The sequence below is a fragment of the Plutella xylostella genome, chromosome 19, assembly GCF_932276165.1.
Source record: "Plutella xylostella chromosome 19, ilPluXylo3.1, whole genome shotgun sequence".
Classification (NCBI taxonomy): Eukaryota; Metazoa; Arthropoda; class Insecta; order Lepidoptera; family Plutellidae; genus Plutella; species Plutella xylostella.
The window spans coordinates 8,749,965-9,326,680 of NC_063999.1; the positions used below are offsets into that span (position 1 = coordinate 8,749,965).

General features: G+C 39.2%; 33 protein-coding genes, 8 long non-coding RNA genes and 2 other non-coding genes across 62 annotated transcripts; 21 read left to right on the forward strand and 22 right to left on the reverse strand.

Moving 5' to 3' along the window:
- Nucleotides 1-543: 543 nt before the first annotated feature.
- LOC105390710 (RING finger and CHY zinc finger domain-containing protein 1) lies at nucleotides 544-14,849 on the forward strand. 2 transcript variants are annotated; one of them, XM_038106238.2, is made up of 8 exons: nucleotides 544-923; nucleotides 1,527-1,688; nucleotides 2,162-2,320; nucleotides 11,098-11,280; nucleotides 11,683-11,778; nucleotides 12,456-12,541; nucleotides 13,055-13,072; nucleotides 13,516-14,849. In XM_038106238.2, the coding sequence occupies exons 1-8, from the start codon at nucleotides 756-758 to the stop codon at nucleotides 13,739-13,741; spliced, it is 1,098 nt and encodes a 365-aa protein (XP_037962166.2). In that variant the 5' UTR covers nucleotides 544-755; the 3' UTR covers nucleotides 13,742-14,849. The 2 variants fall into 2 exon arrangements, with proteins under 2 accessions (XP_037962166.2, XP_048483530.1); XM_048627573.1 differs by lacking the exon at nucleotides 13,055-13,072 and having other exon boundaries at nucleotides 545-923.
- Nucleotides 14,850-17,877: 3,028 nt separating this feature from the next.
- Nucleotides 17,878-20,984, reverse strand: LOC105390964 (ceramide-1-phosphate transfer protein). The gene is made up of 4 exons (XM_011562360.3): nucleotides 20,775-20,984; nucleotides 20,477-20,688; nucleotides 20,119-20,294; nucleotides 17,878-18,614 (listed from the first exon to the last, which is right to left on the reverse strand). The coding sequence occupies exons 1-4, from the start codon at nucleotides 20,891-20,893 to the stop codon at nucleotides 18,486-18,488; spliced, it is 636 nt and encodes a 211-aa protein (XP_011560662.2). The 5' UTR covers nucleotides 20,894-20,984; the 3' UTR covers nucleotides 17,878-18,485.
- A 347-nt stretch (nucleotides 20,985-21,331) lies between these two features.
- LOC105390718 (optineurin) lies at nucleotides 21,332-42,964 on the forward strand. Of its 4 annotated transcripts, none has more exons than XM_048627562.1 (15): nucleotides 21,332-21,488; nucleotides 21,637-21,857; nucleotides 25,861-26,103; nucleotides 26,567-26,818; nucleotides 27,664-27,774; nucleotides 29,054-29,158; nucleotides 29,535-29,663; nucleotides 30,111-30,212; nucleotides 34,852-34,991; nucleotides 35,438-35,587; nucleotides 38,165-38,255; nucleotides 38,768-38,937; nucleotides 39,440-39,551; nucleotides 40,052-40,183; nucleotides 40,514-40,789. In XM_048627562.1, exons 2-15 carry the CDS (start codon nucleotides 21,651-21,653, stop codon nucleotides 40,751-40,753), a joined length of 2,184 nt encoding a protein of 727 aa, XP_048483519.1. In that variant the 5' UTR covers nucleotides 21,332-21,488; nucleotides 21,637-21,650; the 3' UTR covers nucleotides 40,754-40,789. The 4 variants fall into 4 exon arrangements, with proteins under 4 accessions (XP_048483519.1, XP_048483520.1, XP_048483522.1 ...); XM_048627563.1 differs by lacking the exon at nucleotides 40,514-40,789 and adding an exon at nucleotides 41,669-42,964 and having other exon boundaries at nucleotides 21,364-21,488; XM_048627564.1 differs by lacking the exons at nucleotides 21,332-21,488; nucleotides 21,637-21,857 and adding exons at nucleotides 23,692-23,772; nucleotides 24,180-24,185 and having other exon boundaries at nucleotides 40,514-40,790.
- Nucleotides 42,965-44,636: 1,672 nt separating this feature from the next.
- On the reverse strand, nucleotides 44,637-64,718 carry LOC105388611 (CHH-like protein). Of its 2 annotated transcripts, XM_011559548.3 has the most exons (4): nucleotides 63,289-64,712; nucleotides 47,598-47,809; nucleotides 47,066-47,186; nucleotides 44,637-46,286 (listed from the first exon to the last, which is right to left on the reverse strand). In XM_011559548.3, exons 1-3 carry the CDS (start codon nucleotides 63,364-63,366, stop codon nucleotides 47,066-47,068), a joined length of 411 nt encoding a protein of 136 aa, XP_011557850.2. In that variant the 5' UTR covers nucleotides 63,367-64,712; the 3' UTR covers nucleotides 44,637-46,286. The 2 variants fall into 2 exon arrangements, with proteins under 2 accessions (XP_011557850.2, XP_048483541.1); XM_048627584.1 differs by lacking the exon at nucleotides 47,066-47,186 and having other exon boundaries at nucleotides 63,289-64,718.
- Nucleotides 64,719-79,163: 14,445 nt separating this feature from the next.
- On the forward strand, nucleotides 79,164-95,369 carry LOC105390980. The gene is made up of 6 exons (XM_048627942.1): nucleotides 79,164-79,423; nucleotides 88,910-89,055; nucleotides 89,934-90,294; nucleotides 94,305-94,414; nucleotides 94,944-95,074; nucleotides 95,285-95,369. Exons 2-6 carry the CDS (start codon nucleotides 88,915-88,917, stop codon nucleotides 95,367-95,369), a joined length of 828 nt encoding a protein of 275 aa, XP_048483899.1. The 5' UTR covers nucleotides 79,164-79,423; nucleotides 88,910-88,914.
- Trnay-gua lies at nucleotides 83,757-83,845 on the forward strand. Its single transcript is given in 2 exon segments — nucleotides 83,757-83,793; nucleotides 83,810-83,845. It is a non-coding gene; the product is annotated as a tRNA-Tyr (tRNA).
- Trnav-cac lies at nucleotides 84,266-84,338 on the reverse strand. The gene has a single exon. It is a non-coding gene; the product is annotated as a tRNA-Val (tRNA).
- On the reverse strand, nucleotides 91,901-93,619 carry LOC105388612 (NADH dehydrogenase [ubiquinone] 1 alpha subcomplex subunit 11). Its single transcript, XM_048627586.1, has 4 exons — nucleotides 93,490-93,619; nucleotides 93,079-93,292; nucleotides 92,465-92,671; nucleotides 91,901-92,095 (listed from the first exon to the last, which is right to left on the reverse strand). The coding sequence occupies exons 1-4, from the start codon at nucleotides 93,568-93,570 to the stop codon at nucleotides 91,968-91,970; spliced, it is 630 nt and encodes a 209-aa protein (XP_048483543.1). The 5' UTR covers nucleotides 93,571-93,619; the 3' UTR covers nucleotides 91,901-91,967.
- Nucleotides 95,370-107,593: 12,224 nt separating the features above from the next.
- LOC125488444 (peroxisomal leader peptide-processing protease-like) lies at nucleotides 107,594-111,412 on the forward strand. The gene is made up of 7 exons (XM_048627943.1): nucleotides 107,594-107,598; nucleotides 108,160-108,383; nucleotides 108,934-109,040; nucleotides 109,353-109,521; nucleotides 109,969-110,110; nucleotides 110,556-110,719; nucleotides 111,004-111,412. The coding sequence occupies exons 1-7, from the start codon at nucleotides 107,594-107,596 to the stop codon at nucleotides 111,087-111,089; spliced, it is 897 nt and encodes a 298-aa protein (XP_048483900.1). The 3' UTR covers nucleotides 111,090-111,412.
- Nucleotides 111,413-113,204: 1,792 nt separating this feature from the next.
- LOC105388628 (neurofilament medium polypeptide) lies at nucleotides 113,205-123,370 on the forward strand. Of its 3 annotated transcripts, XM_048627557.1 has the most exons (18): nucleotides 113,205-113,376; nucleotides 113,610-113,713; nucleotides 113,834-113,905; nucleotides 114,109-114,264; nucleotides 114,666-114,864; nucleotides 115,186-115,356; nucleotides 115,565-115,728; nucleotides 116,276-116,407; nucleotides 116,698-116,998; nucleotides 117,301-117,416; nucleotides 117,727-117,927; nucleotides 118,510-118,635; nucleotides 119,177-119,271; nucleotides 121,272-121,455; nucleotides 121,728-121,772; nucleotides 122,351-122,395; nucleotides 122,618-122,662; nucleotides 122,764-123,370. In XM_048627557.1, the coding sequence occupies exons 1-18, from the start codon at nucleotides 113,283-113,285 to the stop codon at nucleotides 123,298-123,300; spliced, it is 2,787 nt and encodes a 928-aa protein (XP_048483514.1). In that variant the 5' UTR covers nucleotides 113,205-113,282; the 3' UTR covers nucleotides 123,301-123,370. The 3 variants fall into 3 exon arrangements, with proteins under 3 accessions (XP_048483514.1, XP_048483516.1, XP_048483515.1); XM_048627559.1 differs by lacking the exon at nucleotides 122,618-122,662; XM_048627558.1 differs by lacking the exon at nucleotides 122,351-122,395.
- Nucleotides 123,371-123,832: 462 nt separating this feature from the next.
- On the forward strand, nucleotides 123,833-163,266 carry LOC105388627 (ATP-binding cassette sub-family A member 2). The gene is given in 36 exon segments (XM_048627944.1): nucleotides 123,833-124,297; nucleotides 124,562-124,694; nucleotides 124,915-125,015; nucleotides 125,735-125,870; nucleotides 129,116-129,201; nucleotides 130,801-130,965; nucleotides 131,265-131,493; nucleotides 132,008-132,166; nucleotides 133,319-133,464; nucleotides 133,754-133,901; nucleotides 134,247-134,386; nucleotides 134,915-135,047; nucleotides 136,111-136,265; nucleotides 136,627-136,701; nucleotides 136,999-137,068; nucleotides 137,633-137,715; nucleotides 138,108-138,246; nucleotides 139,310-139,507; nucleotides 139,834-139,885; nucleotides 140,022-140,068; nucleotides 142,670-142,785; nucleotides 143,264-143,507; nucleotides 145,122-145,406; nucleotides 145,805-146,023; nucleotides 147,115-147,237; nucleotides 148,353-148,483; nucleotides 148,828-148,933; nucleotides 149,413-149,507; nucleotides 149,868-150,021; nucleotides 150,368-150,481; nucleotides 151,048-151,184; nucleotides 151,868-152,138; nucleotides 153,400-153,610; nucleotides 154,167-154,300; nucleotides 162,345-162,424; nucleotides 162,585-163,266. Coding segments are annotated over 36 exon segments (5,172 nt in total). The 5' UTR covers nucleotides 123,833-124,117; the 3' UTR covers nucleotides 162,762-163,266.
- On the forward strand, nucleotides 143,707-144,857 carry LOC125489940. Its single transcript, XR_007267346.1, has 2 exons — nucleotides 143,707-144,009; nucleotides 144,338-144,857. It is a non-coding gene; the product is annotated as an uncharacterized LOC125489940 (long non-coding RNA).
- LOC125489935 lies at nucleotides 154,799-156,086 on the reverse strand. The gene is made up of 2 exons (XR_007267340.1): nucleotides 155,983-156,086; nucleotides 154,799-155,630 (listed from the first exon to the last, which is right to left on the reverse strand). It is a non-coding gene; the product is annotated as an uncharacterized LOC125489935 (long non-coding RNA).
- Nucleotides 163,267-166,254: 2,988 nt separating the features above from the next.
- On the reverse strand, nucleotides 166,255-168,400 carry LOC105390962 (UMP-CMP kinase). The gene has a single exon (XM_011562359.3). It carries the CDS (start codon nucleotides 168,305-168,307, stop codon nucleotides 167,666-167,668), a length of 642 nt encoding a protein of 213 aa, XP_011560661.2. The 5' UTR covers nucleotides 168,308-168,400; the 3' UTR covers nucleotides 166,255-167,665.
- Nucleotides 168,401-171,801: 3,401 nt separating this feature from the next.
- Nucleotides 171,802-172,408, reverse strand: LOC105390961. Its single transcript, XR_007267347.1, has 3 exons — nucleotides 172,347-172,408; nucleotides 172,061-172,111; nucleotides 171,802-171,883 (listed from the first exon to the last, which is right to left on the reverse strand). It is a non-coding gene; the product is annotated as an uncharacterized LOC105390961 (long non-coding RNA).
- Nucleotides 172,409-173,520: 1,112 nt separating this feature from the next.
- Nucleotides 173,521-200,484, reverse strand: LOC105388608 (translation elongation factor 2). Its single transcript, XM_038106348.2, has 15 exons — nucleotides 200,328-200,484; nucleotides 199,747-199,961; nucleotides 199,099-199,292; nucleotides 198,547-198,744; nucleotides 197,558-197,693; nucleotides 191,291-191,513; nucleotides 190,783-190,929; nucleotides 182,274-182,435; nucleotides 181,587-181,751; nucleotides 181,086-181,277; nucleotides 180,595-180,774; nucleotides 175,673-175,962; nucleotides 175,322-175,424; nucleotides 174,375-174,632; nucleotides 173,521-173,770 (listed from the first exon to the last, which is right to left on the reverse strand). The coding sequence occupies exons 1-15, from the start codon at nucleotides 200,328-200,330 to the stop codon at nucleotides 173,702-173,704; spliced, it is 2,535 nt and encodes an 844-aa protein (XP_037962276.1). The 5' UTR covers nucleotides 200,331-200,484; the 3' UTR covers nucleotides 173,521-173,701.
- Nucleotides 200,485-222,971: 22,487 nt separating this feature from the next.
- LOC125490011 lies at nucleotides 222,972-234,409 on the forward strand. Its single transcript, XM_048627945.1, has 2 exons — nucleotides 222,972-226,778; nucleotides 234,392-234,409. The coding sequence occupies exons 1-2, from the start codon at nucleotides 222,972-222,974 to the stop codon at nucleotides 234,407-234,409; spliced, it is 3,825 nt and encodes a 1,274-aa protein (XP_048483902.1).
- Nucleotides 234,410-239,513: 5,104 nt separating this feature from the next.
- On the reverse strand, nucleotides 239,514-241,921 carry LOC105388607 (transcription factor Jra). Its single transcript, XM_011559543.3, has one exon. It carries the CDS (start codon nucleotides 241,813-241,815, stop codon nucleotides 241,102-241,104), a length of 714 nt encoding a protein of 237 aa, XP_011557845.1. The 5' UTR covers nucleotides 241,816-241,921; the 3' UTR covers nucleotides 239,514-241,101.
- Nucleotides 241,922-246,115: 4,194 nt separating this feature from the next.
- On the reverse strand, nucleotides 246,116-256,984 carry LOC105388606 (peptidylprolyl isomerase domain and WD repeat-containing protein 1). Of its 2 annotated transcripts, XM_048627568.1 has the most exons (15): nucleotides 256,700-256,984; nucleotides 256,446-256,606; nucleotides 256,013-256,151; nucleotides 255,487-255,574; nucleotides 252,276-252,383; nucleotides 251,738-251,960; nucleotides 251,256-251,374; nucleotides 250,388-250,580; nucleotides 249,689-249,807; nucleotides 249,169-249,284; nucleotides 248,224-248,297; nucleotides 247,545-247,659; nucleotides 247,012-247,163; nucleotides 246,360-246,519; nucleotides 246,116-246,319 (listed from the first exon to the last, which is right to left on the reverse strand). In XM_048627568.1, the coding sequence occupies exons 1-14, from the start codon at nucleotides 256,830-256,832 to the stop codon at nucleotides 246,376-246,378; spliced, it is 1,884 nt and encodes a 627-aa protein (XP_048483525.1). In that variant the 5' UTR covers nucleotides 256,833-256,984; the 3' UTR covers nucleotides 246,116-246,319; nucleotides 246,360-246,375. The 2 variants fall into 2 exon arrangements, with proteins under 2 accessions (XP_048483525.1, XP_048483524.1); XM_048627567.1 differs by lacking the exon at nucleotides 246,116-246,319 and having other exon boundaries at nucleotides 246,332-246,519; nucleotides 256,700-256,983.
- Nucleotides 256,985-257,385: 401 nt separating this feature from the next.
- Nucleotides 257,386-261,411, forward strand: LOC105388626 (CCHC-type zinc finger nucleic acid binding protein). 2 transcript variants are annotated; one of them, XM_038105883.2, is made up of 3 exons: nucleotides 257,386-257,544; nucleotides 259,948-260,146; nucleotides 260,450-261,411. In XM_038105883.2, the coding sequence occupies exons 2-3, from the start codon at nucleotides 259,950-259,952 to the stop codon at nucleotides 260,703-260,705; spliced, it is 453 nt and encodes a 150-aa protein (XP_037961811.1). In that variant the 5' UTR covers nucleotides 257,386-257,544; nucleotides 259,948-259,949; the 3' UTR covers nucleotides 260,706-261,411. The 2 variants fall into 2 exon arrangements, with proteins under 2 accessions (XP_037961811.1, XP_037961812.1); XM_038105884.2 differs by lacking the exon at nucleotides 257,386-257,544 and adding an exon at nucleotides 257,634-257,802.
- Nucleotides 261,412-262,814: 1,403 nt separating this feature from the next.
- Nucleotides 262,815-305,168, forward strand: LOC105388625 (CD109 antigen). Of its 3 annotated transcripts, XM_048627555.1 has the most exons (35): nucleotides 262,815-263,062; nucleotides 263,378-263,963; nucleotides 264,095-264,275; nucleotides 264,779-264,950; nucleotides 265,449-265,561; nucleotides 267,885-268,025; nucleotides 270,366-270,591; nucleotides 270,889-270,962; nucleotides 271,180-271,299; nucleotides 271,773-272,009; nucleotides 272,563-272,705; nucleotides 273,586-273,667; nucleotides 275,204-275,381; nucleotides 276,374-276,549; nucleotides 277,522-277,632; nucleotides 278,006-278,143; nucleotides 278,462-278,611; nucleotides 280,650-280,789; nucleotides 282,014-282,177; nucleotides 286,970-287,193; nucleotides 288,507-288,683; nucleotides 289,207-289,389; nucleotides 293,508-293,624; nucleotides 294,062-294,181; nucleotides 294,532-294,716; nucleotides 295,114-295,216; nucleotides 295,584-295,748; nucleotides 296,202-296,303; nucleotides 296,991-297,177; nucleotides 298,043-298,269; nucleotides 298,747-298,908; nucleotides 299,366-299,559; nucleotides 299,894-300,068; nucleotides 301,949-302,054; nucleotides 302,849-305,168. In XM_048627555.1, exons 2-35 carry the CDS (start codon nucleotides 263,398-263,400, stop codon nucleotides 303,046-303,048), a joined length of 5,739 nt encoding a protein of 1,912 aa, XP_048483512.1. In that variant the 5' UTR covers nucleotides 262,815-263,062; nucleotides 263,378-263,397; the 3' UTR covers nucleotides 303,049-305,168. The 3 variants fall into 3 exon arrangements, with proteins under 3 accessions (XP_048483512.1, XP_048483511.1, XP_048483510.1); XM_048627554.1 differs by lacking the exons at nucleotides 262,815-263,062; nucleotides 263,378-263,963; nucleotides 264,095-264,275; ... (1 more) ...; nucleotides 265,449-265,561; nucleotides 267,885-268,025 and adding exons at nucleotides 269,449-269,565; nucleotides 302,104-302,498 and having other exon boundaries at nucleotides 301,949-301,992; XM_048627553.1 differs by lacking the exons at nucleotides 262,815-263,062; nucleotides 263,378-263,963; nucleotides 264,095-264,275; ... (1 more) ...; nucleotides 265,449-265,561; nucleotides 267,885-268,025 and adding exons at nucleotides 269,595-269,719; nucleotides 302,104-302,498 and having other exon boundaries at nucleotides 301,949-301,992.
- Nucleotides 305,169-306,811: 1,643 nt separating this feature from the next.
- Nucleotides 306,812-307,834, reverse strand: LOC105388604 (ER membrane protein complex subunit 7). The gene has a single exon (XM_011559541.3). The coding sequence runs from the start codon at nucleotides 307,736-307,738 to the stop codon at nucleotides 307,058-307,060; it is 681 nt and encodes a 226-aa protein (XP_011557843.3). The 5' UTR covers nucleotides 307,739-307,834; the 3' UTR covers nucleotides 306,812-307,057.
- An 86-nt stretch (nucleotides 307,835-307,920) lies between these two features.
- LOC105388624 lies at nucleotides 307,921-326,234 on the forward strand. The gene is made up of 11 exons (XM_038106016.2): nucleotides 307,921-308,239; nucleotides 308,317-308,599; nucleotides 310,661-310,874; nucleotides 312,223-312,395; nucleotides 312,826-312,902; nucleotides 313,538-313,629; nucleotides 314,326-314,444; nucleotides 320,677-320,794; nucleotides 321,298-321,598; nucleotides 321,904-322,019; nucleotides 322,659-326,234. The coding sequence occupies exons 1-11, from the start codon at nucleotides 308,177-308,179 to the stop codon at nucleotides 322,906-322,908; spliced, it is 1,806 nt and encodes a 601-aa protein (XP_037961944.2). The 5' UTR covers nucleotides 307,921-308,176; the 3' UTR covers nucleotides 322,909-326,234.
- A 6,930-nt stretch (nucleotides 326,235-333,164) lies between these two features.
- LOC105388623 (WD repeat-containing protein CG11141) lies at nucleotides 333,165-345,167 on the reverse strand. The gene is made up of 9 exons (XM_048627566.1): nucleotides 344,797-345,167; nucleotides 343,983-344,146; nucleotides 343,517-343,640; nucleotides 341,995-342,158; nucleotides 341,399-341,543; nucleotides 339,554-339,753; nucleotides 338,845-338,942; nucleotides 333,939-334,458; nucleotides 333,165-333,669 (listed from the first exon to the last, which is right to left on the reverse strand). Exons 1-9 carry the CDS (start codon nucleotides 345,019-345,021, stop codon nucleotides 333,216-333,218), a joined length of 2,094 nt encoding a protein of 697 aa, XP_048483523.1. The 5' UTR covers nucleotides 345,022-345,167; the 3' UTR covers nucleotides 333,165-333,215.
- Nucleotides 345,168-345,498: 331 nt separating this feature from the next.
- On the forward strand, nucleotides 345,499-360,020 carry LOC105388602 (minor histocompatibility antigen H13). 2 transcript variants are annotated; one of them, XM_011559539.3, is made up of 7 exons: nucleotides 345,500-345,774; nucleotides 347,528-347,709; nucleotides 348,284-348,458; nucleotides 348,937-349,120; nucleotides 349,646-349,822; nucleotides 358,880-359,012; nucleotides 359,473-360,020. In XM_011559539.3, the coding sequence occupies exons 1-7, from the start codon at nucleotides 345,583-345,585 to the stop codon at nucleotides 359,537-359,539; spliced, it is 1,110 nt and encodes a 369-aa protein (XP_011557841.3). In that variant the 5' UTR covers nucleotides 345,500-345,582; the 3' UTR covers nucleotides 359,540-360,020. The 2 variants fall into 2 exon arrangements, with proteins under 2 accessions (XP_048483529.1, XP_011557841.3); XM_048627572.1 differs by lacking the exon at nucleotides 359,473-360,020 and having other exon boundaries at nucleotides 345,499-345,774; nucleotides 358,755-358,892.
- Nucleotides 360,021-361,773: 1,753 nt separating this feature from the next.
- LOC105388601 (RNA 3'-terminal phosphate cyclase) lies at nucleotides 361,774-369,425 on the reverse strand. The gene is made up of 9 exons (XM_048627574.1): nucleotides 369,248-369,425; nucleotides 369,052-369,169; nucleotides 368,742-368,868; nucleotides 368,044-368,229; nucleotides 366,869-367,007; nucleotides 363,990-364,108; nucleotides 363,286-363,433; nucleotides 362,480-362,590; nucleotides 361,774-361,986 (listed from the first exon to the last, which is right to left on the reverse strand). Exons 1-9 carry the CDS (start codon nucleotides 369,287-369,289, stop codon nucleotides 361,897-361,899), a joined length of 1,080 nt encoding a protein of 359 aa, XP_048483531.1. The 5' UTR covers nucleotides 369,290-369,425; the 3' UTR covers nucleotides 361,774-361,896.
- A 319-nt stretch (nucleotides 369,426-369,744) lies between these two features.
- Nucleotides 369,745-377,241, forward strand: LOC119690537 (actin cytoskeleton-regulatory complex protein PAN1). 2 transcript variants are annotated; one of them, XM_048627575.1, is made up of 6 exons: nucleotides 369,746-370,019; nucleotides 370,303-370,438; nucleotides 371,263-371,414; nucleotides 371,724-372,104; nucleotides 374,409-374,541; nucleotides 375,062-377,241. In XM_048627575.1, exons 1-6 carry the CDS (start codon nucleotides 369,972-369,974, stop codon nucleotides 375,265-375,267), a joined length of 1,056 nt encoding a protein of 351 aa, XP_048483532.1. In that variant the 5' UTR covers nucleotides 369,746-369,971; the 3' UTR covers nucleotides 375,268-377,241. The 2 variants fall into 2 exon arrangements, with proteins under 2 accessions (XP_048483534.1, XP_048483532.1); XM_048627577.1 differs by lacking the exons at nucleotides 374,409-374,541; nucleotides 375,062-377,241 and having other exon boundaries at nucleotides 369,745-370,019; nucleotides 371,724-373,278.
- On the reverse strand, nucleotides 376,120-402,513 carry LOC105388621 (homeobox protein homothorax). 4 transcript variants are annotated; one of them, XM_048627581.1, is made up of 8 exons: nucleotides 402,205-402,513; nucleotides 385,588-385,673; nucleotides 384,965-385,153; nucleotides 384,521-384,688; nucleotides 383,313-383,482; nucleotides 382,815-382,833; nucleotides 380,195-380,324; nucleotides 376,120-379,208 (listed from the first exon to the last, which is right to left on the reverse strand). In XM_048627581.1, the coding sequence occupies exons 1-7, from the start codon at nucleotides 402,218-402,220 to the stop codon at nucleotides 380,202-380,204; spliced, it is 771 nt and encodes a 256-aa protein (XP_048483538.1). In that variant the 5' UTR covers nucleotides 402,221-402,513; the 3' UTR covers nucleotides 376,120-379,208; nucleotides 380,195-380,201. The 4 variants fall into 4 exon arrangements, with proteins under 4 accessions (XP_048483538.1, XP_048483536.1, XP_048483535.1 ...); XM_048627579.1 differs by lacking the exon at nucleotides 402,205-402,513 and adding an exon at nucleotides 391,462-391,794 and having other exon boundaries at nucleotides 380,161-380,324; XM_048627578.1 differs by lacking the exon at nucleotides 402,205-402,513 and adding an exon at nucleotides 391,462-391,793.
- Nucleotides 392,822-394,960, reverse strand: LOC119690582 (lipase 3). The gene has a single exon (XM_038106187.2). The coding sequence runs from the start codon at nucleotides 394,917-394,919 to the stop codon at nucleotides 392,949-392,951; it is 1,971 nt and encodes a 656-aa protein (XP_037962115.2). The 5' UTR covers nucleotides 394,920-394,960; the 3' UTR covers nucleotides 392,822-392,948.
- On the forward strand, nucleotides 398,886-400,396 carry LOC119690583 (lipase 3). The gene has a single exon (XM_038106188.2). The coding sequence runs from the start codon at nucleotides 399,024-399,026 to the stop codon at nucleotides 400,359-400,361; it is 1,338 nt and encodes a 445-aa protein (XP_037962116.2). The 5' UTR covers nucleotides 398,886-399,023; the 3' UTR covers nucleotides 400,362-400,396.
- Nucleotides 402,514-402,639: 126 nt separating the features above from the next.
- LOC105390066 (dolichyl-diphosphooligosaccharide--protein glycosyltransferase subunit 4) lies at nucleotides 402,640-407,650 on the reverse strand. 2 transcript variants are annotated; one of them, XM_048627585.1, is made up of 3 exons: nucleotides 407,493-407,650; nucleotides 403,580-403,699; nucleotides 402,640-402,737 (listed from the first exon to the last, which is right to left on the reverse strand). In XM_048627585.1, the coding sequence occupies exon 2, from the start codon at nucleotides 403,686-403,688 to the stop codon at nucleotides 403,584-403,586; it is 105 nt and encodes a 34-aa protein (XP_048483542.1). In that variant the 5' UTR covers nucleotides 403,689-403,699; nucleotides 407,493-407,650; the 3' UTR covers nucleotides 402,640-402,737; nucleotides 403,580-403,583. The 2 variants fall into 2 exon arrangements, with proteins under 2 accessions (XP_048483542.1, XP_011559606.1); XM_011561304.2 differs by lacking the exon at nucleotides 407,493-407,650 and adding an exon at nucleotides 404,831-404,986.
- Nucleotides 407,651-408,842: 1,192 nt separating this feature from the next.
- Nucleotides 408,843-411,364, forward strand: LOC105390076. Its single transcript, XM_011561315.3, has 2 exons — nucleotides 408,843-409,154; nucleotides 409,428-411,364. The coding sequence occupies exons 1-2, from the start codon at nucleotides 409,020-409,022 to the stop codon at nucleotides 410,889-410,891; spliced, it is 1,599 nt and encodes a 532-aa protein (XP_011559617.2). The 5' UTR covers nucleotides 408,843-409,019; the 3' UTR covers nucleotides 410,892-411,364.
- Nucleotides 411,365-411,665: 301 nt separating this feature from the next.
- Nucleotides 411,666-428,661, forward strand: LOC105390086 (nucleoporin SEH1-B). Its single transcript, XM_048627571.1, has 9 exons — nucleotides 411,666-411,920; nucleotides 412,249-412,405; nucleotides 412,936-413,089; nucleotides 413,413-413,520; nucleotides 414,043-414,214; nucleotides 414,896-414,999; nucleotides 416,027-416,178; nucleotides 421,675-421,819; nucleotides 428,519-428,661. Exons 1-8 carry the CDS (start codon nucleotides 411,786-411,788, stop codon nucleotides 421,815-421,817), a joined length of 1,125 nt encoding a protein of 374 aa, XP_048483528.1. The 5' UTR covers nucleotides 411,666-411,785; the 3' UTR covers nucleotides 421,818-421,819; nucleotides 428,519-428,661.
- LOC125489942 lies at nucleotides 417,717-419,783 on the forward strand. Its single transcript, XR_007267349.1, has 2 exons — nucleotides 417,717-417,993; nucleotides 418,971-419,783. It is a non-coding gene; the product is annotated as an uncharacterized LOC125489942 (long non-coding RNA).
- On the reverse strand, nucleotides 417,995-420,381 carry LOC119693628 (protein ALP1-like). The gene is made up of 2 exons (XM_048627570.1): nucleotides 419,875-420,381; nucleotides 417,995-418,915 (listed from the first exon to the last, which is right to left on the reverse strand). Exons 1-2 carry the CDS (start codon nucleotides 420,189-420,191, stop codon nucleotides 418,039-418,041), a joined length of 1,194 nt encoding a protein of 397 aa, XP_048483527.1. The 5' UTR covers nucleotides 420,192-420,381; the 3' UTR covers nucleotides 417,995-418,038.
- LOC105397650 (serine/threonine-protein kinase NIM1) lies at nucleotides 424,096-442,542 on the reverse strand. The gene is made up of 11 exons (XM_038106037.2): nucleotides 441,778-442,542; nucleotides 439,814-439,942; nucleotides 433,140-433,306; nucleotides 432,682-432,740; nucleotides 431,947-432,073; nucleotides 431,151-431,305; nucleotides 427,820-427,971; nucleotides 427,121-427,484; nucleotides 426,452-426,527; nucleotides 425,851-425,911; nucleotides 424,096-424,860 (listed from the first exon to the last, which is right to left on the reverse strand). The coding sequence occupies exons 1-11, from the start codon at nucleotides 441,904-441,906 to the stop codon at nucleotides 424,777-424,779; spliced, it is 1,503 nt and encodes a 500-aa protein (XP_037961965.2). The 5' UTR covers nucleotides 441,907-442,542; the 3' UTR covers nucleotides 424,096-424,776.
- Nucleotides 442,543-444,127: 1,585 nt separating this feature from the next.
- Nucleotides 444,128-482,272, reverse strand: LOC105389905. 3 transcript variants are annotated; one of them, XM_048627569.1, is made up of 7 exons: nucleotides 482,128-482,272; nucleotides 477,961-478,033; nucleotides 476,730-477,078; nucleotides 471,935-472,082; nucleotides 457,308-457,402; nucleotides 446,947-447,038; nucleotides 444,128-445,825 (listed from the first exon to the last, which is right to left on the reverse strand). In XM_048627569.1, the coding sequence occupies exons 2-7, from the start codon at nucleotides 478,024-478,026 to the stop codon at nucleotides 444,872-444,874; spliced, it is 1,704 nt and encodes a 567-aa protein (XP_048483526.1). In that variant the 5' UTR covers nucleotides 478,027-478,033; nucleotides 482,128-482,272; the 3' UTR covers nucleotides 444,128-444,871. The 3 variants fall into 3 exon arrangements, with proteins under 3 accessions (XP_048483526.1, XP_037961893.2, XP_037961892.2); XM_038105965.2 differs by having other exon boundaries at nucleotides 482,026-482,176; XM_038105964.2 differs by lacking the exon at nucleotides 482,128-482,272 and adding an exon at nucleotides 481,841-481,992.
- Nucleotides 451,964-454,762, forward strand: LOC119692978. Its single transcript, XM_038114743.2, has 2 exons — nucleotides 451,964-453,085; nucleotides 453,254-454,762. The coding sequence occupies exons 1-2, from the start codon at nucleotides 452,896-452,898 to the stop codon at nucleotides 454,048-454,050; spliced, it is 987 nt and encodes a 328-aa protein (XP_037970671.2). The 5' UTR covers nucleotides 451,964-452,895; the 3' UTR covers nucleotides 454,051-454,762.
- Nucleotides 482,273-501,124: 18,852 nt separating the features above from the next.
- Nucleotides 501,125-502,333, reverse strand: LOC125489936. The gene is made up of 2 exons (XR_007267342.1): nucleotides 501,703-502,333; nucleotides 501,125-501,470 (listed from the first exon to the last, which is right to left on the reverse strand). It is a non-coding gene; the product is annotated as an uncharacterized LOC125489936 (long non-coding RNA).
- A 24,198-nt stretch (nucleotides 502,334-526,531) lies between these two features.
- LOC125489941 lies at nucleotides 526,532-527,692 on the forward strand. Its single transcript, XR_007267348.1, has 2 exons — nucleotides 526,532-527,076; nucleotides 527,321-527,692. It is a non-coding gene; the product is annotated as an uncharacterized LOC125489941 (long non-coding RNA).
- Nucleotides 527,693-528,528: 836 nt separating this feature from the next.
- LOC125489937 lies at nucleotides 528,529-530,947 on the reverse strand. The gene is made up of 2 exons (XR_007267343.1): nucleotides 530,479-530,947; nucleotides 528,529-529,924 (listed from the first exon to the last, which is right to left on the reverse strand). It is a non-coding gene; the product is annotated as an uncharacterized LOC125489937 (long non-coding RNA).
- Nucleotides 530,948-532,470: 1,523 nt separating this feature from the next.
- On the reverse strand, nucleotides 532,471-533,337 carry LOC125489939. Its single transcript, XR_007267345.1, has 2 exons — nucleotides 533,072-533,337; nucleotides 532,471-532,826 (listed from the first exon to the last, which is right to left on the reverse strand). It is a non-coding gene; the product is annotated as an uncharacterized LOC125489939 (long non-coding RNA).
- A 6,613-nt stretch (nucleotides 533,338-539,950) lies between these two features.
- LOC105389904 lies at nucleotides 539,951-543,858 on the forward strand. The gene is made up of 5 exons (XM_011561102.3): nucleotides 539,951-540,211; nucleotides 540,500-540,668; nucleotides 540,876-541,072; nucleotides 541,353-541,553; nucleotides 542,096-543,858. The coding sequence occupies exons 1-5, from the start codon at nucleotides 540,089-540,091 to the stop codon at nucleotides 542,894-542,896; spliced, it is 1,491 nt and encodes a 496-aa protein (XP_011559404.3). The 5' UTR covers nucleotides 539,951-540,088; the 3' UTR covers nucleotides 542,897-543,858.
- The last annotated feature ends 32,858 nt before the right edge of the window (nucleotides 543,859-576,716 follow it).

The window sequence follows — 576,716 nt, forward strand, 5'->3', positions numbered from 1 at the left end:
TGGTATCATTTGCATCTTACTTTTGATTGATAATTATTGCAAATAAACTAAAAATAACAAAATAAAATAATAATTTTAAAAAAATTAAAAACCGACTTCAAAAAACCACTAAAACGTAAGAAATAATTTAAGGTTTAGACCAATCCTAGGTCACAGTATAAATATACCTAAGCAGGTACTGTTCTTTTTTGAAGTTGGTGCCATATTTCTTCAGATTAACTACTTTGTCACTGCACCAACATCAAAAAAGAACAGTACCTGCTTAGGTATATTTATACTGTGACCTAGGATTGGTCTAAACCTTAAATTATTTCTTACGTTTTAGTGGTTTTTTGAAGTCGGTTTTTAATTTTTTTATTACAAGATGGATTATTAATTAGTATCTAGTATTATCAAGTCATTTCATTAATCTACGAATCATAAGTTAAAAACATCCTTATCAATACAACATAACGGCGTGGACGGTTTTAACATTCTCGGAGAACTATGTATGAAGAACGGAACGATGGAATGAAATGAAATGTCAAATTCTCCTCTGCCGTCGTCGCCATCTGTCACTCCGTCACACAAAATTCAAAATGTCAAAATTGTCAAATGGAAAATTTCATAAACTCATCTCTTTGCAGTAAATAATGTAGATTTTATCCAATAAATATCAATAACCACGAGTGACGAGGTCCACACCTTTGTAATTCTAATAAGTTCACCATCAAAACCACCTGCCTACAACGCAGTGTAGATAATTTCTGTACAATATGTCGACTGAAAACGAGGTAGTGGAAATAGTTGCTGAAGAAGAAGAAGAAGACGAAGAAGGAGAAGAAATAGAAGAAGAAGAAGAAGAGTATGAAAATGCTAAACCTGAGGACCCTGATGAAAAGCGAGTGGGCTGTGCACATTACAAGCGGCGCGCTAAGTTTGTGGTAAGTTTCTCGAACATCCGTGCTTTACATTTACAAAAACATATTTTCAAAAGTGTCTATATTTACTCACGGCGCAAATTGAACCCAAACTACGAATACCGAAACAAAGCGGCGTCAACGAACGCGCACAACACACGCATTGTTTTTGTTCTAAATACAGTACTTGAGATGCAATTGTAGCTATTAAAGTGTTCCATATGGAACAATGCTTATTGATTTATCATCATGGCTGCAATCAATTGAGAATCCATTTTGTGGGTGCCAAAGTGAAATTCATTTTATGTACTTAGACAACACTATTTTACAACATCTTAGATTTTCAAAAGATATGGATGTTTGCTTACCTGAAAGCAAATGAAATCAACTGTCATGTCAAGGCAATGTTAACGGGTAACTTTATTTTCAAACAAGCAATCTAATATTGCCACTATACATATTATTACTTATTTATTACACAATGATAGGTACAATTTTGTAGGATCACAAGATTGCAGTAAGTTGTCTGAACACTTCACTAGGCAGGCCCATGCTGAAATGCGAAGGTTCTGTTCCGTTCCTCATTATGTTTCCTCTTAATATTCAAACTCCTTGCAACCATTCCAGACACCATGCTGTAACAAGATGTACATGTGTCGCTACTGTCACGACGAGAACGAACAGCACTACTTCAACAGGAAGACTGTCACGGAACTCATTTGCACCGAGTGTGACACCCGGCAGAAAGTGCAGGCCGAGTGCATCAAGTGTGGTGTCAGATTTGGGAAGGTAAGATGCAGATTTTACATTTACAGTGGTAGGCAACTTTTGTAAGTTTGTATTTTCGAGTCTAACAATTTTTCATCCAACAAACATACACAGACATTAGCTTCATACAAGAACCTTTATCTGTGAATTTATTTATTTATTTATTAGGTTTTGTTATTGTAAAGGGGGACTTGTAGAGACAAAGTACAGTCCAACTATAAAGTCATGACAATAAAGAGTGTGATTTTGCTAAGACTTTTTATAATTATCAGTTATTTACTTACATTTAGAAACATTTTAAAAATAAAATACCGTTCGGCTTTTTAACAGATTTGTCATTAAATAAATATAATACATCGATAAAATATATGGTCTGTAACAATTAGTTAGAATCCACTTCAGTTTTCAGGACTGTATAGTTTTACTGTAGTCCTGTTTTTACACCTGTATCATCACTATAATCAACCCTCCACCCATCACTTACTATCCCACAGTACACCTGCCTAATCTGCAACCTGTTTGACGATGAGGACAAGAAGCAGTACCACTGCGACGGCTGCGGCATCTGCCGGGTCGGCGGCCGCGACCGCTTCTTCCACTGCAAGCGGTGCAACATGTGCCTGCCCGAGCAGCTGCAGCGAGTCGGCCATCGGGTGAGTTGCTGTGACTTATAATAGTATTTATTTCCTGCGAATATTGAAAATGCGAATTTTTGAGTTTCTCTACAGCCTATACTTATTTTAAGAACCTTTGTAAGATTATTCCTTTACTTGTGTTTTTGGCTTTGAAAAAATATGATTATTATTGTGTGGTGGATGTTTGTTACTCTTTCATGGAAAAACTACTGGTGTCCCTGGGTTAATATAATTAAATAATTATTATAGAATAGGCTACACTTTTTATCCCAGAGATACACATGGGAAAACTAGGCGAAAGTGAAAGGTGAAGCAAAGCAGTTGTACATAAAAACACCTTTGGACTATAACATAATACAATAGACGGCCTTATTGCTGGAAGCAATCTCTATCTGCCTGGAAGAAACCTTAGGCTGAGTTAAAGCATAGGTAGACGTGTGATGTTTGCTCCAAGAAATAAACTACACATTTTCATTTATCCCTTAGTGATTAGCCAAATTATACTTGGCAGAACAAACTGTTGCAACTAATTGTCTTGCTATAAACAAAAACTTCCCCAATTAATTATAGGCCAAGTACATCCTACATTTAGGTTATTCTACCGAAAATTATGACTAGATATATTTTACTTTTTGGCAACAAGTCCTACTTTAGACATTGCTTGGACTGGCGGGAGTATTTCCTAACAAGTTTAGTGCTTGGCAGTCAAATGACATAATAATGATGTGGCTAGGATATTTATTTACCATTACAACCATCTTTATATTGAGCAATAGTCAATCTAAATATGTAAAACTGTGATTGAGCGCGCCACGCTCAAAGTTTGCGCGATTCATCAGAGCCGTGAGCACAGGATTCGAAACCTCCGTTTACGTTGCGTATCGTCAAATGTCAGTCTGTTAGTTCCCATTGAGTATGAATGGTCTGGAGACGAAATAGGCAGACGTTCCCCTCTGCCGAGGTAGTGGGCCAGACAGTGGCGGATTAAGAGCATCGGAGGCCCTAAGCAGAAAGCCTGTGTAGGCCCCTAATTTAGAACAATTTGTTCCTTGACAAAGCGTGGCAAAACAGTTCAATAACTTAAACGTCCCATAAATTTTCTATAAAAGAGGATGTAAAACATTTAAATAAAATTTTGCTTGCCTTAAAGGCCTATGATACGCGCAAGTTTGTATCACCAAAGTTACAACTGCGCAGCTACGCCGAGCTATCACACGGCACAGTTAACGCGCAAGCCTCATTTTTGTCAAAATTGTCGGCGTGGTAACTGGAAACAATATTTCCCAATGAGGAACTATTTCTTCTACTGGTATATTTTCAATGTTTGCAAACAACTAGAAATATTCACTAAAAAAAGTCTAGTTGCCTGCTATTCCCAAAAATCAAACCGTACACGATCGAAGTGAACAAAAAAAAAACTGTAAAATTGAAAAAATCTTTCACCATGTTAAACTACTCAAGGATTTAAGAGAAAACTCTAATGAATGGCAAAATTATTAAAATTTCAAACATGTCGAAAAATGCGCAAACCGCGCTTCGGGGTTGGCGCGGTAGCGTGTTTTGAAACTATACAAGGCCAGAACGCACCCGTAGTGTACTAGCACTGTATAGTTTCAAGTGAAAAATAATAACATTTTACTTGAAAATATACACGATTAGTACGCAGTGGTAACTGCTGCAGTATATTTTCCAGGCATAATTTTGGCCCAACTTACTTGAAAATATACGCGATTAGTGCGTAATGGCCTTGTATACTTTCAAGTAAATCATCGCACCATTTTAATTTGAAAATATACGCGAGCCGTCCCAACCTCTGCGTTATGGCCTTGCATAGTTTCAAAACACGCGGCGCGGTATACAGATTTACCACCCATTCGCACAGTGTTCCATGTACAGTACAAGCCGGCCTGCGCAGGCAAAACTGTGGTGATACTTACGCGTGTGGTAGGGCCCCTTACCTACCACACGCACGGTATTCCGTGTTTTTTTTAGGGTTCCGTAGCCAAAATGGCAAAAACGGAACCCTTATAGTTTCGTCATGTCCGTCTGTCCGTCTGTCCGTCTGTCACAGCCGATTTACTCGGAAACTATAAGTACTACAGTGATGAAATTTGATGGGAATATGTGTTGTATGAACCGCTACAAAAATATGACACTAAATAGTAAAAAAAAAAATTGGGGGTGGGGCCCCCCATACATGTAACTGAGGGATGAAATTTTTTTTTTCGATGTACATACCCGTGTGGGGTATCAATGGAAAGGTCTTTTTAACCGACTTCGAAAAAGGAGGAGGTTCTCAATTCGTCTGTATGTATGTTTTTTTTTTTTTTTTATGTATGTTCATCGATTACTCAGCCATTTATGGACCGATTTTGAAAATTCTTTTTTTGATGTATTGGGTTGAGCTCAGGGGTGGTCCCATTTTTTTTTCAGAATTTTATTCCACCCCCAAGGGTGGGTAAAGGGGTAAAAACAGGGGTATAAATTTCCATTTTGGGCACTTATCAACCGATTCTTATGAAATTTATAACGTAAATATTGTTATTATAACAAAAAGATATGATGGTGACCTTGAGCTGATCTGATGATGGAAACGGAAGGCAGTCAAGGGAACTCCTCAACGGTATATAGCAACTACCTCGTGTTTGGGCTCGAATGATTCGTATTAACGAGTAGGACATATTGGTATCATTTGCATCTTACTTTTGATTGATAATTATTGCAAATAAACTAAAAATAACAAAATAAAATAATAATTTTAAAAAAATTAAAAACCGACTTCAAAAAACCACTAAAACGTAAGAAATAATTTAAGGTTTAGACCAATCCTAGGTCACAGTATAAATATACCTAAGCAGGTACTGTTCTTTTTTGAAGTTGGTGCCATATTTCTTCAGATTAACTGCTTTGTCACTGCACCAACATCAAAAAAGAACAGTACCTGCTTAGGTATATTTATACTGTGACCTAGGATTGGTCTAAACCTTAAATTATTTCTTACGTTTTAGTGGTTTTTTGAAGTCGGTTTTTAATTTTTTTAAAATTATTATAAAATGATATAAAGTTTTCTAAAAAACATTTTTCTTAAAGTGAACGGTTTTTGAGATATCAGCTCTCAAAGTCGTAAAAAGTATGTCCCCCCCCTCTATTTTTATAACTACGGGGTATAAAATTCTAAAAAAAATTGAGGTGATGCATGCTAATTAACTCTTTCAACGATTTTTGGTTTGATCAAAGTATCTCTTATAGTTTTTGAGATAGGTTGATTTAATTGCTGCTACGGAACCCTTTGTGCGCGAGCCCGACTCGCACTTGGCCGGTTTTTTTTATTTATTTTTTTATTAATTTAAGGACCACATAAAAGATAGTTACATTAACACATTTGATAACATTTGAGTGAAATAAAGGACATATGCACTTCTAAATAAAAATGTAGCCACAGCATGTGTGTTTAAGCCGGCCTGCGCAGGCAAAACTGTGGTGATACTCACGCGTGTGGTAGTCCCTTTACCAACCACACGCACGGTATTCCGTGTTTAAGCCGGCCTGCGCAGGCAAAACTGTGGTGATACGCGTGTGGTAGGCCCTTTATTCAGAGCAAACTCATTACATCGGACATAATATTGTGGATGAATAAAATGTAGGTATAAAATGAAACAGCAGCAGAGGATGGGGGCCCCTGGAGGCCCGAGGCCCCAAGCACGTGCTTGTCGTGCTTATAGGTTAATCCGCCACTGGGGCCAGAATGGCCCACCGATTATAGTTGCAGTCTCAATGTTCACTAGACTCAATCTAGTTGGCAAAGCGTTCGTTTCATAGAAAATGATTTGTTCACATACTAAAATGACAGCTTCATTTCATAGAATATCCGGATTCCGGATTTGATCACAGATTTGGTCATGGTTTATTGTCAATAGTGATGTACCGGTATGTAGATAATGTATTAATCGACAAAAAAGGTCATAGTTGGGAAGCGTCCGTAGTCGAGGTTAAGCAACAACTGACACGGTCAGCCATTGGATGGGTTACCGATTTCAAATGGTTCTTTTCTGGACGCTTCCGTGCTTCGGACGGCACGTTAAGCCGTGGTTCCCGGTTGCTGCTTCGGCAGCAGTCGTTAAGCCTAGTCAGTGGCCGCCCGATGGGGCGGCTTGAAAGCATCTGACCGTCGGGTTGCCCACTTAGGTACCCGAAAACATCAGTGCATTGTACTCATTCAAAAACGGCGATACGGCTCGCGACCTACGTGAGTATAAATGTACAGCGGAAAGCGGCAGACATCGTTTATTAATCATTCATAACTAAATTTAACTACCTAATTAATATTAATAGTATTTCTAACCCATGTTCTCGAATTCATCGATAACACTTAACGATAATTGTTACATCCATTGGCAAGAAAAATAAAGACACTGTGTTCATTATTAAATGTCACTTCACGTAACCCTTATTGCTGGGAATTAAAACTCATAATGACATGTCAAATGGGACATAATCATGGTAAACGGTAAAATTTCCGCCCGCAAAAATTGGCAGACTTTTTTGTATCAAGAAAGATCGCTATGACGCTTCCCGAGGGTACACCCGAGTCCGCGTTGTTCTATGGTTAAAGTATGGTTAGTTCGAAAAGTGGCATTTGTTTTTTCCATATGTTTGTGTAGATAAATAGTATCGAATCCTGTGCTCGCGGCTCAGTTGATCTCACGAGTCGCCGCGCCGGGTACACGAGAAGGCTAGCGTTCGGGAAAAGGCGATCCGTTTCCATTACGCATGTGCTGTGACCTTTAAGGCCAGCCAGATCCCCACGGACGTGGCTCGCGTGGGCACGTGCTATCTCGCGCCGTTTTAATAAACCTAGTACACAAACTTTCATACATAAAGGTCAAACACAACAAAGCCACTCTATTTTACATTCAGCATTTACATACATACATTTACGTATGTAAAATGTAATATTATGTTCACGACTGTAATCTCCGAAGAGGTAATCAGGGGTGACTACTTTTCTACTCGACTCGTGATAGGTCGCGAGCCGTATCGCCGTTTATTACAATGTACTTAGGGTACACATACACATCGATGTGCAGGATTCTTCACGATGCTTTCCATTATACAATAGAATACAATACAATCCTCTTTATTTGCACACAAAAAACAGAAACAATACAAAATAATACTAAAAAATTACAAGAGTACAAAAAGGCGGCATATATATATACCCATATAATACTATACAGGGTGGCCCAAAGAGTGACGTCCAAAGGAAAATGTTTGATTCCTTAGGTCAAGGGGTAGCCAAATCACCCCCATGTATGTTCAGCAATTTTTAGTAGTTTAGGAGTTATGATTTTTTTTCCAAATTTTCTACGAAAATCGACCTCAGTGGATTAATTATGTTTTATTATTTTTTGGATAACTTTTTTAAAGCATTTTTTTATTTTTGTGTCATCCTCTTAAGTTGTTCTTTTAACCATAAAAGTTTCAGCTTCCTAGCTGTAATGTAAGTTAGTTATTTTTTGATCGAAAGTTCGAATTATATCATCGAGCTAGACTGCTCTGAATTTTCTACTTGAAATTAAAAATTGAAAAAGATATTCTCATGGTCCCTTATTAATTTTAAAAACTCCGCAAGGTTCCAAAATTACATAAAAATAAAAATAAACTATTGCTTAATAGGGTATTATTTGCAGAAAAAAGCCTTCAAAGGTACCTGGGTGGAAATTACCTAATTAGTAAATTGTTTCAGAAAGTTGAAATATTCCTGTTATGTCATTACTAAGGACTAATTAAGTTAGTAAATGTATCAAATTAAAGGGAAAATTAAATTATTTACTTTTTTTTTTAATTTACGTTACATTTTTGAATGAAAATTCTTAGAAAAATGTTTAAGTCTGAGTTAGAGATAATTGTATTATTAATAATATTTTGGAACCTTGCGGAGTTTTTAAAATTAATAAGGCACCATGAGAATATCTTTTTCAATTTTTAATTTCAAGTAGAAAATTCAGAGCAGTCTAGCTCGATGATATAATTCGAACTTTCGATAAAAAAATAACTAACTTACATTACAGCTAGGAAGCTGAAACTTTTATGGTTAAAAGAACAACTTAAGAGGATGACACAAAAATAAAAAATGCTTTAAAAAAGTTATCCAAAAAATAATAAAACATAATTAATCCACTGAGGTCGATTTTCGTAGAAAATTTGGAAAAAAAATCATAACTCCTAAACTACTAAAAATTGCTGAACATACATAGGGGTGATTTGGCTACCCCTTGACCTAAGGAATCAAACATTTTCCTTTGGACGTCACTCTTTGGGCCACCCTGTATACATATACCTACATAGAATAATACATGATATGCAGCAATAATATATTCAACTAAGGCAGAGACTTTAGGTAGTGCCTTTTGACTCCTTCTTTGAAGGAAGCCACATAAGGTGCACGTCTTATTTCCTCAGGAAGAGCATTCCAGAGCAGTACGGCCGTCACTGTGAAGGAATCGCCGTAAAAATCAGTTTTGTGCACTGGAACTTGCAGTCGCAAGTTCTGTGCAGAGCGAAGTGTACGGTCATGCGAACAGTCAAAATCAAAATCAAAATCAATTCTTTATTTGTGAACATAGGTAATGTATGAATAATAGGTGTTAAGTACAATGTTGAGATCTCTATGTTCTATCTGGTCACAGATGTACAAATCATCATGCAAATCATGCACACATGCTTTCTTCATAATTTAAATGTTAGGTACAAAAAAAATATTAGGTATATTACTTAATGAATTTTGTTAATACAATAATGTCTCAATTAATAAATGTCAATATTGAATAAAATTACTAATTATATAATGTTATAGTGTTTCATCAGTCAAATATTCGTTTATTGTATAATAGCATTTTCCTACTAGTAGTTCATACAATTTCTTTTTAAACAAATTATAATTTAAACTGTGGAGATAATTCGGAATTTTATTAAAAATGTTTGGTCCCATGCATAATATATTTTTCCGCATCAACGCAGTTTTTGACGACGGATAACTGACGTAATTCATATATTGTGACCTAATTGATCTGTGACGTGTCTGGGAGACTTTGACAAACAGATTTGGGTTGGTTTTTACAAACACCGCAACTTCATATATGTATAAACATGGGAAAGTAAGTATTTTGAGAGACTTAAAGTGTGGCTTACAACTCTCATCTGGTTTTAATCTGCAAATAGCTCGTACACACCTTTTTAACCGACTTCGAAAAAGGAGGAGGTTCTCAATTCGTCTGTATGTATGTTTTTTTTTTTTTTTTATGTATGTTCATCGATTACTCAGCCATTTATGGACCGATTTTGAAAATTCTTTTTTTGATGTATTGGGTTGAGCTCAGGGGTGGTCCCATTTTTTTTTCAGAATTTTATTCCACCCCCAAGGGTGGGTAAAGGGGTAAAAACAGGGGTATAAATTTCCATTTTGGGCACTTATCAACCGATTCTTATGAAATTTATAACGTAAATATTGTTATTATAACAAAAAGATATGATGGTGACCTTGAGCTGATCTGATGATGGAAACGGAAGGCAGTCAAGGGAACTCCTCAACGGTATATAGCAACTACCTCGTGTTTGGGCTCGAATGATTCGTATTAACGAGTAGGACATATTGGTATCATTTGCATCTTACTTTTGATTGATAATTATTGCAAATAAACTAAAAATAACAAAATAAAATAATAATTTTAAAAAAATTAAAAACCGACTTCAAAAAACCACTAAAACGTAAGAAATAATTTAAGGTTTAGACCAATCCTAGGTCACAGTATAAATATACCTAAGCAGGTACTGTTCTTTTTTGAAGTTGGTGCCATATTTCTTCAGATTAACTACTTTGTCACTGCACCAACATCAAAAAAGAACAGTACCTGCTTAGGTATATTTATACTGTGACCTAGGATTGGTCTAAACCTTAAATTATTTCTTACGTTTTAGTGGTTTTTTGAAGTCGGTTTTTAATTTTTTTGGGCCTTAAATACAGTTTCTCTCTCGGTACAATTTCCCCAGAAAATTACGCCATAGCGTAACGTTGACACTACGTAACCATGGTATGCTGACAGAACTGTGTTACGGCTTACAATTTTTGATAATTTGTATAAAAGATACGATTATTTACTTAGCTTCTTACAAACATTTTCCGCTTGAAATTTCCATGTCAGCTTATTATCTATATTTAATCCTAGAAACTTTGTTACGGATACATTTTCTATTTCCGTTCCATCATAATTAATATTTAATTTGTCAGTTTTGTTAATTCTGCCGTGCCATCATAATTAATATTTAATTTGTCAGTTTTGTTAATTCTAACAGTGCCGAAACTTAAAACGCTCTTTTAAGTAGGGAGGAGATGCTGGGTTAAACAGTATGTTGTAAAGTAGTGATAGTATGTGCGTATTCCGTCGAAGGCGAATAGGAAGCCACTTGAGTTTGGAGCGAAATTCGGAGACATGGTCGTATTATCGTAGGAGCGATGGTATACATTGTACTTAAATTCCAAAGAACTCATTGGTATAATATTATGTGATTCGAGACTCGAACCCGCACCTCTGGCTTAAGAAGCGGGCGCTTACCCGACTGAGCTACCCCCGCTCATGTATCATAGTCTCTTATGGTTAGTTTTTACTCAAATATTTACAATCTTAAAAGCTTCTAGAAAGTAAAAAGGTAAACTCCAGTACCCACCTGCAAACTTTCTTACACTCTTCTTTCTCCTTTCTGTATTTTACCTTACAACAATAATTTTTCCCCCCCAGTGCGTAGAGAACGTGTCCCGCTCCAACTGCCCCGTCTGCCTCGAAGACATCCACACGTCCCGGATCCCGTGCCACATCCCGGACTGCGGGCACCTGCTGCACCGGCCCTGCTTCCAGCAGCTGCTGCACTCGGGCCACTACGCCTGCCCCACGTGCCAGACCAGCATGATCGACATGACCACGGTATGATCACCACAGTGTGGCCCTGCTTCTGCTGCTGCTGCAATTAGTTATTTTTGTTATCGCTATTAACGGAAGTCAAAACAAAGAGCCCTTTTCAGGACCCCTTCGAGAATAGTTAACGTTTTTATTGATAGCAGCTAGCCGTAATGTAATACGGCGCATATCACAAAATCACAATCCCAACTGCGACAGATGCATATCTGATATTCACGAATATTATCAACTATCGAACATTAGTCCACCAACCCGCACTAGGCCAGTTTGGTGGACTAGGTCCAAAACTCTTCCTTCATTGGAAGGAGACCTGTGCCCCAGCAGTGGGGACGTGATGGGTCGTGATGATGATGAATGATGATCATACATGAGAGATGAAGATGAACCTAATGTTATGTTTATTTCCAGTTGTGGTCGTACCTGGACTCGGAGGTGGCGGCGACGCCGATGCCGCCCGAGTACGCCGACTACAAGGCCACCATCCTGTGCAAGGACTGCCACAAGGTACGCTACTACGCCCAGTAACTAATATTATAAAGGCGAAAGTTTGTGTGTGTACGCTAGTTACCTCACGCCAAAACGGCTGAACCGATCGTAATGAAAATTGGTATGGAATTAACTGACACCCTGGAATAACACATAGGCTATTATTATTATATTTTAGTCCGGAATTCCCAAGGGAAAACTTTTTAAGTTGAAGCGAAGCTCGCGGGACTCCTAGTAAACGCACGCTCAAAGCGAAAGAATCTCTCAAAATGTAGTTGTGAAAATTTAAGTTGAGTTTCTTGGTGGTGGATGAGCCTTTTGCGGTTGCGATATGTATAAATATGGGATGCACGAAAGTAGCCTCCTCTTGTGATGTATCAAACTTTTCTTATGTACCTACTTTCGGCGTACTCAGTGTACCCTGGACACACTCTCCCGCGCTATACCTACGTATAAATTTGAGCTAATTACCTGTAAATTCACATTTGTGCCATAGGAAAACCATATCTCTCAAAGAATGTTAAAAGATTATGCTCCTCATCCTACCAGACAGTCTACATAGCGAACTTCCGTTATCTAATAATATTTTTTTAGGTCACGAACTGTTACAACACTAGGTAGTAGACACTATTATAGAAACAGGTAGTCATTGAGTCATTTATAAGTGATCTAACATCAGTTCCTCCATATTCCAGCTATCGACGGTGAAGTTCCACGTGGTGGGGCTGAAGTGCGAGCACTGCGGCGCCTACAACACCTGCCAGACCAACGGGTTCCAGAAGTATGTACTCAATAAATTAATAATCATCATTCCGGGACGTTTCATTAGTTTGAAGCCTGCGTTCTCAGGAGGCCGACTGAGTTAGCGGCGGGCGTATCGGTTTAGTATGCCGAGTGCAGACTGTTTGCTATTTTTGCGCTCATTCTACGCAAATTGCGGCGTTACGCATACGCACACCTAATAACTTAGGTAATAACTCGTGAGTTCGCCTACTGGCAGCAGCAGTGAATTTTCCATGACATTCACCCCTTATTTTGCACATTGAAAATTTCATTCATTGAAAAGGCGATGAGGCAGTGACGATGATCATTTCACCTCTCCATTATCATCATTTGGTTCAATATTTTTTTCATCAAACACAACAGCTGGGATATGGGCTACTAGCCACAATTTGAAAACTTGCCATTACATTAACACTTGCTCAATGGACAAAACCTTACAATGAAATCAATATCATTATACATTACTTTCACTCTAAGAATTTAACTAATGCGAGAATTTTCACACTTGCAGCGATGAAGAGATAGAGTGGTCAGTGATATTCTCTGTCTGTTATGAATGTTGTGTGTGGCTGAAATCTATTCTATAATAGAAAAGCCAGTTTCCCCTGCATCCGATAAATGTGCACAAATGTCCTATAATTGGTGTTTTTCTGAGGCTGTAATCCCGCATGATTGTTTTATGTTGTATCGGAATGTGTGTTCGTTTCACTAAAGAAGGCCGAAATCGAGGTTTGCACCTTTTACACCCATGAACGAGTGATAAGAGAGCAGTCGGAGTGTGTCCATGCCGCAATAAACGAATAACGACTCAGCGGCATAGCGCACCAATGGCGTTGCTTGGTTTGGACGAGTGTCACCCCGAGACCTAAAAATGCTTTTCATGTCAATTTGCGTGAATTGAAATGTAACTGTGTTTTGTGTGAAACTACTCAAACAAGTCTATGTTTTATTAATCTGCTTAAAATGTTCCAGGGAGTCCCAGGGCGCTGAGGGCGGCGAGGCCCCCGACTCTTCCACATCAACATCGGGCTCATCTTCAAACGCGACCAGTCGTAGCGGCTCCTCCTCCGGAACCTTACAGCCAACCGTCGCCGCCCCCGAGAGCCAATCAGAGCCCGCCGTCGCCGAGCCGGCCAATCAGGAGCCGGAGAGCGAGCTGCCGCGCGCCAATCCGATGGACGAGCCGCCGCAAGCCTGACAACGCGACTAGCGGCGCCGGAATGCGCTAGACACCATGTCTGTCTACTACCACGGTGTACTGACGGGCGTGGTGGGCGTTGCTGGCTGGATCGCCGATGTTACCAGCAACTGGTGGTGTTAAGACCTTGTGAAGGCAGTGTGGCGCTGGCGTCTACGTCAGTTGAAGGCGTTAGTTCTGATTTCGGCCACGGCGAGTGCCAGAAGACCTTGTATAAGCAGTGTGTTGCGTGGCGCTGGCGTCTATGTCAGATGGTGGCGTTAGTTCCGATTTCGACCACGAGGTGTGCCTAAATATCTACGGGAACGGGTAGGCTGTGCGAAAAGGAGTGAAGTGAAATTAACATTTTTATTCCTTATATTCATGTTATCTATGTGATGGCACTTATATGTGAAATTTATTCATCTCGTATAAGCATAGACTTACAAATTGTAGTTGTATTTTGCACAGATGTGTTAGTGATATTTCATCGAGTAACACGCGTAAATTAAAATTAAATACTTATTTCAATTTAACGGAGTACTTGATTATATTTAAGGTAATGTATTTTAATTGCTCATACAAAAGTGATTTTAAAGTGAAATTTAACACAGATAGATACATATTTCAGACATGTAAGGTCAGCTTCATAAGTAGCTATACGCTTTTGTACCTTGTCAAATTAGCATGTCATCAGTGTTTTAATAATTGACTGGGTAGATTGTGAGTTTGACAAGGTACGAAAGTGTATAGCTACTTTAAATCTGGCTGGTATCCTTTCAAAAGTAAAATAGCCTATGTTAAAAGGGCACTATTTTAATAAATAGTAAGACATATATTGAAACGTTTTTAATATCATTTATAATATATGTACGTTTTACTTAAGTAAAATAGGTCAATGTTAAAAGGACACTATTTTAATAAATATTTAAATTATTAAATATGTTTTACCTTCTATTATTATAGGTACATTATTCATGTGTATTACATTCATACTTGTCTATACATAACTGAACGTAGTCTACAGGGTGGGAAAGATAAAGGGGTAAATAAATGTACCTATAGGCATATTGTAGTTTATGAATGAGGCACAGGGGGCGAAGTAGGAGTTTTCACTGCTCTAATGGTGTAATAACTTGCACTACGCATGCTGTCCTGTCGGTACCAGTTTGTGAAGTAAGGATAAGAAAAGGTACTAATACAAAAGTTAGTTACTGACTTATGAAGATGACTGTACAAAAGAGAATCGTTATTTTTGGAATGGCTATGAAAGATAATACCTTCTAGTAAGTATTCCTATATTCCCTTCGCTGTGCTTATGTAGATTTGTTATTTTTTTGTCGACGCGCTAGATGATAGCATAAGGATAATACTAAGCTTTATGGTTAATTTTATAAGCTTCTTTATTGTACCTAAATAATGAATATTAATTATAATAATAAATATAAAGCGTAACCACTATACCTACATTATGTACAAGAAAATATTGATGAGTAAAATAAACATTGATACTTATATGTATTTTATATATAGCGATTGATATGATGATAAAGTTAACGAGTAGTAGTGTTACTATGTAAGATAGCAATTTACTAGTTTGATTTATAATATATGTATAATTTGTACAATTATGTATGTAAGCATCAATGAGTTATTCGTTATGTAAATTTATTTTCATTAAATAAATCTGTTTCAATTCTGTTGTTTCATTTAATGAACGACCTATGTAGTCAGCTTATGATTACTTTATAAAGTAACATGTATGGTGTTATAACAAAAACGCTTTTATCAGTAGGTACTAATGAAATTGTTTTAATATTACTTACAACACTGGAATGGAATGTGGAAAACAGCACTTATTTGAAAAAGTAGGTATAAGTAAATAAAGTATAGTTTTGAATAACACGAACAACAACTACTTACACTTACACAGGGCATTTATAAAAAATCTGAATCACCTAATAAGTAATAATTTTCCTTTTTATGTTTCTAGTAGGCATCATTTTACAGTAACGTTTCATTTAATTGACCGGAGCGACATATATCACAACATTTTCATAAAAAAGGAACGCTCTTTGGTATGGTTGCTAAATTACCATGTGCCTATTAGTGGTTAAATTAGATCTATAAATCAACTTCTTCCTATATGTACCTCTATGCCATTGCTTTTCGATTTTGGGAGTAAGAGTATACTTAATACATGATTCAACAAGTTATCAAAATCTACTGTATTATTATAAAAGAGACCTCGTGAGCAAATGTTGCAATTGAGCTCAAGTTCTTACATTATTTAAGATTATTACATTATAAATATCATGGTCGTGAAGTTGAAGCGCACAGTGTGAAACTTACATACTTATATTATTATGATGAAGTACTTTCCAGGTTCTAATATTATGCCTATTCATAGTGACTAAATTAAACTTAACACTAATGATAATTATTGCAAATAAACTAAAAATAACAAAATAAAATAATAATTTTAAAAAAATTAAAAACCGACTTCAAAAAACCACTAAAACGTAAGAAATAATTTAAGGTTTAGACCAATCCTAGGTCACAGTATAAATATACCTAAGCAGGTACTGTTCTTTTTTGATGTTGGTGCAGTGACAAAGTAGTTAATCTGAAGAAATATGGCACCAACTTCAAAAAAGAACAGTACCTGCTTAGGTATATTTATACTGTGACCTAGGATTGGTCTAAACCTTAAATTATTTCTTACGTTTTAGTGGTTTTTTGAAGTTGGTTTTTAATTTTTTTAAAATTATTATTTTATTTTGTTATTTTTAGTTTATTTGCAATAATTATCAATCAAAAGTAAGATGCAAATGATACCAATATGTCCTACTCGTTAATACGAATCATTCGAGCCCAAACACGAGGTAGTTGCTATATACCGTTGAGGAGTTCCCTTGACTGCCTTCCGTTTCCATCATCAGATCAGCTCAAGGTCACCATCATATCTTTTTGTTATAATAACAATATTTACGTTATAAATTTCATAAGAATCGGTTGATAAGTGCCCAAAATGGAAATTTATACCCCTGTTTTTACCCCTTTACCCACCCTTGGGGGTGGAATAAAATTCTGAAAAAAAAATGGGACCACCCCTGAGCTCAACCCAATACATCAAAAAAAGAATTTTCAAAATCGGTCCATAAATGGCTGAGTAATCGATGAACATACATAAAAAAAAAAAAAAAACATACATACAGACGAATTGAGAACCTCCTCCTTTTTCGAAGTCGGTTAAAAAAACATAAATCTGTTGAACCATATTATTATCACATGTACCTAAGCACATAATAATATTTTACTGACATAAGCTATGTAACTACCTACCTAAACATAAATCTTACAAAAAAAAAGTTCTAAAAATAGATTTTTAGGGTGACCGTAGTCGAGCGGGCCTCAGTGATCGTAACTGATCGCTGAGGTTAAGCAACAACTGACATGGTCAGCCATTGGATGGGTGACCAATTTCAAGTGGTGCTTTTCTGGACGCTTCCGTGCTTCGGACGGCACGTTAAGCCGTGGGTCCCGGTTGCTGCTTCGGCAGCAGTCGTTAAGCCTAGTCAGAGGCCTTCGGGCGGCTTGAAAACATCTGACAGTCGGGTTGCCCACTTACCCGACAACTCTCTCAGCACAAGCTTGCTTGTGTTGGGGTCCACCAACCCGCACTTGGCCAGCGTGGTGGACTAGGCCTAAACCCTTCCTTCATTGGAAGGAGACCCGTGCCCCAGCAGTGGGGACGTAATGGGTCGTGATGATGATGTCAGTAAAATATTATTATGAAAATTATATTCTTAGGCAAGAAATTTCATGATAGGTCAGTTGATTGGATTCATACATGTAGAAAAGATATAAATAACACTTAACACCAAACCTAATCTCTTCATTTTTTTTGTTATAAGCAGGTACTATTACTAATAAGAAGCTGTACAGATAGTAAACTGGGGATAAATATTTAACAGTGTTTCCAATATTCAGTAGTTTAAACATCTGTTGTGGGTTTCACAAAATAGGAAAAAGGCATACCTAATTATATTCAAGTTATGCTGAAAGCCATTTACATGATAGAAATACAGACAGTACTAATTGAATAGAACACAAAAATTTAATTTGGCTAATGATTACAAGTTGGGTTGGATCCTTACCCAAGCAACACATAACAAATTATAATTTATTTAATTCATTACTGAATGGAGATGGTGTAAGTTTTAAAATTTATTTAAATAAGTTTTTGGTTTCCTAATAGTATAATATCAAATCGTATCTAGTAATCGTTTATCTTTGATTGAAATCTCAGAAATAAGTTTTTTATCTCTTATATTTAGACGCAAAGCACCATAAAAATAACATGAAACTACAAGAACTTTATATTTTTCTGAAATAACCGTAGCCGTAATTTCACCATAAGCATATCTTAAGACCTAGTATTATTATGGTCTTAGCATCCCCTTTTAGGAGAATGAAAAGATAACATTTAGCTGCTGAGATTAATCCAGAAATGCCTTACAAGTGGCCATATTTCTTGACCCTAAGATTTTGGTATCGTACGCAACGGACGCACAGCATTCAGAATTCATATTATAGAAATGTACACAAGTAACGTCCATTTCTCCGTTTGGTCCGATACGTACTAAACCGATAGGTGGAAGAGACAAGTCGAAACTCCTTATTCTTAAGGTCTTATAACGCACCAAGAAGTCCGGTAGCAAACATTGCAAAGAGTTAACAATAATAACTAGTGATCTATGGTTTACGGCAGGTTATGGAAGTCGAACTGTGTATACAGGGTGTCCACCCGCGTGTAGACCTCGTCGCATGAGGCCAGCGTCTGAGGGAGCACGTCGAAGGCAGCCGCCAGACTCTCTTCCGAACCGAATATCTGGAGAAAGGATACCGTAACGTGAATAAAAAATAGTAATATAATGTTAGGACACCTCACACACGGCCATCCGACCCCAAGGCAGAGCCTGTAATATGGGTATCGGACAGCTGATATATCTACAGTAGGTGTATACAGTGTGTAATGATTCACTGGAGGACATCAGCATCCTTCAAGAGTGGAGGGTTATTGCCATGATCTCCACGCTTGGCGAGTTGGAGATATTACACTACAACATAAGATGCAGAACTGTGTCTTTAATCCAAATCAGGATTTTATATGCTTGTATTTTATTCACTAGGTACTGATATATTTAGGTAGGTAGGTAAATAAAATACAAGGATATTTATGACTAATGTAGGTAGGCAGAGCTGTATTGCTGTAGCCATTGAAGTAGTTTAAATGTCAGTTTCAATTAGTGGTCTCCTTTATCATAGTTTTTCGGGCACAACAAGGACTGTATTTAAAACAAAGCCCCGGTTGGGAATCGAACCCAGGTAACCTTCAGTGTTAAGATGGAGTCGAGTCAGTCATGCACATGCCTGTAATATATCTAAATTTTTGTTTTCATGTAAGGTAATGTGGAGCAATAATCAATAGCAAATTGTACTTATAATACATTCACCTTGAATACATCGGCCGCGTAACAATTACGGTAATTGGCTGCGCTTCTGAAGCACGGAATCAATAACATACATAATTGTTATATACTAGATACATCCACAACAAAAGAAATTTAAATATGTGGCTATACTACTAATCAAATTTTATTCCTTAACTGATGATCGAATGATAGTGACTTGATGTTCCTATTCTTAACCATATTACCTACATCACTAGTACATCGAAATAGATTACTAGACTATAAAATTTTAGAAGAATTGTAACTTGAACTCTGCTATCCCACCCACTTCCAGTGTGTTACTTCAGATATAATGAGTAATGACCATGGCTACGATGTCTAATTATTTTATTAAAATTCGTTTTCAACAGCATGTTATATGGTTTTGTATTAATTCATTGTCTGTACCTAATTGTCTTTCATACATAAAATATGTGATACATTGGATACAATGCAGGTCTTTGATGTCATAATTATATGTATTATGTGATTAATGATTAGATATCAACTTTATAATTGGGTTATATTATGATATGGCTTTGTGTTTGATAACTTTATATTGCTTCGGGAGATATAAAGTCAAAACAAATTAATATTTAAAATTAAAAGAATATTTTTTTCTACGACAAACATATTGAAATTCATCTTCACACAAAAATCAATGTACCTACTAAAACATAATATCTGAAGTAGTATAACTGTAGTGGGATATTGTATAAGGTCTTGCCCTCTCATTGAAAGGCCATGCATGGGCTCAAAACAGTTCAAATCCTGGCATGAATTATTTTCAATTAAGGCATTTAAGTACAATTATACCACTTTCATTACAGTGAAAGTATATGTATGTGTATATTTTAAATTGTACCATTTTTGGCTACTTACCTTTCCCAACAAGTCATGTCGGTTAGGCAGGGCGTGCATGGCAAGAGTGGCAGCCTTGCGGATGTACCATGGGTGGAACGCTGCCAGCGTCTCGTTGTAGGCGTTCTGACACACGGTGCAGGTGTTCACTGAGTCATCAGCCTCGTGGAGACGTTTTAAAAACAGTCTTATGAAATCTGGAAAATATTCTGTTTAGACTTGTTGGCATTTTTGGTTGTCTTAAATGGCTTAACAGATAAGGTGCCTATAGTATTTTAATTTAACAGTGTGTTTTGAGGACTACATGCTAGAGTTGTGTTTAACTATAGGTACATAACATTATGTCTTTAAATAAAAGAAACCATATTAAAAACATTACCTAATCCTCTGTGCAGACGCAGCATAGTGCGCGACCCAGAAACGAAGCCGTTCTTTTCATGTAAGTTTGATTCTTTTTCAAACTTCATCATTTTCTTAAAAGAATCATAGTACATAGAGTTCTCAGCTTCTTTATGTTTATCCATTACTTTTATTTTGCTCTTAACATCACTGCTAACAAATGAGAATACTGATCCGATGAGATTTAAGAATCTGTAACCAAATATTCAACGTATATAGCATTTTCTAAGCATAAATATGGTATAAATAAATTCATGAATTATGGTGAGGGTGCTTACTTGACAAGTTCATTGTACCCATCGATGTATGCCTCAATACCAACATCGTCCTCTTCTTTGATACTGCGTTGAAAGCTTTGGTGAACGTAATTTAAGTCTAATGTATTTTGGTTAGACATTTCTGTTAGAAAATAACAAAAAACAACACAACATAAACAGAAAGACGACGTCCACGTCCAGTCTCTTGAAAACAACTGACATTGACATCTGTCAAAATCTATGTTTTACTGTCAACTGTCACTACACTCGAAATAGTTCGTTCGTTCCATGGTTCGTTCATAATGATCCGTTTCATTCGAAATAAAAAAAGAATCGTTTCGAATTCGAAACAGATATCGTATTTTATCGTTGTGGCGCTCCTTGGGAGAGGCCTATGTCCAGTAGTGGATGATTATTGGCTGATGATGATGATCGTATTTTAAAAAATATTTGATTTTCGGATTCATAATGTATGGCTACGGCTATGGGGGAACGACTTTGATGATGATGATGAATGCAAGGTTGGTCTAAGTTTCATCTGGCAACTCTACTAAATACTTTTTTGACATTCACTCATTTATTCAATTCATTCGTTCATTTTATTTTGTTGGAAAAAGTTGTGTTGTTTGTTGTGAATCTCGTGTTATTTTTATAAATGTAATACTGAGTTGTTGACAAACGGGATCAAGTAAATCCAAATCCATTTTGCATTTAGTTACCAAGGAGTTACGAACGGTACGGTAATTTATTTATATTTTATTCTCATACCATCAATCATCCATACCTAACTATTTATAGTTACAAAACTTGCAAAAAACTATTCTATCATAAATAAATACTCGTCTTCACATAATAAATTTACCGTGAACTTACTGACTTTCAGGTTATGCTGCAGTAATGGCCAGTACATTAGATTCAGTTGAAGATGAATCTTTCATCATCTTAGGGTCTTCCCCTGGAACTAGTATGGACGTTAAATGCAATGGTGCCGGTCTACCGATAACTGAAACACCTCTAAAAGCGGCTGATATTGAGGAGGCCATGAAAGATCTGTCTCTGACCGCAAATATGGCTTTCAAGGCTCATTTCAAGCTTGGTGATTGTGTAAGTAAACAGTTATGTTTATTTGTTTTAAGAGAATGCTGGAATGGATGGTTTCTATTGGTAATTCTCAAGGACTTACAATATAGCTTCAATGAGCTGGAAATTTTCTGCATTTGCCTCTGCTATCAGGGAAATCCATGCTGGCACGATTTTACAACAATATCCCGTGCACAATTTGTGCAAGCGTACATGCGGTCCAGCAGTCCTACTTAACCCAACCTAGGTCATTCATACCCCTATTCCCAATAGTAAAGTAAGAATGTCCCTAAAAATGTTACTGAGTTGTTATCTTTAATATTGTGACCCAAATGATTGCAAAGATCCTGTAATCCTAATTGAGTTTTTTTAAGTTGTATTTTTCCACATTATATTAGTTGTTGGGCTAAAAGCAGGACTGACCTCTCCATTGATAGGCAGTCCTTCATCAATATTTATATTTTATTCAACTATATTATAGAGTTTAGTCCCACTAATACATCTCCTATATCTATTGTTTACATTCCTATCACTATAAATGGTTTTGTGCAAGAGAGTTTCTCAGAACCACACATCAGCACTTCAAGTTGGCTTGACTTAAGATCGAATTACTGTCTGTTCGGCTATATGCAGGACTAGAGAACTTTTACAGCTCACAGTTTTACTTTTATAGCACAAGTGGACTTAATGCTAAATGCATATTCTACTAGTCAAACTACCTACATAAAGGTTCAGTAGCAGACACTACAAAAAATACACATAATTGTATGTACAATCCTTAAATCTCTTGAAATCAGGCACAATATAAATTTATTCTTGTCAGGTGTGATATCACTACTATGGGATGCAAAATATTAAAGAGTGTGAAAACGAAAGTACTACTTTACTGTACAGTCCCTTTGAGCAAGATTTCTAGTTAATAGCTTTTCATATTATAGCAAATTTATATAGTAAGTATACATACAACAGTTGCACACTATGTACAGTTGTTGGTAAAGTAATAGTTATGAGTGGTATGTTATGACTATGACCCATGTTGTGACTCACCTCTTTCATTTTCAAATCTAATATTATGCCTGCACTTGTAACTGATTGATAAGTCAAAATACAAACCTGCATTAGAATAAAATAGTATCTAGGTTCTTATAATATTAATCATTATGTATTAATAAGATATTTCATTTTTAATTTTCATATTTTTGAGGACACCTCATACATAGAACATAGGCATCATATCATAATGATTTATTTCCTTTCACATAGGTTTCAAATGATGTAGCTGGTATTGAATCATATTACTAATCTTATCTCAACAATATTAATACCTGGAAGCCATCAAACTAGCAATATTTGTTGTGCAACCTACTAAGATATTAATACCTACTTACAAATTACAAACTGTACTATGATTCTTTGATTTATTGCATGTCAATAATTAATTAATTATTATTATACATAAAGTTCATAAATAAATAGTAAAAAGTGAGTTTAAAACCTTTAACCATGCAGTATTTACAACTCATTTGTATACCAGTCCTAATTGGTAATCTGTGATCAGACAATAGATTTTTAATTACTTCTGATTTTCCCTAATGTGACAGGTGCAGGAAGATTTTTTTATTATTATTAGGGTTTTTACTTTTAAGTAGTTGCTTATAAGTACCATTAGTTGCAGACATAAAAAATCTATAAAATCGCTCAACGTTGAGTTGTATGTGTGTTGCGTACCTAATATGACGTAGGTAGATATAATCATATTGATAGAGGTAAGAAAAATGCCCCCCCTAAAAGGGACTTTACCATGGCGCTTATGAAAATGGAAATAACATTTATTTCCTTCAGTATTTTACTAGCAGGTCATACTAAAGTAGGTATGCTGTAACAGAGGATTGCAAAAGTTTTTATTTTTTTGCATTGGTTTAAGTTTTTAAATTATTTTGGTAAGTGTTTAAGTTCGTATTACATTATAGTTGTCCCAGTGGCGGATTTACCTATAGGCCAAAAAGGCCAGTGCCTAGGGCGGCAGATTGAGAGGGGCGGCAAATTTGGCAAATAAGTAGTTTTTTTTTTATAATTAATTATACGTGTATCATCTGTACCATCCATATATAAATTACTATTATAAAATACGAAAACGATTAATAAACGCTTTGTAATATTTCGATGAAACCGGATCCTGGATCATTACATACATATACGAGTAGATCTATCTTTGCTACTGCGAAAACAGAATTTGGAGCATATTATTATTTATCCAAACTTGGATAGCACTTCGCATTGCACACCGCTGCCCCCCTACTCTTGAAAGGCAATGTATTGCGTCTGTCTTGCGTTGGCAACATTTAGATTTTGGCCAAAAAAGTCTTTTAGCGTTTTTGTAAAATAACTTCTAAATTGTATGCATTATATTCTTGTTTCTAGGTTCTTAAAATAGGCATTACCTAGCTGATTACATAAGTATTTTTAGTCTTTGGGGCCGTCCATTAATCACGTGAGGCTCAAAGGCCCCCCCTCCTTGGAGGGGGTACGGAAAACCTCACGAAACATCACGAGGGGGGAGGGGGGCGGGTCTCGTTAGACATCACGTGTATTAATTTTTTGACAAAAAGCGCTAGGTATTTCTGAACCGAAATTTTGAACGACGCAAAATTTTCTACAATAATAAAATGAGAAAAATGACCTCACGTGATTAATGGACGGCCCCTTTGTAAAAACGCTTTTGAAGAGAAGTTATGATTTTTTAAATGTTGACAACGAAAGACAGACGCAATACATTGCCTTTCAAGAGTAGGGGGGCTGAACGAATGAACCGATTTAGTTTTTTTTGTATCACATGTGTTCTACGGGAGAGTGTTCTTAGACAATAACTTTGCTTAAAATCGATTTTTAAAAGTTACATATGTTTTACGCTTTAAAGTCTTTTTACGGGTTTTTTATTTGCCTGTCAAATTAAACTTTTTAGGTTAAAATTAAACTCTTCAGTACATAGCGGGTTGCAAAAATAATCTTATTAAATGACAGAAATATGACAGAAATATGATTAAGTTCACAATCGTACTAATAACGGAAATAAACTAACGTATTGAATTTCAAAAGTCAGTAGGGGCGGCAAAATATTAATGGCCTACGGGCGGCAAATTTGTAAATCCGCCACTGAGTTGTCCCTTGCTATAATGATGAGTGATCGGTTCCTAATTTCCTGTATGAGCTATCCAGCTATTGATATTTAATGGGGTCAGTTTAGAATATTTGGAACACACGACTTAATAAATAATATTATATAAGTACATAATAATACCCATAATTGAGTACAACCTACACATGTCATCTTTACTGCAGGTACCTATTTTGTTTACACATTCCTTAACGTCACATCTTTGCCTTTCTTAGAACATTCCTCATTCCTCATTGTAAACACTCAAATTACATCTCCATCCATTTAGTTTGTTTGTGTTTTAGTTCAGTAGTACATTGTGCGTTCATATATCAGTCAATCTCTCAGTCATCGTTTCATTCCTGTGATATTATAAGTTGTGTAAGTGAATCACTAACTTTTTTTTTCCCATACATAATCTCAAATCAATTTTAATTATAACTTCAATAATATGATTACTTATACTCTTTTTTTAAAGATTTGTTTTTAAATACATAAATACCTAATTAAATTACTTATAAAATCAGTCATCACAAGAAAAGCTGGTGACTCAGCCGCAGTGCATCTTGGTCAACGGTTACGTAGATAAATAAACGTCACTACAGTTCGATTAGGGGGAAAAGTTTTTTTTTATATAAATTCAGTTTGCGAATATATTTTTATAATATGTTGCCTAAAGATAAAGATGTATCCTGTGTAGGTACTTACTAATACCTGAAGTTACTTTTTAAACTAAGCGTACAGTCAACTTATGAAAAAGCTGTTAGCCATAACGATTCCTATTATTTATTTGTTCCAAGCACTTAAATATAGTATTTTTTTTATTCATCAATAACTCTCTACTATAACATATTCTATTCTATTCTTTCTCAGCCGTCCCCAGCCAGTCTGATGGCAGCCAGCACCATAGTATCCGAAGACAAGACCACAGAGCAGCTGCAGAAGAGATTCGGGGAGATCCTGGACGAAAATGTCATCCTCAAAGAGACTTTAAAGCAGAACAACGAGTCTATGAAAGAACAGTTCCTCCTCATAGCGTCCTGTCAGGAAGACATGCTGAATACCCACAAGATGCATAGGGAGAAGTTTGAGGAGACGCGCGGATTGGTGGAGAAGGTTAGTTGGTGGTTGGTGGCAGCCAATCATAGGCCGTTGTTTTTGTAGTGTGCTTGTGTATAGGCACGCGATTGGATGTAGAGTTCCTTGAATCGTTTGATTGTTGTTGGTGAACATTGCGGAGGTTTTATAATCGATAGGTATACTGTTCCCGCGCGCAATATCCAATGACACGTATTTTAAACACGTCAGTTAACACTTAAAGCTATCTGTTAATTAATTTATAGAAATCTGCTATCAGTATTATGTTTTAGCACTTGAACAATACTTACCTTAACAATGTAAGTATCTACTATGATGACAAAATGTGTGATTTTGTAATCATAAAGTCGTACGAGGTTCATATCTACATATTCTCACATATCATTTATAAGACGTTTTATGTACATTTTATGTAGGCTCATCCAAGAATTTCTAATGTTCACTACATTGAAATTACAATTACTTTTTATATACTTTTCAGTTACGTATAGAGAACAAAAAACTCAAGATGGAAATGTCGCGGCTATCCGATTCCGCGTCCAATTCGCAGCCCAACAGTGTCAACGCAGTGGATAATCTGACCAAATCCCAGCAGTTGCCGGATCAGTCGGGTGATAAATCCGGCGAGCAGTCTGCTCCGCTGTCGACTATCGAGTTTGTGACGTCGCCTGACGATGACGTCATCAACAAGTTGACGGCTCAACTTGAGCTGGTTGAGAAGCAACGGAGACAGGTGAGGGTCTTTTAAGTTTTGTATGTGAATTTGAAGCTACTGTTGTATGGACCACAGATATATTGACATAGATTACGCAAGTATCAAGATTTGTATTGAAACCAAGCATGCCTAAATACGTAGCGACTCGAGCGCTCGACTACGAAGCGTCCGTAGTCGAGCGGGCCTCAGTGATCGTAACTGATCGCTGAGGTAAAGCAACAACTGACACGGTCAGCCATTGGATGGGTGACCAATTTCAAGTGGTGCTTTTCTGGACGCTTCCGTGCTTCAGACGGCACGTTAAGCCGTGGGTCCCGGTTGCTGCTTCGGCAGCAGTCGTTAAGCCTAGTCAGAGGCCTTCGGGCGGCTTGAAAACATCTGACAGTCGGGTTGCCCACTTACCCGACAAATCTCTCAGCACAAGCTTGCTTGTGTCGGGGTCCACCAACCCGCACTTGGCCAGCGTGCTGGACTAGGCCTAAACCTTTCCTTCATTGGAAGGAGACCCGTGCCCCAGCAGTGGGGACGTAATGGGTCGTGATGATGTCTAAATACTATCTCCATTTTCACCAGTTAAACTCACTGGCGGCATCTATGCTATCTACATAACTTTACTGTGATGTGGACCACACACTGCGGTGATACTTTAAAATCTTTTCAATATTTGCTAAAACCGACTTATTGGCAATAGAAAAGGGGTTTTTATGCGCGAATCGACTCGCGTTTGGCCCTTGAAAAAACTGTTTATTAGAAAGAAAGAAAAAGATTTTATTTGGTACTGCACAAATACACCGAACGAATACAAAAAACAATACAATTTAAATTAAATTTTTATTATAGGTACCTTTATTTGTTAATTTCAGGTGATAGTGGACAACGAGAAGCTGTCGTGGCAGAAGGAGTCCCTGGAGAGCATCGTGGACGCCACCAGCAAGGAGAGAGATGCACTCAAGGAGAAACTTAGGAACGCAGAGGTAAGCAAGACATCGGCATTATTGTTCACATCACAATACAAAACAACATCAATAGGTAAGGTAATATATTATAACAATGAGATAATTATGTGCAACAAAAGAAGCAATATATTTGTTGTAAAATCAATATATTTTAGATGAAAGTCAACTAAAAACTACTACAACGGGCGTTTATATTGTAGAAGAAGAACTAAGCCAAAACTTTAAAAAAACACCTCTAGGGATTCTAAATTTTAAAATAATCTGCCCTTAAAATATACAATAAACTTAACCTATTAAACGGTTTTAACTACTTTGAATTAATTTAAAATTAGTCTAATCATACACTTGCTACAACATCGCTACGCCTACAATTCCGTTTTGACATATTTTTTGAGGCTTATCAAAATAAAAATATAAAACAAATTAAAGCCCAAATAAAGCAGTACATTGTACGATTTCTATGTATAAAAATACCTTTTAACCGACTTCAAAAAAAGGAGGAGGTTCTCAATTCGTCGGGTTTTTTTTTATGTATGTTCACCGATTACTCGCCGTTTGTGAACCGATTTTGAAAATTATTTTTTTGTTGTATTGGGTTGAGCTCCCAGGTGGTCCCATTTTTTTTCAGAATTTTATCTCACCTCTAAGGGTGGGTAAAGAGTAAAGGGGTAAAAACAGGGTATGAATTTCCATTTTGGACACATATTAACCGATTCTAATGAAATTAAGAACATAAATATAGTTCTTATAACAAAAAAATATGATGGTGACCTTGAGCTGATCTGATGATGGAAACGGAAGGCAGTCAAGGGAACTCCTCAACGGTATATAGCAACTACCTCGTGTTTAGGCTTGAATGATTCGTATTGATTAGTAGGACTTTTTGGTATCATTTGCATCTTACTTTTGATTAAAAATTATTGCAAATAAACTAAAAATAATAAAATAAAATAATAATTAAAAAGAAAAAGTCAGTTTTTTATTTTATTTATTTATTATTATTATCCCACCATCGTCTTTGCTTTCTTCTTATTTTCCTTTTTTCTTTCCCTTGCTTTAATTTATATAATAAAAATATGTCAACCCGAAAGTAATAGCTCGTCGTCCACCGTGTTTGCCGATTCGGAATGTTATGAGCGTTCGCCGAGCATGTGGTTGGTGTTTGCGACTTTGTTTGCTGTTTGCCGTGTTTGTGACAAACAGCAAGCGTGTGGATGGGGATTTACGTTAGTGAGTTACATGCCATAAGAAATATCGCTTACTTTTTGTTGAAACAGTTTTGCTATAACTATTACAGTTGGAGTCATCACGACGCGAGGAGGCGCTGGTAGATGAGATGAGGGTGCTGAAGTTCCACTTCGAACAGCTGCACAAGAAGCACGAGCAATGCAGTAGCAGTGTGGTGAGTACTAGTTTTAGAGCGGAGCGTGGGACGCCCCACGGCGCTACTGGTCGAACTTTATGCTGGCACCTGACTTGGCTATTCGTATTTGTACTTGTATGTTATCCACCAACCCGCACTAGGTCAGCGTGTTGAACTAGGCCTAAAACACTTCCTTCATTGGAAGGAGACCCGTGCCCCAGCAGTGGGGACGTGACGGGTCGTGATGATGATTGAATGTTTGCTGTTTTTGGCAAATACCAAACATGTAGGCAAATTCGGCAATAATTGTGGCGAATATATTGACCTCATATGGCAGTTTTGGTTAGTCCCTTACAGTGTAAGGTTTGTTTCAAAGATATCAATCACTTTGCTCACTTCTATTTCTTTTTTGTAGCAAGAAACATCAACAGAAGAGTTGAACCGTCGCGACGCCACAATACAGCAGCTGGAGCGCAAAGTTACCGCGCTGTCGGGCGAGCTGCAGGCCGCTCAGATGAAGATATTCGAGCACGAGAGCGTTAAGGTAACGACATAGGACCAGTTTTTTAATCCCAAGTTAAGGACTTAGATAATTTACTGAACGACACATATTCATTATTATACAACCTGCACATGAAGATGTGCACACCTTATACATATATGGCATTTATATTCTAAACGATGTCTTAAATTCAAATTCTAACCTTTGGGTAAAGGGGAGCACTAATATTGGCTGTAAGTAGATGTAGAATTGGGTGCAGCAATGCACCTCTGCCTACCCCGCAAGGGAGTACATTAGTAAAAGGCGTGAGTGTGTATGTAGAATTGTTTATTTAAAATCTTAGACCAATTATTCTACACTTTTTCTTATTTATTTGTATTTTTGATACAAAAAAATAAACATAGTGCAGTCATTAAAAGAAATAACGTGTCCATCTTATGATATTTTATGAACGAGTAACATATAAATAAATATTTTAAACTTGGTCAGATGGAGTTGGCGCGACAGAAGGCAGGCAACGCGGACATCGTGAAGATGTACCGGGAGCAGCTGCAGGACCTGCACAACCGACTCAAGGAGGCGCAGACCACGGTCAGTACCAGCATCATCATCATCATAGACATAGACACATCTCTATTCTATTCTATTCTCTATGGGGGTGTAAGTACCTGCACCTGGCTCTCTCGAGTGGAACCGTTGTGCATATCCCCAAGGTCTAAACTGCCTTCCTAAGCTTGGACCATTTCCCACCACGCTGGTCCACGCGGGTTGGTGGGTTCACATATCTAGATGTGCTAAATCTAGATATGCAGGTTTCCTCACGATGTTTTCCTTCACCGTAAGAGCGATGGTATACATTGTATTTAAATTCAAAGAACTCATTGGTACATGTCAGCGCCGGGATTCGAACCCGCATCTCTTGCGTGAGAAGCGGGAGCTTACCCGACTGAGCTACCACCGCTCTACACACATCCTTTATTTACAAAAAATACACATCACAAATACAAAACAACATCAACAATTATATGATTCATTTAAGGGGATCCCTAAAGCTAAAATGCTAAAGTCGGCTTGATATACTTGATTAGATTGGAAAAACGGTGGCTTCTATCACATTGATAAAAATATATTTTGTAGCAGAGGGTATACTGAACATGTTAGTTGCTTATAAATTGGTGCAGGATTATAATAAGTATGTTAAAAAAAATTGAAAACACACCATGTCTTTTGCCATTTTTTGACTTATTATGAAAAAACCCTCGAAATCAGAGGGCCCATTTTCATGGAATCTTATATGTATGTGTAGGTTATTAAATTCTTAACAAAGTTACCTTAAACAGTTGGATTTAATGGACCAGAAGTCAACTTTTTTTGCAAAAAACTAATAAATTCCGGTTTAAAAATGATGACACCGTGACAGATTTCAGATTTCTTCAGTCGTCGCCCTGGTGGCCGCCTGTTAGGAGCGATACCCACGCCATTTTATATTTTATCAAATATTTCACAAAAACTGATTAAATCAACAAATTATGACTACAAGTATTATAATACATATGCATTTGCTATGGAAAGTTAATTTTCTAATCATTTTAGATGCAGAAAAGCCGAAAATTCTTAGAAAACATTTCGCCTTTTCGATTTGTTTACATTTTTTACTATAGAGTTACAGATGCATAGATAAAGGTAAACATTGCACATAATGACACTTATTAGATTCTCCGAATAAGAACTATACGGTCAATGCAGTATGCCAAAGCGCGAGCCTGTTTATATTCTGAGGGGTAATTTATTTTATTTTAACGGTTGTGTATGGTAGGTAAGCTACACAATATACAGGGTGTTGAAAAGTAAGTTCATAATTTGTTTTATTTTAAACCAAAAACCGTAGTTAATTAAAAATATATATATTTTAAGATGTGGTAGTCTGTACACTACAGGTTGTTAAAAATAAGTAAGTATTTTTAAAAATTGAAGATCTAAAATTTACATAATTTTTTAAATCTATTTAACAAGCTTTGCAAAAAAGCGGTTAAGTGCGACTGTATCTCGCCATGAAAAAAATGAAATGTTTACTGTAGCTATGAATTTTATGCGTTACAAGTGGAATAAAATACCGCATAATATTACGTACAACTATGTAAGAGCCTAGTTTTAAAAAAAAAACTCATAAGAAAATATTAAATACACAGGTTTTTTAACCCCTGAAGGAAATAGAGGGGTGTTATAAGTTAAAAGTAAGGGCTGAATTTTTTTTTTAATTAGGGTGATAGGTAATGTATATTTTTAATGATTTTTTCAAATAGATAAATGTTATACCATTTTTAAATTGCCATAAAATTACCTATAGTTATAGTTATAGAAAAGGGCAGGGCTACCAGTGCCCATTCGCCACTGCAACCTAAAAGATCTATAAATTATGACTCCCCATGCCGAGTCTCACTCTACAGGCCCAGGTCTTTTATAAACCTGATATTACCTATACAGGATGTTGCAAAAAGGGTATACTGTGCCGAAAGGGTTTGACTCAGGGGTTATTCTGAACAACTTTTGTTCTCCGAGTTTTGGAAATTCTCGAAAAATAAATTCGGTCTCTATAGTAAAAAGTCACGTGATCGAATAAGTTTCTATGTAAAAGGTTTTGTTACGTGAATTTTCAAAATTGTAGAAGAAAAGTGGATCAGAATGGCACCTAAATCCACTTTTGGCTAAGCTTTATACCCTTTTTTCAATACCTTGTATAAAATATCGTCAGCGTCACCTTAGATCGTAATCATCGTAACTACTCGTGACCAAATTTTAGAGGAGACAAAAATACTGTTTTATTTGTAGTTCTAGTTGGCATACTACCCACCTAAAGTTTTTTTTAACTAGCTTAAAAATGATTTGTTTAGACAGTCTATCTTCCTGTTCAACCGCAGCCTGAGTGCCAGTGACTCAATGACTGAAAGGAGGCCATTAGTGCTCCTAAATAAATAAAGCAGGCCTGTAGATTATCTTTCAGTGTACCGACACATCTGATTGCTGTAAGAGCCTGATAAGCTCTTCGAACGAGTCATACCTCTGTGGTGGTACGGTTTCGACCTTTCGGACAGTCAGTTTGGCATCCGAAATGCGGATTCGAATAGTGGGTACAATACTTTGCGTTCGTTCACTGTCGGAGCAGGATAAGAACCACGGGCGAGTTGTTGCGCTGGCTGTTTGCTTAAAAATAGTAACCGCGTTCAACTCTATCCCCTAGAGGGCGAACCTTTAGGGCGGCTCTTGTATACCATCACTTGTCTTCTTATCTGCAGAAAATTGACAGAGGTCATACGTGTCTAACAAGTACATTAAGGATGCGAAAAGAGAGGGTTTGTTTTCACTGAAGAAGTTCAGTTGCGGAGTTCCACAGCGGTAGGTCTTGGACCCCTCTGCTGTGGAACTTGGCATACAACGCGGTCCTGCAAATCAAGCTCGCAAACGGCGTTAGCACAGTGCATTTTTCTAATGTCACACAGGTCGTAAGGTAGGCTGAGAGCCTCCTTCGGGGATGACATCCCAATGATTCATTACGAAAAAATTGCTGCAGCTGTGCTCGCCATGCAGTGCATGGGCTACTTCCGAATCTGGGGGGCTGTTGCAAAGGAGTCCGTTGCCTCTATACGGTACGGGTTCCGTGCGATCTATGATCCTTCCGGCACCTGTCTTGTCAAGTCGAAGAGAATGGCTCGTATTCGACGCAACCTGCAGTACTGGTGGGATTGGTTGGAGGACAGGACAGCAGGAAGCTGCAGCAGCCGTCATGCTGTGATTCGACGCATAGATGCAAAAAAAAGTTGAAAGTAACTTCATGTTAATAAAATATTAGATCTTAATTTAACAACATAACATTGCAAAAAAAAATTAACATTGTTGAGTATGTTATTGTAATTTACTAAAGTAGTAATAAAAACAAAGGCTTATTGCATAGTTTTCGTTAACGTTCGCCTACATCGCACGTTGTATATGAGAATAAAGGGTATAATTACTAAGTTTTCTTGTTTAAAAATCACGGTTTGGGGTTTAGAGGAAAACAAATGGTAAAATGCGGAATACAGTTTTTTTTTTTCGAATAAAGAGGAAAACATGTGAATTCAAAAAACGTTTCTATTGACACCAAAGAGTACTTTTCGCCGAGAAAAGTGGAGTTACAATGTTTGCGATCTAAAGTGATGATAGAACTAGAACTTATTTTTTCAGTTCACCTGCTGTTGAGTGAAATCGTAATTAGGTAAATGACTCCTTGACATGAAAATAACTTTTTTTTTATAATCGTTATAACAAAACCGTTTTTTTAATACAGCAATATTTGTAGGTGTACTTACAGTGAGCAAAAGAGCGCAGCAAGGTGTAAATTATTTGGTTTTTAAGAAACAAAAATATTATTTCTATCATATCCCAAATACACATAAGTACTTTAAAAAAAAATACACACTCTCGCCTTGTACTAATGTACTCCCTTGCGGGGGTACTTACATGTTATTATTTTTCTGGTGACCTCCCCATATCCCTTTGCCAGCTACGTAACCTTTTGTGATACCCTGTATATGCAGAGTTCTGCAAACTACTGTTCTGCTTTTGAAACACTAACTAAAAGGTCACGTGACCAAAAAAAAATTATATGAAGAAGCGTTTTTTTCATGAATATAAAAAATTACGTAGGATAAAAGTATTTCAGAGTGACGCCTGAGTAACGCCCTTTCGGCTAACTATACTTTTTTTATTACACGGGGGCAGAGTTTAATACAACACCCTGAACTATTAAACTCTGATAATATTTTCGCGATTTTTTTACATTCTGATTTCATTTCCTGGCTTAGAAATAACATCAATAACATGCTGCACACGTAGGTTTCGGCATAGTATTAAACCCTTTTTGCAACAACCTGTATAAATATCGGCACGGGTACGACTTTATATAGGTATATAATTAATTATTAAATATTAAAAATACTTTCAAATAAAAATAAATATTTTCGTATCACAAAACAATATTACTTACTTAGTATATTTTTAACAAAGTGGCATGTCTTCACTTTTATGTTTTCGAGTACTATGTTAAAATTTCATGTCATTGTCCGTAGAACGCCCCGCATACCTCAACCCCCCCTCACTAGATTTGACAGATTCTGATTTTCTTCCAGCTTTAGTGACAGCCTTAATTTCATTTCATATTTCCTTTAATTTCACTGATATATTTATATCTTTGCAGGTGTTCCAGCCGATCCGCTTCTCAATGAGCACGGACTGCGACGAGTCTAGCTCAGAGTTCGCGAGCTTTGTGTCCAACGTGAAGCTGTACGATAGGACCCTCAAACACCTGGCCGACCTGCTCAATGCCATCACGCATGGGTAAGTGGGTTGTTGGGGTTGGTTAAATGGTTAATTTTGGGTTTAACATTTGAACCAGGATACTATACAGACAAACACGCTTACAACATATAAAAGCCCTCTTTTTTAAGAAAGTTTTTAGCAAAAACTAATCGCCGCAACAGTTTATAGAGACCAAATCTTGTAAAATTAATTTATTACAAGAAATACAATCATGATAATTGAGCATCCTTACCATTAGACCAGATCCCCAATTTTTAAATAACTATTTGGGGTATTTCTTTAGATGTTTGCATAGAAAATGCATTATTTCATACTAACAAATACTCTCTCGGGCTGGTCCACAGCCTGCCCAGCTTGAAACTGCATGCTCCTTTCGTGCCCCCGTAAATCTATCAAAGACTGACGTTTCTTTAGTCACTTATATCTAAAATCCATTTTCACACATTTCACACTCTCTCCCGCAGCACATCAGACAGCCTAGTGGAGTCTCTGGGTCTAGTCCAAAGCCTGCAGGGGTTGAAGCTGGACCGGGGCAGTGCGGACGAGGCCCGTGCCAGTGTGGGAGAACTCAAGACTATGTTGGAGAGACAACATAGCGCCGCACTGAACCATATGTGAGTGTAGTCTATAGTATGTTAGCACATCAGACAGCTTAAAGGACATTCAGATACCGATAATATAGGTATATACTATTGGTAATTAAAAACTATACTATAGCTACTATCGGTAGCCAATTCAATATTAAAAGCAATACAATGATGATATCTATAGTTAGTTGTTCGCCAGCGACGACAACATTGTGCGACGATCGTGGATATGCGGTAAGTACACTAGACTAGACTATACTATCACGGCACATCAGACAGCCTAGTGCAGTCTCTAGGTCTAGTCCAAAGCCTGCAGGGGTTAAAGCTGGACCGGGGCAGTGCGGACGAGGCCCGCGCCAGTGTGGGAGAACTCAAGACTATGTTGGAGCGGCAACACAGCGCCGCACTGAACCATATGTGAGTGTAGACACAGATTACTACATCGTTCAGTACAAAATTTCTAATCCTTGCGTGTGGCGGTGGCACTTCGTCTGGGCTGTGACGTATGTCAGCCGCATCGCTGTGTTTGTGGTGCAAACGTTGACGTGCAGGGGCGCCATGGGCTTCATTGTGTCCGAAGTGCAGGCAGAATCTCACGGCATCACGCAATAAATGATATCGTTCGGAGGGCTCTCATTTCTGCTGACATTCCGGCGGTTCTTGAGCCGCCGGGGTTGAGTCGCAGTGATGGGAGGCGTCCGGACGGTCTCACCTTGATACCGTGGGAGAAAGGTCGGTGCCTGCTCTGGGACGCCACATGCGTCTGCACATTTGCCCCGTCCCACGTGGGGCACACTGCTGGCACGGTGGGTGCGGCTGCCGAGGCGGCTGCACGACAGAAGTGCGTCAAATACGGCCAGTTGATTGCGGGTGGCTATATTTTTGTGCCTCTTGCCATTGAGACCACTGGGGTTTGGGGGGAACAGGGGAGGCAGTTCGTCAGGGAGATTGGGCGACGCTTGAGGAGCCGCGGTTTTGACTACCGCTCTGGGGCGTACCTGGCACAGAGGATCTCCCTTGCCGTGCAGCGCGGCAACGCAGCTAGCGTTATGGGGACTTTTGGGTCGGGTGCGTCCTGGGGTGGTTTATTTAGCTAAGTAAGTTGTGTTTTGTTTGTTTGTTTGTTTTATTATTATTTTTTTGTATTTTATTTTTGACGAAGCTAGGGTGGATTTTATGTTTAACGTTTGATAAATTTTGTATTTTATTTAATAAATGATTTTGACTTTAAATATCCCTATTGAGATAGTAGCCTACACCGTAGCGTGAGCGAGCGTTGTTCACTAAAATACTCTTAAAAGCTCCAGAATCAGTATTCAGTTGTAACGCGTGTGAGCTTCGCTTTTGAAAACTACGATGGACCGCTGCAGCTGGTGGTTTGAGGCTGTCTGACTGGGCGGTAGGTAGTATAGCGCTCAAGTACAGTCAGTTGCATAAGTAACTATACTTTGTCAATCTGAAACTACGATTAGGGCGGTAGGTAGTATAGTGCTCAAGTATATAGAGTGACGGAAGCCTGGTGTAGTGGACTATAGTATCACGACACATCAGACACACATTGCTTCATCGTTCAGTACAAAATGTATAATCGTTTGCAATAGAATCCAACAATCATGTAAACAAATATGGCGGGCTGACATTGACAGCGTATTGTTTATGCCCATAGTGATGTCATAGTGTTCTAATTAGATTAAATATATAAGCCATAGACTATAAAATAAAACTGATTATATATAAAAAGTGTTTATTAAAACAAATTTAAATCTTCGTCTTCGTCATCATCACTATCAGAAGTGTCGCCGGTGACCGTAATTATAAATAGAACCACTGTGTCATCGCTTGCCGGGTCTAAAATGCCGTCGAGCTTTTTCATTTCTTCCTCTTCCTTTTTTCGTTTTGGTTAATTATATTAAGCTCTTGAAAAAAAAATTTGATTGTATTCAAATAATATTAAATTAAAATAATTTATTAAATTAAAAATAAAAGATAACTTCAGATTACGAACAACACTAACTTTTCAATGACTTATAGAGTTCGATGAGTAAAAAACTAAGACAGCTTGTCAAATACTTCGAAATTTTTACGTTGCAAATGTTTTAACAAATTTAACTTATAAATACAAGTTAAACCGTGTTGAAGATAATGTAAAAACAATGGTGCGTTCGTTGAAATCAGACTATGTTCATAATTGCTCGTCAAATGTATGTGATTACGGAGTAATCGTGACAATTTGGTTTGTTTACACTTTACATGATTGTTGGATTCTATTGCAAACGATTATACAATATCTACTGAAATAACTGCCTGTTTAGCGTGTTATGTAATTATGTAGCGTGAGCGAGCGTTGCACGCTAAAATTTGCTTAAAAGCTCAAGCCTAATGGCCAAAGTACAACGCGCGTGAGTAAGTTATACACCAGCATGTAATACACCCAAAGTGTGACGTTATACTACGGTTTTCATATTTAGTTTTTAATGAAATTTGGTCAAAGAATTATCCGATCCCACATAAACTGATGAGCTAGGTCAGAGATGGGCAAGTCCAGTGAGTCACGAGATTACCTCTTTTTTAAATAATAATATGACCTTTTTTAATTTTTTCCAGTGCTCAAATAAGAAGTACCTTGGGGATATTTGAAGGAATATTCCAAGACTACAAGGAAATACTTAAGAAGGGTCTCACTAAACCGGAGAAGGTAAGTGCATTTTCATTTCAAATGCCGAAATGTGTGGACGCAAGTATAGTAAGGCAAAAGGATCAAGCGGTTGTCGGGGTCAAATTAGTAAAAAAATAAATTTGCTTCTCCATAGTAACTACGAGTATGTTGGTTACGTTACGTTTTTGCTATGGGGAGTGAAATAGGTTTTTAACAAATTTCCAAAAATCGTAGAACATTATATCCTAATCCACGGGGAAAGTCATTCCCCATGGAAAAAGGATAAAGATGTATAGAATTACTCCATTTGGGCCTACTATACCATTTTTGCAACACCAGCTACTACCCTATTCACAGCACAAAAGTTTTATCTTTTTGGTATCGTTACGATCTAACTAAGATATTGTGATAGGTGTCGCCCCTCGGTTTATCGACGTATTTTTACAAAACATTACATTGATCACGTCGACTATTTCGTTCACTCGATATCTCAAAAATCTTCTATTGACAGGGTAGCTGTATAATTGTAACGTTTATAATTTATCTTCCAGCCCCCTCAAAGCTCCAACGTAGAAGCGCTAACCTCCGCCCTCCTCGCTCGCGGCACGGAGATCGAGGAACTGAAGCTGGAGCTACAGGGTGCTCGCGCGCAGCTGCTGGCCAGCGTGTCGCTGACGCAGGACGAGGCCGCGCTACTGCAGGCACAGCTCGATGTCTACAAGTGAGTCAAAGACAAATTTTGTAACACCCTGTAGATACTTAGGGGCCGTCCATTAATCACGTGAGGTCGTTTTTCTCATTTTCCCCCCTGGTGATATTTGGTGAGGTTTGGGACCACCCCCCCTCCCCCCCCTGGATCACGTGTATTTTTTTGGAAGTCTATGTAAAGGCAATTTTTTACTAGAAAAAAAATAGGTCATACTACAAATCGTTAAATTTTTTGCGCCGTCCAAAATATCTGTTCAGAAATACCTAATTTTAGACAAAAAATTAATACACGTGATGTCTAACGAGACATCCCCCCTCCCCCCTCGTGATGTTTCGTGAGGTTTTCAGTACCCCCCCTATTTATCAACATTTTATATTATGAATTGTCGCACACATATGCTTTAAATGTGGCCCGCTGCGTAAAATACACAATATTCTTAAATAGGTAGCACATACAGCGACATAACCATAATTCAGTGTTCAAATCCAATAAACCTTTATATCATATATTTCAGGAGTGACTTCGAGGCGGAGCGCGCGTCCCGTGAAAAGATGGCGAGCCAGAAGGAGGAACTCGCGACCGCGCTCCGAGCGGAGCAGAAGAAGACCAAGGAACTGACTGAACAGGTACGGTCTACTAAGTACATATATTAAAGAAAGTCATATTAGTTGACCACATTTTGACCAAAAATTTGTAGGAAGCTAGGTAGAAGCACGCAGGTTACTTTTATCCCAGAATTTAAGACGAGGCGGAGCGTGCGGGCAACAGATAGTAAACTATTGATGTGATTTTAAGTTACGTTGTCTTGTTCCGAAACTGCGAACTGTTGCGAACGTTGCGTTTTAAAAAAGCAGTAGAAAGGTTGCTTGTAAAATATTGCCTTTAGTGATAAGTAAGGCCGCCTATTGTTCTTCCCTTCTAACGTAATTTAAGTTGTTTGGTTTGTTTAATAAAGTTGTTGAAAAAGCAGAAACATTGGTCAGCTAGAATATCATTAGTCGCTAACTATCCAGGGTGCACTGGACGTATATAAGTAACAGAAGTGATACGTCAATCGAGAAGGCTTATTTTCGTGTATTAATAAAATATACTATTTCTTCGCATTACCCTAATCCCTTGTCCACAGTTGGACGAGGTGCGCAAGTTGAACCCCGTGGTACACAAGTCTGCTGTGACCAAGAAGAAGGCAGCCGTCGCCGCCACCGCCGCTGCAGCCGCCGCCAGTGGCGCCGCTAGTGGCGCCGCCACCGGGAATATGGTGAGTTAAACACCATAAATAAGGGCTATGATTTTATTTATATATTATATATTTACAATCATAATTATGTGTATTATTATGTCTGGCTTATCCTTTTCTTATGTTTGTCACCGACACAATGAAGAACAAGATCACAATCCCAAGAAATGACGATGACAAATAGCTATAGAAGAAACTTGACAATGAGACTCCTCTGCAGCGTTTACCATATCGACTGCAGCGGGTCCCGGGTCCAATTTCCGGCAGGTGTTGGCTTTTCCATAATTTGCACCTACCCAATCTTTTATCTTTCGTTTTCATTTTTTATTATAGCATAATTTTGAACAAAAGGTACGCAAGAAGGTCAAACCAATCGCGACGAAGGAGTCTCCAACGGGCAAAGCTGTGACGACCATAGACAAGGCAAAGCAGACCACAGACAAAGCGCTCCGGACCATAGAGAATGGAAACAGTAGCGTAGATAGCAAGGAGGATTCACCCCCTCCGACTAGATACGTGTGTCCTGTGTGTGACAAAGAACAGAGAACTCTCAAGTTGTTGCAAGGACATGTAGAACATTGTCTTCTTTAGGCTTTTTAAAGTTTGCATTTACGTGCTTGTAGAACTATTATTTAGTAATATTACAGATTTATATTTTTGAGAGCTAGGCAGGCTGAAATAAATAAGGATATTATGTACAAAGGAAGTTACATTCTATACAATCACATAAAAGTAACGAATATGGCCTAACTACTGAAAAAAATTGGGTTTTGCTCTTCATATTTATTTTAGGTAATATTTTTTACATAAACAGTTGCAAGAATAGGCTGTAATTAAATAATTAAGTATTTTAATTCTTATACACCTCACGCATTTAATAGTTACTTATCTTTATTGAAACTCACTCTGTTTGTTGAAGTTTATAGCCAGAATTTAAAAGCATTTATTTTGTTGTTACTTATACAAAATGTTCAAGTTAAATACACTAATTTACAACTTTTAATTTATTATTTTAGAAAACATATTCTTTCTTCTATAATATCATGTCCTTATGGACTGACAAAGGTGAGACTCGAAATGTCTTTTGATGTTGTGTTTCTTAACAAAATGATTGAATTTTCCGTTTGTGTAGTGTGGTCAGATATGCGATTGACTTTTTACCTCGTTTGGTCTTTTTAAAGCCTCCAATTTAACATCACCAAACCCTTGCGCAAAAAACATAGCATTTTAGAAGCATTTTCAAAGTTTATCATTTTTAATAATTAAGTGTTATGAAAAGAGCAATAAAGTATCAAATAAATAAAAATAAAAAAATACTGATGCCTATGTTTAGTGCAAACTGACAAATGCTTAGTTATTTCAACTTTGGAATATAAAAGCATGATTGGCGTTCAAACTAAACCGTTTTTACTCTTTCAGTGTGCACAATAACTGATAACCAAGCATGCTGCAATAACAGCCCTTGCCACCCGTGTCATATTCTAATATTACTTTTCTCTATTCCAGGTGTACAAGTGCCCCAAATGCATGCGTTTCTCCAGTGACCAGTACCATGTTATGGAAGATCACTTCGACCTCTGTCTCGACGCAGACTATATGTAAAGTATGTTGGCCTCTTTCTTTCGTATTTGTTTTTAAATGTGATAGACAAGGACGGATAGCGAACTGTTGCCTAAGAGAATGGAGTTTTATAGTATTTTTTTATGGTTTGCGACGGAAGGAAGGAGTGAATGGATTTACTTGTTAATTTTTCCATTAATTATGTCCGTCAAAATTGATTTATAATATCAAAACCTGTAGTGACTGATCAAAATTTGTACGTTGGTCTTTCACGTCACTGCTAGACATCGGCATATGTGCTTAAAGTATAGTAAATTACTTCATTGCAGTGAACTACTGGAAATCTAACGCTCCGTTCTTTAAATTTGATTGTGATAAAAAAGTGAATATAATTGTTAGAGTAATAGAAATTATATTTTGATAGTTACTTTATAGGTACTTAGAACATTATTTCGTATATGCCAAATTATTTCTAAAATGTTTATTAAGACACTTGTGTAGATAACCTTAGCCTTGATAAGTTGAATGTAAAATGTTCTCAAAAGGCTGTAAGGCACCCTAAAAAAAACGTTATGATCTGATATTTTATTAAAAACACCTTACATTTTAAACAGTATAAACTAAACATGTATTTTTTTTGGATTAAAAGAATATTGGTAACGATTCCTAAAAGACAGTCGTAGCGTGGGACGCCCTCAAGCTCGCTAGACCGACCACCTTTTCCAGTCCCGTGGGTCGAAGCTACAGTTACAGTATTACTTCTAAAAGTTTGTTTATGGGGTTTTTCTTTGACAAGTGAAAATAAATTAAGTCACTAGTGCCATTAATTAGTATAGGATAGTTATGTGTAGGTAAACATAAAATAGAATTATATTCCAAAAATATTGTATTTTTACTACAACTCTGAAAAAAAATCATGATAAATGTATACTTACCTAACTCTTCATAATTCGTAATTTTCATTTTTAAATTAATTGACATTTATAAACATAAGTATTTTTTTCTAAACATTATGACATATTTTTTTTCCTAGTTTAGTTTTTATTATCTCTCTCTGTATAATCATTAATTGTTAAATGGTCCTTAATGAGATTTTAGTGAAAAAGAACTAAGTAATTACATATGTTTGTTATTCACGTGTTCATCAAAAAAATATTTGTTACCATCATGCCATTAAATAGACTTATAGACAAATGTTTCACTATAATTATGATTGTTTAAAATAAAGTTATATTTTCGTAATATCTTCTTTCAATTATTATAAATTTATGAAGCAAGAGTAAAAAAAAAACAATAAAATAGATCACAATACACGCAAACATAAAATAAAAATAAAACAGTTCAAGAAGGCGGCTTATTGCTTATCGCAATCTCTCATACAATGTATCTCACATAATATGCTCAGAGGCATTTTATAATGCAGAGATAAAATACGAGACAAAATAAAATTAATATATTGTGGTTTTGTATAAGATATTTTTTTAATTTCTTTGCTAATCATTACTAATTGTACACTTGAACCGCACAACGTCATTGGTGTGCGCTATGCCGCTCGGCCGCTATTCGTCTATTGCGGCATTAAGCTCCGAATCTTCTCTTATTATTGGTCCATAAATGCAAGATGGCCGCCATTTTAATCATGATGCATTCTACTCGTATATTTAACAAACTCAAACCTATTACTAACACAAACATAATATCAGAAGTCGTCGTATTAATATTGTGTTCTAGGTTGTTGGTTCTTAGACCAGGTTCATCCTGTAATCTGCTTCGGCTACTTTCCTTTGTACAGTATTTATGATCCACTGGTGGTTCATCTATAAACTAGATAGTTCTCTATGTCATCATCAGGCAAGTATCCTCTAACACAGCTATATCTTCTAATTCCCAATATAACATTGTTACCATCGAGGAAATACTTGCTAAGGCTATTAACAATAACTAGTTGTTAGTTGTACAATAAGCGTGTGTGTTTGTAGCAAAAAGGGATAGGCTTCAATCGGTTCTAAGCTTTCAGGTAGGCCACCGGCCGATTCCTTGATAGTACGAAATAAGCGGCAGAGGAACCTGACCCCTTTCAGAAGCATTGGCACTATGAGAGGAGGGACAGGTTTCTATGCATATGACCGTACATATGCCATCAGCATGCAAATTGCGAGTATTTGCACCGTTCTAGTAGTGGCGAGTAAATGCGAAGGGTATCTTACCTTGTGGTATTCGCGCTGCACTATCTCTACGCCATACAAATTTTCGTCGATCGGTTTAGAAAAACCTACACTAGACCCTTGGATTCGAACACCCGTCTTCTTTGTGATATACGTATTTTCATATGTCTGGTTAGTGTTGTAAAAATATTTCTTTCATGAAGAATGCTGTCCTGAGATCCTGAGATACGGCTGCATGTATTGTAGTCAGATTTCAAACATGATAGTTCATTCATTTCCATACAATCTCAATATTCCCACGGCCATCACCGGAAATATAAATTGTGAGCGGGACGCAATATTTCGCTACAATGATTATTATCAAATACGCAGACATTTTAAATACACCTATTGTTTGATATACAGGGTGTTACAAATGGGTATAGTAAGCCAATAGGAGATTACTCTGGGAGTCATTGCGAACAAATTTTGCTCTAGGATTTTTGGAAATTCATAAAATATTTGGTCCCATAGCATTAAGTCACGTTACTTTGTTTTCTATGGATAAACAAATTATTTATGTTGAATTAGGTAATTTACTATTTGACTATGCTATGCTAATTTGAACTGTTACCATGAGTCATTTAGAGTTTATTTATCTATGTCTAGGTAAAGGTTATCTGTGGGATAAAAATGCTGTTGCTCTTATGGAATTGTGTTTGGTAAATAATAATAATGTAAAATATTACATAACAAATGAAAGACGGCAGTGATTTTCATATGAAGTATATTTATTTGAACCCGTAGCGTTTCTTGGCTGCTTTCATATAATGTTGTATACAAATAGAATAATAATTTAATAGTCTTTACAATAATTATACTACAGGTCCTATAATTTTATAAACATTTTCCGTTAAAAGTTAATAGTAGTTTGTAAATCGTGTGTCTACAGACACTTATAATTGGCACCATTTTTTGTAACATAATTCTGCAGATTGTTTAGTTCCGCAAAACGCATCCTTACATTATATCAACATTAATTGTGATTAGTTATATTCACAAGAAAGAATTCTTATATGTTAAAAGTACAGTTTGAAACTTGTAAAAATACCCTTTGAAGAAGGAGCGAGCTATGCTAGTTGAGATTCAGTTAGAGAAGAGCCGAGCCGTGTCGCCAAAGAAATCGTTTCAATAAGTATACACCGCAAATTATAGAAAATTACTAGTTTGTTAAAGTAAGAAATCACTGGATTTTGTTCACGCGGCAATTACGGGCCAATGAGAGATAACACTGAGTCGCTTCTGTCACAGGCGCCATCTTGTGTAGTACTAGGTCCCAGTGGCGCCCCAACACAAAAACAGCTTTATCTCCCTCACAAAAAGTGAAATAAATAAACTTTAAAAAGTAACGAATAATAAATACTTAGGTCGGAAGTAAATAAAAATATTTTCTTTTATAAATACCTAAAAACTAACTAGAATACTTAAATAACATTCAACCTCTCGCCCGATACAACCAAAAAAAGATAAAAAATAACTTTAAGTGAAAGTAAAAGTGAAGTTAAAAAACAATTAAACATTGTTTGTCCCATAAATATTTATTCAGGCGAACGGTTAAACAAACTGATGGAAACAGTCAATTGTAAGTAGAAATATAAGCCACTTGTGAGTAAACTATTCTACAGCTTACGCTATGCAAAAACATATTCCATTTACGATATTGTTAGTACAGTTTAAAACAAAAGATACAAAGCGTTAAAAATACTGAAATTTGGAATGCGTCAACGATTATAAGTAATAATGTAATACAGATTGGTTATAAACAGTATGTCAGTCGGAAGTAGAATAGGAGCGACGACCAGCATCGAACAGGAGCCAGCAACCCTCAACCACCCGCCTTCACAGTCGCCTGTCAGCCACGAGTCAAAACTCCATAATAATAGTGACAATTTTCCAAAGAATGAGTGTTAGGACAATCGACTAAACAGGCGTGTGGTAGAGAATCACCAGCTCCGAAGCCGATACTTATAGGAGGCGAAACATTGACCAAACATTTAATGTACTTAACACACGCGTCTCGCGCAGCTTCCTACGAACACCTAATAAAATATACACATTAATCAATAATACATAATCATAATAAATGTCCTTAAACACTGAATACACATTATCTAATACAATTACAATTAGTTGCAAACATAAATGAGTTATGCCGCGGGTTGGACTAGAACATGTTGAGGATAGATAGCAGACGAGTCGGCTTCGAGGAACTTAGTATCCGGGGCGGCCGCCAGGGGGCGCCGACGCGGGCTCAGCGCCTCCCGACGAAGTCGATCATCTGGTCTATCTGCTCTTCCTCGTCGTAAAGGTACAAAGACTCCATGCAACCCTTGAAGTAGGGCGTGGTGAAACATTGGCGCCTGTGGGGAGATAATAGTGGATTAGTGAGTGGGTTTGGAAGGGATTCTGAAGGCAATTGAAGGGTTGATTTTTAGCTTTGTATAGATGGCTTTTTTATTGGGAAACTGTTGTAACTATTTAATAAAAAGTGAAAGACATTTTACTGACAAAAATATGGATTATTCTGATACATTAAGGGTTGATTTTTCAATAGTCAGATAAAAGTTATCTGAGTAATAATTCTGATGCTGTTGCATGTGAAGTTTGGTATTAGACAGTGACAGCAACAATTTTATTCCTCAGATAGGATTTATCTGACCATTGAAAAATCAGCCCTAAAGCATTTTTGAAATATTAAATTGTGAGAATTTGCATACTATTCAAAGGAATAATTTGAGTCATTAGGGAGTTTGATGATTAGCCTTCAGAATCATTTAAAAACTACTTATAAAACAAGAAAATATTTATTTTTAAAACATTCAAGTGCACGATTAGGAAGTGGTAAGAAGAAAAAGCAATTATTAGTGCTAATGTGTTCGTTAAATCGAAGTGATAAGTGCATAATACAGAGAAGTGTTGAAGTAGTGCGATAGTAAAGTGTTAGTAGAATGAAGAAAGTAAAGTAGATAATCCCCAGAGATAAAATAAAAGAATAAAAATAAGAATTATAGTTAGCAAAGAACTACAATGCAAAAATAAGTTGTTAGTCCATGAACATACAAGATCTAAGGAGGTTTAACACTACGAAGGTTTTACATCAAAGGAGGTTAGTAACAAAAAAAAACAAACAATCTAATACCTAAATCCCCGGGTCAGCCCCGTGTAACTTTATGATATATTTCTTGAATACGTCAAGCTGATCTGTCTCCTGAAGCACTTCTACGCAGCCTTTGAAGTAGTCACTTGTGAAACAGTCTTTCCTGGTTTGGGAGAAGTTTATATTGTTTATTCGTGTTGAAAAATGTACATAAGGTAAGGCAACATGGGGACTGGTAGGCACTTTTGCTGGACATAGGTTTTTCTGGCCATTTAACTGGACTCTACTAATATTGCAGAACAAACCGTGTGTGTTGTGTAAGTACTGTGTAGTTGTCATGAGTCATGGACAATTATCTTTCGTAAATCGGTGTGACCTCACAACACATCACAACATTTTAATTGAGTCACATCACAACACAATCATTGACACATTTCCATAATAAGGATTGTTTGGCGCTGGAACTAACTACTACAAACCAAGATGAATATTATAGTTCCTCAACAACGCGCCAAAAAAACCTTTTTACAGCACAAAAAAAACAAAAACTATTCTAGTCTATATATGATCGTACCTGCAAAGAGTATACAGCTCGGGCTCGCGAAAGAGGTTGTAGCAGTCGTCGCAAATGCGGTCGAGACGCGCGAAGATGCTGGCGTCATAGACCCCCTTGCACTGCAGGTTGAAGAAGGAGCGCCGCGCCACGTGGTGCGGGGGCGGCGCCGCAGCGCCCAAGGCCAGCGTCAGCAGCGCCGCGCAAGCTACGCGCACTGAACTTAGATGCATCTGTGGGGAAGAGGTTAGGTTTGAGGACTCTTTGCTGTCAAAAATGGCGGGAGTGTTGCTGGCCAGTGAGGTTGGAGTATTAAGAAGGTGGAAGTGTGGCAAACAATGGCAAAGGTATGTTGAAGTATTTAGTACATTTCCTGTTAAATTATTGCAAAATGCAAAATGGTTTACTATACACTGAAGATAAAATGGACTCCTGAGTCTGTTATTCGTGTCTCATTCATTTGAGAATCCAGGTTCCTTAAAATAAGTATTAGGGTTAGTGCTCATATGGGCCTAAGACGTTACCTTTTTTGAATACTTATATCCTGTTAGATGCCTTTTCAAATCAAATGTATAACCACTTTACTACAAGTCAATACACTACAAGCTGGAAGTGATGAAGTCGGAACATCGAACATACTTGACAAGCTTCTAGAATAAGATCGAACGAAAGAGCTTGGTCCATAATTGTAATGTAGAAAGAAGCCTACCTTGACCCGAGTTTTATAAGCATTTAATTGCGTACTAGGCATACTAGGACTAACCAGATTGTATAATTTAAAATTGCTTTCCTCAATTCACTATCAGTTATGTTATTATTGGTTATTAGTCATCCCGTGAAGCAATAGAAAGCTATTAACACGTTCACTCTAGACATCTAGGCACGGCGGCTAGTGCTTGATGTTAATCTTTTAACTGAATCAAGTAATTTAAAGGGCTACGCTTGAAGTAAATTTTAACAAATTTTATGATCAGACCCTTACCTTTAATTAGAATATGATTGAAGAATTCCATAGTAGGGATTCAGGGAGTCATTTAATCAGTGATAGGTAGTTGGAAGGGTATTTTTTCGGTATCTTTCATATCCGTTATATTTTGATCAAATTCTAACTTTTTAAGTTTAAATAGCCACTTGGGCACCTCTCTCCTTAATACCTATGTCGATGCGACTTTGTTTTCCGTGAGATCGAGAAAGATCCATCTGACTTCACGAGTGCCGCCCATACGTACCCAGTGTAACGTGTCGCAAGGCAACTTGCGAATATTACGCGTAATAGGCCCGCGCTCGGAGGCGGGAAACAGCCACCATTTTTGCATTTATCACATCATTTACTGACCGGCAACTTCAATGTTGCCTCGTTACAGCGTTTACCCTTACGTGCGGGGGGTAAAGCCCGTTTTGCGGCGGCACGCTCCAGGTGTATCTAATGGGCAGGCGGAGTCGCCGTGCCGGTCCACTAATACCCTCTCAGTGGTGTAAAGTGAGTGGACGCGGGACGATTACCCCGCGACCACCGGCGCTGCCCCGCTTGTGACGCTATTAGACAATTATCCGACGAATTAGACGCAATCTCGTTAAACTGCGACAATTTCGCGAGCGGCTAGGCGCAGGAAATTGCTGGGCGTTTTGTAATTGAGTTGCGATTACTTTATTTCGTCCGGTGCTGCGGTCGTAAAGCACGCGCCCGGTGAATCATGCGACGCAGAGTTATTGCACGCCACCCCGGAGGTATCAGTGAAAGATTGTACCGAGAAACAACAGTCACTATTAAGGTCGTATTCATCAATTAAACATCAGGGTTTTTATGCGGAATACCGCCTTCTATCTAAGCGGTGAAGTGAACGCACGCGCTCACCGCGCGGCCTGTGCGTGTGTGTGGAAGTGTGTGTGTGTGTGTAGATCACGCAACGTGCATAGTGATTACAGGGCGAGTAGACTGGGTGGCGAGCCGGGTGGCCTCTCCGCCAGAACACAGAAAACATCAGAAAATTGCCCAACAGGAAAATGTTCCGCCGCTAACATTATGAGACAATCGCCGGCCGTATTGCACACTCTTCTCGCTTTGAATCCAATTATATTTGAATGAAAACAAGTGCATTTGCATTTAAAAGCGGCCCGTCGTCGTAAAGCTATGAAATTTATTTTGTTTACAAAGCCGTCGAGTCGAAACTTTAGACTGAGTGTCTGCTCGCGACCAGAAACACATGGCCCCTGTCGCCGGTGAATCGGCGTCCGTGTCGGTGCCGCCGCAAGGAAAGGTCTCTAAGGCGGAGGCCAGCGCCGACTGGCCGCCGCTTACAGACAAAATGGCACCCGCGGCACCTACTCGCCTATGCTCTTTGAATTTATAATAAAATGTCCCATTTGAGTCGATAAATGTAGCAAGTGTGTTACCCACCCAGTGGAAAATTTCGACGTACCTATGTAGAGCCGAGCTGACCAAATGTCACAACTTAAGGGTCATTTCGTGTAATGCACGTCACTGGGTTATTCCGCAGATTTGTACTAAATTGCCATCAGTGCAAACTCATGCAATACACCAAACGGATTCGATTAGGCCCTTAGATGTACATGCAACTACATAGCAGTTGCGAAAAACACCTCAAAACCCTCTTTTAGAATAAGCCAAACCGAATGAATTCCAAGCGCAAGCGCAGATTCGCATCGCTAACCGTAACCAAGAGAACCGAATTCCAAATTCGAAACCAACGGAGTACAACCGGCCAGCAACATGCCTGGCCATAAAGAGGCTATCAGCGCGACGCATCGCCGCCACATTTAACTATAATCTGTGATCGCGGCATTGTTCTGTGCCCGTAGCCTTCGGCCGACCTCTGTCCTGCGACCTCAGCGGATCCAAATCATGAGGAATAGGAAGTGAAAGTCTTCCTGCTCCAGCTTCGGAATGTTAAACTAAACATTCTTGCGTGAGTACATTTCTAAGAAGTATACAGCTCGTATAGGGCTCTATCTAATTTGGAATTTCGAGTTCCTACTAAAATAGGATCGCCTTAGGTGGCGATTGTACTAATTTTGATATCTTTTAAATTACGTTTTATATCGACATGACTAAAAAAAATTACACCTTCGGATGTTTATGCAATTTAGGATGGTTCTAGGAATTTTCAAAATCACGTTGCCGATAGTTACTATAACTAACTTTCCGCAATCTAATTTAGTGAAACAAAACACCCAATTTTCTTTGCCGTTCGTTTTGAAATCAATTAGCCGCTGAAAAACTGATTTTTCGGCGACACTTTCAGGATTCCTTCAGAATTCAGAATTATAATATTTTTTACGTTTTTAATTAACTTTCGATAAATTAAAGTTCTGAATAAACTAATTTCAGGCGAAATTTCAGACCTGAAACTGTTACAGACTCTACATTTTTTACTTTTTTTGACCGAACGACCTTTTCGCTTTCATTTTCATCAACTTACTACCTACAGTGAAACTATAAAGTCCTGAAACACAGGGGTATAATCGTGACAGTTCTGACATTGCGAAAAAGAGACGCTTAGCTACATTAAGCGTAAGAAAGAAACGTTAAGCTGTAAATGTTTTTTGTCCTTTTTGCTGTGGCGCCTGTTTACGTCAGTTCTCTGTGCCAAACAATGAAACAAATGAAAAATCTGTGCCAAACAAAGGCTGACAGTTACAACAAAATTTTCTAAATGCTATTTATTTTTGATTTGCTAGTGATTTGTGGGTGTTTATTATGTTTATTAGACTATTATCATCACTTAACGAGTGTGTGACATGGGTGGATGGATTTTGTTCGGTTGTACAGAGCATATTGAATGAAAACACGATGGAATGATGGATGAGATATATTTTCACATGTAAGTAGATACTATCAAGTTTAACAAGCTTACATTCATCATAGTACTATCTATTGGCTCGATTTTAATATAAAACGATACTAATTTTAATACTGTAAGGTCTTTTAGTATCAGTTTTAAGTAAAAATTACGAGGTACCATATCATAACAAATCACATGGTGTTGCAAGTTATTGAAAATTTATTTTACCCACAAATATTATAGTATGCAAAGAAAATACTAGAAATTGTAACGGACTCGGGTTGGGTTTACAAATGGGGCGCACGAATTCGGTTTTTGTGAAGATTGTATTTTGTAGAAGTCATTCTCCTCTTTCAAATGAGGTGCCTCTCATTGTGAGGAAACGTTCGTTTCTTTTTTTTTCTTCCATGTGTGATTTCTTCTGTATAATATAAAGTTTATTGTATTGATACGAAATACGTGTTTCCTTTAAAAAAAACCCCATCACATATTTGGCCCACGATTATAATGCTCATGCTCATCCATTTATCTCTTTCATAGGTTTCCGACAGAAAAAAAATATCAAGAAAATGGATAGACATTACCGGTCGCACAAATTGGGAACCAAGGAAACATACAAAAATTGTGTTCGGCACATTTTGAAGAGGATTGTTTCGATTGGACGAAGACAATGAATTATACAATCCACTCAGTTTGTGTATATTAAATAATTATATTGAAATCAAATAAGTATGAGTAAAGTTTTTTTTCTTATATCGTCGGTTGACAGGAAAAACTCACTAAGGCTGATTTTTCAATATTCAGATAAATGTTATCTGGGTAATACAAACATTGAGAAACATTGAGACGCAACAGCATCAAAATTATTTCCCAGCAAAACTTTTGTCTGGCTATTGAAAAATTAGCCTTTAGTGTCTTTTTCCTATCAACCGACGATATACTCAAGTTTTGTTTTTGTTATTATGATAAGTTAAATTTCCTCATATTTAGGTTTTATTTTTTTTGTCGGCAACATCTATGGTTTGAGTGAGAAAGAGAATAGTGCACACGGCGATTGCGAATCTATTTGTAGTTGATCTGAGTCCTGAAATTAATGTTTGAGGAACTAAAATTTTCAGGAGCCTGGCACCATTAGAAAAGAAACATAAAAGTCATAACAATTGTTTATGTCAATAGGCGGTTGGCTGTTTTATTGAATTTTCTTATTTATTATAAGGATAATCTAGATAAAAGCAACAATTTACGCTTGGTTGCAATTAGGAAGATGAAGAAAAATATTCGTAGTCAAGCTACTGAAGTTATTTATCGAGTTTTAATACAATGTTTAGCGGAACATCAAGCTGGACATATTTTGTCGAATTTGGAGGATGTTTACGCTCGTACAGCGTATATGACGGGTATGTAGCATCGTACAAATTGTAATAACTCATTTTTTATTAGTACCAACGCTTCATTTATCGATAAACCTAGGTTTAGAGCCCAATTCGAACATTGTTTACATACCACTGATTGTAGGTTTCATCTGGTTTCAGTTGAGTCAAACCTTAACATTTTGATACTTGAAGATATATGTTTGTTTACTTACTAAATTCACATTGTGTGAATTTGGGGGGCATTGTGTAACTCAAAAAGATTTTTTTATTTTATTTTATAGTTATATCGGACCAGCGTGCCAAAGAGGGCAAAATATGGAATATTTCTAACTCCTGGAAGAAACAGAACTGGCCGTCCAAAAAGAGAAATTGATGTCTTTACTATATGTGCCCTTCGTCAACAGATCCAGTTTTTTTATACAGTTGTAATAACGTTATCTAAATAAATATTTATTGGTTTCACTATTAGCCTTCATATTAACACCTTCTAGCTTGTATAAGAGCTTTTTTGTGGATGGTAAGTTGTTTTTAAAATACATAACTGGCAAAATTTCAAGTATCAAAATCAGTTATGTTTCGCTATATAGGGTTGCTACATGAAAGATAACAGTGCCCTCATTTAATTTCAGGACTTTATAGTTTCACTGTACTTCTGCTTTGCATACGTTTATAAATTTATGATTATTTATGATGCACCGTCCTCTGCAGTAATTTTGGCGTTTACAGAGTGAATGTTTATGTTTATACATTTTTGATTAACTGCACATTTCGTTTGCAAGATCGTGTGATCAAAAATGTGCCTTTTCAACCCGTGCGTATTCTCTATACGAGTGTTTCTGCATCTATAGCAATAAAATAGATTCCAATGAGCTGTCGCATTCTTATTAGATTGACACAGTTTTCAAGTTGGCAACATGGTGCAGCCTGATGCGATTGCATTGCTATTCAGTACAGCTCCATTGAATGCAACAATTTATAAGTACTTTAGTACTGAATTTATAAGCAAAGCGTTTGACAAGAGGCGTGAATAATTAGATTTAAATTAGTTTTCCACGTGGAAACGATAGGGCATTACACTTTTGGGGAGCAACAGTACATATTATATAAGAAGTTTAGTGCGTCATATTCATAGAGGAACGTAATAGTATTGTGTCTCTATCAGGGATCTACTCTTCTTTCAAAATTAAATGTCTCACATATTTACAGTAGTTTATGAATCCATGAACACGTTTAAATTCTATATTCGGTATCTATGGTTCAATATGTCCACCATAGAGCTATTCCGAGCTGCGACTTCCCGGGCCCAAGTGGCCATAATGATAGCCGACCTACGATAGTAGATGGCACCTGAAGAAGAAGAATTCGGTATCTATCTCTTTATTGTAACGGACAGATACATCCCTAGAATCTATGCATGAGTTTCTAATGGCCAATTATTGTGAACTGATTTTAGCAATGGCACACAATTCTTGCAGAATGTAGCGGTCAATAAATCAAAGTGGCACCGCAGTGTCTCTCATTGACTCAATCCAACTCAATAAAGTCACAGCATATTGATTCGACAGCCGTTGATATTCCAAACAGCTGTCTACAAGTTATGTAACCTTTTACAGTGCTAATAAACTCGTAATTTATTATTATTGACTGCATTTCATAAATATTTACTGCGGGTTCTACTTACATAGTCTCTAAGGAGCGTTATGTTTTTTGGTGCAACGTAACTTGTGTAGTTGGCATGCATTAATAGTTATTCGTAGGATTGGTTTTTGCAGAATTTAATAATTACTATAATATTGAGTACATAGGCTAGACATTTAAAAAAATCCATCTCTTACTTTACTGCTAGCTCATACGGTTTTTTAAATTTCATAAGTTAGTTCGATCTAGTCGTAGGTAGTCCGTCCGTAGATATAGTGTCGATTTTCCTTGGCGGGGGCAAAGGTATTTTCCCATACATCCGTGACCCTTGCAACTTGACAGTCACTGTGACAAGAGCGCTCTACATTCAGTACAATTAGTGTTAGTCACAGAACAATTAGCCGGCGGATCGTATGGCGTGACCTGTTCTCTGCACCAATCAGCGACGATTATCAATTACTATGGCATAATGGCACGTGCGTTTGCCTCTATTTAATACTCTATTTAGGTCAAAACTACGTCACTTCAACCGGCGTGTATTGCCAATTCTTTACGGCCATTTCAGTTCACATAATTGCTGAGAATTATCAAAGTTTCTTACGCATTTTAAGGCCCATTGTCTGAACAGTGTTTGACATTTTAACATGCTAGTTGACGGTTATGGCTGCGTTAAGTTTTAGTTAATAATATTAGTGTTTATGGCTCAAAGCACTACAAATATGGGTGTAAATATTGTGTAATTTCCTTCAAGAGCACTTAAGCTGTAGAGCAAGATATAATCGCTGGAGGAGCATGAGGAAACCGCCCTGCGACGTTCTAGAAATTGCGAACAAGTGAGCAATTAGAAGAACCTTATAAATGTGACCAAAAGAAAAAAGTTGAACTGTTTATTAAAAGTTGAACTTTTTCCATGTACAAACTTTTTTAAATGGCGCTATCGCTATTATTAAAAAAAACTGTTTAGTTTGTAAAACGATAAGCCCAAAGATCCGATAGTGCTGGCTTAATAGCTATTAGTAATTAAATCAGTAAACTAAATTGAACCAGTATAATGTCGATGCCGCCCCGCTGTCTAGCTTTATATTAGTCGTCGCGGCTGCCAGAGACCGAGCAAAGGCCGACCTGTTGGCCCAGTGTTGGCCCCAACGTTGGCTCGCTGCATTTAAATTAACGAGTCTCTAATTAATATTAATTTGTTCTGCGAATGTTGCAAAATATGAGGAGTACCTATGTGTTTAGACTAGGAAAAACTGAAAGTTGTAGTTCGGTCACGATTGATGTAAAAATATGTGTTCCAAGGACTTTAAGGGCATTATGTGTATTTCAGATAATTTATATTAGACCTACCCTGCCTTTGAAACTCATGTCTAAAAACTTTTGTAGTGAGGTTAAAATTCCTAGGGCTGAATGGCGCATCAGATACTTATTAATCTTAATAATTATAGCATTCTACACAGGTTAATAACATGAAGAAGTAACAAATTGAAGATTCAAACGCCAACTGCATTGCGCACTCCCAGCGCGAGTTGGCACTCAACTCGATTACTAACTAAATCGAAACATCGGCGAGAATCGATTAATCGGTCGTGCGAATCTGTGACATCATGCCCGCATGTCTCGCTTTGCATACATGATCGTAATATGTTTCATTTATAATTACTCGGTACGAATTACTTGTTTGTGTATTGATGATATTCTCGTTTGATATAAATTGATTTAGGGCTGATTTTTCAATGGTCAGATGAACGTTATCTGAGAGAATAAATTTGTTGCTGTCACTTTCAAATACAAACATTAGGACGCGACAGCATCAGAATTATTCCTTAGATAACCCTTGTCTGACCATTGAAAAATCAGCCCTTAGGAGGCTATTCCTTTATTTTGTGTCTACGGTTACTTCTTACGGTTCTTGTACCATTGTAACCGAAGTCCATAGCGTTGCTTGTGTTTAAAAACGTTTCTCAGGTGTGGGTCTCCATCATGGCATTTATTATTGGAAAACGGTTACCCTAGCGTTTATCCTGCACCCCTTTCTAATGCAAAGAAGGTTCTAGATCACCCCAAGACCACACGGTTATCGTTTCATCATAAAATTACAATAGAACGGCATGGGACTATAATAACGTTTCCACCTTTATATTGAAGTTTTTCAGTAAAAAATGCAACAGGTAGCCGGAAGTGGCTGAATGAGGAAGGTTATATGCAGGGTGGAATTTTGTTAGTTAACGTCATGAAGGCCGTCCAATGACAATATACTAATAATATTAATATTAGTTCATTGGAAACGCGCTTGCAGATACCTTACAAGTTTTACGGACAAATAAAAATAACGACTGATATAAAAAATATAATTTTAACGGGCCATTTCCATTTTATTGATTTCGCACTAAAATTAACAATTAAACGTGGGACTGTAACTTTAAAATGCTCAATAAAATTTGAGTTGTAAATATATTATGTTACTTTTGATAACAAACCCTATAATAGGTATATTTGGGACCAGATTATCTCAAAATTATTGCTTATGAATTCTTTTGATACAGTTAGGTGGCAATGTTAATTCTAAGTAATTCTAACACTCAGCAAAAACAAACTTCAGCTGTTCTCATTATTAATATCTATTTTCGCGCGCAAACTCACGGCTTTAATCGGGCACATCCGTGCCTCAGTAAATCTCGTTAAAAAAAGAAAAAAGTAAATAAAAAAAAACTGTAATATAAATGGCGCTTTGTCGGCGAGTAACTGGACGGACGGGTTGCGTGGAGCCGATGAACTATGCAGCGGGCATGGCCAACACGAGGTTGCCCGTAATCAATGGTAATAATAGACTATTTATCTACTGATTGGTAGATTGTTCTGCGAATGAAACTGAAAGTCGGGCAGGCGTAGGTACGCAGACTGTTTTCTTCAGTATTTCTTTCGATCAAGTTAAAAAACATTGAAATTGCTGAAATACCTTTAGAATCGGTAAAAAAATAAAATTGGAACTTACTACCGAGCACCATTAAAAAAAATCACTCGAGTGTTTATTATTCTCGATTGCATAAAAAATGTGCCTGCACACTTGGTCGAAAGGTGAGTTGTGACTTTTGACACAATATTTTTAACTTCCTACAAAAAATTAGGTTCTTTAAGCTTAATGTGTCAGTACATCACCATCACACATGGCACTTCACCGCAAACCCTAATCCAATAGGACAGATATGACAACAACGTGTATTTATTAAAAACTAACTGTTCCCGCGAGCTTCGCTTCGCGTTTTCCCGTGGGAATTCCGGGATAAAAAGTAGCCTATGTTCTTTCTCAGGGTCTAAAACATAATTATGTATACCAAATATCATTTAAATTCGTTCAGTAGTTTTGGCATGAAAGAGTAACAGACAGACAGACACAGTTACTTTCGCATTTATAATATTATTACTTAGGATAAAGTAAATCTTTGATAGGTGCGTTGGCGTCTACTAGGTTTCCATAAGGGCGGAAGAATATGACATGTATAAAAGGTACATAATAAATACAATAGGTAAATAAGGAAGCGGAAATACCAGCTATTCATGTGTTACAAGTAATAATAACAAACATGCTAATAGTTTTAATAAGTCTTCGTGGAAGAATAGTACATGGTGAATTGTTGTGGAAAATTGTTGTTGTTGAAATTGTAGCTTTGCAATTAAATAGATTCTGAGACGTTATAGTGCTCCTTGTGATGTTGCAACCATTTTGTAACAAATTTATTTTGTTTAGACCAAATTAGATAGGTCATTCATAGAAAATGCATAAGATTGTGATGTGACTATATGGCTGATGGTACCTCAAATTTCTGGTAATGGAGGAGCCCTTCGCATAGGCATGTCCTTCTTTTCTTTAGGTACTCTTTGACTAACCATTTCATGGAGTTCATGGACAATTGGACACAGACCAGACATAATAAACACATACACACATACGGTTCAAACACCTTGATACAGTGCCACAAACTTATCTGTTCCGGTGAGAGCTCACGTAAATGTCTAATATTTCTTAATTTTATAAGATTTTAAGTTTGCCAGTAGTGGTAATTCGCTCTTGTGGTTTTAATAAACCCATCTAATCTATATCAATATACAATTCATGTGTAAGAAATGAGATATGGATCAATTTAGTTCGCTCTCCTCGAAACAGATAAGTTTGTCGCACTGTAGTTCTGAATATTATACACAGAATAACGTTAAGAACGAAAACAGAAAATCCGTCGTTTCTAAAACGTAGAGCTTATTGGGAAATTTATACTTGAAAATCGTGTAAAGCTGTCATCAAACTCGTCAATGATCAAAGGTTATAGTACGCATCTGTCTACTACTGCGTAGTTTGTTAAAATAAATAAATGTAAACTATTTATCTTTAGTCTCTCTCTACACTCGCTTAATAAAAAATACTTTGTAAAAACGTATCTATTATTAGGTACTCGGTATCAATCAATACACACATTATTGAAATGATGATTTAAATTCTTATGAGGATCTTATGTAATACTTACATATTATTTTTCTAGAAATATATGTTAGTAAATAACAATGTTTTTAGTTATGCAAATAAAGCAACGTCAATTCGTTAAGCAGGTACTAAGTACATGTATAATTTTAAAAGAAGAACAATAGTCAGATAAGCGACGTATGGTGCCAACTTTGACCGTTAAAATGAAAGGAGCAAACATTCTGTAATAATAACCTACTTATGACCTCAGTAACCTACAACTTATACTTTTTTGCTTCGTGTTCAGAGTTCAACAACCTAAAACTCCGTTACATAATCTAGACAGTTTTTTTTACAAAGTTCAAGTCTGTGGGCCGGTCCATTTGATTATCTTCCTATCCGATCTAATCTAATTACCATAAAATTGTTCAACCACCCATAGACGGTTATCCTAAACCAAGCCTAAACCGTAATGCGTAGTAAAAATACTGGCTTAAAATAATTCAAGATAATGAGGATGCTTATTTAAATATTTTAAAATAAGAATGAGTTCATTCACACTCCTTGATCTGTGTTGATCGACGTCACAGACCACAAACCTATTTTTAGAAAAGAGGTTGTATCTGTTGAGGTTTATTAGCTTTATTGGCCATTATGGAATCGTTAGATTCATAATACTGATGAAGAATTGGTAGTAAACTAGCAAAACGTGTAAATTATGATGACTATGAGTCAAGCAAATGGGAGGTGTACCTATAACTTCTATGTAAGTAGTTAGTATATTATAGAGTTTTTAAACATTTTATCCAGAGTACTTAAACATTACACGCATTTCCCTGTGACCTTCGCAGCAATATAAAAAGGTTAGGTCAGGGTCTAGATTATCATTTATGTATACCTCGGAGACAGTAGGTAAATAAATAATCAAAGGATTTAGTCTCCTAAACAAAGGTGAATCATAGTAGATATCCTAAAACAATAATTAATACATTACAGTTGATAAAGACCGATAAAGCTAACTTTGCAACGTGTTAAACATAGGAAAATATTTTTTTATTAAAGTGTTAGCCCTAAAGAAATAATAAACAGCCAGGCATACCACGTCAGAGTCAGAAAACAAAGAATATTAATTGTTCCCCTTATACACTCACTACTCTCACGAGCAATGTAAAAGCTCCAGTAAGATAATAATATGGAACGTAAATACCAGGTAGAACTTTTTCAAAGTTCAGTTGTTGCAAAGTTATCGTGGTCGCACTGTACGTATGCGTCGTGGTCGTGTCTGCCGCTACCCATCAGTCGTGTCACCACCGTCTGGACACTCGCATTACGGTGTTAATATATCGCTAAATAAACCCTGATTTTTCATGGACATTTATCACAGCTTTGGCGCGCTTCCAAGGAGGATTTTCTTGCGATTATAACATGTTATCTCAATTTTCATTCACGCTAGCCGGCCGTGGTGTTTCGTCCATTCAACAACTTTATTATTATTATTTTGATAAGTAAAATAAAGTGTCAACCACACATTGGTATAGGTAAGTAGGATAACGTTAACTTAATAGTTATAATATACGTAACGCAGTGTTTGGTACCACTGACTATTGTGCTTCAGTACCTCCCGGAATCGATGCCCGGCCGGGACAGATATTTGTTTGAAACTAGCAGCAGCGGTAATTTCATCGGGCATTTGGTAATTTTCCTATCGAAAAGCCAGCAAATTTAGTTCGTTTTTAAAGATTTTTAACAATTTCCTTTAATAAAATTTAGATAAGTACCCTCGAATTCATTAATCTTCCAAAAAGTTTTAATTAGTAAATAAGTTAAAGTACTTAGGCATGTTATGTAAAAATTAGACATTTCTAGAAATATTTTAAAACGTCCTTTCCTATTACTAACGCGTATTGTTGTAACTCTTCTGTTTAATAACAAATGAATCACAATTCACAGCCATGGCTGAGGAGTGAGGACGTATGTCTACGTCAGATACCAGTTTTATTCACTAGATTATGTAAATTATGTAATTCATTATCATCAATATTTAATCGAAATTTACATGCTCAATTATTGTTTGCTTTTCAACTAAGTGCTAAATCATCTAGACTCCTAAACCAACAGAGTTAGTTGAGCAAAAAAGTTCAATGCGCCAACACTAAAAAAACTGGCGCCATTTGAACTAATACCTACATCCGGCATTGTAATTAAGTTTTTCAATATGGCTTAGTCGGCGTAAATATTGTGATAGATGCAGGTGTATAGTTGGTAGAAAAAGGTTGTTATGTGTTTAAGGGAATATATTTAAACAATTATTTTGTATATGTACTTAGTTGAGATCGATCTAGGCAGCTTGTCCAATTTTACCAATGTCATTTTCTTGTTTTATTATGTTCCTTTGGTAAGTATGCTATTTTCGTCTCAAGAACTGCTATTGAAAATATTGTGATTTAACTGTTTTTTAAACCGCTGGTTGTCATGGCAGATAGTCAAGAGATAAAATCTTAAAATAAATCCGTAATAATGTAAGTGCCTACGTAGGTATACCTAAAATCTTAGTATCATAATAATAATTAACTCGTCAGCGGTCCATGATGTACGAAAAAATACTTCTTGGCAGCCTTGCTTCTTCTGAGTTTAGACCGGAGTCTGCAATACTCGCAACGTATTAAATTTAATTAGCAGCGAAAATAAATTGGTGCAGTTTTGCTGTGTGAGAAACATGAACACCAAAATGCATTGTCACCGCAAACTTAAGTTATATATTTTCTATAGCATTTTGAAAGAAACAAACACAATCTTCTTCCTTGGTGTTGATTATAGTTTACACTAATCACTCCAAAATGTTTCTTCTCGTGAAACTAAGCCGCGAGTGCTTGGACGAGGAAGGCCGAGGACCGAGGACAGAAATTCGGTAAGTATATAAAAAAAAAGTTTAAACCGCTATCTCTAATCCATCTATTCGACTTAGTGTGAAAGTATCTAATGCCAAACTAACAAGGATAATATTTTTCGTTCAGAATCTCAGGCTATATTTAGCAGTGGTAGGTCGGGTTGCGATTTATTCAGTCACTTGAGGATTGGTCGGTCGCTGAAAGACCTATTTTATTTATTTTCATCGTTTCGAGACGTATTCGTATATCAGCTGTGGGATAAAATATGTGCTGCCTCATAAAATCGTTCGAGCATTTCCAACACTTTTACTTTAAAGTGAACTCGAACCTTAAATACAACTTAGCTAAAAAATATGTAAGTAAATAGGTACCTAAACTTAACCCTGTGAAATAAGAATTTTAAAACTGACATGGATGGACAATTGGACATGAATGATATCCAAATATAAAGTTGAGTTTTTGATCTCAGGGTTCCAGATAAAACAACAGATACTTGTGGAATACTCGGCGAGGCCTATGTGCGGCAGTACATGATTGTTCCATAGTCATTGCTAATCTAGCAAGTACATAGGTATACGGTGTCAATACACAGCCATACCAACCTAGTTATTCATACACTTTACAATTTAACCCAAGTAGTTAAATTTGTTAAACATGTAATATAATCGTATAAAACATCGATTATTTATGTTAATATAAAACACAGAATCCGGTGAATATCCAGCTAAAACCAGATCGAACTACAGTCTAAAGTGTCGACCGAGTTTTTTTATGTTAAAAGGCTAGTCTGTTCACTAGACATTATACAGGTTGATTAAAATATGAAGGCAATTAATAACTTATTCGTGGCTTGAACGTTATTTAATTTACTATAGACTACATTTCAAAGTTACTTCAACAAGGGAAAAATAGCATAGTAGTAGAGTTTACCTAACTATTAACTGCCAGTTTCACAAGTTAACACCTCCAGTATTAGAAGACCACTTTTTGGTCGAGGATAAAAAAAATACATAAGCCCCCCTCTGTGAGCAGTGGGACACGACTCAGGCTACATAAAAAAGCCCCCCTGTATGCCAATTTCCCACTAGACTAGGTACGGTGGGGGCGGCACACGACGCGACGTCAAGGCAAGAATGCTGCCATTTTAGAATGTTTGCCGTCAGAAAACCTTGTGAACTTTATTAAGTTTTATTGGAAGCCAGTGACCAATATATTGGCGCTTCTAAAAAGGACAAAGCATTTTATAACTGAACGTACGTAGGATGTTAGACTGCATTTTAAGAGGCAAGCCAAACTGAACTTGTAATGGTACGTAGGTCCATTTTATGTTACGATGTAGTAGGAGGAGGTGTGCTGTAAACTCATTTTTGGAATGGTAACTATATCCAAATCATGAAAGTTTTATATTCTGTGCCACTGTCTTAATTACCATGGTCACTAGAAACAAAATACTCGTACCTAATTACCTAACATGCTAGTTAGAGCATTAGAGCTAGAGATTTAAAAAGTTAATTTAGTTGCATTCGGAAATCTTAAGTCTATACTTTTTAAACTTACCGACAAGCAATATAAGAAAACACACTCTTTACCGGCGGCGACTGAATCTACACACAGCTGAAACCACACTGCTGACATACCAGCACCACCAAACTATACGTAACGCGATTCAAAGAAATGGCCCCCATATCGAACCCGACCACTCGGTTGACCTCCCCTGCCCCGCAAATTACTAACCGAATAAGTTAATCAAGGGCCTCAACCGGTGGGATCCGCGGGTCAATTTAATGTGGTGATTCGGTCAGTACGGCTACATAGCTGACATAACTTCAGATTCCCAGTATTGTGGTGAAACGACTGATTGTTCACGAATAGTTCAGTTGTTCTACAGACTCTACGTACTGCATATCCTACTAATACAATATACGCGAAAGTTTGGTTGGATGCTTGTTACTCTTTTGGTATGTTACTACGTAGCTGACACCGTGGATTTCACCCTTTTTATCGCGGAATCCCCACGGGAAAATGAAGCTTTACTACGTGCTTTTTGCTCCTAGCCCGTTCGCCAGAGCCCAGAGCTAAGTTTCTTGTCGCATTTATTTTTAAGTTTTAAGACCGGCCAAGGCAGACCTATTATAAAGTTACATACCACCGACCTATAGGTGACAATAACTACCAAACAATTTTTATCAAAACAAATGACTCCACCCTGTTAATACACTAGCCATTGGAAACATAAACAAGTTGTAAAAACAATAAAACTGTCGGCACATCATCGATATCTCAATTTTAATTTATCTTTGGCGGTTTTCCAACGCCTCGTATAATACGTGATAAACATAGACAATTACCAGACGAAATTGTAGACGCTCTGTAAGAAAGTGAATATTTATTTCCGGTGTTGTGGGGCACTTATTTATAATCTTGATATCTGGCATCATAGTACTCGTCTGTGTGGGTAGGTAGGTACATCGCGAATTGTTCATCATATGCCCCCAGATTATGCATAGTTAATAGATATAGCTTCACCTAAGATACTGTAATATGCGGAGTCTTTTTAGAATGACATCAAAGTATACATAATTGCCTCTATTTATGCTTTTCTAATATTTATTCATAGACGGAGATACGTATATAGACCGAAAAATCAATAGTAAATAAATACATAAACTACATAGACCTGATAAACTATAAATAAAAAGTAAGATAAGGGACAGTGCCTTAGAAAAATTTACTTCAAACTGTCGCCATCCCACACAACATGATGTAAAAAAAACTCTTGTTTTTTTGCATCGACCTGGGTGATCGGTCGAGTTCCATTTTGCACAAATTATGCCCAGGCTAAGATTATAGAACCTGCTTGGCTGAGCTGCCTTAATCGGAATACGGCTACAGTAAAAGGCAACCGGCCACCTGGCAGCAACTGGTATGAGTGTCGCTCAACAAACCGAGAATTATCTAAAGAAATACTTAAATAAACGGGAGGCGGGATCTTCTGAAGGATTTATTATGATATCAGTTAAGTCCTACAAACACATAACGTGGGAAAAAAACTATAGTTATAAAACTACTAGTACTAGGCATAGTCCATGAACAAAGTAACAAAAATATAGTTGTTAAAATTGAACAAGAATGTGAAATAATGAATAGTGAGTACCTATACTTACCGGTGGATTCCGTTTGGGTCAAGATAAGGGTAATGATCATTTAAGTGGTACTCAAGTAGATACATCTAGCACACTCGGAAAGAGTGTGACTAAAAATACTAAGTACTCAATGAAAACACATATTTATAATCTACTAGCGGTTCCCGCGAGCTTCGTTTAGCCTTAAAAAGTTTTCCCCCTGAGAATTCCGGGATAAAAAGTAGCCTATGTTCTTTCTCATTTTCTAGACCATATGTAAGACTAGACTAAATTTCATTCAAATCCGTTCACTAGTTTTGGCGTAAAAGAGTAACAGACAGACAGACAGACACAGTTAATTTCGCATTTATAATATTAGTTAGGATAGCAAAGCTGGATTCTATGTTGTGGAACATGAATATCTAAGTAAGTAAATAAGACTTTAATTTCCTAAATATGCTGAACTGAACTTGCAATAGTGAAAGGAGGTTTTAATATCTTTAATTAAAATCATCGAACAATTTGTGTAAGTACCTACCAACTTAAGTATCCATTAATTTTATGATTCGAAGTAAGTGTTGCCTCCAACAAGTGGCGACCGAATGGCGTAGTGGTTAGTGACCCTGACTACTGAGCCGATGGTCCCGGGTTCGATTCCCGGCTGGGGCAGATATTTGTTTAAACACAGATATTTGTTCTCGGGTCTTGGATGTGCCCGTAAAATGGCAATAGGCCCGCCCCCTATTACATTGGGACTAACATAACACTCTGGCGAAAAGTGGGTGCAGCAATGCACCTCTGCCTACCCCGCAAGGGAGTACATTGGTACAAGGCGTTAGTGCGTGTTTTTTTTTTGTTGCCTCCAACCATACCAAGTGTACCGGGGGGCTACTCCGAATTACTTATCAATGTTATGATTACTTATTTTCTCAATTTACAACCTATAGTTATATAACTATACACCATTTTATTTATTGTAATATTGTACAAAGTTGAAGTTCTATATGTATTTGAAAGGGTGGCTGTGGAGTTTGTTGGTCAACGCTCTTCTTCTAGATATAAGAACCCTTTTTCTTTTCAAATAGGGAGTCGTTTTTATTTTATTAACTTGTTAACCTACAAATTTATTATATGTATAGAGTGTACGTTGCACCCTGCATAGAGAAAATATTACTTTTATACATCTCAGTTATATGTTGCATAACAGTTTCGAAAGCTTTCAATGTATCTAAGTGAATATGCGATATCTACATTACCATAAACAATCTAGCTAGAAGGAAAACCCAATTAAATTTAATTTTATCGTCCAAACATTCACACCTCTTTATTATCAATACTACTTGCTTTAATACGAACCACATCAGCCACATATTGCTTCAACTCGTATCCTTCCTTCGAACGACACTCTTAAAATGTGAAACCGAAAGATCATAATTCCTTGAAGGAAATGCATATGCATTAACACGTTAACAGCTGCACCCAGGTGCACCCTTATCTTCTGGGCAGGAGATGCGAGTTTCGGTTGCGAGATGCGCGCGTGCATTTGGTAATGGCTTGGGTGAGTTTCCCTGGCGTGCGTGTGTGCGTGTAGGATCAAGTTTCGTGGCGACACACGCGCGTGTGTGCGTGCGACGCGTGCGTGTGTGCGTGGCACGCCAGACTCGCTGGCAACCAGCGCTTGCGATGGTAAAGCTCAGTTTACACTCTCAACAGTTTTTGCGAAGGGTTTTAAACGGATTTTTACTTATCTATGCTTATAGTAAAACTCGAATATACTCGAATGTTGCAATAGACGGTCAACAATTTCAAAAGAACTTTCTTTTCATCGATACACTTCAATCTAAAACGCCTGAACGCACTCGGAAACGCTATCTGATCCTACAGAACCCCTATAAATATATATTTTAATAATAACTCATGAAAAACTTAAATGGGAACGCAGTTTTATACCGGCGCATGCGCAGCAAGCGAAGACAGGGTGACGCCGCGCCGCCGCCGCCGCCGCCGCCGCACGGAGCTACTTATATTATACAGCCTATAGCATACTCTGTGTATCGAACTTCAGTGGCTCAAAAGGACATGTTCCAGGGCCGTTAAACATAGTATAAAAAAGAACATCACGATAATACAGCATGAGCAAAGAGAGTTGCACAACAAGTCTATTGCAATTCTTTGCGTCCTGAAAAACTTTACTTAAGTACTTATATGTAAGTATCAAAATAATGTTATGCAAATGGAAAAATTGTGTTGTTCAAACTACATATCTAATGCAGCCATCTAGTATTATATCTAAAGCTCTAGGTTGGGCATCAAAACCATGACCATAATCCCAACCATTAGTGTTACTTACTAACAAAATGAAAATAGATTCTGACAAGTTTTACACCGGTACATCTTACTTGAAGTCAAAGAGGAAACGTGAAACTTCAACTTCCCACTATTAAAGTCAATTAAAGATCCTATCCCTCTTGTAAAAAGAACCGGTAGTTGAGTGAGATGTCCACCGCTTCCGTCACTTATAAATATCTATAATTACACCCCAGCTATGCACCTCAGCTCCCATTAGAACTCGTTGTATTTTCTAGTGAATACTCTGACAGATTATTTAAAGATATAAAGTATAATGTCACCGAAAAAGAGAAAACAGAGTGAGATATTGTAAAGGATCGTTTTTATAACCGTATTTTCACAAATCTGTACCTTTACGCCCGGGCGGCGCACCCTGGGCATTCAGCCACTGACTTATCTGACTTAATCTGACTGACTATAATGTACCTAATCAAAAACCACCATGACCAGCCCTAGTCTAGTATTTTTCATTTACACGCTAAGAGTCGTATTTTAAATGTAATACATACTCGTAATATCTATACTCAAAGGAAATAAAGACATTTCGTATTTTCATTTGAGTTCTATCTAAGTGTTGCGAAGTTCTATTTTGAACGGAAGCGGCCGCGTTGCGTCAACGACACAATTTATTTTGCTCTGTGAATATATTGTTTCCTTCGCGTCTCCGATAGAGTGCATGTTCTAAATTTAAATTTCAATCAGTTTTCAGTAAGACCATATCTTTGTTGCAATTGATTTCACGATTATAATCTAAGTTCTTGATAAGAAATAATCTGTGTCAGTATTACGTACGTAATATAACTTGCTAGTCATCTTGCTCTGATCTATCATAGATCACAGGAAGATAATCTCCTCGTATATAAATAAAATAAGAAGACGTAAGCAATCATCGTCTCTCCTTAATTATCCCCCTCTGGACATAAACCTCTTCCAAGGACCGCCGCCATACCGTCCGTCCTCGGCCTTCTTCATCCAGCGACTACCAGCCACCTGTTTAAGTTAGTCGGTTCAGCGGGTAGATGGCCCTCCATGCCATGTGACGTGGTCTCCGCTCGGGAACCCGTAACAACGCTACTCCAAAAATGTCAGTACATAATTGTACCGGATTTAACGGAAACGGCTAGTGAAAGCCATTATATCAATCAATATTTAGTTAAGTCCCACTAATTCCACAATTTACAACCGAAAACATGTTTGTTTCAATATTGACATTTAATATTCGTCGATTAATAAAATTAATAGGCCATTTAAAGTTTGCGAATTATGATTTTGAAACGCCACTGATATACTAATCTCATGTTACCTGCAGGTGTTGTCCACGCCACTCACTAACAAATTGTCCACTGGGATCTACCAAACGACGACGGATTCTAACACTTAATTTCCATCCAAAAAGGACTGGTTTCATGTAAAGCGACTTCGCGTAAATATGGTTAGGACGCACCAAGCGGCAGTGAACGGTCACCACCGTATGCTAATAGCAACTCATTTAGAATAATTTATGCTGCTATTAATCGGTGTTCGATTCGCCAAATCGATTTTTGATGGTGTCGAATCGGTGTACAGACATCGCAGCTTTATTGACCCTCGTCAGGTGTTTGGTTTAGTCTATTTTAGTTCATAATCGTGAGAACATTACGATGTTCTAGATTGACTGACGTGGTGCTTATCAGTATTTAAATTATCTTTGATACGGACAGGACTGAACTTTGTGTATTTCGCCACCCAAAAGCACCAGTTTTTTAGAAGAAATCTTATTCTCAGAATTAGGATAGATGTTATAAAAATAAGTTGTCCACTAGCGACTGAAATAAATGCAGCGATGCAATTCTGCCTACCCCGCAAGGAAATAAGTACATAACATAAGCTAAAATCGACTGCGTATGTTGTTCTAGATATACAATAGGTACTTAATACACACCTTATAACCAAATCAGAAACTAGACGTTACCCTCAACAAGTCTTTTAAAATGATTTTGCACGTTCCCACTTTTGTGTATAACCTTTCGCACTAAAATTCATTAATTTAACTAACAGAGTAGAGGTTGATGGTTGCAATATGCACGTTGGAAACCTTATTAATTATAATTAGGTATGTATTATAAACGAAATTGAAAATTGATTGGCTTCAAACACATGTTAATTAACCTTTGCACTTGTTAGCAACTGTGTCGTACCATGTTATAACTTGGTGGTATATATAGGTTTATGTATATCCGTACAAATTGGTTCCTAGAATGTTTCTTACTACCTAGGTCATTAAAAATAGCATTAAGTTACACCGTAAAGACAAAGAAACATGAAATTTCTACCATTTGGCTGTAAAAACTTGAATCATAGCATAAAATACAGCTTTTAACCGACTTAGAGATTTCCATTTTCCGGAATCAAAATACTTTCATACAAAAGAATTCAACGCGTTGCCTAAAAGGGACCCTCTAGGCATCAGTTGTGCGACTGAACTGATTTCAACTTTGTTGCCTTCATCCTAAGGGTAGTTTTAGTGAAACATACTTTGTTGCGTTGGTGACAGATTCCTTTTTCTAATTCACTGCTGAAATAATTAAAAACAAGAACCGTTTTCCAAGGGTCTAAGAAAGAAAGTAAGTCACTCAAATGATAAACTTTTGAAAGTTTGTTTTAGATTAAAATGGCGTTTATAAGCGATCCAACTCAAAAAACGATCGTGATGTTTAGAATTTTCTTATCAGCCTCTATGCATACCTACTTATATTAATAAAAAAAGATCATTTTTAAATAAGATTTTTTTGTCCCACATTCAACATGGATGCAACGGAACGGTGTCGATACAGCCTATTGTAGAACCATTACTGTCGGGGCGTGCAGCACCTGTTCCCTTGTTATCACAGTCTCTGAGGACGCGCCGGCCACCAGATAAAATGTAAAGTGGTTTCGGATAAGGCAATGTGATAACGGTTCAGGAGGAGGTCACTTTAGCTTCACAAAAAACTAACTAGAGTTGAGACAGATGCAGTCGGTTTGATGCAACGAGATAGAGTCGCAGTTAGCGCAAATGCGCTCCAAAAATACATTTTTGGTATGATAGAGTGACTCCCCTGTGTCTCAAGATGCAAGAATGGTTTTAAATGGATGCTATTACCTTATCCATTTTTAAACAGTGACAGTCATTTGTGTGAAGTTGCAGAATAGTTTTTTTTTATCGTGACTGTGTTGCCAGGCGCGGTCAGTCTGAATCGGTTTATTTTTTTATCTTTTGGGTGGAGTATTTGTGAGGTGTGTTTGAACGCAACGGATGTGACCCTTTTGTACGATCATGTAGGGAAATAAGGAGATAAGCTTTTGTTCTCAAATAAATACTTTTACTTTTAAATCTTTGGTGCTAATTTTAGAAATTTTCAAAATATTTTTGGAGTGTTTGAATTACTGTATATTTATATTTACTTAAGTACATTATGGTACTTCAATGTTTTTAAGAGTTAAGTCTTGGTAATGTACCGTAGTTGTTTACTAAGGGATTTTAGGGAAGCAGTACCTTTTATCACCTCCCTATTTATCTGATAATGAGAATTAAATAATAAACACACGTGTTTCGCCTAAACTATCTTCCTAGATTATAATTTAAATAAATATCTTTGTAACCTTTCTTAATGTGCCTAAGTTCTAGTCACTTTAGTATTTTATTTTATGTTGCCTATTATTAATAACTTTTCATTTTCATTTTCTTTCATTAATAACTAAAGAATGGTCCGAGACATGTTTGTATAGAGTTACGGAGTTGGCAGCGTTAAAGTTGAACTTGGTTTAGTTTTTGTAGTGAAAAATCCTATGATATTGCGTCAGCCGTTTTTTCTATGATAGACTTCGATGCAGTGGAGATGCATCGGGTATACTTGTTTTATACAAACCAAAAGTAATTTTAAAAGTTTCTCACATAGTCTTTATAGTTAATTATGGGCTAGGTACAAGACTCAATGTCTGGATAATGGCCACCTGTGGGATAAAAGACAAGCTATCACTGTCTAAAACGTAAATAAAGAGAGTGACAGCACGTCTTTTATTCCGCAGGTAGCCATTTTCCAGACTTTGTGAAACAGGCCCTTAGCTTAATTTAGTAGTTAAGTAAGATATGTGTTGTGATCAGTGATGCCCACGGTATATATTGTCACGTAGAAGGAAGCTACAAATGGTTTTTTCGCATCGTAAACTTAATAAGATTAGTGTCGATAAGATAGTAAGTTATGATTTTATGAGAATCAACAGATGCGATCTTAAAATAAAACCTGGTGTATGTGACTGTACCTACGTGCCATACAGATCACGATGATATCATTTATTTACTTCGTTATCAGGTTATGTTATGAGTTTAATACTACGGTCAAAATATTTGCGCTAAACTTGCCTGCGGAGCCGGCACACTGGCTCTACCTCGCTGCACTCGCCAGCTCTACGTCACGACATGTTTGATGAAGACAGAATTAACACGTTCGCATCCACTATGCGTTAGAAAGCGACAATTTATACAGAAAAAATCAAACCTTTGCGTTCCAAAAGTGAATGTGTGCGGCGAAATAAAAATTGCATTTCCACAGTGGCCAGTTCGCGGCCCCACTGTACACACACCGGTTCCGTAGTGGATACGATCGAGTTACATTCTATCGGCTCGGGTTCGGTGGGAAAAATAATAAACGTACTCACTTTTCGAATTGAGAACGTAACTGCGTGGAGACACAACACTTTCGCGTGACGCGGGAACTTTACGTGAATCGCAAATCGGCGTTCGTGAAAAAGAGCGTACGTGCGCGGGGACGGGCGGTTGCGAGTAGTTTGCGGCGCGCGGGTGGCGCGGCGCGTATATATGGGGGCGCGAAACCTCGCGATTGGCTGCCGCGCGGCGCGCCCGCCGAGCTACGTCACGACGTGGAAAGCCTGAAGCAGTGCACAGCTTTTTTTATTATCGGAAAAGGTCCAAGGAGGTGCGTGATGATGACGCATCGCGGAGGTTTTCGTCGGAATGCAGCCTGCAGGGACGGCCCGTGCCGCTCTCTTGTTCTGGAGATAATTGTGAGCCTCCAGCCGGGTTTAATGACGGTTGTTATAATGACGTAATGTTCTAAGTATTTTCATTTTGCTTTCAGGTGCGTGTTAAGTCATCCATCATCTCGGTTAAATATGATTTTGTTCTGCCGACAAACGAGCAGGCTGCATTGGCTTGCGATATCCTGGGCATAAAACTGGATGCATTATATATTTATACCTATATATTCACAAATAATAGATCTAGTATATTTAAGTAGTTAAAAACATATATGTCATTTGCTTTCATTTCTAAAAGAAAATTGGTCAGTTCTTTCCACAAAAACCTGTTGATGTCTTCAGTGTCTATAATGGCCATACTAAAAGATATTGCCAAAACTTTAAAGCTACGCTAGCTTAAGTTGAGGCAAGTGATTTTATAAAACGTCAATAGGTTACTTATTTACAGAAACTATGTAAAATAATAAATAAATATAAAAATCTGTATCATACACATTAAAGTTAGGTGCTTTTACTCTTTCGTTTATGGCTTAGTTTCATATTTATATCGCATGTTATCTAATTAGTCATATTACCAGTAAACACTAAATAATTTACTCTTTTTCATGAATAGTCATAAAGTATTAATTGCTATAAGTGATCCCGAATGATTCTGTAACAGAATGGACTTAATTTAATGATGGCACCTAATTTTTATTATTTACATGCCATGCCTTATGTTAGTCTGTCATCGAGGCAGTCCTCGACGACCACATTTTTGGTGATTCCTATCTGTTACCCTAGAAAATTGACCATAGGGTGAATTCTGGGAAACGTACTTTGTCCGGGAATTTACCCTACCACAGGTAAAAAAAACTAATTTATTAGGGTAGGGTAAATTCTCGGTTGAATTGGCGAACTCCGTGATTGTACTATGGTACATGCTAAACATAGCTTGAAATCTCTAGGTATATTATGTATACTTACTAGTCGGTATTTAATCAATTAAAGTTCAATAAAACTTATCTTCTAAGTAGCCCAAAATTATGAAACAAGTCCCTTACTTATTGGTATCATATCAGCTATGTCTGCTAAACATTATCATATCAGAACCGTGATAAATGACATAATCGCTGTATATTGCTACTTTATTACTGCGATGTATAATCAGGATTAGGAGCATCATAAAAAATCAGATAAGTTTCAGTAAGCCCTACCAATATTTTGTTTACTTTTGAATTATTTTGTGACGTCAGTAAAATGTAAGCAAATGACATGTTTTTAACCAAAAATTCTTAGAAAATTGTGACACTCTTGGACTACCGGGCAGATTTTTGTCTAATATACCTAGCTAAATTTGTAGCTGACTTGAACCTGTCCAACCAAAAGTTCAAATAAAATCAGTGGATCTCTACATATTCCTGTCTCAGTAATCGTTAGTAATAGTGACTATTAAATTCATAAAAATATAGTTTCAGGCAGATGATTTATAAGAAAGGACTCTTTACTACTATCTCTTTCTTTCAATCGAAAGGTCAAAATTTATAAACGTGTCATGTTGCAATTAAGGCTATTGCCAAAATCCATTTAAATTAATTTAAATTAATATTCTAAAAAAACTTATCTAATTAATTAATAGCAAATAAAAGAAAATCATAATTATACACTGCCGGGCAATAAAAAAGTTCCACTTACAAAATTCCGACAAACGACCCCAATTTTTTCAAAGATTTAATTAAAAAACCGGCCAAGTGCGAGTCGGGCTCGCGCACAAAGGGTTCCGTAGCAAATTACAGTTAAATCAACCTATCTCAAAAACTATAAGAGATACTTTGATCAAACCAAAAATCGTTGAAAGAGTTAATTAGCATGCATCACCTCTATTTTTTTTAGAATTTTATACCCCGTAGTTATAAAAATAGAGGGGGGGGGACATACTTTTTACGACTTTGAGAGCTGATATCTCAAAAACCGTTCACTTTAAGAAAAATGTTTTTTAGAAAACTTTATATCATTTTAAAAGACCTTTCCATTGATAGCCCACACGGGTATGTACATCGAAAAAAAAAATTTCATCCCTCAGTTACATGTATGGGGGGCCCCACCCCCAATTCTTTTTTTTACTATTTAGTGTCATATTTTTGTAGCGGTTCATACAACACATATTCCCATCAAATTTCATCACTGTAGCACTTATAGTTTCCGAGTAAATCGGCTGTGACAGACGGACAGACGGACAGACGGACATGACGAAACTATAAGGGTTCCGTTTTTGCCATTTTGGCTACGGAACCCTAAAAATGGAACAAAATTACCGATTTTAGTTGGTAATATCCTGATGCTCTGTTAAGCTAGCTTTTTCCGTTTAGAAGTAATTTGGTGTTTTTCTCAGTGGAACCTTTTCATTGCCCGTGATTGAATGATGAGGATTGGATTCCTCTGTTCCTCTGACTATCCCTTCGGTTATAACAGCCGATACGCAAGCATGATCTCACGAATAAGGAGGGTTACTCCAGCTTAAAAAAAAACAAAGTTTAAATAAAACCCTAGATACATGACTTTATATTATTAGCAAATAAGCGCTCCGAAACTTCGTTTTTCGTGAGCTAGAGACCATTCTGCTCCTATCTGACCACATAAAATCGACATGTCAGACTGGGGTTCCGCTCATCTGGCATAATCTTTATTGACCAAAACTTATTTCGCATAACTCGTATGGTCTAAACTTTTTTGGCCGAACCATCACTTTGCCAAGACTTACGTGGCATAAGGCTCGTTTCGTCTAAAACTCTTTAGGCACAATCTTTAAACACCTAAGTTTCGTTTGCTCAAATTTATGTTCGTCTATACCTATGTATAATCTTGTTTCTCCTAATGTTATCTTAATAAATAATATTTTAAGTATGTAGTAAATGTACAAATTGTGGTATTTTTCTCCTACATCCCGAAAATCACGATATTGTATGATCAAAAAATCGAAAGTTAACGACCAATATAATTATTACAAACCCCATGAGATCGAAACCTAAAAATAGGTGCGACGAAGAGCAAAGCGAGGAGGAGCGTGTTAGGTGCACATGTTCACCAAAACCAAAGCGGAGCGCAGCGAAGCGGAGCGGAGCGTTTTCCAAACAGCGGAAATAATACAAGGCACCAGTTTGCGCTATGTAGGGAGACGCTCCGTCAAAGTTAAAGCCAAACGAATATTATTACTTTGTATAAACCTATGCCATAGCATTATTAGGCTATTCAAGATTTGGCCATACCATTATTAGGCTAAACAATGTTATGCGAAATAACTTTTTACTAAACGAGATTTATGCCATACGATTTTCGGCGTAACGAGACTTTGACCAAACGTTACTATGCAATACGAGATTAGGCAAAAAAATGTTATGCCAAAAAAGGTAGAACCGTCAGACTGTCTGTCTCAAGAGCTCAACTCACAGAAATGGGCAATGGGCAGGTCGCCTCGCGTATAAAATTCACTTACGTTCCTATGCGGCTGATGCAACCCGCTGCCCACCGCCGTCATACGTCACTCGAAATAGTTGGTTTCTCAATCTTCAGCACCAATCGTGATTCATGAGTTCGTAAGGAAAATCTCGCATTATACACTAATTAGACATCTATTCACATAGAATATCGTCAATGAAATGCGCCTGCCTCGTTTATTATATATAAGGCGTTTATTCAGCCAAAGTTGCCTGGAAGAGATCGTTAGACCCTGGAGGACTCGAAAAACGGACGAACGGGAGCTCTCGTGCAATCGGCACGTGCAGTCAGAAACTTAGTTTTTCGTCATAATACAGGGTGTTGCAAAAAGGGTATACTAAGCCGAAACCTACATGTGCAGCATGGTATATCTAAGCCCGAAACTGAAATCAAAATTTGAAAATTCGCAAAAAAAAATCATTTTTCATAGAAACTTTGTTGGTCACGTGACTTTTTACAATGGAAAATAAAAAAAAAATCGCGAATTTCCAAATTCTGATTTCAGTTTCGGGCTTAGATATAGGTACCATGCTGCACATGTAGGTTTCGGCTTAGTATACCAATTTTGCAACATCCTGTATAGGGTGGCCCCCTGTATACTATCTCAAATTTAAAATTGTAATAAGTAGGTACCCTACCTATAGTTGTTGTGTTTTATCAATTAAATTAAGTGCATTGTATCGAATAAAGTCCGCTGGGTTGTATATTAGTGCGCTGTGCCTACGACGTGATGCGTGCCTGATTATGATTATCTTTTACTACTTATTATGATTATAAATACCCTTACTATAAGTTTTTATTACGTATGGACACCACTCTTTTTGGCACAGGCGAAGATAAGTGAAAGAGATTGTTTTATAAAGAATACTTAGAAAGACGTAAATCAATTAAGAGTCTTCGTCGTATGTCTTGAGGTCTTGTGAAGGTTCGTTTATATTGCACAATGTTGGATTTTTTAAACTTAGGTTAATAAGTTTTATTCACTCTGTAAATACTGTATAACCTTGTACGTTTATGTGTTTTTATTTTTCACAATTTTAATTGGGAAGAACCCAATGTGCTGCAAGTTTATCTTTTTTCATCATTCACAGTATATTTTTAGACCCTAATTGTTATTTTTTGAATTAAAAACTAATTAATGATCGAATTAGTAACCGCAAGCGTTTTAGCGTTCAGTTGTTTAATAATGTCGCTGTGTGTAATTTTGTTGGTAGGTATACCTAAATAGTAACCATACAATAAAATGTCTATAGACTCTAGATATAGGTAGTTATTACAGAGATAGCAGGATCAGAATATTTATTACCAACTAAGAACGTAGATATTTTGATCAAATTCTTAATTAAATGTTTTAAAACTAGGGGTACTTACTTAAGGCATGGTGTCGACATTTTGTAAGTGGCACTTTTTCATTGCTAATGAGTGTATCAGTTGCCCCTATGAAAAATACTTAAAACAGACCCCATCTTATTTATTGTTTAACTACACTTGCCCATTTTAAATCGGTTACTACTTAGCAAGAGTCATGGGGAAACCCGTGGGGGAAAAAAATGTAGTAAAAAAAGTGAATGGAAGTGGGTGCCGGCTTTTAATTTTAAAACACCACCGTTTTAATGGCACTGCTCTAGTTTTTTTTTATTTATTTACTGACGTCATTGTCACTCGCTCGTGTAGAGTTTTATTACAAATGAAAAAGTTGTTTGGTACGAATCATAACTTGATTCGTAATAATTTGATTGACGCCATTGATTTCATCGTAATTTTATATTGATTTATCATCATAGCAGCAGACATCTCTAGGTATGTTGTGGTGAATGGAAAATATTTGTGTAACAAAAACTTAGACGAGTCCGTGGCTGACATATCCCTGATTACATATTTTTATAGGGCGGGACCAGGTAACCGAACTGGAGCCTGTGGGGTCACTCTACATATGACGAAATACTAAGTTTCGAACCGCTGTCGCTGCTGCGCGAGTCATGACTTCATCTCGTTGTATTAAACGTGCCGATTGCAGCAGCTCTCTTCGTTCGTTTTTCGTCAGTGTAGAATAACCCTCCTGCAGGCAACATTAGTAGGACCTCCCCATGCCACTCAAACTGATGATTTGATGATAAAGCATGTTGCCAAGTGTTATTTATTTTTGAGGATTCCCTTTTCTTTTGGAAATGTTCCGTCAATGACGTCATAGTCTGCGCTCGTGGTGCCTCAAGCATCGGATTTTGAAAATCATCTTATAAGGTTATTAAAAAAACCGGTCAAGTACGAGTCGGACTGTGAATACGTTAGTAGTTAACCAAGTTTTACAAAAAGTGTCTGGATCTCCCACTTTCATACTTAACCCGTCACAAGTTTAGCGCTGTCGGACTCTATTATTGACCGAGTTAGTTACGAGTAGCTTAATTGGCAGACTGGTCACATCTGTCGAAGAACCGATAACCGATGTGATCTATCTAGAGTAGAGACCGCGACTTGGCAAACGTAATGTGGGATCCCACACCACTACATACGGGCGCGCCCTCCGGCTAGATGGGGTGACGACTTGCGAAAGGTGGCTGGTTATGATTGGATGCGGAAAGTCATAAATCGAATCCAGTTGCGTGCTTTGGGAGAGGCCTACGTCCAGCATTAAACTGCTATAGGCTGATGATGACCTTAACCCATTTCGCAATAGGTACTTCAGTAATTGCGTTTAAAAAAATCAGTGTGTGGGGTTGTCAGTGTTTTCTATACAAACGGAGATACTTCAAGCAACGCTATGAATAAACGAAATGAAATGAAATCTACTTATAGACGGTAGGTTGGTGCGTGTGTATTTTATTTTACCAAACAATACCTACACATTACCTATGTAGCGAACGACTTTTTTTAAGTTTTGTCCAACTGTCAATTTAACCTAAATAACTAACTCTTAGCATTAAATTACTTTTTAATTAAGTACCTACAAATTAGTTAGTTTTTGTGTTTATGGTTATCTAACTAATGATAATGGTTTGTTTTCATCGGGCCAATGACCTCGAGTAAGTGACATTTTTAGGGCATCAAATAAGATTACACCTACCCACTAACGTTTTTATACACTAATCTAGTTTCAGTTTACAGTTAGGTACGGTCAGTACCTACCTGCAATAATAATTGTAATTGAAAACATTACTAGAAGTTCTACCTAGTTAACCAATCAAACACAGGGCCGTAAATTTTTCACCGAATATTTCAGCTTAGACATTTAGGTTATTTAGTTTTTCTTATGTTTAATAATTATAATAAGTCAAATTACTTTTGGTTTAATTGGCCGGCCGGTAAGTTCACTTTCCGTTGGTGGCGCTAGTTCTGCGTTGTAAACTCCCGAACTACGAAATTACCGAAACATGCCGAAACTAAGAAAAGCGCCATCTATATAAAGAGCTTAGATCTTCATGCAACTACTAATTTCATAGTTTTATAGATGGCGCTAGCATCACATTGCAATGGCGCATTGCAAACAGAAACAGCTGATAAAACGAAAGATAAACTTTGATTCCGAATTACGTTTCTTGAGTTACAATGTATTTCAATTAATTTAATTGTACTACTTATTATTAAAATTTATTGTGACAGTGATGTGAGTGTAAAAGGTTAAAGTGAAGTAAAAAACTTGAGACGGTGGCTGAGACAGTGTTTTGTTTATAAAATCTTTTCAATAAATTATAACCTCAAAGGTAAACAAAACAAAACAGAAGAACATCTTACAGGTTGGTAAAGTGAATCATAGATAGAATATCGCAGACTCGTGCTTTTTTCCTCAATGGTAGATTATTGTCGAAAAAGAGACGAAACCCGTTTCCCTACCACAATTTCATTTTGTGAACCACAGTAGCACAGTAGATATGAAGGCGCTAAGTACACCATACATTCTGTACGTGCAGGGATAGCTTTAGTGTTGCTTATTATTTGTGTTGAAAATTTCGATATGTAGGTATTGATTAAACACTTACCTACATTATATTGCACTGTCTACTACCTACTACTAGATCAATTGGGCCACATTATTATATTATCCTATTCTTATCAAATAAATAGGTAAACAATCTGATCTAATCTTTATCTTTACACATGTTGTATTTTGCTACCAGTTTGCTACTCATTAATTAGTTGGGTATTCTGTAGGTATCTTATAAGTAGTAGATGAGAGTCCATTAGATATTAGGTTACCTACATTTTATTATACTTTGCTAAATTAAATGGCCTTAATTTTGGTCTAGTAGGATAAAGCTATTATTGATATCATCTAAATATTTATAGCTACGTACAAATTATTGTAGTAGACCACATATAAAAACTCAAGTTAATGAATTTAGATAACAATTTTACTTAGATTAACGATAGGTAAGTACAAATAAGAATTTCGTAGGTATAGATCGTTGCAATTTAAGCGTATCTATAGGAGGTTATTTTGGTGTACATAGTTTTTCAAAGGAAGTCTGTAGCCCCGGTGACCATTAATCTCTTAGCTTAGCTCGATGATATTATCATTGAAGCAACCGGATCAAAATACAGTATAATATATTATATGACTACAAATACAGTATATTATACACATATCCTAGTACTTTAAAAACCCGCCTGGAAAAAACCTAGTGTAGGAAATAGTAGGAATTGAGTTCCGTTAGTACATGCGTAAGGCAACGCATACCCTGCAAACCTGGTTGACATTGTAGACTGATGATGATAAACAGAACTTTGGTAATTATAACTTTTTTATTGCCCGCGCGGGAACATTTTTCAGTAAATATGTGATACATAAGAAAGCAACTGCCTCAAACTTACCTAAAACGTTATCGCATCAAGTAAATAGAGCTTTGTGAGTGGCTCAAGCGGTGAGCCGGCGACAGAGGCTTCTTTTTCTTCACACTAGATGCCAGCCGTTCAGTCGCAGGCATGTCCGTCACAACTCAGCACCGAACGATCCTTTCAAACACTAACAAACATAATCAACACAAGCACTGCATCCGTTTTTGGGTACACCAACTAATGTAACGGTAACTAACTCGAGTTCGTTATCGTTTTCGAAACTGACACATCGTTCGATACACTCGTCTTGAGAGACGGATGCCACACTGGAACAAACGCAGCCAGCCCTAATAGGATCCCACACAAGGATGTAGGCAATAATGAGGAATGTGATCACTGGCACGATCAGGGAAACGCACACAACGTGCTCGGCGAACAGAAGAACTCCAATGTTGACCGGAGCGAGGTATGCGGAGTCTTAGCATTGACTGGCGGCGCCCGCTCACCGCAGGATGCGGCCCATTAGGCAGAAGACCCATTATTGTATTGTCGTGGGCTTATCGTAACGTTTGTGGTTCGGTAAAGTCTTCTCAAATTGCCACTCGCCATCCGGGAGCGATAAACGTGTGAGTGCTCTCCGTGATTAGGGATTTATACTCCGCCGTTCTAAATAAATACGATACCGATGATCAGGATGATCTACTTGAGGCAACCGAATAACCCACATTGACCAGACATATATTTCCATCTCACAAAGCATACCAACGACCTATATCTACCTACATCCAGAAAATATGACCAAGAACCGACTTTCGTAGAAAGATACAAATATCTGGAATAAGTGAAACGAAGAGGCCAGAAGGGAATCGTCATGTGACGGACCGGATCCTGCATTACTCACGCTCATTTGCTCAATTGAGGAGTTAAGGACCGGCGAAGCTCTGAAGCCGGCCGCTTCCTCTGTTGTTTCACACAGGAATCTAAGAAAACAAAAAAAAACACCTCATGGAAATAAACAGAGGCGATGGGTACGTAATGATTCGCTTATGCTTGGAAACCATACCGCACATAGCATGCCACGAGAATCTGGTTTAGTCTGGTGAATAAATTGTGATGTCCTCAGAATACGCGTCTCCCTCCCTAGCCAGTGCCCACTCAGATTGAGGACAAGTCGAATGACCGCCTTTGATTGATGATGACCGAATTTAAACAAGGATACCCCGATGAGCTAGTAAGGTCACATGGGGAGGCGAACGTGATTGAAAATATAACAGGATGTCGATGTAGATTGAATGCAAGCCAATTATAGGCTTCGTAGAATTGAATACCCTATCAGGTAAAACCGCGCTATTAAAAGTCACAGACTCTTATGATCAAGGTTAAATAACACTACTGAGAAACACATAAAGATAAACGGAGCTTCCGAAATTCTATGAGCAGGTAAAAAGTATAACAATCTAGAAAATTCTTGCAGTCCATGACCATTCTTAATAATACATAAGTAGTTCAAAGACTACATTTGACGGCACATTGCAATTCTTGGCTGCAACGTGACTAATGGCATCGCATTTTGTCTGAGCTGAGATATCTAGTGCTAGTCTTTATAAAGCAAACAAAAATCGTGGTCACACAATGACACAGCTGTTCATTCTAAACTAACTACTTTTGTTGTTTCCAATTCGGTGTTAGTCTCTCGTCATATTTTTTCGCGAATTCATAAGAATACCAGAGTTTGGTTCTTACAGTAAATATTTCTAACCGAAACGTGGCAAACCATATTTTATATATAGATGATGACGTCTTCTCCTACTATGATGTTGTGATACTGAGGCCCAAAACAAGGCCACGCTCAACAAGTCTCTGCTGCGTTGCAATAGAGATTGCGATAGCATCACTGAAACTCTTAGTAGATATAGGCCCGACCAAGGCGCGGCTGTCACACCACCTTTTTCAACCAATCGTATTCGATTCCGTCGATTGCATTTTAAAAACCTGCTTTGGCAGCGTTAATTAACAGTAGGTATTTTTTACGGCAAATACGTAGTTTACGTAACGTGACGACTGGACGTTTTCGTAATGTTTGACGGAAGTTCAGTTTCTAGCAGAAGATATTTGTTAAAAAATCTGGAAACGACGTTTTAATTTGATAGAAACTCTAGGAATGTTGGAAATAATAGTAGCCGTTTACCTTTAATTTATTTTAGGAATTTTACGTAAGAATTGACGCGAAAAGCCATTACCTCCTACCCTGTAGTCAGTCTCAGGCTTCGGCTATTTCTTGCAAACTTTTGATTGCTCATGAACTTGTACAACTTTAATAACTAATTAATAAAATGGAGGTAGATAGACCTGTAATTTCAAGGGAGACATTCTAGCAAAATTCGTTCTATACTTAGTTTTATATGTCTGATTATAGATAAGTACATAGGTAAGGTACAAACTGACGCCGGAAGCAACTTTGCTTTCTTCTGTATAGTACATAATATGTGCACCTATTAAATATGTACAAACTTAGGTGAAGGTAGTTAAACTATATTTCTAAAATGTAGGTCAACCAATGTAGTTTCTGTTCTGATGCAATATAAGATAAACTTGCTGTAGTTTATTAATTAATTAGGTCCTATTGATTCGTTATACGCTATTGTTCCGATTTGTATAAGAAAGGAGATAAAAAACTGGCTCATACTGGAAACTAAAGATAATCTGGAAACTATTTAAGTACATACAAGAACTATGTAAGTATAGAATAATAGTAAGGTTATTTGATTTAAGTAAATATTTTTCTAGTAATAAATATTTATTACTAGAAAAAAAAACACGCACTCCCGCCTTGTACTAATGTACTCCCTTGCGGGGTAGGCAGAGGTGCATTGCTGCACCCACTTTTCGCCAGAGTGTTATGTTAGTCCCAATGTAATAGGGGGCGGGCCTATTGCCATTTTACGGGCACATCCAAGACCCGAGAACAAATATCTGTGTTTAAACAAATATCTGCCCCAGCCGGGAATCGAACCCGGGACCACCGGCTCAGTAGTCAGGTCACTAACCACTACGCCATTCGGTCGTCTCAAATAAATATACTTGCATAATATTAGTTATTGGTTTCATTTGTGTATCTAAAATTTAGTTATATTCAATATCTGATTTAGCTAGCCCAAGTTCAAAACAAGAACGTACCTAGTGTTCCTTGTTCAAATTCAAAACTAATGACATCCTACTTCCAAAATATTAAAATTTTCCTTTCTCAATAAACAGCTTTAGAACCTAATAGATAATTTCGCAGTGTGACTTCAACCTTCGATAGCTCAGTTGGTAGAGCGGTGGACTGTAGTGTGCAATTCAAAGATATCCATAGGTCGCTGGTTCAAATCCGGCTCGAAGGAACATTCCTTTTTTTCTTTTGGAAAATATATTTCTTTTTTTCTTTTGGAAGATAATAGCTTTTAGTGATAAGATTTTCTTTTAGACCCTAAGGGCCACTTGCACCACCATATTAAATCTAGATTTAGTGTTAAATCTCGATTTAGTGTCAAATATTTATATGGATTGACGTTTCTTAAATCGAGATTTGACACTAAATCTAGATTTAATATGTTTCTGCAAGTGGCCTTATGTTACAACTTTTTAATTTTATATCTATCTATTTTCTCAGAAATTAATATAATTAAAAAAAGCTTTGAATGATATCTAGTCTTATTACCAAGTATACTTTTATGATTTGTATATTTTATAATGTACTATAATAAATATATATTCTAAGAAATTAATAATAATTGAACATAATATAAAAAGAAAAAAATATCTGTTTCCGCCCGGGATCGAACCGGGGGCCTTGTGCGTGTGAAGCACACGTGATAACCACTACACTACGGAAACATGTCTATGGACAGCAAAATTTTCAGATTTATTTGAATGCTAACTTTAAAAAGCAGCGGTTATCCTTTGATCATCGGTTAAGTATCATGTTGTGATTTTTGTTTTTTGTACAAAATGGCCATTTAGATTTATTTTATTACAGTGAAACTATAAAGTCCTGAAATTAATGTTTGAGGAACTAAAATTTTCAGCAGCCTGGCACCATTAGAAAAGAAACATAAAAGTCATAACAATTGTTTATGTCAATAGGCGGTGGCTGTTTTTTTTAATTTTCTTATTTATTATAAGGATAATCTAGATAAAAGCAACAATTTACGCTTGGTTAGAATTAGGAAGATGAAGAAAAATATTCGTAGTCAAGCTAGTGAAGTTATTTATCGAGTTTTAATACAATGTTTAGCGGAACATCAAGCTGGACACATTTTGTCGAATTTGGAGGATGTTTACGCTCGTACAGCGTCTATGACGGGTATGTAGCATTGTACAAATTGTAATAACTCATTTTTATTAGTACCAACGCTTCATTTATCGATAAACCTAGGTTTAGAGCCCAAGTCGAACATTGTTTACATACCACTGATTGTAGGTTTCATCTGGTTTCAGTTAAGTCAAACCTTAACATTTTGATACTTGAAGATATATGTTTGTTTACTTACTAAATTCATATTGTGTGAATTTGGGGGGCATTGTGTAACTCAAAAAGATTTTTTTATTTTATTTTATAGTTACTACGGACCAGCGTGCCAAAGAGGGCAAAATATGGAATATTTCTAACTCCTGGAAGAAACAGAACTGGCCGTCAAAAAAGAGAAATTGATGTCTTTACTATGTGTGCCCTTCGTCAACAGATCCAGTTTTTTTATACAGTTGTAATAACGCTATCTAAATAAATATTTATTGGTTTCACTATTAGCCTTCATATTAACATCTTCTAGCTTGTATAAGAGCTTTTTTGTGGATGGTAAGTTGTTTTTAAAATACATAAATAGGTAGGAAGTTAACAGGCAAAATATCAAGTATCAAAGTCAGTTATGTTTCTCTATATAGGGTTGCTACATGAAAGATAGCAGTGCCCTCATTTAATTTCAGGACTTTATAGTTTCACTATACATAAATAGCTTAGAGGAACATCATAGGAACAGTGTCGCCATCTGTACTTATTCACCATGAACTATTTAATTCTATTATTTCCCTACTTGAAGTACCTAGTCGGGTATTTATTTATAATAAATGTATGTTCACCGCGCTCGATGTTTCACGATGAAAATGTTCCAGTGACATAGGACTTCATTACTCCTAAACGGATTATAGCTTCCTTCTCGACTGTAATATTGAAGTATATTTTAAAAGCGTATCAGAATATTACCAACTAAAAACTAAAGTTTTTCGTTTCTATTATGTTTGGGCCATTAATTGTGGTCGGCATTTTGCGGGTGGAACTTTTACGAGAGTGTAGGTATTATTTGTAACTTCACTTATTAAGTAGTATTTTATTTATTCTCAGATACATAATTTTATCAGTGTAAAATTTTAGTTAGTACAGTAAAAGTTCCATATTTCCAATAATGTTAAGGGCGAATCTAAAAAAAACAAAATTAACTTATATATTAGGTAAAAGCCCTTTTCAAAAAATGCCGACTCAGTTGAAATTTAAAAAAAAATGGAACCAAACTTTAATAGAATACCTAGGGCAAGAAATTAATTTTTGAAAACGTTATATAAACGATAATTATAAGGACCAAATATAAACTCACCTTAAAATGAAACTGCCTAGCTCAGAGCACTGGCTGAAAAAAATCCGAATAAAAAACAATTCAAACTTGGAAGCCGCGGGCGCCTCACACGGTGGCGCTAGTATGGCGGTGGCGAACAACACCGACACAGCTCTTTTATACTCACATGATTCCAAATTAATGCTATTTTATCTACCACCCGCTGAATATAACTCTTTACACCCCATTCTGAGGGCGCGCCTCATATCAAACGTACCATGTAATCTAGTGCGCACCCTGTCCTCATGACCAATGACTTTGCTACTATGAACAACCCAATGCGACATTATTCTAAGCTTACATTTCCTGCGATGTTCAATGCGGTGTTGTCATGAAGTTTGTTGGGGAGGGTGGTAGATAGCAAGCAAGCAATGGACGAATATCCAAAGTGTCGCGTGTTAGTACTTTTGAAAGGAAATATGGAAATATTTTTCTTGCGTCAACGGCGGCCTTATAATTTTCGTTGAGGTCGCTCAAATGTATCGCGAAATTACGTTTTGTGTCGTCACATTCTATTTCTATTTGTGACGTTTTCTAGGATTACTCTCCAGGGGTTTGCTTATTCTTTGTCTGCGTCGCCACGCCATGTAATCCCTATTAGGTATTAGGTATTCCTCATTTTAGGCCTTATTTCGTCAACGGTCACATGTTATCAGATAATTTCTCGGGATAATTTATATGGTAGGTACTTACAATTTTCTAGGCCTATCACTATCAACAACCGAACCCGTTAAAACATTGTAATTCGTTCCAAATTCAATCATATTTTGTATTAAGTATTATTTTGACATTAATTGGTCATAAGTTCGTAAATGTTTCATAGTTTTGAATTGTCGATTACTAGGTGCACGAAAGGAGCCCCAGCGAGTGACGTACCTATCCAATTATTACGTCTGGATCACTCTGGGTAGTCAGCGACTGACGCTATTCTGTCATGCCTAATACTCTAGATCAGGGGTCGGCAAGTAGTTTTAGGTAGAGTCCGGATATTGGTCGAAAATTTTTTAAAGGTCCAGAAAAAAAAACTGATAATAATTGAGTAAGTACAGCTATTTATTACTAAAATTAGTTAAAAAAATGTGTCGGCGGTCTTGAGCCAGGTTTTTATAGTTTGGTTCTCGTGAAGAACAACTAATTCGAAGAGTGTCTTCTAAGTGAGTGTCTTTTAATCTCAAACAAGATTTGTTTTACAAAAAAATCTGAAAATTTTAAAAAGATTTTTCGCATATATTATATCGAACCAAAAATAGTCGCCAACTTGATGGCAAGTTTTTTGCAATTTTGATATTTTCTGGGACATGTTTGACCCAAAATTCTTCAGTTATCACCTTTTTATATACCTATTTGCAAGGACACATCTTCTTGCAGATCAATTATTTCCATTTGAAGTGACGCCTTTGGCAGATTAAATAACTTGGCACCAAGGACCGGTGCTTGGCAGCCACATCTCTCCATTCAGCAGCTGCATCAACTTCAAAGGGTGACTTAAGAAACGGAGATAGCTTTCCCATCTCTGCTAAGTCTTGGAACCTTGTGGCGAATTCGTTGCTAAAATAAAAAAAATATGTAAACATTGCTTCAGAGTTCTCCTCATTATAATTATTATGGTCATCGGAGAAGCTATGAGTACCTATGAACAGAGCGCGCGCGGCGAATCGACGGCGATATCGATGTTGTAAAACAGATTAATTTGATTAAGTTCATCAACCGTAACACCAAAATCAGGATCTTTAACTCCAACGTAAAAACTGTCCTCTTATACGGGTTAGACTTGGTTTGTGCGTAAAGATATTTCCCACAAGCTTCAAGTTTTTCTGGGAATATTTTGGCCACGAACCATCAGAAATGAAGACCTTTGGACTCTCACAAACCAGAGACCTACGCATTTAGAGATCCTCGATCGAAAATGGCGCTGGATAGGTCATTCGTTGCGGCAGGAGGACTCTCGCCTCACAAAGCAGGCCCTAGTTTTTGCCCCGCAAGGAAAAAGAAGGATAGGGCGCCCAAGAATAACTTGGATAAGGAAGGACATTAGCCCCTCCTGGGCTAATGTCCTTATCCATGTCAAGTCGATCAACATGAGCTGGCCAGAAGTTGTGGCTGCTGCCTCTGATCGTCAGAAGTGGAAAGCTGTAGTTGCGGCCCTATGCTCCACTAAGAGTTAAAGGACATAAGAAGAAGAAGAAGGTACTAAGTTAGCTTGGTGGTTGGTAGCTAAATTGGTTGGTTCAAAATATTACAATAATATTCAAAGTATTTATGTATACTTGACATGCCTACATAACAATATTTGGCGGTCCGAGGTTCAACCTTTCGCGGTCCGCAAACGGACCGCGGTCCGCCTGTTGCTGACCGTTGCTCTAGATCATCAGCTGTAGTGTTTGTTTGCTGCCAGAACATTGTCGATAGGCCTTCGCATCGTCTTCGATATACTTACCTGTGAAGTCATTCCTTGGTTTCCTGACAATCTTACTACCAATCACTTTTTCAACATCTCCAAAGGTTACCTGCTAAAGAATGCTAGCACTAACTTAACCCTTTGAAAGCCAAGACTTTTATCCATTGCCATATTATTTGGCCAGTACTTATCTAGTCCGTGATCAGCTATTAAAGTGATAATAATAGTAAATCGTCGGTTAGTGACACATTTCATATAAGTAGATTAATGTTGTCAAAAGGGCCTCTACATATTGGCTTCGGCCCCATGCACGCCTTCCAAATGTCCGGGACCCCATGGTCCCGAGATGGAAAAACAACAACATAATAATAATTGCTTAAACAGAAACCCGTTCCTTCCAGCCACAATGAAGCCGGTAGGCGTGCTGGTCTCCTACAACCACTCTGAGGGAGAACAAGCGAACATCATCACGGTGGCGGCGTCCGGCATCAAGATCTCCAGCCGCTGGGTGCTGACCCACGGTTCCATACTGTCCCCGTTGAAGCAGGTAGCTTGATACACTGGCTATACAGGGGGTTGTAAAAAGGATAAAATAATCCGAAATCTACGTTCTACTAAAAAATACAAAATACCAACAATATTTCTATGGCAAATATTTTTTTGTTGTTGAGAATTTTGCCTTTTTGGTTTCATTTTCGGGCTTAGATCATACTGCACACGTTGTATGTTTCGGCTTAGTATACACTTTTTGCAACACCCTGTATGAATATTTAGAGAATCATCGTCATATGAGCAGCACTTCTAGTCATCTACAAAGTCATCAATAGCCTTTTATCGACTACGGTTGGTTAAATAGTAACTTCGGTCATAATTATGTGAAGCGGAGGTAGCTCAGTCGGGTAAGCGCCCGCTTCCCGCGCCAGAGATGCGGGTTCGAATCCCGGCGCTGACATGTACCAATGAGTTCTTTTAACTTAAGTACAATGTATACCATCGCTCTTACAGTGAACGAAAACATCGTGAGGAAACCTGCATATCTAGATCTAGCAAATCTAGATATGTGAACCCACCAACCCGCAGTGGACCAGCGTGGTGGGAAAATGGTCCAAACTTAGGAAGGCAGACCTTGGGGATATGCACAACGGTTCCATTCGAGAGAGCCAGGTGCAGGTACTTACACACCGCAGAGAATAGAATAGAGGCCTTAAACATCACTAGTCACTACTTACTATTTGAGTTTTTTCAAACCTACTTCTGTATGGATTGACTGAGTAGATAAGTACCGTCCGTAAGGCATAATAGGAAGAGGCGTTTTTTCTGTATGAAAATAAATTCACGAGAAAACCTATACTTATTCAAAATGATCGTTGTCCCTCAATTTAATTGCCTAGCATGCGTTTACATTAAACTTTCATTAACCCACAGGCCGAATTAATAAGCCGAGCGAAAGGCAAGCCGATCCTAAGCGATCAATTCTACGAGCACCTCCCAGAAATATACGTCACTTGCGAGCGAGAAGACTCTGAAACAGACTACGATGGAGTCGCCAAACTAGCCAGGAAGCGAGAGGACCCGTTGGAACTTGGCCATAGTAGCTACCAGATGAGGGTTTTAACTGGGAGGATATGCCACGTGTGGCAGTGTCCGGTGTTGGATCGCTGTGTGGAGGACATCCTGTATAGCTGGACGATAGGGCATAGGGATGGAGACGCTGATAAGCAGAGCCAGCTCGGGAACACCCTGTTGTCTGTGTTTCTGCTGATTGATTTGGAGGATCAGGTCAGGGGTGAGTGTGTTTTGTTTGTTTGTAGAATTTATGTCGTCACATTTTACACTAGTGCTGTGAAGGCGAAACGCTTTTAACTTTGCATTAGTAAAACTTTTCAGTTATCTATTTAACTGGCACATAAGATAAGGGATAACGCTAATAGCTGCAAACACTACCATAGTCTCACTCTGAATAACCGCAGAAAACTAGCAGATATGTCCATGCTTTACGACCTAGTGCGCGGTCGCGGAGACCCGGCGCTGCTGGCGCAGCTCGGGCTGCTGGTACCCTCCTCCCGCACGCGCCACACGCAGCTTTTCCGCATCCCGTATCATCGCGTTAACTACACTCAAAACACTACTTTAACTCGTATAGCTAAGACATACAATAATATATTTTCTGATGTGGACCCCTTCATCTGTTCAAAGCTAACCTTCAAAAAAAGTATAATTGAGCATCTTAATGAACACTAGATCTAGGTATTTTTTGTGTCTTATCTTATTTAACTGACGCAAGAACTATGAACTGTACCGTATGATATAGTGTTGCTTTACATTGCTTTACACGACTGTACTGACTTAGATTAGAGTAAAGTAATTATATGTCCATACCTAGCGGTCTATGTATTATCGCATGACGACCGATCCCAAGATATATTTTTTTATAATCGTAGGGCTAGGAATGTATGCATATAGATTAAATTATACAATTGAGAATTTAGCTCAAATTGTTGTTATTGAAACTTAACCAACCAAAGCCTAATCGTGGGCATCTTCTAATTGACCGTATAGCTATAAATACATACCTACACCCTTTGATATGTTTGTTGTTTATGCTATCAGCTGAATATCCTTATAACAGTTATCCATACATTATCCAGCAGTTTAATCACTGATCCCAAGACTTGCTAAATGTCAGTCGTAGGGCACTGTTATATACATACCTAACAGTTATACCTATAACATTTTTTTCTAGCAGTTTAACTACTGATCCCAAGATTCGCAAAATGGCAGTCGTAGGGCACTGTTATGTTTTTATTAAGTATATACTTATCAGTGATGGTCAAATAGGTATGAATGTTCTGAAGATTCTCAGTTGTGGCGGTCTTTTGTTCTTAATGTGATGTAAAATGTTATTATTTAAATGATTACAACCGATTACAACCTACTACTATTTATTTACTGTATGATAAATATATATCTTAATTCTATACGCCGGCCTCATCAAACCTAAACATCCTAATAAGTACATAGTATATAATTATATAATATATATTTTTTTTTTGGTACTTTATGTTGCTTCTGGGAACTACAAACTGCATACTACTACTTTAACTATTGTTACTTAATTATGTAAGTCGTTGTTATATTACTTATATGTATTCTTTGTTCTCTTCATGTTTATAACCTTTATATTTAACTATGTCCTCTAGAAAGACGATGATTTAGGACTTTAAGCTTCTTTACTGTTTATTTTTTATACGTGGAAACCTGTAATTGGCTTTGTTATGTAACCCCTACTATAATGCACAAATGTACCTAGATATAAGCTGTTGGTTTTCCCATCAATAAATAAATAAATAAATAACACGTAGGTTAATAGGAATGATGGTAAAAATAAGTGGTTCATAAAGAACATAATGAATCTTTAATTAAATAATGCAGTATTATCAGTATTATGAAACTAAACATTTAGCATTTTTTCTTCTTCTCATTGTTGTCGTCAGTATTGTTAGCCCCAGCGTCATCGGCACCAGCTAAGTTCGAATCTTTCTCACTTTCGTCTTGGTTCTCAGGCACACACTCTCTGCAAACGTGACCTGGAACAAAACATTTGTTGAAATTGAGGCTATTTAGTGAAAACCACGAACGTAGCATATACATATTTTATAATAAAATTATAACATTTTTTTTTTTCGCGAATTTCCAAATTCTCATTTCAGTTTCGGGCTTAGATATACCATGCTGCACATGTAGGTTTCGGCTTAGTATACCCTTTTTGCAACACCCTGTATAGGTAGGTAGTAGGACGACAGACCATGGTGTTCGCTCCTTGGGACCATGAGGTTTCATAGCACGTCCCGCAGTTTTGACATTCCACTTCACCTCCAGAAGACCTCAAAAGATCCTTCTGCGTATTTGGTTCCTTAGTGTTCCAATCTATTTTAGTAAGTACTTTGTCTTCTAACCTTCCTTCGGATCCCGAACCAGCGAGTAATCCTTCCGCCAGCCGTCCACGCTCCCCAAATGGGGCGAGTGCACCGGCAGCAGTGCCACGCCGCTGTCCACTGATAACTTCTTCACCATCCCGGCGGCACCTAGTGCGAGCCCGCCCGCCACCACGGCGTGGCCGGAGCCGAGATACAGCGCCAGGATCGGACCGCATGCGACGCCTCCTGGACAGTGAAAGTGTTTTATCGCTATCAGATATAATGTAGAGCAGCTTAGAGTGAGATAAAACAGAATGATTGCTTTCCAGGAAATGGTACTCAAAGAAGACTATGTAGGATTATTTCAGGCCATAAATTATTGATAGGTACCTAGTTATAAATAACACCCCCCTAATTGTGTTATTTTTGGGGGGGTGTTGTCTAGTTCCTATTACGTGGCACCCTGCTGCACTGGAAAGGAATCTCTAAGCACAACCCTTTCCAAACGCCTTAGTGGGTTTCCTAGCTGTTTTGTGAGTTCATGCATCTGGATATAGAGGTTTCACGATGTCGTCCCTCAACTTCACCGATGTATCATTAAAAAAACACTCCACATCCCTCTCCTAAACATTACAAAACCATCCAATCCTTACCCAAAAAATAGTTAAGCTGATCATCCTCCCCCCTCACTCTCTGCACCCCATTAGCCACGGCCGCGAACACCGCGCCCATCGCCGCTAGAGGCGCCACGTGCATTGCGTACCGGCGGAGCACCCTCCCGAAGCCTGTCGCGTGGGAGTACATGAGCACGTCGTATGTGCCCGCGATTGTACCCGCTATGGCGCCGTAGCGCGCGCATACTAGCATCTGTTGGGGTGTGGGGTTATGGGCTTCTCGTTAGTAAAGTACTTATGTTGTTTGGTTATGGGATTATGAGCGGCGTAAAAAGCGTTTATTATGTGGATTAGGCCTAAAAACCCTTCCCTGGAAGGAGACCCGTGCCCCAGCAGTGGGGACGTGATGGCTTGTGATGATGATGTTGATGCTTTTATATAGGTATTAACCTTTTTATCAATATCCTGTCCATCTGGGGTATCGTAGTAGGTGTAGTGGTTACGCGGTTTCCCTGGACCTTCGAGACTCATATTAGCAGTTTTGATAACTGTTATTTCTAAAATAATAATTTATAGTGTTTGATTATCGCAAAATCGCAAAGGTCTTGCTTGACAGTGCCTTGACGTCTTCGGGCTTGACATGCTTCAATCATAAATTTATTTCCAAAGCCCAAAACAATGTTTAATGAAGATTTGAACACAAACCTGTGCCCAAACACAGAATACCTTTGATTGGTAGAGAATTCTTTTAGCATTAAGTCTACCTTAATACATAATACACTCCCGGGCAATGAAAAAGTTCCATTCAGGAAATCAACTAATTACTCCTATACGGAAAAAACTAACTAAATGACGCCTTCTGAAATATTTAAGTACATATAATGGTACATCAGAATATTAGCAACTAAAATCGTAAACATTTTGTTCAAATATCCGATTAAATGTTTTTTTAAAATTAGGCTATTTCGTGTCTGCATTTTGCAAGTGGAACTGTTTCTTTGCCCGTGAGTGTATAATGCCTACGGGCCCTTAATTAAGAGAAGTACTCATGTTCCTTGACTACAGGCATAATGCAGGCTTGATTGTACATTATACCCATTTGTTCCAAATATTCTTTATTGTATCGAAACATCCCTCCAACTGTCTGGCTAAACTTTCATAAGGCGTACAGTAGAATAAAAATATTTTTCCATTTTTCACGGACTATGTTGTTATTTTGTTGTTATTATGCACTATATTATAGCATTTTACCCCCCCAATTACAGGTCAGAACCACAAGCCTCTGCGGCCGTTATCCGAGCTATACGACGTGGTGGGGCCGGCGCCGGCGCGCGGGGAGCCGCTCGAGATACACTCCACGCCTTTCGGCAATGAGGTGGGTTGAGTGGGTTCTTCATTATTATAAGTAGCCTGTTATAGTCCTGTCTAAGGTCAGGCGGCTAAGAGTGCGTCCCGCGTTCCATGTTGGTGGTCTCCACTTGAGAACTCGTTTCCTCCCCATCATCTACTGACTATATCTGATAGGATCCTGGATTATTTTTAATCCTGGAATGGCCAGAGGAAATCCTTTTAGGTCCTATTATACAGTACAATATATAATTACCGACCGAATGGCGTAGTGGTTAGTGACCCTGACTACTGAGCCGATGGTCCCGGGTTCGATTCCCGGCTGGGGCAGATGTTTGTTTAAACACAGATATTTGTTCTCGGGTCTTGGATGTGCCCGTCAAATGGCAATAGGCCCGCCCCCTATTACATTGGGACTAACATCACTCTGGCGAAAAGTGGGTGCAGCAATGCACCTCTGCCTACCCTGCAAAGGAGTACATTAGTACAAGGCGTGAGTGCGTGTTAACTTATATCTTCATTAATGTATCTCTTAACCCTTCACCCGTCTTCCCCAGGTGTTCCTAAACTCAGTGTCAACGGGCGCGGTGTGCGGCGCGGCGGGGCGGCGGCCGGCGCTGCTGCTGACGGACGCTGCCACCGCGCTCGGGAGCGAGGGGGCGCCCGCCTTCACGAGGTGTGTGTGTATGTGTGTATGTGTGTGTGTGTGTGTGTGTGTGTGTGTGTGTAGTGCAGCGCGCTTTTTCTTTTAGACCAGCTACTCCCATCAGCCTAAAGCTATCTATCTGAAGATGCTCTTCCTCCTTCGCTACTCACCATAACAACCCTGCGCTGTTCATTACCATTCACCATGTCCTATACCACTTACAACTTCATAAGCCTACTACCCTCGTTCCAGTAAGCAGTTGATCGGCATAGTGGTGTGCAGCGTGTCCTGGTGGCGCGGCGAGTGGGCGGGGCTCACGCTGGTGGCGCCGCTCTAGCTGCCGAGCTGGCCGCTAAGCTTACCTCGACTCTATGTTGTTGCATTACCGACCGATTGCACGACAGCTCTTGGTCGATCGTCTTTTGTTAAACTGAAGGAACACTACTGACTGCAACAGTGCGGCGCGTGCTTCTATACATATGTTACCTACATTACTGCGATTTCAATGTACTTACTTAGATTGGAATGTAGTAGCGCGGGTGACAGCATGCGCGTTTCTTTAAAATCTGCACCCTAATATCAATCATTTGCTATATAGCTTATTAGGAATAGAGCTAACCACCACTCTATCTCGTAGCAATAGCGACCGATTGCACAAACTGCTTCTGGTGGTTCGCGATCGTCTTTTGTTATTCTTGAGTAACAAAACCACAGCGCGCGGACCTATACACATTACATAATTATACACCTACATTGCATTATCGAAATATGAAAGAAGGATTGCTCATAAAAAATGCGCTTCAGGAATGTACCAGCGGGAGCGACAACTTTCGCGTATCTTAGGATCAGCACCACACTGAGTCGTGTAAGGTATTGAATTACGGGGAATTATGGCATAATTATGACATTTGCTTCATAAACATCTGACGGTATTTTAGCATCGAATTTTTGCAAGCTTCTTCTTTCTTCCAGTAAACAGCTGATCGTCATAGTGGTGTGCAGCGTGTCCTGGTGGCGCGGCGAGTGGGCGGGGCTCACGCTGGTGGCGCCACCTAGCCGCCGAGCTAACCACCACTCTATCTCGTAGCAATAGCGACCTATTGCATAAACTGCTCTTGGTTGATCGCGATTGTCTTTTGTTATTCTTGAGTAACAATACACCACGCGCGCCTATACATAGGTTTCATGATCGAGACCGATTGCATTTAAAACTGATCTTGGTTGATCGTCTTTTGTTAAACTAAAGGAACACTACAGATTCGCACAGAGTGGTTCGCGATCGTCTTTTTTGTTTTTGACTCGCGCCTATACAAAGGTCTCATTAATGCGATCGATCGAAGAAAGTGCACTCGTGGAATATAGTAGCCTGCGCAACAGTTTTGACGTTTCTTTAGAATTAGCATCTATAAAGAAGAGCTAAATTAAATACGTAGACACTTTGATTATTTTATTTTATTTCAAATCACAAACGGGCAGAGTAACGCCTTACACAAAAGTTATAGCAGAAATGAGAGACGAATCAACTTGCGGCTAGACTTTTATAGGCAGGCGTAGCTGTTCCCTCCACTGCGGCCGCAGTGGGGCGCGCACAGGCTTTCGTGCGGCTGGAGGGGGCTGTGACGTCGGCTATGACGTCGGCTTGGCTAGGGCTGGCTTGGCTTGGCTTCTATTGGGTGTTACATTCGGCCATCCTGCAACAATTGCTCCCGCAATAGGAACAGAAAGAAGGTCATTAAACTTTAACTCTCCAAAAGGTCAATCAAATCTTCGGTTTCTAGTTGCTCATCAGTACTACTAGCACTATCTGACATGGGGGCTATGCTTCTATAGGGCCTCAACGAGTCCGAAGCGACTAGGGCTGTGAAACTTTTGTAACCTCGCATACCCTTGATACTTCTAATCCTATACCCATCGTTACCTATTACTTTGCTAACAATATAAGGGCCTGAGTATAGGTCATCTAACTTTGTGTTGACTTTACCAGCACTGCTAGTAGGGGCCTGCTTCCATAGTACAATGTCTCCCTTCCTATATACTGTACTGTTTTTACGCCGCTTGTCGTAATTACGTTTCATTCGTTCAGATGCTTTCTTAATTCTCGCACTAGCTTTGGCGCGCTTGGATTGTACCGATTCGTTACTCCGATCGGGAGTTGAAACATCGCAGACCGGCCTACCAGTTTGAGCGAACATTAGTTCGTACGGCGTAAAGTTAGCTGTAGCATTCATAGTGTTATTTATGCCCCAGACTACATCTGGTAAACTATTGTCCCAATTGTTTGTCGTTTCACTACCTTCAGTTGTCCTTAATGCATCTAGAATTGTACGATTCGTTCGTTCTACTTGACCGTTAGCGCGCGGACAAGCAATTGCATTCAATGTATGTCTAAATTGTTTTTGTGCCGAAAACCTCTTAAAGTATCGACTAGTGAAGGCTTTTCCATGATCCGAAACAACGCGCCCTGGGTATCCAAAAAGACTGAATATCTTCTTGAGTACTCTGATCGTCTCTACGGAATTAACAGTACGAGTTGGCTCAGCAATGACAAATTTGCTGAATGAGTCAGTGATAACTAGAATGTATTGATACCCCTTTTTCGTCCTGCAGAAGGGACCGAGATGGTCTACATGAATCATTTTCATAGGTTCTATCGGCTTAGGAATCGGATGCAATCTACCCTCTTTCCTACCATATTCCCCTTTACCATAAGCACAATTTAGGCATGACGCAACGTATTTCCTTATAAAACGGGTCATTTTAGGAAACCAGTAATCTTTTTTTATTAATCCTAAGCATCGTTTGAAGCCCACGTGTCCTATTTCATCATGATGCATTTGTACTATACGCCACCGGGCCAAACCGGGTACTACTAAGCGTTTGCCATCGAGAGTTTTTCTGTACAACCGGCCCTCAACTAACTCGTAGTTATTCACGATATCGCTGTCAGTACAACCGTTATTTAATAGATCAATAGTGTGTTTCAGCTTTTCGTCTTGACATTGTATTAAATAGAACCAATCCGCAACTTCTAACCTATTTACATTCGCAACATCTATAGGATTTCGACTTAAAGCGTCAACGTGCTTCATCCGATCCCCCGGTCTGTACTCGATACTGATATCGTAATCTTGTATGGACATCCACCATCTTGCTACGCGCGGGACTATATCAAGTTTTGTTAGAGTGTCACGGACTGCACTAGAATCGGTCACTATTTTCACATGCATTCCTACTATATAGACACGAAATCTACGCAATGACTCTACAACTGCTAGAGTTTCCAGCTCATAGCTGTGATAAACGCTCTCTTCGCGACTAGTTACACGACTGAAATACATAACCGGTCTCAATGTCCCATCAGTTTGACGTTGTAATAATATACCAGCTATCCCTAGTTTGCATGCATCCGTGTGAATTTCAGTTGGCAGCGTTCGATCGTACAAAGCGAGTACTGGCTTACTACATAAGAGACTTTTCAACGTTTCAAAACTATTTTGATGGTTTTCATTCCAAACCCAGTCTAAGTTTTTCTTAGTAAGTTCGGTTAAAGGACGAGCTATAACGGCGAAATTGAAAATAAACTTTCGAAAATAGCTACATAGTCCAATAAATTGACGTACTTCGTGAACGTTACATGGAATGGGAAATTTGTCAACAGCGGCCAGCTTTAATCACCCGGCTGAATGCCTTCAGAAGAAATTTCGTGACCTAAATAGGTGATTTTTTTTTGTAGGAAAGAACATTTGCTCATGTTAAGCTTAAAGTTCGCGTCATTAAATTTTTGTAACACAGTGTTCAGCAGATGCAAGCCAGAAGGAACATCATGAGACGGCAATAATAAATCATCTAAGAAAGCTAGTATTTCCGGAGGACCTGAATCAGATTTTAACTCAGAGGATTCTAGATTTGGACTTTGACTTGAGTTTCCTATGGACTCTACGATTTTATTGATTAATCGCATAAAAACAGAAGGCGCATTTGCTAAACCGAAGGGTACGCGCAAGTATTCAAAGTGACCTTGTGTTGTAATGAACGCTGTTTTATGAGTATCCTCGGGACAGATTTTAAGCTGATGGTACCCCTGTGACATGTCTAGACATGTAAAATAACTTTTACCGGCTAACTTTGATATCTGGTCATCAATATTTGGCAAAGGGTACCGGTCACGTACCGTTATAAAGTTTAAGGCTCGATAATCTACGCATAACCTACTATCACCGTTCCTTTTCTTAACGAGTATTACGGGAGATGCATAGCTAGACTCAGATTCTTTTATTATTCCCGCACTTAACAATTCCTTGACCTTGGAATTCACAATTTCTTGTTCAGGGTGCGAAAGGCGATAGGGGCGACGATACACTGGCTGTTCACTAGTTAATTTTATACGCATTTGTACTAAATCCGAACAACCTAACTCACTGGTATTGCTAGCAAAACATGATGTATGTCGGGACAACAAGTCTATCAAACAATTACGTTCATGTTCACCAATCGGGCCGATTTTTATGTCGTCAATGGCTACACCCCCAATACTACTTATGCTTGAGCTGGCAATGGGATTACAAAATAAAGCTTTGGCTACAGGCTGAAGGCTAATAATGGCTTTAGGGCTGACCTGTCTGTCCTGGTGATCAAGGGATGTCTGCTCGCAGTCTTCAGCTCGCACCAGCACCTCGCCTGGCGTTGATGATCTTCATGTACCCTTGACTGCCTCGGAGCACGGAAGCCGGTAAGGAGTATGACTTAGCTCCCAACTCGAAGTGACGGGCAGGCGTTATGACGTCATTTCCTTCCTTATTTCCCAGTATGTGGACTTTCACTATTGAAATTCCACGTGGCAAACGTTCCTTATCAGCTGTCACGACCTTGAAGCGGCTGTTTTCTTCGGCTTCGACGCGTGATAAGAAATTACAATCTTGCTTGAGAGTGGCTGTACCATTATGTACAATTAGCGAAAAACCTTCATTGTTTATCACGGGCTGGCCAATCAACAAATTTACCCCATCCATGTCCATGTCTGACAAATAGGCTTTGCAATCTATTTGTAAGCCGTCTATCTCCAATTTGAATTCAACTTCACCCCGGCTCGTTATAATTCCACCGGAAAATCCTTTTAATTGTACATTGGTTTTAGTAACTGATAAATTCAAAACGTCCGCTACTTGAGTTGATAGGACGTTTACTTGACTTCCGGTATCGAGGTAACCTTTCACAAAAATGCCATTTACCTTCACAGTTTTCTTGTAAATCTCGTTGTAGTTTTGTATCAGCTTAATTTATTTGATGACGTCATTACTGGTCGAAATACTTGGTTTACTGGCTCCTGGGCATTTTGGCGCAATATGACCTTGGTTCCCACATTTGTAGCAAGTACGTTGATCAGGTAAAGGGCAAAATCGTACCATGTGCCCTGTTTTTTTGCAGCGAGGACACGGAATATCTGGATTTATAGACATAGGTCTTTTCTCTGAAATCTGACGAGGTCCATCTTTTATGCTTCCTCGTAGGTCAGGAACTGGTGCACGGTAGTCGTCAAATGCTGCAAGGAAGCCTTCGTATAGCTCGTCAGGTCGTTCACATTGGAAAGCTCTTGCATTTGACTGTAGTGATGGTGGCAGGCCGCGTATGATGCATGACACGCTGGCCTGATCGGATAGTTTACACCGGAAGCACATGGCTATTTTTTCCTGATAATACTTCGTCATGCTTTCTGAGGCTAGTTTCTTCCGGTTGATCATTTCTTCTAGCATACTTGCGAAGTCTCGGTGTTTTGGAAATGCACGTAATAACATGTTTTTCCATTCTGCCCACGAATAATTATAATCTTCAAGGCGGTTGTACCATTTTCTTGCTTGCCCTCGTAGTTTGTCTTGCAGATGGAATGACATAGTTTTTTCATCCCAGTCGTGAATGTCTCCCAGTTGCTCTATTTTTTTTAACCACGAGGTGACAGTACATTCTTCGCTATCAGGATCGAACTCTGGTATCAATGATGCTGCACGATGCTTTGAACGCAGATACACTGGCGTCTCATTATTCAGATCATTTAGGGCTCGATCTACCTGTTGCACTAGCAGATTTTTGAGAAGCTTCTTAGCAGGTGGCGAGTCGTCTTCATCTGGATCTTCAGCTTCTGGCTGTACGCTCGGCGAGGTTGGAGGCTCTTCATCCGGAGGTCGCAATCGTTTCTTGCGTTCTGCAGATCGTCGTATTACTCTTATCATTGTGGATCACTTATGCCACTTCTGAGTATAAAGAAGAGCTAAATTAAATACGTAGACACTTTGATTATTTTATTTTATTTCAAATCACAAACGGGCAGAGTAACGCCTTACACAAAAGTTATAGCAGAAATGAGAGACGAATCAACTTGCGGCTAGACTTTTATAGGCAGGCGTAGCTGTTCCCTCCACTGCGGCCGCAGTGGGGCGCGCACAGGCTTTCGTGCGGCTGGAGGGGGCTGTGACGTCGGCTATGACGTCGGCTTGGCTAGGGCTGGCTTGGCTTGGCTTCTATTGGGTGTTACACATCCCAATATGTGTCGTTTGTTATACTTCTTCTACAAATCTTAACCAACTAGGGATTGAACTATTTATAAATCGATGGAAATTGAGGCTTCATTATGACTTATGACATTATCTTCCAGTAAACAGTTGATCGGCATAGTGGTCTGCAGCGTGTCGTGGTGGCGCGGAGAGTGGGCGGGGCTCACGCTGGTGGCGCCACCTACCTGCCGAGCTAACCACCACTCTATCTCGTAGCAATAGCGGCCGATTGCATAAACTGCTTTTGGTGGTTCGCGATCGTCTTTTGCTATTCTTGAAGTTCTTGAGTACCAATTAATACACCACGCGCGCTTATACATAGGTTTCATAACCCCGATCGAATTACTGCGCAGCATAAAAGTGCGCTTGTTACCTGATTTAGATCATGTCTATCATATCACAGATAATCAGGTATCATATAGATAATGAGGTATAATAATAAAAGCCAGTTAATTAAAATTGATATTTGTATTGTGTAATAGTTAACTTAACCATTAATGAAAATAGAAAAATCACAATAATCAAACAACTAATTTTAATGAAATAAATAGATAAATCAATTAGATTATTTAATAAGTAAAAACAGTGATTAATATATAATTATGAATTTATTATTAAACCAACATAACAACAATCAAAAGTAGTACTTATCTTATAATTTGGCAGCACACTGCATTAGCGGCACGACTGTCTCCGTCCACGTCTCAACCAAGACTGAGAATCTAACGACCAGTCGTACCGCTTTTATAGTAAAAATCCCACTCCGTACTTTGTACCGGACCAACAATACGAAGTGTGAATACATTATTTCTATGTTATTAAATGTATACATTTTACCTATATTAAAATTAATCATTATAATTATATCTATAAGTACATATATAACACGGCCATTCTGAATTGTACTTCGTTCCCCGAAGTACTAACTAAGTAGGTACATTAATTATAATCCACCAAATCACAGTCTTACTTCTTACATTAAGCAGACTTGATTTCAATCATCAATCACAATCTCACTTCTCACATTAAGTAGATTTGATTTCAACCATAAATCACAATCTCACTTCTCACATTAAGTAGATCTGTGATATCTATAACAAACATCATCATCTCACTTTTTACATTAAGTAGATATATGATCTGTATAAAAACCTATACTAATATTAAATCTATCACAGTCTCACTTTTTACATTAAGTAGACCTATGTTACAATCAATAATTGCTTACATTTACTTCATGGAACTTCTCATATAATAAACATTAACATTAAAAAATATTTACTTATATTACTTATACATAAATAAATCATCATAATTTTGTAGGCTCAATTTGCCAAATCTTCACCTCTCCATTCACCTGGCCATAACCTTAATTTATCCTTAGACACTGTTATATTTCTAAGATTGCCTACCCCTCTTAAAGTATACCTATCATGCGGAAGTATCTCGTCTATTATATAAGGACCTTTAAATCGTGGACTTAGTTTGTTGTGACGCCTATGATCCTGGTTCACATATACTACATTTCCTAAAACAAAGTTTTTATTATCCCTTCTAACTTTATCAAAGCGATTTTTAAATTTTTCCGATTCACGTGTTAATCGTTCAAATGCTAATTCTCGATCTGCTCTTAGATCAATAGTAGGTTCTGGAACAACTACATCATCTAAACGAGCCTGGATACTAGGTATATTACCATTGCAACCTATAAGCAGACGAATAGGATTGAATCCTGTAGATTTTTGGACAGTGGTATTAATTGTCTGTTGAACTTTCCACAAACTGCTCGGCCAATCTGGCGAACCATTACAAGAGGTGTTTAACATATCTATTACAGTGGATACGTATCGTTCTACCTGACCATTACCCCTTGGGGTACCTGTAGCAATCATGTGGTGTTCAATTTGTAAATCTCTTAACAAGGATGTTATTTGATTAGAACTAAAATTCGTACCCTTATCGGTAATAACTTTAGAAGGGGTTCCAAATAAAGTGATGGTATCTCGGATTATTGGTACTAATTCTTGGGCCGTTAGAGTTTTTAACGGTTTGAGTAAGGTATATTTAGTAAAGCCGTCTACAATAAGTAATATGTATTTATATCCCTCCGTCTGATTAAACGGACCTGTACAATCCAAATGGATTGTGTGAAAGGGTATAGGAGTTTTTTCAATCGGATGGAGAAAACCTTGTTTTGGCCCGGAATGACCTTTTCTTTCGATACATATTAAACAGTGTTTTATGTATTTGTGAACATAAGCAAACATACGGGGAAACCAAAAATATTCCTTAAGTTTTGACAATGTTTTATCAAATCCTATGTGGCAGTTTTCGTCATGAAAAAGTTTTAATAGTTCAAATCTACTTGTTTTTGGGATGTACAATTTAGGTAAGTTAGGTTGAATATTATAATACAATAAATTGTTTTGTATAAAGTACCGGTTGTGATCTAGGTCTCCGGCTACAACTAGACCCATTAGATTTTGTGTTTCAGGATCATTTTGTTGGGCTGTCTCTAACCAGGAAGGTGTATCATTGATAAGATTAACCAAACTAGTGTGATTATGGTGGGGCAATTCGTCGCTGTCCCATGTGGACACGGTAGTTTCTAATGGATCAATTGCGTTGTCTGAAGACGTTGTATTTACAGGGTTACGACTCAAAAAATCTACATGTCCCAAGTATTTTCCTTTCTTATATACAATGTCAAAGTCAAAATCTTGCATAAAAGTCCACCATCGGGCTACACGTGGAGATAAATCTTTTTTGTTCATAGTGGATTTGATAGAATTACAATCAGTGAATATTTGAAATTTAATGCCTAAAAGATAGACTCTGAAATGTTTAAGAGCATTATAGATCGCCAAAGTTTCTAAGTCATAAGAACAGTATTTAGACTCAACGGGAGTTGTTCTTTTGCTGTAGTAAGCAACAACCTTTTTATTACCATCAACAATTTGTATTAAGACAGCCCCATAACCTAAAGAACTGGCGTCAGTATGTAGTTCTGTCGGTCGGTCATAGTCGAAAACAGTAAGCAATGGTTTATCTGACAAATGTTTTATGATATAATTTCGAGCTTCGTTTTGTTCGGGGCCCCATTCCCATTTTTGATTGTTCTTTGTTAATTTGCTAATACAAGCGATTTGGGTGGCAAAACCTGGGATAAATTTTCGAAAGTAACTTGCTAAGCCCATAAACTGACGAACTTGTTTGACGTTTTTTGGATTAGGAGCATTTATTAATGCAGCAATTTTAGATTCACTGGGTCTAATGCCTTCTGAGGATATATGTCTACCCAAGTATTCAATATGGTCCACAAAAAATTTACTTTTTTTTAAATTAATAGCAAAACCAGCAGTGTTTAGCGCCTGTATGGTTCTTTCTAAGTAGTCAAGTCCTTCATCAATCGTTAGAAATGGAATAAGTATATCATCTATATATACTAACACAAAATTTAAATGTGAAATTGCTTTTGTAATAGCTTTTTGAAAAACAGCTGGTCCATTGCAGATCCCAAAAGGCATTTTAAGAAACTCATAATGCCCTGTAGGAGTTACAAAAGCGGTGTATTTAATTGAATCTGGACTAACAGGAATTTGATAAAAACCGTTTTTCATATCCAACGATATGAAGAATTTTGCTTTACCGAGTCTATCGATCTGATCCTCGATGAGAGGAAGTGGATATTTATCCTTTTCTAAAATTTTATTTAGTGCTCTGAAATCAATGCACATTCTGTCTGCGCCATCTTTCTTTTTAACCAATATTACAGGGCTACTAAAAGGAGAGTCACTATCCCGAATGATTCCTTTGTCTAAAAGATCCTGAATAATTTTATCCACTTTTTCCTTCTCAACAGGTGCCAATCGATAGGGTCGGTAACTGACTGTCTCATTATTTTTCAAAACTAATTTTAATTCACCAGTTTGCACTGACCCTGTCTCACCGAGTACTAATGGATATTTTTCGAAAATATTTATAATTTTGTCTTGTAAATCTACGGGCAAATGGTCTATTCTTGAAATTAATTCACAAGGTTCGCTTACTAAATTTACTTCTGCAAGAGGTGCACATAATTTCCTAGATAATCGACAACCTTCTGAATCAGTTATGATTTCTATATCTGGAAAACTAACAGCATTTCTACCTATTAGAAGGTCGTAGCAAAAAGCGTCATCTCTGACTACGTTTATGTCAAGCTCTAAAGCTAACCCCTCAAATTGAACAATTTCGGTAATTAAAGCAAAGATATGTATTTGATTTGGTCCTATGCCCTTTATATATTTAGATACCGGTATAAAGTGACATCCTAATTTGTTTGCAATAGACTCTTTAATCAAACTACAATCGGCTCCTGTATCAATCAAAGAATCAATTGCTACTCCATTAATATGAACTGGAGTGAGATTCAATTTGGTTTTCCTAAAAAAAGCAGAAACTGTGACTAAGGAGGAAGATTCAGCTCGTTGCTTGTGATAACAAACGGATTCTGTATGGCCAAGTTTTTTGCAATAGGTACAAACTTTCTGTTGATAGTTATTTGGTTTAGAAACCGGCGGGGTAGTTTGCTGTTTGAACTGTTGAGATTGCTGTGGTTGTTTTTTAAAACATTGTGAATGTAAATGCCCACTTTGATTACATATGTAACATTTTTTTTCCATGTTAAATCTAGCACGTTTTACCCCGCTAGGTCCTGCACCATTTAAACTCTCATCATCATTTTCTAAACATCGTTTCTTAGTCTTAATATAAGTTGACAACAAAACAACCAGACCAGACGTTGTAGTAACACCGCTATTTAACGATGCCATCCTAACACTAACATCGTTAATGCCTCCACAAATCAATTCAATAAGCTGAGGGTCCGTAAAAGAGATTTTAGTGTTGCGTAGCAATCTTAATTTTTCTCGGAAATATTCACTATATGATTCACACGAATCCGATGTATATAGTACGGCTTTAGTAAGTTTTTCAGCCAAATTTTTCTTCTCAGGATAAGCGTCAAGGATATCAGTTTTAAAATTCTCCCATGATCTGCCTTCTGACGGTTCCCATGACTCGAACCATGTGGTAGCTGAACCCCTAAGAGCCTTACCAGCTTTTGCTGCAGTCCTAATACTGCTCCACTTGAGGTCCTTAGCGAGAGCGTCGACACTGTTACACCAACTTATTGCACCGCAATCATTCTTGTCAGGATCAAACACTGGCAGAGCAATGTCGTCGTCGTTTGTGGTTGGTTTCGCAACAGCATCACGAATCGCCGTTAAAAGACTTGAAATAGTTTCAGCGTCCATTCTGTAAATAATAATTAAGAATAATTAATTTATTTATGTATAGACTTTATTGTATAAAATTTTTTAATTTTATTTTATTTTATTTTATTTTATTTTATTTTATTTTATTTTATTTTATTTTATTTTATTTTATTTTATTTTATTTTATTTTATTTTATTTTATTTTATTTTATTTTATTTTATTTTATTTTATTTTATTTTATTTTATTTTATTTTATTTTATTTTATTTTATTTTATTTTATTTTATTTTATTTTATTTTATTTTATTTTATTTTATTTTATTTTATTTTATTTTATTTTATTTTATTTTATTTTATTTTATTTTATTTTATTTTATTTTATTTTATTTTATTTTATTTTATTTTATTTTATTTTATTTTATTTTATTTTATTTTATTTTATTTTATTTTATTTTATTTTATTTTATTTTATTTTATTTTATTTTATTTTATTTTATTTTATTTTATTTTATTTTATTTTATTTTATTTTATTTTATTTTATTTTATTTTATTTTATTTTATTTTATTTTATTTTATTTTATTTTATTTTATTTTATTTTATTTTATTTTATTTTATTTTATTTTATTTTATTTTATTTTATTTTATTTTATTTTATTTTATTTTATTTTATTGTGAACACAAGTCAATCCCACTTCTGATGTTACCTGATTTAGATCATGTCTATCATATCACAGATAATCAGGTATCATATAGATAATGAGGTATAATAATAAAAGCCAGTTAATTAAAATTGATATTTGTATTGTGTAATAGTTAACTTAACCATTAATGAAAATAGAAAAATCACAATAATCAAACAACTAATTTTAATGAAATAAATAGATAAATCAATTAGATTATTTAATAAGTAAAAACAGTGATTAATATATAATTATGAATTTATTATTAAACCAACATAACAACAATCAAAAGTAGTACTTATCTTATAATTTGGCAGCACACTGCATTAGCGGCACGACTGTCTCCGTCCACGTCTCAACCAAGACTGAGAATCTAACGACCAGTCGTACCGCTTTTATAGTAAAAATCCCACTCCGTACTTTGTACCGGACCAACAATACGAAGTGTGAATACATTATTTCTATGTTATTAAATGTATACATTTTACCTATATTAAAATTAATCATTATAATTATATCTATAAGTACATATATAACACGCTCTTAAAATATAGTATATAGCGGGGGCTACAGTTTTTTTTACGATCAGCACCCCAATCTGAGTCGTTGGCTTTACTTCTTCTACAAATCTTAACCAATTAGGGATTGGACTATTTATAAAACTGCGGGTAATAAGTCCATAATTGTAACATTCTCTTCCAGTAAACAACTGATCGGCATAGTAGTCTGCAGCGTGTCGTGGTGGCGCGGCGAGTGGGTGGGGCTCACGCTGGTGGCGCCGCTGCGCGCCGTGCTCGCCGCCAAGCTGCGCCTTAATGACGCGGTTAAAGAGCCACCACCGCCGGCCAAGCATCTGAAGATACTGGGTACGTATGGGCTTGTCAAACAAAGTCAGACAATTTTTTCAGGACAAGACAGTTTTTCAGGGCAAATTCTCGATTACGGTCGCAGGTTTTTGCGATGCGACGTCGCAACGCAGTTTTGTGTACAAGCCCTATGTGCGTCGAATGTGTGGACCAAGTTACAGTTATATAGTTTTTCCCTGAGTTGCAGAAAGGAACTTAAAATTACTTAATGTCGACCTTAAATATATTGCTGCCTAGCTTTGACACTATACGGACAGAAAGAGGAAGATATAGATTTCATGTCAGCTTTAGCCTAAAGTTCCTCTCTGCAACTCTTCATGAGCCAAATAAAAGCCATACGACAGCTATCGCCATTACGCTCGTCCGTAGTTACTATCTGCTGTTACAAAACCATACGTTCTATTATAACGTAGTTTTTCTTCTTTCAATAGTAGTATTTCTTCTCTTCTTATAGTCCTGTAACTCCCCTGTGGAGCTTAGGGCTACAGATAGTCGTGTTAACATTAAATTTTCAAGTTTATTTTCTATATCTTCATTTATCACATTTCAGAGAGTATAGACTCGTCGCTAGTGCTAGTTCGCTGCGGCGCCGCGTGGGGCGCTGGCGTGTACCTCGGCGGCGGGTACGTCGTCACCTGCGCACATGTCGTTAGAAATGTACGTATTGTTGTTGTGTAGCCTGAATTCATGCAGTCACATTTTACACCTATACGTGTTGTGAATTTACGCTCGCACATTTTACACTTCTATGCTTTCGCTGAGTTTAGTAGCGAACCGTTTTAGGTCCTTTACATACCTATGTACACTGCAGCGCACCTAAATACCAGAGCGGTAAATACATATAATAAAAAATCACTGAAGATCTATACTGTATCTGTCAAAGTTTTAAATTACACGTTACAATATCAAATAGGTAAGTAACAATACTTTGATGACAAATAAAAACCCTCTATCTCCCTCTAATTCCAGTACTCCTCAGCCAAGGTATCGCTATACGCGCGAGGAGTGAAAGAGACGGCGATAGTCCGCTACAAGACAGCTGATGATAAGGCCTATGACCTAGCCCTCCTGTTCTCTAATCCAGAGAACTGGACGCATCTTGTTCCGGCACATTTTAGCACCGAAACTATTAAGAAAGGTAAGATAAATTTATGTTTGAAAACCCCTAGTTTTTAATAATCTTTGCATTTGTATTGTAAGAGGCGCAGAGGGCTGTTATGTTATGTTGGCCGGGCGATCTGAAACGACTGGACACATTTTAATTTAGTTTCTGGGTTGAGATCAGAATGTATAAAATCATCAACCTCAATATATCCAAATCTCTACCATAACGCATCTCGCATCTGTGACCAACACTAGAGCTGAAGCTTAAGTTGATACCTAAGTCACTAGGAGACGCTCTTTTTGCATACACCACACCCCAACCAAACCAGTGTATAAGAACAAAACAAGCGGAACTTTTTATACAAGGTGTTGTAAGTATTCTAAGCCTAAAGGGGTCATTCTGAACAACTTTTGTTCCACGAGTTTGGAAATTAGCGCTTTTTCCAACATCTTATACTTAAACTTATCGGTCCACCTCCAGGCGAGCCAGTGCTAGCGGCCGGCTTCCCGTTCTTCAACGAGAACAATCTAGAAGACTTGCGCCCCACCGTGACCAGCGGGCACGCCAACAACGTGTCGCCCTCCATGATACAGACGTCGTGTTGCGTGCAGTCTGGCTTCAGGTAATGATTGTCACTGCTGGCTCATAGAACAATCTAGAATCCGGGTTTACGTATATTTAGGCTGCGGTCCCAGTAGGCAAACTGTTCGTCTTGCTCGGCGAGCGTTATGCTGCAACACTCGGTATTCTGAACCTATAGGCCGCCGCTACCTCAGTCGGCGGCAAACATCTTGTTTGCCTACGCTGCCTTATGCTGAATGAGTGCATAAAATCTTTTGTTACTTCTGCTGTGTCGATGACCAACACTAGAGTTGGACTAGAGTGTCACCTAGTGGTGAAAATTGGAACCTTGAAGACCTTGGATCCATAGCAACGAGTGAGCAAGCAGTTTTTGTAATCTGTAAGGATACAAAAGGTCAATAATGCATTCAGGATCTAGCACCATAGACGCGGTGAACCTATCCAGGCGTTCTTCCACCCTAACTTACCTTTTTCCCCCTCCCCAGCGGTGGCGCCATCTACCGCATAACTGCATCATCTCGCGTGGAGGTGCTCGGTATAATAGTGTGTAATGCCAAGACGGAGACGGGAGCTTGCTTCCCCTACATCAACATGGCGGTGCCGGCCTCGACCTTCGTGCATCTACTGCACACGTATATGCATGATAAAGGTAAGTTAGAGAGTGTATATAGGCGTAACGATCGCGCATATTATGGCGGGTTGCATCCAAAATGGTAGTTTATAAGCTAAAGAGCATTGGGTATCCCAGTTTGAAAGCCACGAACCCAACATGTAACCCAATTAGTTATAGCAAATATATAAACGCTTTAAATCATTTTCTAAACCATAATGTAAAGCGACTTGTTTACAGCGCCATCTGTTATTTCTTTCTATGAATTAAAACTACATACATTAACACTCTCAGAAAAGCTAACCCAATGTATACTTTTGCAGATGCTGACAAACTGAAATGCATAGAAAGCGACAAGGAAATTATTCAATCGCAGTGGCGACTCATGCCTTATCGGTCGAAGATTTAGAGAGTTTGGTTTATTCAATGTGGTGATGGATGCAGAGGATTTAATTTATACATATTTTCTTAAGATATATTAAGTACATATTTATATAAGAGGATTCAAGCTTTAATTGTCCATTGCTACTATTGTAGTAAATATTTCTTATATGTTTAGTATGTAATACTAATTTAGTTGGTATATTTATGTGATATATTTTATCTGGTATAAGGCATATAAGCACAGGGTATTTGTAAGTAATAATTGTACAATAATACTATCTACTCAGTGTAGCAAGTAGATCAGTAAGTACCTAAAATATGACAATAAATTGTAATTTATTTCATGGACATGCACAACCCTTTTTCCTTTGATTTTGAGAGTATTTTGGTGGATATACCTAGGTAGCGGTGTGTTGTAGTTCAGTGGAAGAGTGGACTAGTTAGAACAACAAATTAGGAAAAGAGCCACTCTCGATCGAGAATGTTTCGGAGTGCTGCTACAATCCTTATCCTTACTAATGTAACTGTGTCTGTCTGTGTGTCTGTTACTCTTTCACGTCAAAACTACTGAACGGATTTGAATGAAATTTGGTATACATATGGTATAGACCCTGAGAAAGAACATAGGCTACTTTTTACCCCGGAATGGACAACATTTCAAAAAACTAAAGCTCTATAAATCGAAAACCATTTCGAGATTTAGCTCTCAAGGCCACAAAAAAAATGTTTTTGTATTTTTTGACGACCGAATGGCGTAGTGGTTAGTGACCTGACTACTGAGCCGATGGTCCCGGGTTCGATTCCCGGCTGGGGCAGATATTTGTTTAAACACAGATATTTGTTCTCGGGTCTTGGATGTGCCCGTAAAATGGCAATAGGCCCGCCCCCTATTACATTGGGACTAACATAACACTCTGGCGAAAAGTGGGTGCAGCAATGCACCTCTGCCTACCCCGCAAGGGAGTACTGTAGTACAAGGCGTGAGCGCGTGTTTTTTTTTTTTTGGATGTATCATTTTCGAGAAAATCATGAAATAGTAAAAAAGTGCTTGTTGTTGTTTATTTGGGTCATTTTCATAAATTCTGTTCTGTGTCAGACTATTTCTGATTTTCTGACTATTTTTTTAATTTATCATATAAAATGGTTAGAACTTATTAAGAGATGTTCGGTACCGACGAACACTTTAATAATTGTAGTTATGTGGGTAGGTTCTTATATTTGTATGTGGGTAGGTTCTTTTATTTTTGACAGTCTACTCAGTCGTTGGCAGCCTCTCGTCGGGTTATCTGCTCTTGTATTTCGGCGCGGTCTCGATATTCGCAATATTTGTATTTTCGGTTAAATATTACCAGCTGCTATTAGGCATTATATTTGTGTAAACGATTATAAGTGGACATGTGATTTTGTGTGTGAGAACCTCAAGATTAAAACGGATTACTACCACATCGGGAGGGCCCTCCACGCCGAGCTTTGGACCTTGAACCTTCACGTGAGCAAAAACCTATATAATATTTATTTTATTAAATATATTTATCCAACAAGAGATGACCTCTATTTGATATGTCCCAGAGCATGCCACCGCCTACATAGCTGAAAAAATGCTTCTGCTTATTTTTTTACATGATAAGTACCTACTTTGTATCATCAGAAATATCAATGTCATTTGAAAATGTCATTTATGTTTTTTTCGAGACTAAGGCAATAGACAAAAATAAAAATTGAGCCTAATATGTGATGTCACTTCCGGTTTTAAAATAATTAACTTTAAAGTTAAAAATAACATGCAAAAATTCATGCATATACAAAATAAAAAATACGGGTCCTCTAATTTTTTATAACCTTTCCGAATAGCTAATAAAAATATAGGGTAAAGAAAATGAAATGTTGTCCATTCCCACGGGAAAACTTTTTAAGGCGAAGCGAAGCTCGCGGGAACAGCTAGTAGTGGTATAAGTCGGCTTTTGAGGCGCGCCGTGTAATTGCTCAGAATAATGACTTCCTCGCAAATACCAGAAAAGCGTCAGGACCCAGAATAATAAGACCCTCAAGCCTTTGCTTTTATTTGTCAGAGAATGGTCTGGGAAATTATCTTGCTGTCCTTGTGCTGTCCCAATCATGTCCCAATGCTGTCCAAAGTTCTGTCATTTTGTGGTTCTGTCAGTTCTGTCACCAAATTAAAGATTTATTTGGTTGTTCAACATAAAATATCTTTCTTACCATGGCTCGCAAACAGGCAGTCACGATACAAGACACGGTGGAGACGAATGACGAATTCGAGCGTTATTTATTGGACAATAGAGACAAACTCATTTGTAAGTATATCAATAATTTAATTAATACCTACACACAACACATGATAAAACTGTAACACCCCTCTATTTTAAATGGGGGTTAGGAAAGTACAGAGTCTGATGAGTAAGGCCCATTTTCCAACTTGAACTCCATACTCCAATTCCACTTGTGACTTACTCATAGGTGTAAAACTGACACTAGGCACTAGGTAGTAGAGCCTATTGTAAAGTGTAACCGTGTAAAAATATTGTAGGTATGGAGGTGTACTCTGAGTTTTGTGGCTACTGCCTAGCCGCCGGGAACGCCGTCAAGAAGATTAAACTGGAAATTGGAGGAGACAGAGTATCTATGGTGAAGGTGATAAATGCATTGGCTTATTTTTTGTACACAATGTATTATATTGTAACGTACGTGAGTAGGTGTATCAATAAATGTATACTCCTTCTTGCTCCCAAATAGTGAAATTCTATTTTCTAGGCTGTTGCAGATAACATAACTTCCCTGGTGAGATTCAAGGATAAAAGTGAACCAGTATTTTTATTTATTTCTGTAAGTACCTAAATTAACTAAGTAATAAGTTATCTATGTACTAAAGTTATTCTAATTCTGTAGAATATTTTTTATTGGGAGTCAACAGTGATGAACCAACTTAATAAATTAATATAGACAAAGCTTCTAAAGCTGCTTTTACCTGCTGAGTCTCTAATTCCTGTCTATTTAATATCCCTAACCTAAAAATTATCCACAAAAAGGGCGGCAAACTGACGCGGGCAGTGTTCGGCGCGAACGCCATAGAACTTTGCCAAGTGGCTGAAGAAGAGCTGGGGATCCAAGCGAAGGAGCTCGAAACAGGGGTGCCGCGCGCGCAACCTATCCGGGAAGTGCATGAGATGCTGCCTGAGGAGGCTGTTAGTATATAAATATCTATAGCTACAGTACTTTAGAAAATATGTACCTATATTAATCAAAATGGCGGCCATCTTGATTATCTTGAAAGAGGCGAATCGTAGCGCGCCCTCGTTGCAATACTTAGGTACTTGCCGCAATAGACGAATAGCGTTCGAGGGACATACATATTACATAACCCGCACCAATAATGGCGTCGCGAAATTTTGATACGTTCAAGATCAAGATACATGCTACTAAACTATAATGTTTATACTACTACGTAAGTATTCCGAGAATCAGTGCCTCTGTTAACACTGGCACAACATTCTGTCCCATCCATGCTCAAGCTGTCCAGCTACCTCATTAAGGTCGTCGTTCCAGCGACCAACTCATCTTCCAAACCCATTCTTTTTTCTGGCAGGAGAAGATGGAAGCAGATCTTCAAGCAGAGAAGGAGTACCTAGAAGAGATAGAGCGAGCCAGGCTCCAAACTTTGTACGAACGCAAGCGAAGAGTTAACGAGCGTCTCTCCAGCGCTGTGCTTACACTCAACTACATTCTGTTCTGGCCGCATTGCCACCATGCCCACTACGATCTGTATGAGAAGTGGGATACCATTAGTGAGTGAGAACTGTTATTAATTAAAATTTAGCTCTTAATAAAGGTTTATTCGGTCAACGCGAGGCCTTTGTAGGATCAATATGTAGGTTCGTAACTGGTTGGTAGCTTAGATCCTGACAATAACTATCCACTGGCCGCAAAAGTAGTCTTGGCTCTCATTAGAAGCACCACACAACGCTATGCCCTTGGCTTTCCTTGCCACTTAAACTACCACCGGTATTTAATTGTACCTTAGTAGGATCGGAGACGTCACACGCTACAGTTTCTGTCAGTGGTCTCCACTGTATATAAAAAAACCCACTTGTAATATTACCCTGCAGACGTATCAGTGGCTGGCAAGGAAACCCTCCAACTGACAAAAGACGATCTGGACGAAGTGTTCTACCAAAGCGACATCCTGCCCAACGAGGCGTGTATCCATGCCCTGTTGGACGGGGAGGCCATGGTGGTGCTGTTCAAGATGCCTGATGGAGATGACAGGGACTTTGTGCGTTAGTACTTAAATCTTGGTTTTTGTGGGGTATTATATCGTAGGTACGTTAGTTGTAAAATATCTAGTGTACCTATATAGGCAAGTATAGAGATCTAGACATTCCGTTCGTATTTCTTCAAGCAAGAGTTGCCATTCAGCAGCGCTCCAAAGCTTATATTTTCTTAATCTAGATTGACCCCCATCCACCTACCACCGCTCCTCCACAGAGGTCATGCGTAAGGCCCTGTACGAAGACACACCAGCCCGCAAAGACGACGTGTCATTGGACAAGCAGCCGCCGCCCGTGCCGGCGTACGAGCGATACGCCACCGTCAGCAAGAGCAAGCGAGAGGTCCGGCGAGACAGGTATAATGAGAAGATGAGGAAGCTGGTAAGCTGGCTTCTTATAAGTAACTACAGGATATATATTTAAGTGCCCATATTTTTATTATCAGCTTTTGTAATCGTGAAACCAAGGACAAATAAATTGTATATCGTTCCAAAATATAGGACCACCTAATATGAGAATGAGGGTGATACACGAGCCCGCGTTGTTTTAATAGTTCTTTATTAGTTAAGACAGTTGTTTCATATTATTACGTGTTCATTAGTTACGATCATCGAATTAAGTACTTAGGTACTTACTAAAAAAGGACGTATTTGTTACGCCACGTTTGTCTGCGGATCTACGATTGTTGATTAGTCTCGGCATGTCATCGGCGTAACTATCATTGTGACCATAGCGGACAGGGTTAATGGCAAATGAATCTGGCTTATCATCCTATGCTGGACGAATACATCTCCCAAAGAGCACCAGAGCCACAGTACACTTTATATTTGCCAAATACGCATTTTAGAGGCAGATAGTTACGGCAATAATATTGGCGAATTACATAATCATCTCTATCTCTTTCTCTCTCCCTCTAACCCCCATTCAGCAAGAAGAGAAAGAGGAGCGCGAACGCCTGGCCGCGGAGCGCGCGCGCCTTGCCAAGCAAGCTGAGGATGACCGTATCGCCGAGGAGAAGAGGAGGAAGGAAGAGGAACGCTTCGCCAGGATACAGGCTGGGGTCAGTGCTATGATCTATTTTACGATAACTTGAAGGCAAACGAATGATATACGTAGGAACTGAAGGCCTATTCAAAGCGAGCGAGCCCAACGGAGAACTTTTGTCAGGTCTTAAATGCACTCCGTGCTAGCACTTCTACTGTGGGTATCGGTAATAAGTATAGGTGCTTATGGCTATTAGTGGTACTGCACGGCATTATTCTGACACCTCTAGCGGTAGCGGATAACTTTGCATTTTGAATAGGCCTTTACATATAGTTACTATTGATAAATTTCCCTCCTCGAGATCAGCTACCGGCGGACCCGGAACCAGAAGAGCCGCCTCCTACAGAAGGTGCAGATGCTGGGGAGGCAGAAAAGAAGGAAGGAGAAGAAGACAAGAAGGAAGGAGAAGGAGAAAAGAAAGAAGGAGAAGAAGAAAAGAAGGAAGAAGAAGGAGACAAGAAGGAAGGAGAAGGAGACAAGAAGGAAGGAGAAGAAGACAAGAAGGAAGGAGAAGAAAACAAGAAGGCGGGAGAAGTAAACAAGCAGGAGGGAGATGATAGCAAGAAGGACGCAGACGATGCCACTAATACGGAAGCCACTGTTACCGGTAACACTTAAGGATAGTAATGTAAAACTTAAATAAATATTATTATGTGGTGATCTCTCACACAAGGCTATCAAGAACACGAACTAGGCAATATGGCTACACGAGCTAGAGGCTATTAAGGCTATGGAACACCAAATAGGCTTATGTAATAGGTAACTATCAAAGCCTTACTTCCTCTAAATTTGCTTATTTATTTATCTCTTCTCTTATTCACGCTGACATTAGAACAAGTAATAATAATATGAGTTCTTATGCAGTTACTTACTTTGCCATCTCACAAAAGCCTTTCCACCTTCCTATAGATACAGAAGGTCGTAGTGAGCGGACTGAGACCACGGCTGGCACAGAGTCAGTGGCGGCTACCGACGTCACTGAGGGCACAGAACCGACGACCGTCGCCACTGAAACTACTGCTGCGGTATGACATTTTTTTAAGCCTTAAGTATAATATGGTTCCGTCTCCCTCCACAAAAAGAGGTGAGGATTGTTTTAGAAGTCTGCCTCTATACTGTGGACGATCTTGGGCATCATTCAAAGGATTGAAACAAATGGACAGGAATTGATCATAGTCACATAGTGAAAAGTTACAAGTTACACCTACCATAGTCCAACTCCAATCGAAGCCAACCCTGGGCTTCTGAATGATAAAATATCTGGAGGGATTTGCTCAGGAGCCCTTTGATTTTAGATGTCCACGGCCTGTATTAAATGCTATCTCTTTACTTCAGCCATCAGAAGGCGAGCAACCCCAGCCGAATCCTGAGGATCCAGAACCAGAACCACTAGAGGAGATACTCCAGGAGTTCCACTCGGACGTGTCCATAGAGGGTGAGGAGTACATCCCGCCTCCCGGCCTGTTCATACCGGGGCTCTACACGCCGGGCAATCACCTGGCTAGGGCCAATGGGTTGGCGTTCTTCTATCCTAAGGTGAGAGTAGTTATTCTAGACACAGGTTTTCAATGTCATGTCATTTTTTTTTGCTTACTGCGGAAACACTTTGTAAAATCATAGTTAGCACAGCCACTTCACAACTTAGCAGGGTTCACCATTAAATAGTCAGCTACAACCATACCAGCATCTATAATTTTACCGTTTTTAACCACCCGTCCTACACCCATTTTATCCAGGAAGCTACTCTTGCTTGTCGAAATACTAAGGCTTGGAGATGGAGAACTATCCTGCAGTCGATACGTTTATCCCAGCATCTCTCCGTGATCTCGTATTTCGTCATTGTTCTTTCCATCCTGTTTTCCTATATAGTTAGGATGTTGCAAAAAGGGTATGCAAAAAGGGTGTACTAAGCCGAAACCTACGTGTGCAGCATATTATATACATTCTGATTTCATTTCCGAGCTCAGATATAACATGCTGCACAAGTAGGTTTCAGCTTAGTACACCTACACCCTTTTTGCAACATTCTGTATACTTTCCTCACCATGTATTTTTCTTATGTTCTTTGCAACATTCTGTATGCTTGCTTACCTAACCATTTATTTGTATTCTGCGCAGTACATCTCACGCATAGCGCCCATAGAGTCGGAGAAGCTGCCGCCGCACGTGCTGGTGATGTTCCCGGTGGAGCGCCGCGCCGAGCTGCAGGACCTATTAGAGACGTATAAGGACGAGATACTTAATGTAAGGATTTACGATTATCTACTGATTAGTGAAGATATTGAGCTGCGCCACAGCCTAAGGTAGAGGCATCTCTGGAGGAGCTTGCCAAAACGTGACAAAAGTTTTGCGTCGCGCTCACTCACATCGCACAGCTTCGAGAGCGAGTGCGACGGAAAGCTTTTGTTACATCTTGCGCCCCGTGCCAGGCCTTCTGAGTAAAATATAAGTGTAATCGCTAAACTGCACCGTAGCTTATGGTTGAGGCATCTTTAGGCAACTCCTAAGCAGCGAATAGCCTCAGAGAATGCAGCTTAGATTCACAGTAGTTACCTCTTACTCCGTTCTCCAATAAACTAGCCGTTACATAGTAACTATGGTGTGGTTAATGCTAAATTAATTTATCATCATTATCAGCCTTCTATCGGCCACTGTTGAGAATAGGCCTCAACGTTGTACGCCAATCTTTTCGGTCCTATTCCGCTCTGGTCCCCGCTTCTTCTTGCTTCCCGAGGAAGCAGTGGACTGGAAGCAGTGGAATTTAAAATAATGAATCTATGTACAGATTGGAGTGTTCGCGGTGGAGAACGACCTGTCGCAGGCGGAGCACGTGGCCTACTCAATCCGGCAGTACAACAAGATGGACCGGCCCATGAAACAGTACCAATATTATTGTTTTATTTTTAGTTTGTTCATTGGCAGGAGTTTGTTGATTTGGTAGGTAAGTGTGAAGACCTATTTAATGTAAGTGTAGTCCTCCATTGCTAACGGTGGCCTCTCCATGCCTAAAATTCCACCCAGAAGGTAGCTCTGTAGGTACAGATACGCCATACAATAGAGTCAACCTATACATATGCTCGTTTGTACGGTCAGGTGCAAAGAAACCTGACCCCCCTCTCATACTAACAATGCTTCTGAGGGGGGTCAGGTTTATCTGCCCCTTACTGTACGTGAGTTGGATTGATTCAGCATTTTGTACAATCTTTCAATAACGTTCTTCCATGGATGACTCCATTTGGTTTGATCCAGCAGTGGCCTCCTTAAAACCCCTGCGGTTCCACGATGATAAGATTATTTTGTGCGGTTTGACTGCTGCGCTGCCTTAGTACTACAAGCTCCCTGGTAAACTTGAGTTCCATTAGCAGTTCTATCTACCTACATGCTACACGTTCCAGCAAGGAGCGCGCGGCCCGGTCTACGTCAGCGGCGACGCGGGCGCCGGCGAGCGGGACTGTCTGCACGTGTTGCCACTGACTACAGATCCTATTGTTGTCCAAATGCACGGGATTCTAGAAGATTCATCTAAACTAAATCCAGTCACACCATTCTTGTCTAGAGGATTTATCCAAAATGGAGTCATCCTATGCTCGTTTGTCAGTGATTTGCATTGATCCAAATGCCGCATTTAACCAAAATGTAGTCGCACGTCGCACTACACTGTTTCCTCAGCGTGAATAACGTCAATCCATGGATGAATCCATTGGGATTGATCCGGTAGCCTCCTTTAGAGCCCTTGCGGTTCCACGATGATACGATTTTTTGTGTGGTTTGACTGCTGCGATACCTTTAATTAGTTTTTCTGGGGAGGGAGCCCAGAGATCCAGGGAGCTTCTCTGGTAAAACAGTTCTATCTACATTCTACACGTTCCAGCAAGGAGCGCGTGGCGCTGATGGTGTCGGCGGCGCGCAGCCTGCCGCTGCTGCAGCTGGGCGCGCGCGGCCCGGTCTACGTCAGCGGCGACGCGGGCGCCGGCGAGCGGGACTGTCTGCGCTTGTAGCAACTGACAACAGAACCTATTGTTGACCAAATGCCCGTGATTCTAGAAGATTCATCTGAATCTAGTCACCTCATTCTCGTTTGTCAGTGGTTTGGATAGATCCAAAGGCCGCCTTTAACCAAAAGGGAGTCTTCCCACGCTCTTTCGTCAGAGTGAATGTCATCCATGGAGGAATCTATTGGGATTGATCCGATGGCGTCCTAGGCCCTTTCGTTCGCCAGCATGAATATCGTCCATGAATGACTCCATTGGGATTGATTTAGTGACCTCCTTTAGAGCCCTTGCGGTTCCACTAAGATACGATTTTTTTGTGTGTTTCGGCTGCTGCCTTAGTTTCCCAATGCTTTCCGTTGGCAGTTATATCTTCACTTCCAGCAAGGAGCGCGTGGCGCTGATGGTGTCGGCGGCGCGCAGCCTGCCGCTGCTGCAGCTGGGCGCGCGCGGCCCGGTCTACGTCAGCGGCGACGCGGGCGCCGGCGAGCGGGACTGTCTGCGCGTGTTGCCACTGACTACCGCCCCACTAATGTTGTCTAAATAGCCGTGGTTCTAGAAGCTTAATCCCAATCTCTCCTCTTTGGTCAGTGATTTAGATTGATCCAAAGATCCAAAGGCCGTATTTATCCAAAATGGAGTCGTCGGCCTCTTTTGTCAGCGTGAATCCATTTGGATTGATCCGGTGGCCTTCTTTAGAGCCCTTGCGGTTTCACGATGATAAGATCGCACAAGCTCCTTTACGGCCCTTGCATTCCACGATTACTTATAAGAAGTTTTGTGCCCTTCGGCTGCTGCGCTTCTGTAGCCTTAGTTTTCCAAGCTCCCTGGTAATACATGAGTAATTGAGTACCTGCCGTTGGCTATCTAAGTATAGTCTCCTGTTTCCAGCAAGGAGCGCGTGGCGCTGATGGTATCAGCAGCGCGCAGCCTGCCGCTGCTGCAGCTGGGCGCGCGCGGCCCGGTCTACCTCAGCGGCGACGCGAGCGCCGGCGAGCGGGACTGTCTGCGCATGTTCCCTGTCGGCTATGGGGATGGATTTGTGGATGAGGAGGCGGATGAGGTGGAGATCACGGTATGGAAGACAGTCTTTTGTTTCCTGTATTTTGTCTTGTGTTCGGCAAAGGCCTCACTTGATTAATTTGTGTTATTTTGATTTATTTGCTGTCAAAAATATTCTTACAGTATAGTTGTTAACCTAGGTTGGTAGAAAGGTACCAGATTAAATATACTTACCCGTTTATCGAACATTTTAAATAGATTTTGTATGCGGAGTATCCGTGCATAGTTATTAATCATCATTATCCTGTCATCGTCTTTTAGTTATTTAATGGGTTTCATTTTCAGGCGCCACCACCGCCCTCGGCTCCGGAATCTGAACCTGGGACTGAGGTACCTAATAATTAATAAATGAAGGCGGACATTCTGCTTTCCGTGCATTGGTATATAATGGCGAGCTGATTTTCGGCATTTAGCCTCTAAGGTGTGCCATTATACGTGAAATACCTATGGGGTGACTAGCTATTAAGCCACCCAAGCTCACGCCAGAAAGCCAGTAGACGACCTAGGTTGCTTATGACTTCCAGAAGGGACCCCGGAGATCCGAGGGTTTTTGATCGTAGTGTCTCCATAGGTATATGTAACCTACCTATTATTACGTCACCATCATCATCATCGTCGACTAGTTTATTTAATCAATTTCAATCAATTTCAGGCGCCACCACAGACCTCGGCTCCAGAATCCGAACCAGGGACTGAGGTAATAATAAATGAAGGCGGACTTTCTGCTTTCCGTGCATAGGTATAATATATGTATTACTACGTCATCATCCTGACATCGTCTCATCATCATAATCATCAGCCTATAGCAGTCCACTGCTGGACATAGGCCTCTCTCAAAGCACGCCACTGGATGCGATCTTTAGCTGACATCTTCTTCTAGTTATTTAATCAAATTCAATCAATTTCAGGCGCTGCCACCGCTCTCGGCTCCGGAATCCGAGCCTGGGACTGAGGTAATAACCCCTAATAAGGAAAAGGGAAAATAGTTCCCACCTTATTTTGAACTCTAGTAGTTAACTTGAGTTACGGGCAAAAACCATAATGCCTTATTAAGGGATAATAAATGAAGGCGGACTTTCTGCTTTCCGTGCATATGTATATGTATTATTAGGTACGTCATCATCATCATCCTAACAACGTCTACTAGTTATTTAATCAATTTCAATACATTTCAGGCGCCACCACCGCTCTCAGCTCCGGAATCCGAACCTGGGACTGAGGTACTTAATAATAAATGAAGTTTTACACAGTTACGGTACTTTTTACAAATAGTTTCTAGACGTGTATAACAGGCTAACAACATAAGTAATATTTGTTTTAGATGGTGGCTGAAACAGTTCCGTCACGAAAGAGCAGCAAAGAAGATAAAGATGCTACTAAGTTAGAAGACGCTCCGAAAACCGAAGATGAAAAAGGAGCTGAATTACCTGGTGAAGTAGCGAAGACTGAAGGTGAACCCAAACCGGAACAACCTCTCGATGACATAAAAGTAGAGGATACAACTATACAAGATAAAGTTAAATCGGCAGATAAAATTGTTGAAAAGAAACCCTCTCTAGATAACAAGCCAGATGTAACTAATGATGAAAAGGTTGTTGACGAAAAAACAGAAGGTGAAAAACCAGTCGTAGCAGAAGATACAACAGTAATAGAAAAAGTAAAGGTGGAGGAAGATCAGAAAATAGAGGAAAAGGTATCCATCGATAAAAATATGGGTGATACGAAGATAGATGATGCTGACAAGAAACATGAGGAGAAAAAAGTCGAAGATGCTGTAATAGAAGAAGGTCCAAAAGGCGATGAAGCTAAACCTGAAAGGAAAAAATATAAAGGTCGACACGTCAAGATTTTTAAGTAGACCGGCAGATGTTATACTATTTCAGATAATAACTAGATTATCGTTAATAAAGTGATAACTAATTTGAGAATATATTTTTTAGAACGACTAGTTCTAGCTAGCCTTAAATTTACCTTATAACGAAAAAAATATAAGCTGTAATTTAAACCGTTTGACCCATACTGAAAGTTTATATAACGTGTTTATGGTAAGGTCACTGATAAAATTCCACCCTGTTAGACCGTGTTTATGACTCAAACTATCCTCGGTCAATGTACTCTGTGCTCGGACTGGTCGGTCACACGGGTCGCACCCATAGAAGTACCAAATAAAACTAGGGTCGCACTCGCACCCATAGACCGGTCGCACCACTCTATGTGTCGCACCATGGTCGCACCCGAGTCGCACGCGCACCGCGCCCCAGCTGCAGCCGGCCAGTTGGTTGTTGAGTAGTTCATTATTATTTTGAGTTTAAAAACACAGAGTATTTTTTTTCTCCCTGGAGCTTGACAAGTAAACGTCAAAAACCAAACTTGGCAAATGTCAAGTCAATCCCAAAATGTCAAACAAATAACAAAGTTTGGGTTGGGTGAACGTGAACAGTGTAATTTTATTTTAAAAAACTTAGTTTTTGTTGTATATGTAAAGTCCTGTAAAATGGTTTCAGTAGAAATAAATAACTTCATTCAGTGAATGTCGGTTTCTTATCGAAAACAAAATTCCTGAGACTGTACAGGATGTTTCGACAGTTTCATTGAGGTGTATTTTCTCTTGTGCCCTAAATGGATAACACTTTATTTGCTTGATTGAAAATAAACATAGTTATCAAAGCCGCATCATGAGGGCTATATGGGTGCTTCTCTGGAAGAATGCTATTATTAGGAAGAGAAGGTACATATTCACGATAATGGAGCCCATAGTGACATTGGGTTTCTTCATTTTATTGTTTGTGTTCCGGAAACCCTTGACGGCAAAATTACCACCGAATATGATAGAAAAACTGGGCGTGAGACAAACTGTGAGTACTATTTAGCTTTTATACCTTCAGAGCATTATTGATGTTAAAATTGCTTTCTTAACACATCACTATACATAGACCTATACTTATTCATTTTTAATCATGTATCAGCTACCTCAAAATATATTCATATTATCTCTTCCATTGAAAGACTGTCTGGTAGATTGCTTTAAGCAAATTTGAAAAATGTTTAATGTTTATAAGTAGTTTATTTATTATTTCCTTTTGTTGCAAATATAGATAATTGTATTGTATTTCTCACAGGAGCCAGTGGATCTGATGTTGGCAACCCCAATGCCTCAGACCATCTTCTTCTACCCGGACAATGTACTCACCAGGGAAGTCATGGAGCTGGCCTGCTACTCTCTTTATATGAATGTCACTGATTCTGCGCCAGGTAAATTTAGGCATAATTTAAACTTTTGATATGGAAGTGGTGTCACACAACTCTACCACCCTGCCCTGGATAAATTTTTTTATGCTCAAGATATCTCCAAACTTTTGAAGATTAGAAAAAAATACTTAATATTGCAGTTACACATTGTAACAAAAATAAAGAATAGCATAGTCAGTAATTTACACTATTATTTAATTTAGTTGTGTTTTAATGGAAACAGATCACGGGAAAAGGCGAGCGTGCTACCCGGTGCCATCTGAGGATTCTCTGGATGATCGCATCAAGAATCTCCGGCTGGATGAAGCTGTTGTTATATTTGAGGTAAGTACTCCTGCATGTTGATGAACCCAGAAGCTATCATTGCTGCTATGGGCAACTAAAGAGGGTAGAAAAAAATTATAATGGAATTGCTGACAATTTTTATTCAAAGTATGGTGTTCTGGTGTTCCTTATTTAAATAAATAAATAAAAAAGTAGAGCAGTGGTAGCTCAGTCGGGTAAGTGCCCACTTCTCACGCCAGATATGAAGTTCGAATCCCGGTGCTTTATTTGAAATTTAAGTACAATATATACCATCGCTGGTGAAGAAAACATTGTCAGGAAACCTGCACATCTAGATTCTAGATGTGTACCCTGATTACTTTGTACTCACAAAAAAACGGTGATATGGCTCGCGATCTATCACGTGATTACAAATGTATAGCGAAAAGCGAGTCTCAAAAAGGACTCACTTGCATCTCACCTAGGTCCTCTGACTACCCTTTCAGGGATTACAGTCATGAGCATATAATAATATGTATATAGGTACTAGCTGTTCCCGCGAGCTTTTCTTTGCCTTAAAATGTTAACCCGCGGGAATTCCACAATAAAAAGTAGCTTATGCATTAATCTTGGGTGTCAGCTAACTCCATACCAAATTTCATTAAAATCGCTTCAGCCGTTTTGACTTGAAGAAGTAACAAACATACACCCACTCACAAACTTTCGCCTTTATAATATTAGTTGGTTGTATCTTGTGTTCAATGTTGTTTTCCTCACAGGATGAGTTCCTGAGTCCCAACTCCAGCGCTGGCCGGCTTCCCGACAGGCTCTCCTACACCTTGCGCATGAACGAGAACTTCATGACGCACGTGTACGAGGCACTGGACGAGAGCAACGGACCGCATGAGAACTTTGGTGAGTCTTAGTCTTCTACAAGTGCCATAAAAGATAAAAGGTTGGTTGGAAGAAATTGCTTCTTGACAATAAGCCCGCCTTTGTACATTACCTTGCCTTGATACATTACTTTTAAGTCTTGTTTTTGTAACTGTGTCTATCTATAGTATACAATAAAGTGTTTATAAATAAAAATGGATAGTTTAAAATAGTCTTTATTGCACACAAACAGAAATAATTTCAGAAGAAGCATACAACAGAAAGTAATTAGCACAATTGGCGGCCTTATTACTAAAAAGTAATGTCTTCCTGACAATCACATAGATAGGAAAAATTAAGGAAAGAAAATGTTAACATTGTGTGCCATACTGCGGAGGTTGGCTATTATCTTGGAGGCTGTTGGTCTCAGTCTCACATCGTGCTTTTGCAACAAATGTGTGGAACAAATAGCCATAATTAATAGGAAAGTTACCTATGAATGATAGATAAATAACATTTAAGTATAGAAAAGTAATGGACATTAATTGTAGTTCGGTTGATAGGTTGCATGCCTACATAATATCTCAAAGTATGTATTTATAAAAAATACATAGAAACTGATTAGATTAAAAACAATAGGTCTATTTACAGAACCATTGATAAAACTATTATACATCCCTTCTTAGAAATGGAAATAAGACTTTAGCATGACTCATTATTCTTATCAACTACTAAAATACAAATATGCAAAGCCCGTTCATACAAATTATTTACAGTGTAAAGTTTCAAGTACTGTAGTAAAAGATGCCACTATGTTCATACAGAGAACATCAGCAAAAAGAATATATGTACTTAATTAAGGTTTTTTCGTGTGGTACTTATAGTTAATTCATTCGTGGAAAAAAAAAAACACTTTGCATCGTTAAAAGTCATATGACCAACAAAGTTTCAAGTTACTAAGTATATTATTTTTGCAACGCCCTGTATTGTATATGTTTACTGTCCACTTGCAATCCATATTGCATATTTGCCACTCAGATAACCATAGCATGTATGTGACTAGTGACTACTGCGCTGGGCACGTTCAACATACTGATTTTATCTTTTTAATGACCGCAAACACTCATACACCTGGCTAGTGGCTAACTACATGATATAATTTAAACTACACAATGAATAAAATACTGCTAAGTATTTATTTTATGGAAAACCTAAAGTAAATTATTCCCGAAGCGGGCGGTTTACTCTTGCCTGACGAATAGATAGATAGAATCGTGATTAGCGCAGAAGGGTTTCGAAACTTCTATTATTGTCAAGCAATATAGCTCTCCTGTACTTAGTAGTGGTGGGAAAAACGGCTACATTTTGATAACACGCTACAGACGCTATGTTACACATTTATAGCAGGTTATTTAATCCGCTACGTTATAACGATATTGAAGAGCAAAAAAAAAATTGATGAAAAAAAAAATTGATGAAAAAAAAAATTGATGAAAAAACCAATGAACTTTCCTTCATACTTTACAGGCTTAGGACTGTCTATAATGGCACATCACTGTTTCTCTTCATTTTTATGAATTATTGTCAAACGTTCTTTAATTGCAATAACTATTTACACAAAACAAAGTAAAGATAGGTAAATTGTCCAGTCAAAGTTCAATCACACACAATCACAAAACATTTAAAATACGAAATTGTCCTCAGAACCAAATTGTCCGTTAGAAAGTACCTATTTACACTTACACAAACACTATTTATTTTCAATTTTACACTAAACCTAAATAAACACTATACCTATTTTAATACGTTACTATTTAAACTATTTATTATTATGTATATTAACAAATATTTATTTACAGCACGCAAATGCAACAAAACAAACAACGCGATCGTAATTCGTAACGTTGCGCGAGGCACAATTAGCATAGCGGCCACCCGTGGCCGTTGCCAAATCGCGACTGCGGAGCTAATTTCAGCAGATAGCGGAGCGCTATTGCGTAGTGAAGCTTGCAGCTTCGCAGCGTCTCGCTCTCTCACACGCGAGTCGCGCGACGTTGCACCGTTGAGAGAGCGAGACGCTACAAAGCAAGTGAATATCGCCTGCGCGGTTATCGCGCGCCACGTCTCGCGGCTGCGAGAAATAGCGGAGCCGCTCCGCTATTTCTAGCAGTAGCGTCGTGGCAACGGCCGCGGGCAGACGCTGTCCAATTTTGCGAGCTAAGATCGCGAGGGCGCGTCGCGTTATAATTATAGCAGCATTTGCGCGTTCATAAAGCGAATGCTATTCGTTGCGAGCAAATCACTTGCTATGTTTTTTAGCTATATGTTATATTAACCTCCACTAGTACTTAGTGCGCCGTGAGTACCAGATTCGATTCCCGCCGCCGCTCAGATCTCAGACAATTCGACTACCTATATAGTAATTACACGAACCATTAGCAATACATTAGATAAACAATAGCTTGATTTGCTTCGCATAGTGCATAGGTAAACTATGACTAACTTGTGCCTTCTATATATGACTATTACATACCTACTAAAGCATTTTAAAATACAGTGTAGTAAAATTGTGGTGAAATTTTAATGTATTTTTTTAATCTTCAAAACATTACTGTATCGTATTTGGATACATAATATAGGTACTATGCGTTGTATAAAAAACATTCAGGCAATATTATATGATGTAGCGATGAAACAATAGCGACCGGATCCATGTAGTTTTAGCTGTTACAAAACATCGCTCCGGCCGCAATCTTACTTCCTCTGTACTTAGGTACAGTAAGGGGCAGAGAAACCTGACCCCACTCAGAAGCATTGTTACTATGAGAGGGGGGTCATGTTTCTCTGCACCTGACCGTACTAAATTAGTACCCAGTAAAACAAAATATTTTAATTGGCAGATATTATCATATCATACAGGTCATTTTATAATGATCGAATTCGATATCTACTTATAATACCTAACATGTAAACGTATTATAGGGACTTCCTTCGCATGCGACTGGCTTGGCTAATCCCTTCAGCACCATCATTCAGCACTAGTATTTGTACCGACACTACAGCGATAAAGAATAAGGGTACCAGATATATGCTATTACAGCGTTGCTATGAATGCATTTGATATTTGATTGGGTCACATAGCATAGCATTGGCGGGAACCATTCTTTCATAGATCATCTCTGCTGGAAAGGCGACCTAAGAAGGGAACTATCTTCCTTTGCTGCACATTACTTCTTTCAATATTACACTGTGATGACCTGGTGACGAAACTATGTATGAATTTGCAGGTATAATCTACGAGCCGTTCATGCGTGTGCAGTGGGCCATAGACTCCAGCTACATCAGTCTACGTCGGGGGTCCCCATTGCGACAGGTAACCAAACCACTTATTATATTCTTTCTTTCCTGTCCCCGATGCACAGCACCATTATCGACGGTGATAAACGTCTCTATATTGTGAATAGCGGTAAATACTGCCATGTGATTGATGTAACGGGAATTACACGAGTATATTTAATTTACGTCGATATATATGGCGTGCAACCCGGTCTGATACAGTCACACTGATTCATTGAGTGTGAGTTGGGTTGGTTTAGAAGAAGAGAAACATCCACCCCGCAATGCAAACAGTAAAAAAATTAAGGTGAAAAATTGATGAGTTGTTGAATATGTAATCGATACATCCACACAACCTCTCTATTATTTATATCATCTAATAAATAAGTAATAACTCGTAACTGGGTGCAGTCTTATCTCTTTGCTGACTGTACATATATAGTTTTCCAATCTTCCGTCAACATTGTATTGGTATGGATAAGGAAATAGTCCCACATGTGGTAGTATTCCCATGAAGTATTTAAATATTGAATGAATAATGAACCTCCCAAAAATGAAAATGGCCTCCCAAATGTTAACTGTCCAACTTCCAGTGTCATCAACCCAGGGTTTATTAGACTGTGACGGCGGTCTACTTATCAGATTGTAATACATACATTATTTACTAAACTTTATTTGACTGTTATTACTGTTTCGAAGTGAAATGTTTGAACTGTTCTTTCCTAGTTATGAGTTCACAAGCAAAAGTATAAATATTTATTCACACACTAGTGAAGTAGGTAGGTAGATACATAACTAAGCCCCGTGTAAAATCAATAGGTAAACATACCACATGTTTCATAAAGGTTAAAGTCAAGGACGAAATAATCGATAGTTTGAGTAAACCTATCTTTAATTTTATAACCCTAGTATACATCAGTATACACACTTATATATAAATAGCTGTTCCCGCGCGCTTCGCTTCGCCTTAAAAAGTTTTCCCGTGGGAATTCCGGGATAAAAAGTAGCCTATGTTCTTTCCCAGGGTCTAGACCGTATGTGTACCAAATTTCATTCAAATCCGTTCAGTAGTTTTGGCGTGAAAGAGTAACAGACAGACAGACAGACAGACACAGTTAGTTTCGCATTTATAATATTAGTTAGGATGGCGTAACATCTTTCAATGCAATTGATGGTGTAAATAGTTGGCCTATGCATACCTAATGAGTGCCTAAAATGTAATTAAAAGCCGTAAATGAGCCTTTTCATGAACATTAGTGACGTGTAACATACTGTTCCCATATAAATGTCTTTTATATAAATTTATCGTTTTTATTTTTTAATATCCAATCCAATTTATACCTCCGTGCTTAGGCCCTACACACCGAAAAGTATAAATCCGGCCTCTGCCATAAAACACACAATTGTACAGTAGAATAATTATAACTCAAAGTTTTCAACGCCTCCCTTGAGATTCAAGACGACTTAAAACCTTTCGAGCAGTAAAAATATACGCCATGATTTTTTTATAGCGCGGAGTTAGTAGGTACACGCTTTTACCGGTAGATGACGACTCTCCCGCGACAACGATTACTCGTTACTACTAGAACGATGTAAAAACGCATGCGCTTACAAAGTATTATTATCCCATCCGCAGAGAGTCCAAGTGCAAGAGTTCCCGCACAACGAGGTAATACAAGCTGAGATGGCGATGACCGTCGTACGCTACGTGCTAGTTCAGTTCCTGGCCGCGGCGTGCCTGGCGCTAGTGTTCATGGGCGTGGTGGTGCGGCTCAGCGAGGAGCGAGCCAGCGGCGTGCAGGTGAGCGCGCCCGCCGCTAGATAGCGCTGTTCATATGTTTTTATAAGTTTAGTAATATATACGTATTAGAAAGCAGATGGCCCACTCTATTAATAACCTTCCATTTGTTTAGTTTCATAATAAAAGTTGACCAGTATATCTGGTATACGGCTGGCTATATGACCTGGCAAAAGAAACTAATAACATTCCACGCTTTATTTAGACAAGGGCGTTAAGATGAGGGAAACTCGCACTAGATGTCGTTGTTCCTTTGTTTTCCGCACTAAACAACTAAACTAATCGACACCATTTCGTTGCAGGAACTAATCAAAATGGCCGGCGTAAAGGGATCAACGATAGCTCTATCCTACATAATAGACGCGACACCCATGGCGATAATATTCTCCGTCATAGCGACTGTACTGCTGACGGTGACGGAAAACTCGCTAGTCCAGACCACGCACTGGTCGATAGTGTTTGTGTTTCTACTGCTACTGTATTACAATATCGTAGCGATGGCTTTTCTGGCGTCGTACCTTATTAAGAGCCGTGAGTATGTTTTGAATAATAACTTTGAAACCGATTACAAATGATGATACAGAAAAGTAGGTAGCGGCTTAATGAAAACAATAATATAATGCTCGCTTGGTCGGAATCCTTACAAAGTGGCGGGAGAAGTAGCTTTGTTTTCATTGGCTCGTCCAATGTTACGTCATAACTTTCAATGTCAATACTACCGAATCTAGCAATGATAGTAGGTAGGTATAGCAAATTTTGTCGAATGCATATCTTTGAAAAAGTTAGGTATCATCATCACGTCCGCACTGCTGGGGCACGGGTTTCCTTCCAATGAATGAAGTGTTTTGGGCCTAGTCCACCACCACCACTAGTCGGGTTTCCCGCTTATCCGACATCGACATCTCTCTCAGCACAAGCTTGCTTGTGTTGAGGTCCACTAAGTTAGGTATCTTATATTATAGTCCACACGCCGACCATTTACAAATCTTAAACTAAAATGAATTCACAAATTAAAACGGCTTAAACTCTTCATCTCTTCCCACAGAATCCCACCTGGTCTCCATATCATTAGTAGTGTACTACTGCTTACTCCTCGTGGCGTACCTCACCACGACGGCGGACGAGCGGCCGCGCGTGTTGATCGCGCTACCGCACATGCCCAACACGCGGTTCTGGCCGAGACTACGGACGGCGGAGCTCACTGGTGAGGAAGAAAGCTTTATGCGTTGTAAAATTACATAATGTGTATTGTACTCATTCTAAAACGGCCACACACGGATCGCGACCTATCAAGTGAGTACAAATGTAACAGCAAGAAGCGGGTGACTCGCTAGCGAGTCACCTCTGACTACCCCTTCGGGGATTACAGACGTAAGCATAGTGTATGCGAGTCATCCGCTTTTCGCTGTTTTCTTGAAACTGGACGAGCGTGGCACAGGACCGTGGAGGTTGGCATAGCCTGGATGAAGTTTATATTCGTCCGTAGAATCTTGCCACGTGCCTCGAGGCTTTCCCTCGGAGCCAGCAGCCTCAAACTGAGTGCTGTCAGCTATTTTAGCAGATATTTTTAACCGACTTCAAAAAAAGGAGGAGGTTCTCAATTCGTCGGGATATTTTTTTTTTTACGTTCACCGATTACTCCGCCGTTTATAAACCGATTTTGAAAATTCTTTTTGTTGTATTGCGTTGAGCTCCCAGGTGGTCCCATTTTTTTTCAGAATTTTATCTCACCCCTAAGGGTGGGTAAAGGGGTAAAAACAGGGTATGAATTTCCATTTTGGACACATATTAACCGATTCTAATGAAATTAAGAACGTAAATATAGTTCTTATAACAAAAAAATATGATGGTGACCTTGAGCTGATCTGATGATGGAAACGGAAGGCAGTCAAGGGAACTCAACGGTATATAGCAACTACCTCGTGTTTAGACTTGAATGATTCGTATTGATTAGTAGGACTTTTTAGTATCATTTGCATCTTACTTTTGATTAAAAATTATTGCAAATAAACTAAAAACTATAAAATAATAATTAAAAAAATAAAAAACCGACTTCAAAAAACCACTAAAATGTAAGAAATAATTTAAGGTTTACACAAATTATATGTGACAGTACAAATATACCTAAGCAGGAACTGTTCTTTTTTGAAGTTGGTGCCATATTTCTTCAGATTACTTTGTCACCGCACCAACATCAAAAAAGAACAGTTCCTGCTTAGGTATATTTGTACTGTCACATATAATTTGTGTAAACCTTAAATTATGTCGTCATAATGTTCTTATTCCTTAAAAATATGTCACTCAAGTAAACCCTTTAAGTTAAACTCCAATAACCAACTATCCCCTTCTATTCCAGATACCCCAGCGACACTGTCAACAGTGTACGACCTGTACCTAGCGCTCATAGTGCAGGGCGCGGTGTACGCTCTACTGGCCTGGTACGCGAGCAAGGTGCTGCCGGGGCAGTATGGAGTGCCGCTGCCTTGGAACTTTCTGTTTAGAGTGAGTATAAAGCTGTTTTTATAATAGACAGTTAAAGAAGGCTAAAAAGATAGAAGAATTTGAAAACTTGCTGTATATTGTTATATGATCGCCCCCTAGCTGTTCCCTGGCCGCACTAGCTCAGTGTGTCATAGACCGTGCTAGTTCGTTGGTTTACCATTCTATTCGAATCTAAAATAATTTATCTAAGTTCCAAAATTCGTAGAACAACACTTATTCAGAATTACCGCCTGAGTCACCTCCGTTCGGCTTATACTTTTGCGAAACCCTGTATATTTTTTTATTACAGAAAGACTACTGGCGTGCACCAGTGACGCCCGCGCCCGTGTCGGAGGCGGATTCTGAGGAGGATCGCGTGGCGGCGCCGGACCCGAGCTACTTCGAGCCGCCCGCCGACCGCCCCGTGGGCATCAAGCTGAATAATGTCACCAAGGTACGTACCTATAGCTACCGTACCACTAAAGACAATATACTACCACCGAAACGCTAGAAATTAACAATCTATAAGCACCGCTCGCCTGTTGTATTACATATGTCAGATTGATACAAGTTACGTCAGATTTGACAAGCGAGCGATGCTGTTAAGGATTGCTAAAAGCTAATGCTTGTTGGTGGTAAAGGAGCGCAACAACCCTCTATCCTTGGCTACTGTCTCAGCTATCAATCAAAATGGCGACATATTGCAGTTTTGATCGGGTTCGGAGCGCGCCCATGCCACTATATATAAATCAGTCGAACAGCAGACGCGAGGTACTTGAAGTCTTAAAGTCACCATCAGTAAGTATACTGGTGTGCGCCGGTGACGCCCGCGCCCGTGTCGGAGGCGGATTCTGAGGAGGACCGCGTGGCGGCGCCGGACCCGAGCTACTTCGAGCCGCCCGCCGACCGCCCCGTGGGCATCAAGCTCAATAACGTCACTAAGGTACAGTCGCCTGATGAGACAAGACTGATAAGAGATTGACAAGAGCAAAAAACTGCATTAGACACCCGATTTTTCAACATCGCCGTGGCCGACTGTACTTTTCAAAATTTTTACAATACCAATATAGTACAAATTCATTTCATTTATGTACGGCCGTATGGCGAAGTGCTTAGTAGGTAAGTATGAATCCGAATTCCGATGCCCAGTGATTCGGGTTCTATCGCCGATCTAGACAAGTATTTGCTCTCGGGACAAGTCTTGCATGTGAAGTATTCGATCGTGTAATATCTTCAACCAGCATTCCAAGCGTGAACACAAAGGCAAAAATCTCTCCAGACTCGGAGCGAGCCCATGTCATCCAGTATTAACTACATAATTACTTTCTGTGTATTAAATTATAAAATCGATTGGAAATGCCTTACTCTAAAATTACCTATTTAAAAGAATACATAGACTTACCAATCACCCTGTATATTCGTTAAATTAAATTTAGTTTTCTGTTGCTAATCATTTTATACTATATTCCAGGAATACGGGTCGTGGTACGGGCGCAAGTTCCGCGCGCTCTCCAACGTCACTCTCGACATATACAAGGGCGAGATCACGGTGCTGCTCGGGCATAATGGCGCCGGGAAGACGACTCTCAACTCCATCATCACTGGTGTGTATTGTTGCTAAAATCTGATATATCTGTCATAATTTTTTCTATATTTGATCTAGGGTCAGCGCGCGGGGATTATGTTTATTTAAGCAAAATGTTTTGACAGGCGCATTCTTCTTTTAAAAATCATTGGTTCTCTAAAAAATTGTTAAGGAGATATAATTTTGATACGCATGGACCCTAAGACTGGAGCGATAAATACGGGTAGTGGTATGGTTGTCCAACGTGACTCTCGACACATACAAGGGCGAGATCACGGTGCTGCTGGGGCATAACGGCGCCGGGAAGACCACGCTTAACTCCATTATCACTGGTGTGTATTATTGCTTCTCTAGAAAAAAAATTAGGTGATTTAAGTTGTAGTGTGTGTGGCCCTTTTTGCATTTTGGGGTTGGAGGTAATTATATAATTATAATAGAGCGTTATTGAGAGTATTGGCATGGCTCTCCAACGTCACTCTCGACATATACAAGGGCGAGATCACGGTGCTGCTCGGGCACAATGGCGCCGGGAAGACCACGCTTAACTCCATCATTACTGGTACGATTTCTTTACCCTCCTTTTTTGGGTTGTTAAATTGTAATATGTGTATGTGTGTATGACTGTAGATGGGTCGGAATTCGCCACTGTTAAATCCCTGAAACTATTTTGAAGACTGCACTAACCAAAGCTCTATCGCATTGCATTACACATACCGATGGCATGGCAACTCTTCGTTTTATAGTGATGATTCAGGGTTCTAAAATTTTTATAAAATATTGAATGTAGGATGCTGTCAACCGGCTACTTTTTATACCGAAATTCTTACTGGAAAACGTTTTACGGTGATGTGAAACCTACGGGAAGAGATAGTTATAAAAACACCCTCTCACAAAAGGCCTAAGGCCTTTTTATAATAAGTGTTTTGGTATGATGCGGCCCGTTATAATGTGTGCGATTCTGTAGTAACTACCAGTCTCTATTAATATATTTTCAATTCCAATTTATTTCCTACCGTCCGATTGTATATAAACTTTCCAGTTTCTTTAATTTTTTTCAATTTCTATTTATTTCACCTCCGCAGGCATGCAAGACGCGACATCCGGTTCCGTCTACGTACACGGCCACCACTCGGTGAGGGAGCGCGCGGCGCTGCACTCGTTGATCGGGCTGTGTCCGCAACAGAACATGTTCCTAGCTGATCTTACTGTGCTAGAGCATGTCATGTTCTTTACTATGGTAAGGGGAAATATATATCTAACCCCAAACTAGACAGCTAAGAAAGAAGCAGCCAGCATAATAATGTCAGGCCATATAGACAGCTCGCATGAAAAGAGAGAATTTAGAGCGTGTCCGAGCAATAGACGAATGGCGGCCGCACGGTATAACGCGGAGCAATGACAACACGCAGCATGGCGTTGCGTGGCATAGCACAAACCAATGGCGTCGCACGTCTTTCGAACTAACGTAATGCTAAGTATAGGTAGTTCCCAATTAGATTATATCTTTCTCTTGTTATATTTACTCAAGTTACTTATCTATTTAGCGCTATCTCATTAGTTACCATGAAAATTATCACATTATTTTATCTCCTCCGCAGTTGAAAGGCGGTTCGCTGCGCGCGTCACGCGTGTCATCTATGCAGCTGCTTCGGGAGATGCACCTCGATGGCAAGGTATTGTATTGTATATTTATTCAGAAACAAATTACATTGTGTTTGAATTTTAACCTAAATATAATAACATAACATTTAGGGCGTCTTGCACAACAAAGTTAAATAAAATTAAATCTATGACCTCTTGCTCTGACATTATACTGTCAGAGCAAGAGACAAACTATTTAATTTTATTTAACTTTGTTGTGCAAGACGCCCTTAATGTTCATAACAAACAAATATAATTAGGACATAATATTAATTAACAAGAAAATTTTCAATTTAATCTAATTTAATTTAATTTAATTTAATTAAAAGGCGGCGAGTCGCGTGACGTCGCTGTCCGGCGGCATGATGCGGCGCCTGCAGCTCACTATCGCTCTAGCAGGTAAGAAAAAAATATATATATTTAATATATCTTCCCGCGAGCTTCGCTTCGACTTTAAAAGTTTTCCCGTGGGAATTCCGGGATAAAAAGTAGCCTATGTTCTTTCTCAGGGTCTAGACCATATGTATACCAAATATCATTCAAATCCGTTCAGTAGTTTTGGCGTGAAAGAGTGACAGACACAGTTACTTTCGCATTTATAATATTAGTTAAGATTAGTAAGGATTAGTTAGAATCAGTAACTGCTACAAGAGATGCACCTCGACGACAAGGCGGCCTGTCGCGTGTCGTCGCTGTCGGACGGCATGATGCGGCGACTGTAGCTCACTATAGCTCTAGCAGGTGAGAAAGAAAGAAAGAAAATACGTTTATTTAATGAGTAACTGCTTCAAGAGTAGCCGGTAGTGGCTGGATGAGGAAGGCAATTGTTTTTGCGCTCCTTGGGATTGTTAAACAGTGGACTGTCGCCTCAATATTGGCTGATGATGATGATAAATTCAACGAGATTCACCATCATTTAGTACAAGATTTAAACAAATTAAAATCTGCTTTATTTCCCTCCAGGTGGCGCTGAAGTGCTGATTTTGGACGAGCCGACTTCAGGCCTCGATGTGGAAACTCGCAGGGACCTGTGGAATAAGCTTTTGGTAAGATTATTCTTTTATAAAAGCCAACATTATAAATATACACGCTGGACATTCAGGTCTGACTGGCCAATCCTTTCGTCAAGCCTAGATAGCTGTTGTGTTTATCACCGACACGAGTGCCTAGTGTGAGATCTATCGCCGTTTAGCAGTGAAAAGTAAACACAATTGTATAAGGTGGTAGCACCGCTAGATGGCGACTCTATTGCATAAAAGTTTACTTTTCTCGCCCCGAACTTAACTCGCCTGAAGGAAAACAATACAATGATATGTTCCGTCACATACGCTCCGAGTTCTTACGACACTCCGCCTGATGCAACCTCATGTCTTCCGCCGCCAATTTGCACCGTAACTTTTACTCTTGACATAATGATAAATATTTTTTTCCCTTACAGACGCTCCGAGGCGACAGGACAGTAGTCCTCACCACTCACTTTATGGAGGAGGCAGACGCGTTGGGCGACCGCGTGGCTTTACTACACGGGGGAAGGGTCAAGTGCCACGCCACGCCCATGTTCCTGAAGAAGGCTATCGGTAATATAATATACTCGTTTCTATCTCTCTCTGTATTATAGACAGACATATATGACACTAGACCGCGTGGCTTTACTACACGGGGGAAGGGTCAAGTGCCACGCCACGCCCATGTTCCTGAAGAAGGCTATCGGTAATATAATATACTCGTTTCTATCTCTCTCTGTATTATAGACAGACATATATGACACTAGACCGCGTGGCTTTACTACACGGGGGGAGGGTCAAGTGCCACGCCACGCCCATGTTCCTGAAGAAGGCTATCGGTAATATACTCGTTGTTTCTATCTCTCTCTGTATTATACACAGACATATATGACACTAGACCGCGTGGCTTTACTACACGGGGGGAGGGTCAAGTGCCACGCCACGCCCATGTTCCTGAAGAAGGCTATCGGTAATATACTCGTTGTTTCTATCTCTCTCTGTATTATACACAGACATATATGACACTAGACCGCGTGGCTTTACTACACGGGGGGAGGGTCAAGTGCCACGCCACGCCCATGTTCCTGAAGAAGGCTATCGGTAATGCTGTCTCTTTCTCTCTTTATGTATTTTAGCTATAGCTTTGAAACCGCATCGAAAGGGAGAGGGAAGTAGGTTCTTGAAACATTGTGAATCTATGAGTACTCTAAACCCCTTATTCATAAAAAAAATACCGGACGCTTTAGCTATTTAACTGTTCTGTCACTCTGTGGCAGAGAACAATTTGTTCTTTGACAGAGAGTGACAAAACAGTTCAATAGCTAAAGCGTCCAGTAAGTTTTTTAATGAATAAGGTGGTAAGTAGGTATATTGTACTCATTCAAAAACGGAACGGCTCGCGGCCTATCACGTGAGTACAAATGTACAGCGAAAAGTGGATGACTAATCTAATGGAAACTTAATTCCACACGATTCGCTTGATAGTAGTCAACTGGACCTCCCGAAAATAATACTAATGCCGATTTGTAGAAAGCAAAATTAAGCTAATGTCGGCATTAAAAATCTAAGTCTGTCTCTTTCTGTCCATTTACTATCAAAGCAAGGCACCTATCTCATTCCCACATCTCTTCCCCAGGATCCGGCTACCGCCTAACCATCGCAACCACACCCACCGCCTCAGAGCCCACCATCACCGCCGCCATACAGTCGCTGGTGGGCGCGGCGCGGCTCAACAAGCGGGAGGGCAGCTCGCTCACATACAACCTGCCCGCCGCCGGCAGCGCGCGCTTCCCGCTGCTGTTCAACCACCTGGAGCAGGGGAAGGGGGCGCTAGGTATGCGTACATGCTACAGGGTGTTTAAATACCGAAATGGGTTAATTTTTGCTGTATTTCTCGGTATTTATAGATGGTACAGGGTGTTGAAAATACTGAAAAAAGGTGGCTTCTGCGTTTAGGGATTCTTTAGGTATTCAATTTATAGATACTACAGGGTGTTACAAAAAACTGTAAGAGGGTCATTTATACTGCTTTCGCTGATCGCATACAGTACATACGTAGGAATAGGATTAGTATTAACATGTTACCAACAAGGCAAAATAGTATCATTCCGTCTGCCTTTTTCATAATTATTATTTCTTAATATGAATTTTTATTTGCAGGTATTGACTACATGGGAGTCGGTGTTACTACACTTGAAGAAGTTTTCTTGCGGTAAGTTTCATATCGTATATCATAACCATACACTGTTATACTCGTACACACAAAATATTTACTAGTAAACTTTGACACCTTCAAAAATAAGATAAAAACAGATACTTATATAAAAACAAATGTGTTTTTTTTTCAGACTTGGTCGAGACTCTGATGATGAGATTGATACTGTTGGAAGTGAAGGTAAGTAAAAACATACAAAAAATATTCTCAGCAAACTTCAATTCAAATATTTTAGTGGTTTTGTCTGTACTTTTATTCTTATATCAATTTTTATATCTATATCAATTTTTATATCTTTGTCAAATATAGCATGATCCCTATGATGTTTTATTGACAGACCATTATATTGACTATTGACTGGTCTGACCTATATCTTATAAGGGATGCTAATGAGGCGGTTGATGTTCTGTATTCTAGGCTAAACAAGGAAATAGATAAGTTCGTGCCCAAAAAAGGGTTTGGTGCATACAAAAATAAATATATTTACCCTGATTGGTATACAGCAGACCTCATCAAGGATATTAAGATGAAGGGGAGACTTCACAAAGAATACAAGGCCAGCGGTTGTAAAGAAGATTATCTTCTTTTTGCAAAGGTTAGAACCAGAGTTAAGGAAAAAATACATAGGGACTATAGCGCATACCAAGATAAGTTACAACGTGAATTTGCACGCGAACCGAAGTCCTTTTGGAGGTTTGTTAAATCTAGGAGTAAAAGTTCAAATAAATCTAGGCTTGAAAAGGATGGGACGGTTTAAACGACGAAGAGTGTGCTACTGAGTTCGCTCGGTACTTTCACTCAGTTTACTGTGATCGAGCGCCTGAATTATCAGCGTCGCAGGCGTCGCGCGCGGGCGGCAGTGAGGGCGCGGCGCGAGTGCACTTGCAGGCGCTAGCGCCGGCCGCCGTGATCGACGCTCTGCGGGCGCTCGCGCCCAAGCGAGCGGTTGGACCGGATGGCATTCCACCATACCTAGTTAGAGACTGCCGCGAGGTGCTGGCGGGCCCGCTCTGTCACATTTATAATATATGTTTAGAGAGTTCCACGTATCCAGACTGTTGGAAATTGACTAGAGTCATCCCGGTGCCAAAGGGCAGCGGAGGAACTGACGTCAAAGACTATAGACCGGTGGCTATTCTTTCCACATTTTCTAAGGTCTTCGAATCCGCTCTATATAAGGTTATTTATACAGAGATTAAAGGACAACCGAGTGATGCTCAGCACGGTTTCCGCTCAGGATGTAGCACTACCTCGAATCTTCTGAACTTTGTCACTGCCATAACACCACAAGTAGATCAGAGAGTGCAGGTCGACGCGGCCTACTTCGATTTTTGTAAGGCCTTTGACCTAGTTGATAATGACGTGCTTCTTCTAAAATTGGCAAGAGCAGGATGCACTCCGAAGACGCTGGAATTCTTTGCGAGCTATTTAATAGATCGCAAACAGTACGTACAATGTGGAAACCATTACTCAGACCCTTACCGCACGAAGTCCGGAGTAAGTCAGGGAAGCAACCTGGGGCCATTGCAGTTTATCATTTTAATCAATGATCTGCCTGAAGTCGTACAATCTTCGGGTTGTCTATTGTTTGCAGACGATCTCAAGTTGTTCGCCCCAATTTCATGTCAGGATGATCAGATTCGCTTCCAGCAGGACATTAACAATGTCGAGGAGTGGAGTCGTGAGAATAAACTGTCTTTCAATGGTTCCAAATGCTGCGTAATTACTTTCAGTCGATGTAAAAATCCGGTACAACATCAGTACACTAGGGGGGAGCCCAATGGAGAGAGTAACCTCGGTACGGGACCTCGGCGTGCGAATGACTTCGGATTTATCGTTCAAGGAACATATAACGGGAGTATGCAAACAAGCGTTTAAGACTTTGGGTTTTGTGCTCAGAACAGTTAGAGGTTTTAAAAATATCACGGCCATTAAAGCTCTATTTAATGCTTTAGTTCGTAGCAAACTAGAGTTCAACGCCGTAGTGTGGGCTCCTAGTGAAGTGAAGTACAGTAGCATGATTGACAAGATTCAGAATAAATTCATACGTTTTCTCTACATGAAACTGTACGGAGTCTATCCCGGATACCCACTGTTGTACCCAACTCTATTCGTGCTAGGAATGGTAGGTTACAATAGGTTGGAAGTTCGTCGTGATCTGGCGTTGACATCATACCTTTTTAGGATATGGAGAGGAAAGACTGGCAATCCCAGTATACTTCAGCAGCTGCGGCTGACGGTGCCTAGCAATTCTTTAAGATCGCGTAAATCCCGCACGTTTGCTGCACCCTGCGGCAGGACCGCCCTGCTCCGGCAGGCGCCCGTCACCCGCGCGATACACCTCTTGAACAGGATCGATGATAGGACGGACATTCATCATTGTCCGCTGAGTGAATTCACGAAAGTTGCTTTGTTTGTTATCTGTTACGGATAGGGAGGCTCCTGTATTTTAATTGTTTGTTTTTAAATGTTATTGTTTGTGGGTCTAGCTCTAGACCTTAAATTATTATTAAGTAGGTATATAAAATTATGTTAAGTAGCTACACTATTGAATTGGTTGTAACTGTAATAATAGTGTTAGTTTTTTGTAAATAAATAAATAAAAATTATGCCTGGTAAATAAAGTCCTTTTCCCTTGAGAACGTAGAAATGTCAAATAAAATGTATGGATTTGAAAGCTGTCATAGGATTCATGCTTTAATTTACAAAGTATAGCTTTTTTTCTAACATCAGAGTTTTTGCCGTCCTTGCTATAAAAATGTTATTTCCCAATTCCCGCAGTGCCCCCGCAGTTCGACAAGAAGTCTGGCTGGCCGCTGGTGCGCAGCCAGGTGGCAGCACTAGTCGTGAGACAGGCGCGGTTCACGTACTCGAAGAAAATCGTCTTCCTCGTCTTTGTAAGTTTGTTCTGAGTTTCAATACCTAACGTAATCGAAGATAAAGATAAGATAAAATAATCTTTATTGAGCACAAACAGAAACAGTTTCACAAACATAGAACAGAAAATAAATAGCACAGTGGCCTTAGCAGTAACCTTTAAAACTTATAAGAATAAAAGGGTAAAATTGTATGGTTCAACAATGTTGGTGAAACTTAGAACTAATGTTTAATACATACAAACTATTTCCGATTGCAACGTTACTGAAGGATTGTCGATTGCTTTTTTGCGCAGTTGAAACCACTGTTGACCTCGTCCGAAACCTCTAAGAGTTAGAATATAAGGCTCAAAATTGTATGATTCGAACAGTCCTGGTTCAAATACTCCAACAAAATCATCTTCCTTAAGGACCAAAAAATACAAATTATTTGAGTTACAAATGTTTATTTGTACCAACATAAGACTATAATTTTATGTAACCACCCTTTCTTTTTCAGGAGACCATAATCCCTCTCCTCCTCATATACGGGCTGACCTACCTAACCAACACTTCCAACACCAATCCCAAACCGGCTATGGGTCGCGTCGGTGGCAATAGGACCGCCATGGACTTAGGCCTCTACCGGCGGATGGGAGATAGCTCTGTGTTGTACAGAGTTAATGTTTCGGAGCCGAGGAATGTTGCGGGGGTCACTAGGCGGTTTGATAATGCGAGGGTGGATGTTATGAGGGGTAGTGAAGGTATGTTTATTTATATCTATCAGATCTATCTTAATCCTTATTTATTTTGTAACTGTATAATGGTAGATTTTAGTTAGAACGGTGGTCAGTTTATAAGGAGGCCTTTGCCCAGCAGTGGGGCACGACACAGGCTGCATAAAAAAAACTGTATAATAATATGTACTGTTGATGTGCATGACTGTTTTTAAAACGATGGGCTAGGTCATAGACTTAGTATATACTAGCGTATAGACGAACAAAGCGAGCGAGGGAGAAGAAAATCCCTTACGGAAATTTGGCAAGATAGAAAAGGATAGCGAATCCAATGAAACTGTGACTGGTTTTGAATGACAGAGCGTCACAATTCAGCACGCGGAAAATCAACACCTTAGTATTTTGGATTTTTTGCGTACATCGTGGTTTATTTTCAGTAAATCTAATTGTATTCAACAATAGTAACATCTTCTGCGAGTGATTGTGGTGTTAATCATAGAAATAATCCTGAAAATTGCACATTTCACAGGTAAATACCAAAATCGTCATCACTGCTATGACGCGTATATTTTTGGTTAAAACATGTCTTTTATCCTGTATTTAATATAAAATAATGCCAATGCTGTTGTTTACTTTCATATTTTGTGTATGTGTAAGTCCATTTGTTAATAATTTACAAGATTTTAGTAGATATATTTTTCATCAATTTATTTTACATGTACGCTAGGGATTGACTCAAATTAATCGATATCATTATCGATATTTTATCTTGAATGTTAGCTATAAAAATAAGTCAGGGCAAGGCACATCTTTTAACAAATACATAAACTAATTATTTTCCATAATTTGTCCAACAGATTCCCTCTATAGATATTATAATAAGCCGAAAGTGGTTGAAATAAGTTGGACGCGTTGGTTGGAATCCAAAGAAGAACTCTACCATTTGCAGCAATTCGACTTAAGAATAAATGTAAACTTCATAATTTAGGAAACGAAACTGTAATGAACCAGTTAAATAAATAAATATGTGGGAACATCTCAGACACGGCCATCCGAGACAGAGCCTGTAATATGGGTCAGACAGCTGATATATCTAAGATTGTTCTGTTTAAAAGTCAATAAAATAAGGAGCGATGAAAAAAGTGTTTTTATTTTTATTTATGCATTTTTTACACTATGTCAAAATTATAATCTGGACAACAACAGTCTATGGAACAACTCTCCAAGGGTCGAACATCGAACTTCAATAACTTATCGATGGTCCTCCAAAGTAAAGAAAGGTACATCACTAGCTAATGCACACACTGAAAAATCAAAATTGGTCACGTTTTATCGAGCTGTCAGTTCGTCTATACGCTAGTATATACTAAGTCTATGGGCTAGGTTTTTCTCCTAGATGTGGTGCGTTGAACTTAAAACCATCGCACAATCCTTGCTGACTCGATTTCATTACAATATTTTCATGTGCTAGTTAACTATTAAAGGTTATGTCGATTTCCCAATAGTTACATGCAGTAAACGTACAGTTGATACAGTAAACATACAGTTAATACAGTAAACGTACAGTTGATAGTCGACAACCCATATTATTATCAATCTAAGTTTTGAAACCGATAATAACAGAATCCTATTACATTCCAGACATATCAAAGCTAGCCGCGCAAAACCATCTCCTCTCAATCATCGATCTAAACGACACGGACGCCAAGGTCCACTTCACAACGATCGTGCGCCACGCCGCCCCTACCGGCCTGAACTTACTCTCCAACATGTTAGCCTCTATCTACCTGGACGACGCGGCGCCTGATGCTATCACTACGTACAATGATCCAGTCATCAGTGGAGTGACAAGGAGAGAGGCGGCGAGGATGGTGAAAGGGAAAGAGAAGGAGATGATGATGAGTTGGATGTGTTTTGTTTGTTTATGTAAGTGTTGAAAATTATGATATTATTATATTTAATAGGAAAACTTAGGTTAAGATGCTAGGGAGGCTTAGGAGAGAGTATTGTAGCGCTCCTTGGGACAAGCCTATGCCGATTTCACTGGGATTGATAAATTGATGATGATTCGTACCATTTTAGCAACCCCATCATTGCCTTATGCTACGTTTGCTGGTCATTCGGCAAATAAGATCGGCCATTTTAGCTTGCTGAGATAAAAAATATGTACATTACGTACTAACTACTACTATAAACTTTCTGAAATGTTTTCATTTACCTTATTTTGTGTAAGTAATAATGGCACATATGCAAACTCCAATATCTGCTGCACATTTTAGCGGTTCACAAAAGTCACGATCAACTTATTCAACTTTCCCCACCAGGCCTCCACCTAGCAGTCCTTAGCAACGTGGTCCTGGCCATCCGTGAGCGCGCGACCGGCTCCCGCGCCTCCTACATCATGTGTCGAGTCACACCGACTATCTACTGGCTCAGCTCACTGGCCTATCAGCTGCTACTGGCCACGGTGGTGGTGATGTTGCCGACGTTGGCCATAGTGGCTCTTGCTGAGACGGACAAGAGTGTGGACTATGTCTTCATATGTGAGTATCATTAGCTATTGACTCCGTGCCTCCTACATCATGTGTCGAGTCACGCCGACTATCTACTGGCTGAGCTCACTGGCTTATCAGCTACTACTGGCTACAGTCGTGGTGATGTTGCCAACGTTCGTGATAGTGGCTGTTGCTGAGACGGACAAGAGTGTGGATTATGTCTTCATATGTGAGTATCATTAGCTATTGACTCCGTGCCTCCTACATCATGTGTCGAGTGACGCCGACCATCTACTGGCTTAGCAGTCTGGCGTATCAGCTGATGTTAGCTACAGTCGTGGTGGTGTTGCCAACGTTGGTCATAGTGGCTATTGCTGAGACAGATCAGTCTGTGGACTATGTCTTCATACGTGAGTATCTACATGTAGCGTGGATTCATCACCTACTGGCTCAGCTCACTGGCCTATCAGCTGCTACTGACCACGGTGGTGGTAGTCCTACCGACCTTGGTCATAGTGGCCAGCGTTGAGAGGGACCAGACTGTGGACGGGACCTTTATTAGTGAGTACATGTAGGACCACATTACGGTCCTTGTTCCATTGTCTCGGTTTGCGTGCTCATGTAATATTTAACTTTATGAGCTATCTACAAAGCTACAGTCCTTGTTCAGTGTGACGCTGTCCGCAAACGCGTGGCGAAGCCCACTACGGTCCTCGAATTTACTATTGTTACTCTACTTTTTCTCTATTCACAACGCCACCCGGTCCTTGTTGCAGTGTAGCTATTTGCCACTCTGCCGTTGCACAATCAAATGCTATTCTATTTGAAACTGTATGTCTATGTCTACGACCGAATGGCGTAGTGGTTAGTGACCCTGACTACTGAGCCGGTGGTCCCGGGTTCGATTCCCGGCTGGGGCAGATATATATATATAAACACAGATATTTGTTCTCGGGTCTTGGATGTGCCCGTAAAATGGAAATAGGCCCGCCCCCTATTACATTGGGACTAACATAACACTCTGGCGAAAAGTGGGTGAAGCAATGCACCTCTGCCTACCCCGCAGGGGAGTACATTAGTACAAGGCGTGAGTGCGTGTTTTTTTTGTCTATGTCTAATCCAAACGGTCCTTGTTCCAGTGTCGATATTCGCGAGCGCGTGGCTGGGCACGCTGTCGCTCCTGGCCTTCATGTACGCGCTCAGCTTCTCGATGGGCCCCGTGAAGACGCAGCTCATTGTGCTGGTGCTTGTTGGGCTGTTCGGTGAGTTTGTTATTTACTTACTAAAAATGTTATAAATTGTATATGCGTCAGTCGTAAATACACAGCCGGGCAATGATAAAGTTCCACTCAAAAAATTCCGACAACAAACGAACCCAATTTTCAAAGATTTAATGTAAAATTGGAACAAAATATTCTGTTAAATGTAGTTCAATGTTGCTGAAGGCGTAATTAAGCTAGCCTCTCCCAAGTAGGACCACAACACTCAGTCACCGGCCTTCCTCATCCAACTAACATATACAAAATGTTCCAAAAGTGGTATACTAATAAAGCTGAAATGCTCTTTTGCAACACCACGTATAAAATTAGCTTTCCTTATATTCGGGACTAGCGACGGATATACAGGGTGTCCCAAAAGTCAACGTCATCCCTTAAAGGGCTGATAGGTCGGCTCATGAGAGGCCACAATATCACAATATGACCTTAGTAAAAACTCGATACTTTACGAGATATTGACACTTATATAAATTTGCTGAAAATCGACACCTTGGCTTGGATCAATAGCAGGGCTATACAGGGTGATGCAACACCAAACAAATTCTAACAATATGGATTTTTGTACCGGCGGCACGCAAAAAACTGATCCAAGGTGTCGATTTTCAGCAAATTTATAAAAGTGTCAATATGTCGAAAAGTATCGAGTTTTTACTTAGGTCATATTGTGATATCCTCTCATGAGCTGACCTATCAGCCCTTTAAGGCATGACGTTGACTTTTGGGACACCCTGTATATAACAATACAATACAATACAATACAATACAATACACTTTATTTGCACCAAGAACAAAAATTACAAAAAAAAAACAAAACTTAAAAATAAAACAGTACAAAGAGGCGGCCTTATTGCTTATAGCAATCTCTACCAGACAACCTTTGGATGGAAGTGAGTGAGTCTATAATGATTGTGAGGTGAACAATGCAGTTACAAAGGTATTACAGTGAGCAAAATATGATTAAAAGATAGACTTCGAGCAAATCATGAGTTTAACCATAGAATAACGAGACTAGCACTTTGTACTTGTTATTCTATGGTTTAACTAAAAAATCGATCGAAAACTGAATTTGTCTAATTTATAAAGATTATATTTCTTTTCAGGTATCTACGCTGCGGGTGAAGTGATGCGCACTCTGTGGGACGCCAACCTCACTCTGTCTATAGTGAAAAAAATAATAGTCAACCTCGGCAAGATCATACCCGCACATCACTATATGACTTCTTTGATGAAGGTGCGTAAATATTTCTCGGAGTTCATATTTTACCTCTACAAGATTCGCTTCTCATGAAAATTTTTTGCAAGGTTTATTTTCCAATTTATACCTATTTTGTCATTTATGAAGAAGGAAAACGACGTGATTAGACCTTAGGCGATGGGCATCATTTCTGCTATCTATATATAGATAACGAGCCAGTTGCATGAGCATAGCATATAATAAATTTAGGGTTTTTTTTATATTATCTTCTTTTCATTCTTCCTAGCCTTCTTCTTATTTAGGGCCTCATTCACTCTACACTCCCTCATGTTTTCTTTCACTCACTTCACTCGATAGACTATAGTTTATTTGTCCAACAGTCGGGCGAACTGGCTCGTCTGAACTCGCTGTGTCGCAACAACCGGGGCCTGTGCCCCGCCATCCCCGTGTCGCCGATGGAAGAGAACTTCGACTTGAAGACTTGCTGTGAGTACCTTCAGAGCTATAGTAGCACGGAGCGCATCTAAGACGTGACAAAAGTTATCTGTCGCGCTCGCTCTTGAGGCTTCGCGATGTGAGAGAGGGAGAGAGATGCAAAACTTTTGTCTTTATTTTTGCCTTATCACGAAAAACCGCGGCACATTCGGATCGATACTCGAATCGATATGAAATGCATTAAAAAAGGCTGCACAGGTATGCACAAAAGTATGGGCACGGGTCTCCTTTCAATGTAGGAAGGAGTTTAGGCCTAGTCCACCACGCTGGCCTAGTGCGGGTTGGTGGACCTCAACACAAGCAAGCTTGTACTGAGAGAGTTGCCGGATAAGTGGGCAGCCCGACTGTCAGATGTTTTCAAGCTGCACGAAGCTCTGACTACGCTTAACGACTGCTGTCGAATCTTGACAAACTATAAAGTTCTCCCCATTCGTAAAGGGCCCATTGTAACGTAACTGTTTATGTTTCAGGCAACACAGGCTCCGTGATATCGACGTTCAGCGGCCACAAGCTGTCGCCCCTAGGAGACTGGTTCATAATGATCATACTCTTCATGATCTACATGGTGAGTTTACCGAGATTGAAAAGGAAAAGTGTTACTGTATGTTTGGTATGCGTAGGTGTCTATCTTTCATTTAGCTCGAGTGCGTTGCATTTTTTTATTTGGTGATTTGATTGAAAGACGTGTCGTGACTTTGTCGGCTACTGATGCTAATCTGACTGGCCATTCCTTTCACCAAGGTGACAATACCTCACTAGCTCTTGTGTTTGTCATCAACACGATAAAACGTAAATCATTAACTTTGTTATTAGGTTTCCGTACCTTAAAAATGTAAAAATATACCTTATAGGATCACTTTGTAGTCCGCCCGTCTGCCTGTCTGTCACCCTTCTCCTAATTTTATGTTTTCCTTCCACACTCCAGGGTCTAACAATCCTCACGCAATACGGCTACCTGTCCGGCGGCTGGGACTATTTCTTCAACACTCTGCTCAAGAAGTACAAGCCGCGAGAGTCGCCCTACGACAACGCACATGTCAAGAACGAGGCGGCCTATGTAGCCAAGACTGTTGGGAAACGTAAGTTTGTGCTATGCACATAATAAAAATATTTTTTCAAACAATAAAATTGCTTGTAAAAAGCATGTATGTACATATGTAGGTAATAAACATAATGTAGTAATTAGTATACCGTATAATCAAGTAAGGTAGGTTTAGTTAGGTACATAAAATACAACGTTTCATAACAATCAAATTCATGAGAAAGATTTAACTGTTTCAATTCCTGAAACGATAGTTGTTCAAAAGATAAAAGATAAAATCTAATCATTTCCGTGTAGGTTTAGCATTAGGTTAGGTTTTACATGTATTAATCTTGCTGCAGTTATATTGTAACAAAACAAATGCAATCTCATTATATTTTCAGCACAATCGGGGATACAAGAGTCTCTATTGGTCCACGATTTACACAAGAACTACTTCAAACTGTGCAGCAAGAGCGTCAACGCCGTACGAGGCATCAACCTCACCGTCAAGAAAGGTGAGTCTTTATTATATCTACAGGGTCTTGCAAGGGGGTGACTCAGGGGGTCATACTGAACAACTTTTGTTTTACAAGTTTTCGAAAATCTCGTAGAACAAAAGTTGTTCAGAATGTCCCCTGTATACCACCTGTTACAGGGTCTTGCAAAAGTGGTATACTAAGCCAAAAGGGGGTGACTTGGGGGGTCAAGCTAAAGATATGTATACCCCCCAGCTCCAACAGTTTGATCTTCAAAGTTACAGATGAATAAGGAGTCAGTTGAAGAATCTTTATTCGATACATACAAGGAAACACAATCTATTAAGGACCTACATATGGCATAAAGTGCTATCGGTAGGCATATTATTAAGACATTATCATCTTTGGATAACAACATTACATTGGACTAAAAATAAAGTTTTACCTTTAAAAGTATTACACTTCCGACTAACTACCGGCAAATCAACACTGGAGGAAGTTGGCAGAGGAGAAGCTTAGTGCATTTACACGATTGAAGAAGAAGTACTTTCGGTTGGATTCGGAAGCTAAATAGCTATATTTATTATTATTTATTTTATTCGCAGGCGAATGCTTCGGCCTACTAGGCGTGAACGGCGCGGGCAAGTCCACCACGTTCAAGCTGCTCACCATGGAGGGCACGCCGACGCGAGGACGCATGTTCGCCAACGGACACTTCCTGAACGGGAAGCAGAGCCATGATGTGAGTTAAAAATGAGTGATTTCAGAAAGGTGTTGATTTTTATTAGTTAAATAGCTGTTCCGCGCGCTTCGCTTCGCCTTACAAAGTTTTCCCGTGCGAATTCCGGGATAAAAAGTAGCCTATGTTCTTTCCCAGGGTCTAGACCGTATGTATACCAAATTTCATTCAAGTCCGTTCAGTAGTTTTGGCGTGAAAGAGTAACAGACAGACACAGTTAGGATTGAACTACTACATCTAGGGTTGTTAACGACACGATAAGATTAAGAACAGCTTTGATTAATTAAACGACTGTCTAGAGTGCACCGGACGCGTATGTGTAAGGTACAGAATAGTACAGATTATACTTACGTAACTACTTTCATACACACAACCTGTTGAAGGTAGGAAAATAATGTCAAAATCGGCCCTTTCTGATGGTGTTGCTATTCAAGTTCCAGCTTACCAGTTCAGTTCCAGTTTTAATTTCTTGTAACCCTAACTAATGGGCAAAGTGGAAGGAAAGAGAAGGCCTGGAAGGAGAAAATTGACGTGGCTGTGCAACATCAAAGAGTGGACCGGTGTAAAAACCGTGAAAGAAATCTTTAAAACAGCCAGGAATAGAGAGCGCTGCAAAGTGCTGACTGCCAACCTCCAATGAACAAGAAGAACCCTAACTAATTATGCCTTTTATTCCTTACTTCCAGTACCTATGGTCGGTGTCCTACTGCCCCCAACTCCTCGGGCTGGACGAGTTCCTGACGGGGCGCCAGACGCTGCGGCTGCTGCTGACGCTGGCGGGGCTGCGCGCGCGCGACGTCCGCGCAGAGACGGACGCCTGGCTCGAGGTCGTCGGTGAGTGGTGACCCCGACGTGAGTTCCTGACGGGGCGGCAGACGCTGCGGCTGCTGCTGACGCTGGCGGGGCTGCGCGCGCGCGACGTCCGCGCAGAGACGGACGCCTGGCTCGAGGTCGTCGGTGAGTGGTGACCCCGACGTGAGTTCCTGACGGGGCGACAGACGCCTGGCTCGAGGTCGTCGGTGAGTGGTGACCCCGACGTGAGTTCCTGACGGGGCGACGTCCGCGCAGAGACGGACGCCTGGCTCGAGGTCGTCGGTGAGTGGTGACCCCGACGTGAGTTGTTGACGGGGCGGCAGACGCTGCGGCTGCTGCTGACGCTACGTCCGCGCAGAGACGGACGCCTGGCTCGAGGTCGTCGGTGAGTGGTGACCCCGACGTGAGTTCCTGACGGGGCGACAGACGCCTGGCTCGAGGTCGTCGGTGAGTGGTGACCCCGACGTGAGTTCCTGACGGGGCGACGTCCGCGCAGAGACGGACGCCTGGCTCGAGGTCGTTGGTAAGTGGTGACCCCGACGTGAGTTGTTGACGGGGCGGCAGACGCTGCGGCTGCTGCTGACGCGACGTCCGCGCAGAGACGGACGCCTGGCTCGAGGTCGTCGGTGAGTGGTGACCCCGACGTGAGTTCCTGACGGGCGACAGACGCTGCGGCTGCTGCTGACGCGACGTCCGCGCAGAGACGGACGCCTGGCTCGAGGTCGTCGGTGAGTGGTGACCCCGACGTGAGTTGTTGACGGGGCGATAGATGCTGCGGCTTCCAATGCTGTGCAACGATTAAAGATTTTAGAACCTCCGTTTGCGTTAAGTATCGTCAACTGTCAAAATGAAAGCAAATTTGTTAGTCCTAAATGTGACTACGTTGTTTGCTGTTCTTGTATGAGCCACTCATACATGAGACTATTTGATGACAGCGCGTACATGCGCGCCCTCAATTAAGGAAGTCGTGACATCTTTGTAAATACACGATTATTACATTTACGACTATTATAAGTTTAAGCTTTAGTACATTATAGACCTTTATACGTATCGGTTATGTATTCATTGACACCCTGACATCCTGACATCTCTAATTGACAATAATCTTATACAGAGTGTGACATTGCATACCGCTCTGTACAGTTCTTTTTCCATAATATGTTTGTTTAGTATCGAATTGCCACGTGATCCTGTGATAGGCCCTCAGATCTTGCAGATTTAAAGAATAACGTAACCTTAAGATTTCGAGTAGAAACCGCCTGGAGGAGGCCACCGTAGACGCCGTCGTCCCACGCCGCGAGCTGCGACCGCAAGGCCTGAGCTCGGCGTGGCGCACGTTTTTAAAAGACTTAAGTACCACCTTACGACAGCAACAAGATAATAACCGTAATCTTATACTCCGCAGGTCTAACAAAATACGCGGACAGCCCAGTCTCAACCTACAGCGGGGGCTGCGTGCGGCGACTAGGAACAGCGGGGGCGCTGTGCCGGCGCGCCCCACTCGCGTTGTTGGACGAGCCCACGGCCGGCGTGGACCCCGCGTCGAGGCGCCGTGTGTGGCGCGCGTTAAGGGCCAACAGTAGCGGGAATAGCAGTGTGTTGATATCTTCGCATAGGTAAGCCAATAGCAATAACTAAGCTAACAATGATTCATCTCACTCTATCTAGAAAGCTTCGAGAGACATGTTCACCTCTCGTTTGTTAAAACAATAGCCTATAGCTTCGATGGTGGCTGTGCCGGCGCGCCCCACTCGCGTTGTTGGACGAGCCCGCGGCCGGCGTGGACCCCGCGTCGAGGCGCCGTGTGTGGCGAGCGTTGAGGGCTAATAATAGTGGGAATAGCAGCGTGTTGATATCGTCACACAGGTTGACACAGTTTTGTTCTTAAATCTATTTTATTAACAAAGGAGTACCGAAATACTTTTACGTTGCGATTACACATAAACATACAATGTAATACCCGAAGGGGTAGTCAGAAGTCACCCGCTTTCACAGTTCATTTGTTCTCACGTGAAAGGTCGCAAGCCGTATTGCGGTTTTATGAGGGCGCTGATATGGGCACTGACTGACGCAATTTATCACTGCGTTGGTCCTAACAATGATCCATCTCTCTCTATCAATATAAAAAAAATATGCGAGTGATTAGTACCTAATGCTACATATCTCCCGCAGTATGGACGAGATGGAAGCCCTCTGCCACCGCATCGCGATCCTGAACCAGGGCTGGGTGTGTGCCCTGGGGGACCTGGGCACCCTGCGCCGCGACCACGCCGCCGGGCACTCGCTGCAGATCAAGCTGAAGCGAGGTACGGTTTGTAGTCGTGGCGCTGAGGTGAAGTATGGTTTGTAGTTATAGATCTGAGGTAAAGTATGGTTTGTATTGGGACAGCTGAAGCGAAGTACGGTTTGTTAACTGCATTCATTCATACTTGGCGTAAAAGGTTGTAATGTAGCAGCTCGGCAGGGGCTGGTCTGGATCACCGGGGAGCGACCCCTGGGCGAATCGACCTGCCTGGCCTCCCCCGAGAGTAGGGGTTGGGTGCTATATTGTAATGTGATACTTACCCTTATGACTAACGTCCCTAGTGCTTAGGGTTGGTACCTACCTAATAACTCTCAATTAATATGTACCGGGAAGCGGTCTTAGACTAGCTCAGCTTGACGCCGGCCTCTGAAGGAGTGCCTGGTCGCCTGGGGGATCTACAATGACCGTGAAGCGGTCCTAACTATCCTGATCTTGATCCTGAGGCCCCTGGAGGGAAATAACCTCGGTAGGTGTACGGGGTGAGAATTAATAACACCGATTAAATAGTGTAACACAATTGAGGCGGCACTGGACCCGCTTTATTTACAATCAAGTTAACTTATATATCTAAGGTACTTACAGCTTACGTACTTAATATTAACACACTACACAAATGCACAAATACTTATCACGATTATTGATATTTATATTGGTCGGGCCCTGAAGGGGCCTACGCGGATGTTCCTATCTTAATAAGGGGAAGGATACAGGGTACAGGAGGTCGGGCGAATACCGGTGGTGCGTGTGGACTTGTTCCAGGGTTTGTGGAGTGTATTTGTGTCGACAAGAATGTGGCTGAAGGCCGGTGTGTGTTCGGTGATTGTATAGTTCGGTACTTACACAGATGCTTTAAACTAGGCAACCCAGGCATCCATGTACGTATCCGGGGGACCTCGGTCCGCTAATTAGGTAGCCCACTGTGTCGGGTCTAGTCGGGTATACGGATGCTTTAAACTAGGCACCCCAGGCATCCATATATCCGAGAGACCTCGGTCCGTTGAGCAACCTACCTCGCGGGGAGACCGGTGTTGTGAGATTAGTGTGCGTGAATAGATTACTTGAATAGATATGGGTGCGGGGAGGGATCTCGGGGACGGAATGATCACTCGTCGGAGTAGGAGGTGGCGAATGGTGCTCTAGCGGCGGTCCGGCGGCTATTTATAGGCGGGTCGCCCCGCGCCCCTTGTATTCTCCGGAGTCGTCTGTGTGGTGCCCCGCCTCGTCTCGCACACGCCGGGCGCTCTTGTGGCTGCGGTGTGAGGGTAGGTGTGTTGGACGGTTGGTTTGTAACGGCTCGTTACATTCTCCCCCCTCAGCAGAAGAATTTTTACCTGGTAAAAATTCACAGGTCATGTAGGTACATACAAGGAAAAATTAAGAGAATGGTGCATGTACTGGTGCATTTGTTTACAAACGGGTTCCTACTTTATCATCTGGATTCAGGATATATTTTATTTACTTAGATATTTATATCAGGTTAATTTTACACAGTATAATATTATTAGCTTTGGTAAAAAAAAGTTACACGGTATTGTCCATGAGCATTTCATCCCTGCTTGGTGCCGGTAAGTTCGGACGGAAACGGTATATTATATTCGGGATTCTTTTCTACATAAAAGATGTGAATATTTTGTTTTTTACAAGACATGAGCAAGGATAAAATGCATGGTTGGTTTTACTTACATTGTAGGCTATGTGTATATAACTTATTGTGTACTGATATACATTTTCCTGTTAATTACATTAGGTATACGGTTTCAGCTTTACGGTTTTAAATTGTTTACATCCTAACTAATATTATAAATGCGAAAGTCACTGTCTGACTCTCCTACTATAGAATAGATTTAACACATTAGGTTTTGTATTTATTTCAGACAACTGAAAAACTTTAATACCGCGATGTAGGATCTTCATATTAATTCGCCTCGGTTCCATACAAGCTCTCTGTATTGCGCTTTTAGTGCCATCTGTTGGTTATATCCGGAACTGTCTGTCTGTCTGTCTGTCTGTTACTCTTTCACGCCAAAACTACAGAGCGGATTTGAATGAAATTTGGTATACATATGGTCTAGACCCTGAGAAAGAACATAGGCTACTTTTTATTGCGAAACGGAGGTTGTAAGGGGTTAAAAGGGGGGGTTAAAAGTTGTATGCGAATACTTAATTTTAAAAGATAAAAATACTACGGCTGACTGGCGTAGTGGTTAGTGACCCTGACTGCTATGGCGAAGGTCCCGGGTTCGATTCCCGGCCGGGGTAGATCTTTTTTTAAATAAACTTTATATTTAAGCACTTGATGAGCAATAATTAAACATTTTGTTCTAGCGTTTTTGAAACTTCGATCTGTGTATGTATGTAGTATGAAGTTCGTCATTTTTGAAGATAAAAACATTATATTTTGTATTTAGGCACTACATAATCACAAAAAAATAATAATTAGCATATAAAAAAAACCCAGTGTGGGGGTGTAATATAGGGGTTGAAAGTTTTATGGGTGTTGAGTTTTAGAAGTTTAATTTATATAGTAGCTATGTCCGCTCCTAGATGGCGTTGTCGGATCGGATATAGATCGCGGTATGGTTTGATTTTAGCTAATGTACTTATAGTTTGTATGTATTTGCAGTAAGTTTTTAAGGTCCTCGAAAACAACCCAATAAACGACTGTACTTTTCAATACGTTTAATTCATTGTCATTTGGTTCTTATGCGTCATTTTTGAAGATAAAACCATGAAACTTATTACGTAGGTATTTTAGGAAAATATGCAGAGATTTTCTATACGGAATTCCCATGACTGACACGCACAGGCTAAACGTAGCGTAGGCACTTGAAATTAGGAAAGGACGTAGCTTAGGTACCGTATTTTCCCACAAAAACCGGAGTTAGCGGTTGAAATTCGGCATTAACTTAGGCTGTTTTTAACAGCATGCGGATTTGATCACGCACGCGGGATTTCCCCGCATGCGTTCATACAAGTATTCATTGTGACGCGTGGAATATGCACACGAGATGCGGGAAAATGGCGTGCTATCCCACGTGCGTGATGAAATCTGCATGCTGTTAAAACAGCCGTAAAGCTTAGTTACAATAGGATATTGCAAGATACCTAGATGTTTTCAATCTAACATGTCTGCACACCTTAGTAAAGTTATGGTTCTGTTTTGAAAAATGGGAGTTAAAGTGAAAAAAAATAAGTAAGTAGTATGAAAAAAACCAAAACTGCATAAGTTAGATGCTTGAAATTAAACATTTATAAATTACTATTCTGCCATTGCTATACAAGTCTTTGCTCAATGAAGTCATGAAAATCATTTTTAGTCAAGTATCTTCGTACTTATTTGTCAACTTTCATCTAATTTAATACCACCATGGCATGTTATTGGGTAGGTAGTTCGGGAGTAGTCCACGGCAAAATAATTTTAAGGCGAAGCGAAGCTCGCGGGCAACAGCTAGTATGAAATAAATTAAAATTTATTTATACGGCATGTGCCCTTGCGCTGAAATTTACTCGGTCGGTTTGACACTTGACATTGACTTGACAACTAAAATTCTAACCTGTGTACGTTCACAGAGTAACGTATTGGGCTGCGTTCAAAAATATAACAATCTTTGTTCTAAGCATGTTCTAAGTCTGAGCTAAATTTTTACTTGTGACTTGGATGGAAAAAGGTGGATGTTATAATTTTAACATGTCTGTGTGTCTATTATTTACTTATGTTATATTATACTACGGACGGACGGTGTAAAATGTGTGCATTTGCGTTTACATTTTTACCTATTTCTATATTTTTAACACAGATTGCGGTTTTACGGTTGTATATCTATAATTAAATTACAAATTATACATAATAAAATTTATACGGTACGGTACGGGATGACTAGGTCATAATATATACAAATGTTTAAACTTTTTACGGCTATTTATCTTCAATCTTCATTATGTTGATGATTGAGGGTAGGTTTGGAATAATCGGTTCGTTCGGCATCGCATGAGTACCGCGGCTAGGCACATCTGGCGATGGGTGATGACGTCGTCGGTAGGTTATTACTGCTTCGGTTCGGTGGAATTTGGTTGCAGCGAGTTTGATGACGATGATTTTAGTCGTTCTTTGTACTTTTTCATGTGATGAAGAACATCTTTGTACATCCCGGGCCAATAATATGTTTCGGCAATGCTTTTTAGGATTTTTCCCGTGGTCACGTAGCCTGTTGTTGTCGGTTCATTAAGGTGTTGTTCGATAATCGACCTTCTCTTCAGTGTCGGAACGCATAATTTCCACTGCGATTGTGCATTGATCTTGACCCCGTACGCCGGATTTACAATTCGTTTTTGGAGTGAGCCGTTTTTAATTGCGAATGTTGGGTCATTTTCTGGTGATTTTCGGGTTTCGGACATTTTCCTCTCGAACCATTCTTTTCGTTCCTGGATTGAAGCTGTGTCGGGATATCTTGGTGGCTGTTGTTGGTTAGGTTTTTTCTTTTGCTTGCGGGATTTTGATTTTCTAGGGCCGGTCAATTTATTATTGTTCGGTGGTGTTGTTTCTGGTGCGACGACTTCGGTGACTTTCGGTGTAGTTTCGGTGTTGTTGTTCCAGATTATTGTGGCTCCTGCCTTTCTTAGGAGGTCTATCCCTATGATAACTAGGTTTGGCGGTGAATAAGCTGGTAGCACGAAGAGTTCGTGTATTATTTTTCTCTGCCGTATCTCGATTTCTGGGTCTATTCTGAGCTTCACGTCCATGACTCTGCCGTCTGCGACGGTTACTCGCATCCCTGTTACTGTTTCTTTGTCGGCGTTTGTCGAGTTCTCTTCATAAATGTTTCTACTTATGTATGATCTGGTGGAGCCTGTATCAACTAACGCTCGGTATATGATTTTACCTATTTTTACGTCTTCAAAAATTCGTTGTTCTGGTCGGTTTTCTTCGGCGGTTATGTTCGTGTCTCCGAACTTGGTTTCTCTTCTGCAGCAGTTGCGCGTTAGTCTCCCGAGGACTCCGCATTGGCTACAGAACAGTACTTGCCTGCCCCGGCATTCCTTGTGTGAGTGGCCTGCTTTGCCGCAGTTCCAGCAGCACGTGGTCCTGTCGTATTTTTCATGTATTTTACGAGGTTCTGGTGACGTTTCTGGATGACTTTTCGGTGTCTGGCGGTGTCGGTCTGGTCGGTGGTTCCACTGTTGAGATGAGGATTCTTCTGTGATCTGCTCGTACTCGGCTGCCTGTCTTATTAATTCCCCGAGGCTGGTGAAGTCTTGCTTTTTGATGTAGTACTTGTAGTTCGCGTTCATGTTTTCGTAGACTCTTTCTTCTTTTTCTTTTTTGGTCATTTTTCCGTACCTTCTCATCAGGGTTTGTATGTCGGTCAGGTAGTTGACGAAAGATTCACGGTGGTGTTGTTTTCGTGCGATGATCATCTCAAGCAGGTTTTTCTCGTATCCCGCCGGGTAGAAGAAGAGTTTGAATTCTTCTAGGAAGTCCTCCCACTTTTTCCAGTTGTCTGAATTATTTCTGTGCCACAACAGCGGTTTACCTCTTAGTACTTTAGGTAGTACCTGGAGTAATCGGTCCTGCGGGACGTCACCTGACGACGTCAGTTCATCCAAACGCTCGATGAACTCAACCGGGTCGCATGCGGTGTCGAACGATATATTCCATTCCCTCACGATGGATGACAGGTTCAGCTGGCTCGCGGTTCTGGTCTGGTCTTCGGATGTCATCTCGAAGGTCTCCTCCTCTTCTTCTCTGATGTGGTCGGACAGCTGCTTCCTCAGCTTGTCTACGGTTAAATTTACGGTCGGTAGTTTCCTCTCCCTGCTTTCCCTTATTAATTCCTCTTTACTAAGGTTATAAATCCAAGAAGTTGGCATTTGATGCTGTATATTTACCTAATATAAAGCGGGGCCAGTTTGCAATCGGTTACTACAACTTAAATAAAAATGACCAACAAAATTTTATTTGCTCTTTACTTTTGAATTGTAATTTTTGTGGAACGGGGTCGGTCGGTCGGTTGTCGGTCTATTTTTAGAATGATTACGGGTAGATATTTAAGTTGAACGGTTAGTCAGTCGGTTGGTTATTTCTAGTGAATTACGTGTTATTACGGGGGGCTAAATAGTATTAGATATTAATGAGGATATGTGGATTTTTCGTTGGGCGCCAAATGTAATGTAGCGGCTCGGCAGGGGCTGGTCTGGATCACCGGGGAGCGACCCCTGGGCGAATCGACCTGCCTGGCCTCCCCCGAGAGTAGGGGTTGGGTGCTATATTGTAATGTGATACTTACCCTTATGACTAACGTCCCTAGTGCTTAGGGTTGGTACCTACCTAATAACTCTCAATTAATATGTACCGGGAAGCGGTCTTAGACTAGCTCAGCTTGACGCCGGCCTCTGAAGGAGTGCCTGGTCGCCTGGGGGATCTACAATGACCGTGAAGCGGTCCTAACTATCCTGATCTTGATCCTGAGGCCCCTGGAGGGAAATAACCTCGGTAGGTGTACGGGGTGAGAATTAATAACACCGATTAAATAGTGTAACACAATTGAGGCGGCACTGGACCCGCTTTATTTACAATCAAGTTAACTTATATATCTAAGGTACTTACAGCTTACGTACTTAATATTAACACACTACACAAATGCACAAATACTTATCACGATTATTGATATTTATATTGGTCGGGCCCTGAAGGGGCCTACGCGGATGTTCCTATCTTAATAAGGGGAAGGATACAGGGTACAGGAGGTCGGGCGAATACCGGTGGTGCGTGTGGACTTGTTCCAGGGTTTGTGGAGTGTATTTGTGTCGACAAGAATGTGGCTGAAGGCCGGTGTGTGTTCGGTGATTGTATAGTTCGGTACTTACACAGATGCTTTAAACTAGGCAACCCAGGCATCCATGTACGTATCCGGGGGACCTCGGTCCGCTAATTAGGTAGCCCACTGTGTCGGGTCTAGTCGGGTATACGGATGCTTTAAACTAGGCACCCCAGACATCCATATATCCGAGAGACCTCGGTCCGTTGAGCAACCTACCTCGCGGGGAGACCGGTGTTGTGAGATTAGTGTGCGTGAATAGATTACTTGAATAGATATGGGTGCGGGGAGGGATCTCGGGGACGGAATGATCACTCGTCGGAGTAGGAGGTGGCGAATGGTGCTCTAGCGGCGGTCCGGCGGCTATTTATAGGCGGGTCGCCCCGCGCCCCTTGTATTCTCCGGAGTCGTCTGTGTGGTGCCCCGCCTCGTCTCGCACACGCCGGGCGCTCTTGTGGCTGCGGTGTGAGGGTAGGTGTGTTGGACGGTTGGTTTGTAACGGCTCGTTACAAGGTAAAGAAATAAACTACAGCTTAAATCACAGACATATGACACAAATGGAATATGAATAGGAATTATTATTTTTGACACTGATAAAGACACGAAAGGTATGACCCAAAAGTTGATCATATGATCTACCTATTGACAAACAGTATGTACACTTGGTGGTACATTAATATTTTTTCGTAGAATTCATTGGTTTAAATGTTTTATTTTAATACCTCTCCACTTTTAGGGTCAAAGTTTTCCACGCTCAGTAAAGACGAAGCTGCTAGTTCACGATATAGAGAACCTGAAACTACTTCAGGTATATTCATTTCTCAGGTTGACATTAACTATTTTGATGAATCCATGATATTATTTTATTCGTAAAATTTTGTACTTAATTATATTTATTATGTCATCATCTTGGTAGGAGAACAGTAGAGAAATACTGTATAACTAGTTGTAGTATGTACTCAATCATTTATTGCATCCATAAATTTTACACGGGTGTTAAATACTTTGAATTATGTACTAACGTTAACTACACGTTATGTATAGTTGTATAGTGTATCTAATAAAAAAAACACATAAATTATAGACTTTCTTTATAAATTTAATAACTGATCCATATTCTCTGTTCTTTATATTTATTTATTAGTACATTATAAGTAATGCCGTGTAGCTGGTTTCTTATAAATTTATATTTAAAAACTTACTTAAACTATCTTATACTACTATTTACAGAAACAACCGATGTCCAGATGCAGAAGTTAAAAGAAGATATAAAGCAAAAATTCAAATGCACCCTCAAAGATGAACATAAGGTACGTAACAAGCAGATTATCACTACTAACGAACCAATATATAAAACCCTATCATAAAGCTCCCTACTCTTTATCCCGGTTTTCCCACGGGAATTCGATGTGAAGCTCACACGGAAAAATAAATACCAGATAATAATACTTCCTTACTTATTTTCCGCAGTCAATGCTGTATTACAACATCGATGAAAACCTGCCATACAGCGACATGTTCACTCGCATAGAGGAACTGAAGGCGGGTCACTCTATCATCGAAGACTACACCGTTCACGAGATGACTCTAGAAGAGGTCTTCCTGAACCTGGCCCACGGTAATGAAGCCAAGAAACAACAGGTCTGAGGAAGGAATAATTGGGTTGGGCCGTATACAGAAAGATTGCTTTAACTGGTAGAAAAGATTATATTTTGTTTCGTTGGTTTTGGACCTTACTTAGTGACGTAATTTGTTAATGATCATAAAAAATATACTGATCGTCTATTGCACCTATCGTATTGGTTGGTGTATTTTTTGCCTAAACCCATGAAGTTTAGTTCTCTTTCTTCTCTTGGTACAGCTGTAAGTTAAGCATTAGTACTGTCTGTATACGGCCTAAGTCACTAAATGTACGGTATGGTAAATCAGACACATTTCAAAGGAAACTTGAAACTTTGATGGCACTTTTAGTTTAGCCAGTCAAAGTATGTTTTATTCTTAAGGCTCTGAATCCACCACTTAATTCCATTGTATGGTAGAAGGTAGAATGGATTATGGTTATTATACATTCTTATAATTTTTTCACCGTCAATGAAATTGTGAGACTGTGATGATGGTTGAAGGGGATGCTCAACAGATGGCAGATTCCCCTTAAAAACACTATTAATTAGAGTATTTAAGCAAGAGGCTAACTGTGCTACCACAATAAACTTTAAACACTGTTTAAGTAGTGTTTAAAACGAAATTTGACAGATGTTGTAGGCGTTTGACAGCGCTAAACATCTGTTAAATACTGTTTAAGTTTTTGTGGTAAGGCCCTAAATGTTTAAACTAAGTTATGTTATTGTGCTTTTTTTCTTTTACAAAGCTACGTGGACCGCATGAAAATTTGAAGTAGGCATGCCCTAATAAGGGTTAGTTAGACAAGTCGGGCTAATGATAAAAATATATATCAAGAAATAGTAATTAATTAATCTATAATCTTATGGTTCTATTACGAGCTAAGCTCTCTCTACGTTGTTTTTAAAATGGGAATGGTGTTTCAAAACGTCCATATTCAAATTAATGATAAAGCTAAGTCTACACTCATTTATACAATATTTATCTATTGAAAATGTGCACCAAATATTAAATTGAATATGGTTTCGAAATTACTTCTATCTTTTATATGAAACTGGTAAGGGTCTCGAAGTAATGTATGGGTAACCTTAAAAAACGATAACTTACTATCTATTTTAAGGCGTCAGGACATATCTATCTATGCTCTAAATATATTTTAATCTTCTATACACTTAGCATAGCCTTTTGTATTTTTTTGCAATGCTATTGGTCTTACTAATTTTGTTTACGTGTTAGGCATTAGGCACATATGGTGTAATAAAATGGAGCAGTTACAAGTATTATTATATGAAATGATATTAATATTTCTGTTCGTCGTAATGATATTTACTTATTAATAGGTATTATTCCATGTGTAATGGGCATATAAATTGTAGTATTCTTGGATGTACCTTTATTTTTTAACTCTTGCATATAGGTATACTTTAAATGGTAAATAAGTGTTACAAGTATCAAGGCGTACTTTTTTATGTATAACTTTTTTGTTTGCAAGATTTTTTCAATTTGTATTCTTAATTACCTAAAGTGCCTATGCTACAAGTTAATTAAGTTCTTTTCATACTTACTAAATTAAATTGATATTGCCTTTGTCCAACGGTAGATGGCCACGGGCTGGTGATAATGAATTTAACATCTAGCAACCAAACACAACACAACCAACCAAAGTATTAAAATAAGTAGGGGCTAGATAAACTAAATATTATGACTTTATAATTAATCAAGTTTATGAATTTTATTTAAAATAATAATATTAATTAAATTACAATGAGTCATTCCTGTTTAACTTTTACAATAGTATTTTGGGTTATTTTTAAGTAAAACTATTATGTAAATGGGTATTGATTAGCAGATATAACGCGATATATGTTTTTTTATTATTTAGATGTTGGTGATATCTTATTCCTTATTTAATAGTACTTATTATTTTAACTAAGTAAGTGAATATAAGGCTCGCTTATAAATTCTTCTTAAAATGTAAAGACTGCATTTACACTACACCTAAGTATATTATCTCAATAAATTAATGAATTGTATGTGTATAACTATGTGTTTTAATGGTTCGTTCGATAGGCTTTGAGGCAACGCTTGTATTGTCTGCAAGATTTAATTTCAGATTTTAAGAGAAGTAAAGGAGAGGCCCCATTGTTGCGTTGCGTCTTACCAAAGGAAAGGTCAAAAAATATAAATAGCTGCGACGACGCAACGCATCAATGGGACCTCGCCTTTACTTATCTCGCTTTCGACGCCAGTAATAGGTTCGGGAGGTGTGTCATAGACTACATGTCCCAAAATCCCAAAGTGTCGTGAGTGAGATTTTTTGATAGCTCATAAAAAAGTAGTTCCAAAGTCATCCGATAGGCGGCCAGAGACGAGCGATTTGTGTAGCGTTTACGTAATGGTGTTATTTTATTTTCTAGAACTGTGGAATTTTCAATGATTCTTTGTATTAGCTCAAAATTAAAATAAAAAAATAATAAGTATGTAATTATAATTCTAATCACTGGCAATAAAAAACGCTTGTCGAACCACTAATGCCATCTATGATTTTTGTAAAAAGCTGTCAGAAAATCTTCCACTGTACCGATTTATATTGGTCACTTGCGGGTAGAACGAAATCTTTACGCAAGCAAGCACCGGCTCATTTTTGTGTGAGCGGCAGCGGTGAGCAGACGTGCCAGTGAGGGAACAGTGTCGTGAGTGCGAGGGACCCCGCCGTGTGCAGCCGAGGCGGGTGTGATGGCCCGGTACCGTCACCAGCCAGCGCAAAGGTAAGTGACCTTTCTATTTACTGTTTTCCTGTGTTTTATGATTGAATTAAGTATCTAGCCAAGGCCAATATGCGCCAAAAAAAATACTTAACTTCCGTTTGAAAGTGTATTTTTTTAAATCTGTTACGTTTTACGCTATCTTCATGCTAATTCGATTTTTTAGAGCCTACCTCCCAATACCCAATACCTAGGATGTAGGTAGATTATGCTCTTGGGCCCATAACCAAGAACATAACCTTAAACTTCTATATCCATGTTACACCCATGTGTAACGTATTATGAGAACAGACAGATTCTAGATATTCAGTGCGCCGTAAGGAAAGGAAAAAGGCCCTTAAATGATCAGCCCAAGAGTAAGCCAGGGGAACAGTCCCACATGTACCGTCCCAGTGAACAGCCCAGCTAGCCCGGGGTGGCAATAGGGAGGTCAAAGGTCACTGGGAGAGAACCTTAAAGTAGGTAGATACTCACCATTACAAATTAAGTATGGGATCCCTACCCCCACCCTAATAGTCTACATTTATCCAAGTTTTTCAAAATAAAAGGGTGTAGGGTCTCTACTCTACCGATTCAATCGTAACAAGTTACAATTTAACAATGTAGGTAAGTGTTTCAGTACCCCACCTACTTAATCTAATTAGTACAACCGTTACATAATTATATAAAGTATAAATAAGCTTATATCTTCTTAGTAGACTGAAGGTTTCAATTATTGGGGATATTACCTACTGAGGATAAAATAAAATTCAAAGTAACATTTATTTATTTATTTCTTATTCGCATACTAAATACAGCTATTTGAATAATTTAAGTTATTTAAGTTGTAACCACTGACCGACACTAATTTACTCAACTATAAATGGCGAAAACTAAAGATACAATACAAGTATTGTGTACAATCAAGGTCAAAGTTGCGTGTGAATATTATAATAATAAATAACATGATTTCATTTACTGAGAAGAAATTCCACTTTTGTTCTGTTTTGTCAGGCAGGTATATAAATATACCTAAATATTGTTTAAAATGCTATAAAGTTTACTTACTAAATGCATAACAGGCAAGGTAAATATGAATCTATTAATTGGGGCATTAAATATACATTTTAAATATTCATTAAGAATCTTGAACTTTAAAAGCACTATGTATTTTCAAAAAATAGTAAGCACTTATCAAAATAATGATAGTAAAATGAACTTGCCCCCAAGATGACTGATGATGATATTATCATGTCATACTATAATTATAATTTTATATTTCAATGTCCTCCATGTAAAACAATATTTTATATCAGTATATTTTAGTTCACAATATCTATGAAATATTTTCGTAATAAGCCTTGGTAACTCAAAAACAATTTTATTGCAAACATCAACTTCGTAAGTAGGAACATAATATTGTGACTATTAAAATTTAGGTAGGATTAGGTTTTTTATTGTATACTTTTTGTACTAATAGTGGGGAGAAGCTCAACTGTTTTAGTATTATTTTTACTTATTTATCATATTCATAAAGTTGACATTTAAACTCTCTACTTAATATAAATAAGTCCCCTCACTAGAGTTCTTAAAATCATTGTTAGACTTACAAATCAATGTTCAAGGTGATGTTTTTTTGATGATAAAAAGTACATTTTGTTAGCTGATTAACTACCATGATATGACAATACAAAAGGAAAATCAACACCAATCTTAAATTACAAAGGTATCAATGATAAAGATATACAAACCACTCATCATTACAAGTCAAAACTAATCATAAATGTAATAAATATCACTGTAGAACCACTAGTACCTATGTTAGCTGAAACATTTATGATATCTGAATCTAAGTAGGTTTACTAAGTCATTGTCATTACCTACTATTTAACATTAATAATAAAATATGTATCAACATCCTGCATCTAGTATACCATTACCTAGAACCTACAAATAACACCAGGTGCTTAGCACTAACAGGTACCTATTCTGTTGCACTGAGCTCTATCACTTCTTCTAATAAATTACAGTTGATCTTATACTTCATTTACTTAATATTACATTGAACGCCTATGGAATTACTATGCCTCATTTGGGTCTTAACATAATCTTTGATCTTTCACATAGGGAATGGCAATGTTACACAACATTTAGCTACCTCGTTGTCACTCTTAATACTCCTACACCCTAGTTGCGTATACTGACCATGCCGGCATCACTGAACACATCCTTGACATCTTCAAATACCTGTTCTGGGGGAGACTCTGCATTGATCTTGCGGACAAGCCCCATCTGCTCATAGTGCTGTACAATAGGCAGGGTGTCGTTGAGGTATGTGTTGAACCTCTTCTTGAGGCTGTCGAGGTTGTCGTCCGACCGCCCGCTGCCGGCGGCGCCGCGGCCCAGGCAGCGCTCGATGCACAGCTCCTGCGAGCACTCAAAGAACAGGATGAACAGGAGCTTGGTCTTGTCGGACATGACGCGCTCCCAGCCGTCCAGGTTGTCCTTGTTGCGCGGGAAGCCGTCCACCAGGAAGCGCTCCCGGCCCGACTGCTGCATCGCCTTGTGGATGAGCGAGCACGTCACCTCCACCGGCACGATCTTCCCGTTGCGGATCTTCTCCTCGATCATCTCCCCGAACTCCGACCCGGGCCGCTGGCGCTCCTCGCGCAGCAGGTCCCCCGCCGACAGGTGCACGAACCCGTATTCCTTCGAAATAAGCGAGCACTGCGTGCCCTTGCCGGCGCCCGGCGCTCCCAGCACGAACACTACTTCAGGCACCATTTTGTTGAGATACGACGATAGCGGCCGCACCACCCTACTCAACATGAAACTGCAGGCGACTGAGTTGTTATAGATAATTAGTGGTTTTAGAAAACATGCGCAAAGCTACAACTCAGCTTTTTGACGTAATTTGACGTTTTGAAGATGACGTTTATCAGTATGGAGAAGAGAGATGTTGCCATACTAAAATATTTCAAGGGCGTGTTCAGATTGCGTTACCTACTAACAAAAACCGCAGCGTCGTCAACGACACGGACGTTTCTATAAAACTACCGTGCGAGTTTTATTAGTTTCGAAAAAATCCCATGTTTCTTTTACAATATGCCGCTTTGGTTTCCAATGATAATGTAAGATCTATTATTATTACACATCGCGATTCACATATCACGGGGCGCAAGACAAGACTTGGTAAAAGGTTTATGTCGCGCATTTCTGTCATGTCTTGCCTGTGTGCAAGTGTACTTTTCAGTTAGTATAGGTACTTCTTGATATTCGGAATATCTTCCCAGAAAAAAAACGGCCTGGTTCACCTAATTTTGTAAAATATCTTCGGAAAGCACCAACTAAATAACTGCATTATTATACCTTGTTTCACGAGGAAAGACATCTGATACAAACTAAAACTACCCTTATTCGAATGTAATAAGGGTCCTTTCAGATAATATGTGGGGACATCTCACACACGGCCATTCGACCCGAAGCTAGGCAGAGCCTTTGTTATGGATATCGGAGAGCTGATATATCTACATAAATACATCGATAGATACATATTAATGGACAACATTTCAAAAAACTAAAGCTGCTATAAATCGAAAACCATTTCTAGATTTAGCTCTAAAGGCCACAAAAAAAATGTTTTTGTATTTTTTGGATGTATCATTTTCGAGAAAATCATAAAATAGTTAAAAAGTGCTGATGACGTCATGCATCAGGTGCGGAGCATTTTGATGATCAAAGCCTATAGATTTAAAAACAAAGTAACTGTCACTTTCATTTTTGATTGAATTTGACGTTTTATCGTGACGTTGTTGTTTATTTGGGTAATTTTCATTAATTCTGTTCTGACACTTTCTGACTATTTTTTTATTTATTATTAAGAGATGACCTCTATATAATATGTCCCAGAGCATGCCACCGCCTACACAGCTGAAAAAATGCTTCTGCTTATTTTTTTAACATGATAGGTACCTACTTTCCATCATCAGAAATATCAATGTCATTTGAAAATGACCCATTTGTTGGTTGGCATGTAAACAAAGTTTAAATGTCACTTGTCAGTGTCATTTATGTTTTTTTTCGAGACTCAGGCAATAGACAAAAATAAAAATTGAGCCTAATATGTGACGTCACTTCCAGTTTTAAAATAATTAACTTTAACCCTTAATCAAATATAGGGAAATTATTTCCCACTTGGTCTGAATCGAAAAAAATATTTTTATTTTTTTACTGGTTACTCTGATCAATATCAACATTAGAAACAAAATAATCTTGATTAAGTTATAAATTTTATTAATGCAAACACTTTAAAAAAAACTGCAAGCTGTCATCGTAACATCATAATAACAGGCCAACACAAAAAATCACCAGACACCAATCTTAAAGACAAGCGGCGAAAAGATTTAGTTTTCAACATTGCTAGATGTAATACTGTGTTTGCACAAAGATTTAAAACATTCTTAAGCGCTCATGTTTAAAACAAATTAAATAGATTATTAAACATTTATAACTGTAATAACTTAGAATGTAAACAAACTGTGCATAAGTATCTGTTAGAAATTAGCCAAGTAGATACGGAAGATCTACTGCATACAGCTAAATAGTGAGTGATAGACCACACAACACAACATACATCCAAACACAAACATACCCACACCCACACACAGACACACACCCACACCCACACACACCCACACACACACACACACACACACACACATACCACAAAAACATCTGAAACTAACTAAAACAGAAGCTACTGAGCACAACATGTACGGTATTGTCTTAACGTAAATACTTCACATACAAGGCTTATTTTTATATATTTTTTGTATCACTAGTTTGGGGCACCAGCAGCTGTAACACAGGTTTCCACCTAGTACGGTTGCTGGAAGCTACATCATATCTGTATAAATACAGCCTACTTTGTTTTAACCATGCATATAGATATCCACTCAATTGTACAATAGCATTGTAAGTTGTGTTAAATTTTGAAATAAAAATATATTCATATTCATCGTACGTCAATGTCAAAATCACGATTTCAATTTTTCTGTGACAAAAACCGGTTCTCGTGACGTTATTTCAAAATTTTTGAAGAAAAAAATCTGGTTAGTACCTAACCACAATATTATTGTAAACTAAACTTATTTTACAAATGGATTTTCTGGTGATTGGCACGGTAAAACTGGTGGTTCTTGCTTTTTCGTAGGTTCAAATTAGTGGGAAATTATTTCCCACTGTTTGTTCCTGCAGTAAAAATATACTAAATTTATCTATACATAAAATATAATGTTACTTTATTGAACGAACTAATATGTATGGTTTTTTATAAGTATAAGCGGTTTATTACTCCCGATTCTTCTTATTTATTTACAGCATTTTGAAAAAAATATCAAACAGAAACGTAATATCGCTTACTACGAAGAATTTAGAAGAGACTGTCGAAAACATAGCTGACATTTCTGATTTATCAGACACAGATTCGGAAGACGACTCATGCTATGTCAACAGTATTAATTCTCCTTCCGATAGTTACCTCAAACAACTTGACGACTGCATATTTCCTTATTAAAATATTGTTCTTAATACTATTGTATCATTTTATAGCTTTTTTTTTAACACAAAAAAATATTTATAAAAAAACAAGCAAAGTAGCGGCAACTAGCTTGTATAGAAACTGTAGTAAATATTAATCAAAATTTGTAATCTGTACCGGATAGTGGGAAATAGTTTCCCACTTGATATTATTTTGCTTTGCAATCACGAATAGTGGGAAATTATTTCCCATCGCAAAACCTTACTTTCCCCCCACTAAAAAAATAAAATAACATTTTTTTCGTAATCTACGGACCCAACTTACCTAAAAACCATAGGTACATGGTTTTCATTTTTATCAAAAAAAATCATCCATTTGATTAAGGGTTAAAGTTAAAAATAACATGCAAAAATTTATGTATATACAAAATAAAAAAATACGGGTCCACTAATTTTCTATAAACTTTCCGAATAGCTAATAAAAATATAGGGTAAAGAAAATGAAATGTTGTCCATTATAAATATCAACACCCAAGACCCCAGTACAAATATGTCTTTAAACAAATATCTGCCCCAGCCGGGAATCGAACCCGGGACCTTCTGCATAGCAGTCAGGGCCACTAACCACTACGCCATTCGACCGTCTTAACAAGGTATAGTACATATTTAAATTCTGGTCCATACACCGACGCCCAGGCATGTCGAATGGAAGCAATATTTATGAGCGCATTCGCCAGTTTCATTCTAAGGGCCTATTCCTATTCTTTAAAATAAAACTAATTAGCTAAAATTATTAAATTTTATTAAAAATTACATCAATAATTATTGCAATTTACAACAAAACTCCTCAGATGACGACAGCGGAATCTGAAACAATACAATAATATTATTAGAAGTTATTGACGATTACTGTTACGAAAAGTTTTAAATTTTTAGAAGTCAGTATTTTTTATGTTTTATCCTCAAAAATATTCAGAACAGGTCTGTGTTGATCATCATAAAAATGTTAATTAATTAATGTAATGAATTAGTAAAATGTCTTACCACGTGCAAAATTGTGATCTTTGCACCGAATCTTCTTGCACCCAGATAAGGCTGAAAGAAAATAAATTTATTGTTAAAAATGTTCCATAATATATTTCATTTAAAATAATAAAAGAATTAAATCAGTCCTGTTGAGCTTGTAAAAACCGTCATGGAAGGCATCAGGGGGAATTTTATCATCATCGCATAAATTACTTTCTAGTATTTACGTTGGGATTCATATATGGAAATGGATCTTATAATTAAATGCTAACTTAAAAACTATGTGGACAAACATGAAACTTACCATTAACTTGACCGCTTTTAGCTTCATAGTAAATCGTGTCTTCAAATGAGTTTGGCAGATGCGACCTGTAAAAGTTTGTACTTAGTTATTTTATACGACATCATTTTATTCCAGTATTTATTCATTTTAGTTGCTTTATTATTCAGTCCTGTTGAGCTTGTAAAAACCGTCATGGTGGCATCAGGGGGAGTTTTATCATCATCTAACAGTGTGTAACTATGAACAAACTGGCAGAACACCAAAACCATACGGAAAGATTAATATTTGAGGCTTACCATATTAGTTATCTCGTATCACAGACGACAGACAGGTATAACTGCAATGCTAATCAGGTTGGGTAGAGTGACACCTGAAGGAGTTATTTAACATTAATAACATGTAGATGATGTTACATTGGTTTAGGATTAAGTTGACTGTAATAATTTGTCAGTCCTGTTGAGCTTGTAAAAACCGTCATGGTGGCATCAGGGGGAAGTTTATCATCATACAAACTAGGTAAACTATATGTTTTATTTAAAAAAAATTGGATATAGATAGATTCCTACCTTTTAAATGCTTCGACCTCAATGGAACTGGATACTGTAAACGAAAATAAACTCAGTATTAGTGATTGATAAATGTTTGTATGAATATATTTGAATAAAAAAAAATAATCAGGTAATAATTTAAAGCTGTCCTCAAAGAAATTCAGAACAGGTCTGTGATAGATCATCATTTTAAATTTTTAGATACAGCTTCAGTAAGAGCTATAAATAGAAAATTTATTACCTTTTCAAGTATTGTAGTCGAAGCTGCTAGGTATGGATGAACCTGCAAATCAAAATTTCCGATTACATAAAATTCCCCTAAGTAACAAGTTATAAAAATAATCAATAAAAGAATACCAACCTTTATGTAAATCTCCAAATTATAATGTACTAATAATCCTATCCCTCATTAGTTAAAATTCAAACAATGAATTTATAATAGAAAAATTATAATTTAAAAATTAATTACATTACAAGTAAAGAAAGTCCACATGATCCCAATCTATCAATGTAACTTGAGTCTTAGAAAGAAATGTCTCAATGGATATATTAATATTTATTAGATGTGTGATACTACAATAATAAACGTACTAGTATCACATTTGTATTCACGTATTATGGTTTATAATAATTATTAACAATGCATATCGGCCAGCAATATTTTTATTATAGAAGTTATAGCACTTGCGGCTCCTAAACGTAAATTAAAACATTCTGCGTTTTAATTAAACATTAAATCAATAAAAAACAAGGTGTTCTGTGAGAGGCGGGCTCGCGTGTTCCTGTATTGTTACATTATATTACACATGGATTGCATTAGCTAGCTGTTTACAACTTGTCCAGGTATTGTTGTAGGTCTGGCAGACCCTCCTTGAGTCCTTTCCTCTTCCTCGTTTCCTGAAATAGACACATACATTTTTAATATTTCCTGTCAGAGTCTACTAAATATCGAAACGATGAGTATAATAATAAATGTATCGTCCACGCCGTAGCTAGCAATCCCGGGACATAAGGATAGAGGTCCTATGCAGCGTTTGGACGCGGTCGAGGCTCGCTCTGCTTCCTGAGCACAGCCGGCACTGTCGCGGCGCACTCGGCAGTCGCGACCGCCGAGCGCGCTACAGAGCGGCGCGTGACGTGCGGGAAGGTAACTCATGTCATGTCCGTTACCAAGTGAAATAATCACTTGGTAACAGACAATACAATGCACAAGATAGTTTAGCGGAAACCATGTTCCTTATTTGTAAACACTCTGCTTTGTGTCATGCATGAAATAATAACATCATGTTAAGTAATATCAAATTCAATAACCAACTAACGATTCTATTACATTCCACCTCTCAATTCATATAACGAAGTGTCAGTTTGCAAAGTGGCTTATACTGAAAATACGATTCTTTGTGTTAGACTGAATTCGAAAGTCAAACCAGTATCAGAACATCCATCCTATGAATTCCGGGGTACACATTTCCCATAAAACACAACACAAAAACCAACTGACCTGCACAATCTTGTAGGGCTTGGTGTCGGGGTCGCACGGGTCTCCGGGCAGCACCTGCCAGTGGTCGAACACGCACTGCGGGAAGGCCTGGCCTCCGGTGTTGGAGCGCAGGTCAGCGGTGAAGCCGAACGACTCGTTCACAGGCAGGTAAGCCTTGACGACGAACATGGGGGTTCCCGCGACTTGGGACTCCTCGAACACGTGGCCACGACGCCTGTTCAGCACTCCGTAGATACCACCCACGGCTACCTCAGGGCACTGGTGATGGTGAGTGAAAATGTTGTTGGTAAAATTATTTTTACAGGATTATGCTGTACAAAAATATCTATTTCTGAAGTTTATATTCTAATGAAACATACAGACAGTCATGTCTGTACTGGCATTAAATATAACGGATATGTAATCCAATTCATAGGGTATTAAAATTTTGTAAAAGGGTTGTTAGTGCCGCTATTCTAGCAGAGAACATGGGGGTCACAATGCCAAAACAAAGAACTATCGCTCTACCACGGTTCGGAAAGGCGGAACTACAAAAATCATGCTGTCTCGCTCAGGATAACCGTGGATACACATGCTGGGTTTCTACATCAACAATGCTTGTTTCTACACATTTATTTACAGGTGCAATTTAAAGGAATATGCATGCTGGATCTAATCATACCAAGGGGATATAATAGTAAATATAGGGTCTATCTATCTACTAGGATTTAAATAAATTGCATAACTGAATTGGCTCAGGCATAATCTCCAAATGTAAGAGTGCTTTTCCACCAGTCATGCTAAGCTATGGAAGCTTTTGATATCCACTAATAATTCCTTAGTTTACATAGCATAGCATTGTAGTAACGGATTTATTTCACGTCATCGCAGCGAAGCTGGTGGAAAGGCACCCTAATATTCTAGTTATTTTCTCTTCTAGACAACTTCTAGCTGCATTAGTAACATACCTGAATCTCGCACAGGTACACGGGCTCCATGAGACGCGGCTGCGCGGTCAGCAGACACGCGTACAGACATCTCCTCGTCGTCGGAATGATTTGACCGCCTCCTCTGTAACACAAGCACAAGTTAAATATGGATGATCCAATTTGACGAAGACAAATCAAACAAGTGAGTAAAAAATTTAATGACTGGGTTAACCCCCATTAATGCGCTAGTGGCTTCGCCCCGATGCGTAGATTTCCGAATATTTGTAAGACCGTGTCTTTGTATCGCAACAACGCACTAATGGTTCCTCACCCTCATACATATCCGCGTTTCCAGCATGTAAAAAATATCAATCATCCTTGACAACAAACCTGTGGATGGCGTCAGTGTGCAGGGTCACATCGTAGATGTTGAAGCGCACGGATCTCAAGTTCTCCTCGGCCATGACTCCCTCCTTGGAGGCCCACTGGAACCCAGCGACCACGGAGTCCTTGATCTCGTTGAGGTACTGCACTCCCTTGGAGCAGTCCACCATCAGGTTGGGTCCGGTGCCGTCGGGACCGAAGCACCAGATCTTACGCGCCTCGGTCACGTCGTACTCGTACTTCTCAGTCAGGTAACGCGCACGGGTCTTGAAGTCGTCACGGGGGTTCACTTTGCCCTGTTGCGTGGGAAATAAACTTATTAGTTCCATTTAAGTTCTACCAAAGAGGTTTTAACGTAAACATATCGCATAAAATAAAGGTTTGTATCGTCCGCGCCGTAGCTAGCAATCTCGGGACATAAGGATAGAGGTCCTATGCAGCGTTTGGACGCGGTCGAGGCTCGCTCTGCTTCCTGAGCACAGCCGGCACTGTCGCGGCGCACTCGGCAGTCGCGACCGCCGAGCGCGCTACAGAGCGGCGCGTAGCGTGCGGGAAGGTAAACCACTAATAATAACTAACTCGTTTCATTTAGTATCGTATTTACTATAACAAACTATTCTTAAGGGGATCCCTAAAGCTAAAATGCTAAAGTCGGCTTGATATACTTGATTAGATTGGAAAAACGGTAGCTTCTATCACATTGATAAAAATATATATTGTAGCAGAGGGTATACTGAACATGTTAGTTGCTTAGAAATTGGTGCAGGATTATAATAAGTATGTTAAAAAAAATTGCAAACACACCATGTCTTTTGCCATTTTTTGACTTATTATGAAAAAACCCTCGAAATCAGAGGGCCCATTTTCATGGAATCTTATATGTATGTGTAGGTAATTAAATTCTTAACAAAGTTACCTTAAAGAGTTGGATTTAATGGACCAGAAGTCAACTTTTTTTGCAAAAAACTAATAAATTCCGGTTTAAAAATGATGACACCGTGACAGATTTCAGATTTCTTCAGTCGTCGCCCTGGTGGCGGCCTGTTAGGAGCGATACCCACGCCATTTTATTTTTTATCAAATATTTCACAAAAACTGATTAAATCAACAAATTATGACTACAAGTATTATTATACATATGCATTTGCTATGGAAAGTTAATTTTCTAATCATTTTAGATGCAGAAAAGCCGAAAATTCTTAGAAAACATTTCGCCTTTTCGATTTGTTTACATTTTTTACTATAGAGTTACAGATGCATAGATAAAGGTAAACATTGCACATAATGACACTTATTAGATTCTCCGAATAAGAACTATACGGTCAATGCAGTATGCCAAAGCGCGAGCCTGTTTATATTCTGAGGGGTAATTTATTTTATTTTAACGGTTGTGTATGGTAGGTAAGCTACACAATATACAGGGTGTTGAAAAGTAAGTTCATAATTTGTTTTATTTGAAACCAAAAACCGTAGTTAATTAAAAATATATATATTTTAAGATGTGGTAGTCTGTACACTACAGGTTGTTAAAAATAAGTAAGTATTTTTAAAAATTTAAGATCTAAAATTTACATAATTTTTTAAATCTATTTAACAAGCTTTGCAAAAAAAGCGGTTAAGTGCGACTGTATCTCGCCATGAAAAAAATGAAATGTTTACTGTAGCTATGAATTTTATGCGTTACAAGTGGAATAAAATACCGCATAATATTATGTACAACTATGTAAGAGCCTAGTTTTAAAAAAAAAACTCATAAGAAAATATTAAATACACAGGTTTTTTAACCCCTGAAGGAAATAGAGGGGTGTTATAAGTTTAAAGTAAGGGCTGAATTTTTTTTTTAAATTAGGGTGATAGGTAATGTATATTTTTAATGATTTTTTCAAATAGATAAATGTTATACCATTTTTAAATTGCCATAAAATTACCTATAGTTATAGTTATAGAAAAGGGCAGGGCTACCAGTGCCCATTCGCCACTGCAACCTAAAAGATCTATAAATTATGACTCCCCATGCCGAGTCTCACTCTACAGGCCCAGGTCTTTTATAAACCTGATATTACCTATACAGGATGTTGCAAAAAGGGTATACTGTGCCGAAAGGGTTTGACTCAGGGGTTATTCTGAACAACTTTTGTTCTCCAAGTTTTGGAAATTCTCGAAAAATAAATTCGGTCTCTATAGTAAAAAGTCACGTGATCGAATAAGTTTCTATGTAAAAGGTTTTGTTACGTGAATTTTCAAAATTGTAGAAGAAAAGTGGATCAGAATGGCACCTAAATCCACTTTTGGCTAAGCTTTATACCCTTTTTTCAATACCTTGTATAAAATATCGTCAGCGTCACCTTAGATCGTAATCATCGTAACTCCTCGTGACCAAATTTTAGAGGAGACAAAAATACTGTTTTATTTGTAGTTCTAGTTGGCATACTACCCACCTAAAGTTTTTTTTAACTAGCCTAAAAATGATTTGTTTAGACAGTCTATCTTCCTGTTCAACCGCAGCCTGAGTGCCAGTGACTCAATGACTGAAAGGAGGCCATTAGTGCTCCTAAATAAATAAAGCAGGCCTGTAGATTATCTTTCAGTGTACCGACACATCTGATTGCTGTAAGAGCCTGATAAGCTCTTCGAACGAGTCATACACTCTGTGGTGGTACGGTTTCGACCTTTCGGACAGTCAGTTTGGCATCCGAAATGCGGATTCGAATAGTGGGTACAATACTTTGCGTTCGTTCACTGTCGGAGCAGGATAAGAACCACGGGCGAGTTGTTGCGCTGGCTGTTTGCTTAAAATAGTAACCGCGTTCAACTCAATCCCCTAGAGGGCGAACCTTTAGGGCGGCTCTTGTATACCATCACTTGTCTTCTTATCTGCAGAAAATTGACAGAGGTCATACGTGTCTAACAAGTACATTAAGGATGCGAAAAGAGAGGGTTTGTTTTCACTGAAGAAGTTCAGTTGCGGAGTTCCACAGCGGTAGGTCTTGGAACCCTCTGCTGTGGAACTTGGCATACAACGCGGTCCTGCAAATCAAGCTCGCAAACGGCGTTAGCACAGTGCATTTTTCTAATGTCACACAGGTCGTGAGGTAGGCTGAGAGCCTAGCTCGGGGATGACATCCCAATGATTCATTACGAAAAAATTGCTGCAGCTGTGCTCGCCATGCAGTGCATGGGCTACTTCCGAATCTGGGGGGCTGTTGCAAAGGAGTCCGTTGCCTCTATACGGTACGGGTTCCGTGCGATCTATGATCCTTCCGGGAGCACCTGTCTTGTCAAGTCGAAGAGAATGGCTTGTATTCGACGCAACCTGCAGTACTGGTGGGATTGGTTGGAGGACAGGACAGCAGGAAGCTGCAGCAGCCGTCATGCTGTGATTCGACGCATAGATGCAAAAAAAAGTTGAAAGTAACTTCATGTTAATAAAATATTAGATCTTAATTTAACAACATAACATTGCAAAAAAAAATTAACATTGTTGAGTATGTTATTGTAATTTACTAAAGTAGTAATAAAAACAAAGGCTTATTGCATAGTTTTCGTTCACGTTCGCCTACATCGCACGTTGTATATGAGAATAAAGGGTATAATTACTAAGTTTTCTTGTTTAAAAAATCACGGTTTGGGGTTTAGAGGAAAACAAATGGTAAAATGCGGAATACAGTTTTTTTTTTCGAATAAAGAGGAAAACATGTGAATTCAAAAAACGTTTCTATTGACACCAAAGAGTACTTTTCGCCGAGAAAAGTGGAGTTACAATGTTTGCGATCTAAAGTGATGATAGAACTAGAACTTATTTTTTCAGTTCACCTGCTGTTGAGTGAAATCGTAATTAGGTAAATGACTCCTTGACATGAAAATAACTTTTTTTTTATAATCGTTATAACAAAACCGTTTTTTTTAATACAGCAATATTTGTAGGTGTACTTACAGTGAGCAAAAGAGCGCAGCAAGGTGTAAATTTTTTGGTTTTTAAGAAACAAAAATATTATTTCTATCATATCCCAAATACACATAAGTACTTAAAAAAAAATACACACTCTCGCCTTGTACTAATGTACTCCCTTGCGGGGGTACTTACATGTTATTATTTTTCTGGTGACCTCCCCATATCCCTTTGCCAGCTACGTAACCTTTTGTGACACCCTGTATATGCAGAGTTCTGCAAACTACTGTTCTGCTTTTGAAACACCAAAAAAAAAACAGGTCGTCTAACTAAAAGGTCACGTGACCAAAAAAAAATTATATGAAGAAGCGTTTTTTTCATGAATATAAAAAATTACGTAGGATAAAAGTTTTTCAGAGTGACGCCTGAGTAACGCCCTTTCGGCTAACTATACTTTTTTTATTACACGGGGGCAGAGTTTAATACAACACCCTGAACTATTAAACTCTGATAATATTTTCGCGATTTTTTTACATTCTGATTTCATTTCCTGGCTTAGAAATAACATCAATAACATGCTGCACACGTAGGTTTCGGCATAGTATTAAACCCTTTTTGCAACAACCTGTATAAATATCGGCACGGGTACGACTTTATATATATATATAATTAATTATTAAATATTAAAAATACTTTCAAATAAAAATAAATATTTTCGTATCACAAAACAATATTACTTACCTAGTATATTTTTAACAAAGTGGCATGTCTTCACTTTTATGTTTTCGAGTACTATGTTAAAATTTCATGTCATTGTCCGTAGAACGCCCCGCATACCTCAACCCCCCCTCACTAGATTTGACAGATTCTGATTTTCTTCCAGCTTTAGTGACAGCCTTAAGGGTTCCTACACATAAACACTATACGACTTCGCGTCGTGTCATTCTCTACATTGAGCACCTGCGAGTGGGAACTGACAACACGACGTCGTATCGTGTTTATTTTGCGGGAGCCCTGTGTCATTAAACATTATACTCACGTCATCGATGTCCTCAGCCAGACCGTCGGGCATGGGCTGCGCCTTCATGAACAGACGGTTGTGCTTGTTGGGCGACTTGGACAGACACATCTGGTCCGACTCCTCGGCCACGGTCTCGCGGTACGACACCACGGGATCGGACTTCTTGATGGGGATGCACGCGTGGTCCTCCTCCAAGTCCTGAGAAGAATATTGGTAAGACACATGGCATTCTGTAAGGATCAAGTTTTAAATCTAGTTGGAATCAGTTCCTAACATAACTTCACTAAATAGGTAGAGACAGATTTCCCAAGAATTTAGCAACTACATAGCTGATCAATATAATTATCTAACAAAGTGCTAATGCCCATATATGAGACATATAAATACCTATTTGATCATTTTTTATTGCTTTTTAAACTTTTATTATGTATTTATTTTCTTTATGTAAATAATGTTTCTGTGCGTAAATAAATATTTTTTCTTTATTTCGAACATTAATCCTCACTAACCTTCAGACAGATCTCAAGATGCAGCTCTCCGGCACCAGCGATGATGTGCTCGCCAGACTCCTCGTTGATGCACTGCACCATGGGGTCGGACTTGGCCAGACGCTTCAGACCCTCCACCAGCTTGGGCAGGTCGGCGGGGTTCTTGGGCTCCACGGCCACACGCACGACGGGCGACACGGAGAACTTCATGACCTAAGGAAGGAACAGAGCAAGATATGACATGGAATTGGCTTTAAAAACGGCGATACGGCTCACGACCTACAACGATAATAATAATATGTGGGGACATGCGAGTCACCCCTGACTACCCCATCCGGGATTACAGTCGTGAGCACATGCCTATGTAAATAACTGTTTGATTTCCATCACATCAGAATTTTATTATCTTAAAATTATATTTTACTGTAATTTGTTATTGCTGGCCATGTCTTTTTAACACTATTATCGTAGAAAATTCATTTTATTATTCCTTCCTCTACATGTAGAGAAAAAGCTCCTTACCTTCATGTTGTGGGCATCCTTGAAGGTGGTGATGGTTCCGGTCTTGACCAGGAACTGGTCCACTCCGACCAGACCACAGATGTTACCGCAGGGCACATCCTCGATGGCCTCCACGTAACGTCCCATCATGAGGATGGTACGCTGGATGGTCTTCTCGTACAGATCCTGAACAAGAAACAAATATTGTTAGTGAAAAAGTACCATTACTTAAGAAAATTTATATTCTGATTTTAAGATGTTGGATGTACACTTTGCTTTTTACTGACAATAGTGTTGTAGCCCAGAATTTGTTGTGAATAGTCTACAGAGACCATCCACCAATCTGTACCTGAGCGGTAATTTTCGTCCTTACTGCCGCTGTAATACCGCATTTTTCACGGCACTCAGTATCAACGGGACGAGTTATAAATTCAAAATTAATGAATTCTTGTACAATACATTGTTATCTATCTAAGAAAGTAATTTCCTGAGTAATCATGTAATTAGTGTAGTTCTAAAGTTGGGTCCACAGTGTCTGTTCTCTATGAAAAAAGGTTATATCTAATCGTCTCAGGTAAACTGCCACACCCATATTCGTTTGGCAAACAAAGTAGTCCTGTTTGCTGATATGAAAACACGTGGCAGCAGACCTAGCTTTAGTGACTTTCGTTGGTCAGTCTGAGAAAAAGGTTAGTAAATATCACATACCTCCTTCTTGCCGGGGGTGAAGTTGGGTCCCATGATGCGGGCCTTCTGTCCGGTAGCGACCTTGCCGGAGAACACTCGTCCGAACGCGTAGAAACGACCCTTGTCGGTGGTGGGCACCATCTTGCTCACGTACATCATGAGGGGCGCCTCGGGGTCACAGGTCTAGTGGGGAAACGTACTGGTTTACTCATTGTACATGAATATTGTTATAAAACTTAAGTTACGGGTGTTTATGTGCAGATAATTATTTCATTTCAATGGCCTTGATATTATGAAATGTAATAATTATAAAATAGTAGAAAATAGATGCGGAAGTTCAGAAAAGTTGCTTTATTTTCTTGTTTATTATTTTGGCAAGCTCTCTACTGCCGACTTCAACAGTAATAAGGAAATTTTATGCTTTGTTTGGTTGGATGCGTGCCAAAACTCCACGTGAAGCGCACGTTGTTCCAATGGTATTTAAAAGTGAAATAAGAATGTATCTTCCATTTATGGGGTCACCAACTAGGAAAGTTGACAACCAATTCCGGAAAGATGATGCTGTAAAGTCCTCGTTGACACCCAGCAACTCTCTCGACGAGTTGCCGGCAACACTTGGGACTATGGTTATTGAAACCCCTATGTCAGATTCGTTACTATAATTAAGAGACATTTATAAATTTTGGATGACTATCAGATTTCGATTCCGAAACATGAACTTATTGTTAGCTTTTAGTCAATTTGTAAACACAGTTTACCAACTGAGTCGTCAAATGAATAATTTTGTGGTTTAAACGCAGATGGCGCTAGTAGTGAAGTTAAAAATACTACATTTGACAACTCAATGAACTGGTCTCTCTCTATAAAAGGCAGACATTTTGCAGACTTGTTGTCAGTCGTTATCGAGCCTTGGACTCGTAATGTTGTAATACAGTGTCTGGAATGACTGAATGGAAATAAAGTTAAGTTATTTGATTTAAATCAAGACTTTGATTTCCGGAACCTCTCAGTTCAGAATTGGGAATAAAAATCATGAATATTTCTCAATATTCACACGTCCACAAGTGTTGAGTGTAAAGTGCAAGTGAAATTGTGTAGTGTGTGATTGTAATCATGGAGAATATGCCGACAAATGAGACTGGCATCAGTCTGGATCGTGCTAACACCGCTGGTGAGATGCGGTCGCTATCGGCAACGTCTGCCAAGCAGCGTGGTCGCAGCGTGACGAGGCGAGAGCTTCGTAAGCGGCGCCGGAGGAGCCCGTCAAGGGCGAAGTGTCCACGACCATCTCGAGCGCGGTCGCGGTCAACTTCATCCAGCGGCGAGCGCTCGGTACGCGCCGGGAGACTGCGCCGAAGGTCCACTTCGAGGCGACGACGACGTGGCGCGTCGACTCGATCACGCAGTGCGTCGACTCGGTCCCGTAGAACGTCGAGACGATCGCGGAGGCCGTCGAAACGACTGCGCAGCTCATCGAAAGGACGGGATCAGCCTCGAGATGACCGTTCTCGAAAAAGTAAGCGGAGACGACACAAAACTGTAAGTGTTTCATCCTCTACTACTTCAAATGTTTCGCCAGTGCATGTAAGTCAGAATAAGAACAATCAAAATATAGGTAGTTTTTCTTTACAAGATGTAATGGAGCTGATTAAATCATTGCCCGCGGCATCCAATCAGACCCAAAATCATTTTTCTATGAACACAAATGCTGTGCCAGAATTCGACCCTTCAAATAAAGAGCAAACCATTAATTCATGGCTGACCAAAGTTGAAGAATGTTCTTTGTTGTACAATTGGTCAGAAACTCAATTATTACATTACGCATTACCAAAATTAATGGGTGTAGCTAAAATTTGGTACCAGGGCTTACCTTCCTTGAATTTTACATGGGCAGAATGGAAGGATAAACTATCTAAAACCTTTCCAACTGTACAAAACTATGCTCAACTTTTGCACGAAATGCTAGACAGAAAAGTTAGGAATAATGAAACGTTAGAAGAATACTATTACCACAAAACTAACTTGCTAAATCGTTGTGATATAAGCGGAAAGAAGGCCATAGATTGTATTATTTATGGGTTAGATGACAAAGGAATGCGGTTAGGAGCTCAGGCAGCGAACTACTCACAACCTGAAGAACTATTATCGTATTTTAAAACAATAAAGGCTGAGGATACAAGGGATAGGCGAACATCATTCTTTAAGAAACGTATTGATACATCCGGTGATAGTCATAGTCATGCCACAAAATCAACCACAATGAAATGCTTTAATTGTGATGAAATAGGGCACCCAAGTTTCAAATGTACAAAACCGTTACTAACGTGTAGTATATGCAAGCGATTGGGGCATCAGAATATTAATTGTAAGCGTTTAAACAAAAATAATGCGAGTCAAAATTATCAAAAGGAAACTGAAAAATCTACATCCGAAGTAAAATTAGCTGGCCAGTTAGATGAAAAATACATTCTTCCCTTAATGGTCAATGGCCTACCCAAGACATGCTACGTGGACTTGGGTAGTCAGTGTACGCTTATCAGAGCTACAGATTTTAATGAATTGGGAGTGATTCCAAATACTAATAGTGGAGTACCCGGGTTAAAGGGTTTTGGTAACTCAATCATAGAACCAATAGGGAAGGCGATAGTTGAATTACAGGTGCCGGGGGTAACTGCCTCAGTCGAAGTGCTTATTGTACCTGATGATTTACTTAAACATGCAGTTTTGTTGGGACATACATTTACCGAACAAGCTGGCATTGTTATTATTAAGACTGATGAGCAATTAATAGTGCATAAACAACCGTTACCATTAAATGGGCGTAAATTGAACTTGTTGATAGGGACAGACCTAGAAATTAAGTCCATGGAGGCCTTACCAGTAAAGGTTGACAATGACGTTAACTGTAAGGTTTATGTGAAAGAGTCAATGAGAAAGATCGGTTCTAATAAAAAGTATTATGTTCTACCAGGTTTTTATGCGATAAATAACGGACAAGGATGTGTTATGGCTGTTAATTTGGGTTCAGAATCAGTAACGTTCAAGGAAGGCCAGTTATTAACTAGAGCTCATATTTATGAAGGCGAAAATGAAAGTTACGATGTAAATAGATTAGAATGCGTGAGTAGTGAGGTATTCACTGATAGCATAAAAACGGGTAAAGACTTAGATTTAAACAACAAAGTGAGACTAGAAGGTTTGTTAAATAAATATAAAAGTTGTTTTTCCTTCAGCCTAGCCGATCTGGGGCTAACCAACTTGTGCGAAATGACTATTAACCTCAAAGACAATACTCCCGTGGTTTATCGACCATACAGGTTGGCCTACTCAGAAAGGCACAAGGTAAAAGAAATGATTCAAGAAATGTTGGATAGTGGTATTATTACAGAATCATCTTCCTCCTACGCAAGTCCTGTTCTGTTAGTGCAAAAGAAAACTGGGGATCAGCGGTTGTGTATTGATTATAGGGCCCTGAATGCAAAAACCGTGAAAGAACACTATCCTATGCCTAGGATCGAAGATCAAATAGATCAACTTGGGGGTTATAAGTATTTTATTACCCTAGATATGGCGTCTGGATATTATCAGATTGCAATTTCTCCATCTTCTCAAGATAAAACTGCTTTTGTGACCCTAGATGGACAGTACCAATTCACGCGCATGCCATTTAGCTTAGCGAATGCACCATCTGTTTTTCAGAAGACGGTCAATAAAATGTTAAAAGACGCTAAAAATCATGAAGCTTTTGCGTTTATGGATGACATTATTATACCAGCTAATGATATTGATGAAGGTTTAGAACGCTTAGAAACAGTTTTGAAACTTATTAAAGAGGCAGGCCTTACGCTCAAATTATCTAAATGCATTTTTTTCTCTACGGAAATCGATTACCTTGGTTTTGAAATATCTAGGGAAGGAGTAAGACCAGGTCAAAAGAAAACAGAGGCTGTAGAGAGTTTCAAGCGTCCTAGTAACCAACATGAGGTTCGACAATTTATAGGCTTAGCGAGTTTCTTCCGCAGATTCGTCAAGGATTTCGCAATAATAGCCAATCCTTTGACGAAGCTGTTGAAGAAAGATACTAAATGGGTGTGGGGTGAGGAACAGGATAAGGCATTTTCCACGTTAAAAGCCGAATTAGTCAAAAGACCAGTGCTCGCGTTATATGACCCAAAAGCTAAAACCCAAGTCCATACAGATGCGTGTAAAAACGGCATCGCTGGTATTTTATTACAAGAAGATGACTCAGGTAGACAACGAGCCGTTGCTTACTATAGCAGACAAACGACCCCGGAAGAACAGAAATACCATTCATTTGAGTTAGAAACTCTAGCAGTGATCGCGTCACTTAATCGTTTTCGCGTCTATGTTCTAGGAATAAAATTTGTTATTGTCACCGACTGCAATGCAATCAGAACTACTCTATCTAAAAGAGATATCATACCACGTGTTGGCAGATGGTGGTTACAGTTGCAGGAGTATGACTGCACTATCGAGTATCGTCCGGGAAATAGAATGTGTCATGTAGATGCTTTAAGCAGAAACGCTATCCCAATGATTGATGAATCTGAGCCGGTATTCGATGTGTTAGTTGTGGAAACTGAGGATTGGCTGTCTACTATGCAAAGTGTCGATGATGATATCTCGCACATTAAACGTGTCTTGGAGGATCCAGATACCCCAAAAGTGGTAGATATACATCAAAATTATAGAGTCAAAAATGGGAAAGTTTATAGGGTAGTCGATAGTCAACTAAAATGGGTGGTTCCAAAGGGGGTTAGATGGCAGCTGCTAAAAAAAAATCATGATGAACTTGGCCATTTCGGAGTAGAGAAGACGTTAGACAAATTGAAGTCACTCTATTGGTTTGCCGGAATGAACAAGTTTGTCAAGAAATACGTACAATCATGTCTAGAGTGCGCCTATTACAAAACTCCTGCAGGTAAAAGACAAGGATTACTTCATCCAATCCCAAAAATCGACGAACCATTTCACACGATTCATATCGATCACTTGGGACCATTTGTCAAGAGTAAATCTAAAAATACGTATCTTCTCGTCTTAATTGATGCCTATACTAAATACATAAACCTTTATGCGGTCAAAAACACCAAAACAAAGTCAACGATCAAAGTTTTAAATCAATATATCAGCTTATTTGGAATACCTTCTAGACTGATTAGTGATAGAGGTACTTCTTTTACAAGTAGAAGTTTCAAGGAATTTATACAAAAATTAGGTATACGGCATGTGCTAAATGCAGTTGCGACACCCAGAGCTAATGGCCAAGTGGAGCGATACAATCGAACCATATTGGCCTCTCTAGCGGTCAAGAATCATAATTGCAAAGAAAATGAATGGGACAAACATTTAGAAGAAATTCAACTGGGGTTAAACACAACTCTCAACAAAGGGATAGGTAAAAGCCCAGCAGAGGTACTTTTTGGATTGAGGCTTCGAACAAAAGGAGATGGAATAGTTGCGTCTTTATTAGATAAAAATCAGGACGGTGCTAATCAATCATTAGAAGCGATCAGAAACGAAGTAAGTTCTAAAGTTTGCGAGGAACAGGAGAAACAAAAGCATAGATTTGACAAGAGTAGGAAGGCTGCTAGAGAATTCAAGGTTGGTGACTTAGTACGGATTGAGAGAGATATCTCTAGTAATAATGGAAAATCAAAAAAATTGCTTCCAAAATTACAAGGCCCATACAGGATTGTAAAAGTACTATTAAATGATAGATATGTCGTCGAGGATACCCCTCTGACACGAAAACAAAACAAGAGGTATGAGGGTATAATTTCAGTAGATAAAATACACCCCTGGCTAGCATTTACTCAAGAATATTTAATGGATTCTGATAGGGATAGCTCAGCGGACAATGATGAAATGGAAAGTAGGGATAATGAGTGTTCTGTAAATAATAATGAAGTGGAAAGTAGAGATGATGATAATGAAATCGAAAGTGTAGATGATGATAATGAATCAGCCGATTAATGATTAAATCAGTTCAGTTTATTTGTATAAATTTATTATGTAAGTTGTGTATATTTTTTTTGAGGAAAATTTAATGTTTTAGTTAGGTGTGTTATTGATGGTGTATTTATTGATGGTCTTATCACATATTGATTATGTTATGTATGAATTGTTATTATTACTGTAGTGAACTTATGTGTTTTTATTATGATCATGAAGTGAATCTGTATACAATGGAGTCTTATGACAAATGGGAGTATACTAGATTTTACGACATGGTGCGCAAGGAGGCTGGTTAGCCAAGAAATGGAGCGCTTTGTTTGAACTTAACTGTGTATTGTTATTATGATCATGAAGTAAATCAGTATACAATGGAGTCTTACGACAAATGGGAGTATACTAGATTTTACGACATGGTGCGCAAGGAGGCTGGTAAGCCAGGAAATGGAGCGCTTTGTGTGTTAAGACATTGATAATGAAAAATATAGATAAGTATGATTATTTTTTACACTATGGAGTCTTTTGACAAATTGGAATGTGTAAAAATTAATTGTTGATAGAGGCGATGATGCCAATGATTTGAGAACTGATTTATAAGATACTGAAATTGATGGAACAATTTCATCATTAAGATGGCCGAACGGATCTGAAAAAAGTGTTTAATTGTTATAATTCTTATGTAAATAGTTCATAAGATGGTCAATTAATTTTCAAACCTTTGTTTATAATTAGTTTTAATTAACGAGAGGACTCGTTATTGTAGAATGGCCGACTGTTAGGTTTTAGTCAATTTGTAAACACAGTTTACCAACTGAGTCGTCAAATGAATAATTTTGTGGTTTAAACGCAGATGGCGCTAGTAGTGAAGTTAAAAATACTACATTTGACAACTCAATGAACTGGTCTCTCTCTATAAAAGGCAGACATTTTGCAGACTTGTTGTCAGTCGTTATCATAGAGAAAAAATAAACAATTGTGCAAAGAGTGCCATCTCAAGGAGTTTTTTGTCATACTCTATACGTCATACTGAGCAGCGCCATCTCTTTATATTTCTCAGCCTCATTGTACATACATACAGGGTGCCCTGTTGGGACACCCTGTATATATAGATATTGTTATCACAAGTTAATAGCCGGATCTCCACCAAACGATCCAATGCGATCCGATCGCCCGATCCAAGAAGTTTAGTATGTAAGATTCCTTGGATCGCGCGATCGGATCCCATTGGATCGTCTGGTGGGGATCCGGCTATTAACTCCAATCTATAAAGATATAAGACATAATATTTGCCTTAACGTAGTTACACCACACAACAGTGATTACATTTATTAGCTAAATGTAAGTTCAATCTATTTATGTACCTACCTACATGCAACAATAAATAAAAAAAAAATAATGATATAATTATTTATTACCTCACATATAACAATGTTTCAGTTCAGTTTTGTCCATGTCACTTGTAAAATAATATGCGAGTAGGTGTGTGTATTCCTTTTTTATTCCTTTCACCATGAAAACCAATTCATGTTTTGCTAGTTTATGTTTCCCAAGAGAAGCATAATAATAATTTATTAAGAAATATTATAAATAAATGAACAATAAACAAACAAACAAGCAAATCTTGTCACTTGTGGTGATAAAGTCATTTCGTCCAATAGTGCATCATTTATCCTCGCGAGGCAAATCATTGACGACATTTATCAGTTTGGTACACATAGTATTTTAATCTTCAGCGGATATGAAGATGTCGATCGCTCTTTGCCAGTGCCGCCATTTCAGCTCGGTTCCCGTGGAACCACATGGAACCTGGATCCATATGGAATCTGTCAGGTCACAAGAATTTCATAAAAACACTTTTTGCGGATAAAGATGCTTTTTCTTGACACACCATGTTTATTTTTATTTGTAGGTAGGTATATAAAATTTATAAATAACGATATACCGAGAGTATAGGCTTTTATTACAAAAATGTTATTTGCGAGACATTGTAAGACAACTGAACTGACACTGACACGCAATTTCTTCATAATAGCCATAGATCATGACAATGTTGACATTCAAATACTACTTATCTATGTGTCTTGTTATTGTTCTATGGTCTTGTTCATAACGCCATCTTACATCTTTTTTGGTAATAAGAGTAATATAAAGAGATGGCACTACCTTCTATTAAAAGTTCAGCCATTAAGGCACTGAGCCCCCCCTGGTCGTTATCGAGCCTTGGACTCGTAATGTTGTAATACAGTGTCTGGAATGACTGAATGGAAATAAAGTTAAGTTATTTGATTTAAATCAAGACTTTGATTTCCGGAACCTCTCATTATTCAAATCTAAAGTGTCTTGCTAATATTAAAAAACATCACTAATCAATATACAATGAAGCTTATGAGACCTGGCCACGCGGCACGGGTCCATTATCGACGTCGATAAACTGCGCGTTTCATCATGCATAGCACCGTATTTATCGCAAATCACATTGAAACGTTTATCTACCTCGACAGTGGACCCGTCCGTGCAGCGGGGACAGAATATGCAGTAGAACACAAATACATACCTTGATACCGAGAGCGGCCTCGTCGTCGTGGGGTCCCTCGTACAGCATCTCCATACGGTACTTCTGCGCGACCACGGGGGACGGCAGGTGGATGGCAATCATCTGCAGGAGAGCCTCTCCGGCCGGCAGCCAGGTACGCATGACAACCTGGCGGGGGAAATGACGAGTTAGTATGTTGAGGTAGATGCTGGAATATTTCGGATGTAGGCCGATTGTGGAATTGGCCAGAAAAATTGAATCGTTTATTAATAGCTTCCCAAAACCACTTCTCAAAATACAAAATAAGTTTTTAGGATTGATATATCAATGATAAATTGATGTACTTGTATGCTAATAAGATCTGAATCACCTGAAAAAAGTTTACTGTGTTTTGGAAATGGCAATTTGGAAGGCTAAGAGAGAGAGTGTGTTTTGGAAATGGCATTTCTCACGGTTGAAGGAAACTCTTGGGAACCAATTTTGCAAATATACAAAGTACCATCTTGTATACTCAGAAACAAGCATTTACCTTAAGCAGGGCCTTGCCGTCCTTGTCAGCGTCCTCGTGCTTGATGGTGACTCCGATCTTCTTCAGCAGAGACTCGGTCTCCTCCTTCTTGAAGTTCATGATGGCGTCGAACACCTTGTAGATGGGGTCCAGCACGTACATGCAGAAGGAACGTTTGTTGTCGTCCTCCTTCTGCTTGGACCACTTCTTGGTCTTGGCGTTGAAGAAGTTCTCTCCCCACAGCCTGGGTTGGTAAATTTTGGTGTTAGGTTTTTGGGTGAAAGTTGGTTGGTAAGTTGAGGTGTACCTATTCTTGTATACCATTATCAAAAAGGTTGCAAGAATAGGAAGTAGTAGCATAGCTAGAGAGTATTTATATAGTGATTCTAAACAGGCGTACCGCCGCCATCTTGAATTTACACCACGTGTTATTTATTGTGGTCTTGTAGCGCAGAATTTGTTGTGAATAGTCCACAGAGACCGTCCACGATTATCTATCCTGAGCGGCAATGTTCGTCCTTACTGCCGCTGTAATACCGCATTTTTCGCGGCACTCAGTATCAACGGGACGAATATCATTACTATTACTTCATTTCATAATTGTTAATCGAGTAAATTAAATTGTAATGAAAGTATGCCACTATTTATTTTTAACATTGGGTCATTTGTGTGAATAAGTACAATTCAACACTGTTTAACAATACTATTTAATTATATTGTTGATATTGGACGTGCCTCCAGCTATAATCCTCCAAAATTTAAACTCAATAGAAACTATTTCTGATGATGCCAAAAATTAGTCGTGAAATAGTCATAAATAGTCGTGTTTTCCAAAAAAATAGTCGTATCATACTTTCGGAGTTAGAGCTATACTTTATGGAGGATTATAGCTGGAGGTCTCCAGCTATAATCCTCCAGCCTCTGCAGAACAAACGGTAAGGCCTATCGACTTGGTTAAGGTCTCAAAAAATAGTCGTGAAATAGTCGTAATGACATGCCAATTTTCAGAAATAGTCGTCCAAAGATAGCTGAGATATAAAGGTACTTTGCTGCAGCCCTGGTGGAGGATTATAGCTGGAGGTTTTGAAAATATCGAATATCTTTGGAACTACTATGACTATCGGTTTGAATTACGTCTCAAAAAATAGTCGTGAAATAGTCGCTTCTATTTATTATAATTTTAAGCTTGAAACAAGCTGTTAAATAATGATATCAAATTCTTCATACAAATCAAAGTGGACGAGAATGCCAAAGCGAGCCAGTACACAAAAATAATAGCACTGAATACAAAAATAAAAGCAATAGCATTGAATTACTCATGTCGAATTTATCTATAAATCATTTATTTCGTCATACTTTGCATCAATAGTATCTAAACGAATCTTTGGTTTGACATTTTATTGCTTTTGCTCTTCGCATTTACCTTACTGTGTACAGAGAAAACGTATGCCAATACACGCACACATTTATCTCTGTTATCTTGACAAACGATAGCGACGATGACGACTACGGCGATGTAGTATTTAGGTCAGTTATTGTCATCCCTTACTATCCCGTGATCAGACAAATATTGCTATCCTTGTCTCCTTTCTAACCGGCATGCGTCGCACGCATAGAACGCGTGAGCGACTGCGTCACCGGTAACATCTTGACAAGCTATAGCAAACCGGTATTTATTACGTCCCTTATGTGACCGCCGCCGCGCGCCGCCACCGGTGAAGTTGGGGTTAGTATTTTGCATGTTTTGTTTGATAATTTGTTTACAGTTTAGTGCAAACTATGGTCACGATCGGTGTTATTGTTGGTTGTTAAAATATTGTGAGTGCTCTATATGCAAATGAATATTCAAGATGTTATATTCTAAAAGATATTAGTTGATGCAGATAAGAGTGTTTAGTGAGTGCTATGTTTGAATATTTGCAAGTAAGTATCCTTTTTAATACTCAATATCAAAACAAGCCATCCCATTTTGTTATGCTCAGCTTATTTATTAACATGATTTTTTATTGAAGTATCGTAGCCAAATTATTTTTTAATATCTATGCTTAATATGTATGGGGATTGTTATTCAATTAGCAATTTTACACTATGAGCTAGTAAATTGTGCATACATGTAATCAAGGCATTCATGTACATATCTTAGTAGATACGAAAATATGTGGGTATCATCGATTACCTACATATGGTAGTCCTGGTTAAATGTGGATATTTACCCCTCAATAGCAAAAAAAGGCGTTATTGTTTGTATTTCTGAATGAAACTAGGCAAATAAATATATGTATAAAAAAAAATTATGTGTAACCTACCTATAAGCCTACCCATTATTATTTCAGGTGAAAACACAGCCTATCGATGTAATGCGCCGATAATCTATCATGACTGCATTGATGTCATGCGCTAAAAAACTGCAATGGCTCCGAATACATGATTACCAGATAACAAATCCTAGGTAAGAATTTATCCCTATTTTCATATGGTATTGTGCTTATGCTAGGATACAGTGTTGTGGTGCTGAAGTTGATAAAATTATAACAGCCAATTTACTTGTCAAAACTCATTTGTACCTATCATTTACAAGCGACAAAAACGTGTTTCTGAACTAAATACCTATGTAATTAATTCACACCCTGTGAAATTTCATACAAGTTTCAAACGCAACGTCCGACCAAACCGGTTTTGGACAAAAGCCAAATTGTTTACTCAGCTATCTCTTTCGCTCAAAAACAATAGAGGTCGGTTATGGGACATATATATTGAAAAAAGCGAATACACTAATGAACAGTATTTCTACTCTACCCTTTTCGCACAAAAGTTCGCAGTTTCAAGTTATTGTTGCAATAAGTTACTGATAAGAAATTTTACTCCACTGTTTGCTGTGGTCTCCAAATGACAATAAATTACCAAACAAATAGTCTAGGTGAAATAACGTTATTACTACTCGTATCTACCTACTCGTATATCATATATATATGTATATAATATTTAAAAAAACCGGCCAAGTGCGAGTCGGGCTCGCGCACAAAGGGTTCCGTAGCAGCAAATATAATATTACAGTTAAATCAACCTATCTCAAAAACTATAAGAGATACTTTGATCAAACCAAAAATCGTTGAAAGAGTTAATTAGCATGCATCACCTCTATTTTTTTTAGAATTTTATACCCCGTAGTTATAAAAATAGAGGGGGGGGGACATACTTTTTACGACTTTGAGAGCTGATATCTCAAAAACCGTTCACTTTAAGAAAAATGTTTTTTAGAAAACTTTATATCATTTTAAAAGACCTTTCCATTGATACCCCACACGGGTATGTACATCGAAAAAAAAAATTTCATCCCTCAGTTACATGTATGGGGGGCCCCACCCCCAATTCTTTTTTTTACTATTTAGGGCGGATTCGGCCAACGTCGAGTAACTATTTACTCACGAGTAAAGTACCAGTTACTCGCGAGTAAGCAGATTTTGCATTCTACCAAACCTGAGACCAAGATAACTAGCTTATCCCAAGAATAAAATGTTATACCGCCAAAATTGACCGTGTAACGAGCTTATCCGAGAGTAATTTTGTAATGGCGGCAGCACATCAGCTGATTAGAAAACCGTCATAATGACATATAAACACATCTGTCAAAACATAAACAAAAGTACGTTAAAAGGCAAAGTCTCAGAATAACAACAGCGAATAAAATATTAAAACATAAACAATTTCATACTTTTATAATCCATTCAAACTAAGTTGGCATGTCATTTCTATTGCATGCTTTGAAACGCAGCTATTTTTATTTTAGTTGCATTACAGTTTCGTTCCTCGTTCATTCAATTTAATCATGGTATAACTTGGTAGAATGCAAATGTACTTATCCTAGATATTTACTCGCGTATAATTTTAATTCCGGTATAGTTATTCTCGTGTAACGTGATGTTTGGACGAATTCACCCTTAGTGTCATATTTTTGTAGCGGTTCATACAACACATATTCCCATCAAATTACATCACTGTAGTACTTATAGTTTCCGAGTAAATCGGCTGTGACAGACGGACAGACGGACATGACGAAACTATAAGGGTTCCGTTTTTGCCATTTTGGCTACGGAACCCTAAAAACAAATATTTTTATTAATAAGACGTTAATTTGCCTTATTTTTTTTTTAGCGCAGCTTACGTGTGTTCTTCAAACGTCGCAAGCTACAGTGGCTGTTCATAATTTTTGCAAGTTCTACACCTACAGGATTCAGTTATCTGGGCATTATAGATACCCTATTATCACCTACGAAGTTATTTAGGTATATTTATTAAAACCATTATACAAGGTGTTGCAAAAAGGGTATACTAAGCCGAATGCTACATGTGCAGCATGGTATATCTAAGCCTGAAACTGAAATCAGAATTTAGAAAAAAATATATCATTTTTCATAGAAACTTAGTTGGTCACGTGACTTTTTACTATGGAGAATAAAAATAATTAAATCCTAAACTACCTAAAGATGAATGAAGGAATGAATAACTTAAGTATAAATAAAAGTACTTTCGGTCTGTGATGGTAATTAAATGAGTTATATTTCATTATGACAATAACCGTGATTATACTTACCTAAACCTACTAATGAACAATCTGTGATTACTTTAACTTAAGCTTTTTATGATATAGGTCTAGAAAATAATTATTTTTAAATAGTGAAATAACTACATATTTAAGTTCATACCATGTTTTTTTTATTGAACTACGTCAATATTATATTATTACTTAGCAATAAACCAACTGTGATTATTTTAAATTAATCTAAATATGTTTATAGCTAATAGTCAAATAATACTGAGATAATTGTATGAAACCTAATCTACCTAAAGATTGTTTAATGAATAACTTAAGTATAAATAAAAGTACTTTCGGCCTGTGATTGTTATTAATATTTCAAACACCGTATTTTATTCTTATCGCTTGAGTGCTACCCTGTACTGCGTCTTCAATAAAACTAATCCCAATTTCACCGGCGGAGGTGGCGGCCACATCAACGCTAATAAAAAAACAAGAACAGCACTATTTGTGTGATCCCGGGATAGTAAGGGACGTAATAAATACCGCTTTGCTATTGCTTGTCAAGATGCAACCGGTGAAACGTTCGCTCACGCGTTCTATGCGTGCGATGCATGCCGGTTAGAAAGGAGACAAGGATAGCAATATTTGTCTGATTACGGGATAGTAAGGGATGACAATAACTGACCTAGGTACTACATCGCCGTAGTCGTCATCGCTATCGTTTGTCAAGATAACAGAGATAAATGTGTGCGTGTATAGGCATACGTTTTCTCTGTACACAGTAAGGTAAAGGCAAAAGCAATAAAATGTCATACCAAAGATTAGTTTAGATACTATTGATGCAAAGTATGACGAAATAAATGATTTATAGATAAATTCGACATGAGTACTTCAATGCTACGGTGCTATTATTTTTGTGTACTGGCTCGCTTTGGCATTCTCGTCCACTTTGATTTGTATGAAGAATTCGATATCATTATTTAACAGCTTTTATCAAGCTTAAAATTATAATAAATAGAAGCGACTATTTCACGACTATTTTTTGAGACATAATTCAAACCGATAGTCATAGTAGTTCCAAAGATATTCGATATTTTCAAAACCTCCAGCTATAATCCTCCACCAGGGCTGCAGCAAAGTACTTTTATATCTCTGCTATCTTTGGACGACTATTTCTGAAATTTGGCATGTCATTACGACTATTTCACGACTATTTTTTGAGACCTTAACCAAGTCGATAGGCCTTACCGTTTGTTCTGCAGAGGCTGGAGGATTATAGCTGGAGACCTCCAGCTATAATCCTCCATAAAGTATAGCTCTAACTCCGAAAGTATGATACGACTATTTTTTTGGAAAACACGACTATTTATGACTATTTCACGACTAATTTTTGGCATCATCAGAAATAGTTTCTATTGAGTTTAAATTTTGGAGGATTATAGCTCGAGGGACGTGATATTGGAATAGCAAACATCAGCTGTAAAAACATTCATCTGTACTCTGCACAGAAGTTTACAGAAAATATCAACTACCATGGTTTGACTTTGCCACATTGCGATTCATGATTTTAGCCGTGATGCTTGATAAAAAGATAGGTACATAAAGTAAGCATACAGAGATAGGTAACAGGGCATGATATAAATAACAATTCCCACAAAAATTTAGATGTTCAGGGCTGTCAAACGCCTAATGTGTAAAATTTCGTTTTTAACAGTGTTAAATTTTTGTGGTAAAACAAGAGTCCACATTACCTGTTCATGAGCTTGACCAGGTCAATCTTGAACTTGTCGGCGTACATCTCGGAGAACTGCTTGAGGGTGAACGCCCAGCCGTGCAGACCGGAACCGAAACCGACGGAACCCTTGCTGGGGTCCACGCGGACCTCACCTGCGAACCAACAGCTGGTCAATACAAGGAGTCTGGATCACTGGATTTATGTAAGAGATAATAATTACAGAAAGGAACTTTAAGCCAATGTGCATTAAATTAAAAACCTACATTTCCAACCAGGCTATTTGTGTCCATGGTTTTTTCCTCATGGTATGTTGGTAAGGCTAGTGAACTCCCTCCGTATCAGGGACATTGACTGCTTAGGAAAATGTATCTTCCATTTATGGGGTCACCAACTAGGGAAGTTGACAACCAATTCCGGAAAGATGATGCTGTAAAGTCCTCGTTGACACCCAGCAACTCTCTCGACGAGTTGCCGGCAACACTTGGGACTATGATAGTAACCTAACCTCATAGATATAATTTATTAAACTCATCTCAAGCTCATAATCCATGAATATATCATGATTCCACATCATCAGCCAAACACACCCAACTACTTATTGGTTCATAATATTTTATAATTTCTTCATTATTATACAATGTAAGTAATCTGCAGTTGTCAAGTAACATTTTGACCTTGTGAATGTACACTTGATATCTATTTACTCGCGCGATCATCACGTGTGGTAAACATGTTTTACTTTCTGATAATTTTATTGTGTTTTGCAGTCAATTTGGCCCTTATCTTTCTTTCAAGGAAAGCATGTTTCTTTTAAATATTTTAGGTTATGTAACAATTAATTCTACATACTTTACAAAATATTCTGTATAAGGAGATTTATTAGAAGACTATCAAGCTTGAGCTATTTATCTGCCTCATGGCAAGAAAGCACATATTTTACAAACAAATGATGACTCTTTTGTTAATTTTAACATCAGAAGACTGATGATAGAAATTGATTCTTACCCATGGGGCCAGAGTCATCGGAGTAGGTGGCGATGATGACGTTGACGTTCTCAACAATACGCTGGAAGGTCTGGTACAGCTCCTCAGACTCCAGCTGCAGCTCCAGCAGAGCGCGGTCCATCTTGTTCATGAACAGGATGGGCTTGATGCGCTCGGCGATGGCCTGACGCAGCACAGTCTCGGTCTGCACGCACACACCTGCACAGATATGGTACGGTCATACTTGTTATGATGGAAATTATGGAGAATGAGGTTGTAGAAGGTAATCAGATGGCCGTTCTGCAAGATCGTCAATGATTCTCAGTTTTGGTATGGTTAAGAACATTCATCATTTTATTAGATTGGTGATTTAATAGGCAATGGAAATATTGGCAAACTTATTCTGCTATACACCTAGTGTTTCTATGTTGTAAGTTTGTGGGTTTGTTTTCTTTGAGATGCATTAGATTGTACAACTCCATTCTGCTTTTTCTCCAAAAGGGTGAACAGCCATAAGAGCCCAAGTATAACAATATTCTATTGTGTAAACTTCAGCTAAACATGATAACTTACCAGAGACACAGTCCACCACAACCAGGGCTCCGTCAGTGACACGGAGAGCGGCGGTCACCTCAGAGGAGAAGTCAACGTGCCCAGGTGAGTCAATCAAGTTAATCAAGAAACCCTTCTCGGTCTTCTCACGCTGGTCAGCGTTGGTGATGAATACCAAATCCTTCTCTTCGAGCTCGAAGTACATGGAGATGGCACTGAAAGTGTCATTGTCAGTTTAATTGCGAGTTGGTTTTTTCATAAAGAAGTGGAAATTACAAGGTTATGTTTATCAGATGGCCGTTCTGAAAAATCGTCAATGATTCTCAGTTTTTGTATGGTTAAGAACATTCATCATGTAAAATGCTACTTATGTAAGTAAGTAAACAAACAATCATCATTGCACCACAGCCAAATTATGGTGCAATAGCTTACTTTTTCAGTGAAATACACTTATCAGCTGATTATCAGATAATTATGAAAACCGACTACGAACTTTCACGGAAACTTGCGTTTACGACCACTGTGATCATGACAAAATTCGAGTAACATTTCATTCAAAAATTCAAATTTTACAGGTACAGTGGGGGTCCATGTGGGACTTACAGGAAGCAAAAAACCGGTCCAACAAAGGTTGTTGACCCGTGGTATTTTCAATGGCAAGGTACTCACGTGGACTTGATGGTGATGCAGCGGTCCTGCTCGTCCTTGCGCGTGTCGGTGAAGCGAGTCTCCCCCGCGCGGGCGCCGGCGATGATACCGGCCTTGGACACCAGGGAGTCCGTCAGAGTCGACTTGCCGTGGTCGACGTGGGCGATGACGGACATGTTCCTGATGTTCTTCTTCTTGTCCATCATCCCACGGATCTCGTCCACGGTGAAATTCACCTGCAGACACAAGCAAAGACCACGTCAACATCGTTTCACTGCGAGACTTCCGAGAACATAACACACAGATGGTACACTTGTCACACGCACGTTTCATGGTAAATAATCGCGGATATTTAGCTGTTTTGATCATTTGAAGCCCCGGTCGGTCTTCCCGGCACTCCCCGGCTTTGCACAAACACTTTCTATTTCACCATAGCACAAGTCCTGAGGATACGTCATCCGATTACAAAGACCGACGGGGATGAGAATACGCGAGTTTTTTAAACACTTCAAAAAGCCAAATACATGAAATATATCCGTAAAACTGTAGCACAGATGATCCGCAACACTTTTGTGTTCATTATTTTACGGATTTATACTCACCATATTGGATGGTTTTTGATTTTCCGCTCAATAAAATAAACTACGATACGCCAGCAATGGCGTACGCTTTGAAAAAGGACCCGTCCTCGACCGGATGCACCGTTCAAACGTCAGTCGAATCTGTACCATAAACAAAAAAATGTTGCCAGAGAATACACTTCCGCTAGGCTGACTTTATACCACAGCGTTTTTTATATTTCACAGTTTCATTGATGTGTAGTTTTCATAGGGCGGAGATTTGGTGTATTTGGTAAACAGAGCGAGGGTTTGTAAATGTTGAAATATAATATTATATAAAACATTAATATACTTTTGATTATTGTACTTAAGCCGCGTACAGACCGGCCCAACGAACGCCAACGAACGTTTTTCGTTGGCCTTCGTTTCTGCAATCTGCCCTGTAATATGTATATTAATATCCATCGTTGGGATAACCGTTGGCGTTCGTTGGGCGTTCGTTGGCCCGGTGTGTACGCACTTTACATACACATGTAATTTTTTTATTTCTGGCAATAATTATAAAAATATTATTGATGTGGGTCCGCTACTCAATCATAGATGGCAGCACTATTTTGTATTTATATAGTGCATCTACTCGTTAATAGATGGCATAACAATCAATATGAAAATAATATTTATGGTAAGGTTGCATGGAAGAGATTGCTTGTTTATACCGATACAGTCTTCTATTTTATTGGGATAGTTTCAACTGTATAAAATATAAATACCTATTTATGTTAAAAATAAATTAATTCAGTGTTTTTACCTTACCCGATAGTTGTTTAGCTCAAGATATAAACATAACCTACTATGCAATATACATCCTCCAAATATATTTTATCGTTATTCTTGAAGAATTCATAACGCACAAAAGCTATCCTATTTCATAACCATTACTCAACTAACCTAATGCTACATTAATGATAGAAAGATCACAACAACCCTTTATATTATTACACCACAAATCAGGAAATTGCAGGCCGTTATGTCGGCTGATGGTTGGCCTGCAAAATTACGCGGAAAAGGGCCAAGGGCGTAGGGTCAGCGAGTGGGGTAGATTTACACGCAACGTGGGTGCTAGCACTGTTAGGGAGACATTAGGGGTGTCACAAAAAATAGAAGTTTACGTCTTACCTACATAGAAACTGACCCTAGTAAATAATGTGCCAAAAAAAACATAATACGAAAGTTCGTGCTAAGGGTACGGTGAACACCTTGTGGGATTGCTGGGTAGTGGTAGTGGGTATACGTACCTTTGGGGGTACTAGTTATTATTCTGTGCTTTAGGTACACTGCGTTGCTGCACCTACGTTTCGGAAGTAGGTAATAATAGTACTTATGTTAAGTCCTAAATCCCGATGTAGATTCCTACTTATAAAGTTTTCGTCTAGGTATATTTTATCTGTCAGCCGGGAATCAAACCCTAGACTTTTCAAACCAATGTCATAATTCATTACATTACATTTGTGTGAACCCTATTCGCTATTGCCACATTGTAAAGGGACACTCGATCTCGGCCATCGGATAACATCAGTAATAAATATTAATAAGTTAATAACTTACCACCTACATAACTATACTTACTAAATTTGAAATTGCAAAAAACCCTTAAACAGATTGTTTGAGAAGTTTGTAAAGCTAGCAAAGTGAAAAGACGGGCCTTGAATTATTATATGAAGAAGGTATGTATACATACTCGTAGATAGATAGTAGTCGGGTAAAAACCTCAACCCAATGAAAACCAACAAACAGAAGCTAGAGCAATAAGCAGAACGCAACGGTGGTACCTAAAACGAAAAAATGGCCATTAAATAGCAGTCGTTATTGCCTTTCGCTAGAGTTGGCGGATATCCAGCACCAGGGTGACACATCGGGACACTCATCCACCAGATCCACTTCCGAAGCCACGGATGTACCTAGGTAGGTGGGTATGTATGTACATAGGATCTATTTACATTTATATTTGGCGCTATCGCTAGGCTGAAAGCTTCTGATTTTGAAAGGTTCTGTGGAACTTTATACTTTTGTCTTGTAGTTATAAACTCAGAAGATTTTTTTTTAAAGTGTTCATAAGTTTTGAAAATACTTTTGAACTGCTTAAGGATTTTGTGTGTAGCAATCATAAACTATGACACCAGCTAAACAACGTGCCTCTGAATCATTTAATAACTTTAGCCTGATCTTTCGGTACCTATCTATGAAAGGTATGACGAAGTACTTCACGTACTTACTACATTTTATTGTTGATTACATTCTCTAAACAAGTAATTAGCAACCAATGATAGTAGGTAGGTACTTAACCATATTAAATTACTTTATGTACCTACTTACTCCTAAATCTTTCCCCTTCTTTATGTGTTTTCCTTAGACATGTCACCCACTTTTCCTATTTGAATTCGAATTACGTATGTACCTACTACATTGTTATGGGATCATTAGAAAAATATACATAGGTACTAATTAACTAGGTACCTTAGAACTGAAAACATAATGATGCAAGGATGATGCATATCATAAATGTCTCTATCATAGAGATAAATAATCCAACCCTAAGAACAGAACATAAACCGATCGAATGTTGAATGAAAATGAAGCGTTTTCCGAGAAAATATTGCGCAACAAATAACAACATGTCACGCACAGGAATCGCCAGTTTTCCATTTCAGTCGCCAAAAACTAAGATCAAACAAAATTCACCTTTAGCAATGAGGATTAAAGCTCATGAAAAACTCTAGTTTCTTGTTGTAGAACAATATATTGGTGGCACCAGCTTCGTTGGGAGCTCTGCCAGTGGTTCTTGAAATCATACAGGCTCAAGGAGACCAAAACATGGCAAATAAATAAAGGTGATGAAATCTTATTTTGCCATTATCATGCATGTAAAAAAAACATACGGACAAATTGATAACCTCCTCGTTTTCGAAAGTGGTGCTACTCTGCAACTGTAAGACACTTCACTAGGTATGGCTTCGAAGAGCAATATATTATTACAAAATTGATTTTCAAATTTTGGTAAGCCGTTTCTAGTCTGGGAGGTCTTATAAATAACTGTTTATCAACCTTATACCAACTCTACTATTCTATGTACTTTATCACTACTTAAGTACTATAAAATAATAATTCATAAGTGCCACATCACGATTAAGTATAGTAAACTAGGCAGCACACATAGTATACCTATACCTAGTTATTATTCTGTGCCTATACTAATATCAGAGTTAAGAGGTACACCTTGGCCTTGTTCAAATCAAGCCCCGGTGGAGATCATAAGACCTTGGCAGAACCTGGGTACTAAGTCTAGACTTTAGATTCTAGAGAAAATCCTAGTCTTGGTCAAAGAGACGAATATCATTACATATGAGTAATGTAATGTGTAAGTATTCGACAACGGCAGCGCTATCCTTGCAATGGGTAAAAGATGGGAGATAAACTTACTTTATTTTTAGTTAATTAATGAAGAAGTAGGGTAAGTGTAAGAAAAGGTATTTTTTTAGGGGGGTTTATCCAGACATTCTGAAACATGTAACTTTTTCATTTATACCGTCATAATTATCGTTACCGTGCATTATCCACTATTAACTTGCATCTTGCTGTTAATACGATGTACCTAAGATTAGAAGGACCGCACACATCTGGTGGCCATAACGTGTACACCGTGTGTCGTCTGTCCAATTGTTCTTATTTGAGATTATTTTGAGCTGACTTGTGCGGAGCGTAGCGTAGTAACTGGTGGTAGGGGTACGATTCTCATAGAATAGATTCAATAGATTGAAAATTTGTATGTAGTATATTGGTTTAATTGCTTTCAAGAGTACAAAAAAACTTTAAACACTGTTTAACTGGTGTTTAAAACGAAATGTGACAGATTTTGTAGGCATTTGACTGCGCTAAACACCTGTTAAATACTATCTAAGTTTTTGTGGTAAGGCCCTAAGTTTCTTTCCCATGAGAATATTGAGAATCTTATAAGTGTATTCGAGGTATTTCTTGGTAATCCACGCATCAATTATAATTATTAGTTTCCCTAATTAATTAAGTACTTAGTTACTGATTTCCCTAATGACCTATTATGCGAAATTAAGTAAGTAAATAAATTATATGCGAAATAATTCCTAAGTAGGTAAGGTATCTCAAAATGTTAAACTATGATCATTTTCTAATGGGATGGGGTAAAGAGTTTTTTTAAAACACCTACCTGTCATGAAAGTCGTGATCGTGATGTAGAATAAAGATTTGTCAGAATTAAAAATGAAACTTAACTGGCTTATCTACACAACCCATGTCTATGGAGTGTAGTAAGTAGGAGTGCACCCTGTATAACATCTTCGGCCGTCTCTAGTTCCATCAGACGCCGCAATAAATCAGGTGGCGCCACCTCCGCGGTGACTCACGCACTCGCTTCGACACTTCGGGCCGGGTTTTTCATCTAATTCCGGCTATTTTAGGCTTAAACTGTAGCTTTGTATTTTCTATCTATCTAGCTTTTAAATAGGTGCTATGCTAGGGTTGATACACACGCGAGCAAAGAAAAAGTTGCACCCGCCGACACCGAATGGCCGCAATATTCGGATCATTTACTTAATCATTTTATAATTTGAACACATTATATAATTTGATTATTTACTTAACACTTAGCCTAGATAGGGTGACGACTTGCGAAAGGTGGCTGGTTAAATTTTAAACTGAAATTGTGTTATCTTACTAACTTTAAAACTACTTATATTATATAAGTATGTATAATGTGTAATGCGTTATATATAATCAATAAAGTTATATTGTATTGTGTCTTATGCACCCTTTTCGTAATCAGTTCAGCGAGTGTGTGCGTCATTTCCTGAAATCAACCCGTTTATCGGCTATCCGTTTCTATTGTTATTGTTATTTTCATTGTTCCATTTTTTTTTTCATAAACCCTTAACAATGCAGATCGTATTTTAAAACATAAATAAGTAACTACATTACATTACTTCTTATAGTTGTAGTACTCCTTCCTTTATTTATTACATCTGTACTATGAGTATATTTAATTATCATAAAATAATTGTCTATACGAGTAAAATGTACTATTTATATTCGTATCTAAATAAACAGTGACATCCCTGTGTGTTCAGTGATTCAGTGACGATGATGACTCAATCATTTTCAGCGACAATTCGCACGTTTTGAATTTATTATTTAACAGCCGTTCAGCCGTTTAAATAGGTAAACATACAGAGAGGAAATTGATGGTTGCTGATAAACTTTAGAAGAAAAAAGTTAAAATGGTTTTATTCACTGGACAAATACTTTGTACTAATGTACACACGGCAACGTCAAATGGCTGGCAGGGCACACTAACGTAGTGTATGTGTGCACACTAACGTTGTCTATGTGTGCATAAACGCAGAAATCGGTTTACACACCAGTAACAAACCACACACACACACACACACAACAGCACAAACGAGTTTGCGCGTAGGCAAACGCCCGTATACCAGCTGTGAGCCTGTGACATAAAAATATCAACCGGTAGTGTTAGTGAAATAGTTATAAAATTGATGTGAAGCAAAATTTCACTGCATGTGTCTATACACTTCGTAGCTCATTGGTAGAATGTTAGACTAATGAAACATGAAATGGTCGTGGGTTCGAGTCCAAGGATGGTTATTTTTTAATTTTTATTTAATTTAATTCAAATTTTGCTGTTTGAAACTGACAAATGACTACAAGCTGCATAGAAAGCTGTCGACTATTTCTCTTCGCCAAAAATATATGATTCGTTCTTCATTTGAGTATTAAAACCATTCTACCCTCATACAATATGAATAAACGAAATTTGTTTTTAGTTTTAGTGACAATTCACCTCTGCGTCTGCAAAGTGATTCACTTTGTGATTTGTCAATTTAATTAATAACTCTTCGCAGTCACTATGGAAAGTCACTTAACCATGTTCAAAAAGGCGGAGATAATCGTATTTATATGAACAAAACATTATAAGGAGTGAAATCGCAAGACGTTTAACGGTAAGTAACATAGAATTGCAAATATTTTATTTGACTGTTAGAATATTTGTATTTGTATAAGCTAAGTATTTGTTTTTTTTGTTTGCAGAGGAGAACTGTTCAATTATGGGTTCACCGATACGCAGATTCGGGACATGTAGACAGTAGTCGTCTATACGGATGCATCACCACGCCATCGAGAAATCGTAGCTGCACATAGCGCTGATCCGTTCTGCAGCACCCGTTCTACGGCCACAACACATAATCTATCCCTACAAACCGTACGGGTTCACTTGCGAGCTGCTGGGTTGCGGTGTCGGAGGCCGGCGAAGAAAATTGCTCAAACCGATCAGCATCGTCGAAACAGAGTGCGTTTTGCGACTGACTATTTTAAACTTTGATTGGTGCAACAATGTGGTGATATTTAGTGATGAAAAGTCCTTTAAGTCAGACAAGGATGGACGTAAGATATTATGGCGAAAAAGTGGCTAAAATTATAGTTATTGAGGTTAGCTCAGTAATTTTAATTTTTCCATTTGTATAAGATTTTAGTTATTTTGTTAAATACTTATCATTATTTACAATTATGGGTAAGCCAATGTGTTAATGATGTTATTGTTACTGAGGTTAGAATAAGTTACTTATCTTATTTCTAGCTAATTAACATGTTGATTCATATAACTAATGACTTGCCTATTTACTTTAGTTTACTTTACTGTTTTAACAGCCAGTCCATCCTTTTCTGATGTTAATTATGATTTAAAACTGCTAATTGAAAATTTTCCTTATTAATATAAACTACAACTATGTTTTAAAACGAAAAACAACAAAACCGTAACATCCTTAATGTTTATGTTACGGCAAGAATAAATTTGGTAATTTTAACACTTAATAACTTGTTTCATTTACTTTCTGTGTTGCTTTTATTCGTATATACTACAATACTATTATTAATATTTATTAAAAAATAAATTAAATCTATAAAAAAAACAAAAAAGGAATTTTGTAAGTTCAGTGGGATTTGAACCACCATTCCGGTTAATGTAAGTCTTGTATCATACCAACTGAGCCATTCAATCTATTACAATTACGTCGACGTCGCCGACACACACATACACTGCCTACGTTAGTGTGCCCTGCCAACCATTTAACGTTGCCGTGTGTACATTATACATATATGTACATAGGTAAGTAAGTATTATTATAATTTTTTACAACGACAATATTTTTTCAACTAGCCAGGTAAGTACGTTATGGGTAACGTATATTTCTAAGATAACTTTAAGTATATTTTAATTTTATGAAAGGTCATTATTTTATTACTCGAGAGCCAGACGAGAGCTTATTATAAAGTCCTCTAATATAATGTGTGACATTGGCACATTTCGTAGAGGATATGCTGTTTGAGTCATCTTTAGCAGATGCTAAAGTGAGATTGATTCAGTAGGTATAGTTATAGTCAGGTAGTACATGTATTATTATGTACCTAGGTAAAGTTTTACCCATCAGTCCGTTACTTTAAAATTAATGGTTTCCATAATTCATTTCCTTCCTTGCTGTTTTAGCCAAAATTATCCTATTGGTACTTAGGTACACATGCAGTATCTGTATCTACCAATTCATACAGCCAATTAACATCATAACATACATTAACAACATCCATACCTAAAATAGGGACATAAGATATTTATTATAAACAAGCGATAGCTCACCGAAACAATACAATACAGGTTATAATTTTTTTGTGTAGATACATTCCTGTAATCTATAAGCATTTAAGTATCTACAAAGATTCGTCTTCCCTCATTTGAAAGCTCAACGTTTTACAGACATACATAACACTGAAACTCAGTGTACCTAGGTGCTTGTCCTAAGGGCGCCAGGAGCGGAGGGGACCGTGGCGCCGGGCCGGCGCGCCGCCCGCCCTGGCCGCCGCCCGCCCCGCCGCCCCGGCGCCCTCGCCCTCGCGATAAATTACACTTTCATGTGTGTCGGCGTCTCATTGCGACTGTACACGTGCGTCGAGCGATTGCACTTTTCATCGCGACTGTTCTTTTGTAGTCACTTTTTTGTTGAATTGTGTGGTGGATGAGTTAGCAGCGACAAATAAAAATTATATCATTCTGATCTGAGTTGATCTGACTAACCGAAACAGAAATCGCTAATTCACCGGTAAGGCGAGACGAGGATTGAATTGAAAATTATAAAGTATAGACGAATTTCAATTCTCGTCTTGCCTCGCCGCCGCGCCGGTGGAAAACCACCTTTAGTCCTCCGCAGACAAGCGGGGAGCTATCGCGAAGTCAAAAAGAACTTAACATTTAACAAAGTACTTAAAATTCAATAGTTTTACAAGTTCGCGATATGTGTACACTGGAGTCATGCTAACATAGAATTGGACACTATCACACGGATTTTTTGATATTTTGTAAACAAAGATCTCTATTGAATGCCACACATGTCATTTGGAGTGCTGGTAGGTAGCTTTAGAGTTGAAATCGAAGTACTTATAATATTTTTCTCGTTCCTCATGTGTTCCCATGTACCCAGACAAGAGGGGGAGTACCCTCAGTATAATAATAACTATAGTGCAGTAATCAGTGGAGGATGTCCGATCAATCGTTGTTGGTTGGTTCTGTGCGTGTTTTGTTTCGACATAATTTGCTATTTATTGGAGACATTGGAGTGCTATCAGTTTTTTTTGTCTTAAGTCCTTTTTGTCCATGGGGACGACAGTTACAGTGGGTGCATCAATGCACATCTGCCTACCGACAAGATACGACCGACTGTCTATTTCATATCCTGTTACTTTGGCCTTATTCTAGGGTCCTTATTTGAAGACATAAAACCTAGGTGCCTAAGCAAGTAAGCACTAACTCCACGTGTTAGAAATAAACAATTAATTTTATTCTGAAAGCGATTCTGCAATAAAACTGCACTCGTAAACAGAACCATCAAAAGCAAGTAAAACTTTATTATCTGTGTATTAATGTATTCCTAAACACCATGTCACCATTTTGAACTCAATGCTCTTGAAAACAAAGGCTTATTTTCAGGAGGTACATGTGAATTTTCCTCCAAGGTGGTTTCTTGGTAAAATAAACTTTGGGTTACAGAGTTATGATATAAATTGGAATGCTGAATTTATTTTTAATATGTTTCGCGGAATCGTGTAGAGAGTGTTTTGTTTGTTTACCGGCCAGATTGTCAGGAGGTTCGCAAGTCGCAACTGCACAACTCAAGAAGCGTTGCCGTTGGATACAACTTGTTGTAGGTATGGCTGAATACAACCTACTTGCTTCATTTTACTACTTAGTAGTGTGGATACTTAATTAATACTTACAGTTCATGATATTTTATTATTTATTATACACTCACGATCAATCCATATGCCATCGCCGTTCCATACGTCACTGGAACTTTTTCATTCCTCGTGACGTGAGTGTGTAATTGTGTATACCTATGTGTGAAGTTTCTAAACAATCTCATATTAAATTAATACATAAGTAAGCACATAATATTGATAGTATCCATCACTTGCGACGCAATAGCTGTTAATTTCAAGGCTCCACTTTGTTATTTGTGTGTCCGACAAGATAACCAACCTTTACCATATTTTACCAAAAGATTATCAATCTGACAAGTAGGTAAACAACTGTAAACTTGGACTTTAATTTGATGTTTTGTTTACCTTGACTACAATGGTCACACCTGTTTATTTAGGTCGTTAGTGCTAGAATATGTTTTGAGCCCAGTTGTGGGTAAAACTAGGATTAGGGTTTTTTTTGACGCTATTCTTTGGTTGTGGCACTTGTGGTATCGAATCCCCACATGACAATATATATGGACCTCCTCTATCTGCAAGACTTTAGGGTTAATCTAGACATGCTTGGCGAGCGGGTTGAAGTAGATATATATTATATAGGTATCACACAACAGAAATATTTACCACTTACAACCCGAAAACAATATCTGTACTTAAGTATCCCAAACAGAAATATTAGCCCCAGCTTTGTATCGAACCCGGGACCTTCGGCACAGGCAGCGGTCAAAATCACCATTAACTAGGTACCTGGCTATATAATAATATGCCATCAGTAGGAGGTACTTGATGAGTCATAATTTATTATTTCATATGAATAACGAATACGCTTGATCAGTGCGACGAGAGTAGGTAAGTATATTTTATATACTTATGTATAATATATTATGTTATGTACCTATAGCTTGTATTTAACCTTGTTCTGTAGTCACGTGCGCGGCCGGAAGTCAGTCGGAAATTCTTCGGCTTCACGAGACGATATTCTTATTGGGTTATTGGTGTTGTGTTGTAACGAAAACACTTGACTGGGGGGGATCACTGGCTCAATAAATCGACGAATGACCGACCGAGAATCGAATCTGTTCGTACGATTTCTGCAATGAACCCCCTGTTGCCGTCAACAGTAAAGTTTGTAGAAGTAGCAATTTTTTAAAATTCTTTTATTTCGTAGAATTCTACTATTCTTATCTACCCTTTTTAGGGTTCCATCCATTAAGAATCATACCTACATATCTCTATGCTATACTTACATTATTCTAAAACGATAATACAGGGCGCAGGGTGAAGAGCTCTGTGACCCTGTGTCCTGTAAGCTTCTGTAAGTATATAATTGACATTGACAACTCGAGTTTAAGCTAATTTAAAATTTTCATATGAAATAATTAAACCGCTAGTTACCGACACGCTTAAAGATGAAGAAGTATATTTGAAACGCATTATTGTGCAATAAAGTTTGCGATATGGCGCGGGAAAATCCAAGTGTTTGCGCGACAACACCGCCCAGCGTAAGATAGTCTCTGTTTAATGCTAGTGTTCGAATATAACGTTTAATGCTGACGGATCGACGGTTACTGGTTATGGAAAATTAATATGGCCGCCAATCGCATTAATTTAGTTTGCGTAGAGTAAAGTTGGCGGTGAAAGTTACCGGATTTACTTAACTATTTTGTAAGTTTTAGAGTTTGGGTAAGTAGTAAGTACTTAAATAGTTTTGAACATTGTAATTTTTTTTTAAATCATTGGTTTTAAACCGATTTCGAAAAAGGAGGATGTTCTTAATTCGTCTGTATGTATTTTTTATGCATGGCCATCGACATCTCCGCCATTTATGACCGAAGCATTATTATGGCACCAACATCAAGACTTCAGTGTTCATGTTATGTTACTTATTCGTATTACACATTCACCATATCAATGCTATTAACTACCTACTTACTTATAAGTATTGAACTAATTTTAAAAGGAATGCGTCCCTCATCTTTTTTTTAAGCAGTGATATATGGGACCGGGCAAAGAATGCCCCCATCAAAATGCCAAGGAATGCGAGTTGTATGATAAAGTTAAGTCAAGAGTCGAGGTTATTTTTGTGGCCTTTTAGTTATTGCCTTGTTAAACTATAGAGATAAGTATTTTTTATAATTTAATGTTGATTCTTGAGATATTTTACAACATCCAGCAACCATCATCACATCATCACGACCCGACACGTCCACAACTCCACACAGCTGGGGCACAGGTCTCCTTCCAAGGGAAGGTTTTAGGCCTAGTCCACTACGCCACCCAAAGTTGTTACTTAAATTCAAAGAACTCATTGGTACATGTCAGCGCCGCGATTCGAACTCGCATCTATGGCGTGAGAAGCGGGCGCTTACCCGACTGAGCTACCACCGACCGCTCTCTGCCGAAGATACTGTCTCGCCACTCTACTCGGTAGGTGTCCTCAGGGTTTTACTTCGTAGAACACGCACTCACGCCTTGTACTAATGTACTCCCTTGCGGGGTAGGCAGAGGTGCATTACTGCACCCACTTTTCGCCAGAGTGTTATGTTTGTCCCAATGTAATAGGGGGCGGGCCTATTGCCATTTTACGGGCACACCCAAGACCCGAGAACAAATATCTGTGTTTAAACAAATATCTGCCCCAGCCGGGAATTGAACCCGGGACCATCGGCTCAGTAGTCAGGTCACTAACCACTACGCCATTCGGCCGTCTAGAGCTCTACTTCGTAGAGCGTGTCCCAATTCCAGTTCATTTTGGGCCAATAGAGCAATTATTAACAACCTTAACTACTCTTTGAGGGTATATTTTCGAAAAAGGTACGTTCATCCAAAGAACAATTTTCAATGTAGCACTCACTATAACCACCATAACTAAGTACTTACCTACTTATATTTAGTAGGTAAGGTACTTATATGTCATTTGGTTATCGGTTATCCTCATCATACCTATATGTACTTATGTACTATACCTATGTACTTATAGGTACTTTATAACTGTAAACAGTTATTTACACATTTGTGGTAAATAATAATGGCAACAACAGTAGATACCTAGTAGCACAGTCTAGGTAGGTACCTCGTACGTGCTCGTACTCACGTGCACAATAGGCAGGTCGTGGTTCCACTAAGCAAAATATGTATTTTGTAAAAACAATATCTGCAGACAAAGTTAAAATGACGCCAAAAATTATTATGTAAGTGCAAACAAAAACAAAAAAGCTTTTTTTTTACTTTTGTCAACGTTATTTTGGGCACCCTATCCTATAATAGTTATATGTATAGGACATAGGTACAGTAAAGGGACTAAGTATAGGATGGTATGAGTGTCTGATAATAAAGTGTAAATAACTCCAAAAAAGCCAAAAAACCGTTTACCATCTATGTACTTACTGGACCAAATCTTTTAGAAGCCATACTTAGATATGTACATAATTTAAAAAATGGTGAAGAAGCACCTACACCATCTAGTTTACTGATAAAATTTCACCCATAATCATCAGAGATGCGATGGATGTAAGTTCCTAGGTAGGTATGTAGAGAGTTTACATTGGCAATCTTCATAATTTAGTAGAATGGTGCATTCTGCGTACTAAGTTGGCTTCCACCACAATGTTACCGGCCGCCAGTGATTCACAAAATCCATGCACGACCTCTACGTGCTCACTGTTCAGGTTTCATCCGCCATTTTGTTACAGTGACCTGAATAAAACCAAACCCACAATTAACTCCATCCATACATCTGTAAAGAACAAGTAAAAAAGTTAGGAAACTCGTTACGTTCGCTGTTTTTTTTTTCCAGAATCTAACTAGTTAATAACTAGAACAACGCTTTCCAGAATCAACTAAGTAACTAGAACAACGCGGACTCGGGTGTACTGTACCTAAATCCATACTCAAGTTACTCAAGTTAGTTCTACTAACTTGACGGTCTCAACTATTCTGTTCTAGCTGTCAATTTCAAATCTAGAAGAGCCACCGTAGAGTTTGAGTATGCAAAGCAGTGCTGTGATTGCTTCCGATATAGTTAATTAAGTATACTTAAGTTTACAAAGTTAGTTAAAAAAAAGTTTTTATGAATTTCCCGCCCAAACCTCCTTTTGACATTGAAAATGTCATTAACAAGTTTTTTGTAGACTCTTTGCATACAATGTGCTATTCGACCTCTTTTCAATGCCAGGCTGGGCACTTGGCACTTCACAGAAAATAAAGGTTTTTGGCCGATCGATTTCAGACTTTATTAATATAAGAGTAGAGCCGAGATCGCACAACTTAATTGCAAACATGGTGTGGGTGTTAATGTTAAGTAATCAATCTTCAAACTTTTGATGCGCAAGAACAAGAAATGAATTTAGAAGCACTTACCAAATCAAACTTCTACATAATTATAATGTGCACCAAGAAATTGTATAAATAATTCCCTATTCTATTCTACATTATCGCTGAGTTAAGCAAAATAACTTTAACTTTAAACTAAGGTCGAATACTTCATCTATTGCTGCCTTGCTTTGACAGTATACGGTCAGAAAGAGACATCAATTATTTATCCTGTGTGGTCCTTTGTGCAACTCGGTCGGTATAATTATTAGAGTTTTACTTGTGTCTTCATTTAGGTAGAAATACAATAACATCACACACATTTAACCATTGTGTCACTCACGTGTGAAAATCCTTGATGTCTATATTTAGTGAACAAATATTATTTTTAACTCACTTCCGGGCATTACTATCTGGGTAGGTATAGTTACAGTAAATAGGATTCAGGTACCTACCTAACTTTACCTATCTAAGTATTTATAACGTGTATTTAGGTATTTATAAACATAGATAGTACTCTATTAGTACTATACTTATACTTATCTTCTATGTTCTCTTCCTCTACAAATAAGGTAAGGTACTTAATTTTTTAAGTTTTGAATGTTAAAACTGCCAAAACAAGGCACTCCCATTGTCGTATCTATTTTAACACAAAATAACTACAGTGGAAGTGGAACTCCCACCCATTAGAAACTAATCAGTTACTTTTAGAAAAAAAACCTAAGTTATTTAAAAGGCACTTTAACCTTCACGTTGAAACCTTAAACGAAACGGTTAATTGTTGTGGTTCGGGATATCTCCAACGGTTTAACCCTCACGGTAGTCGATAAGTAGCTTAAAGCAGTTAAATATTTTGTAATACTTAATGATTTTATTCCCATTTTACGTTATGTTTTAATGTTCAGAAGTGTTAGAACAGAAAGAGCCCCCCCTTATCCGAACGGAGTATGTATCTACAGAATGTAATAAGTATAATTATTGTATCTATAAAATGTTATAAGTATAATTATGATTTGTGACGTATAAATAATATTTTATGAATAAATTATTTGAATTTGAATTTGGAGATTAGTTTGTAAAAATTTACGATAATCTGAAAAAAAATATTATACGATGAATATTAACATTTGACTTTGACTTTGAAACTGTTGTCACTGCAGCCAAGTCCTAACATTGCTCAACATTCTTTGTTTGATATTTTACTTTTAGGTGAGTACGTACAGGACCAATAAGTACCTATTTAAATGTTTAATAAGTAATTTGTGAAAATTTCTTAAGGAACTAGGAACTTATTGTGTTGTGTTGTGTGAGCGTACTCTAGTAGCCATGCTCCTACACAACAACATTTCCGTGTTTAGAACAAAGAAGTTTTAAAACAAACAGTTTTATTTATACCACAATAGAATCGTCGATAACTTTCATATGTATACATTACTTATATTAAGTTAATAAAGTAAGTTTGTATCGTTATAAAGCGGTTGAACACCTGCGTATTCCATTCATCCGGCCATTGTAAGCTCCATTTGTACATTATTTACATGCTCTTTTGGTTCGGTATGTAGTTATTTAACCTACCAATATGTATCCTAACTAATATTATAAATGCGAAAGTAACTGTGTCTGTCTGTCTGTCTGTCTGTCTGTCTGTTACTCTTTCACGCCAAAACTACTGAACGGATTTGAATGAAATTTGGTACACATACGGTCCAGACCCTGGGAAAGAACATAGGCTACTTTTTATCCCGGAATTCCCACGGGAAAACTTTTTAAGGCGAAGCGAAGCGCGCGGGAACAGCTAGTAAGTACTAAGTAGGAGGTAGCCACCTTATAGAGTTTTCTACATCGTTTGATAGGGCATCAGTACTCTGAGTTTCCTGAAAAAGTCACACACGCAGTTCACAATCTTCCAAATTACGCAGAAATATCTTTAAACTTCATTGGATTACGTTATGTTATAACGTGACAGGTATCATCATAGCTGAAACAACACACACACCTTTCTAAGTATATGTATAGAAGTTGTGTATTAGATCTATGATGGAATGCTAATACAACTCTATGATGATTTAGTAGGACCATAGACAATACGTTTTTTTTATATGGTCGGTTTCATTTTCAAGTTTAGGTTTATTCAACTGAGAAACTAGGCCTAGGTCCTGTACATATATCTATCTATCAATCAATGTAAGTATTTACTTATCTTTAAGAACGTACATGTAAACCCTAAGAAACAAACAGTAGATAGTGAACAACTGTAAATGGGTTCAAGTTCTAGTAAATTCTTGTATTTTTTACGGGTTTGGTCTAATTGGACCTTGTGAGTATGCACCTACTGTGCTTCATTATATTATTAGCTAACACTTTGTAGTTTGTACCTTGTCAAACTTTCAAGACGAAAATGATTGAAATTATTGCATTTTTAAATGATGGCGAGGTACAAAAGTTCATTGTACATATGGTTCTTAGTGTTCTTCCCTTAATCTGATGCAAAAGAAACAAAATGTAACAGACGCTACGAAAACCAAGATTTGTTCCTATAATGGTGCAAGAAATTTACGTTTTTTCACATACTATGTGGCTAATGGAAACTATCATGAAACTTTTGGCAGATAATGTATGCAGATGACATGAGAAAACGTAAACTTTTTTCGTTTTCATAAATAGCAAAACCCGTACTAGAGGGTCAGTATAACAGGGCCTAAACTCGACTTCCGAAGTGTTTCCAACCCGTCGACGACGCGGGCCGAACTAATTTCTCGGAAGCCGGTGAGTCATACTGAATTCTCACACAAAACTTGACAACATAGTAAAAGTTACTATAGCAGGTAATCTGTTGTAGGAAAATGGTGTGAGGTCTTGGTACAATGGAATAACTTAGGATTGAGATTTGGTTTTATGTTTTACCGGAATTGGGCTTTTGTTTAGCGAGAGTGGTAAGGAATTTTGATGTTTTTTATGTAGGTACCTACTTAATAAGTAGAGGGAGATTCATTTTTCAAATTTGATTATCATTAGGTAACGCAATAAGAAAATTTGGCACATGGCGTTACCATCTTAAACGCAATACACCGAAGTAGTTACTTCTGAATTAAATCAATAAATAGAATACTTAATTGTAGATAGGTAGGTATCTCGTACCCATTCGTTTTTTTCTAACTAAGTACCTAAGTATCTATTATGGTTGCTGTTGGCTAAAATTTTCGCTATTACAGTAGCTTTCCCACTTCTGAACACTGTAGGTTTCTTGCCACGGTTTGTTTTTCCATTTATGAACCGACAAGTAAAGCGCGGTTGAACCAATTAGCATCCATACGTTTCGCTTCTCGGCTTCGGTTGGCTGTCTGAAATATGCAATTATAATTTCTTTACTCAATAGAACAGAAGGTGTACTTAATTACATGAAAAGATCTATTTTCTTTCTTCTTTTCAGGCAAAGCTAACGTGACCATACGTCCCGCTTTCGGCGGGACAGTCCCGCTTTCAAGCTGTCGGTCCCGCTGTCCCCCGCGAGGGTAAAAATGTCCCGCTTTCAACAGACCAAACGATAATTTAAATTACCTACATTTTGTAACTTCATCCCACATTTCCTTTCTTTCTTTTAATCACTTGAGACAACTATTTATCTTCTTATCACTTACTCACAGTAGTAATATGAGTCCGAGTTCCACCGAGACTCCGCGAGTAACTTCGTTCAGTGACGATCATTGACTCGATCTTGCTCTATCGTGTGCATAAATTTATCTCGCTCACCTAACGATTCCTAACAAAGAAGAAATGCGTGGGAGTGCATGTTTTCCAAAAAAGTCATCTGTATTCACTTTTATAAATTTGAAAATAAGATATAGATGCACTATTGATTAGAACTTAAAATTAAACTACTCAAATTATAAAAAAAATCAAAGTATGATGTTTAAAAAATTTGTAGCGTCTGGTATAAGAACACCCAACAATTCCGAATAACGTTTTTCCGAATTGGAATACCGAATATGTACCTAATTTACAAAATATTGCAATAACGATTTTTTTAAAATATCAATTTATAAGAATCGAATAGATATAATAATCACGAAGGTTTGTTATTACGATTGTTAAATACACGATCGTTAAAAAATACGATTACTTTAGTATATCCTTACTAATATTATAAATGCGAAAGTAACTGTGTCTGTCTGTCTGTATGTTACTCTTTCACGCCAAAACTACTGAACGGATTTGAATGAAATTTGGTATACATACGGTCTAAACCCTAGGAAAAAACATAGGCTACTTTTTATCCCGGAATACCCACGGGAAGCGACTATTTAGGGCGAAGCGAAGCGCGCGGGAACAGCTAGTGAAAAATAAAATACAGATTTATTATAATCACGAAAATATCAAATCCGGACCGAAAATATGATAGGTAATTCGTGATTTTGTCAAAAATAAAATGAACGTTTCAAAAACTTTAGAACCAAGACCTAAAGATAGGTGCAACGACGATCAAAGCGAGGAGGATTGTGTTAGGTGCACATAGATATCGAAAAACAAAGCGGAGCGTTTCATTTTAAGAGAAAACTATTTGTAGTAGTTTGTTGTTAAGTTACACAACAAAGCAAAACAATTGCTCGGATTTTTACGGTGTTTACCTTTAAAAATCTTAGGACCTAAACCTAAAGATAGGTGCGACGACGAGCAAAGCGAGGAGGAGCGTTTAGGTGCACATAGATGTCGAAAAACAAAACAGAGCGCAGCGAAGCAAAAAAAAAGTTAAATTGTTAACTAAGTTACTATATTAAAACTTCGGGATTCGTTATTTAAACCATTCGACATAATAAAAAATCGTACATTTAAAACATCGAAATATAACATTCGAAAAAAAATATTTGGTCATTTTAATAAATCTATTGTTTGGAATTTTGTTTATCAACTTATCGTAATTTTCGTTATTCATAAACTTAAAATTTACTAGAACTATGAAATTCATAATTTAAAAAATCGTTATTTTCATATTCGTAATAAAGTTATTCGGATTTCTGTAGTGGACCCGTCTGGTATATTTACAAAAACATAGTAAGTACTTAGATATCCTTAGTATACTTACCAACTTTACAAGATTATTAGATAAATATAAAAAATGGTCATTCACCATTCAATGCATCTCTTTCACATTTTACTTTTTCATCGTAGGGATTGAACTTTCAATTGATGCACAGAGCAAACTGAGCGAAAAGGTAAGAAGATAAGAAAGAAAGATAATTGTATCTTTGAGGGATATGAAATTCCAGAGGTGTCCCGCTTTGACAAAAAAAATAAATGGTCACGTTAGGCAAAGCACACCTAATTTCAGAGCTTGAGTTATGAAAATAATATGAAAAAAAAACAATGTACCAGCAGTACCAGTGAAGAACCCGCCTTTATTACCTAGGAACTATAAATAAACTAAGTACTTATTAATTATAGCATTCACCTTGAAATCTCAATCTTAGGATTCATTATTTATTATACCTAACTCATACCTCGAGTATACCTCCCTACCTAGGTACCTAGATAGGTACTTACACAGTACCTCTACTTGTTTTGATCAGTTTGTGATTAAGTCCTAGGTAATTTAGTAGGTATGAATGTAGGTATGGTTTAGGTATGAAAAGGGAAAAGGTATAAGTATAAAATTTACTAACTTATGTTAGTAATTTATTATACCTGTCTGTAGCATAAATACAAAAAAAATTGCACCAGTAGCTCCGAAATTCACGAAAGGTAAGTATGGAGGAAAACCACATGTGTAGGAAAAAATATCTACAATACAAAATACCAAGCTCTGCCCTCAGTAATAATATTCAGGTCAAGGCGTAAGACAAGCCCATGTACGATGCTGGTAAATTCAAGAGTTCATCTACCAAGCCATTTAGTAGCAAATAGTGAACTTTTCAACTTGCCGGTGTATGTCTGTGGGATCTTGATGTCTGGTTATTATGTAACTTTCAAGGGTATGATAGGTTTCCGTAATATATATTTGATGATTACAAATACATACTTACTAAGAAATACATTATTATAAACTGTTTAATTTGATGATTTTGGGCAAACTATGCAAAGCAGTAGAGCTTAAGTAGGTATGTAAGTATGTTTATTTATTTTGTATTAAAATACATATTAGAAACTCAAACATAAACTTGGTTAGGTATGCATTACTTTTTCAATGCATGGACTGTTGACGACGAATGCTGAAAAATATACGCACCGCGGTAAACAATGCCAAAAAACGGCCATGTTTATTCTGCGCTAAGCAGATAGCGCTTGCGTGACCAATTCCGCCTGGGTCTTATTTTTTGTGAAAATTTGATTGTCTTATTTACCTTTTTTCTGTTTAAAATCATGATGATTATGTTTATTTTGTTTATGTACATAAGTTATTAACTAGTTTTAAGTTCAATAAAGAGATATTGATGATTGTGCATCGTTAGAAATCACTTAGTAAAATGTAAGGAAAATTGTTATAACTTTTTAGTTTATGTACCTAGAGTAGGTGTGTTTTATTTCCCCGCTAGATTATTTAGTAATTAAGTTGATTAAAACGTTAAAATGTACATAGGTTAAGTCTTTATAATAAATAAATGCGTTTGAAACAGTAAAGGGAAGCAAAAGAGGGCAATAAAAAATGCGTAAAAAGCGAGGTTCGTCTGTGCGGCATAGCTTCGAGGTAGCTAAGCAACCATTTCGCTAGGTTGAATTCGTACTACGCCAGCCGAACAGAGGAACAATAAGAAGACTAGAAGAAGCCTGAAAACACTTCTGCCTCCCTTTCTGCTCACTTTTCAAGAAAGAAACTGGAGTTTTACTTCTGCCCCGGTCACCTGCCTAAGCCTAGGTATTCAACAACCTTAGAAGCAAGTTCAAGTGGATTACGGCCATCGGTTATCTTCGTTTTGCAACTGTAAGCAATCCGCTACAGTTCATGGTCCTTCGAGTGCCGGATTCTGCAACCAAGAAGCTTCATCGAAGAGGAGGAGACCAGCCGCTGAAGAGGAGGAGAATCAAACCTATAAGCGATTACTGGGAGTAATACGCTGTGAAGAGGACGATTCGAAGCCTACGCTGATGCGATTACGTTGCCACTCTATCGGCTCGTATATTGCTAAGCGTCCCACAGAAGAGGCGGAGTGTTCGAGAAACTACGCGCTCAGCGCGGTTGCATTACGTGACACCTTGACGTTGCGTATTTGCAATTAACGCTTTTGAAGCGGTGCGGTCGATCGAAGTAGACTGCCTTCGCCTTGTACGTGAGAAAATCGCCGAGGGACATCAAGTGGAGCCCACATCAAGCAGAACGGTGACATGATGAACACACGAGCAAAGACCAGTCGGAACACGACCCCCACCGCTGAAGGGAGAGCCGTCGAAACTCGCGAGAGAGAAGGCACAACGAACAACTCGCCGGCAGAGTCAGCATCGACAGCAACAACCGACGCCACCAGATCCACGGAGGTCACCGGCACCACGGGCACGTCCGGCACCACGGGCACGTCCGGCACCACGGGCACGTCCGGCACCACGGGCACGTCCGGCACCACGGGCACGTCCGGCACCACGGGCACGTCCGGCACCACGGGCACGTCCGGTACCACGGGCACGTCCGGGGCAACGGGAACCTCAAGAACGTCAAGAAACTCAGCCAAGTCGACTGCCAAACTCGACGAGCCGGCCAGCAAGCAAAGTACCAGCAACAAGCCAATGGAGAGAGAGATGACTGCACCGACCCATCACGAGAAGAGGGCCGGGTCAGAGCACACTGTGGTACCTCGAAGGAGGCCAACGTCGCACGCCTCGACATCGAAGACAATAAGAAGAAGGAAGGAAATCGAACAGATGATCGAGATCAAGCGACAAGAAGCGAAGAAGGCGCAAGCTGAACAGGAGCTAGCCAAGATGAGGCTGGAGCTGATTCACCTGGAATCCGAGACAGATCTGAGCGACCTGGAGGAGGACAACGACGAGCCTCATGGCCAGGCCGGACGATCGAGCCATATTGACAAATGGGTCGAGGAATCAACAGCGAAGCGCTTCACTTCACTTCCAACATCACACGTGGAAGCTCACACATCGGCAAGACGACACGAGGGGGAGCGACTGGAGTACGGAAGATACTGTGAACAGGCACCCCACATGTCAGAACCGCCACGTCTCTACAACGGCAAACTTACGGCGCCGCACACACGCGCCACCCCATATGATGGACAAGTTCATCATCATCATCAGCCGCCGCCGATCGCACCCCGGTACATGAGTGAGCTGCATACATTCACCGGGGAGCCGAGCGACTGGATCGCATTCAGAGCGACATACAGAGATACAGAGATGTACTTCAGCGAGATCGAGAACATCGCGAGGCTCAGAAAAGCCATACAAGGAAAAGCTAAAGAAGCAGTACGTTCGATGTTATTCAACGATACAAATCCGAAGCTTATCATCGACACATTACAACGAAGATTCGGTCAACCACTACGACTGATAAGAAGCGAACTAGAAATCATCGAGAAAATGAAGCCGCTGTCTGACGACGCTCACAACCTCGCTCACTTCGCCGGAGTCGTAGCCAACGTGGTGAACACCATTCAACTTACGAAGCGCACACACATGCTACACTCTGAAGACATATATGAGAAGATATTATCGAAGATGAGCATCATGATCAGATTCAAGTGGTTTGAATATAAAGCCGCAGAAGAAGCACGAGAATGGCCAGTATTACTCGCGCTCACGTCTTTCCTGAACCGGACCGCCGATCAATTCGAAGCCTGCGAGTTCGAGAGCCGACCATACATCAAGAAGGAGAGAGAACCACTGCGCAACCGTATGAAGAACAAAGTGCACATGACAAGAGCGGACAACTATGAAGAAGAAATAAGCGACAGCAGTGCCGAGTCCGAGAACGAGTCGATCATCGACGACGATGAAGAATACCACCAAGTTATGTTGACCTCTCGGAAGGACAATCAAGAGTGCTAAGCCTGCAGTGACAAACACGCTCTGAAATCATGCAAGAAGTTTATGAAGCTACCACTGGAAGAAAAATGGGAGGTTGCCAAGAAGGCATACGTGTGTTTTCGATGCCTGAGCTCCACACACCGGGGTTTCAACTGCCGCGCGAAACCATGTGGAAAAAACGGGTGCAGAGGATCACATCACAGGCTCCTCCACCGAGACAAGGAAGGCGAGAAGGAGTCGGCCGAGCCTAAAGACACACAACCCACGAATACACCACAGCAAGCTAAAGACAAGCAGACGCACTCAGTGAACACCCTGTGCACCATGAAAGGATACCTGAAGATAGTGCCGCTGAAGTTATACGGCCCGAAGAATACTACTGAAGTCTACGCCCTGCTGGATGAAGGAGCCACCATCACACTCATAGAGGAAGAAGTGGCCGACTGCATCGGAGCCACCGGTCCAAAGGAAGGTCTATGCATAGAAGGCATCGGCGGACATCGAATGAACGAGCCCGACTCAAGGCGGCTGAAACTGAAGATTCAAGGAAGATACGCACGAAACATTGAAAAAATGAATGCCTACACGATTTCGAAGCTGAGCATTTCGTCACAAATGGTGCCACACACACTAATAGAAGACTGTCCGCACCTATCCGACATCGCCGACGTGATTACCTACGACAACGTGCGGCCGAGAATAGTGATTGGACAAGACAACTGGCATCTAATCATATCACAAGACGTGAAATCCGGAGACCGAAACAAACCTGTAGCCTCACTCACAAGACTAGGCTGGACACTACACGGTTGTGCAACATTCAGCACAAGACCAGTGATAGCCGTGAACCACATACGAACCACTCGCGAAGACAAGATGGACGAGCTAATCAAACATCACTTCAGCATCGAGTCTCTGGGCGTAACTCCCAAAACGCCTTCAAATGACCCCGAGAAGAAAGCCAACGAGATACTGGAAGCAACATGCCGACGACTACCCGAAGGCCGACTCGAAGCAGGTCTATTATGGAGAACTCCGAATGAAACTATGCCAAACAACCGCGAAAATGCAATGAAGCGACTAATCGGTATAGAAAAACGACTGAAGAAAGATGAAAAGCTGAAATGCGAGTATGAGAAGCAAATAAGAAACTTACTCGACAGTGACTACGCTGAACCAGTACCTGGACCGTCTACATCATCGAGAACCTGGTACTTACCTCATTTTGCCGTCGTGCATCCCCAGAAAGGGAAGGTTCGCCTGGTGTTCGACGCAGCCGCAAGAAGTGGCGGAAAATGTCTAAATGACGCGCTACTGACTGGACCCGACCTACTCCAATCATTATTCGGAGTACTACTGCGATTCAGAGAGGGACCGATAGCAGTCGTGAGTGACATCAAGGAAATGTTCCTCCGCATTCAAGTGTGCGAGCAAGACAGAGATAGTCTCAGATTCCTGTGGAGAGAAAAGGACAGCGAGAAGCCGAAAGAATATCGAATGAAATCACTCATATTCGGCGCAGCATCGTCACCGTGCACCGCAATATATGCAAAAAATCGCAACGCAGCCGACTTCAAAGAAAAATACCCAGAGGCGGTACAAGCCATAGAACGCAACCACTACATGGACGACTACCTACAAAGTTTTCAGTCTGAAGAAACCGCGAAAAGTGTCATCTCAGAAGTCGACTACATACACAAACAAGGCGGATTTCTACTCAGAGGATGGGCTAGCAACAGGCCACAAATATTAGAACAGTTCCCCGAAGACGTGCGAAACAACGGTTCTATCGACCTGGGAAAAGATAGCGAACAAGTCGAGAAAACACTGGGACTCCGATGGAACGTGTCTTCAGATCAACTCAACTTCACGCTGAACCTGCGAAACACACCGTCTGACGCCATAGAGGGCACGAGACCGCCAACGAAACGCGAGGCAACAAGCGCAGTAATGTCCGTGTTCGACCCGCTCGGGCTGGCCTCGCCGATAACTGTACAAGGAAGAGCTATGCTGCAAGATGTATGCCGCACGGGCATCGGATGGGACGAGCCTCTGAAAGAAAATGAAGAACGAAAATGGAAAACGTGGCTGCAAGACCTGAAAAAGCTACAAGACCTGAATATACCTAGATGCACTACAACGAAACTAACTGAAGGCGAAATTCACGTATTCTGCGACGCGAGTGAAAAGGCATATGCAACAGCAATATACTGGCGAGCAATACACCCCGATGGTCACGTCGAAGTAAAGCTGTTGTCAGGAAAGTCACGGGTGGCACCACTCAAGCCCGTGTCTATCCCACGCTTAGAACTGCAAGCTGCACTACTGGGCTGCCGCCTAGCCGCCACAGTAACAAAGGAAACGGACTTAACAATAAACAAGTCTACCTACTGGACCGACTCGAGAACTGTCCTCGCATGGATAAAGTCGGACCCGAGAACATTCAAGCCCTTCGTCGCACACCGACTAGCCGAAATTGAAGATCACACGAAGCCAACTCAGTGGAGATGGATACCTACTGCTCAGAATGTCGCAGACGACGCTACACGAAACGCGCCCTCTCACTTCGACATACAACACAGATGGTTCACAGGCCCACCGTTCCTCTACTGTGATGAATCAGAATGGCCAGAAGACAAGAGCTCTCCCAACATACCAACTACCGGTGAAGAAAAACCAAACTGCGCCCTGCACGTCATCAACACTGAAGAACAGCTCATCAAACCTGAAAAGTTTTCAAAATTCACGCGACTGCTACGAGCGACCGCCCGCGTGTTTCAAGCCGTCGACATATTCAAGAAACTAATTAAATCAAGAAAAAATCAAATTCAAGTAACTAAGAAAATTACACAAGATACCACTTGGCGTATCAAGAAGACTGCCAAAACCATCCCGCGCAAAATTGTTCCTACTCAACAACGGAGCACAATAAATTACGTGATACTTACGCAAGAATACCTAAACAAAGCTGAAAAATACCTAATCCGCAAGATACAAGACGACTGCTTCAAGAGCGAAAAACATCACCTGAAAAATAACACCAAAATACCTAAAAGCTCAAAACTGAAAAACCTGACGCTCACGCTGAAAACTGAAGACGACATAATATACCTATCAACGAGAGTCGGCGCCGCTCCATACCTACCTCACGACTACAAGAACCCCGCCGTGCTCGATGGAAGTCACTACGTCACGCTCCTACTCATCGAAGAGAAACACCGACAACTTCACCATGGCAACCATCAAACAGTCATGAATGAGATAAGACAACGATACTACGTGACGAAATTACGTAACTCCGTGAAGAAGATAACAAGAGAATGCCTAACGTGCAAAATACGCCGACAGAAACCACAGAGTGCTCCCCTGGGCGACCTACCTAAAGAAAGACTGAATAGGTATCAACGGCCCTTCACATGTACCGCCGTGGACTACTTTGGCCCAATGACTGTGACAGTTGGAAGACGTCATGAAAAACGCTGGGGTGCATTATTCACATGCCTGACTACGCGCGCAATCCATCTAGAGTTGGCCAACTCACTCTCAACCGACTCTATGATACTGGCGCTGAGGCGAATGGCTGCCCGCAGATCGACCCCTGCAACAATATACAGCGACAACGGAACTAACTTTGTGGGTGCGAACAAAGAACTTCAAGAACAGCTGAAAAGTCTATCACAAACAGACTTAGTACGAGAAACTGAAAACTACGGAATCACGTGGAAATTCATCCCTCCCGGGGCCCCACACATGGGCGGAGCCTGGGAACGCCTCGTACGCTCCGTGAAGACAGCACTAGCAGCAACTCTGAATGAAAGATCGCCCAAAGAAGAGGTGCTTCACACACTACTCCTGGAAGTCGAACATGTGGTAAACTCAAGGCCACTCACTGAAATAAGTCTAGACCCAGACGCAGAGGAAGCACTAACACCTAACCACTTTCTGATTGGAAAATCATGTGGTCTGCCGACACTGGGAACATTTCACAATAGTTCTCTTGTTGGTACTGCGACGTGGAAGACCTGCCAACTCCTAGCAGATCACTTCTGGGCACGATGGACGAAGGAGTACCTACCTACACTGCTGCCACGCCGCCACCCAGGCCGACCTTACACTAACCCAAAGGTCGGTGACATCGTACTAATCGTGGACTCTTCACTACCACGTGGTACGTGGCCTAAAGGCGAGATCGTCGCGACACGCCCTGGACCAGACGGCACAGTAAGAATCGTCGACGTGAGAACCAAGCACGGCATCCTGCGAAGACCTGCAACGAGGCTGATCATCCTGACGACCACAGCACCACCCGATATGACTTCAGCATCCTGCCGCCAGAACCTGCAACCGGTTACTACGTAACGAGGGGGAGACTGTTGACGACGAATGCTGAAAAATATACGCACCGCGGTAAACAATGCCAAAAAACGGCCATGTTTATTCTGCGCTAAGCAGATAGCGCTTGCGTGACCAATTCCGCCTGGGTCTTATTTTTTGTGAAAATTTGATTGTCTTATTTACCTTTTTTCTGTTTAAAATCATGATGATTATGTTTATTTTGTTTATGTACATAAGTTATTAACTAGTTTTAAGTTCAATAAAGAGATATTGATGATTGTGCATCGTTAGAAATCACTTAGTAAAATGTAAGGAAAATTGTTATAACTTTTTAGTTTATGTACCTAGAGTAGGTGTGTTTTATTTCCCCGCTAGATTATTTAGTAATTAAGTTGATTAAAACGTTAAAATGTACATAGGTTAAGTCTTTATAATAAATAAATGCGTTTGAAACAGTAAAGGGAAGCAAAAGAGGGCAATAAAAAATGCGTAAAAAGCGAGGTTCGTCTGTGCGGCATAGCTTCGAGGTAGCTAAGCAACCATTTCGCTAGGTTGAATTCGTACTACGCCAGCCGAACAGAGGAACAATAAGAAGACTAGAAGAAGCCTGAAAACACTTCTGCCTCCCTTTCTGCTCACTTTTCAAGAAAGAAACTGGAGTTTTACTTCTGCCCCGGTCACCTGCCTAAGCCTAGGTATTCAACAACCTTAGAAGCAAGTTCAAGTGGATTACGGCCATCGGTTATCTTCGTTTTGCAACTGTAAGCAATCCGCTACATGGACAGTGAAATAAAATTGTCGTGTTTGACCGACATCGGAAACATTTGAACTTTTTGTCAGCTTGCTTGCTACTACTTACCTACTTGTATGCATATTATATATCCTATGAATATTACCTATACATAAGTGAAGTACCAGGCAGTCAGGCAAGAACAAGAGGTTGCGTAAACCAGCCGGCTGCAAGAATGGGGTCACTTCCGAACGGTCTACAGACCTAAAATCATACACGTTTCAACCAGCAATCAACCTTATCACAAACACAGTAAGTCGAAATTAGAGTGCCATATAAGTTTTATTGCGAACTTGTAAGCTGTACCAAGTCACACCAAGAGATAAGATATGCCTTGGTCAACAAATTTTCTAGAATGCAGTGCACATCGGCATCTAATTAGGCATGCCATATAGGTATAATCTCAAATTTAGTGGTGCAGATGGGTGCAGTGAAAGATAATTTGAATGAACTAAACTATTCAATATCAAGCAAGGAATAATTAAGCTAGCTTACTGAGTGACGTATAAACTTAACTTTGTACAACTCCGGCGCGCACTGAGCAGTCAGCGATTGACAATCTAATCTGAGTAGCTAAGTCTTTGACCACGATGAAAAACTTGTGCCTTCAGCGAAAGCTGAAATAGCAGCTTAGAAAAAAACAATATTTTTACAGGCCTCTGTACTGTGAATGTGTTTAGTGTTGTCAAGTTTTCTTGATGCCTTCAACCTAGAAAAACTAAACTGAACTAAACTTAAAATTAAATGTTTCACTTGAGTATTTATTTCCTGTGTTTATCACGTTAGCTGATATTGGTTGTTATTATCTTTATCTTGGTAGGTATTCGTCAACTATGGATGCAACTACTCAATATCTTGGTAATCAGATAACATTTCTTGGAAGTTCGCGAGGAAAACACCTAATTAAATAATTTTATATGATTTGACAACCCGCAGATTCAGTTTGGGGCAAAGGTATGATGACCCTCTTAGATTGGCAAGGCTATCTGGTACGTATCACTACTACTACTAGGGTTGCTTTGCCGTAGCTGGGGTTTATCTACAAATTTCCTTCTTCATCTTACTTATTAGTTTAGGTATACAGTTTATACACCAAGCCCCAATAAAGTGCTTTTTCGGGAAAGTACTAGCAGCACAACCCTCAATACTTCAGGCAATACATAGGCTGTGCAGCCAGTTAGGTACCTATATTCTTCGCTAAACTCCTACCAGCGAAGGTACCGTTTGAAAAGAGAAAGCCAAACAGTGATACGAAAGATAAAATGACTTTGTTTGTTTGCAAGTTTCCTTTTGCAAACCCCCGCCCACGCACTGTTAAATGCGCTTTGCCTTTCATGGACAATTTTATGATATTTCTTTGGGTTAAAGAACTTTAGGAGCTTGATTTATATTTTTTATTGTGTCTGATTGGACTTTTATCTTTAAAAGCTTTTGGTATGCCCATTTGTGGCTTGGATAATTTATTATTGAATAGGAAGAAAAATTCGTTAGATTTTTAGTTTACTTCTACTTCAGACGTTAAGAGTTAGCCCTGCTTGAACGTCCTCTTATTCATTTAACTATAATGATTGTATGGAATTGTAATATAATCACGGTTCACCTTTATTTTTTTAAATTATTACTGACTACAGCTAAGTATTATACTAATAATATTAGACGAATAAATTTGATACAAATAAGCAACTGTTTCATACTTACCTATACAATAGGGTACGTAGACCTAAGATCTACCTAGCTACCTATAAGTGCCCTACATTTGTATAAAATTCCCAGACACCTGCTGTGTGGCGGTATATCGCAGCTATGTACTTACTTCATTATCTCGTTTGCACATGACATGACCAATGCTGATATGTGCGAGCGAACTCGCGATAAGAAATACCCATATTATGTACTACCACATGAGCTAAAGCAGACCATGCTACTTGGTAATAAGGTTTATTAAGTGACCGTCGATTTATCTTGACCATAGTTTTATTCCGTAAATTTTTGAAGCCAAATGATGTGAAGGTTTTGTTGTCTCACAGCATAATCCACCGCTCCCACATACCTCAATAAAAGCTATCATCATCATCACAACCCATCATGTCCCAACTGCTGGGCACGGGTCTCCTTCCATTGAAGGAAGGGTTTTTAGGCCTTATTCTACTATGCTGACGCAGGTTTAGTACGGGTTGGTGGACCCGCTATACACATAGCTACTTAGATTAATAAAGAACAAATAAAAAAGGGCGACGACCTATAGAAATATGAAGATAGTCGAGCGCGCTCGAATTAACTGACTTTAATAATAATAATTATAATAATAATAATCTTTATTTGCACACCATGAAACATAACTTAAATTTAACTTAATTAACATACATGCACAAATGGCGGTCTTATCGCTAAGAATCAATCATAATGCTTAAATTAAACCTATAAAGCACCTATTTACTCTATGGACAGAGTCATGTCATCTTGCATTGCATGCTTTTGGAGATGAGGTTGCAATTTATCAGTGTATTTCCCAACGGCAGGTGAATGTACTTACCCAATAATGAGAATCTTTCATTAAGGTATTCTGAAATCACGAAAAAAATCAGCTGCTCCATCCATACCTACCTACATTTCAAAATTTACTAGCGCCTCCCCTCAGTTAGGTATAGTTGAATTATTTACAATGTTCTAAGGTTGTAAATATTTGGTTTTAATCCTAACTAATATTACAAATGCGAAAGTAACTGTTTCTGTCTGTCTGTCTGTTACTCTTTCAGGCCAAAAATACTGAATGGATTTGAATGAAACTTGGTATACATACGGTCTAGACCCTGAGCAAGAACATAGGCTACTTTTTATCCCGGAATTCCCACGGGAAAACTTTTTAAGGCGAAGCGAAGCTCGCGGGAACAGCTATCTCTTAATAATTTTTAATAAGCTACCACGTAGCTAGTAGATTAGATACTCCCACAGTCCACCGGCACATGTGGCGGAGGTTGAATGTACCATTGTGCCGGCGCGTGTGTAGTTCAGTGCCATTCCCCCCAAATACGAGTATACTAACAATGAGGGATCGTTGCCATACAAAAAATATTTTCGGATTCAAATGTCAATGACACGAACGGCTTTTAGCTCTGGAGCCCTATCGCGAAGTCAAAACGAAAGCATTTACGAAGTAATTAGTGTTAAATTCGATACATTTTGGATCCGGAAATAGTTGTCAAAATAACTTCGCGATAGGGAGCCTCATTCTGCTGCTAAACTTTTTGTACTTAATTGTTATATAAGTATAAATTTATAAACACTCACAAAATAGACAAATTACCTTTACAACACAATTTTAAAAACAGACTTAAATTATTTAGGTACTAACATAAAAAGGCGGGCTCATTGCCAAAAAGCAATTCCTTTCAGACACCCTTCGATCGGTAGAGAGCTAATTGTTATGTTGACAACTGCTGGAGAGCTATTAGTTATTTGACAATAATTAAAAGATTTTAATGTTATAATTGCTTGATTTTATATTCAATTTGAATCAGCCGAAAAGAGGCATATCGAATTTAGTCGTTAAGTTTCTTAATTGATATGGAAATTAAACTGACTGTGGAGTTACTTTTGATTACGTCGATTACTTCATTAGGAAAATTAAGGTCACAATTAAGTAACTAACTAACTAAAACCACAGAATAAATGAAAAAGTTCAATTTAATGATGCCGTCTGCAATAGTATAGAAGTAGGTAAGTACATTTAACAACGCTTCAGAATGACCTACAACTAAAAACGTAAGTATAAGCACAGAATAATAACTAGTGTATAAGTAATATTTAAATCAATTTAAATTAAATATTTAAAAAATTGGCGTAATTTCGTGTCGACATTTGGTACCTACTTACTTAAGTGGATTTTTTCCCAAAGGGACAGTTTAGCCAATTGGCAGTCATTTAGTCAACTAACTAAACTTCTTAAAAATGTATGTACACACTTACTTATGTGTAAAATAAAAAACATTGTGTTGGTTGGCGACCATTAATTGATGACAAAGTACATCCCTTGGCAGAGAAACCTGACCCCTCCCATAAGCATTGTTACTATAAAAGGGGGGTCAGGTTTCTCTGCCCCTGACCGTACTTAACACATTTTTTTTTAAATAAGTACGTGCAGAAAAACTGCAGACTTTATAGTACGTAAAAACACAGTAAGTAAATAAAAAAATACGTATTTAAATATAATGTGTTAGCACACGTGCAAAGAGGCGTGACGTTGACACGTGCGTGAGTGTGTGTGTGTGTGTGGTTCTTTGTTTGTAGTGAACAAAGAAATTCCCTTTTGTACGCGGTTGACTTGATTCTTGATAAACATACATAAATTAATGCTTTTTGGTTTAGCAAATAAAATGTAGAATTAATACTTTAGTAGATATTCTACATACAGGTGCTTTATTTAACGGGAAATTAGTTATTAACTAAGTTTATAAGTACCTTTGATTATATCATCAAAGTTAAGTAACATAAGTACTTAAATATATTGTGAAAGTATTTTCTCTTGAAAATTTAAAATGTAAAAATCATGAAAATGACCCATACTGCAACAATGTCCAACAATTGAGGCCCTGGCTATATCTTATCTTATCTCAAAGTTAGGCATTTAACATTTCTATGTGTGTTATTTTCATGAGCCCGACACTATACTTAATATGTACCTAGTATACCTACTAGGGCATGCAATACCGGAACAATTTTCAATACCGGTATTGAGTTCCGGTATTACAATTCAATACCGGGATCCCGGTTTTAATACCGGTATTAGACTTCCTTGTAATAAATGGCATATACTGTGTTTAAAGGTCGTATACATCAAAATAAAACAAGAAAATGCAATCATATTCTGTATTTTGTTGTAGATTTTTACGAGAAATCAGTTTTATAGTTTAAATTTTAGAATAAACTATTTTTTTACATCCGGTGCCGGTTTACGCATGGTCAACAGTAGATTTCTAGCAGCCGAAAACTGCATTAAACGGTTGGGAACAAGTGCGCTTTCACAGTATATACACACACAAGGCTAACTAAATCTTAATCGCTTTATTTATAGCCTAAAAAAGTCCGATTCCGGTATTACTTCAATACCGGTATTAACTTTCAATACCGGTATTGAAAAAAGCGGGAATTTTGTACGGGATCCCGGTATTACGAATACCGGTATTGCGGTATTGCATGCCCTAATACCTACCTATGTAGATGGGTACAAACTACAGTAAGTAAAGGAAAGTGTGTCAGACTCTGTTTAACAATTTGTTACCAAACATTATTCAACCAATGAACCCAAGATACTCAAATTCAAGAACACCGTTTGAAAAAAGGCTTTTAATGTTGCCAGTTTTAACTGCCTCTGTGGTCTAGTGGTAGAAGCTTCGCTTCATGGCCCAGAGGTCCCGGGTTCGATTCCCGGGTGGGACCATCAATTTGTGTTTCTAAATTGTGGTTCTAAGTTTGGTTAGGACATAGACACTTGGACACTTTTTCAACAAGAGGGTCATCCTCGTGGGCGATTTTAACGTAGATCTTTTAGCGGATAGTAACCATAAGAATGACTTTTTGAATCTCTTGACTTGTTTTAATTTTAGACCGCTCATTGATGATGTAACTTTTATTCGTAACAACTCACAATCGTGCATTGACAACGTATTGACAAACCTTCCTAATGATGACATACTGAATATTAAAATTGACCATAACAATATGGCAGATGGCCACGCAGGTATCACAGCCACATACAAGACTTCAGCTTCTTCCGCCAGCCGCAATGGTAACAGTCAATTTATTTACAAAGAGCAAAGAGTTTTCAGTACTAAAAATAATAATACTTTCAGGAGTAAAATTCAGAACCAAAACTGGAATTCGCTTGGCATAAACGGATTTTTACACAGATTCTCAGAAATATTCAATTGCAGCTTTGTTAAGCGGACGAAGAAAATTCACCTGAATAAGGAAAACAAGATTCAGTGGATATCAAAAGGTTTAAGGGTTTCCAGCAAAATGAAGCGTTTCTTAGGTTCCGGAAACCGAACCAATGATGAATCGGTATTACAATACAAGCACAGATACATTTCACTTTATCGTAAGGTTATACGGGCACTAAAAAAGAACACTGTCACGAAAGAACTTTCCAAATCAGAATTTTCATCAAAATCAATATGGAAAGTAATCAACAAACATCGGAACAAAGAAATACAAAAAGCAAAAGAAAAAATAATACTTAAAGAAGAAAATAGGATTATAGATGACCCTAAAATAATTGTAGACTTATTTAGTAAAGTTTTTGACAATAGTGAACAAGTAGTTACAGAAAATTTTAATACATCACATTCCATACTTACAGACAGCACAGATAGAGTAGAACAAAACATGCATCTTAAAACTGTCACATCAGAGGAGCTTATAAAATTAGTAGCCAAAATGAAAAACAAGTGGTCATGTGGTTACGATGATATACCTATAAGCGTCATAAAGGAAAATATCGATATCTTGGCTGAACCATTGGCTATCTTCTTTAACAACTGTATGGAACATATTATATTTCCAGAACAGTTAAAAATTGCTAAAATACTACCGATTTTTAAAAAAGGCTCTAGAACTGACCCAAAAAAGTATAGACCGATCTCATTGCTACCAACCTTATCCAAACTGTATGAAAAACTACTCAAACACAGACTGATAGTACACTTAAATACCAACAAGGTATTAAACTATAGACAGTTTGGCTATCAGAAGGGAGTTGGTACAATAGATGCCATTGAGTCACTTGTCGACGACACTATAAAGAAGCTGAACGATCGTAAGAAGGTGCTTGGTTTATTTCTAGATTTAAGTGCAGCTTTTGACACAGTCGACCACTCAATATTACTAACTAAATTAGAACACTACGGAGTAAGAGGACAAGCGTTTGACATATTTAAAAATTATTTACAAAATAGACATCAATTTGTTGAATTAAAATGTGACGACAACGGCACAGAAAGGGTTGTTAAGTCTAAAATGGTTAAGGTGACGAGAGGTGTTCCTCAGGGATCAATTCTGGGCCCAATCTTCTTCATCACCTTCACAAATGATCTCATCAGCTATATGTACCGAAATATCCCAAATATTGAATTAGTTTTATACGCAGATGATACAAACGCGGTACTGTATGCTGACGACCTTAACACACTGAATCAAAACGTTAGAGCAGCTCTCACAGCTTTCGATACATGGTTCAGTAGCAACAATCTCCACTTGAACCCAAATAAAACTAGTGCTATTATCTTCAGAAACACAGCCAGAAATCATGATACGCTGGATATTGAGTTCAAAGGAGATAAGATCGGTTTGGTTGAAGAAGTCAAGTTCTTAGGTGTTACCATTGACACATTCCTGAACTGGAAGCAGGAGCTTATATCAATAGAGGGTTCAATTAGTTCAGCATGCTTTGCTATCAGAAGCTTAAGAGATGAGCTTAGCCTCGAACGTCTCAAAATGGTATAGGTACTTTGCATTAGTGGAGTCGAGGTTAAGATACAGCATAATGTTCTGGGGTCAAAGTCATTACTACAATATGAGGAAAGCGTTCGTAAGTCAAAAACGGGCCATACGAACAATGGTACGAATTGCACCCTGGGTCTCCTGTAGAGAATTTTTTGTTAGGTTGGGTATCTTAACCGTCCCTTCCTTATACATTTTAGTACTTTTAACTTACCTCGCTAAAAACTTGCCTAGGTATGAGTCAGCTAACGAGAGAACGACAAGAAACAAGTCGAGACGGAAAGAAATTCGTATTGAAATGTTGACGGCTAGACTGAAAATTGCGAAACACTGTGCGCGATACCAGGCAGTTTTCCTATATAACAAGCTTCCAATCGACTTAAAACAAATTGACAATGTCACAAGGTTTGAAAACGGTTTGCGTGCCTTCTTGTTGGAAAAGTGCTTCTACACATTAGATGAATATATCAATATGCATGATTGATTTTGACATTTTAATTGTATTAACTTCATAATTATTATTATTTTTTTTTTTATTCATTATTAATTGACTCTAATTTATAACTATAATTTATTTATTCAATACTATTAAGTGTAAATATGTACTGCATGCAACAATTTATATTTTAATTTTTCTTGATTTAGTTTTTAGTTGTAAGTATTTTTAAGTGACATTCAGATACAATTTATTATTGTGAATTGAATAAATGATTGATTGATTGATAGAAGGCTGATCACCTGATGTCCGAAACAGTGAAACGATCCATGCTGTCGGATGGGCATGTAAAGCAGTCGGTCCTGCGCCTAGCTCTCTCCAGTCGTGTCGGTCAATCCGTCCCATTGGGTTATGAGAGTGATGGAACAGAGAGTGCTCCTGTGTACTGCGCACACACTTGGGCACTATAATCTACTCCTGCGTAGATGGCTGATCTCAAATGAGATTGGCCGCCGTAGTCGAAATTCGGCTAGGAGGACATTATTATTATTAATGTTGCCAGTATACAGTCATCATCATCACGACCCATTACGTCCCCACTGCTGGGGCACGGGTCTCCTTCCAATGAAGGAAGGGTTTAGGCCTAGTCCACCACGCTGGCCAAGTGCGGGTTGGTGGACGAAAACACAAGCAAGCTTGTGCTGAGAGAGTTGTCGGGTAAGTGGGCAACCCGACTGTCAGATGTTTTCAAGCCGCCCGGAGGCCTCTGACTATGCTTAACGACTGCTGCCGAAGCAGCAACCGGGACCCACGGCTTAACGTGCCGTCCGAAGCATGGAAGCGTCCAGAAAAGCACCACTTGAAATTGGTTACCCATCCAATGGCTGACCGTGTCAGTTGTTGCTTAACCTCAACGATCAGTTACGATCACTGAGGCCCGCTCGACTACGGACGCTTCAGTATGTATATATACAGTCATGTACTTATTTAAATCTAAATACTACTATACTATATTATGAATTAGAGGAAATTGAGAAAATTAAGTAGTTAACTTTATTTTTAAACGCTTCTTCCATTCAAAGGTTGTCAGATAGAGATTGCTATAATCAAAAAAGGGCCTTACCTTTTATGTGCTGTTTCATTTTTGGTGTAAGTAGAGAGTGTTGTAAATACTGGCATAAACCTACCTACCTACCTAACTTAGCCATATATATACGAGTACCTCGCCTCGGCAGGACATAAAGAAGGCTTTGTTTGACAGTGGGCCTCGTGAAATCTGCGTAGAAAGTTCGCGAAGGCTGTGTAAACAAACGTAGTCTTTGTTGCGCTATTAATAAGGATGTGCAGCTGCATCTACGTAGCTTTGCAATTAAGTAATGTTAGTATTAGTACTAATATCTACTATGTATATAAGTTTCCATGGAGATATTTATGAAAAAAACTTTGGGAAGTTTGGTTGAGTAAGTCAGTGCTTACTGGTACAAGTCTAGTCCGGGGCAGCCCTGTCAATTTTCTTTGCCTAAGACTGTACACGTATACATACGTGTAGTCGTCATGTAGTAAGGGGACACAATAAAGGAAATTACCAAAATACGTGCTTATACTTACTGTAAATCATTGGTATTATGCCATAAATCTTTCACTCATTCCCTCCCCTTTCCATTTCAGTAGATACTTAGGTACTTTACTGAGTAAAATAGGTATACTTACTCTCTATTACGTCACCATACGAATACAACGTTGGTTATTTAAAGAGACACAACAATAGACCGGTGCAATGAATCTTGTTGATTTATCCAACAAATGTGCGTGAACACACGTGCGGGGCGGAGCGTTGGGCGCGGGCCAGCGTGGTCTAACCGTGGTGGACTAGCGATTCAACATCGGCCGTTGGAATTATGGCAAAAGTAAGCTTACATGTACGGCAGTGACATCGTCGTAATCATCCACAACTGGAGAGAGATCTATCTCAAGGAGTTGTGGTATACTTTGTCCCCGGTCTTCATCATCCAACCACCACCAGCTACCAGCTACCGTACTAGCACCGACAAGCAGCGTCGTCGCTTCCCAAACTTCAGTCAGATCCATACAAGTTACGTTAGTGACTTACGTCAGATTTTACAGGCGAGTGACGATTCGGTGGTGGTAAGCCCACGGGTATTAACTGATGGCTGAATGAGGAAGGCCGAGGATGAAGACAGAGCGTCGTCGTGGCGGTCCTTGAGAGGCCATGTGAGCGGCGCTGCTTATTAAAGAAAGAAAGAAAGAAAAATATTTTTATTTGTCTCCATAACACATATTAAAATGGATTGTTAGTTGCTAATGTGTTGGGGCTGACTACTTCCTAGGATCTCTTCCATCCAACGACATCAACAGCGCTAGTCTTCTGACTCTACTGAGTTTTACACTCCGATGTCTGCTGGTAATTTGGTGGTTCATATTTTTCTAGATTGTTTTCTTTGATGGTGTTGTGGCATAGGCATGGAGTAGTGGACCAAAGTTTCCGCTTAACTTAGATATCTCATAATTAGCACAGAAAAGGATAAAAGTCTTAGCCGGGATTTCAACGCGATCAGTCGTCGCGGTCGTCACTGTAAACTGTTTTTTTACAGCTTCTGAATAAATTGCTTTTAGCACATCGACCGCACACAGAGTGTATTAATTGGACCCAGTCCAGTTTTTATACCTGAGCGAGGCAGGCGAACACCTGTGACCAATTAGATAATTAATTACTTAAAATTGTAATTGTTTAGGTAGATAGATACAAAGAAGTATTTTGAGGCATGTAAACCGATTAGCATTACGACAGAAAATACCTACTGCTTAATTTGTCGCTTGGTAAACCCCTCTTCCATGATTGTGTAAAAAGTACTTAGACCCACTCAGACCATAACTTATGTACACTATATTATTATGATAGGTTTTGTTATTTGTTTATAAATAAAATTGTAATAAACAACGATGAAACGGCATCAGACTGTTGTGTACACTGCATCAGCAATATATTAATTGTTGTTAGTAAATAATTGAGAAAAATACACAATACACATGGAAGCCGAGTATTGTAGGATGTTGTCAGGTGTATCGACATGATCCATTTATATTGAAGTACTTAGGTACCTACTTTTATAGAAATTTTTATTGATATTTTAACAGCCTCGTGTGTGTCTTACTTACCGGAAACGGAAATCCAGGATTCGCATTCGTCCTAATTTTTGTCTATGTCAATTTACATGAAATTCGCGTGTTTCCATTGTTGATACAAAAAATATGATATCAAAGTTACTTTTATTTTCTTAATTTAAATAGATCGTTAGTTTAATTTTGAATCTTTTGTTGATCAATAAGTATAGATGTTATGACACTTACTTAAATATTTTCCAACTTACGAGCATCATTCTTAGGTTGGAAAATTTTAAATTTAGTTACCTAATGATTATTGTAATTCTAGTTATGCATACAATCTTAAATTATTTAATCTTCTCTGTTGTTAATGTAATCTTATTTCACTGGGGGGTTTATATTATGTGATAGTAAAACCAACATGTCAATGGTATAATAAATCTTCATATTTATTATTTTCTTCTTCTTTTCCTTTATACAATATGTATTTCAGTATAAAACAATATTCTTTTTTGTTAAAGTCATAGAAATATATTATTTTAGTATAACTGTTCTTTATCTCTTATAATCTTACTATAGTAATGTTAACATTTCGTGACGAATCATTTCATATAAAAAAATAATACAACGAGGTTTCTTCACTTCGGACTTAGGACCTTATATAAAAATAGTCTTTTAAGACAGGTCTTGCAGGCGAAGGCCCCTCAATAGTCTATAACGATTCAACTTGTTAATTGGTACTATATTACTTATGCATTTACCTATATAGAAGACAATGGTACAGGCAGAACAATTGCTGTAGCTCATTTATGGTAACAAAAACAATTAAACATTATTTAGCTTTACTTTACAAAGCGTAGGCACTCGAGATTGCTACTTCATCCTAAAGGTACGAACATTCTCACTAGTAATAAATAGGTCCATTCTTGCTTACATCATTCATTCAATCATGTCTGTCACTCGTCATGTCTATTGGTCACCCAATGGTGTAACATCTTCCATTCGTCCACTACAGCATAACATATTATAATCGGACGGCCTCAAGTTACAAGTCACGTCCTAAAGAGCACCGGGTCAGTTCTGAGAAAACCTTTTTGGGGGTAAAAATTTTGCGCAACGCAAACTTTCTCATAATTTCATCAGCCATACGAAAATTCTCATTCGTCCATTCACACCCTCAATAAGCACTAATTTCAATCAAGGCAATACTAATGAACTCTTTTCACCGCAGCATTGTTCCAAGGAAAAAATAGCCTTGTGCAACAAAAATTGTGATTGGGAACGCCCGAACAACACTGTGGAACACATGGCCCGCACTCTGCGAGGGCGGCGCAGGCGGAATTTTAATTAGCAGAACATCCGCTCGTGACTTGATCCGATGCGACGTTGCCAACTTTACTATATCTATCTCTTTTGCACCACTGACAAACATTACAGACTCAACTTAATGGCTATCCCATTCTTTTTTGTCCTCGACTACATAAACTAATTTAACATTGAGGTCAAACGATGGCCAAGGGACTATTTCGCACCTTCAATTAGTGTTAAAACTACAGTTTAGGCAGTGTTGATTAAAATTTTATAGGAGTGGCAGCGGCAACATCGCATTTGTCGGCCCCCCGTATCTAAAAAGTAAATGACGTTGCACGTTTTATGCTCGCTTCTACATACAATGAGTGTGAGCAACAATACTGAAATAAGGAAAACAGACTCGCACCGCAATTATTACAGCAAGCTGAAGCTTTGTGATCTGCCAAAATCCCTTGCACACTCCAATGCACCTACAAACTCCTCGATTCTAATGACAGGCTTTGCAACCCTGGCCGCAGATTTCATGCAAACTTAACGACAATAAACCCACATCATTCATACGTTAACGTAGCGACTTCAACACATAACACTAGTTCACTAACTATATTTTACACGGTAAAATTAAGATCACAAATCGCTTTGTATGTTGCGTCCGAGCGGACGCGACTAGCATGGAATGTCGGTGACGCCGCGGGCCCGGCTCAGCACTCGATGGAGCAGCCGCCCTGGACGTGCTCCATGACCTGCTCCTTCAGCCGACACACGTGCTCCTTCAGCTTCACCACCATGGCCGCCAGCTCCACATTCTCACCCTTCAATATTTTCACTTTGTCCTCTAACTTTGAGATACGTTCCAGTTTGCGACGTCTGCATTTGGAAGCTGCGACTCGGTTTCTTTGCCGTTTGCGCTCCAGTTTGATACGTTCCTGGGAGTCCATGTCGATGGGGGACATGGGCGGCGAGTTGGACGCGCTGGGCACGGTCTGTGGCTCGTCTTTGACGACGGGCGTGGGGTAGCGCTCCGCGGGCCGGTCTAGGTCAGCGTACACTCGCCGCGCGCTCGCCTCGGGCTCGTTGTGATGCATTTTGTCCAAGATTTCAACGAATGGTCTCGCATACATTTCTTGTGCTTCCGTAGGCGCTTGAGGAAAAAGGACCGCTCCTCCAGGTGTGGGCGTTGCCGTGGTAATCATCCCGTTCTGTATGATGAGTTTCTCCAGGTCCGGCGACGCCAGCTTCAGCTGCAGCAGGTCGGGCGAGGACAGCACGGGCACGGAGCTCCTCGCCCGCTTCCCTCCGCGACCAAAGTCCAGGTCCAGCGTGAGGGTCCGCTTCAGGTTCTCCACGGGTGTGTTCATTGGGTACTGCTCGTCATAGAAGGTAGGCTCCATGCCGTGGCTTGAATGGCGAACCATGTGTTTGCACTAAACGCACAACAACACTGCGCGAACTTCAAAACTTTTCTAAGGGACACTGCACGTCCGTCTCCCGTAACGTTCTACTTGTTTCTAAACATTGGTAAGAACTGAACACTGCTTTTATGTCATGACTCAGATAAGCTATTTTTAGATATGGCGTGATCAACTCCGGCGGTGATTGGTCCAATATGACGTGATATTGAACGAAGCGGTGCTGTGATTGGCTAACCGGAATGTAACGAAGCTAGCGAGGCCGGCCACAGCGGGCTGTTTACGACTTGGTTCGTGCGATTACCGAGAATCGCGGGCACGTTGTCCATTTGCAGACAATGTCGTGCCATAAAACACTTTATTATAACAATTGCTTTATCGTTAGTTAAGTTATTTATGATTACAAGAGCGGTGTAAGAAGATACCACCCACACACTAAAATTATGTTTTAATAAAACAGTTCAAGTAAGCTTATATATGACTTGTATAATAATATAGTCGATGTCATTATTCAGGTTTTGACTAAGTAGAATAGACTGAAACAATGTTCCTAGCTATGAATAGAATACAAAATAACTACGTAGGTTTAAAAATACTTATTGCTTTTGATTACCAAGTTTAGGTAGTTATATACGTAGGTACTTAAGTATAAAATCACACTACACTCTCAATCTACTTGCATTTTTAATAAGGTCCACAAAAAAAATTATATTATAATACATACTTATTTCATTTAACTATTTTAAATTGTACTCAATATATAACTTATTCTTGTAAAATTAAAATAAAAAATCGTACCTAGACTACTTACGTTACGGTACTAAAGTTGAAACAATGTTGTATTCCAGACAATGGAAACGCGCAATCTGAAGTGAGGAATGAAGAGGGGGCGGGGGCGAACGAAGAAAATATATGGCGGTAATGGTGCAAGAGAGACAGTATGATATAAAATTCTACAAAACAGAAAGAGAAAATGGATATTTCTGTGCTTCCTCGCTTCGCCTTGCAGGAGATAAAAGAACGGACAAATAGAAGGAAAATAAAATAATGCATTTAAATATTAAATTCCTTTCTTTTAGGTTCTAAATATTTTTGTGAAATTAATGAATATTGGGGAATATTATTTACTGACTGTTGTACTTGCCGAAATTGAACTTGAACTTTGCAAGTAGTATCTATCTCGTAGGAATATACCTACCATTCCTATACCTATTCCATTATTTTATTTTTTACGTAAATAAGGTTGTAGAAATACCTACCTAGAAAATAGATTATTAAAGCATTTTTTAAAAAGATTTCTATTTAGAATTCGTTTCCAGATTATATTGTAGGTCGGTAAATTAATATACTTTAAGTAGGTAGGTACTTATTTTATTTCAGGACTGACTTGAACATTTATAAATACGACTACTTATTTAGTTGTAGTTGCAGGACCCAGTTCCGAAACCTAGATTTGTACTAGTGATGTAACGAATATTCGCATTCGCATTCGCATTCGCGAATATTCGCACATTTTTGGATATTCGCATTCGCATTCGCATTCGCAAAATTTTGTGCGAATGTTTTGCGAATATCAGTACTTATTAGAAAAAAGTATTTGAAAATAATGGTAGGTTAACAAAATCAAAATCCATTCGTCTATAACCTTTTATTACAAGTTACCCTCTTAATCTCATTACCTTTATAATTTGGTATTTATTTAATTATTTTTTTGGGCAATGAAACTTTAGAAATATTTAATACAAGGTGGGCCAAAAGTAATCACCCTATTGGAAGTTGCTCTCATTTGTACAAATGGACGCCAATTTCATTTTTTTTTATATTGGTGGACTAGACAAATGCAGAATACAAGTTCAGAGGCCATGGAGTGATATACTCCCCAAGATCGCGGAATAATTGTGTATACTTATTCAGTATTCGGGACGCCTTTTTTTTAGTTTTATCTGTCATTCGATAAAATCGCCCGATTTTTCCGTTTGAGACGGTTTTGAGGGGTTTTTTGAAGTTTTTTGAGAAGTTTATGTGAATAAGCCCGTGTCTCTGGAAGCCCTTAAGGCGAGTGCGAGAATCTCTCGGCTGAAGTTCTCGCTGGAGTGATGATAAATGCCATAAAAGGAGCCCGTATGGCAATCAATTGTGACGGCGTCCATTTTGCCGATGTCATCTTCTAGACTTTACCAATAAAATTGTAAAGATTCAAATAAACATAATCAAAAAACAGAATGCAAGTTTTTCATTTAAAAAAATGAGAGCCAAACAACATCGGATGACTTCTTTTGGTCCACCTTGTAGCTTCATAAGACCTAAACATACACTCACGTGCCAAGAAATAGTTCCACTTAAAAAATACAGACACCAAATAGCCCCTATTTTTTTAAACATTTAATAGAAAAATTTAATAAAATATTGACGTTTTTAGTTGGTAATATTCTGGTTCGTCTAGAACTTTAAAGATACAGAAGTCGTCATTAAGTATTTTTTTTTCTATTACGAGTAATTTGGTGTTTTTCTTAATGGATCATTTTCATTGCCCGTGAGTGTAAATAAACAAACAAAAAGCGTATTTTCACAGTATAGTGTCAGAGCAAGATAGCCATATATTTAAATACGTTTAAATGTTTCGTGTAAAACGTCCTCAGAAACTGCACACAGTCGCAATGTGTCGTAAGTACGTAAAATATGTTAATAATGATTTACCTAAAGGTGGAAACTTGTTACACCTAAGTTAGTCTTTTTTTTTATTATTATATTTAGTTAAGTTTTCCTAAAAAAATAAAATAAAATAAGTGTTACGGAGCTAAATAAAGTTAAAAAAAATTGCGTCTAGTATTGTTTAGTCTGATTCGGAATGCGCCTAGACCGGAACGTACCTCGTTCAGTACGAGACTACCACCAAACCATACAAATAACGCCAAATTTGAACACAAACTGAATATTCGCATTCGCATTCGCATTCGCGAATGTCGATTTCAGATATTCGCATTCGCATTCGCATTCGCGAATGTCCAAAAACACACATTCGTTACATCACTAATTTGTACGGTAGGGTACCTATCTACTTAGGATCACAACTCTATACCTACTGACTGCCCTATGAGTAGATAAAGTGGCTTGCAGAGAAACTTAAAGACTCATGGACATTGCTAATGCTACTGAGAGGGGGTCAAGTTTCTGTGCATGCAGCTGTACATTATAAGCACTATATATCTTCTTTTCATCTTTCCAAAAGTGCAAAATATTGTACTAGGTAGGCACTGGAGAATGTCCTGATAAGAACCGATATGTTGACTTACATGATGAATTTATAATTTTAGATAAGCACAAAATTCATAAATAAAAACAAAACAATGACATTATGGAAATGTTACCTTGTGCCTTTTTTGACTACTAGAGACATCTAGTGGCAAGTAGCAATAGCACGATAGAAAACGCACAACATAATAAGATAAGTTTCTTCTTATAGTGCCTCTCCATCATTGAAGGTTGGCAGTCAGCTCTTTGCAGCGCTCTCTCTAAGATAAGTTTGGAAAACGGAAATGGACAAATGTTACCAAAAGCCTTTTTTTGGGCTGGCAGCCCTACTCAGCATTTTGGAAACTCTTTCTTGCCAGCCTGTAGCAATTTTACTTTTCTGAACTTTTTTGCCGGGCTGCTGTTGTAACACTTGTTGAGTCTAGTCTTTAACTGACAGACTGATATGACAGCTACAAAAGTTTACAAAACAGCGGGAGGCCCACGGGAGGAGGATATATTGTTCTCATCTCAGTTCTCATGCACGAGTTCACAAGGCCGCGTCTGCGATGCCAGCGCGCGGAGCGGGTGGTTTCATATAAAAACTCGTCGCCGTGAAAAACTACTTAAAATCTCATGATATCAAATCAACTCTACTAGTTACCACATAGATCTATGTACCGATGTGTGTAAACGATGATTTTAAATTGATGGCTTGTCTGAAAGAATCTAGAACGCTTACAGCTCCCCTAGGTTAAAGTAGGGAGAATAAATAACTCATACCTTTCACAGGCCTACCAGCTAGTGCAGCGCGTATGCCGCTAGGTGGCGACTCTTTCGCGCCATACACACTCGATCGCCTGCATGGAAGTAATAGGTGGTAATAGTTACTTCGTACGTAAGTACTTATTACTTCCATGCTCACCAGTACTCTAACGGAATAAAAACTCACACTCCCCATGCCGTATGCTTCCCAAAAATAAAGATAAATAGAATAGGCATTTATTGTTGTTGGACGTTTTTATTGTCATAATTACTTTATTCCAGAATTTGAATGTATTTACATCTTATCTAAACTTAAAACTAGTAGTGACAAGCAGGCCACTTGACAGGCGCTTGCGCCACCGATGATCCCTCCATATTGACAGAGACAACAGCCACCTGACAGTGACAACGGCTACTTGACAGTGACTGACAGCACTTGCACGGGGTCTTGCAGCTTGTCGCTACCGGATTGCTTCACCGATGTTCCCTCCATATTGACAGCGACAACAGCCACCTGACAGTGACAGCAGCTACTTGACAGCGACAACAGCCACCTGACAGTGACAACGGCTACTTGACAGTGACTGACAGCACCTGCACGGGGTCGTGCGGCGCGTCGGTGCCGGGATGCGTCTTCACCGCGCCGATGTTCTGCGCCACCTCCATGCCGCGGACCACGCGCCCGAACACCGTGTGCTTGTTGTCTAGCCACGGCTGTAACAATACAATACACATTCTTAATTATTTGCTTATGTAGGATAGAATATTATTTTATTGAACAAGAAATATGGGTGCATCTAGATTTAAAAAAAAGTTGCATGATTATGAAATAAAAAAATCTAATATTGAACAATGATGAATAAAACAACGGAGAGCTTTCGAGGCAACATGTGTTTATCGCCGGTAAAAACCGGTTTATAGTCATAACGTCATAGCCATCTCCAACATGGTCCACCTTGGTGCGGGTATGATGAAGAAGTGGCAGCCATAACTTTTTGAGCCCTATGTTCGCCATGCGGACTGTATATAAGTGCTATAAGTTTGCGTGTATGTAAGTCTATCGTACTGTGTGTGTGTGTATGTGTGTGTGCGTGTGTCGTACCGTGGGCGCGAGCGTGATGAGGAACTGGCTGCCGTTGGTGTTGGGGCCGGCGTTGGCCATGCTCAGTGTGTGTGTGTGTGTGTGTGTGTGTGTGTGTGTCGTACCGTGGGGGCCAGCGTGATGAAGAACTGGCTGCCGTTGGTGTTGGGGCCGGCGTTGGCCATGCTGAGCGTGTAGGGGCGGTCGTGCTTCAGGTGCGGCCGGAACTCGTCCTCGAACTCGCCGCCCCATATGCTCTCGCCGCCGGTGCCGGTACCTGGATCAAATAAGTTTTGGGGTTACATCTACCTCTCACTTAGTCATATGACATACAATATACATACTGTTTAACCCGGAATACCCGGCAATATGCGCTAAAATATAATATTTTCCTAGTGATGTTCAAGACTCCAGTTAATATATGTATTTGAAGCTTCGGGGGGCAATGGCAAGACCCATTGAGCCATCTTCATCCCATCTAGCTCAACTTCTTCCATATAAAACGAAGACTAAAGAAGGTTCTGGTTTAAAACTGGGTTTTGACTACTGATCTGTGTCAAAGCTCTGAACTACCGGTTCTAAGGCTCTAGAACTATGTTTATTCTAAGATTTATAATAAGGGTGCTTGAGTCTTATATAAATGAGTATTTTCCCTCACCGGTGGGGTCCCCAGTCTGCAGCATGAAGCCCTTGATGACGCGGTGGAAGATGTGTCCGTTGTAGTAGCCGTTGCGAGCGTGCACGCAGAAATTCTCCACCGTTTTGGGCACGTCCTGAGTAGAAATAGGATGACTATAGTAGATGTTATGATAGGTACTTATAGGGAAAAATGAGACAGACTCAGCATTTTCAGATCAGATGTAACACTGATTTTTATTATGTAGAAATGTATAAGTGAGTCCCTGATTCAGGTAGGTATTTATTTATTTATTTTATTTTAGGAAAACTTATAGAAGAATATTAATTAACAATTGTATAATATAAATTTTTAAACCTTGTAGGTTATAAAAATTTATACGCATTTTTTGTCAGTCTGCTTGCCTAGAATGTGGTAAGACTGGATGGTGGCGCTTCGCAGAAAAGTTATCGGCGTGGCAGACTACTATTGGGGAATCAGGAGAAAGCTTAAAACCACATGAAAATTATGTACACATGCATCTATATAACAAATAATAGTAGAAGACTATTTTTTTTAAACGCCCGATAATCGGTTTATTGAGTGCGCGTTTTGCCGCTGGGCCCTATTCGTCTATTACGGCAAGGACGCTTTCCGAATCTTATCATTCGTTCTTCAACAAAGCCGCCATGTTCCTCTCGTCACGTGTTCGCTACTATACCTTTCCGAACAGCCGCACGTGGATGTCCCCGAGCGACGTGTGCAGCACGGCCTGCTCGTACAGACGCTGCACACCTGCCGATTAAACAGATAAAGGTTTATCGCTTATGCCTATGTACAGTCAGCTGCATAAGTAGCTGTACACTTTTGTACCTTTTCAAACTCACAAACTGCCTATTCAAATATTGACAGTTTGTTATGTAGTCAGTTTGACAAGGTACAGAAGTGTATAACAACTTATGCAGCTGACCGTACCTATACATATGTAGTTGTAAAAATACGTGTGTGATCTTTTGACTATGATTCATTTTTAACAAACTGTAATACTCTTTGTTAGGAAGCTGGGTTCAAGGGGGTACTGACCAACGTTACGAGGTGTAATGTAATGTGCAGTCAGTACGTAGTGTTACGGGGAAGCCTGACTGACTGCACGAATACTCGCAGTGTACGGAGTAGCAAAACACTGGAGGAAGTTAGCTTAGTGCTTTTACACGATTGAAGAAGAAGAAGTTACATTACCCATCGTAACGTTGGTCTGTACCCACCTCAGTTCAGAGTACAGTCAGTTAACTTTATAAGGAAAGTTGGACCAAGTCCAAAGTGTAGAAAGTTAGGCCATGTACAGAAAGTATGCGGCCAGCGGAAATAGCATGAAACTGACAGATTGGCACAGGTAACCAACTTTCTTCCTGTATAGGGCACAGCTACACCGCAATGGTATAGGCCCTAACTCTGTACATTTTTGTACTTTTTCCAACTGACAAAGTTCAACAAACCCTCAGTGTTGGAATGAATGAATAGGCGGTTTGTGAGTTTGACAAAGGACGAACAAAAGTGAGGCATTATGAAGTAGATTGTTCCTTGTCAAAAAGGGTATTCTCGTATCAGTCCACTCATTTCAACATACAGACACACAGACACGTCCGTCAAACGTATAACCACAGACCTTGCCCCTCGGTGGCTGAGATGATGTCCTCCTTGGACGGCTTCTCGTTGAAGATGTCTCGGTCGGCGTCTGGCGACTTGATGTCGTCGGGACTGCGCCGCGAGAACATGTAGAATCTACACGAAATTAAGACAGTATATTATTAAATTGTATAATGTATAAAATGATCACTGTAAAAATAGAAATGCCAGAAAATCGGACACTAAAATATAATACTACGCAGATGGACATCATTGTGTTAACGGAAACGGTAGAATTTCATCAGTGATTTCTGGTGATTGTTGATTTTGTAAATGTATAGGCTGTTTGGTGAACAATTGGAGCTGCATAGTGTATCAGAGCCTACGGTTACTTACTGCTTAAATAAACTTAATAAGAATAAATCTAGCTTGTTTTCCTAACTTCAATAGTGATGTGTTCCGTATAACAACAGTCAGTGCGACTTCAGCTTGTTCACTGATTAAATTCTATACTGAAACTTGTTACTGCCACGATTTTTCATTTATTTATACATATTTACCTGTTTTTCTTGTACGCCGTACAAAACAGCGTGGGATCTGTCTTGATGGTGAGCAGGGCGGGGTTCTCGGACCCCTCCATCTCTATTGTAGACGCCACTTTAGACTGGTTCGTGCGGCCCTGGGAGAAATTAATGCAGTAGGTTAAATTGAAAGTAGGAAATTTAACGGAGGGAGTGGTTTCAATACCTGGTAGCATCATATAGGTGGGTGGTAGTTTTGTTATGTTAAATATGTGTGCTTTGAGAGTGCTGAGAGGCAATAAACGTAATACGGAATACTACTTGTTTGGTAAGGCTCCTCTTATACAGCAATCGCAGTAATATTATGTCGTTTACACGCAAAAAGTAATGGACGGATTTTAATGAAATTTTGTTTGTAGGTAGCTGACAACTTATCGCATAGGCTATGGAAATACCTACTAGGTGCAGTAACCCGGAACAGCGCTAGATGCAGCGGTATCTTATGTATGTAGTATATGTGTATGTTTGTTGCTCTCTAAATCTTAAAGTACTGGACGGATTTTGATGAAATTTGGTTTATAGTCAGCTAACAACGTCTTGTGTGTATGTTGGTATGTGTGTAAGCTTATTACTCTTTTACGCCACAAGTACTGGACGGATTTTGAGTGAAATTTGGTATACACACAGCTGGAAACCTATACTACAACCTAGGTTAGTTCAGACACTAGGAGCACTAACCTGGAACAGTGCCAGATGCAGCGGGCGCAGGTTCTCGGGCTTGGCCAGCATGGCGACGCATCTGTTGGTGGCGAGGTTCACCATCTTCACTCCCAGCATGGTGGCGTAGCACACAAAATGGCCGCTCTCGTCGAACACGATGTTCGCTAGTTGCATCGCGTCGGACTTTTCGAGGTCGCGTTCGGCTGCCATTCTGTGGGGAGGAAGTTATTGTGATTCTGCGAGAGAATGTTAGAGGCTAGATGAGGTTTGGAAATGACATCGTAGCTGCAATCGTCATCATCATTATCAGCCTATAGCAGTCCACTGCTGGACGTAGGCCTCTCGCAAAGCACGCCACGCCACGTAGCTGCAAAATATAGTTTAAATGTTTCTACATTGATCCAGGCTGTGGTGGACATAATATGTGCAGTTTCCCGTTAATAGCTCAATTCACGGCGTTTGTTCACACCTATTTGCTGCCCAATAATTCTATTCTATTCTATTCTCTGTGGGGGTGTAAGTACCTGCATCTGGTTCTCTCGAGTGGAACCTTTGTGCATATACCCTAGGTCTAAACTGCCTTCCTAAGCTTAGACCATTTCCCACCACGCTGGTCCACTGCGGGTTGGTGGGTTCACATATCTAGATGTGCTAGATCTAGATATGCAGGTTTCCTCACGATGTTTTCCTTCACCGTAAGAGCGATGGTATACATTGTACTTAAGTTAAAAGAACTCATTGGTACATGTCAGTGTCGGGATCCGAACCCGTATCTCTTGCGTGAGAAGCGGGCGCTTACCCGACTGAGCTACCACCGCTCCTTAATGCCAACAATGTTAAGTATTCTTTATCTACCCATGCCGGGGGTTCACACTTATGTACCCACCTCCTCCCGAACTCCATGTTGGGCAGCTGCTGCGCCTGATGCTGCAGCTCCTGGAAGCGCGCCAGCGACTCGTCCAGCACCTTGTGGAGGCGACCGGACAGGAAGTGGAACACACGGACCTAGGGAGAGAGGGGTGATGTTACATAGGTTTATGTTCATCACAAGTATAAGAGCTGGGATAGCAGAAAGATACCGGTCGGGTTGTCAAAGGGAGGGTTGCAAGCAAGTCAACGACATTTGCACATTTCCATTGAATCAAATGACGCTATTTTTACGGTGACAAACCGTAGATTTGAAAGATCAAGAATGGGTTAAAGTTGGAAACGTGAAGTTTACTAATAAAAAAGTCACTGTTTATTAGAGAAATATTAGTTCCAAGCGAGGGAACCTGTTGTGATATTAAAGCGATGATATCATACTATAATCATTTTAAAATCATGAAATTAACCATTTTATATGAAGGTAAGTATTTACTAACTTACCTTTCGATCCAAACTAATAGACGCCATCTTCTTTCCATCTGGCGAGAACGCCAGCGAAGTGGGATACGTCTTATTCTTGACGAAATCAAACAAATCCGTGTCCAATTTCGAGTCGAACTTGACAATGTCTTCCGGGAACTTGTACTCATGCTTCGGCCCCGTCCAGTATTCGACGATTCCCGCTTTGTCTACTGAGACGGCTGTTTCAAACACCGGGTTATATCTGCCAAATAACATTATAAATATATGTATAACTACAGTCCATTACTGAATAAATTTTGAAGAAGATTATTATTTTTTCTAAAATATGGAACTGCAGCATTTAAATAATATACACAGAATTTAATTAAAAGTTTATAATTATTTTCGTTTTGAAAATATCATTTGTAGGAGTAGAGTTCGATAATGGGTGTAACTAAATAAATAGATGAAGAAGAATAACAAATCACAATGAATTACTGATGCCCTAAAAAACTTTTTTGTGTCTGACTCTGCACTGCATCAGAGTAACATAAAAGTAGAGTATCTGATACTTTACCTGATTGTGGCCACTGTCTTTTGATGTAATGTTTCGAATATGTGCATGGGGCTCCCCGACGACTGCATGGCGTCGTATATGTAGATCTTGTGACTGTTCTTATCTGATCTGTGAAGAAAGTATTATGAAAGTTGGTTAGATACATGCATCGTCATGTCAAAATTTAAGTTAAAAGTAAGTTTAAGGGCCCGTACAGGGTGACGTGCCGCGCCAATTTTGGGTTTTCAATGCTCTTCACACAGCACACGCAGTGACACGCACACATGTAAGTTTGCACAGTGGGTCGATAAACTTTTACTCGCCAACTTTATTGACAATTATGTTCAAGTACATTTTGGGTGATTTTAGGGTAAGTAAGTATAATTCTTACTTACACTGGTAGGCACCAGGAAAGAGTAGAAATTAATAGGGGTGCCACTTTACTCTATACTCGGAACCCGATTAGCTTTCTCAAACAAATGTGGTATTTACTTGTAGAAAGGTAACTAAAAGTATTAAAGTGTAGATAATAAGTTTCGGGCATCCTCCAGCCAACTGAACCCCGACGATAAAGCAAATACATAGTGTCGCAAAAGGGCTATACTAAGCCAAAAGGGGATGACTCAAGGGGTCATTCTGAACAACTTTTGTTCTACGAGATTTGCAAATTCGCGAAAAAAAATATTCGTTTTCCATGGTAAAAAGTCACATGTCCAACAAAGTTTCTATGAAAAAGGTTTTTTTTTGTTAATTTCCAAAACTCGTAGAGCAAAAGTTCAGAATGACCCCCTGTCTTACTCCTTTTTACCCTACTGCCGAAGGAGGAGGGTAATGTTTTTTGATTGTATGTATGTATATATGTATGTTTGTCTGTTTCTTTGTTCCCTCCTGTAGCCTAAACGGCTTGATAGATTTTGATGTATGAGGTATTGTTAGAAGCGTATTGATGGCGCGATGGCTATAGGCTATGTGACGTTCCATTAAAATGTACATAGCGCCCTCTTGAGGACATAACGTGATGATCGAAAAAATAATAATTCAACTTTGCCGTGTAAGGTATCAAATGAAAGGACTTGATTTTCACATTACAAAAATATGCATATTGAAGGTATTTAAATAACAACACCAAAATTATTGAAATAAAAAATGATCATGAACTACCTACCGACGTAAAATTTCGTAAAATAAAAACAACTAAAAAGTTACAAATAAAAAAATACAATTATAAAAAACTAAAAACCTGACTGTACGCTAAAAACATGAAAACGAGTCCCAATGTTAATGGAAAGTATCGCAGGCGGGGACCAACTTGACCGCCACTCAAGGCCGTTTTCTAAGTAACATTCAGCTAAATGGTGAACCCTCTGCTGGTATAATTTGTTTATATACCGCTTTTTCAATACCTGTAAGTACGTACATTTTTTGGCAGCATAATATTTTTACTTAATTTTAGGGTTTCGAACGTCAAAAGAAAAAAAGCAACCGTTATAGGATCTCTTTGTTGTCCGTCTGTCTGACTGACTGTCTGTCACCGCCCTTTTTCTCAGAAACGGGTAAAGATATCAAGCTTATATTTCGCATAGATGGGGAGTACCCCAAAAAAAATATTATGGTACTCCCTGTCCCACACAAGTAAATTGGGGCTTATATTTTTTCCAGTTATTTTGATGTGTATCCTTTTTTTTCTTTGTTGTTTTGTATAAGTATGTGTTTCTTTTCTTTAAATCTGTATTTTTTTTGTTGTTGCTGTATATGTGTCGAAAAAATGTATCTTTATCTTCAAATCACGCCATCTATCGTTTGTTTTTTTTGTGGCTACTGTCTATAGAAGAAATTCCGTCATTGACAATTTTACGTTACGAATTTATTTTTATTTATTTTATTTTTATTTTTACATTTTCGTGGAGAATCAACAGCATTTTGTTAATAAATAATTATTACTTATGAACACATAACAACTTGATGCCATTAGGGCCAAGGGGGGGCTCTTTCTGTCTAAGGAGAAGAAAGAAGTTCTTCGTTCTTCTCCTTAGACAGAAAGAGCCCCCCCTTATCCGAACGGAGAGTAATTTGTAAAAATTGACGTTCATCAGAAATTTTTTATATTTGTACGATGAATAAAAAATTTTGACTTTGACTTTGACTTAACAGAATGAACTTAGTAAACCCAGTACACCTAACACATCCAGAGGAAAAACAAAATCTCTTTCTCTCTCTCTGAAAAACATACTTAATAGCCCAAACTCGATGCTTTTAGCTATTAACATCTTTGAAATAAAATTGAGCCACCACCGTGTTACTGCCCTCATCAGATCCTCACGAGACCATACCTCAACCAGCACCAAGAGACTGTATTTTTGATCCCTAACCTAATGTTCGTGCGTATTGTCATCACTTAGATCCATTCGCTATATTCCTGCTCCTCATCAGACCTTTACGAGACTGTAATATCACGAGAATATTGCACACTATCTAATTTAATTTAATGTATTGAATATACTGGAAGAATTATGCTTCCTCAATTTCAAATCAAATTATGTTGGTGTCATAAAAGTTGAAAAAGTGCAATGACAACCAATGTGCAGTGATTTTGTATCTGTACACGATAAGATCGCGAGCTGTCAGTGCTGCCTAAACCGACGTGACCCTTCTTTGGAGGCCAGCGGCCAACTGAGTCAAACGTCACTTGTGTTTATGATTTTATAACACAGAAAGCCGCCATAGATATTTGTATGAAGATTTGAGGGAAAAAAATTGCTCAAGTTTGGGATTAATTTACACAAAATAAGTGTGTGTTTATTAAAAAACAAGGTATTTAGCGCCCAGTCCAAGCCTTTAACTTTATAATATGATAAAAATCATATGAAAATTCTTTATAATTACGACACAGTTGTTACAATACGGGAGTGTGATTGACTGGTTTTTCTTGATATTCTGAAATTAATTTACAGTTATCCATAATCATTTACTTAAATTCGAATGATTCAGCACCTAGCTAGACTCTTCAACTACCTGTGTGATTTTTTTCAAGGCTGTAGAGCATCATTTACTACATAATTCTATGACAATGCCAACCCTCGATTCCCTATTGCAGACCCTTAAGTCAAAATTAAGTAAAATATAAGTTTAAGGGAAATAAGCAGTTTGTTAATTTGACAAGGCTCAAAAGTGTATACCTAGTAATGAAGCAGATTGTATCTTATTATAATAAGAATTGACAAGTTTTACTTACACAGCTAGAGCGGCGATGGGGTCGCCTGCAGAGTGTACCCACTCCGCACAGTGGGGCTCCAGGTCTATTGATAGCATATTTATCATGTCTGAAAACAATTACAAAGTCATTTATAAATACTGTTATGTATTAAGGGACACCCAGATGGATGGAATGCTATTCCCAAAGATCTGGGTTCAATCCCCAATTGACCAGATATTTGTACCTACATATTTGTAGTGGGTGTTCAATGTTTACATAGTTTGATATCTACAACCCACCTGCCAAGTGTGAAAATTATGAAAATGTCCCACCAGTTTTGGAGGAGGCTAATTTCCTGCAGTGGATTATTACAAAAGTTTTTATTAAAGGGCTCATACTTAAATTATTTTTTTTATCCCACATCTTATATTCAAGGTTGCCTGTAAGAGATTGCTCTTAGTGATAAGATTGATCATTGCTCCTAGTTTCTAAGTATTCTTTGTATGTTTGTATCTTTGTATTGTGGTGACCAATAAAGTTATATTATATTCTGTTCTTCTCTTACCAAAATTAACAACATCAAATATCTTTATGGCCTTCTCGTGGGAGGCGGTGCAGAGCAGCGTGCCCGTGCTGTTGGTGGCCACATCGCTGATGCTGGCCAGGTGTGCCCGGAAGTGCTTCACAAACTCTATGCCTTCCTCCTGGAAATAAGCATTCTACTTAGTAGCTGTATTTTGGCGTCTTAGCAAGCAGACTTGTATGTTGTGAATACATTACATTCTCAAATATTATTAAAAAACCACTTTATTATTTCACTATTAAGGAAAAAGAGTGGTCAACAAACTGTAGAGTTTGTTTGCTATTGGTTGTTTATGTCCACTCTTTGAAGTGGAAACATACAAGCTGATAAGTCGGTTCCAAGTCACATATATTTCTCTAAATCTTTAAAGAATAATGAAAAATAGTAAATAAAGATTTACTAACCGCAACTTTACCTGTTTCTTCCAAAACTTGAGATGGCCATCTTGGCTGGCCGTGATGACAAAGTCAGTTTTGGTGACAACGATATGGGTGACTACATCCCGGTGCATGTAACTGCGCTCATAGGTCTCTGATGATGGAAGATTCTCGATGTAGAGAGATTCAAACTCCAGCACTGAAAGATACCATTTTATGAAGTTGATATCGCGAAAAGCAGGGGTGTCTACGTCATATGTGTTACAATTCATTAAATGAATTTATTAGTTACCTCTACGCTTTTTAGGTTTGGTGGTGGTAGCCTCTGAAGGCATCGGTCCAATCCAAGCGTCACCTTCTTCCTCTTCTTCTGTTTTAGCATTTTCAGTGTTTTCAGGGCTAGACGGCCGTTTGTTTGAAGACATTCTTCTGCTTGCAAATAAGTTAATGCATAGAAAATAAGGCAAACTTATGAAACATAGAAATTAATATCACAATTTTCAAAACAACAATACTAGCATAACCTCAAAATTAACAAACAAAATGATATTGTCTTTGTAAATTAAAACGTGTCAATTACTTCAACACCAACATAAAATTCATGCCTATCTAAATTTGACGGGTTATACAATACGTTTTTGGCACCAACACCGGCCTGTCATCTAGTTGTCAACAGACGATTCTATCGAAAGCTTTCATTGGCCAATCGAAAAAGGTGCTCGTATATGATTGGTTGCTAGAGAGACGCTATTGGTTAGATTAAATTATCCATAGACGAATCAAGGCCTGTTTCATTGTTTACAATAATAAAGATTGTGATGAAGATTGACGAGTTTTTCACATTTTTCCCAGGTAAATTCAATTTTCTTGTGTTTCTTACTCATTTCATTAGCATATCTAGATTCCTGATTTAATTTACTATAAGAATATATTTTTTTCAATGCACACAATTTTTTAACACATGTCATGTTGTCTATGCACAAAATGTCTTTTACGAATTTGTAGTGATGGTGGCTGGCTTCCTTGCAAACTAAGCGTCATTAATTACTGAGAATATCTCTATTCTATTGAAATTTCGATCGCAAATAGATCGAATTAATAGTGTTTTAAGTGCTCAAGAAGTTTCACAAGAAATCGGTAAGTGAAAAGTGTGAATTCCATTGTTAATCGGTGCCCCGCCGGTTCGTCCACACGTGGTTTGCATTTCGTTGGCTGTATGTACTTGGCCGCTGTGTTTTCTCAGATTTCCCTGCTCGCAAAGCCACGAAGGCAGTTTCATTTGGTTCATTATTGCCTTTTTCACTTGTAAACTTGTAATTTGTGGCGGTAACGCTGTTGAACGTGGTTCCTGTGACATCTACTGGTTAGGGTGACATACATTGTAAAACTAAAACGGTAATTTTCATCATGCACTCTTTACTCCGGTGGGCTAAACTTGCTTGTAGAGTATATCGTAGGGCCCTCGTTTAAATTCAACTTGATATCTTAACATTTACTAACTTTCTGTAGATGTGGAATAGATTTTCCTTCCACTGCAAGTACATAGGTAGGTACGTTGTTATGTAGCCTAGCTATGTGTCACACATCTTTGTGTAAAATCTGATTAGTTGATAGTGGATTTAATAGGCTTTCAAGGCGAAATGTAGTGGTGATATGCATTCTAACCTTTAACTATGACTTGACCTAACCTCACTGTAGCCTCAGCTAGAGGAGAAATCAATGACCTGTAGCTCAGTTTAATGTGACCTTTAGTGGTGTTTTATTAAAGTTGTGTTTGTTACTCAAGTACTTTACTCCTGAGATATATTCTGCTTAGTTTGATCACTGCTGGTGTATAGTTCAATATAGATCTTTGATCCATTGAAACCATGTACTTGGTCCTATTGACATTGATTTTAGAGCAAAGAGATTGTAAAGTACTTAATTTTGTGACATTGCCTTTAATTTTCTAAGTTACTCATGGTTGTCTAATAATATTGTAGCTGTAGATAAACTTACTAATGAGGTATCAAATAGAAATTAATAATAAATACTAATAAATAAATAAATGATTTGTTAACTAATTACAAATTATGAACGTAAAATATGATCTGAAAAATGTAAGATATCTGAGTACTGCACAACTAAGACAGACAATTACACTTTCATAACACATTGCTCACTGAGTATCTCAATACATGAATATTTATATGTTTGATAATTATTGGCATGTTATATGTAGTAAATAGAGTATATGGAGGACATTGGTTAAATATTCAATCTTTTTTATCAAAGCTGTCTATTTAATTAAGTCTTATCAATTAAAAACTATACTTTTCAGTCAGTAGTCACCATTTGTCATAAATAGGTGCAAATGCCAAGCCAACATCTTGAATATTATCATTTATTTGAGTATGACCATCATTATCCTTCTGTATGCCTTCACATACGCCCATTATAATACTCATGGTATGAGTAAAATTTAATACAATTCAATGCACAGGAACTTCAGTCACAGAGTATCAACATGTTAATTTAAACATTGGTTCATGAATGGCATATCACTTGTGTATTTATTATACAGCTTTCACATTGTTGTATAGCTGCCTATTGTCAGTTTCAATGGTAGAAACAGAATTTTGTCTGTTGCACAATAATTAGTACAGCTTGTTGGTTCAGCCTACAATAATGCCAGCTTCATCATGCCTAGTACATCTTAATTATACTTAATTTGGGAAAAGTGGAATGTTGATTGTTGAAAATATCTCAAACAATTTTTACCAGCAACTTTGAAATTCACAATAGCCAACTAGATTTTATGAATCTGAGTTATCTCTCTTGCCTTTTATGTTTTTAGAGTTATTTTCTTTACTATAAATACTTTACCAAACCATTTGGTAAGAAATGTTAACTGTATTTTTGAACTCCATAGAAATATTTCATAAGTGTTTTTTTATTTCATAAGAGCCAAGACATGTGCTTTTTTATCTAATAAAATACATATGTTTCATTACTTTTATAAAACTAGATGTGCTTACAATAATTAGGTATAGCCGTGATCTTGAAATGTTTTATCAGATTAAACAGCGGCCACGGCCAGGGTCAAAAGGTCACAACTCACACAGATGAGCATAAAGCGTAGTCTTAATTATAAGAACATAAAGATTATAGTCACAATAGTGGTACAGTCACCTCAAGCAGTATCTTATCATTTTTATATTTGAATTAAAGTGATTCATAGCAATGTTTACATATTATTGAAGGTGAACTGTACTTAATACCTACTGATGTGCTTAGTTGTTTACGACCTATGACGATGTACTTATAGGTGATTATTTCCATTTGAATAGATATAGGTACCTAGGCCATAAAATGATTATCTAACCACTACTACACATCTCAATATAGGAATAAACTACACACAACATCTTAATCAAGACAAATGGTAGCATATAACCCACCCAAACCCACCAAAAACTTTTTTAACAAGAAGTTCCAGCCTTTCTACTTTTTATCTCCAATAAGTTTGCACACCCTAACGTGCGACCTCCTTTGTTCCAGCAATGAGTTCGAGCGTGTGCTACAAATGCAACCGTACGGGTCACTTCGCCCGGGAGTGCACGACGGGCGGCGGCGGCGGCGGCGGCGCGGGCGCGGGGCGCGACGCCGGCTTCAGCCGCCAGCGCGAGAAGTGCTTCAAGTGCAACCGCACGGGACACTTCGCGCGCGACTGCAAGGAGGAGGCTGACCGTTGCTACAGGTGAGATTTTAGCTGTTGAATTTTGATATAGTCTCCCAAGGGCCGAGAAATGATGTATGTCGTAACTCTTAAAATAGTCAAAACTGCAGGTGACAGGCACTTCACTGCCCTACATCTTTATTTTTCGAGTGTTGTTAAAGACTGTTTTTCCTAAAACTTGTGATGTGGCATGTGCCAGCCAAGTGTCGCAAGGACTTGCACAGGAGCAGAGCAAAGTTGAAAGTACCATAATCTAATCCATTCCCAAGTCAACAAAATCAGCCATCAGCTTTTACAATAACAACTCCCTATCCCTCATTCCAGATGTAACGGCACGGGGCACATAGCGCGCGAGTGCGCACAGAGCCCGGACGAGCCGTCGTGCTACAACTGCAACAAGACGGGCCACATCGCCCGCAACTGCCCCGAGGGCGGGCGCGACTCCGCCGGCCAGACCTGCTACAACTGCAACAAGGCCGGCCACATCTCGCGCAACTGCCCCGACGGCACCAAGACCTGCTACGTGTGTGGCAAGCCCGGCCACATCTCACGCGACTGCGACGACGCCGAACGGAACTAACCCGCGCGCCACCCCCCCCGCACCACTACTTACTATTGTATATTATGGACCTAAAGCCACGCACGGACGATAAGCAAACGGGACGCGGCGCCTCCTAGATCGTAAGATTTCGCAACAACTGTATCAAATTTCACCCGATATATAAAATTTATAAATCAAAATAGGTATTTTTGTGATTGACGGAGTATGATTTTTAAATGTTGACTTGTATATAGGTCTCCCGCGCGCTGCGCTCTCGCAGGCGACGATGATGATGATGATGACGATGTAATGATGATGGAGATGAAATGAAAGTTGTGTTTTTAAATCGTTTAAGAGTCGTGATGGGAGACTGTTGAGGAAGTAGCGTTACAGTTTTTAGCATTACAGAGTATATATTTAATATATTTTGTACAGTTTTTTTGTCAAAAGATAAATTGGATGCTGGCGTATGAATGCGTTTTCAATATGATGGAAGGCCCGGGAGGTACCTACCCTTAAGGTTCATCTTACAGTTATTAGTTCTTGCGTATTATCCTACTATTGGAGTTATTATCAGTTCCTTTGTTTATAGAGTCCTTGCTTACAACATTTGTGGAGAACTCAGTGGTTAATTAGAATTTCATAATCAGAATCTTTTTTATTTTGTTACCCCTATGAAGTTTACCCGTGTACACACATTCGTGTAACAAAATATTAAACAATAAACACTTAATAAATAAATGAACCCCTGTATTGCTTCTACAGTCTTAACTATTCCTGCAATCAGTGAAATTTTAATAGATTTGGACTTAGAAAAATATTAAAAACAGTATTTAAGGGCCAGAAAGACGTGCGAGTAAGTATGCGTACTTATGGCTCGACGAACTATTTCGCTCGTTTGTCACCTTAAATTCGCGAACCTACTTCACAAAAACAAAAAAGTTCGTTGAGTTTTAAGTGTGCGTACTTACTCGTACGTCAATCTGGCCCTTAACACCATGGGTGAAACCATGTGTTGTCACAACTTCTCGATGCCGCACGTGAGTGAATGAGACAGGAAGCTGTGACAACACCTAATCAGACCCTCTAGGACATTATGGGAAAGGGACATTTTAGGGAAGGGACATTATGATACCAGGGGACATTTTGGGAAAGGGACATTATGGACCTGAAGGGTCTAGACTAGAAGATTACGGAACTAAATGAATAATGTTACATTTTGCAACCATTAGAGTATGAAGTTCGGCCATGCTAATTATCCCATTAACCACCACAAAAAAACGTACACCACCACCACACGTACGTACGAGTAAAGTGGTGGTGAGCTCGTTGTCATTTGTTTTCTATGTTAAACAGTACATAACTATCTAAAAACTTTAACCTAATCTCAGACATGGCGGCCGTTTCATAGGTACGAAGGCCTCAGGATTAAATAATGTCCTTACAATCGATAATATTTTATCACGCAGTTATATGCCTTATGCTCCGTGCTACGACTGCAGCTTGTCTGTTAGGTACGTGCACAAGTCATAGTTTGCATTTCACTACATCGGAGCCTTGCTCATCTTATCCTGAACTTGGTACATTACCCTATGAACGGTGCATCTAAATAGAAGACTTGGACCTGAAACCTGAAATGTTTCGGTGGAGGATAGTCTTCACTACCACCATCATACCAGATTGTATGGACTTCGGACCGTGATATTAGTGGAGTAAGTATACTATTATAATTTATTATTTATATATAAGTAGCTCTCGCCCCAGCGCTGTACGGAGCTGCGCTAGCAGTACCTATTTGGTTGCAATGTCATGCAGCTAGCACGCTGACCTCAACCAAGTTATTAGCATGTGGACTATGTGGAGTCGAGCTACCTAAGATTCTGGTACCTACCATGTCCTAAACACGGAACAGTAGTTAAATATAGTATATCGCGAATCACGTTAAATACGGCGGTTTGATTAAAATTTAAAATGAAATGAATTTTATGAGTTCAGTGCATCGGGGATAGATAGGTATGAAAAAGTAGGTCAGTTACAGAACTCAGAATAACAACTATGTCGCGCAAGCAATATTTAAAAATATATCGATAGAACATCGTCGATAAAAACCGTTTTTTCTCTCCTCAATTACTCTGTGGTAAATTGGCATTTTTGTGTTTTTAACGGTCTAATACTCTGTGAACGGGCGTGGTAAGCGGTGCGGCTGCGCGAACTGAGTTTATTTTTCTACAATGAAATAAAAAAGTAATGGGAGAAACTTATTTTTACATTCCTGCAAAACTTTTGTAAATAGTAGACTTTTGTTATTTTCGGCTTATGATAGTGAGTGTAAATCCTAATGTTCCTGTGTTACTTATGTTGAGCTGCGGCCAGGCGTTTCCATGGGCGTTAACTTCGTAAGTATTTCCATTGTTATTGAATTAAAATTAAGGTTAATACTGACTTCCATTGGCTAAAGGGTGGTTTTAATTACATCACAAGCTACCACCGCTAACCCTGTTACTGTATATTTGAAATGGATAACTTTACGCTACTGTTTACGTTTTCATTTGCAACGTATTAGTTTTTATGGTGAAATCCGGTAGAACCTATAGTTCAAAGCTTTGCTCTTGATAGTAAACAAATCACAAGTTATTTCATAAGAAGTACTGCTGCTTATCAATATCAACATATACATAAACCATACTATTAATAATTACACTTTGTTTCAGATAACAATACAAAAGGAACTATGAATCTCATATTTTTATACATAATTTCAACAACAGTATTACTGTGTTCAGCACAGGATTACACAAACTTGCCTGGCTCCGATGTGAACCCTACAAATGACTATAATGCTAATTATGACCCAAACAATCCAAGATATGACAACCCCTATGATCCAGCCAGAAAATACAGGCCAGATAACAGGGGCCAGCTGAACCCCAACCAGTATGATCCAAACAGGAGCCAGTATGATCCCACCAGAAGTCAGTATGATCCAACCAGAAGTCAGTATGATCCTACAAGGAGTCAGTATGATCCGACTAGGAGTCAGTATGATCCAAATAGGAGCCAGTACGACCCAATAAGAAATCAATATGATCCAACAAATAATCAATATGACTCAAACAGAAATCAATATGATCCAATAATTTATGATCCAACTGATCCAGACCGTTATAAGATCAGGAATGATCCAAATGCTTATAATCCTGAGGCCACACCCAGGGTTCCATATGACACTGGCAGGGGAGCAGCCGGGGCCTTCCAACCTCCCAGTTCTGAATATGACAACCTCATCATAAATGAAGCGTAAGTACCTTTTAAAATAGCCATTTATGTATGAATTTGGGAAAATATGGAAGAAACCTGAAGAGAAAGAAAGTAAATTATGAAATTTTAGATAATCCAACCATTGTACTAATTTGCATATTTCCTTCCAGGACATACTTCATTGTAGCATCAAGGATGGTGCGACCGGGTCAGATATACAAGATATCTGCCAACATCCTCAGAGCTAAGTTGCAGATGACTATAAGAGCCTCTATTTCCTGCAATGGAGTGGAGATATCTGATGTCAATGCAAGAGTCAAAGAGGGAGTGCCAGAGATATTGAACATGAGAGTGAGTATTACCAAAGTATGGAACAAAGAAAAATTTTCATTATTGGCAGCCAACTAATATTGCCAAACCAAGAGAGAGCCGTGAGGTTGCCACTTAACTAAAGACTTCCTTTGTTTCTAAAAATTGCAAAAAATTACTTATTATGAATCAGTTGCCTCAACCATGATTTCTATTCTATTCTCTGTGGGGGTGTCAGTACCTCTACATGGCTCTTTTTTGTGCATATCTCCAAATTCCCCAAGGTCTACACTGCCTTCGTAAGCTTCTAATAGCTACACCATGATTAATATGGCATAGAATGTTTATTTGTAGAAATGTGGTGAGAGATTTACTGAGCATTTGTTTATTATACCTTGATGACTGATAAAACCTTAGTATAAACTATGATAGATAGATGTTATTATTGCCTCTCTAACAATAATAAAGAGCCAAGGCTGTATCACACTAAAGTAGATGATGCTGTGTAAGCTACATAACACTTATCAACAAATCCTCACCCCCAGATCCCGGCTACCACAGTCCCAGGCGACTACAAGTTGCGAGTCGAGGGGCTATACTTAGACGATCCATTCGGAGGGAAGGCTTTCGTGAACGAGACCCAGCTCACATTCTCCAGGCGGTTCATGACCATCTTCATACAGACTGACAAGCCTGTGTACATGCAAGGGCAGACTGGTGAGACATCTTTGGAATGCTTTTTCTTATTGTATATGTGACAAAAATAAGGTTGGTGCTTAATTGCTTTGGTAAAAGGATCGACTAGTCAGATTACTTTCATTCCCTAACAGCCCCACTCCACTCGAGGAGGCTCATTTCGCGCACCCTCTACCCTCACATTACGTATACTTGATATAAAGAATGCTGGTTGAATTCTCTACAGTTTCGTTTATTCATCCACAATTCTATAATACATGATGTTAAGATACAGAAGGAATATCAGTTATCTACATCAAGATTATATGATATACATGACTGATAGAAAGTAAATAAGTACGCAAGTAGTTACATTATACCTCGATATTTCCCAAAGGACTTCAACCATTATTGCTACCTTCATGCATATTGATGAGTTGTAAGTAAAGGTGGTTACAATAATAATGTCACGCATAATATATAAATTTATTCATTTATGGTTAACATGTAATTGTGATAACCCTCTTTTTTTGTTTCTAGTTAAATTCCGTACGATCCCAATCAACACGGAGCTGAAGGCGTTCGGCCACTCCATCGACGTGTTCATCCTCGACCCCAACGGACGCATCATGAAGCGCTGGCTCTCCAGACAGGTATAGTTACATATCACTTGTCATTAAGGTATGCGCGCTAACTGCTCAGGGTTAGCAGACTGCACCAGATGTATAAGATACAGTTTCTTTGTAGCTAGGGGAGGCCTTTTCTGAATCAGACTTTTGATCATCAGCCGAAAATAGTCCACTAGAGAGGCTTTTACCAAGCATCGCCTTAGCACTCTCGGTTCTCAGCTTTTACGCGCCATGAAGGAAATACCTTGGGGAAAACAAGCACTAAGCTCCACAGGGGAGTAACAGGACTATAACAACAACAAAACAAGCACCCTTATCATCAACTATTTGGGACTTCAAATGAAATCAACATAGTTTTAAAACCATAATTAGCTTTTATGAGTCAGACCTACACTAATTGCAGGCACTTAAGTCCCCAAACGACGGCCTATTAATGGCACCCATATCTGTTTCGTAGATAGAAAAGAAATGTTTAATTCGTAGATAGATGATAATTCCTATGAATTCTATAATATCCTTGAAGGAACTGACTTATCTGGAATTTATGTTTATATCGTTTTTGTTTGAAAGTATTCTTGCGATCACTCCCTTAAACAATACCTTTTTACGCCATCTGTAACCGCAGTAAATCTAATATTTCACAACCAACCATAGACTTTCAACCCTATAAAAGCACGTGAAATGTAAGCTCAGCATTTAGCACTCCATTGTGTAACCTCACACCCGCTTAGTGGTCAGCGCTCGCTGTCGTATCTGATTACAGTAACGACCGTCCGAACGGATCATCTTCCTGCCTGAATAAGGCATTTAGATACTCCAGTTGTTGTACACTGTTTTTTGTTTATTTATTTTATTTATTTTATTTTATAATTGTCGGGTCACTAACAGCTATTCATTACACAGTAAAGTATTATAATTATAGAATCAATAAGCCATTTAAAAGAGACCACTGATGGAATACAGAACAAGAAGAAAAAAAAAAGTGATAAGCGCTTACTTAGTAAAACACACTATTTGCGAGAAACATAGTACATACTACTATAATATAGTCACCTACTATATAGTAAAGTAATCTACTGGTTTACAAAATACAAAAAACAAAACTTAATTATGGTTTATCGCTTGCACCAAAAAATTGTCTGCTAATCGCCTGCCTCACCTTTGGAATGCTTGTGAAGAATAGATCCAGATCTACTTCGCGCTCCAGCTTATTGAATTTCCTACAGGATCGCAGGAGAAATGAGTTTGCTCTATAGTTAGTAGTAACCGCATTGGTATGGAATGTATGCGTATGTCTTACTGTACGATTACAATAATAAAATAAAAGCTTACTAAGCAGATTAGGACAGTCAATCTCACCTCTCGCGATCTTAATTAGATAAACTATATCCGATATAGCACGACGCTCGGTCAGGGGGAGTAGATGGTGCTTTCTGCAGGACTCTTCATAATCGCTCACATTACAAAAGTTACGAAAGTTGAGATGCCGCATAAACTTTCTTTGGACTTTTTCAAGTCTTTCAATATGGACATTGTACATGGGGTTCCATACTTGTGACGCATATTCTAGATTACTACGAACATAAGTGCAATATAGTATTTTTAGGACCTTTGCACTTTTGAAGTCTTTTGATGCTCTAAGTATAAACCCAAGAACTTATATCAGCCATAGACGTTCACTGCTGAACATAAGCCTCCCCCAATGATTTCCACCTTGTCCGATCGGAGGCGGCCCGCAACCAGTGCTTCCCCGCGGACTTGACTATATCGTCCGTCCATCTCGCGGGGGGCCGCCCAACGCTGGGCTTTATACGATACGCATTTACTTATGAAGACAAGATATTGGCAAAATATATTCAAAACAATAGTTATCATATTCTTCTATTTAGATAGCAAAATACATATTTGTGTAGCCGAACGTATGTACTAGAAACCATTGATTTTGTGTCTGAAATAAATAGCGGGTAGCGGGCGGTTTTCTAGCCTCCCAGAGTGAGGTTTTACAAAACTGTTCCTATAAATAAGCGTACGGGCGGCGCACCCGGTTAGAGTAGAGCACCCTCTGACTTAATATTCTACTCCAGCTTTATCACATATGACACACTAAGAAGATCAAGAAAATAACAAAAACATCACATTTTAATCCCATCTGTACATCCACTGAACAAGTGCACTTTTTCCGAATAGCGAGAAGTTTTAGTTCATGTTACAATTAAAACATAAATGGCCTTACCACAAAAACTTACACAGTATTTAAGAGATGTTTAGCGCTATCAAACACCTTAAAAATCAATCACTCGTTAAAACAATGTTTTTTGCGGTATTACAGTAACATTCTTCCTTCCAGAGCAACTTCGGCACGGTGTCCCTCCAATACTCTCTGTCGGACCAGCCGCTGTTTGGCGAGTGGTCCATCCGCGTGGAGGCGCTGGGGCAGCTGGAGCAGACCACGTTCCTGGTCGAGGAGTACTACCAGACGCGCTTCGAGGTAACACACACACACACTCACACATACACACACAGAGTGATGTTGGACCACGGACCAGCCGCTGTTCGGCGAGTGGTCCATCCGCGTGGAGGCGCTGGGGCAGCTGGAGCAGACCACGTTCCTGGTCGAGGAGTACTACCAGACGCGCTTCGAGGTAACACACACACACACTCACACATACACACACAGAGTGATGTTGGACCACGGACCAGCCGCTGTTCGGCGAGTGGTCCATCCGCGTGGAGGCGCTGGGGCAGCTGGAGCAGACCACGTTCCTGGTCGAGGAGTACTACCAGACGCGCTTCGAGGTAACACACACACACACTCACACATACACACACAGAGTGATGTTGGACCACGGACCAGCCGCTGTTCGGCGAGTGGTCCATCCGCGTGGAGGCGCTGGGGCAGCTGGAGCAGACCACGTTCCTGGTCGAGGAGTACTACCAGACGCGCTTCGAGGTAACACACACACACACTCACACATACACACACAGAGTGATGTTGGACCACGGACCAGCCGCTGTTCGGCGAGTGGTCCATCCGCGTGGAGGCGCTGGGGCAGCTGGAGCAGACCACGTTCCTGGTCGAGGAGTACTACCTGACGCGCTTCGAGGTAACACACACACACACTCACACATACACACACAGAGTGATGTTGGACCACGGACCAGCCGCTGTTCGGCGAGTGGTCCATCCGCGTGGAGGCGCTGGGGCAGCTGGAGCAGACCACGTTCCTGGTCGAGGAGTACTACCAGACGCGCTTCGAGGTAACACACACACACACTCACACATACACACACAGAGTGATGTTGGACCACGGACCAGCCGCTGTTCGGCGAGTGGTCCATCCGCGTGGAGGCGCTGGGGCAGCTGGAGCAGACCACGTTCCTGGTCGAGGAGTACTACCAGACGCGCTTCGAGGTAACACACACACACACTCACACATACACACACAGAGTGATGTTGGACCACGGACCAGCCGCTGTTCGGCGAGTGGTCCATCCGCGTGGAGGCGCTGGGGCAGCTGGAGCAGACCACGTTCCTGGTCGAGGAGTACTACCAGACGCGCTTCGAGGTAACACACACACACACTCACACATACACACACAGAGTGATGTTGGACCACGGACCAGCCGCTGTTCGGCGAGTGGTCCATCCGCGTGGAGGCGCTGGGGCAGCTGGAGCAGACCACGTTCCTGGTCGAGGAGTACTACCAGACGCGCTTCGAGGTAACACACACACACACTCACACATACACACACAGAGTGATGTTGGACCACGGACCAGCCGCTGTTCGGCGAGTGGTCCATCCGCGTGGAGGCGCTGGGGCAGCTGGAGCAGACCACGTTCCTGGTCGAGGAGTACTACCAGACGCGCTTCGAGGTAACACACACACACACTCACACATACACACACAGAGTGATGTTGGACCACGGACCAGCCGCTGTTCGGCGAGTGGTCCATCCGCGTGGAGGCGCTGGGGCAGCTGGAGCAGACCACGTTCCTGGTCGAGGAGTACTACCAGACGCGCTTCGAGGTAACACACACACACACTCACACATACACACACAGAGTGATGTTGGACCACGGACCAGCCGCTGTTCGGCGAGTGGTCCATCCGCGTGGAGGCGCTGGGGCAGCTGGAGCAGACCACGTTCCTCGTCGAGGAGTATTACCAGACGCGCTTCGAGGTATACAGGGTGTTGCAAAAAGGGTATACTAAACCGAAACCTACATGTGCAGCATGTTATATCTAAGCCCGAAACTGAAATGTATATGGGACAAAATTTTTGGTCACCTTTAGTGAAACGATCTGTAACAGAGGCACTGAGATTTGCCTTCACAGATCACAGAATGACGTCGCAACTGACGGAGATGGCAGCTAAGGAGGAAATTCTGCCGAATGCGGCAAAATTGGCACCCTTAAAGCAAAGTTTCTATGAATAATTATAAATAATATCTGTGTGCCTGACTTCATTCGAAACTCTCATGTCGATATTTACCAAAAAAATGTATCAGCATGTTATAAGATATCTGTTAACGTTTTCCGACTTATGATTTACGAATCCCGTAACCCACCAAACATAACTTTCAAAACCCCTAACAGAGCATACCATTGCATTACACAAAAACACAGCCTTATACTTACCCTCAAATTCACAGAACATATTGTAAATTTATAACAAGGTTAAAATTGACTTTGAAACACATGAGTTTCGACAATTTACGTCAGTGAAAAAGTTGAAATTCGTTTGTCACCACGTCAATTTTAAACCTATTGTAAAGTGAAGCAAAAAGCTCTATAAATTTGGGGGTTAATCTTGATCTAATCCGTAGGTGAACGTGACAATGCCAGCCTTCTTCTTCAACACGGACCCGTTCATCTACGGTCGCATAATGGCCAACTACACGTCCGGCGCGCCGGTGCGGGGCAACCTGACGCTGAAGGCCACCGTGAGGCCGATCCCGCAGTACCGGCCGCGGTATTACCGGGACGGGCAGTTTAATAACCGCGGGCAGTTCGGCGGTCCGGTGCCGTATGGGAATAATCAGTATACTCGAGGTAAGGGAGTTTTACACTTATTTAGTAGAAGGTCTAGAGAAGAAAATGAATGTTTTTTTTTCAACTTATAAGCTCTTCTTTTTATCACAACTCACATATTCCTCTAATTTATTGGATGTTTCCTAACATAACTTTAAGAGACATCCAAAAAACGTTGCTAACGACTTCGATGCGGTTCAATAACTACTATGCCCCGCTTTTTGGCTAGAAGTGATTGCTATAATCACAACGATTAGAAGGCGGAGATATAACGTCAGTCGCAGTTTAAATACATAATTATGTCTTTCTTGTTCACAGTTCGTCAAAACTACAACCCCTATTTATACAACGAAACCGGCTTCCAGTCTCCATTCAACCTCGGGCCTGGACAGGTATAACATCATATAATATACTTGCTCACGAAATACATAACAGTATCCAGTAAGAAACCCCAAAAATCGTTAAATAAATTGTAGTAAAGAAAACTCATTTATTTAGGTCTGCAAAAATAACCCACATACACAGAAATACAATGAACACAAATTTGAGTATTGTGCCGACAAAAAGGCTCTGACTCAGCATGTGCTGTATAGAAAACCTCTCTTGCAGATGATAGACGAGTTCGGTCGCGTGTCGGAGCAGCTGTACCTGCCGGGGCAGCCCAACCAGAAGGACCAGCCGGACTGGTGGTACGACAAGCAGAAGGTCTACACCAGGGTCTTCAACTTTGTGAGTACACACTCGATTTGAACGAATCCCGTGTGAATACGCCCTAATTTGATCTCAAATGGTGTTCCCTTTTGTTCGCCTGTAAAGTCACAATCGTATAATGCGCGCAGATAAAGTAACAAACCGAAAAAAGATGCCCGTGTTTTGCATGCAGAAGAAGGAAGGAGAGCCAACAGAACTACGACTATGACAAGATAGTATTAGTCCGACAGCCATTTCAGTTTTGCTTCTTAATATGCGTGCGTTATTACCAGTTTTTAATCTAGTTGTTCTATTTTGCAAACTTTTGTATTATATGTACATTATTTTTTTTTATTAATTAATCTATTGAAAATAGAGAATAAAATCTATGATCTTTAAAAAGTAAGGCACTAATCTGACCCCTGCTGTGCTACTGTGTGCCTAAAACCATAGTTTTACATGTGTAAATTCTCAATTTTTCATGAAACTAAAAACACAATTCTCGCCAACAGGATGAAAAGTACCCGTTCTGGATGACAAAACCCGACCCCGTGACCTACGCGCTCAACCAGAACAACGAGAATAACCCCAACAGCCCCAACTACAACCCCAATAGCCCCACGTTCCAGAATAACCCCAATTACCAGAATAACCCCAACTATAACACGTATAATACGGCCGGACAGTCGACTTACTCGAGCTATTACGGGAATAACGGGTATTATGATCAGCTGCCGTATTTGAGATTTGTGAGTATTGTTTTTTATGTATTTTTACGATTAAGTTCCTGAATAAACTTGATAAAAGTCTGTTTATATCTCTTTGCTACTGCCCCTAAAAAAAGATTGATTACTTAAGATAATTTATCTAAAGGGCGATTCACACACTTTTTAGTGCGATTCGTATTAATTAGTTGTACTTTGCATAACTTTTGGATCTATCATCACACATAGCCCGCAGTGTGATTCAGTCAGATTGGGTAAAGTTAGCAATCCCAATAATTCCATTCTATTTACTTATTTCGATGTGCAAAACGTTTATTTTATACAAATAAATGGAGCAAATGATCGGTAAAAGTGGATAGTTTATAAGGATGCCTTTGCCCAACAGTGGAACACAATGCAGAAGGGCTAGCCCGTTGCGCAATTACGACAAAAAGTTATGCATCAAGCTCGGTGATCTTTTGTCACGTCTTAAATGCGCCCCGTAGTAGCCCTTCAGAGCTGCATTAAAAAAATATAAAACTCGCAATAACCTCCTATCTATCTCCACATAACTAACCAACCTAACTACCCTCTCCAGTTCAACGGCACATACGACTTCAAGTACCCGATGGCGGAGCTTGCTCAGCTGGTGCCCCAGTTGGACGGCGTGGAGGTCATCATCACGGCGAGCGTGGGGGACCCCTTCCTGGATGACGTCATCGAGGGCTACAGCATCGCCAGGTAACGCACCAGCGGGGCCTCACCCTAACGCAGCTGGACACAGTGGAGGTCATCATCACGGCGAGCGTGGGGGACCTGGACATAGTCATCGAGGGCTACAGCATCGCCAGGTAACGCACCAGCGGGGCCTCACCCTAACGCAGCTGGACACAGTGGAGGTCATCATCACGGCGAGCGTGGGGGACCTGGACATAGTCATCGAGGGCTACAGCATCGCCAGGTAACGCACCAGCGGGGCCTCACCCTAACGCAGCTGGACACAGTGGAGGTCATCATCACGGCGAGCGTGGGGGACCTGGACATAGTCATCGAGGGCTACAGCATCGCCAGGTAACGCACCAGCAGGGCCTCACCCTAACGCAGCTGGACACAGTGGAGGTCATCATCACGACGACGTCATCGAGGGCTACAGCATCGCCAGGTAACGCACCAGCAGGGCCTCACCCTAACGCCAGATACATTAGACATTACGCCTACTTAATAAATATAACAGATCGATTAAATACGATCTTAAACTCCACTTCCGTTTTCACGACTTTGTAGTTGGACTGTAAGTAACAATATTTAGAATTTTAAGTTCTCATTTTGAGTGAATGTTTTTTATAATGTTCTTAAGAGAAATAAAGTATCTTAAACCTTAAACCTATTTAAAAGCCAACGACCCTTGCGCTGCGTTTCGTCGTCGCAACGTCGTCGCTGCGCAGTGACATGACGATTAATCGTACATGACATTTCTTAGATGAAAATGGAAATGATCTAACTTTTACGGAAAATAGAGTAAGCGGGTATCTGGTGGTCCATATTGTACATTATTTATAAATTGATCGATATAATTGATGATTTATTTCAACATGTTTGAAATTGTCATTTTTTATTTCAGAATATACAATTCGTCGGTAGCAGTCACCATTCTGGGAGGTTCGCCTCAGGTCTTCAAGCCGTCCATGCCTTTTGATGTCTATGTAAGTAGTTCACAATTATAACAGCTTTATTTATTGATATTCCTAAATTTTCACATAATGGCGCCTCGTAAACATTGGACATTACAAAACAAAGTTCTTACGTATTAATACATTTTCCAGTTATTTGCATATTTTGCATATACCTATTTTGATATTAATGATGAACCTCAATATTTTACAAACTACAGTCCTATAGAATAAGGGCTATTCCGCAGCCAATATATGTTCGGATTAGAAAAAGTCATCTAGCTACCCTCTATCCCCAAACCAGGTTCTACCTTTTTTGGCATAAGATTTTTTTGCCTAATCTCGTATTGCATAGTAACGTTTGGTCAAAGTCTCGTTACGCCGAAAATCGTATGGCATAAATCTCGTTTAGTAAAAAGTTATTTCGCATAACATTGTTTAGCCTAATAATGGTATGGCCAAATCTTGAATAGCCTAATAATGCTATGGCATAGGTTTATACAAAGTACTTAATAATATTGGTTTGGCTTTAACTTTGACGGAGCGTCTCCCTACATAGCGCAAACTGGTGCCTTGTATTGTTTTCCCTGTTTGGAAAACGCTCCGCTCCGCTTCGCTCCGCTTCGCTTTGGTTTTGATGAACATGTGCACCTAACACGCTCCTCCTCGCTTTGCTCGTCGTCGCACCTATTTTTAGGTTTCGATCTCATGGGGTTTGTAATAGTTATATTGGTCGTTAACTTTCGATTTTTTGATCATACAATATCGTGATTTTCGGGATGTAGGGGAAAAATACCACAATTTGTACATTTACTACTTACTTAATATATTATTTATTAAGATAGCATTAGGAGAAACAAGATTATACATAGGTATAGACGAACATAAATTTGAGCAAACGAAACTTAGGTGTTTAAAGATTGTGCCTAAAGAGTTTTAGACGAAACGAGCCTTATGCCACATAAGTCTTGGCAAAGTGATGGTTCGGCCAAAAAAGTTTAGACCATACGAGTTATGCGAAATGAGTTTTGGTCAATAAAGATTATGCCAGATGAGCGGAACCCCCCAAACCAACATGTGGTGGTATCAAACCACAGCGGCGTCCGCCGGCCTGTCAGGCGGCGGGCGTGTCGCTGGCACCGTAATAATCCACCAAGTATATGATGATGGCCTCCTCGTCGTATCCGACGACAGCGACCCTGTCTATCTTCTCGCATGTGCTCTGATATGGTTGGAGAATCCGAACTTGTTTTTAAACATGCCATGCGAGGAACGCAGCCAATTTTTCACACATTTCCCATTTCCTAAACCACAGATCCTAATCCTAACTATCCTAATCCTAACTAATATTATAAATGCGAAAGTAACTGTGTCTGTCTGTCTGTCTGTCTGTCTAAAACTACTGAATGCATTTCAATGAAATTTGGTATACATACGGTCTAGACCCTGGGAAAGAACATAGGCTACTTTTTATCCCGGAATTCCCATGGGAAAACTTTTTAAGGCGAAGCGAAGCGCGCGGCGGGAACAGCTAGTATAAGTTAATAAAGTAAATCTACCCCCCAACAGATGGTGGTATCCTACCACGACGGCTCCCCCCTCCCAGCCTGGCAGGCGGCGGGGGTGTCTCTCACAGTGACGGCGGCGGTGGAGGGGCGCGGGGGCGCGGGGGAGCCGCTGCACCCCACGCTCGTGCCCGGGCACAACAACGTGTGGAGGCTCACTATAGACCTCTACCACTTCTTGAGTGAGTTACTTGGTTTACTGTCGAGGGTATTGCCTCGTTTATCGGATTTCTTTATGGCGATCGCGGTAATCCGGAGATCCAGATGGTAATTGAAAGAAGAAAGAAAGAAAATACGTCAATTACACACACACACAGACACACACAAATTCTCAAAAGAAGTACGAAAAAAGATCAGAATATAAAAAAAAAAAATACCGTGCCTGATGCTTTCCGGTGCTGAAACGGGTTCTAGGTATGCTATGGTAGGCCATAGCGCTGGATATATAATATATTCAGCTAGAGCCCTAGGTCGGTAGTATGACACCACTCTGGGTCCCCCCCCCGCCTGGCAGGCGGCGGGGGTCTCCCTCACGGTGACGGCGGCGGGGTAGGGGCGCGGGGGCGCGGGGGAGCCGCTGCACCCCACGCTCGTGCCCGGGCACAACAACGTGTGGAGGCTCACTATAGACCTCTATCACTTCCTGAGTAAGTTTCTTGGTTTAGTATGTAAAGTAGGGATTCGGTAGTAGGGTCTCTTTTATTTGCGTTACGGTGATCTTGAGAGAAAATCGGGTCCACGTAAGTAGCATACTCAGGAAAGCCTAAAATTATTTTTATAAACATTGTTTCTAACATTAATAATTCAATTTAGTTTAATGAATAATATATATGTAGAATGTGTAAAAATGAATGTATGTGTTAATATTAAATTCTAAACTAGTTTATAAGGAAATATTGTCACTATTAACACATTATATGGATCATGTTATCTGAATTAAATAAATAATAAAATAAATAAATAAATCAAGGACAACAAAGTGTCTCTTAGGTAGTCATAGTATTAGTGAGTGCCAAGGCAATTAAATACAGGATTGAATAATTTAATTCCGAGCTCTAAACAAACTTCTTCACCCGTTCTTAATAGTCCTTAGCAAGAGAGTAAATGTTGCGTTATGCTTTCAAAAGACACTTTTATTTATAACCTGCATCTAACACAACTGTTTCTCCCACAGAGCTACAAAACGACCGCAACTACCGCGAAGTCCTTAACGGCATAACCGGAGTGCGGCTCTCTGCCCAGCTGATAGACGCCACCGGCGGCCGCGCCAGCGCCGACGCACACTTCATAGCTCACTACAGCCCCAAGAACAGACACATCCGAGTGTCCACCAGCACTAATGATGCCAGGGTGAGTGGTGTTGTTGATATACAGGGTGTCATAGACGCCACCGCACTTCATAGCGCACTACAGCCCCAAGAACAGACACATCCGAGTGTCCACCAGCACTAATGATGCCAGGGTGAGTGGTGTTGTTGATATACAGGGTGTCATAGACGCCACCGCACTTCATAGCGCACTACAGCCCCAAGAACAGACACATCCGAGTGTCCACCAGCACTAATGATGCCAGGGTGAGTGGTGTTGTTGATATACAGGGTGTCATAGACGCCACCGCACTTCATAGCGCACTACAGCCCCAAGAACAGACACATCCGAGTGTCCACCAGCACTAATGATGCCAGGGTGAGTGGTGTTGTTGATATACAGGGTGTCATAGACGCCACCGCACTTCATAGCTCACTACAGCCCCAAGAACAGACACATCCGAGTGTCCACCAGCACTAATGATGCCAGGGTGAGTGGAAAAGTTAACAGGGTGTGAAAAAGAGAGATTTTTCTATGTAACCACAAAACTAAAACTTTTTATATTTATAAAAGGATTATATCAATTCACAAATTTTATAGAAGACCTATTCGGTGACCATCTTCAGCCAAAGATTATCCACTGTTATACTTACTGCCTGTTTCAATAACTCTACCGACTCATCAGTCGGTCCTGGTAAGTCATCACTGGTACTTACTTTCATACTATTTTGACACATTAAAAGTTACAACTTGTCAAAATCGTTGGTAGAGTTATTGAAACTGGCAGTCAGGCATATGCCGCCACAACGGTTAGCAGTCCTTCGCCTAATATGCGTAACAACCACTAAAGCTGCTAGCTTTAATCACGCCAGTTTTAAAATTACTATATTTCACTATTCTACACTATTTGTTTAAGGCCTAACTTGCCAAGTTTTATAACCATAACCTATTAAGTTAGCTATTTATATCTCACAAAGTACACGCATTTCCACTAACAGTCCACTTTACCCACAGGTTGGCGAGTACATAATATTCCACGTGCGGACCAACTTCTACTTGGAACACTTCAACTACCTGGTGCTGTCCAAGGGCATCATCCTGACGGCCGGACAGGAGATCATGCCGGTGAGTACAGCTGTATTGTTTGTAGCAAGGAGCAAGGAGCGGTTTACGACCAGGGTTTGTCAAAACTTACTACTTTGTACCCAATAAGTCGTAGTTAAGAATAAAAATAGCAATAATACTATATGACCAAAAGATTTTTTTTTAAGAGTTCTCGATGTTATTTTTTTTAGATTTCCCAATGGTATATTTATTATAGTACTAGTTTTTTCGCACTTCTAAAATGAAAACATATATACCTATATATGATAAGAGTTTATAACCGCTGTGGTTTTGACAACAGTCATGGGAGGCGAGCGCTTACTCGATTCAGCTACCGCCGCCGCCGCTCTATGTAATCTACTTAATTCTAACCACGGAACCTCTATCCCAACAGGAGGGCGTCCGAACCTTCGCCGTGACTCTATCAGCAGAAATGGCTCCCGTGGCGACCGTGCTAGTGTGGTGCACGGCGCGCGGACACGTGCTGGCGGACTCGCTGACATTCCCCGTCAACGGCATCTCGCGCAACAACGTGAGTACAGTCAGCGCCTGACACTGTCAGCGCAGATGGCTCCCGTGGCGACCGTGCTAGGGTGGTGCACTTCCCGTGGTAACACTGTCAGTGAAGATATGACCCCTATCGCAGGCTTGTGCTGATAACGATTTTCTGATTCAAAATTAAATTATTAAATACAAATAGGTACACTCATTACTTAGTAACTGCGTTACTTCGTTGACTTCGCGATAAAGCTATATCCTTTTATACCTTGTAAAGGCCATTTCCGAAGTTTACAACGAAACAAAAACATAAAACTAACTCATTAACTAACACTCCATTCTCTCCCCACAGTTCACAGTATACATCAACAACCGCAAACACCGTACGGGCGAACGAGTCGAAGTGGCGATCTACGGCGAGCCCGGAGCCTATGTCGGACTGTCGGGCATCGACCACGCCTTCTATACCATGCAGGCCGGCAACGAACTCACTTATGCTAAGGTTAGTCAATGTATCTATCATCATCACCTATGTCTCTTTAAGGTCCCCTCGTGAAATGCATCAAGCAAGATCGAACTTAGTGCTCTACGACGCTATTCGTCTATTACTAGGCTGTATCAGCCATTTTCGAGCGCACTAAAGGCAAGGCGCATTAACCTCTGTCTAGTTACTCTTTTTGAGGTCCCATTGTGAAAGGTAAAATGTAACTAGATTCGATTTAGATACGCTGCTCCGTCGCTATTCGTCTGTTACTATGCTGTATCACCCATTTTAAAGCGCACTAAAGGCAAAGCGCATTGGAAACCAACAAAAGTCGTCGTAGCGGTATTATTCTGAAGAATATCCTCATCAGTGCTGCATTGACGCGTTCTGAATGCCTTAAGATTGGATCTCAGGCGGCCATTAGTATCTGAAAACTCTTCCATCAATATCAATGATGAAAGAGTAAGATACAAACACCAGTAGGCCTAGCACGGGCGCGGTATAGCACGGGCGAACGAGTCGAAGTGGCGATCTACGGCGAGCCCGGCGCGTACGTGGGGCTGTCGGGCATCGACCACGCCTTCTACACCATGCAGGCCGGCAACGAACTCACTTATGCCAAGGTTAGTTAAGTTAATTAATAGTAACATTAGTAACCTTTGTCTAGTTACTCATTTTGAGGTCCCATTGTGAAAGGTAGAATGTATCTAGATTCGATTTAGATACGGTGCTCCGTCGCTATTCGTCTGTTACTATGCTGTATCACCCATTTTAGAGCGCACTAAAGGCAAGGCGCGTTCAAAACCAGTAACAATCTTCGTAGCCGTATTGTTCTGAACAATATCCTCATCATTGAGGCATTGACGCTTTCCATATGACCTTAAGATTGGATCTCAGACGGCCATTAGTATCTGAAAACTCTTCCATCAATATCAATGGTACAGATTTTGAAAAAGTAAGATACAAACAGCAGTAGCCCTAGCACGGGCGCGGCATAGCACGGGCGAACGAGTGGAAGTGGCGATCTACGGCGAGCCCGGAGCATATGTGGGGCTGTCGGGCATCGACCACGCCTTCTACACCATGCAGGCCGGCAACGAACTCACTTATGCTAAGGTGAGTCAATAAATAAATAGTAAACGTTGTCTAGTTACTCATTTTGATGCGCCATTGTGAGAGGTAGAATGCGTCTAGATTCGATTTAGATACGCTGCTCCGTCGCTATTCGTCTATTACTATGCTGTATCAGCCATTTTCGAGCGCACTAAAAGCGCATTTGAAACCAACAACGAAAGAGTAAGATACAAACAGCAGTAGGCCTAGCACGGGCGCGGCATAGCACGGGTGAACGAGTCGAAGTGGCGATCTACGGCGAGCCCGGAGCCTATGTCGGACTGTCGGGCATCGACCACGCCTTCTACACCATGCAGGCCGGCAACGAACTCACTTATGCCAAGGTGAGTTAGTAAATTAATAGTAACCTTTGTCCAGCTACTCATTCTAAGGTTAGGGCAGAATATGTCAAGATAGAACGTCGTCAAAATTGCGCTACGTCGCGTCGTCCGGTTGCTATTCGTTTATTGCTATGTTTTATCAGCCATTATCGCGCGCACTAAATGCGCATTTGTAACCAACAACAATTTTCGTAGCTGTATTGTTCTGAACAATATCCTCATCATTGCGGCATTGACGTGGACTAATGAAGAAAATCGCACAAAACGCATATTAAAGCTGTAGTGAAACCGTAGAGTTTAAGTTTTCAGCCACGCATAATTATGACAGTTGTCTGTAGGTTATCCGATCAGTGTAAAACTTATTCGTCTCTATGTAATAACCAGTATGGCTGTTTTAACAGCATGCGGATCACGCAAGTCATTCAACAAGTTCAGATCAACAAGTATTCATTGTAACGCGTGGAATATGCACGCGAGAAGCGGGAAAATGGCGTGCAATCCCGCGTGCGCCATGAAATCCGCATGCTTTAAAAAACAGCCTAAAACTTATTCGTCTCTATGTAACTACCAATAACACTTATATTATATGTTATCTTCCCCAGGTGATATCAAAGATGTCGCACTTCGACGAGGCGACCAACGGCACGTTCGCGTACACGTGGCGCTCGCACGCCGGCGACGCGGACCAGCTGGTCTACTTCCCCGCTGCGGGCTTCGGCATCGACGCCAACAGGACCTTCGGGTGAGTGGCGTACGGGTCATATTGCAGTGCGACACGCCGGCGACGCGGACCAGCTGGTCTACTTCCCCGCTGCGGGCTTCGGTATAGATGCAAACAGGACCTTCGGGTGAGTGGCGTACGGGTCATATTGCAGTGACACGCCGGCGACGCGGACCAGCTGGTCTACTTCTCCGCTGCGGGCTTCGGCATCGACGCGAATAGGACCTTCGGGTGAGTGGCGTACGGGTCATATTGCAGTGACACGCCGGCGACGCGGACCAGCTGGTCTACTTCCCCGCTGCGGGCTTCGGCATCGACGCGAATAGGACCTTCGGGTGAGTGGCGTAGGGGACCCCTAAAAATCAAATGCGGAAAATCAGATCGCCACGATAGATAGATAGGTGTCTATCTCTATCTATCTATCGTGGCGTGCCGATTTTCCGCATTAAAGGTGATTATGCGTGAAATGCCTACGGGGTGACTAGATAAGCCACCCAAGCTGACGCCGGAAAGTAAGTAGATGACCTAAGTTACTTAACACTTCCCGGAGAGATCCCAGAGATCCGAGATTTTTTGTACCTAGTGTCTCCACGCCTTTGCAATGTAACAAACTTTTCGGGTTGGGGTCATATTGCATTGTGACATGCGGGTGACGCGGACCAGCTGGTCTACTTCCCCGCTGCGGGCTTCGGCATCGACGCCAACAGGACCTTCGGGTGAGTGGGTCATATTGGTAGGGTGTCAGCTTACTCCATACCAAATTTCATTAAAATAGGTTCAGCCGTTTTAACGTGAGCAAGTAACAAACATACACACATACTCACAAACTTTCATATTTATAATATTAGTGAGATATATAGTCACATGCGGGCGACTTCCCGGCCGCGGGGTTCGGCATCGACGCGAATAGGTCATTCGGGTGATACTGACAAAGGTCATAATAAACCTTCGAATCTGCTCTAAAAATACTCACAAAAATATAGTAAATCAAACTGTATAAGTAATGACAACGATCTGTCCGTGGTTTTATCACCGTATACGTATACACCAACGAACCTATTATGTACTGAAAAATACCTTATGCAACTAACCAAGGAACATAATTTCTGAACAAACTAAATGGTTTCAAATGTTTTAATCATTATTGTTACTCTTTTGTGGTAATATTATTTTATACATATTATTCCTTCTCTACATATTCTCTATCTGCGATTCATCAAACTAATCCCAACATTTCCCCCACAGTTTCGCCGGCCTCGTCGTGTTCTCCGACGTGCCAGTGACCCGGCGGTACAGTCAGTGCAACGAGACACTAGGCCAGGCCGAGTGCCTGGAGGGGGGCTGCTACCCGTTCAGCAAGCGATGCGACGGAGTGTACGACTGTGCCGACCACACGGACGAGTCCAACTGTGAGTTGTTTGTGTGTCTGTCTGTACAGTCGGTGCCACGAGTCACTATACCTAGTTATTCATAAGAAGTCTACTGACTACAGCATAAAAAGTCGTAAACAGATTTTCATATGAGACTTCTTAAATAGAACAAGGTATACATATAGAGTTTTTAGTTGATTTGTGGAGCTTTTTTTTTTTAATTTTTTTATAATCTCATTTATTTTATAAGCCATACATCATAAGATTAAGTCGGCTTAAAAACTAACAAAAAATTACAATCCTTAAATAATTAACAAAAATAGTACTTAGTCGTTCAACTATGGGAGTAGAACTTAACCTACAGATTTATAATAATCTTGTCTTAAGGTTAGGGAGTAAATGATAAAACTAAGGAACCGGCCACTGTGATCATGAGTGAGGCTTGAGCTGAGGATGCCGTGCACGAGGAAGAGGAGCTCCCCGGCCGTGCACTGAGTGTCGTGTAAGAAATCAAGTCGGGGTTGTTCGTTAATTTTACACTCGAGAACAAAGTGAAGAAGATCCTCTTCCTTGTCACGTAAAGTACAATTCGGACTGTCCCTTTTTTTCATGTTAAAACTAAATTTATTAAAGGGCATATGAGATGTTCTGATTCTGAAACATAAAACCAACTCTTTTCTATTCATATTTGATGTGGAAAACCAAGGCGTGCGCGGAGGTTCGCTTACAATGGTTCTGTACCAAATTCCCTTAGTTTTGGAACATTCATTGAAATATGTTTTAAATTCACTATGGTTGTTCTTTTTAATCAGTGGGAGATGATCCATAAAATGTGGTAGTATATTAAGCGGAATACCGTTTCGTAAAGCGTCTGACGACAGTGAGTCAGCCGTCTCGTTTCCCGCAATACCTACATGGGAAGGAACCCATTGTAAGCGAACTTCAGCCCCATTACGTATCAACCTTGCGATACATTTAATAACGAAGTAAGCTTCTTTTCTACCGATAATGTCGCCTTTTATACACCTTAACAAATGTTGAAGACTGCTCTTGGAGTCTGTAAAAATTACAATCTTTTGATAATTTGTTGAACACATATAATAAACTGCTTCATTAATTGCTGCTAGTTCCACTCCCATAATAGGAATACAAAAGTTTTCAATACGAAACTTTGCCCCAAAATCGGCATCCTTATCGTAGAATGCGCAACTAGAACCGTCCGTTGTTTTAGACCCGTCGGTGAATATGTGAGAGAAATTTGTATACAACTGGTTAATAGCCTCTTCGCTGCGTTGTTTAAGATCTCGTATTGATAATTTAGCTTTAGGTTCGTCAATAGTGTGAATTTTTGTCATAATAATTTGGTCCCAGGGAAGTGTTTTATCAGGGAAAGGAAGCTCGAATTGGGGCAGAATTTCGAATTTTGACATAGGCAGGTTAGAATATTTTCTGAAACTTTCCAATAACAATGGAAACTGATTTTTACGCCAGTACTTTAGACCTACCTTTAACATATTATCTAAGCGTTCTAATTGTTTTGTAAGATAATCACATTGTCTTGCGGAAAGCTTCAGGAAATATTTATCACTAAGATATGCTCTTCTATATTTTAGATGCGGTATACACAGTTCACTCTCCATTGTGAAAATGGGAGTATCTTTTATGAATCCTCCGCAAAAACGAAGACATTGATTTTGAACCACATCTAACTTATTTAAGAGACGCGGGGTGGCATTACCATACATCGTACTTCCATAATCAAGTCTAGAGCGTACTAGAGCGATATATAGTCGTCTAAGCTGGACCGGGTGTACGCCCCATTTAGCTCCACTTAGCGCACTGAGAATATTGACGTAGGCTGTACATTTTTGAGCGATTTCCGTGATTTGCTTGGTCCAATTTAGACGACTATCCACCCAAATACCCAAGAACTTGACACAATTGAGAACTTCTATGTGGATGTCATCCACTTTAACAATTATTTCAGGAATCCTATATCTTCTTGTAAGTATGCATAATTTTGGTTTTGGAGAGTGCTAACTCTAAACCAATTTTATCTAACATGGATTTAAAGATATTGAGGCTGGACTGGATCGTTTCAATACAGAGATTAATATTTTCGTTGATACAATATAGGGCAAAATCATCCGCGTATTGAGATACCTTAACTGTTTTTACATGGGTGTTGCATATTTTAATTGTGACGATATTAAATAAGATTGGAGACATAGGGTCACCTTGAGCCAAACCCTGTCTGCATATTCTTTTAATTTCTGTACCATCACGAAGCCTATAAATCAACTCGCGTTCTTTAAGAAATTCCTTGATATATCTGCATAGTAAAGTATCGACACCTAATTCTATAAGCGATGAAATAAGAGGTTCTATTGCTACATTATTATAAGCATTACTTATGTCTCCATAGGCACACATAACGTATTGCCTGTTTATAAAAGCAGTCTCTGTGTCTACTATAAATCTGCTTAAATTATCTTGACAAGAAAGTCCGCGACGGAAACCTAGAGTACTGGGATTGAAGAGTTTATTTCTTTCAAAGTAACATTATAAGCGACGTGTAATCATTAAATTAAAAGTTTTACATAGGCAGTTGATCATTGAGATAGGGCGATGTTTTAGGGTATTTGCATTTCTTTTGGGAATTGCTATAAGTTTGATCTTACGCCACTGATCCGGCACCTCACCTCCTTTGTAAATTCGTTTAAAATTTATCTTATTATTAGCTATTACTTTATTTATCTTAAATAGAAACAGGTACTTACTACGTATTTTATACATGAAAAGGTGATTAGAAATATTTGTATACTTTAAATTTAAACAGTAGGATTGACAAAAGCTTCTTCAGTACACTTTACCTTTGCCTTTCTAGTTATAATTTTAAGTTTACTTACAATACGGGACAGTCTATTCTTCACGCTACGGTATGAGATGTTGGGTATCAAGTCAGTTAACAATTCAATTAAGGTATCAATCTCTTCAGTGTACCTAAACGTGATGTCTTTAATATTTTTTACCCCGTATGTATCTTCTAGGTATTCTTTGACTTCTTTTCCTGAGAGAGGGTAATTTTTAGATGAAGTTGCGATAAAATCATCAATTTGGTCCCACTTAATCGAGTCCAAGTCACTATGGGGTGTTCTTTTAAGTTTTTTCCCACTTGCGGTTTTGTAAACCTCGTCTGAACTGGAGAGGGAAACGTTGTCTAAGTCATCGCCACTGTTGTCGATAGATAATGCAGTCTCTTCATTTATAATTTCAGACTCCATACATTCTTTCGTGGTAGAAGATTCCGTCGGTGGGTGCGGCCGTTTAGGGATAAGAGTGTCCGTATTCTGAGTCTCCATGTTGTTTCTACTACTAGCTTCATTGTTTTCTGGGCATTTCGACGCTACGTGGCCATCATTTTTGCAGATAAAACAGGTCATAGTATCTGACGAGAAATATATCCAGTATGTTGTCTCATCAAAGTCTACCGATACCTTTTCAGGGAGACGATTGAAATCTTCGGGTGTTACATAAAGTTGTCGTCGGAAACTTAAGATATGATTGTAACCGTTTTCGTTAATACCAGCGCGAAGGAAAGAGATAGGTGACATTGGCGTGATTTGCATTTCTTGAAGTCGCTTTTCTATTTCACTGTGTGGAATTATCGGGCATACGTTAGAAATAATTATTCGTTTATTTCTGTTTATGAGCGGTCGGATAGGCAATCTTTGATTTTGTATGGTAATGAATTGCTTATTTTCCACGATATCATCAGCAACAGACTTCGAAGATAAATAAACGCACACCCTGTTGTTTGATATTCTTGACAAGAATCGAATCTGGGAAGGGTCAACTATCTTTCCAAGGGCTTGCGCATAATCCTTAATCTGAACATTTTCTAATGAATCCAGCATGACAGCCTGGTCTTTCTTTGGGAACATTGTTGACTGCGTTATCAATCTTCCATCTTTTTTTTCGTTTCCTTCATTCTGTCTCGCTCTTCCGGTCCTTTCACTCACTCACCTTACGTTCCTTTCTACTCAGTCGTAACGTTCCATTCTCACATCCCACATATATTTTTACTTAATGTACCTACTTATATCTACTTATACACCAACCTAGCTTACTCAAATATACACACATTCCACACATACACACACACACACACAACACAACACAACCCATCCTAATTAAGTACCTCGCGTTCGTGACTGAGGTCACAACTCTTAGGGCCAGCTGAAAACCAGCGCTGTGGCCTCCTGGGCACAGCACACGCTGAGCTGGTGCCTTTTTGACGCTCTGGACAGCAACCGTGCTTGTTTGTATTATTTTCTGTTTTTTTCTTTTCATATAAATTATTTGTAGTATTCTTTTTTTTCTTTTTGTTTCTGTTTTTTATTGTTCAGTGTGTCAAATAAATGTTTCTTTCTTTCCATTATTCGCACAATGAGGGTAACTCGTAAAAAGTTGGAGAGCGCGCGAGCGACGACCGGTCACGGTGACTAATCAGCCCGAACTGATTTGTGGAGCTTTTTATACAATAAATATCAATCAATTATAAGTTTAGCGTTGTGAAATTATCTGATTTAAATGCTGTTAGAATGGAGCTGAACTGACGTCTGACTTCATCATATATTAGACGCACAAAGCCGACCCTAAAGAAGGACAAGGCTAGGAAGAAGAAGGCTGATCAACAAAAACCCATAATAACTTATCACATGGGACGTAAATTGTGCCCACTCATTCCCAAAGGTATAACTGTAAGCATGTTTCTGTTTTTGTCCTAAATTCTTCATTTAAACCTAATCCAACCCCTCTCCAACCACAGGCGAGCGCAACGACGAGTTCGAACTGTCCCACTTCCGAAAGTTCCGCTTCAACCGCATCCAGCGGCAGTACGACAACTCGTGGCTGTGGCGGGACGTGAACCTGGGACCGCACGGGCGCCACGTGTTCACGGTGGACGTGCCCCGCGCGCCCGCGCACTGGACCGTCAGCGCCGTCAGCATGTCGCCGCACACCGGCCTGGGCATGCTGGCCACGCCGCTGCACGTATGTATATACTATAGAATTGAATACAACTTAGGGCTGATTTTTCAATAGTCAGATAAAAGTTATTAATATTTTTTGATTTAATAACAATGTATACAGTGGATATTACTCTGGCCTGTGACTTGAAGTGGGTCACCCTCTCTATTATAATTCCTTAGGCGCTCCGCTCACTGTTAGAGTCGAGGAGGCGTCGCGACGGTTTTAAGTCGTAGGCATGCCTTGCTTAGTGACGCGTTCTCGCCTCGCCTAAACCTCGCTCGCGCCGCTACCGCTTCGACTTCATCTTCGTCTTTATATCTACATATTATTTTAAACTTCAGGAAAAGTTTGCAGCAAACTACAGTCAGCTCTAAAAGTAGATTTATACTTGTTAAACTTGAAAACGGCCCATTCATATATTGTATTCACATATTTACAATTTTTATAGTTTCACCAAGGTACAGTTCTCCCATATTAATAATGCACATGCAAATCTTCGCAAACTGTCGTATTCCCGGAAACACCCGAATCATTGAATCGTAAGAGCCAAAGAGCCTTTAAACAAAGCACTTGCATTTTGATCCTTGTTCGAAAGAAATAGTAGTCAATATCATGTGACACATAATCGAAAACAATTTGGGCGGTCGGTGGCTGTCACCGATCAGTCAAAGGTCTCAAGGTCAAGATCAGTATTACTTTTGTGGAATTATAAAGAGCTGCAATTACACATCGTTCGTGTTATTTTTTTCAAATGTGAATTTAATTTCAACTTTAATTATTTTTACGACGCCATATTATGAGGCACATTTAAGAATAAAATATACGTCACATTGATAGACTTCACTTTGCCAATAAAGCCACACCCAAAAGACCAAGTTTGTAATTGTAATATTATTGTGAATGATCAGCGCTGTAAATACTTTTGAACTGAGATTTTAATGTAAACCTGTGTAAATCCATATTTCTTCTTCTAATATAAACCTTGTGTTATTCAAACCTTATTTCATCCATATTAACTCCAGCTTGAGTAAGACATTTGAAAAGTTTTGTAACATTTTCGAAGTAAATTTTAATATTATGACAATATTATGAATTATCGACTCTAATGTCGTTACTTATAAATCAATATCTCTTTTGGCACCAAACACATAAATCTAAAAAAAATGCCTGAAGAAAATGCACTTAACCACTCTAATCTACATATCGTTTTTTGGCGCTCGGAAATACGACCGCTGCCGAACAATGGCGAAGATTTCTATGCGCATTATCAATTTTGGGGAACTGTACACAAGCGGATAACTTATTCAACTAATTAAACATTCCATCTTTTACAGTACACCGGCATCCTGCCATTCTTCATCAAAGTGGAAGGGCCGGACCGCTGCCGCAGCGGTGAACAAGTCGGCCTTCGCGTGGCCGTGTTCAACTACCAGCAGACGGCCATCGAGGCCGTGGTCGTGCTGGCCGCCTCCACGCAGTACAAGTTCGTGCACGTCGAGGAGAATGGCATCGTGAGTGTATACACATAGGGTTCACACTTGCGTGAGTAGGGTTCAACTACCAGTCGAGGAGAATGGCATCGTGAGTTACACTACAGCTTAACTAACAGTTTCACACCAGAGAAAATAAAGTTAAGCAGAATTTGAGTATGGAATGCATTTATGATGGGTAAATTGTCATTGAGTAGGACTTAAGTTCATGCTTAGATAGGTGTGAAGTCAAGAGAGAAACACTGGGTCTTAGGAATTAGAGGTGCCGGCGGTGCCATAAGTATTCAGCTACATACTATCCTACAGCTATCGACAACGTAGAACGTCATCTACGTTCTGTACGTCACATTAACATCAACCTCATGGTTCGTCTGGTTTTTTTTCCAAAAAAAAAAAAGGGAGGGACGGCTCTGTCAGCCATGAAAACATAAACTCTGTTAAAATTGCCTGGTGGCTTACCAGCCACCCACCATACATAATTAACCAAAAATAAGTAGTACTTTCAGCACATAATACGACCGCTAAAATGATTCCTTCTCTTCAGGTCCGCTCCTACAACCCGCGCACATCCTTCGGCGAGCACCAGTTCTTCGTGTACATCCCTGCGGGGGACGCGGCCACGGTGTACCTGCCCGTAGTGCCCGCGGCGCTGGGCCTCATGCGCGTGCGCATACACGCGCAGACGCTTATAGGGGAGCACCATTATGTCAAGGAGATCCAGGTGGAGGTGAGCTGTCAATATAGCAACCTGTGTCTATGTACCGATAGCAAGGTACCGATAGCAAGATGCATACACACGCGCAGACGCTCATCGGGGAGCACCATTATGTCAAGGAGATTCAGGTTGAGGTGAGCTGTTGGCAATATAGCAACCTGTGTATATGTACCGATGATGATGATGATTTGTCCGAACGATTTCGGCCATGGGACCCCTAGTTCTGTTGGCGCGCGTGCGCCCTGAGATGGCTTATATAGCCGATCTTTGCGGCAAACCCCCTCGCACAATGTGGGCATGTAAGTACGCCGCCGACATAATTAATATAATTATAGTTGATGGTGGCGGGTGGACAGGCCTTTAACTGGCCTTTATGTACCGATAGCAAGATGCTGGCAGTTGAGACGCTGTCAATATAGCAATCGTGTGTCTACGTACCGATAGCAAGCGTGTGTCTATGTACCGATAGCAAGATGCCGTCAGTAAGTCAGTTCTTCGTGTACATCCCGGTGGGGGACGCGGCCACCGTGTACCTGCCCGTGGTGCCCGCGGCGCTGGGCCTCATGCGCGTGCGCATACACGCGCAGACGCTTATAGGGGAGCACCATTATGTCAAGGAGATACAGGTGGAGGTGAGACGCTGTCAATATAAGCGGCGATTAGACTAGACTACATGTAGTGCACTTCCTCGTGTAGTTTCCTACGTAAGGACAAGTGTAATAATAGTTAGGCATATAGGACACTACATATCGGAGAATGACGGGCCCCGACCGTCCTCAGGGGCGTATTTAAAGATTGCGCGCCCTGGGCTTCTGTAGTTTTCCGCCCCATCAAGGAATAAAATAATACAAAAAGAACAGTCAGTGTAGAGTACCTACATAGTATATGTATAAGAACATTGTGGTGATAGATTGGTATAGATAATGTTATCTTCCGAAACAATAAATGAGGAGTTCCCTTGACTGCCATCATCAGATCATCTCAAGGTCACCATCATATTTTTTTGTTATAAGAACTATATTTACGTTTTAAATTTCATTAGAATCTGTTAATTGGTACCCAAAATGGAAATTCATACCCTGTTTTTACCCCTTTACCCACCATTGGGGGTGGAATAAAATTCTGAAAAAAAATGGGACCACCCCTAAGCTCAACCAGATACAACAAAAAAAAATCAAAATTGGTCCATAAATGGCGGAAAATCGGTGAACATACATAAAAAAAAACATACAGACGAATTGAGAACCTCATCCTTTTTTCTAAGTCGGTTAAAAATAACGTTTATAAATAAACTTGTGCAGGGCGACTGAGTGAGGCAATGTTTTTTCTTTAGATTTCCTTAAAAAAATACACAGGCTGAAAAAAATAGACTACTCCCCCGGTTCAGAAAAAAACAAAGGCCGGCTTTCATACTTGAAAAATTCAGCACTGCTCGTCACCAAAATACCTCAGTGACCCTGGATAGATGCCTAACGTAAAAAACCCACAGCCAAAACACCAAGAAGAAAGTCAGCTCCCGAAACAACCTTCTGCGACGGCTTACGTCTACCAGCTGGGGCGCCTCTCCGCAAGTTCTACGAACAAGTAGCCTAGCACTCTGCTTCTCAGCCGAATTTGCCTGCCCCATATGGGCAAGATTCCCATTCCCCAGAGCCTGAAGACAAAAGTCTTCAACCAGTGCGTCCTGCCAGTGATGACGTATGGTGCATAAACGTAGACACTGACGGCAGGACTGGTCCACCGATTTAAAGTCGCTCAGCGTGCTGTGGAGACAGCTATGCTTGGGGTTTCTCTGCTGGATCGTATCAGAAATGAGGTTATCCGTCAGAGGATTAAGGTTACCGACATGGCTGTCAAAATATGCAAGCTGAAGTGGCAGTGGGCTGGTCATATCTGCCAAAGAACCGATAACCGTTGGGGTAGACGAGTTCTCGAGTGGAGACCACAAACAGGCAAACGCAGCGTGGGACGCCCTCCTGCCCGCTGGACTGACCTTAGGCGGGTAGAGCTGGTAGTGGTTGGATGAGGATGGCCGAGGACCGAGTGTTGTGGCGCTCCTTGGGAGAGGCCTATGTCCAGCAGTGGATGATTATTGGCTGATGATGATGATGATATGGGCAAGGTCCGCGCATGCTAGAGAAGTAGAATTTGCTCTTAACGAGACAGATCGTATAGTAACGGGATGCCTCCGCCTCTACACCGACTCTACAAAGTCTACTCTCTGGCTGGGATAGCACCCCCTAGTATACGGCGAAAAGTGGCATGTTCTGTTGAGAAAGCCAAACAAGAATGTGACTCCAGACATCCACTTTACTCACATACTGCCGCACCTTCCCACCTTAAGAGCCGCAAAGCGTTTGAAATAGTGAGGTGTCCTTAACAGATGAAAACCCACAAAACGCAAGGCTAAGGCTCTGGGAGGAAAAGCAGCCCCATGATCCTTTCCTACCTCTTGAGGAGAAACTTGCTCCCTGGCACATTCGGAAGACTCTAAATCGGATGCTATCAGAGGTAGGCTGCTGCAAGGTCAATCTCTGCAAGTGCGGCTATACCGTTGGTACCAACCTATGCGACTGTGGTACCGCCCCCCTGGCTATGGAGCATTTACTCTCCTGTCCCCTGTGCCCTTCCACCTGCACTCGGGAAGACTTACTCCAGGCCAACCAGAATGCTATCAAAATTGCTTCTTTTTGGTCTGGACAAATTTAAAAATTCGCATGTTCACTGACACGAAAGAAGAAGAAGTGTAGAGTACCTACATATATGTATAAGAACATTGTGGTGAAAGACTTGCATAGATAATAATATTATCTTCCGAACAAAAAAAAAAGTATTTTTCTAGATAGACGAGTACATTTTAGAACGTTTAGAAATAAACTTAGAAATAAAGTTATACCAAGGCGGAAAAAAATAGACTTTACCACCGGTTGAGAAAAGAACAAAGGCCGGCTTTCATACTTTAAATCATACTTCTTAAGACACGAATCAACATGTGGAAAGACGGCTCAGGGCCGTTCTAGGCTTACGTCCTAAAATATTGTTCTGTACTTTTTTAATCTTCCAACCTAAAGCCCTTCAAGGGCGGCCTACCGGCCGCCCCTGGGGCGCCCTTCGCCGCCTGCCGCCCCGGGCTGTAGCCCTTTTAGCCCTAGGGTAAATACGCCCCTGACCGTCCTACATCCTAGGTAGAATCCAACTAGGGAGATCCAAGTGGAGGTGAGACGCCGTCAATATAGCAAGCGTGTGTCTATGTACCGATAGCAAGATGCTGGCAGTTGTTTTCATAGGCGAGCATCATTATGTCAAGGAGATCCAGGTTGAGGTGTGCTGTCAATATAGCAACCTGTGTCTATATATCAATAAGTACAGCAAGCGTGTGTCTATATACCGATAGCAAGATGCATCCACGCGCAGACGCTCATCGGGGAGCACCACTATTTCAAGGAGACCCTGGTGGAGGTGAGACGCTGTTAGAAAATTCCAATAATTCCAGGACTAAAATTCTGAAGGAAACAACGCTTTCCGCTGCTCTTGCCATATTTCTAGATGGTTTCACAATGTCGTGATAGAATTTTAAATCATACTACGTAAAGCAAAATTATCGTCAGTTTTAGTTTACAAACCTATATCTAGAGATGCATCAGGCGGTGTGTGTGTGTTTTTTTTATTTATTTATGCACTTTTCGAAATACCTCCTTTTGAAGTTCATTCGTGCGAGCTATGTGTTTTCTTCTTAGGGTCACTTTTACCAAACACTAAATGTATTTAAAATTGTATTTAAATAAAAAAAAAATACATTTTGTACTAACTGACAGACGTTTGACAGGCTACTAAATACGTTTAGCGTTTGGTGAAATTCCACCTTAGTGTGTTGGTGAACACATGATTAGCTAGTCAGATTTCTCCGTCTTCGTTAGCTTTTGACCACCCAGTGAACGCTCTGGAGGTATATTAAGTACAGTTTGTACTTAACTAAAAGGAGCTCCTTCCCTGCACCCTACTCCAATATTTTAGTTGTTGGGTCTCCATCAGACGATCCAACGCGATCCAAAGAAAAGGGCCCATGTATAATTCGTCTAAACTAGTAAAACTATTCTAAACCTGTACTAACATACCATTGTTTTCCCCAGGCGGACGGTCTACCCCAACACCGGCATCAGTCAGTGCTACTGGACTTGTCCAACCGCGCCTACGTGTTCCAGTATATGCACGTCAACGTCACCGAGACGCCGATTATACCGTACGAGGTGAGGCAATTTACGGGACTTCTAAGATAATTTGTTAAGGTCACATAGCAGGCGTTGCTGGTGGGTTTAGTTTAATACGAGACGGAAAAAGGTGGAAAGATTTTATCAAAATCGATTCAGCAAGCGAAGTAAGAGTTTTTTCACCATTCGAGTAGTGATGAGTAGTCGCGAATTTGTATGGCGTGGAAGAGTAGCGCATACTAGCTCCGTGCCATACAAATGTACGTCGATTTTCACTGCTCGGTCGGTAGAGAAAAACCAACACATGGCCCTCAGTACTTCGTATGCGCTACGTGGAAAACAAGAGTTGTAATTAGTAAAATATAGAATGAGCCCTATTAGTTGTCAAATCCATACCTTTTATCTGTCACTAGTTGGTTTGCAATATTTGCAACTCGCACAACTATAATTTACAATAACCTCTATCATATCCACAGGTGGACCGCTACTACGTGTTCGGCTCGAACCACGCTCGCGTGTCCATCGTGGGCGACGTGGTCGGCGCACTGTTCCCCACCATGCCCATGAACGCAACCAGCATGCTGCACCTGCCCATGGTACGTGCACACCGACACACGCTCACTGACACATGACTCACACCACGTGTGTAGTTGAAGAAGCAAAATTATGAATAATGGTAGAATCAACTCAAAGTCATCATCATCAGCTAACCTGGACATAGGCCTCTTGGTCCATAGTAGCACCACAGACCTTTCCAAATTCTAATCAGCTATCTAAGGTTTAAGGGGGAAGCAGTGAACTGGAAAAACTAACGTACAAAAAACGAGGTCTGTATACAATAAAAGGCTGTTGATGATAATGATCTAACGTTTTGTGTCGCCCCATTTAACCCACATTTCGTGGTATGTGTTATTTTTATTATAATTACATCACTCCCCTTATACAGGACTGCGCAGAACAGAACATGTTCAGCTTCGCCGTCAACATGTACTTCACCCTGTACATGAGGCTCATCAACCAGCGCTCGCGCGAGCTGGAGAAGCAGGCGTTCGCGCACATGAACATCCTGTATCAGCGGCAGATGTCGTTTATGAAGTACGACGGCTCGTTCAGCCTGTTCCGGAGCGATTGGTGAGTTTAGGGTGTTTTTATTATTTAAAGATAAATAATAATTGATTTTATGTAACTTAGTTTTCTATATATAATTGTACATTATTCAATGAAATCATACAAAAATATTTCAAGAAAGGTAAAACAAATTACTGAACTATAAAATTTCGTTATTTCTCCCACCCAAGATACTTTTATTTTGAACTTCATTCGTCGTCTCATTTGGTATTTTACATTTATTAATAAAAAAATACGCAATCCAAATAGCATATCCACTGTTGGCTGTTAGTCGTAGGCCTCTTCCAAAGCACGCCACTGGATGCGATCTATATCTTTCCATTTCCAATAATTACTAACCACCTTTCGCTATGATGTATACAATACAGTGTATACTGTATGTGTAATTTTGACTTCTCAGGAACCAATCAGCGTCGAGCGTGTGGCTGACGTCATTCTGCGCCAAGATCTTCCAGGACGCGTCCTTCAACGAGTGGGAGAACTTCATATACATCGACCCCGACGTGAGTGTCATTGCAATTGTATAACTTTATTCAGATATGTATTGTATACGGTATACTCGGGTAATTCTTACCACTGATCCAAGATATTCAAATTATAATTATGTGCTTACGCTAGTGCCTACATTAACACAATATTCTGAAAACAAGTACTATCTTAATTTTTATTCAGGAGGTTGTAAATTTTCGGACAACTATTGATTACGAAGCAGAGGATGATTAAAAAAAACAGTCAATGTTTCTTAATTTTATGTCCACCAGACCCCTACACCTTTCTAAAAAGGTAGAGGTTCTCAATTTGTTCCTACGTATTGTCTATGTATGTCCACGGATATATTCGCCAGTTATTTTAATAAAACACTCTCCTCAGGTAATCTCAATGGCGGTCTCCTGGATCCTGGACCACCAGACGCCGCAGGGTGCGTTCTACGAGGTCACGTGGCTGCCCAACCGCAACGACAACGGCACTATAAATATACCTAAAGACAGTCAGCTGTATAAAGACAATGCGGGCCTGTTTCCTAATGCTAGAGAGGTGAGGATAAAGAATAGGTATAGAGTGTTTTAAAGACCGTATATTGTTACGAGCCGCTAAAATCACTCTTATGACAATTATATTGTGCTGCATCCCGTCATAGTCTATCATAATCGTTATGATAATGACGGTCGAGATCTTAGGGTGGGTTGCACCATTTAACTTTAACTATTACAGACGTCAAATCTCTTGAAGATTGATCTGTCTCGCCAAGAGATTTGACGTTTGTAATAGTTAAAGTTAAATGGTGCAACCCACCCTTAGTTATGAGGGTTTAACTATGTACCACATTTAAAATTCATGACTGACTCAAAAGTGATTGAACATTAGTTATTAAAGCAAACCTGGTTTTCAAATCCAGGATCATTGTTTGGAAATTACAGACCATATAACATCGCTTTATAAAGTTCAACATAAAGATGATATATTTATCACTTTATTCCTTATTTTCAGGTGAACAACTCGATAATCCTGCAGCGCAACATCACGCTGACGGCGCACGTCGTCATCACGCTCGAGACCGTCAAGAACCTCAAGGATATCGGCGTCAGGGAGGTGGGTTGGCTATACATACAGTTTTACGTACTGCATAAGGGCCCGTACACAAAACCGCGAAGTGTCGCGATGCGAGCTCGCAACTCTCTCTCTCCTATGGAATACCTACTAATGGGAGGTTTTCAACCATAGACAAACAACCATAGATTATCGATGACTTCATACTCAACAGCACTGTTTTTTTAAGATGCCGGCTAAAAAATAAATGCAGTGCTGTTGAGTATGAAGTCATCTATAATCTATGGTTGTTTGTCTATGGTTGAAAATCTCCCATTGGAGGAGGACGTTTTTGCGATGCGATGCGAATTCGCAGTTATGTGTGCGAGCCCTAAGAGCGCAAGCATATGGCATGTATAATAAACTGGCTTCCTGCACCGAATGGCAGCACTTAGTCGATCGGTGCAAATTTACAGAAGCAGCGCTAAACTCATATTTTTGGTTTGACTAGTTTTTGTGGTAAAACCGTAAATAAGTAATTTACTCTCATGCATTTTATGTACAGCATTCGGAATCTTGCTTGAAATACGTTATATATGTGATCATTTTCCAATATGTGAGTGTTGAAATAAGATTTACTTCCTTATCAACATGTAACCATCTAATTATCAGAATCAGAAATCATTTATTTGATCTGTCCAGAATCCCCGAACCTAAGTCTTCCACATTTAACCTTTCTAATCTCCTCAGGGTCTAAGCGCCCGCGTGGTGCGAGCCCAAGAGCGCGCCATCAAATGGCTGGAGGACCACTTGAAGCTACTCGATGACTTCGGCTCGCCGTACGACCTCGCCGTGGTCGCCTACGCACTCACCTTCGCTAAGGCGCCCAGCTCTGAACATGCTTATGTGCTGCTGAAGAAGAGACAGCGATCTGAAGGTTAGTAATATGTATCAATACATAGTACATAGGTACCATATTATGGTGCGGATGGAATGTGAATTCGTTCTTCGTTCATGATATTTCCGTATTTCGCTAGACTATGCTGTCAGATACTAGAAATCTTCCGCGCACTATACATTTAGGGTGGGTTGCAACATTTAACTTTAACTATTACAAACGTCAAATCCCTTGAAGATTGATCTCTCTCGTCAAGGGATTTGACGTTTGTAATAGTTAAAGTTAAATGGTGCAACCCACCCTTAGTCGTAAAAATTGCATTTTTACCGTGCAGCGTTCAATGTAGGTACTAGGCTCTCATAAAACAATAGAAGATTTCCTAGTTAGTCCTATAGAACAATAGGAAGCTCCTGGACGACTTCGGCTCTCCGTACGACCTCGCCGTGGTCGCGTACGCACTCACGTTCGCTAAAGCGCCTAGCTCTGAACATGCTTATGTACTGCTGAAGAAGAGACAGTGATCTGAGGGTTAGTACTATGTATTAATTCATACCACATAGGTACCATATAGTGCGGGTGCAATGTGTCAAAAGCGCGCCATACCGCTAGCATTATTTTTTCATGAATGCAACATACTGAGAAGGCCGCCATTTTGTGCTTCATTCATGATACTCGCATATTTCGCTAGACTACGCTGGGTAGATAGATACACGAAATCTTCCGCGCGCTATACGTTTATTAGTAAATATTGCATTCTTAGCCGCGCAGCGTTCAATGTAGGTACCATGCGCGCATAAAACAATAGATGGTTAGCTAGTAAATGCTATAGAACAATAGGAAGCTCCCGGACGGCTTCGGCATACAACCAACAACCAATCACTAACATGAACCTTTTCATCCACAGGCGGACTAGTCTACTGGGGCAAAGAGCGAGTCCCGCAACCCCCATACAAGATGGAAAATCAAAAACCCTTCCTTCTGCCCCGCCTTCCATACAAATACGACTCCAGCAACATCGCGACCACAGCGTATGCGCTGCTGGCTTGTATGGAGCATCAGGACGACAATGAGCCGATAGTCATGTGGCTTAATTCGCAGAGACTGACGGATGAGGGCTGGGCTAGCACGCAGGTTTGTGGTTTGGTTTTATTTTAACTTTAATAATGTGTTTGTCGAGCTGTATACAAGGTAACAGGTGCTGCAACAACCATCTACAACAGATGCTGTGGCCAATGATGATGATGATGATACAAGGTAATTGAACGTCAATTCTAGGGCAATAATCGTCGAATCAAATTGAATGCGCGAAGTTTTTATGCGATTTCATTGGTCGATCTTTACCTCACACACGGCTGGTGTGGTGTGACAAGCAGCAATAGAGTTTTTTTAGATGAGCCATCTGCGCGGGGGTAGATTGTAGAGCCCAAGTGTGTGTACAGACACAAGATTACTCTTTTTCCATTAGTACATATTTATTTAGCTCTCCATATAAAAAAAATATCCAATTGAGTTTCCCATAATCATAATAAGAGCAACTTTTTTCCGAATGTGGAGTAATTATGAGTAATCTTTATGTAAAATTAATTATTGATTTTGATGTCATTCCAGGACACATACATAGCTCTGCGCGCACTCATCGAGTACACGAACCGCGCGCGCCTCCGCGACGTGAGCGCGCTCACAGTGAGCGTGGACGCGGTGGCGCTGCGCGGGCCCGCCGCCGCGCTCACCGTGCGCAACGAGCAGCTGGCCACCGAGCACACCGTGCACGTGAGTACAGTACACTCAGCGAGTACACGAGTACAGTACAGCCAGACATAGGCCTCTTCTAAGGAGCGCCAAAATACTTCGGCCACCAGACTAAAGTCCAGTCGTTGGCGGTTCGTGGTCTCCACTAAACTTGATTACTCCACGGGTCTTCAGCTTCTACGACGGCCATTTCAGCTTACATATTTAAAGAGCCATATCGAGCCATACGTAATTATCAGCAGGAAAAATAAGTAAAAAAAAATGGAATATAGTAATTTATTTTTGATAAACCAGTACTGAAATTGTTTTACTGTGTTGCTATTCGACTTCGTATTGCTCCTATCAATGTCAATGACCCATCTCACTCTATCAATATTGGAACTGTACGAGAGACATACTCAGTACTCTTTCTTTTAAAAAATAGTCTATTGTCGCGCCGATTTGCAGTTCTAACCTAACCTAACCCCTATCTCCGCAGATCCCCGAAGCGTGGGGCACCGTCAAGGTGACGGCCAAGGGAGCCGGGTACGCCATACTGCAGATGTCGGTCACCTACAACGTGGACATCGCCAAGTTCCAGACGCAGCCGCCGCAGAGAGCCTTCTCGCTACTCACCCATGCTCACTTCCATGGCCGGAACCAGTCGCACATCGAGTACCAGACTTGCGCCAGGTATAACAGACACAACGTAACTTGCTGACAAAAATAGCGACATAATAATGATGGTCCATTGCCCACCATAAACCCGTAATAGTCTTCTGCTGAGGCTTCTCCCAACTTGGCAGAACAACGTTATTATGTCGCTATTTTTGGCAGTGCCAAGGGGCGAATTTTCGCGACGCGACAATCTGGCCTCGGCCTTTTTTCTCAATAAAGCACTAGCGGCTACAAATCTAAGGTCGCCTGTCCAATCCTAGTCCACTGAATAGTTCTATAATTCACACCAAATTTACTTAATCACGAAATTTACGTGAATTGAGTCTAATTATATTTGTAACCTCCACAGCTGGACCTACCTAGACGAGTCCCCCCGTTCAGGCATGGCAGTCCTAGACGTGGGCATCCCGACGGGCTACATGGTGCAGCAGCAGCGCCTCGACGCCTACGTGCTGTCGCGCGCCGTGCCCACGCTGCAGCGCGCCAAGTACCTGCCCACTAAAGTGCTGTTCTATCTGGACTATGTGAGTGCGATTTTGACGTTATAGGTTGGAGCAGCCGTGGTTATGTTGGGCGGGCGCTCGCTTCGTAAGACGGAGATGAGAGTTCGATCCCCGCTGTGGCATGTAGTGTAGCGTTCTTTTAAATTTGTGTGTAATGTAACGGTCGCTGTCACGGCTTCTTAGAGTGTCGGAGCAGCCGTGGTTATGTTGGGCGGGCGCTCGCTTCGTAAGACGGAGATGAGAGTTCGATCCCCGCTGTGGCATGTAGTGTAGCGTTCTTTTAAATTTGTGTGTAATGTAACGGTCGCTGTCACGGCTTCTTAGAGTGTCGGGAGTTCGACTATAGATTGGCAAGTTGCTTGGCGACCCTCCTTGCGGGGTGAAAGACGCGGAGGGGACGAGGTACCCAAGACGACAGCGGGTAGCGGGAGGGGCAGCGGTGAAGGGCAGCGCGTGCACTGCATGTCATTGTTACGGCAGTCTCGGCCGCGCAGCCGAGGCGGCCACATGTCTTAATAGTCTGTCATAATTTGAGTGCGACCCACATGAGATCATTGATCCTGAGACCATTAGTCTTAGGATGAGTGTTGAGGCCTTTTTAATATTATCATTATATTATTATTAGGTATCTATAATTCGTCAACAAAGTAACGTTAAAAACAACAAATCGTATAATGTCTCAATATAGGGGCTTCTTGTAGAACAGCGTACCGGATCAGTCATGCTACGCGGCTAAAGGTTGGTACTGCGCAGTCAGATACGAAAAAGTAAACAACAAAGACGAAGAGTCCATATGACAGTGCGTCAGTTGTCAGTTCTTGTAACTAGGATAGCAACCAAAATTTATGTGATTTAATGAATGTAATTAATGAGCAAAACACAGAGAAAAATTACAAAATTGATGAAATTTTGAAAGAAAATGGTCATATCATGCTTCGCCTACCCCCATACCACCCGGAATTAAATCCTATTGAACTTGTGTGGCGGTACGTGAAAGGCGAGCTCGCAAGAACGTCGATTGACTCTAACTTAGCTTAGATAAAGAGATAAAAGACTTAGAGTTGCTTTTCTCTAATTATTCGCCTGAAAAGTGGAGAAATTGTGACGACCATGTCATAAAAAATTAAGACGAATATTATAAATCTGATAGAGTATTTGACGATGTATTGGACAGGTATGTATGTTATTGTTTATTTATAATTTAATGTAAATTAAACATAAAATATTATAGGTGTACACTGAACTAATATGACTGGCGTACTCTAGTACATTATACTTCAAAGTAGGTATAATGTTTTTTGGTTTTTGTCTTAGATTTATAATTGAAAGAAAGAAAGAAAGATTTATTGAAGTTAATGAAAACGATGATGAAGATGAGGATGACGACGACGATGAACAAGTTCAAACAGAGAGTGAACATGAAAGTGACATGGAAATTGATTTATAAAATAAAAGACTTTTACGTAGATATTCTGAAGGTAAACATCCAATTTTTAATGCTGTCAAACTATAAATTTTAAGCTAAATATGACATTTACGGGAACACTCATAGAATAAAATTTTACTTACGTCAGAAATAGTTACAAGCTATCGCGAGATTAATCCGGGCACACTTTTCTACGTGTGTAGCATGTCGTGCTACCTCGCCCCCGCCACTTCTTTCACCCCGCAAGGAGGGTCGCCAAGTAACTTGCCGCATTATAGCGTTGAACTAGGGTTTTTAAAAATGCGAGAAAGCCAGTAGGGATAGATCAGTTTATCTGTACGATGACTACTCAGCGTACTTTGTCCGTGTGTATAGTATAGTTGACATATCACTGGGGCCATGGTAGCTATGGTGGTGATGAGAAGATATTCGTATTTTATGATTTTACAAACTAACCCTTGTGTCTGTCTGACAGCTGGACCCGGAGCCGACGTGCGTGAACTTCACGGTGGAGCGCTGGTTCCCCGTGGCCAACATGTCGCGCTACCTGGCCGTGCGCGTGTACGACTACTACTCGCCAGGTGACTCACTCACACACTCACTCACTTGTCACTTCACGGTGGAGCGCTGGTTCCCCGTGGCCAACATGTCGCGCTACCTGGCCGTGCGCGTGTACGACTACTACTCGCCAGGTGACTCACTCACACACTCACTCACTTGTCACTTCACGGTGGAGCGCTGGTTCCCCGTGGCCAACATGTCGCGCTACCTGGCCGTGCGCGTGTACGACTACTACTCGCCAGGTGACTCACTCACACACTCACTCACTTGTCACTTCACGGTGGAGCGCTGGTTCCCCGTGGCCAACATGTCGCGCTACCTGGCCGTGCGCGTGTACGACTACTACTCGCCAGGTGACTCACTCACACACTCACTCACTTGTCACTTCACGGTGGAGCGCTGGTTCCCCGTGGCCAACATGTCGCGCTACCTGGCCGTGCGCGTGTACGACTACTACTCGCCAGGTGACTCACTCACACACTCACTTGTACATATACGGCCCTAGGTTAGGCCATTAATGCCCAGTTGCAGGAAACAATTGCTACATACAAGGTGTTGTAAAATGGTATAGTAATTTTCAAAAGTGGTTCATAGGGCTAGCACGGGGCGCATACATATAAGACGTGACATAAGTTTTGCATCGCACAGCCTCAAGAGCGAGCGCGACGGAGAACATTGTCACGTCTTAATAGCGCCCCGTGCTACAGGGCCAGAATGACCCTCCTGAGTCACACACTTTCAGCTATACCCTTTTTAACAAACCTGTATAAGTATATAAACCAACCACCAATAACCCAACCAATCCCTCCCCCAGAGCGTTTCAACGAGACGATATTCGACGCGCTGCCCACGTACTTACTCAACATCTGCGAGGTGTGTGGCTCGTCGCAGTGTCCGTACTGCGCCATCTACAACCACGCCCTGCGCGCCGCCGCCGCCGCGCCGCTGTTGGTCATAGCTGTGGTGGTGGCCGTGGCGGGCTATATCGCGCCGGTTGGCCGGCTAAGGGTGTAGTATAGCTGGTGTCCTGTCTTACCGCCACCGATACTTTAGCAATGAACAATCTTTTAATAAGTTATGCACCAGTTTCATCACTCTCTTGGATCATAACAAAGTATTGACTAGTTTTGATACATCTGTCAAGCATTTAATATGGAGATGATGTATAATTGATGACATTACAATGTAACAGGGGTGTTAATCATTTAACAACTTTGGTGAAACTAGTCATAAATATTCTGTCAGATATGTAATTATTTTTTTCAGTATTGACGGATGAGCTATGCTGTGTTTGGGTGGTTGATTGCTAATGTACGGTACGGTAGCAGGGAATGTCTAGGTGCGATTCCCATTCATTTGGCAAGCGATAGTGAAAGACAAAAAATAAATAGACTTTACTAAGGAGTCCACCATGATAATACCACTTTTTTGGACTTCCAACACCGAAGATCTGGGAATAACAAAGATACAAAGCTGCCGTAACCTAATCTCACCGTTTTCAAAGCTATTCGGTGTAAAGTTGGATTATGTACATTATGTGCATTTTAATAACTATAACAATTTTCTGACGACTAAAGTTAAAAGATCTTAAAAGTAATTGTAAGGAGAACTTATAGGAGTTTAAATTTACCTCAAAGAGAAGTTTGATAAAAATGAATTTTTAAATAAGTCATTTTTATTATTGTGTCCACGTTCAAAATATAACAAAACATATGGAACCCAAATCTCACTTTTAATTCGGCTTTATGTTTAATTTAGGTAAAAATTATTTTGTAAGAATTTAATGAATTTGTTTTTAACCACCGTACTAAGATAAACTCGAATTTGTTTTTGATGGAATGTTAATTAGATTTAACATCATTATTATCTTGCTTTTAATTAGTACTAACATATCTTTTAAATAGTGCTTTTTCACATACATATAAATTATGTATGTCAAGAAAAGACTGTCATTGAAAATACATACATACAGTGTCTAGATTTTAAATGTACAATTTTAACTTCCGTGTAGGTACCTTTTTATCCATTCCGTAGTTATAGCATATGATGCCTGTTATTTTTTGTGTGTTCAGTATATGTTTAGCTCTTATAGGAAAACCATAGTGGGTATGCCATACAAGTATAATGGTAAATTTATATTTTTTCATTATTTTCCTTTAATGTATTTCTTTAAATTTCTAATCCAGCTTATACTATTTATTTTTACTCAGGTGCTTTTGGCATTTCCATTTATTTTTAAAATGTATTCTCAATCTATCTCTTTTTCTCTAAATTAACATATCTCAAGAAACAAGCGCTCAAATGTGAGTGAATTATGAAAATTATATTCCTTCAATTATATTGCATCAAATGCAGCCTTGCCTAAAATTATTGAAATTAGATCTACATTCACGACAAGGCAATGTGCAACATTAGTAGCAAACTTTCATGTAAATACATAGATTATGTACAATTATGTAGAATTAAGTAACATCTAATCCAATTTTTTATTTGATTTACATAATAGGAATTTATAAAATCATGCAATATTGACTCAATGAATGCCTTATTAGGAATAAAGACAATATCAGATGAAAATTATAATTAAGATGTCTCGGAAAATATATTTATTTTATATTCAATATTGAATCAATCGGTTTATGTAGAATTATAGATATATCTTAGCTTCATTACTATGTTGATAGAATAAGAAGTGTCTCATAGAATTTAAGCATCTATTATAAATAATGATCAATTATATTTTTACATACAATGGAGCACAGTAAAATACTGTTTTATGTCAAAGAAATAATGTTTCTTTTTACCCGACTGCCGAAGGAGGAGGGTAATGTTTTTATTTTAATGAATGATGTATGTACAAAATACCCGTCCAGGATAATTATGTTAAAGAGCTCAGAATCTCATATTTATGTGTACTTGATGACCTGTAAGCAAGTTACTTAAGTAGAGTCCGTCCAAAATTACCAATGACTGATAATGATTTTTTACATTTTGTATTATTATTATGTATTTGTGTGTATTATCGTCAATAAGTTGTTATTTTGTTAACAGCTTTGTGAATGCGTAATTAGTAGAAGAGTGACATCCATTAATCTCTTCATAGATTTATTTCTGAATAAAAGCCCTCAATATAATTTGGTGTTTTTCTTAGTAATTTAGACTTCATTATTCCTGCCCATCTAGCCCATGGCTCAAAGTTAAGTTCTACACCTTGTGGATTTTTAAAACATACATATGAATGACGGTCGAATGGCGTAGTGGTTAGTGGCCCTGACTGCTATGCCGACGGTCCCGGGTTCGAATCCCGGCTGGGGCAGATATTTGTTTAAATACAGATATTTGTACTCGGGTCTTGGGTGTTGATATTTATATTTAACTAGCTGTTCCCGCGCGCTTCGCTTCGCCTTAAAAAGTTTTCCCGTGGGAATTCCGGGATAAAAAGTAGCCTATGTTCATTCCCAGGGTCTAGACCAGGGGTCGGCAAGTAGTTTTAAGTAGAGTCCGGATATTGGTCGAAAATTTTTAAAAGGTCCAGAAAAAAAACAACTTATAATAATTAAGTAAGTACCTACAGCTATTTATTAATAAAATTAGTGAGAAAAATTGCATTGGTGGTCTTGAGCCAGGTTTTTATAATTTGGTTCTCGTGAAGAACAGCTAATTCGAAGAGTGTCTTCTAAGTGAGCGTCTGTTAATTTCAAACGATATTTGTTTTTTCGAAAAATTCTGAAAATTTTGAAAAAGATGATTGCAGATTGATTATTTCCATTTCATGTGACGCCTTTGGAAATAACTTGGCAGCAAGGACTTTTGCTTGGCAGCCACATCTGTCCATTCAGCTGCTGCTTCAACTTCATAGGGTGACTTAAGAAACAGAGATAGCTTGCCCATCTCTGCAAAGTCTTGGCACCTTGTGGCGTATTCGTTGCTAAGATCGGATTTTTTTTGTAAACACACACAGAGTTCTCCTTATTATAATTATTATGGTCGTCAGAGAAGCTATAAGTACCTACCTATGAACAGAGCGCGCGCGGCGACTCGACGGCGCGCGCGCGCAGGCGGCGCGATGTTTTTGATCGATATCAATGTTGTAAAACAGATTAATTAGATTAGGTAGGTGCTAAGTTAGATTGGTTCAAAATATGACGTATTTATTTGTACTTGACAAGCATACATTACAATATTTGGCGGTCCGAGGTTCAACTTTTCGCGGTCCGCAAATGGACCGCGGTCCGCCTGTTGCCGACCGTTGGTCTAGACCGTATGTGTACCAAATTTCATTCAAATCCGTTCAGTAGTTTTGGCGTGAAAGAGTAACAGACAGACAGACAGACACAGTTACTTTCGCATTTATAATATTAGTTAGGATATGTATCTATCTATGTATTTGTGTAGATATATCAGCTGTCCGATACCCATAACACAGGCTCTGCCTAGCTTGGGGTCGGATGGCCGTGTGTGAGATGTCCCCACATATTATATTATTATTATATGATATACAACATACAAATGCTTTTTATTGAACATGCAACAAAACCTGAACAGTGATTAAAATATGGTAAGAAACTTAAAGAACACATGAAAACATTACAACCTAAAAAACTAAAGGATGGCCCTCACTGCATGTTTTGGAGTCTATTAACTGTAACTTCTAACTATTTATTTTTTATATGATATTTATTAGAAAGTCATACAAGAGCATCATCCATCTCATTAACTATGGTTACATGGACGATTTGTTAGCAAGTAGCTATTAAGGTTGTGAATAAAAATAATGTTTCCATATGTGCTAAAATTTATTGATACTTATCAACTATTTTGCCTATACACATAATAATTATGTAGAAGGTTTTACACAATGAAAGAACAAAATGTTGGTTGCATATGTGCATTTCATATTATGTCAATTAATATTATTAGCAACTTCCAACAAATATGAAACAACCAATAGTAACTTTGGATGATATGAAATAAATATATTACAACAAAATACAATTGACCTAAGACTACAATTAGAGAACTCCTATTGCCTCTTCTTAATTTGCTTTGTTGACTTAGAAGCTGCGGCCTTGCTCGGGGCTCCATTGAACAAGGATGTGATCATTTCTGACATCTCTGGTAACTCTGCCATTTTGGTCATATTGCTTATTTGCTTCAGTTCTTCCTTGGTCTCGGGGTCGTTCATCATCTTGGGCAGCACCATGATTAGCAGCAGAGGCAGTACCATCATGATGACCATGGGGTTGAACAGGAAGTCCGTCATCCTCCACTGTTCCCTCATCTGGAAATACCTGATCTTGGACATGGCTTTCAAGTGCAGCGGGTAGGGCACCTGGATGACCTGCGAGGTCTGCACGTAGTTCACCTTCCTGGCGCGGTACTTGCCCTTGGAGTTGATCTCCACGCGCACGGGGTCGTACATGAAGTCCGGATGTATAACCTCCACGACGTGCGAGCCCATCGGGACGTTGTGCACGACGAATGTGCCGTCATTTCTCACAAAACCAATGTATTCACCGCCGTTCACATGGATTTTAGTGTCCACTTGCCAGTTTGTGGTCTTCAGTTCTTCTGGTGGGAATACTTCTCCCTCTATGATGTATCGTGCGCTCGGATTGCTTTCTTCAACAAAATTTGCGCCACAGAAGGTGGTGCTTAAGTAAGATATTAATACAACAGCACATATTGGTAATTTCGTCATCATTGCTTCTATGTTCTTAAATTTATTGAAATAATTTATAATTTACACAAAATCATCACAGTTTTGGTCAAAATCGATTTATCGATGACATTGACAGGTGACAGATGACATTTTATCAGCTGCATGTCATGTGGGTTGCTTGAAAATTCACAAACGTTGTAACATAGTTTGAATGCAGACTTGTCTGTTTATGTTATTTAAATTCAGCGTTGAATTAAATGCTTGTTCTAGTGTTGTTTAGCGGTAACAAGTTAAAACCGGTAAAATAACATATCGATATCTACGAAACAACCCTAAAGTTGTTGTCTATGTCATTTTTTTTGTAAACAAATCGTTGATTGATTGAATTCGTTTCTCGATACAAAATAAAATGCACCCTCGTGTTTATAAAAATTGTGTGATGTGAATTTATTTAGACTGGCAGCGTTTTAGAATATAGCCATGTCGGGTTATTTAGAGGTGAAGTACCCGTTCAAGTCGAGCCTCGGGCTGAATCCGTTCAAGGTGAGTTTAAAGAGAATGAGAAATCACAACAATGTGGGATGGGTGTTGAATGTTGATCAACATGTTGTGTTTGTCAGACATGGAAGAAGCAGTGGTGCATCCTGCGTCCGTCGGCGACGCTGGCGGGCGGCGGGTCGCTGGCGGTGTACTGCAGCGAGGCGGGCGCGGCGGCGGGCTGCGTGGGGCTCCCACCTGGCGGCGCGGTGCGGCGGGCGGCGTCTCGCTCGCGGGCGCACGCCTTCGCCGTGTTCGCGGCCGGCGACTGCCGCAAGCCGCGCGTGCTGCTGGCCGCCGCCTCCGCACAAGACGCGCAGCTCTGGATGGATAAGATCAAGGCTCTGCTCACTGGCAGCCTGCACGGTGCGTTCACTTCCTCCTCTATACAATCCTGGCCAGTTAACTTGGCACCTGGCTATGAAGAACCAGGGTCAAGCCGAGTACCCCCAAGCCCCCAATCTAGTAACATGACACTTGGCTCTTGCCGTCCTGGTGCCAAGTTAACTCGTCTTTGTAGTAACTATGAAGCTAGAGTTCTTCAAGCATTTACATTTCTGTCAACTGCCTCTCATTTGCATCCAAAACATCACCTGTATGCTCATTATACTGATTGTTCATTGTTTTTGTTATCAACATGATTACCCTCATTTTTTGGTAATATATTCCGTGACAGGTAGTGAAGATCAAAGGTCAGATACATTTTGTCAACAAAACAACATTTTATAATGACCTCATTAAAAACTAATTACATAACAATTCCACAATAATAGTGGTGGTGAAATAAATAATGTATTAAAATTCTTTCAATAATAAATAGTATTGTTTGTGTCCAAAAACTAGTATCTATTTACTTTTAATTATTTCAATCTACCCTCATTGAGGTGAATACCCTCCCAAAATTGCTATCATCCTTGATGTGATGAGTCAAGCAGTGTCCAAGCAATCTTATAAGGATTGCTGGTTTTGCATAGGAAATTGAATGGTAATCATCAAATCTCATTTAAAATTGTAATAGCTACATGTTTAGGGTTTTATGTGCCATTGTTCGCCAGTGTTCACTACAAGAGGCTGATGATAATTGAATGCATTTATATACAGTTACTATTGAAATGGAAATGCTGTTGGGTTATTTTGAATACTAAGTGCAGTCAACCAATGAAGAGGAAAAGCAGTCTAAATAAATGTTACGATGCTAACTTTGTAAATGTTTAAACCTGGATTAACTAGTGTGACAGACCCACATGGCTGGTATTTCAAAGGTACATAATTCTGAAATATTTAACTTGCGAAATGACATGTATTTTTTTTAATTCTCACTAAAGCAAAATAATGGTGACCTCAATTAAAGTAGGCCATGTTGATATAATGAGAAGTTAAACAAACAATCCCATGTGTTGACCCTCCTTTATCATTATTACTCAGAGAGTACAGAAGTAAAGCTTCAAGATTAAGAACATTTTCTTTTTGTTTTGGCAGACAACTGTACCCTACATTACCTACACTGTAAATTATGTCACTTGTACTATGCGTGACTAGCACAGCAAAAATTGCAAGAAAATACAGTGCACTTAGATCACTAATACTGTTTGACAAGTTAATTCAAATCACTTGTATGTTGTTTGACAGTCTCTGTACTCTATACCTCATAAACTGGGCGCATCTTAAGAAATAGGATTTGGTAAAAAAAATATATGTAAGTACTTTTCATTCCTTACAAAAAATAAATGACTGTCTCAGTGAGATTTTTCACTACCTATGCACACAAGTGTAAGTATAAATGCATGAGCTTACATTCTGTGCTGTCTCTGTTTTGTGTATCAGATTATTGTTTATTATTCTGCTCTGATGTAATACTATTGTGTTGCTAAAAGCTGTGGTCTGCATCATCTACATTTTAGCAACATTTTCAAAAGGTTCATGCATTTTGATCATCATTGTTATTGAATACAAAAACTAGAAAATTTGTTTTATTGCACAACAGTTTAAACTTCAATCGTGATTACATGTATAAAAAGAGTAAATAGTGATAAAGTCCACTTAGGTATAGGTATGTTTATTTTGATTATGTCATGTTTTACATTATTGATTTTTCACCACCATATGTTATATAAAGGTTTTTATGAGGATGCATTCTAAAATTATGTCATTAATGCTTTTCATTTTATTAATAGAACGACACGATATCAAGGGTCCATGGGTTGGAAAGCCCTTCCATTAATGTATAAATAACTTAATTCCTGTGACACAAACACACTTTTATTTGGCATGCCCATCTGTAGACCATAATTCCTGATGATATCCAAGATAGCCCCAGGAACTTTGCATCATGTCGCGCTAAACCATTGTCACCTCATACCATCTGGCTGTTTGTTCAGCGAGGGAATCTCCACCCCTCCATATCACGCTTCAATCATTCATTTCCAGGCACAGAATCATTACTGAAAGACTCATACCCTGTAACCGTGGTATCGACCGACTGGTCTGTGAGGTGCGGGCTGGCGGGCGCTGACGGAACCCTGGCTCTGTCTGCGCAGGGACTCACCATCATGGTGGAGCACAAGGAGGGTACCTTCGTGCAATGGCGGCACATCAGTGACGTCACCGTCGATAACCGTTCTTGCGAGATGACCATAGATAGGTTTGTGTTTTTCGTTTCTTGTGTGGTTTGGTTTTGGGCGCTTGGGTTTTGGTTGGGAAAATGTATATAGATAGCAGAGTAGGTACATAGCCTAAACAATGGGCGGAAAAGTATAGGAATATAAAAGCCCCATTTAATTTTTGATCCCTGGGTTTTACACAGGATAAATTGCGGATCTAATTACAAGTCCAGTGTATTTGTTTAGGTATTGTTTTATTTTTAGTTATGCAAGGTAAGATTGTTTGATACAAAATAAACAAAATGTATTTTTTTCTACTCAGCAAAAGATAATTGGACCATAAAATCACGTAATGCTGTTTCGTGATTAGTGATTACAAATTACATAATAACTAATGCACAATATGCACATATCCCTATCTATCTATTAATAACATTCGCTTTAAGCGAAAATCATCATCAAGCCAAAAGCAAGGTAAAGCAAAAAGTTACATTATAGTAATAAATTATTTCTCAAACATTGTAGGTAAATACTTTTTGTTTAATTTTTTTTCCCACGGTTAAAGCACATGTTTATGCATTTTTACCGACCACACACTTAGATTTCAATAATAAGTTTCTACATAACATCATTAGCTAGTAATGAATAGCGTCACAAAACATTTCGATCGAAAACAGGCTATTAACTAATGATTTCCCTATTTACATTTATTTAATTAATATTTTACCTCCAGCATTTAGTATTATTTTGACATTCAAGTGGTGAAGTCCTGTGCAGTGTTGGTGAACAGTTATTAAATTATTTAAATTAGTGAAGTGTTAGTAAATATTATAAACTATGGTGATTTGTGTAAGCACGTGGATGAATAACTGTGTTGGTGTGAGCAAGTGAGGGATACATACTATACTAGCATTTATTGTAATAATTTATTCAATCAGCTAACTTCAGTTTTTATTTTATTATGGGTAAACGGTATAAATAATAATGTGATCTCTTAATTTTCTTAGTAAAACAAAATCTCTTTTAAACAGAGCCTGCTAATATTATACTTAAACGGTCTGTTAAAAAGTTTGTTACTCTTTCACGAAATAACGTATGGTATTTAGGGAGCTAGATTCACATACATATAGATTGCTTTTTATCTAAGTCGAGCTGAATACCTTTTTCTATATCAGTTTGTTATGTATTTATTCACTTTGTTGTACCTAATGATATTTTGGTAGCATCAAGCTGAGCTAGAAGATCTCGTTTCGGCAGCGGGAAGCAACACACTTGCTTATTTCTCATATTTCATTATAATAATGTTAAACTTTTTATTACTAATTTGTTTTAAACTTATTTTTAAGTTGTTTCTGTGTGTGTAAAGTAAATATATCCTTCCACCCCCAGCGGCTGCCCCCACGGACGCGGCGCCCTGTGCGTTCGCTCCTCCCGTGCCGCCGAGCTGGGCTCCACGCTGGCGCACACGGTGCGAGCCCCCCGCGCCCCCCGCCCCCTGGCCCGGGCAAGGCCTGTCAGTCGCAGTGACGGGGACCTGAGGAGCGGGGCGGATGATGAGAGTGGTAAGGAAACCCAGGTCCAATTCCGCAGAAGCCGCTCAGCTCGGAAGTGTACCTTTAGGGTTTATTAAACATTGTTGTAAGTGCCACCAACAATCGCAATAGGAATTACCATAATCATATTTTTTAAATTAATTTTCTTGTGGGGCGCATGTAAGGAGTCTCGCCGAGCCGTTGTGTAGTACAGTGAGTGACAAAAGATGAGCTATATTGACAAACCCTAGTTAAAATTAACCCAAAACGCTAAACCACCAGTTGCAGTATTTAAAAGTTTATGCCATTGTCGTAAGGTCCTAATCCTTAGCCAACAAAACATTTTAATACGACATCTTTAATTACGATAGTTACTTCTAACATCACCTATAGCCGTAGAAACATGTTGTATGTTGTGTCATGTTGTTGTGTGTTGTTACATGTTGTTTGTCCCCCGCAGGCGACGTGAGACGAAGCAGCTGGTACAGCGGGCCCTCGGACGTGTCGCTCGACGACACCGACCTCGTCATCGCCAAGGTACTTCACTGTTGTATATTGTACTGTACCTACCTTCATTAGTAGATAAGCTATACACGTTTTAATTATTTATTTATTTATTTTATTTTGGGAAAACTTACAGCACAATTTTATGATATAACAAAAGAATGAGTAATAAAAGGCCTTTTACAAGTTTCCACTGATAGAAATAACTTCATAATTAATATTGACGCTAATACAAAGTAGCAAACTAACGTTTGTATGTAATGTATGAATTAATGAATAGTCCCTCGAATTGGAACAAATCGGCACACATATCATGATTACTGAACACATGCCTTGGTTACCCAAAGCTCACTAGCCCCGCCAATTGAAAAAAAAACACAATTTCCGTTTGAAAGCGTAAGGGTGCTTACATAGAGAATCGGGTTCCCTGTATCTACCTGTACCGGTAACCTGATTATGCGAAAGCGCTCACTGAGCATTTCCCGGATTTTTAAATGCCATGAGCGCTTTCGCATAATCAGGTTACCGGTACAGTTAGATGTAAGCACCCTAAAACTCCCACGTTTCACGCCGTCTACATGCTAATTAAAATTTTTAACACCTACCTCCCAATACCCAGTATCTAGAATGTCGAAGCTGAGGTCGCTTCATAATGTTGTTGTTACCAGGAGTGCAGCCGGCCGGCCACGCTGTCCCGCGCGCCGCGCCGCGCCCTGCTGCCGGCTCGAGACCACACCTCTGCGGGCAGTCTGGCCTCCTGGTACGTACACTAATAAATGTAATAAATAAATGTTTCTTTCTTTCTTACACTGGCAGCTTGGGACACGGCACTTGAGGAGGAAAAAGCGATTCTGAATGCACCAAATTTAAAAACTCCTATTTCAAAATTCAATCATTAAATCCATTTTTGCGAAGATGCTTTGAATAATTCAGAGGGCCTATCACGAACGTATGAGGCAATTTGCTGGCGTTGTACGATACTACACAAACATAAGGAGAAAAAACAGCGCCAACGTAGTCACTTTTGGAACTAACATATTTCACCTTACATTTGACAGTGACAGGTGACGTTACGCAACGTTAACGGAGGTTCGAAAATCTTGTAATCACTCTCACATAATCACTGCACAGATTCATCCTTCGTTCAATGTAACATTTGATAATAATTATTTGTTGATTGTCAAGATTATGGGTCTACCATTTAACAGAGGCTCGTTCACTGAGGAGGAGAAATAGCGAAAGAAACTACTCGAGCATTTTTTCATAATTTTCATAATCATTCTAATTAAAACACCAACGCTGATGCCCTGTCAACCTTGAACGTATGCTTTGACAGTATACGGATAGAAAGAGACAGATATTTAATACCAACATTATTTAGCTCAATAATAAAATCATTGAAAAATATGTCCAAATCCTAAATTAATGTCATTATTATAATTTTTTCCTCTCCCAGCATGTCGGACCGGCGCTCGCTGCTGTCCGTGGCGTCGGGCGTGTACGAGGAGATCCCCGACGCTCCTGCAGACCAGCTGGACGGCGAGGCCATACCGGAGCGCGTGCTTAGAGATATAGGTAAGTACTGTTTACTTTGCTTCGTGGGTTGTCGTTGAGATGAGTTCGACAGCTTTAGCTTAGTGATATCTGACCGTAAGAGACATTGGTAGGTACTGTTTTATTTTAGACTGACCTAGTTGTTGGATACTGATATATATAGACAGGTCTTAGTTGTTAGACTCTTTATTGTCGAATGAATAAGCGCCGCCTCCTACCCACACATGCTCGTCTTACACAATCATAGACATACCCTATAGTGTACATACACTACAATCCTCTTCACATAAATATTACTTACATATCTTATTAATTTAAGTCTATACTAACACACATGATTATTTACTGTGCCCTAACTTGACAGAAGACAATACAAATAATTTAGGTATACTATAAGTATTAATTAACGTTAACATGTAGACGAAAAAGCTCCCATGGGCGCTTAGTAGTTACAGCTATGGTTATTTGTATTTTGGATTCAAGTTCCTCGTGACCCGGGGCGGTCTCGGGGCATTGGACGGTGACTGTGGCAGGCTCACCGGTGGCGGTGGCGGTTGTTCCGTGGGCTCGGGCGGTGCGGCTGACTCTGATGACATCTGATGATTGTCTGGTGCGAGGTCGCTCGTGCCCGCGCTGTCGCCTGCGTCATGAGCCCGCGACTGCGCTGGCGAGTCCGCCTGCTCCGGCGCGCAAGACGGTAGTGGACCTGCTAAAGAAACCCTAGACCTCTGCCTTAATTGGTCAACGTGCCTATGTGTCAGTGTACCATCAGGGTTTCGAATATTATAATCCGTCGCGCCTAACCGTTCTGATACCTCACCTGCAGTCCATTTATCACCTTTTTGGTATAGTCTATACCACACCGGATCTCCTGGTCTCATAACCCGCTTCTCTCCCCCCTTATTCTCACTTTGCTTCACCTGAGCATGAACAATTTTATTTTCCCTATCTGGTTTTAACACATCTAGTTTAGTACGTAACGAGTGCCCCATCAGCAATTGCGCCGGACTATCACCAGTTGTACAGTGCTCGGTATTTCTATAATGTAATAAGAATTTATTCAAGGCTGTTGCGATATCTACGCTTTCCGATTTAGCTTTCTTAATTACCTTTTTGAGTGTTCTTACTGCATTTTCTGCGGCACCGTTTGAGGCTGGGTGATACGGAGCGGAAAACATATGTTTTATGCCGTTAGATTGAGTGAACTGACTAAATTGACTACTGGTAAAGGGGGGGCCATTGTCACTTACCAATGTTTTTGGCAAACCGAACCTTCCAAATACTTCATTTAATCTATCTATTGTGTGAGCTGCACCGGTGCTCGGAACTTGGAAAACCTCGAGCCACTTTGATGTGGCATCTACTAGCACTAAGTATAGTTTATTATCTATGGGTCCCATAAAATCTAAGTGTAGTCTAGTCCATGGGCGCGGGCACCACGGCCACGGGCAGGGCTGGTGCGCGCGCGGCGCGTCGCTGGCGGCGGCGCACGCGGCGCACGCGCGGCACGCCGCCTCCACGGCCTCGTCCACCCCGGGCCACCAGACGTAGCTGCGCGCTATGCACTTAGTCTTAACAATGCCCATATGAGGTTCGTGTAGCTCGCTAAGCACCTTTGCCTGACAACTCTCGGGAATTACCACCCGATGTCCCCACATTACACAGCCCAACTCTAAATACAATTCATTTTTACGGTTGAAATAAGGTTTTAAGTTTTTCATATCTACATCCTTTGGCCAACCATCGCGAATGTAACTAACAACTCTGCCTAAAATATGGTCTTTAGCAGTTTCTTTTTTAATGTGAGCTGAATCTATCAACGAGGTGTCCTGCACGAAGTGCAGATAGGTTTGCTCTGGAATTCTATGATATCCAGAGTCCCTACTTTTTATAGGTAACCGAGAGAAGCTATCAGCTACATTATCCTTGGTGTTTACATATTCTATGTCATATGTGTACGCCGATACGATAACCGCCCACCTTTGCAACCTACTGGCGGCCATGGCCGGGACACCTGCTTTGGGGCCGAAAATAGTAACCAATGGTTTATGGTCGGTTCGCAGAGTAAACTTCCTACCATACAGATACTGGTGAAATTTTTTTAAGCAAAAGATAATAGCTAGGGCCTCCCTATGTATTTGTGCGTAGTTTTTCTCGGCGTCATTGAGTGTCCTAGACACGTAGGCGACGGGGCGCTCCCCGCGCGGCCCGCGCTGCGTCAGCACGCCCCCCACCCCCTGCGCACTCGCATCGCAACTCAGTATCAACGGCTTGCTCTCGTCGTAATGCGCAAGAACTTCCGAGCTAGACAAAATTCGTTTCACTTCATTGAAAGCGCGTGCACAAGTGTCACTCCAAACCCAACTTACATTCTTTTTTAGCAACTCGTAAAGTGGAAATATACTGCTCATATTTTTAACGAACCTACCATAGAAGTTCACTAAACCTAGAAACGATCGCAACTGAGTTACGGTTTGTGGCTGAGCCATTTCAGACATCGCTTTAATTTTATCTGGGTCAGTTTTCACGCCATCCTTACAAATAATATAGCCTAAATATTTAATCTCGTCCACAAAAAATTCACATTTATTTCTTTTTAGTTTAAGTCCATTTTCGCATAACCTACTCATGACCATTTCTAACGATTGTAAATGCTCCGTTATATTCCTACCGCCTATGATGACGTCATCTATGAATATTCCTACAAATGGTATTCCCTTTAATAAATTGGACATTGTTCGTTGGAATATACCGGAGCTTGACGACAGACCGTACACTAAACGGTTGTATCTAAAAAGCCCCTTGTGTGTGTTTATCACTGTGTACTGTTTTGATGACTCATCTAACACCAGCTGGTTATACGCCTGCGATAAGTCGCACTTACTAAATATCACTGTGGTTACGCCGGTCTTAATATTTAATTTCATAATATTTTTCTACTGTAACATTCCTTTTTCTACTATAACTTCCTGTGGTTGCTGAAACATGGCAACATTGCTTTTGGCTTGAGCATCCTGTATTTGACACGGGAATATGTGAACCTGCTCGCCATTGGTCCGTTTGAAACGCGGACCTCTCCTCGGCCAATCAGCGGCGCCGAACCCGGCGAATACGACGTCACTTGATCGATGGTCGCCGGCGCGTTATGAGTGAAAAATACTCTTCCGCATTAATTTTCTGTTTTACTGGACAATATTGGACAATTAATATCAATTGTGATTTGTGAATCTTGTGACGAATACCCTGGATGCATTGTGTTCTTTGGAGAGCGTACTTTGGTGACAGGAGCATACGACTTTGGAATTTGCAGGTATGTTCAAGCCTTCTACTTGTTGATCAGCCACGAGGAAGTCAATTTATTAAAAATAACATATACAGTCCACTTGCTTCTATCTTTCGATACCCCTTAAGGGATTTACGCATCATATTTTTGGTCCATCTCCCCGGATGCCTAAGGATTACAAAAAGTTATAATCCAATTGGAAATCGACTTTAGTTGGCTTTACCTACTCAAGGTTGCATTGAACCTTGTTAAAATATAACTACAGTGAATTAAACCTCATTTCATTATATATTTCATTAACATAACATTCGTACTAACACCCCATTATCCATTATTTCACAATTTAAAATTACGCATTTTCGAGTCAAATGGCTCATGAGATATTGAATACGCTCTGAATCTGTCAAGTTATTATTTTCATGGATGACGCGTTTAAATGTTTCGTAAAAATACGGGAAGTTCTGAATTTCTCCATCGAACGAGGGCAATTCGATACGAGGAATTTTTATATTAGATTCCTGAGTACAAGGAGTCGAGGCAACTGGCGTAGATGCATTTCGATTCTCGAGTGTATTCAAAACCTCCTTAATGAAATAATATAATTCATCAAAGGCTGACAACGACTGGTAGTTAATCATATAATCAGGATCTATCTCCATGTTTAACATGTTTATCTCATCTACTAAAGTTACGAATTCATTTCGTAATCGATCACACTGAGTTGTTTAGTGTGACCAGTAGGTCCTCAAATCTAGGTAAAGGATATCTGTCAACCAACAAGGCAGAGTTCAAGGTTATCTTATAGTCAGCGCATATCCTCAGTCCACCATCCGCCTTACTCACCGGCACCAGCGGGGTCGCCCAGTCCGACGCCGCCACGGGCTCAATGACGCCCTCGCGCAGCATGCCGTCCAGCTCGGCGTCCACGCGCCCCCGCAGCGCGTAGGGCAGCGGCCGCGCGCGGCAGAACACCGGCACCGTGCCCTCGCGCACGTGCAGCGCCACCTCACCACCCGTGAACCTGCCCAGTCCTCCGCTGAACAACTCCTTATGTCTGTCGAGTAAAGCATTTAACTCATCACCCGCTGATAATTGATTACATTGCAGTGACCTACTGTTATTATTACCAAACTTAGGCAAAGAAATTTCTAGCTCTGATAACCAGTGTCGACCTAGTAATGACGTAGTTCCCCCGCTTATAACAAATAGTTCTAAGTGTTTACTTATTTCATTATATTGAACTTTCGGTTTTATAACACCTAATGGGCGTAATTTACTACCATCATACAATTTCAAGGTCAAGTCACACTTTTCAATAGTCCTATGTTTAAACAATCTTTCATAAGTTACTTTACTAACACACGAAATTGACGAGCCTGTATCTACCTCCATAAAAACCTGTTTGTTATCAATTTTTATAGGTATGCTTACCGGCCTGTAGCCACTTAAGCTCAGCTGATTTAGATTCTCTTCTTCCGAGAAGTCATTTTCTGATTCTTCTTGGTCGGACGTGTCCTCAGCCTTCAGATGATGAAACGCCCTTCTGCCATTGTTATTCCCCTTGCTGTAGCCACCGCCACTACTGCGGTTGTAGGTTCGCCCCGCGTTCTCCGCCCAGTCTGAGCAAACGCGCCTCAAATGGCCCTCCTTGCCACACTTGCTGCACACCGCCTTCTTGAACCGGCAGTCCTTGAACACATGGTTCTTCGCTCCACATGCCTGGCAGTGAGCTGCCTGGGCCGCGCCCGGCGCCCCCGGCCCCCTCGCGCTCCTGCCTCCGCCACGCGGCCACGGAGCCAGCGCGTGCACGGCGCCCGCCTCCTGGGCCCCGCCGCCGGCGTGCGCCCCCGCGCCTTCCGCCGACAGCTCCACTGCTGACGCATCACGATCCGCTGCCTCCAATGCACATGCCAACTTGACCGCTTGATCAAATGTTAGGTTATCTTCGACGAAAAGACGCTGTCTTATCATGTTACTTTTTAAGCCACATACCAGTTGATCACGTAGGTTTTCATTTAAATTCGATTTAAAGTCACAGTTTCGCGATAACTTTTTTAGTTCCGTAAAATAGTCTTTGATAGATTCACCCACGTTTTGTCTTCTTTGACGGAACCTGTACCGCTCCGCCATTACTGACACCTTCGGTTGCAAGTGGTTTTGTAACGTTGAAACAATTGTTTTGTAATCTGTATCTGACGGTTTGGCCGGACTCAGCAGGTCACTCAGCAGCTCGTACGCCGCATCTCCCATCACCGTGATGAACATGGGCACGCGCGCCGTCTCCGCAATATTGTTGATCTTGAAGAACATCTCCAGGCGCTCCACGTACAGCTCCCAGTTGCCGCCGCGGATGTCGAACTCGCCTATCTTCCCGATCGACATTTTAATTGCACTTATTTTCCTCGTTAGCCAATGATATATAAAGACAGTTCTTAGTTGTTAGACTCTTTATTGTCGAATGAATAAGCGCCGCCTCCTACCCACACATGCTCGTCTTACACAATCATAGACATACCCTATAGTGTACATACACTACAGATACACCGCACCGTTTTCTACACGGCAATGTGATAGCAGTTGTGCACAAGACTTCCATTCGAGAGAGCCTGGTGCAGCTACTAACATCCCCACAGAAAAATAGATGCTCGATATCCTGGAAATCGAAATCAAAATCTATAATGTCAATGTATTGTGTTGCGTAAGCCCCTTCTCACAGGACGCAACTCTCAAGCTACACAACCCATGCCCGCACCTTAGTTTGACGCAACTACGACGCATAAAAGACGCGTGGACGACCCGTTTTTTAGGAGATAATGCGTCGCTTGAGAGTAGCGTCATGTGAGAAAAAAGTAGTGGTAATGATAGACAGCATCCCCGAAGTATCCTAACAACAGTTATTGACAATACACTCGGTCGCTAACCACAGTTATTGCCAATACCCTCGGTCGCTAACGCCACAGTCTGTCCCAGGTTCGAAGCTGTCCCGGCTGGAGGAGCCCACGTACGAGTCGGTCGCCGAGTGCGTGTACGCGACCATGCGCCGCCGCCGCGCGCCGCCGCCGCCGCTGCCGCCCAGACTGCCGTTCAGGTGAGACTGACACTCATGTTGAAGCAAAATATCTACTGTGCTACCACAAAAAACTTTAAACATTGTTTAACAAGTGTTTAAAACTAAAATTGACAGTTTTTGTAGGCGTTTGACAGCGCTAAACATGTCTTAAATACTGTCTGAGTTTTTGTGGTAAGGCCTCTATGCTTTGATTCTTTGTAAAACATACGATGAGCCCTATGACGTTAGATTGACAGATGCTTTGTAAATAAAGTCGATTTTCCCTTGAAAAATTAAATCTATGGATTTGACTATAGAATATAGAAGAGCTAGACTAGGGTTTGATAACTCATCATCATCATCAGCCTATAGCAGTCTACTGCTGGACGTAGGCCTCTCCCAAAGCACGCCACTGGATGCGGTCTTTAGCTTTCCGCTTGTATTTTGTCTCAAATGGAGGAGCACTGGTACCCTATGCCAGTCAAGGCACATGTCATTACATAATACGCTCATCATTTTGAGTAAATATTTGTCTCCCACAGCACATCAAAACTAGGCGAGTCATGGGGCTCGCGCATGAACAAGTGTCCGCCCGTCACCCGCGCGGGGTCTCTCGGCTCCCTCCGCCCCCTGCCCCGCCCCTCACCCCACCCCTTGCCCCCCTCGCCCCCCCAACACCACACCCGCACCCTGCCCAAGGCCAAGCCCTTCAGCGTGTTCAGGAAGCGGCTGAAGAGCGACACGGCGATAGTCAAGGACGTCAAAGAGAATAGCAGCAGTGTTGAAACGAAGAAGAAGAAGTTTGATTTTACGCCGACCAGGGATATTTTTAAGAGCTTCAAGGTAAATAGTAAAAGCTAATGACAGTTCCTAAGGTGACTGTACCCGATTCTCTAGTTCTAATTGGTTGGTTCGGTTGCCGTTTTTGCTCCCAACAATGTGATTTGTCATACACTCGGGTACCCTCAATTGTACTGCCACCGTTTCACTTGGTTTTCTTCCCCATTCGACGCTATGGCCTGCACGTAGTTGCTCTTCAGAAAATTCCGCCCGTAAAAATTGCCGTGCGCGCAGGCTCTAACGTCGATACTTAGGTTCGTACAACTCTAAGTTTGGAATAGATTTAACTAATGTTTATGAACGTACAGGTGGGTCGCAAGATGAAGGGGCTGAAGCTGGCGGGCGCGCTGAAGAAGGGCGAGACCAAGAGCTGCGAGTTCCTGGACGACGCGGAGCGCACCGCCGCCGCCGCCCGGCCCTCCAGGTAAATAGCATCATTATTGTGAGATCTCGAATAACTTCACGTCCTGCCTGACCCCTTAGCATGAACGTGAAGTAAAATTAATTAATGAATTCTATTTCACGTTGACGATGAAAATTCATGCTAAGGGGTCTGGTGACAGCGATAGGCTGTTTTTAACAGCATGCGGATTTCGTCACGCACGCGGGATGGCACGCCATTTTCCCGCGTCTCGCGTGCATATTCCACGCGTTACAATGAATATTTGTATGAACTCGAGCGGGGCAATCCCTCGTGCGTGATCAAATCCGCATGCTGATAAAACAGCCATAACCGGGATTTGTATGCGTTTTATTACTTCCGAACGTCCCACACACGCGCCATAATAATAAGTGAACCGTGTATCGAATAACCTATGGAGGAGCGTCAAAAAGTATTCGTGAACGCGGTACTGTTAAAACTGCACCTTAATTTTCATACTACAGCTAGAAAAGTATGTATCATTTGTTTGTCAGCAAATTATTATTAGCATTCGTTTTTTAATTATTTATTAGCCAGTCAGATAAATGTCACGAAGTAATTTAAGTTTACTACATCGGGCCCAAGGGCGTCTCACTACGCTAACTTACATTTCTCCAATTCATTATAAATTCCACCCGCCAGATCCGTGGAATGCCTGGAAACCAGCGACGACCTCGACGTCGAGCTCGCAGTCGAGTGCAGCGACGAGTCGGCGGCCGAGCTGTCGCTCCCGCAGCACATCCTCGACCTCATCCTGCAGGGCCGGCGACAACTCGCCACAATACGACACGTCGCTGAAGACGACTACATGCCGATGTCGCCGATTGTGGCGCCCTCTACGCCGATTGAACAGCACTATATCGTGATGTCGCCTCGGACCAATATCGCTTGAAGGGTTAGTGAGTGGGTTAGTTTGTTGTGTGCTTTGGACGTTGTTGTGACGTCATACGTTCGGTGTTGGAATAGTAATTGTGTTTGACACGGTCCCGTTTTGGGAGCCTGTGTGTGAAAAGATCTGTTTGCAAGTCCCGTGAAAGCGGGTGTTGTGTGTTTACAAAAGTGTTTGCCCGGATAGATAGCGAAAATATGGATTTAGCTTGTATTTTGTAAGATTTTTACGGTAGTCAATACGGCTATACTGTGAATTTCTTATTCGTGCATGAAGTGTACTAAAGTCTGTAAATATGTGTTCCGTTTATCTCAAATGAAGAGACTGCTCAGTTTTGAGTATATATTTTTAAAGAGCTTGTTTGTGTGTTTTACATACGCATTGTACGAAGGACTGCAAAAAAGTCTTGTGAGATCTAGGTTAACACTTCTGTCAATATTCGACAGTACGCCAATTAATTGATGAATTTCTACACAGTGGAAATATTATTATGTTAAAAAATTGAGATTAGAATGATGAGAAGACATTGCATTACATCATTACAAGATAAAACTGGCAAAATGTTAACATAAGAATTTCGATAGTCGATTGATAACCTCATTTTGCACACACACTAAAAGTTTTTAAGTAAGTATTCGAGTTAAAAGCTTCAGCAGAAATAAATATAAAAAAAGCTAAAACGCCGTTGCTTGACTCGGAGTCACAAAAGAGACTTCTTAATTTATGTATGCGGAAGTTTGTCCATATGTCACGATTTAGTGAGGCTGTAAAGGGCTTGAGTCGATGTTACATCGAGAAAATTGTTTGAAGCGACCCGCAAGCAAATGCTAATTTATAAATATAGCTAAAGCTTAGTATGTTATAGTGCTGGGAGATGAAAATTCGAAAATGTAGCGAGTAAACACTCGCTGGTCCAACAAAAAAAATAAGACTGAAAAATACTAATTTTTCGACGCGTTTATTAGGTTTGTAAAGGTCAGTAAAATATTTTAAATTTAAACCGAATTTGTGAAGTCTGTTTTTAATTTATATGGAAAGTGTTTAAATAATAATAATGGATAGCTTTATTCGATGTATACGGCTTGTTTTGCTAACGTTTTGTGATATTATTGAAGTAATACTTTGTTGGATAAGTTAAAAATCTTTTTGTGTCGATTCAACAGCATCGCAGCTCTCATTTTGTTATCAGTTGCCTTTTATTATGAAGTCCTATTAATAATAATTGGTATGCAACCAAAACCATACAACACAAAAAAATATTGTGTAATCGGTAAAATTTATCGATTTCTATGAAATATTGCATTTGTTTATCTAATCACATGCCTGAGAGGTTGCAGTCAGTTATTACTATGAACTTGATAACTAAAAGTAACGTAAACAAAAGGGTAAAAAACCATAGCAGCTCGGTTCAGTTAAAAATCTCACATCCGCCTAGTAAATAAATCGTATCGTACTATTTTAAATTATCTGGAGATTTCTATCTGTTCTCGTAGCTACTACACTATGGCCAGAGCTGTTGTGGAATCGCAACAAAAAGTATAGCTAAATGGCTGATATGAGAAGATCTGTGCTTAGAGAGAAGGTGTCTGTATAGTACACTTCGGTTCACGAAAGATGACCAATTAGGTGTACGTGGCGAACACAGCCGATGTGCCAGTCTACGCCACGAGACATACAGATATTTAATTATTGTTTATCTGATTTTAGATAAAAGAAAAGCCCAGGTAAAAACTAATCTTTAAAAAATATTGGTCAACTTACGTGAGTCGGAGTTACTTTCGAAGTTACACAATAGAAACTAGTTGACCGCCCATATTTTGTGGTAAGCATAATAAATGAAAGGATGGAATTCAATTCTAACGAACCCTTCGAGTCTATTCACGGACTAAATTACCAGTTAATTGCAACCTGAGGGAATTAAATATGAAAGAAGATGGAATTCCATTCCTATATATGTATACCATCGCACTTTCTAGGGACACTAGATAGATTTGTAGAAGAAAAATAGAAAAGACAAAAATGCTTATAAGCTTAGATAAAATGTATCTGAATTCATGAATATAGTCGATTGATTGTAAAGGCGGTTGCCATAAATGAAAATAAATATAAATTTTGGTCTTTGATAATCCACGAACGACGTCTTATCTTAAATCTTATTTATATTCATTTATGGCCACATATTTCATAATATGCTTTCGTGATGCACATGTTTTTATTTAAACTATTTTCGGCCTAGGATTAATCGACAAAAATGCTAGTTCCTTTTCAAAGTAGCCAAATATTATTATTATAAGTGTAAGTTTAAAAATAGGTTAGATAAAATAACTTTAGATCTGTCTGCTTTACAGAGGGTGTGTTTCCGTCGATTGAGCTTACAATTTTAGTGTGTATGTAGTTAGTAAGTTATGTTACAACTGAGAAAACAACTATTATTGAAGGTTTAGTTTGTCTTTTGTGCTAGGGCTCGGGTCTCTAAATTTTTGCTGTCTCGACATTATCTCAATACCTACGCGAAATAATATATCCTATTTTACATCGTGTGTCAGGTAATATCGAAAGATCAAGAAACGGAGGGAACACAAATTAAATGAAAATTATTTTCCTGAGTGTAATTTTTCATAGATAATGTATTTAAAAGTAAAGCTTATCGATATCCACAAAAACTGATGAAAAAGTAACAGGAATATCTTTGCCTTATCTTTTCATGGCCATTTTGGGCTTGGTAGCTTTCTTATGAAGCAGTAGGTACGTTTTAATTAAAACACACTGAAAACATGATTCTTTATGATAACAATTAGTATTTTTTACCGTTTTTCGGTATTTACTTTTATACTTACAGATTATAATGTAAGGAAAACAAGGTTACATATTAAAAATTATGTTTTCAGATGTCCACATAAAAAAATATTAAGATGGATTTGTTCAAAAACCTCAAGCTTATATCACACTATCTCGTTACCAATATGTTTTCTTTCTAGAGTTAATTAGTTTAAAACCTTTAATTGTAAACAATTATGCATATGTAAGTTATAATATTTATTGTTTTAGTTATTTTTTGTGTTTTAGGTCATTCAGTCTAGCCGTTTATTTGATTTGTTTTAAACCTGGTTGTGAATTAATTGAAATGATATATTAATTAAACTTAAATCAGGTTTATTTGTACCATAATATTAGTTTTTGTTTTCGGTGTCAGAAGGTGGAGTACTAATTTTAAAATTTCCATTTTGTTTTTTGTTGCTTACAATAATTGAACCTGGTACTGGACCAATTTGTTAACTTTTGTTTTTATTTTTATTTTATAATTAAACATAGTAAAGTTTGTACGTGCACATTGTGGTTTTTATTTGGTTACATTGATCGACATGACAAAGAAGAAAATAATAGGTTTCTTTTAATATTTTATGGACAATAAGAGGCACATGATCGAGAATAGTGGGTAGATCAAAGGTGAGCGTCCACATAGGTGGACGGTCTTGTGTCCCGATAGCGGTATCGTACGTATCGCACCAAACGGATTGTCATAAAATGTGTGGAGAAACGGCGTCGGCAATGGCGATCAAGTGGACGCACTTGTGTCTATACAAAGAATACTGAATGCGATGGTGGACGCTTAACTCAAGGAGGCGTTTGCCCAGAAGAATAAAATAATAAATAAGTCATTTGTATGGCAACCAAAACTTTATTATAACGCCTTGTAAAAATATCTAAGTAAGTATAGGTATCACATCACATAATTAATTTATTGCAACAGAACTATGACTTGAATATATGTACAAATCCACACTAAAGAGAGATGTGATTTTCTCGAGTAAAAATTATGATTTAATTATTAAGTATGAATATAGATTACTTACATTGTATACCTACCTACACCCCCATTGATTCTACGTTTTTTTAAATATGTACTTATATACGTTTATAATCTATATTTTCAATGGCAAGTTTACTATAATCACACATTAACAAAGCTAATTAAATATTCTATTTAAACATATAAAATCTGTTTAAAACTATGTTAAATACGCTATAATACAATGTGCGTAATGTGAATGTGACAATTGAGATCAAAGACTAAAAAAAAATACTTTGTTAAAATAAAAGTAAAATTAAACTAAATTCGGTCTCTTAACTACGAGCAAATTATGCTACTAGAGAGAGCATAGTGTTCTATATAAATGCATATTATCTAACATAGTTTGTTCGTAAGGTACTCTTTTTAGAGTATTCCGAAGTTTATTGCAACATATTATGTAGTCTGAGCCTATCTGAAACCTAGTTAAACATTGTGAGATATGGCGTTTCGACTTTCTCCGTGTTCGGCATCATAAGGGTCACAGTGACAGTTAAATAAAGTCCATTTTTCTCTCCACCTTTGATTTGCAAGGTGCGGGTGCCTATATAAATAGAGTGAGTCGCCCGCGCGCCTCAGTTGGTTTTTGATTTTTGAAGTGAACACTTCGGCAAAATGGCTCAATGTAGCCACGGTTCTCGTCGGCTTCGCTCCGACGGGGAAAAATATAATATTGAATTTGCGGAGTCCTCGCTGCCGGCAGCTGTAGCGTGATGCGGACCAGGCGGCGCGGGGCCTGCCGGCTGCTGCGCACGCAGCCATTGCTGAGGATTTCGCAACGAAGGTTTGAGTTGATAAGCCGTGAGTAAAATGCTATTATTTACTGCTTTTAAAAGCTCAGCCACTGGTCATAATGCTCCGGCGCTTGGGGTTTTTATCCCACGCAGTAGGGTCCGATTCAATAGTCGTGGTGATGATTGATCACATATTCCGGTCCTACTAGTGGCGCTTGAGCTAGATACTTACATTAATGACCGCTTTAAGTAAAGCATATGTTAATTTTATACAGGAAAAAATTATAAAAATATATTTTTCTACCCTCAATTTCTAATATTTTTAGAAAACAGTTGATAAAAACTTTGCTATTACAATAATGCACTTGATTATAGCTTATGTAAGGCTTTACAAACAGGAGCTTTCCAGGACCGTCATAGGATTTTTTACAGGAAGCACGTGGCTCCGAGTTTCAGTATGTTGGGACATTGTGGCATGTGCGGCGAGTAATGTGATCCGCCGGTACCTACCCGCTGAGGGTAGGCAGGCCGATTCGGTGAAATTGAAGTTTCGTGTAACCTGCACCCGGCCCTGTGCTCCTGCGCTGGCCGCCGTCTTGTGGCACCTGCATCGCAGCGTACACCCGGCCCTGCGCTCCTGCCCTGGCCACCGGTTCGTGCCACCTGCATCGCAGCATACACCCGGCCCTGTGCTCCTGCGCTGGCCGCCGTCTCGTGCCACCTGCATCGCAGCGTACACCCGGTCCTGGCCCTGGCCACCGGTTTGTGGTACCTGCATCGCTGCATAGACCCAGCCATGCACTCCTGCCCTGGCGGCTGTACACCCGGTCCTGGCCCTGGCCACCGTTTTGTGCCACCTGCATCGCAGTGTACACCCGGTCCTGGCCCTGGCCACCGGTTTGTGCTACCTGCATCGCTGCATAGACCCAGCCATGCACTCCTGCCCTGGCGGCTGTGTTGTCCCACCTGCATCGCTGCGCACACCTGGCACTCCTGTTCTGGTTGCCAGATCCAAACGCCCCCTGTCTGGGAAGAGATTTTATGCTCAGCGGAACCGCCTGCACTATTGCTAGCACGGTCATCATCATCATCAGCCATCATTATGAGTGACTTATTTAGAAGGTATCGAGTAACGTGCGCTATTCACTGTTTACTGCCAAGGTTGGTCATGTTAGCCATACAAGGGCACACCAAGGAAGCCTGAGTAACCACCTGCAGTCGCCGTAGCCGCATCGGCATGGATGACGACAAATCGGGTAACGTGCACCGCTTCTAAAAGTGTTATAGCACTTCAATTTGATGCCTCCGCGGCAGTTCAGAGGAGGGCTGCTTTATTAGGGTATTCTAATAAAGCAGCTTTCTTCTGAACTGCCCAAAGTGACCTGTAGACTGCTCCTGGGGATAGTTGTGCAATCAATTTTTTTTTTTATTTCGATGTCTCTGCTGAAGAAACTGTCTTATGCAGCTTTTGTTCTAAACTGCCTTAAGATCATTGGACTGCTCATGGGAATGGTGACGCACGGTAAGTACAGGAGCGTTACTCTATACTGATGAGAAACGAACGAACGAGAGCTGTCGTGCAATCGGCACGTTTAATACATACAAACAGATAGAGCGGCTCGCGCCGCAGTGCACTGAAAGTTCGTTTTTCGTCATATAAAGTGACCCCCCAGACACTATCTTAAGTGTCATGACACATCGGCAGATTCCAGCTTTGAGTCTTTTCTTTTCTCGGCTGTGAGCAAAGTGAATCCCACCGGCGAGTGTTCAACCTAAAAGCACTGAGCTAATTCCTGATTTCGTGAAAGTCGCTGTTGCTATACCATACCGCTTCACAAGTTACCGAATTTATTATGATCCTACTGTCGGGTGATCATGATCGGAGTGTCATCGCGGTTTCTGAGTGGCACCATATTAGCTGTCTTCCTTATGTCCCAGTGGATTGTGAGTGTGTATCCGAGCTCTTTGTTGAAAAATGCGTGAACCTCCTACGCAGCAGCTGTCTACTAGTTGTGTATCGAATAAATCGAGTAACGGTGCTCTTGCACGAGACGACTACCTTTTGGTAAAATTATAACTTCCACTATTCTGGGAACATGCATATACCTACTGTGTACTGTGTATCACATCACGTGTAGCCGCAGCCCTACTCAATGTACGGGGCTAGATAATAAACAATGGCAGTCGTCATTAAATTTCTATGAATTTCGAAGGTCATCATTTGGAGCACAATCCAAAGGGTGAAAGTACCTATTCATGCCTAAACGACTTCTCTAATGAAAATGTATTTTTAATTCGATTCTGGCGCAAACGTTTCATAACTATTTTTCAACACTGTATCTGCTGAAACTACTTAGACTGACCGGTTAAGATGCAGACGTGCCGTTTTCACAATTCCATTTTGAGTAATCCTCAACTGTTTTATGGATCTTTCAGTTAGTTACGTAACTAGTTACCAAGTAAAAAATTACTTGTGTCATGCTCGTACTCGCATCTCATTTAGGAGCTCTCTGGCCTCTAGCTGAAGGCTAAAACTGGTATATATATCTACTAAGCTAGTACAGAGTTATAACCGGGCAGCGGTGACGTGGTAGCTGCTTGATTTATTAGAGTTTGCTGAAAACTTTCTAAATAAGTAATAATTATTAGTCATAATATTAACTCTTCGCAGTTCTTTCAGAATGCAATACCAGGTCGCTGAAGTAGGTAACCTTCCTTAGCTGGACAACAACAAGCCTTTTTGTTTTAAAGAGTGTCACAGTTATTCGCCGTTCCACTGTCATATCGATGTCCAAGGACTTTTTCTTGGGTATAGCTAACTACCTAAGTTTACCTATAGATAGCCGCAAGCTATCTGCTGTTGGCGAACTGTCAGTTCTGATTGATAAGTCAGGCTCGAAGTGGCTCGTCCAACTGTCCATGTTCCCGCCACCATGATTGTTGCTTCCACAGATTAGAGAGTCTATGTTGGCTGTCGTTGCATCAGGTCTGATCAGGTACAACTAACATCTTTACGTACCATCTTTATTTAATCGAGCTATTTTATTTTGTTTTATCTAGGTTGACTTAATGGTTTCAAAATCGAACCTACAACAATGTAAGTAGGTACCTACCTACGTACCTTTGAAGTTGCAACAAGGCGAAGCCTTAAGGTTTTGGCCGAGACCTGCCCTTAGTGTTGACGAACATACCTAAAGGTGACCTTGTTAATGTTTTTCATATGAAGTACTGAACATTTTACTTATCCTGGTGGCATGACTGATCATTTACTTACCCAGCTAAGACATGTTAGCCGGGTTTCATTTATCAACTATTACAATTGTTATTGTTGTGTTAATCAATCTTTATTAATTGATGTCATCTACCAAGGAATGCTGCCAGAGCTCATAATATTCACACCATGATGATACAGAATGATAGTAGCCCACAAAATCGGTGCAAAGGCTTATAAAATAACTTTCCTTCCTAGTAGGACTGCACAGGAACTCGTTAACCGCCGAGTTAGTTAGAATACAAAATTAGACTGTGTGTTACTTGTCAATCTAGAATATGAATATAGTGACCTGCATCATGTTTTGAAAAACTGAATACTTAGTTATCCGCCAGTGTCACAGCCTTCATCTAATCTTTTCCAGTAGCTGATGAGGCTGAGATATTTAGTAAAATAATCTTCCCTTCAAGCACCACTCCTCGTTCCAAGGACTAGATGCCGCGCCAGGTGTTGCAGGCCGTGTCGTCGTACAGGGCTGACTGAGCAGGTCCTCGAGGCTCCAGGGTCGGCTGCTGCATTTCTGAGGTCAGTCCAGAATTACATACCCTAGTCAGCATGTGCTGACCTGAGCCCCAGCGGCCTGGATCGATATTCTACATTTTACAGCTTTTAAATATTGTTGCAAAGTATTTCACTGGTTCCATCCATTCGGCTAGTGTATGTTTAAAATATTGTCTTGACAATAACAAGATTTTGATCAATAATTACTTATAAGTATTGCTTTCGAAGAGGCACTGTGTGTATCCATATGTATAAATACCTACCTATATGTATAGGTACATACCTTCCATAACTTTCTGACAAGTCAGGAATAATAAGGAAGTACTTAAGTCTTATGTATACTTATACCTTTCTTTTTAGTATATCTATTACCTAGAAATCTATGCATTATAAATTTATAGATTCAAATATTTATCTACTGATATACTCATCAGTAGCTTATGGGTCACAGTTGGTTTTCTCTCCACCATGCGATAATAAACACATCTCACAATGTTTAACTAGGTTTCAGATAGGCTCAGACTACATAATAGACGCATTTTTCCTGAAATAAAAATGACATATTATGTATCTAGCCTATCTGAAACCTAGTCATTTCTGCATGGTGATATTACAACTGAGGCGCGCGGGCGACTCACTCTATTTATATAGGCACCCGCACCTTGCAAATCAAAGGTGGAGAGAAAAATGGACTTTATTTAACTGTCACTGTGACCCTTATGATGCCGAACACGGAGAAAGTCGAAACGCCATATCTCACAATGTTTAACTAGGTTTCAGATAGGCTAGATACATAATATGTCATTTTTATTTCAGGAAAAATGCGTCTATTATTACTTGTTAACTTTTTACAGTAACTTTATCACTAAAATGCATAATATACTAAACTTATCATCTTTATTACTTTTTTATACTTCTGTTGCTTAATGTTACAAAGTATGCAAAAACCGCCTTTTATGCAATTAAAAATACTTATATACATTGCACTTCTACATTATAATAGATAAACATTCTATTATACATGACTGTATGTTGGTTCCTAAACTAGAAGCAACTCATGTAATTGGTCATTATTTAAATTCTTAATGTATCATATATGTTAGCTTAGATAACTTAAGGAATATTTTTTAATAGTCAGGTAAAATCACCTTCACTTGAGAAGAATATTATTATATTTATTGCTGTCACATTCTTAACTATAGGTTTATACAGACGTGGCAGCCTCTGTATATAGATATGTAAATTTAACTGACTATTAAGAAAAATATGCCAAATGTTAGCTAAATATTTCTATACCGTAGAAATATAAAAAGCAGTTCATAAGTATTTCAAATATGTTCATGTTCATACATACATAACTTAACTCGTCCTATCTTACATGAGTAATTTCAAAATACTATTTAGTGATGTTTTTAGTGTAGTGAAGCCAACTAATTCACCCCCCCCGTATCTACTATCTATCGTTTAGTACAACCGTCATACTATGGACTGCCAAAAGAAATGGCAAAACTTTGTATGAAATGTGCGATTTTTACACGCCACCTAGCGGTAAGTGGCTGCACTAGCTCCGGCCCAAACAAATTTGCGCCAGGTTTCACTGTAAGCCTGTAAAAAAACACAAATTTGTATGTTGAGCCGGTAGAGTCGCCACCTAGCGGTCTAGCGGTTAAAATATGTTTAGTTTACACTGGTCGAATGGTTGGACTTCCGAATGGCTTCCACTCGGCCCTCTGTCTGTACGTCTAGTACAGGTTTTGCAATTTTTGAAAACTATCAAGGTTTACCTTTTCTTCTGTCATCTGCATGTACATTATCTGTCAAAAGTTGCATGATAGTTTCCGCTAGAAGCGCCACTTTGTATGCGAGAAAACGTAAATTTTATAGTTTCCAACAATCTAACAAACCTGTACTAGACCCTCTGATTGTTCAGTGCGATGGTTTACTCCACCATTCATCACACAAACTCCCACTCGCTCTCGATGTGTTCGTCGGGCGACATCAGCTGGCGTCCGTTGCTGACAGCCTTGTCCGGCACTTCCAGCTTTAATTCAAAATCACCTAAATTCCAGTTGTTAGGCAACTTGACTAGTTTCGGAACCAAATCCATCGGATTAGGCTGCTTATTTGTCGTTACGAGTTTTTTAACGGTCGACGTTGTTTTTTCGGTATTGACCGGTTTATCCACTATGTCTGTTTTTCTTTCCGGTTGGATTTCTACATCACTACTGGTTACCGGATGTTCTTGTTCTTTGGAGGTTAGTGATGTATTTTCTTCGTTGTCTCCGTTGGTTGGCGTCGTGGAGGACGGTTTGATGCTCAGAGACTCAATGTTGAGCATCTTGGCGAGAATTTTCTCTTTCTCTTCGATCTGCTTCTCAAGGACGTCGTCCGGCTCTTGTGGAATATTACTGAAATGGTCAAAAAAACATAAGTATAAGAAATTAAGTATTGTTACATAGACTTACACACACTATTACATTATAAAATATGACAGTAGCATAACGCCCCTGAATAAAGAAACAATATCAAAATGGCGGACAGGCTCATGTATTACACATCTCACTATAATAGTAGAGATGACTAAAATTTTTCTGCTCCCGCCCAATTGGTCGCTATTTTCATATTGTTTTTTATTCACGGGTGTTATATCCCTCGGAATCTCATTTCTTTAACTTACCCATAAACGCTCAAATTCATGACACAAGGCGACGTGTAACTAACGCCATCTGGCGGCGCGCGCTCGCTCCGCGCGGGCGTGACGTGGCGCGGCGACCGCCCCCCCGCGCCCCCCGCGCCCGCCCCCGCGCCCCGCCTGCTGCGCCGGCTGTGTATCACCGCCTCGTCGCACTTCTGCTCCATTATACTGTTATACATCTTCAACTTCTTCTCCAATTCCTCACTCCTCGCCTTCCTCAACTCCTCCGTATCAGACACGTCTTTGAACTCATTCACAATCGATTCTAGAACGTCCCCAGCTATGTCCGCCGGTAGGTTTTTAATCGGCGGCAGTTCGAAGCACTCCTCTGCGTTGGCTATGGTCGCCGCGTCCAGAAACTCGTTGTTGGTGAGCAGAGAGATGGGCTGCTCGAGGACGCTGCTGATGAAGGGGACTGTGGCGTCGATGGAGAATTCCCGGACGGTGTTGACGGCTTGTTGGAGCGACGACAGGGACTTCGTCATCAGGGTCACCGCCTCGTCTGTGTGGGAAGAGAGTTAAGGTCAGAGTGTTAGCACGATTGTTTGGCATTTGAAGATGCTCGTTTGTTTTGTTACTTTGTTATTAAAAGTGTATTATGTTAGAATAAACACATGCTGTGCTACCACAAAAAACTTTAAAAACCGTTTAACAAGTGTTTAGAACGAAATTTGACTGATTTTGTAGGCGTTTGACAGCGGTAAACATTTGTTAGATACTGTCTAAGTTTTTGTGGTAAGGCCCATGATGTTAAAACCAGAACTTCTTAAATGTACTTATATCAATATATCGCAAAACCTTAATTACTTACTGGTTGTCACAAAAACACAAAATAGCTATAAAGCAACTACACACACTTATTAACAGAGCCATTGCTCAAATACACGAAAAGCGATGTTCACAAATACAAGGAATCTACTGTACAGAGGCGAGAAATAAAAAACAAATATGATTAGCAAATTGTGTATTCTAATGTATAAGTACAATGGCCATGCTAACAGAAACAGTGCGGTAACAATTAATAACAAAAGTAAAACTACTTAAATATCTAGCAAAAAGTGACCTATTTTATTAACTGGAACTTACTAGTATTGTCTAAATCGCCGCATACAAGATTTTAAAAAATAGAGAATGACTCCAACATATCCGGTCCAGAGTAGTAATATTATAAAGTGATTACGTACTATTAAGGGACACCTCTCACTGTCCATAGAAGAGGCCTATGTGTCCAACAGTGGACAAATACGGGCTGATGATGATGAAAACAGCTCTCACCAGACCGGATAAGTTGATTTTTCACTATACGTGGTATGTGAATAAACTAAAGATTAACTATGACAATACTAAATTCTCAGTTAAAACAAACAGATTGAAACAAATATCGTTGTAATATTAAGTACTAGTAGGGTAACTAATTGACTTGGAGCTAAGGCACTTCATTATTGGATACACAACCATTTTCACGTACCTATTGGTTCAGTGAAATAGTAACACCATTTATTTTGGTCCAATTACTTCTACGAATTTAACAATGTAGTATTTAATGAAACCGATATTACTTACACTGGAATGTTAGTAAAACTATGGTATAAAATAGTTTCCTCTTACTAATAGTAAAGTTATACGTATATCGTATACGGTATACCGTTTGAGTCTGAGGCTTAGGACAAGCATAAAACAGCTCTCCTCTTCATACATACAATTTATATTATAGACTAATTACGTTTTGGTAGGTATTTAAAAAATATGCATATTTAAATCGTCATAGGAATGAATGGTGTAAAATGTTATGCCACTAAATCTAATGTAGCCTGGTCATAACTACTTTCTAATAACGTAAGTCCTAATTTTAGGTATTCCATCTGTCTACCAGGTCTCATACAAAACTGTAGGAATGTCAACTACGTATAAAATAATTGGAAAAATAAGCACTTGCTGAATAAAGATAATAATACGTTGAAATACCTAGAAATACACTAATATCTAATGGTATCAACAAAAGCACACATGTTGCATCTCTGTCTTAAGTAAATTAAAAAGATTTTAAGAGTGAGATGCAATAAATGTTGCGTGCATTTATGTATTACTTATAATAATATTGTTCAATAAAACATTGGTCCTATTTTGGTATTAGTATTTTCCTTAATTACTAATTTAAGTATATCCTACATACAAATTAACAATATATGTAGATAGTAAAATCTCATTTTAAAAAATAAACTTGGTACCAACTTTTGATTCTTATGAGACCATCTACTAGCTAAAAGTTTCAGATTAGTCTTATCTTTAAAACAATAGTTTGTATATTTATTCTGATGAATGTTTTTTTTTATCCTATCGCTATAGCACCACTCTAAGTACACTTGTCCAAAATTAATAATGCACATGCAGATCTTCACACCCGAATCATTAAATCGTAAGAGCCTTAAAAGAAACACTTGCATTTTGCACCTTGTATGAAAGAAATAGGAGTCAATATCATTTGTTACATAATCGAAAATAACCGATCTGTCAAAGATTTCTATGCGCATTATCAATTTTGGAGCACTGTAAATTGCTTTACTATTTTCTTGAAAGTTCAATCAAGTACCCCGTAATACTGCCGAGTATACATTATACGTATAGGGAATGAATATATAATAAGTACATATAATCTTGCATGGTCAGTAGTAAGTACTTAGGTAATGATAAAAAATGTCACAGCTACTGTTCTATGTAGGTATTAAAAATACAAATAAAAAGTACAAGCCCGTAAACTTGAAAGCGTTAAGGCGATATATTCCGCCAATTCATTCATCAATGAGGCGTTTGTTAAAAAAAAAAAAAGTTCCTTTTTGGAGAAATAGATGGCGTTGTCTGGGGTTGTACCAACTTTCAAACCCTCAGAACACACTCAGATCACAATTATGTTATTCTGTGAGGCTAACGAAATGTGAAAGTGACGTAGGTAGGTAGAATTGTAGTATTATTTTCTCTATGATGTCGATGTCACTGTTGCTTCAGCGTTCAGTGCGATTGTGCGTACAGCCGTTCTTTTCAAGTTTTCTCAGTTTCCTTGTGTTTCTCCTGTATTAATTGAGTTGTAGTTGAGCTATCTGCTCCTCCTCCCTTGATACTGTAGAGTTAGTGCACTTGAGATAGTGACTCTTTTGAGATAGTGACTCTTGTGATAGTGACTGCTATACTGTAATAATGCCTAAGGACTATGGATCATGGTCCCTTGCCAATCTGAAGATAGAGTTACGAAAACGGAATGCCAAACTAACTGGACGGAAAGCCGTCTTGGTTCAGAGGTAAGTTTGATCAAAGCATTTACAATAATAATATAGTAGCAACGTAGTAGTAGTGCTTATGTTATATTTGCTTTGTCATTGTCATCCAAATCCTTTGTAAAAGGTGAAGTAAATGGAAAGTATACTCAGTTCTCGCACGCAGCACCCGTTCAAACGGCGCGCATAGAGAAAAGAACACTACGTGACGGCGCGGGTAGAACTATTCACAGAATACTTAGCACTATCCCAAGCCACATGCAGTCTGAGCCTCGGAAGGATGGCTCGCGCTACCACCCGACATTTAATCACAACTAGTGAGTTCTTATTCTGAGTTTAGTACTCTTTGCTCTCTATGTAATTTTTGACAGTTGGTACACTGCGTTTTCACGCCATCTATCGGCTTACCCAAAAGCTCAACTGACAGCTGTCAAGGAAAACGGCTCATTGAAAAAAAATCATCGCGTCAGTGTTGCGCTTGGCAGTTTAAAAAAAAATTGGTAGTTATATTTTTTTATCTAGTTGGTGGTACATAGCGCCTTAAGTAAGTACATATTCATACGTTCATAACAAAATTGACCCATTTTCATAAAATAAGGAGCAAATAATACTTAATACAAGGTATAATATGATTACCTTACCTAGGAGAGAATTGAATTTTAATCAAATCCGCATTAATGTATACGACTGGACGGAGCACACATAAGTACAACAAATGAGTAATAATGAATATAACTATGATTTGTGCGTTTAACAAACATAATTTTAAACAGCAGTGCAAGTATAGCAACAGCCTATACAGTGCAACCAAAAATTTAAAGAAAATGTGTTCTTGTCTACATTTTTACTAGCGGGGCATGTTTTTCAACCAGGGTTGCCACACACACACAGCCCCCCAGAAAGGGTAATCACACACACATCCACAGACCCTCGCTATGGTCACCACACACTCATCGACAGACCCACAGCTAGGGTCACCACACACACACATGTACCGCACTAGCGGGCGCACAGACGCCCACAGCTAGGGTCACCACACACTCATCCACAGCCCCCCAGCTAGGGTCACCACACACACACACACACCCACAGCCGCCCAGCTGGGGTCACCACACGAACATCTACCAGAAGGGCTAGTACGGGGCGCACTTAAGACGTGACAAGAGTTTTGCATCGTGCTCACTCACATCGTGCAGCCTCAAGAGCGAGCGCGACGGAGAACTCTTGTCACGTCTTGATAGCGCCCCGTGCTACAGGGCCAGCTAGGGTCACCACACACTCATCTAACGCACTAGCGGGCGCACAGACGCTCCCAGCTAGGGTCACCACACACACATCCACAGCCGCCCAGCTAGGGTTGCCACACAGATGCCAGCTACACTACAGCCCCCGAGCTAGGGTCACCACACACACAACTACCCCCCAGCTAGGGTCACCACACACTCGTCTACCGGCACACACCTGCGGCGGCGGCGTCGGGCGCGCGCGCGAGGCGCAGCTAGGGTTGCCACACACACACACACATCCACAGCTAGGGCTGCCACACACACACACATCCACAACTAGGGCTGCCACACACACACACATCCACAGCTAGGGTTGCCACTACCGGCACACACCTGCGGCGGCGGCGTCGGGCGCGCGCGCGAGGCGCAGCACGGACCGCGCGCCCTCCACCACCCAGATCTCGTCGCCGGACACCGCCACCGACTTGATCCTGAGGAGAAGAGTAGAATTGGTCACCACAAACAGCAAAATATGCAAAAAATATACCTACTTATAAACTAGAAACAATGAACTTTTACAGGCAAACTTGAATATAAAGAGATAAAAGTAAAGACAAGGGCGGTGTACCTAAACTTAACATACATGACTAAATAAACTTAATGACACATACACAAATAACAATTGCGACTATGCCTGCATCACACTCACTTCGCTATTCGTATTTGTTATTGGACGTTTAGTCTACTTGCCAAATACCAAAAATGTAGACTAATTCGGCAATCATTTTGGAAAGTATACTGACCACACATGGCAGTTTTGGCAAGTACCAATAGCCAAGTGGGGTACTAACATTGGGCTATTTGATCACGTACGCGGGATTGGCCCGCTCTCTTCAAACCAGTATTCATTGTGCGAACGTGGAATATGCTCGCGAGACGCGGCAAAATGTCATCAATCCCGCGTGAGTGATGAAATCCGCATGCTGTTAAGCTGCGTACAGACCGGCCCAACCAACGGCCTGTATTATGTATGATAAATATCCATCGTTGGGGGTTCGTTGGGCCGGTCTGTACGCAACTTTAAAAAATGCCTTATACTCACTTCCTCAGCTGGTCAACAGTAGCTATAGCGGTCAACGACCTCGGGTCCAATATATAAAGTACATCCTCATTGTACGTGACCAGGAAATGTTCCCGGAACACGTGCAGAGGACCGAAGTTGTGCTCTCTGTCCGGGTCGTAGGGCTTCTTTTGCGACGGGTTGAGTAGTTCGACGACGGTTAGCGGGTTGCTTATTGCTTCCTGTGGGTGGAAATGGTTGGTTAGGTACTAAGGCTATTTGTAGCATTAAAGTCTATTCTTTTATAACATTTCTAATGAACAAAACTTATGATGAAACCGAAGACTTCATAAACTCATAAACCACAATCCTAACATACCCACAGACACACCCACCCACACACACACTCACACACACACACACAAACACACACACACACACACACACACACACACACACACACACACACACACAACACAAACCCTTCCTACTACTATCTTCCTACTCATATACCTATATGTTATAATTTTATTTTTTTACTACTTACTGTGTAATTTCTCACTATTACTGCATTTACTGTATTTTAAAATATCTGTTCGATTTTGCTATCTATAACTTAACTATATACAAATGTCTAACTATTTACATGTGACCTCACCATTTCTCCCTGACAGGGGACTGGGGCTGTTAACTCCTTAATACAGGCTAACAACCTACCTAGGATAACAGCAAGCAACTAACTTTATAAAACCTCACCATGTAACCTAGTTTTAAAACACAAAATTGTTAATATCTGTTAAGTTAGTTTAAGTTTACTGTAACCTTTTTTGTGAAATAAATACATTATTTATTTATTTATTTATTTATATCAGGTAAGTACTAATTTTATTTATTATTTTATACAATATCTATGTATCGCTATGGTAGAACTAAAGTCTATTCTTAACTTTACAGTGTTTATTTTACAGTAGGTACATATTAGGAAAACTTAGCCAATTTAATATGTAGGTAACAGTGAATATCTAAATTACGTTGCACAAGTTTTAGTAAAGGGAGGGTTAATATAGCAATAATACACTCACGTGCAAAGAAACAGTTCCACTTACAAAATTCCGACACTAAATGGCCAATTTTTAAAAATACATTTAATAGGATTTTTTAACAAAATGTTTACGTTTTTAGTTGGTAATATCCTGATGAGCTTTAAAATGTACTTCAATATTGAAGACGGCGTCATTAAGCTAGCATTTTCCGCTTAAAAATAACTTGGTGCTTTTCTGTCTGGAACTTTTCCATTGCCCGTGAGTGTAGTTTAAATCTAGTGGTAAGAAGAACAACTGAACCTTAAAGATGAGCGTCTGTAGCACGTCCCCCCTCCTGTCGCAACGCCACAGCCGCGCCGCAATCGCGACACAATCCTACTACCTAATATTATAAAGGCGAATGTTTGTGAGTATGTGCGTGAGTGTGTGTGTGTGTGTGTGTTTGTTACTTCTTCACATCAAAACGGTTGAACCGATTTTAATCAGCAAGCTTCGCTTCGCCGTTATAATATTATTATTAGTAGAATAAAAAGACCTTAAAGATGAGCGTCTGCAGCACGTCCCCCCTCCTGTCGCAACGCCACAGCCGCGCCGCGACACAATCCTACTACTACTACCTAATATTATAAAGGCGAATGTTTGTGAGTTTGTGCGTGAGTGTATGTTTCTTAATTCTTCACATCAAAACGACTGAACCGATTTTAATGAAATTTGGTATGGAGTTAGCTGACACCCTGGATTAACACAAAGGATACATTTTATAGCGGAATTCCCACTGGAAAACTTTTAAAGCCGAAGCGAAGCTCGCGGGCACAGCTAATAAAAAATAAATTTAAAAAAATACCTTAAAGATGAGCGTCTGCAGCACATCCCCCCGCCTGTCGCAACGCCACAGCCGCGCCGCGCCGCGCGCGCAGTACGCCGCCGCCGCCGCCGCCGCCGCGCCCGCCGCGTACGAGTGCACGAACACGCCGCCCAGACGGGACAGGCTGCGAGAGAGAAACATATTATGAGATAAAATAGATTTCATCATCATTACGATCCATTACAACCCCACTGCCGGGGCACGGGTCTCCTTCCAATGAAGGAAGGGTTTTAAATTTTTGTTTATTACTTTTGTTGAGAGAACAAGAGCTGTGCTTAAAAATGCCTAAAGTATGTTTTGATAGCAACAATGCCGACGGTTAGTGCAGCAGATTCTTTCACACAAAATTGCAATTTACTCTTGATTTACTTGAACAAATACATAAAAGACACATACTCTGCTTACACTTAAAGGTAAATTTAAATTTATGTTATGATTTTTATAAGGCTTTATGAATAAATAAATTATTATTATTATTACCTACTTAATTGTTGAAAGAAAAGAGTATTTATATTTCTTTGGACTAATAGGCCTATTATTTTGCGACAGATATAATAGAGTGAGACAGCACTAACCTCTTCCTGTCCCGCTTGCCCACCTGGCAGTGGTGCCAGCGGTTGTCTCGCCGCTCGCACACGATGCTCCGGTAGAGGCTCGACACCAGCAGCGTGTTCTGGTTGTAGCTCAGCTGGACTATCTCGTGCTCCTCGTTCACTATCTCCATGGACTTGCACAGGTGCTGGAATTAATATTGTGGTTATTGTTAGAGAGGAAAACGTTGATTTGCATAAGTTTTGCTCGATTGTGTTGTAAATGCTGTGTTTTTCTGTAATTGGATGCCCACTGTGGCATGTATTGTGATGTTTTCTTTTATATAAATGTAAAGTGTGTGTCTGTTGAAAAACCTAATAAATAAATACAGTGCCGTTCATAGAGTAAGTAATATAGTTTAGTGCCTTTTATTACTCAATCTGCTGCCGCTACACGGGTTCATTATCGACGTAGATAGAGGTTAGTAACGGCTGTTCTCATGGGTTTTAATAGTAGTTGAGAGAAATATTTTTCTCTTCGAGTGTAAGAGTGAAGCAGTACTATGAAAAAATTATAGGAACATTAATTTATTGTGAAAATGGAATGGAATAAGGATGAGAGTGTGTCGTTAAATAATATATTATTTTATTCGGGAACACCTCGCAAAGAGCATCACCCTTAAAAAAGTGATAATAACAAGTAATAGTGCTGTTGACACACTTTTTATCAAAGAACGGTAGGAAATGAATGTACAATCATTTAAATGAGTGTTTACTCAACCTTATCACAGTGTGGTCATTGACACTAGGTAACTGATAAATCTCTTCTTAAAGCAACTTTAAGTTTTTCTATAAGTATGTTCCTTTGTAAAAAGTTTTTCATGACCTTTTACACTTTTTCAAAAAATTATTGGCATTCCAAACGACTTTACAATATAAACTACCGTCTACCCGTGGTCTACTCCTCTATTTTTAGTACTAACAAGGAAGGTTTGTAGATGTTGTTTAATTGTAACGTGTTTTTTTTGCTCTGTGTCACGTATTTCAAATCTTCTTGTAAATATAAAGTCGAAATTCGTGTATTACCACTTATAAACCATCTATAAACCCATTGTAAGTTCTATAAAGACGCGTAACGGAATCCTATTTATGTAATGGCCACCATTTTCGAATTGTTTCTTTATGTGCGTGCGTTATACCGGCATTATGCTACGTGTGCTAGAACTAGGGAGTGATAATTAATTATGTTTCTCAAACAGTTATCTTATCAGTTCATAAAGTATGACATGTATTGAGAGATAAATCTAATGACATCAAACTGTTTAGAATACAAAGTTGTTTTCGTTATTACTGCTATGATATAGCTAAGCTACCTATTGATGAAACGAAAATGTTGGGCTGTTAAGTTAACCCACTTTGTTTTAATTATAAAGGAAAATAAATTTTCATCTTAATTTAAGTACCTAGTTTTGTATGAATAAAACATTTGCCTTTTGCAGTTGGGCAAAAACAATTGGCATTTGCCACTACACTTGAGATTCACTTGTGAATATTATAAAATGCTTACCATGTAAAAATCTATTTCAGTCATGATAATGACACCATTCTTGTCTCCGGAAAACAACCGCATCCCATTCTTGGACCACTCTATGGCCGTCACCCTGCTCTTGTGCAGGTCCCCTATTGTATACCTGAAAGCATACATCAAACATTACCATGAGAATGAAAGATATGAACAATAAATATATCCAAGTCCTTTAGTTTCTAGTAGGGGTAAGTGAAAAAAATGGCAGTCACATTCAGTGACTAAAACAAATGAAATTATTTTCCAAACTGTAAAAATAAGGTATTTACTGAACAGAGTAACTTATTGCAAAATGCAGTGATGAGATGTGCTTTCCAAATTTTCCAAAATACTTTTTTTTTTGGATAGTCTATTTTAAAGAGCTACAGATGGCAATAAAGAAGGCTTCAATGGCTATATCTAGCAATGAACAGGGCTGACAGGAGATCGCCCCTACACTGATCATTACCTCTCAACCTTGGGCTCCACTTTGGGCTTTAGTGTGTCGGGGAGGTTGTGTGGATGCTCCTTCGGTATCTGGAACACAGTGACCTGCCCCGCCGCGTTCCCCGCACCCACCATGTAGTCCACTGTGCTGACTATCTTCACATATGTGATGGGGCTTGATGAAACCTGCAGATTTGCAATTTCAGTTTTATTTTATCTTAACTTGGTTGTGATTTTTTTTGTATTATTTCATTGACAAATAAGGTATGGAGTAAGGTTACTTTATTGTATTTGGCCATTTCATCCATATCTTATAAGTGATTTTTAATAAAATGTTGGAATAAATAATTGTAATTATATTATGGCTTTGGGGCAGAATAGAATGTCTTGCAGACTTTGAGAGTTTCTACCATATATTAGGCAAACTTACCTACTTAAATTTCAGATAGAATTCCTATCAACTTATCCTTACTTAACCATTGCATAACTTTGGAAGGCCAATTCTACTAACAGCTGTTGTGTCATGTTAGCTTCTACATTGTAAGACTAACAAACAGATAAGTTCAGATATTTAGGGCACCAACATCATTAATATGAATGGAATTCCACAGGCCTACATACCTGACTTACTTTCTTTACAACAAGCTTTTCGTACCTCTTACGAAATGAAAATCCTTTCACTTTCAAGATGCACACAGTTAGGCACGGAAAATACGCAAGATGCTATACAGAAACACATTTCTAAAGGCTGATAACAAATAGAGTTAACAGGAAACTTAAATCGGTTTGTCAATAAAGATTAAATAGTTGTTTACGCACAGCAAATACACACTCACCTCGCATCTTAGCCTCTGAATATTCCCCTTTTTCCTGTCGTACCAGTAGACGAGCCCGACGTTGGTGCCGAGGGCGATGTATTCAGGGACTGCGTCGATACATGTGATGCACAATTCATTAGAAAACAGCCCGTTTTGCACGCGAGGAGGGATCAAGCTCAACATATGGGTGCACGGCGCCCACTCGCGGACGAAGCCCTCCTCCTCGCCGCCAGTCACCTCCATTGTCGATCGAGTTATGCAGAATTATGCGAGAAGAATATATTGATGTATTCCATTAATTTGGAACTTGCACCAAACATTTATTTTATTACAATTTTGATAAACATGAACAAAACGACGACGTAAGGTACGAATGCAAAGATAAATAAACTTTGACAGCATAATTAATGTGTGTTTGACAGATTGCAATGACAGATGACATGACAGGGCACAGAACTTTGATGATTCTGACCTAAGCTCAGAATAATAACAGTTTTGCACCTTTGTTGGATGTAGTTTTGAGTGGAAAATAATGGGAAAATAGGTACATATTTTATACAAGGACTTTGTTGATTTTATTAATTTTTTGCCTCTTTCAAATACCGTGGATTAGATTGAGCTAATCGGAATTTTTGATCATTATGTTACAGGAAATAACCGTAAATTTACGGTTCACCTTTTCAATAATAGGTACGGTACTGCCAACCTAGCGATCTAAAATTGTACACTTGTCAATTTCTTGTCAAAGTATAGTCCGTCAGCAAAACATCTTTTACATTCATTTACTTACAAAATTCAAGCGAAATGGCTGAATCCGCCACAGAAATACCCATTAGTATCCCAGAAAGTGTAATAGAAAATGTTAAAAATGCAACAGAAAGAGTTCCCGCGAGTATCGAGGGTGTTGCGATTGCCTACTTAAGTTTAGTGGTTATGGCTATTTTGCCCATATTTTTCGGGTCTTTCAGGTCTGTAAAGTACCTAAAAGAGCAGAAGGTAAGTCAGAACACATTTTCATATCGTTAAGTCACTATTAGTTTATGTAAGTATATACGAGGCCGGCACGAACCACGAATCATTGCCGTGGCACTATTTGTACTTCCCTCGATCTGCTGGAACTAATGCAGTGTATTTACTTTACTCTATGAAATAATGTAGGTACTATTATGTACATAATGAGTTGGATAATGAAACAACCTTTACTTAGCTGAAAGTAGTAGGTACTTTGCCTACGCCAGGCAAAGTACCTACTACTTGATCTTAAACCTCTATAAAAGTTCAGTTTTAAAACATAAATACATAGACATTTTTTAAAATGTAGTAGGTATTTGCTAGGTATTCTATGTAATTACATTAAGGGCCGATTCGGCCAACGTCGAGTAACGTTTTACTCACGAGTAAAGTACCAGTTACTCGCGAGTAAGCAGATTTTGCATTCTACCAAACCTGAAACCAAGATAACTAGCTTATCCCAAGAATAAAATGTTATACCGCCAAAATTGACCGTGTAACGAGCTTATCCGAGAGTAATTTTGTAATGGCGGCAGCACATCAGCTGATTAGAAAACCGTCATAATGACATATAAACACATCTGTCAAAACATAAACAAAAGTACGTTAAAAGGCAAAGTCTCAGAATAACAACAGCGAATAAAATATTAAAACATAAACAATTTCATACTTTTATAATCCATTCAAACTAAGTTGGCATGTCATTTCTATTGCATGCTTTGAAACGCAGCTATTTTTATTTTAGTTGCATTACAGTTTCGTTCCTCGTTCATTCAATTTAATCATGGTATAACTTGGTAGAATGCAAATGCACTTATCCTAGATATTTACTCGCGTATAATTTTAATTCCGGTATAGTTATTCTCGTGTAAAGTGAAGTTTGGACGAATTCACCCTAAGTAAATTATAAAATACATAACTGAATAACTCAAGGTTTCAAAATTCTTAGAAAATGATATGAGATTAGTTATCACCATAAATTAATTGCTTCTAATGTCCAGGAAATTATTTCAGAAACAGTACTTACAGAAATTATCAGGCAGAGCCTCACTATTAATAACTAGTGATCAACTTGCCATTTATCAGTAATTACTTGTTAATAACATTCTACTGTCTTTTATTCAAATCTGTAAGTTCAAGTGATTGTGGACCAGTGATATCTGCCAACCAACTGATGTATGTTGGGGTACAAAGTATATTGTATACTATTGGCTAACTGTACTTTGTCTCGGGTTAAGTCACTGCTACATAATTATAGGATTGTTATAATATCCATTGTTAAATAGTGAAAAATTGTAATTAGCTTTCAACTATACTTTTGGTACCTTACATTTACTTATACTGTAAGTTTTCCTTAAAAATAAATAGACAGAATGGGCAAATAACAAATATAGAATGAGAAGACTGTACACACAACATTTACCACACAAATTTCACTGGACCTAAGGCCTGAGAGGTAGCTTAAGAAGTAGTGGTTGGATGAACACAAAGGAATAAGCCTTGTGTCCTTGGGAGAGGCATATGTCCACTGTCCAGCAGTGGATAATTATGCACTGATGATGATTTACCATTGTAAAATAATGTTAAACTAATTTTAAGATTTACTAATTAATAGATTTGTCAAGAAATAAGTTCTTAGGTAGTAGGAGGTACCTCTAAGTTGGGTACTATTCTCAGATGTATATCCACCCCACAATTCTAAACATAACTTAAAAGAATATCTATAATCTATCTGCAGGATGCAGGGGAGCGTGCAGAGACAATGTCCAACAAGGACGCACTGATGTTCCCGCTGATCGCCTCGTGCGCTCTGTTCGGCCTCTACGTGTTCTTCCAGATATTCTCCAAGGAGTACATCAACATGCTGCTCACCGGCTATTTCTTCTTCTTGGGAGTGCTGGCCCTGAGCCATCTACTCAGGTGTGTATTTTGCAATATTTATTAGATAAAATAAATTATACAGGGTGCTGCAAAAAGGGTATACTAAGCCGAAACCTACATGTGCAGCATGGTATATCTAAGCCTAAAACTGAAATCAGAATTTGAAAATTCGCAAAAAAAATAATTCATTTTCCATAGAAACTTTGTTGGTCACGTGACTTTTACTATGGTTTTTTTTTCGGGAATTTCCAAATTCTGATTTCAGTTTCGGGCTTAGATATACCATGCTGCACATGTAGGTTTCGGCTTAGTATACCAATTTTGCAACACCCTGTATAAACATATTCATATAGGTACTTTATAAAAACTTACGATGTACTAAAAAAGTTATAAATTAGACTTTGTAAAACTATACGATCTATATTACTGTACTTAGTATTTGTATGAGATATGATTATTTTTCTCATCAATAACTTTTATATTCCACGCACAATCGCGCATCTCCTCTCTGATTATAGCTGAACAAAAATCCTATACAAGCCTACATATAATACTTACTTGAGTTTTTTTCCTACAATTTGAAATTTAAAATCAAATTTCTTCCTCCCCCCAGCCCAATAATCGCGTTCCTAGTCCCCGCGTCGATCCCGAACGTGCCGTATCACATCCACTTCACGCGAGGCGAGCGCGAGCGCCGCACCGACCTCGTCAACTACAAGTTCACCTCGTACGACGTCATCTGCCTCATCATCTCGCTGGTGCTGGGCGCCTGGTACTTGTTCAAGAAGGTCAGTGCAGAATACTACTTAGTGCTGAGCAAGATTTAGCCATTTTGCACACATCATTATCATTAGGCTGTAAGCCTCCATACTGGAGTCTCTATTTCTTTCGTGTACATTTTTAGCTGTATATTTTTTTCATAATACAGATGTATGCTAAAGTAATCCTATAAAGGCCATGTTTTTTATGTTTCTTTTGACTACTACTATGTTAGTTCAAAACCATTCCCACCCATTTAAAGATTTATAAAAGTATTCACTTAACTTCTCAATTAAAAACCTCGAACCAGTAATTCACAAAACACGTGCTGCTTATTATGCATTGCCCGTCATAATGTAATATTTTCTAAACTGGCAACAGTGCAAGCTTGACGACAGACTTTTCTCCTTAGGACCGGTGTACCGTGTAACTAATAATAATATTTTATTTTTAACAATACATAATTACATATCACCATTGTAACCTCGACTCGCGTTAACCCCGCAGCACTGGATAGCGAACAACCTGTTCGGCATCGCGTTCGCAGTCAACGGCGTGGAGCTTCTGCACCTGAACAACGTGGTGACGGGCTGCATCCTGCTGTCCGGCCTGTTCCTGTACGACATCTTCTGGGTCTTCGGGACGAATGTGATGGTCACTGTTGCCAAGAGCTTCGAGGCCCCGATTAAACGTGAGTATGAATCACATGAGACGGTTTTCACAGGATCAAAATACAGAAAAAAAAACGGTTCTACATCCTGTCGTAAGTCTTTTCGTCGACATCTTTTTATCAGTGTTTTAGTCATATTTGATTTAAATCGGCTAAGCTGTTCAAAAGTTATTCGACTTTTAGTGTTGAATGTTGGGGGTTTTTAACATTGGTTAGGCTTATACAATACAATACACTTTATTTAAATACTGTCCCTAATAAAGTAAAATAAAATAAAAAAAATTGCACCAAGAACAAAAATTACAAAAATCAAAACTTCAAAATAAAACAGTACAAAGATGCAGCCTTATTGCTTATAGCTATTAGTGATAAGACCGCCTTTTTTGTACCTATGTGTTTGTATTTAAGCTTTGTATAATCTATTCTTGTGTACAAATAAAGAATATTCTATCTATCTAGTGTAACTGTCAATTCCAGTGGTGTTCGCTCAAGACCTGCTAGTCAACGGCCTCAGCGCTTATAACCCACTGTCCTTCTCAATTCCAGTGGTGTTCCCTCAAGACCTGCTGGTGAACGGGCTGAGCGCGTCCAACTTCGCGATGCTCGGGCTCGGGGACATCGTGGTGCCGGGCATCTTCATCGCGCTCCTTCTCCGCTTCGACCGCAGCCTGCAGCGAGGCTCCGAGCTGTACTTCCGAGCCACCTTCACAGCTTATATACTCGGTGAGTAGTACATAAGCTGTACAGCACATGCTGAGTCAGAGCCATTTTGCTGACATAATACACACCAGAATTATTGTGATTCTTCATGTCACTGTTCCTATTGATGTTGTTTTGTATTTAATACCAATCTAAGTAAGCTCATCCGACGCATCTCAAGCTCTCATTAATTCAAGTTTTCGTCTTAGACGGATTTTTACTAGTCATACTGTCAATAATTAAAATAATTACAATTGTTCACTACTTGGAAGGAACTGGTTCCACACACAGGTCACCCTAGTTTAGGCTTCCCCATCTTGTATGTTTTTGCTTCTTACAATAAAGATATACAGGGTGTTAACTAGAATGCGTTTGAGCGGGAAATGGGGGTTAGTATTAGTCTAACCAAGCACGTTTCTAAGAAAAAAAACATCAGAATCTCGAATATTTATGTTTAAAGTCTAAAGTAAAGTGGAAAGTTTTACCTTAATCAAAAACATGGTCACCCTACACAAACACATAACCAATGAGACATTCGATTGCAAAAGAACACACACTGTAAATTTGTTATCAACTTCACTTTTCATAATTTATTTGATGTAACTATGATTGTAATTAATTACACAGTAGGTAATAACAATTATTAAATAAAATTGAAATTATTCATGGTGATTAATGACATACTAATCAACAATTAAACAGCTGATTGTCATAAAGTTTGATAGATCGTACAGAATATAATTTATGACTTTCTAGGAGCTCAGAACAATAATTAAACCTTTTTACTCAGAATAAGGTACAAGCGTTTAGTATTCACCCTTGATACTTACCACATTTTATTTTTCTTTTATTACCTAAAGATGCGTACAGACCGGCCCAACGAACGTCCACCGATGGACATTTATCATACATAATACAGGGGCAGATTGAGCAACGAAGGTCAACAAAACCCGTTCGTTGGCGTTCGTTTGGCCGGTCTGTATGCAGCTAAAGTTAAAAGACCACAATGCATAACAGGATGATAACAGGGTCTACTTCAATGACGAATGAGCCGTTTTCCTTGACAGCTGTCAGTTGAGCTTTTGGGTAAGCCGATAGATGGCGTGAAAACGCAGTGTACCAACTGTCAAAAATTACATAGAGAGCAAAGAGTACTAAACTCAGAATAAGAACTCACTAGTTGTGATTAAATGTCGGGTGGTAGCGCGAGCCATCCTTCCGAGGCTCAGACTGCATGTGGCTTGGGATAGTGCTAAGTATCAAGGGAGGAGGAGCAGATAGCTCAACTACAACTCAATTAATACAGGAGAAACACAAGGAAACTGAGAAAACTTGAAAAGAACGGCTGTACGCACAATCGCACTGAACGCTGAAGCAACAGTGACATCGACATCATAGAGAAAATAATACTAGAATTCTACCTACCTACGTCACTTTCACATTTCGTTAGCCTCACAGAATAACATATTGTGATCTGAGTGTGTTCTGAGGGTTTGAAAGTTGGTACAACCCCAGACAACGCCATCTATTTCTCCAAAAAGGAACTTTTTTTTTTTTTTAACAAACGCCTCATTGGTTTACTTACACTCGCTCATCTCGATTTGTGTTGTGTACTTGCGATTGAGACGTCTTTGATGACGAATAGTACGGAAATCCTCATAATAAGTATGGCCTCACTTTAAATACCAGTAGAATAATAACAATCTCGCGTATCATAACCATCGAGTATTTATGATAGTCATTACAATAAAATCAAACCGCGTCCCGTGGTTACAAATAATTAGTATATTTTTCTCTATATGTTTAGATATTATATTCTCTCTTCTATACACTTTATGTTTTGAAAACCTGAATTATTCTTCAAATGCATGTTATACAAGTAAACAGATATCAGACGTAGTTATAAACGAAACAATAAAATGTAATTGCATCTTTTACTCCATTCAATCAATAAGAAATCGCTCACATTTTATAAATATAGTACATTATGCACATACCTATAGCGTACGGATTCCAAGTAATGCTCGCCATCAATATATCATTATTTATAGTCACATTTTCAATCCAGTTACTAAATATTATCATTTATATTGTTCAACTAAATGTCACATAACGAAAAAATAACAATATTTTACCAGAACTGTAGAGGTACTCGCACTAAACTGAACACTATCTATTTCAATATTTTGTCCAATAATTACGACGTCATAATAATCACAGAATCGTGGCTAACTCCAGAAATTAATGACAGTGAATTTATCGATGATAGATACTCGGTATTTAGGTGTGATCGCGATCGCATAAAAACGAATAAAAAGGACGGTGGTGGCGTATGGATCGCTGTTCTTAAGGAACTGAAAGCTGTATTACATCACCCATATTTGTCTGTATCACCTCACATAGAGCACGTTGTAGTAGAGATACCTGGTCCCTCGTTGGGTAGAAAAAATTTAATAATAGCCTCCTATATTCCACCTAATTCTAATGACTCTCTATACATGACCCACCTCGAAGCTATGCACAAACTGGTTGATAAACCAGATGTGGATGGGTTCATAATTGTAGGTGACTACAACTTGCCAGCTATTCAATGGGCGCGTTCTAACACTGAAAATTCTGCACTATCATGTTCGCGCACCGGCCGAGTCTCGCAGTATATTGCCGATTTCATGAATTTTTTCAACGCATACCAATTTAACGACTGTAAAAATTGTAACGACAACATTTTAGACGTACTTATCACTAACAAGGAATGTTCCCTGAGAGGCTCACAAAATCATCTCTGCCCACCAGATAAACTACACCCTCCACTCTCCGCCACCGTAACTTTTAAGACTTCCTACACGCCTCTGAAACGAAAATTGATATCTAAACTAAATTTTCACAAAGCAAACTATGACCTTATTAATCGCGATATTACCAACACAAACTGGGATGATATTTTGTCACCACTAAAAGCAGACGCAGCCCTCACAGCTTTTTACAATAAAATTCATAGCATTATAATACAGCACTGTCCTATGTCTTCACCCAAAAACTCCAATTACCCATTTTGGTTTTCTCCAGCCTTAATCCACATTTTTAATAACAAAAAAAAGGCATGGGTAAAATGGAAAAAATACAATAATTTATTTGATTATGAAATATTCTCACTTTATAGATCACGTTTTAAATCTGAGGCCCGTAAATGTTACTCAAAATATATAGAATCGGTCGAAGATAATGTATTCAAGAACAGTAAATATTTTTGGACATATATAAATAATCGCAAAAAAAAACCGGGAATTCCCTCCTCTATGTGCTATAAAAACACTACCGCTAATGATCCCACAAATATTTGTAACCTATTTTCCGATTTCTTCCACTCCGTCTATGAACCGTCCACGCTATTGGGTGATAATTTTATTCCGGTACCTGACTACGCCCCTCACGATTTATTTATCAGTGATATACACATCAGTTCCCATAAAATATGTAGGGCACTGTCCTCAGTTGACCCCACCAAAGGCCCCGGCTCTGATGGAATTCCTCCTGTTTTTCTTAAGAACACCGCTAAGGATATATACAAACCCCTTTCATTAATTTTCAATAAATGTATGTCGGAAGGAACATTTCCTACAGCGTGGAAACACGCCAACATAATTCCCGTACACAAAAGTGGGCCTAAAAACAACGTAGAAAAATACCGTCCTATCTCGTTGCTACCAGCTTTGTCGAAGGTCTTCGAGAGATTAGTGCATGATGAAATTTACCCTTCGCTCCATAGAATAATTTTGCCTGAGCAACACGGTTTCACAAAAAATAGATCAACCACTACAAACCTCATGGTCTTCACAAATTTCGTATTTCAAAATCTCGATGACAGAACCCAAACGGATGCAGTCTACACTGACTTTCAGAAGGCCTTCGACAAAGTTGACCACGAGCTGCTCCTACATAAAATTGCGTTCAACGGCATTCGGGGTAATTTACTTAGGTGGATGGTATCCTATATTTCTAACAGAACTCAAACAGTAGTTATCTGCGGTCATCAGTCCAATACTATCCGAGTTACCTCCGGTGTCCCTCAGGGGTCTATACTGGGGCCTCTACTCTTTATTCTTTTCATTAACGATATTAACACTTGTTTTAGAAACTCAAAATTTTTACTCTACGCTGACGACTTAAAAGCATTTAAAAGCATAAATTCACAAAATGATTGCCTACTATTCCAAGAAGATCTCGATCGACTTACAGAATACTGCAATAATAATAAACTACATCTTAGCCTTCCAAAATGCAACTTTATAAATTTTACAAAAAAAAGGAAAATTACGCAATTTCAATACATGTTATGTCATTCACCACTTAATAAAGTAGACGCCCTGAGGGACCTGGGAGTCATTCTCGATTCTAAATTACATTTAGATCAACATATTGATAGTATTGTGAGTAAGGCATATAAAATGTACGGGCTAGTCATGAGGTCAACCACAGACTTTTCACGTCCTGAAACACTTATCCACCTCTATAAAAGCATAATCCGCCCACAGCTTGAGTATGCGGTACCAATCTGGAATCCCATATATAAAAAATATAGTGACGCAATTGAAAGTGTTCAACGCAAGTACCTCCGTTCAGTACACTTCCGAGTTCATCGTAACCGCAACCACCTCTCTTACACCGAGTTACTGGACGAATATGGCCTCATTCCACTAGATTCAAGGCGACTTATCTTGGAAGCCGTAACGCTGTACCGACTTTGTCATAGCCACTTTGATTGCACAGACCTATCTAATAAGCTGTATTATGTTGTACCTAGAACAGTGGTGCGGCGGGAGGCGCGCGCATACCGCATGTTCGCGACGAGCCTGCGTCACACGAACGCCGGCCGGCGCGCGCCTCTCTGCCGCATCGCTGATTCCTACAATAAGCACTTTGAGCATATTGATATGTTTTCAAAATTTGCAGATTTTAAAAACAATATACACAAAGTTTTCAGAAATTAACTAGATAATTAAAATTAATTTGTTATTATGTTTGGATTACTACATATTTGCATTAACTATACCATATTTGCACAATATTAGCAACAGGTTGCTTCCTAAATCATTACAGAAATATCTTCTTTTTTTTTTCTCGTAAACATCACTTTACTTCCACTATCAAATCACCAATCATCGCACTTCTAGATTTTGAACTTTAATAACAGTACTATGTTAACATACTTGTAGACAATGTTGTGGGATGTATATTAACATAATTATATTTAATCTAAGTCTACTTAGTAAGTTTTAATGTACATCTGTTTATTGTCTCAAATAAATAAAAATAAAATAAAATAAAAAATAAAAATTACCTTCTCTGTGGATCTAGTCTGTCAGTCAGTCATTGTTGTTTACTTGTTTACAATCATTTTTTACAATTATTACCTAAAAGCTCAGATCAACTACAAATAGATTCGCAATCGCCGTGTGCACTATTCTCTTTCTCACTCAAACCATAGATCAGGGGTCGGCAAGTAGTTTTATGTAGAGTCCGGATATTGGTCGAAATTTTTTAAAAGGTCCAGAAAAAAAAAACAACTGATGTACAGCTATGTATTACTAAAATTAGTGAGAAAAATTGCATCGGCGGTCTTGAGCCAGGTTTTTATAGTTTGGTTCTCGTGAAGAACAGCTAATTCGAAGAGTGTCTTCTAAGTGAGCGCGTCTGTTAATCTCAAACAATATCTACTTGTTTTTTAAAAAAAAACTGTTGAAAAAGATGTTTCGTAGGTATATGCATGTCGAATCAAAAATAGTCGCCAAATTCATGGCAAGTTTTTTGCAATTTTGATATTTTTCTGGGACATGTTTGACCCAAAATTCTTCAGTTGACACCTTTTTATATACACTCACGGGCAATGAAAAGGTTCCACTGAGAAAAACACCAAATTACTACTTAACGGAAAAGGCTAGCTTATTAACGCCTTCTGCAACCTTAAACTACATTTAACAGAGCATCACCAACTAAAAACAAAAATATTTTGGTAAAATTTTAATTTAAATATTTGAAAAAATGGGGGTTGTTTGAAGTCGGAATTTTTTGAGTGGAACTTTTTCATTGCCCGTGAGTGTATTTACAAAGACATATCTTCTTGCAGATCGATTATTTCCATTTGAAGTGACGCCTTTGGCAGATTAAATAACTTGCAGCAAGGACTTTTGCTTGGCAGCCATATCTGTCCATTCGGCGGCTGCATCAACTTCATGAAACAGAGATAGCTTGCCCATCTCTGCAAAGTCTTGGAACCTTTTGGCGAATTCTTTGCTAAGATCGGTCAAAAATTTTGTAAAAACTGCAATGACTTCTTCAGAGTTCTCCTTAATATAATTATTATGGTCGTCGGTGAAGCTATAAGTACCTATGAACAGAGCGCGCGCGGCGACTCGACGGCGCGGGCGGCGCGGCGGCGGTGCGATGTTTTTGATCGATATCGATGTTGTAAAACAGATTATTTAGATTAGGTAGGTACTAAGTTAGATTGGTTCAAAATATTACAATAATATTCTAAGTATTTATTTATACTTGACATGCCTACATTACAATATTTGGCGGTCCGAGGTTGAACCTTTCGCGGTCCGCAAACGGACCGCGGTCCGCCTGTTGCTGACCGTTGCCATAGATGTTGCCGACAAAAAAATAAAACCTAAATATGGGGAAATTTAACTTATCATAATAACAAAAACAAAACTTGAGTATATCGTCGGTTGATAGGAAAAAGACACTAAAGGCTAATTTTTCAATAGCCAGACAAAAGTTTTGCTGGGAAATAATTTTGATGCTCTTGCGTCTCAATGTTTCTCAATGTTTGTATTACCCAGATAACATTTATCTGAATATTGAAAAATCAGCCTTAGTGAGTTTTTCCTGTCAACCGACGATATAAGAAAAAAAACTTTACTCATACTTATTTGATTTCAATATAATTATTTAATATACACAAACTGAGTGGATTGTATAATTCATTGTCTTCGTCCAATCGAAACAATCCTCTTCAAAATGTGCCGAACACAATTTTTGTATGTTTCCTTGGTTCCCAATTTGTGCGACCGGTAATGTCTATCCATTTTCTTGATATTTTTTTTCTGTCGGAAACCTATGAAAGAGATAAATGGATGAGCATGAGCATTATAATCGTGGGCCAAATATGTGATGGGGTTTTTTTTAAAGGAAACACGTATTTCGTATCAATACAATAAACTTTATATTATACAGAAGAAATCACACATGGAAGAAAAAAAAAGAAACGAACGTTTCCTCACAATGAGAGGCACCTCATTTGAAAGAGGAGAATGACTTCTACAAAATACAATCTTCACAAAAACCGAATTCGTGCGCCCCATTTGTAAACCCAACCCGAGTCCGTTACAATTTCTAGTATTTTCTTTGCATACTATAATATTTGTGGGTAAAATAAATTTTCAATAACTTGCAACACCATGTGATTTGTTATGATATGGTACCTCGTAATTTTTACTTAAAACTGATACTAAAAGACCTTACAGTATTAAAATTAGTATCGTTTTATATTAAAATCGAGCCAATAGATAGTACTATGATGAATGTAAGCTTGTTAAACTTGATAGTATCTACTTACATGTGAAAATATATCTCATCCATCATTCCATCGTGTTTTCGTTCAATATGCTCTGTACAACCGAACAAAATCCATCCACCCATGTCACACACTCGTTAAGTGATGATAATAGTCTAATAAACTTAATAAACACCCACAAATCACTAGCAAATCAAAAATAAATAGCATTTAGAAAATTTTGTTGTAACTGTCAGCCTTTGTTTGGCACAGATTTTTCATTTGTTTCATTGTTTGGCACAGAGAACTGACGTAAACAGGCGCCACAGCAAAAAGGACAAAAAACATTTACATCTTAACGTTTCTTTCTTACGCTTAATGTAGCTAAGCGTCTCTTTTTCGCAATGTCAGAACTGTCACGATTATACCCCTGTGCCTAAAAGGGAAAAGGTACCTACAATTCTATCTTTTGATTACCAAGCCTTGTTCCTCATTTCGTTTTATGTTGTGCTGTGCTGTGAATACGTGTGACCTATGTTATGAAGCATAAAATGAAAATGTTCTGTATTCATAAAAGATAATTGTGTATCAATAAAGTGATACTTATGGAGTAAAATGAAATGTCTACAATGGATTGGGTACTTTGAGTACCCAAAATCTCGGTAGGTACCTTGACGATGTGGCTCCACGAGTGTGGTGCAGATGCACGCATACTTTTTTATTGACCTTGGCTTTGAATTGTTTGGCCTTGATCTTGGCTTTCAAGTTCATGGTCATTCTGTCAAACGTACCTAAACCTGAATAGGGTGACTATGAAATTTTAAAATGTACTAAATAAAACTGTTTTATGTTGGTCAGCTTAAAGCAAATAAAATACGTTTTTTAATGTCTTATCGTGTTCAGTATCATCAGCTGTATCTACCATTTCCCGCTCCAACGCAATTAAGTTAACACCCTGTATTATTATTATGTTTTATAAAGAAGTTGATTATGTTATACAGATCGTAATCACAACCGTTGAGCGGTGGCGCTTCAATCTAAATCCACTATCTCCAGAGCTTCAGATATCGACCACCCATCCACAAACCATTTGCCTATTACTCTTCACCACAACCAACTTGACGACCGAATGGCGTAGTGGTTAGTGACCCTGACTACTGAGCCGAAGGTCCCGGGTTCGATTCCCGGCTGGGACAGATATTTGTTTAAAGACAGAGAGATATTTGTACTTGGGTCTTGGGTGTTGATATTTATATTTAGTATCTATCTATCTATGTATTTGTGTATATATATATCAGCTGTCCGACACCCATAACACAGGTTCTGCCTAACTTGGGGTCGGATGGCCGTGTGTGAGATGTCCCCACATATTTATATTTATAACCTCCCTGCTTCCAGGTCTGCTAGCCACCATCATGGTGATGCAACCGTTGAGCAGTGGCGCTTCAAGCTAAATCCCACCTAAACCCATCCAAAACCATTTGCCTATTACTCGTCACCACAACCTCCCCCTTACCTTCCAGGTCTGCTGGCGACCATCATGGTGATGCACGTGTTCAAGCACGCGCAGCCCGCGCTGCTGTACCTGGTGCCGGCGTGCCTGGCCACGCCGCTGGCGCTGGCGGCCATGAGGGGCGACCTGCCCGCGCTCTTCCAGTGAGTCCATGCTATTACAACACCCAGGATTGCAGAAATCAAGGGGATATGTACAAAGGTTCCACTCGAGAGAGCCACGTAGAAGAACTTCGTCCCCTCTCAGAATAGAAATGCCACTAGTCTACATAGTAACCATGCAGATACAGTGTTGGAGCCTACCTGCCCGCGCTCTTCCATCGCAGCTTTACTACAATATCGACTCAACTCAAAATTTTGGGATTTTGACTTTTTGAGCTAGACCGACTTAAAACTCACTGCTCAACAAAATCAGCTCAGCTTTGTCAAAAAGAAAAAAATTACAAGTGGAACGATAGAAACATGAATTATACAAGTTAGACACCAGAGAAGACGTATGTTGTTCGAAACCTCGTTTCATGGCCATAATTTGTTATTATGGCGGTTTGTCTCAATATGTTGTTTAAGTACACTTTTTTAATTATTTTTTGGTTTATTTTTACAGTTACGAGGACCAGCCGGCGCTGGAGGAACCAGCCGCAGGTAGCAGCAAGTCCAAGAAGACTGAGTAGACAAACTGAACCTTACACCCTGGACTTAGAGCACAAACTACAACTACACTGTACTGACAATATATTTGTGTAAAACTCTTATTTCACATGACATCGGGACTTTAAATATGCATTAATTTTACTGTGGTAACGATTCTTGTATGTGTATTTTAATTCTAAAGTTAGTTCTATCAACTTGAAATTGGATTATACAGGGATTATCGGAAATTCACAGTAAAATCTCTACTAATTATACAAATGATCCATTTATGCCAAGCCTTAAATCCTTCAAATCTTCTTTATGTACTCTGAAGAAGGAGAAGAACTTAATTGGTTTTCAGTTTTCAAACTTGATATCAATATCGAAAGAGCTAACTTACGATTGGTGAATCAATGCAAGATCTCGGCTCAGTCAGAAAATTCCATGATGCATTTTATATTTTTTTAAAGACATAGTTAGTTGTGATTGTACATTTGTGTTGCGGAGAGCCTTTTGGTCGACTTCCAAATTATATCTTCCAATTGGATCTATATTGGTTGTAGAAATTTTAAGCGACATCTCAAACGTAAATAGACCTTTTTAACTATAAATGATTTGCGTAAATGAAGTATAGAAACTTATACAAATACAATAACGTGAATCTGTAATTTAATTACGACAGAAAGTCTATTATCGTTTGTCATGTCTTTTTATTAAAAGGATACCTTGATAAATTCAAGCTAAATTATAAAATTTATGGATCAATTATATTTTATTCAATTTGCGAATATTACACACAGTCGTGCTATGAGAAAGATTTTTTTAGATATTTTATTGAATCGGAAGCTATATTTTTTTTGTATATACATGTATTTATTCGATTGTTTTCTTTCTCTTGGACGAGTAGTTGTGAAAACTAGTTTATTAAGTTTTATTTTTGTTGCAAAAACATAAATATATAATTTTCCATATAGGTTTACACATAACATAACTTAGATACTACTGGTTACCAATTCGAGTACTTACTTACATAATACAAGTTGTAATCTAGTTATTTCTGTGAGGCTGTATATTGTCTGCTACGTTCTATACTTTAGACTAAAAGCCTATGCAGGCACAGTCAGCAACTGACGCAGTAAGCGGCAGCGGCGTACTGAGGGCCTAGCACGGGCTAACGTGGCAATTCGATACTACACAAACATATGGAAAAAGAACAGCGCCAACGTAGTCAATTTTGGAACTAACTTTGCCTTACTTTTTCACAGTGACAGTTGACGATACGCAACGTAAACGGAGGTTCGAAAATCTTGTAATCGCTGCACTGTACAATACACTTTTGAAAAAAGTATATATAAATTAATATAAAGTTTTCTCGCATACAAAGTGGTGCCTCTGGCGGAAACTATCGTGAAACTTTTCACATTTTCTGTGTGTAAGTTTCACGATAGTTTCCGCCAGTTTTACGATAGTTTATGCAGATGACATGAAAACGTATGCTTTTTTGTCATACTATAAAACCTGTAGTAGACCCTCTATTGGTTACAGTCCACTGCTCACTGCATCTGTCAGCGACTGCCTGTGTGTCTGACTGGAACTGCACCTAATATTCATTCAAAATTTACCCGCAAGTCATAAAAAAACGTAATTTCTGTAGATTTTAATATATATATATATATATATATATATATATATATATATATACTTGCCTCATTCATCTTCTGTTTTCTGTATGTATCGCACTAGGACCTACTAAAATCTATTTTTCTAAAACATGTTTTTATGGCTGTCGAAAAAAAATCGACTTAACTATTAAATCTTACCTTTCAAATCTTTCGCGGAGGCCTGACGTACTTTTTTATACTTTTCGATAAGGGCGGAAAGTATTGTAAATAAATCTGTTTCATAAGCATACTAATACTACGTATCTCATGGGAATTGTGGCCGTTTTGCGATGTATTAGTAAAACGCTGTTACTATAAACCTTGAAGATAATATGTAGGTATTATCGAGCTTTTTTAATGTAGTTTGAATGAATTTGTAGGCGGCAGCCAGACAAAACAGTATGAAATAAAATTATGCGCGTCATACATAATGGTAACATAATTCATAATGTAATATTTAATAAATACCAAGTTCTGAATTCACATTTTGTTATTATTTTTGCCTGATATAGTTACTAATATTTCATAGGGAATCTAATAATTTTATTAGTAGTTTTAATTAAGTATCCCATCTATATGTTACAATGCGTACATTTGTCTTAAAGAAAACCAAATTTAATGATATTTACATTTATTATTTACAAATCATATTTATTTAAATTTAAATAAATAACTTATATTATATACATACTTGTATAAGGTACCTACTTAGCATAATTTACTTCATTGATGTAAATTTATCTGGGAGGGATGTTGTTATTAGTGATGCCTAATCCATCGCACTCAATGATGTTAGTGTCGCCGCTGGGTACCACGTTAAAATGTACCTGAAAAATAAGGAAATATACTTATTGTAACTAGACGGCCGACTGGTGTAGTGGTTAGTGACCCTGACTGCTAAGCCGTCACATCTAGGCTGTTTTTAACAGCGTGTGGGATTCATCAAGCTTGCGGGATTGCCCCGCACGCGGTCATACGTATCACAGAATACGAATTACGAATATGCTCGCCAGACGCGGGAAAATGGCGGCCATCCCGCGTGCGTGATGAAATCCGCATGCTGTTATAAACAGTCTAAGGGCTTTTAAGGTACACATAAAATATAATAAACTAGCTGTTCCCGCGCGCTTCGCTTCGCCTTAAAAAGTTTTCCCGTGGGAATTCCGGGATAAAAAGTAGCCTATGTTCTTTCCCAGGGTCTAGACCGTATGTATTCCAAATTTCATTTAAATCCGTTCAGTAGTTTTTGCTTGAAAGAGTAACAGACAGACAGACACAGTTACTTTCGCATTTATAATATTAAGTTAGGATTAGGATAACCTTAGCGATGGTTTTAGCGACGTGCATGGCTGTCTGTGTGTGCAGCGTGACGTCAGCTACACGTAGAGACGAGCGGCCCGCCGCCAGCGACATGAACATTATCAGCTGGTCCTGGAACAGACGAGCGGTTTAGTCAAAGAGAACTATTTATTTATTTTAACACTTTATTGTACACAGAAATATAAATACATAACAATTGAAAAACACAGTAAAAGCATACAATGGCGGGCTTATTGCCAAAAAGCAATTTCTTCCAGCCAACCTTTGTTGGTGGATAAAAGAGTTACTTACGAGCTATTAAGTTACAGGTACAATAACAATACTAATTTAATACAGCCTACAATTTTTGTTGCTCAATCTTAAGAACTGTTATACATGTACGTTTTTACAGGATGATACAAAAAGGGCAGCGGCAATGGGGTACCTATATAATAATATGGTCGCGTACGGCCACACAGTAATCCATCTGCACAGCGGAGTCTAGATAGCGGTATAGCGAATAGCAAACATACCTACTCCAAGTTACACAGCTACTCGAAGTTTTTCATGAAAAATGGCGCACACACAACAAAGATGCTATAAGCATAGCAAATCGTCGCTGTTTTTGCCTAAATGTTCTATGTCATAGAAAATTTATTTAAGGTTTTGATCTTTATAATTATCAATTTCAATGAATTCACAGTTCAAAACCTGAAATCTATTTTCGATGACATAGAATATTGTACAATTTGTACAATAAACAGTTAAATAAATAAGTAAATATTTTGCAATAACAGCGACGAAATTAAGTTTAGTTAGGATCTCACCTGCGCATGTTCATCGACGCAGGCGCCACTAGTGGCCGTGGCCGCGAGGGCCGCCCCCGCCGCCCGCCCCGCCGCGCCCGCCCCCGCGCCGCGCCGCCCTAACGCGTCCGCGCCCAGGATACAGCCTGATGAAGTCTCTGCTACTAGACTGAGGATGATATAAACGTTTGAATGAATTTGGTGCAGTCAGGCTCATAATTAGGCTGACTTACTCTTTCAGGAAAAAACGGCTTGATCTATTATGATGAAAAAATGTAAGAAGCTGATAGTATTGGCCCTGAATTCCGCGCCTAGGATACAGCCTGATGAAGTCTCTGCTACTAGACTGAGTATGTAATGATATACATGTTAGAATGAATTCGGTGCAGTCAGAACTATTAGTAGCTGTACAGCCTGGCAAGTTCGTGTAGAAATGGATTTATATTTTATTGTGGGTTGGTGGACCTACTTGGAGGCCATGTATAAAGAAACGTGGCGCCTCTATTAATTACCTTTCCTTTGCTAGGTTATAACTTCGCTTTTGTACTTATATTGTCAAAATATTATGAGTGTACCACCATTTCACATAGACTCGGTCACTGCGGAGAAGAAATGACGAAAGAAACTCCTCGAGCAACTTTTTAACCGACTTCAAATCCGAGTTCTTTCTAACTAAAAAAGGAGAAGTTTCTCAATTCGAATCTAGTACAGTTAATCCAACTTACATGATCCCGCTGCAGTTGTCGGGCGCTACGGCCCGATCCTCCTTGTAGCACTCTATGTGTATGTCTCGACACACCCCGGCCAGCGCCTGCCGCGCCGCCGCCGCCATCTCGTGGGCCATCTGAGAACCGACATCGGTAGGTTAGTAGCTCTGTGTGCGTGGCTCTTATGAGATGACTAAACTTTCACACACGGCATAGAGCCACAAGCAAAAGATTGAATTGAAGACTATAATCGAGATTAAAACTCCGAGGCTTTACTACTTAATTTGTTCTCCCGAGCGCTACGATAGACGATGGAACTACTGATTACCAAGAAATTTCACCTTTGGAAATATATAGTGGTTATTCTATTATATTCTCTGTGGGGGTGTAAGTACTTGCACCTGGCTCTCTCGAATGGAACCGTTGTGCATATCCCCAAGGTCTAAACTGCCTTCCTAAGCTTGGACCATTTTCCCACCACAAAAATACAAAAAAATACAAAAATTGTTTATTGTCTTAACAAAGATTTCTTAATAACTAGTAATTTGAAGCCTCCTTTTAGGCGTTGGAAACGCCTGTGCAAGGAGACTCCGCTCTTCCTGTATATCATCTAGTTTAAACTTAAGCGTTTATTACTGGTTAACAATTTTTGGTTTTGCATGCAATAGATTAAAAATTAAAAATAAAAATAAAAATTAAAAATAACAATTCAGAATGTGTACGTAATTGATTAATTATAAATATAAAAGTACCTGCGTGGAGTGTGCGCGTGTGCGCGTGTGTGTGTGTGTTTGTGCGTGTGTGCGTGTGTGTGTGTGAGTGTGTGTGTGTGAAGGTGTGTAATTGTGTATCAGTTGAGTGTGCTTAATTGTCACTGTAAGTGTAATATTACGACAATTCCGATAAAAGTTCCTCTGTTTCCGTATAATTAAGTTTAGCTAGCCACTCGCTTACAGAAATTTTGCATTCTTTGTATGTTTTGTCCGCGATGTCCAGCTGTTTGTTGAACCTATTATATAGTTGGGCAGAACGCTGGTCCACTGCGGGTTGGCGGGTTCACATATCTAGATTTGCTAGATCTAGATATGCAGGTTTCCTCACGATGTTTTCCTTCACCGTAAGAGCGATGGTATAGAATAGAATAGAATAGAAAACATTTATTCAACACATAAACAGCAACATTATCAATACACATTACAATTAAACACTTAAACTAAACCTAATCTACATAGTGCTTAAGTATACATTGTACTTAAGTTAAAAGAACTCATTGGTACATGTCAGCGCCGGTATTCGAACCCGCATCTCTGGCGTGAGAAGCGGGCGCTTACCCGACTGAGCTGCCACCGCTTTATCTGCCATATATATACAGGGTGACTTTTTAGTCAGTAACGAAATTGTAATATAACATTCCTTGGTTAAAAATATAACTTACGTGTATTTTCTTTCAGTACCTTTCAGTACTAAAATTATAAGATATTGGCACTCAAAGTTTTCTCCAGAAAACCAAGACTCATGGTCACCGTGCGCGAGTAGCGCGTCTGGCCACGCCCACTTGCCCGCGAATCCTAACTAAGCGAAAGTAATTGTGTCTGTCTGTTACTCTTTCACGCCCAAAACTACTGAACGGATTTGAATGAAATTTGGTATACAGATGGTCTCGTCCTTGAAAAAGAACATAGGCTACTTTTTATCGCGGAATTCCCACACGAAAACTATTTAAGGCGAAGCCAAGCTCGCGGGAACAGCTAGTTTCAAATAAATTCATAAGTTGCTCAATGATTTTCCCCATACTTTCAAGGGGTTAGAACCGTCAAATTTCAATAAAAAATCCAAATCCAAGGGGACCTTACCGCTACACCGTAATTAGCACACACTTCCTCAATCACTGTAAGTGATGAACAATTGATGAAGTATCAAATTGTTCGAAGTGGAGTCCCTTCTACACATCTACACAAAGTATGGCACGTCACAACACTTTCAACTCATTGTATTTTAATTTATTTAACACCACAATGTAATTTTTCACTTCCTCGAAAGCGACAATTATCTTATTTCTGAGGTCTGCGAGATTTTGGGACTCTTCAACATACCTACTCCTACTCTTGGTTAGAATACATTTAGCACACACACACAAACACAACACAAGTCGGCCCGGGGTGCGCGCGCGTCGAAAGAAAAAAGGTTTTTGAGTAAACAGAGACACGTGTGACGCGGCGGTGAGCAGGCGACTGACGTCAGATCGATGACGCATTACCCATTAGCGGCGGCATCCTTTGCAAAATGAAGCTCCGCCCCTTTCTCACGCTAAACGAGAGTTTATTGGTTTATGGCGGCAATAAGGTCTAATTTCGGCTTTGTTTGTATCGTGAGAAACCTATCGCTTTTAACTTTTATTGCTCAGTGACTCAGTGACCATATTTTACCAATATTTCGGGATACAAAAAAAATAAATCATGAAAAATTTACCTACTAATTTTTTCATTGAAATCGACTCTATTGTACATACCTAACTCATGGAAAAAATTTCGTTAATGACTAAAAAGTCACCCTGTATATATATATATATATATATATAAAGGATATAGTGGTTAATTTTTACTAACTTTATATAGTATAGCTGCAACTATACAACGTCGGCTATCTGGACGACCCTGGCTGAGACTTTTATCAGTCAATTATTACGCGCAATGTTCTCTATGAGTTCTCGAGTGGAGACCACGAACAGGCAATAGGCAAACGCAGCGTGGGACGCCCTCCTGCCCGCTGAACCGACGACCTTAGGCGGGTCGCCGGCAGTGGCTGGATGAGGACGGCCGAGGACCGATTTTGTGGCGCTCCTTGGGAGAGGCCTATGTCCAGTAGATGATTATTGGCTGATGATGTGGTAACCGTACCTTAACAGGCAGCGTGCCGGCGACGAAGCTCCAGCCCTGCACACGTTGCACGCGCCCCGTCCCCGTGAGCTCCACGCCTCTCAGCCGCGCCGCCGGCCGGATGTGGACTGAGACGTGGCCGCCGCCGCGGGGGTAGTAGCTGCGGAGGATGTAGGCTATAGGTAATGATGGTGGTACTGGGATGTAGGCTATAGATAATGCTGGTGGTACAGTAAGGGGCAGAGAAACCTGACCCCCCTCAGAAGCATTATTTCTATGAGAGGGGGGTCAAGTTTCTCTGCAGCTGACCATACCAGGATGTGGGCTATAGGTAATGCTAAAACCCCACTTCGCTATTCGTATTTGCCAAAACTGTCATGTGTGGTCAGTGTATTCGCTAAAATTATTGCCCAATTGCTATATTTTTGGTAATTGGCAAATACAGCTAACACCCAATAACAAAACGAATAGCCAAGTGTGGTGCCAGCATAAAAATGTTGGGTGCACGAAAAAAGCTTGTATGACGTATCTTAAGTACATTTTATAAGTCTGGCGCACCCTGGTAAGTCAGAGGCAATCTGACTAGCTAATCCTTTCACCACGATGACCGAGGCCACATCTTCTGAATGTAAAACCAATTTCACTGTGAAGGTTAAGAAGAAAACATCATGACGAAACCCATTTAGAATCTAGATGCCAAATGACCATTGGTCATTGACCATTAAAGGAAAATGGCCATTTCTCTATGGCGCCATGACCCGCCAGAGCAGCCATTGATGAAACATATACTGACGTGTAGCCCATGACTACAGTAGGTATATCCTGGTGTAAATTTTAATATTATTAGGCATGAGAGAACGAAGATATAGGTGATGAAAGATCAAGTCCTTGTACTGTACTAGATGTTTCTGTCGGGCAAAGTATTTTTTTTCAAAGTGGTTTGTTTTTTTTATATTTTTCCCTAATTTAGAACACCTGCTTTATCACTGAATAAAAATAGGTTTGGTTAGTGGCCGCAAAGCAGGTCAGATTTTGCCATTCTCTTTTAAAATACTGTAAAATAGCTGCTGTACAGTGATGTTAAAAGACAAAAGCTTTTATTTACTGTATAATTAATGTTTTCTTATGATCCTACATTTTTTACAAACTACTCTGTTTGAAAAGAGAGCTCTTTTGTGGATGCAACTGCAACTCACCCACGCCTATGCAAGTCAAAGTCGAAGGTAGCTCCAAACTTCTCAAGCAGTGGTCTGAACACTTCGGTGAGGTAGTCCACCTGTGGGGCCATGTCTGCGTTAGTGCCTCCCTTCAGCTCGAGGGTGACGGGGCCGTCGGCTAGAAGCGCCACCGGCAGAGCCACTTGGAGAAGCAAGCTTATGGACCTGACGGGATGAGGTGGTACATGATTTCTCTTCTGACGACCGAATGGCGTAGTGGTTAGTGACCCTGACTACTGAGCCGAAGGTCTCGGGTTCGATTCCCGGCTGGGGCAGATATTTGTTTAAAGACAGATATTTGTACTCGGGTCTTGGGTGTTGATATTTATATTTAGTATCTATCTATCTATGTATTTGTGTAGATATATCAGCTGTCCGACATCCATAACACAGGTTCTGCCTAGCTTGGGGTCGGATGGCCGTGTGTGAGATGTCCCCACATATTTATATTTATTTTTATAAAAAAAAAATATTTATTTATATTTATTTTGTTATAGGAATACATTCATTTCTGTTACGGTTGGACCTTAATTTATCTTTTAGACTGTACAATATTCTGGCTATGGTTCTCACAATTGGAAACTTTGTAGGTACTTATGCTGGAATGTAAACCAGTTGAAACACATAATAATGTATCAATTTATAGTAATTTTGGACAACAGATTGAAAAGGTTTACCCTGCAGTTTTAGTGTCTGCTACATAATGGCCGCCCTTGATCTGGCCCGGGGAGAACTGTATTTCCGTGGAGCCAATCTCCACGCCATGCAGTGCAGCACCGCACATTTCTCCCACCAGCTGAATACCTGCAGCAACATATTTACAAATTTCAATAATATTTAGACAAGTGCAACTTTATAGATTCCAGTCATGGAAGTAGAAAAAAAATCCACTAGGATTTCTGGCTCTCTCTGTCTGTTTTTGACTGTATTCTATTCAGAAACCTGCATTTACTGAGAAGATATTGAAATCTATAAGAAACATGTAACCTTTTAGATGTTGTGCCGCAAGCCCCGGCTTGCTTCTGCCGGCCCTTATTCTAGAGACTCGGACGGGCACCCCCATGATAGCGCTAAAGGCTACTGACATGCGGAGAATTTGCCCACCCTGCAAATGAACAAGCATTGTTTTAATAAAATTCTAAAATATTACACGAAAAATATTAAAATCTATATTTATACTTACACCCTCTAAAACACTTCCATCAATATCAATAATATTAGACATACTTTATGTTAGATGGCTTAGATTTTTACTAATTATATATTCTAGATAAAACGTTGATTTTATTAGTTTCTCACACAAATATTTGATTTTTAATCAACATAAACAAAAGCTCGAAATCACGAAATGATAGAATAACCAGAGAGAAAGTACGAACTAAACGTCAAAGACAGCTGTTTCCCTATGTTATATTCTATGGACAGCTGGGGTGCTGGTTCTTAGAATAAGAAGTCAGTCTTTAACTTTTATTTTACTTCCCAGATTCACAAAAAAATACTTAAGCTTATCATAAGTTAACTATCATACCATGAGATCATAAGTAGATCACAATATTTCCTTTGTGGTAAATCTATGCGGCGACGCTGACGTTATTTTCCAAGAGGCCAAGGGTTCCAAAGACAATATAAACTTTTGAAGCTGTTATTATTTTGAGGCTTGTAAGCTCGCGATCGTTTCCGTTTCCTCTATGAAAATGTCAAAATCTAAATGTCAAAAATTTAGAGTTGTTTTGTCGCAAATCGCAAGTGTATTTTTAAGTTTGTTATTTTATTCATGCTATCTTGATTGTAGCTTAATTTCGTTACTTTATTCGAAACTGAAACAACTGAAAATAGTTTCGAACCGATTGTATTGTATGTGAGCAACTCTAGCAGCGACCGAGCGTCGCTGTGCACAGTTCTCTAAGATGCAGAGAAAACCGGGCTTTCCCTTGGCTAATTGCAACATTAAAATAGTAAGTACAGCTTAAAATATCACAATATGCTACGTAAACATGAATCAATTAATCCATTTTTGAGCATAAACATCGGCCAAGATGCCTGAAGCGTCTTTAATATTTTTCAACATTAATTGCATGAAGGAACACAAACAAAAACCATTGCAGCCTGTGTCTACAGACGTCCTTGTTTACACTATCTACAGATCCCTCCTTTACTATTCTTTTATTAATAAAATACCTTAAATTTATTTAAATTCAGAAATGACTGATTATCTTAACTCGCCACGCTACCCCCCAGCCGGACGCGGCGCCCGCGCACCCTGAACCAGTGTTCGAGGAGGACTGGGAGCGGCGCCGCCAGCAGCTCATCAACTTCGGCCACCAGCAGTGGGGCTTCAACAACTGGAGCTGGTCCGTCACGAAACAGGATCTCGGTGAGTATCACTTTCTTGTTCTTAGATAGATAGATGATCCTTTATTGCACCCAAACACAGAAAGTGCAAAAAGAAAGACACAAAATAGGTGATACTGGAAAATTGATGGTGGCCTTATATTATACTAGCTGTTCCCGCGAGCTTCGCTTCGCCTTAAAAAGTTTTCCCGTGGGAATTCCGGGATAAAAAGTAGCCTATGTTCTTTCCCAGGGTCTAGACCATATGTGTACCAAATTTCATTCAAATCCGTTCAGTAGTTTTGGCGTGAAAGAGTAACAGACAGACAGACAGACAGACAGACACAGTTACTTTCGCATTTATAATATTAGTTAGGATTATTATTAACACTTGCTGAATACACAATATTGCATAGGTACTTACCAGTGATAAGAGGTACCATTGGTACTCAATGGGTTAATATGAGTAATTGCTACAAAACTACCTCTTAGCATGTACACAGTCTTTTGTCCCCCAGCAGACAATGTATTCATCCTATAACATCCTCTTTCTGTACAATCCCAGAGATGCATTTCCAACAAAAGCACCATCTAGCAGCTGTCACTCTTTGCATGTAAAAGTAGCTAAAACAAGGAGGATGAGAAAAGACAATGCAAAGACAATGCTCCAACACATACTAACCCCATTATTTATAGAAGTTATAGGATGTTTAAGCTATTGAACTGTTTTGTCACTCTCACAAACTCAGAACAAATTGTTCTTTGACAGAGAGGGACAAAACAGCTAAAATTACCTATAACTTTTCTATTAATTAGGGGATTTGTGTATAAATGTCTATGCTTATCACTTGTCTTGAATGCTTCCAGATTTCGTAGACTTTGTGAATGGCAAGCACACAGCGGGAGTGGCGTCATTTGTCTCCGTGACTGTGAAGAGCCTGGACATTCACCGGGAGAATGTGGGGTACGCCACCACCACCGCACCCATGAAGGGATCTGCTATCTACCAAGCTAGAAAGGTACGCTCAAAATTGCAGTGGCTAAGTTCAATGCAACATATTATTTTATTCCAAGCAGCAGGTACAACAAAACATTAGGCGTGAATCACACAGAAAAGGCATAAGGCTAAGGCGCGGCGCAGGCATCTTTGAAACTTTTCAATACAAAATTTAGGTTAGTGGCGACGAAACGACGTGATGCCTGCGCCGCGCCTTCGCTTTATACGCTTTCTGTGTAATTCGCGCCTTAGACAGCATTAGGCTAATCTACATATAATGTAGTTACTTTAGAAATGATATTTGCTAAAGTTTCATTGAACATCTCTCCAGGGTGCGGTGACGAACGCGCTCCGCGAGACCTTGCTGAGCTTCGGCGGCGCCGTCGCCAGCGGGCTGCTGGAGCTGCTGGAGGCGTCCCCCACGCCCGCCCCCGCCCCTGCCCCCGCGCCCGCCCTCGCCGAGCCGCTGCCCGAGAACAACCAGAACATCATGAACAAGCTGCCCGAGCCCAAGAACGTGCACTCGCTCTTGCGCAAGGACGACGCGGTGCCCGTCGCGCCGGTCGGGCCCCACAACGTGCGGCCCCCCGCGCACGCCCCCGCGCCCCCCGCGCCGCACCCCGGCAAGCACGCGGGCAAGGTGGCTGCCCTGCCGCCCGCGCCGCGCGCCGCGCCCCCGCCCCCGCTGGCGCCGCCGCCGCGACACAACAACGTAAGTTTCGTGATGCCGGTGGGCTACCCGCCGCTGTTCCCGCCGCGCCCGCAGTTCAACTACTACGAGTACGCCGGCCCCTGGCACGTCACGTACGACGAGCGCCCGCACAACCTCAACGTCAACTTCAACCTGCCGCCCAAGAACAAGGAGCCGCCCGCCCAGCCCTGCTGGATCAAGCCCACTATCTTCTACGACGGCTTCTGGACGGAGCAGAAGGTGAAGAAGTGGGTCGCCGAGCAGGTGGAGAAGCAGTTCCCGGAGGACGCCCCCGCGGCCCCCGCGCCCCCCGCCGCCGCCGCCCCCGCCCCCGCGGCCCCCGAGCACCGCGCCTAGCGCTGGCTGCTTCACCTCCGCGGCTCCTTGTAAAATGTCGTGTCGTCTGTGAACTGCAGAACTGCGGCCACGCTATTACTTTATTAAACAAAAACTACACTTATTCAAATGTAATAAGGGTTCTGTCAGATGTCTTTCCCCGTGGAATGCGATTGTAATGTAATTTTATTTCTTGATATGAGGGATAAAGGACATTACTTGTGTATTCGGACGCAGGCGTTATTACTGGTTATATACCACTTGTATCTACAATGAATAACACTTGTTGTGTAAGAGTGTAATGTTAGACTAATCATCAACATCACATTCAATTTCTCCTCTGTTTCGTGCCAAAAGGAATTGCAAGCCGCAGCCGAATTTCAAAGACATTTTAGTGTACCACAAAAAATAAAATTCAATGAAATAAGTTAATATTGAATTGAAATTATAAAAATACTCAAACACACTTTGTATTAAAAAATGTTTACCGGTAGGTTTCATAGCTGATATTGAATGGAGGATTGAGAACGAAATCTCAAAACTATTTTATACAGGACCTTTTCAGCGTTAGTCTTTAAATAATATATGTAATATTAAGATTATCGATTATACCTACAAGTGTAGGTAGACTTAACGCTAAAAATCATTTGATACTGATAGAAGGTAACAACGGAAGATTAGTTAAGACTTTGCTGACCATATAAATACACCATGTATGTAATGAATATGAGGTTTTATTTTACAGTAGGTAGGTACTTAGGTACTGTATTTTACACTTATGTCAGGGATGGATTGTTTTTTAAGGCTACTGATATTATAAAACTAGAAATAGTAGTGTACGTATCTAAAACTGGATATAACTGCATTATTCGACGTGACTTATGTGTAGATTTGTTTTATATGCATCTTTATACAAAATATTTTTGCTATAAGTATGTAGATTAGATCTCTAGTGACAAAGCTAGCCCATGTATTTAATTATATGTTATAGGTAGTCTTAATTTAAGTGAACATCACAGGACATTTTTTGATGAATAACACTTGTTGTGTAAGGCAATGTGTGAAACATGATAGATTTATAGTAAGCGTGTGCGCTTGTAGTGTTGTTTTTTAAGGCTACTGATATTATAAAACTAGAAATAGTAGTGTAGGTATCTAAAACTGGATATAACTGCATTATTCGACGTGACTTATGTGTAGATTTGTTTTATATGCATCTTTATACAAAATATTTTTGCTATAAGTATGTAGATTAGATCTCTAGTGACAAAGCTAGCCCATGTATTTAATTATATGTTATAGGTAGTCTTAATTTAAGTGAACATCACAGGACATTTTTTGATGAATAACACTTGTTGTGTAAGGCAATGTGTGAAACATGATAGATTTATAGTACGCTGATGAAATGAAAGACGGATTATTTTACTGTGTAATAAAATGTAAAAGTAATATGTTCACTCTTTAATTGTTATGTTTCTGTGGGATTTAACCTTTTTGTTTATTACAAGAAAATCCTATTGATGTTAAGAGGTACGTAACATTCACTGGTTGTATTTAGCTAAATATACTGTAGAGTAGAGTTCAGTAGAGGTACCCCTTGAATCTTGCCCGTGTCAATAAACTACAAACACACACGTTCACACAGCAATGTAATGACAAGATGGACGGGATATTGTTTTAAAATCAGTCATGAATAAAACATGGATTTCATTGATGGTACTCCTATGTAACCCCATCACTAAACTACAGAGAGAAGACTTCACACGAATTTAAACACAATGCACTTCATACTATACAATCTACTACTATATACTATACTACCTAACCTAATCCATGTCCCTGCATGCTTATTTTCATTTAAAAGTATTATTTTTAATTCTTACCATCTTGAATTGATAATAATTTCTACTCTGCTTAGTGCACCGTGTATTTTTCATTTCCAAGCCCCTTTAAATTTTACATAACAATAACTTTTGAACTAATTTCCAGGACGCACAGAAACCGGTAACAGCGCCATCTCTGGACGGCATGTCGGACGAGGAGGCGCGCGCGGAGCGCAAGCGCAGGCAGAGACAGGCGCAAGAGGAGTTCCGACTCAAGCAGCTCATGAAGACCAGCCACGGTTAGGCCTCTAGGATGTTCTTTGGTTAGATCAACAGTCGATTGTCCCGCGATTAAGTGACGTATTGTTCTATTGGCGGGACAATCGACTATTGATGAACCGTTCAGAATCTGTCAATTTAATATCGAAGATTAAAAACCAGATTTTAGTATGTTCTTTGGTTAGACTGTACAATATACTGTGGTAAGAAAAGAAACCTGACCGCACTCTGCCTGTTGTAAAAATTGTGAGGTCAGGTATCTGTGCCTGCCTGTATAATGAGAACAAATGTATCTTGTCGGTTCGGACCGTAATTTTACTCGTTTATACTACAACAAGACCATTGTAACATAACAGAGATACATAATAGAGGATAAGGATACACATACGGTCTCAAGGAATTTGGTGGAACTTCGGTACCAAAATAAAGTCCTTTATTGCCGTTGAGTCACACCACTTCGTGTCCTTATAATCAAAGTTACTGTAACTCAATGGTAAAAAATAAAAATACCTTTTAAGCTAACTGCACACTAATTCGCAGATGCCGACGACAGAGTAGACAAGCAAGAGCTGCACAAGAGCAGCTTCGACAACCTACTCCTCGGCATCCCGACCCAGGACATCCACATAGAGGAGAGCGGGGTCTCCGCGGACAAGCGCAAGTCGCCCGAGCCCGGCGGCGGCGGCGGCGGCGCGGCCAAGCGGCGAGCCAGCGCAGTGGGGAGACTCGATATCGTTACGGATTGATTTACAGTGCGACAAACTTATCTGTTCCGGTGACAGTTAACTAAATTGATCTATATCTCAACATTTACTAATAAATTATATATTGATATAGATTAGATGGGTTTATTAAAACCGCAAGGGTAAATTACCATTACGGGAAAACTTGACATCATGAAGAATGAAGAAATATTAGACATTTACGTGACTCTCACCGGAACAGATAAGTTTGTGGCACTGTATTACCAGTTTCAATACTCTATCTCTAGATAGCTAAGAGTTACTTTCATACGATTGACAGAGTGCAAATTTTTGTGACAAAATTATATTATAGTTACTGTTAGCTATCGATAGATAGAGTTATGAAACTGGCAGTTAGTGTTATTAATTTAAGTATCAATAAACATCGTTATAGTTGTTATTTGCTGGGTCTTTTGAAATATCCTTGTTATAGCTGTCCTAGGCAGTTTGAAAGTTGTCTAACTAAAGCCTACACACATGCCGGCGGCACTGTGTGTAGGAGCCTTAAGAAACATTTGAACAGGTGGTTTAGAAAAGTGTAGACATACCTATCTGACTGTAGATACATATTTTTTAATGATAGGTGTACAATGATCCCCAACAATAAATCAATAGTATTCCGGGCTCCAACAAAGCAGTCTGCGCCGGTGACCGATGGATGCTGGGGCACTAATAACTGCCAAGTGTGGTATGTATATTCGTCAAAATTATTGCCTGATTTGCATAAAATTTCTTTGGTATTTGGCAAATACAGCAAATAACAAATACGAACAAGCGTGGTGCCGTATGCACCTCATAAGCGCAGACATCCTGTAAATGAGAACATAAGTACCGAATGAAATAAAACACATGAAATACTGTGAACTCAAGTTTAATCACTAAATTACGATCTTACACACAAATATGTACACAGAGTAACCAAATACACCTACTTGTACTCGGGAGAAACAAAATAACCTTACACTCAATAATAATATTATCCATACACCTCCGAAATTACTTTAATAAGGAACCGCATAAAATATTTGAATTATGAGATGAGCTTATAAATATGCATAGAGAAATGTTTCATCAAAATAATTTATAATAATAATCATCGCTTTTAAGCATGAATACAGTATCTTTCACCTGTGGAGCTTTCAAAAAAAAGTAGTTCGCCAAAGCTCAAATCATTGTATAGGTAGGTATACGCACACGCAGTATTACATTAATTTATTTTGCGATAGGTTCTAATTACCTAAAGGAAATTTTAATTCAAAAGTTATACATTATTACATACCGACAAAGGGTAATGTGCAAAATGCCTAAATTAATGATTATTATTAAGGTGTAATGAAATAGGAGTAAAATGGATACCTACATACTATAGGTACCTAACCTACTTATTTAACTTAAAATGGGAGTAACTTGTTCTCTATAGTTTAAAAGCCTTTTAACACTCTGATACATCTTTTAAATCAAATAAATAAAAATTAATTCCCTCCCTAAATTAATACAGAAATTACGATTTATATCAGAGATTAAAAACAACTGAAGTATACAGTCGAAGTCATCACATGACTTAACTTAAATCATTTCTTCTACGTCTCTACGTACTAAGTTTACTATTTATCTTACTTACTATATCTAACTCGGTTATATGTACACAAATAATTTTGGCAGTATATGCTTTGTTATATATGATTATTATATTTTTATCTTTAATTATTGCAAATGTTCTCGAAAGTCTGTCAAAAATATGTACACGGTGTAACTATGTTAGCATTACAGGGCTTTGCGCCGTGCGTGATAGAAGTTAAAAATAAAAAGCACACATACAGTTATTTCTACTAAACAAAGCCGGTTTAGCCAAAACGTTTAAATATACCACCCTAAACTATTACTATTTCCGAATATTAAGTGAATATTTGTAAGTATTTTTAGTTTTAGAAAACACACGTATAATTTGCCGATGGCACAGTGTAGCAAATTATAGAAGAAAAAACCTAGTACCTTTGCTGCAGGATGTCTACTACAGGTTGTTACCAACACGATGTTTGATAGTAAGCTAAAAGGTAATAATGACTCAACCATAGAAAAAACTTTTTTACTACAAGTTCCATGAAAGAAAATAGGCATTTGCGACATGACACGAATGAGATAATATGAAATATAATTATATTATTATTATGATTCGCGTGAGAGAAGTAGGTAGGTATATTATGTTATTTGATAGTGATATATATTTTTTATACAATTTGTAATAGCTATGGCTACACCGAGTGATACCTTCAAAACTCAAATGCCCGTAGTCTTTTTAACATTCGTAATTACAACCTCTGGAAGTTGAAACTCGATAAGATGCAACCTCTTCAAAACTATTCCTTAGAAGTTAAAACATGTAGGTATTAAGTTGTTATAAAAACAAGTTTTAAGTCTTCGGCGTCTTCTTGAGAGGTTCGAATTACAGAGGTTCTGTATATTAATAAGTCGTAGAAAAAGCAGCTTTTGTGCATGGTGAAAATTTCTTTCAGCTTACCAAACATAATAAAAAAATACCTAATATAATATAAGTAATATTCATAGCAAGGGTTTAATTTTCATGAACGATTAATGTAACATAAGCTCTGATTTGAGAATTTTACTAATGAGAAAGCAAAATAAAATATGGTAAGTATGCACTATGTTTTATTAATTTTAGTTTCATTAAAGTCTCAAAACCCTAAAATTCTCACCTCATGTTGATAAAGATGTATGGTTCGAGTAAGTAGTAGAATTAACCACTTACTCTTACGTATTGACACACATATAAGTAACAAGTGAACCATTGCCACTAATTTCTAAAAAGAGTATTGTTGGCTAATGAATGATAGGACTAGAACTACTGAACTACTATGAAATAGATATTTAATGAAAATGCAAAATAACCTTAATCTGCTTACAATGTAGCGTGGAGGAAGGATGTACTTAGTAATTATGGCAAATAATTTAGTCACAACTACTCTATAAATAGTCATTTATAGTTACTCCTCTAAACCACTAAATATATTTACTACATAATACTAAGGCTATTGTTGTTCTATGTATGCAGTCATTACTAAGTAAATCTGATGAACCGAACGAACTGTTGCTTTAAATAAATGACATCAAAACTTTACAAATCTACTGTATTTTAGTTATACGTAATAGTATAAATTATGTTACATACCTATAGAGGTACATATTGCAGTAACTAGGTAGGTATCATTATTTAAAAATGATCATAATATTAATACACTAATATACCTACTGCTATCTCACTCTAAATTTGTCACGGAAGCGTGTTAGTCCGTTCAATAATGTCACAATCAAAACATACACAAGTGTACGGAAAATAACTATGTACTTGTGCACTAAATCACACTAGTAACAGTGTAGGTAGGTAGTTAAACATTCAAATCGTCATTTGAAAATACAATAATAGAAATAGAAGACGAAGTTTGTATATAGATCGATTCCATGTACCACGGGGAGCCAGTTTTATTATTAGAAAAGTAAAGGGCTTTACGGATACACTGAAATTCTGTAACTATCCTAAGAAAATGTTATTGCTTGCGAAAACCACACTACTATTGTAGAGCGTCGTAGTGTCTACGCCTTCGGACCTACTATTTAGGACATGTTCCGTTTTTTATAAATCTCTCAGACCGTACACAGGTGTTCATTTAATTAGATTTTTCTATACTAATGATACAGGACATGAAAAGCCTATATAGTTGATAATTATATAAACCGTTGGTGCACGTAGCTTTTATGCGTAGTTAGGTACATTTTAAGGCATCAAATCATAGTCAATATGAGTACATTATGTAAGATGTCTTACGGTCGGCTTGTCTATTGTAAACGCGTTCTAAAATCGAGCTGAAAGGCCACTTCGCTTGGTGTGTCGGTGAAGCGTCTCTTCGCTCGCGCTCGAATATGGCTCTCTGTAATAAAAAAAACACAGCACTGTAAATCACACGCTTTTTTTGCATAATGGGAATGATTATCGATGTGTGATTTCGTAGCCTAGGCGGTAATGAATCTGCTTCCAGTTGGTGCTGCAGGGAAAAACATTCGTATTCGTTATGTATGGTTCTTTATTGTTCTCTTGATATTTGTGTAGGTATATCAGCTGTTCGACACCAATATAACAGGCTCTGCCTAGTTTGGAGTCCAGTGGCCGTGCCTGGGTGTTAGGAAATAGATATATCAATGCCATCCCAGCGCAAAACACTTTATCCAGTGACGGGTGAGGGAGATAATGAAAAATACTTACCCTGTTATTCATAAAAAAGTAATTGAACGTTTTAGCTATGGAACTGTGTTGTCGCTCTCAAGCTAAGAACAATTTGTAAATTGAATGCATCGATATCATAATAATTATTATTATTTGACCGCCATCTTCCACCCACAAGTCTTAGTATCTCTCCTGCCGACTGTAGGTACGGTCAGCTGCATAAGTAGCTGTACACTTTTGAACCTTGTCAATCCAACAAACCGCCTATCCATTCATTGAAGCATTGACGATTCCTCAGTTTGACAAGGTATAGAAGTAATAATAATAATATGTGGGGACATCTTCACACACGGCCATCCGACCCCAAGCTGGGCAGAGCCTGTGTTATGGGTATCGGACAGCTGATATATCTACACAAATACATACATAGATACATATTAAATATAAATATCAACACCCAAGACCCGAGTGCAAATATTTGTCTTTAAACAAATATCTGCCCCAGCCGGGAATCGAACCCGGGACCTTCGGCTCAGTAGTCAGGGTCACTAAACACTGCGCCATTCGGTCGTCAAAGTGTATAACAACTTATGCAGCTGACCGTACACGTGGACTCTACTCACGGGGGCACTAGACGGCGACGTGGACTCACTACTCACCGTCTCTCCTGCCGACTGTAAACGTGGACTCACGGGGGGCACTAGACGGCGACGTGGTCCTGCTCCTGCTCGCGCTGGCGCACGGCCACGGCCGTCTCCACCAGCAGGTACAGGCACTTGAACTGCTCGCGGTCGCCGCCCGCCTCGCGCCCCGCCGGCACAACCTGGACGGGGAGGGGAGAGATGAATATACTGGGGGTTAAGGTCACCGCACATACAGGTGTTGCAAAAAGGGTATACTAAGCCGAAACCTACATGTGCAGCATGTTATATCTAAGGCCGAAAATGAAATCAGAATTTTTATTTCTGCTTGCTGTTGCTACATGCTGCACATGTAGGTTTCGGCTTAGTATACCTTTTTGCAACATCCTGTATAAACGTAACGTAAAGAGATCGCTTGTTTTTCTTCTGTCAACCAGTTTACGAGAAAAAAGTTTACTTACTTTACGTTACGCTTATACATGGGTATACCCTTTTATATGTACCTATATTATGCTAAGACCCTTAGGGCGCTTGCCTTGCACACGCTAAGAAAATTTGCCGAACCTGCGACAGACAAGCCAAATTTTTCGTGAAGACAAAAAAAAAAGTCTGGGTTGTGTGTGAGCTCGCCGCGTCGTGCCTTGCGGAGACAAGATTTTTGTGCACCGCTGCGCGCAGTGTACACAGTTATTTTCTAGTTACGACACGAATTCCTGGGTAGGCCCGGCGTTTTTTCGTAGCGTGTACAGCGTGCACGAGGCTGACGAAACGCGACGCGTGTTAAATACTCTAAGGCCCTACTGTACTATTCTCTATGACTAGAATCCACTATGAACATCCGACGCGACGCCACTCGCGGTACAACGAACTCGTGGCGTCGGGTCGCGTGTTCATAATGTGCCTTTACTCTAAACTGACGATTAACAAACCTACGAGCTGTCGTGCAATTAAGATTGGTACCCAATTTGCCTACTACCCCGTCTTGCCCCCCTAATCCCCTACCGTATCTGTGCATACTATTGATAATTAATTTTGTACAGACACACAAAAGAGAAGTTTTGCCATTCGTCAAAAATCAAACAGATATCTCTACAGAGCCACATTCGCATGTGTATTGTATAGGTTGTCCCGTAAATAGTGGACCAACGGCAAGGGGGTAACTCAGGGAGTCAATCTTAACATGACTATGACTTTTGGAAATAAGCGAAAAAAAAATTGTTACTGCATAAGTAAAAAGTCACTGTTTATTTAGAATTAATTTCATGTTAGATTGACCTACTGAGTCACCCCTTTCTGTTGGTGCACTGTTTACGGGACGCCCTGTTTATTATAATTAATTGAGATACTTCTCTTTTCTGTATGTAAATAATATATTTATTAGAGCACCAATATTGTTAGGTAACGCCGGCATTAAAACACCCATATTGATATAAGTATAAAAACAAATCTACTTCTAGCTACTTCTGAAGGAAAAACAGAAGTTTGAAAAACAAATTTATTTAAAGAATGACTCGGACATGCAAATAAAAACTTCAACAGAACAAGACTACTTCAACACAAACAGCCAACATATTAACGAAAACATAAGTGTTTTAACACCGACCTCTCCGTAACAATAAACTAAATTAACATCAACTTCAACATTCAAAATATACGAATATTATAGACCTTATGATCTAGTATTTAGGGCTCATGACAAAGACCATGCAATCCTTTTCTTAAAATATCCTAATCAGTCATGATTTTTACAAGTTACAGTCTGAAGCTGAAGTAAGTCATGCCTCCTCAGGCACGTTGGTTATCGCTTAAGTGGAAAGATTTACTGGCAAATACCTTAGGTACTAATTATTGAAAGCCTGAGTAGTCCTAACGTTATTTATGTGATAATGACTAGACTGGAAAATCTATGAAATATGTTGTTTCTTTGGCGACTTTGCCAACTTTCCACAAACTTTTCGAAAAGCTACGCTACTTCACTACGAGCGAACAAAATATCCACCAATAGCATCTCAGGAAAATGTTAGTATCGGCAGATGTTCCTCTTCGCTCGACATGCAGTGGTGCTATACTTTGTTCTACATGAAAAGTCATGTTAAACTTGGTATATTCCCGTAAAATGCTATTGCACTTGTCTAGAGATGGCAAGAGACTTTACGAAGGCATACATTGCCTATTATCTCCAACATCGGACGAATCCGAAATTTACGGGACTTAGACTACGTTCGTTCCCAAGGAAGTGAGCGCAAAACTAACACAATGTGAAGACTCTGCTACTAACTCAGACGGCGGACGGCGGCTAACAGTTTGCTTCTGGGAACGAACATAGTTTAAGTCCCGTAACTCGTACAGTACATTGCGACATGCAGAACTTTGTAAAATATAGCAAGAGTCCTATGACACATGTATACATTTCACTTGTCTTGTTTTGTTTGACAACGACAAACGATTGTCATGACAATCTGTCAATCAAACGTCACAGGACTCGTGCTTTATTTTACAAGGTATAATATAAATAGTAAAGCCATGCAGGTCTAGACAAGCTGGTGGTAAGAGCGGTCGTCGCTGGTGGCCACTTCCAGCTCGAGCGCGACGGGGGGCGCGGGGCGCGGCGGGGGCGGGGGCGGGGGCCAGGGCCAGCCCCCCGCGCCCCCGCCGCACTCCGCCGTAGTTACCGTCACTACTGCCGCCGTTCTGAAACAAAATGGATAATGTTAGTGGCGGTGTTGTGTTACACTGCTTGTAACGGATATGAAAGACACATTTATAAGAAACTTGAACATTAAATATAAATAATAGCTGTTCCCGCGAGCTTCGCTTCGCCTTAATTTGTTTTCCCCTCGGAATTCCGCGATAAAAGGTAGCCTATGTTCTTTCTCAGGGTCTAGACCATCTGTATATCAAATTGAATTCAAATCCATTTAGTAGTTTTGGCGTGAAAGAGTAACAGACAGACAGACAGACACAGTTACTTTCGCATTTGTAATATAAGTTAGGAAGTAAGGATTTATTCTTGTCTCTCCTCCACCCAAAGGTTGCCTGGAAGAGATCGCTTTTAGCGATAAGGCCGCCTATTGCGTTATATTGTAAATTGTTATTTGTGTAAATGGTTTTTAAGTCAATAAAGCAGTATTCTATTCTATTCTAAGGATATGGGTGTTGTGTTCGCTCACCCCCGCTTCTGGTCGTCCTGCGGCTGGTAGCGGATGACGGACTGCCACACGGACGGGTCGTACTTGACCTCGTCCTCGCTGACGGCGGACGAGTAGTCCTCGTCGTCGGCCAGCTCGTCGCCGCGGTACACCAGCAGCCCGTCCGCGTACGCCGCCGCGCCCGCCTCCGTCTGGAAATGTTACCACAACTTAATGACATGTTTGTTAAAAAAAAGACAAATTATTGGAGAAATAGATGGGGTTGTCAGTTTTTATTACACCTATACCTTGTTTCACGGGGAAAGACATCTGACAGATCCCATATTACATTCGAAAAACCGGCCAAGTGCGAGTCGGGCTCGCGCACATAGGGTTCCGTAGCAGCAAAATTACAGTTAAATCAACCTATCTCAAAAACTATAAGAGATACTTTGATCAAACCAAAAATCGTTGAAAGAGTTAATTAGCATGCATCACCTCTATTTTTTTTAGAATTTTATACCCCGTAGTTATAAAAATAGAGGGGGGGGGACATACTTTTTACGACTTTGAGAGCTGATATCTCAAAAACCGTTCACTTTAAGAAAAATGTTTTTTAGAAAACTTTATATCATTTTAAAAGACCTTTCCATTGATACCCCACACGGGTATGTACATCGAAAAAAAAAATTTCATCCCTCAGTTACATGTATGGGGGGCCGCACCCCCAATTCTTTTTTTTACTATTTAGTGTCATATTTTTGTAGCGGTTCATACAACACATATTCCCATCAAATTTCATCACTGTAGTACTTATAGTTTCCGAGTAAATCGGCTGTGACAGACGGACAGACGGACATGACGAAACTATAAGGGTTCCGTTTTTGCCATTTTGGCTACGGAACCCTAAAAAGGGTAGTTTTTGTTTGTATCAGACGTCTTTCCCCGTGGAATGGAATATAATGATAATATTGTACTTTTGGATCTCGACTCGTCTACTATATGACGGTTAGACTGGTCCACCGATTAAATACTGAGGCCATAGTGTTGTGGCGTTCCTTGGGAGAGGCATATGTCCATTAGTGGACAGCCCGTAATCGTCCACTAATGGACATAATTATGCCTTTAGCGGACGATTACAGGGTGATGATGATTATATCTCTCCATACCGCCCAGAACGTCTTCCTGTCACCCAGTACGTCTCCCCACCGCCCAGTCAGTGCACCCGGCACGTGCCCCCAGCGACTCACCTCGACCTCCTGCCCCTCCCAGGCGCTGGCGGCGGCCATCTGCCCGCCGGCCGCGCCCGGCTGCTTCTTGCCGCGGCGCGAGATGGTGTAGTGCAGCGGGTCGTGCCCCTCGCGCCGGATCATCTCCGGCAGGATGCGGCGCCGCGCGTTGATGAACCAGTTGCACACCTGAAGGGAATGGACACTGATTTCAGATTACACAGAAACATCAGTAAGGATTTTGCTAAAGTGGTATTAGTAAGCCGAAACGAAGCGACTCAGAAATGATACCTGTGACCTGTATACCGACTTGAATAGTCACTGTTCAAGGATACGTTGGTGTTCTACGCAGGCGTACCTATTTAGTTTTTTTTATCATCAGGTTTTGTATTTAATTTATTCTTGACGCCTTGCACAGTGACAATGCTACCATCAACTTGGGGAACATTATAATCGTTTGGTTACCTGCAGTACGGTGAGGTTGGCCTCCTGGCTGAGCGTGAGCTTCTCCGCGTCGCTGGGGTAGGCGTTGTAGCGGTGGTCGTAGAGCCAGCGCTTGAGGATCTTCACCGAGTGCTTGGGCAGGTTGCCGCGCCGCTTGCGCACCGACCCCGCCAGCCCCGGCGGCGGCCCGCCCGGCGAGTGGCCCACCACCTTAGGGATAAAAAAACACAGTTATATTTATGCAATAAAATGTATACTGTGATTCCTGTGTAAGTGTATGATCTTTTTGATGTATTGTATACCTTATACAGTGTAGGTACATTGTGCAAAATAGTATTTTATAATTATGTATCAATCTATATCTCTGTATTTATTAGAAAAAAAACATAAGTAGTTAATTTCTTCTACCTTTTGAATTTAATATCACGTGAGTGCACAGAACTACATATATCTCGATATAGTTATGTGCGTGAGTGCAAATGTACAGCGAAAAGCGGGTGACACGCACACCTCTAACTACCCCTTCGGGGATCGTGAGCTATTTTCTATGTTCCTCATTTGCATACAAAGTCTCTCCTTCAACATAAGGTTGGCTGGAAGAGATCGTGTATAGTTACAAGATGTAAGTCCCCGGCGGTACGCACCTGCAGCATGCTCTGCCGGCGCGCGATGTCCATGTCGCCGTCGCTCTCATTGTCGTCAGACGACGTGGACGGGAAGCGGTCTCGAGCTGCAACCAACCAATGCACATGTTAATAGTGAGGACTAAATAGCATTTTCCGCAGCTTTAAATTCGTACATATTCTTCGTAAGTCATTCTATGAAAAATACCGCATCAATATCAGTTGTGTGGTTTTGTAGATCTTACCTAGCATACGAGTACATTATACATGCAGACAGAGACGCTGGAAGCGATTTTGCTCTATACTTTTTGGAATAAATATCGATGACTAAACATAATATATCGCCATAATAAGTGGCGATCTCTTGTATCGGAGGCCAAGACTAACTTTGGGTCGCTGAGCCAACTAAACATGTTTTACTCTTATGTCTAAAACCAAATGACCGCAATCGCTTAGAATATCATCCCGAGCTAAGTTGCCAGTGTTGCCACAGAGACAAGCCTGCCCAGGTCACACTGGTCTTCGAGGGAGGCGGTAGTTCGAGGACCGACCACAGTCGGCGGTGCAGTCGGCCGGCCGAGTGAGGCAGAACAAGGTCAAAGTCTCGAGCTTTTTGGAGAAGAATTATTGTATGTTCCCAAAAGGTTAATACATTATATAATTCAACAAAATGATTAAGTGTATTACTCAGTTGTGTAATACTCAGTCAGTATGTAGAATCGCGTTTCATGTCGAATCGCATTGTTTTAGTTCACACTGTAGGTGTGCACTTTGCTCGACACAGCTGATACCACAAAAATATTTAATTACAAAGAAATTGCCTCGCTTATTAATAATGGTTTTACATTTCACATCAGGAAATAGCTTCTTAAATTACAGAATGTAATGTAAAACATTAACGCTATGTTCATTGTTCACAGGCTCGTGAAATGTATTGAATGAAAATGTACATCATTGTGTTTTATGTTGTTAATACCATGTAATAACCGATACACACAAACTCTATTAATCAAGTTTTTGCCGTAAGGGACACATTATCGAGTTTTCTGGAACTAAGATCATGTTTCTTTCATTATGATTGTTGTAGTTCTCAGACAAACTTGAAACTGTATGAAAAACAATCTTTGCCGATAAGATCTCAATATTATTTAGACCTAGACTAGACCTCTGCTTTTCAGACTTCGGAATATAATCGCATTCTAAAGATCCGGCCACGGTAGTGATATTGACAATGTGTCAACCAAACATCCAAGGACAAGAAATTTTGTGCGAGTCAACAATAAACCTAAGCGTAACGTGGGTTTAATCCAATCCTCAATCTTGTGACTAAGGGGATAAGGACCAAAAATCTATTTCCAGTACAGGAAGCGAGGGTGGCCGATCGATATCATAAATATGGAGCCGGGGGGTGGTTCAGAGGTTCAGAGTAAACAGCTGTTCCTCAGCGCATATCTTTAAAGTTTTAACAGAAATATTTTGCACTTGAGTCATGGTTAAAATGAAAAGATTGTACTAAGCTAGCTATCTAGCTTGAAAAGTTTAACACGAACAAAAAAAATAGATCTATTAAGTACGTAAAAAATAATATTAATAATATGCAGGTATGGCTCCTCTTGTCAGTAAGAGATTATAACATAACGAACAACTTCAGAACTACCAAGTTGTTTGAACCGAACTGTAGCAGCGGGTACAACTGGTCTGGTCGTCAACTTTGCGAAGCTCATCTATAAGCTGGTCAAATCGCAGACTCGATGAAGGGTTTTAACATAAATGCGATGGAATTGGCGCCCGGAGGGTAAAGGTCGTGTACTCGTGTGAAAGGTCTAAATTTCATTATAATTGGGGTTTAAAAAGGGCCTTTTCGGCCTTTTGACTGAACAAAAAAAATATCAAACTGATAATGCTGGTTTTTGGCGGTATTTTAGTAATTACATATTTGTGTGGAAGGTTGATTTATAAATCCGCTTTTGAAATCGAGGCCCAATCTTGACAAAAGAAAGACCTATGAAAAAAAAAACGGTGTAATTAAGTAATCATTGATCTCGCGAAGAATTACACAGGAGCCTGAAACGACCCGGCCGGCAGTCTAGAGGTTCACGGCCCGTGCGCCGAAGGTCCTAGATTCGACTTCCAAGCTGGAAGGATATTTATTTAAGTACACAGAGATATTGGTTTTCAAGTTTCGTATATTCAAGTACCATATTCCTGACAACAAATTTATTACCATTTCTGGACACCCTGTCCACTGCGACTGCTGACAGCTGAAGCTTTCCTCGAGATGTTTTCCTTTACCATAAGTATGTACTTATATGTATAGTAATGAGTATGAATGAGTACGGGACTTGAACCCATATCATAGAGAGCCTATCAGTAAAATAAAATATAAATAAATATATGGAGACATCTCACACACGGTCATCCAACCCCAAGCTAGGCAGAGCCTGTAATATGGGTATCAGACAGCTGATATATCTACACAAATACATAGATAGATATATATTAAATATAAATATTGAAACCCAAGAGCCGAGTACAAATATCTGTCTTTAAACAAATATCTGCCCCAGCCGGGAATCGAATATCAGTCAGGGTCACTAACCACTACACCAGTCGGTCATGAATCAGTGGAAACTGAATGCTTTTCTTACGAGCAGGCTAGATAGGACAAGCATACTCTTATCGTGAAACCCCTAAACAAAAAAAATTGAAAAACAATGAGTTGCAAGGAGTCTTGAAGAATATAGCACATACTGTGTGAGTGTGTGTTGTTTGTGTTGTCTGACTATGTAAAACTGACCCTGCTTTCACCAAAACTCACACAACTGCCTGGTTCACACAGTACTTGGAGGGGTGGAGTGGACTTCAGCAGTACCTACTTCCAAACTAATGCAAATGCAAAGATTATCCAACTTATTTACACTGGTTTGTATGGCTAATTTACATATTGAAATTGCCAGTATGGTAAATTTACATAATACCTAAACATGAAGTGAAGTTAGCAGTATTTACAGCTATCTACCTATGTATACATAGTTAGTTGTTGACAACAATATAACAAATGCCCAGCCAGACATAGTGAGGCAAGCTGCAGGCTACAATAGAGACAACAAAGGCTTTATATCTAGGCGCTAGATGACCTAGATCTAGAACAAAGATAGTTTTATATTACCTAGAAGTTTATAAAGAACATCACAGATTCTTAGAATAATCTTTTTTATTTTAGTAAGCATTGGCTTGATGTATATTTTTGTATTTTAACATTACATCCCAACAAAATGCTTTTGAAGAGAAGTTAAATATTATGATGATGATATTTCAATGATAAGAATTCAATACAGATATGAGATGTTGCCTGTCAAGAGTACAGTACCTACACAGTTCTTTTCCTTTTGAGGAACAGACCATAAAATCTAATTAATTAATTGAAGTTCCTCAAAGGGAAGCTTAGCGCACTGGCAACAGGCAGTCATTTTATAAATTTAAAATGTTTGATAGTTAACAATCATATATGGTGGCTGAACAGAAGACGGCAAGCAAGGATCGAAAGGGCTGAGCTGGATAGAGATCAGTACAGCTGGTGAGGACAGGATGGCATGGCACACTCTTGTAAAAGCCCTCTGTACCACTGGGGTACCTTAGGGTGCTTTCATAGATAATGGGGTTCCCTGTACCGACCTGTACCAGTAACCTGATTATGCGATTAGGACAGCAACAAAGATAAAATACTCTTTATTGCACACAAATAGAAACAGTTTCACAAACATAAAAAAGAATTAGTACAAACGGCGGCCTTATTACTAAAAGTAATCTCTTCCAGACAACCACATAGATAGGAAATAGACAATAGGAAAATGGGTAACGTGTGAAAACAAGAGATATTTATAAACTGCACATTATAAACGATATGTAAAGATTGACAGCCAAATCAAAAAATGGAAAATTTTTGCTAGAAGGTCCCGTCTTTGGGTCAAGCAAACAAAAACTAAAAGTTACTTGATTTGGAAATGGGAACTGTTTACTTTGGACATACCTACCTAGAAATGTAAAAATGGGTCAAGTAAAAAGACTCCAGTTATAAAAAGGGGAATTATAAAACGAGCGACCAAAAAAAAACTTTGCGACTGATGATGACATACTGTTTTAATAACTTGAGCGGTATGAATTTGAGTAAGCGAAAAATTAACTAAACTGACGACGAATATTGATTTATAATAAAATCCAGAACGATCTTACAAAAAGCGGATTATGATAAATCCATTTCAGATATTAAAATTTTATCCGAGCGACTTCATTACTAAGTGAGCGACTAGAAATACAGATAGGGCAACTTCAATATTAAGATAGATTCGATTTTTCTAAGTGAGGTTATACTTAGCGAACAACTAAAAAGTTCACTTTGAGCAAAGTTTTGTATGCTGCTTTATTAATGATTATTGGTTACTGATATTCTAGTTGAGGGCTTATGTTTTTTATTTTGATACGCTTTTTTAATGAAAACTACAGATGGGGGCGGGGCGTCGAATCGTTGCAGTCAGGTGAGTTGGGCTGCGGACAAAAAAGAAAACGAGGCCGGCCCACTAAGTCCAAGCCCGCACTTATTTACCAGTGACGATGAGAAGTAGGGCTCCTCATACCTATCAATGTTTCTTAGTATTAATAAGAAGTTTTTTTTAGTTGACTGAAGCGTCTTATTTCATTTTTTGTTCATTTGCTTGAAATAAATGCATGAATATTACTTTATTTTTACGGAGTACATTGTTTTATTTAATTACCCTTATATTTCAATAATAAAATTTCCCAACTAATAGAATAGTGTTTCTTCAAATAGTTATTTCATATTATTTTTATTTTTTAAATGTGAGCCCATTATACTCTGCTCATTAGTGTATTTTGCAAAGTGATTTTTATATTCGAAACACTTCATTTAAGATAAAATGCCGCTCGGTATAAAAAAAACATTTGCCAAATATTGAAAAAAATGCAGGACGTATCGTTGACACTCAAACAAATATTAGGTCGCTCAAATATTATGAAGCTGCTCATTTTGTATTTTAAGTAACTCAAATTAATGTTTGTAAGTTGCTGTTCTGTTGATTTCTCGTCACTCGCAGTCAGTCGCTCACTTAGTAATTCAATAACCCAAATTAATTAATTTTGACACTTAGAACTGTAATTTACAGTCACTCGTTTTATTGCTACCCAAAACATAACAAACGATAGTGGCGCCACCTACATAGTCGCGTGACAAATCCTGCTGGGTTGGCAGCCATCTTGTTAGCTTGTCACGTCAATCCACTGTCATTACGACGTTTTACAAGTCAAATGAGAACTCAAAAACAAAAATAAACAAGCCATGAAATTTGACACTTTGACGATCCGACTGTGATGCGAATTTCGACCACTAAACTTAGCTTCGAGTATTTTTCCGAGTGCGAGAAGTCGCCCAAAGGTCACGCAGCCCCAGGCGCCATGCGCAGGCTAAATTGGCCAAGCACACAGCTGCTGCGCTAAAAATAACCTATGCATGTGCCAACTTCTTCATTACAACCACACTTAAGTACAATATTTAGATGCAAAAACATTGACACTACAGCATAGGGTCCACAACTAGAAAGTAAAGCGAAGAAAGCAAATATTAGCATACAACTATAGGCCATTGGCGCCATTTTAGTTTCATGAGATTGCGTTCCCCGATGACGTAATGGGCCCAAATACTCACAAAATTGATGGAATATAGGTGTAAGATGCAAGTCCAAGCACTTTTATCGCATTTTTACAGTAAATAATGCCTTTGTTTTCGTTTATTTACATGTCAACTTTGACGTATGTCAATTTGACAAGTATGGCCGAAACGTGGCGTCGCTTTGATATTGTTTGGACCGGCTCTTGACTTACCTCCAGGCGACAGAGATTCTCTGCTCGCAAATCTAGCTTCCCTGATGATATCCCTTGTGATTTCTCTCACGTCGCGTCGCTGCTGAAAAGCCATTTCGGACCGGTCTTGCTCGTCTGCTATACCGGCCGTAGGAGGTAACATCGTCACTCACTCAATCCATGCGATATTTTCTTTGCACATTGAATTCACAATAGTCCTTCAAATTATCACAACAATTCCTTCGTATAATAGTGGACACAGTGAAATCAGGAATTTATAAAGTCACAAAAGCGACGCGCACCAAACCGAACCAACGCGACTGAACGGGGGGAAAGCGGGAGGCGGGAAGCAAATGGGGCGCCGCCGCGCAACTGTTCTATTCTAACTAGTGCAATAGGTATATTGCCATCTCGCTTCCACAGTAACATTTCGTTGACAGGTGAAGTTGTATAGAAATGTCATAACAAAGCTAGTTTCAGTCGACGTGATTGGTTGTTGTTAAACGGAAATGACGTAATATGCGACATCTGGCGATGAAAAATCAAAAGTACAAAATACCTAATACGAAATGATTTTGTAGAGGTTTCTTTTTAACCTATCATCTAACTAACTCCACTTTATTTATTTTGAGCACAATGTTTTTTTAAGCAAATAACAACGTACCTAATTAGGTAAAATTTGGTATCGTTGAGTTGAAGTTGGTTAGTGGTTCATCTTGGGGGCAGGTTTATACAGGTGATTGGTAAATCGATGAATTCCTAATAACCAATGGTTGATAGAGAAGGTATTTCCAGGCGATGAACCCTCGGATCATCCGAGTCGGATGGATCCCTGATTGGATGAAAATCTCGGAAATTACAAACTACTTACGAGCTACGCTACATTTCAGCTGAGATGATTTATGTGATAGCCTGACAGGGCTTATTTTTCCAAAATACGGTAAAATATTATTGAAAATTCTGTGTCTATTGGTGACTTAAATTTCATGGATACGACTTACAATAAGCTGATACAGAAAATCGATAGAGTTTCTAACTAGTTACCTATATGGGATAGGTATCTTATAAAACCGTAAAACTTAAATCATCTTGGGATAAAGTAAAATCATGATGATGATGGTACTGTAGTACCTACCTACTTGTTATTCTATGATGGTATTACCTACTATGAAAGGGAGGCTATACAGAGTGTTTAAAAGATATAATTAAGAGTTAGAGTAAGATATGAAAATAAAATATGAAATTGTAGTTGATATCCTAGATGGATCCTAGATTTATATTTCATTAACTCTGTTTGCTATTGCCTATATGCTTAAATCGTATTACCTATAATATGATGCCTACCTGACTTTGCTAAAGGTTAGGAATGAAAGAAATCATGTAATTTTGGGGACGGATTTATTTATGAACAGATTATTTTAATCCTAATACCTACTAATGCAACGTTTTCAATATGATAATGTTTGCTCTAGACTTTTTATATAACCCTAAACTACATCTAAGCTAAACTAGACCACTTGTTCGGTAGTGGTGGTTTTCTTCTGGATGTAGTCGATGATCCTGGAGTAGACGGCGGTGGGCGCCGACTGTCCGTAGGTGAAGTCGAGGGTGCCGAAGTGCTCCACGGGCACCAGGTAGTCGTCCACTAGGCGGGGCAGCGCGCGCCGCAGCCGCGCCACGTCCAGCGGCGCCGCCAGCCAGTCCGCGGCCGCGTGGTACAGCGCCACCGGGGCCGACACCGTCGACACGTTGTAGCGCGGCGGCGCCACCGTCCCGTACACCTGCTCGTTGATGGCCGCGCCGTAGTCGAACTTGCGGAAGTCGCGCGCCGCCAGCGCCTGCCCCAGCTGCCGCAGCTGGCGCGCGGAGGCGCCGGCCGGCACGTGCGCCATCACCGCCGGCACGCGCACCGCGCCCAGCTGCTCCGGGTCCACGCCCGCCAGCACGAAGGCCGCGTTGGAGCTGATGTGCTCGCAGCCGATGGTCTGCAGCAGCAGGTCGCCGCCCGCGCCCGCCAGCAGCGCGCCGCTCGGCCGCAGCTCCGCGTCGCCCAGCGCCTCCGTCAGCCGCGCGGAGAAGGGGCTCGAGGGCGCCACCATGCGCACCAGCGGGCTCACCGCGTGCTCCATGTACACGGCGGGCGACAGCGCGAACATGGCGGCCACCTTGTCGTTGTAGTCAGGGCGAGAGGCCAGCAGCGCAAACATGGCGGCGTTGCCGGTCGAGTGGCCCACGAAGTACATCTGCGGCCGCTGCGTGGTCTGCAGCACGTAGTCGATCATGGCGGGCAGGTCGTGCAGCGCGATCTCGTCCATGCTGAAGTGCCAGAAGTCGGGTTGTGCCGGGTGCATGGTGACGTGGCGGCGCGAGTAGCGCGAGCCGCGCGCGTTGCCGATCCAGACGTCGCAGCCGGCGTCGGCCAGCAGCAGCGCGAGCGCGCGGCCGCGGCCCAGCAGCAGCCAGTCGTCGGCGCTGCCGAGCGCGCCGTGCATGAGGAACACCGTGGCGCGCGGCGCGGCGGGCGCGGGCAGGCGCAGCAGCGTGAGCTCGTAGCCGTCGTCCGTGCGCACGACGTGCCGCTCCGCCGCGTAGCCGTGCTTGTGCAGCAGCTGCGTGGCGTTGAGGCCGGCGTCCTCGTCCACGACGGGCGCGGCGGCCAGCGCCTGCACGGCGGCGCGGTGCTCGGGGCTCAGGCGGGGGATGGTGTCGTAGGCGTCGGCGAAGATGCGGGCGATGTCCTGCTGCATGATGGTGGAGCGCGGCCCGGCGGCCACGGCCAGCCCGCGCCACGTCACGGGGTCCCCGTGCGGCGCCGGCACCGCGCCCGCGCGCATGGCCGGCCGCTCCTCGGCGGCGTACTGCGGCACCTCGGCGTAGCGGATCTTCATGGCCTGCTCCTGGTCGATCATGTTCTGTTCAGTCTTGTACATGTCGGTGCTGGCGGGCATGTCCTTGTTGGTGGCGTACTTCTTCTTGTCGGTCTTGGACTGCTTCTTGGCCTGCGGCTGCTTGGCGAAGCGCGTCATCGTGTCGTCCTCCTGGCTGGTAATCATCTTGCGCATGTTCATGTCTTCCTCCTGGCTGTTGATTGGCTTGCGCATCATCTTCATGCCTTGTTCCTGGCTGGTCATCTTCTTCCGCATCTTCGTGTCATCCTTCTTGCTTTTGATGGGTTTCCTCATCTTCATGTCCTGCTCCTGGCTGGTGATCATCTGCTCGTACATGTCGTCCTTGTACTGCGGCTGGTAGAGAGCGGCGGCGGCGGCGGGGGCGGGGGCGGGGGCGGGCCGGTAGTCCCAGGGCAGCTCCTCGGGCTGGTACTTCATGACCTCGACGTACTTCTGCATGTAGGAGGCGACGTCGCTGGGCTCCTGGTACTGGTACTGGTCGATGAGGTCGAGGCTGCGCGGGTACGGCTTGTAGACGCTGCCTGCGAGGGCGCAGGGCAGCGCGAGGGCGAGCAGGCAGGCGGCAATCATGGTGCCGGTGCGTTTGTGTTTGGTGTGTTGGGGCCACCAGTGGGGATTTTATAGTGAAGACTGTGCGGGGCGCGGGGGCGGGCGGCGGCGGCGCGGGGGGCAAACCGCTGAGCCAGCGTGCAACTGTGCAACAACATGTGCGCTCCAATTATACTTTTAGATCAATTTGAATAAGTATAATTTACCTATTCCGAAGTAGTTTTTGAAAATATTTAACCACTTTTTTGTATGATAGTTTTGATGGTACTCTATGTTGGATTACAGTGACATATTAGGTATGATGTAGTCGCGTCGAGTCGATCACTAATGAAAACGAAGATTGCATTACAAAAAAAGTAAGACCAAACCCCGTAAAGACCAAAAGTAAGTATGCTTTGAGGATTTCAGTGGATCGATCGTTCCCTCTTCGTGCCGAGCGTCCTATTACCAGCCTCCCTTATGTCCAAGCCTTCCGGTCTATTAGATATTTTTTTTGTCCGTCCGTCCTAATCACCGAATGTCAATATCATGTGTTCGATAGCAATTTTCCAAACCCTATTCTAATTGAGAACAAAAATAATATACATGGTGTAAATGACATGCTCCCGAAAACTGAAACTAAGTGATTTACTGGTGAAATTGAACCACTTTTCCCAAGAAACGGGTAGTTTTCGGGAGCATGTCATTAACACCCTGTATAATGCTTCAATGGTGTATAGTGACCGAGGCAGACCATTTTCGTCGTAGTGGATTCGATTCCTGGGTTGCGTTTCTTTTTAAAATAAGGATATGCCTCATTTATGTATGATGAGCTCTGTTTATGTTACCAACTAATATTTTCCACTGCTGACATGTACATGTAAGTACTTATAATTACTAATAAATGAGTATTTCAGTAAGAAATTACATCTGAAGGTACGTTCATTGGCAGAGAAACCTGACCCCCCTCGATCATAGTAACAATTGCTACTGAGAGTAAGTACCTAGTTTCCCTATACAGGATGTTACAAAAGGTACTTATAGTAAATTCTGGGGTTTATTCTGAACACTCCGCTTCGGCCCCCTTTCCTGTAACACTTTTTTAACATCCTGTATATGTTTCTAGCTAGTTATCTAACTGCAGGCAGGCAGGACTAAAGTACCTACTAGAATTGATACCTATGTAGGTACAATGAGCTGCACAGAAACCTGACCCCCTTTCAGTTGCAATAATGCCACTCTCAGAGGGGTCATGTTCATCTCACGGCACCTATAATATTATAGGTAGAAGTCTGGTATTCACAGTGTTGCCTTGGGTCCAGTCATCGGTGGTAGAGGATATCATGTCCAGCAATTAATTCCTCTAGTCCATTATATCGTATGCCCTGTAGGTATGTATAGGTAAAATTACCCCATAAAAATTTGATTAATATTGACCATTGACATTATGGACATGTTTAATGGTACATCCCATTGTAAGTGATTCCAGGCGAGTTTGTGGATGATAATTTTCCGTAAGGTAAGTACATGGTTTCATTCATAATTTTTTGGATAGATTTTCCATTCGCATAAATTGAATTACGAGTACATGTAGGTCACACGAGTCGCCTGGTCAACAAGAAATGGATTGCAAACATTTTGCTGGCTGGCTTTTTACCGACAAAGCGATACCACTAAGTATCGTATTATTAAATTATTATTTACTTTTATAATAAGTATGTAATAAAAATAATATGTGTGGACATCTCACACACGGCCGTCCAACCCCAAACTAAGGCAAAGCCTGGTAATATGGGTATAGAACAGCTGATATTATCTTCACATATTCATAAATTACATATTAATATTAACACCCAAGACTCGAGTACAAATTAATATCTATTTTTAAACTAATATCTAAGTAGATACCTACTTACACCCGCAGAGGATCGACCCCGGGACCTTCGGCATAGCAGTCAGGGTCATTAACAAGTCTACTAAGTACTCGTATATAGTCGTTCGTCTTCATAGGTATATCTAACTCCAGTCCCCAGCTATGATACCTCTCCCATGGAATGCCCAACACCTGCCCAGAATGACGCCCAGTCAGTAGGGCCTTGCGGTGTATTATACTAACCACTTTTGCACCACCTGTATCATGGATAAACTTTTGATAAATAAATGGGAAACTGGCGATGGCATATTGTCTTGTGGTAGAGAGGCAGACATTGCATTATGGTTTTGGTGTAAATAAAGTCCTAGCTAGACTAGATCTGCTATCAAAATATTATGTTAGGTGCTAGGCGTATATGTAGTACAGCTAGCTAGCCTATCTATACATATGATATACTTATGAAATTCAGGTTATTGGGATAAGTATTCACTAATAAAATAACACGGTTTCTTAATACAAGTTGTCTGGGTGATGACCGATGCATGGTGAAGTGGTTATAGTGACTCTGAATGCCGGGTTCGAGTCCTTGAATTAGTTCTCTGGTCTTAGGTGTTAAATATTTGTGTTGTTTTGTACGATCTCTCCACCCCTTTGATAAGCATAATTTGGAAAACATTTGCAGACGCATTTTTAAATTTCGGAAGAGCCACGGCAAGTCCTTTGTAAGCAATATGTTTTACCCAACTAAGTCTGACGAATTCCTGTTTGATCGTTAAAAACGTTAATTACAATAACTTTTCTTGTTTAGAATTTCGTAGGAAAAAACCTTTAGCCCGCTTAAAAAATAACACAACAAAAGAGAACCCAAAAAAATATCGCATTAGAGAGGTAAGTAGTTTTTTTTCAAAAATCATATCAATTCCTGCAGGCATGACGTTGATAAACGGGTTAAGTACCCTGTACAGGATAGAAATTTTGATGATCGCGTGATTTTTTACTAACTATTTACCTATGGAAAAGCTCCTCGTGGAGTTAGAGGAAATAATCATCATCATCATCACCTATGGAAAAGAATATTTATGTGTTTTTTTCATGAATTTACAAATTTATAAGTACTTAACTATAGTTAGGTACTGAGAACAAAAGTGGCTCAGATTGACCCCCGTTTTGTAGGTCCAATATTTACGGGACACCCTGTATACTGCTTTCACCAGATTCGTCAGTTTATTGTCATACTGAGATAAATCTCTCTCTCTCTATGACAGCTAGTGAGCACAACTTTTACTATGGGGGCAATTCGAGAAAAAACATCCGTTCTGTATACCTACCTATAAGTATATTCTATAATCTATTATATTCTCTGTGGGGGTGTAAGTACCTGCACCTGGCTCTCTCGAATGGAACCTTTGTGCATATCCCCAAGGTCTAAACTGCCTTCCCAAGCTTGGACCATTTTCCCACCACGCTGGTCCACTGCGGGTTGGTGGGTTCCCATATCTAAATGTGCTATATCTAGATATGCAGGTTTCCTCACGATGTTTTCCTTCACACCGTAAGAGCGATGGTATACATTGTACTTAAGTTAAAATAACTCATTGGTACATTTCAGCGCCGGGATCGAACCCGCATCTCTGGCGTGAGAAACGAGCGCTTACTCGACTGAGCTACCACCGCTCTCATCTATAAGTATAATATCAACCATTTAGTTATTATTCTGTGATATTATGTGGTTTGAGTTTATAATTGTAGGTACATAGTATGGTATTTCAGAATTAGTTGTTAGGTAAGTACCTACATAATATTCGGGTACTTAAATAGAACCGCCCGCGCCCTCAAGGCACCAAGTAAATAAATAGCTAGTAGCTATAGGCATATTGATTGACTGTACTATACCATACCGTAACTTTCCAAATTCGGTCTTAGGTTATTGACGTAAACCTATCTACATTACTATATATAGGTATGTAGGTAGCTACTGGAAATATACAAAGTCGTACCTAGGATTAAAAATTCTAATTCTGCATAATAACTTGAAAAACCTGTTTGATTAGGGCAATTAATGGACAAAGGATAAAGGCTTATTTCGACTGCAGATTGTGTGAGACATCTCTACAGCAAAACACTAAACATTACCAACCTACGTCAATGGCATGGCGATAGTCATATGCATAAAGTTCGCGGAACTTAATTAATTCCAACGAGTATCTATGATAAAAAATATCTTAGACCTACAAGGTCAAACATAAACGAGATGTAGATCTCGAACCAGTTTCATGTTAGACTACGGTGGAGCAGCTCGTGTGGACATGAGGGCTGCCGTGATCGCCGTGCTGTGTGCGTGCGTGGGGCCGGGCGGCGCGCAGCTGGGCGGCGCCCTGGCCGGGGGCGGCGCGCGCCTGCTGCAGGGCGCGCTCTCCGCCCTCACCACCCTCGACCTCGGCCTGCCCGCGCTCCTCGACACCAACACCGTCGACATGGCAGACCAAATCATATCTCAATTCGGCGACACCACGAACGAGGATGCGCGCCTCGACATAGTCGCGCTGCTCACCAAGTACGGGCAGCGCGTGGAGACGCACTCGGTGCGCACGGGGGACGGCTACCTGCTGCGCATGTTCCGCGTGCCGGGCAACGGCTCGGCCGTGCTGCTCATGCACGGGCTGCTGGGCAGCGCCGACGACTTCGTGCTGGCGGGCGCGCGGCGCGGGCTGGCCTACCGCCTGGCCGCCGCCGGCCATGACGTGTGGCTCGGCAACGCGCGCGGCAACAAGCACTCGCGCCGCCACGCCACGATGCGCCCCGCCGACCCCGCCTTCTGGGACTTCAGCTGGCACGAGATCGGCACGCGCGACCTGCCGGCCATGATCGACCACGTGCTGCGGACCACGGGCCGGCGCCGGCTGAAGTACGTGGGCCACTCGCAGGGCACCACCAGCTTCTTCGTTATGGCGGCGGAGCGGCCCGAGTACAACGACAAGGTGGCGCTGATGGTGGCGCTGTCGCCCGTGGCCTTCATGTCGCGCGCGCGCTCGCCCGTGGTGCGGCTGCTGGCGCGGGGCGGGCCGCTGCTGCAGGGCGCGGCGGCGGCGCTGGGCCTGCACGAGTTCCTGCCCGACAGCCCGCTGGTGCGCGCGCTGCGGCGGCTGGCGTGCGGGCTGGGCGCGCTGGCCGAGCGCGTGTGCGGCAACGCGCTGTTCCTGGCCACCGGTTTCGGCTTCGACCAGCTGGACGTGGGGAACCTGCCCGTGCTGCTGGGCCACACGCCCTCCGGCGCCTCCATGAAGCAGTTCGTGCACTACGGCCAGGGGGTGCTGTCGGGCGACTTCAGGCAGTTTGACTATGGAGCTGACGGGAATTTGGAAAAGTATGGGACAGAAGTGCCCCCGAGCTACCGGCTGGACCGGATCACGGCGCCCGTGTCGCTGTTCTACAGCGACGCTGATTGGCTGGCGCATCCGGACGATGTCGACGAGTTGTACAACAAGTTGGATAATTGTATCGACATACACAAAATTCCGCACAGCCAGTTTAATCACATCGATTTTTTGTTTGGAAAAGATTGTAATCAGCTAGTTAACAATCGCCTTAGTGAATTACTTGAGAATTTTTAACCCTTACAGAAAATAAATACTTATTCGTAAGCTTACATGCTGTGTTGTGTTGTGTCTGAAGCTCAAACGTGAAACTCACTAGGGCAAGATGTGTACAATGCAATGCTCAATAGGTACCGAATGTACGGGTAGTGGTCATGCATAGGTACACCAAAGGAGACTTTTGATAAGGTTTTGATATTAATTACGTTGATTGGCACTATAATTGATTTTGGTGATAGGTATATTACCTAATCATTAAGACTAAGATCGGTGAATGCATTTCAAAAGTAAAAATATAGGTAGGTATTATAAGTGTATAGGTAGGTACCTACCTACTTCCTACATATTTACAAGCATATCTATATGGTATAAGCATCAAACCAAGTAAGGCCTTTGTTAGAATTTTATAACTAGGTAAGGTAAGTATACCACTTGTGGTAGAGAGATATAATTATTAATTACCTATGTACATAATAGTTAAGTAGGTTCCATGGTCATAGTAGGAAGTAGGAACTTCAGTGAGATTTAATACAAATATCTACAAGGTGGAAAAGATAGTCTTATCATGATACAAATGATTGCTCTTGCTTATCCTATAGGGATAAAAAAAACTACTGAGTGTAAAATTTATGGTAGGTATAAGTGTATTCAACAATAAAAAAATCTAATCGAATCTTGAGATGGGACCTCTGCATTGTTTAATGTCATATTAACTACAGTACATACATAACTACTTAAATATTATTGTTGGTCGTATTACTGCATTTAAACATGTTTAGATCGCAAGTGCTTAGAATGACGATTTGTATCACCTCCTACCGGCACGGCATGACGCGAGTGACGTGACGTTGACTTACGGGACACCCTGTATTTATTTAATATCACAGGGCGAAAACTCATGGAGAGAATGAAGTGATTCGCTCTAACTTAAAGTAGGCAGATAAGATATACCTAGTTCATTATAGTGTGCAAGTTTGTAATTTAATATCCTTAGGATTCCTAGGTTGACATTTATTTATGTTTAATTAATTATTAAGGTAAATTTTAAAAGTTAGCGAAATACAATACTATGTTGGTAATATTGGTATTTTTAATAAATTATACAGTTTTAGCAAAATAATGCGGGTTTTTCTTAAACCAAAAATAGGTACCTGCCCTAAACGAAATTCGACGATGGAGTGTCGCCATCTAGCGGTACAGTGGCGAATTTAATGATTGCCGCCCTAGACCCCATTATCATGATGAAATCGCCCCTTCTCACTCCGCAATGCCACATTCATGAACGATTTTTTATTTCTAACTAGTTAATTAAGTTATTTGAAACGGTATTTTAGTATAAGTATCGTTACAAAATATTGTAAAGCACACATAAAATGCACAAATACCGCACTCTGTTGAGATTAGGAGAAGATAAGGTACAAATGCAAACATAATAAATCCATTCACTTAGGTACTTCTTGAGTAGGTATACTTACTCCAATATAGCCAGCAACGGACGGGTCTTGTAAGTTTTTACTCCGTTAGAGTACAGCAGGAAAATTACTTTGGAGACGTTTTTGCAAATGGTAAGTAGGTACTTGCTACTACTAAATATAGTTTACGGTTGAGAAAAACCTATCCTTATACTTGGCCTATCTAATCTACAACGACTCGTTATAGGTAGGTACATGCACAACTATAAGGTACTATCAGTTTAATACCAACTTAGCATATGCTACACTTACAGCACACTAACAAAGTGGGTATGCCTGCGTAGCATGTTATGTTGTTGTTGTTGTACCTTTCACCTACTGCTTAAAATCCAGAGATGCTGCCGTTTTATCTATCGGATACTTAAATCATAAATATGGAAGGTACTCACGCAATTTGATCTTCATAACTTTAATCACGGATTTGCGCAGCTTGACGAATTACCACAAGTAGCGCACAGAGCCAACCCCACCAGCTTTCCACTAGCCGTGTCAGTGTCGATGTCAACGTCTAATTAATGACAATGACAAGGCTTCTCCAATCAATCACATGAAATTAATATTATTAAAAATGCTAAAAAATATTTCTGATGTTTAAAATCCCGACGCCCTACACTCAAACGGAGCTCCTATAGAAATGAAATTCATTTCTTTGTTTTCGAAATAAGTTCAAAATTTACAACAGAAGCGCGCACTGTCATTTGTCACGATGACGAATTTTGAAATTTGAAAAAATGAATTTATGGTGATTTGTTTGTGGCCAGAGACAGTTCTACAAGAAGGTTGACAAGATCTGTGTCATTGATTGTTTTGCGTAATAAAATAACTTTTTTATCTTATATCATATTTTTATTTACATAATAAATGAAATTCTTAAGATAAAATTATTAGAATGTTGGAAGTAAAGAGAGACGAGTTTTGTGACCTGAAACAAATAAAAACTTATGAATTATTTCATATAAATATTTCCATAAATAAGTTCTACTTGAGTAATTTTAGTTTTAATCAGTATAATAAAATTATGTGTAATGTAAAATGTGTAATAGGCACAATAAAAAGCAGACAAAAAAATGTGTGAAAGAAATATTTTTCTTCTTAGACTGAAGTCTTAGGGCAAATGAGGGAAATGTAAAAGCATAATATGTTGCTCATGTAGTTCACTGCAGGGCATATCATTTCCACTTGTCCAGTAAATAGAGAACCAACAAAAAAGGTTTCCGTTAAAACTTAAAAATAAAAAACTATTGAGAACTTAGGAGGAACTTTGCTTGTAACTATATTGAAGACAATAGCATAGCAAAAAATATATTATATTGTATTTCTAATAATACTAATCCAGTATTATCTTTTTTGCAAAAAAATATCTACTAACCATCCTTGTATTGTACATGTGTACATTACATTGCAATTATGCCTTACCAACTTTAAAAATGACTTTTGTTATTTACAAGCACTAGTTTTGTTTTAATTTACTGGTAGGTACTTTATAAAACATTTCTAGTACCTACCTTATTAATAAGTCCTTAGGTAGTAATAGTAAGTAAATATTAGAATTGTATTTTTTTTACATATTATTAAGAAAGGATTTATAGAGGCTTATTTATTTGGGTGCTAAATCATGCCACAGGCATTTATTCATGAACTAGAACCTGTCTGGAGAGAGTAGAAACAATAACTTAAAATAATTTCTATTCTTTTCTTATTCTATATTTAATTTAAAAGTTTATTTCTAGATATGGAGTTATTACTGTAAGAGCTGTAAATTACCGGTTCATTTGGAGCTGTTAGCATTGATGTAGTGATACAAAATCACGAGCAGGAAAATGGACACCCCGAGGATGTTGGCGAACACTGCCAGCTGCACGTCGGTGATCATCTTTACTTCACCTGGAATTTAGAAAACATTTTTTTAAGGAAGAATTCAAAATAATACCACAGTTATTTGGGAGAAAATTGAGTTAAATACATCTTACCATACTGTGTAAGTAAGTTAATCAAATAATGTCATACATATTTGTAATATTTGCATTACTAAAGAATACAGGGACTAAATAACATGGCGAGAAAGTACCTACCTATTTTGGTTATTAATATATTTATGGCTATTTCTCTAGTAGGAAGATTTATATGTAAATTCTCGTTTGTAAAATTATCATCCTTACAATGAAGTTGTAGGTGCTGAACGATTCCATGTCAGCCTTTTAGTATTACCACTACCATATAATAACAAGTACTACAGTTATCTAAATATAATAGGCCCGGACAGCTACAAAAATTTGCTATTTACTCTTGATTTACTTGATGAAATACATAACAAGACACAAAATCTGGCTTATTATTTAACGGCTGGAAGGAAAAAGAACTTTTGAAGCACCAAAAGTTACTTATTGTTTCGATTTTTCATGATTTAGGTTTGACACCAGCTGTCATTCCATACATTTTGGAGCTGTCCAAACGGGCCTATTATATTTTGACGACTGTAGTACTACTACTGTACTTATAGTGCCACAAACTTATCTGTTCCGGTGAGAGCGAACTAAATTGGTCCATATAATCTATGTCAATTCAATATGAAATTCATTAGTAAGTAATGAGGTATGGACCAATTTAGTTCGCTCTCACCGGAACAGATAAGTTTGTGGCACTATACTTATTATTCTATGCCACTACTAATAGCCTGATACATCTCTATCTGTTTATACGTCGTCGATTCGATAATTTTACTGTATAAACTATATTAAATAGTTGTTAGTTTATTTTAACTTAATTAAAACAACTATGGTTAATGTTAGAATTATTTAAAAAATGTACATAAGCTGATTAAGGATTAGCTGTCGTCCTAGATAGGTTTACACAAAACCTGTGTTAAGGAACAACAGGCCCGACCCCGTGTATCGGGGTTTAAAGAAGATGTGATGTATGATGTATTACCGTGATGTTATTTTATCACCGGTATTAACATAGCGGTAATCAAGGCTTAAAAATAGAATAATTTTAAATGTAATCAGTTCACGTTACCTTCCTATTTAAACAACGAAAGTAGCAGCTTATTTACCGCTCGACGAATCGACGACAACGATGAGAAATTAGTGAAAAAACTTGAAAAAGGTTATTTATTTCTCGAGAACACAAAACACAAATGAAAATGACAGATTGCTTGATGCCTCAGTTTTGGACACGTCAGAGTTTGCAAACTCAGAATAAGGATTTCGTTAGATCGATTTGTTAACAAAATAGAACGCAAGGTATCTACAAAAATAAAGTTGTAAGTATACTACCTATACTACTTTTTATACCTACTTCCCTCGAGAAGCAAGCAACTGATCTAAAATTTCAAAGCAGTTATTATTTTAAGCAAAATGTATTCATTTTTTTGTTGAATCTGAGTGCCACAGATGAAACTCAGTGTGATGCCTGATGCCAGAAATTCCCTACGAACGGAGAGTTTTCTAGCCTAACTCAATAAAAGGAGTTGCACACTTTTCTGAAATTAAATGCACAAATAATAATTTATAAACATGTAGTAAAATAAAAATCGTATGAGTGCTTAAAAATTTAAACCATTTTTTTAAATTAATCAATTTTTATTTATTGTACTCACAATTTTACCGTCAAAACAATGTTTAATCACTTGTTATATATTAATCTATAATATGTAGGTACTCAGCCTCACGCAAGATAAATATTTTATTTATTTAGATATTCTACTCTAACTTGAGTGCGCAGTGTGCACGTCGCGTCGTCGGCGTCGTGTGCGTATGCCTTATCTATTGTTTTTTTAAGTGCGTGAAAGATATTTGTGGCAGAAGGTGTCGAGCTGCAATCGAACTTTACAGCCATAGAAAAAGCATCTTCCCATCGAATAAACTGACGCCGCAACAATCATCTGATGAAGATGTCGTTGTTCAAATGCCAGAGAATAATAATGTAGTTGCTCAAATGCCAGAGAATAAGTTTAAGTGTTACATTAAAGAGAAACTCAGTAAAAAAGCTTATTATAAGATTGATGATTACTTAGAGGACGTTAATGCATGGCTGTGATAAGTAGTTAGCTCTGCTCATATTATTATAATAATTATTATTAAGCTTATATGTATTGTATACCAACTAGTTTTAAGTCTTTTTTTTGAAAAGATGGCTCAGGAGTTTCTTGCCTCCGTTCTTCTCCTTAGACAGAAAGAGCCCCCCCTTATCCGAACGGAGAGTAATTTGTAAAAATTGACGTTCATCAGAAAATTTTATATTTGTACGATGAATAAAAAATTTTGACTTTGACTTTGACTTTGACTTTGTCGTGGCCAATGATGATGAGGAATAAGATATAGGTAACAGGGAAATCGGGATCGACATTTGGCAACACATACACAGTGTGTCAATGTCAAATTGGATTCTGTGGTAAATGTCAGTCAACAAATAATTGTCAAAAATATTTTTTAAAATTGTCCAGTAAGTTTATTGCTGAGCTTGAAATATTTTATTTATTTGTTTTAACTTTTATTTCACACGAAGTTATTGATATTATAATACTCAGATCAATATAACCGCGCCAAAATGTACCTGGCATCAGTATATATATGAAGAATTCAAAATAATACCACAGTTATTTGGGAGAAAATTGAGTTAAATACATCTTACCATACTGTGTAAGTAAGTTAATCAAATAATGTCATACATATTTGTAATATTTGCATTACTAAAGAATACAGGGACTAAATAACATGGCGAGAAAGTACCTACCTATTTTGGTTATTAATATATTTATGGCTATTTCTCTAGTAGGAAGATTTATATGTAAATTCTCGTTTGTAAAATTATCATCCTTACAATGAAGTTGTAGGTGCTGAACGATTCCATGTCAGCCTTTTAGTATTACCACTACCATATAATAACAAGTACTACAGTTATCTAAATATAATAGGCCCGGACAGCTACAAAAATTTGCTATTTACTCTTGATTTACTTGATGAAATACATAACAAGACACAAAATCTGGCTTATTATTTAACGGCTGGAAGGAAAAAGAACTTTTGAAGCACCAAAAGTTACTTATTGTTTCGATTTTTCATGATTTAGGTTTGACACCAGCTGTCATTCCATACATTTTGGAGCTGTCCAAACGGGCCTATTATATTTTGACGACTGTAGTACTACTACTGTACTTATAGTGCCACAAACTTATCTGTTCCGGTGAGAGCGAACTAAATTGGTCCATATAATCTATGTCAATTCAATATGAAATTCATTAGTAAGTAATGAGGTATGGACCAATTTAGTTCGCTCTCACCGGAACAGATAAGTTTGTGGCACTATACTTATTATTCTATGCCACTACTAATAGCCTGATACATCTCTATCTGTTTATACGTCGTCGATTCGATAATTTTACTGTATAAACTATATTAAATAGTTGTTAGTTTATTTTAACTTAATTAAAACAACTATGGTTAATGTTAGAATTATTTAAAAAATGTACATAAGCTGATTAAGGATTAGCTGTCGTCCTAGATAGGTTTACACAAAACCTGTGTTAAGGAACAACAGGCCCGACCCCGTGTATCGGGGTTTAAAGAAGATGTGATGTATGATGTATTACCGTGATGTTATTTTATCACCGGTATTAACATAGCGGTAATCAAGGCTTAAAAATAGAATAATTTTAAATGTAATCAGTTCACGTTACCTTCCTATTTAAACAACGAAAGTAGCAGCTTATTTACCGCTCGACGAATCGACGACAACGATGAGAAATTAGTGAAAAAACTTGAAAAAGGTTATTTATTTCTCGAGAACACAAAACACAAATGAAAATGACAGATTGCTTGATGCCTCAGTTTTGGACACGTCAGAGTTTGCAAACTCAGAATAAGGATTTCGTTAGATCGATTTGTTAACAAAATAGAACGCAAGGTATCTACAAAAATAAAGTTGTAAGTATACTACCTATACTACTTTTTATACCTACTTCCCTCGAGAAGCAAGCAACTGATCTAAAATTTCAAAGCAGTTATTATTTTAAGCAAAATGTATTCATTTTTTTGTTGAATCTGAGTGCCACAGATGAAACTCAGTGTGATGCCTGATGCCAGAAATTCCCTACGAACGGAGAGTTTTCTAGCCTAACTCAATAAAAGGAGTTGCACACTTTTCTGAAATTAAATGCACAAATAATAATTTATAAACATGTAGTAAAATAAAAATCGTATGAGTGCTTAAAAATTTAAACCATTTTTTTAAATTAATCAATTTTTATTTATTGTACTCACAATTTTACCGTCAAAACAATGTTTAATCACTTGTTATATATTAATCTATAATATGTAGGTACTCAGCCTCACGCAAGATAAATATTTTATTTATTTAGATATTCTACTCTAACTTGAGTGCGCAGTGTGCACGTCGCGTCGTCGGCGTCGTGTGCGTATGCCTTATCTATTGTTTTTTTAAGTGCGTGAAAGATATTTGTGGCAGAAGGTGTCGAGCTGCAATCGAACTTTACAGCCATAGAAAAAGCATCTTCCCATCGAATAAACTGACGCCGCAACAATCATCTGATGAAGATGTCGTTGTTCAAATGCCAGAGAATAATAATGTAGTTGCTCAAATGCCAGAGAATAAGTTTAAGTGTTACATTAAAGAGAAACTCAGTAAAAAAGCTTATTATAAGATTGATGATTACTTAGAGGACGTTAATGCATGGCTGTGATAAGTAGTTAGCTCTGCTCATATTATTATAATAATTATTATTAAGCTTATATGTATTGTATACCAACTAGTTTTAAGTCTTTTTTTTGAAAAGATGGCTCAGGAGTTTCTTGCCTCCGTTCTTCTCCTTAGACAGAAAGAGCCCCCCCTTATCCGAACGGAGAGTAATTTGTAAAAATTGACGTTCATCAGAAAATTTTATATTTGTACGATGAATAAAAAATTTTGACTTTGACTTTGACTTTGTCGTGGCCAATGATGATGAGGAATAAGATATAGGTAACAGGGAAATCGGGATCGACATTTGGCAACACATACACAGTGTGTCAATGTCAAATTGGATTCTGTGGTAAATGTCAGTCAACAAATAATTGTCAAAAATATTTTTTAAAATTGTCCAGTAAGTTTATTGCTGAGCTTGAAATATTTTATTTATTTGTTTTAACTTTTATTTCACACGAAGTTATTGATATTATAATACTCAGATCAATATAACCGCGCCAAAATGTACCTGGCATCAGTCAGCTCAAGATTAGTTCTTCACGACGCTAACAGTTGGGATTTAAAAAAATGTTATGGATGTTACGAAGGTATCCTCAGAGATATAAGTTGGAGCGACGATGCGAAATACTTATTACAGGTATCTACCAACTATATACGCCGTTTCTCATCCTCATTCCTAATGAAAAGATTGTGTTGCCATCATGTTTACATGTCATTATTTTACACGTAATATGTACTGCGGCCGTGGACTGTAGGAGTGCCGAGTAGTGCACTGTTCTTAAACAATGACCCATTTAAAGTACAGACAGTGACTCATTTTTCTATTAGTAGCACTACATCATGTTTTGTATACACTGTTAAGTAATTTTAGTGCCTATATTTTTTAATCCTATTAAAACCTAAATTTCAGGTAAATCCCAAGGGATTAGTGGAGATATTGAGTACTACTGATAGTGAGGTCCGGAGCCTCCAGCATGTTCCATTCAGAGACACATGGTCCGCCAGCTTCCACCGAGACGGCCATCGCCATGTTGCTATTGGAACCAAAAGTGGCAATGTATTGATATGGGACACAAGAAACAAGACAATTACCAAGACATTCCCTACCCCGGCGCACCAATCTGCGGTCAACTATGTCAGCTTTAATGCCAAAAATACTAGCCTAGCAGCTTCAATGCAAAATGGAGACACGGTCATATACGGCCTTGTGTCCAACATCCCCGTGCTCACCATCAAGCTGTCGTGCTCCAAGAGCATCTCTGCTATGAAGTTCCATCACGAGTCCCGAGCCATACTTGGATTTGCCACGGACGAGGGGCACATGGTACTCCGAGACATCACCACCAATAAAGACAAAGTTTTCTTTGAAAATGTTCATGCTTCACCAGTCAGTGACTTCACATACTCATTGGTCAACAAAGATGTGATGCTTTCAACAGGCTACGATAAAATCATGCATGTCTATGATGTTAGACTTCAAAATGTAGTTTCAACTATCAGGACCTCATACACACTCACATCACTGGCTATAAATCTGGACAACCAGGTGGCCCTCGGTGCCAAGAATGGTGTGATGTTAGTCTATGATTTGAGGGACTTGACCAATCCATTTAAGGTTCTAAAGGGGCACGAGGAAGAAGTCAACAGAATATGTTTCCAGCCGGTCCGAAAAAAAGCTACTTCAACTGAAATCAGTCTCCATGAAGACAAAGAAACAACTCCATGTAAACTGCAGTCTCCACTAAAGACAAGAACCTCGGACATGTTCCTGGTCAATGAATCACCAATAAAGACTCATTTAGAGGTTTCACCACATAATGGAGACAACAAGGCTGACTCTTTCTTAGTTATGATGGGGCTGGATAAGTCTAACTTGGAACTTGATGAGGAAGGGAACAAGACTGCCGAGTTGGAGCGCCGGAGCGACCGACATGAACTGAGATACCGTCAGCTGGATGCTGAGAAGAACATTAGCAAAGTATCAACACCATTGAATAGCCGACTGCTGGAACTGGGCTTCAGCACCCCGATGTGTGCAAATGGCGGTGTTGAAGATTGCGGTTCTGCCAGCAACCTGAACAATAAAGAGTCTAACTTGTGCCTGAACAAGTCGTCGGCCCAGCTGGACGCGCAGTCGGCGGAGGAGCTGAAGGAGTGGCTGCGGCAGGCGCTCGCGGCGGCGGGGGACGACAGCCGCCACTACTTCCTCCACGTCATGATGGCGCTCACCAAACAGAAGATATTCTTAGAGAAGCAGCTGGTCGGCATGAGCGAACAAATACAGAACTTAGTTGATAACCAAAATGGATTGATTGAAATGAACAGAAAGCTGGCCTTAGAAATTGATCAACTGAAATCTCAAAGAAACACTTAAATGTTTAAGCTTTAGCATGAGTAGCATGGGCCTTGCCCATCATATTGTTATTATATTAAGCATAAAAAATTTAAACATGAAGTAAAGATAGGTATGTTGGTATTCGATTTAATTTTTTATATTAACTTATTCAATATGCTCATTTGTTAATACACCTACTGTTTCCTTCTGCTATGCTTGAATGTAGCAAAAAAGTATTGAGTATAATAAAATAAGGTGATCTGATAATTTTAATTCTAGATCTGAATTATACGTATATTTCTCTATTTCTCGTTGCCAAATGCTTAGAAATACCGTACCATACCGTGTGCCATAACTAAGATATCGATAGTTAAATTGTATGTAGGTATACATGTGATGATGATGTGATGTGATGAACTGATTAGGGGTTGTGTAAATTATTATACATGTTAGTATTAATTCATCAATTACATACATAATTTAACTGAATAAATAACAGATTTTGATCGTTATTATGTTGTTTATTGCACTAGTACTAGTGCACTAGTATCATGCTGCTACCCCACTTGCCTATTCGTATTTTGCATTTTGCGTATTTTCCAAATCATTCATGTGGGATATTACTATTAGTTAATAGGTAAAGTACTCGATTCGATAGGATAGAGAGCGCGGCTCGCATAGGCACGCAACTTGCTGGATTGAGCTCAGAATGATAACCTCCCCCTTTATTACTTTACTCTTTGAATACACAGGTTAGTTATTTGTAAAATATTCTCAAAACTCACTTGTTTGTCAATGTCAATCATAGAGTAACTTATAAACGTCACTGTCACCATTGGCTTGCCTACCGGTGTGTGTGTTTATTTTATGTGCTTGTGCTGTTTATTTTGTTCTGAAAAGCTTTAATAAGTCTATTATTTTCAATTTTCCGCAATGAGTGAAGTAAATACTTCAAAAATGTTCGAGGCGTTATCAATACAGGCTGACCACAAGGATTTAATTCACGATATTTGCTTTGATTTTTATGGTGAAAGAATGGCAACATGTTCTAGTGACCAGTACGTGAAGGTAGGAGAGCCTTTTTATACCTAGATCCTGTGTGTTGCTCCGCTAGCGCCTTAAGATTTCAGGTTCCATGGGCCCATGCTATGCGAAAGAGACTACAAAATATAACCTTAAATTTATATATTTTTTGCAAGAGGCTTTTTAACAAAATTAAGTATGTGACCCTGGTCTAAAGTAAGAAATAAAAATGATAATTACACTACTGGGTTTTGGTACGTTCTTGCTTTGCTGGGAACACTGCAGTAAAGTAATTCCTTTATCACTTTGCAGCCTTTAAATTTTTCAAAAACATACAAATAAACATGGTGGTGTCAATTTATGTTACTTACAGATATGGGATATAGATGACAACGACGGGTGGCAGGTGTCATCCAGTTGGAAAGCCCACCACGGCTCCGTGTGGAAGGTCACTTGGGCTCATCCTGAATTTGGTCAGGTTATAGCTACATGCTCATTTGACCGTACTGCTGCTATCTGGGAGGAAATTGGTGGGTACTATAACTAAGTATTACCTTCAATGTAACAAAAGAAAACACATTTAGAGTGTGTCTGAGCCAGTGCCTTTAACCCTGTTATGAAAGAAGTAAAGGGAGTAGGAGTATACTTTTAGTAAAAAAAGAAGAGGAGAAGTAGTATACATTTAGTAAAAAAAATAATAATTGATTTACCCATTATCCAAGTCTTAATCAAATCATTTGCTAAGCTGTGATGTATTGTCTTAGATTCTCATTTAGCATAGCAAATGGGGTGTACAGTAAAAATTTAATAGATTACAAAAACTATGATTATTTATTCAGCTGTAGAATTATTTTGAATGTAGAGTCATAAATACCATCATACATTTTAATTTGCTCTACTGTTTCCTATTTCAACACATGATATTGGCAGAGTTTACTGTGCTAGTCATGCACAGTACAAGTGCCATACAAAACATGACTAGTAGTAGTAACTAAAATTTTTCATTTAAAAAAAAATCACACTTTATCACTACTAAATCATGTAACATGATGAATTTCAGGGGACACAACAGTGACGGGCACAGAGCGGGGGCTGCGGCAGTGGGTGAAGCGGTCCAACCTGGTGGACTCGCGCACTTCCGTCACCGACGTCAAGTTCGGCCCCAAGCACCTCGGGCTGCTGCTGGTCACGTGCTCCGCTGACGGCATCATCAGGTACAGCTATGTTAATAGAGGGGCGTAAGTTTAAAGTGTTAAATTTATTGAATAAAAAAAGCTAAAGGCTAAAGTTTTAATTATTAAAAAGCTCTTATAATTATAAAACTTTAGTTTTTATAGTAAAAACTCAGTAAATTTTTCAGTAAGTAAATTTTTTGCTAACTTGAGATTTTATCTGAAATCCGTGAAATCAGACACAATGGAAAGCTATTGCTTTCGCGCGCGATATTGCGAATTCGGGACGCAAGAGGTACTTTTCCTCCAGTGGCCGATCTTTCCATCCTGTATGCTGACTGTTATATAAAGTGTATTTGTTTCAGAATTTACGAAGCCCCAGATGTGATGAACCTGGCGCAGTGGACGCTGCAACATGAAATACCCACCAAAGTCTCAATAAGCTGTCTCTCATGGAACCCCTCATTATCTAGGTAAGTATTGAGATTTTATCGTTATTTATTCTTTCATCTGCAGCTAGCTGTTCTCGCGAGCTGTAAATCACCCTAAAATGATTTTCAGAAGTACCTACATAAAAATCTTCATTACTCTACATTACTTCCGTATTTATAAAAAACCACATCTAAATCCATCCGACAGACGTAGTAGAGATTCAGTAGCGGTGGCGATTTTGCCTTATACTACGTAGTGAAGTGATAATTATACCTAGTTTTAAAGACTGCTTTGAATGAAACGATACGCCTTTCTGTCAGAGTGAGCTCGCCGTTGAAGTTGTGCTTTAAACATTGACTTATAATATTACTCGCGTGAGGACAGGCACCACCACTCTAAAAAATTGCACCCTTGTGCTGGTCCTAAAATCTCATATATCTGTCATAATTTGTTAGAATTAGGGCCAGCGCGCAGGTGACATTTTCTTTAGGCAAAACATTCTTCCGTCGCATCTTTTCTTTTGAAATCATTGGCTTTGAATTAAACGATTCCCTTTCCGTCAGAGTGAACCCGCCCATGCTAGCCATGGGCAGCGACGAGCCGGCGGCGGCGGCGGGGGCAGGGGCGGGGGGCACGGGGGGCGCGGGGGGCGAGGGCGCGGGGAAGGTGGTCATCTTCGAGTACACGGAGAACGCGCGGCGCTGGACCCGCACCCTCGAGCTGCTCGAAGTGCAGGTCGGATATTGTACTCAATTGGGATTAAAGTTTGTATGAAACTCCTTCAGTTTTGAACAATGGCTAAAAGAAAATAACTTTTGTAGCCTCGAAGAGTTTCTGGACAGAACTACACAATTCTGTTGTAGTTACTATGCCTGTGTATATTACTCCGTTCTAATTAATAATTTGCATGCTATCTGTATTGGCTAAACATGAGGTCTGTTAATTTAAGAAAACACCAATGCATACCATGTATTATGCAAATAAATGATCTAATCTAATCTTGAAGTTATGGTTTAGGCTGAAGATTGAAAAATATTAAATATCGGCGATTTTGATGATTCCACCCCCATAAGGGTGGAAATGGGGATTGATTGACAATGTTACTTATCATCAAATATACAAAAATACTCTTCCTTTAGCCCGAATTTTTGCTGGCAAAAGCTAGTCTAAGGGCCACTTGCAGAAACATATTAAATCTAGATTAAGGGCCACTTGCACAAACATTTAAATCTAGGTTTAATGTCAAATCTCGATTTAGTGTCAAATTTTATGTGGATTGACGTTTCTTAAATCGAGATTCAACACTAAATCTAGATTTAACATGATTGTGCAAGTCACCCTAAGGGTCTAACACTAAATCTAGATTTAATATGTTTCTGCAAGTGGCCCTAAAAGTGAATGTTGTTGGTATCCCAGGAGCCGGTGAACGACATAGCGTTCGCGCCCAACCTGGGCCGCTCGTTCCACCTGCTGGCCGTGGCCACCAAGGACGTCAAGATCATCAAGATCGAACCCCTCACGTGAGTCGTGTTTTATTTTTTTAAATAGATTTTGCTTTATTTTGTTCTGCCGGAGGATTGCGTTCTTAATGCGATTTCTTTGTTTAAGGGGAAACGCTTGTAAACTTTTATGCTTGCTAATCAGAGCTCTACACGGGTTCGTTATCGACGAAGATAAATGTCACTATATCGCGATTCGTTCGATATTAGTTAATACGCATTAAACGAGTTTATCGACGTCGATAATTAACCCGCTTCAGCTAGTCATTACAATCAGTTTAAGTTTAGTCCAGTAAAGTTATACTGCATTCATTCTTACTTGGCACAAAAGACACACAAAGTTTGTTTACCTTTTGTGCCAAGTAAGAATTAATGCAGTATACAATAATGTAATCATGATTGCAGCTATGTAAAAATTGGTTAACTTAGTTAAGAAAGAGTGACCTCTTCTGACACAGGTGCGTGTGTACTTAAAACAAGCTTAGATTACTGTCAAACTTTTTGGCAAATGAATAAATGATTTTTTATTTGTGGGAGAGTAATATGCCCCTGCAGGTAGAGTAATATAATGGCAATAGAAAAATAAATGTAAAATTTTACGTCCAATAAAATGATATTCTATTTGGGGGTTCTAGCTGAAAACCAGCGCTATGGTGTGGTGTAGTATATCGGCCATAGCATCAAGCTGAGCTAGGTCCTATTTCGGCACCGAGATGCAACATTCATGCTAATTTCTCATTTATTGTTATTACTTTTTTAACCTTTTATTTTATGTGTTGTTTCTGTGTGTGCTAGAAATACACTCGAAACAGTACCAGTGAAGCCGCGTACAGACCGGCCCAACGAACGCAAACGAACGTTTTTCGTTGACCTTCGTTGCTGCAATCTGCCCTGTATTATGTATGATAAATATCGTTGGGATAACCGTTGGCGTTCGTTGGCCCGGTCTGTACGCAGCTTGAGAAAATCACAAAATGATTAAATTACTCATAAACGCAAATCGCTGCCCGTGAGTACCTATATATGAATTTTCTTTGTATTCCGGCAGCGAGTGTTCGGGCGAGCGCGGCGCGGCGCGGTTCCGCTCGACGGTGGTGGGCTCGTTCCCCGAGCACGCGGCGCCGGCGTGGCGCGTGGCGTGGGGCGCCGCCGGCTCGCTGCTCGCCAGCGCCGCCGACGACGCCGTGCGCCTGTGGCAGAGTGAGTGTGTGTCATAGCCTCCTGCCGCCTGCCCCTGTAGCACGGGGCGCCGGCGTGGCGCGTGGCAGAGTGAGTGTGTCTCATAGCCTCCTGCCACCTGCCCCTGTAGCACGGGGCGCCGCCGACGACGCCGTGCGCCTGTGGCAGAGTGAGTGTGTCTCATAGCCTCCTGCCACCTGCCCCTGTAGCACGGGGCGCCGCCGACGACGCCGTGCGCCTGTGGCAGAGTGAGTGTGTCTCATAGCCTCCTGCCACCTGCCCCTGTAGCACGGGGCGCCGCCGACGACGCCGTGCGCCTGTGGCAGAGTGAGTGTGTCTCATAGCCTCCTGCCACCTGCCCCTGTAGCACGGGGCGCCGCCGACGACGCCGTGCGCCTGTGGCAGAGTGAGTGTGTGTCCGTGTAGCCTCCCGCCACCTGCCCCTGTAGCACGGGGCGCCGGCGTGGCGCGTGGCGTGGGGCGCCGCCGGCTCGCTGCTCGCCAGCGCCGCCGACGACGCCGTGCGCCTGTGGCAGAGTGAGTGTGTGTCCGTGTAGCCTCCCGCCACCTGCCCCTGTAGCACGGGGCGCCGGCGTGGCGCGTGGCGTGGGGCGCCGCCGGCTCGCTGCTCGCCAGCGCCGCCGACGACGCCGTGCGCCTGTGGCAGAGTGAGTGTGTGAATGTTCAACATTTTGTAAATCCAACATTTTGGAATCCAACATTATGGAATTGCAACTTTTTGTGAATTCAACATTCTGAAAATACAACATTATGTGCCTGAGGGGTGTCCGCATAGCCTCCAGCCACCTGCCCCTGTAGCACGGGGCGCCGCCGACGACGCCGTGCGCCTGTGGCAGAGTGAGTGTGTCCGCATAGCCTCCTGCCACCTGCCCCTGTAGCACGGGGCGCCTGTGGCAGAGTGAGTGTGTGTCATAGCCTCCTGCCGCCTGCCCCTGTAGCACGGGGCGCCTGTGGCAGAGTGAGTGTGTGTCATAGCCTCCTGCCGCCTGCCCCTGTAGCACGGGGCGCCGGCGTGGCGTGCGCCTGTGGCAGAGTGAGTGTGTGTCATAGCCTCCTGCCGCCTGCCCCTGTAGCACGGGGCGCCTGTGGCAGAGTGAGTGTGTGTCATAGCCTCCTGCCGCCTGCCCCTGTAGCACGGGGCGCCTGTGGCAGAGTGAGTGTGTGTCATAGCCTCCTGCCGCCTGCCCCTGTAGCACGGGGCGCCGGCGTGGCGTGCGCCTGTGGCAGAGTGAGTGTGTGTCATAGCCTCCTGCCGCCTGCCCCTGTAGCACGGGGCGCTATTAACTGCCAGTTTCTATAACTCTATCTATCCATTACTGGTAGTTACTTTCAGAGCCCCCGCACACTGGCCACTTAGTGGCGGCCACGCTTCAGCCACTAGTGGCCGCCACAACCTGCGGACGCGTTTCTTCATACATTTTATATAGAATCGGCGCACACTGAGCGCTTGAGTGGCCGCGTCCGAGCCACAAGCTGCGAGAGTCGAGCGCGCTCGCTACTTGTGGCTGCGTTTTGTCGTTCGACTCGTTGCACCGGCTTCTTCCCACCCCTGCGCGCCGCTCCCCAATCCCGTCTCCCGGGTCTAGTCTTGTTGTAAGCTGCGTACTGAATGCACGTGCATGATGTCCACGGATCCGATTCCTCATTTTGATGTAGACGCTTTTATTTCCGATGTCGAAGAGCGACCCGCTATTTGGGATTTAAAGTCAGATTTGTATAGCGACAGGGGTAAGAAAACTGAAGCTTGGGAGGAATTGTGCCTAAAATTTATTCCAAATTTTAGTGAAAAAAATGTAGCGGAAAAAAACAAAGCAGGTAAGTTTTTGGACAATTTTATTTTACATTATTATTATATATTTATTATATTTTATTATTTTGCCAAGGTACAGCTCCCTCGTTGCTAATAAAATAATCTTTCAATATATCTCTGGTGTTTAATGAACGACGAGATTGCACGTGGGCGTTATCGATATCGTGAAGTCCTGGTACAGTCAATGTATGATGGAAATTAAATCCATCTCTCTGACGAACAAAGTTGTGTAGTATACAACAGGCCTTCACGATGTCTTCGGCGAAATCTATTGACACATTCAATGGTCGATGTAGTATTCTCCACTTATTCACTAATATCCCAAAGGCACACTCGATATGACGCCTGGCTCGAGAAAGCCTATAGTTGAAAATTCTTTTTTCAATATTCAAGTGTTTTCCTGAATAAGGTCTCAACATGTGTTCTGCAAGACCAAAAGCTTCATCACCAACAAAACAGTAGTTTACAGGACCAGAACTACTAGAAATTGCTTTTGGTGCAGGTAAATTCAGGGATTGGTCTTCCAATTTTTTGAATAATTTCGATTCTTTGTAGATAGTCGAATCTGAAGCTTTCCCATAAGAGCCGACATCAATAAATGTGAACTTATAATTCACGTCACAGATAGCTAGAAGTACGATGGAAAAATAGTGTTTATAATTATAATATAAGGATCCGCTATCTTGAGGCTTAATAATCCTTATATGTTTTCCATCAATTGCACCACAGCAATTTGGAAAGTTAGCATATTCTTCAAACCCCTTAGCTATTTTACTCCACATCTCTTCAGTTGGTTGTGGTACGCAGATATCTTGAAGTGATGCATAGATCAATTTACATGTTTCTTTTACAATCAATCTCGCAGTTGACGCACCACATCGATATACTAATTCAAAATCACCAAATGAACAACCAGTAGCAAGGTACCTGCAACAAAAAGAACAGATTAGAAACCTTTGATTATGTTATTTTTATGTTTCAGCATCCCAGTTGCAGCGAAAATGGAAAAGCCTTCGTGACTGCTTCAAAAGAGAACACTCTAAACAAATGAGCGTTAAAAGTGGATCTGCATCATCGAGTCGCAAGCCGTATATATATTATCAACAACTATCTTTTTTAAAAAACTTGGCTGACACACGACGTGATCCCAGCCCATTACCGAACGAGGTACACGATGCGACTGAGAGAAAAAGGCCAAAAAAGAACAAGACAAATAATGAAGACATTCAAGCAGAAACTGATATACTTGTTAGTATTTCAGAACAATTACAATCTCGTCATTCTAACAAGCATGAAGAAGACGCTGACCATAACTTTGCTTTGTCCTTGGTCCCGCACTTTAAACAAATACCCAATGAATTTAAATTGGATGCTCAAACCGATGTATTGATGGTACTAAAAAAATATAAACAGTATATGCGAACATCACAGAATCAACAACATGGATATTTCACATCATCATTTCAGGAACCACGCTCATACCATACTATGCAACCATCTACTTCGGGTTATCAACCGACTCCGCGTCCATCTGCTTTGGGATATCAATCGGCTTCGCGTCCACCTTCTATGGGATATCAATCAAATTTTGAGCATGACTTTTCCGTTACCTCGCCATCTGCATCTGATAATACTATGAATTCTGTTTTGTCAGATGATATAAATGAACATCTTTTTGACAACTGACTATGTAAAAGTAAATGTGTATTTGTTATAAAAACTGTATATCTGCGATATGTAACTTGATTTAGTTTGCGATTTTTCAATTCTCATTAATAAATAATTTCTATTTCAATTTGGCTTTTTTAATTGTTTGTTTTACGTTCTAGAATCCACGTGAGTCGCAAACTAATAGAAGCAAAATGATACGAATGAATGATACTTACCTTAAAGTTATAGCCAGCCTTTCTGTTGGAGAGATGCTTTTTCTCATGCGTGTATCTTGATGTTTGAGGTCATCGTGCAAAACGCTAAGTAATTCATTGAATGAGTTCACGCTCATTCTAAAATACTTGAAGAACTTATCTGGATAACATTTTAACTCTTCGAACAGCAATTTGTGCTGTCCATTTTTATTGCGTGATGTCAGAATTGGATGTACCCAGTGACGCCGATGAATTGGTCGTCGATGGTTCTGAATTCGGCGCCGTTTTCTACGTTTTAGAATAATAAGCAACAATAGCGAAATCAAGAGTGCGTCCATTCTTGGGCAACACACGTCTACCTCTGTCGAGATACTTGCAGCTAGTGTCTGACGCAAGTGGCAGCCACTGGTGGCTTGATGCGGCCACTAGTGGCTGCCACTGGTGGCGGCGTGTAGTGGTCTAGCCGAACTACTGGTGGTCGCGTTTAGTGGCGGCGACTGGTGGCCGTAATGTGCGAGGGCTCTCATACGATTTTGACAGATTGTTACTTTTGATAATGTCAAAATCGTATGAAAGTAACTACCAGTAATGGATAGATAGAGTTATAGAATCTGGCAGTAAGACGTGACAAAAGTTCTCCGTCGCGCTCGCTCGTGAAACTGCGCGATGTGAGTGAGCGCGATGCAAAACTCTTCTCACGTCTTAAATGCGCCCCGTACTAGCCCTTCTGGCGAGCTATGAGTAGGATATCGAAAATATATGTAATAATAAACTCACTATAAATATAATTTGTAACTCACTATAAATATAATTTGTAAAACCTACTAGTTAACTGATTGCTATAAACTTTTATAGCAATCAGTTAACTAGTCCTATTATAACTATACTACTAACTATATGTAAGTATTCGATTACTTGCTAACTACCTACAGAATTTTTTTTTTTTTTCTAAAATATTTACTTATTATGTACGTAAATTATAAATTTTAAATAGTTCCTAACTACTTGTTGTCGTCATCTGAGTATACGAAGGATGCCTGGCTACCCATAGCACAGGGTATCCTAGTTTGGGAGCCAGGAACCCATTTCTAAACCAAATAGGCAAATAAATGTTTTCATTTCATTTCATTTCATTTCATTTCATTTCAACTTTAAAAATACCTATATTAAAAGTTCTATACAGTAACTTATTAACTATCCCTGCTAAACAATTTGTTCTTTGCCAGATAGTGACAAAACAATTCAATTGCTAAATTATTTTAAAATATATGAATAGCAGGATATACATGGTATATGTATATCCAGGGGTCAGGAGGCTAAAGTCTGACAACCGAGTCTTGGCACGATATAGGCGGCAAAATCTTTAGGATACTCACACTTATCATAGTTGAAAAAAGCATTTTTGATTCTTTTGTTATCAATAGGTATTATTGTTGAAAGATGTAAGTAAGTACAAAATTTTATTTGAACATTAATGTAAATTTTGTAGAAGCGTCCGTAGTTGAGCGGGCCTCAGTGATCAGTTACGATCAACTACGGTAGATCAGTTACGTTAAGCTACACATGGCACGGTCAGCCATTGGATGGGTGGCCGATTTCAAGTGGTTCTTTTCTGGACGCTTCCGTGCTTCGGACGGCACTACCAGTTCAGTCTGTTTTTGCGAGCGTCACTGTGTGCTTGCGCCGCGTATGTAGTAGTACGACTCAATACCTAAAATCGAACAGAAAGTTTTTGAATAGGGGCGTCCTTAACTGTCAAATAACCGATTAACTCTGTCTAAGAACATCCCCCGTACTGACCCCCCTTTCCCCCCTCTCCAGTGCAATACGCGCAGCAGTGGAAGTGCGTGGCGGTGCTGGCGGCGTCCCCCGCGCCCCCCGCCGCCCCCGCCCCCGCCGCGCGCCACACCGCCTACCTCAAGATGGCCGCCATCGCCAACCCCGCGCACATGCCCAAACATTGACGGTACGTCACTTTACTAACTATACCTTGTTTCACGGGGAAAGACATCTCAGAACCCTTATTACATTCGAATAAGGGTAGTTTTTGTTTGTATCAGATGTCTTTCCACGTGAAACAAGGTTATAGAGTGCCGGATAAGTCTGCGCGCGTCCAATATTGTAAATTCGGTTCCAATTAGGTCTTTTCAAGGACACGTGGAGGTCACGAATGTCGTTTTTAAGGCTCCGACAGATAGCGTGAGGGTATCCGTGACCTGACAAATTTGTTTGTTTATAGGTTGTTAATAAACTTCTTCTTTTCTTACCGAATGTCAATTGACAAGACTATATTCGCTAGCAGCTTAGCTACGCCCTCTATCGGACCTAAGAGAATCTCTTTTTTTCTCTACAAATGTCGTCCTGAAAAGACCTCATTTCGTAGTATTATTTCTATTGTTTTGATTACTTTTGAATTATTATAAGGCCGTAGTTCACGCAGACTGATCTGACAGCTCATAAAGAAAAATAATAATAATCAAAGATGGCGCTCTCATAATGCGCTCATACAAATTAGATGACCATTCGTCCGGGGGGCGGGGAAGTTACTCGCTCCCCTCTTTCCCACGCACACTTTTCTTCCGCGCACAACTCACAAAATTACGCTCGTGTGTTTTCAATAGCCAGATAAAAGATATCTGGGTAATAATGATGGTGTCGCATCTGAATGTTTATATTAGACAGTGACAGCAACAACTTTATTCTTCAGATAACATTTATCTGACATGACTTTATATTGGGACTAACATAACACACTGGCGAAAAGTGGGTGCAGCAATGCACCTCTGCCTACCCCGCAAGGGGTTTTTGTAAAAAAAAAAACATTTATCTGACTATTTAAAAATCTTCCCTAAATAGAAGCTATTTAAACCCCAGCAATGATTTAGTTTTTATAAGCTGTCTGAAAGTTTCTTTCTGCATATTATGAACTCTGCAAAATAAACGTTACGAAACAACAAAAAGATTGCGTACAAAGCATACCAAACGGCATTTTTATTCACTTAAATTTACAATTCAGGTAACACAAATATTTTATAAAAAAATTAAAACTATAAATAGCGATTCGTGATCAGTCGCTCATTTAAAAACTCTTTTGTTCAATATCCGTTTATAATAATAATAATAATATATTTGGTAGTTGCCCTCAATTACTAGGACTAGAATATAATCTCCCCCCCACACTTATAATACTGACTAACTTATGGCTAACTGATCATTATCACAATCAGCTCTAAAGGATATTGACATAAGGAAATACTATAGGCTATTTGCAAACGTGGTAAGCCAAATTGGCGAGACTCAAAGGCTCATTCTGGACAAGTTTTATAGTACGAATTTGGAAAAATTGTCATTTATTTTTTGCTTCTCCATAAGCTGTGTTATTTACTAATTTTCAAAAGTCGTAGAACAAATTTGTTCAGAATGATGATCTGATCTGAGTCACTCTTTCGTTTTACAAGACCACCTTTACAACAAACTGGCCCTGTAGCACAGGGCGCTATTAAGACGTGATAAGAGTTCTCCGTCGCGCTCGCTCTTGAGGCAGCGCGATGTGAGTGAGCGCGATGCAAAACTCTTGTCACGTCTTAAATGCGCCCTGTACTAGCCCTTCAGTACAGTATTAGGCCGGCTCCATACGTTGGCCCCAACGCTCGTACCAACGTTGGACTGCAAATTGGGTGAGGCGTACATACGTTGGCTAATAAACTAGTTGTGTCCCGGCAGGGCCAACGTAAAGATGTCCGATACAGAAATCTTAACTGCTCTGAGGCGATAAATATGTGCTCATTAATGATTCCCGCTTTTTTGAATCTTCAATTGAGAAGATCATGCCCATCTTCTGTTGAATGCTGCGCCATGCATCAGCTAATACATTTTGATTTTTATGTTCCTTTCGAGTTTCATCTCATATTATTGGATGTGCTTGTTGTTAAGTTCAATAAAATCTGTAACTTTTTAATTTTTCCATATAGGTGATGATTTTGTGGATGAGAAATCCATTCTCGCTTGACGTCCGCACTCGTTGCATGTTGCAAGAGCACTGAGCAAAGCGCCAACGTATGGGCGTGACCGCCAGCGTTGGCGCAGATTCCTTTGATAAAACCGACACAAGACGGCCAACTACCAACGCTCGCCCCAACGTTGGGGCCAATGCAATTTTCTAGATCCATACGTTGGACGAGTAGCGTTGGGACCTGCGTTGGGGCCAACGTATGGAGCCGGCGTAATATTTTATAAGTGACAAATACATCGATATACAAGACAATATGCAATAGAGCAAAGCTGTCCCCGCTGCACGCATCTATTATCGACGTAGATAAACGTCACTGATCCCGATTCGGCGTAAATACAGCTCTGTGATTGGTGGAACACGCATTAGTTAGTAATTTATTACCGTCGTAGTACAGGGTGGTCCATTCTAGTCACTATAGCAAATGTAGCTAAGTATATTAACTGCCAGTTTCAATACTCTATCTATCGATAGCTGGCAGTTACTATCATACGACTTTGACACATAAATAGTAGCATTCTGTCAAAATAGATAGAGTTTTTAAAACTGGCAGTAAGACATATACGAATCCAATGCTTGCCGTGTATAATCGACATTGTGGAACAAACATGTGACTTGACAAGCGCTTCCACGGTTAACCGGACGTTGGTGAGCAATATATCCCGTTTTAAAGGTAGGTGCAAGCCACTCTAGAGAATTCTGGCATTGACTTTCTGCGTCAAAAAAAAGTTGATCAGCATTCGTCAGGAAATATAACATAAGTTATGACTTCCTTACTGGCTTATTGTAGGTCCTTGATCGCTCGAGAAGCTTGCAATCAAAAATTCGATTCTATGTCTAAGTAGATAAACATCTGCCCAGTGTGGGAGCCTCCTTGGGTAGTGGCCAACGTCTGGGGAGGCCTGGATCGTGGTCTACTTCATGGGCGCCGTTCTTCGGATCCTCTGCAGCAGCGGCGGATCCCTAGTCGAGCCGCCTCTGGTCGAATACCAACCCACCTGCAATAACAACAATAGGTGTCAGCTATATACAGTCAGCTGCATAAGTAGCTAGGTATACATTTTTGTACCTTGTCAATCTGAAACCGCATATCAATTCATTGAAACATTGACGGTTCGTCAGTTTGACAAGGTACAAAAGTGTAGGTATAGCTACTTATGCCGCTGACCGTACAATGCGCCTATATTAGGGTTCCGTAGCCAAAATGGCAAAAACGGAACCCTTATAGTTTCGTCATGTCCGTCTGTCCGTCTGTCCGTCTGTCCGTCTGTCACAGCCGATTTACTCGGAAACTATAAGTACTACAGTGATGAAATTTGATGGGAATATGTGTTGTATGAACCGCTACAAAAATATGACACTAAATAGTAAAAAAAAGAATTGGGGGTGGGGCCCCCCATACATGTAACTGAGGGATGAAATTTTTTTTTTCGATGTACATACCCGTGTGGGGTATCAATGGAAAGGTCTTTTAAAATGATATAAAGTTTTCTAAAAAACATTTTTCTTAAAGTGAACGGTTTTTGAGATATCAGCTCTCAAAGTCGTAAAAAGTATGTCCCCCCCCCTCTATTTTTATAACTACGGGGTATAAAATTCTAAAAAAAATAGAGGTGATGCATGCTAATTAACTCTTTCAACGATTTTTGGTTTGATCAAAGTATCTCTTATAGTTTTTGAGATAGGTTGATTTAACTGTAATTTTGATTTGCTGCTACGGAACCCTTTGTGCGCGAGCCCGACTCGCACTTGGCCGGTTTTTTTGTAAAATATAGCGTGAGCCCTATGACATCTGTGAAATCTACCTATATATTTTATTTACATTTGCGCGGAACAGATTTCTCTTATTATCTCAATACACGACGTCACGTATCTCTATGTTTACGTAAAAACGAAAAACAGATGTTTATCGCTGTCATTAACGTGTCTAACATGCTTTAAACCTGGTTTATTATTGAAGATGATTTAACGGTAACTCGTCAACTTACTGGCATGGCCTTTTCACTCCTGCAGTGGCTGTTCGTGGACGAGTGGGGACTTGCAATGTTTCTGTAAATTAAGTTTTAGAAGAAGCTTAATGTTAAATGAAGCAACCAAAGCAGAGTTTGTTAGTTCGAATTTTCAAGAGATAAGTTTTTCAGAATAAGCACTTTTACACACAGATATATCTGTGTATGTACACCTAATGGCGACTTTCAGAGGTCTCCTTACATAAATATTTGACATGTAAGCTACAATTAAGCCAATCGCCAAGCCGAAAGCGGAATACATTATTAAATACCTAGGTGTTTAATCAGCGAATAGGCTGGCCAACCTTAAAGCTTAGAACTGTTTGAAGCTGTTTTCAATAAAAACACACGTTTTCGAGCATGGCTTTTCCTGATGGTTCATATTTCGGGGCGGGTTAGCGGAGAGGAGAGGAGACGAGAGGAGATGTGTTTTGAATAACCAATCAGATTTTGTTATTTCCACATCTCTCCGCTTAGCTTTGGTGGCAATGGATCAAGCTAAGAAAAATGAGACATCTCCCCTCTCCGCTTTGGTGGAAATCGGGCCTAAGATTCTCATTAGGTATAGGTGTTGACTCACCCCACTGACGTTCGCCTGATGGGAAGCCCGGTCTGCGCCCGCGCTGCCGCCGCGATGACGCTCGCTTGCAGTGCTCCTAGGAAAACAACACATTCATGGCTTTACCATCGAAACCTACATACACGGTTAACCGTTCTAAACACACGCGGTAAACGTTGGATGATACCTTATAGGTACATGTACAGTCTGCTGCATAAGTAGCTATGCACTTTTGAACCTTGTCAATCTAACAAACCGCCTATCCATACATTGAAGCATTGACGGTTTGTCAGTTTGACAAGGTACAGAAGTGTATAACAACTTATGCAGCTGACCGTACATTACAATGACGGTTAAATCACAAATAAGTACATGAAAAACAGATTATACTTTTCCGAGTGACGTATAGGTACATCCTAGGGCTATTTAGGCCACATCCGTCAGATGCCACTTTCGACTGCCCTCTCATATTGCGACTAGCATAGTCCAGCTCTTGTATTTGCCACTAACATGCTATGAAGTATAATACATGACTTAATCTATTTCTTTGTTTTTTACAATATGGTAATATAGTAAACTAAAATTAACAAGTTAAAAAGCTTCCGTTATCGGTGGGCATCATAGCTCAGAACACAATACATGAATGAGGCTACATATAAAACCTAAAAGCTAATGTCTTCTTGGCGTTACCTCGAGTGGGCACGGCGGTGGAGGCGAGGCCCCCCGCGCGGCGCCCCGCCCCCTCCCCGGCCCCGCGGTCGCCCAGTGACGTCATCGGCTTCGTAGTCAGAGACTGCAAGACTGCAGTCCTCGGCGGAGTCGACTTGAGCGGTCGCGCGCTGCCATTGGCCGGGGGGCGGGGCTGGTAGGCGGGCGGCGAGGGCGGGCGCGGCTCGTGCAGCGTGGGCGCCCACAGCTCGGGCGCGACGGCCAGCTGGCGGGCGCGGGCTGCCAGGTTCACCATCCCGCCCGTGGGCCCGTACGGGTCCGCGCGCCACGCCGCCGCCACCTCCGCCGCGCTGCTCCCCACCAACTCCGATATCTGTTTGTAGATCTGTAATTGGGAGCTAGCTCTACATTTTCCGCTGAATTGATTTGGCGTGAGAATGATTGTTCATATTTTGCTTTAGGTAGGTATAGGTATACTGAATCAACAGATAGCGAGCTACCTGAGGCCATGCGATCAGTAGGATCTCACGCGACTGCTTAGTACATGTTTTAACATTAAAATGGAAACTAGCGGGAAAATCTGCCGAAAGGGGGTGACTCGGAGTAACATTAACAATAACGCTAAAAAAACAAACAATTCAGTTCAGCCGCTTTCGACACACAGACGTTAAACTTAACCCTTTTCGGTTCGGGGTAGAAAAATGATTGACGAAAGCCCACCTCGTCCTGCGCGGGCGGCGGCAGCGGCGGCAGCGGGTGCGCGCGGAGCACCAGCCCGGGCCGCCGCAGCCACGCGTGCCGCCCCGCCGCGCCCGCGCCCAGCCGCAGCTCCACCCGCGGCTGCAGCAGCCCCTCCACCAGCGACTGGCACGCTGCAAGCAAGCGGAGGTCAGCGCGGGCCGACACACAGAGCCAGCAGTCAGCGCGGGCCGACACGCAGAGCCAGCAGTCAGCGCGGGCCGACACGCACACAGAGCGAGCAGTCAGCGCGGGCTGACACGCCGCACACAGAGGATTCATTCAGTACATGCTTAGATTAACGATAGATCAACTAGATTATAGTATCATATACAAAAACAAAGCAAATAAACTGTCCGCATTTTGTTGGTTTTAAGAAGCTAATGACAACCGTTGCTGTACCAATGAATATACTCTTCTAACCGAACAAGGTTCTTCAAAATAAGAGATCAGTGGAGTGGTAGAAGTGGGGTGTTTGTCGAGACGTTTCTTTTGCACTGACACTCCATCTATGTTCGTACTAAAATATCGTTGAGTGATGTACATAAACACAACCGCATAACAACCTACCATTACTAATCTATGTATCTAGTTTTAATTATCAAATATAACCCTTTTTTTGAGAACTAAAATAATTAGGTATATTTTTCATCAATAACATACTGAATATTTCGTTTTCAGGTACCTGGATAGAGACTCGTGATACTATTAAAAGGTAAAACCAATCAAGTTTAAAGGCTACGAAATCAGTGCGAGACATGAGTTGTTATTTTTATTATTATAATTAAGTGAACTGTTAGTTTAAAATAAAGTTTTTAACCGTATTTCTTTAAACTGATATTTATTATTTAGGTAACTACTGGCTCCCCTGGCAAAATGTATAGCTTGACCATAGTTAGACATTGCTAACATGAAATTTTGTGCCTTCAGAATCAACATACGACCTATTATATAATAGGCCTGTATCCTAAAATAAAATTTTGGTTCGCTTTTTAATAGTTAAAAACATTTAATTTTTTTTTATTATAAGTTAGTGAAAAATAACAAAGTTAGAATAAGTTTCAATATTGACCTTCAAACAGAATAGGGTGTCACTAGCCCCCACCACTAAACATTAGTGCGTGTACAGTTCTCCCATCTTAATAATGCGCATGCAAATCTTCGCAAACTGTCGTATTCCCGGAAACACCCGAATCAGTGCCTTAAACAAAGCACTTGCATTTTGATCCTTGTTCGAAAGAAATAGTAGTCAATATCATGTGACACATAATCGAAAACAATTTGGGCGGTCGGTGGCTGTCACCGATCAGTCAAGGGTCTCAAGGTCAAGATCAATATTACTTTTGTGGAATTATAAAGAGCTGCAATTACACATCGTTCTTGTTATTTTTTTCAAATGTGAATTTAATTTCAACTTTAATTATTTTTGACGATGCCATATTATGAGGCACATTTAAGAATAAAATGTGCGTCACATTGATAGACTTCACTTTGCCAATAAAGCTACACCCAAAAGACCAAGTTTGTAATTGTAATATTATTGTGAATGATCAGCGCTGTAAATACTTTAGAACTGAGATTTTAATGTAAACATTTTTATTAATGTGAAATAATCAGTGCTGTAAATACTTCTGAACTGAGATTTCAATTTTTTAGGGTTCCGTAGCCAAAATGGCAAAAACGGAACCCTTATAGTTTCGTCATGTCCGTCTGTCCGTCTGTCCGTCTGTCCGTCTGTCACAGCCGATTTACTCGGAAACTATAAGTACTACAGTGATGAAATTTGATGGGAATATGTGTTGTATGAACCGCTACAAAAATATGACACTAAATAGTAAAAAAAAGAATTGGGGGTGGGGCCCCCCATACATGTAACTGAGGGATGAAATTTTTTTTTTCGATGTACATACCCGTGTGGGGTATCAATGGAAAGGTCTTTTAAAATGATATAAAGTTTTCTAAAAAACATTTTTCTTAAAGTGAACGGTTTTTGAGATATCAGCTCTCAAAGTCGTAAAAAGTATGTCCCCCCCCCCTCTATTTTTATAACTACGGGGTATAAAATTCTAAAAAAAATAGAGGTGATGCATGCTAATTAACTCTTTCAACGATTTTTGGTTTGATCAAAGTATCTCTTATAGTTTTTGAGATAGGTTGATTTAACTGTAATTTTGGTTAAGTTATTGTTATATTTGCTGCTACGGAACCCTTTGTGCGCGAGCCCGACTCGCACTTAGCCGGTTTTTTTATATAAACCTGTGTTTGAAATCCATTTCTCCTTATAATATAAACCTTGTGTTATTCAAACCTTCTTTCATCCATCTTTACATCAGCTTCAGTAAGACACTTGAAAAGTACCTACTGTAACATTTTCGAAGTAAATTTTAATATTATGGAATATTATGAATTCGATCAATCGAATCAAATTTCGTTACTGATAAATCAATTATCTCTTTTAGCACCAATTACATAATTCTACTAAAATTTCGTGAAGAAAATGCACTTAACCACTCTAAATACATAATAGTTTTCTAACGCTCGGGAATACGACCGTTGCCGAACAATGACGAAGATTTCTATGTGCATTATCAATTTTGGGGAACTGTACTTTGTTAGTGTAAAACGGTTTAATTAAGAAAGGAAAAATACGTGTCTACTATTTTTAATTCTCTAAAATAGGGACTAAATAGATTTTTGATTTTCATACCTTGGAAACTATAATTATAGCATATGCCCTATGACGTTTGATTGGCAGATCCTTACAATAAAGTTGGTTTTCCCTTGAAAGCGAACATAGGTATGGCAAATAAAATGTACGGATTTGACAGCTGTCATAGGGCTCATGCTATATTGTACAAAGTATAGCGTATAGTATATAGAGCGTTTCATCGAATAACATGACTTAGGGCTCATTTTTCAATGGTCAGATAAACGTTATCTGAGGAATAAATTTGTTGCTGTCACTGTCAAATACAAACATTCAGATGCGACAACATCACAATTATTCCTCAGATAGCCCTTATCTGACCATTGAAAAATCTGCCCTTAAACAAAAAAATCCACCCTAAGCCCCTGTTTCACAATGTCTAGTTAGTGGCTACCTGTAAGATAAAATACATGCTGTCACTCTCTGTTATTATTTTTGTGACAGTGACAGCATGTATTTTATCTTACAGGTAGCCACTAACTAGACATTGTGGAACAGGGCCTTAGTCCAATGTAATAAGGGTTTTGAAAGATCAATTATCCGGTGAAACGGTCTATACAAAGTAAAGCGTATAGCGTATAATGTGTGTGTGTGTGTGCAACTGACCGTCCGAGACGTGCGCGAGAGCGGCGCGGTGCGCGCGCCCGAACCCCTGCGCGATGGCGGCGCGCAGGCGCGGGCGCGACCCCCCGTCCCGGCCCCCGCCGCCGCCGCCGCTGAACGGCAGCCGGCCCGTCACCATGCCGTACACTATCACGCCACTGCCGGACCAAACGTAAGGAATAAGCAATGAATTGGCTTAAATACAAAAATAATAACATAACACATGTTGAGTAGGTAATAAGGTTCCGACGAAACAGACAGACACTTGACTTTTTTGGAATCAAAATAGGGTAAATCTATTTTATACTGCATTTTGGTTTTTTGGTTTTAATGTCACAGCACACGTATCAACGGATCGGGATCGTGTCGTGACCGGATCAACTTGAGCCGTTCAGTATTCTTTGTATCAAACTCGTCCCTACTGCAACTTTCACTAACGGACCGCCTCGGGACAAGTTCGGGAGAAAGGCGATATGGAGACGATCCGTTCACGTTTATGTGTGCTGTGTCCGCGCCTCGTCGAATGCGCAATCGTTCGCCGACGGCCAGTTCGCCATTGGACGGTGGGTCGACAGGACGTCTCATATTTTTCCGTTTCCCCGACAGGATCTTTCACCTATGGACGTTTTTCCGACAGATTTAAAACTGAGGTGAAAGATCCTGTCGGGGAAATGGAAAGATATGATACGTCCGGTCGACCCACCGTCCAATGGCGAACTGGTTACTGCTGGGCGTCGGTGGGCGAACGGTTGCGGATTCCGGCCGTCTCTCGCGCAGTGCCCGGGCGGCGCGTACGCACATGCTCCACAGGTCCACCTCGGGCCCGTAGCGGCGGCCATCTTGGAACAGCTCCGGCGCGGCGTATTCCAGCGAGCCGCAGTGGGTCGCCAGCCCGCCGCCGCTCCACACCGCCGACAGACCGAAGTCTGGAACATCATTTATAAATAAATAAATATGTGGGAACATCTCACACACGGCCATTCGACCCCAAGCTGGGCAGAGCCTGTGTTATGGGTATCGGACATGTACACAAATACATAGATCGATACATATTAAATATAAATATCAACACCCAAGACCAAGAATTTATTGCATACACATAGAAACATACAAAATAGGTAAAGAACAATACAGTTGACAGTCTATGTATAATGGTAGCTATTCTGAGGGCGGATATTATAATTTTCTCGATGTCAAACTATAGGTACTTACTTACATTTGGATTGCAAAAAAAGAAATTTACGGGTATCGCTCATGTAGTCGAATTTTAATTAAAGAAATGAAGGTTTTTACAGCTCTAAAATTTGAATTTCTGCCTTCAGAATCGACATCAATACATACTTATTACAGGATGCGTGGGATACTAACCGGTAAGGTAAATTTTGGAAATTCGCTAAAAAAATAAGTATTCATTAGCTTTTCCGAGTCACATGACCAACAAAGTTTCTATGCAGAAGCCATACTTTTCTCGAATTTCCTTAATTCTATGTACCTAATTAATTCCTTCACTACTACGATAACAATAATGACTCACCTACAATCTTGATGTACTGTTTAGATGTGTCCAGCATTATGTTCTCCATTTTTAAATCCCTAAAAAGTAAAATAATGATGTTATTAACTTATTAAAGATAGGTACAACTACCTAACTACTACAACCAATAATTAAACGAAAGATTCGCAACGTAATTTCTGTCAAGTGTGCCGAATGCCTCGCTCTGTCGGCCTTGACTTCTTCAGTGAGCGTCCAAATAGGCTCGTATACATATAGAAAACATAGGGGGCTGTCCAATATAATCATCACGTGAGGATCAAAGAGGGGGAGTCGGTAAGGAAAACATCACGAAACATTATTTTCAGAATTCCTAACCTCACATGCACTCTTAAAAAATGCGGAAAACTACCTCACGTGATTAATGGACGGCCCCTAAGTCGCGCCTCTATTAGGCCGCCGCCGGCTCGACTCTAGCAGGGCATAAAGGCTGTACTGACCGGTGCACGACTCCTTGCGCGTGCATGTGTCGCACGGCGGACACGAGCTGCGCCGCCAGCGCGCGCGCGCGGGGCTCCCGCAGCCCGCGGCCCGGCGCGCGCAGCACCAGCGCGCTCAGCTCGCCGCCGCCCGCCGCCTCCATCACCACGAACAGCCGCGGCCCCCGCTGCCGCCACATGCCGTCGTCACCACCAGTCGGAGCCACGGAGCGACAGAGCGGAGCGGAAGAGAATGGCCAAATCTGAGCCGCTTTGCAGCCACTAACCAAACCTATTTTTATTCACTGATACAGGTGTACTATATGAGGGAATTAAAAAAAAAAAAAACTCTAAACCTGTTTTAAAAACGATACTTAGCTCGAGGAAAACATAGTACAGTACAAAGACTTGATCTTTCAGCACTATATCTTCGTTCTCCCATGGCTCATAATAGTAAAGTTTACATCAGGATATACTGTAGTCATGGCGTCATGGGCTACACATCATGCAGTATTTATGTTTCATCAATGGCTGCTCTGGCGGGTCATGGCGAAATAGAGATTTGGCTATTCTCCTTTACCAATGAGATTGCATAAAAACTCCGCTCATTGGACTGTGCGATTTGCCTCGCACACCGCTCCGCTAACTCGCTCCTCACTGGTGGACAGGCATGCTAAATCAAATCAAAATCATTTATTGTTAAGAATTTGGTCACAATAAGCTGAGCCTACACTTTGTTAAATGTAGCAGCATGAGGCATGAGCCCTATGACAGCTGACAAATCCAAACCTTTTACAGTGCGACAAACTTATCTGTTCCGGTGAGAGCCAACTAGATTGATCCATATCTCATTACTTTACTTATGAATTGTATGTTGTAAAGGATTAGATGTGTTTTATTAACACCGCAAGCGTGAATTAACAATACGAGCAAACTTAAAATCATATGGAATTAAGAAATAAGTATTAGACATTTATGTGAGCTGTCACCGGAACAGATAAGTTTGTGGCACTGTAAGTATTTTATTTTTTTATTTTTATTTTATTTTATTTAGAAAACCAACAGCGTTTTACATTGTTTACTTAACATAACATATTACTTATGATAAGGCTAATTATAGGTTTCCCTGGAATACATTAAGATGTAAAGGTGCACATTTTACTTAAAAAGTACTTAAAATCTACTGATCAAAGAGCAATAATAAAAAGCAAGCAATAACTTATTTTGTAGGTAGGAAATTATAAATATATATAAAAAATAGATATGGATGTAAATATATAATAGAAACTTAACTAAAAATAACGAATATACATATATAAATACTATATACATAAATACTATATACACACATATATATACATATACTAAGAATATATACAAAATTATATCATATCAATAAAAGCATAACATATTAAAAATACATACATTATCAAGAGACTGATTGATAAAATAAACTGTAAAAGCATGAAGTCAGCGGAAAAACCATGAAAAATAATATCTAAGGTGAACTATACATTTGCACATACAATAATATATAAGTGACTACTTTTAAAAACAAATTAAAAGACAATAACGCCATGACTGCAGCAACAAACCAAATACTGTAACTTTAGTAACATAACAAAACGCTAAGACATGCTCGTGAGATTGGTGATGTGATGTTTGAATACTGCTTTGTTATGTATAAATAGGTCAATATCTTTATATTTCTTATTGTAAGTGCGTGCAATGCGGACCAGCGTGGCATTGGCGGCATAGTTAGTAGAGCGGTAGGACGCATGCAGCAGGGGCGTGACGCGAGTGCGGCGACGCGGCGCGCACAGCGACACCCGCGCCAGCAGCCCGGGGCAGTCCACGCGGCCGCGCAGGATGTCATACAGGAGACACATGTCGAGCACGGTGCGTCTGTCCTCTAAGTTCATCAAGCCATATTCACGACAACCACTCTCATAAGAGCCCGGAGAGTTCCGGAAACGATAATTCAGATGGTTGACAAATTTCTTTTGAACACGTTCAATCTGATCTTTGTAACATTGGTAGTCAGGTGACCATACAGGGCTCGCATATTCTAAAATGCTGCGCACGTAAGAGCAATACACCGTTTTAAGGGATGAAATATTTTTGAAATGGGCACAAGCACGTAATGTGAACCCTAAAGAGCGGTATGCTTTTTGAGTAATATAAGTAACGTGGTCTGACATAGACATCTTAGCATCTAAATGAACCCCCAAGTCACGAATAAGACTGCATCTCTGCACATCTGTCCCGTTAAAATTATATGTAAAAGTTAAGGATTTTATTTTACGGGTAAATGATATACATGTTACTGTAAAAGCCCGAACAACGGTAAATCCTAGGATTTACCAGTAAATCTTAGGATTTACCAACATGAGTTGGTAAATGTAAGGATTTGTGAAAATGGGTCATTTTTTTCGGGCTTTTATCATTAGAATTTGGTAAATGCTAGGTTTTACCACTGACACCTAGTAAAAGTTGGTTTTGGGAATAAAACAAAGATTAATTATTACCTATTCATTTATTTCAATCAAAAATTTAAATTATTTTCTTTCAGAATTTATATTATTTTTTATGAACAGTCATTTTAAAACCTTTAAGGGCCCGTACAGGGTGACGTGCCGCGCCAATTTTGGGTTTTCAATGCTCTTCACACAGCACACGCAGTGACACGCACACATGTAAGTTTGCACAGTGGGTCGATAAACTTTTACTCGCCAACTTTATTGACAATTATGTTCAAGTACATTTTGGGTGATTTCAGGGTAAGTAAGTATAATTCTTACTTACACTGGTAGGCACCAGGAAAGAGTAGAAATTAATAGGGGTGCCACTTTACTCTATACTCGGAACCCGATTAGCTTTCTCAAACAAATGTGGTATTTACTTGTAGAAAGGTAACTAAAAGTATTAAAGTGTAGATAATAAGTTTCGGGCATCCTCCAGCCAACTGAACCCCGACGACAAAGCAAAGTAAATACATAGTGTCGCAAAAGGGCTATACTAAGCCAAAAGGGGATGACTCAAGGGGTCATTCTGAACAACTTTTGTTCTACGAGATTTGCAAATTCGCGAAAAAAAATATTCGTTTTCCATGGTAAAAAGTCACATGTCCAACAAAGTTTCTATGAAAAAGGTTTTTTTTGGTTAATTTCCAAAACTCGTAGAGCAAAAGTTCAGAATGACCCCCTGTCTTACTCCTTTTTACCCGACTGCCGAAGGAGGAGGTTTTTTAATTGTATGTATGTATATATGTATGTTGTCTGTTTCTTTGTTCCCTCCTGTAGCCTAAACGGCTTGATAGATTTTGATGTATGAGGTATTGTTAGAAGCGTATTGATGGCGCGATGGCTATAGGCTATGTGACGTTCCATTAAAATGTACATAGCGCCCTCTTGAGGACATAACGTGATGATCGAAAAAATAATAATTCAACCTTGCCGTGTAAGGTATCAAATGAAAGGACTTGATTTTCACATTACAAAAATATGCATATTGAAGGTATTTAAATAACAACACCAAAATTATTGAAATAAAAAATGATCATGAACTACCTACCGACGTAAAATTTCATAAAATAAAAACAACTAAAAAGTTACAAATAAAAAAATACAATTATAAAAAACTAAAAACCTGACTGTACGCTAAAAACATGAAAACGAGTCCCAATGTTAATGGAAAGTATCGCAGGCGGGGACCAACTTGACCGCCACTCAAGGCCGTTTTCTAAGTAACATTCAGCTAAATGGTGAACCCTCTGCTGGTATAATTTGTTTATATACCGCTTTTTCAATACCTGTAAGTACATTTTTTGGCAGCATAATATTTTAACTTAATTTTAGGGTTTCGAACGTCAAAAGAAAAAAAGCAACCGTTATAGGATCTCTTTGTTGTCCGTCTGTCTGACTGACTGTCACCGCCCTTTTTCTCAGAAACGGGTAAAGATATCAAGCTTATATTTCGCATAGATGGGGAGTACCCCAAAAAAAATATTATGGTACTCCCTGTCCCACACAAGTAAATTGGGGCTTATATTTTTTCCAGTTATTTTGATGTGTATCCTTTTTTTTTCTTTGTTGTTTTGTATAAGTATGTGTTTCTTTTCTTTAAATCTGTATTTTTTTGTTGTTGCTGTCTATGTGTCGAAAAAATGTATCTTTATCTTCAAATCACGCCATCTATCGTTTGTTTTTTTTGTGGCTACTGTCTATAGAAGAAATTCCGTCATTGACAATTTTACGTTACGAATTTATTTTTATTTATTTTATTTTTATTTTTACATTTTCGTGGAGAATCAACAGCATTTTGTTAATAAATAATTATTACTTATGAACACATAACAACTTGATGCCATTAACAGAATGAACTTAGTAAACCCAGTAAACCTAACACATCCAGAGGAAAAACAAAATCTCTTTCTCTCTCTCTGAAAAACATACTTAATAGCCCAAACTCGATGCTTTTAGCTATTAACATCTTTGAAATAAAATTGAGCCACCACCGTGTTACTGCCCTCATCAGATCCTCACGAGACCATACCTCAACCAGCACCAAGAGACTGTATTTTTGATCCCTAACCTAATGTTCGTGCGTATTGTCATCACTTAGATCCATTCGCTATATTCCTGCTCCTCATCAGACCTTTACGAGACTGTAATATCACGAGAATATTGCACACTATCTAATTTAATTTAATGTATTGAATATACTGGAAGAATTATGCTTCCTCAATTTCAAATCAAATTATGTTGGTGTCATAAAAGTTGAAAAAGTGCAATGACAACCAATGTGCAGTGATTTTGTATCTGTACACGATAAGATCGCGAGCTGTCAGTGCTGCCTAAACCGACGTGACCCTTCTTTGGAGGCCAGCGGCCAACTGAGTCAAACGTCACTTGTGTTTATGATTTTATAACACAGAAAGCCGCCATAGATATTTGTATGAAGATTTGAGGGAAAAAAATTGCTCAAGTTTGGGATTAATTTACACAAAATAAGTGTGTGTTTATTAAAAAACAAGGTATTTAGCGCCTAGTCCAAGCCTTTAACTTTATAATATGATAAAAATCATATGAAAATTCTTTATAATTACGACACAGTTGTTACAATACGGGAGTGTGATTGACTGGTTTTTCTTGATATTCTGAAATTAATTTACAGTTATCCATAATCATTTACTTAAATTCGAATGATTCAGCACCTAGCTAGACTCTTCAACTACCTATGTGATTTTTTTCAAGGCTGTAGAGCATCATTTACTACATAATTCTATGACAATGCCAACCCTCGATTCCCTATTGCAGACCCTTAAATCAAGATAATTATTTTAACAATGTGTAATAATCATATATTTTTTCATTTTGTAATTATTATCCACCTCTAAATTATTTCCTAAATAGTTAAAATTAAAACTATTAAAATGTCTTCTCAAAAACATAACAGAATCGATATTATATATTTTTTTTGTTAATTATTGGCATTTATTAGTAAGCAAGCTTGTGCTGAGCGAGTTGTCGGGTAAGTGGGCAACCCGACTGTCAGATGTTTTCAAGCCGCCCGAAGGCCTCTAGGCTTAACGACTGCTGCCGAAGCAGCAACCGGGACCCACGGCTTAACGTGCCGTCTGAAGCACGAAAGCATCCAGAAAAGAGCCACTTGAAATCGGTCACCCATCCAATGGCTGACCATGCTGGTTGTTGCTAAACCTCAGTGATCAGTTGAACTGAAGCCCGCTCGACTACGGACGCTTTGTTCGACTACGGAGGTTATAAGTTATAACCTGGCTTTTTCAACATTTACCGTGCCTTAATGTAAATCCTAAGATTTACCAAGTGAATAGTGGTAAAAGTGCGAATCGCAAAATCTTTCGGGCTTTTACCATTAAGAGTTGGTAAATCTTAGGTTTTACGCGTAAATCTTAGGATTTACCGTTGTTCGGGCTTTTACAGTAACATACACATACATTTGCTAGCATTGACTGTAATATTGTTAGATGAATAATAAGTGCAGAGGTTGTTCAAATCGTTTTGAATATTAACACAATCCGTGTGATTCCTAACTTTACAGAATATTTTCTTGTCATCTGCGTACAACAAGTGTTCAGAGAAGTTAAAGCAATTACCTATGTCAAACAAGTACGCGTTGTAAAGTAGGGGACCCAGATGCGAGCCCTGAGGAACACCTGTAGGTATCCCAACAAAGTCTGATCTAAACCCACCAACCACTACCGCTTGCGAGCGATTTTCAAGATATGACGCAACCCAACGCAACAGATCACCATGGATGCCTAAAAGTTGAAGTTTGTGGATGAGGATGACGTGGTCCACACGATCGAAAGCCTTTTCGATTTGTCATTTGTTCAATGGAAAAGTAGGCATAAAGGATCTGTCATTCAAACGTCATAGGACTCATGCTATATTTTACAAAGTATAGACGTAGTTGTGGTGAGACAGATATTTTACTATAGTAGAGATATTTTTTCAGAGATTTCCAAAAGTCGTAGAACAAAAGTTGTTCAGAATAACGAATCGTGTCCACCACGCTGGCCTAGTGCGGGTAGGTGCACCGCAACACTTGTGTGTTAATATGTAGGTATATAATAATGTGTAATGTATCAATGTATCTGTGTAGATGCATCAGCCGGGGGCCACGGGGGGGGGGGGGGGGGGCGCGGGCGTCACCGTCAGGGTCTCGTAGAGCGCGGCGATGCAGGGGTGCCGCAGGCGCGCCATGACCCGCGGCTCCCGGTGCAGGTGTCTCCGCGCGTACTCCTCCTCGATGCAGCTCACGTCGATGATCTTGATCGCCACCTACACGCACACCAGCGTTTATTACGAGTTTCATAGTTTGTAGAAAACTAAAAAATGTTTACGTTTTCTAGTATACAAAGTGGCGCCTCTAGTGGAAACAGTCATGAAACTTTTGACAGATAATGTATGCAGATGACAGAAAAAAACTAAATTTTAAACTTTTTGCAAAACCTGTACAGTGCCACAAACTTATCTGTTCCGGTGACAGCTCACGTAAATGTGTAATATTTTTTCATTCTATAAGATTTTAAGTTAGCCAGTAGTGGTAATTCACTCTTGTGGTTTCAATAAACCCATCTAATCTATATTAATATGTATATAATTCATTAGTAAATAATGAAATATGTATCAATTTAGTTCGCTCTCACCGGAACAGATAAGTTTGTCGCACTGTACTAGAGGCCCAGTCTCTTCATTGCAATGAATTCAAAATGAAAGATGCGCTTGTCGAAACATTTTACCTTAAGAAAATGTCATCAGCGCGCTGGCTGTAATTTAAACAAATTATGACAGATATTATGAGATTTTAGGGCCAGCGCGAGGGTGCCATTTTCTTGAGCGGTTGGGCCTGTCCTTACGCTAGTAGGTAATAAGTATATAAGTAACTAAGTCAATGCGTCATCGTCTTACCAGCAAATTCATGCTTTTGGTCACTTTGAAAAGGTTTACAAAAGACGTTGTTTACCTATACCAAATGATTTACCCACTTTCGTTTGATCCATAAGTGCTGTTACTTTCACGGACATACCTACTTATCTGAATATTAGGTATGTACCTACTTACTTATCCAAATATCAGTTAGTATAATAAAATAACATCTCTATAGAAGAGGCGGTAAGTGATCAGAATACCTTGGTAGGTATGTAACTATACAATATATGTATTAAGATTATTTAAAATCCTTCGTTCTTAATGAAGGTTCCCACGGCCTTATACCTAACAGGCCGGGCCGGATTGCATCGCGCCTGCAGATGCCTGCGCCCTTTGTTGTAGACACCAGGCCACGGCAGGCCACAGCGGATGCGACGGTCCCCATGGCCTGTGGGTCTGTCTGGGAAGCCAGCTTTAGGAGGCTCGAATCGGCCTAACTCAATACGAACACCTTCCTAGCTTTTATTCTGTACAGCTACGACCAGCATTGAGAAATATCTACCTTACCTTATTGACTTATACTTATATCTGTGATAAGTACCTACATGCCTAATAGTTAGGACCAGCGCATGGGTGACATTTTCTTTAGGCAAAAATGTACTTACCTACTAACGGGCGCAGCCTTCCTTTTGAAATCATTGCTTTCCCTACCTAATTTATAGAATAGAATAAAGCACTTACCTAACTATAACGTTATTGAACAGTTACAAAAATATAAGATACTTACAGACGATTACAACCAACGGCCAAGCGGCCTTACCTATTCTATATCTTTGGGGGGGAGGGGTGTAAGTACCTGCACCCGACTCTCTCGAATGGAACCTATGTGCTGTGCATATCCCCAAGGTCTAAACTGCCTTCCTAAGCTTGGACCATTTCGCACCACACTGCTGGTTCACGGCGGGTTGGTGGATTCAAATATCTAAGTAACTAGATGATGCAGGGTTCCATCACGATGTTTTTCCTTCAACGTAAGAGCAATACAGTATAAATTGTATTGTAAGTACAAAGAGCTCATTGGTATATGTCAGCGCCGGGATTCGAACCCGCATCTCTGGCGTGAGAAGCGGGCGATTACCCGACTGAGCTACCACCGCACTGCAATCTCTTCAGGCAAGTTTTCGAAACAAACCAAACTTTATCATCTTTATGAAAACCAAATGGGGCACGCAATGTTCGCTCACCTTTTTAGCAAGGAGCCTGTGTGTGGCTTCCTCCACGCGGGCGAAGTGGCCACGGCCCAGCCGCCGGCCCGTCAGCGAGTAGTTGCCGATGCAGCTCAGCTCACCCCGACACGCATTACTGGCCTTCATTCTCACTGCCCACGGCCCACACTAAACACTCACGAATTTCGATGCACAGTTTGTTGGCGCGCACATCACAAATCGCTGACTGGGGCACGTTTCGATTATTTATTTATAATATTCTAGTCTATGTTTATGGTTTTGTTACAAACGTCATAATAATTTGGTGCTTAGTGTTTGGGTGCCATCTTTTGTTTGCGTCCTTCGAAAATGGAACTCAATCAGCTGTCGGGACGAACGTTGGCCGCCTGACATTTTATTGACACTATTTTTAAATGTTTGCAATCGCCAATCGAACTCCACGGTGCGCTGCGGTGGTGCTCTTGTACTTCGCATGAGGCAACATATGGTTACAATGAATGTATAGATACAGTTACTTATTATGTTAAATTGAAGAACTATGTAGACACCTTCGACTATTTACAAATATAATCAAAGGTAGACGTAGACACATCGTCTAGTTTCAGTGGTAGGTACTTTCGATTACGGTTGTTTTGTAGACCGTGTAGGTACTACGAAATTTCTATTCCATTGATAAGTCCTATAAAATACTTGCCTTTTCATTTCACCGGTATGAAGTAAAATAAAACTTAGGGTCTAGACAGACGGACTGCAGTTCAACTGCAAATTGCAGTTCAGGTGCAGTTGACACGACTGCAAACCAAACGCGAAGTCCGAGTTCACATGACTGCACGCCGACTGCAATCGGACTTCGCGTTTGGTTTGCAGTCGTGTCAACTGCATTCAAACTGCACCTGAACTGCAATTTGCAGTTGGATTGCAGTCCGTCTGTCCAGACCCTTAGCCGGAGTCTTCGACCGTATATAATCAAAGGCCGGAGTGAGTGATTATAAAAGCGATGGAAATGACATGATTTACTTTAATTTTGAAGTGAAGGAAGGAACACCTCTGCTATCATCGAGGCCGCGTTCTATGTCTGTTAGTCCTTGGCTATACCTAGTTATCATTCTGTGTCCTCTATGGCTATACCTACTATAGAGGTAGGTAGCTACATAACTAGTAAATGAATGCGGTAACGGTATGTATGCTCAGCAGCAAGATGAGCTGCTGTTTCGAATGCATTTTGTCGCGAAGCCATAGCCGAGGTGGCCGGGTTGGGCACACGGTCAAATCATGGTTTACTTTGACGGCAGATTCGGCATAGCAGTCTGGGTTACTAACCACTACACCGTCGTCAGCAGTCGTCAGTAATAATTAGTAGGTACTTTTAATAATATATCTGTGTATATGTGATTCATAGTTATAGGTGTACTTACTTATTTTTTGTGGTTACCTTTCCATTTGGCTTCACAACAAGACACATTAAAAAGTAATAGAAAAAAGGTAGGTATGACCTGTCCTCTAGTTTACGTTAAATCCAGGTTGCCTCAAAAGTGCCCATAAATAAGCTTGAGTAGAGTGGATCCACATACCTATACAAAGCCCTTGGGATCCACCGATGCACTATGCAACGAGAGATTTCTGGCAGAACATTAAAATTAAATCATAGATGGCGCTAGCGCTAGTAATAGCTTTGTACGTCCCCACCTAAAGCTGCGTGCAGACCGGCCCAACGAACGGTTTTCGTTGACCTTCGTTGCTGCAATCTGCCCTGTTTAATTTTTTTTAAGTAGCCAATTCAGTTTCCCACTGCTTGGCAAAGGCCTCCCCATGTTTATTCCACACGTCTCTGCTGTCGACCACCTGTATTATGTATGATAAATATCCATCGTTGGGCGTTCGTTGGCCCGGTCTGTACGCAGCTTAACGCACAGCGCTCACGGAGACACCTTTGAGCGCGTCAAGTTTACCGACAACAGGCCATGTAGCACAGCGCGCTAATAAGACGTGACAAAAGTTCTCCGTCGCGCTCACTCTTGAGGCTGCGCGATGTGAATGACGGCGATGCAAAACTTTTGTCACGTCTTAAATGCGCCCCGTACTAGCCCTTCTGATGGCGGAGCCCGAGGCATCCACACCAGGCGTGTGCGCTGGGTGAGTTGAGTACGCGCCAATAAGGTAAGCTCTGGACTCTGGTGAGCGTCATCGCATGGACGCATCGCATTCAGTATATTATTTGTGGTATCACCCCCCTTCCCAACTACGGAACCTATTGTGACACCCTGTATATTATTTATAAAAGGTTTTTAATATGATAGCTGTACTTGAGTTAAGTCTGTTTTGATTAGCTATATTATTATATGTATAAGTACTTATGGAAACAATCAAATAAAAAATATATTTAATATAAAATTGGCATATAAGCATTTAACAAAACATATCGGCTTATTATAAAGAAAATAACTTATCTTCAATGCTAGTGTAGGCAACAGTTTAATTAAATCAAATAAAATAAAACATTCTGCGTATGATTCACTAATCTACCTACCAATGACAAACAACCATAGATTATAGATGACTTCATACTCAACCAACGACTTTGTATATATATATATATATTATAATACAAAGTCCTTGTACTCAACAGCACTGCATTTTTTTTTAGCCGGCATCTGATGATGATGAGATGCCGGCTTAAAAAAAAGGAGTTGAGTATGAAGCATGTATGAAGACTATGAAGTCATCTATAATCTATGGTTGTTTGTCTATGATTGAAAATCTCCCATTATGAACTAGGTATTGTATTATTTACTGAAGCCAACTCGTAACATTTTTTTAACATTAAATTTAAAAACCATGGAAGTAATAGGTACTTCGTACAATAAAGTACTTATTACTTCCATGGTAAAAACTGCTTACACTTACAAACATGGTTAAAACAAGCAACTTTATTTTGTTGTAAGTAACTTTAATATTATATTATTATAATGTAGAGTTTAATGATAATCGTATTTTGAGGTTGTTGTCCTGTACCAAGTGAATTCTCATCTATCCAAGTCTGTGTAGGATTTTAAGGTTAACTTAATTGACCTAGTTAGGACCCAACCATGAAAGTTACAAGTACTTAATATTTTTAATTGGCATAAGTTTCTCCAAACTTTGACCAGATAAATTTCTTACGAAATAATGTGTATCCATTCCTATCAAAATATGTATTTATCCCGTAATCCGCGACGCCAGCAAGCGACGACGATACTACAACAGGGACACCACTGTCATGGAAATGTCCTAATAAATCTTTACAGATTGCGTCGTTTGCGTACGGTATAATAATGACATTACCACTTAAAACCGATTTAAATGCATTCATTGGTACACAATAAGTACAAGAAGTATAAAATGATACTACGCAGCCTTTCTCAGTGGTCCCTACACACAGAGTATGCTTGTCTACTTTAGCGAACGTCTCCGGCTCCCAGTCCGACAATACTTCACGGAGGCGACCGCGCTTCTCGATGTCACCCGCTGCAGGCCCCGGTTCGTGTCGATCCAGAGCTGCGAGCATCGCAGCGCGACGCTGCTCTAGGTCCAGCTTGTCCCACCCCGCTTTTAACTGTAATAGCAGCTTCAGGTCTTCGTCAGTCGGATTAGCACGGAGCCAGCCGAGCTTTCCGGAGAGGTAGAGCATCCGATTGCTCTCCCTAGCAAGGTCGAACCCTAAAAAGAAGCTTCGTCCCACCTCGGCCGGGCCCTCAAACACGCCATAGTCGTTGACCCACACGTTCTGCGCCGACGTCGCGAACGCTATCTCGTCTCGCGTGGACGAATCGTTGCACCACAGAGACAGGTAGATCGGGCGGTACTCGTCGAGCAGGGCGAGGAGTTCCTTGGTGGTCCTGTACGTGGATACTAAGACGAGGTGGGGCGGCAGGCGGGGCTCGTCGGCCGCGGGGTCCAGCAGGAAGGTGCTGCGCGGCAGGCAGTAGGGGCCGGGGGCCGGGGGCGCGCCCGCCCGCCGCGCCAGCGCGCGCCGCAGCCCCGCCAGCGCCGCCTCCTGCACCAACACGCGCCGGAGACGCCACGGGTACTGAAACACATCATCACATTACTACACTTCGTAGCTATCAACTGAGTAGCTACTCGGTGGTAAGGTTGGCCGTCCACCAGCCCCTAAATTCTGTAACTTTTTGGTCGTTAGCGTTGACCGTCAACCGTTTCGACCGCAAGTCTATATGCTTGTTCACGTAGGAACGCGCGGGCGCGGGGCGGTAGACGACGCGAGCTTGTGTTCACATTAGCCGCCAGGCGTTTGCGCGAGTGACGACCAGCGACAAGATCAAACTGGTTGAACGTACCCGACGTCGCGAGTGAAACGCGCGCGCCACCGCTAGTTTGACATGAACACACACAAACATCGCAAATCATCGCTAGCGCTCCACGCGTGCCAGTCGCTAGTAGGTATGCCCACTAGTTAGACAGCACGAACACTTGGAATCACTACATATTTATGTTTGATATTTCGTCACCGCGCCCGCGAGTCAACGTGAGCAAGCTAGTGTTTTTTTTTAAACATACAGCATTATCCGTTATTTCAACACCAAAATATACTAATAATATGGATTTTTGTACCGGTGTCGATTTTCAGCAAATTTATAAGAGTCAATATCTCGAAAACCATCGAATTTTTACTAAGCTCATATGATGATATTCTGGCCACTCATGAGTTGGTCTATCAGCCCTCCAAGACATATCGTTGACTTTTGGGACACCCTGTATGTATGAAATGATGGTGCGTCCGAAAGAGAAGAGTCCAACATATTCACTACAAGTCCGATAGACGTTTCACTGCACTCACAGAGCTCAAGACGCACATAATAATATCAAGACGTGACCAAAGTTTTGAATCGCTGCGCGATGTAAGTGATCAGTCTAATAACTATTCAGGGTTATTTGTAAGTAAACCTTATCCTTTCAGGAGGTGATAGAGGAAGGCATTTCCAGTCGATTGAACCATATAATATAAGGTACAATCGACTGGACATGCCTTCCTGTATCACCTCCTGAAAGGATCAGGTCCAGGTTAAAAAAAAAACCTTAGGGACGAGAGAACTTCCTTCATGGGAAGGAAAACAATCTAAGGGGAAGCGAAGCTCGTGGCGGGTCAGGTAGTAGGTAAGTATATATTTAATAATGTTGTATTGTACTTACTATCGGGTTGACGGTGGCGCCGGCCAGGCAGCTGGCGGCGGACTCGGCGTCGCCCTGCTCCGTCAGCACCGCCACGGCGCCCGCCACCATGCCTGTCCACGTCACAACAACATTTTACTTTTTTTTGTTATGCCGACATAGCTAAGCGAGTCAGTAAGCTGACATGGCAGTGGGCCGGACACATTGCTCGAAGGACTGATGTTCGGTGGAGCAGAAGAGTCCTCTAGTGGAGACCACGTACCGGCAAGCGCAGCGTTGGGCGGCCCCCCGCGAGATGGACGGACGATATAGTTAAGTCCGCGGGGAAGCACTGGATGCGGGCCGCCTCGAACATATTCAACAGAAATATTCTACCAGCTGCCATAAGGTTAGGCTTTAGGGAGTGCTGGGTTGAGATGTATGGCCTCGCTTCGCTCGGCAATCTAGGTTTTAGGAAATACTGGGTCGGATTGAATGGCGTCGCTTTGCTCGGCTCTTTAGGATTAAGAAAGTGCCGATTAAGTTGGGCTTTGGGGAATGCCGGGTTGAAGTGTATGGCCTCGCTTCGCTCGAGTCTTTACGGTTTAGGAAATGCCGGTTAAGTTTGAATTGCCTCCTTAATGAAATACGGGGTTGGTTTTTGTGGTCTCGCTTCGCTTGGCTCTTTAGGGTTTCGAGAACGCTGGTAACGTTAAGATTGGCTCGCTACGCTCGGCTCTCCAAGTTTTAGCGAATGCAGGGTTGAGATGTATGGCTTTTACGCTCTTTACGGTTAGGGAAATGCAGGTTAGGTTTGTATTGCCTCGTTTCACTCGGCTATCTACAGGTTGTTGCAAAAGTAGTAGAGTAAGCCGAAAGGGGGTGACCCAGGAGTTTATTTTGAACGTATAAGAACGGTCACCCATTTTACACTTAAGATACCACTTTAACGACACCCTGTATTGTCTGTATTTGTAAAGATCATTAAATTTATATTTATTCTAAAAAGTAGACTCAAGACGGTTTAGAACCGGTCAATCTCTAGACTATAATAAGTAGCTTATAGCAAGCAGCATTTAGTTTGTGCTCATTGCCAAGTCACTGTAATTATAATATAAAGAAAACTATCGATAAGAATAGAATAGAATAGAATAGAATAAAATTTTATTTCAGACCACGTCCATAAAACATTGTAACACATGAAACAAACAAATACAAACATACAAATACAGTAAATACTTACTAAAAAATTACTAAATGTTGTTGATGTTGATTTATAACTACAAAATAATTTGAATAGGACTTGGCTTCTATAAGATCTCATAACTTTTTAAGATGGAAATACTACATCAAGAGACTTGGTATATTTTTTTACATTTAATGTTTTTGGTGGGATTTTACCTTACCGCTATAATAATAATAATAATATGTGGGGACATCTCACACACGGCCATCCGACCCCAAGCTAGGCAGAACCTGTGTTATGGGTGTCGGACAGCTGATATATCTACACAAATACATAGATAGATAGATACTAAATATAAATATCAACACCCAAGACCCGAGTACAAATATCTGTCTTTAAACAAATATCTGCCCCAGCCGGGAATCGAACCCGGGACCATCGGCTCAGTAGTCAGGTCACTAACCACTACGCCATTCGGTCGTCGTGCTATGGAGTGACTTAATCATATGGCGTTTTGTTATATAGTATATACCATTCGATTCTGCTTAGAATCGTAATAGGCGGAGATAAAAAAACGCACTTGTTTTTCAATAAGTAAGTATACTTGTCCAAAATTAATAATGCACATGCAGATCTTCACACCCGTATCATTAAATCGTAAGAGCCTTAAAAAAACACTTGCATTTTGCACCTTGTTCGAAAGAAATAGGAGTCAATATCATGTGTCACATAATCGAAAACAACCGATCTGTCAAAGATTTCTATGCGCATTATCAATTTTGGAGCGCTGTACTTTTAACTTTTTTTTAATTATTGGTATTTTTTGTGTTTTTTTATTGTAATCGATAGATTTTGACTACAGCTCACGATTAAAACCAATATAAATACTGTATAATATCCGAGTCAAAAGTTACGGTTATTACATATCTGGGTTTCCAGTCTCAAAATGGCGGGAAGCCCCCCTTACCCCGTACAATCCCATACTGTTCTTATTTTATTTTAGTTTATTGTATGGAAAACCAACACAGCTTTATACTAGTAAAAAACCAGCTAACCTAATTAAAGATATACAGGGTGGCCCAAAGAGTGACGTCCAAAGGAAAAATGCCAAGGGGTAGCCAAATCACCCCCATATATGTTCAGCAATTCTAACCCCCTTATTCATAGAAAAGTTACAATACGTTTTAACTAATAAACTGTTTTGTCCCTCTCTGTCAAAGAACAAATTGTACTTTGTCGGAGAGGGACAAAACAGTTTATTAGTTAAAACGTTCTGTAACTTCTCTATGAATAAGGGGGTTAGTATTTTAGGAGTTATGATTCTTTTAAATAATTTTCTAAGAAAATTGACCTTAGTGGATTAATTCATTATGTTTCATTATTTTTTTGGACAACTTTTTTTTTTTATTATTTTCGTGTCGTCCTCCTAAATTGATCTTTTAACCATAAAAGTTTCAGCTTCCTAGCTGTAATATAACATAGTTATTTTTTTATCGAATGTCGAATTTTACGATCGAGCTAGTATGCTCTGAATTTTCAACTTGAAATTAAAATTGAAAAAGATAATCTCATGGTCCCTTATTAATTTTAAAAACTTAACTCCTAAACTACTAAGAATTGCTGAACATACATGGGGGTGATTTGGTTACCCCTTGACCTGAAGAATCACTCTTTGGACCACCCTGTATATAAAAAAGCTAATTATAGGTTTTCGCATATGAAGACGATTTAACAATTTATTTTATTTTAATATTGACGGATCACTAACAACTATTTATTACTTAGTAGTTACTATTATACAGTTGTAGTAACAGCGAGTCATTTAGAAGTGACCACTGTTAGGATAACAACATATTAGAGTACCAGTAGTAAGTATAAGTAAAGTAAAATAGTTAAGTAGGTAGGTTGATAATTAGTTAATCTCTGATTTTTAATTGGAAAGAATTCTGACATTTTATAAGTGATGCTACTAAAAAAGTTCTTTACCGAAAAAATGAAAAATTGCGATCCATTTCTGGGCAATAATTTTTTCTTAATATTTTTATACAAAAAGATAAATCTAAATATTTACTTGCTCAAGTAAACTAATACAAAAATAACAAATATTTCAATATAATAGCTGTTCCCGCGAGCTTCGCTTCGCCTTAATAAGTTTTCCCGTGGGAATTCCGCGATAAAAAGTAACATATGTGTTAATCCAGGGTGTCAGCTAACTTCATTCCAAATTTCATTAAAATCGGATCAGCCGTTTTGACGTGAAGAAATAACAAACATACACACATACATACATACACATATACACTTACAAACTTTCGCATTTATAATATGAAGTAGGATCACGACTCACGACCCATGTATCGAATTCATTTTAATTGCTTTATTTTATTCTTTAGCATGGCATCACTTCCTACTAAATTCAGGGATAATAAACCTTTTTAATCAATTTCAAAAAAAGATTGTCTATTCGGTAAGTACATATAATATGTTCGGTATGTATGTAAGATTATTGGAACTGCACCATATTGACATATGACAATATACGAGTACTAGGGTTAATAAACAAATATTCAAAATTTTATAAATGTTTATGTACCTATGTACGTTTATATGCTTGTTGGTATGTATGTTTGTCCACGCATATCTCCGAAACGATTGATCCGATTGTCACTATTCTTTTTGAGGGATCCGTACCTCAAAAGGAAAAAAAGGAACCCTTATAAGATCACACTTTGTTGTCACCACCTTTTTTCTCGGAAACGGGTAAAGATATCAAGCTGATATTTCGTATAGATGTACATAATTATGATGAAATTAAAAGGAAAACTACCTCAGGTAATTAAGTATACTTGTACGGAACACTCACTGCGCGAGTCCAACTGGCTCAGTCGGGTAAGCGCCCGCTTCTCAAGCAAGAGATGCGGGTTCGAATCTCGGCGCTGACATGTAGGTAACAATGAGTTCTTTGAATTTAAGTACAATGTATACCATCGCTCTTACGGAGAAGGAAAACATCTGTGATCATATGTGAACCCACCAACACCGCAGTGGACCAGCGTGGTTGGAAATGGTCCAAGCTTAGGAAGGCAGTATGGAGATGCTGGAGGCGGGTTCCGCTCATCTGGCATAATCTTTATTGACCAAAACTCATTTCGCATAACTCGTATTGTCTAAACTTTTTTGGTCGAACCATCACTTTGCCAAGACTTATGTGGCATAAGGCTCGTTTCGTCTAAAACTCTTTAGGCACAATCTTTAATTAAACACCTAAGTTTCGTTTGCTCAAATTTATGTTCGTCTATACCTATGTATAATCTTGTTTCTCCTAATGTTATCTTAATAAATAATATATTAAGTATGTAGTAAATGTACAAATTGTGGTATTTTTCTCCTACATCCCGAAAATCACGATATTGTATGATAAAAAAATCGAAAGGTAACGACCAATATAATTATTACAAACCCCATGAGATCGAAGCCTAAAAATAGGTGCGACGACGAGCAAAACGAGGAGGAGCGTGTTAGGTGCACATGTTCATCAAAACCAAAGCGGAGCGCAGCGAAGCGGAGCGGAGCGTTTTCCAAACAGCGGAAACAATACAAGGCACCAGTTTGCGCTATGTAGGGAGACGCTCCGTCAAAGTTAAAGCCAAACGAATATTATTACTTTGTATAAACCTATGCCATAGCATTATTAGGCTATTCAAGATTTGGCCATACCATTATTAGGCTAAACAATGTTATGCGAAATAACTTTTTACTAAACCAGATTTATGCCATACGATTTTCGGCGTAACGAGACTTTGACCAAACGTTACTATGCAATACGAGATTAGGCAAAAAAATCTTATGCCAAAAAAGGTAGAACCGCTGGAGGCGCTTCCCCATGGCAAAGGGAGGATCCTCCGACCGTAGGAACCAAGTGTAGGTTTCATCAAAATCGGTTAGTGAGTTTTCAAGATATGGACGTGGAAGTGCTATGATGTGATACTTTATGGTGATAGCTATCACCAAAGAGGTTTATGAGATATATTTTTTCTGAGGTCAATGACTGTCACGATGCATCTGTCACATTGACTGATTTTCATTCGACTTCTTTGAATGCTCGAATGCGCTCATATGTTCTCAGTCTCAGTGTAATTTGCTTCTATTTCTTATCTACATCTTGTTATATTTGTTAAGTTTCTGTTAGGTTTTTCCTTGTTGACTTTTCGCGTTGTGATCGTTTGTTGATTTTTATAAACGTTATGGAGCCTCAACCTGGCCCTTCCCGGGAAACAGCCCCAACTGACAGACCACAAGAGTCAGACTTTCTCTCTCCCAGAAAAAAGCGTCCTCGTGGTTCTTTTGCGCCAAACGAAAAGACCATCATTCTAAATATTTACAAATATAATATAGAAAATTGGCCGGAAACAACTGATTGGAGTGCAAAGGAATGTGCTAAAAAGACTTCCGAGATGATTGGCCTGAGTCTGTCAAGTGTCTATAAAATTATCAAAGAATATAAAGACACAAAAGAGTTTCAGAAACCGAAAAAGAGTGGTCCGCAACTATCTTTCATACATAAATTTGATGACTTTACTTTTACGACAATTCGACGAAAGGTTCACGCGTTTTTCTACAGGAACGAAATTCCGACTATTGCAAAGGTAACGTTATTGCTAAGTAATTCTTTAACTCCTCGATGCTAATATGCTCCCAGTTTAAAACTATACGTGATCCTTTGTTACTTGTCTACATTTAAACTGTAATGTAAATGCTTATTTCAGATTCACCAAGAGATAGCTGGTGATCCAGACATACCTGTTATGTCAAAATCAACATTAAGAAATGTCTTGAAGCATTTAAATTTTAAATACGCAAGTCGTAAACGGCGAAGTACGCTAACAGATCGCGATGAGATAATATTATGGCGTCAAAAATACTTGCACCAAATTAAACAACATAGAAGAGAAGGCAGGTTTATATATTACCAGGATGAAACGTGGGTAAACGAAGGCAAGTATTGATTACTAATGTGTTAATTTACTTTTAATAACCTATTTTCTTTAAGAACTATGTTTTCAAACTATTAGTCGGCACTCAAATTTTGTACTTATTATGAACTTACTGTCGCCTAAATGAATAAAATAGATAAATTTATATTTATATGTATATAACTTTCAGGACATACCGTCAATAGAGTGTGGTGTGATACCAATATTCAATCTTCACGGCAAGCTTTCCTCGATGGGTTGACAACAGGGCTTAAGGCACCCACAGGAAAAGGGAGGCGGCTTATTATTAGTCATATAGGGAGTGAAGAAGGATTTTTGGAAGATAACATATTGATTTTTGAAGCAAAAAAGGGCTTGGCAGATTACCACAGGGAAATGACTGGGGAAGTATTTGAGGAGTGGTTCATAAAAATACTTGAAAAATTGAAACCCAACTCGGTAGTAGTTTTGGATAATGCTCCGTATCATTCAAGGAAGGTTGAAAAAGTACCAACAAGTGCATGGAAAAAAAGTGATATCCAAGCGTGGTTGACCTCAAAAAATTTAAATTTTGAAGAAAAAATGTTAAAGGTGAATTTGTTGGAAATTGTGGGTCAGGAGAAACACAAATACCAAAAGTGTATAGTGGACGAAATGGCCGCAGCACAAGGCATCACTGTGCTTAGACTGCCCCCATATCATTGTGAGCTAAACCCAATAGAATTGGTGTGGGCTCAAGTGAAGGGGCATGTCGCAAGACACAACACAACCTACAAAATGGCGGAAGTTAAAAAACTACTACTAGAAGGTATAAAAAATGTTACTCCTGAGAAATGGCAAGCATGCATCAGCCACACAATAAAAGAGGAAGATAAGATGTGCACTCTCGACGATTTTATCGACAGAGTTACAGAATCTCTAATAATTAATGTCAGCGATGCTGATGATGAAGATACTGATGATGATGATGATAATAGTGATGATTAGGTAGAGATTTTAATAAACAAATCCATCATCATCCATCCATCGTCATACCTATAGCAGTTCACTGCTGGACGTATTCCCTCCCAAAGCACGCCACTGGATTGGACAGACTCTGCAGCTGGGTAGAAACAACTTCCAATCAGAGGTCAATAGAAGAATACAATTGGGCTGGGCAGCATTTGGCAAACTTCGTCAAGTCTTCTCGTCGCCCATACCACAAAGTCTCAAGACGAAAGTCTTTGATCAGTGTGTCCTACCGGTTATGACCTATGGGGCTAAAACGTGGACACTTACTGTGGGACTGGTTCACAAACTGAAGGTCACTCAGCGAGCTAAGGAAAGAGCTATGCTTGGAGCTATGCTTGAAAGATCGCATCCGGAACGAAGTAATCTGACAGAGAACTAAAGTCACCGACATAGCTCACCGAGTTAGTAAGCTTAAGTGGCAATGGGCTGGTCACATCTGTCGAAGAACCGATGACCGATGGGGTAAACGTGTTCTGCTGTCTTACTCCCAGCGATGAGTCGCTGACACAATTTCACCTGTATCGCTAATTTGGTACCACCACCGCACATTTTAGACTCACAGTTTGCTGTGACGTCACGCAAGCCAGTCAGTGCACACAATACAATTTTATAGAGCGACATCTCTTTTTTTTACCTCTATTCAAATACGAACGCAACATCTCCCTGACATCGGCGCGGCTACCGTTTCAAAAATAATTACTAGTTGTTTTTAGATATATTTTCTACGACAGCGATAATTATATAAGATAATTGAGATTATCTTTAATTGTATTTTTCACTGTTTGTAATATATTTAGGTAGGTACGGTAATTATTTCTCACCTTAGGTAAATCCCCTTTTAATTTGGAGCGCCGCACTTAATAAAATGGATACAGGGACTAAAAAAAATATATTATAGTCTCAGATGTCCAGACTCGTATTGAAAAAGTGCCCAGCCCAAAAAGGTTTGTGATCTCTGATTTGTCTAAAATTGATAACTGTCAGAATTCCGTAAGATTACTAATAACAGTGTAGTTAGTAGTACTTATAAAGTTCTATTTCGATGGATAGATATATACACCATCGTCTGCGACGAAAATTCTTTTTTATATTCGATATCTTTTTAAACATCGAACATAAATTATGTATTGCAAAAAGAGACAGCGCGGCCGCTGTAATTATTTCGACGTCTGCCATTGCCGACACTTGAAAGCGACGTGAGTGGTAGGGCAGTATGTAAACACACACTATGCACACACTCCTCTCAATCCTGCTGCAGCAGTATTTAGGGACTTATCGCCGGTAGCGCGAGGGGCAGCGGCAGGGGCTGAATGTAAATGGGGTAAAAGACGTTCATCGTATTCACGTCAAAAAACGAAAAGGTAAATTTCAAATGCGTTTTTCTCAATAAGGGGCCGTCCATTAATCACGTGAGGCTCAAAGGGGGGGAGGGGTATGGAAAACCTCACGAAACATCACGAAGGAGGAGGGGGGGTCTCGTTAGATCACATGCACCACGACCCACTGCTGGGGCACGCGTCTCCTTCCAATGAAGGAAGGGTTTAGGCCTAGTCCACTACGCTGGCCTAGTGCGGGTTGGTGGACCCCAACACAAGCAAGCTTGTGCTGAGAGAGTTGTCGGGTAAGTGGGCAACCCGACTGTCAGATGTTTTCGAGCCGACTGCTGCCGAAGCAGCAACCGGGACCCACGGCTTAACGTGCCGTCCGAAGCACGGAAGCGTCCATGCAGAAAAGAACCACTTGAAATTGGTCACCCATCCAATGGCTGACCGTGCCAGTTGTTGCTTAACCTCAGTGATCAGTTACGATCACTGAAGCCCGCTCGACTACGGACGCTTCACGTGTACATACAGACATCACGTGTATTATTTTTTTGTCAAAAAGCGCTAGGTATTTCTGAAACGAAATTTTGAAAGGCGCAAAAATTTGAACGATTTGTAATATGACCTTGATTGACTCGCCCGCCGTTGCAGCAACGAGCTCCCGGCGCGCCGCGAAAGACTTGATCTTTCAGCATCTACAGGGTGTTGCAAAAAGGGTTTACTAAGCGGAAACTTACATGTGCAGCATGGTATATTCTATTATATTCTATTCTCTGTGGGGGTGTAAGTACCTGCACCTGGCTCTCTCGAGTGGAACATTTATGCATGTCCCCAAGGTCTAAACTGCCTTCCTAAGCTTGGACCATTTCCCACCACGCTGGCCCACTGCGGGTTAGTGGGTTCACATATCTAGATGTGCTAGATCTAGATATGCAGGTTTCCTCACGATGTTTTCCTTCATTGTAAGAACGATGGTATACGTTGTACTTAAGTTAAAATAACTCATTGGTACATGTCAGCGCCGGGATTCGAACCCGCATCTCTGGCGTGAGAAGCGGGCGCTTACCCGACTGAGCTATTTTGGTATATGTAAACCCGAAAATGAAAACAGAATTTCAAAATTCGCGAAAAAAATTATCATTTCCCTTAGAAACTATGTTGGTCACGTGACTTTTTACTATGGAGAATGACTTTTTTTTTCGCGTATTTGGAAATTATGATTTCATTTTTGGGTTTAGATATATACCACGCTGCACATGTAGGTTTCGGCGTAGTACCTATATCCTTATTACCCGACTACCGAAGGAGGAGGGTAATGTTTTTCAATTGTATGTTTGTATGTATGTATGTATGTATGTATGTCTGTTTCTTTGTTTCCTCCTGTAGCCTAAACGGCTTGATAGATATTGATGTATGAGGTATCGTTAGAATCGTATTGATTGCGATCGCCTGCGATACTTTCCATTAACATTGGGGCTTGTTTTCATCTTTTTAGCGTGCAGTCAGGTTTTTTTTTGTTTATAATTATATTTTTTTTGCAACTGTATATCTTCGTTCTCTCATGCCTCATAATAATAAAATTAATACCAGGATATGCTGTAGTCAAGGACTACACATCAGAATATGTTTTATCAATGGCCGCTCTGGGTCATGGCGCCATATAAATTTGGCTATTCTCCTTTCCTCAAAATGTGTGTTTCAAATGCGTTAAAATAATCGATTTTCAACAACATAAATTCGCGCATCTTTTGTATGTTAACATTTATTTAATTTTGTGTTTTTTATAGCTTGAAGGGACTCGGTATAATCGAATCGAAAAGCTTCGGCTAACTATATCGCTTCTGCAACACCATGTACTTATATGAAGTGGTCACTGTTGTGAGTTACACATAAATAAAAGTAAGTACCTACCGGGTAAATAATTGTTTTCTTCAACGCCATAATTAAGATTCTTTAGATCCGGTCCCTTTGGTTCTGCGTAATATTGAATATGATCTGTAGTTAATCTGCAACATAAAGTAAAATAACAGACAATGTTGATTAAAACTATCGTCCTACTTATCTCTAGGTACGCTGCGAAGGTAGTTACCTAGTGATGTAACGAATTTGTGTTTTTGGACATTCGCGAATGCGAATGCGAAAATCTGATATCAACATTCGCGAATGCGAATATTCAGTTTGTGTTCCAATTTGGCGCCATTTGTTTGGTTTGGTGGCAGTCAAGTACTGAACGAATTACGATCCGTTCTAGGCGCATTCCGAATCAGACTAGCCAATACTAGTCGCAGTTTTCTTTTAAAAGTAGTTATACCTACTTTAGTTAGCTCCATAAATGTTACGACACATTGCAACTGTATGCGGTTTCAGAGGACGACTTACACGAAACATTTAAACGTATTTAAATCTATGGATGTCTTGCTCTAACACTACAGGGTTATTGGTAAGTTGAGTCAGGCCCTTTCAAGAGGTGATAGAGGAAGGGGTTCCGCTCATCTCGCATAATCTTTATTGACCAAAACTCATTTCGCATAACTCGTATGGTCTAAACTTTTTTGGCCGAACCATCACTTTGCCAAGACTTATGTGGCATAAGGCTCGTTTCGTCTAAAACTCTTTAGGCACAATCTTTGAACACCTAAGTTTCGTTTGCTCAAATTTATGCTCGTCTATACCTATGTATAATCTTGTTTCTCCTAATGTTATCTTAATAAATAATATATTAAGTATGTAGTAAATGTACAAATTGTGGTATTTTTCTCCTACATCCCGAAAATCAAGATATTGTATGATCAAAAAATCGAAAGTTAACGACCAATATAATTATTACAAACCCCATGAGATCGAAACCTAAAAATAGGTGCGACGACGAGCAAAGCGAGGAGGAGCGTGTTAGGTGCACATGTTCATCAAAACCAAAGCGGAGCGCAGCGAAGCGGAGCGGAGCGTTTTCCAAACAGCGGAAACAATACAAGGCACCAGTTTGCGCTATGTAGGGAGACGCTCCGTCAAAGTTAAAGCCAAACGAATATTATTACTTTGTATAAACCTAATAAACCTATGCCATAGCATTATTAGGCTATTCAAGATTTGGCCATACCATTATTAGGCTAAACAATGTTATGCGAAATAACTTTTTACTAAACGAGATTTATGCCATACGATTTTCGGCGTAACGAGACTTTGACGAAACGTTACTATGCAATACGAGATTAGGCAAATAAATCTTATGCCAAAAAAGGTAGAACCTAGAGGAAGACATTGAATCGACGAATCCTATCATGCATTATCCATAACTTAACCATTTCTAAAATATTTAATATTTAAGCTTTTTTATATTTTGCAAAAATGTTTAAGCTTAAAACCAAAAATAAAAAAATACTAGCTATATTTTATAACTTTTTTGGTTGTTTTGCATACCTTAATAAAATAATCAAATGTGACTAAAATTAGACACAAAAAAACCTTGCTATATTTCAATATTTTTTTTTGGTTGTTTTGCATTAGTAATATCTCAATAAACTAATTAAAATAATCAAATGTGCTTTATTCGACTTAAATTAGACACAATACCTAAAAATAGATAAACATTTTATAAAACATTCAAAACGTAAAAACAAATAAGTTAAATTAAATAAGAATGTCATATACGTCACTGACGTGTTCGCGATAAGGTGCTCGCTTGTTTAGATCGAGTCATAAAAATCAAAACAACGTTATCAAGTCATAAAAAGTTTAATAAACAAATAATCAAGTGACAATTGTTTACATCAAGTGTTATCTTAGTGCATAGTGGCGTATTACTAGGATATCTTTGCAAAAGTGATCAGTGAATATATCATTACAATCATTTTTTGTGGGTGTATACCGAAAACGCAAGTTGTTCTAACAGTTTGTGTACCCTGCATGCGCAATTAGTAAAATAATCACAAATAGTTGTCAGTGCCATCTGGGTTTCGTCAGAAAACGCAATTTTGTAGTGCCGTCTAGCGCAACACACTTATTAAGTGTAGCTGGGTCTGTCTGTCTGCCGTGCGCGCATATCATAAAAAATTGTTGTACCTACGCAATGACTAAATGCGGAGGCTGTAGCAAACACATACCGCGGGGCGATGTGACTAAATGCGCGAAATGCTCCAAATGCGTTACTGTCTATCACCCGTACTGCCTAAAGGGGGGTGATCAAGATGCGCGCCCTGACACCTGGCTGTGCCCTGCGTGCGCCCCGGCGCCGGCAGCCGCGGAGACCATCCCCGCCTCCCCCCTCACACGGGCAGTGTCGAGCAGCCCGGACGTGCCCGAGCTGGTCGTGGCTGAGGACCGGCTCAACTCCACGGCGAACGACACCACCGAGGAGTTCAAGGTGGAACTCGGGCTCGAGATGCGGCTCTTCCGCCAGGAGCTGACAGCGGTCCGACAGGAGATCCAGATGTTCCGCAGTGAAATGATGGAGATGAAAAACTCCTTCACTGCAACAGATCAGCGTCTCAACACACTGGACTCGCGAGTGGACTTGCTGGAGCAGCGGCTCACGGAGGGGACGGGCTCGCGGCTCGAGGCTGTCATAGCAGAATTGCGACTGGAGCTCAATGAGAAAGACCAGGAGCTACTTGAGAACGACGTGGAGGTGACAAATCTTCCGGAGGAGAACGGAGAAAACCCCATGCACCTGATACTGTCAGTGGCATCAAAGCTCGGGGTCAACCTGCACGAGTCAGACGTGGTGAGCGCGGAGCGTGTTGGTGCGAGGAACAGGTGGAGCCGGGCGCAGGGCGACAGCGGGGAGGGCGCGGGCGCGAGGGCGGGCCGGCCGCGGCCGCTAGTGGTGCGGCTCACGCGACGCGCGGTGAAGGACGAGCTGATGACTGCCGCGCGCGTCCGCCGCGGGGCCACTTCAACCGACCTCGGGCAGTCCTCCGCGCCGCGTCCCATCTATGTTAACGAACGCCTGACGAAAACCAACCGCCAGCTATTCTACCAGGTTCGGGAAGCTGGCCGTAGGCAGTCGTGGCGATTTCTCTGGACCAAAAAAGGCCGCATCTACGCACGCCAGGGCCAGGACACTCCGCGACACTGGATACGCACTGTTCATGACATTGCTCGTGTGTTTGGTGTCGCTCCGACGACTGCCTCGAACGTTTAACTACAGCAAAATAACTTGTCATTACACTATCGGCCTTCCTACCTATACTTATAAGATGCCTTATTGTTGTATTCCATTACAGACACAAATTGTTTACATTATGTGCGTAGCTAGTACATTTTCTTGTTTTGTACATAAAATTGAACCGTTATCTCTTAACTATAGGAGCCTCGTTATGTCTGAGAGAGTTTTATGTTGGTCTTATTGTTTCGGTAATGTTTGTAGCTATGGGCGTCATCGATACCTGTTATATTATCATGTTTCAAGCACTAATCTAAGAGTTACCTCCGTGTCTATTGTGTGTTGTTGCCCGGGACCGACCGCGGCGGCGGCAAGCTGTTGTTTAATGATAGCCGAACGTATTGTACGACCCGTGAAATATATATTATACACCCTTATACATACTTACACATGCCTATACATACACATAAATATTCACATTCCCAAATGCATATTTATTTCCAACATCTATAACATATCTGAATCGCTTACCTATAAAATACATGTAAATAAAAATGAAAAAACATAAGCTATTTACAGTTGGTATTTTTAACGCGGGATCCCTGTCAACCGGTCATGATGAATTTATAGCAACTATGCAACGATATGGAGCGGATATAATAGCGATCAACGAGACATGGCTTAAGGAGGGCACGACAGACTGTGCCCCGGTAGTGCCCGGGTACAAGCTGCGTCACGTGCCGCGCCCGCCCGCCCTGCGCGCTCGCGGCGGCGGCGTGGGCTTCTACATCAAGGACGGCATCACCGCGCGCACGAGGAAGCACCCTGTGTCGCCCTCGGTGGAGCAGATGTGGGTTAGCTGCACTGTCAACTCCATCAAGTTACTCATCGGAACCGCGTACAGGCCAGAATGGTTAGATATTAACACGTTCTTCGATTCTCTAACGGATTCGATCACCTCTTTTTCTGGCTATGATCAATTGTTACTGATGGGAGACTTCAACATAGACTTGTTGACCAATAATAACAAGAGTACCTTATTCAGGGATTTCCTACGTAGCGTTGGTTTAACACAAACAGTACAGGAACCTACCCACTTTGCCAACGACAGCAGCGAGACACTAATAGATATAGTTTGCTCAGATACTGAAATTAGCCATACTAAAGTTGACTATATTCCTACACTAGGTAGGCATGCATTTATTACAGCAATATTAAATATTAAAAAACCCAAAATCATACCTAAAATTATGACCATTCGACCTCTAGGCAACATACTTTGGGACTTCTTCAATAATGATTTAAATAATCTCGATTGGGAAAGTATCATGCAAATTAACGACCTAAATGCAATGATAGATAATTTCAATAACATGGTTCACCAATTGTTTAATCTTCACGCGCCAGAAAAGCAGATATGTATCAGAGATCCCGGCTACCCGTGGATAACTGACAACATAAAATATATGATGTACTTGCGAAACGCAGCATTCAAAAAATATAAATTAACCAAGTCGGAGAGTAATAAAACCTACTACCTTGAATTAAAAAAACTAGTGAACTCGTCGTTAAATCAAGAAAAACGCGCCTATTTTGAATATTTTATAAATAACAATAGCAAAAACTCAGTCTCACTCTGGAAGAATCTTAAAAAAACCGTACTCAGAAATCATAAACAAACTGACCTGCCACCGCAATTTAATGACCCTGAGGCGATAAATAAGCACTTTTTAGATTTACCTACTAAGGAGGAATTAAATTTTTCTGACTTAGCTAATTTTGAAACCAGTAGATATGGTCAATCTAAATTTCAGCTTCATTCTGTAGATAGTAAAACCGTACATAAATGCATTAATCACTTAAAATCTAACGCACAAGGTATCGACTGTATTTCTCTTGACATGATCTACCTCACCCTTCCGCGCACGCTGAATGTTATTACCTACATTATAAACTATTCTTTGACAAACTATACATTCCCGGAACTTTGGAAAACTGCTATAATTAAACCTATACCTAAGACATCGTGTCCATCTACGGTAAATGAACTGAGACCAATTAGCCTACTCGTATGCCTGTCAAAAATACTAGAAAAAGTCGTAAGGGATCAGATGAGCAAATACATTGAATGCAATAATATTCTCCCCACTGTCCAATCAGGGTTTAGGAAATTTCGCAGCACGTCAACGGCTCTCCTTGACGTAGTAGACAATATACTATGCTCCCAGGACAAAGGCCAGGGCACTATCCTCACACTTTTAGACTTCTCACGTGCCTTCGATACCATTAGTGTCCCTCGCCTCCTAGCTAAACTGACCTACTATGGATTTGAAGCCGATACAGTGAGATGGTTCTACAGTTATCTTAATCAACGATCTCAGATTGTAAAGCTCACTAATATCAATGGTGAAACGCAAATCTCATCACCCAGTCCAGTGACGAGAGGAGTCCCGCAAGGATCAATCCTTGGTCCCCTTTTATTTATCTTGTACGCTAGTGACATAGTAGACTGCATTAAAAATTGTAAATATCACATCTACGCTGACGACCTGCAAATTTACCTTTCATGCGTCCCAGATGGCACTGAAGAAACAGTAAGACTAATAAATGAGGACCTAAACCAAATAGTGGCTTGGTCTAAAATTAATTCTCTCCTACTGAACCCGATTAAGTCGAAATTTCTTATAATAGGCACAAAACAACAGGTACACAAAATAAAATCCCATAACCCAGATATTAAGGTGGCCGGAGAATCTATTCAATTAGTAAGCGAGGCTAAAAATCTCGGCATCAATTTCGACTCTAACCTACGCTTTGAGAAACACATTTTAAATTTAGTATCAAGCTGTTTTTATAGATTAAAAGTTCTTTATCGTATAAGACCATACATAAATCTTGAAGTTCGTGAACAATTATGTGAAAGTTTAGTTCTATCTAAACTAAACTATGCAGACACCGTTTACGGCCCCTGTCTCTATGGCAAAACGCAACGTCTCCTTCAGCGTGTTCAAAATGCTTGCGCACGGTACTGCCACAATATCCCTGCACGATGTCACGTGACACCTTACATAAATAAGTCGAATATTTTAAAATTAGCAAGCCGTCGGCATCTCCACTTTGCTTGCCTCCTATATGGTATCATACAAAAAAGGGTGCCTGAATATTTGTATAACAAGTTACGGTGGTCACGTGACTTCAACTCTCACCGCACCAGGGCGTCCTCGTACTTGCTCCTGACTCCACAGCACAAGTCTGCAGCATTCATGGGCTCGTTCTCCTTCAACTCCACTCATTGTTGGAATAGGTTAGATCCAAGTCTGCGCGACCTGAAAACCGTGCAATCATTTAAGACTAAGCTCAAAAAATCCTTGCTAGCAAAACAAAAGTCTGATTGATAGCAGTCGTCCGAGTTTCTCATGTCATATACCTACAAATAATTTCATTTTCAAATATCAATATATACCTATTATTATTATTATTTTTTTGTTAATCATAGTTGTTTTTGTCTCCTGCCACACGCCATGTTTGTTTAGTTTTATTATATATCATACAGTAGGTACTTATGTATATTATACACTCGCACTAGGCCACCGTGGTGGACTAAGCCTAAACCCTTCCTTCATTGGAAGGAGAACCGTGCCCCAGCAACGGGGAAGTGATGGGTTGTGATGATATACAGTTAAAGTAGGTGTATCTACTTACAACAGTGTTATTCGCGACGTGCAGACAGAATATTCAAACAACATCCCTCCATATTTGTGTAATTACCTACTACATAAGTAGTGGTTCGTTATGTTCGCAGCATAAATTCTGGAATAAATGTACACAAGGTCAAAAAAGAATAAAACCACCGTGTCTAAATAAATTCCATGAAGGTAAATATTTAAATAACATGACTGTAAGCATTTATTATGAAATATATGACTACTTACCTCATACACATAACTTCTTATTACTTATAATTTATTAAAGTTTAACATTTCACATTTTTCACATCGTATTTCATACTTTATTCAATAATTTAGCACGTAGTGAGTGTGCAGCGCGGCAGCGTCGCGTGATCTGTATCTGAAAGCCGCGTGCCCGGGGACAGGGAACTGAAAACACGAACCGGTTTGAACTGGAATGTACCTGCAAACCTCGGGTTCACAATGGCAGCTGTGGTGTACGCTCACTATCAGAACATGCATAGGTACACACACATATAATAAATATATTTAATGTATTTATTAGGTCAGTGGCATCACAGGGGAAGCGGCTGAAAATCAGCGCGGTAGTAGGTATAAACCCCTATCACCGCATAAGCTGAGCCGCCGTCCGTTTCGGTGCTTGGCAACACACACCTAAGTACCTATTGTTTTTGTTTCATTTGTAGTTGTACAGTCCAACTGAAAAGTATTTTTCATTGTAATTAAAAGTTAGGATCCACTTTCGTTTTCAGGACCTTGTACTGTACCTACCTTGTTTTTATTTTATTTTTTGTGTACTTTTTACTTTTTTTCTGTTTGTTTTTGGTGTGTGTTTGCAGTGCACTGAATAAACATTTTCTTTCTTTCTTTCTATATGCATACACTATTTGTGCGTACTAATCGCGTATACTTTCAAGTTGGGATTTACTGAATCGTTCTTGAAAATATACATTGCTATTACGCACATTGTTTGATTGGCGTACTTGTCGCATATAATTTATACCTACATGCTGATTCTGATTTACTTAACTATTTCGGTAAATGTACATGACTACAATTTACTTGTTCTGCCTGTCATACCTATAGAAAGTTAATAAATAAAGATTAACAAACTCTAATTTAATTGATATAAACAGCCATTATACTTGCAAGTAAGAATACTAATATCTTATTATTTATATGAATTAAGAGTAATACCTACTACACTCACGAGAAATAAAAAAGTTCCAGTGACGATAGCTCCTGAACCAAAAAAACTAGCTTAATGACGCCGTCGGCAATATTAAAGTACATTTAACAACGCATCAAAATATTATTATAACCAACTAAAAACGTAAATTTTGATCAAATTCTAAATGAAATGTTTTTAAAATTGGGGTCATTTGGTGTTGACATTTTGCAACTTGGACTTATTGATTGCTCGTGAGTGTATTAGGTACCCTATAAACCTATTAGAGACATATTTTTCATCAAGCCTACCCTGTCTATCTATGGGTATTAAATATAAAAACCTACTAGCTGGTAACTAATCACATATAGTTTCAAGTGCTCCCATTGCCGCTTGGCACTTGAAAATATACACGATTAGTACGCAGTGGTAACGGCTGCAGTATATTTTCAAGCCATAATTTTGGCCCAACTTACTTGAAAATATACGCTATTAGTGCGTAATGGCCTTGTATACTTTCAAGTAAATCATGGCACCATTTTAATTTGAAACTATACGTGAGCAGTCCCACCCTCTGCGTTCTGGCCTTGTATAGTTTCAAAACACGCCTCGGAACCCGATTACCTTTCTAAACAAATGTAGTATTTACTTACTTGTAGAAAGGTAACTACAGGTATTAAAGTGTAGATACTAAGGGTATACTAAGCCGAAAGGGGATGACTCAAGGGGTTATTCTGAACAACTTTTGTTCTACGAGTTTTGCAAATTCGCGAAAAAAAATATTCGTTTTCCATGGTAAAAAGTCACGTGTCATCAAAGTTTCTATGAAAAAGGTTTTTTTTGTTAATTTTTAAGTTTAGGTTTTTTTTGTTAAACAAGTGAGACAGGGGTTCACCCTGTCTCACTTGTTTTTACCCGACTGCCGAAGGAGGAGTGTAATATTATTCGATTGTATGTATGTATGTTTGTAAGTATATTTTTTGGTAGCCGAATAATATATTTTTTTATTTTTAGGGTTTCGTACCTTAAAAGGAAAAAAGCAACCGATAGCCTCCTGACACCTGGCGTGCTATGAGTAGGACATTGAAAAAAAATATAATATATACTTAAAAAATACGTATATTCAAAGTTTTATGGAGTATCCCTGTTTTAAGTTTTATAAAGTATCTATCCCTTAAACAATTTGTTCTTTGACAAAGTGACAAAACAGTTCAGTAGTTAAAATTATTTATTTTTTTTCAATTTAGGAACTGTGCATACATTTATACCTCTCGGGGTCAGGAGGTTTAAGATCTCTTTGTTGTCCGTCTGTCTGACTGACTGTCTGTCACCGCCCTTTTTCTCAGAAACGGGTAAAGATATCAAGCTGATATTTTCCATAGATATGGGGAGTACCCCAAAAAATATTGGGGTACTCCCTCTCCCATACAAGTAAATTGGGGCTGATATTTTTTCCGGTTATTTTGATGGTGTAGGTAGGGTATCGTTGAACAGGTCTTTTAATATAATAGGTATAAAAAAGGTATAAAATATTATTTATAAAAAAACTTTATAATTTAATTTATAATTATAATAATATAATTTATTATTTTATAAAAAAGGTATAAAATATTATTATTTTGCTTTTACCCTTAAATTTGGGGACCACACCATAGACAAATCCTAAATAAAAAATGATTTCAATAGATAGCGTGTTTTTATGTTGGGTAACTCAGAATAAGAAGTGATGATATCTCAGAATAATAATGGTCAATGGTGCTATTCCGCTGAGCACCGAAACCGGTGGAACACAAGTGAAAAGTGGTCATGGAAACGCACTAGGATAGACCCTGCTCCTAGAACAAGGCATGAGTTTGTGATTTGTGTGCGTGAAAAGCGAGGATGGAAACTTTGAATATTTTCTTGATTTTTTTTATTATTGTTGCAATAACATATATAGTATTTTTTCTGAGTTACCAACCGAAGTCACCCTGTGACAGGGTGACTAGATAGGTACTTCTGCATATCCGCCGTCTATCGTTGGTTTTTTTAGTAACTACTGTCTATAGAAGAAATTCCTTCATTGTCAATTTTACGTTACGAATGAATTTAGTAAAACCTAACTAATCCAGAGGAAACCTAAAATATCTTTCTGTCTCTCTGAAAAACATACTTAATAACCCAAACTCGATGCTTTTAGCTATTAACATCTTTGAAATAAAATTCAGTCACCACCTTGTTCCTGCCCTCATCAGATCCTCACGAGACCATACCTCAACCAGCACCATGAGACTGTGTTTTTGAATCCTAACCTATTGTTCCTACGTATTGTCATCACTTAGATCCATTCGCTATATTCCTGCTCCTCATCAGACCTTTACGAGACTGTAATGCCAAGCGAGAACATTGCCCACTATCTAATTTAATTTAATGTATATTGAATATTAAGAATTATGCTTCCTCAATTTCAAATCAAATTATGTTGGTGTCATAAAAGTTGAAAAAGTGCAATGACAACCAATGTGCAGTGATTTTGTATCTGTACACGAAAAGATCGCGAGCTGTCAGTGCTGCCTAAACCGACGTGACCCTTCTTTGGAGGCCAGCGGCCGACTGAGTCAAACGTCACTTGTGTTTATGATTTTATAACACAGAAAGCCGCCATAGATATTTGTATGAAGATTTGAGGGAAAAAAATTGCTCAAGTTTGGGATTAATTTACACAAAATAGGTGTGTGTTTATTTAAAAACAAGGTATTTAGCGCCTAGTCCAAGCATTTATCTTTATAATTTGATAAGAATCATATGGCAATTCTTGATAATTACGACACAGTTGTTACAATACGGGAGTGTGATATCCTGGTTTTTCGTGATATTCTGAAATTAATTTACAGTTATCCATAATCATTTACTTAAATTCGAATGATTCAGCACCTAGCTAGACTCTTTAACTACCTGTGTGATTTTTTTCAAGGCTGTAGAGCATCATTTACTACATAATTCTATGACAATGCCAACCCTCGATTCCCTATTGCAGACCCTTAAACAAAGAGTTTATTTATGTTTAGGTCTTATGAAACTATGAATTGGCCATGCTACCAATCTATGATATGTATTTTTTATAATTTATTTTGAAAATATAGACCATTTTGAGAAACTAATTTCGTTATTTTTGTATTTTATTCATTACAACTATTTTTAATATTTATTTAAAATTTGGCCGGCTGAATGTATGTAACTTCACATAAATGCATTATAGGATTTATCCTTGCCTGCGCTACAAAAAAAAGCAAAAGTGTTACAGTGAGGTAGAATGTCATTGTCATCTAACTCTAAAATCATAACATTGTTAACCCCTCACCTGTCGGCGGCCATTTTGCATATTTCATCATTCAATATCGTTATTTCCGGGATGTAGGAGAAAAATACCACAATTTGTATATTTACTTCATACCTACTTAATATATTATTTGCTCCTTCAAAAAACGATACACATACGCCATTATACAGAATTATCCAATCATCACAACATTTTTTTAACACTGTTTCCAGAGTTGTTTAGTACTCGCGGCGATTTTTCCATACATTGCACAAATATAAGAAATAAATGTACAAAATGAGGGCTTAATGCTAAGAGCATTTTCTACCAGCCAACCTACAGGAGGTACAGGAAAACTAGTACAAAATATTATATTACACCAATAAATTAAAACAATACGCTTCGTTGATCATTTTTATTATTTAATATTTTTTCAATAACGCGCCTCAATGAGGCGATTCGAGCACCAGATTTTATAAGGATATAAAGGTCGGTTTGGGAACCGATTTAACAGCCGATAGGTTATATGCCATCCTTGTCGTTTTTTTTTACACTTAGTTGAGGTTAAAGCAAGATAAATGTAGTTCACATAGGCAATATCGCTCACTTAAATACGGCAGACCAGTAACATCTTTAGAGATGGCGGGACATAATATGTGGACTATTTATTGCCCACCATATAAAGGTTGGTCGACAGCCGAGGGGTTAAGCTCGAGGCAAATTTCGAGAGGCAGCATTTTCGAAATGAGCCTCTCTTGTTGCCATCGTAGTATCGACTCGTTTATTATTTATTCGTAGTAGAGTTTCAGAGTTTCAAAACAAGGTAGAAAAGATAAATCTTCTTCTTGTAGTGCCTTTCCACCATTGGAACTCTCTTTGCAGCGCTCTCTATTCTTTACTAGTTTAAATATTTCTTCCACGGTTTTTACACCGGTCCACTCTTTAAAATATTGCACAGCCACTTCAATTTCCTCCTTCCAGGCCTTCTCTTTCCTTCTACTTTGCCATTTCTATAAATTAAATCAATTTTTATACTTCTAACTGTAACAAATGGCAAAGATAAATAAACACACGATTTAGACGTTTGCTTTTGACGTTAACAGTTTTTTTGTAGCCAAATGCCACAGAGTACTTTGTTAATTGGCAAATGCATTATTTGCATAAATCCCAAAAAAATTCTAATGGTAAGGTCAAATGAAGGTTATTAGTTTTTATTGAATAATTTAAAAAATAGAGACTTAATTTAAAATCTGATAACTAGAAATTGTACAGAAAGCATATTCCTCGAAATGGTTTTAAGCATTCCATTCTTGTTCAGAAAGTTAGCATGGCCAATTATCTAAAGTTTAATTTCCATAAGTAAATAAATGATAGCAAATGATAAAGTAAGACTGGAAATGTGATTAAGAGGGTACTTGTAATAAAAAGGTTATAGACAAATGGATTTAGATTTTGTTAAACAACCATTATTTTCAAATAATTTTTTTTTAATAAGTATGGATATTCGCAATACATTCGCACAAAATTTTGCGAATGCGAATATCCAAAAAAATGCGAATATTCGTTACATCACCAGTAGTTACTATAAGTGTATATCGGAAATTTTGACATTCTGATTTCATTTTCGGTGTTAGATATAACATGCTGAACTCGAAGGTTTCGGCTTAGTGGAACATCCTGTATATGTCGCTTACATTACGGCTGGCCGCATTACAAAACAGGGCCGCTTTGCAATTCGGCGGATCAACGTTTAGCCGGATTTCGATATTTCCATACTAAGCATGACATTACTACAGGTGAAGGAATTTTGTGGTTTCGGTAGTTTAGCAACCAATATTAAAAAAAAAACATTTTTGAACAGACCTATAGGTAAAATTATTTTTAATTTGGGTATTTGATGGGTTATTGTATGATGTATCACCCCCTTAAGCTTGGACCACTATTAACGCTACACCCTGTAGTTATACAACTCGACTAACTTATGACATGCAGTTGCCCTAACTAAATGGTGATGTATGGAAAGAGAAGTAAATTTTGCAATAGAATGTGGTCTCTAACCTACCTATAATAATATTAGGGTAGCAATAAAACGAGTGACTGTAAATTACAGTTCTAAGTGTCAAAATTAATTAATTTGGGTTATAGAATTACTAAGTGAGCGACTGACTGCGAGTGACGAGAAATCAAGAGAACAGCCACTTACAAACATTAATTTGAGTTACTTAAAATACAAAATGAGCAGCTTCATAATATTTGAGCGACCTAATATTTGTTTGAGTGTCAACGTTACGTCCTGCATTTTTTTCAATATTTGGCAAATGTATTTTTTATACTGAGCGGCATTATATCTTAAATGAAGTGTTTGGAATACAACCACTTTGAAAAATACACTAATGAGCAGAGTATAATGAGCTCTCATTTAAAAAATAAAAATAATATGAAATAACTATTTGAAGAAACACTATTCTATTAGTTGAGAAATTTTATTATTGAAATATAAGGGTAATTAAATAAAACAATGTACTCCATAAAAATAAAGTAATATGCATGCATTTATTTCAATAAAATGAACAAAAATTTAAATAAGACGCATTAATACGTATGAGGAGCCCTACTACTCATCGTCACTGGTAAATAAGTGCGGGCTTGGACTTATTGGGCCGGCCTCGTTTTCTTTTTTGTCCAATGGGTATCATTTTGCTTCCAGTGGTGGTGTTGTTAGTTTGAGCCGAATTGATAGCCCCAAAACGTGTTTGCATACATATCTATTGAAAAATTCGGGACAGTCGCACGATCCTTTTTGCCAGTGCATTTAAAAATCTGTAGTTTTCATTAAAAAGCGTATCAAAATAAAAAACATAAGCCCTCAAATAGAATATCAGTATCCAATAATAATTAATAAAGCAGCATACAAAACTTTGCTCAAAGTGAACTTTTTAGTAGTTCGCTAAGTATAACCTCACTTAGAAAAATCGAATATATCTTAATATTGAAGTTGCCCTCTCTGTATTTCCAGTCGCTCACTTAGTAATTAAGTCGCTCGGATAAAATTTTAATATCTGAAATGGATTTATCACAGTCCACTTTTTGTAAGCTCGTTCTGGATTTTATTATAAATCAATATTCGTCGTCAGTTTAGTTAATTTTTCGCTTACTCAAATTCATACCGCTCAAGTTATTAAAACAGTATGTCATTATCAGTCGCAAAGTTTTTTTTTGTTCGCTCGTTTTATAATTCCCCATAATATTATTATTAATTTGAGGTGTCGTGCCATCACTTACCCGGCTTCGTAACATAGTTCAGTGAAGAGGTGGCCCACCACGGCCGTGTCTGGCGCACAGACAAGCTGGACAGTCTCTCCCGCATGCAAACAGTACGCGACTAAACCCAGTCTAGCCAAGCAGCAACGGGAAGGGATGGGGACTGAAACTGATGTAGAAGATCCACTTACATTGAGTTCGAGAAGGTCACAATAAAAAACACCCTATAGCTATGTATGTGAGAAAGTCGGCTATGAAACAATATACAGTTCTCCAAATTTAGATCTTCGCAAACTGTCGTATTCCCGTATCAGAAATGAGGTTATCCGTCAGAGGACTAAGGTTACCGACATAGCTGTCAAAATATGCAAGTAGCCGGTAGTGGTTGGACGAGGAACGCCGAGTACCGAGTGTTGTGTTGTGGCGCTTCTTGGGAGAGGCCTATGTCCAGCAGTGGATGATTATTGGCTGATGATGATGTCGTATTACCGGAAACACCCGAATGATTACTTACTTGACTTCACTATACTTCACTTGGTCAATATAGCCACACCCATACCCAAAGACCAAGTTTGTAATTGTAATATTATTGTGAAATGATCCGTGCTGTAAATACTTTTGAACTGAGATTTTAAGTTTTTTATGTAAACCTGTGTTTGATATCCATTTTTTCTTCTTCTAATATAAACCTTGTGTTATTCAAACCTTCTTTCATCCATCTTTACAAGGGCGTACCCAGGATTTCAGCTAGGGAGGGGCAGCTCATACCTGTTTCGAAATGATGGTCGGTCGGGTCTATTTAAACAAAAAATCATGAAAAATTAATTTTATCATTAGTTTGAGTCAATGTATTATTAGTAGGTAACACGCTATCACCTTAAATCATAAACATCCTAACTCCGCGCGAGAAATGTACTTCTACTTAGGATACTCCCTAATGTTTTTTTGTTACTGGACTAAAAAAATTGTTGCAGATTCAACGGCGTTATGAAAAATAAGCTACTTTACTTACTTTTACTGACTTACGACCTTTGGCCAATCTCTATGTGAATACTAATATTGGAGATACGTGTTTTTCCTGGAAATACGAGTTTTTCGGACTTCAATTATGCAAAATACTTCTCTCTATGATGGACTTACGCTGTTCAAATATAGATAAACCATACCTTTACCTATTACTTAAAATTTTGAGTATTATTGATGTACTTAATAAAATGATTATATAATCAGCAATCATCTTTATAAGCAGTAGAGATCATAAATCAGTACTAGGCAAGCTGAGTCCATGGTCCCGCCGTCGCCGTTGAAACCCTAGTGGTAAGCACGCTGTTTCCCAGGGACTAGGAAATGACGAGCAAGGAGTGACAGATTGAGACTTGGAACGGAGCACAAAAATAGTTCGTAGCCCCGATGGCATACCAGACCGTGTGTGGGTGCTGGCGCTCAGAGCTGGTTTGTCTATCAGTTTATCTGTCTGTTGAACCGTAGCCTGAGTGCCAGTGAAATCTCCACTGACTGGAAAGAGGCCACGTTAAAGCTCCTGAAGAGACAGTACTGCAGATTCTTCTTCTGTATACCGACCCATCTGCCTGCTGTAAGAGGCTGACAAGCTCTTTAAACTAGTGACACCCCTAGCTGAACAATCTTGACCTTTCGAATTGTCAGTTTGGCTTACGAAATTATACAATACGTATAAGTAGAAATTCTTCTGCGTTAGTTCACTGTCGGATGCAGATTATTGCAGATGGGCACCGCAGGGATAGTTTCGCTTGCCTTGGAGTACCGTTAGAGGCACTCTTGAATACCATCAATTGCCTTCCTACCTCCAGCAAATAGTCAGAGATCCAACAGCTACATTAAGTTAGAGAGAGAGTTTATTTTCGCAGAAGGAGGTCAGTTGCGTTGTTCCACAGGGGTCGGTCTTAGACACCTCTGCAATTATACTTGGCATACAACACTGTCCTGCAAATCAAGCTCGCAAACGGTATTAGCACAATGCATTCTGGTGATGCCTCAGAGAAGGTGGCTGAGCGTCCTCCGAGGATGACATCCCAAAGACGAAAGTTTCCGTATTCGGCATGGTCCACCGTCTAGGCCTAAAAACAGCGCCCCTCCTGACACCATACCATCTCCTAATGAGCAGGGAGCCACCAGATCGGTCATTCGCGGAGCATTTCAAGACGTTCCCCGGAATCAAAAAGTAGCTGGTGCTCTGCACGCCATGCAGTGCACGGGCTACTTACAAATCTGGGGGCCCTCGCAAAGGAGTCCATCGCCTCTATACGAGTGCCGTGCATTCTATTTCCCTCCATGGAGCACCTTTTTTGTCAAGTCGAAGAGAATGGCTGTGATGGGATCGGTTGGAAGAGCCAAGGATTCGTTGCTAATAAACAGCAAAATTTTACTTTAAATTGACCAATAACAATGTTAAGTACTATAATTTATTTATGTAGTACTTAATAAAAACAAAGTTAAAAACCTAGTTTTATTAGAAAAATGTACGTCTCGCCTACATAGCTCGTTGTATAGGAGTAGGAGTTACAGGGTTTTTTTTATTAAAAAATCATGACTTGGAGTTAGGAGAAAAAAAAGAACTTAATTTGCTCTGAGTTCAGTTTTTTATCGATTTACGAGTAATACGAAAAGATGCGCCTTGAAAAAACGCTTCTATTGATACCAAAAAGTCTTTTTCGCCAAAAAGTTAAGTGACGAGGTTTACGATTTAAGGTGCATTTATTAATGTGTTAGTAGGTAACACGTTTAAAATTTTAATTCCCACTTGGCAGGAAAATTTTAGTTTATTTTATCTTCTAGGGGGGGGGGCAGCTGCCCCCCCCTGCCCCTACCTGGGTACGCCCTTGCATCTTTACACCAGCTTCAGTAAGATCCTTGAAAAGTACCTAATGTAACATTTTCGAAGTAAATTTTAATATTATGAATTATCGAATCGAAAATTTCGTTACTGATAAATCAATATCTCTTTTAGCACCAAAGACATAATTCAACTAAAATTGCACGAAGAAAATGCACTTATAGAGCTTCCACTATGTTATTACATTTTTGACGTTTCCTTATGTCGGGTAAGTAAAGTTGGTATTAATTTGCAGTCATCAAATATGTATGGGATTTCGAATGACAAAAAACGAAGAGTAATCACTCTAAATACATAATGATATCGATTCTGAAGGCGGAAATTTTAAATTTAGAGACGTCAAAACCTTAATTTCTTTGTTTAAAATTCGACTCTATGATTGTTTCCGTAAATGTCATTTTATGCTAGCAATTTTTTTAGTTTGACAGCGTTAAAATTTGAATTTCTGCCTTCAGAATCAACATCAATATCTTCTTCTGTCGCTCGGGGAATACGACCGTTTGCCGAACAATTACGATGATTACTATGCGCATTATCAATTTTGGAGAACTGTAAATGCTTTCTTAAAAACTAAATCACAAAACTAAAAGTCAGCTTCATAAGCAGCTCACTAATTTCTGCAATGCAAAATGGGCAAAATCGTACGCTGAGGTACCTTTTTAGTGTCCCGTGGTTTACACGAGAATAGCATATTCTTCTATTCCGATAATTAGCTGCCGATGCCAGAGTGCGCTTGTATCACGTGCTTACACATTAGGGCTAGGCCCCATTGGTGCTTTGCGTCGCGTTGTCACAACGGAACAACAACGCATTCTATGCCACATCTGCGTTGCGTCGACGCACGACGTCACGGTACACGCTGTCGCATCAACATCTCAGCCACACCGCATCACCCTCCCCCCTGCTTCGTCCCTTGTCCGTCGATCCGTTGAAGCATCGTGCAGACGCAACGGGCGGGGCATGTACAACAAATATACGGGAATCGTCGCAGCGGCCAGCAGTGCGACCTCGCACTCACGAGAAGCCTCGGAGCAGTCTCTCGATCCCTGGTACTGATATCGTGTGTTGTGAGCTCGGTTTCGGAGTCATGAGCGGTGGTAGTTCAGTCGGGTAAGCGCCACAGACGCGGGTTCGAATCCCGGCCCTGACGTGTACCAGAGTTTTTGGAAATTTAAGTAAATATACCATCGCTCTTACGGTGAAGCATAACATCGTGAGTAAACATACAAAAAAATACATAGATATGTGAACTCATCAACCCGCAGTGGACCTTTGTGGTGGGAAATGGTCAATGGTCCTTGGGGATAAGGTTATGCCATTCGAGAGAGCCAGGTGCAGGCGGTTTATTGCGGACGGATCTAACCGGGCTATAGGGTCACTTTAGCTTACAAAAAACAAAGTTTCAGAATACTGCTGCTGTAACCACGACTCTATCTCGTTTCGTCACGTACAGATTGCGTGACAGAGGTCCTATCACGGGCTTACGTGGCAATTCGATACTATTTTTGATACTACACAATCATACAGAAAAATAACGGCGCCAACGTAGTCACTTTTGGAACTAACAAATTTGCCTTACATATTGACAGTGACAGTTGACAATATCTAATAATAGCACTGTGCAGCGATTATAAGAATCGAAACCTCCGTTTACGTTGCGTATTGTCAACTGTCACTGTCAAAATGTAAGGCAAATGAGAATGGCCATTGCTCTATGGCGCATGAGTAAAAAATGTAATTAAAATTTTATTGAAATACTATTTTATATAAGTACTATATATTAATTGGTGTAGTTTCGAAAATAGTATCGAATCCTGTGATCGCACATTCTTGATCATTCGTTTTCTGTAAAACTACAGAGACCCGCGCAGGCTCGGCCTAGCTTTCATGAGGGGGTGTTTTTTAATTTAGCATTCTTTGCATTGTGCTATTACAAATACATACCTCGGATTCTATTTTCCTCTAAATCAAGATCAAAAGGTTTTAAAGAGGCGTAATATTCAAATCTTTTCGCGATTAACATCACATCGAAAGTTTTTACATCTTCCACGTTTGTTTTCCGTATGAGATACTCGAGCTGAGCAAACAAGTCAGAGTTTTCCTTTACTTTCTTTGCCACATTTTGTAAACAGGGCTTTATTTCATCCTGATGAAGGATTTTTTCGCTTGTTATAATCCTTACGGAAATCCTTTCAACGGTTGTTATTTTTGACCCATAGCTATCATGTACAATGTCAGTTTCCTCCGCCTCTATTCCCAGTGGTAGAAAGACCTTATATTTTTGTAAATAGTCCTGAAAAATTAAAAGATGTTATTTAACTTAATTTCACACTTAACCATCTACTTTCGTATGTCGGCATCATTTTGGCCACTTTGGACAGGGATATACAGACTAGCTGTTCCCACGAGCTTCGCTTCGCCTAAAAAAGTTTTCCTGTGGGAATTTCGGGATAAAAAGTAGCCTATGTTCTTTCCCAGGGTCTATACTGTGTATCTATACCATATGTATAACAAATTTCATTCAAATCCGTTCAGTAGCTTTAGCGTGAAAGAGTAACAGACAGACAGACACAGTTACTTTTGCATTTATAATATTAGTTAGGATTGGTCAGCTCTAGGGAGGATCTGTTGAATGATCCCGCGGGGTTCCCATGGTCGTCCACTGCTACACAGACCCTTGAGCACAGCTCACGATCCTCGGAATTTACTTTTATTTATTTATTTATTGGCATCACACAACAGGTACATTACACAACATGCAATAAAAATATATAAGTTCAAGCTTAAAACTAGTAATGCACCCTAATGGTGTGTTGACAGCATACTTTACTCCCCACCTCCGACACATTAGCAATCAACAGAGGAAAAGAACACTTATTACGAGCTTATCAATCTAATGGTCACCGCACATAATATAACAGTAACGTAGTGATCGCCTCTTGCAATGCTAATTCTGTCAAACAGCGAGCACGCGAAAGTTCGCGTATACCTACATACAGGTTGACAGAAGAAAAAGAGGCGATCCCTTTACGTAACGGTCATATTAAGTATTATTATGCGATGCTGTTTAACCATCATCATCAGTGTTTTATCAGTGGAAGAAATATGTTTGATGAAGAAGTCGGAAGATGGTGTGTTGGCCATAAGAAAACGCTATATATTTTAATTCAATTACCTTTGCAAGGCTGGTGTCCACGGTCATTTTATCAAAAGCCAAAAGCTTCATGTGTTGGACCGGCATCACGGCACTGGAAATGCAATAAAATGCACATTAGTATAGTAATTATAGTCTATTCGATTCCTGTGTATTTGTCGCAGGCAATTTGTAAGATCTCGCCGTTTACATACGGCGTCGTCAGTTTACAAACGCTCGCTGTTTTGTAATTTGCCGAAGGCATATTGATAACTCGTTCAATCGTCCTTATTTCGACGTTAATTGCAGTTTTAGGGTGACCATGATAAAACACAGTTTGAACTTTGAACAAATGGAAAAATCAGATTTTATTTCAGGATTTTAAGTAAGACTTTTTACTTTTGTTTTCTAAAGTAGGTACCTAAGCAGGTACTACATAAGTTTAAATATTTAATAAAAAGATATACAAAACAATAAAACTAGGCATTTCTAGATAAAAACAAACACTAGGTGCCCGAATGCACTAAACTTAGGAAAACGCTAAACCCTTTAGTAAATAATTTATGAAGCTCTAAATTAATATCCTGCATGTGTCCTCCGTACGCCGGAATTTATGGATAACGTAGTAGTTTTTAGGTGCGGGATAACCTCAAAAACTTTGTCGTTTGTCTACGGCCTTTTTACTGCTCCTGTACTGTAATAAATGACTTTGAAGTCACAATTATTTGGTGAAAATGCTTCTACACTTGTAATATTTGCACTGTTTTGAGTATTTATTGAGTCACAGAACCACTACTTGACGCAATTTTTGTTGTTGTGATCGACAGCGCCGCGCGTGGTAAGAACCAGAACTAAATTCTTCAATTTGCCGCGGCATTATGTAAACGGCGTATGGATTGTCAATTAAATGTTGTGGCATACTATAAAATGACACGGCAATATACATTTTGCCTTCGGCATATTACAAAACAGCGAGCGTTTGTAAACTGACGACGCCGTATGTAAACGGCTTGATCTTACAAAATGCCTGCGACATATTCACTATCTATTGAAATCAAAACATGATAATATCAATGACATACCAATACACTCACCAGCAATAAAAAAAGTTCCACTTACAAAATTTCGACACTAAATAACTTATTTTTCTAATACAAGTACCTACTTAATTAAAATTTTTGTTTTTGGTTGGCAATTCTTATGAGCTGTTACATATAATATACTTCAATATAGCAAACGGCATCATTAGCTTGCCTTTTCCGTTTAGGAGTAACACTAGGAGTCTCACTGGAACTGTTTCATTGCTCTTGAGTGTGTATATGTCGCAGGCATCTGGTTGAATCTCCTTTTTGGTTGAATCACTAGCTCGTTCATTGAATGACGCTATTCAGTTGTATGACTAAAGGACAACTCTTCAAGCGGTTGAATGTAATGTTCGACGTCTTGACTGGACGTCGCTCAGCGAAGTCGTTGAATGGGATATAGCCGACTTTGTAATGTTTGCTTAAGGTAAACATTCATGTTTACCACACACAAGAGTCAACAATAACACTTTGTTACAAAGCTCTTATCTCACAAATTAACTGAACATTAACAATCAACGTACCCTGATTTTGTTAGCCAGTTTTACCTCAATTCTTTCCTTAAAAGTAGCCGGCGGTGGCGTTACGAGTACAATAGGTAAATCCATGCGGTCACACTATTTTACCAAAAACACGCCCTTATAAGCTAATTTATTAGAAAAAATATCAATACAGGTGCTTTTTGTGCCAGCTGTTTTACGCCATATTTGTTTTGGTGACTACTAGCGCCGCAGTGTAAAAAAATGAAATCAATTTTATCACCTGACTGATTTTAAGTCCGCGCTATTCAAATGGCTATGTTAAAATCCGCTAACTAGTTGGACGTTTTGTGACGCTAGTTCAATCAACGTTCGGCCTAGTCATACAACTGAATAGAGTCATTCAGTAAACGAGCTAGTGATTCAACCAAAAAGGAGAATCAACCAGATGCCTGCGACGATGGTGTAACCGAGCTGAATACAGTTGAGACATAATTATAGCCTTATCTATGTCGGATATGGCCATAATTTCGATAAGATAGATACTCTACGCTGCAGAAAGGAACATAAAGCTAATGTCGGCATTAAATCTACCTAAGTCCTTCTCTCTCTGTCCTACTGTCAAAGCAAGGCAAGGCAGCTATACATTTAAGGTCGACATTAGTCCCTTTCTGCAACTGAACGCTCAGTTTATGTCTTTATTGCTCAGAAAAATGAGATATAAGTACCTAATTCAAGATATAAACACAAGAGGAGTAATAGGATCAGCGGCCTATTTACGAAGTTTTTTTTCCAGAAAATCAGAATGAGAAGAAAAGACTAAAGTAAAGTCGCAATTAATCGCCAAGCACATCTACTACCTATGGTTTGGTGTGATGTTCATCAAACGAAAAGGGTGATGAGTAGATATGTATGACTTCCATGGGCGATAGATAAAGACGGCCTCTTCTCTTACGAGATGTACTTATGTTCCTTGATAGAGTCTGTCATTTCCAGCAATTTTACCAGTTAAACTAAGGCCCCCCATGCCAAAGGCAAAAAACATTAAAACTAAAATAATATTTTTTGTAAAAAAAAAATAGCCTATTATTTGGTTTCCCACTGCTGGGCAAAGGCCTCCCCTTTTTCCTTCCACACCTTTCCTTATTAAATATTACAGTATTTTTATATTTGTGCAATAAAGGATTAAATAAACATAACTATCAACTCAAAATCCCCCTCTAATGAAGACTTGTGGCATAGAATAACAAGTACAGTACTAGTAGTTGTTATTCTATGCTTGTGGCGACTAGTCAAATTATTATAACTATTTAAATGCTGTTTCACTGTGTCATATAAGTGCCCAATGGCTGCTCAGTGGATGAGTTTTCACCATTACATGCCAGTATTCCAGCTAATATATTATTATTATTTCCAAATATTGAATGCAAAAGTGAATTCATAGTAATTACTTCTATAACTGTTTGTTAATGAGTACACATAGGAAATAAATGATTTCACCATTGGCAATGACATGGAAACAGAGAGCATTGTGCTTTTTGATCAGACTTGGAGCACCTGCCATATTATTTTCTATTCTATTTGGTGACACTAAGGCCACTTTTAATGGCTTTTGCTTTGGTTCATGGACGGTGAAAAGTAAATCATACATCTATTATTGATTATCTATGTACAGTCAGCAAACAAGCTACATTGGCCAGCCCAGTACAAAAACATTAATTTTGTGATCCACTGACAGTTGATACATGACATGAACAATACTTAACTAACAAAAAGAACTTGTACAGATCGAGCTTGTCCAGCATGGTGGACTAGGCCTAAACCCATCCTTCATTGGAAGGAGACCCATGAAATGGTCATGTAAAATTGCAAATTATTTCTCGGTGTACAAATAAATTTTACTCTATCTATCTACAGTTTTTATACAACTCATGTAGGCTCCTTTATTGCAGCCATCCACATGTGAAGGGTGTTAATATATGGGAAACTCTGAACCTATCTGAGATGGCCACACTCAGGCATAGAATAACTGATGCAATCTCTGTGCAGCGGCCATGCCTCAAGGCTATGTCACACCTGATAATACTCCTCATACTTTGCAAGTATCTGCTGAATGACACAGATATCACCAGAGCATTGGAAAAATTATGTTAGTGCATTGAATGTTTTCTTTTGTAATTCTCCTATGAAATAACAAACATGTACATTGTACCGTGCAATGCAGTTCCAACGTGACCCAAGCCAAGTTCAAAGCCTTGATTGTGAAGAGCTCATAGTTTTTACTTCAAAGGGTCTTTGGCTCATTTAAATCTTTGAAACGCATTTTAATTAGAACACATCTTATAATAATTATCCACTTACCAAGAAACCGATTGAATATCTTTAAACCAACCTATCAGTTAGATAAAGAGTTCTCTTCACTGTTCAGTTGTTTAATGTAGGCTCCTACTGGGTAGTGTACAACGGTTCGCCGGCGTCCTATCAAATTATTTTGAAGTAGGTACTTACGTAGATAACACATAGATAACATAACTGGGAACACTTACATTAGAAAACGGTAATCAAATCACCTTCGATGTCACTGAGTGCGCTACTATCCTATCGGCTATCGTACAATGAAATGAAATAAACAATAAACATTAACTCACCAATAAAGTAATGAAATAAAATATCCAGCTCTCTGACAACACGCACGAAACAACGGAAACAAAACGTAAAAAGTACCAAAATAAAGTTAGAACTTGAAGGCTTGAAGGTGTTGCCACAGACAGTGTTGCCACCTCACATAAAGTGCAATGAATACGTGGACTAAACTCAGAATAAGGACTCCCTACTGTTAATATTTTTTATTTATTTTATACCAAACAGTAAAAAATTAATAGAATAATATATATTATTATAGAATAGGTTATGTTTATGTTGCACCATTAAAGTCAATATTACACTTCACAACTTATAAATAAAATAGTACCTACAAAAAGGCGGCTTTAGACATAGCTTAAAGCAATTTCTACCAGGTCCAGACAACCTTTAGTAAATTGTAGGTATTTAGTCAATTTTACAACTAAACATAAAGGAAAAACACTAAAATAATGGGAGATTTTCAACCATAGACAATAACCATAGAAAAAAACCGATTATAGATGGCGCTAGTAAAACTTCATACTCAACAGCACTGCATTTTTTTTTAGCCGGCATGGATTCCAGTCCTTTCAGCCAATACAAAAACCCAATGGATGTGAATTCAACCATATGCAATAACTAGCTGTTATATTATGCATAATATTAAGTTTTAACTAGTTTTTTTAGACAGCTTTGTACTATTTATGACATCTTCCGTCGGTATCCGTCCCCTCAGAAGAATGCAGCTCATAAAAAACGACAGGCCGGATGCCATCTATTGGTCGATTTTGGAACCTTTAAACGTCAAAAAAAAATCTCACATTAGTGTTATAGCCGAACCATATAAAAACCCTGTATTAAGGGCGCCACATTCGCGTTGAGGACACAACACGCAACACTAGAGAGATTTTCTTTTGACGTTTAAAAGTTCCAAAATCGACCAATAGATGGCATTCGGCCTGTTGTTTTTTATGAGCTGCATTCTTCTGAGGGGACGGAAGATGTCATAAATGGTACAACTGGTACAAGGCTGTCTTATTGGTACAAACTATTATTTATAATATAACAGCTAGTTATTGCATATGGTTGAATTCACATCCGGCAAAAAAAAGTAATAAGTACCCGTAAGTACTTCCATGCTGAAAAGTAGCGAATCTGGTTGGTAACACTATGATTTAGAAGTACTTATTTTGGTTTATGTTCGCGACTTTTAAAAACCGGGGCAAAATTCCGAATGTGAAGATTTAAGTATAACAAAAGAAGGGACTTACTGGCCTGAATGCTGCCAGCGTCTTTAGGTGTAGTTAGGTTTCAGGAGGAAGTAGTGTTCAGGGTAGCAGTGAAGTAGGCAGGTAGAGGACAGATGGTAGGCAGGATGGTAGTTGGAATCACGAACGTATAGATATACGGCCTGGAATGGACATAACCAGCCGTTAATAGATAGATAGATAGATAGATAGATAAAGCGTTTATTTAATGTTGGTCAGATTAGTTTCTGTACCCACAATCTCTCAGGACAGCACTAACTTTAGAGAATATTCAGCACTACTCTGAGTTTCTGCTGGTAGGAGGCATAGGTACAAAGATAGGAAGTATTAATATAAAATAAAGTAAGTATATAGGTAGTTAGGTAGGTAAAACAAAAGGTAAAATGTTAGTAACTAAGTAGAAATTTTAATAGTATGTGTAGGTAAGTATGTGCAACACTTACCGTAAATCGGGGCTCATTATTAATTTAAGTAGGTACTTTTAAGTAGGTACATAATTATTATTTAGTTACAATGTAAGTAAATATATGTAGTAGGTAGTACTTATGTAGAATTGTACAGTAACAAAGTATGTACTACAGTAATAATAAACTAATTAGTAAATTAACCTAATTTCATTTTTATAAAATACAAATTTATGCGTCATTGCAATGTCGCAATCGCAGTAGGTATCGAAGCAATGAAAAGATAGTTAGTAGTTAGTTGTGAAAAAAAAAACAAAAGAAAGTACAATTTATTTTATTTATTGATTTTTCCTTTTCTATTCCGTATTCGATACGACCATAGAGGTCGCATTGGAAAAAGAGGTTGTAGGTTAAAAATACTCGGAATAATTAATTAAAAATACAGGTGTTGCAAAAAGGGTATACTAAGCCGAAACCAGTATGTGCAGCATGTTACCTATATCTAAGTCCGAAACTGAAATCAGAATTTCAAAATTCGCGAAAAAAAATATTCAATCTCTCTAGTAAAAAGTCGCGTGAGACGTGACCAACTAAGTTTCTATGAAAATTAAATATTTTTTTCTGGTCTGGTTGTCCGCTCGCTGGAAGCCAGCTCTCCAACGGACCAGCCAGTAGATGGAGGTGGTCCTAGTATGCCTACATCCAGGTGAAAAGAAGGTCAAAATCTGATTCATATGGTCTTGGTTCAGGTACCCTTCTGATTAATATGTCTCCTGTAAAAATATATTTTCTGAGTATGATTATTCAATATGAGTTTCATGTAATGCTATTGGGTTACAGATTTATGAAAAAAATATACAACACTGTAGTGTGTATGTATTATGAACTACCTACCTAAGGTTTTATGCAAAATCGTGATTCATATGTATATGATTCATACGGTAAAAAACCTTATATTATGTTCCAAAAGTTTACGTCATGCTTTGGAGAGCACCTTAGATAGAACACCTTAGGAGTGACCAGAATATCGCTATATGACCTCAGTAAAATGTCGATAGTTTTTGAGATATTGACACTTTTATAAATTTTCTAAAATTGTGGCCCAGACCAGTTTTTTACATGTCACTGGTACAAAATTCAATATTTTTAGTTTGAATTTTATTTTGCGTAACCTTCTATAGTTCTTCTATTCATGACAGTCCAAGAAAATTACGAGAAATGCTGTATGTTTAAAAAAAATATGGTTTTCCATGGTGTTCTTTTTTCTGTTTCTAATTCATATGGCAACAAAAAATTGTAATGTCAATAACTCAAAAACTGGGTTCCGCTCATCTCGCATAATCTTTATTGACCAAAACTCATTTCGCATAACTCGTATGGTCTAAACTTTTTTGGCCGAACCATCACTTTGCCAAGATTTATGTGGCATAAGGCTCGTTTCGTCTAAAACTCTTCAGGCACAATCTTTATACACCTAAGTTTCGTTTGCTCAAATTTATGTTCGTCTATACCTATGTATAGTCTTGTTTCTCCTAATTTTATCTTTAAAAATAATATATTAAGTATGTAGTAAATGTACAAATTGTGGCATTTTTCTCCTACATCCCGAAAATCACGATATTGTATGATCAAAAAATCGAAAGTTAACGACCAATATAATTATTACAAACCCCATGAGATCGAAACCTAAAAATAGGTGCGACGACGAGCAAAGCGAGGAGGAGCGTGTTAGGTGCACATGTTCATCAAAACCAAAGCGGAGCGCAGCGAAGCGGAGCGGAGCGTTTTCCAAACAGCGCTTTCCAAACAGCGGAAACAATACAAGGCACCAGTTTGCGCTATGTAGGGAGACGCTCCGTCAAAGTTAAAGCCAAACGAATATTATTACTTTGTATAAACCTATGCCATAGCATTATTAGGCTATTCAAGATTTGGCCATACCATTATTAGGCTAAACAATGTTATGCGAAATAACTTTTTACTAAACGAGATTTATGCCATACGATTTTCGGCGTAACGAGACTTTGACCAAACGTTACTATGCAATACGAGATTAGGCAAATAAATCTTATGCCAAAAATGGTAGAACCCTCAAAAACTACTTGATCAAATACATGTGCCTTTTCCAATTATATGTTATTGGCTATATCCATTTTCATATAAACTTAAATGTTATAGAGCTAAAAATGAAATAAATAAATGGCCATATAAATCAGACAAAGAATGGAATTTCGAAAAATCACCCAAATAATACCCCACTTTGTGAGTCAAAGTTGCATGTCTTTAAATCTGGATACAGACTGCTACAATGTACGTAACATACAATGTAAAATGCAATGAAAGCATTCCCATAATAGTATGCTTTTTTCATGCGCGTAGGGTGCACGGTGCGTCGTCGGCACTATAGGAATTCTTTCATCGCGTGTTACATTGCATGTTACGTTACAGCAGTCAGTACACGCCTGGAGTGCGCCTCAAGCCTTAACTCTTAACATTCGTAGTGAAATTGAAACCGGTACCTGCCGGCAATATCCGCCCGCGCCTCATATCCGCCAGAGCGGCCGGGCGGCGGCGGCGCCGGGCCCGGGCGAGCGTCAGCCCCGGACATGAGCCGCGGCGGTTCGACGAACAATATAGGTAAATAGAGACGGATCCAAATTAATTATAAACTTATAAGTTTATAAGTAATACTTTTATAAGGAAGCGTCCGTAGTCGAGCGGGCTTCAGGGATCGTAACTGATCACTGAGGTTAAGCAACAACTGGCACGGTCAGCCATTAGATGGGTGACCGATGTCAAGTGGTTCTTTTCGGGACGCTTCCGTGCTTCGGACGGCACGTTAAGCCGTGGGTCCCGGTTGCTGCTTCGGTAGCAGTCGTTAAGCCTAGTCAGAGCGCGGCTCGAAAACATCTGATAGTCGCGGGTTGCCCACCGACAACTCTCTCAGAACAAGCTTGCTTGTGTTGGGGTCCACCAACCCGCACAAGGCCAGCGTGGTGGACTTGGACTAGGCCTAAAACCCTTCCTTCATTGGAACCCGTGCCCCAGCAGTGGGGAAGTGATGGGTTTTGATGTGATACTTTTATAAGAAATTACTTAATACTTAAGTTTACTTATAAGTAATTTCGATCCGTCCGTAGAGGTATACCTCTAGAGACCCAGATACCTCATACGAGGACATAAATGAAACCCACGACAGTGTTCAGACAAAGTTAAGTTTGCAGCCGCGAAAACTGAAAGTTGTTAAATTTTTGGCCTGTGGGTCTCATTGTGAATGATGTGACGCAGTGATCGTCGTACAGTGCGACAAACTTATCTGTTCCGGTGAGAGCGAACTAAATTGATCCATATCTCATTATTTACTAATGAATTGTATATTGTTAAAGATTAAATGGGTTAATTAGCACCGCAAGAGCGAATTAACAATACGAGCAAACTTAAAATCTTATAGAATTAAGAAATATTAGACATTTATGTGAGCTGTCACCGGAACAGATAAGTTTGTGGCACTGTACGTCTAAGCTGCGTATCCACTAGAGGCAAACTCAGGACGAGCAGCCTCATCTAGAAGGAAACGTTATAGGTAATTAGGTACTTACATAGTGATCTGCTGCTCGAGGCCATTTTTTTAGCCTCAGTTTGAGCAAGCGTCTCAGCAGCCTGGGGAATAAACTTAATTTTCACTTGTAAACTTTTGAGTTGCCTATTATACTTAAGACTTTTTTCTAATTAATAATGAAAGAAGTAATTAAATCGATGGAGTATTGGAGGAGAAAACATAGGGGACTACGAAACGTCAATTTTCGAGGTATTTTCAGCCCTAGCTGGCGCGACAGCAACAGATCTATGTAAAACCTAGTTTTGAATTCACGCGCTCGTTTCTATCGGTCTTAACTAAAATTGATAACATAAAATAGCTACCTATTTCCATGTATAGAACTACAAATTTTTACTAAAATATTTTGCTTATGGTTTTTGTAACTTGAATCTTACAGTCGTTTGGGCCACAAGATAGTCGCAGAGGTTTCCGAATGCTGAAAGGTGCCGTGGGGCGGGCGGCGGCGGCGGGGACCTACACAGGTAGAACCTATACAGGGTGTTACAAAAGTAGTATGTTACTGTGCCGAAAAGGGGATTCGGGATGTAAACTTACTACATAATACTAGAAAAAAATCTTTTGTCGTTGTACAAAAGTAATTAGTTTAGATTGACTCCCTGAGCCACCTGCTTACGGTAAAAGACTTTTGCAAACATCCTGTATAAGACAGCAATATTAACACGAGTAGGCATCCGGAATCTATTCCCTTCACAACTCAGAGGGACTCCGCATTTCTCTTGTAAATTAGGTTTTCTTTAGGACTCGATACAAAACATTGTTGTTTGATAAGATCAACCGGATCAACCTAATGACAACTATAATATTGTACCAATGAATAAAGTCACAAATCATCGAGCCGAAATAATTGCTCAATCGTGGAAATGGGGTCTTATTTGTTGATACTTACGATTCTTTTGCACCGACACTACATCTTGTTTGTATATTGATGTTGATTCTGAAGGCAGAAATTCTAATTTTAACGCTGTCAAACTAAAAAAATTGCTTGCATAAAAAGACATTTACGGAAACAATCATAGAGTCGAATTTTAAACAAAGAATTTAAGGTTTTGACATCGCTAAATTTAAAATTTCTGCCTTCAGAATCGATATCATTGTTTATCTAAGCTTAACAGTACTACTGGCCAAACTAGTAGGTGTACAGAAAAATGTACATTATATAGGAGGCTATTCCACACATGGAGCGCAGCACGTGACTATTCCGTTGCAGGCGGAGGCCACGTACACAGCGGATTTAGACATCGGCGGACGTATCAAGAAAAAAAAAAACCGGCCAAGTGCGAGTCGGGCTCGCGCACAAAGGGTTCCGTAGCAGCAAATATAATAAACTTATTATGTCAATTTATACACCTGGTGAATGGAGCCTAAACTCTCCCGATATTTTGCCTTGTACTTTTATGTATGAATATTAATTTTATATATGTATCAGTGTAAGCACAATAACTTAACCAAAATTACAGTTAAATCAACCTATCTCAAAAACTATAAGAGATACTTTGATCAAACCAAAAATCGTTGAAAGAGTTAATTAGCATGCATCACCTCTATTTTTTTTAGAATTTTATACCCCGTAGTTATAAAAATAGAGGGGGGGGACATACTTTTTACGACTTTGAGAGCTGATATCTCAAAAACCGTTCACTTTAAGAAAAATGTTTTTTAGAAAACTTTATATAATTTTAAAAGACCTTTCCATTGATAGCCCACACGGGTATGTACATCGAAAAAAAAAATTTCATCCCTCAGTTACATGTATGGGGGGCCCCACCCCCAATTCTTTTTTTTACTATTTAGTGTCATATTTTTGTAGCGGTTCATACAACACATATTCCCATCAAAGGAGAACGGCAGTGGGCGTACCGCCTTTTTTTTGGAGCGTTTCAGAACCATGTTTTCACCATTTATTTATACAGTGTAGATAAGGTATTTTCAGTAATTACAATATTTTTAGAAGTCGGGGGAAAAGAAAAAATGATAAATGAAGAATATTTAAATCTAAGGATAATGGAACGTAAAAACAAACATATAGAGAACGGAACGTAACAACAGTGGTGCCAGACCTCGGAATATTACCAGCAAATCCGAGCAAAAAAGTAATCGAATAGAAATATCGATACATTCTTAAATACAAAAGATATTTTATTTATCAATAAATTACATGTTCTGGTACTATTTGTGCCAAAACTAGTACATTTGGTTTATAAAATATCATTATATTGAAGTCTTGAAGACTTTTATCCATAGTAAACCATTTTCTTTTTCTCTTTATTCGATTCACTATAATCGATATTTTTTGAATATTTAAATCTAATAACACTGAATCTTGCTTGTCAATCTTGTCATAGTAGTTGTTATTTCATTTTCCATTACCTAACCTAATTATTTAATATTTTGAATACCGCTGAAACTGCTGAAGATATAGAACAAATGTGACAAAGGGGAGAACCAGACCCGGTTCCTGTTCCACCTCCCCGGCAGGCTCCCGTGCCACTTCTTCATCAGGAACCTACAGAAGCAGCAGAACAAGAACACGCAAAATCCTGACAATATTTTCTATGAACCATAGGATGATAAATACCTAAGTCAAATATGAGAAGAGCAACTGCGTTCTGCAGTTCGAATCCCGGCGCTGACATGTACCAATGTGTGCTTTGAATTTAATTAAAATGTATACCATCACACTTACAGTGAAGGAAACCTGCATACCTATCTAGATTTAGCACATCTAGAGAGCCAGGTGCAGGTACTTACACCCCAACAGAGAATAGAATAGAGTAGGTAATAGGAACATAAAATTCCTAAAGTTGATTCCAGGCAAATTATGTTATGTAAATAAAACAATGATCTTTTAAACAGTATATTTTATTTCATTACATTACTCGCCAAATGCATACCCATATAGTAGAACCTTTACATATAGCATTTCGAAATGGCATAGCAGATCCCTGTTGCGGAATGGCAATTTAAAACTTCAGAAGTTGGATAAGTATAACATTATTCCATGATGAAAGTAGTAGCCTGATCTAGTCGATAATATTAATAAAATCATTATATTTATAATGTACGTTGCACGTCCCGTATTTATTTAAACATAAACATATAACTTGATATACCTACCTAACATATTATTATCAAATTATTATTCACGTTGTTCGTCTTGCTTGTGTTGTTCAAGTGTTGACATGGTGTTGACGTTTAGTTGTTGACATGACACATTTTTTTATCATTTCAATTTTTCTGCTCTGGTTTGTCAATTTTTATGATTATACTGAGATCCAACCTAGACATTTATGACGTAAATCACAGAGTACTTGTCATAAACATTACTTCACTTGACGTTCCATTCTTCCTGTATGAATGTTTACGTTCCATTGCGACTACATTTTAAAGATTCTTTTTTTCCGTTTTTCTCTTTTCTCCCAGCTTCTAAAAATCTAGTAATTAATTGACTTGTGTACCTGTACAGTGTCTCTCTAATCATGGTACTTTCATTACGGAACCCGTCATTTCCATAGTGGTACAAAACGTCCTTAGAACCCTGCCTTTGTCCTTTCATCACTGTAGTACTTATAGTTTCCGAGTAAATCGGCTGTGACAGACGGACAGACGGACAGACGGACAGACGGACATGACGAAACTATAAGGGTTCCGTTTTTGCCATTTTGGCTACGGAACCCTAAAAAAATAGACTTTGTATGACATCTTGATCCCGCACCGCCCCTCTACCGATACCGGTCGAAACTTCATCTAAGTTGAAACTATACCTTGTTTCACGAGGAAAGACATCTGACAGGACCCTTATTACTTTCGAATAAGGGTAGTTTTTGTTTGTATCAGATGTCTTTCCCCGTGAAACAAGGTATAATGAAACGCCTATCGAATTACATAATTGCCAGCCAATAAGCCTGCGCTACCCACAGCTCTACATATATTGTTTGCGTGACCATTATTGTTCGTTCGTTCGTCGATTTAGAGACTAGGTAGTTTAGGTACCTATATTGTTATTTTGATATGGCCCGCTGGTAAATTCGCTTCTACTGCGATGTTCGTAGCAGGCATTCCAGATCACGACTTCTCATATAACCGCGATTTATAACTAGCCGTAGTTACACTACATTCGGTGTGACTGTAACTTGTGATTTTGATACTGAGGATTTATCGTTTTTAATTTTAAGCGTTCGTCGAGCGTCGTTCTAACTTTGGGTCTTCGACCATTTACAACCCTAGACGGACTCATCCCATACATCGCCTACATTGAAAACAGGCCAATATTTTATTATTTTTGTGCGTGACTGTACTGTCATTCCCTCCTGTCATGTCATTGAGTACATGAAAAAATGTGGCAACGTAAGAAAATTCTACTAAGTTGGTGGAAAATTCATAATAATGTGGTGATATTTTTTAGGGAAATTTAAATTAGTTAAAATCGTTTACATTATGATTTATCCGACTCACCCGAATGGGTTACCACCGCTGGTAATAAAAATAATGCCTGGAATGTGGAATTTAAATAATTTATTTATTTATTAGGTTCACATATAATAATAATTGTAGTTTTACAATGTGTTCCACAAAACTGTTTATATACAATCGGTGGGTCGGAGGGATCGGAGTCTCTTTATAAAAAAAAAATTACTTAAGTAGGTATTTTTGTACATAATTGGTAGTATCACAACAAATAGTTAGGTTAAATATATATATATATATATATATAAGTATTCGTATTCTTTATAATTTAGTTTTAAATTTAGATAATATAGGCTCTTGTCGTATATCCTGAGGTAAACTATTAAGGAGGTTGCTGGTTTCCAGTAGTCCTGTCCGCTGCTTTTTCTAATTATTTCTATCCATTTGCTTCGTACAATAGGATCATTAGGTATCCTGATAATACATGTATATTAGAATTTAAGCTGTTAGTGATAAAATTACCTTTTGTACCTATAATAAATTATGTTAGATTTAGTTGTGCAAATGTTTACGTTTTCTCGAATACAATTTCGCCTCAGCGGAAACTATCACGAATATTTTAACAGATGATCTAGGTACTTATACAGTTGACAAAAGAATACCGAAACTTTTTTCGTTTTCGTAAATTGCAAAACCAACAACCATAGAAACGCAGAAAAAAATATATTTTAATAAATGCGTAGGATTTGCAAATTCCATCCAGTATTGAAGGCGATACAGAAAAATAATAAATAAATAAATATGTGGGGACATCTCACACACGGCCATCCGACCCCAAGCTAGGCAGAACCTAGGTACACTTTTCATGTCGACCGGGTGTCGACAGGACATTCAAGCGGTTCATATAAATTATCATCACTTTTTGGTATTTATTTTCAAGAAAAAACTGGCAACACCGACGAAAATTATATCAATATTTACTTTATTAAATTATTTATATTAATACATTATTTACAGATGGTAGGTGACCTTGTATGGCGTTTTTAGTCGACCTTTGTAGTTTCTGCACACTTTTAAAGCACATACACGCATTTTAAAAGGACAAAACTGAAATTAATGCTAACTGTCAAATATGTGTAGCACCGGCGATGACACAATAGACACTGCTAGAGCGAAATTTGTAGCGGGGCAGTAGTGCCCCAGTTTATGTATGGCAGCAATTGCTTCTCCTATGGGGAATCTAGGGTTGTATATAATCAAAGCTTTGGGTTTACTTCTATAGTAAGTACAGGGAAAATCGTCGGTTGGTGTCACATTGCCTCTACATGTAAGTAGGTATTGTTGGCTTCGGCCCCATGCACGCCTTCCAAATGCCCGGGACCCCATGGTCCCGAGATGGTTACGAACGACACGACATTATGATAATAATATAAGTATTCGTATTCTTTATTATTGAAAACATGGACACAAAAAACTATCTAACACATAACTACCTACCTATGTATTTATGTACCTGAAACATTGAGTATGTATGGTCTGGAGACGAAATAGGCAGACGCTCCCCTCTGCCGGGTAGTGGGCCAGAAAGGCCCACCGATTTATAAAAACTAGTTGCAGTCTCAATTTTCACTAGACTCAATCTAGTTGGCAAACCGTTCGTTTCGTTTAAAATGATTTATTTACATACTAAATGACAGCTTCATTGCATCGCCTTCGGTCATGGTTTATTGCAGGGGGGGGGGGTCAGTGCCTTAATGGCTGAACTTTTAGTAGAAGGTAGCGCCATCTCTTTATATTACTCTTATTACCAAAAAAGATGTAAGATGGCGTTATGAAAAAGACCCTAGAACAATAACAAGACACATACATAAGTAGTATTTGAATGTTACATTATCATGATCTATGGCTATTATGAAGAAATGGGAGCTAACGCGTGTGAATTTGCCGCTAGGGGCGCTGGTGTTGACTGAGGTCAAGTGACATTTTACTTTTCATATAATTCTCGTGACATATAACTAGTACCTATAAGTTGAAAATATTGAAGTTTATTTAGGTACATCCGCGCATCCGGATATTTCAAATTGCGTTCAAGTTTTAAATAGGTATATTTTTTTAATTGTGGCTTTTGGTATCGACATTTTTATGTGTAACTACGTAATATTTTTTTTTTTTAAAGATAGGCCTTTATTTTTATATGTAAGTACAAGTACTTATCTATCTTTTGAAAACGTCTTTCTATCGATTGAAAACACATTTTACGGCTGCTCGTATGGGTACAAACATTTAAACTATTCCATATAATTTGCCAGCTGTTTAGCCGTTATACCATCCCGGGAAGTCGCGGAAAAGCCGAACTATTCGCTTTTACTGCAACATAAAATATTTTATGTTACCCGGCTCGGTACATGGCCAGTTTACTGAAAACTTATACAGAATTATGTTACTGAGGTACCTACTACTGACATATACAGGACAGGTACAAAAGAGATGTTACTTTGCACAATTTACAAAATGCACTAAGTACAAACCTGCCTTCCAGAAAATTTCGATGAAATAAACGAAATTCTATCCTATACTTACTCATCATTTCCTCTAACTCCCCGAGGAGCATAGGGCCTCCACAGTTCTTCTCCAGACGTTCCTGTCCTGGGCTCTTTCTTTGGCTTCATCCCAGGAGATTCCGACGGCATTGAGGTCGCTGAGAATGGATCGCCTCCAAGTTATTGCAGGTCGCCCTTTGCGCCGTCTGCCCTGCGGCGGATTCCAAACTAACGCCATTTTGGCGATATTCCCCTCTGGTCTTCTGAGGCAGTGTCCAATCCAACTCCACTTTCTTCTGAGGATCTCTTTATTTATGGGTTCCTGTCGCGTTTCCTTCCAGAGGTCTTCATTGGATATTGTGTCAGGCCAGAACACTCGCAGAATTTGCCGCAGATGTTTATTGACGCAAACTTGTATACACCTATACTTACTAACTCATGTTTAATAAACAAGGTACCTAGCTTCTATTGGTCTCTCGCCTATACAAAATGGGACGATAGGCTTTTCAGTGAATTAATTAATAATTTATCTCAATAAATACGCAGTGTAACCAATGTAGCTCCTCTCAACTGGCCTAAACACCCTGTATAAGTAATAGATTAAGTACATAGTATTTTTTACAAGTCGTAAGGTAGTATGTATTTTACTGTTATTACAGCCAGGAAGTAAAAAAAATACGCAAACAATTTTACTATCGAAAGTTGTGACTTAATAAAGTTGTAAGTACAGATACCGGGCTCCCTCGATTCGGTCGTAGCCACAAAAAAACTTATTCCGAGCGTACTGAAGCATTAAGTGAAAATAGTTGGAGTGTAATAAAGTACTTGATTGCGTATTTTCCGTTGTGTGGACATCGAGAATGGGCGAAAATCAATCAACTAACTTAAACGTGCAATTTCCTGGACAAAAATCGTCAAAGATTTTTTCCACGGCATTAAGATAGTGCTACACTACGGCTGTGCGCGCACTGATATTGTTTTGTTGCGCGACATTTTTTTCGCTGAAGTAAGACATAATGAGTTTATTTGTGATCCAAGATTTTATGGGAAATAGGTACCTATGCTCGTACCTATGAAGCTCGCTGCCGTCGACAGACAGAGGTGGAGAGCCGTTGTGTCTGCCCTTTGCCCCACGGGGGGGGGGGGGGGGGTCATAGAACGCCAAGAAGAAGAAGAAGGTACCTATACATCTCTAAACAAATCTCTGACACGTTTCTATACATTATCTTAACACTGCTTCCTGCTCAGTGTGGCTGTACCTTTACATTGATAAGGAAACAGCGCATTTTTTTTCATCGGAGATAAAAAGTTTGGTCATGAAACTCATGAAGCGGCGTTGTGATACCATCTCTTTATTATTTGCCTGAAAATATTTTATTCCTTGTCGGTACAGTAACAGTTCTAAAATATTTGTAGGTAGGTATTTATAGGCACATAAATGGTATTGGTATTGGCAATAAATGGTTGAGCAACGACTAATAAGTTACTTACATACTTAACTTAATTCATGTAAGTTTGTAGTTACTGTCCCAATACTAGGACCTAGTAACTAATAGTAATACTTACACTTACTATGGCGGCCCATAGCACAAAATTGAACAATCGAAGTAAAGCCGTAAATTTCATGTGCCGAATGAATGGGGACGGTTAAAAGACTTTTTACTGGAACCGAAAAAACGCCCACCATAAAATATTATTACTTTTACTATTTGCCTGGTCAATTCTCCAACTAATCTGAACTTCGTTATTGACCGTAACACGAGTTATTTATTTATGTAGGCTCCCTGGGCGGTCAACTTCGGGAATAAAGTTTATGGACTGTGTAATAATATAGGTATTAAGTAAGTGAAGTATAATGCTTTACCTATATATATATGTAATATATATATATAGGTAATATAATAAAACTATTTATCTATGTATTTATTATGTAGCTGCCTAGTCACATAACTCACATATTAAACGTACAATAAACCATGTTTAAGACAACCGATTTGTATGAAAGCTCTGGACTATAACCGGTTCTAAATCAGAACTAGTTAATACATACTTATATTTAGTCTACGTTTTAAAATAAAGGGCAAAATATTTATAAGTTGCTACGTAATAGTTAGGTACGAACTACGAATCAAACAAATGATGATGCCCTATTCTGCAACCTTTCCTGTAAACCTATACTTACTTATCTATTTCGTGTAAAAAATTAACCGCCCAACGAAGGCCTGCATGGTTTACTATGGTACTTATCACGTAGGTAAGAAATAAAATTGACAGTGCAAAAAATACCGAAGCAGTGCTATTATTTTTCGAAGTTGGTGCTATTGCTGCCCAATTTCCAAAATGAATAGTATGTAAGTATACTTACCTGCTGCTTAGTTTTTTGTTGTGCCACGTTATAGGTACCTATAGGGTGAAGCAAACGGGAGAAATCTAGACTCATCTCACCCTCTTTCAGCTTAGTGTACTCTTTTTGCAGCCTGTTTAACTTTTTAGTGATTTCGAAGTTGGTATTTTTATGTCAGTAAGTAGCATAATTTTTTTATCAAGCAGGTACTTATGCAACTTACTTACCCCCCCCCCCCCCCCTACGGTCCCCAGTGCGTGTTCATTAATTGGATTGCAGACCCTGCAACAAATAGGGCCGGGGGTCCCAAATATGGGTCACCATGGCACAAGGAGGCTGCACGTGTAGGGTAAAGGGGGCTGTAACTGGATACCTACAGCTGATTTTGGTATCCAAAAATAACTTCACTGTTTTCAAGGTTCTGTATACCGTAGAAAGTAAAAACGAATCTTGAAAATTCAGGTGAGTACTTAAGTATATTTTAAGGTTCCCTATTAAGTACCGTAGAAGGTAACAACGAATCAAGAAAATTCAGGGTACCTAGGTATTTCACATTTATCTAGGTACAACGACTTTGGAAACTACTTAGAAGATACAGGTTGGCCATTACTTCACATTTTGTTAATAATCATCGAAATACTTCCATGTAAATGTAACCAATTAACTAACATTGTAAACTGCAGTAGCATAGTCGTTAACGAGTGGTTAGTAGATTATTATTTTTGCGTCTGTGTGTGCTAATAATACTTACTTATATGTAAAGTAACTAGTTACCTAGTAGTGTTATCTAGTTACTTTTAGAAATAATAAGCCAAAGCCAATCTGCTTACAAAAAAAACATGGATAGAAATAGAATAGGCTAAACCTAGGCGTGCTCACCCTAGCAACCCGTAGCGAAGGGTGCGTGTCTCTATAGCTGCCTACCTACACACAAGTGCAAGGGTCTGAAAACTGCGCAGTTGCATAGCACGTGCCCTCCGGTACATTGACCTCGTCTGATGGCGACCTACGCACATACCTCACATCCATTATATCAAGACCCCTGCGTAACGCAAACTTTCGTGTAAATCGTATTGTATCGGAACTGCTGTTTTAATATAAAAGCATCACAGTTTTGGTGGCATTTTTCCATGGTTCTTTACTGATGTATATTTTTGGGGTAAACTATTAGATGGTTCTCGGGGTAGTCTGGAGTTTATATGAAAGTGAGGGTTCTTCGAACAGTGGTTGTGTGCAACCCTAATGGGAAGATATTGCGCTGTGCCCTATTTCCAGTTTTATTTGTGCCATATGTAGGCAGGTGGCTGAAGTTAAATCATGTAGAATGCGACGCACATTTTAAAGGCGCCTGAACGACAGTGCTTACGGAGAAAAAATGAGAAGAGTCGCGAGCACCGGATTCGATACTATTTTCGAATCTACACGAAGGGTCACTTTTACCAAACGCTAAACGTATTTAAATCAAATTTTAAATACATTTTGTACTAACTGACAGACGTATGACAGGCTACTAAATACGTTTAGCGTTTGGTGAAATTCCACCTAACATATGGAAAAAACAAATGTCACTTTTGGAACTAAACTAACTTTGCCTTACATTTTGACAGTGACAGTTGACGATACGCAACGTTAACGGAGGATCGAAACTTGTGCTCACGACTCGATTGGGATTTTTATACCAGAATCGCTAGCACAGGATTCGATACCTCCGTTAACGTCATAGACTTAGGCCTAATTTCACACCATTCGGTTAGGTTAAAAATACCTCGGTTTGGTTACATGTTGGACCGTTAAGGTTAGTGAGTGTCCCACCATGCTAGATCAAGGGGTTAACTCCCTTGATCGGGTTATAAACTTAATTGCTGCTGTGGGGTTCCGCTAAGACTTGGTTAAGACCGGTAACCAGGCAACGGGTTGTTGACTTTTGACACATCTGTCAAGAATTCAAGATGGAAAAATGAACAGAGCCTTTGATAAACAATATACGAACTAAATGGTGTGTGACATAAAAAATGAAGCGAAATACTGTCTGGGTTTTATATACTGTCAAACCGAGATTAAAGTTTTAATTTAATGTCCTAACTAACCTAACTTGGAACCGCAATATAGAAACACAAATTGATGGCCCTACCTGGAAATCGAACCCGGGATCCATGGGTGATGAAGCTGAGCTTCTACCACTAGACCACAGTGGTAGATTCAAGAAGTTTAACCTAATGACGTAATGACAATTATTGAATTGAGTCAAAAATCTTCTAACAAAATAATTCAAAATAAGATCTTATCGCTAATCTGCCCAGGGTGGCAACGTATATTAGGTACTTACAGTTGATATGTCCCTTTATTCAACCACAACCAAACGAAAAAAATAAATTAATCAAATGACTATTCCCTGTACCGTTCGCTTAAATACTTACTCTCTTTGTTATAATCCGTCTTAGTTAGCGAAGTCAGTACTGGGGGCGGCAGCCCAGATGCTGGCTTCGTCTCTACAGCATCAGCTTGAGGATTGGAGACGACGGGAGGAGCAGTCTGTGGAGCTTCCGAAATTGCTTGGAAATCGATATGTTATTTCCCGAGAAGTTTCTTTTGCACTGACACTCCATCTTGTTCGTTGTATTGTTTTTCAAAGGGCATGGCGTAATAATATTATTTTCAATGACGGATGTCAAAAAACAACCTCGGTAGAAATAGTAACCATGGCAACCTCAAAACCAAAAAGTTTGGTTGTTTGAAATCACAGAGACATAGACAACAAATTTCAATGAATATGACAGAATATTGAGTGAAGTGTGAGGGAAATGAGTGAATGATACACATAATGCTGGATTTATGAATGGTCTGTTAGATTTTCGTCGTGGGACTCATCCAGTTAACAATGGTATTAATCCTTAAACGCGTCGTCAGCAAATCCGTGATTTAGACTGTAACTAACAGAATCATGAGAAACCAGCACGCGTAGCACAGTATGGCGGTGACAAGATATAAATGACAGCTAGTTGCAACAAACTGTGTGATACCAGTTGTCCTCACAAACGCTAACATGGCCAACACGAAATAATCACTACAAGATGTGAGTTACAATTTTGACAGCGAGATTGGAAGATTTGTCTTATTTCCTAACATGGGTGTACCAATTTATCCACACATGTCTCAGTTTGACATTTGTTTAGGTAGCATTATATCACTCAAGTTCGAAGGTGGTGATAACATGAGACACAAATTATTATTTGTTTAGTTTTTGTTAATTTCATCCTTGCTCTACAAGAAGAGATGCAGGAAAGGAAAATTACTATAATACTTATAGGGAGGATGATCTGCACGCGTAGCACAGTATGGCGGTGACAAGATATAAATGACAGCTATTTGCAACAAATTGTGTGATACCAGTTGTCCTCACAAACGCTAACATGGCCAACACGAAATAATCACTACAAGATGTGAGTTACAATTTTGACAGCGAGATTGGAAGATTTGTCTTATTTCCTAACATGGGTGTACCAATTTATCCACACATGTCTCAGTTTGACATTTGTTTAGGTAGCATTGTATCACTCAAGTTCGAAGGTGGTGATAACATGTGACACAAATAATTATTTGTTTAATTTTTGTTAATTTCATCCTTGCTCTACAAGAAGAGATGCAGGAAAGGAAAATTACTATAATACTTATAGGGAGGATGATCCGGGACTCTAATAACCCGTTGAAAATGCTTTAAAAACAACATTTGTCAAAACACACATCCTCTTTTTTATTTGACTAAAATTATACATTAAGTATATTACTTATATGTAGCGGTGTTAGCTCAGACGGGTAAGCGCCCGCCCCTCACGGAAGAAATGTGGATTCAAAACCTGTCGCTCACATGTGCTAAGAAGTTAGATAGATAGACATTAGTTTGTTTGGAAGCAACTCAGTGCATATGTTTGCCCTTAGGAACAAACCACTGATTTTCAGTTGTCTCCCATATACTTTAAGTTTGCCTATTCATGCCAAAGTATGTAGGTAATGAAGTGGCTAATTGAATAGTTTTAATGCTAAATGTGGAGTTCACAAAATGTAAATCATATACATTGAATAGGTCCGGCACACCGGGCAGTCAGCGACTGATGCTATGATCACTGGTTGTCCTTTCACCACAGCGACAAACCCTAGTTAGGCTTTATTATTTATCAACAACACACTAACTAAAATGAAGTGGCTAATTGAATAGTTTGAATGTTAAATGTGGAGTTCAAGAAATGTAAATCATAATATAAACTGTACATTTAATAAGTCCGGCACACCGGGCAGTCAGCGACTGATGTTAATCCTTTCTCCACAGCGACAAACCCTAGTCAGGCTTTATTATTTATCAACAACACACTAACTATAAAAAAATAAGTGGATATGCTAGCATGTACAACTAAATTAAATGGTTATAAAAATACAATATTTTCTTTAAGTAAGTAAAACATTTATTAAACTTTTAATTAATAAATTATAAAAAGTATACTATTTCACACACCATAAAAGCATATTAGGTATTCTTAGTTATCAACTATCACAATAATCAGTCTGAACTTGGCTTATATCAGTCATCAAATAGGTCTCATAGTATGTATGCCAAGTTTTTCAACTTTTTCAGTTCGGTGCCGCTCCGGTTCATTGTATCACCACAAGGTTGCTGATGTCATCTGACCATCTTCAGGTGGTTTCTGCCAACAAGAGCTCTCCAACCGTGTCTAGGCCATCATTTTCTGACCGGTTTTGACCATCTTCCGTCTTGCCTACGAGCCAATTTCAATGTTCTGTAACAAACAAAAATGTTTCATTAGATTTTAGTTATACTTATGAACTAAGATTATGACTCCTATTGTCATCTTCATCATCATAGCCCATCACGTCCTCACTGCTGGGGTACGGGTTTCCTTCCAATGAATGGCCTAGTTGACCAAGTACTGCCAAGTGAAAAAAGTTTTTTGAGTTGTTTTGTGTGCATGTGCCCAATTATAATAACATGTGACTGGTACTGGCACTTACCTACTGTTTTTTCCTTCCATTGATTATACAAATATTATTCAGTCAGGCCGTGGGACAAGCATCGTAGATGATATTCTGTTGCGCCCATCAGAATCCTGCCCGAGCTTTTGTCTCAAGGCCTTCTAGCTCCTGGGGCCGGGTAAACGGTGGGTGGGTCATCAGTCAGGTGGCATGCTGTTTTGTTCTTGGTCTCATGGAGCCGGTGCATAGAAATCGTCTGCCGAAGAACTCCCAAGGAATCTGATCGTGCTTGGTCGGGAGCAAGCTCGATCGTATATTATTTCATGTGACGATGTCCAAGAAACTCAAGAAAGTAGTTAATGAGCCAATATGAGTCCATGGGGTAGCGCAATGCAAAAATGCAATGGTAATATTACCAAAATATTTCACTCGAACGCACCAAACAGCGAAAATTTTCTTCAAATTTGACGTTTGATGACATTTAAATTGTCAAAAAACCATAGACAATACAAACAAGAGCCACAAATGAGGGATTTTCAAAAAAAAAGAACGAATGAAATACATATTTCCACAGAGCAGAAAAGTTTCAGTGTCACTGTGGCTTATATCCAATCACACAAATAAAATGAGTCCCGTGTACACCCTATGCTAACATTTAAGACTGATATCAAAAAGTGACTCAATTATGGCCATAATAAGACAACATGTGAAGTGACTGATTAAATTGAGTCACTTTTTGATATCAGTCTTAAATGTTAGCATAGGGTGTACATGGGACTCGTTTTATTTGTGTGATTCGGCATTAGTCCCAGTGACACTGTAACTGTTCGGGCACCTTTATTTTTTTGGTATGAGGATAGTTAAACTACCCTCACATGGCGGTTTGTGAGCTGCGTCCTACGAGAGGCGGCCATCATCAGTGTGGACTCGGGTTTCGTGCAGAACGTTTGTCGTCGGCTGCCAGCGGACCTTATAACCGCTCCCACTCATTTATTACGGACAATTGTGATTGGTGAACTTTTACATTTTAACAAGACTATTTGCATAGTGAGCTGTGTGTGTTTTTTATCAAGTAAATATAACGCCAGGCCTGGCAAGAAGAACTCTTCTCGGAAGACGGAGCGGCCATTGACCACGTGTACAGGTTGGTGAATTGTTCTTATCCCAATTTAATAAGGGTGCCCAATAACTATACGTGTGAGTTTAGGAAAGCTAGGACCAGTCCTTACTTAAAAATACAGTCCACTTATCTGCGCCAACATAAATTATTGGTCCTTCGAGCCGGATCTAGTTTTGCTTTAACTTATAACGGTAGTTTCTTTGGGTAAAATCGGCTTTTCGGATAAAATATTATTTCATTCTCATAGTAAAACTAATGCTTAAGGTTCGGCATAAGGTTTTATTTAAATATATTACGGTTTTCGGCAAATATTAAGGTTATAATAGTACGGGCAGGCGTTATCATTTCTCGGATGGCACGGTGCCATTTTGTATTTCGGCGGTAGGTACCATACGGTGGTTACTCGGTACAGTTCCACTATATTGTTACTTACATACGGTTTCTCCCTGAGAAGTTACGGTATCTTCGGTTATATTCGGTCGTACGGCGGTATTACCTTCAATTCGGTTCTTCGGTTCATTAATTACGGTATCTTCGGTTTGGTTGCAAACAACCTTCGGCTTAATTTTCGGCTAGTGTATGTTATATTTCGTTGGTCAAACGGTTATATACATGGTTAAACTACGGTTAGTTATATACATGTTTTTCAGTAGGTAGTTATTGAACTAATCTATATTAAGTAAGTTAGTTTGCTAGGCAAGTTTTAGCATTAGGTGTTATTATTATCGGCTCGGTTACGGTGGTACCTACCAGTTTATATTTAGATTAGGTAGAAGTTGTTATTTAGAAATAAACACATACTTTATACTTAAGTACTGTTAACAATGTACGCATTACGGCGGCGGCGGCGGTTTTACGGCTAAGATAATTCATAATTTCGGATACTTACCTTACAATACGTAGTTTTATTTATGTACTTATATTAGTTTACCTTTCTTAAGAGGTTCGGTCACGGGACTAATTATACTATATAAAGCTGGATTACCACTGACTGATTGACATAGTAGTTCTCCCAGAAGGAGCCATTTTTTGATATGAAAATGTTTTAGGGATATGTACAGGGTGCTCGGGTGAGTAGAGAAAAACCTCGACTTTTTAAAAAAAGTTGTAAAAAAAAAAAATTTTTTTTGTTCCTCCATTTTGGTGACCATACAATTTTTCATATTTCGAGGGTGTATTTAGAATGTCTGACAGATTATAAAAAAAAAAAAAAAAAATAAAAAAACAAAATGGCGGCCGAGTTGCAGTGAAGCAAAGTTTAGGGCGTGTCAGACCCGACTTGAGGTGAATTGATCTCCCGGAAGGGGGGGAGGTGGGGGGATGCTGTTTTTTGTAAACGGTGGGGAACATGATGAAATTTAGGGGAAAATTCCAAAAAAAATATTTTTTTTAATTGCGGGGGGTGGGGAGATTTTTTTATAAAAACGTGTTTTTTCGGGGATTTTCAAAGCATTTTTTTATTGTGTTCGAGGCATTTGACAGGTTTGACTTGTACGGAGCGGTTGTGCAGTTTGACGAGTAGAGTTGCCATGTGAAAGAATTTTCCCCATTTTTAGGGTAAATTTCGAGATTTTCCCCAAAAACATGAAAAGTAGAAATGGCCACTTTTGATTTTAAAATTTGATGCAGTTTTGTCGAAAAGACCCGTACTATTGACATTTGACTATTTTTATTACTTTCGACTGGCAACCCTGGGCGATAGGCGAGATTATATTTTTTCGGATTTTTTTACGTCGACCCAACTTGAGGTGAATTGATCTCCCAGAAGGGAGGCAGGTGGGGTAATGATTTTTTTTGACACGGTCTGTTGTATGGTGCAGTTTATGGGAAAATTCCGAAAAGTTGAAAAAACAAAATGGCAAACTGCTTTGGCGGCCATTTTGTAAAAGTGAGATTTTTTCACGATTTTTGATTGGGTTTTTCACATGTTTAGAGTGGTTGGGGAGATTTGTCTTGTATAGCGCATTTGTGTAGTTTGTTGGGTAGACTATACCAGTTAAATAAAATTTCCCCATTTTTAAGGAAAATTTTGAGATTTTCCCCAAAAACCTGAAAAATAGAAATAACCGTTTTGGATTTAAAAAAATGATGCAGTTTAGTCTGAAAGGCTCATACTAATGACATTTGACTATTTTTATTACTTTCGGCTGGCATCCCTGAGAAATACAGGAGATTATTTTTTTGAAAAAGTTCGACGTCGATTCAAGTTGAGGTGAATTGATCTCCCAGAATTTTCTTTGTACATGGTTGGATATATGGTGAAATTAATAGGAAAATTCCGAAAACTGCAAAAATCAAAATGGCGGATGATGTGGCAGCCATTTTGTAAAAGAGAAATTTTACATGTTTTAAGGCTATTTCACCTGTATTGAGTGGTCTGACAGTTTTGACTTGTATAGCGCGTTTGTGTAGGTGAATGCATTTAGTTTTCTTATGAAATAAAAACTCCCCATTTTTAGGTAAAAAAACAAAATTTTCCTAAAAACATGAGAAATTATACATAAATATGCAATTTTATTGTTTTGTGATGGTCTGAGGAGATTCGAATGTATGGCGCGTTTGTGTAGTTAAATGCATAAATTTTTATTTAATAATAAAAAAACTCCCCACTTATAGAAAAAAAAACAAAATTTCTCTAAAAACATGGGAAAATTTACATAAATATGCAATTTTGTCGTTTTGTGATGGTCTGAGGAGATTCGAATGTATGGCGCGTTTGTGTAGTTAAATGCATAGATTTTTAATTAATAATAAAAACTCCCCACTTATAAAAAAAAAACAAAGTTTCCCTAAAAACATGGGAAAATTTACATAAATATGCAATTTTATCGTTTTGTGATGGTCTGAGGAGATACGAATGTATAGCGCGTTTGTGTAGTTAAATGCATAGATTTTAAATTAATAATAAAAACTCCCAACTTATAGGAAAAAAAAACAAAATTTCCCTAAAAACATGGGAAAATTAACATAAATATGCAATTTTATCACTTTGAGATGATCTTAGGGGTTTCGAATGTATAGCGTGTTTGTGTAGTTAAATGCATACAATTTTAATTTAAAATAAAAACTCTCCACTTCAAGGGAAAAAAATCAAAATTTTCCAAAAAACGTATAAAAAATTACCAACATTAGCAATTTCACTCCGTTGAAGTGGTCAGACAGATTTATGGTATATGGCGCATTTGTGTAGATAAATACAAACAATAATTATTTTAAAAAAAACTCCCCACTTGTAGGGAAAAAATCAAAATTTCCCTAAAAACATAGAAAAAATTACCCACATTAGCAATTTCACCCCTTTGTGGTCAGACAGATTTGTGGTTTATGGCGCATTTGTGTAGATAAATACAAAGAATTTTTTTTTTAAATAAAAACTCCCTACTTTTAGAGGAAAAAATATTTTCCCTAAAAATATACAAAATGTAAATCAACTTTACCACAGTGTAAGTGCCGAGCGCAGCGAGGCCATAGTCCTTCTACAAGCTATACCAAAATAAATCCAGCCGATCGCAGCGAGGCATCCGACAAGTAACCCTGCCATAAAGGAAAGAAATCCGAGCGAAGCGAGGCATTACGTATCATAGTTATTAATATCAATAAACAAAAACTACGGGAAAAGTCCCGTTTAAGAAGTGGAAAGCCGAGCGAAGCGAGGCAAAACAACCTAAACCATCAATCCAAAACCTAGAGAGCCGAGCGGAGCGAGGCAAAACTACTGAAACCAACATCCGAAAACCCGAAGAGCCGAGCGAAGCGAGGCTAAAGTACAATAAACAGCAAGTGCCACCATCCATGTAACTGCAGAGCCGAGCGAAGCGAGGCAAAACAACCGAGACTACCATTCCAAGACCTGGAGAGGAGCCGAGCGTAGCGAGGCAAAACATTTCAAAACATTATACCACAACAACTGAAGAGCCGAGCGCAGCGAGGCAATACAACTTAAGTATTACCTTACCGTAAAAGAGTAGCCGAGCGAAGCGAGGCAAAACAATGTAAACCACCATACCGCAAACCCTGGAGCGCCGAGCGAAGCGAGACAGCACTACTCATACCCTTGTCAACACAACTATACCTATAACCTGAGAGCCAATTGTGGCAAAAAATACCTTGAATTAATAAAAAAGAAAGAAAAAGGTTTGGGCGCGTTTATAGTTCCAATTATGGATGAAATTGAAGTAAACCACAGTTCTGTAAAAAATAGTCTCAAACAGCAAACCAACGTAAGAAATTAATGAATAAAAAAGCCTGTGTATTTCGTTGCTATGAAACTAATAATCGAGAGGCTAGAAAAACGCGCGTATGGACGTGAGCGGTGGTAGCTCAGTCGGGTAAGCGCCCGCTTCTCACGCAAGAGATGCGGGTTCGAATCCGGCGCTGACATGTACCAATGAGTTGTTTTAACATAAGTACAATGTATACCATCGCACTTACGGTGAAGGAAAACATCGTGAGGAAGGAAACCTGCATATCTAGATTTAGCACATCTAGATATGTGAACCCACCAACCCGCAGTGGACCAGCGTGGTGGGAAATGGTCCAAGCTTAGGAAGGCAGTTTAGACCTTGGGGATATGCAAAAAGGTTCCACTCGAGAGAGCCAGGTGCAGGTACTTACACCCCCACACACAATAGAATATAATATAATCGGAGGTGACTCAGATATATGAGGTGTTAAAGAACCCAATATTTGTACACAAAACGATGTCATCTCGATACTAGGTAAAGTTTACGAAACCAAAAAATCATCATACAGATCAGTTTCTCTACCGTAATTCATAATGAAAATAGTTTTCAAGGCAAATTTTAACATTCCTGTGTAGTTTTTTTATGTAAAGCCAAATTCAAGAAATATCTGTTGTACACAATGCTTGACAATGTTTAACAAAATGCCGACACCATACAACCCCAATTTTTACAAAGATTTAATTTAAAATTGGAACAAAATATTATTGTTTTTAGTTGGTAATATCCTGACGCTCTGTTAAATGCACGTCAATGTTGCAGAAGACGGCATTAAGCTAGATTTTTCCGTTTAGCTTTTCTCAGTGGAACCTTTTCATTGCCCGTCAGTGTATTATGGCAAAGTCCATCTGTTACCAAATTTCATACTGAAATTAGATTTCAAGGGAAAACTAAACCCCATAAAATATTCGATACGTTACAGTCAAGTGAATAACCGTATCTCACCAAAATTCATACTTTCTGTAGTCCACTGTTGGACATAGGCCTCTCCTAACGATCGCAACCCCAAACGGTCACCCGCCATCTGCATCCAGCGGCTTCCCCAAGAAAGATTTGCTACTGTATATTCAAGTCAACACCCTGCTGAAACCGAAATTCATACTGAAAACTGTTTCCACGTCAAACAAAATCCTTAGTACCCCTTTTATAACGAAATTCATACTGAAAACAGTTTTTAATCCAAAACAAAACACGACAATGACTTGCTACGGTTTGTTCAAGTCAATACCCTGCCGAAAACGAAATTCATACTGAAAACTAATCCGACCTGAAATAAAATCATCGGTACCCCTTTAATAAAGCATTCATAGTGAAAACTGTTTTTAAGGCGTAACAAAACGCAAGAAAGATTTGCTACGATATGTTCAAGTCAATACCCTGCTGAAACCGAACCGAAAGCATCAAAGCACCGCGCGGCTGCTTGCAGCCCGCGCCACAACGCGACCTCTAGTTATAATATATATAGCTGGATTACCACTGACACACTCATTGACATGATTGTTCTCCCAGAAGGAGCCATTTTTTGATATAAAAATGTTTTAGGGAAATGTACAGGGTGCTCGGGTGAGTAGAGAAAAACCTCGACTTTTTAAAAAAAGTTGTAAAAAAAAAAAATTTTTTTTGTTCCTCCATTTTGGTGACCATACATTTTTTTATATTTCGAGGGTGTATTTAGAGTGACTGACAGATTATAAAAAAAATATAAAAAAATAAAAAAACAAAATGGCGGCCGAGTTGTAGTGAAGTAAAGTTTAGGGCGTGTCAGACCCGACTTGAAGTGAATTGATCTCCAGGAAGGGGGGGAGGTGGGGGGATGCTGTTTTTTGCAAACGGTGGGGCACATGATGAAATTTATGGGAAAATTCCAAAAAATGATTTTTTTTTAATTGCGGGGGGAGGGGAGATTTTTTTATGAAAACGTGTTTTTTCGGGGATTTTCAAAGCATTTTTTTATTGTGTTCGAGGCATTTGACAGGTTTGACTTGTATGGAGCGGTTGTGTAGTTTGACGAGTAGAGTTGCCATGTGAAAGAATTTTCCCCATTTTTGGGGTAAATTTTGAGATTTTCCCCAAAAACATGAAAAGTAGAAATGGCCACTTTTGATTTTAAAATTTGATGCAGTTTTGTCGTAAAGACCCGTACTAATGACATTTGACCATTTTTATTACTTTCGACTGGCAACCCTGCGCGATAGGCGAGATTATATTTTTTCGGATTTTTTTACGTCGACCCAACTTGAGGTGAATTGATCTCCCAGAAGGGAGGCAGGTGGGGTGATGATTTTTTTTGGACACGGTCTGTTGTATGGTGCAGTTTATGGGAAAATTCCGAAAAGTTGAAAAAACAAAATGGCGGACTGCTTTGGCGGCCATTTTGTAAAAGTGACTTTTTTTCACGATTTTTGATTGGTTGTTTCACATGTTTAGAGTGGTTGGGGAGATTTGTCTTGTATAGCGCATTTGTGTAGTTTGTTGGGTAGACTATACCAGTTAAATAAAATTTCCCCATTTTTAGGGAAAATTTTGAGATTTTCCCCAAAAACATGAAAAATAGAAATAACCGTTTTGGATTTAGAAAAATGATGCAGTTTAGTCAGAAAGGCTCATACTAATGACATTTGACTATTTTTATTACTTTCGGCTGGCAACCCTGAGAAATACGGGAGATTATATTTTTGAAAAAGTTCGACGTCGATTCAAGTTGAGGTGAATTGATCTCCCAGAAGGGGGGGAGGTGGGGTGATGTTTTTCTTTGTACATGGTTGGATATATGGTGAAATTCATGGGAAAATTCCGAAAACTGCAAAAATCAAAATGGCGGATGAAGTGGCAGCCATTTTGTAAAAGAGAAATTTTACATGTTTTATGGCTATTTCACCTGTATTGAGTGGTCTGACAGTTTTGACTTGTATGGCGCGTTTGTGTAGGAGGATGCATTTAGTTTGCTTATGAAATAAAAACTCCCCATTTTAAGGGAAATAAACAAAATTTCCCTAAAAACATGGGAAATTTTACATAAATATGCAATTTTATCGTTTTGTGATGGTCTGAGGGGATTCGAATGTATGGCGCGTTTGTGTAGTTAAATGCAAAGATTTTTAATTAAAAATAAAAACTCTCCACTTTTAGGAAAAAAAATAATAATTTCCCTAAAAACGTATAAAAAATTACCAACATTAGCAATTTCACCCCGTTGAAGTGGTCAGACAGATTTATGGTATATGGCACATTTGTGTAGATAAATACAAACAATAAATATTTAAAATAAAAACTCCCCTTTTGTAGGGAAAAAATCAAAATTTCCCTAAAAACGTTGAAAAAATTACCAACATTAGCAATTTCACCCCGTTGAAGTGATCAGACAGATTTATAGTATATGGCGCATTTGTGTAGATAAATACAAACAATAATTATTTAAAATAAAAACTCCCCACTTGTAGGGAAAAAATCAAAATTTCCCTAAAAACGTTGAAAAAATTACCTACATTAGCAATTTAACCCCTTTGAAGTGGTCAGACAGATTTATAGTTTATGGCGCATTTGTGTAGATAAATACAAACAATAATTATTTAAAATAAAAACTCCCCACTTGTAGGGAAAAAATCAAAATTTCCATAAAAATATACAAAATGTGAATCAACTTTACCACAGTGTAAGTGCCGAGCGCAGCGAGGCCATAGTCCTTCTACAAGCTATACCAAAATAAAACCAGCCAAGCGCAGCGAAGCATCCGACAAGTAACCCTACCATAAAGAAAAGAAAGCCGAGCGAAGCGAGGCATTACTTATAATAATTATTACTATCAATAAAGAAAAACTACGGAAAAAGTCCCGTTTAAGGAGTGGAAAGCCGAGCGAAGCGAGGCATAACAAGCTAAACCATCAATCCAAAACCTAGAGAGCCGAGCGGAGCGAGGCAAAACTACTGAAACCAACATCCGAAAACCCGTAGAGCCGAGCGAAGCGAGGCTAAAGCACAATAAACAGCAAGTGCTTATGTAACTGCAGAGCCGAGCGATGCGAGGCAAAACAACCGAAACTATCATTCCGTGACCTGGAGAGGAGCCGAGCGAAGCGAGGCTTAACTACTTTAATCACCAACTGCCTGTTTAACTGGAGAGCCGAGCGCAGCGAGGCAAATCAATCCAAACCGTCATACCACAAACATTGGAGAGCCGAGCGCAGCGAGGCAAAACATTTTAAAACATTATACCACAACCACTGAAGAGCCGAGCGCAGCGAGGCAATACAACTTAAGTATTACCTTACCGTAAAAGAGGAGCCGAGCAAAGCGAGGCAAAACAAAGCAAACCACCATACCGCAAACCCTGGAGAGCCGAGCGAAGCGAGGCAACACTACTCAAACCCTCGTCAACACAACTATATTCCTAACCTGAGAGCCGATTGTGGCAAAGAAATATACCTTGAATGTATAAAAAAGAAAGACAAAGGTTTCGGCGCGTTTATAGTTCTAATTACGGATCATATTGAAGTAAAAAACATTGTTCTGTAAAAAATAGCCTTACCCACGTAAGAAATTTATGAATACTTAAAGAAAACCTGTGTATTTCGTTGCTATGAAGAAGTTTCTATTCAGGACAGAGTAAACTAATAATCGAGACGCTAGAAAAACGCGCGAATGGAGGTGACTCAGATTTATGAGGTGATAAAGAACCCAATATTTGTACACAAAACGATGTCGGCTCGATAGTAGGTAAAGTTTACGAAACCATTTTTTTTATATATACATAGATCAGTTTCTTTACCGTATTTGTGTGAGACAATCCGTAATAGGAACCAATTTTTTTGAGTACAAGAACGGGATGAAGTGGTGGGAAATGGTCCAAATTTTGGATGCGTCTTTAACTTGAACCCCAGAAAGATCCGCTACGTTATTGTAGGTAAAGTATACCTTACCTTACAAAAAATCATACTCATATCTTTATCCTACTTGAAACTAAATCATCACCTCTTTAATAAAGAAATTCATAGTGAAAAAACAGTTTTAAGGCCTTACAAAACGCAAGAAAGATTTGCTACGTTATGTTCAAGTCAATATCCTGCTGAAAACAAAATTCATACTGAAAACTGAATCTCACCTGAAACAAAATCATCAGTACCCCTTTAATGAAGAAATTTATAGTAAAAACAGTTTTTAAGGCATAAAAAAACGCAAGAAGGATTTGTTACGGTATGTTCAAGTCAATATCCTGCTGAAACCGAAATTCATACTGAAAACTGTATCCCCCCCTGAAACAAAATCATCAGTACCCCTTTTATAACGAAATTCATATGGAAACAGTTTTTTAATTCAAAACAAAAGACAACAAAGACTTGCTACGGTTTGTTCAGATCAATACCCTGCTGAAACTGAAATTCTTACTGAAAACTCCCACCTGAAATAAAATCATCAGTACCCCTTTTATAACGAAATTCATACTGAAAACCGTTTTTAATCCAAAACAAAACACAACAAAGACTTGCTACGGTTTGTTCAAGTCAATACCCTGCTGAAACCGAAATTCATTCTGATAACTAATCCCACCTGAAATAAAATCATCAGTACCCCTTGAATAAAGAAGACATTCATAGTGAAAACAGTTTTTAAGTCGTAACAAAACGCAAGAAAGATCTGCTACGATATGTTCAAGTCAATACCCTGCTGAAACCGAACCAAAAGCATCAAAGCACCGCGCGGCTGCTTGCAGCCCGCGCCACAACGCGACCTCTAGTATATAATCTACGGTTGATTATTGTTTACAGATATTACACTGTGTGTGCATAGAAATATTCAAAATGGCGAACAAAGTGTCATAATCGATTTTTAATATCATTGTTTTAATACTGTCAAGATCCCATTTTTAACACTTGTATCATTTTAGTCATTATAATTTTTGGGTATTGCAACACTGTGCTTCCTCAAAGACGACGATTGGCCCCGCTATCTCTCGGTTCTCAAGCTGATTGGTCGAGAGGGATGGGGTGTGATTAGAATGATTAAAAAAAAGGTAGCTAAATTGAGGAATCGAGAAAAACGCTTCTTCTGGTAATGGCGAAAAACGATTGTGTACGCTTGTTTGATTTTGAGTGTAAAAGGAAGAATAAATCTACAATTTCCGTGAATACCTGGTTTTATTTTATATCAGAAGTGACAAAGGACCCAAAAAGGTATGTTACATTATATTATGCTACAATTTAAGCTCGGTTACTAAAATATAAGTTCGTGTTTGAAAAGTGAAACGAACAAGCAAGCTGCGTACGAGTGGTGTATTTATTGTTCTTTATGTCTTTAACGAAACAAAATATCAGATCCATAGAAATGGTTAACATATTTTGTTAAAAGTTACAGTGAAAAGACTTGTGAATCAGTTGATAAGAAAAACTCAGTTAACACGAATTTGTGGCGGACATTTTTATCCGCATTGATATCTGCTTTCTCAAAATAAAAAAAATTAGTTATTAATACAGATATACAGTGATCATCAAAGAGATCTATAATTGCATATGAATATGAATGCGATTTTTCACTTAAACAATTGCTGGTTCGTTTCGCCGAAGCTATTTCGATATTGTATTTGTTGATGTTATACAGACAAGGCTAGATAGACCGAGTTGTTGACAGTAGGTACCTACTTGATAGCAATTACATAAAAAATTAATAATAAGATGAATTGAATGTTATCAGTATTGTTTCCTGAGCAAGGAAATACAGCTAGTAGGTATACAAACAATGCAGAGGGTTGTAACCTGACCAACTAATGTGTTAATGTTTATTTATCATAACGATATGTATGTCTGACTTAATCCTTGTCAGTGCGTTGCAAGATAAAGTGTTGCCTCTTGCTCGCACAAGATGAGATGCAGTGTTAATCCTTGTCAGTGTGTTGCAAGATAAAGTGTTGCCTCTTGCTCGCACAAGATGAGATGTAGTGTTTATCCTTGTCGGTGTGTTGCAAGATAAAGTGTTGCCTCTTGCTCGCACAAGATGAGATGTAGTGTTTATCCTTGTCGGTGTGTTGCAAGATAAAGTGTTGCCTCTTGCTCGCACAAGATGAGATGTTGTGTTTATCCTTGTCGGTGTGTTGCAAGATAAAGTGTTGCCTCTTGCTCGCACAAGATGAGATGTAGTGTTTATCCTTGTCGGTGTGTTGCAAGATAAAGTGTTGCCTCTTGCTCGCACAAGATGAGATGTAGTGTTTATCCTTGTCGGTGTGTTGCAAGATAAAGTGTTGCCTCTTGCTCGCACAAGATGAGATGTAGTGTTTATCCTTGTCGGTGTGTTGCAAGATAAAGTGTTACCTCTTGCTCGCACAAGATGAGATGTAGTGTTTATCCTTGTCGGTGTGTTGCAAGATAAAGTGTTGCCTCTTGCTCGCACAAGATGAGATGTAGTGTTAATCCTTATCAGTGCATTGCAAGATAAAGTGTTACCTCTTGCTTGCACGAGATGAGATGAAGTGTCATTTATCCTTGTTAGTATGTTGCAAGATAAAGTGTTACCTCTTGCTCGCACTAGATGAGATAAAGGTTTGTTTATCCTTGTCAGTGTGTTGTGAGATAAAGTGTTACCTCTTGCTCACACGAGACGAGATGTAGAGTTGTTTGTCCTTGTTAGTGTGTCACAAGATAAAGTGTTGCCTCTTGCTCACACAAGACATAATGTAATTTTGTTTATGGATGATGAGGACCTGCAGATTATTGAGAGTGTGTATGAAAGTTTAATACTTATCCATGTGTAGTGAGGTAAAGTGAAAACCTTGGTTGCACGAAAAAAATGAAGTATGTATAGTGTGTAGTAATGATAAAGTCACTGAAAGTTTATCTAAACATTAGTTCAAAAATTATAATTAATTATATGAATATAATATTATGTGATTATTGCTAAGCAAGATGTGTATGTCGTTGGTGTGTGTGGTTTACCAGTTTATTTGTAAGTTTGTAGTGATGAAGGAGAACATTACAGATTTGCTATTAAACTATATAATAATTAGTATAACAGTTACTATGCAACAGCAGTATGAGAATCAGAATACTTATTAGAAATAACACTAACTGTAAAAAAAAAAAACTCTGCAGGCACTTATAGAACTTGATGTGTCTTGACCATGTTTATTTTTAGACATTGCTTGAGGGGTTAAGAAAATACATATAAATTATGAAAGAGAACATGTGGTAATTGTTATATTAACAATGTTTCAGCATCAAAGTACGATGAGCCCGTATCCTGAAGAAGAGAGGCGCAAGCGGGGGCGGCATGAGAAGCGGCGTCGACGAGATGGGACGCCCAGTTCATCTAGTCTGACAAGTAACAGCAGTAAGAACAGTAGCAGCCGACGGAGAGACAGACGTCACCGCAGGTCTCGCAGATCACGGTCGTCGATGGCCGGTGAACTGTTGAAGGTGCTGCAGATTTTAAAAGACGATTCAAGTAAGACGTCCTCTTCTATTAACAATAACCAACTGCACAATGTTATTCCTGAGTTTGATCCGTCACTTCGGACTCAGAGTATAGAATGCTGGATAAGAAAGGTTAACGAATGTGCCGTTATATATAAATGGGATGATGCACAGATTATTCATTTTGCACTGCAAAAGCTGGTAGGTTATGCTAAGACATGGTTTGAAGCCCTTCCAACAGTAGTATTCACCTGGAGTGAGTGGCAAGAGAAGCTTATGAAGGCGTTCCCTAGTGAGGAAAATTATGGAAAGCTTCTAGAAGAAATGTTAGCCCGTGTGTCACGGAATGATGAAAATTTACGCGAGTATTACTATGATAAGTTGACTTTATTAAACAGATGTCAAATTATAGGGAAAAGGGCCGTAGATTGTATTATTCACGGAATTCATGACAAATCGTTGCGAAATAGTGCACAGGCACTAAAATGCCAGGAACCTGAAGACATGTTAAATTTTCTCAATGCACAAAGTTATGTAGAACTTAACACAAGTGGCACGCAGAAGAGGCGCGACCGAATTTTTCGAAATCGATTTTCCAACGCATCATTTAACTCAACGTCAAATTCTGCTGAATCCGGATTAGTCTGCTACAATTGCCGAGCCAAGGGACATACATTCACGAAATGTCCCAAACCATTACTCAAATGCACGAAATGTCACAGAATAGGACATGACAGTGATCATTGTAGGGCAATTAGGCCTCTGGGTAATCAGGGTATCCGTACAGAAAATAGAGACGGGGATAAAACGAAAACTACTCTGAAGGTTTCGACAAATAATCCTAATGACAAATACTATAAGCCAATAACGATCAACGGTAAGAGTTCTGTAGCTTACATAGATTTTGGTAGCGAATGCACTTTGATGCGCGATACGGATGCTCAGAAGTTTAATCTCACCAAGTGTCCTGGTAGTCTGCCCATAGTGAAGGGTTTCGGTAACTCTAACATTTCACCGTTATATAAAACGTTTGCTTGTGTAAAGGTTGATGAGGTTGAAACTTCTCTTGAAATTCTGGTTGTCAATGATGATTTGTTACAGACGTCGGTTTTAATCGGACAAAACTTTACAGAGCTGCCGGCTGTGACAGTTCTTAAGGACAGCGACACTTTGCTGTTTTATAGCAACCCAACATTTAGTATAGCAGAAAACCCGAATGAGAGAATTGATTTAATAACGTCTGAGTGCGTTAATGTAGTGCAAACGCAACTGTTACCTGTATTTACTTCCGAAAAGACTTTCACTGGTGATGTATATGTTGATGGATATTACTGTCACGAACCGGGAAGGGAGTACCATTTGCATCGTGGTGCATATCGAATAAAAGATGGTCAAGGTCATATTGTAGTCACAACTATGTCTCGTAAGCCCGTAGAACTGTGTGGTCAAACCGTTATCGCGAGAGCACTCAAATTTGTTGAAAAGCAAGTTCTTCACGTGAATAGAATCCATACTGACAATTCAAATGTAGAACCTTTAAAAAAGGAGGAAATTCACGTTGGCTGCAATATTGACGAGAAAAGTTTAGATAAGTTATACGAATTACTCCAGTCGTATCGTGACTGCTTTGCAACCAATTTGAGTGAAATAGGTTGTACAAATCAAGTAGAGATGCAAATTGATTTAACGGATGATAAGCCAGTGGTATATAGACCATACAGACTTTCGTTTTCTGAACGCGAACAGGTCAAGCAGATAGTTGACGAATTATTAGAGAATGATATAATCCAAGAATCTTGTTCCAACTATGCAAGTCCCATTCTGATGGTAAAGAAAAAAACCGGAGAACAGCGTCTGTGCGTGGATTTCAGGGCCCTAAATAATAAAACTGTAAAAGACAAGTTTCCTTTGCCGTTAATAGATGACCAACTTACTAATCTAAGTGGGAACAAGTTCTTTACTACTCTAGACCTTGCATCCGGTTATTATCAGGTCCCGTTGGCAGAGAAAAGTAGGCACTTAACAGGTTTTGTCACACCCGACGGACATTATGAATTCAAGAGAATGCCGTTTGGGCTAGCTAATGCTCCAGCTGTGTTCCAGCGCATGATGAATGTTATGTTGGGTCACAGGAGGTTCCATTCTGTCCTGGCTTATCTGGATGACCTCCTCATTCCCTCTAAAACTATCGAAGAGGGTTACAATAATCTGGAGGAAATTTTGAAACTTCTTAGGGAATTCGGTTTGACTCTAAAATTATCTAAGTGCCATTTTTTCAACGAGTCCTTAACATATCTCGGTTATGAAGTTTCCGAAGAAGGTATCAAACCCAGTCAGGAAAAGATACTAGCTGTAAAGGAATTCCCGGTACCCAGTAATATTCATGAAGTGCGTCAATTCTTGGGCTTGTCTAGCTATTTCCGCAAGTTTGTCAAGGGTTTTGGTGAGATCGCGAGACCCTTGACAAATTTATTAAAAAAAGACGTAACCTGGCGCTGGAGCAGTCCTGAAATGCAATCTTTTATGTGCCTCAAGGAAAAACTTATTGAGAGACCTATTCTTGCACTTTACAATCCCCAATTAGAAACTGAATTACACACGGATGCCAGTTCCATAGGATTAGGTGGCATATTAATGCAGTGGCAAGAAAATCCCAGAGTTCTTAAACCTGTTGCTTATTTTAGTAGACAAACCACACCTGATGAAAAATTCCTGCATTCGTATGAGCTAGAAACGCTAGCTGTAGTCTGCTCCTTAAAAAAATTCAGAATCTATCTCCTAGGTATAAAATTCAAGGTTTATACAGACTGCAGTGCCCTGAGAACCACCCTAACAAAACGTGATTTAATACCTCGTATCGCCAGATGGTGGTTACAAATAAGTGACTTTACCTTCGATATTGAACGCCCAGGAACAAGTATGATGCACGTAGATGCTCTAAGTCGTAATACTAAACAACCATCTGAGGCCTTAGATAACACCACTTTGACAGTATATAATATAACCAAAGAGAACTGGTTATTGACCTTACAATTAGCTGATACAGAAATTTCTCGGATTTATAAAATTTTGAGTCCTAATAATGATGAAACAACAAAAGAAATCAAGAAGAATTACATTGTTAAAAACAACAGCGTTTACAGAAAGATTGGGGATAAATTATGTCTTGTAGTCCCTCGTAAAGCTAGGTGGCAGATTTGTCGAGCAAATCACGACGAAATAGGGCATCCCGGTTTTGCTAAAACATTAGATAAAATTAGTAGTCAGTATTGGTTCCCGAAACTACGTCGGTTTGTAAAAAAATACGTGTCAGCATGTATAGAATGTGCATACAACAAAGATAATGCTCCGAAAATGAAAACTGGGTACCTTTACCCAATAGAGAAAGTCAGTGTACCGTTTCATACCATACATATAGATCATCTTGGGCCGTTTGTTAAGAGTAAAGATGGTAATTGTTATATTCTTACAATTGTAGATGGATTTACTAAGTATGTTTTTGTCAAACCTGTCAAAAACACCAAGACAAAAACTACAATCAAAGTGTTGGAATGTATTTTCTTTGATTTTGGAATACCGGTTAGGTTGATATCTGATCGGGGAACATCTTTCACATCAGCAGCTTTTAAGTCATTTTGTAATGGTTACGGGATCAAGCACATTCTGAACGCTGTCGCGTGCCCAAGGGCCAATGGGCAGGCAGAACGATTCAATCAGACAATACTTAATGCACTATCCACACATAATTCAGGAGTAAATGAACGCGAATGGGATAAATGTCTAGGAAAAATACAATGGGGAATTAATAATACTGTCAATGTAACCACAAAAAAAACGGCATCGCAGGCGTTGTTTGGTGTTAGATTACGCGATAATATCTCCAACAAACTTAATTTGGTTAACAATGAGGATGCCTTAAACCACGACGAAATAAGAGAATCTATAAGTGAAGCGATAAACGAGGCCCAAGAAAAACAAAAATCAAAACATAATGCAACACATAAGCCTGCTCAATTATACAGCGAAGGTGATTTAGTAAAAATTTTGAGAAATAATTATCACAATGACGGTAAAAGTAAAAAGCTTTTGTCAAAATTTGTGGGACCATTTAAAATAGTTAAGTGTTTAGGTAACGATAGATACAGAATAAACAATGTTCCTGGATTCAGTTCAAATACCAAAATGTATGATACTGTAATCGCAGCTGACCGCATGAGGCCATGGATTAATTTTAAAGCTTTAGAAATCGAAAACAGTAGTTCAAGTGAAAGCAGTGGTGCTGCGTCAGCTGACGATAACGATAACCCTTAAGTTTTAGTAAGTAGATAAGTTAATGTCAAGTTTAAAAAAAAATATATATATATATATATATTTATATATATATATATTTCTATTCATATATTTTATTTCTATATATATATTTATATATATTTCCGAATGTCATAATGAAAACACTTACCTGATCTCAGTATTTAAGTCAAATACAGATATATTTTGTTGTTTAAGTTAACCACTACTAAAGATTACTTGCCATGTATAAGCTTACACCTGAAAATTATTTTAATTGATAATTTGTATTGTAAAGTCAATATCTAATTTACAACTACAGCCAAAGACAATGTGCCATGTCAAAGCAGGAACTTTAGTTAGTTATAATATTTAATTTTATACTGTGAGTCTATATTTAATTTAAAGAAACCACCATATTCAATGACAATGTGCCATGTAAAAGCTTAAACCTAAGTTATATTATTTTCTTTAATTATTGTGATTGTTAGTCAGTATAGGATTAGTTATGTAAAGCCAGAGCCTTAGTTTCTCAGTTAGAACAAATTGTAAGTGAAGTAAAGACAATTGTTGTACAATGTCGATATGTTGATTTTATTAAGTATTTGATACAAAATGTTTTGTAGCGCACCAGGAGGTAGCACTGTGTCTGATGGCCGAATGTCATAATCGATTTTTAATATCATTGTTTTAATACTGTCAAGATCCCATTTTTAACACTTGTATCATTTTAGTCATTATAATTTTTGGGTATTGCAACACTGTGCTTCCTCAAAGACGACGATTGGCCCCGCTATCTCTCGGTTCTCAAGCTGATTGGTCGAGAGGGATGGGGTGTGATTAGAATGATTAAAAAAAAGGTAGCTAAATTGAGGAATCGAGAAAAACGCTTCTTCTGGTAATGGCGAAAAACGATTGTGTACGCTTGTTTGATTTTGAGTGTAAAAGGAAGAATAAATCTACAATTTCCGTGAATACCTGGTTTTATTTTAAAAGTATTTTTGACCAAATTTAAATTACAGTATGATTGGTTAAAGAACACGTTAGATATGAGTAACAGTAAAACTCATACTTCTAGTGTGATTACGGCTAGATTACGTAAGTTAGAGGACAGATATTCGGCGTTGAGCGAGGCTTACGAGAATATATTAATTAATACGGATGATTCAGAGATTATCACTATGTACGATAAGGAGTTTCGCGAAGCTGAGGAATGGTATAACCAGTTGGAGGCACGGTCGGCGGCCTATCCGAACTTAGACGGCACACATGTCCCTACAGAAAGTACACAAACGGCTCGCTTGCCACCAATTAATCTCTCGGTATTTGACGGCGACTTATTCTCATGGACTAGTTTCTATAGTCTATATAGTTCATTGGTTTTATCCAGGAAGGATATCTCCAAAACGGAAAAATTTCATTATTTGTTCTCTCATGTTCAAAATGAACCTCGCTTACTGTTAAAACACCTACCTATGGTAGACGACTCTTTGGATTCGGCCTTAGAGATTTTGAAATCAAGATACGAAAATAAACGATTACTCGTGGATTCAAATATTTCTCGTATTCTTAATATACCGGCTTTGAATAAGTGTTACGGACTTAGAAACAATGTACTTAATCCATTATTGGAATGTACTCGGGCGCTTAAAAACTTAGACTTGCCAGTGGATGAATGGAGTTATCTACTTCTATTTATTTCACTGAATAAATTACCGGCGGAGATAAAAACTCGGTTCGAACAAAAGTACGGAGGTGACTCAACTTGTTTACCTACTTTTAATCAGCTGATAGAATTCTTACAAAACGAATGTCGGCTTCTTGATACGGCTAATAATAAAAGTTGCGTGACGTCACCGACAGCGGCCGGCCCCGCTGTCCGTGAAAATCGGTACAGTAACAATATTCGCAATTCACATGCACATGTAACTGACCTTGGTCAACGCAGGTCACCTGTTTTAGTAAAGCAGTGTAATTTCTGTCAGTTACCACGCCATACGATTAGTGAATGTTTTAAATTTCGGAACTTAACTAACGGTGAACGGAAGGATTTCATTAAAAATAATGATTTGTGTTTCAAATGCTTCGAAAAGCACACGGCGAGAACCTGTCACAACAATGTACCATGTGATAGATGTGGTAATATCGGTCACAATAAAATGTTATGCTCTCATTACATTGCGCGCTCTGGCGTACCTGCAACGGAGAGGCTACGTTCAGGAAACGAATGTAATACGTCATCAAGCGATAGGACAGTTGATCGACAATCGGCTCGAAATGTTCATATCGCACAGGCGGCAACTCCAGCTTTCGATGACTCGAGATTCATGAAGGAGGGCGGTAGGTTAAATGAACCTTATCTCGGTGGTAATAAGGCACTAAATCATACCAGCCCTACTGGGTCGCGGCAGCAACCAAATAATAATAATTGACAATTAATTAGTAATGTCGTTTCAGTACCTAAGCTTGCGGACGGTATAAATTTACCCACTGTGATTATCCATGTACTTACGGTTAGAAATGATTTTATCACAGCGCGGGCGCTGTTGGACCTAGGTTCACAGTGCTCAATAATTAAAAGCGAATTTGTTGCGCAGTTAGGATTAAAGCGACATTACAGTGACACGTCTTTGGTAGGTATCGGCGGAATTCAGGCTAGTGGTAGCCATTGTATTGTGTCTATTCATTTTAGACCTGCAAACAAAGTTGATTTTCCTTTGTTATCGGTTACAGCGGTAATTATAAAAAGGCCGACTGCGTATTTGGTGCGTCGCTTGAATTTAAATAATGATAATAATATTAGGCTATCGGATGACGGCACTCTTAAGCCATTGGAGATAGATATTATTTTCGGATGTGACATCTTAGGACAGATTTTAACCGGTGAAAAGTTAGATCTGGGAACGGGTGGTCCCTATGCGTTGGGAACTATTTTTGATTTCGCTATCTTCGGTGCGGTAAATTTATTATGTTGTCAATCAGGTGACAATGTAGAAACATTTTCGGGTACGACTCTTTTAGAGGCGGTTCAAAGGTTTTGGAGAACTGAGGAGCCGCCCATGCATAAAATTAAGGATCCTTTGGACATAGAATGCGAGAATTTGTTTGCGTCGACTACGTCACGTGACAGTAACGGAAAATATATTGTGCGGCTTCCTATTATACCTAATCACGAGCGATTAGGAGATTCTCGGCAAACGGCTTTGAAACAATTTATGTCCATTGAACGGAGGATGTCTAGACAGCCTGAGTTTAGGGACAAATATGTTGAATTTATGGAAGAATATTTAAGACTTGGACATATGGTGATATCGGAGTTCGATTTTAACTCAGGTGACGAATATTATGTACTTGCTCACCACGGGGTGTTCAAGAGGTCGGGCGATGTTAATAAGATTCGCGTAGTGTTCAATGGGACAATACCTAGTAGCACAGGGGTGTGCTTAAATGATTGTTTATATACAGGAGAACGGTTACAAAATGACATAACGGATATAATAACAAACTTTAGATTTCCACTTGTAGTGTTTACGTGTGATGTTAAGATGATGTTTCGGCAAACTTACATCTGTCCGGAGGACCGCAGATATCAGTTAATTTACTGGAGGTCATCGCCCTCGGAACCTCTGCGCGTTTACGAGTTGACAACTAATACGTACGGGTTGAAATCAAGTCCTTACATTGCCATTCGCTGCCTTCACCAGCTCGCTCATGACGGTAAGCAAGACAGCCCTCGTGCAGCTGAGCTTTTATTGAGAAACTCCTACGTCGATGATCTCAACGGGGGAGGGGATAGCTTAAGCGAAGCTCTTTCTTTACGAGATGAGTTGATATCGCTCATGAAGTCGGCGGGTTATGAACTGCGGAAGTGGTCTTCCAACGTACCGGAGCTGCTTCAGGGACTTCCGGCAGATCACCTGGAGACTCCTCGGACGTTTGACGGTACAGACGGCTCGGTTTTTATAAAAATATTGGGTATTCAGTGGGACCCAATTTCGGACGGTTTTACATATAGGGTTAACTTACCCTCGGACTCAACGGTTACTCGAAGGAGTATTTTATCTATGACGGCTAAACTATACGATCCATTAGGGTGGATAAGCCCAGTGGTTTTTCGTTTTAAACTTTTACTACAATCGGTGATCGGTACAAGCGGAAATAAAGTAGATTGGGATTCGCCAGTCTCGGATGATTTGGTACGGATGTGGCAAGATTATATTTCGGACTTGTCCAATTTAGAACGTCTTTCCATTCCTAGGTGTTTGAGACCTGGTGCACAGGCTCGGTACTCCTTGCACGGTTTTTGTGACGGTTCGTCGTTAGGACATGCGGCGGCAGTGTACGTACGAGCGGAACTACCAGACGGCAGCGTTCTCGTGAGACTAATCATTGCTAAGTCAAGGTTAGCCCCACTGAAGACTCAGCAGACCATTCCCAAGATGGAGTTAAATGGCGCTGCGCTGCTTACTACCCTTCTCAATCATGAGGTCAGCAAGGTTGCAGACAACATTGTATTCGAGGAAGTGGTCGGATGGTGTGACAGTACTATAGTCCTAGCGTGGCTTCGTACTCCTGCGCATACATTACAAGTTTTTGAAGCAAATCGGGTTTCTCAAATTAATGCATCTACGGCTCTCATTCATTGGCGTCACGTGCCAAGTGAATTAAATTGTGCGGATGTTTCATCGCGCGGCGCTGCGGCGGCGGATCTGCTCAACCACGAGCTGTGGTGGGGCCCGCAGTGGCTGTGCCAACCATCGGATTGTTGGCCGGCGGATGGTCCTGCATTTCCGCCAGATATGTTACCTGGTCGGAAGACTAAAACTTGTGTAGTTAATATCGGAAATTTACAATCGGACACGGACACGGACTTTCTTATTGATAAATTTAGTTCGTTTGAAAAATTAATCAAAGTTACGGCGCTGGTATTACGGTTTGCTCATTTATGCAAAAATAAAATTAAACAGTTTCCACAAAATATATCGGTTTCGGAGCGTAGAAACGCTATAATGCATTTAATTCGTATAGAACAATTAAAACATTTCAAGGATGAAATTTTATGCTTGACAAACAAAAAATCGATTCGGACTTTTATGAGAAGATTAAATTTATTTATGGATGATGACAATATTCTACGGGTCGGTGGTCGGATAGGAGCTGCGGAGCTACCTTATGATGCACGACATCCGATTTTATTGTCGGCTAAAAGTAAATTCACGGAGATGTTGGTAAATCATTACCACATCATCAATTGTCATGTCGGAGCGAATACACTTGCGGCTATATTATCTCGGACGTATTGGATAATGTCGGCGCGGCGAGTCACCCGACACATTACATATAGGTGCGTGCAATGTTATAGATCTAAAGCACGACCTACGCAGCCGTACATGGCTGATCTGCCACCTGACCGGGTCAGGGGGGTGCGACCATTTCTCGGAGTCGGAACGGACTTTGCGGGTCCTTTTTATATAAAGACAAGTACATTACGGAACGCTAAGATAACAAAATGTTATTTGTGCATCTTTGTATGCTTATCGGTTAAGGCGGTCCACTTGGAGGTAGTTTCGGACCTTACGGTAGAAGCCTTTGTTGCAGCTTTTGCCCGTTTTTCAAATAGGAGAGGCTTGCCAACTCTTGTTAGATCAGACTGTGGAACAAATTATTCTGGAACGGATAAATACCTTAAGGAGCTATACATATTTCTACGAAACAATCGGTCGGATATTGAAAAAAGATTGGCGCGAGACAGTATAACTTGGTTATTTAATGCACCATCAAGTCCGAATCACGGTGGACTTTTTGAGGCTGCAGTTAAATCTGCCAAAACTCACGCTCGGCGCGTTCTCGGTGAGACCCGGCTCACTTTTGAAGAGCTTACTACGTTCTTCACCAAAGTAGAAGCGGTAATGAACTCGCGACCGTTGTGCCCTCTAAGTACGGATCCAACTGATCTTGAAGTTTTGACTCCTGGTCACTTTTTAATCGGACAACCTCTTGTGGCTCTTCCCGAGTACGACTATACGGATACTAAAGAATCTCGTTTGTCTCGGTTTCAACACGTTCAGAAGATGTCGCAACATTTTTGGTCGAGACGAGATGGAAAACGGAATACCTCCATACTCTACAACAACGTTATAAATGGACGTCGGTGACGGAACCTCCTAAGTTAGACGACTTAGTTTTGATTAAAGAAGACAATTTAGCGCCTCTACATTGGAAACGCGGTCGGATCGTTAAATTGTTACCCGGTAAAGACGGTATTGTTAGAGTCGCGGAAGTAAAGACTCAGAATGGTGTCCTGTTGAGGCCCATTTCCAAGTTATGTCGGTTGCCTATTGAGGCTTAGGAACCAAGGCGGACCTTGGTTAGGGGGCGGGATGTTCGGGCACCTTTATTTTTTTGGTATGAGGATAGTTAAACTACCCTCACATGGCGGTTTGTGAGCTGCGTCCTACGAGAGGCGGCCATCATCAGTGTGGACTCGGGTTTCGTGCAGAACGTTTGTCGTCGGCTGCCAGCGGACCTTATAACCGCTCCCACTCATTTATTACGGACAATTGTGATTGGTGAACTTTTACATTTTAACAAGACTATTTGCATAGTGAGCTGTGTGTGTTTTTTATCAAGTAAATATAACGCCAGGCCTGGCAAGAAGAACTCTTCTCGGAAGACGGAGCGGCCATTGACCACGTGTACAGGTTGGTGAATTGTTCTTATCCCAATTTAATAAGGGTGCCCAATAACTATACGTGTGAGTTTAGGAAAGCTAGGACCAGTCCTTACTTAAAAATACAGTCCACTTATCTGCGCCAACAGTAACTTTTCTGCTCTGTGCAAATAAGTTTTTCAAATGTTATTTTTTTCCGAAAACCTCTCATTTGTGGTTGTTGTTTGTATTGTCTATGGTTTTTTGACAATTAAAATGTCACCAAACGTCAAACTTGAAGAAAATTTTGACTGTTTGGTGCTTTCGAGAGTTTCGAGTGTATTATTTTGGTAATATTACTTTGCTTTGCGCTACCCCATGGATTCATATTGGCTCATTAAACTACTTTATTGAGTTTCTTGGACATCGTCTCATCAAATGATATAGGACCAAGCTTGCTCCCGACCAAGCACGCTCAGATTCCTTGGGAGCTCCTGCTATCGGCAGCCGTCGATGCATCGGATCCCTGAGACGAAGAACAAAAACAGCATGCCACCTGACTGACGACCCACCCACTGTCTACCCGGACCCAGGAGCTAGAAGGCCTTGAGAAAAAAGCCCGGGCAGGATCCTGACGGGCGCAGAATATCATCTTCGATGCTTGTCCCACGGCCTGACTGAATAATATTTATATTATCAATGGAAGGAAAAAAACAGTAGGTAAGTGCCAGTACCCGTGATATGTTATTATAATTGGGCATATGCACACAAAACAACTCAAAAAACTTTTTTCACATGGCACTACTTGGTCGGATGGCCTAAACCCTTCCTTCATTGGAAGGAAACCCCTACCCCAGCAGTGGGGACGTGATGGGTTATGATGATGATGAAAAGGACAATAGGAGTCATAATCTTAGTTCATAAGTATAACTAAAATCTAATGAAACATTTTTGTTTGTTACAGAACATTGAAATTGGTTTGTAGGCAAGACGGAAGATGGTCAAAACCGGTCAGAAATTGATGCCCTAGACACGGTTGGAGAGCTCTTGTTGGCAGAAACCACCTGAATGGTGAATGGTGGTGCTGAATGATGGTCAGATGACATTAGCAACCTTGTGGTGAAACAATGAACTGGAGCGGCACCGAACTGAAAAAGTTGAAAAACTTGGCATACATACTATGAGACCCATTTGATGACTGATATAAGCAAAGTTCAGACTGATTATTGTGATAGTTGATAACTAAGAATACCTTATATGCTTTTATGGTGTGTGAAATAGTATACTTTTTATAATTTATTAATTAAAAGTTTAATAAATGTTTTACTTACCTAAAGAAAATATTATATTTTTATAACCATTTAAAATAGTTGTAAGTACATGCTAGCATACTCACTTATTTTTTATAGTTAGTGTGTAGTTGATAAATAATAAAGCCTGACTAGGGTTTGTCACTGTAGTGAAAGGATTAGTCGCTGACTACCCAGTGTGCCGGATGTATTCAATGTACAGTTTATATGATTTACACTTCATGAACTCCACATTTAGCATTCAAACTATTCAATTAGCCACTTCATCTCAGTTAGTGTGTTGTTCACGTGTTGTTGATAAATCATAAAGCCTGACTAGGGTTTGTCGCTGTGGTGAAGGATTAAAATTGAGTCGTTGACTGCCCGGTGTGCCAGATGTATTCAATGTACAGTTTATATTATTTACATTTCGTGAACTCTATATTTAGCATTCAAACTATTCAATTAGCCACTTCATTACCTACATACTTTGACGTGAATAGGCAAACTTAAAGTACCTATAAGTATGGGAGACAACTGAAAATCTGTGGTTTGTTCCTAAGGGCAAATATAATGCGCTGAGTTGCTTCCCTTTTGGTCTGCTTCAACACACACTTTTCGCCTCTTAATTTTAGTGTACAAATGTTTAAGTGGAACAAATTAATGTCTATCTATCTAACTTATTAGCACATGTCAGCGACAGGATTTGAATCCACATCTCTTCCGTGAGGGGCGGGCGCTTACCTGCACGCGTAGCACAGTATGGCGGTGACAAGATATAAATGACAGCTAGTTGCAACAAATTGTGTGATACCAGTTGTCCTCACAAACGCTAACATGGCCAACACGAAATAATCACTACAAGATGTGAGTTACAATTTTGACAGCGAGATTGGAAGATTTGTCTTATTTCCTAACATGGGTGTACCAATTTATCCACACATGTCTCAGTTTGACATTTGTTTAGGTAGCATTATATCACTCAAGTTCGAAGGTGGTGATAACATGTGACACAAATAATTATTTGTTTAGTTTTTGTTAATTTCATCCTTGCTCTACAAGAAGAGATGCAGGAAAGGAAAATTACTATAATACTTATAGGGAGAATGATCCGGGACTCTAATAACCCGTTGAAAATGCTTTAAAAACAACATTTGTCAAAACACACATCCTCTTTTTTATTTGACTAAAATTATACATTAAGTATATTACTTATATGTAGCGGTGTTAGCTCAGACGGGTAAGCGCCCGCCCCTCACGGAAGAAATGTGGATTCAAATCCTGTCGCTCACATGTGCTAAGAAGTTAGATAGATAGACATTAATTTGTTCCACTTAAACATTTGTACAGTTAAATTAAGAGGCGAAATGTATGTGTTGAAGCAGACCAAAAGGGAAGCAACTCAGCGCATATGTTTGCCCTTAGGAACAAACCACAGATTTTCAGTTGTCTCCCATACTTATGCTTTAAGTTTGCCTATTCACGTCAAAGTATGCAGGTAATGAAGTGGCTAATTGAATAGTTTGAATGCTAAATATAGAGTTCACGAAATGTAAATCATATAAACTGTACATTGAATACATCCGGCACACCGGGCAGTCAGCGACTCATTCTAATCCTTCACCACAGCGACAAACCCTAGTCAGGCTTTATGATTTATCAACAACATGTGAACAACACACTAACTGAGATGAAGTGGCTAGTTGAATAGTTTGAATGCTAAATGTGGAGTTCATGAAGTGTAAATCATATAAACTGTACATTAAATACATCCGGCACACCGGGTAGTCAGCGACTAATCCTTTCACTACAGTGACAAACCCTAGTCAAGCTTTATTATTTATCAACTACACACTAACTATAAAAAAATAAGTGGGTATGCTAGCATGTACAACTAAATTAAACGGTTATAAAAATATAATATTTTCTTTAGGTAAGTAAAACATTTATTAAACTTTTAATTAATAAATTATAAAAAGTATACTATTTCACACACCATAAAAGCATATTAGGTATTCTTAGTTATCAACTATCACAATAATCAGTCTGAACTTGGCTTATATCAGTCATCAAATGGGTCTCATAGTATGTATGCCAAGTTCTTCAACTTTTTCAGTTCTGTGGCGCTCGGGTTCATTGTATCACCACAAGGTTGCTGATGTCATCTGACTGTCTTCAGGTGGTTTCTGCCAACAAGAGCTCTCCGACCGTGTCTAGGCCATCAATTTCTGACCGGTTTTGACCATCTTCCGTCTTGCCTACAAGCCAATTTCAATGTTCTGTAACAATCAAAAATGTTTCATTAGATTTTAGTTATACTTATTACTTATGAACTGTCCGGTGATATGCCACAAGCAACGAGGTGACGCTTGAGCACGTCTTTGTAGCGCAGGTACTGCCCGCCACGGTTCCGTTTCCCGCGACTGAGCTCTGAGTAGAGCACGGCTTTAGGTAGTCTGCAGTCTTCCATACGCCTGACGTGTCCACACCATCTGAGCTACTGTGCTCAATGTGACAGGGTGTTCAAGACGAAGTTCGGACTTGCCAGCCACATAAGAGCACATAACAGAGTGTAGCAAGAGTCGCTGTTGTCGGATACGACGAAGAGGACATCATCATCATCATCACTTATGAACTAAGATTATGACTCCTATTGTCATCTTCATCATCATCATAACCCATCACGTACCCACTGCTGGGGTACAGGTTTCCTTCCTATGAAGGAAGGGTTTAGGCCTAGCCAACCAAGTAGTGCCATGTGAAAAAAGTTTTTTGAGTTGTTTTGTGTGCATATGCCCAACTATAATAACATGTCACGGGTACTGGCACTTACCTTCTGTTTTTTCCTTCCATTGATTATATAAATATTATTCAGTCAGGCCGTGGGACATGCATCGAAGATGATATTCTGCTGTGCCCGTCAGGATCCTGCCCGGGCTTTTTTCTCAAGGCCTTCTAGCTCCTGGGTCCGGGTAGACAGTGGGTGGGTCATCAGTCAGGTGGCATGCTGTTTTGTTCTTCGTCTCAGGGATCCGTTGCATCGACGGCTGCCGATAGCAGGAATCTGAGCGTGCTTGGTCGGGAGCAAGCTTGGTCGTATATCATTTGATGAGACGATGTCCAAGAAACTCAATAAAGTAGTTTAATGAGCCAATATGAATCCATGGGGTAGCGCAATGCAAAGTAATATTACCAAAACATTACACTCGAAACTCTCGAAAGCACCAAACAGTCAAAATTTTCTTCAAGTTTGACGTTTGGTGACATTTTAATTGTCAAAAAACCATAGACAATACAAACAAAAACCAAAAAATAACATTTGAAAAACCTATTTGCACAGAGCAGAAAAGTTACACTGTCACTGGGACTAATGCCCAATCACGCAAATAAAATGAGTCCCATGTACGCCCTATGCTAACATTTAAGACTGATATCAAAAAGTGACACAATTTAATCAGTCACTTCACATGTTGTCTTATTATGGCCATACTAGCCGTGCTGTCTGAGCTAACACCGCTACATATAAGTAATATGATATATAATTTTAGTCAAATAAAAAGAGGATGTGTGTTTTGACAAATGTTGTTTTTAAAGCATTTTCAACGGGTTATTAGAGTCCCGGATCATCCTCCCTATAAGTATTATAGTAATTTTCCTTTCCTGCATCTCTTCTTGTAGAGCAAGGATGAAATTAACAAAAACTAAACAAATAATAATTTGTGTCACATGTTATCACCACCTTCGAATTTGAGTGATAAAATGCTACCTAAACAAATGTCAAACTGAGACAAGTGTGGACAAATTGGTACACCCATGTTAGGAAATAAGACAAATCTTCCAATCTCGCTGTCAAAATTGTAACTCACATCTTGTAGTGATTATTTCGTGTTGGCCATGTTAGCGTTTGTGAGGACAACTGGTATCACACAATTTGTTGCAACTAGCTGTCATTTATATCTTGTCGCAGCCATACTGTGCTACGCGTGCTGGGACTCTAATAACCCATTGAAAATGCTTTAAAAACAACATTTGTCAAAACACACATCCTCTTTTTTATTTGACTAAAATTATATTATATCTTTTACTTATATGTAGCGGTGTTAGCTCAGACGGGTAAGCGCCCGCCCCTCACGGAAGAGATGTGGATTCAAATCCTGTCGCTGACATGTGCTAATAAGTTAGATAGACATTAATTTGTTCCACTTAAACATTTGTACAGTTAAATTAAGAGGCGAAATGTGTGTGTTGAAGCAGACCAAAAGGGAAGCAACTCAGCGCATATGTTTGCCCTTAGGAACAAACCACAGATTTTCAGTTGTCTCCCATACTTATACTTTAAGTTTGCCTATTCACGTCAAAGTATGTAGGTAATGAAGTGGCTAATTGAATAGTTTGAATGCTAAATATAGAGTTCACGAAATTTAAATCATATAAACTCTACATTGAATACATCCGGCACACCGGGCAGTCAGCGACTCATTCTAATCCTTCACCACAGCGACAAACCCTAGTCAGGATTTATGATTTATCAACAACATCTGAACAACACACTAACTGAGATGAAGTGGCTAATTGAATAGTTTGAATGCTAAATGTGGAGTTCATGAAGTGTAAATCATATAAACTGTACATTGAATACATCCGGCACACCGGGTAGTCAGCGACTGATTCTAATCCGAACACTGGGTAGTCAGCGACTAATCCTTTCACCACAGTGACAAACCCTAGTCAGGCTTTATTATTTATCAACTACACACTAACTATAAAAAAATAAGTGGATATGCTAGGATGTACAACTAAATTAAATGGTTATAAAAATATAATATTTTCTTTAGGTAAGTAAAACATTTATTAAACTTTTAATTAATAAATTATAAAAAGTATACTATTTCACACACCATAAAAGCATATTAGGTATTCTTAGTTATCAACTATCACAATAATCAGTCTGAACTTGGCTTATATCAGTCATAAAATGGGTCTCATAGTATGTATGCCAAGTTCTTCAACTTTTTCAGTTCGGTGCCGCTCGGGTTCATTGTATCACCACAAGGTTGCTGATGTCATCTGACCATCTTCAGGTGGTATCTGCCAACAAGAGCTCTCCAACCGTGTCTAGGGCATCAATTTCTGACCGGTTTTGACCATCTTCCGTCTTGCCTACAAGCCAATTTCAATGTTCTGTAACAAACAAAAATGTTTCATTAGATTTTAGTTATACTTATGAACTAAGATTATGACTCCTATTGTCATCTTCATCATCATCATAACCCATCACGTACCCACTGCTGGGGTACAGGTTTCCTTCCAATGAAGGAAGGGTTTAGGCCTAGCCGACCAAGTAGTGCCATGTGAAAAAAGTTTTTTAAGTTGTTTTGTGTGCATATGCCCAATTATAATAACATGTCACGGGTACTGGCACTTACCTTAACTGTTTTTTTCCTTCCATTGATTATATAAATATTATTCAGTCAGGCCGTGGGACAAGCATCGAAGATGATATTCTGCTGCGCCCATCAGGATCCTGCCCGGGCTTTTTTCTCAAGGCCTTCTAGCTCCTGGGTCCGGGTAGACAGTGGGTGGGTCATCAGTCAGGTGGCATGCTGTTTTTGTTCTTCGTCTCAGGGATCCGTTGCATCGACGGCTGCCGATAGCAGGAGCTCCCAAGGAATCTGAGCGTGCTTGGTCGGGAGCAAGCGGTCGTATATCATTTGATGAGACGATGTCCAAGAAACTCAATAAAGTAGTTTAATGAGCCAATATGAATCCATGGGGTAGCACAAAGCAAAGTAATATTACCAAAACATTACAGTTCATTACACTCGAAACTCTCGAAAGCACCAAACAGTCAAAATTTTCTTAAAGTTTGACGTTTGGTGACATTTTAATTGTCAAAAAATCATAGACAATACAAACAACAACCACAAATGAGAGATTTTCGGAAAAAAATAACATTTGAAAAACCTATTTGCACAGAGCAGAAAAGTTACAGTGTCACTGGGACTAATGCCCAATCACCATCAATCACACAAATAAAATGAGTCCCATGTACACCCTATGCTAACATTTAAGACTGATATCAAAAAGTGACTCAATTTAATCAGTCACTTCACATGTTGTCTTATTATGGCCATACTAGCCGTGCAGGTCTTAGTATATACTAAGTCTATGACGAAAACGACTCCATAACGTCAAAGGAATCATTATAGCTGAAATGAGGTAAGTATTAATAAGCCATATTCAGATCTATATGGTAGCTCAGTTGGGTAAGTGCCCGCTTCTCACGCCAAAGATGCGGGTTCGAATCCCGGCGCTGACATGTACCAATGAGTTCTTTTAACTTAAATACCTACAATGTATACCATCGCTCTTACGGTGAAGAAAAATATCGTGATCTATATCCATCTAGATCTAGCACATCTAGATATGTGAACCCACGAAATATAAATAATACACACACGAAATACAAATACGATCTTAAACGATTAGTTAGGATCCACTTCCGTTTTCACGACTTTGTAGTTGGACTGTAAGTAACAATAACAATAAGTATTTAGAATTTTAAGTTCTCATTTTGAGTGAATGTTTTTTATAATGTTCTTATGAGAAATAAAGTATCTTAAACCTTAAACCTTAACCCACCAACCCGCAGTGGACCAGCGTGGTGGGGAAATGGTCCAAGCTTAGGAAGGCAGTTTAGACCTTGGGATATGCATAACGGTTCCACACATAGAGAATAGAATAGAATTAGCCATCCATCCATATCGACAGTATTTGCCACACAAGATTATGATAGAAAAGCACTAAGTATACAATACAATATGTCGCAGTCACGGAGAAATTTCGGGAAGTGTTTATTTAGTCTGGTTTTCACACGGAGTGTGTAGGAGCTGTTTGTTTGTTTGTGCAGATTGGAACGCGCTTTGATTCGCTGTGTAAATGTTTACGTGTTTGTTAGCGCGTGTTTGTCGTGGAGGCGTCTGTTACTCGCGTTTTTTCTTCTCCTCCGTCGGGTTACGAATCGGTTTGTGATGGCGAGAGTGTTTGCTCAACGGATTCCAATATGGCGGCGGTTCGCCAGTTGTGGTTATTGCGAGTCCAAATGGTTTTTCCTTACTTAGGGGCCGTCCATTAATCACGTGAGGTCGTTTTTCTAATTTTATGACCCCCCCCTCCCCCCTGGTGATATTTGGTGAGGTTTGGGACCAACCCCCCCTCCCCCCCCCCCTGGATCACGTGTATTTTTTTGGAAGTCTATGTAAAGGGCAATTATTGACTAGAAAAAATATAGGTCATACTACAAATCGATAATTTTTTTGCGCCGTCCAAAATATCGGTTCAGAAATACCTAATTTTTGACAAAAAATTAATACACGTGATGTCTAACGAGAACCCCCCCTCCCCCCTCGTGATGTTTCGTGAGGTTTTCAGTACCCCCTCCCCCCCCCCTTTGAGCCTCACGTGATTAATGGACGGCCCCTTACTCTCTCTACCCACACTACCTTTCCCTACCTAGTCAAGTTTGGGAAGAGTTAAAAGAATTTATATTTGAGATTTACCTAACTAGATAACTAGATAGATATTTATTATCCTACTTTGTCTAAGTTAAGTTAAGTAACTACATCACCGGTACAACATCGGTGTCTCTTAAGTAGCATGACAAACAAACTGCATGGGCAAGGGCAAGTCAAAGCCTAGCTAAACAACATAAAGTTCTTTGTTCCGCAAAAATCAGTGGTTTTCAAGTTATGTAGGATTTAGTTCTTTAGATTAGCAGAAAATAATTTGTACAGGCATGTTGTTTGTTACCAGTAGACAAGGGTGTTGACATATATATCATGAGACTGATCTAATACACAACACAATACAATCTAAATAACTTATTCTAAACTTAATAAAAACTTATAACTGCAGGTACCTACTTAACTATAAACAAAAAACTATGTGTCTTCGCTTTGGAACGCATCCGACGCAAAGGTCCCTAAGGCGCTGGCAGCGTTGCCTCGCTTTACAGCCAGAGAGACCCTCTGCATCAGAAACACTCCAGAACGGCCTTGTGGATCTTGCATGCGTTCCAATACTCACTGAGCAGCAGAAAGAACAAGCCTGATGAAAGTTGCATGTACTATTTATTAATTAACTATGTTGTAGTATGAGTTGGGTAAATGAGGGAAGATGGCTGATTATGTTGTCAACAAATATATAGTGGACGGTATAGTGGAATATGAGTTAAATAAAGTAATGTTACACAGTGCCACGACCTATTCAGAGTTGAAAGAGCAACTGAGCCGTTTGTTAAAAAAAAGAAGTTTTAATTTTTGGAGAAACAGATGGCGTTGTCTGAGTTGTATTAACTGTCAAACCCTCAGAACACAAATTTTGTGTCAGCTCACACATCTTATATTTGCAGAGGAATCTATATCTGCTCTCAGGCGTTCACTACAGCAACGACGCTTATAAATAAACATTCTGAACGAGTTCTTATTCTGAGTTTAATACTTCAACCTCTTTGCTCTCTGTGTGCAATATTTGACGTTCGGTACACTATGTTGTCACGACATCTATCGGCTTGAACAAAAACTCAACTGACAGCTGTCAAGGAAAACGGCTCATTGTGAAGGAAAAGATGAAGGGCGAGAGGCTCTATCAGGGGGGGGGGGTCAGTGCCTTAAAGGTAGCGCCATCTCTTTATATTACTCTTACTACCAAAAAAGATGTAAGATGGCGTTATGAACAAGACCATAGAACAATAACAAGACACATAGATAAGTAGTATTTGAATGTTAACATTGTCATGATCTATGGATATTATGAAGAAATTGCGTGTCAGTGTCAGTTCAGTTGTCTTACAATGTTTCGCAAATAACATTTTTGTAATATAAAAGCCTATACTCTCGGTATATCGTTATTTATCATACGATGTTTGCTTCAATAATGGTCTTTATTGTAATGAGGATACGGAACACATAAAATGTTCCTTATTCATTAGCTGCTTGAACACTTATAATATCGATCGTAATATTCAAGTATTTCACTACCTACCCTAAATTTTTTGTTGTTTAAACTTAATCATAAGTAACTCACTATAAATATAATTTGTAAAACCTACTGGTTAACTGATTGCTATAAACTTTTATAGCAATCAGTTAACTAGTCCTATTATAACTATATACTACTAACTATATGTAAGTATTCGATTACTTGCTAACTACCTACAGAATATTTTTTTTTTCTAAAATATTTAGTTATTATGTACGTAAATTATAAATTTTAAATAGTTCCTAACTACTTGTTGTCGTCATCTGAGTATACGAAGGATGCCTGGCTACCCATAGCACAGGGTATCCTAGTTTGGGAGCCAGGAACCCATTTCTAAACCAAATAGGCAAATAAATGTTTTCATTTCATTTTCATTTCATTTATAAATGTTATATACCTACAAATAAAAATAAACATGGTGTGTCAAGAAAAAGCATCTTTATCCGCAAAAAGTGTTTTTATAAAATTCTTGTGACCTGACAGATTCCATATGGATCCAGGTGCCATGTGGTTCCACGGGAACCGAGCTGAAATGGCGGCACTGGCAAAGAGCGATCGACATCTTCATATCCGCTGAAGATTAAAATACAATGTGTACCAAACTGATAAATGTCGTCAAAGATTTGCCTCGCGAGGATAAATGATGCACTATTGGACGAAATGACTTTATCACCACAAGTGACAAGATTTGCTTCTCTTGGGAAACATAAACTAGCAAAACATGAATTGATTTTCATGGTGAAAGGAATAAAAAAGGAATACACACACCCACTCGCATATTATTTTACAAGTGACATGAACAAAACTGAACTGAAACATTGTTATATGCGAGGTAATAAAGAATTATATAATAATTTGTTTTTTATTTATTGTTGCATGTAGGTAGGTACATAAATAGATTGAACTTACATTTAGCTAATAAATGTAAGGTCAACCGGGGCCAAGTCGCCTACGGGGCTAATGCCTCGAATCCATTTATCTTCCGAACCTCATACTTTAGAACTACTGGAGTCATCTGCTATCTATATTTGGAACTCAAACTTTTACCACTGACCAATAGATGTCGTATCCGAAGCAATTATCTTAAATAATTTTCCATTTTAATTTTTTGACCTCTTTTGGCCACCTCCGGTTTCCTGACACGTTTTTTTGAATCGTTCCAAATGTGTGTTTGTTTAAAAGAATCTATGTTTCCTAACTGTAAATACTGTTATTGTTTTGTTGCTTTACATATTGTTTTGATTATTTTATTGAAATAACGTAAGATTCGGACACAATATGCAATTAAAAATTTATAGGTTTAGCTTTTTTTTTGGGGTAAATGCCTCTGGGCTGATGGGGTTATTGCCTCTATTGCGGCGCAATAGCCCCATTTCCAGAGGTTCTAAACATTTTATGTTATGATAAATGTATTTTATACACTCACGGGCAATGAAAAAGTTCCAGAGACATTAGCACCAAATTACTCCTAAACGAAAAATACTAGGTTAATGACGCCTTCTGCAATATTGAAGAACATTTAACAGCGTATCAGAATTAACATTATTAGATTGGTAATCCAACTAAAACGTAAATAATTTGAATATGAATTAAACTAAATGTTTTAAAAAATTTGCGTCATTTGGTGTCGACATTATAAGGTTGTTAACACGGTATATAGAAAATAATCATATACAATAAATAATAAATAAAAAAATAGTCATATTAACTGAATGATCCCACTTGTTTTTAAAACTCTAAATAGTTTTGTAATGATTTAAATTCCGTCAGACTCTAAAAATGGTATACTTACTAATTTAAAGTTGTGGTTTGATTGCAAATTATAAAAAATATGCCCTTGTATGCTTTTATACTTTATTTGCATTTGTCATGTAAGTATTTATACTTTTTTAAGTCCAATAAAGTACTCATAAATAAAATGTTGAGCACCCCTGGAATCTTGGATGGGGTAAATGCCACTACAAGAAATTAGGGTGTGTAGGCGCCATAGCCCCGAAAATTTTTGATCAACTAATTCTCCTTAACTAAGCGCAGTATTTAGTTTACAAGCTAATAATTAGCTACGTTAATAGTAAATCTATACATTATATATACATAAACTTGTAAAAAGCTCTTCCAAGCACACAAAACTAGTGAAAGAGGCATTAGCCCCACTAGGGGTTATTGCGCCTAAAAATCCCATTTTTTTTTGAAACGTCGTTTACACGTAGAAGATATTTAAAACTACAAAATTGCATCAAAATATGAAACTAGATAAAATTTCCTAGTATGTATCACAAGTTATAGCTTAATAGGGCGTATAGTCTGTTTGTAATGTTCAAATGAATATGAAAGTCAAAGTATTGTGGCGCAATGGCCCCGGTTGACCTTAATAACTGTTGTGTGGTGTAACTACGTTAAGGCAAATATGTCTCATATCTTTATAGATTGAAGTTAATAGCCGGCTCCCCGCCAGACGATCCAACGCGATCCGAACGCGCGATCCAAGGAATCTTACATACTAAACTTCTTGGATCGGGCGATCGGATCGCATTGGATCGTTTAGTGGAGATCCGGCTATTAACTTGTGATAACAATATCTATATATACAGGGTGTCCCAACAGGGCACCCTGTATGTATGTACAATGAGGCTGAGAAATATAAAGAGATGGTGCTGTTCAGTATGACGTATGACAAAAAACTCCTCGAGAGTGCACTTTTTTTACAATTGTTTATTTTTTCTCTATGGGCTCTATTATACGACGTAGGGTGCATCGACGGCACACACTAATAAACGATGCTATAGCTGTGAAGACTCCAACCCTGTCTCAGTGGACTGTCCGAACAAGCAAAGGAACAAGTTCAAGGTCGGGCATCAAGACGAACGATGTTTTGGGATGAAAATTAATCCGCCGGATGCACTTGAAACAACGTAATTTAATTTATTTACACACCAAATCAAGAAAACAATCTTACGTGCTAGACGCCATACCTATTTACAAGAGAGAACACTAGTCAATAAGTAATAATTCTATAACCTATGTTCAAAGATCTCACATCCATCGTTCTTCTTTACGGATTTATTTCGGAATAGTATTCAACATAGTAGTAAATACGGGGCATCGAAGTAGAAAAAAAGGATACGGGGATGTTTTTCTAATAAAATGAGCCGCTGCCTCCTTGTTCTAAGCATGGAATGAAGTAGGTACTCTGTATAACGTCATGTGGCAACAATAAATGACAATGACATTGACAATGACGTAAGACTTGATCGAATCGGATTTTTGATGGATTTTTGTCGACTTCATAGTCGGCTCTTTATTTACAAAACATGTTATGATTCTTTATTTTTTACAAGCACAAGTACAAGACCAAGAAAAGGAAATACTGCACCAGTGCACCACGCACTTGTACATTGCGTATTATGATTCAAGAAAAGCTCTACTTAAGTAAACTTGATGATGTGTATGTGTCAGAAGAAACTTCCTCCAATCTTATGGAGTTTCAAAAGGATGGCATTCGATTTCTTTACATACAGTATAAAAAGGTAGGCTATCTACTTGGTTTTGTTGTGATGATAATAAACAAACCCGCAATAATAGCAAGGCCACCTTATTTTAAAGACATGTATGCGTTAAAGACCTCTCCTTTCATCATAATCACCTCCTTATATATCGGTAGCGTACACTAAAGCTTCGAACTACTTCATACTTCGTCACATTTTCACAAAGATGCCCTAAGACATGCAAAAAACAGTTTTTTTTTTTAATATTGGCATTATTGTGATGTTATTTATTACCTACACATATCATAAGTTGCTCCTTAAATTTTTCAGGAGAAGCCGGGAGTAATTGTGAATGATACGGAGTGTCCTGAGAGGACCATGCAGATAATACTCTTTTTAATGGCAATCAAGCACACATTGAGGAAACCCGCACTCTTGCTTTGCAATAGTATCAATGAAATAAAAATACTTTTTCATGATTTGGCTCCAAAATTTACTGGTGAGAAAGTTTTTTTTTATTGTTTTATCTACCTACTCTAGTATAGTTTTTGCTGTTTGCAATAACAGTTAAATAAATAAACACACTTTCACATTACTATTATAATTATTTATAATATGGATAGATACAATTAGGTACCTATAGTTTATTAATACCACATATATTTTTAACTTTAAAACTAATCTTAATTTTAATTTCATGTTGCAGATGTTTCATTTGAGTCTCACATTCACACAATTGATAAAAAAATCTATGTTAACTCTTTAGATAACATAAGCACCCTCTGCCACCATGAGTGGAGTGTCTCGGTCGTATTTGAAGAAGAATTTAATATGAAATTATTGAAACTGTTAAAATCATTGAAAGTTATGTTTAAAATTGCTGTTGTATCAATGGACTTAAAGGTGAGTCTGTATTAACTTAGAGATATAATATGTCAGTATATCTAATATGTTAATAACCATTGAGGGTGCACAAAAGGATCCTCTCTGATATTCCACTACGCACACATTAGCAATTAACAATCCATAAGCGCATTTCCCGCCTCTCAAAAATCTGCCAGATCCGTGGAAGTGAAATCAGATTTAGATTACCCTAAGATAACTAATCACCCTAAATAATGTAGCTATTGTGATATGATAGTTTTGTGTGGCAATTAAATAACAGCTTCCTGTCCTGTTTCAGAAAAAATTAACAGCTTTTATGCCAATCTATGAATGGATTTACCCAAATGAGACTAGTAAAATGGAGCTACTTATATCAAGAGAAAAGAAAATGAAGAATTTGATAGAAAAAGCTATTTATGTGGATAGCTTATTTGAAACCATTGTGTTGAATAGAAATTTAGGAAAAAACATTGAACAATGTACTCATAGAAATAGAGATGTAAGTACTAAGGTGGTTCAATTTTTACTTTTGTTATATGTACCATGTTATATAGGTAGTTATGATTATTAATTTATGACTCATATCATATTATTATTATAAACAGAACAAAAGAGATGGCCAAATGCTCACACTGTTTGTTAAAAGTTTGTGACCTTCACTAACCAAACCAATGTTTTTCTACCTTTGCAAATATCAGCCATGGGTTTATTAAGACACATGGGTGGAATATATTATGTATTATAATTATAGACAAGGCAACAAGGCCTACCCTTGCTATGGATTGCACTGGATCAGCACGGTGGGAAATGTTCCAAGCTTAAACAGGATTTTTGACCCCAAAGGAATATGCACAAAAGTTCCATTCAAGAGAACCTGGTGCTGTTACGAAACCCTCAAAGGGAATAAAAATAAAGTAGAACATGATCAGAATAAACAGCAATTGATCTCTGTGTAAATATGTATTAAAAAGTGGACTGCTCTACAATAATTATAGATGTGTTTTCATTAATTTGTAACTGATCATTACCATTGTGCTTCAGGTTACTTCAGCAACAGCTCCAGAGTCAAATGTATCAAGAAAAAACAAAGATCCCACCGGAACGAAAACAAAACGAACTAACAAAATATATCACCAACATGCCGCAGCAGATACCAATACTGATATAGATAACGTTCATGTTAAGGGTGATAGAGAATACTTGACTGAGAAAAAAGATAAAAAAAATAACAGAAGCAAAAAAATTAAGCTAACTCCAGATAGTGATAACAACAAAGAAGAAAATATAAACTTTACGAATAGTTTTATAGAAAGTAAAACAGACATTAGTGCTAAAATAGATATTGCTACAGATCACTTATTTGAAAATACTGCTGTTAAGAATAGCATTTTATCTAAGTTTGCTGAAACAGAAAACAGTTTTATTGATAGCCGAGATGCAGAAAATAATGAACTAGATATAATTAATGAACCCAGTAGAACTGAATATAATGAGTTTACAAATGTCTATGAAGAGTCAAGATACAATAATTGTAAGGATGACCAAAACACAGTAACCGAAGGGACAAATCAAACTAAGTACAGTGTAAATGAAGGTTTATTATTAAGTAATGATGATGAAAATGATACAATAAATTTAAGATATAGTGATGAAATTAGCATTGATGAAATAGAATTCAAATCTTGTACCAAAGAGAAGGAATTAAATGAACATGAACGAATTGAAATCAAAGACGACATTTGTAATAAAACTGTTATGACTCAATTTGATACAAAAATGAAAAATATTGAAGAAAAGACTGTTGAAAAGTTTAAAGGATCGTTTTTGGACAGCATATTTTAGGTAAGGAACTGATCTGTTGGATTTTAAGAAGAATGTTTTGCGAGAGAGCAGATATCTAATGCAGTGTCAGAGTCAGTGGGGTCAAGGGAAGGGCAGTGATCCGTCGCTAGAACCATTGACCTATTGGTCCGATGACATTAGGAACGTAACTGGACCAAACAGGATGAATGTGGCACAGTGGGGTTACTCTATATGTCGAAAAACGAAGTTTCGTAGCGCTGCTGCGCCAGTCACGTCTCTATCTCGAATTAAACGTGCCGACAGCAGGCTATATGTATTCATAACAAATCAAATGAATTATGTATTTAAAGTTTCATGAATATACTTACTTACCTACATAAACTGCATTCATTCTTACTTGGCAAAAAAGGTCAACAATCTTTGTGTATCTTTTTATTTAAATTTATTAAGAAACTATGTTTTAAAATAAAACAAAACAAGAAATGATATACTTACTAGCAAAAATGATTAATTTTGTAATTAAACCATTTATTTTAGCTGTAAGTATACTTGTTTAATAATATTTTGATTAAAAAGACACACAAAGATTGTTTACCTTTTGTGCCAAGTAAGGACAAATGGATTATTGGTAGCTACTACTTTTGTATTTTTAACCACTTCATTTAAACACTTTAATGTATACAATATACATAGGTATAACAATAAAAAAAATCGAGAGAATTAAACTAGACTAGTATACAAGGGCGGACTTATCACCTCAACGCGATCTCTTCCAGTCAACCCTGGAGGAAAGGACACAAGTGGCTAAACTTCATGTGTACAATAAAGTATTTATTTGTAAATAAATAGAAAATACCCGCATTTTAATACAGTCGTTAATTACTTAGTTATGCCCTCACCATAGACTAATATTAGTCTATGCCCTCACTAATAAAAAGAGTCGTACAATAGGTATATTATAAATATATTAAAATATACTAGTTTGTACATTTTATCTAATATAGTTGTCTTCTTCTTTCTAGCCTTATCCTTATTTAGGGTATTTTATTATCGTATGTATGTACGGTGGCCTGTGCCTAAAAGTATACAGGCGGAGTTTTTAAAATAACGATCTCAAGCTCACATGCTGCTTAAGCACATCCACATAAACACCACTGCTACTACACACATCACACACAACACGTCCCCGGATTTATAACAGATGTAGCTGGCCCCTTCATCATCAGGAATCGCTATTTTAAAAACTCCGCCTGTACTTTTAGGCGCAGGCCACCGTACCTACTTATTTATGTAATGCTAAAGTAGTTAAGGTCAACTGGTGGGGTAATTGTGTGGTATAGTTTTCGATCACTAAAAGTTATCGGAATATTGAGAGCGAATTTATGGAAATATCTTACTTTTAGAAACTGACGACTCTTGAACGACTATTTCTGAACAAATTTATATTATTGATTTCTTTCCTGGAATCATAGAAAAGTTTCATAGGTTGAGAGTTTTAAAAAAATCGTGATTTTGGACGCATTTTCCCCGGTTGAGTTAAAGGCATCTTTGTTATGTAACTATTCAGTAGGTTAGCTTTCCGTGAAAAAAATAAGAGACTTTTGTTCTGTTATTTTTTTTCTACAATAGTATGACCGTTAAATTAGCGAAAAGGAATACTTACCTAATTGACGAATTCACAGAGGATTTAGTAGAAATTGTGGAAATGCGTTGAATTTTCATGGACGCATTTACCCCATGATAAATCCATTGTCAAAATTTTTCACTCCACAACACTCGGTCCTCGGCCTTCCTCATCCAACCACTACCGGCTACCCGCCTTAGGTCGTCAGTCCATTGGACACAGGCGCGGATCCAGACCTCAAAATAGGTGATGGGCAAGTCCAAGAAACTGATTTTGCCTCGCCTTGAGATACTGATACCTGTTTTTTTATTGTTGTTGTATTGATGATATTATGGTGGTTTTTACAGAAAAAACTCTGTGTTAAGGCAAAAATTACAAAACAACTAGACTAAATTCGCATTTAAATGTGGCTGACTTTATAGGCAAAATAGTTTTTAAGATACCTACAGCTATTTAAAAGAAAGGCATTTTTTCATAAAATCATCAGATTACCCAAATACCTACCTACTTACAGAAGGCTAAAGTTTATATAGGTAAGTTTGGATGGATGTTTGTAAATCTTTTACGAGAGAGAGACGATGTAGATAACTACAGGCTAAATTTTATTGCGGAATTCCCAAGAGAAAGCTTTTTTAGACGTAGCGAAGCAATGAGGAATTACTAAGTTTACTATATCATTTTTTAGGGTTCCGTAGTCTACTAGGAGTCCTTATAGTTTCGTCATGTCCTGGCTTGTTCTCCGCCGTTTCTGAGCCGATTGCCACGAGAGAGAGAGACAGTGTTGGTTTTGGAATTGGTTTTTAAAATTATCGAAAAATATTTTTTTCCTCCCCTTCCCATACAGTGAAAAGTTTATTAGAGAAAAAAATCGACTTATCCGGTGTTCCTCGTGTAGAGTATCGTTAAAAAGGTTTCTTAAAATTCAACAAAAATTGCCTTGACACCATGTGGATCAAATCCCCCCCCCCTTAACTTTTGAAATACTATTACAATAATTCTGAAAAAAAATGTGCTGTATACCTCCTAGTAAGTACTTTCAACGAAAACTATAGCGGACTCTGTATCATACACAGTTATTTTTATACAACTCGACTAACTTAACTATGACGTGCAGTAGCCCTAACTTAATGGTAATGTGTGGATTTTTTTGTGTCAAGTGGTCTAAGAAAAGAATGAAAGATGGGTCTCTTAGGGCTACGGAACCCTTTCATGTGCGTGTCCGACACGCTCTTGGCCGGTTTTTTTAAATACTTATTCAGTTTGGGATCATTCACATAGTATACATAAAACGTTTGCTAAGAGGGAATGCACCGCCTTGCGATCTCGACTTTCAATTTCATGGTATAAATACACAGACTATAATTAGCACTTATAAAGAATTAAATTTAAAAATGACAGAAGATTTATGGGGCATGTCCGTTAAAGTTATTAGTCATGTTATTGATATCCTAGCACCCCACTTGGCTAATCTTTTTAACAGATGCATTGAGGTCGGTATATTCCCCGATTTGATGAAACTTAGTAAACTAATACCGCTTTTTAAATCTGGTGAGAAAAATGATCCCAATAATTTTAGGCCTGTATCAGTTTTGCCAGTACTGAGTAAAATATTTGAAAAAATTATGCTGCATCAAATGCTTTCGCACTTTAGTATTCACGGCCTTCTCCATAACCAACAGTTCGGTTTCACCAAAGACGCTGACGCTGGTGTCGCGTTGGTCAAACACATATTTAGTGCTTGGGAGGAGCGTCTTGATGCTGTGGGTGTATTTTGCGATCTATCGAAAGCATTTGATTGTGTGGATCATGCCACTCTACTTATGAAACTTAAATATTATGGGCTAACTGGCAAAGCTCTTACATTATTGGAATCATACTTGAGCAACAGAACTCAACTAGTTGACATAAATGGAGTGCGTTCGGCTGGCTGTCCTGTCAGTATGGGTGTTCCCCAAGGCTCGATTTTAGGACCATTCTTGTTTCTTGTATATGTTAACGATTTACCGTTTTTGGTAGATAAATTATGTGAGATAGTACTGTTTGCTGATGATACTTCACTTATATTTAAGTTGAAGCGACAAGAAGTCAATTTTGACAATGCAAACAGTACTCTTTCCATAGTTGCTAATTGGTTCACTGTAAATAATTTAGCTCTTAACTCCAAGAAAACAAAATGTATTAAATTCACTTTGCCTAATGTAAGACAAGTAAAGACATATTTGACATTGAATAACGATAAGCTAGAGTTAGTAAATGAAACGGTATTCCTGGGTATTACAATTGACTCAAAGTTGCAATGGGGACCCCATATTGAGAGGATAGCCGGTAGATTGAGTTCTGCAGCTTATGCGGTTAGAACCATTAGACAGTTAACAGATGTAGATACAGCCAGGCTTGTGTATTTTAGTTATTTTCATAGTGTTATATCTTACAGAATTCTATTGTGGGGACGAGCGGCTGACATTAATCAAATCTTTGTTCTGCAAAAACGAGCAATTCGAGCCATATATGTATTAGGGTCTAGAATTTCATTAAGAGATACGTTTAAGGAAATAGGTATACTAACTGTTCCATGCCAATATATCTATGAAAATATTATGTATGTTCGTAAAAACTTAAATTCATTTAGTAAAGTAGGAGCCACTCACGGTATTGAGACCAGAAACAAAAATAGGTTGCTTTTCCCCACACTCAGACTTTCGAAAACAAACACATCATTCATGGGGAACTGTATACGTTTTTATAATAAATTATCAAATGAAGCAATAAACCTTACTGAGCAAAAATTTAAGAATTATGTTAAAGCTACATTATGTAGTAAAGCTTACTATAGTATAAATGATTATTTAAACGACAAAAACGCGTGGTCTTGTCCACCTCAGCTAAGGCTATTAAAAAAATGAAATGGATATAGGTACTTAAGTAAAATTGTAGGTACTAGATATAAGTAAAAATTGTAATAGATTATAAGGAAAAAGTTGAAAAGATGCTCGAGGAGTTTCTTTCGCCATTTCTTTCCTTCTCAATGACGGGGCCTTTGTGAAATGGTGGTAGATGACTATCGACAAATAATTGTAAAATTTTACGTCGATTAAACCATTTGAATTTGACGTGCAATATTTCAACTATGGCTTATTTCCTACTATGGCTAACATTTTAGATAAAAAAAAAGTGTTCTTTATAATTCTGGTTTTTCTGCCAAAACTTGACTTGAAAAAAAGTGCCGCAAAATTTTGAATTATAAATATTATAATTTATGTGAAGGATCCTACCTATATATAATACCCCATCAAATTTACATAACTCATATAATTTTGTTATTATTTTTTCCAAAAACCCACTCCAGATAATTATAAAAAAAAACAGAAATTCTGGGCGTATTTCCAAAAAAAGGCTGTCTTTACAATAACGAAACGAAATCAGACTATGTTATAGACTATTATAGACTCGTTGTGCCCATACATACGTAAATAGTGACTTTGGCCGTAAGCAAGACATGACAGAAAATTTTATGGCTTTCCAGGAAATCATCTCTTCATAACTATAAAAAATCAATTTGATAAAATAACTAAATTATAAAATCCCGTGGTTTGATATGGCAAGTAATTTAGGTGATGGGCATGCCCACCTTGCCCATATGGGTGGATCCGCGCCTGATTGGACAGGAGGGCGTCCCACACTGCGTTTGCCTGTTCGTGGTCTCCACTCGAGAACTCGTCTACCCCAACGGTTATCGGTTCTTCGACAGATATGACCTGCCCACTGCCACTTCAGCTTGCATATTTTGACAGCTACGTCGGTAACCTTAGTCCTCTGACGGATAACCTCATTTCTGATACGATCCATCAGAGAAACCCCAAGCATAGCTCTCTCCATAGCACGCTGAGCGACTTTAAATCGGTAGACCAGTCCTACCGTCAGTGTCCACGTCTCTGCACCATACGTCATCACTGGCAGGACTGGATGAAGACTTTTGTCTTCAGGCTCTGAGGAATGGCCGAGGAGAATATGTGACGAAGTTTCCCGAATGCAACCCGACCCAGTTGGATGCGCCTTGCAGCCTCCTTGTCGAAGTTCCTTCGGCCTAGCCGAATAGTCTGCACGAGGTAGACATATTCTCGAAGTCGTAAAGTAAGTAAGTATATACTTATTAGCTATTAGAATAAAAAAATATACACACCTAAACTATAATATGTAAAAATAATAAATCATAATCCTTCCTTAATATTATAAATGCGAAAGTAACTGTGACTGTCTGTCTGTTAATCTTTCACGCCAAAACTACTCAACGGATTTAAATGAAATTTGATGTACAGATGGTCTAGACCAGGGGTCGGCAAGTAGTTTTAGGTAGAGTCCGGATATTGTTCGAAATTTTTTTTAAGGTCCAGAAAAAAAAACTGATAATAATTGAGTAAGTACAGGTATTTATTACTAAAATTAGTGAGAAAATTTTTATCGGCGGTCTTGAGCCAGGTTTTTTTAGTTTGGTTCTCGTGAAGAACAGCTAATTCGAAGAGTGTCTTCTGTTACTCTCAAACAATATTTGTTATTCAAAAAATTCTGAAAATTTTAAAAAGATGTTTCGCATATATTATATCGAACCAAAAATAGTCGCCAACTTGATGACAAGTTTTTTGCAATTTTGATATTTTCTGGGACATGTTTGACCCAAAATTCTTCAGTTATCACCTTTTTATATAGGTATTTGCAAAGACACATCTTCTTGCAGGTCGATTATTTCCATTTGAAGTGACGCCTTTGGCAGATTAAATAACTTGGCAGCGAGGACTTGTGCTTGGCAGCATATCTGTCCATTCGGCGGCTGCATCAACTTCAAAGGGTGACTTAAGAAACAGAGATAGCTTTCCCATCTCTGCAAAGTCTTGGAAACTTGTGGCGAATTCGTTGCTAAGATAAAAAAAATATGTAAACATTGCAATGTCTTCTTCAGAGTTCTCCTCATTATAATTATTATGGTCATCGGAGAAGCTATAAGTACCTATGAACAGAGGTAGGTACCTAGTTAGATTGGTTCAAAATATTACAATATTCAAAGTATTTATACATGTATACTTGACATGCCTAAATTACAATATTTGGCGGTCCGGGGTTCAACCTTTCGCGGTCCTCAAACGTACCGCGGTCCGCCTGTTGCTGACCGTTGGTCTAGACCCTGAGAAAAAACATAGGCTACTTTTTATCGCGGGATTCCCACTGGAAATCTTTTTAAGATGACGCGAAGCTCGCGGGAACAGCTATATTATTATGAACTAGCTGTTCCCGCGCGCTTCGCTTCGCCTTAAAGAGTTTTCCCGTGGGAATTCCGGGATAAAAAGTAGCCTATGTTCTTTCCCAGGGTCTATAACATATGTATACCAAATTTAATTCAAATCCGTTCAGTAGTTTTGGCGTGAAAGAGTAACAGACAGACACAGTTACTTTCGCATTTATAATATTAGTTAGGATGTACAATTGTACCTACAAAATAATTATAAAGGTACGGGCCACAATAATTGAAAGATTATCTGCAGCGAATAAGGCCATATTGGAACGATTTCGTATGGAAATTAATGTTATAATTTTGTGAAAAGTCCCACTTTCATGCCAGTTTTACACTTGTAAGGTTGAATTCGGTGTAGGTATTCGTAGTCTTTCATTATTATATTCTTACAGGCGGTTTTACGGTTCTACATCGGCATCGTAGACATAGATTAAATGATAATCAAAGCAAGGCAGCATTAAAATTAAGGACGAAAATTTCGCTATAACGTAGTAACGGTTTTTTTATTGGGCTTAATAGTTATTGAGTTTTTTATCCCGGAAGTAAATCTACTTCCATACCCTTAGGTAAGTATACCTACCTATATGAAACAGCTAGCATGTCTTACAAGTGTAAATACCGACCGAATCCGTGTATGCAAGAGGTATAGCCGTAGGGCTCTCATTAAAATTTCGGCCGCCATATATTTTGCATTTCGCCAATGAAGCGAAAATTCATATCGGAACTTTTTAGTACTCAGCCATTGGCAATAAGATAAATAATAATCCCAACCGTAGTATATCTACTTACAGCAGCCGTAAATGCACCACAGACACAAAAAACACTTTTAATATCCTGAATCTAAATTGACATTGACAGATTCTAAACGGTTCATCAAGAGTCGATTGCCCCTAGTTCTTGTCATTCACCGGGAAAATCTACTGTTGATGAACCGTTCAGAATCTGTCAATTTAATTGCTACTTATCTGAGATAAAAAACAGACTTAAGGTATACCTACCTGTTGCAAAAAGGGTATACTAAGCCGAAACCTACGTGTGCAGAATTTTATATATCTTAGGCCGAAAATTAAATCAGAATGTCAAAATTCGCGAAAAAAATATTCATTCTCCATAAATATCCATTCCGGGCTTAGATATAGACATAGACATTCTGCACATGTAGGTTTTGCTTAATAGTATAAGTACTTACAATTTTTGCAACACCCTGTATAAAACACACCAACACCGACAACAAATTAAATTCACTTACTGACCGACTGAGCTATTTATAATGTACCTATATGTATATAGGTAGGTACCTATGGGGAGCGGGCGCCCTATTCGAGGGCAACATACCTCCCGCGGCTTGAATTATAGGTGTCATATCCATATCTAGGGTCTGAACTCATCATACGCAAGCACTGGACCCAATTTTTCCGGAAAAGCTCACTGTTGGAAAACTTCCTAAAGTCAGTTTTTTAGTCTAGATTAGTATTCTATTGACAGTTTCTGAACGGTTCAACAGTCGATTGTCTAAGTTTACAATGATGTTTGTTTTAGTTTTTCATGCAGTAGGTACATTTGTAGCTAGCACTGACAAAGGAATAAAGAGAGGACATGGCATATCCACGAAAAAAATGCGCCTACCTAAACTTTGGTATCAATTAAAATGGCGGCTTTTTTCTTGAAAAATGTAAACAAATTGTTTGACAGCTGAAGTACCTTGTGTTTGGATGTCAATCAAAATGGCGACCGGTCGCAATGTTGTAATTTTAGGCAAAGACAAAACTACTGTTGTCCTTTTTTACGTAGGATAACACCAATAAGTTAAAAAGAGACGACGATATATTTTTAAGTAAGTACCGATTTTTATGCCAGGTCCTCTCTTTATTCCTTTGTCATTGGTAGCTAGTTAATATCATATAATATAAAAATATTTTATTTGTCAAATAAAATGTTACACTTTTAGTTCAATTATGATGGTCACTTACGTAATAATTGTTCGAAAATAAGTAAGAGTGCTCTAAGCATCCGCAGTAGTTAGAAACTGTGTAGCACATTCATTGATTTATTAATGTCACCCCTTTTACCCTAATCGTTAAATAATGTTTCATTGGTTGTATTGCACTCCATCCCTAGTAGTAGTTATGTATTTAGGTAGGTACTTACAGGTCGGTCGGTCCAAACATCTTCATAATTCTGATTACAACTTGGTAGTTTGCGATCACACTATTGTGCTTTGTCAAACTAACCAACTGTCAATCTTTCAAAGAATGAGCAGTTGGTTAGTTTGACAGGGTACAAAACTGCATTCGCTGCCAACTTCGTAACTACATACCAAGTGGTTTGAACCGAACTGTAGGTGCCTTATAATAAATAACCTAGCTAAAGTCTGTTTTTTAATCTCAGATAATAAATTGACAGATTTGAACGGTTCATCCATAGTCGATTGTCCCGCCAATAGGACCATACGTCACTTAATAACGGGAAAATTGACTGTTGAGGAACCGTTCTGTCAATTTAGTATCTGGCAAACCCTGGGCTGTCAGCGACTGACACTAATCTGACTGGCTGCTTTCACCTGCACCCCGATCCGGAAAAAACAGAGCTAACGTATAGAATCGAGTGCGAGTAGAACTATTCTAAAGTGCTGTCAACCTGTCAACAACAAAATGGCGGTGAATAGATTTGCGAAAGTTTGATCTCCATATCATTCCATAGGCCTGACTCGCATTCTATTCGAAAGTGCTGTCAAGTTGACAGCACTTTCGAATAGTTCTACTCGCACTCAACTCTATACGTTAGCTCTGTTTTTTCCGGATCGGGCTGCTGGTCATAAATGCTAGTGGTTCCATGCTTACTTAGCCGACAACGACATCCGACAGAATAATAACTTTTTATACAAAATCGTTATAATAAAGAGATCAAATGAAGATGTTAAACGGGCTCAAATTTCGAACTGGCAGTATAGCGGGCATTTTTATGTAAACGGCCATTTTGTAAAGATCCACTTAACGGAAATAGAAAAAATACTTACACTATATTATGAAGCCAACACTATTGGACGCTCCATCGGCATTTAAGGAAAACTGAAAAAATTGGGCCTGTGGAAAAAATACTTAGGTAGGTATGTGTAAGTAACTATATTATAATACTTAATCCTAATCCTAATCCTAATTAATATTATAAATGCGAAAGTAACTGTGTCTGTCTGTCTGTTACTCTTTCTCGCCAAAACTACTGAACGGATTTGGATGAAATTTGGTATACATACGGTCTAGAGTAGTCTAGACCCTGGGAAAGAACATAGGCTACTTTTTATCCCGGAATTCCCACGGGAAAACTTTCTACAGCAGCTAGTAAGTATAATATAAAATTAATGGTACCCACTTATCGATTAGTATTCCCTATTTATTTTATTTGAACTGAAGATGGTCAGATAATGATTAAGGTTTCTTTTCCATTTCATTTTACCAAACATATTTGCCAGGGTGCGCCGAGGCAGGGCTGCCTCTTATCCTATACATGACTAATTTCGAAGAGGCAACGTATGAAGAGTATCTGAAGGGCTAGCATGGGGCGCTAACACGTGACAAAAGTTTTGCATCACGCTCACTCACATCTCGCAGCCTCAATAGTCTCAAGAGCGAGCGCGACGGAGAACTTTTGTCACGACTTAATTGCGCCCCGTGCTAGCCCTTCCGGAGTAGGTATACAGGATGTTTCAGGACTATGCGCGCTAAATGCATTTTCCATTTTCAATGAAATTTAACGACTGTAGCTATAAATTGTACCCGACTCTAATGAACTATAATAAAAAGCTCGAAACGAATCGTCTGTGGCTAGTTTCATATATTTTTTTTTACTATTTTATTTCCCTGGCCACCTCACCTGTTTCTGTCTATCGCGCCATTTTCACTTTAAGCTCCCCTCAGTTAAGGATGAATGTCGCTTGAATTTTATGGCAAGCACTAATTACCTTTGTTTAAGAAAGTTAAATAAAGTATCGTTTTTTATCTGCTAATGCAAGTTTTCAAGACGTCAGACTTAGATTTATGTGTTTTTATGCGATTTATTAGGCGGGAAAATGCTATAAATTATTCTTTAGACTATCAAGACTATTTAAAGTCAGTACTTACCTACTTTACATAGCATAGTACAAACGGTAAACAGACAAAAATAGGGAAACTATGCAGAGCAGAGGTAAACACGACACGGCGCGGCGACTCGCGACGAAATATTATAAGTTATACTACTTACATACATACATACATGTTTTCAACACAATTAAAAGAATTCATTGGCACTGGCCAGGATTTGAACCCACGGCTTGATTGAGAGGACGATAGGCCGTCATAGCCCTTATCCATTACGCTACCCCCGCTCTTTATAGGTATTACTTCAAACTTATAATACCACTCTTCTTAGGTAACAACAAACACTCACCTTGTACTAATGTGCTTACTCCCTTGCGGGGTAGGCAGAGGTGCATTGCTGCACCCACTTTTCGCCAGTGTTATGTTAGTCCCAATGTAATAGGGGGCGGCATATTGCCATTTTACGGGCACATCCAAGACCCGACAACAAATATCTGCCCCAGCCGGGAATCGAACCCGGGACCTTCGGCTCAGTAGTCAGGGTCTCTAACCACAACGCCATTCAGTCGTCTTCTTAGGTCTGGGTTTATAAAATGAGAAACGTTGCGTTTGTCTGCAGCCGGTGGACTGTTAGTAATGAATGAGGCCGCCAGGGCGACCAGGATTAGCACTAAAATTGGGATATCACCTTCTAAACACTAAATTTAGGATAAGTATAAGTGTTAGTATTAGATGCTTTCCCTAGACTTGACCTGATTTCGTCGTTAGGCCGTGATTATAAAGGGTGTTGCAAAAAGGGTATACTAAGTTATAACATGCTGCACATGCTGGTTTCGGCTTAGTAGGTATATCCTTTTTGCAACATCCTGTAAGTGCAGGTGGGTTATTCCGAATTTCGGATAGTTCAGATTTTTGCCGATTTCTTCCAAACGCAGCCTACTTTGAACCGTGGAACAACCCAAGCAAGGTAGAAGATTAAGTTGCCATCAAGGTGAATGGTTCCACGGTTCAAAGTATGGCTGCGTTTGGAAGAAATTGGCAAAAATCGGAATTACCCGAAATTCGGAATAACCCACGTGCACTATATAATATAAGTTATAATACCAAAGACATCGAAAATACTTCATGTTGCGCCCCCTTTTCCTATATACCTACGTAGGTATGCAGTGCAGGTATATACTAACTTCCAGTTTCAATAACCTACTATCTACTTATCAGTCTTATCACTGATAGTTACTTTCATCTTTCATACGATGTTGACAGCTTGTAACTTGAGTCACAATAATATGAAAGTGACTACTATTCATCGGTAGGTTATTGATATTGAAACTGGCAGTAAGTCTCTCGATCGCCTCTAGGCGTGGTCAACCTAGGTACGTACATTCACCACCTCCTACGTTCCCGTGTGGCTTTTTTACATTCTTTTTGTAATTACTTGATGTGTTTTAGATTCAAAATTAAATCTGAGAGTCAGCCGGTCTCCCATTAGGGTACTGCGGGGTTAGGCTAGCTTGACAACGAGAGCTGTAGTACATACAATCGGCGCGTTTAATACAACGAGATAGAGTCGTGATTAGCGCAGCAGTGCTCCGAAACTTAGTTTTTTGTAAGCTAGACTACTAGTAGACCACTTTATTATTTATAGAGGTCCTGGGAAGGCTGTGTTGTGAAATAATTAACGCGTTTATTACTGTTTCCCTCCCGCCGGGCCGCAACTGATTTTTGCAACCATTTGTGCAAAATATTTTTTTTTATCTGACATACGACAGTTACATTACATATGTTTTTTTTCAGATCCCCAGTTTCTGGAAACATAATTATGTATATTAATACATTCAACACATTTTTGGTGAATCAATTTAAAATGGATTATGAATAGTTTTACGCAACCATATATAAAAAAGTGGCAAGAAGAAAACAACAAAAAATTGAAGGTTAAATTTAAACATTATACTTACTTAGGCATGTATGCCTATTATGTAATGTACCTCTACAGTATAATTATTTTATTTGTGTGTGCATTTCAGGTTTGATTTGGCCTGTCTGATTCACAGCTTAATTTATTTGTTAAATCAATTGTGAAATGCATCGATGCGGTAAATACAAAGCATTTATCAGCCAGCTGGCCATATTGTCGGATGATTTGGATATTTTCTGCAAATAATTTAGTGGTATTTTATTTACAAGTGCCTACCTAGTAAAATACGCAATAGGGTGTTCAGCTATACAGTAATTACTACACTCACGGGCAATGAAAAAGTTCCACTCATAAAATGTCGACACGAAGCGACCACAGTTTTTTCAAACATTTCATTAAAAATTTGAACAAAATATTATTGTTTTTAGTTGGTAATATCCTTATGCTCTTCAATCTTTCAAAATGCTTCATTACACTAGCCTTTTCAGTTTAGGAGTAATTTGGTGCTTTTCTCAGTGGAACCTTTTCATTGCCCGTGAGTGTATAAGAACGCATAGTACGCATACCTACATGGCATGGGGGCCCAACCGGGACCTCCGACATAATGTTCATTGTTCATTGACTTATATAATATATGTACCTATATCAGAAATCATTGTCTGATGTCTGCGTTACTCACCAGATATACAATGTTGTAATCTCGAATAATTTTCGCACGTTTCCGTATCGCAGCAGTTCGCCACACATCGCAAAGAAAGATTGTAGAGTAGGGAAGTAAAAATATGTAAGTAATTTTTTTCTACATTCTCTTGGCCATCATGACTAGTAGGAGAACAGATAATGAGGTGGTAGGCAAGAAGAGACATTTCCAACGCTTCATACTCAGCTTTTTATTCATAAAAGTAACAAACTGCCGAGTGAAAAAGTGACTGTTGAAAATATTTCTTTCCTCGTGGAGTTCTGGTCGATGCTCTGTAGTGCGGCAGGGGTGTTCAATGTGGTTACATTGCTTATTAAAAATAAATATAAATTTATTTGAGCAGTAAAACAGTTGGATAACATTGAAATAGTGACACCCGCACTAGGTCATCCCTGCATTAGAGGCAACAGTGGTTTTATAAATTATGCAAAATACAACGTATCCAGTTAAAACATCTGTATAAATATAATTGATTACTTATATTTACAAATAAGAAGGGCGCTCCATTTATTTATAAAGATTTTTAAAAGTAAACAATCTATTTACGCTACCTGTCTCTTAAAATACCACCTAAAATTAAAGGGGCCGTCTAAATCAGAATATTAAACAATTTATAACGAACTAAAATTTAAGGAAAAATCATGAGAAACCTGTACATATATTCTAAATGTGTATACTAAGAGCTTTGTACTCATAACGGACACGGCTCGCCACCTATCATGTGATTACAAATGTATACTCAGCGAAAAACGAGTGACTCGAAATCACCTCTGGCTCTGACTACCCCATCGGGGATTACAGTCGTGAGCATATGTACTCGTATGTTATAAAACTAAATTTACTGGTAGAAAATGTTTATATCATCAACTCCACCCTTTGTACACTTATTTTTTTATTTTTATTTTATTTTTTATTTTATTTGTGCAATAAAGGATTACCTAAATAAATACTTCAATAAATGTTTTACATGTACCGACCAGGAAGTCCTCGGGGCCGCAGCCCCCGCGGCTGCGCCACCCCTGGCTTAAAAGAAGTAAAAAGTCATGAATAGCCTGGAGTTATTTATTGCCCGGCTGTGGTTCCGGCGGCACTATTTGTCAATGTACACTAGTCAAAGTGAAAATAGGGGTACACCTGCAAGTCTAGAATGCTAGACTGGCTTTAAGCACTAAGATTTGTTGTAGAGATTGATTCGGATAAGATAGGCAAAGGTTGCCGCGGAATTTTTCACGTGAAATGCTCTTACTGAAGATTTTAAGTCATGAATAAGTACATTATAATATGTAGTAATATGTAATAATGTGTGGGCACATTGTAGTCAATCTATTGTAGGTACGCTTGATTGCAATAAATATATGGATTTTTCATGAGAAAAAAAAAACACGCACTCACGCCTTGTATTAATGTACTTCCTTGCGGGGTAGGCAGAGGTGCATTGCTGCACCCACTTTTCGCCAGAGTGTTATGTTAGTCCCAATGTAATAGGGGGCGGGCCTTTACGGGCCATTTTACGGGCACATCCAAGACCTGAGAACAAATATCTGTGTTTAAACAAATATCTGCCCCAGCCGGGAATCGAACCCGGGACCATCGGCTCAGTAGTCAGGGCCGGGTACACTACATAATTCCGAATTACTTTTTTACGAATATGAAAATAACGATTTTTAAAATTTCGAATTTCATAGTTCCGAATAATTCACAATCCCGAATTTTAAGTTTCCGTATAACGAAAATCACGAATAGTTTATAAACGAAATTTCAAACAACACATTTATTAAAATGACGAAAGTCAATTTTTCGAATATTATTATTTCGATGTTTCAAATGTACGATTTTTTATTATATCGAATTGTTAAAATTACGAATCCCGAAGTTTTAATATTCTGAAAATACAAATTCACGAATGTTTCTTAGTTAACAAGAAATGGTTATATGAATAATGCAGCATATTGCGTATAAAAACAATATGTCATAAGCTATATTATGTGAAACGCTCCGCTCCGCTTCGCTGCGCTCCGCTTTGTTTTCGATATCTATGTGCACCTAACACGCTCCTCCTCGCTTTGCTCGTCGTCGCACCTATCTTTAGGTTTAGGTCCTAAGGTTTTTAAGTTTAAACACCATAAAAGTCCTAGCAATTGTTTTGCTCTAAATTTGAAACGCTCCGCTCCGCTTCGCTGCGCTCCGCTTTGTTTTTCGATATCTATGTGCACCTAACACGCTCCTCCTCGCTTTGCTCGTCGTCGCACCTATCTTTAGGTTTAGGTCCTAAGGTTTTTAAGTTTAAACACCATAAAAATCCTAGCAATTGTTTTGCTCTATATTTGAAACGCTCCGCTCCGCTTCGCTGCGCTCCGCTTTGATTTTCGATATATATGTGCACCTAACACGCTCCTCCTCGCTTTGCTCGTCGTCGCACCTATCTTTTGGTTTTGGTTCTAAAGTTTTAAAAACGTTTATGTTTTTTTGTCAAAATCACGAATTATCATATTTCCGATCGGGATTTGACTTTTTCGTGATTATAATAAATCGGTATTTTATTTTTCGTCTATTAAAGTAATCGTATTTTTTAACATTCGTTTATTTAACAATCGTAATAACAATATTCGTGATTATAATATTCGAAATTATAATTTTCGTGATTATTATAATTCGGTATTTAAAAAAATCGGTATTGCAATATTTCGTAAATTACATATTCGGGGTTATCAAATTCGGAAAAAAGTTTTTCGGAATATTTGGGTGTTCCCGTCAGGGCCACTAACCACTACGCCATTCGGTCGTCATCATCGTTTTCATGTGAAATTATTGGTTTTTTTATGAAATATTTTTATTGTTGTATATATTTTATTTTATCTTACTTACTAAACAATACGTAGGTAAGTATCATATTGCCCTACACTCTCCTAACTCCTAAATCAATGTTTACCCGAAAAATTCATTATGATGCTAATACATACTCATTTGCAGGAAAAAATGAACGAAAATAATCTTTCCAATATTCATAAATTAATTATAAAAATTGCCAGGAGCGACCAAAGGCTCTATCGTTTAATAGGTATTATGCAATTATGATTAATTATGACGCAAAAAATGGGTTTTTATGGGTGAAAAAATGCCTCTTTTTTGTTTCTTACACAGGTAGTTAATTGGGGTGGGAGTTATATATATATACTTTATACATAAGTTTTGGTTGGGAATATTTTTTATTAATAATACCATTTACTTTACATAATGGCGTGATCAGATACGGCCAACAAAATAAGATGAGTTCAGGAAGTAATTAAAGGCAATGAAAATTCACAACGACAATACTGTTTTCGGTTTTGATTTAATGTTATGTATACATAATAATATACACTTACATACATAGAACAACACGGACTCGGGTGTCTTACATACATTCAGTTTTTATCAGACCTTTCGTGAACTTCGACCCAGTATCAAGTGCTACGAGCGTAGTATACAATCTTGTAGGCGTGCTACGGCGTAGCTAGTTACTGTTTTTTTTTTTTTTTTTACTCGAAATCAGTTAAGAGAGGTGTAATAAGTTCCTATTCGGTAACCATTATCTGTCCGCATATCTACATGTTGTGTATAGCTGTGGCATCGGAACTTAGAACCATATAGACCCATTTTTAAGCGTCGACAATGAGAGGGGTGTTATATTTTTTATGTGTCGGTGTATCTGTCGGTGGTAGCGTGGCATAGGGCTGAACCGATTTTCGAATATTTTTTTTTTGGTATGGCATAGGTATTGTTACCAGTTTAGCCCTATTTTATCTAAACCGGCATAGCCGTACTAAAGTTAGGCGACTATTGTCACTAATGTCGGGGGTTTTTAATGCTGGTTATGTTATGGCGATTCTTATAATTATGTATGGCTGTTCTGATAAAATTCTATCCTGTATGCATTCCGTACTTTTTCGCGCCCTTATTCTGGAGGGGGGGACTTTAGAAACTTTTTTTTTCTATTTGCACGTCGACAAACTCCACCCGCGGAGTGCAAAGACCGTAAGCTTTTTACGCGCGCACAAATTAAAAAAGGATTGGGGGCTGTATTCTAGAAGCCAGATTTTCATGCCACGAACACAGTTTAACCATCATCCTGGAACCTCGATAAACGCATAATATACGTAAGTATTATAAGAAGATATTACTTATTAGCATATTTGATAACGTTAGGTACATTATTTTACGAACAAAATACTCCACGTTCGTTAAAGGTCCTCTGTCTTGGGAATCATAAAGGCGGGTACAAACACAGGTCAAACTGAATGCATGTTACCTTACAGCAGTCTGTACCCGAGTAAAGCATTTATTTTCTTCAGAATTGCAACAGAGTCGTGATGAATATACGGAATAGGTGCACTCATAAGATTCCGCACCACTGAACATGTAAACTTCAGAGGGCGGTAATGATCCAACAATTCTTTTTCGATTTTCTTTCGTCGCTGCTGCGAGCGAGACGTTTCATTTTGACATGCAAGAGTTTTTTGAAGGATGATATTAACCCTAGAGCTTTTTTAACTACCTTCGTATTAAAATCTGTTCAATGTGAGTAAGTTACATGTAGAATATGCAGCATGTCGGCACAGCGAGCAGTGGACCATCTTCTATTAGAAACATATCCACAGCTACTTTTTAGAATACAATACACTTTTTTTGCACTAAAAACAAAAAATTAAAATAAATCTCTACCAGACAACATTTTGCAAAAACAGCGAAGTAAAGCGAAAATAATTTTTGAACACTCACAGGACTCACTGCTAATAATTGAAACCAGTGTAATAAAACCCTTTCTCTAAAGAAAATCGTTGGAAAATCTCACTTTACGACGGCAGTGGTACCCGTACGTTTGCTCGAGCTCGAGCGAAAGTGTAAGTATTGCTGTAACCTGCAAAAACTACTTTAAAAAGAGTATTTTTAGCTGAGTACTGACGATGACGTATGTAAGTACTTTAGCTTCTACAATATATAATAGGTAATATATCACATTATACATATTATACATAAACAGTCGCATAAATAACTGAATGCTCCGTTATACTATAATTAATTGATCTTATCTTATATACTACTACAACTAAATAGATATACAAAACAGCTAACCTATGGATCCGCTTGATGCTTGTGCGGTAGGTAATGTGTTGTGGGTAAGCCAGGTATATTCAGGTCGTCTCTTGCATGATATGGAGCAGTGATGTCACTAGACCTCGTGTAGTGTTATGCAAAATGTAGCGATGTGACCTTGCACAAGGTCGATCTGCTAACGACTGCATGACCTAACTACGTAGCAGTAGAACGAAGGACGTGGGCCCATTACCATGGAGTTAGAAACGGTTGTGCAGTGATATAAAACAGAAATGACTAAAAAATATTTTTTTAGACAAGTACCTACTTAACTTATAAAAATATCACCCTCATATTACCTCTAGCATAGACTAATTCACTAATAGCTAGGTAGTTATCCTTGCCCGTGACGCCTCTTCTTCTCATCTTCTATTTCTAAAAAGCCCGGTGAATCTCGTGTAAGTTACACAAACAGGACCAAAACGTATGCACGCCCGCATAGTCGCCGCCCTTTGCGAAATCTGTATACAAAATACGAAAAATATGAACGTCATTGTGCACAAAAAATAGACGGATGCAAAGACAATACGCCCAACTGATCACCGCACTACTGATCCCAAAAGGAGTGACTCAGGGCATCATTTAAAAAAAGTTTTGATCAACGACTTTAGAAGAGTCTTAAATGTTTTAGTTACATCTGCTATGGGCACAAGAATGGCCGCTTAAGTTGTCCCCTTTCGGTTTTCTATACCGATTTTGCATCAATCCTGTATAAACGTAAGTAATCATTTAAATTTATTAAAAAATTAACAACATCTTCTTGTAACCTAACCCACGCGACCGCCACAGCTGTAGTGGAAAATTCAAAAAAGTGCAATGACTTTATGATTGGTCTGATTTTGATCCATGGTAATAGACGGTATGAAAATACGATGAGAATATTGTGTAGGTATGTAGGTAATAGTCACTAGTTTAATAATTATTCTGTTCTTGGCATTATTTAGCGACTTTGATGGTTTGTCGTCGACACGATAAGAAGAAGAAGAAGAAGAAGAAGAATAATTATTGAGTTACCATTTCCGTTTTCTTTACTTATTAGCCATGATTTCCGCGTTAGCGGGCTATTGTGCATGTATGTGCACTTCGAAACTACTTCCCGACTACAGTCGTCGAAATATAATAGGCCCGTTTGGACAGCTACACTAATTTGCAATTTACTCTTGATTTACTTGATGAAAAGAACTTTTAAAGCACCAAAAGTTACTTATTGTTTAGATTTTTCATGATTTAGGTTTGACACCAGCTGTCATTCCATACATTTTGGAGCTGTCCAAACGGACCTATTACATTTCGACGACTGTAAACGTAATGCTGCTACCCCATTTGGCTACTTGTATAGATATGTGTATATTTGCCATAACTTTCATGTGTGGTTAGTGTCAGTATATTAAATTTGACATACTTATTGCCATATATTTGCCTAAAATGCCTATTTGCCAAATATAGCGAATGGAAGCTTTGGAAAATACGCAAATACGAATAGCCAAGTTGGGTGCCAGCATAATAAATAAATAAATCTGTGGGGACATCTCACACACGGCCATCCGACCCCAAGCTAGGCAGAGCCAGTGTTATGGGTATCGGACAGCTGATATATACACAAATACATAGATAGATACATATTAAATATAAATATCTACAGCCAAGATCCGAGTACAAATATCTGTCTTTAAACAAATATCTGCCCCAGCCGGGAATCGAACCCGGGACCTTCGGCATAGCAGTCAGGGCCACTATACCACTTCGACCGTCGGATAAGATTAAACCTCTAACTTTCACCCCCACATAACGTAGTACATAATGATTAACCAACGGTACTGAAGTCTGTTTGTCATGATCAGTCAGGACCGTCCTAGATGCAACGTTCAAACGATGTAGCTTGAAAAGGGATATTCTTTTTTTTGAGTGCACAAGCCAAACATAGGGGCTTCATTAGAGGCACAACACTGTCCCGGGTGAATATTTTGTAAAAAAGTGACGCTTTTTTTGCCCTCTCATTGTCCACTGTTTTGGGATAATTTTTAACATGAAGCGAGGTTTGTTTAAAACTTATCTTTAATCATGTTGAGGGCTTAATTCATCTTTGATGCAGTAAGTGTATATGATTTTATTTTATTATTAAGTTAAGTACCTACGTATAATTACAGTTTTTCCAATTATTTTGTCCGAGACACGGAGATTAGTCGAACGAAACACTAAGAAGTGCTTACTTAAATCAAACCGAAATATTCTAAATTTAATTTTGTTCTTGAAAAGAAACGCCCTTTTTTGGGTGTTCCTTACACATTGTTTTGGTTGTGCAACTTTTTTGTACTTATTGGGTATTTCGTTTCTTTTCTAGAATTTCGCAAATACCTGAAAAGCTTTATCACCTTCTGCAGGCATGACATTGACTAACGGAGAACCTTATATATAGGGAAAATAGACCACAGATAAACTGAGTTTAAAATTGGAGCAGGTTTAAGAAAACCGCCTCTACCTGTATCTGACAGTTTCGTTTCGACACAAACTTTTCTTTGTTAAACTGTTCTCGGCTCATGGACACAGGGGTCCTATTATGTACGCTGTTCCTGTTGAAATAGACTCACGAGCAATGAAAACGTTCCATTGACAATAGCACCACATTGCACCTAAACGGAAAAGGCTTAAATGATGCTGTCTGCAATATTGACGTACATTTAATAGCGTATTAGAATATTTATTTATTTAATTCTTTATTGCACAGATATAAAATAAATGTACAAAAGGTGGGCTTAATGCTAAGAGCATTTTCTACCAGCCAACCTACAGGAGGTACAGGAAAACTGGTACAAAGATGTGCAAAAAAAAAACATGAAAGATGAAAGAACTAAAAACACGTCACTTAATAATTATCTAAATATATAAAAGCGTAAATGTTTTTTTTTACTTATTAAATAGTTCCCGCGAGTATATTATCATGAGTAGATATCTACTTATACTTACTTAATTACATAACCTGATAACTATTCTGTTTAGCTAGGCAGTAGGCATTGACCTCGGCTACCACCCTAGGTAGTTTGTCGCGCTATTTACTGGAAACCCAGTAGGTATAAGTTAGTTTTCTGCCGCCGACCCTCTATCGCGAACTTGTTTTCACAACGATTTTCAATTTTACAATTTTTATGTTTTTTTTTATTAGTATTGAATTTAACAGTAGTTGTAGTGCCTCGATTGGACTTTACAGCCACAGGAAGAGATGTGGTGCGCCATCCTCCACCTAGTGCCTCTCTGGATATGCTGCAACTATCATCTGTTAAGATGCTGCGGCCACTGATGATGATGAATTTAACACTAATTACTTGGTAAATGGCTTACTGCCTACCCCGCAAGGGAGTACAAGGTGTGAGTGTTTATATATCCTAACTAATATTATAAATGCGAAAGTAACTGTGTCTGTCTGTCTGTCTGTCTGTCTGTCTGTCTGTTACTCTTTCACGCCAAAACTACTGAACGGATTTGAATGAAATTTGGTATACATACGGTCTAGACCCTGGGAAAGAACATAGGCTACTTTTTATCCCGGAATTCCCACGGGAAAAGGGGACTAAAAACTTTTTAAGGCGAAGCGAAGCGCGCGGGAACAGCTAGTGTTTATATATTACTGCCTTTGCCCAGCAGTGGGACACTGAAATGGCTACATAAAAAAATAATAAAAAAAAAATTATTACTTCGTAAATTTTGCTTCGTTTAACGTGCTACCCTGTCAGGTACGTAATCGAGCCCCCGGTTGCGAAGTTATCTTGTTAGTTGCGAAATGCGCGGCAACTGAATTCCTCGTTGGTCTGTCTAGTTCCCGATTGAATTATCGTGTCATCTGTTTTCTTTGCATTTAGTTTTGTTTTGTCGCCCCCTCTGTTTTGTATGGTAATTTGTTCGCTTACTAGTTTTGCAGTGCGCTGATTTTATTGGTCCTTCCGGATACCAGTAGGCGGAGCTTTTGAATATGCCAGTGAATTAAGAAGTTTTTTTTCGTCATCATAATTGTATTATATGGCATAAAACAAGCTTTTCAGGATTAGAAATACCTACTTAGCCTGGTTACAATATTCAGAATACAGAATAATACTCTCAGTGGACCTTAAAAGATTACATACGCGTTTGCGATTTTTCGCCGTAGACGGTGTTTTATAAAAGGCCGAATGGCGGTGACTCAGGTTTCTAAATGACTTTTGAAAATTCGCAATAAAATAAACTTTCCTATTTTGTTAGTTAGTTACGCAACGTGAACCTTATAGGAACATATGTTTTATTCATGAATTTCGTATAATCATTAAAATAAAGTTGTTCAGAATGACGAGTAAGTGTGAGGCCCCATTGGTGCGTTGTGTCGCGAGAAAAGGTAATTTTTTTATGACAATTCCTTTGAGACGATGCAAAACAACGCACCAATGGCGGCTTACACTAAAAGTAGTTTTTTAACGCACTAGTCTCACAGGGAATGACGAATACACTCAGGAGTAATGAAAAAGGTCCAGTGGCACAACACTGCAGCACCAGCACCAAATTAAGCTAGCTTAATGATGCCGTCCGCAATAATTAAAGTACATTTAACAGAGCATCAGAATTACAATACAATACAATCCTCTTTATTTGCACCAAAAAAACAGAAACAATACAAAATAAAACTTAAAAATTACAACAGTAAGTACAAAAAGGCGGCCTTATTGCTTATAGCAATCTCTACCAGACAAAATTTGGATGGAAGAGAGTTTTATAAATTAAAAAAAATTGGACTAGAGGTAGTTGTGGTGCAAGAGTATAATACACTACTTAAACACTACATATACTAAATAAACAAATAAAGCAGCAAAATAAATATAATATACATATATACCCATATAATACTATATACATATAGCTACACAGAATAATACATGATATACAGCAATAATATATTCAACTAAGGCAGAGACTTTAGGTAGTGCCTTTTGACTCCTTCTTTGAAGGAAGCCACAGAAGGTGCACGTCTTATTTCCTCAGGAAGAGCATTCCAGAGCAGCAGGGCGATCACTTGGCGTGTCAAGCCAAGTTCGAGATACAGAACTGGTGAGCCGCACCGTGTGTAATATTACACGAACCATTACGAGCTACTTTTGACCCCTTCATAAATCAAAAACTATTTTATATAAACGTATGAAAATTGGCTCATATATTGAGACTTGCGAGATACTTAGGTATGTGTTCTAAATTTCATGAGCGTATCTCAAACGGTTATTTAGATATTAATGTCCAAAAAACCTCATTTTTATCATTGACTGACTCACCTATAGACCAAAACTCTTAAACTTGTTTTACTGTGATTCTCACTAGATGGCGCCGCTGTAAAACTTTCTACATCGCGGTATGGTTGTGTTTCTTGACTACCATAATATATATGTCGCAGGCATCTGGTTTAATCTAATGTTAGACGCCATATTTGTTTTATTCACCACCTGACTGATTATAAGTCCGCTAACTAGTTGGACGTTTTGTGACGCTTGTACAATCATCGTTCGGCCTAGTCATACAACTGAGTAGCGTCATCCAATGAACGGGCTAGCGGTTCAATCAAACAGGAGATTAAACCAGATGCCTGCGACATATATACAACATTTCCTATATTGAGTCATCATCATCATCATCAGCCTATAGCAGTCCACTGCTGGACGTAGGCCTCTCCCAAAGCACGCCACTGGATGCGATCTTTAGCTTTCCGTATCCAATCATAACCAGCCACCTTTCGCAAGTTGTCAGCCCATCTAGCCGGAGGGCGTCCCACACTACTGGAGGCCGCGACTAGGCAAACGCAGTATACTGAGTATAAACTTTAAAATGTTGGTGTATTTTCCTCCGTATACAATTTAATTATTTAAATAAAAAACAATTGAGCATTGACTTATATAATATTACTAGGTATAATTATATTACTAACCTTTGGAAATCATTGCAATATAGTGAATAATTGATAATTGAATATTATAAAATGTAGGTTAGTCTACTTTTAGTTATTTTTTACGTGTTTTTTTATATGTCCTTTTAAAAGGACCTACGGCGTTACGAGGATATGTACCTAGGTACTTACCTACAAAAAGCAATGATATCCCATCAAAAACATAAATGTAAAATAAGAGCCAAGTTCAATATTATGAAAAATGCCTTGGTTGTTGACTTCAACGACAAAAGAAGTGATATCTAAATGGGTGCCAAGTTCAATGGTCAGTCCTGAAATTTATTTATAAGTAACAGTATAACATATCATATATTATCTTCTTACAACATAAAACAATGTATTGTGGCCTAAGGTCTGTCTTGGCTAGTTTCCATATATGCATTACAGCCTTCACAAGTTAAACCTACAAGAATTCTTATTTTATAATTCCGAAAATTTGTATTGTTGGTAGAAACTAGCGATCAAACATAATAATTCGTTGCTAGGTGTATAAAAACTAGCCAAATCAGACCTTGGGCTACAATACATTGTTTTATGTTATAAGAAGATAATATATGATATGTTATACTGTTACTTATAAATAAATTTCAGGACTGACCATTGAACTTGGCACCCATTTAGATCTCACTTCTTTTGTCGTTGAAGTCAACAACCAAGGCATTTATCATAATATTGAACTTGGCTCTTATTTTACATTTATGTTTTTGATGGGATTAATTACCGACTAAAAACGTAAATATTCTGATAAAATTTGGGTCGTTTGGTGTCAAAGTTTTCAAAGGAGCGGTGGTAGCTCAGTCGGGTAAGCGCCCGCTTCTCACGCCAGTGATGCGGGTTCGAATCCCGGCGCTGACATGTACCAATAAGTTCTTTTCTGAATTTAAGTGAGTATCTACAATGTATTCCATCGCTCTTACGGTGAAGGAAAACATCGTGAGGAAACCTGCATATCTAGATTTAGCACATCTAGATATGTGAACCCACCAACCCGCAGTGGACCAGCGTGGTGGGAAATGGTCGAAGCTTAGGAAGGCAGTTTAGACCTTGGGGATATGCACAAAGGTTCCATTCGAGAGAGCCAGGTGTAGGTACTAACACCCCCACAGAGAATAGAATAGAATAGGGGTCAAAGTTTTGTAAGTGGAACTTTTTCATTGCCCGTGAGTGTATGAAAGGTGTATGATCGTCAGAGAGTGCGGCGGTGGCGGCGGCGGCGGCGGCGGCGGCGGCGGCGGGTTCCCGACGCGCGGCTCGGAAATTGAAACTCCTTTTGATCGGAAGTCGCTTCCTGTGCGACTCTATCTATTTGAGACTCGGGATGCTCCCGAGCGATGCCCGATTTAAGCACCGCTTTAGTTTTCATTTCATATTACTCCCCGCGGCACGGGTCCACAAATATCACAGCGCCGTATTTATGGCTAATGGCGATATAGGTACTTACTGATGTTTAACTACGTTGGGGAACATGCAGCGGGGGCAGTATACTAAATAATGGAATCGCACAATCCTTATATCACACATGTGTTATTCTTGTGGTCTGTGTTGTTGTAACCGAAGTGCATTGTAGTCATTTCAAAACGACAGCGAATTCAAAATAATTATATACAATCATCAAAAGAGATTATAGTTTAAAGTGTCATATAAAATTGTAGTGTCGAATTATTTGAATAATTACAAGAACACTAATTAAATACGCTTAAGGGTCGGCAATAGGCAATCGAGGGTTGGCATTGTCATAGAATTATGTAGTAAATGATGCTCTACAGCCTTGAAAAAAATCACACCGGTAGTCGAAGAGTCTAGCTAGGTGCTGAATCATTCGAATTTAAATAAAAGCTTATGGATAACTGTAAATTAAATTCAGAATATGACGAAAAACCAGTAAATGACACTCCCGTATTGTAACAACTGTGTCGTAATCATCAAGAATTTTCATATGATTTTTATCATATTATAAAGTTAAAGGCTTGGACTAGGCGCTAAATACCTTGTTTTTTAATAAACACACACTTATTTTGTGTAAATTAATCCCAAACTTGAGCAATTTTTTTCCCTCAAATCTTCATACAAATATCTATGGCGGCTTTCTGTGTTATAAAATCATAAACACAAGTGACGTTTGACTCAGTTGGCCGCTGGCCTCCAAAGAAGGGTCACGTCGGTTTAGGCAGCACTGACAGCTCGCGATCTTATCGTGTACAGATACAAAATCACTGCACATTGGTTGTCATTGCACTTTTTCAACTTTTATGACACCAACATAATTTGATTTGAAATTGAGGAAGCATAATTCTTCCAGTATATTCAATACATTAAATTAAATTAGATAGTGAGCAATATTCTCGTGACATTACAGTCTCGTAAAGGTCTGATGAGGAGCAGGAATATAGCGAATGGATCTAAGTGATGACAATACGCACGAACATTAGGTTAGGGATCAAAAATACAGTCTCTTGGTGCTGGTTGAGGTATGGTCTCGTGAGGATCTGATGAGGGCAGTAACACGGTGGTGGCTCAATTTTATTTCAAAGATGTTAATAGCTAAAAGCATCGAGTTTGGGCTATTAAGTATGTTTTTCAGAGAGAGAGAAAGAGATTTTATTTTTCCTCTGGATGTGTTAGGTTTACTGGGTTTACTAAGTTCATTCTGTTAATGGCATCAAGTCATCAGTTGTTATGTGTTCATATTATGCTGCTACCAAAAAATGTACTTACAGGTATTGAAAAAGCGGTATATAGTACTAAACAAATTATAAACAAACAAAAAATCCGACTGCACGCTAAAAATATGAAAACAAGTCCCAATGTTAATGGAAAGTATCGTAGGCGGGGACCAGCAGAGGGTTCACCATTTAGCTGAATGTTACTTAGAAAACGGCCTTGAGTGGCGGTCAAGTTGGTCCCCGCCTGCGATACTTTCCATTAACATTGGGACTTGTTTTCATGTTTTTAGCGTACAGTCGTGTTTTTCGTTTGTTTATAATTGTATTTTTTTATTTGTAACTTTTTAGTTGTTTTTATTTTATGAAATTTTACGTCAGTAGTTCATGATCATTTTTAATTTCAATAATTTTGGTGTTGTTATTTAAATACCTTCAATATGCATATTTTTATAATGTGAAAATCAAGCCCTTTCATTTGATACCTGACACGGCAAAGTTCAATTATTATTTTTTCGATCATCACGTTATGTCCTCTAGAGGGCGCTATGTTCATTTTAATGGAACGTCACATAGCCTATAACCATCGCGCCATCAATACGCTTCTAAAAATACCTCATACATCAAAATCTATCAAGCCGTTTAGGCTACAGGAGGGAACAAAGAAACAGACAAACATACATACATACAATCAAAAAACATTACCCTCCTCTTTCGGCAGTCCGGTAAAAAGGAGTAAGACAGGGGGTCATTCTGAACTTTTGCTCTACGAGTTTTGGAAATTAACTTTGTTGGACATGTGACTTTTTACCATGGAAAACGAATATTTTTTTTCGCGAATTTGCAAATCTCGTAGAACAAAAGTTGTTCTGAATGACCCCTTGAGTCATCCCCTTTTGGCTTAGTATAGCCCTTTTGCGACACTATGTATTTACTTTGCTTTGTCGTCGGGGTTCAGTTGGCTGGAGAATGCCCGAAACTTATTATCTACACTTTAATACTTGTAGTTACCTTTCTACAAGTAAATACCACATAATTGTTTGAGAAAGCTAATCGGGTTCCGAGTATAGAGTAAAGTGGCACCCCTATTAATTTCTACTCTTTCCTGGTGCCTACCAGTGTAAGTAAGAATTATACTTACTTACCCTAAAATCAGCCAAAATGTACTTGAACATAATTGTCAATAAAGTTGGCGAGTAAAAGTTTATCGACTCACTGTGCAAACTTACATGTGTGCGTGTCACTGCGTGTGCTGTGTGAAGAGCATTGAAAACCCAAAATTGGCGCGGCACGTCACCCTGTAAGGGCCCTTAAAGAATATATGTATAAGTTGAATAAAATAATACAAACGAAATATTTTTAAATTATATTTCTGTAATCCTTAGCCGTCATTCCAAAATACAAAAACTTACTGTATTATGTTGAATGTTTTATAAATAAAGTTCTACCCCCGAACTCATGGAACGAAAATACGATGACGCTTTAAGCCTCTTGTAAACTGACAGTTCGTTCTTTGAATTCGGGGGTTATTCGTAAGTACACCTAAATGCCCTTTTTATGTTTAGTTTTTTTCTTACAACGGTTGTCTGTAAGAGACGCTTTTAGCGATAAGACCGCCATTTGTGCATCACTGATATTTAAGTCAGATTTAAGTTTTGTATGTGTGCAAATAAAGATATTGTATTGTATTTTTATTTTTATTGCAGAGCGCAGAAGCGTCGATGTCGGTGCATCGGACGGGAATGGCCCGGATGCTTGCGCAGTTAAGTCGCATGTAAAGAATACTTACCCGGCGTTCAATTTAAGTTGGTTATCAAAAACTTCCTTTTAATGCAGCCCAGTTATAACATTTCCCAGCAATATTATATCAAAATAAAAATATAAGACTTTGGAACCAAAAATTATGTTAGCTATGTAAGTAAAGTACAGTTGTTTACCCTCGAATTAAAATAACATAGATTTTAAAAAACAAAACAATTTATCATTTAAACTTTTCCCAGAAGGCCTCTTCATTACATCGTATCTCGCGATATCTCATTACATCTCGAGTGTAAATATTAATTTCATTTCCAGTAGCTTTTCGTTTCAAGATAAATTTTATTATTAGATTCGGCTGACTGAATCTAAATTACATCATTAAATATTACATAAGGAAACATAAGGAAATTGTGTGCCCATTCAGCGGGCATTTTTCAAGCTGTCAATGAAATAAGAATAATACAAATGATGTAGTTAAAAGCATTCAGAGTCTATTCTCCTAATTAAAATATAATTATTTGTTGTAAGTAGGTATTTAGTTTTCTTTGCTAAAATTGTCTGAAGGTTTTTTTTTGCACTCCCATACAATTTACTTCTTGTACCTCCTGCGGGTTGACTGGTAGTAAATGCTTTTAGCATTAAGTCCACCTGATTGTACATAATTACTTTTGTATATTGTGCAATAAATAATAAATAAATAAATTAAAAAATACAGTCCGAAACAAATCAAAAACTGACATTTTCCAATTACAGACCTCAAACATACACGACGTTTATGGATGTTTGTAAAAAATACGTTTACATAGAATTTATGTATTCAGTATTTATATTTATGTTAAGAAGTAAACAGAAGTTGACGCTTATTTACTGCTTCAAAAACGTTTCTGATACCTTCATGGGAATGAATAAAGTTCTACAGTTGCATAATGGTCGCACAAGTGTGTTTGTGAAATGAGAATCCCATCAAAAACAATACTTTGTCAAAAAAAACCAAGTCTCGTAACTCAGTTGTTCTATGGTAAAAAGTTGTGAGATCCATGTAATACCAAGTCTTATCCACGCACGCATCTCAATCTTAAAAATATTTAATGTTTTATATAAATATATTAATGAATAAACGTAACTTTGATACTTCGTACTGCATCAAATTTCCCTAATTAAATTTCAACCTTAGTTGCCAATACACAAAGTTCATTGTACATTAAGAAAATTTGACTGTAAGTGGTAGCACTGGTAGCCTGATGTAATTTGTCCGTAGGTAGGTAATCCATCCTTTGCGGATTTAATTTGCATGACGGGAATCTTTTGCTACTACCGTGCGCCTATATTTACTTGGTGGAGGCACTGCCGTGCCCCAGATATGTGATTATGAAATAATTTAAGCAGTTATGTACTAAATATCTATAAAACTGGACCAAAATTGAAAAATTTTACTCGAGTTGGCAGGGGCACTACCGTGCCCCCAAATATTTTAGTTTTTCCTTGGTTCATACACCAAACTCTACTTATATTCCAAATTTGAAGCTTCTAGGTCTGCTAGAAGTGCCTTAGAATTTTTATGATCGGTGAGTGAGTCAGTCAGTGACAAAATTAAGAAACTTTGACCCGTTAAATTTTTTAAACTACTGGTTCAAATTGAATGAAATTTGAAATATACCGTGTCTTTACAATGCCTGCATGGTTAGTGAAAATTTTGTCTTCTCGTTTTATCCACAACGAAGTTACAGGGGGTCGAAAATGGCCTGAATTGCTTCGAGAAAGGATGGTACGGCCGTGCCGCTTTTTTTCTCGACTTGGTGGGGGCACTGCCGTGCCCCCAGATCTAAGCTTAGCATTGGTCAACTTACTTTAATCCAACTTTACCTAAGAATACTTAAATGTGTATGGTGGTATTGTGTATACAGGGTGTTGCAAAAAGGGTAAAAAAAAGTCATTCTCCATACTAAAAACTCACGTGACCGACATAGTTTCTATGGAAATATATAAAAAAAAATCGCGAATTTTGAAATTCTGATTTCAGTTTTGGGCTTACATATACCATGCTGCACATGTAGGTTTCGGCTTAGTATACCCTTTTTGCAACACCCTGTATATGTAATGTAAAGTAACATAACACCGCTGGTCGCTAATTACTGCATTAATGGCGCATAATTCTGCCAAATACGGCTCTCAGCGTAATTGATATGCATGGATGTATGCAATATGCATAATATAATATATGATATGAGAGATGTAATACCTACACATAATAATATATTTATATAGTACTAGCTGTTCTTACCTATGATTTTTTTATAATGTTCCAAAGTTTGATTCATGAATCATACAAAATTCTCTCTTTCAAAATCTTTTGTATAGTTATGTATTATTAGAAAACAATAAATTATTAGAACTTAATTATTCTTATGTAACTTAAAATACATAGAACTAAACTGGGATGATCTTATAAAAAAAAAACATGAAAAATACGCATAAATTAATTTTGGATCCTAGGACAATAGATAAGCACACACAGATATAGGTAAATATGTCAACTATTTTGATTAAAAATAAATTAAATTTAACAAACATTTAGCCATCCATCCATCGAGCCATCCATACTTAGGTACAATCTTTAATGTTCAGAATATTGTTGTGGATGTTGGATTGGTTTGCTACCCGGCGTAGTAATGTATACGGCTACGACCCGGCGTAGCAACGGCTACGAACATACTCGTAGCAAATAATAATTATGTACTTTTCGGTAGAGCATTGACGTCCAACCTTTGGTCTCTAGTCTCTACTAGTGGTGGGAAAAACGGCTACATTTTGATAACACGCTACAGACGCTATGTTACACATTTATAGCAGGTTATTTAATCCGCTACGTTATAACGATATTGAAGAGCAAAAAAAAAAATTATGAAAAAAAAAATTGATGAAAAAACCAATGAACTTTCCTTCATACTTTACAGGCTTAAAACTTTCTATAATGGCACATCACTGTTTCCATAATGGCACATCACTGTTTCTCTTCATTTTTATGAATTATTGTCAAACGTTCTTTAATTGCAATAACTATTTACACAAAACACTTTAAAACCACAAAGTAATATCCTTTCAATGTTTCATCCACTTACGAAAACACACGTAAAGTAAAGATAGGTAAATTGTCCAGTCAAAGTTCAATCACACACAATCACAAAACATTTAAAATACGAAATAGTCCTCAGAACCAAATTGTCCGTTAGAAAGTACCTATTTACACTTACACAAACACTATTTATTTTCAATTTTACACTAAACCTAAATAAACACTATTTTAATACGTTACTATTTAAACTATTTATTATTATGTATATTTACAAATATTTATTTACAGCACGCAAATGCAACAAAACAAACAACGCGATCGTAATTCGTAACGTTGCGCGAGGCACAATTAGCATAGCGGCCACCCGTGGCCGTTGCCAAATCGCGACTGCGGAGCTAATTTCAGCAGATAGCGGAGCGCTATTGCGTAGTGAAGCTTGCAGCTTCGCAGCGTCTCGCTCTCTCACACGCGAGTCGCGCGACGTTGCACCGTTGAGAGAGCGAGACGCTACAAAGCAAGTGAATATCGCCTGCGCGGTTATCGCGCGCCACGTCTCGCGGCTGCGAGAAATAGCGGAGCCGGGCTCCGCTATTTCTAGCAGTAGCGTCGTGGCAACGGCCGCGGGCAGACGCTGTCCAATTTTGCGAGCTAAGATCGCGAGGGCGCGTCGCGTTATAATTATAGCAGCATTTGCGCGTTCATAAAGCGAATGCTATTCGTTGCAAGCAAATCACTTGCTATGTTTTTTAGCTATATGTTATATTAACCTCCACTAGTCTCTACCCAGTGTAAAAGGGTGCTTACATAGAGAATCGGGTTCCCTGTATCTACCTGTAGATACAGGGAACCCGTTTCTCTATGTAAGCACCCTAAGTCAATGTCTCTACGTCTACTACTTGTTCAAATTCTTCTACTCTCTCTACCCACCTACCTACGTGTGTGCATTGTTAATCATCTAATAATTAATAAAAGTGCAGTAAAATACATAATCAGCGTATAATTCAAGCGTATACAGTCCCGCTTCGCTACAACGATAACCTGTATAAACGCAAAAATTAACAAACGGTCAATGTGTGAATGAAAAAGTACAATAGGTACTTCCGAAGCTGACTGCGTCCAGCAGTTGCATTTTACAAATATTGTTTATTCGACAGAATGTCTGCCAAGTACGAAAACGGTCACATTACTTTCATAATTTCCCTAGCGTTTTGACTATTCAGAACTTCCCCTGGCCATCGTGAAACCAACCTTAACACTAAGGTAGTAGAGATGAGAGTCGGTTTTGTGGTCGTGTTTTAACAAGTTCCGACGGAAACTGCATATGATACTATGCTTTAAAATTAGAGGTGTTAGGTTGGTTTTAGTTTAGAGCAGCGTGTAGTTAGATACCAAATAGCGTGTCGGTACAATTTGAGACAATATCAGTTATATGGATGCGATGCGATATCTTGATATGTTATACAGGGTGTTGCCGAAATAATGAATCATAAAGTACGTTTCTATGTCATCCGGTGCAGATTGCGTAACAATAAATCCCACTAATATTATAAAGGCGAAAGTTTGTGAGTGTGTATGTTTGTTACTTCTTCAAAACAGCTGATACGATTCTAATGAAATTTGGTATGGAGTTAGCTGACACCCTGGATTAACACATTATGCTACTTTTTATCGCGGAATTACCAC

Bases quoted from the DNA above. Each gene is read 5' to 3' on its own strand.
- LOC105390962 (XM_011562359.3), bottom strand. From the start codon at position 168,307: ATGTTGAGTAGGGTGGTGCGGCCGCTATCGTCGTATCTCAACAAAATG.
- LOC105388621 (XM_048627579.1), bottom strand. From the start codon at position 391,603: ATGTTACCTCCTACGGCCGGTATAGCAGACGAGCAAGACCGGTCCGAA. The intron at 385,154-385,587 runs GTGCGTACCGCC...TTTATCCCTAAG, and splicing joins GCCGGCAGAGCATGCTGCAG to GTGGTGGGCCACTCGCCGGG. The intron at 383,483-384,520 runs GTGAGTCGCTGG...TAACATTTCCAG, and splicing joins GGGAGGGGCAGGAGGTCGAG to ACGGAGGCGGGCGCGGCGGC.
- LOC105388608 (XM_038106348.2), bottom strand. The intron at 198,745-199,098 runs GTAAGTTATCAT...ATATCTGTGCAG, and splicing joins TGTGGTGGACTGTGTCTCTG to GTGTGTGCGTGCAGACCGAG. The intron at 181,752-182,273 runs GTATGTGATATT...TTTCTTGTTCAG, and splicing joins TCACCCCCGGCAAGAAGGAG to GATCTGTACGAGAAGACCAT.
- LOC119690583 (XM_038106188.2), top strand. From the start codon at position 399,024: ATGTTAGACTACGGTGGAGCAGCTCGTGTGGACATGAGGGCTGCCGTG.
- LOC105397650 (XM_038106037.2), bottom strand. From the start codon at position 441,906: ATGAAGGCCAGTAATGCGTGTCGGGGTGAGCTGAGCTGCATCGGCAAC. The intron at 432,741-433,139 runs GTCAGTACAGCC...TTTACTTTTTAG, and splicing joins GCGCAAGGAGTCGTGCACCG to GGATTTAAAAATGGAGAACA. The intron at 425,912-426,451 runs GTGAGTCAACAC...CTTAATTTACAG, and splicing joins ATCAGGCGAACGTCAGTGGG to AAACATTGCAAGTCCCCACT.
- LOC105388626 (XM_038105883.2), top strand. From the start codon at position 259,950: ATGAGTTCGAGCGTGTGCTACAAATGCAACCGTACGGGTCACTTCGCC. The intron at 260,147-260,449 runs GTGAGATTTTAG...CCCTCATTCCAG, and splicing joins GAGGCTGACCGTTGCTACAG to ATGTAACGGCACGGGGCACA.
- LOC105389904 (XM_011561102.3), top strand. From the start codon at position 540,089: ATGATTCAAGAAAAGCTCTACTTAAGTAAACTTGATGATGTGTATGTG. The intron at 540,212-540,499 runs GTAGGCTATCTA...TAAATTTTTCAG, and splicing joins TTTACATACAGTATAAAAAG to GAGAAGCCGGGAGTAATTGT. The intron at 540,669-540,875 runs GTGAGAAAGTTT...TTCATGTTGCAG, and splicing joins TTTGGCTCCAAAATTTACTG to ATGTTTCATTTGAGTCTCAC.
- LOC125488444 (XM_048627943.1), top strand. The intron at 108,384-108,933 runs GTACGTATGGGC...ATCACATTTCAG, and splicing joins CAAGCATCTGAAGATACTGG to AGAGTATAGACTCGTCGCTA. The intron at 109,522-109,968 runs GTAAGATAAATT...GTCCACCTCCAG, and splicing joins CACCGAAACTATTAAGAAAG to GCGAGCCAGTGCTAGCGGCC.
- LOC105390076 (XM_011561315.3), top strand. From the start codon at position 409,020: ATGTACCTGGCATCAGTCAGCTCAAGATTAGTTCTTCACGACGCTAAC. The intron at 409,155-409,427 runs GTATCTACCAAC...CCTAAATTTCAG, and splicing joins ATGCGAAATACTTATTACAG to GTAAATCCCAAGGGATTAGT.
- LOC105388607 (XM_011559543.3), bottom strand. From the start codon at position 241,815: ATGGTTCGCCATTCAAGCCACGGCATGGAGCCTACCTTCTATGACGAG.
- LOC119690582 (XM_038106187.2), bottom strand. From the start codon at position 394,919: ATGATTGCCGCCTGCCTGCTCGCCCTCGCGCTGCCCTGCGCCCTCGCA.
- LOC105390710 (XM_038106238.2), top strand. From the start codon at position 756: ATGTCGACTGAAAACGAGGTAGTGGAAATAGTTGCTGAAGAAGAAGAA. The intron at 924-1,526 runs GTAAGTTTCTCG...CAACCATTCCAG, and splicing joins AGCGGCGCGCTAAGTTTGTG to ACACCATGCTGTAACAAGAT. The intron at 2,321-11,097 runs GTGAGTTGCTGT...TTTCCCCCCCAG, and splicing joins TGCAGCGAGTCGGCCATCGG to TGCGTAGAGAACGTGTCCCG.
- LOC119690537 (XM_048627575.1), top strand. From the start codon at position 369,972: ATGCAGAGAAAACCGGGCTTTCCCTTGGCTAATTGCAACATTAAAATA. The intron at 370,020-370,302 runs GTAAGTACAGCT...GCTACCCCCCAG, and splicing joins CTAATTGCAACATTAAAATA to CCGGACGCGGCGCCCGCGCA. The intron at 374,542-375,061 runs GTTAGGCCTCTA...ACTAATTCGCAG, and splicing joins GCTCATGAAGACCAGCCACG to ATGCCGACGACAGAGTAGAC.
- LOC105390086 (XM_048627571.1), top strand. From the start codon at position 411,786: ATGAGTGAAGTAAATACTTCAAAAATGTTCGAGGCGTTATCAATACAG. The intron at 412,406-412,935 runs GTGGGTACTATA...GATGAATTTCAG, and splicing joins TGCTATCTGGGAGGAAATTG to GGGACACAACAGTGACGGGC. The intron at 416,179-421,674 runs GTGAGTGTGTGT...CCCCCTCTCCAG, and splicing joins CGCCGTGCGCCTGTGGCAGA to TGCAATACGCGCAGCAGTGG.
- LOC105388602 (XM_011559539.3), top strand. From the start codon at position 345,583: ATGGCTGAATCCGCCACAGAAATACCCATTAGTATCCCAGAAAGTGTA. The intron at 347,710-348,283 runs GTGTGTATTTTG...TCCTCCCCCCAG, and splicing joins GCCCTGAGCCATCTACTCAG to CCCAATAATCGCGTTCCTAG. The intron at 349,121-349,645 runs GTGAGTATGAAT...TCTCAATTCCAG, and splicing joins CTTCGAGGCCCCGATTAAAC to TGGTGTTCCCTCAAGACCTG.
- LOC119692978 (XM_038114743.2), top strand. From the start codon at position 452,896: ATGTCAAAATCAACATTAAGAAATGTCTTGAAGCATTTAAATTTTAAA. The intron at 453,086-453,253 runs GCAAGTATTGAT...TATAACTTTCAG, and splicing joins TGAAACGTGGGTAAACGAAG to GACATACCGTCAATAGAGTG.
- LOC105388628 (XM_048627557.1), top strand. From the start codon at position 113,283: ATGGCTCGCAAACAGGCAGTCACGATACAAGACACGGTGGAGACGAAT. The intron at 113,377-113,609 runs GTAAGTATATCA...AAAATATTGTAG, and splicing joins CAATAGAGACAAACTCATTT to GTATGGAGGTGTACTCTGAG. The intron at 122,396-122,617 runs GTAATAACCCCT...AATACATTTCAG, and splicing joins AATCCGAGCCTGGGACTGAG to GCGCCACCACCGCTCTCAGC.
- LOC105388601 (XM_048627574.1), bottom strand. From the start codon at position 369,289: ATGTCTAATATTATTGATATTGATGGAAGTGTTTTAGAGGGT. The intron at 369,170-369,247 runs GTAAGTATAAAT...GTTCATTTGCAG, and splicing joins ATGGAAGTGTTTTAGAGGGT to GGTGGGCAAATTCTCCGCAT. The intron at 367,008-368,043 runs GTGAGTTGCAGT...CATCCTCCGCAG, and splicing joins TTTGACTTGCATAGGCGTGG to CTACTACCCCCGCGGCGGCG.
- LOC105389905 (XM_048627569.1), bottom strand. From the start codon at position 478,026: ATGCCGGTCCAACACATGAAGCTTTTGGCTTTTGATAAAATGACCGTG. The intron at 477,079-477,960 runs GTAATTGAATTA...TTAATTTTTCAG, and splicing joins TGGACACCAGCCTTGCAAAG to GACTATTTACAAAAATATAA. The intron at 472,083-476,729 runs GTATGTATTTGT...CTTCTACATCAG, and splicing joins AGAGGAAAATAGAATCCGAG to TTTCAGTCCCCATCCCTTCC.
- LOC119693628 (XM_048627570.1), bottom strand. From the start codon at position 420,191: ATGGACGCACTCTTGATTTCGCTATTGTTGCTTATTATTCTAAAACGT. The intron at 418,916-419,874 runs GTAAGTATCATT...TTTTTGTTGCAG, and splicing joins AGGCTGGCTATAACTTTAAG to GTACCTTGCTACTGGTTGTT.
- LOC105388624 (XM_038106016.2), top strand. From the start codon at position 308,177: ATGTCGGGTTATTTAGAGGTGAAGTACCCGTTCAAGTCGAGCCTCGGG. The intron at 308,600-310,660 runs GTGCGTTCACTT...ATTCATTTCCAG, and splicing joins GCTCACTGGCAGCCTGCACG to GCACAGAATCATTACTGAAA. The intron at 321,599-321,903 runs GTAAATAGTAAA...ATGAACGTACAG, and splicing joins ATATTTTTAAGAGCTTCAAG to GTGGGTCGCAAGATGAAGGG.
- LOC105390980 (XM_048627942.1), top strand. From the start codon at position 88,915: ATGAAGCCGGTAGGCGTGCTGGTCTCCTACAACCACTCTGAGGGAGAA. The intron at 90,295-94,304 runs GTGAGTGTGTTT...CCCCAATTACAG, and splicing joins TTTGGAGGATCAGGTCAGGG to GTCAGAACCACAAGCCTCTG. The intron at 94,415-94,943 runs GTGGGTTGAGTG...CGTCTTCCCCAG, and splicing joins CCACGCCTTTCGGCAATGAG to GTGTTCCTAAACTCAGTGTC.
- LOC105390964 (XM_011562360.3), bottom strand. From the start codon at position 20,893: ATGTCTAACCAAAATACATTAGACTTAAATTACGTTCACCAAAGCTTT. The intron at 20,295-20,476 runs GTAATGTTTTTA...AATATTTTCCAG, and splicing joins GCGTCTGCACAGAGGATTAG to ATTTCATAAGACTGTTTTTA. The intron at 18,615-20,118 runs GTAAGTAGCCAA...TCCTTTCTCCAG, and splicing joins GACATGACTTGTTGGGAAAG to ATATTCGGTTCGGAAGAGAG.
- LOC105388606 (XM_048627568.1), bottom strand. From the start codon at position 256,832: ATGTCTTCAAACAAACGGCCGTCTAGCCCTGAAAACACTGAAAATGCT. The intron at 249,808-250,387 runs GTTAGTGCTCCT...AATTTCTCCCAG, and splicing joins TGCATCTGGCACTGTTCCAG to GGCCGCACGAACCAGTCTAA. The intron at 246,520-247,011 runs GTACGACACACA...GTATTGTTACAG, and splicing joins TCATCACGCTGGCCCCCACG to CCGTGGCTAGACAACAAGCA.
- LOC105388604 (XM_011559541.3), bottom strand. From the start codon at position 307,738: ATGATGACGAAATTACCAATATGTGCTGTTGTATTAATATCTTACTTA.
- LOC105388625 (XM_048627555.1), top strand. From the start codon at position 263,398: ATGAATCTCATATTTTTATACATAATTTCAACAACAGTATTACTGTGT. The intron at 289,390-293,507 runs GTGAGCTGTCAA...TGTTTTCCCCAG, and splicing joins TCAAGGAGATCCAGGTGGAG to GCGGACGGTCTACCCCAACA. The intron at 298,270-298,746 runs GTTTGTGGTTTG...ATGTCATTCCAG, and splicing joins AGGGCTGGGCTAGCACGCAG to GACACATACATAGCTCTGCG.
- LOC105388612 (XM_048627586.1), bottom strand. From the start codon at position 93,570: ATGAGTCTCGAAGGTCCAGGGAAACCGCGTAACCACTACACCTACTAC. The intron at 93,293-93,489 runs GTTAATACCTAT...ACACCCCAACAG, and splicing joins GACAGGATATTGATAAAAAG to ATGCTAGTATGCGCGCGCTA. The intron at 92,672-93,078 runs GTAAGGATTGGA...TTCACTGTCCAG, and splicing joins TCAGCTTAACTATTTTTTGG to GAGGCGTCGCATGCGGTCCG.
- LOC125490011 (XM_048627945.1), top strand. From the start codon at position 222,972: ATGAAGCTACCACTGGAAGAAAAATGGGAGGTTGCCAAGAAGGCATAC.
- LOC105390066 (XM_048627585.1), bottom strand. From the start codon at position 403,688: ATGATCACCGACGTGCAGCTGGCAGTGTTCGCCAACATCCTCGGGGTG.
- LOC105388611 (XM_011559548.3), bottom strand. From the start codon at position 63,366: ATGTCAGCAGTGTGGTTTCAGCTGTGTGTAGATTCAGTCGCCGCCGGT. The intron at 47,810-63,288 runs GTAAGTTTAAAA...TCTTCCCCACAG, and splicing joins TTTTCTTATATTGCTTGTCG to ATGCATCTAAGTTCAGTGCG. The intron at 47,187-47,597 runs GTACGATCATAT...CTCCCAAACCAG, and splicing joins GAGCTGTATACTCTTTGCAG to GAAAGACTGTTTCACAAGTG.
- LOC105390718 (XM_048627562.1), top strand. From the start codon at position 21,651: ATGGCCAGTACATTAGATTCAGTTGAAGATGAATCTTTCATCATCTTA. The intron at 26,819-27,663 runs GTGAGGGTCTTT...TGTTAATTTCAG, and splicing joins TTGAGAAGCAACGGAGACAG to GTGATAGTGGACAACGAGAA. The intron at 38,938-39,439 runs GTGAGTCAAAGA...CATATATTTCAG, and splicing joins GCACAGCTCGATGTCTACAA to GAGTGACTTCGAGGCGGAGC.
- LOC105388623 (XM_048627566.1), bottom strand. From the start codon at position 345,021: ATGGAGGTGACTGGCGGCGAGGAGGAGGGCTTCGTCCGCGAGTGGGCG. The intron at 342,159-343,516 runs GTAAGCATTTTA...TATTAATTCCAG, and splicing joins CTGAAATAGATTTTTACATG to CACCTGTGCAAGTCCATGGA. The intron at 334,459-338,844 runs GTGTGTGCCGGT...CTTCCCACACAG, and splicing joins GCCCGACGCCGCCGCCGCAG to ACGAGGCGGTGACCCTGATG.